We start from the raw sequence: 574,981 nt of genomic DNA on the forward strand, positions 1-574,981 counted from the left end.
ACAAAGCACATCAAAAAGCATCACAAAGCACCCTCTTAGCTTTCACTGAGTGTTCATATTCAAAGAACGTCTAACAAAACAACTATGTACTCACTCCTGGCAGTCATGCACATGCAGTCAAAAACATTATTTAGTTAAAGAAGCAGTGTGATTCAAGTCAAGGCAATTCACTTTTATTTATATAGTGCTTTATACAATACAGATTGTGTCAAAGCATCTTTACAGTGTTGAACAAGAAAATAGCGTCAATAATGCAAACTAAATTCAGCTCTCCTGTAGAGTGGCTCTAAAAAAAAGGATAATGGTAAAGAGTCAATTTTCCAGTTAAAGTCAGTTCATCGCTGATTCAGTGATGTCATCGTCCAGCTCAGTTCTGTTCTCTTCCAGTATTGTCTGTGGAATCAAGTTGATAATATAGCCAAAACTTGTATTTCCAACTAAGAAAGCCAAAGGTGACAGTGGCAAGGAACCCAAACTCCATCGGTGACAGAATGGAAAAACCTTGGGAGAAACCATGCAGGCTCATTTGGTTAGCCAGTTCTCTTCTGGCCAGAAGAAACCACTTGGTTGGTGTGGTTTAATTCCAGCCTGCAACACAAGTCAGACCATGTAAAATACTCGTCTGGTTCTCATAAGTCTTTGCTGAGGATTTGTGCCGATGGCCAACAAGGTCTTCACAGGGGATCTGTTTCTGGGGCTCAACTAGTTGTCATGGTCTCTACTGACCATTTGATCTGGATACACTGTAAAAAATCCAATTAACAAAATGTTGGAAGGGCAAAAATATTTAAATTGAGCTAATTTTATTGCTTGGGCTTAATTGAGAAGACAAGTCTACACAAATATATTTTAAAAGCATTTAATGAAGGGTTATTTTCAAATCCAGTCAACATTCAGAATGCTAAATGTTGACTAAACTAATAAAAACAAATCCAGCCAACACTGAGATCATTCCGTACATCCACAAACCTGAGTGACTTGACAGTGCCATCTTGTCAAGTTCACTCGTCAGGTAAGTGCCACTAAATAAATGTTATTTTGAGACAAAAACGTACAGCATATCCGATGTTTTTGAGTGGATATTTAGAAGTGTTTTATGTCGTAAAATCAGAAATAATCAGAAATAATCCTACTCACAATAGCGATTTAAGTAGAAATACCGGACGAATGCCTTGAAATATATAATCTGATCGATGTCTTGAGGTGTGGCAACCGTAGTATAAGCGGAATAATTGACTTCGGTCCGTTGAATTATTAGAAAAATAATCCAACGGCCCGTCGTCAATTATTCCTTACGTAATGCACTTATTTGATGTTAACTCTAAGATTGACAGTATACACCATGAATTGCTTAATTCTGCTTTGATGTTTAGTGATTATGAAAATGGACATAATCATATTTGTTGGTCAGCATGTACTTTGTCAAATTTTGAGCTGCCTTCAATTGACTACATTACTAAGCAGATTATGAAGTCTAAAACTTCTACCTGTTCACTTGATCCTTTACCTACTGTTTTAGTTAAGTCTTGTAACCATTCAGTTTCCTCTATTATTACAGCTATAGTGTGTTCTTCATTATCAACTGCTACTGTTCCTTCATTTTTAAAAACAGCTTCTATCACTCCAATTCTCAAAAAGACTGGTGTTGATCCTAATGATTTAAATAATTACAGGCCTATTTCTAATCTACCTTTTATTTCAAAAATACTTGAAAGAACAGTAGCATCTCAACTTGAATTACATCTGCAAAGTAATGATATTTATGAGCATTTTCAGTCAGGTTTTCGACCCAAACATAGTACAGAAACAGCTCTTGTTAAGGTTATAAATGATCTTCTCCTAGCTGCTGATTCTGGTTTTCTGTCTATTCTTATTCTCTTAGATATTAGTGCTGCTTTTGATACTATTAGTCATTCAGTATTATTGGAACGGCTGGCTTGCATAGGAATAGCTGATAATACGAGTAACATCTGCCTGCAAAACCGGAGGCTGCATTTTCAGGAACGCAGTCCTAGGACCGCATTTCTAGGACCCTAGGTTTTTAGTGACAATGCCACCTACCGAATTAGAGGACCAGCGAAGATGGATGACAGTCAGAGTGTGAGTATCAAATGTGAATAAATTTTTATTTGTTTAACATTAAAAACAATTGTGATGCATTTCATTGGAAAGTTAACGTAGCCGAAGTGATCGTGATTTGCTAAATAGTCTTGAATGCATAGCCATCATATATTAGCCTCTAATGCTGTAAAATGAATTGTTAGCATGATAAGCCTGTTGAATTATTGACAGCACAATAAACTGTAGCAGGTTCGTTGTGAAAGCTTGTTAATTACTCATTGTTTTTCCATTTTAATTAAGTTAAAAGAATCTTAATGTTTTAACTGTCACGTGCTCACAGTCAGCCTGTTTAACATTACCCCACAATACATGTTATGAGTACGTCTCTTCATTTTGACATGGTTTTATAATGTTGGTTGAGACATATGACATTTTAATAGTCAGACATAACAGAGAGGCCATCATAATAATTGACTGTTAAAATACCACGTGTTAGATTGTGTCATTTACTGTGTACTGTACTCTATATGAAGTGCTTTCAAGGACACAGCTCAGGGCAGGCAATAGTATGACAAAAGATAAATAAATAAATTGGTCAAGTATTGGAATTGTTTTTACACAATGTCCAATGTATCCTCTTTTTTTTTTAAGTTATATTTTTGGGCTTTTTTTATGCCTTTATTAGATAGGACAGTAGTAGAGAGCAGACAGGAAAGCATTGGGTGGAGAGAGGGGGCGGAATCGGCAATCGAACTCGGGTCGCCGTGAGCACAGTTGCGCTATATGTCGGCGCACTAACCACAAGGCTATTGGCGCCGACCAATGTATCCTTTTTTTAAGCGTTAACAGTATTTCTGTTAACCTAGCAGTGATTATTTTCTCCATTTACTATTTCAGTGAAGTGGAAGAATTGAATAGGGTGATAGAGAAACAATTGAGAAAAGAGATTATTGACATGAATGTTTCAAGAACCTTTGTTCCCACAACATCAAAATATTTTTTTTCCAAATCTTTGAACAGTATGCAGTAATAGTATTATGAACATTAATTGGTATGAAGATTGATATATAATTATTTTTGGATCGTATGTGTGTGCGCTCTGTGGTAACTAAGATCTTTTAATTGATGCTAAAACGTACAATTTAGATGTATTTCAACGTTTAAAACGTACAAATCAATACGTATTTTTAGCTAAAAAACGTAAAAATATTTACGTATCTTTTATATCATTAAGATATTCGAATCAGTGCATTTTTATCATTTTATCTATAAGCAATTTAGACTTTTAGACCCCTTAACCTACCCCCAAACCTAAACCTACCCATTTTACAGCGAATATAAAAGGATATAAAACGCAACTGACCGTTTACATGCAGGAAAATAACCATTTTAGTAACAATATAGCATTAAAAATGTTTTTATAGTCGCTAATCCCACTCCTGCATCTAAACCTAAACATAATTTCTGTACAGTATAAGAAAAACATGACAGACAGGTAAATACAATTACAATCATTTATTTATTGCAAAAATGTCAAAAGCACTACCAAAAGTAATCTAAATGACGATGCGTTGCAGCCGCAGTCCTCTCTGGCGGAATACAGTAGGTTTGTGTGGGGTGCAGAGCAGAATTTATGTTGTTAATCGCTGAAAATATGATTCAGATTTTCCTGATCCTCTCGTTCTCTCTGAACTCGTGAAGGCGCGCGCGTGCTCGCATTCATTCAAACTCACACCTCACCAGAAACACTGCATGTCGCAATCCGTGACGAATGCAGGCTAGAGCCAATGAGCGTTCGATTATCCTGCAGTAAAACCTGTCGTTTGAAGCGGCAACATTTGAATTTGTAACGAAAGCGTCAGTCAGCGCGGGCTTTATTGTTTACGGTCGCTGGACTTGCTGCTCGGAATGAAGATCGTCGAATAAAGCGCTTGGATTTGGGTCTGTTCCTCGCAGTCGTATGGATTCTGAAGATCTGGATTACAGCGCACGAATAAAAGCGTTTCATTTCGTAGTTATGTTGCGGTTTTGGTGTTTTTTTAAATAGTTCTGTTGTCAGTCACAGCATGTCTGAGGAAACGCCTTTTGTTGCCCATGGCAAACAAAGTACATGACAAGTAAAGGTTATAAACGATTTAAAATGATTTATTTTAATGTTTAAAGTGAAGTCTTGTTTAACATTATGTAGGCCTATTATTGGAAACAAGCTGGCAGCAGAAATCACACAACAAAATGAAATTTTATTTTATTTTCGTATTAAGTAAACCAGTAAACTATTTAATGATGTAATTGATATGACAACTAATAATGAAATTAATGCCGCGATTTCAATATAAGGATTAATTTTTAGATGTTGTCAATACGTCAGTTTTGTACGTTTAGATGCTGAAAATACATAAGTATTGTACGTTTTAGTGCCTGTAAAAACGTAAGTAAATGTACGTTTTATAGAACCACATTTTACGTAAAATACATATGAATTATCATGAGATCACGTTGGATAATATGCTTCTCTGGTTCTCATCATATTTAAGTGACAGAAAACAGTTTGTGCAGATTAAGAATATACAATCAGGTTCTGTTTCAGTTACTCATGGCGTTCTGCAGGGGTCGGTCTTGGGTCCGCTTTTATTTATCATTTATATTCTACCTCTTGGTCGTATTTTTCGCTCTTATGGTATTAATTTTCATTTTTACGCTGACAACACACAAGTGTATATTTCTACAAGACCTAATGTTTCTTATCCTCCTGACCTCACTAAATGTTTGCAGGATGTTAATATTTGGATGACTAATAATTTTTTTTAAGTTAAATACTAACAAAACAGAAGCCCTTCTTGTGGGTTCTAGATCTGTTTTATCTAAAACTCAATCCTTTGACTTGCTTATTGATAATGGCCTAGTCAATTTTTCTACCCAGGTGAAAAGCCTTGGGGTTATATTCGATGGTTTGCTTTCGTTTGGTTCTCATATTAGTAATATTTCACGTTCTGCATTTTTTCATTTATGTAACATTGACTTCATTCTTCACTTTCTCAAGATAATAAGTCCTTATTCATGCTTTGGTTACATCTTGGATTGATTATTGTAATTCTCTTTTAGTTGGCATTCCTGAAAAGCAATTTCATTGATTACAGTTAATCCAGAATTCAGCAGCTAGGATAGTTATAACTCACGTACTTTTGACCATATATCTCCAATTCTTTTTCAGCTGCATTGGCTTCCCATTCGTTATCGTGTTCATTATAAAATTTTACTTCTTACATACAAAGCTCTTCATAATTTGGCACCTCATTATCTTTCAGATCTTCTTCATTTGTATACTCCTTTGCGCTCTTTGAGATCATCTTCTGCAGACTTATTGTCTGTTCCAAAGTTCAAGATGAGTTCCTTTGGTGGTAGGGCTTTTAGTTGTGCAGCGCCGAAGTTATGGAACTCTTTAGCTTTGCACATTCGCCAGCTGGACTCAATTTCCCATTTTAAAGTTCAGATAAAAACGTATTTGTTTAGAATAGCTTTTAATGATTTGTGTTTTATGTTTTGTATTTTATTGTACGGTGTCCTTGAGTGTCTTGAAAGGCACCTATAAATAAAAGGTATTATTATTATTAATGTGGGTGTGTTAAATGTTTTTTTTTGCATGTACAAACTTTTGTAATTGTCCAGTGAAGTTAAAAGACAACATTAAACGTGTCTAACAACAAGCCTCACTGAAATCTCGCTTTTTTTCAAACGAACAACTCCAAACAGCATTTCTGTTCTCCTGAATATCACTTCGGAAGAAGAGTTCATGTTCCGAACTAAAATAAACAACCCAATCCTTTCACAGGGCCGGTATCAAAGCAGGGTATGTTTGTCAGTTCCCTATAGGTAGAGAGTCACTAGATTGTACACTGGTAAAGAGACCATGTCTCGGTAAACATTGGGACAATTGATCAATCAATCAATTTGTAAAACGTCACCATGTTAGGTGAGGATCTAAATGCAGGGAGTGTTTAATACAAAGACGGCAGAACACACAGGATGCTAGAAGCCAGGGAACACAAGCACTATATAAATAAAACAGTCCAGACAGGCACTGAGAACATGTAACACACCACTGGTATTCATCAACAGCAGGCAGGACCGTTATATTTTTATATATATATTTTTTGCTCCGTTTAAGTTAGACTTGTAAGCTAATATGAAATGTGCATGTTCTGTTCCCTTTGTTGTGCAATGGGTTGAGATTTTGTTTGTGTGTGTATTGTGTAATGTTTGCAACTTTGGTTTCATCACAAATTTAATTAACTGATATTGTTACATTTTAAATGATTTAAAAGGCATTTAATTTTTTGAGATAAATTGCACTTTTCTTTCTCCATCAGGGTGTGGTCAAAGGTTTGATTGGTGCTTCATCGTCATAGCAAGTTTTCAGATGCAACCCAGTCAGTTCTCCCAAGGCACCAAACACTGCCATGTGACCAGACATAGACCAGAAAAGGATAGTTCACCCAAAAATGAAAATTCTGTCATTAATTACTCACCCTGATGTTGTTCCAAACCTGTAAGATAAACACAAATTAAGATATTCTTGATTAAATCCGAGAGCTCTCGGAGAGAGCATGCGTGGGCTGACGCATGTGCATATTATGGAAGTAGCAGCCATGTGCATGCAGTGTTTATGTGAACCAGAAGCATGTGCATGCGTCGCGATACTCTCCACAATATAATATACTGATATAAATTGTATTACTACAATTAAAAATCTTTTTAGAAAATGAAACATTTTCTTATGAACTTTCTGAGAAATTATACAGACAGTTAGCTTCAAGCTACACATGACAATTAATACAACACTTTTACTTAAACTATCAATCACCATTGCGCATTCGTAATAACTTCTGACTGCGATCCAATGTGGATTTTGGTGAAAGAAAAGTAACTAGTAGTGTAACTTATTACTGTTGCCAGAAAGTAATAAAAGTAGCCTAATAATATTACTTTTGAAAGGAGTAACTAGTAATGAGCAATAAATAGCTTTTGAGTAACCATCCCAACACTGTTTACATTCCTTTGTGGTGGAAGTTTACCATATATGTGTAACAAGGCCCCCCCTTCAAATAAACATCAACAACTCAGGTTCTTTCAAATAAATCCCCAAGATTTATTGATGGCTTTACAGAGTTTTATTACACAGGACACCCTACACACATACGTTAACCCCGAAAGAGTTGAGCATCAAACCATGCAAAGGAGCAAACAAGTCACACAAAACCATTAAAGAAATTCAAACAAAACAAAAAAAAGAAACCTTGTGATTTGTACCATTCATCAAAGTAAAAGACGTGCAAAAATAGCTCAACTCTGCTCAAGCACTAAGCATATAGCGTCCTTGTAAAGTACATATAAACAGTGGGGGAAACAAACCAAACAAAAAAGAAACTAGTCCACCCAAAGGGCTGTTCCTATTTATTTCGGCCCAATTACCGATGCCAATACCCGGGTGGACTAGACAATTACCCAAACCAAAAACAAACAAAACTCAAATACAACAAGAGCAACAAATGGGCTCCGTAGAGCTGAAACACACACATTAAAATACCTTTATTATTTATATCAAAACAAAGACCTATTTAAAATCTTAGTGCTTCAATCAAACTCCTACCTATATCAAAGATCCAAAAGACGACATGCGATCCTCTCGCCTATGCCACAATAGGCTTCATAGAGCTGAAATACATGCATTAAACCACCTTTATTATTCTTCCTAAAACACACACCACATATTAAAACACTTTAAGACTTCAAATAAGCTCATACCTATCTCCAAGATCTAAGAAAATCCACCTGCGAACCGCTCGCAAACAAACAGTAGAAGTGTCAATCTATTTCCGCCGGCCAGAAACAAACGTACCTGCCGTTCTCGTTCCTACTACTGATCTTTATACATAGCTAACCACACCCCCTTAATTCATGACTTCACTCCCTAAATGTCGTCTGCCACATATGTAACAAGGAGTTGAATTTGCAGCTTTAGCTAAATGGAGTATACACTTGAAGGAAGAGCTCTAGGAGGAAATCGTCATTTGCCGTCACCCTGATGTCCAGGGTAACAGATATAGGCTACGTCTCTGGAGAGACCTATTGCGTCTGACCTCTGATCAGTTGTCACCAAATATAATCACTAGAAGATATGTTTTATGTGTCCATATTTATTTGAGTCCATGTGTGGAGATTTTCTAAGTTTATCTACCAACCAGAATCTTGCTTACCTATGTATTGCCAGTGGCGGCTGCTGGTCTTTCAAAGAGGGGAAGCTCATTTTCGGCCTACATCATAAAAATTGTCCATTTATTTAGGAAATGTGGGAATTAGGTTAAACTGAAACAATGTGGTGTATAATAGGGTTGTCATGATACCATAAAAATGTCTTACGATACTATACCAGCTTAATTTATAATTCAATTCTACAAAATGAATCAAAATTTAATAAATAAATAGATGTAAGTGAAAACAGACAATATTATTCTCTGAATACTTAATGTGAATGAATGACTGGCTATTGTTATCCATGAAATGATCTAAACAAAACTCATCTTAGCACTGCACAGAAGCTGCATGAAGTGACATTTAGATGTGACATTTATTCATTTAGACTGTATTTATAATTGCATAAATAATGTTATGAGATTAAAGTTTTAAATACTAAATTCTGAATATAGAAATATGTTGGAAAATAATGTAATATGCCTACTTTTAGATGGCAAACTTAAAAACGGCCAGGTGGCAGAAGTTCGTGATTGAATCACTGAGTCATTCAAATGATTCTTTCAAAACGGCTGAATCCTTCAGGAGCGAATCAAATGACTGTTTTTATGAATGGCTCAGGGAATCAGTGATTCTCCCAAGACAACGCGGATTTGGATCAAACACAGAAACAAAACAAAAACAGCACTCTTTCTCGTGTCATATTGTCAAAGTGTCAGGAGCATTTTTTGCTCGCATATCTTGAAATTTCCGAGTTAGCAGCATGTATATTAAAACATAACATTATAAATTAATAAAAAATATATATATAATGATTGATAAGAACCAAGTGCAAAGCCGCGATGGGATTGAGCTCCAATAGCTTCAGCATCAGCGACTTTTTATAGTAAAAAATCGCTGTCAATCAAAAGGAGATACAGACCGTCCAATCATCACGCAAAAGCCCGGAGTCCAGGCACGCCCACTATTCCATTCACCCCAGATACGCTGAGCGTCTGTGGGCGGGACATAATCGCAGCATTTATCCAATGACCGTCTAGTTTCGAAGCACTGAAAAAAACTGTTCAAAGCAGCCCCATTGAAGTCAATGGACGCTAGGCTTCAACAGAGAAATACACTGAAGCTACGGGGATGTATGAGAAAGAAATCGAGTCGGTCGACCTGCTATATGTAGCTGATTCTGAACGAACTCGTCTTCGAGATGAACGTGTTCTAACGCATTTTTAGTAAATAAAATGTTAACACAATAGTACATATTTGACCATTCCTTTTTTTGACATTATAGGGGAAAGTACATATTTGACCATTCCTTTTTTTGACATTATAGGGGAAGCCGAGCTTCCCTTGCAGTCTTAAAGAAATCCCCACTGGTATTGACGTAATTAGTGACCTCTGTTAGATTATAACTGCTGGTGTCTAGAACATGTAGGCAGAGCGGCCTACGAACTCATTTGTGAGTCTTGAAGCTGACTTCTGTTGATGAAACTGCAAACTATCATCAGTAAATTTTCTTCATTTTTGATCGAATCTCTTGACTTCTGGTCTTCATTCAACACACCTGGTCCGAGGGTCTTTACTGTAAATTCCCCTACACACTAAACTAGATAATGATCTGAGATTTCATCGCTCTGCTGCAGATTTTCAATTCCATTGACATGAATTCCATGTGGAAATATTAAATATAAAGTATGATTACAACAATGAGTGGGTCCTGTCATGTGTTGTCAAACTCCAATAAAGTTTAAAATGTCTGTAAATAATCCCAATGCATCTTTTTCATTATCTACATGGATATTAAAAAAAATTGCCACTCTCTAATGCCCAGGTGTCCTGTCCACAGTAGCCAGTACAAATGTCAAAAGGGATTTATCATGGACACCAATTACACTAGATGATGTAATGTAAAGCAGCATTACTTAAATTATACTTCAAATCAGAAAATATTACTAAAAACTGTAGCAACAGCCCCCACCGCCCCATACCCTAATCTAATATTCTTTAAGCCAAGCTTTATATTTGTTTATATTTAGTTTGAATGACAAGCTAACAGGCTAACCGAATGCTAACGTGCTGCACTAGTGGTTTAGATCAAAAAGCAAACAGTTTAGTATGATAGATAATATCAGAAATATGGTGATGATAATTGTTATATTTTTATCAGTTTAAACAACAGAGAGTAACAGTAAGATTCCAACAGAAAAACAAAGCTACACGTTGTTACAATTGCAGCCCACTCAGCAGCCTAGTATTTGTACTGAATACAGTTTCTAAATATGAACACTGTATGTGTGCTGTATACTGTGGATCAATTTTCTTCACATCTCATCCTCAGCTCTTAGAGAAACAGTGAATGTGTAACATATCCCTCTGCAAATAACTTCTCAATCCTAAAACATCTTTACCTCTGATAAACTGCTGATATATGTCACCTCTTTATTATTTTTCTATTTGCATTTCAATAAGCATGGTGCCACATGTTGCTGGGAGAATAATGTATGTCAAAAGCTTTTCCATAAAGTGAAGCAAGGAAAGTATCTATACATTTCAGAATCTCATTCCCTTCGATGGATGATAGTCACTATTGGTCATTGAGAACACTGGATTATCTGCAGTGTGTGGGTCTGCATAATTATGACCCCCTTAAATTAGCAAAACACTTCTGCTCTGTTTTATGGTCATGTTTGAAATATTACACAGATGTAATTGTTTGTGGACATGCATATGCATGTTAATATGTATGTAAACATGTTTTTGCTTATGAATACACGAAAGCATAGCAATGCGATAACATTATAGGGGGATGAAGTTGCCTGTTCCTCAACTCTAATCAATGAACTGTCATTCCTATCCTTTTTAGTCCTGATGCTCTGACATGTCCCATCACTCTTTTTATTGCAGACTTGAAGCAGAAGGCAGTAAACAAGTTTGATGGGCTGAAAACCAGGTTCGATTTTCATTGATATTTCTGCAGAATAAATGAACACCCATGACACTCCATGAGGAATCCATGATATATTGAAGGTAAACTCAACATTTGTAGGCATTAATTTAGACAAAAAAAAAAAACCTATTAAAAAGTATTAACCTCCCTAAAGTATGTTAAATGTGTGTGTAAAACAAGAAAAATATTCTTTGCCAGTGGGCTTAGAAATTGAAACTTGAATAAAACTTAATTCAGTAATGTCCACTGCTGCTTCTAAAATAAATGTATATACATTTGTACTGAAAAGATCAAAAATACTGATTGGAAAAATATATATTTAAGTATAAACCTCCCAAAGTTATATGTAGGTGTAAAACAAGAAACGGTAACACTTTAGAATACTGTTCCATCATTAATGAATAACTACACAAGAACACATGAGTAATGCAATATTAGCACTCTATAACTACTAGTAACTAACAAGCAACTCTGATTAATGAATTAGTAAGTAATAGTGCTTAGTCGAATGTGGTAGTTCACTATTAGTTAATCAGTAACTATCATTTTTTTCATACCTCCCCAAGAACTACTAAGAACTACTGTATACAGGTTGATAATTAATATGAATAATACATAATGTATAATTCATTCTAAAGTAACCCACTAGTAATGACTCAAGTATTACCAAATTCTTCAGAAGGATTACTAATTATTTGGATCAGTATTCTAAAGTGAAGATCATGATAACTCCTAATGACTGAAATCATTGTAAGCTTTTGAGGTTTTTGTAAAGTATTGAATAGTAATTATTCAGGTGTTACTACATCCTTCCAAAGGAATTAGTAATTTTTTGGATCAGTATTCTAAAGTGAAGATCATGATAACTCCCTAGTAATTACTGAAGTCATTGTAAACTTCTGAGGTTTTTGTAAGGTCCTGGTTAGTAATTCATTTAGCTAGATTTGGTAACACTTAAATCATTACTAGTGGGTTACCGTGATCTTCAGAAGGATGTAGTAACACTTGAGTCATTACTGTCCAGAACCTTACATATATCTCAAACGCTCACAATGACGTCAGTCAATATTAGGAAGTTATGACGATTTTCACTTTAGAATACTGATCCAAGTAATTAGTAGTTCCTTTAGAAGGATTTGATAATACTTGAGTCATTACTAGTGGGTTACCATGATAGGAAATTAAATTTGAATTATTAAACAGTCCTAATATTTTTATGCACATCTGCTTATGTATCTTTTGTTCAGGATGCAGATATTATTACTGGAAAATAACATAAAAATACTGATTAGGACAATGATTTTTGAAGTGAAGTACTTTAAAATCAGTGACAATGAATTAAACATTCCAAAGTAACTTATTTGCAATAAAATTATATGAGGGTTGGCAATAGCTCATTTCCTTTCCATTAGTCCCAGACTCAACTGAACGCTCCCACAAAGGACATGCAGACTTAATAAAATGTCATTGGTATGATTCACAGGCACGTGCCATGTTAATTAGAAAATACTTACACAGAGCGAGGAAGATGAGGATAGTTGTTATAGTAGCAGAGGGAGGTGTGACAAAATTGTCATAATTTTTTCTCAAGGGCAGATCAGCTCCAGACTGTCCCATCTTCCTCTACTTCCTGCTGTCTAGAGGAAGAATCAATGTCATTTTTCCCGGCGCGCTCTGTGTCGCCTGCCTTCCCCTGTGCTTTTCATCACATACCCGACAGAGGAATAAGACACTCCTCCAATCAATTCACCTTCTGCCCTCTATCTGAACGATTTTGACATAAATCAAAAGGCTGAGCAGTGCACACCCTTTGAGACACAACCACTCTGGATTTCATTTTTCTGACAAGTTTATATTGTGCGCACAGACTTTTCAAAAGAGAATGAAATGCAATTAAATAAAAATAATAATAATTATTAAGCATATTATTAACATTATCCCATTAGACTAGAAACTGCTACTATTTAGAAACATCATACATAAGTACTGTCTTTAGTACAGATATCAGTAGTACTGCATTATTGTTTTTTGTTTCTTTTCACAGTAATCTGATGTGCTCATTATGGCGATAGACCTTGTCAGTGTCCAAAGGTCATATCATTAGTGTCCATGGCAGCAGACAGAGGGCCTGTAAAAACATGCCTCTGTATTCATAGAAAATCCATCATGATTAATATATCATTACTGCGCAGTCGCAAATTGTTCAGAGAATATAACCTTGTTGTGAGATCAATTAGCATGCAGGACCAAGGCTACAAATTGACAGTCTTAGCTCTGGCCTCTGAACCTGTAGTTACTGAAATGGCATTGTGATCAATTAGAAAAAGAGAAAAGGCAGCAGACTAAATGGAGGAAAGTGGCATGTATTAATTATGTCCTCATTTTAGTGATGGTGTAATGATGTGGTGCTCATTGGAGTTATTGAATATCCTTACATCTCATTACATCTCACTGCAGCACGTAGAAAGAAAGAAAGAAAAAGATAGACGGATAGATAGATAGATAGATAGATAGATAGATAGATAGATAGATAGATAGATAGATAGATAGATAGATAGATAGATAGATAGATAGATAGATAGATAGATAGATAGAGATGGATAGGTAAAATGATGAGAGAGAGGGAGGAAAACAAAGCAAAGGCCGTAAATGAGCTGTGAGAGAAGCAAGTAATTGCTGAGTTGTTAGTAGAATGATGCTGTGATCCTCTTAGAGGTCAAAGAATACAGTCAGAGCAGGTCAGAGGAGTTACTCAATCAACTCTATGTGTTGGCTCTACTTAAGGAGCTGAAGGACAAAATAAAAGACCAGAAGAAGTAATCTCATAGATAATGGACTCCTGTTGGAACTGGGCTGGAATCAATGCTGGGGTCATGTCTGGCTAAATGAAAAAGAGTCATTTCTCCTTGCTTCATCAACCTTGGCCAAACCTTAGGGCAAAGACTGTTATTCATAATCATATGTCTGCACATACTCACGCATATGATCTAAGCATATTTGAGTTTCCTTACCCATGCAAATGTATGGTTACATGCACGCATTATTGTTGACATCTGGAGAACATGAAAGCACACATACAGTATATACAGTACATGTGGATAAATGTTAAACATTTTTACTTTATCAGCCAATCTACTCTTAGAAAGAGAGAAACTCAGCAACTTAACATTATGTTAGACATCATGGCAGGAGAAATTATAAATTGAGAGTCATAGCTTTTTCCCAGTCCGTACATATTGAAGTTCAACAGCAACTGTGTTCACAATTTAGTAAAACCTAACTTCAGTTCAAGTATTTACATTTTGTCATACATCACTGTAAATTACAGAGGAAATCTGTATAATAATTTCATTTATTAAGGGGAAAAAGCTGTCCAAACCTGCCTGCCCCTACGTGAAAAAAGTAATTGCCCCCTAAATCTAATAACTGGTTGTACCACCCTTGGCAGCAACAACTGCAATCAAGCGTTTGCGATAACTGGCAATGAGTCTTTCACATAGCTGTGGATGAATTTTGGCCCACTCTTCTTTGCAGAATTGTTTTAATTCAGCCACATTGGAGAGTTTTCGAGCATGAATAGTGGACTTCTGGTGAGTTCGGGATCATTGTCCTGCTGCATAACCCAAGTGCACTTGAGCTTGAGGTCACAAACTGATGGCAGGACATTCTCCTTCAGGATTTTCTGATAGAGAGCAGAATTCATGGTTCCATCAATTATGGCAAGTCATCCAGGTTCTGAAGCTGCAAAGCAGCCCCAGACCATCACACTACCACCACCATGTTTGACTGCTGGTATGATGTTCTTTTTATGAAAACCTGTGTTGGTTTTATGCCAAATCTAACGGGACACACACCTTCCAAAAGTCTTTTATGACCTCCTGGATGAGCCATTATTGCGCTCTTGGAGTAATTTTGGTAGGCCGGCCACTTGTTCCATAAGTTTTCTCCATTTGTGGATAATGGCTCTGACCGTGGTTCACTGGAGTCCCAAAGCCTTAGAAATGGCTTTATAACCCTTTCCAGACTGATACATGTCAACTATTTTGTTTCTCATCTGTTTATGAATTTCTTAAGATCGCAGAATGATGTGTTGCTCTTTAAACGTGCTTCACTTTGTCAGACAGGTTCTATTTAAGTGATTTCTTGATTCAACAGGTCTGGCAGTAATCAGGCCTGGGTTTGGCTTGTGAAATTTAACTCAGCTTTCTAAAATAATGTGGTTAATCACAGTTCTTTCATGATTTAACAGGAGGGGGCAATTAATTTTTCACGTCAGGCCAGGCAGGTTTGGACAGCTTTTTTTCCCTTAATAAATGAAATCATCATTTAAAAACTGCATTTTGTATTTACTTGCATTATCTTTGTGTAATATTAAAATCTGTTTGATGATCTGAATCAAAGATTTTAAGTGTGACAAATATGCAAAAAAATTAAAAATCAGGAAGAAAGGATAGGAAGGGGGCAAAAACCTTTTCACGGCACTGTAGATATTTATAAAATAGAAGGATAATTATATATACACATATAAATTGTATATGTTAATCCACTGATTTCTCTTCATAATGCCATTCTGTGTTTAAGAGGACACACTGTCCCAGTCTTTTTTCACACACCTGCAGCCTGAGAGAAGCTCTTGCTTCCACCTGTCTGTTAAAAAACAACACAATACCTATTCAACAGGTCACCAATAACATCTGATACTGTAAAGAATACAAGCCACAATGGTGTACCTTCACAATATTAGTATATAAAGCAGACTCAAAGACAGGATCAATGAGGCCAATGAGAATGTACAAATGGGACTCAATTGAGAAACTATGGTTTCACTTGCTGTTTAAAACGTCCCCTCCATTCCCAGAGTCTCTTCCACTAAACAATAGATTGAGGAGATCCAGGGAATCATGTTCTCTATAGAGGCTATAGAGGGACAGTGGCCAGATGGAAGTCTGTGGAAAGAGAATTGAGCCTTCATTGTAGTAGAGAGGGGTAATGGGACAAAAGTGCAATGAAACTACACAGGTCAAGAGCATCAGATACACTATACACCAGCAGCTTGTGCTAACAGAATACTTTCATTTACTTTTGCAAAGAATGGAGAGGAATAGGGAATGGAATGTCGAGAGAGGAGTATTGTGCTGGCAACTGTTTCACTGTAATGGAAATAGCTAGAGAAGCTTGGCTTGCCAGACAGTCCTGTAAAGGATGTTGATAATTTCGCCATCTTCTTGTTTGGCATTGGAAGGTGGGTAGGTTCATTTTCAGTTTCAAAATGGAAGTAAACCTGTATCAGAGTGGAATAAATTCATTTAGTCACTCTCAACTCTAAATCTGTATGACTGTCTTACTTCTATGGAAGTTATTTTGTGTTTTTGTCCATACAATGAACGTCAGTGTTATTTGGGCCCCATAACCCATTTTTAAAATATCTTCTTTTGTATTTAACAGAATCACTATCACTGCTTTAATCATATTTTCAGTTCTGTGTCCATCTGAGTATCTGTTTTTATTCCAGTTAATTTCAAAAGACCCTGCTTTCTCTCTCCTATCTAAACACCCACTCCTCTACTTTTAAATCAAGCAAAGCTGTGAACATGGAAAAAGCAAATCTAAGAAAAAATAAGCTGTAATCAAAACAAAAGAAAAGAAAGAATATGTCACAGAGAGTGAAAGTGAAGAGAGAACCCTATCTCCTACACACCCAATCAATTTTGCATCTCTTTCTTATTTTTCATCCTTGCTGTTGTATTACTTTTGATCATGGGAGTAAAATCAGGCCCCTGCGGCAGGCTCTGCTCAAGTCTACAGATGGCCCGCTCCCCCTGCAGTCTATACAGCACTTCTGGAGCTCACTGAGCGGCTAGGAACCCTAGCAGGCATCCAGATCTCTGCCTGCCTGCTGTGTATCCAGCTCTCCAGGGCACTGCAGCTGTGAGGCAGGTCTCAAGGTCCAGGGGGTTGCCCCTCCTTCACCGTGTAATCACACACACAGGCTAGCTCTCATTTCTTTCAGGCACACACACATACAATCTCCCACTCGCTTCTGATAATCCACTTCCAGCTGCTCTGTGCTTCCTCCATTATCACATACAGCCTGCACACCTCGCTAGATCGTCATTAAAAAATCCTGCACGGCAGAGCAAACCCTCTGCATCAGCCACCCACCCTAAAAGCAATCAGCTCACTGCACAAGGCAAGCCTCATTCAGTCGTGCGTAAGCCAGCAAGCTCCACACAGAATGGATGCCAAGCTCTGATATCAGGTGGCTTTCAAAAGGATGTTAATTCTGGAGCAATATTTTGTGTTATAATAGAAAGTTATAATGCTTGTGCCAGTTAATATCATTAATTTTGTGAGCTGCATGTGCTAAATAGGGTAAAATATACCTCACGGTGTATTTTTTAAATAGTTTTTTCTTGTCTCATTCTGTATTTTAGGGAATTTTGTGTTATATTTTATCCTATTCAGCTGTTGGGTATTGGATTATTTTAATTAATGTATATACAAGTATTGACCATTCTTTATGAATTGGCAACATACAATATGATTCAATGTGTCTTTCTATTTTACAACCTGCAGGTTACGTGTACATTTTACAGTGCAAAGATTTTTATAGTGTATTTTATCAAAAGTATGTTAATAAAGACATAATTATAGAAAGAAATAGGCATGAAAATGACATCCCAGCAAATTTCTGGAAACCACAGATGCCAGTTTTTTACCATAAATTTACCAAGATATTTTTACAGTGCTGCTTTGCTAAGAAGCAGATGTTATAACACCTGCTATACAAACCAACACTGCAAAAATATAACTTATAAGTGATGATTTTGTTAATAACGCTACTCAAGCACACACACAATCATGATCTCCCACGTACTTCTACAATATCTCGCACTTACCTCTTTTCCCTCCCACACGAGCTCACAGTCATAAAGAAAAGATAATGACACATTTGACTAAATGAGCCTTAGCTGTGTTATTCATGAATGTCATGCATATAGACATGCAGCCTGCTTTCTCATGTTAATGCAACCACCACTAATGCATATTTGGCTTATTCCATCCTCATCTTGTATTCCAAATTCATATACATTGAGACTTTGTCTTTGCTGAGCAGCACTGACAGAGAATGTAAAATCTACTGTTTTTATCTAACCACTTAAATGATTAATTTATATACAATAGCAATACAATATATTATATACAATAGCATGCATGATATACAATATTAGATGTGTTAAAGTTTGTAGCATGACATTAAAATTGCCTTATTTAGCGTCTGTAAGTGGTCTCCTGTTCTTCTCTTAACATGTAGTAGCCTGTAGGTTGATCATGCCTGGTTAATTATGCTCAAACCACAAAAGCTGTGTGGGCCAGAGCATTCACATTCAAATTCCGGATGCAATTATGGGCATGTTCATGCTAATGACATGCTAATTAGGTACCAAAACCAAGTGTCTGTTTAAATGTTTCTCAGTAAGAAACATTCATATTGAAGGGCTGCTGCAGGAGTATCAATATGATGGTCCAGAGAACGAAGGAGAGCGTGCCAGAAAGACAAATCTACAGAATAAGCTTTAATTGGGTAATTACACAAAGTGGGAATGAGGCATTAGAAGCTTAAATGGAAGGCAAATTGCCCATTATCCGGTGATTGTCCTTTTCTATCTTTCTGCTTAGCGCTAGGATTCAGATTTTACTACGACACCATCATACAAGCTACTGGAGTTCAGATCCATAAATTAGCCCCATTATTCCTTGTAAACATGGGAGTCTACCTGTAGAAACAACCATAGACAACAATGACACAAATCACTGGAATGTAGTGGTTTGGAATTAATGTTCCTTTTATGGCCACACGCTATGTGCTTATTTAGGGGAGGAACATTAATCATGGCTTTTTAATTATGGCCTGGCCCTGATAGTTAGCTGCCTGTAATATTTAAACCAAATGTTTAATGATCTCGTGTATTGAAATGCATAGCTGATTTTTCGTCCTCAGCTTTCATCTTGACCTTTAAATCCCAAACAGCCTTTTCCTTAAAACCTATTAGATTTTAACGCAATGCTGTGTCCGCTGATGGGTGTTATGTTCAAGCGGTATGAGGTTTTGCCACTGTTTCTGTCTGTAGTTTTTTCTTAGAGCTCCCTATATAGAGAGCTGTGGGTGAAAATGATTTTTTAGTTTGATTGATGGCTCTCGTCTAATAAAGCATTTGTCATTTTCCACAGGTGCACATGATGCCTCTGGCACTCTGGACATCGTCCATAGACCACCTCACACTGCCACCCAGTGATGAGTCATAAGAATTACACATTTGAGCTGAGATAGTGATCTGATGAGAATGAGAAACGAGCTATAGTGAGTGTACAGAGAGGCTGAACACTGCTATCATCTGTTCGTAATAGACGAATTCAGACAGTCTCCATATGATGATGTGTTTTTGTTTATACAGTCCTCCATGTGAAACTCCAGATGGCTGACATTACGTCTATATCACAATAACAAATTCCCATTGAACCCATGCTGTAATAAAGAGATGACTTAATTTAAGATTAATGACAGAGCAGGATCAGAAAGAGAAGAATAACAGGGAACATTTGTATTTCACAAAATAATATTACACAACAGTGAGCTCACTTTACATTGACATTTTAATAATAACCTTTGGCAGAAGAAGCCTGTGTGTTGTAATGCCGACGAAAAGGAGAAATCGTTCTAAAGGAGATCCACACCTGACCAAAGTGAATTCGGCTTCTTGAAACAGTATTTTTAATTGCCTGTTTCTTATTTTTCTGTTTGTATAGAGCGCTATGGAATCTTTTTTTTTTTCTTCTGATGTTTACATTTATTTAAGAACTTGTTTGAATTTTTTCAATCGTAAACAGTAGCCTACCTGCTCGATACCTCATTACAGTGTCACCTAGTGGTGATTCTTAAAAAGTGCGATGGTTCTAAATATCCTGCAAGATTTTAATCCGCTTTAAGACTTGGCTGAAAGAACTTCCATCAGAAATGTTTACTATATTAACTGTTTATAATTTGCATAATTTGCTCATGCTAGCTGACACAATGATACCATTATGCATACAAAGGAATTGTGACACCATATTGTTTTTCCTTTTTGAGTATTTGGTGTTCATGAGTCTTTCGGCCTGTCGTGCAGCTGTTACAGAGTCTGGCACATGTAGCCCGAATGTCTCAGTATGCTTTTCCAGATGGCAAATGGGCAAACATGGTGAGAGAAGTCTTGGACTTTGATGACAGTCTTTGAGATGCTTCCTAGATGGCCCCAGTGATGTTCTCAGCTGTTTTAACTATCATCTGCAACAAACCGCAGTTCCGATACCAGACAATAATGCAGCTGGACAGCACAAACTCTACCTCTTAGTGCCACATGATACAGGAACAAATACTTTCCAGATATCCTCTGTTCACGCATAAAATGCAATACGTCAATGCAAGAGCAAAACAGTCATGTAAACATGAGAAATGTTTGGACCAGTCATGTTACACGGTTGGCTCTGTGCTGACGCTTGTGGTTTTCTTTGTTCTTGGATATCCTCTCCAGAGGAAGGAGGTATGTGTTAATGCGTGTGTGTGTCTCTGTTCTGTGGAGGAGGAAATCTTGGGGATTTTACTGGCTCTGATGGATTTTACAGAGCTCTGTCTGAGAATACATGTCTGTTTGCATATATGTGTCCATTTATATATAGGAGCAAATGATAGGGGCCTTCAATATTAACGGACATATAGGCATACTTTACAAAGTACTCTAATCCCACCCTTCACCCCAATTACACAGACATTATGAGCATAAATTGTGTGGTATTAAAATCCCCTGCATTTGAATGAATCCTTTCAGCACCTGAACAATTTTTTTGTGGATTTATTTATTTCAATGCAAGGAAAGATGACCAGTGTTTCTGCAAAGCAAGGTCAGATTAAAATCACAATTCTAAAAGCAACAATTGTCTTGAACTGCTTGTTGTGACCTGGTTCAAGGAGGTTTTTGTCATAGCCACGTGTTGTGGCTATTGGACAGACTAGGCAAGACAGGGAGGAATGATATTAATGAGTGCGCAGACCTCATTGGGCAGGCAGTTAGGCAACGAAGAAGTTGGCTCTCACATTTCTTTTGACCGATTTCGACGTGCCAGAGTTTGTTTGTATCTTTTTGTTTGAAACATGACTTGTTTTGACAGAGGGTATCAGGGGAAGATTTTCATTTACGCTAATTTGTCACAGCAAAATCTTTCAGTGTAATTGAAACGGTTCAAAATTCCAACTAACTGAACATTATCACAATCAAGTCTCCTTTTTCTCATCTTGCTCAAAACCACACACAAAATTATATATATATATATATATATATATATATATATATATATATATATTTTTTTTTTTTTTTTTTTACTGTCCCTATTAAGCCCCAAACAAAGCATTAATAATAATAAATAATAATAAATAAATAAAAGATTTAAAAATAACTTCTACAGTCAGTAAAGCTAGCCAGTATATGTGCTGCACATCAACACTCAGGTGTCAGGCAAAAATACTATTTAAACAATAGTTTTGCTTTTAGGCAAACAAAACAGGGAAGCCATGATTTTCAAATTTCAATAAAGGACAGAGTTGTTTCACTTTTTCCAGTGTATAATAGTACAGTGTCCTCCGAACTGAGATAATAACATCACCAGAATGATGAACAATGCCGAAACAATGGTGTTTATTAGGCTGACAGATTTTATGGACAAAGCACAAGCAAGAATAGGTTCCAGTATCTTTTTAAGAGGCTGTGGAGAACAAGATGCAAGGAGCACACAGTAGGCTTCTTGTGTATGTCTGGTCTTTAATGTGAGAGATGAGCATGAAGTCAAGAAGCTAAATCATAAAAACATAATGTTTCAGGGGTAACTCTGCACATTGCCAAAATTACTTCAGGGCTATGAGGTAAACTATGTTGCTGCTTTAAAAACGTCTAAAAAGTTGTTCGAGAAATTAACCAGGATTAATGTGGTGGATGCTAATAAGTGACCCATTACAACATTTGTCAGTTGATACTGAGACTTTTTCATCAAGTCAATTAATTTTACTAATAAGCTCTTGAGAGAATGTCAGTAGTGAGGCTGGTGAATTAGTTTTTTAAAGCAGCCTGAAGTTGTTTTAGTTCAGAAGCCCAAACATTAATCGAAAATGAGAAACAGATGTTTACCTAGAGGCTTTCTTTTTTCCCTTTCTTTCATGCGTCTCACTCTCAGTATTCTTTTTCCAGGTTTTTGTTTTTGATAAGGTGAACATAGGAAAAGAAGGAAACGGGCTGGCCTGGAGCTCCCAGACAGTGATGTAATCTGTTTGTGAAAAACACTCTCAAAATGTGATTGTACCAGCCACATCTTAAGAGGGTCACAGGAGACAGACTGACTCACCAGCCCCTTCACTGGTGTTCCTCCCATCTCCCCCTCTCTGTCCTCCTATCTCTCTCACTTTCACTTGCACACACACACACAAACACACACACACACACACACACACACACAAACACGCACACATTGCATTATTAACCAAAAATCTTGGACTCCAGAAAGTTTGGCTTTTCTTACTTTTTTTCCCATGATAAATGTGAAAGTGCAGAATGTCCTTATCCTCATGCAGAAATTCACAGGATGCGAGCAGATTTGTGGCCACTGTTAGCAATGTGTGAGAATGGTGCTGTGACTGAACAGACCAGCAGCATAAACACGTCTTCTAAGGCATTTCATGGCCCGAAAACAGCCATCAACAGTGCTGGAATTTCACTTCAGACTCATTAATAATGTGCAAAAAAAATTCAAATCACATCTTTCAACACATTTTTTAAATCACATCACAAAGAGCATTTCGTAAACCAATGAAATAAATTAACAAAGAAAAAAAAAAAAAATTTCATAGTCCTGAAAAAGGACCAGACGGCTATCAACAGCTCTACATTTTTCGTTCACACATCTTGACATTTTTCATGCAGACTGTTTATCAACAGAAGTTTTACGTTTCTTACATTGGTATTTCTTCTCAAAACATTTATCGCTATTGTTCTGTCTCCGAACACTGCCTCCATTCTTATAGTACTAAACATGAGAGGAAGTGTGACAAACAGCAAAATTCAATTGCTCATTTAGTTTTGAATTCTTTTCTTCACTTGTTCTAACTCTTCTATGCAGAGTGAACTTGTGTGAGTGTATTAAACTTGACAGGGTTTAAAATTTAAATTTCCCAAAACCTCATTCAAAATATTCTTAATGATTCATTAGTGAACTGGCCTGAATAAACACGATTTAAAAAATAAATATGTCCAGCAATAACATGAGGGAAAGGTTATTGAAAAGTCATGGAAATTCATTCATTTGCCATAAACGGGGAACACTGATGTTCACGAGATGACATATTCTTGGAACGCAAATAAAAAGGTAGTTCAAAAGGCACCCTTTGACTCTTCAAACCAATTAAATTGTATAATTTTATTCCCTTATGCAAAGAAAGGAAGATTTGAAGCATATTTTCCTTGAAGTATCCTTTTTTGACTTTTGAGGGCAAGAGAGACTGAGTCAGAATAAACAAATGGATGTTAGAAAGTTGGAAGATTTCACCTCCTTAGCATGGTCTAAGCACATCTCATCCATCTTGCAGGTCTGCCACATGTTTTCAATCTCATGGACCATTCTGCATGTCTTTGTGTTTTATAGCTGGAGGGCAGCTTCATGCTCAAAGTGCTCATTGCAGCACCTCAGGTCATATGCTTGTGTGTAAATGTTGAACATGTTCTTTAAATGTTTATATGGCTATGTGTCGGATCTTGGGAATATTTCAAACACTCCCAAGCAAGTCTGGAACAAAACTCTTACTTGAATATCAGTGCTACTTATCTTAAACACAAAAAAGACACAAGACAATGTCCAGCAAATCTGTTTCATATGTTCTTGATCCACAGGCTCAACCACTTTTGATTTACCTCTCAGAGTGGATCGTGTGTAATGCTTTTAGCCACTTCAGGGAATGTGTGCATCATTCAGAATGGCAAGAGGAAAGAGGTTAACGTGCTCTTCCTGGGGTCCAGGCCCCTTAATGACCCTACCAGAAGCTGCTCTGCATACTTTCACTGGTGCAGTCATTAAGTCAAGCTTCCTCAAGAACCCCAGCACACTATCCCTGTATGATTCAGTTTGGATCCAGACCCACTGAGTTTAGCCATTACTTGTATCTGCCGGTCAAGATTAGTCTTGTCTGGATGGCCATAGAGACCTTACACAACACTAATTCAAAAAACAGTTTGACCAGAAACATTGCACTTGCTACCAGAAGAGTGCAGTCTCAAGAGAAGGGACTCTACCATGACTGAAATGATAAAGCAAACTTTACCCAGACTACAGAAACTTTGGGCTGAATCTTTATTGTCCTCCAGCATTAGTAGTCAAAGCACTAGACACCTGCAAACCACGTTTTCCTTACTGAGGTTTTGATGTGTGCCATCACTTGTCTTGAGTCTTTGCCTGTTGCTAGGCAACTGACAAACCTTGTGTGTTTGTCTGTTTTTGTTTGTATTTCCAGTTTGTCTCTGAGAGCTCACCCTACAGGTCCTGTCCTGCTCAATTAGAGAGAAATAAGTTGCTTTGAAGAACAGCAGTCCTCTTTAAACGGCCTCATAAAGAAACAGAAGATTACAGCGCAGTACGGTTATTTAACCACTTCTGATGAGACAAGTTATACTGTACAGTCAGTGTTGGGAAGGTTACAGATTACAAGTTATCCTATTTAAAATGTAATAAGTAGTGTAAATTTTCAATTACTTTAATAAAGTAATGTAACATTACATTTGATTACTTTTCTACATTTCTAATATTTTCAACTGTTACTCATTTTGAAACATTTAAACCAGACAGGGTTTGACATACAGTAGCACTCAACACTGATTACTGTCAGACTTTCAAAATCCTTCATCACTTGATTTAAGATTATAATAAGTAAGGGATAATGTACATCTTTTTTGCGATAACAACTGGCTGGATGTACATTATCCTGCTTATTACAGGCTGCTTGCCACAAAAGTAAATAATCAGACATGAAACACTGATCTGAATTGAAATATTTGAACACAAAGCTTCCATGAAGAAAGCAGTTGCTAGCAAGCGGCAAGTTCAAACTAGACGGACATTTAAGGGATACACTGCAGTCACACCACTTTTATTACACAACATTTCACCACATAAATAATTAAGTATTAGTACTTACAGTACTAGTTTGTTAGTTATATTATAATCCATTACTGTGTACAAAACAAAATGGCAGCAGCTGTGTTTGTATGAAACGAGAGAGCGAGTCCACGATACCAGGTTGACAGAATTAAGAAATTGTCTTCATAATATTGAATTGAGTTTTAATATTTAACTAGCTAATCAAACGCAAATCTTCCATCAAGAAAAACTGTTCCTAGCAAGCGTATAGCACCGACTTAAGTTGTGGTACCATGGCATTTTTTGAAGCATCTTGGAGCATCGTAGTACATGGTAATCATTCAGAGCCATGGTATTAACATCTGGCATCACACCCCCACTATAATACCATAGTTAATTTAGTACGCAATGAAAGTAAAAGAGTATGTGTGTGTGTGTAAATTGTGTGAGTAGGGTACAAGAAGAATCTCTAACCAACTAAGTTTCTTCTCTCTCTTGGAAAATAATAATATTGTCTCCATTCGTACTGAATTTACCTTTGTGAATCTGGGACACTAATTACTTCCTGTTTTTATACTGTTCTAATGACCTCACACTCCACTAAATTGCCCTAAAACAGGACGCTCATGCGACACTGAGTGTCCAGAAAACCTGAGGTAAGATTTTATTGGTGCTGTCTACTTTTCCATTCATGCATACTGGGCTTAAACGTTGCCCGTAAAAAGGAATTGCCCACCGCATGACTCTGTTTGCGTTTAGCCATTATGTAACAGTAAGCAGAAAATTAATTTTAGCCATTTTTATGTTCTGTCAATCTCACAGTCGTGCTGTAGAACTGCATATTAGAATGCTTGTGATTATCTGTAGCCCAATCATAGCCATTCTGATATTTAGCAAAACAACACCAGCACTGTTGAAATGGCTTAAATAAATACAGATATTGAAATAATTCTACAGACAGAAAAATACAAGAGCACTAACCATAGAATTGAGGTGTCTTTTTCAAAGTTAGAGCATGCTTCCATATTGCTCTTCCATGCATTTTGCTTTTTTCTTATTAATATTAAGAGACAAGTTAATGAAGGTCATTTGAATTCCAGGGATGCAGATGAACATATTTTTAGAATATGCTCTCAGTCCCAGAACATCTGGTGTTTCTTGTTCTCCAGCTTCCAATGACTAAGTCAGCATGTCAATGGTATCCCATCATGCTCCACATAGACAATGAAGAACATATTTTAAACAATGACCCCTAGATTTTAGGACAGTGACTTAAAATGTCTTTTTTTGCCATGAGAGTAAAAAATTTTGGAAGACCGTTGGGCTTAAAATGACTGTTATCCAACGCCATTCTGTTATACAGGTGCTGGTCATATAATTAGAATATCATCAAAAAGTTGATTTATTTCACTAATTCCATTCAAAAAGTGAAACTTGTATATTATATTCATTCATTACACACAGACTGATATATTTCAAATGTTTATTTCTTTTAATTTTGATGATTAGAGCTTACAGCTCATGAAAGTCAAAAATCAGTATCTCAAAATATTAGAATATTTACATTTGAGTTTGAATAAATGACCATCCCTACAGTATAAATTCTGGGTATCTCTTGTTCTTTGAAACCACAATAATGGAGAAGACTGCTGACTTGATAATGATCCAGAAGACGAACATTGACACCCTCCACAAAGAGGGTAAGTCACAGAAGGTCATTACTGAAAGGTGTGGCTGTTTACAGAGTGCTGTATCAAAGCATATTAAATGCAAAGTTGACTGGAAGGATGAATTTGGGCAGGAAAAGGTGCACAAGCAACAGGGATGACCGCAAGCTTGAGAATACAGTCAAGCAAAGCCGATTCAAACACTTGTGAGAGCTTCACAAGGAGAGAACTGAAGCTGGAGTCAGTGCATCGAGTCACCACGCTCAGACGTCTTCAGGAAAAGGGCTACCAAGCCACTTCTGAACCAGAGACAACGTCAGAAGCATCTTACCTGGGCTGTGGAGAAAAAGAACTGGACTGTTGCTCAGTGGTCCAAAGTCCTCTTTTCAGATGAAAGTAAATTTTACATTTCATTTGGAAATCAAGGTCCCAGAGTCTGAAGGAAGAGTGGAGAGGCACAGAATCCATGTTGCTTGAAGTCCAGTGTGAAGTTTCCACAGTCAGTGATGATTTGGGCTGCCATGTCATCTGCTGGTGTTGGTCCACTGTGTTTTCTGATGTCCACAGTCAACGCAGCCATCTACCAGGGAATTTTAGAGCACTTCATGCTTCTTGCAGCTGACCAACTTTATGGAGATGCAGATTTGATTTTCCAGCAGGACTTGGCACCTGCCCACACTGCCAAAGGTACCAAAAGCTGGTTCAATGACCATAGTGTTACTGTGCTTGATTGGGCAGCAAACTCGCCTGACCTGAACCCCATAGAGAATCTATGGGGTATTGTCAAGAGGAAGATGAGAGACACCAGACTCAACAATGCAGATGAGCTGAAGGCCACTATCAGAGCAACCTGGGCTCTCATAACACCTGAGCAGTGCCACAGACTGATCGACTCCATGCCACGCCGCATTGCTGCAGTAATTCAGGCAAAAGGAGCCCCAACTAAGTACTGAGTGATGTACATGCTCATACTTTTCATTTTCATACTTTTCAGTTGGCCAAGATTTCTAAAAATCCTTTCTTTGTATTGGTCTTAAGTAATATTCTAATATTTTGAGATACTGATTTTTGACTTTCATGAGCTGTAAGCTCTAATCATCAAAATTAAAAGAAATAAACATTTGAAATATATCAGTCTGTGTGTAATGAATGAATATAATATACAAGTTTCACTTTTTTAATGGAATTAGTTAAATGAATCAACTTTTTGATGATATTCTAATTATATGACCAGCACCTGTATATCTTAAATCTCTTACACTGTAGCTCTAGAAAAATGCATTAAAGCATGTAAAGCTCCTTCACAGGAAGCACTTACTGGATTTCAACAGGCCACTGGACTGAAACTAATCGCAGCTGTTTTGGACCACAGAAACTGGTCCATTGCTCTGTTCAAAGTTTGCAGCTGCTTTACTGATTTCATTTGAGTAGGTCAGTTATATGAAAGTTAGATCTTAAAGTGCCTCAATCCAAGTAACCCTTTCTTGTATCTAATACAAGACCTGATTTCAATATTTTAGACCTGTTTTGCTCTGACTTCCCATTGAACCTAGGATCTGTTATTCCTTACGGATTTCAATCACACAGGTTTATGTTCTGCTGATACAGTGAATTTATTCTGCAGATTCTGACATCATAACTGAAAAGCCACAGTGTATTGCTATTGGCTCTCGAGTGTTACAAATCATTCATATTGTTTATCAACACATTCACAGGGACAGATGGGAAAGAGCATGCTAATGTGTTTGAGAAAGAATCACGTAATGGCTTTCACGTGTTTGAAATACATGGATGTCATTCTTGAATGGCTTTCTTGTGAATGTTGCATAACTAAACATACTCCCAGCAACGAATATCTCACCACAGAGCTAACACAACTGTGAATCATTATGGAAAAAGAAAAAAAGAAAGAAAGAAAAAATCTACTTTGAGTGTGTTTTTGTCTCGGTCTACTTTCGTACACCCTTATCTGAATCCCTTGTCACGGGATCCATTATTTGCTAGCAGAACTCAGAACCCCCACCAAACATCTATCAATAGAGACTCTTTTATTTCTTTGAGATTATTGTTCCAGAACACCCCTGACTGAAAGCCAGCAATGCAGTCTACTGTACAGGAGCAGTAGATGGTGCTGAACCCATGTTGTTGTTTCATGGCAGAGAGCCGACCCTATGGCTCAGGGCTGAGCTATATAAGTACCGGACACAGACCTGGACTTCACATTCACTCTCTCTCCTCCTCATTCCAACTATTTAGCAACTGCTCTGTAATATACCACAGAAACAATCAGAAGTACAAAAGCCTTCCATTTTCACCGAGAAACCTTTGGTAAGGTCTCAAGCTTTTCATCTTTTTTTACCGTAACCATATTTTGTGGATTTGGATTCAGGCACTAATGCTTTCTAAATTGTTTTCTGTAGAAAGAAATTTTCTCACTGTTGTAGATTTTGTATTGTGCATATTGATTTTTGAGCAAACTGACCTGTTTTTTGCTAACTGCTTTATATGTATGAATGATTTTACATATCAGTTTGTAATATAGTACTTCATAGTTTGATTGTGAAATTTCAGTTGCATTTTATAGTCATTTTTGTATTGAAGTAGTCATGTTGTGTCTGGTCATTTAAAGCTGTAATAAATGTGAATATAGACAGAAACTGTTAAAACTGACTGCATTGAAAATATTTGATGCCATGCATGTATGTGCATATGGAATGTGTACTTAGGTCTTTTTGGCTCGATGTAAAAACAGTTGTGCATTCCCTTGACACGCAGTGATGGCTCTCACAGATGTGATATTTGAGAGCAGCTAAAATTCTAAATACTTAAGCTCTTTCTCAGCAGTTTGTCTTTGTTTCAGTATGCATTTTCAAGGATTCTGTTCATTTTCAGCCATTTCTTTAAAATAGGAGATTTTTAGGTAAACTGATTTTAGAATTCTTCTCAGGTCAGTTTGAATTTTGAAAGGTTGAAATGAGTTCATAACTAGTTGAACCGGGACATGGGAGTTTCCTGTATGATTTACAGAAATGAAAACAGTATGGTCCATTTCCCTGTGTGCAATTTACATATTTATATCTGATTGGCACAAGATCTGTGTCTGGAGTATTCTTAGTGTGGAGGGAGCTGTGTGTGAGAGGTCGGAGGTCATTAACGGCAGCCAGGATGGGCTGCCTCTCAACATGGACCATTTTCCTGCTTCTGTTGGAAACTTCAGGCACCTTTTCTCAAGGTGTGTTTGCTCTATGAATTTTAATCAGCACATTTCACACTGAATTGTTATTGCTAAAACAGTTCTTGCATGTCATTGCTCATGGCAGAAGCTGAAAGATTTCAACAGGATATTGACAGCTGGCTCTTAGAAACATGACTCTTCCAATACCCCAACCCCCAAACCTCTCTTCAGCAAACCCATTACTGAAGGCAACATTGTTCTAGTGTCCCCAGTATATCCAGAAGCTGAGGTGTTTTGCAAGCCAGCAGCAGAAAGCCACCTGCTAGCAATTGGTTCAACTCTGTGTGTGAACTACTAGCAGATATCTCTTTCTGAAGTAATCTGAAGGGTGAATAATCACAGGAAAACAAAAGAAGTAATATTTTATTAACAAGACCCACGACAATAAGCCCTCAGTGACTTATAATATACTTTATTTTTCTTACCACATCCAAAACCCATCAGTGGGTTGCATCATTGTAAAACTATACTAAGAAACTAATGCAGTTTCCTTATTAGGGACATGGAGAAGCATCATGGGGACATCATGGAGACCAAACCCTGCTGTGTACCATAATGAAGGTAGATTTGTATGTTTCTGAAAATATATAATAATAATAACAAATAGGTGAGGCAAACTGGTACTTAAAGCCATCAAATTCTTCCTTTTCTCAGATAATTACGAGTGGACCACATGGTTCAATGTAGATCACCCTGGAGGAAAAGGAGACTACGAGAAGCTGAATGTCATTCGTTTTTATTATCGAGCCCGTGTCTGTGAGGTTCCACGAGCTCTAGAGGCACGTACTACCGAGTGGATCCCAGCTCGCAGCACTGGGGAAAGAGTACATGCTGACCCAGCTGTGGGCTTCTGGTGTGTCAATGATGAACAGCCTGTTGGGAGAAACTGCTCAAACTATGCTGTACGTTTCCTGTGTCCTAAAGGTAAGTAAATGAGCTGTACAAGACAAATGTTTCTGTGTTCAAAGCTCAGTGTTATTGTGCACATTTTCTCTGATTACTGATTAAATATGCAAATTAAATACAGAAAAGGGTTGATATTCCTGCAGAAATACATTTTCACAAATGTATCATTTTTAATTTACCATGAGTTAACATCAGTTTTGATTTCTGATGACACCCTAGAAATTTAGCAGAATCTCTCTCTCTCTCTCTCTCTCACCATTCAGAAATAGTTTCAGATGTTGAAGAGGTGATATGGGGTCCATGGTCAGACTGGAGTCTGTGTCCAGCTCAGTGCGATCAGGTTGCAATACAGCATCGCTCTAGAAGCTGCAAATCCAGTTCCAAACAATGCAATGGCCAAACTGTCGAAGCCAGGCCATGCCAAGGGCCACCTTGCCCACGTAATGCATCTACTATTTCCTACAGTTTTAAAATAATGTCTTGTCAATTAGAATTTCAGATCATCTTTATCGTCATCCATATTTACAATCAAAACCAAACCAAAATAATTTATTCAGTTTACCTTACATTTGTTGAAAAATCTCTCTTTTTCTATCTTAGGCTGCGTTATGCAGTGTGTGATGGGCAAGGTAAATGATGAGTGTGATGGCTGCATGTGCCAGGATCATACAGTTTTAGGATCAGTCCGTAGTGCCGGGGGTCTCCCTGCACCTGGAGCTGCCATCCTCCGTGCTGGTCCTAGGCCCAAACTCTTCACTGTAACTGATCACAATGGCCATTTTCAAGTCCCTGGAATCTGCCCTGATGGCAACACGACGCTAATGATCAAGCTGAAAAACCACGCTCCACACCAAGTCACTGTTCCCCCGAGCACTGAACGCACCTCCGTTCTCCTTTTGAAGCTAGAGAGAGCAAGTAATGCTTCTTTAAACACCTTGAATCCATTTGACCTATGAACTGTGTGAATCTGTATTAGTGTTAGAATACCATCTCAAGTACTAATTCTAGCAGTACTATCAGTTTAAATGTTATTTCAGTCATTTCAGGGGTCAAGTTGGCCCTTTAGTTTTTGCTGGCTCCACTACTAAAGAATGATCAATTTTATTCATTAGAATTTTATTAAATATTTTTTTTTTTTACTAAAATCATTTCTCTTTAGAAAAAGAAATTAATTAACAAGTATATAACTATGATGTAAACCCATAAATTTTGCTGGAAAACAGTGGCATACAATGCAAAACATTACTGATTGGTTTGTAGTTTAACACATTTAAATTGATGCTTCCAAGGCTATCACAAGTCATTTTCAATGAAACCTCATTCACATTAGCTAGATTTATAATGTTGGTGAAAAATTAGCAATACAACATGGAATGTCACAGGAAACTAAAACATTTGTGACTCTGGACCACAAAACCAGTCTTAAGTCGCTAGGGTATATTTTTAGCAATAGCCAAAATTACATTGTATGGGTCAAAATTAAAAAAATTTATTTTATGCCAAAAATCATTAGTATATTAAGTAAAGATCATGTTCCATGAAGATATTTAGTGAATTTCCTACCGTAAATATATAAAAACTTAATTTTTGATCAGTAATATGAATAGCTAAGAACTTAATTTAGACAACTTTAAAGGTGATTTTTTCAGTATTTAGATTTTTTTGCACCCTCAGATTCCAGATTTTCAAATAGTTGTATCTCAGCCAAATATTGTCCTATCATAACAAACCTTATTTATTCATCTTTCAGATGATGTAGAAATCTCAATTTCGAAAAATTGACACTTACTGGTTTTGTGGTCCAGGGTCCCATTTAAGTTTGAAAAGCATAAAAATGGATGTACAAAGTCAGTGAATCTAATGAAATATCAATGTGTTCCTCAGAAAAACTGTATGTGTTGAAAAATCCTGAAAACAAGGCCAGAAGGGAAGGCCAGACAGCTGCCTTCTGTTGTAAGGTTGATGGGACACCTGAACCAAACCAGTATGAATGGTAAGCTTAAGCTTTCAGATATAAATTGATGTTCACTAATTTTAGCCGATTACAAGGAAACCATGTTTCATTATCTGATGGTATTAAATGAGGAAAGACACTCTAAAGTCAAAGCCCTCGTAAGTTATGTTCCTTCAATAAATTATAAAAGTAAATAAATATAAGGACAGTTATATGAGGACAGTTCGGACAAACCAGGTTATCATGACGTTATTTCTTCATCCCCAAAGCATGGCAACAATTATCCTAAATTATGATAATCACTGTTATCTTTAGGTTCCACAACAGTACTCTGCTGGACAGGAGTCAATATCAATATGACGAGACACTGGTTTTGAGGAATGTCAGTTTGGACCATATAGGAGAATACTACTGCAGAGCCAGTAATGAAAACGGAGCCATCAAATCTAAGCCAGCCACCCTCACAGTTATTGGTGTGCCCTGTCATTCTATTTTAACTACATATATTTCATATTAACCTAAAATTGATCAAAATACTTTACAAATAGTCTGTTTTCTATCCATTTCTATGTTAAGGTCAAAAAGCACCATCATGCAACCTTAAGCCTTATTCCCATCTGATTCGACTACCACATGACTGCTTTCAAAATGAGACCAACTCTTTCTACTATGATGTGGGGAGATGCCCAACATCTACATGCACAGGGAAGCTGGATAACGGCATCAGATGCAAAGACTCAGTTTCCTACTGCTGTGGAATTTCAAACATGGAGGAGAAAGAGATTACATGTCAGGGATATCAGTTGCCCATCATGGTAGTGACTGAGTGTGGTTGTAAAACATGTGTGGACACAAAGGCTATTGTTCGTGGACGTGCTATCGCAGCAGACACTGGTGAGCCCATGAGGTTTGGACACATCTATGTGGATGGCGCAAGAATAAGTCGAACTGGATACAAAGGCACATTCTCTATCCAGGTACCAACAAACACAGAGCGTCTGGTCCTCACCTTTGTGGACAACATGCAGAAGTTTGTGAATACCACAAAAGTGCTACCATTCAATCCTAGAGGAGGAGCTGTGTTCCACGAGATCAAGCTGTTGAGGAAAAAGCCAGCTGTGATTATTAGCTCAAGAGAGACTAATAAGCTAGATCTTGGTGAGGTAGAAGGCCAGGATCCCATTGCCGAGATCGAAATCCCACCAAATGCATTCTATAAAGAAAATGGAGAGGTGTTCATGGGAAATGTCAAGGCCAGTGTGACTTTCCTTGACCCCAGGGATGTATCAACAGCAGCGGCTGCCCAAAGTGATCTCAACTTCATTGGTGATGAAGGTGACACTCTGCCCTTGAGGACCTATGGAATGTTCTCTGTGGACTTCAGGGATGAGGAAGGAGGTGAGTCGCTTAATGCCGGAGAGGTGAAAGTGCGTCTCGATGCAGCACAAGTGAAGATGCCCGAACACTTGAAGACCATGAAATTATGGTCCCTTAATCCTGACACAGGTTTGTGGGAGGAGGAGGGCCAGTTCCATGCTGAGAAGAAACAAAGGGGGAAAAGAGAGGAGAGGACCTTCCTTATAGGTAACATGGAAATCCGTGAGAGACGGCTGTTTAACTTGGATGTACCTGAGAACAGGAGATGTTATGTAAAAGTGCGGGCTTTCCGTAGCGAACGGTACATGCCTAGTGAGCAAACTGAAGGAGTTGTGATGACTTTAATAAATATGGAGCCCACGCCAGGGTTTTCAACCAACCCTCGGGCTTGGGGTAGATTTGATAGCGTCATCACTGGCCCAAATGGTGCATGTCTTCCAGCCTTCTGTGATGAGCAGAAAGCAGATGCATATTCAGCCTACGTCATGGCCAACCTTGGGGGAGAAGAGCTAGAGGCAGTAGCATCCTCTCCAAAGTTGAATCCTAACATCATTGGCGTCCCGCAACCCTATCTGAATAAACTAAACTATAGACGCACGGACCACGATGATCCCAGAATAAAAAAGACAGCGTTCAGCATCAATGTGGCCAAACCCCGATCGAACGCGGCTGAGGAGGCCAATGGTCCTGTTTATCCATTTGACAAACTTAAAGAGTGTGAGGAAGCTCCATTCAGTGCAGCTCACTTCCGTTTCTCAAGAGTTGAAGGAGATCGGTACGATTACAACACAGTGCCTTTTAATGAGGATGACCCCATGAGCTGGACTGAAGACTATTTGAGTTGGTGGCCAAAACCCATGGAATACAGGGCCTGCTACATTAAAGTAAAACTTAACAGCGGCCATGAGCTCAACGTTCGGTCTCGCAATATGGGAGGTACCCATCCAAAAACTGTTGGCCAACTGTATGGCATTCGTGACACAAGAAGCATCCGAGACATGGACCAATCAACTGTTTCAGCAGTGTGTCTGGAGTTCAAGTGCAGTGGGATGCTGTACGATCAAGACCGAGTGGATCGGACCCTTGTGAAAGTAATGCCTCAGGGCAGCTGTAAGCGAGACGGTGTAAACAGCATGCTACAGGAATACTTGGTGAACCACCTCCCACTGGCTGTCAACAATGACACAAATGAGTTCACCATGCTTGCACCTCTAGACCCACTGGGCCACAACTACGGTATATATACAGTGACTGACCAAGATCCTCGGACAGCCAAAGAAATTGCGCTTGGCCGTTGCTTTGATGGTACTTCAGATGGCACCTCTCGAGTCATGAAGAGCAACGAAGGAGTGGCATTAACATTCACCTGTGGTGATAAAGAGGTCACTAGGCAGAGTATGTTCCAGCAGATACAGAACTCACTGGGTCAGGCCACAGCTGGAAGTGCACGGCCGGGAAGAGGAAACCGAAGGCAGAGAGGTAGCTCAACAGCACCTCGCAGTAGTAGGAGGAGTACTCGTAATTCCTACACACGTGCCCTGACCATTGGTTGATATTCCAAGAACTTGAAAACCATGCACGAGACAAGACAGGCCCATTTCCTATGGGGCTGCTCTCATGCTTAACTCAGAGTAACTGGATTTAAGCCATTTTAAAACTTGACAGCAGTAAGAAGCATCACAGCAATTTAGTATTGCTGATAACATCAACTGGCAAACAACATTTCATTAATTGTAACTCATTAAAATAAAATTAAAGTGAAGAAAACTACTTTTTACTTTGCCTATCAAAACCTAACTAAAATCACCTTATTTTTTTAAACAGTAACTCCAGAGGAATGTGTGTTTCATGTAATTTTTTTTTCTTTCATTTTTATATTTTCTATTGACATGTACTGTGGTAAATATTTTACTACTTGAAACTGTAAATACTCAAATATTTATTGCATACTTCAGAGTATCAAAATCAAGGCAGTAGAACATCATATTTACACTCAAACAAACATGTACGCCATTTATCACTCATTAATTAGAAAAACTCTGAAGTTGTCCAAACCCTTTACAAAAATACCAAGCAATACCTTTAGTCCAATGATTTTATTAAATTAGAGCTTTTAAAAAAAACGATGTCTTTGTATTATCTTTGCCCAATTTCAACAATGTATGAGAAAATCCTCCAAGCTCTTTTTTTTTTATAAATATTTTTGCCAATAACAAATTTGCATTTCATTTTACTTCATTCATGCCTGTAGAAGCTTAATGTATAGTGACAATTGGTAAAACAAAAGCACAAAACCCCATGGATCTGTTGCTTCAACTAGTGATGATTAAAACCGATCATATACTGTCATATGAGCAAAACTATTGAATATCATTAATCGATCAAATGTGCAGCAATACTGAGTTCATTTAAAATATACTTTGGCAGACAAACTGCACAACAGGAAGTCTGTTCTGCTTTCACATGAAGGCAATGTCAACAGATTCAAGATGATGCCTGGATTCAGTTTTGTTTCACTTTCATTTTTCCATTCTTTCATTCAGTGAGTGTGCCTCCTCTGTTCATTATGTAGTGTTGACAAAGCACTGACAAACGTCCTATTTTGATTTCAAATGTTGAATGGTTCACATCTGGAAAACGGTTTCCAATTGTGCATAAATATGTAAGAAAAGTACAACCATACTTTCAATAAGGACATTCTTGGAAGAAATGAATTTGCATAGAGCATCACATTTACTTCTGTGTAACTGAAATTGCACAGCTTTAAAAACATAAGTCACTTTCAACGAAAACAGATATTGAAAAAAAAAAGATATTGTCTACAAAGTTTTCTATAAGGCATTGAAATGCTTATTTAAGCCAATCGGAGGAAACACCTCCATCAAAAATGTCCCACATCATACAATCTGTTTTAGATATAAAAATGAGATTTCAAGGCCATCTGAATAAATTTACTTTCCCCCATTTGCCGCTGAGGTGCTATGGGCTGATAGCAGCTTTATGAGGAGTCTGTCACCACTGGAATCAAGTAAAGGGTCGACACATTGTTCAGTGTTCAAGATGGCACTAAGAAGCATGAAAGGGCAATGTTGCATGTCTGCAAGGGCATCTCGGCAGAGAGGGAATGGGAAGGGGGACGATGAACCTTCGTCACATGAAGTCATCATAGTCATTGCCACAGTCAAAACCACCGTAATCAGCAAAGTCATCTTTCATGTTTGCTTTAAATCCACCACCAGGGACTACACCTTTCTTCTTTTTCTTAGTTGCCTTCTTTTCCTGTGCACAATAGCAACAAATTAATATTGAGTATTTTGCTGTTGATATTTTGATAATGAACAATACAGAATTATAAATAAGTGTGTAAATAAGATCCTCAACTAGGCAAGAATCAAGTTCTTTGCACTCAAAAGATGTTTTGAGAAGTTTCTCTAAAACAAAGCACACAGAGCAAAATCATTCAACTCACCTTTTCTTGCTTTTGTTTTTCACTGAGCAGAACAGACAAAGAATTACTTATTTTTTTCAGGTCATCTACTTCCACTACACAAGGGGGGGGGGGGAAAGACATATGCAAGGTTTTGTTTAAGAGATTCACCATATAATCTAAAAGCTGTGGAAATATCAATAATCTGCATTATTAAAATAAAAATAAAAAAATAAAAAAGTACAAATATCCACACACAACGAAAACAAAAAAATATTTCCACACTTACATGAAATACAAAGCTCTCGAAACAGTGACTCCAAAAAGCTGGAATAATGCACTGATTTTTCAAACTGTGTTATCTTATCTTTCAGTAATTTTTCAAATGCAACAAAGTCATCTTTGGACGAAGGGCACATGGCTTCAATTCCAGAGGCATTGTTTGTTGTAATAACAGTAGTAGAGGCGTTTGCAGCAGCAGGATCAACACCTGAAATCAGAGTGATTGTTCAGTGATTAACTGTTCAAATTTGGACTTGGAAGACTTCACATGTAGTGCAGTGCACACAACTTATTTCTTACCAAACGCCTCACGGGCCAATTCCATGTCTGCCTCCTCCTGCAGTTTCTTCAGTAGAAGCTTCTCTGCATGCTGCTCCTCTAGTGATAGATTCTCACTTTTCGCTGTTTCCTCCATCTATTCAAAGGTTCCAAAAACAAAGGTTAAACCTTTTAGAATATGCAAAAGAAATGAGTAACGAAAGAAAGGGATTAATCCATTAATAAGTAATTACACAAGTAATAATATTTTTCTTACCTTCTTTCCCAACTCATCTTGATTTTTCTTTAGCAAAATTTCTTTCTCTTTTATTTTATCAGTTAATTTTTTCTTCTCAGGGGGTTTCACCTCTATAATAAACGTAAATCAAACCATAAGAGTACTTTCCACTTGGGTTAAAGAAAAACGGTAATAAAACAACACGCACCCAAAAGATATACATAATTGTAAGTTTTTACAAATATGCAATGGCTCTGCCTACAACATGTTTACACTGTAAAATCTGACCATTCAAATTAGGTCAATACCTGCTTTTTTCTGTTCAACATTCTTCTCTTCTTCCTTCTCCTCCTCCTCATCATCCCAGTTATCCTGCAGAAAGGAAAATGTATGGTAACCATGTGAACTAATAAAACACTTTGAACTCAGTTAGAATGTTTTCATGCCCTATTTACTTGTTAAGCAGTCGTGTAATAGGCAGAATAATGTAATGATTCAATAACACTATTCCTTATTTATTTCTTCACCATTAAATTAATACCAGCACAAGTACTTTTAATTAGTTTGGCCATTGTAATTGCACAGACAAAAAAATATTTAAAAAATATATAGATAACTAAAGTGTACATTTCTTTGTTAATAAACAGTGAATACTGAACTGGCACAAATGGTTATGAAGCAATTTAAAACAAAACTAATGGTAACTAACTTTTATATTTTAGCCAAGTAAGTAGAAGCAAGTGCAGTACAGAAATTGACTTTTAAAAATATTTTAAGACACAAAAACAATTTTTAAGTTTGCTGACATTTTAAGGTTATCTATGGCAGTGGGGACAATGCAGAATACAGTTATTCCAGAAAAGTTTACTTGAACTCTTGAAGCCCCGGTTAGCGGGTTCATTCTGGGAGTCTTTTCCAGAGATGCCTTTTAAACAAAACAACTTGCAGTATATGACAATAATAACACACACACACACAGTTCGAACAGAGGAGGGCGCGTGAGAGAATTCTAGATCTGCGCGTCATGACGTCAACAGGAGCTCAACCAGCTGCTGCTTGGCGCAAAAAAAAAAAAAATAAAATAAAAAAATTACAGCATCTATATGACAGCAACTGTTAAGATGTGGAACATAAACAAGGTCAAAAAATAAAAAAATTAGTTGTAAAACTTATATTCACTAGACCACTTTAGCAAACTGCCGAGTGCGGCGTACCACGTTCTTTGCCAACTACTACAAGCTAAAGTAAAGTTAGCTACAATAATTGTAATAACTAAGACCAACAACATTTTTTAAATTGAGTCAGTACAACGAACCAATAAAACAAATGAAAAAGCTGCTAATGAAGCTCCACATGGCCTGTCACTTTCTCGCTGTCGAAACTGGTTTCCTATCAGTCAATAAATTTCAACCATTGACACTCACATGATGTTACCGGTATGCTGCCAAACCTCCTATATTAGTTTGATTAACCTGTAAAGTGTCGGCAGCTTATAATTGCTAAAAGAGAACCAGATCCGTCAAGCTGGAAGACGACACGTTGGCTGACGTAAACACAGAAACTGTCAGTGTAACAGCGGTAACGTTACAACACAATCACGAGCACGCAACTGGATACAGCTGGTGAATCTCTAAATACAACGGGCCTATTCTAGACTAGCTAAACTGCTAAAAATACACCACGAGCGTCCATATCAGCGCTGCTACCTTTAGCCACATATCACGCGATAAAGCAGAATTAAAAGGACTAACGTTAAACCGCTCTTTGGTGCTAGTTTTGATAACATGGCTATTAGCACGCTACCTTCACGTCTTCCTCCTCGTCCTCGCCTTCCCATCTGTCCAGCTTCGCGACGGCATTTCTGACCGGCTCACTCAGCTCGAAGTTGTCAGCGTCTTTCGAAAAACAAAATAATGCCGTGGTTAAGACAGTGACCGACCCCCTGTCACACACTTAACTGTACAATATGGAAGTAGTACTTACCCCAGCCGTCGGAATCCGCCATCTTGGCTAAGTGTGAGTTAGTTAAAGTAGTAGCTGAGAGAAAGCATGTGCACACAGTGCGCTTCTGTCCGTCTTCATGCTGACGGGACGCCGGAGGACTAGAGGCGCCCCCGTGTGGCGCACAACAGCACGAGCCATTACTGTTCTCACAAGTCTGTATTTATATTATTTAATAATTATTTCTAATAATAATAATAATACATTTTTACAATTATTATTATTATTATACTTGGCGATAATAACTGTTTTTGTAGTTTTATAATTATAAATCCCCTTTTAATGTCTCTTGTAATACTTTATTTCCAAGGATATATGCACTGGTTTATGCACAATACAAAATTAAAATACAGTCTGACATCGGGACATGAAGTATTACGGCAAATAGATAGAGTTACATAAAAAGCCAGAATAAATACATGAGTGAGTTTACAAATTAAAGAAAAATAACACTTCACAATCAAGTTTTTACTTTACGTTAATACAACCCCTTCTGATATTTTTCCAGAATTTCAATGTACACTACCGGTCAAAAGTTTTTTAACAGTAAGATTTTTAATGTTTTTTTTTTTTTAAAAGAACTCTCTTCTGCTCACCAAACTGCATTTATTTGATCCAAAACACAAGCAAAAGCAGTAATATTGTGAAATATTTTTACTATTTTAAATAACTGCTTACTATTTGAATATATTTTAAAATGTAATATATTCCTGTAAGCAAAGCCCAGTTTTCAGCATCATTACTGCAGTCACATGATCCTTCAGAAATCATTCTAATATTCTTATTTGCTTGGTGAGCAGAAGAGACTTAAAAAATTTACTGTTCAAAAACTTTTGACTGGTAGTGCATGCATGAAGGCTGTTAAAGCAGTTTAAAAAGTCAATAAATAATACTAATAAAAACAGAACAATAAGTTGAATATAAATCACAAGTCAAACCAAATCAGTTAAGGCAATTATAGACCTATGTTGATAACATTATTCTCTCAAGCAATTATTCAAAAACAGTCAAACAAAACCACATTTTCACTGACCAACTATTATAAAGTGCTGAGAGAAATATTTCCATGAGTTATTGTTCTTGTATTTCTCGTAAGTCTTATATATTCAGTATTAAAGTTACATCATATTGCACATATTTGAAAAGAAAAGTTCAGTTCAGTATAGCAGCAATTCAGCAGCGACAGACCTAACTCATCCCAGAGAAAACAGCAGCATTATCAGGATGCTGGAGAGGTAGAAGAAAGGACAGGGATGCATTGCAACTCCCAGTGACCTGTCTGAAAGACACACAAATATAACTGAGACAGAATAAAGAACATTTAACAACCAAAAATGTCCGAATATCAATCATTCATTTAGGTTTGAGATTGCTCACATTTAATTATAACCAATATATTTTTTAATTAATGTATAATAAAAGAGCTTTTCCTTCATTTCTTCACACCTGGAGTGAAAGTACCTCTGAAATCAACAGGTTTGTCCTCCCAGGGGTTGAGCACCATGGACAGGGCCGTCCGCTGTACTGGAGACAGAGCGGAGCGCTGGGCCTCAGTCACAGCAACGGCCTGATCATAGGTGAACATACGAATCTGTGCCTGGTTAAACACTACCTGTGAAGAAAGAACATAGAAACGCCAGGTAAATAATGGTCCTAGAATGACTTCAAAATACATTTAATCTTAAAAAATAGAGGAAACCCTAAGAGTTTAATGAGACTAATGCTTGCTAACTTTTATATTTGAGCTGAGAGTAAGTCGAAGCAAGTGCAATATAGAAATTTCCTCGACTTTTTAAAAGAGGTTACACAAAAATGATCGTTTTTAAGTTTCCTGATATTTCAAGGTTATCTATGGGGACCCTTCAGAATACTGTCATTCCAGAAAACTCTTGACGCCCCGGTTAGCGGGTTCATTCAGGGAGTTTTTTCCAGAGATGCCTTTCAAACAAAATAACGTGCAGTATATGACAATAATAGCACACACACACGTACTCTCAGTTCAAAAGAGGATGGCGCGTGAGAGAATTCTAGATCTAGAAATTGAGGTAAGAAAGTAACTGTTTGTTGGATTTTATCATTTGTTGTCAAATCGGTGACAGGAATTAGAAAAGACTAAGGATGTTCCTCCTTGCTTTGCCAATAATAGTTATGAACACAGTCAAATAGCCACATACATACATACATCATACATTTCAGTGCAAGGCACTAAAGAGGCTAGAGAAAACGGATACTAACTGCAAATTTGCCTGTTGGGATGAGAGAGATGGCAAGTGGGGTGATTCCTTCTATCTGTTCCCTCACCAAAGCAGACATGGCCATGTCAGGCAGACCCGCTACAGAAAGGGGAAAAAGCACAAAAACACCATGTATAAGAAAAAAACAGCAATTATCACAACTAGCAGATCAGGCACAAGTTCTTTTATCTACTATGTTACAGGGACAATTTCAACTTTGGTAACTTTTGGGTAAAGTGCCTCGCCCAATGGTGATATCTGTGGGAATCAAACCATCAGCTTTCTGATTACAAGCTCTGAGCTGTACCTGCAATCGCTCCAATCTCAATGAAGACCTCTGATCCCCAGGAGCTGACCGGTCCAAATGCCAAGCTATGACTGAGCAGCCCTATAAATGCCTGCAGCTGCTCCTCAGAGCAAGACAAATTCAAACGGCCAAGCCACAAAACTGCTTTACTGGAATAAGAAAAACGACACATTTCACATTCAGCACAAGAGTAAATACAATCGGAGGAAACATACTGTACATGCAGCAAATTTTTAGATAATTTCGAAAAATTTCTTGATAATTCAACCTGAACTCCACTGGATTCAGGTTGCGCATGACTGGTGCATCAATCCCACACACAATATGCCCCAATGCCACAAATGTGCTGGAGTCCAACTGGCTAGGAGTCTTTCTGGTTGAGTTCAGAACCGTGGAGAATAGTGATTTCAGCTGCAATTGCAAACAGAGGTCATTTACAATATGTATATAAAACCAGTATGTTTTTTTTTCACAGTTACGAAAACCTTTCCCCCACCCCAAATAAATTCTGTTATTTTGAACTTTATTAAAATTATTATTTTAAATTTCAATCATATTTCACAACATTATTGTTGTTTTTACTGTATTTTTTTTTTTCAAATAAATGCAAAATCAATCAGTGTATTTTCATTGATTAGTGATATATTGTGTTTTTCAAATTGCAACTTTACCAGCCATTCGAGCTCATGTTTACAAATGTGTTCATCAACATTTCACCTGTCTTCTGGTCCATGTGTTGAGAGCCCCCATAGCTGAAATTGACTGAATTTCAGAGAGTCTAAGAGAGGCCAATTCTTCAAGTGAAAGCTGAGTGGCAATGCGACCCAACTGAGAGATCACAGAGGAGTTAAAAGAGGAAGGCATCCCATACACCTACACACAGACAAAAAAAGTCACCACTATTATTATGCCACAGATATGCAGATATTCACCGAACATCACCAACATATTAATGGGATTTCCACCAAGTGGAAAGGTACAATTGAAAACGAGGATATGTATTATTATGTGCACCAACAAAATGTCATATCTCAAAATTGTAAAACACTTGTGAGAATGTTATTTAGGAGCATATGAGCTGATGGAGAAATTCAGGCACCTCTTTGGTTTTTGTAAGGAGCATTAACAGCTCGAATGCACTGAAAAATGGATCCTGGCCAATGAGCTCCAAGCACCTCCGAAATGCAGCTTGTGGCATGTTTCTAAGGCTGTCAATAGTCCAGGCAGCAGGTTGTGTCACATGCAGGCTCTCACAAGTGGGGATCAGTCCAGCATCTAAGACACAGAGATGGAGAGATGAAATGAAAAGGGTTGAGCAGTCAAAAGTGTGAAGTGACAGCCATACTGCTGTATTATATCCCTTCACAATCTGTTATTTATTTAAAGTGAACAGAATGATTTTAACAGATGACATTCTGTCAAGGCAGAGAATTGTGCTTACAAGGGGCACGTCCCATTCTGAGGAAGCCGAGGAAGAACTGAAGCACAAACTGCTTCTTCTCAAACAGCTCTGAGGGTTTCTGACACAGAGAGCCAAACTCTCCTCTCTCCCACTTCTGCTGACTCAGGAACAGCCTCTCGATGCGCTCTAAGCTCATCAAAGCCTGAAGACACATACAGACAGGTAAAAACACAGGTGTGTGTTCAGATGACACAAAGAAATATCTGGTCACTCACTAAGGGGATGAGCTGAATAGTGTCCTTCGGGAGAAAAAACAAGAAGCGGTCCACTTGGTTCAGTGTCTCTGATGTCCAGTTTTTTACAGGGCTATGTGGAGAAAACAGTTTATTGCCAACTTGTTGGGTTTGAAGCGAGCTTTCATTTCCGGTAATTTAATAGAAACTAGAAAATAAAGTTTTAACTGTCCTTACCCAAATGTCCGCTGTTCCCGTAGCATATCTGCCACCAGGTCTCGTTTATTGGCATTGTAGCAGAATCTTTGTAGGAACTCCAGACCATCAACAAAAAAGCTCCTATCCAATTTCCAAAACATTTCATCTGTCACAAATGTAGCCATGACACCTAGCGAACGAAACACCTCTTCAGTGTACAGGCCAGTGTACATATTCTGATGAGAAAACCAAAGAAAATAGGGTTGGAGATTCACAGAGACTACCATACCGACTGGACAATTTGACATTTACGGTTTGAACCCTGTCAAAATAATTAACTGAAAAGATCCATAATGAAAATGTGTGCATGACCTGTAGACAGTAATATTATATTCTTTACCAGTCTTTGAACCATCTTGTCCACCAGGACAGCTTGTTTGGTGCTGGGAAGCAGTAGGAAGTAATATGGCTCCTGTATTATAATTTTCCTCAGAGAATCCATCTTGTCTTGTGGAAATTTCTTAATGGTGCTTAGCCTTTAGACAATAACATGAAATTTATTATGTAAAGACAAAATTATATACACATGAAAATGTATTTTGATGAATTGAATTTTGACTCACGGAAGTGACAGGGCAATCTGAGAACCCAAATCTCCAAGTAAATCTGAGAAGAAGTCAAACTTGTACAGTTCCTCAATTACACATTTTTTCTGTAGTACAGAAAAAGGAAAAGAAACTTGTCAAGAGAGTGTTTGTGCAATACTCCAACCATTATTCAGGATTCATAACATCTGCACTCAATTTACAGGTAGGTCTGCACAAAATTCCATTAATTAATTGAGTGAACTATGAATAAGATTATGAATAAGCACTACGAATAAGACTAAATAAAGATGAAACTAAACTAAACTGGTAATCTGTCAAATTTAGGCCCTGAATTTGAATGTAGGTTTTACTAGATACCAGTGAGGGGTGGAGTAGCACAGGCTGCACTCTCAGAAATTTCATAATGTCACGTAGAGGCGATAGAGATGCCAGGTTCTGGAACAATCTTCTAAGGTCCAAGCAATTCACTCCCGTAGCCAGTGTCCTCAAAGATCTGTCATGTCAAAGAAAGAAAAAAACATGATCATGCTTAGGTAGTTCACTGAGCAGTTGTCATGATTCATTTTGTAGACCTTGTTTATAATCACAAAATTAATTCACAAATCCCTAAAGGCCAAACTTACAGAAATTCTTGAAGTGAGAGACTTGGGTGAGAGACGACAGCCTCTTTAAAGAGAACTTTAGCCTGTTGGATGAAAAAAAAACAATGTAAGGATGCTATTGGAACAATCAAGGATTTAGATTTTAGCATAGCTTTAAACTTGGACAATTCAGATTATAGAAAAAATACTATGGAAGTAAATGGCTACCAGTAAATGGTTATCAACATTCCTCAAAATAGCTTCTTTTGTGCAACCGAAGAAAGAAATTCATACAGGTTTGAAACAACGTGAGGGTGAGTAAAAAGAGAGTAAACAAACAAACAAAACAACAACAAAAAACATTTTTGGGTGTACTATCCCTTTAAGGAATTTACCTATAAATCAGGGGGCACAATTACTGTAACCTGTTAAATATTTATGCATACATTAACAGTGAAATCAGTGACTTCTTGGCTCTGTAAGCTTATCTATAACAGGAAAGGGGGATTACAAAAGACTTCCATGCTTAATGTCCCGGAAAAAGGGACTGACAGTACTAGAGCAGCCCAGGTTGGTTTTCATCTTATTTTCTGCTAGCTAACATGAGATACAGTGTCTAGTGTGCTAAATCAGAGGTTACACAACAAAGAAGTTTTGTTGTGCTCCATTATCAATAATTAAACCAGTAATTAGACACTGTAGTATTATACAGATCTCTGTGGTAATAGGGAGTGTCATGATGGAAGACACACTTGCAATGACCTCTTGCTCAAACACACACATTTAATTAGACTATGTGAGAAAGTATATATTTTAGGGCTGCAACAACGAATCGATTAAATCGATAAAAATCGATTACTAAAAGCGTTGGCAACGAATTTCATAATCGATTCGTTGTGTCGCGCGACGCGGAGACGTTTGATTATTAAAAAACAAAAACTTTAGTTGAGCGGAGCGGAGTGAACACACTCGGTCTCTCTCGCGCACGGATGCTAGCAGAGTTTGGCGCCTCATAAATAAAAAAAAAAAGTAAAAAAAACAAAAAAACAAAAACGAGCGGAGGTAGAGGAAAGATACATGGCGGAGGCAGAGAAATCCGTGCGACCCAAGTCATCCAAGGTGTGGGAGCAGGGGCGGCGTTTGCGTATGGCAGTTGCCATACTCTAGCCCAGTCAGGTGCTGTGAAAAATTATCCAAACTTGAGTCGCTTATAATTCGTTTTTATTATTTTAAATCAGAGAGTTTTAAAAATAGTAAACCAATGATAAGCACTAAAATAACTTGTCAGTAAAACTTCGTAACGCCATTGGATCATCGAGCTCTCAGCGAGACCTCGTAACTTCACCCCGCCTCCATTCAGATTGACGCGCCGCGCACAGCCTGGAGAAGATGAGATCTCTGCTTTTTCGCAATGCAAGGGTGAATAAATAATTGGTGTTTGAATAGTACAGCGTTTTCTTTACTCAAACACTATGTCAGTAAAGGATAATGTTTTTGTGTGTTTGAAGAGTGGAGAAGAATTAGTTATTTGCTGTCTATATACGTTTTAAATATCCTGTGCATTATGTGCATAAGCGCTTAATTTGAGATTTTGGCCAAGTGTATTAAACAACAAGAAAAAACTAAGCGCCCATATAGCTACAATCAAAGTTATATAACCTGTAAAAGTTGATGAAAGCATAATGCACTTAATGCACTTATGCACTGCATAACAGTTACAGCCGTTCTAACGACAGACAAAACACTCCATCTCCGTCATTCTCTGTTCAAAAACATTATTAACTCCATTTGAGCTTGATTTTCATATAATGTTAAGTGCAGGTGTCTGATACAATACCAACGCTAACGACGCAGTGTTGTTAAATTATTTAATTTTTGCACTCCCAGATGTAAAGCATACATGTGTATGTTTTTGTGTTAGTCCATTTTATTTTATTTTATTATTATTATAACAGCTCAGGGATGTTCAAGGAGCAACACGTTTGTGCACTTTCTAAAGATTTTAGTTCTGTTTTTGAATAAAGGGTTGGAAATGAATGCTTTTCTTTTTTTTCTTTTTTTAATCCGATTCATCGATTAATCGAAAAAATAATCGACAGATTAATCGATTATTAAAATAATCGTTAGTTGCAGCCCTAATATATTTGGCTCATCAGATCTTCACCAGATTTGGGATCATTTCTCAGATATTTAGACAAACTAGCAGCCAAACCAATGTTTAATCTTTCCTATGAGTTGTACATTACCTTCAGGCATTTCTAATGATTGACTGTTTTTTAACTCTTTACTATGGTATCTTTAGTTAATGAACTTGTATTTATTATTGCAAAGCATTATAATTGATGTCTAATGTATTAAATGTGTATTTTTATTTGTTTTTGTTTTTTATTTACATTTTTATTCCAATTTATTTATTTATTTGTGAGTGCATGTGAAGTCTGAGATAATGTTGTTTGTTTGTTCTGTGTTGTATTCTGAAATTGTTGCATTCTGTATTCTGTATTTGCAGTTCCTAAAAGAAATACCAATACTTGTGTAATAGTGTAAAAGTTTTACATAAAGTTATATTTTAGGTTTTGGTTATGCGCAAATTAAATGCTACATGGTCTTTGCAGTGTAAGAACAGACATACACTAGTTCAAATGTTTGGGGTCAGTAAGACTTTTTTTTTTTTTTTTACTTTTACAGGAGTAAAAGTAAATTGCTAAAAAAAAATGTATACACATTTTTTCTGTAGTACAGAAAAAGGAAAAGAAACTTGTCAAGAGAGTGTTTGTGCAATACTCCAACCATTATTCAGGATTCATGACATCTGCACTAAATTTACAGGTAGGTCTGCACAAAATTCCATTGATTAATTGAGTGAACTATGAATGAGATTATGAATAAAAATTTTTTTGAATTGTCACAAAACATTTCTATTTCAAATAAATGCTGTTCTTTGGAAATTCAAAAATCAAATCAAGCAGCAAGCTGTTTTCAACATTGCTAATAAAGAGAAATGTTTATTGAGCAGCAAATCAGAATATTAAAATAGTTTTACTGTATTTTGCAGCCTTGGTGAGCATAAAAGGCATTTTTCCAAAATATTAAAAGATCATACTGACCCCAAACTTATGAATGTAAGTCTAAATAAATATGTACAAGGGAGAAAAGACCAATCGAAATTCAGTATGCAAATAAGTATAAAATTACCCAAAAACTCTAATTGTACTGTAATTGTGGTTGATAAATGAAGTGTGTATGACTGGACTAGAACATACCTGCTGTGTGTTCCAGAGGCGAGTGTGTACAGCAGTGTCTCTGATCAGCAGCAGAGGGACTTGGGGAATCACACTGAGGAGTGGAGTGCTAGAGAGCAAAGGTTTGACTTTATCCATCCACTGGGACACAGAACTAGAACCCTGAAAGCACGGAAGAAGAAATTCACATTCATTCCTGTTGCCTGAGCAGTTACATATTCAAGATCAGCATGCAAAACATATCTGGTGAAAGGACACTATATATGTTTTTTTAATCTTACGTGACACTCAAAGAGATATTCAAAACCCAGAAATTATTCTATTCCATTGAAGGGGTGCAAGCTTTTTTGCTTTTGCTTCTCATCTGGTACAACATTGGAGCACATTTGAATTATTTTGGTTATGTATATCCAGTCTGGTGTTAAAACCTGAAGCTCTTTTAATTGTGGATTTATTTACAGCTGTTTCTCTTAACTAGTACTCCAATATGAAATGTTCATGTTCAAAAGCCTAAAGGGAAAATCTGTTAGAGTGAGTTTCTTACCCAGAGTTTGGAGATGATAGTGTTGACCTGTGGGGGGGTGAGCCCAGGTGTCTGAAGGCTCATAGCAGGTAACGCTTCCAGCAGAACATCAGTTGGTAAAGTCCACAGAGTCTCCACCTTTACTCCACTCACAAGAGATCCCAGCCTAGACAAATGCTCAGAGCCTGGTAGAGCCAGCTGAGAGGGAGCACAAATATCACACTTATATTTACAAAATATGATACTCAGTATCATTCAAATGACATTCAGTATCATTGAGAATTTACCATAACAAACTGGGGTTTGGGACCACAATTTAGAGAGAACTGCATTGTTTTCTTAAATCCACATAAAAAAGAAACATAAGTTGATGCTGTCAACTTAACAAGAAATACATTTTCTTTAAATATAATGTTTTAACAATTTGCAAAAAAAAAAGAAAAAAAAAAGATATTTTATATTATACTTCAATAACCATTTATTGAAAAGATGTGTATTTTTACAATACATAATTAGCAATTAATACTTTTTTTCAGCAAGGATAAAACTGTTAAAAAGTGATAGTAAAGACTATCACATCACATTGTTAAAAAAATGTACGGCCACGCTTTATTTTAAAATCCAATTTTCGCTATTAACAAACCATTAACTACGGCTTTCACCTCAGTAATCTCCTAATTTGCTGCTTATTAATAGTTAGGAAGGTAGTTGTTAAATTTAGGTATTGGGTAGGATTAGGGATGTACTAATAAACAGCCAACAGGCTGTTTATAAGCAACTAGTTATTAGTGAGAATTGGTCACTGTACAAGTGTTACAAAATGTTCTTTTGAACATATGATGTGACAAAAAATATCACAGTTTCCACAAAAATATTTATACTAAAATGAAATGTAGAAAATAAAGCAGAAAATCAGCATATTAGAATGATTTCTGCAGGATCATGTGACACTGAAGACTGGAGTAATAGCTGCTGAACATACAGGAATAAATTACACACATTTTAAAGTATAAATGTCTGAACAAATAAATGCAGCCTTTGTGAACATAAGAGACTTCTTTCAAAAACAAACAAACAAACAAACAAACAAACAAACAAACAAGAACAACGTAGCAAGCCCAAACTTTTGGAAAGTAATGTGAATATACAGTATGATTGCTCTAAATCTAATATTTTAGGAAGTGGGTCCATCATAAAGGAATTATCACCATTTGGGGGTCCTCTGGATCTAAAATGTTTGAAAACCCCTTTCATAAACAATGTAACTAGTCTTAACTTAAATATTTAACATGTGCCATAAGCAGGCTATATTCCAAAAACTATTTATTATTTCTCATTGATGACACATATGAAAGAGGATGCGAGAGGCATGCGCTAGCTCACTATTGACACCCTACCTGGCCTACATCACAATGTTCCCTTAAACCTTAGACGCAAAATACAAAGGGCCGCTTGACAACTTCCTTGTGCTTGGTGCAATCCTATACCTTGAGGAACTGCCGAATCACACGGATCATATGAGTAAATGTTACATGCACTTTCAAACACACAAAGTAAATTTATAAAGTGTAACTGACGGGTGAGTGTGTGTAAGGCCAATGCAATTGTCCTTGAACTACCCCTGAGTTGATTATGCTGAGTTGTGGGCCAGCTGGCTGTGCAAAAGTGCTGACATCACAAACACACACACATGTAGGTTCACAGAGACATTGGCTGACATTGGCAAGCACAGCTTTTCTCAAGATATACTTACACTAAAGTTGGCTGAGATCTTGTCGAAGATAACACGTGCCTTTATGAAAAAGGAAAAAAAAAAAACTATACTGATCAATAGGCAGTGAATAAGGCAGTGCATCATAAAGCAATGAAACAAGATGATGAATAAATATTCTGATAGATAAAGTCTCTTATGTTTCATTATATGGGTATTATTGTAGGTATTTCTCTATTTAATTAAAACACATTTTCTGACTTTTACAAGGACATTCCCCCTTTCAACCTATAATAAAGACATTCTATTAACATCTGAAGCTTTCTGTTTTTCCATTGTCCTCCCATCCTCTGCCTTCCTTATGTTTTGGGTGCACATTGAGATGGACATGCAGAATTCATGTTTGGTCATGCAGAAATGATTAAAAGGGTTGAGCAGTGACACAATCCTCTACCTATATCAGATACCATGGCTCCTCTGACAGCAGTCTTCCATCTGTTGCAGAGCCCTCAAGACTGAACCCACACTGCCTGCTTGTAACCTTTGACCCCTACTCAATTTTCCACCCACTTGGGTATACTCAGTGTCCAAAATTAACATGCCAAATGCAAAATGCAAGTAAAAATGGTCTTAGGCCAGCGGATAAAACCATGCTACAGACTAGCTGTTTGGTATCATTATTAGAAGTGTAACATTACATGCTGTAGATCAAACTGTAAGACATCTTACCTTCTGAACCTTGCTGATGTAACAATGTTAAATTAATATGAAAACAAAATTTAAGATTTTGTTTGCAGTTGTTGACAATTTTGTGTGTGTATAAAAGTTTCTCACATTCCTTTTAATGTATACCTTTATTTTCTTTTTACTTTTTTCTTCAGCTTTTCTGATTTTTTTTATTGTTATTTCTTTTAACCTTTTTGTAACTATCTTTTTCAAATATACTTTTGTGGAAAAAACTTACCACTGTGTATGAAATAAAGTGATATATACAGGTGCATCTCAAATTAGAATGTCGTGAAAAAGTTAATTTTTTCTTGTAAGTTATTTCAAAAAGTGAAACTTTCATATATTTTAGATTCATTGCTTGTAAAGTAAAACATTTCAAAAGTTTTTTTGTTTTAATTTTGATGATTAGAGCTTACAGCTCATGAAAGTCAAAAATCAGTATCTAAAAATATTAGAATATTTACAGTTGAGTTTCAATTAATGACCATCCCTACAGTATAAATTCCGGGTATCTCTTGTTCTTTGAAACCACAATAATGAATGAATGAATGAATGAGGCATTTATATAGCGCTTTATTGTGTATTGTAATGGAGAAGACTGCTGACTTGCCAATGATCCAGAAGATGAACATTAACGCCCTCCACAAAGAGGGTAAGTCACAGAAGGTCATTACTGAAAGGCGTGGCTGTTCACAGAGTGCTGTATCAAAGCATATTAAATGCAAAGTTGACTGGAAGGAAGAATTTGGGTAGGAAAAGGTGCACAAGCAAGAGGGATGACCGCAAGCTTGAGAATACTGTCAAGCAAAGCCGATTCAAACACTTGGGAGAGCTTCACAAGGAGAGAACTGAAGCTGGAGTCAGTGCATCAAGAGTCACCACGCTCAGACGTCTTCAGGAAAAGGGCTGCCAAGCCACTTCTGAACCAGAGACAACGTCAGAAGCATCTTACCTGGGCTGTGGAGAAAAAGAACTTGAGAAAAACAACGCAGCCATCTACCAGGAAATTTTAGAGCACTTCATGCTTCCTTCTGCTGACAAGCTTTATGGAGATGCTGACAGGACTTGGCACCTGCCCACACTGCCAAAGGTACCAAAAGCTGGTTCAATGACCATGGTGTTACTGTGCTTGATTGGCCAGCAAACTCGCCTGACCTGAACCCCATAGAGAATCTATGGGGTATTGTCAAGAGGAAGATGAGAGACACCAGATCCAACAATGCAGATGAGCTGAAGGCCACTATCAGAGCAACCTGGGCCTCCATACCACCTCAGCAGTGCCACAAACTGATCACCTCCATGCCACGCCGAATTGAGGCAGTAATTAAACCAAAAGGAGCCCCTACCAAGTATTGAGTACATATACTGTAAATGAACATACTTTCCAGAAGGCCAACAATTCACTAAAAATGTATTTTTTAATTGGTCTTATGCAGTATTCTAATTTGTTGAGATAGTGAATTGGTGGGTTTTTGTTAAATGTGAGCCAAAATCATCACAATTAAAAGAACCAAAGACTTAAACTACTTCAGTCTGTGTGCACTGAATTTATTTAATACACGAGTTGAATTACTGAAATAATGAACTTTTTCACAACATTCTAATTGATTGAGATGCACCTGTAAATAAATTGCCTTGCCTATGACTGGGGGAAAAAAAACTCTCTGTCATAAAAACATATATACATTTATAAAAAATAAATAATGCAGAATAGAATTATGACTGGTAAGAAATATTTATGGCCTGCAGATTTTGCAAAATTATTCGGCTTGTGTGGCAAATATATGCATGTGTGGCAACAATGGTGCATACCTGTGCAGGGGTGAAAGGCACAGATGCGAGGGTGCTGAGGGCAGGCATGAGCTGGGCTGAGCTGAGCTGCTGCAGGACACTGGATCCCAGCAGGGGCAGAAAAGGGCCAAGCTCAGAGACTCTCTGAGGAGTGAGGCTGGAGGGAGACTGCAGGTCAGACGATTTCAAGATCAAGCTGGAAATCTGGACACAAAACGAAAAGTAACCACAAACTTGAGGCTATTTTATATGTAGCAATCCCGTACGAAAATTAACCATGGTTTTACCACAAATAAAACCATAAAAAACATGGTTACTATAGTTAAACTGTGGTAACCTCAATTTAATCATGGTTTTGCTACTCTAACCGGTCAAGCTAAACTGTGGTTATACAAATGATAATCAATATGTCAAAAAACCATGGTTAATACACTTTTACTATTGTAAAACCATGGTTAATTTTTGTAAGGGATAATTTTCAAGTGGGGGTTGTTTTTTAATGAAGAGGGTGAATATAAGTGACAACGATATAAATGAGACAGCTGATCTGGACCATGTTTACTGACCATATTGCTAGGAACACTAAAACCCTGAACCGCACACGTCCTGATGTTGTCCTGGATCACTGAGAAGGCTTCTGTTCCTGCATATGCCATCAGCTGGCTGGGGTGAGTCAGACAGGTCAGATTACCTAACCTGGAGGGGTGTGAAAGGAAACTATTTCCATATGCCAAATCTAAAAAAATACAAGGAATTATATTAATTTCATTTTAATGGAGTAAAACAACATTTTATTTAGCTAACCTCCTGATCTGGTCGACAGTGAGGTTCCCGAAGGTTCCAATGAGACTCTGAGCAATGAACTGCTGCTTAAAGAGACCCAACGGGTTACTCATCAGGACATCCAAACCATCCAGCAGCTAAGAAAACACAACACAGGGCAATGAGAACAAAATTAGTCAAGATATGTCAACTGATCATTTAAGACTATTTATTAGTCATTTCAAACTATCAAATGGCCATTTTAAATATGAACTTAAAGTGTCATTTTTAATATAAATGTTGTAAATAAAACAAAGATTATTAGAGTAAATTTGGCAAGAAAATGCAATTATATTTTAATTCAATGTGTTAATTGCTGTTTTTATTGCTTTGTAATTATTTGTGAAACTGATTTACAATTTCTGAGTGTTTCAAGGTAAATCCTACACATCCTAATTTGTTTACCAAACTATTTATTTCATTTTAAATGTATTTGTGTATTTTGAAATGTCCTGTTCATATGGACAGCAGTGAAGAACCTTATGAATCATTATGGTGTTAGCACAACAGTCCACTACACAGCCATTCTTAATTCATGTGTTTCTGTGTTTATTTATTGAAAACAGACTACGAGGTCATGTCTGTTACAATGAACCAGTGGCAAGCATTGGCATTTTCCCCAGCTGAGCCGCCTGAGGGTTAACCGAAGCCAGATGGGTTCAGGTATCTTTGCGAGGTGTTGGGGCTGTTACCTGAGCAGGTGAGAGGTACTGGAAGCTCTGGAAGGGCAGATAGGCGATCAGGTTACCAGTGTCTCTGATAAAGGATAAGCTGCCGGCTGTCATGTTAGGCAAGCTAATGGACCGACTGAACCATCGACCAAATGCTTGCTGCTGCTCCAGGGAAAGGTTTTTAATGCTGAAGTTAATGATGCTTAACCTGGAGAAAAGTAGAGGAGCGGAGATGTTTTAAACAATTTGAATTACTAAGTTTTAAGACTAAACTAAAACTAAAATTTAAATGAAAACTGAAAATATAAAAGTTAATTAAAAATGTTACAAATAAATACTATAATAGTATATAAATAATTTTAAATTTACATATACATTTATGTATAATTTATATTAATTACAATAATAAGTATCCGACAATTCAAATCAGCCATAATCATAATAAACAAGAATAAATAATATATCTAATAAATTATATATTATATTATATATATAATAATTATAATATTACAATAATATAAATAATAAACAAGAAGTGAATGGCGTGATTAAAAGATAGTTCTTTTTAAGCTTTTTAAACAGGTATATATGTGTCACTCACGCATTGATATTTTGTAGCGGAGGCATTGACAAGATGTCTGAAGGTGTAGCTAGAGCCAACAAAAGACCCATGTCAGGAAACAGGCTAATATCCCTGGGCAAGTGAATTTGGAAGAGCACAGACACCATGGTGTGCAGGTAATCATCTGTTAGCTTCAAAAAAGAAAAGACTGTAAATTATATCTGATGATGTATTTATCTTGATTGTGTGTTCCTACTTTTTTTTAATATATAATGATGCAATGATGAGATGGTCTACCTGTAAAGTGGCATAGTTCCTGTTATAGTACACCAGGATCTCCCTCACGATTATGCTGTCTGCTGCACTGAGCACTGATCTCAAATGAAATAGAGGAATACGGAAATACTCCTGTAAAAGCAATAATGAGAAGTGCTACTCACACACTGATTTCAGCAAAAGCAGACATTGTGTATGAATGATAATGCAGATTGACAAAGCAAAACATGAATTTGGCTCCAACACTTTTAAGTGTTATTTTTAGCAGCACAAAGCTAAAAAATTGAAAACATGCAAATAAAGTTGTTAATCCAACCTTTATCAGGAAAAAGTTAGTGGGCACATCTCTTCCTGTTTGCATCAGACTGGTCAGAACTTTCTGAAATACACACGCAAAGTTTCAACTAGAAATGCAGTATAATAACAATATTGTCCTATAACATAAGAATAACAATCTCAACATTGATAGGAACAACAACAACATACATTAGGTATTTGTATCACAATACTAATGTAGGGACAAATCAAATGACTCGAGTTAATATTACATGCTAAGGAAGAGATTTAGATTATCCGGTGACAGGTCTAACACCTTACACCTCATGTTGATGAGCTAGATCATGGGTCAATTACAAAATAGTGGTGAACCTGGTAAGGGATATGCCTAATTAATAATCAGAAAAACTAGAAGAACTTCCAGAACTAGGTCACTGTGTCTTTTTTGGGAAACAGTGGTCTGAAAACAATGATATGCCCTGTTCTTAATATAAATTACTTTGGTTAGTAGAAATTTAACAATAATACCAACCCCAAAGCACTGCAAAAGCACACGCTTGTTGTCAAAGTTGGTCTCATTGTCCATGTAGATGACAATTGAGTCAAACACACTAAGCCGAATATTCTCGGTCACCCTCAGAGAGGTCATATGGCTTTCTTCTAGAGCCAACAGCAGAACCACCCACAGGCTGGTGGCCCGCTTGACCACCGATGCCACCTGTGTAGTCATGAGATTCTCCAAGCGAGGCTGGAGGATCTTTATCCCACAGCGCAACAGCACCCGAAGACCCTGGACTTGACTGGCACCTGGTTGGCAGACAGTGCTGAAGTCTGTGCTGCATGTCCAGTTTAGCTTCTTAGCTAAATCCCTAATTAGACATGGCTGGGAAGTTGTTTCGTTGCTCCCACCAACACTGGTGGTTTGGGGAGGTGTGTATGTGGCACAGAGAGTGCCGACCCAGAGGCCGGAGGGCTCCCGAGTGATGTGGGTGAGGATGGAAGAGTCAGCACAGACGAAGGAGATAAAGTTGGCCTGGTCATAGTCCCAGCAAAGAGCGAGGAGAGCAGCATCTGGGTGCACCAAAGCCCAACTGGAGTACTGACACTGCTGAGCTGGTCGGAAACCCATCAGGCTACCTCCGTTCCCAGCCCCACCACCTGGGCCAGGCGCAGTCAGGTTTGTGCATTGCTCCAATAACCAGGTGTTGTCTAAATTTGCCAGCAGATTCTGGAGAACCGTAGCATTGGCACATACATTCCGAGTGAAGTTCTCAGTGTCAAGATCTGCACAGAGAGCAAGTTCAGTCATGTCTACAATAGTAGGCTGGCTCCAATCTGAATAAACGCAAACTTGCTCCAACACATTTGTGGTGTCATTATCAGAGCACTCTCTAATCAGCCACTGGTTATCAGCTTGAAGAGACAACTTGTCATACAAGGGTATGTTGCAGCAGACGTTCTGATGGAAGCCGATCTGGTCATACTGCCAGCATAGAGCGACCACAGACGGGTCCACAGACATGTTAGTCCATTTGCTATAGTTACACCAAACTTCAATGCTCAGCGGTGGTGGGCTTGTAGGGGGATTCCTGATAGAATATGTGCAATATTTCTCTACCCAAGCATTTGCGCTGTTCAGCGCAAGTTCAGTGACAAACGTGTGATTAACACACACCTCATTAATGAATCGAACCTCATCATTTTGGATACATTCAGAGATCTGTTCAGGGGTGATTGCTCGTACGTTCTTCCATTCGGAGTATTTGCAAGACTCAGCCACATGGGTGTTGATGTCGATTTGTGGAGGAGGTTGAGAGCAATTGGGCTTCAGCCAGTTGTTTTCTTCACTGGAGAACACAACCATAAAGAAGGGTACACTGTCACACATAAAAAACTGAAATCTCTCCATGTCATTATACCAACAGAAAGTCACTATTGATGGGTCGATGGTTTCAGCAGTCCACATGTTATATGAACAATACAGATTCACTATGTACGTGTCTGACACGTTTGCACAGAATTCCCACACCCAAGCATTACTAGGATTTCTGACCAGCACTTGCATGGCTTCAGCATTGTTACACACAGCAAGAATGAACGCGGCACGATCATTTTCACTGCACATTGTGACCAGAGCTGGGTCCACAGCGCCAGCAATAGTCCAGTTCTGGTAGTCGCAGAGAAGTTCGCTGAGGCTGAGAGTGGACCGCGCGATACGACTTGATTGTGCTGTGCCAGGATCACTGCAGGGCTCAATGAGAGGTAAGATGACGTTCTTGGTCATGTGACATGCGTTCCTCCAGACCTTTGTCACTTCGGTTTGAGAGAGCATGCTGAGCGCTCTACACATCTGATAAAGGACATACGATTTTTGAGATGTTGCTCCTAAAATTGTTGCACAAAGGGTTTCGTTGAGTTGGTTCAAGTTTTGCTGTTCGCAGGTGAGACTATACGTGGGAATGTTCACTGAGGGTGTGCCAGTACGACCAAACTGGATGCTGCCTGTGGCCTGGCATTCCGGACCTGGGAAACTGCAAAGAGGAGTTTCAGGAGCCAAAAACATATCCAGAAGTGACTGTCCAAAAGACCAGCTTACATTATGATTCATGCCCCTAAATACAGAAAAAAACACAACACAAATGGAAATGAACTTTTTTTTTTTAATCATCAGCGAAGAGTAATAAGATTTTAGTTTATATTGCTTTTTACTTAAAAAAGAATAATAACAAATAATGTAATATAATATGATATAATATAATTTATCTCTCCAAATGTATAACAGGAATATGGGGTTCCACTGACATACCACATGATAAGCTGTTTGAGATCACCTGTATACACAAGACAGAAGAAAACAAGAACAATCAACTGCACTGAAAATGTATTATAGTACATGCAGAACAAACATTACTGAAGAACCGAACTTAACCTAAAGCTGTGACACACCTTGTTGACACTTCTCACGCTGGTCTAGGGTAGGGATCTCAATGCCGAACTGTAATCCCAGGTTTAGAAAATCCACTGGAGTTTGAAGAGCACTCATCATGAAATCAGACATGAATGACATCACAGGTGGAATTGCCATGTCCATAAAATTATTCCATAAGGCTAAAATGTTGTCTGACAGCACATAAAATGGGAGGTCTGAGGACAAAACATTTGTCAACTTCTCCTGAAGAGAGCTTAATTGAGCCATAGTGGAGTCTGCCATTCGCAGATTAGATGTTGGCATGCAAGCTTCAGTTTTAACAGAAGAGATCACGGAAAGTACTTGTTCATTCAATGCAGATGAAATGATACTAGTTAAATCTGCTTGCCATCCACAGTGTTGTCCGTCTGCCAAAACGCAAATTAAAGCCTGAGGAAGAGTTTCAATGAAACTGTCAATCAGCATGGGCTGGTATATAGAGAATAAACTGTTGAATATTGTCAAGTAAGTATCTAGGTTAGTACTGTCAATTGCGATTTTCTCAAGGTGTGCTGACATTCTGCTCATGCTCTGATGAAGATCCGGTGAGGCCTCTTCTCCTTGTTCTTCTTTTGACAAGGATCTGAGGTTCTCTATCAATGCTTTGATGTTCCTCTCAAATTCATCCTCAGTCCTGGAGCTCTTTTCACTCTGTCTGATGATGGCCCTGGGTGATGAGGGCTTTCTGGAGTCACCACATGCAATCCCTTCGAAGAAGAGGAAAAAATGGTCTTACTGCCTAGTGTTAATGCGTTTACTAAACTAGTGGGTAATACTAAGGGACACCAGGTATTCATAATCATAAATGATTATTTTCAGGTGCAAACTGAAATTATACAACTATATATGGGAAATGTCAACTGTAATATAAGAAAAACAAATGCTGGCTTTAATATTTTATCTTCACCCTGACATAATTTATAAAACATAAGTTCACCTTAAAAACATTAAGAGCTGGGAGGCATTTAAAAATATACAGGTGCAGATAAGAAAAGAAAAGAAAGAAAGAAAAAAAGAAACTCTTACCTAAAATGATGCTGAGTATGAGCAACATCAAACGTCCTCCGTGGTGCATTTTTACCGAGAAAAATCCTGATGTCGTTGAGGCGGGGTTGTTAATTTAACACAAGCATGACTACTGTCAGGAGAGACCTCATCTCTTTTGATTCCATAAGATAACTAGCATAACATACTGTGCGATACTTGTCCTGTAATGTAGCCTCTCTGTGAAGTGATTCCTGGATTTCGTCTCTGCTCTATCACGGCTGCCGTGTTGCTGCAACTCAATCCTACATCAGTCGCCTAATTAAACAGCAGCAGAAAACGGGTGCGAACCGAGGCCAAGAAACACACGGAACGGATTTGGGAGTGGAGACAGCGCCGAAAGTGCTGAAATATTAACAGGTCGTGTTGACTGTCAGCATCTCGGTCACAGTAACTTACACCCGAGCAGAGACACAGGTAGAAACAAACGTAAGCACAGGTGGGTGGGTGTAGGCCCTCATTGTAGAACAGCACGAGCATACGTGAGTTTACAAGACTGTTTCGCGTGTATGAACGAATACAGTGACTGAAAACTTTCTCGAGGTACTTTTTCAAAACGATATAATGCTGTAATAACAGTCATTTCATGTTAGCCTATAACATTATGCTCACAATTCATCAAAGCAGTTCTTATAAATAAATAAACGTATGAAACGTATTTAGTACAAAAGCATCATTTTTGTACCTGACTCTCCAATCATTTTAAACCCCATCTGTGACTGATTTACTTTGTACATTCTCATTTGAAAATGAGTTATTAATATTAATTTGATTGGTTCCTGATATTTAAAAGGCAACCTATCATAAAACTTATTTGGCCCACTTTTGTTTAAACCACTGTAGTTAAAATCTATGGTAACAATTGTTACCATAATACATGAATGCATTTGGTAAATGCTTTTATCCGAAGTTACTTGCTTTTAAGTACATGTTTGCATTTTATTAGTTCTTAATTCCCTGGGAACGGAACAAATGACCTTGGCTTAGCCAGTGGCATTCTCTACTGTTTAAGCTACAGGAAGGCATGCGCTGTAGTAATAAAGGATCAATTGAGTATTTTTTGTAGGTTAACATTCAGCTTTTAAACTTCAGGGTTCCCACACCTTTTGACCTTTTTGTACACACAGAAAATTTCAAGCTGATGACATACCGGAAAGCAGAATATACTGTAACAAAAACGAAAAAAAAAAAAAAATTGTATATATAAAATAAAATAAAAAAAAAATCACTAAAGACATTTCCATGACTTTAACATTTTATTCATTTCCATGACCGTTACGAGCCTGGAAATCACACTGTTCTGGTTCCATGATTGTGGGAACCCTGAAACTCCTTGTATATACAAAACGCATAGGTAAAATCTGATCTTAACTCCTTTTATGTACATTAACCTTAACTTGCTCTAAATCTAGTGACCTTAAGGCCTTTAGTTCACTCTTATGAGGCTGCATCAATTTGCATCAGTAAGATGCCATTTATGCCGACAGAGTCACACAAAATTGATACAAGTCAATCATATTCATAAAATCTCCTTGATATTACACACCATTTGATGGTAAAATGAAGTAGCAGAAAAAGACATGAAATACAACCATCCACTCTTAAGCATCTAACATGTTTTGACATAAGCTAACATTAAAATAAAAGAGCATGCAATTTTCCAAAGACTTAATTTCCATTATATGAACAATCTTAAATAACACGTTTCAGGAAATGACATTTAGAACTAGAATGTTTCCCCAATGCAGCTCAAGGACAATCGCAAGCCATATGGCTTTTGAAGATGGAGTATAAAAGAAAACAAACCTGAAACATTCATCTGCAAAGAAGTGCCTTGATTAAATCCCAACTCTCACATAACAGGCTTTTTACATGCAGAGAATGTTTAGTGATTGGGCTAACTACATACAAAGATATGAAGAAAAAAAAAAAAAAAAGAAGCTGATGACAAGTTCTGCATTAATACATTTGAAAATCAATACATTTGGAAAAATAGATATGACATGCCTTTTGGAATACAAATAATCAAAAATACAAAAAGATTTTCCTTTAACTTTTTTTCATGAAGCTGCATGTTTGTAGTACAATATGCTTTGTACAGAAATAATGCACATTACAATGAACTGGTTGTACATATGAAACAAACCTCTGTGTCACATTTTACACTTAATACACTACTGCTCTTTGACAATCATACAAAATATTTTTCTTTGTAAGAAAGTGCCAGGGCCTAACGGTAGTTGCAACCCATCTCCCAACATTTGAGCTATCATTCTGGACTAAGGATGCCTTTTAGTTTAGCATCATTCAACTGTTTTGCATCAGTGTAAGAAAAAGGAATACTTCACACTAATAAAATGCTACTTTCTATGTATATGTTTAATCATGTTCAAAATGTATTTGTAACCATTGCTGAATCAGTCTATGCTATGAGAGAAATACTGTGCTTGTGGACTCTGTCAAACAGAAAAAAAACAAATTGTCAGTAGAGCAGGATCCTTGGGATCACGATTTCATTTTTGTCCTTCCTCTTCTCTTTCAACTGGGAAGTACCACAGGATATTTAGACTTACACTATGAACACCTTGCAATTCATTTTTTATAATTACAATTAAAAAAACATTTTAAAAACACTAAATTTATCTTTACTGCATACAAGATGTTTTCTTTTTTTTCTTCTTTTTTTAAAAAGGCCTCATAAAAAAAAAAAAAAAAAAAAAAGTTATGAAAATAATTCCAGAAAAAAAAAAGAACCCCCCCACCACTATGAGAGGGTCACAATCCAATGAAGACAAATTATGTAATCGGTGATTGTCTATTACTAACAATGACCCATTTATCAGAAAACTGCACACTGTAAACACAAACAGCATAAATGGCACCAATGACATGTAGAAAGTGAACTAGTTCATTTCCAAAACAAACAGGACACAGAGCAGAAAAAGAGAGAAGGGAATACAACTAGCCTGGCCCTGCTTCACTCACCCTGAATGGCACTACTGTAGTTTTAACTCTTACTCTGTATTACTCAATTTTGAAGTATCCTCTCTAACTGTAGAACTGAAAAGGCAATATGAGAAGAATGGAAATGAAGAAAATTGTTTTTGTAGTATGAGAATTTCTTACTCTAAGATTATGACGCACACTCATTCATCTAGCTTACGTCACAATACACCTCTTGACACAGCTAAACCTCCCCCCACCCCAGAATAAAAGAAAAACCAGAACGTCACGCAGGCAGGTTTAAACCACAGCGATGAGATTGTTGTTATGCTGGTGCTATAAACTGGGCTCTACCAGGCTTTAGCCCTCCATCCTCTCCTTTGCAGTTGAGTTAGAATAGATTAGCTCTGGGCAAATGCTACATTAACTCCAAAAGTTAACACGAAAATACTTTCATGTAATTAACACTAATACATAAAGGTGACATTTTTTAAAAGAACACCTGTTTAAAAAACTAAAATGTCAAAAAATACACAGGTTAAATATGAAACAATAAGAAGCAAAACAGTACTTTAAAAAATATGTAATAAAACAGTGACTGATAAAATACCATTTTGTGATGCTACTAATTAACTAATATGTTGTTGGCTCTTGAAAGGTGAATAAATATCTGAGGAGACAACAGATGGAAGTGGCAGACTTTTGATTCACTGGTAGCAAACATCTTATTTAAACAGTTTAAGAATGTAATCGCTGCAAATCTTCCTCTATAAAAGAAACATCACTCTGGTTTAAACCATTCTCAATCAAACCATATATGATTCCACTTTGCTGTGAAAAACCGAACAATAATCTACCCAGAACATGCTCTTTGAGAAATGAACACATTTAGCAAACGTAAGCCAGCAGTTTAGAGAACACTGATTTGAAATAAACACCAAGCAAAGTGTACAGATGGGGAGGAATGCATACTGAAAATAATGAAAAATGAAACTTGGCATAGAAGAAAAAAAACAACACTCACAAGCATCTAATTTCTGTCAGACAGTACGATTTTCTTACTGGCCATTCCTTATGAAATTGGTCAAAAGCCCAACAGTGTCAACCAATCCCACTGGAGCACCAAAAGACAACATGATCCTCTTCTCTTCTGACTGCTACACATTCACTTTGTACTGGATGAAACAACTGAAGAGACCACACAAGAAACTTCAAACCGCTCTGACTGCACAAATGGCAAAAAAGTGCCGAAAAGGGAGTCCTTTTTTTTTTTATGTTATCAAAGCAATGAAAATTTGGGGGGGAATAAAAAAAAAAAAGTTAATTTCAAGATTAAATGGCAATGATGTTGTAATGCAAAATGTATATCTGCATTTGTTATCTTTGTTACTGTCCTGTCCCACTATGTGCACTCAGTCAGGGGGGAGGAGGTCATGAAGCCGAAACCGTTCACGAACATGTGGCCGCACATCCTCATTCTGTGGAAATACAACAATGAAAAAGTACAATTTGGATTTAGACTCATTCATAAATTTTTTATATATTTGACACCAATATGTCCCCTATGCATGTGTATGTATCTGTATGTGTGCGTGTGTACATATACATATATACACATACACACAAACACAGTATCTCACAGAAGTGAGTACACCCCTCACATTTTTGTAAATATTTTATTATATCTTTTCATGTGACAACACTTGCTACAATGTAAAGTAGTGAGTGTACAGCTTGTATAACAGTGTAAATTTGCTGTCCCCTCAAAATAACTCAACACACAGCCATTAATGTCTAAATCGCTGGCCACAAAAGTGAGTACACCCCTAAGTGAAAATGTCCAAATTGGGCCCAAAGTGTCAATATTTTGTGTGGCCACCATTATTTTCCAGCACTGCCTTAACCCTCTTGGGCATGGAGTTCACCAGAGCTTCACAGGTTGCCACTGGAGTTGACATCATGGAGCTGGTGGATGTTAGAGACCTTGCGCTCCTCCACCTTCGGTTTGAGGATGCCCCACAGATACTCAATAGGGTTTAGGTCTGGAGACATGCGTCCATCACCTTTACCCTCAGCTTCTTTAGCAAGTGTTTGGGGTTGTTATGTTGGAATACTGCCCTGCTCTGCTTCAGTATGTCACAGTACATGTTGGCATTCATGGTTCCCTCAATGAACTGTGGCTCCCCAGTGCCGGCAGCACTCATGCAGCCCCAGACCATGACACTCCCACCACCATGCTTGACTGTAGGCAAGAAACGCTTGTCTTTGTACTCCTCACCTGGCTGCCGCCAACACACGCTTCACACCATCTGAACCAAATAAGTTTATCTTGGTCTCATCAGACCACAGGACATGGTTCCAGTAATCCATGTCCTTAGTCTGCTTGTCTTCAGCAAACTGTTTGTGGGCTTTCTTGTGCATCATCTTTAGAAGAGGCTTCCTTCTGGGACGACAGCCATGCAGACCAATTTGATGCAGTGTGCGGCGTATGGTCTGAACACTGACAGGCTGACCCCCCCACCCCTTCAACCTCTGCAGCAATGCTGGCAGCGCTCATACGTCTATTTCCCAAACACACCCTCTGGATATGACGCTAAGCACGGGCACTCAACTTCTTTGGTCGACCATGGCGAGGCCTGTTCTGAGTGGAACCTGTCCTGTTAAACCGCTGTATGGTCTTGGCCACTGTGCTGCAGCTCAGTTTCAGGGTCTTGGCAATCTTCTTATAGCCTACACCATCTTTATGTAGACAAACAATTCTTTTTTTCAGATCCTAAGAGTTCTTTGCCATTCACCTGCTCCCTATTCACACCTGAGACCTTGTAACACTAACGAGTCACATGACACCGTGGAGAGAAAATGGCTAATTGGGCCCAATTTGGACATTTTCACTTAGGGATGTACTCACTTTTGTGGCCAACAGTTTAGACATTAATGGCTGTGTGTTGAGTTATTTTAAGGGGACAGCAAAATTACACTGTTATACAAGCTGTACACTCACTACTTTACATTGTAGCAAAGTGTAATTTCTTCAGTGTTGTCACATGAACATCTATAATAGAATATTTACAAAAATGTGAGGGGTGTACTCACTTCTGTGAGATACTGTAAAATACTATATTAGGCTGGTAAGCGATTAAATATTTTTACTCTAATTACATGTTGTGGCGATTAATTAATCTAATTAAATCAAATTTGGCTGAGAAATTACTCCCAAAAGATAATTTAAAGTCATTGTTGTGTTAAGCATCAAACAGACATTACAAAAAGTAGCTTCAGCAAGAAATATTTTGTTTGATAAAAATTTATTAGATATGTGACCCTGGACCACAAAACCAGTCTTAAGTTCCTAGGGTATATTTGTAGCAATAGCCAAAAATACATTGTATGGGTCAAAATGATGAATTCTTCTTTAATGCCAAACTACGGCTCTGTGTATTAACTGCCGCTCCATCTGAAAGCAGGTGATGGCGATTTACTGCTAATCCGCAAAACCGGCTATACTGACGAGATGCGCATGATAATCGAATACGATTAATTGCACAGCCCTAATGCCTAAAATCATTAGGATATTAAGTAAAGATAATGTTCCATGAAGATATTTTATAAATTTCCTACTGTAAATATCTCAAAACGTAATTTTTGATTAGTAATATGCATTGCTAAGTACTTCATTTGTACAACTTTAAAGGCGATTTTCTCAATATTTAGATTTTTTTGCACCCGCAGATTCCAGATTTTCAAATAGTTGTATCCTGGCCAAATATTGTCCTATCATAACAAATACATCAATGGAAAGCTTATTTATTCAGCTTTCAGATGATGTATACATCTCAATTTCGAAAAAATTGACACTTAAGACTGTGGTCCAGGGTCACATACACTCTTTTGGACCGTGAGGGTAAGTAAATGACACAATTGTCATTTTTGGGTGGGTGAACTTTAAAAGTTTAATAATTTATTTTATTAATTTTTATTATTATTATTATTATTATTATTACTACTATGGAAATATGAAATTATTTCTTTAATGAAATGACACTCTAAATAATAAACTAAAACTGCCAGTAGGTGGTGGTAAATATCTTAATGATTAAGTCAGAGTCATTTATTCATTCATTTGATTTGTTCAAATGGCTGATTCATTCAGGAGTGAAGTAAGTGATTCTTTATGAATGGTCCACTGAATCCATTAGGCTTATTCGACTTGAAGCGGATCATCACAATCAGACCGATCGGTGTGTGACAAAGTACTGGAAGAGCTATACGGTGCGTTCCAAATGGGATATATCGCCCTCTGAAGGGCCCTTCGGAGTGAATACAATCATGGCGCCATATTGAAGGGTCGTTTCAAACCGAAGTGCTCAAAACTGGCCACTTAAAAGGGCCCTTCAGAATGAAGGTTTTCGAAGGGTACAACTGATGGACACTTCGGGCTCCCATGATCCTTTGCATGACGACGACGCCTCCATGTGGGCACGGGATGATGGGCAGAAGAGCACTTCAAGAAACAGTTGGTCCCCTACACCCTTCAACCCTTCGAAGCTCTCACTCCGGAGGGTAAACCCTTTGAAGGGATTAGGGCATAGTAGGGGTGAGCGATATGGCAAAAATATCATATCACGATTCTTTGTCATGTTGGTTTTACCATTTTGTCTGAGCAGTGCAGCCAAAATAGTTTCCCTGTTATAAAGACCAAGCCTTTCAAGGTAACAGAATATAAAAAAAGAATGGTGGATATTTAGGCCTAAGTGCATTATTTTATCTTTGTTATTAAATATAAGAACAAAGATACACATTATAAATACACATAATATACAAATAAAACAAACAGTGATTTATTTTCAGGTACAATAGACATATTTAGCAGGAGCATTCAAGAAATTGAATGAACAAGTATAAAAATAAAAGACTATATAGATTGATTCCTAGTAAAGCAGCTGTATTATTTTTTTCTCTTTGCTTTTTTTGTTGTTGTTTTAACATTAAAGAATAAAAATTCTGTCATCTGTCTGTCGATTCTGTTATAGTGTTTTATATTTATCATTTACTCACTCAAAATTTGTTTTAAGCCTAAATGAGTTTCTTTCTTCTGCTGAACATAAATACTATTTTGAAGAATGTGGGTAACCAAACAGTTGCTGGTCCACAGTGACTTCCATAGTATTTTCCCCCCCTAAATTCTATTTGGACCAGCAACTGTTTGGTTACCCACATTCTTCAAAATATCTTCTTTTGTGTTCAGCACAAGAAAGAAATTAATACAGGTTTGGGACAACATGTGAGTGAGTAAATAAATTACAGAAATTAAAGGGGTGGTTGATTGCAATTTCACTTTTTTAACGTAAGTTAGTGTGTAATGTTGCTGTTTGAGCATAAACAATATCTGCAAAGTTGAAAAGCTGAAAATTCAATGCAAACAGAGATATCGTCTTTTAAAATTCTGGAAGTTTAATGCCTACAAAAACGGCTGGTAAGGGACTACAACGAATTACTTCTCGGGTCTGATACGTCACGGACCCAGATAAACCCCAACCTCGGGACCATGTAAGGAAGGGGGCGAGGCCATGCTGTGCTGCTTTAGAGAAGAGGAAGAGAAAACTAGGGGTGCATGTAAAAATCTATTCATATATGAATCGCGATTCTGTCTTCAAACGATTCTAATAGATTCACATGTTTCAAAATCAATGTTCTAAAACAGCTGTTCTTAATACCGTTCCTCGTGTCGCCCTGCTCTGCATCTCTCTCTCTCTCAGATCAGCTCCAACAAACTGTTCCAATTATACATTTTCACATAGCAATGAGAAGCATTATACATGGACGCGTGTGCGGTTGCCGTACTGTATTAAAGCTTTAATCAGAATAAAACTGTATATTAAAAGCTAACATAAGCAGTAGCATAATAACAGCATATTTAAAAGTATGACAAAAACAAACAAACATACCATTAAGAGCCGTGCTTGCACAGGTTCTGCGCGATCCTCTTCACTAATATCCTCTGCATCTCAATAGGGCTCAAATTGAGAAGCAATATAGACGACACCATTGTTTACAATACAACCGGAGCACAGGCAGCTGAGCCGAGGGGCAGGACATTTAGACGCACGCTCGGCGGTTTAGTGAATCACAACACACTGAGCCAGCTAACCAATCAGAGCCCATCACGTATTTCTGAGGGAGGGGCTTCATAAAAACAGGAAATAATCGAGGCATTTGTCAGAGAAGGGACAGAGCGGTGTGGAATAAAGGTAAATTATATGAAAAATAATGCGTTTTTTAGACTGCACCCCATAAACACAATCAAACCTAGAAAAAAAAACAGCCAACCACCCCTTTAAATTTTAGGGAGAACTATCCTTTTAATGCCAGTCGGCAGCATGTTTAGTATTGTCCCTTTAAGACCTGCACGCATCTAATATACAGGCACGCATCCGTTTGTCTGAACTGTTTACCTTCATTTTAGACATAACCAACTGAGTCTATACATAAACCTTGTGTTTTGACAGTATTAGCGCAAAAGATAACTTGGTTCAGTAATCAGGCGCTGTTAGACAGGCTTTTTAGTGCGCGCGCTTCAGGTGTACGGGCTCAGAAAAAGCGCACTTTAGACCAGCGTGTGAATGAAACCTTTAACCGGCAAGACTTTAAAGCACATGCAAATAATGTACTTTTGTGATTGCGAATAAGTGCAGTGTCCTGTGAGAGTAATTCTAGAGTTAACGCTGATGTGAATGTATGTGGCCATGTACAGTATATTATATACAGTATATACAGAGACGGAGGCGCCAGAACTGCAGCTGAAAGAATGTGCGCTGTAGAACGATACTACGATATTTCTCCAAAAGCAGATCTTGGGAGACATTTTTATCGTCCACGATCAAAAATCGTAATATCGCACACCCCTAGGGCATAGAGATGAGCCCTTCCGAAAGGAAAGCAGAGATACAGAGCAGGCGACCCCTTATGCTTTTGAATCACTCTCACGGATCTTTGATGTCATACACTGATCGATCTGATGATGATGATCCGCTTCCTAATCCTATGGTTCATCGCGTCAAAATGGTTCACCCATTTCGTTCAAAACGTGCATTAAGAAATGAAATGTTGTGTGTTGCTCGGAGACGAACAGTTCTGCTGTGTCTTTATATTTTCGTTGGCAAAATTGAGCAAAACTCAAATAACAATATTAACTTCTTACTTACTGAACTCTTGTATAAGATCAGTGCCACATTTGCACTCATGTGATATTGCTTAACTATATGATGTAAATGAGACAAAAACTCAAACATATCTTGAATTTTAGGGACATTCTAACTATGTTCTCTAGGCTCCATCAGGCAGAGAGTTGTTGCCCTGAATCATATTTGTCATCAATCAGCTGAATGAAATGTCAGGTGACCCACGTAGGTCTGCAAGTGTGTTAAATGCGTTAATAATTTTAACGCGTTATTTTTCACCGTAATTAAGCAATCTAATTAACGCGTTAAATTACCAGACATATATATACCCTTGGTAAATATGATCAAAGAAGGCTTTGAAAATAAGTCTGCATTGTTTATCCATTTGATCTTTCATTTAAAAATTTTAAAAAAGTCTAACCTTTAATTGAAGTAAAAAAGAGTGAAAGTGAGAAAAAAACAAAACAAAAAAAAACATTATGAAATGTTTTTCTCCAATGCATGTCAGCTACCATTATTGGCACCCCTAGACATTCTTATGAGTAAAATATCTCTGAAGTATATTCTATTTGTATTTTTTTAATCACACCAGGGTGACTAGGAACATGAAGTTGTCCACCCTTGGCTTCCTGTTTCACAGAACTATAAATATGAGGAACACAAAGGCCAAATTCCCTTAAATCATTGATCACAAGGAGTAAAACCAATGAATATATTTCTGATGTGCAGCAAAAGATTGTTGAACTTTACAAATTTAGAAAGTGGCTGTGCTAAAGCATTAAAAATCCCCATTTCCCCCATCAGGGCAATAATTAAGAGGTTTCAATCAACTAAAAATATTACAAATCTGCCTGGAAGATTACATTTGTCTATATCGTCCTAATGCACAGTGAGGAGGAGAGTTTGAGTGGCTAAAGACTCTCCAAGGACCACAGCTGGATAATTACAGAGATTAATCTTGGGGTCAGAAAGCCTCAAAAAACAAAAAAAAAACAAAACAAAACGGCCCCTACATCACATTTTTTTTGGTGTGGGGGGGTTGGAGAATGATGATCCATGATTCGACTGGAACTTCAAATGGGACTGACTTCTATGGTCAGATGAAACTTAAAAAAAAAAAGAAAACTTTTTAGCAGCAAACACTCAAGATGGGTTTGGTGAACACAGGGATAAAAAAATAAAAATAAATAAAACAGTATTTTGTGGACCTATTTTTCTGCTGGAGGTCCTGGACATCTTGTTTAGATACATGGCATCATGGATTCTATCAAACACCAACAGATAAAAAATAAAAAACTGACTGTCCATGCTAGAAATCTTATGATGGGCCATGGTTGGATCTTCCAACAGGACAATGATCCACAAACAAACATCAAAATCAAAACAAAAATGGGTCACTGAGCACAAAACCAAGCTTCTGCTGGCCATTCCAGTCCTCTGACCTGAACCCTGTAGACAATGAGTGGAGTGAACTGAAGAGAAGAAGCACCAACATGGAGCTGGGAATCTAAAGGGTCTGGAGTGATTCTGGATGAAGGAATGGTCTCTGATCTCTTGTCACGTGTTCTCTAACCTCATCAGGCATTATAGGAGAAAATTTAGAGCTGTTAATCTGGCAAATGGAGGTTTCAAAAAGTATATGATTAATTGTGGCCAATGTGTATTAGAGAAAAACATTTATTTCATAATGAGATTTCTCTCCCATTTTAAATTCTTATTCTCCAATGAAAGGTTAGATTTTTGTACATTTTTAAAATAAAAGATCAGAAAGATTAATGATACAGATTTATTTTCACAGCCACCTTTGATCATATTTACCATGGGTATGAATAATTTTGAGCAAAACTAATGTTGTATATAAAGAAACAATTAAAACAGAAATAAATATACATTACACCTGTATAATGCTCACAGAGACACCTTGAAAGGGCAGTCAAGAAAAGTAAGAGATGAAGAACACATTACTACATACCAGTTCCACCAGTTTCTCCAAGAAAGGTACCAGCTTCAGAAGTTCGCTGTCATTCTTGTCCATAAACCAGCTCTCAATTGGAATCCCATTAGAAAGCTGTGAGTGAAACACATGGGTTGGTAATTTCAGTTATATAGATTTTCCTTCATCTCTCTAAGGTATTTCTTTATTGGGTCATCTACTCAAAGAGCCCAGTTACATACCTGAAACCTATACTTACATATACTTTAAACAAAAATTTAATTACTACTCAGTAATTAATAATATATTCTGGGTGAGCTGTGTGTGTGTGTGTGGGGGGGGGGCTTGGGTGCTGCTGAATATAAAATTTAACAATAAGGGATTTTAATAAAAGGCAACCTTGAACCGCTCACCTGATAAGCAAAGGCTTGTGGTGAGTTATCAATAATGATAGTCTTGGACAGATCCCGTCCAAGGATATTCAGATCCTTAATGTAGTTTCCTTGCACACATACACAGTGCTCACGAAATAATCGGTGCCTAGAACATGTTGGAAACACACACAGAGAGAAGAATGAAACAAATCTCAAGGACTATAATCAATAATACATTCAAAGCAAAGGTTTAACACCTGAGGATGGTGCGGAATTTACATGTGCCAGAGACCAAAGCTCCCAATCTACTCAAAGCTCTCAATCCCTCATTGTAACCAAACTCCACAAAGAAACTCTGCACAGCAATGACAAAAACTGAGGCTGGGTTACCCAACAACTGACACCCAGCCTAATTTTACATGTACTCTTATAACAAAAAGAAAGGAAAGGAACAGAAACACCCCAAAAGACAGATTTTTTTTTTTCTTTTAAACAGCAGTGTCAAAGAAGACTCTTTGAAACGATTAAAATAAAGGAAAAATAAAAAAGTCCACAGACCGCACCAGCTGTTTCCTCGGATCGAGAATGTTCAGCAACTTGTCTGCATAAACTTTCTTAGAGGCAGTGAAGAGAATGATCTAGAAAGGAAAAAAGCCAGTGGAACAACTTCAGGCCACTATGAGGAACAGATGTTAACTTAAGCGAGGGTAAAAATTTTCTTTGTAATATTATCTTATTTGTAATATTAATCTTATTTGTAATATTAATCTTATTTAGAGAAAAAGGATGAGAGGTTATGTGGAGTAAAATGGATGAATATTACCTCATAAATCTGTGACATGCGTTCAAGGAACTCTCTGAAAAATGGCCTCAATCGCACATAAACCTAAGAGAAATTGTGAATTACAATTTAACCCCTAAGAATGCAGGATTTTAGCTCCCCTAAAATTAGGGGGAAAACATGTAATTTCTTAAGCTTCACAAATTTCAAATCACTCAACATTAGACTTGCTTGAAACTCCTGGATACTTTTCATTTCCTAAAATTGCTCCATGGCACCCTCTAGTGTTAGGCTACTGACAATGTATTCACACAAAGACAGCTTGGATTTCTACCTGGTATATGACATCTTGGAAGAGTACAGGAAAGGTTAGTGCTGCATCATCCAGCTCATTCAAGCTACAATGGACAAGGGTTTCATCCTGTAGAAGGGAAAAATAACAAGAATCTATGCCAAAATGAAACCCTTGTAGTAGGAGTAAGTCTCCAGTGTTGTTTAAGACTGACCAGGTCAAGCACCAGGGAGAACTCGGGAGTGCTTCGAGTCTTCAGAGGGAGCGCGGGTTTGCGAGTTAGCTGCTCTTCTGTTAGTGGAGGTACATGTTTGATGAAAAAATACCTGCAAAAACATGTATAAAACGCTTTTTTTTTTTTTTTTTTTTTGACAAAAGGCTCAAAACAATACAAAACAACACTACAAAAATTATACATAAAAATATTACATAGAACCTACAGAACTCTTAAAAATTCACCTAAAAGATCTTAATTTAAAATGCTAATGGGGCAGAGGGTTAGCTTCCCCCTCTTTTCTTCCCTTTCTGAGAGGGTTTCCAAATTATCTTTAGTTGATCTTGTACTTGCTGTTTTACTTTAAACATTTGTTGCTTTTTTTGGTCATAAAATGGATATTGTTGTGGCAAATTGTGCTGATCTACATGTGCAAAAGTAACTATACAGGGCTAAACAACCAGGTAGGCAATAATCTGACCAACTGGGTTGACAGGGGCCAGTAGAAAAAAAAATCTTTAATAAATTCTCTCCGAGCAGTGCACAGACGTTCACTGAAGGTGAACTCACGGGTCAAACACCTCCCACTCCTCTTCATATGATCCTTCAGCTGGGACAGTGAGAGAGGCATCCACATAACCCCCTGTTGCAGGAGAGCCAGGAGCTGAAATAATGCATGAAACAAAGCACTGTATCAATACATTCTTGCCCCTGTAAATACACCTTACCATTCAATAGTTTGGGGTCGGTGCGATTGTTTTAAATATTTTTGAAAGAAGCCTCTTATGTTCACCAAGGCTGCATTTATTTGAGCAAAAATACAACATAACAGTTTTTAAATTAAGATTTTAAATTATGATACTATTTCACAATATTATTCTTTTCTATTTGGATAAAATTTAAATGTAATGTATTCTCCTGTGATTACAATTACTCCAGTCTTCAGTGTCGCATACTTCAGAAATCATTCTAATATGATGGTGCTTTGGTGCTCAAAAAACATTTCTTATAAATAAAAATGCTGAAAACAGTTCTTTTTGTTTAGATTTAAAGGAGACTGCACCTAGGTTTGGGCTTAAGTGAAGCAATGTCATGTCTTTCACACCTGTAAGAGGCGGCAGGTCAGAGTGGGGGGTGTTTTCACTCTCCTCTACAACTGTATGAGTGGAAGGTGGAGGTCTGAAAGCCGAGGGCATGGCACTGGTGTAGAGAGGGACACTTAGGGGCTCTTTAGATGTGGCAGTACTGGTGGGCATCTCTTCTACTTGCTCCATTTCTAGTTGCTTCACAATCTCTTCTGCCTCCACCACCTGGCCTGGGGAATCCGAGGCTGACAGGACAAGACGGGATAATAGTGAAGGAGAAAGAAAAAAACATGCCAGGTTAGGTGATGCATTAATTTGAATAAAGGTGCAACGGGTTTTTTTTTTTTTTTTTAAGATCATCAAAATATCAATACAAAATATGAAGGGTGCATGTCTAACTGAATTTTGGCATCGATAGGATGTACAGTTGCCTAGTAACTAGTGGTTAAGTTCACAATATTCAAAATGGCAGCCCTGCTACCCCGTTTCAGCTGGAATCCTTCTCTCTTTTTTTTTTTTTAAATTTCAATATTGACATTTTATAAACTTTCTCTCATGAACTGCGCTTTTTAATGTTCTTAAGATTTGTCATGTGTCACTTTCTAACAGCAGTGTATATGAAACTACATAGACTCTTAATGCTAAATGTTGATTTAACAAAGGCTATTCTTCTTAAAGTAAAAAGGCCATCATTATCAAGAATGATGAATGAAGAAGGCTTCATCATGAAAGTTACACCAGAACAATATTCTAATAACTTTGTTGGAGTGCAAGTGTTAATTTTGTGTTAAAGTATCAACCGATGCAGAAATTATTTAAAATTATCGTTCATGTCTTTAGCGTTCAGTTGAGTGTTTTTCCATCTCACCATTTTTATTTGCTGGTGAGAAGAAATTGAAGACAGGAGAGAAGATGGTTCCAAGCAGGGTGGTGCGGGGTGGACTGCTCACAACCTCCTCAGCGTCCTCCAACTTACCGTTAGGCTTACTCGTGTCATGGTTTGTGGTTTCTATAGGACAAAGTATAAAAGAAAAACAAATTTAAAAAAAACTGTTGGCATATTCATCAAATTATAAATGCAGAAGAGACCATTTAAATCCCCAACTCCACATAGGTTAATTATGTTATAGTTCTTGCCCTCATTCAATTGACCGCTTAATACTGAAATCAGAGACTTCATTTGTACTTTTGATTACAGTAGCAGTTTGTTTCTCTTGAAGGCTACATGCCATTGTTTTGATTTAATTTGTTAGTATTTACAGTCATGGCCAAAAATATCGGCACCCTTGGTAAATATGATCAAAGGCTGCTGTGGAAATTAATCTGCATTGTTAATCCTTTTGATCTAACCTTTCATTGGATAAGAATTTAAAATGGGGGGGAAATATCATTATGAAAAATGTTTTTCTCTAATACACATTGGCCACAATTAACGACACGCTTTTATTCAATACTTTTTGAAACCTCCATTTGCCAGTTTAACAGCTCAAAATTTTCTTCTATAATGCCTGAAGAGTTTGGAGAACACCTGACAAGAGATCAGAGACCATTCCTTCATCCAGAATCACTCCAGACCCTTTAGATTCACAGCTCCATGTTGGTGCTTCTTCTCTTCAGTTCACTCCACTCATTTTCTACAGGGTTCAGGTCAGAGGACTGGAATGGCCAGCAGAAGCTTGGTTTTGTGCTCAGTGACCCATTTTTGTGTTGTTTTTGAGGTTTGAGTTTGGATTATTGTACGGTTGGAAGATCCAAACATGGCCCATTATAAGATTTCTGACAGAGTCAGTCACTTATTGGTTTTTTATCTGTTGGTATTTGATAGAATCAGTGATGCCGTGTCTAAACAAGATGTCCAGGACCTCCAGCAGAAATATAGGCCCACAACATCAAAAATACAGCATTATATTTCATCGTACACATGGGGTACTTTTTAATCCCTGTGTTCACCAAACCCATCTTGAGTGTTTGCTGTTAAAAAGCTAATTTTTTGGTTTCATCTGACCACAGAAGCCAGTCCCATTTGAAGTTCCAGTCGTGTCTGATAACTGAATATGCTGGAGATTGTTTTTGGATGAGCGAGGAGAATTTTTCTTGAAACCCTCCCAAACAACATGTGGTGATGTAGGGGCTGTTTGACAATTTGTTTTTAAGGTTTTCTGACCCCGAGACTCAACTATTTTCTGCAATTCTCCAGCTGTGGTCCTTGGAGAGTCTTTAGCCACTCAAACTCTCCTCCTCACCGTGCATTAGGACGATATAGACACACGTCCTCTTCCAGGCAGTTTCGTAACATTTGTTGATTGGAAATTCTTAATTATTGCCCTGATGGTGGAAATGGGAATTTTCACTGCTCTAGCTCTTTTCTTAAAGCCACTTCACTAATTTGTGAAGCTCAATTATCTTTTGTTGCACAACAGAAATATATTCTTTGGTTTTTCTCATTGTGATGGATGATTAAGGAAATTTAGGATTTATATTTCTGTGAAACAGGAAGCCATGGCTGGATAATTCCATGTTCATAATCACCCTGGAGTGCTCAAAATTGTGAATATGAATGGGAATATACTTCAGAGATATTTTACTCCTAAGAATTTCTAGGGGTGCCGATAATTGTGTCCAACGTGTATTTGAGAAAAACATTTATTCCATAATGATTTTCCCCCCCATTTTAATTTCTTATTATCCAATGAAAGGTTAGATTTTTGTGAATTTTTAAAAATAAAATATCAAAAGGATTAACAATGCAGATTCATTTTCACAGCCTTCTATGATCATATTTACCAAGGGTGCCGATATTTTTAAATAAAGAACCTATGAAAGTGTGTTCACCAGCATATTAGTCTTTGCTGTTGTAATGGTATTAATATCAGTAATAATACTAATGATATTTCCGTATAGTGACAGTTCTAGTGCAGACTTTAGTATCAGTTTTCATTGTTTAACTAGAGTCACAAGGGACTGACCTCCATTGACAAAGCTTCTTCTGCGGGCCCTGTAGATGCTTTTCCTCTGCAGGTCATTTTTCCTCTGTGGGGTGGAGGTGATCAGCTCGCAGCTCAGACGATTCCTTTTTGCTGGGTTGTCCGGCTCCACCTGAAACACCAACAGTCATGCAAGCATGAGTTTTATACACACCAGTTTTAACATGTTTAAGGTTAGAGACAGATGAAAACCTATCATTAATATAAATGAAAATTACATTAAAATGCTAAGAAACCAAAACAACATGAAATCCCCCTTAACAACTCTTGTTTATATTGAAGAACATACAGTTCTTGAAACTTCTGGAATCATGATTGGTTAGTGTAATATAATATATCAACACTTCCAATTTCTGTGAAGAAAAAAAATACTTTGCAAACAAGCAACATTTTCATAATTACAGCATAAATACAAGAAACATCAAGGGGCATTCAAATATTGTGTTGGACAGCGGGGGCCTTTGAGTTAAAAAAAAACGCTGTAAACCACTGACATAAAATGATTCAAAATAAACAAACAAACAAAAAAAAAAATCGGAGGAAAAACTGATCATAATCCAATAAACGACTGATTTCGATTCATTCAAACACAACAAACTTGTGTGGAAACATGTGCCTTGTTGCTAGGAGAAGTGACAAATGAAAACAATGTGTTCTAAAATCAGCTCAAAATATCAAAAATGTTTGATATCCCCTAATTGTATGGAATCATAGTCTAAAGTAGCGTTAGGAATCAAAAATCGATTCAGAGCTTGCTCACCAATCGAAGCACTCTAAAGTTTGGTTACACTTGTGATCATAATCATAGATCAGAAGCCGAAAAAGCTAAGTATAATATTTGGGGTAAGCTACACAGTTGCAAGAGAGGTGTCACCACCAACATGACAAAGCACTTTAATTTAACAGATCGTTAAAATTTACAAACATGATTCAAACACCAATGCGATTCTATTGCTAAATTACAATGATTCATCCGTTTCATTCCTTAACCTTTGACGTGTGCGATCACAACGTTGTTATCACTCTTGGTTTGTCTGTGCAGCATACGATTACACCAGTGTGATTTGAACATTTGTACCTGCTTTCACGCTGCCGCAGACCAAAAGAGAGCAGCTGTCATGTATATGAGTAAAACAGCTTCACGGTCTTTTTTAACCACACAGTATCACTATTTCTGTGTAAACAATCAAAATCACATAAGTGCTGGGATCCTAATTAGTATTATATAACCTAGGGATTACAAGTTATAGTTCGGATATTAACTATGTAGTAGTAAATCACATTTTTAAAGTAATTTGACACTTCAAATAAAGATTTATCGATTTAATTGTTATGCCAGTAGGTGCTGAAAAGGGGCTGTTAAAATGTATTTGTCTTTGAATCATTCAAGAAATTTGGTTAAAAAAAATAAAAGCTGATTCATCCAGTAATCAAGCAAGTAAATCTTACCCTAGTCTAAAGCTTAAAAAATAAAATAAAAAAAAATACATAAAAAAAAAGTCTGTGCCATCATATAGTACATCATAAAAGGAAAGGATTTTCTAGGAAACCTGTAAACTCAAATCTGCGGACTGGCTCTGCCTTTTGGAAACTAGCGTCAACTTGTCCAGACTGTCAATTTGGGGCAAAAATCTGGGCAAAAGTTGTGTAGTGTATTTAAGGCTTGAGTGTCAAAATTGTTGAGAATCACTGCCCTAAGTCAGACGGAGTTGATCTAGAATCCAAACAAGAGAACCTAATACCTTTACTGAACATAATATATGAAGTCCTGATTCTCCCGCAGCAGACAGCATGGCTGTTAAAGCCAAGCCTACCTACTGTCATTATGTGAGCGCTGTGGAACCACAGCTAAAATTAGAACAGGACTGAGCTCCTCAGACAAGCAGTGGCATTCCACCATGCGTTTCTGGGGGAATATGATACCAGGTCTTGCTTGCATTCTATTCTAGAACATTCTGGGCTACGATAATCAAAACCAAGAAAACAGCTGTAATGGTCTGGATCTGCCACACTCGCTGAACTCATAATAAAATACAGAGAGAGGCTGCTAGAGACTCACCTTTATGGAACTTCCATGAATGAACTTCTTGATGCTGGACAGAAGGCCCTTGCTATCACCCGAGCACTCCTCCATCTCGGAGTGCTTCCGCTTGGTCCGGGCCGGGCTGGGCCTGCGGGCGAGGTTCGGCTGCTGAGAAGCCTTGCGCATTCTCAGCTTCATTTTGTTAAGAGTCACATGTAAGACTGAGGAGAGAAAGACAAGACAGAGAAGCTCATGCATGAGGTATAGAAAGACAACAAAACTGCACAGAGAAAAAGAGTAACTGGAGGAAATCACTCCATTTAGCAACGACCTTGAGAAGTCCAACTCCACTCGCTGGTTCTCACACACAGGTAAATGAATCACATTTTTAATGGTTTCGAATGAATTATGGTGCTTAACTCAGTTTTTTAAAGTGCAGCACTTCAGCCAAGAGCTCTAGCCAGAGACATCTGGATGTATTCAAGACAACATACCCTCCAACATAGTTCATTATTCAGTTGAAGCACCTCCACAGCAAAGCACTCTCAACTACAAGTGCGTTATCATTTCCCACGTACAGAAGAATTATAAATGGACACTTTCGGATGAACTTTCTTTCTTATGCTGAACACAAAAGATTATATTTTGAATTTTCAACTCTTTTTGTCCTTTCAATGAAAGTCAATGGTGTCCAAAACAACACCGACCGGTGGACCCTGTTGACTTTCATTGTATGAACAACATTACAAAAAGAAACGCTGGACTGACACAAGGGTGAGTAACTACAATTTTCATTTTTGGCAAAACTTGGCTAAAACGCAATTGTCTTTTTCAGTCTTAATTTTCTGTTGCTCAATAATGCACTAGCAAAGAGAAAGAAAGGTGATCACAGATCAACAGCAAGCAGCAGTTTCTTGCAAGACACAAAAAGAAAGAAAAAAAAAAAAAAAAAAGAAATGAAAAAAGGACAGGGGGAAAAACAGCTAATGTTTTCCTGATGTGGAGGAAGTGTCCCTCTCCTCTTTAAAGGAAACCCTGTACATCAAGGGGGAAAAAAATAATGCCGAAATTAACTACAGCACTTGGTCGTGTGTCCCCCCTCCTCAAAGTGTGCTTATGTAATGATTGACCACAAATGTGCTCCAGCATTAGTGACCCTTCAGGAGTTACACCAGCTCCGACTGTAGCTTCCAAATGCTAGCCATGAAGGAATCCAACTACAATGATTTAGAAATGTTAAAAAAATAAATAAATAAATAAATAAACACTTTTCCAGGGTATCAATGGATTTCCAAGGAGCTGGGAAAAGCTTTGTAGATCTAACACTAGAGTTGATTTCCTATGTCCTCCCAGATGCCTTTGTAATTACACACAGGATCCACTGATACACAAATACACGGAGAACCCAAATTTCACTGTACATGATAAGAACTAACTGTCTACAGAAAATGAGTTTTACATTTTAGGAGAGGAAAACAAAGCTCCTCCTGCAGTGTGCAGGAGTTAGACAGAGAGAAGCAGCGAGGACGACGAGTCGAGACATACTGCAAGCAAGAGACAGGAGAGGAGAAGAATGGTGAAAAGTAGAGAGAGAAAGGGTACAGATGATAATACATCTCAGCTTTTTCCTTAACCACCACAAATGGTGACTCATCCACTGCCTCGAACAGACATCATGCCAAGACAGCTACCTCACAACACTGAGGAGCTGAAGCCTTTCTTCTAGAAGAACAGAGGCACAGTGATATCAACAGCACAGTAAGATTCAAATTTCTGGTTTAAATAACATCAGCAGACATTAAACACCCTAAACAGCAGGAAATAAAACATTTTTAATCCATCAAAATTAAACGACGATTGTAACCATTACTCCTTTGACACTTCTGACCTCTTCCATCACAGCAGGTTTCTGAAAGTCAATATGTTCTGACAGCAGATAATACATAAATTAATTAATAAATAAAATAAACACAAAGTTGGTTTGAAACAAAAACATGCCCTGACAGACCGGCAGCAAAGCAAAAAAGGCTGCTGACACATTTCCAAGAACTGATCCCTGAGGCTTTTTTTTGTGTCTGCTCAGTTTGACTATGACATAAAATTACTATTATCTCTCTGAGGAATCTAGAACCTTACACCAAGTACATTGTAAACCTAAAAGTGTAACTGATGAACATGGATTCGTTATTTAATAAATTAGCATAACATGTCAAAGAACACCACAAATAGGTTTCACAGACAATACCATTGCACTTTGTTGGTAACCTGTCACACAATAGCCAGACAACTAGGACAAATGAACAGTGGTTCATTAGCAGGCATCAGTAAACAAAATGTTTATTTATTCATTTATTTTTTTACATATGTTATATTACAAGCAAGTTTAAAGAAGTGTTGTTTCCTACTGCAGTTATTTTAGTATTATTTACACACTTTTATAGTAAAGGTTATTTCAAAATATTTTTGAATTTTATTTTAAAAATCTTATGGATTTTGGTAATTTCATTAATTTGTTTTAAAATATATGTGAAAGATTTATTGCATTCAGTTTTAATTTTAGTGCTTTAGTACTTAAGTTTTAGATTTATTTCATTTAATATTTCTTGTATTTTCTAATTTCTTTAGAAAGTTATAGGCTAGTTGTGTAGAAAGTTTGAGTTACGAAAAATATTTTCAAGTAACAAAATCTATATCTTAATTCAGCAGAATATAAAAGTGTATTTAGTTTTTACCACAAAAAAAGGAAGAACACATTAAAATCTTGAGATTACTAATGTGTAGTTATTTTATTATCTTGACAGTGGTGGTTTCTCATAATTAAAAAGTTTGAAAACAAGTGTCTTTGTTGAAATTTTATCAGACATCCAAACAACAACAACAAAAAAAGATTCTGTGAGGGCCCTTGAAATATTGACTTGACAATGGCATGGCAATGTTTGAGGACGGCTGACCTACAGTCAAACCTTAGAAAAAGAAGAAAAGAAAGAAAACAAGTGTTACCACACCATAAAACTGATCAACCTCATCAGACACTTCAGAAATTATGAAGTTCAGCCGCTGAAACCTGAGCACAGCGTCGTGGTGGGCGGGAAACACACGCTAAAGAGATTCTGTACGGAAGACGAGCAACTTTCTCACCATGATTCCCCCGTTTAGCCAGACATTAAGAATAACTGTTCACACAATGATTACACGACTCCAGAGCCTAAAATGTGAGATGTATTTTTACATGCAACAACCGCTCTGAACACATCTGTGCATGTCTATCTTTAATGTAGGGCACATGCAAGCTTTCTCTCCGTAGGAAACCTGTCTCTCGTGACCCGCTGTTACTAGAAGAAGCCTCGTGTGCCACTCAAAACAACCGGCAGCGTTCTAATGACAGAGAAAGCGCGGGAACGAATCGCGAAGACGGCAGCTGCCTGGCCGCGAGTATAGGTGCTACGGGAGCGAACCACAGCGGAACATTACCGACCGGAACGAACAGACGGGGGTTTTAGGGGGGACCCCATCCCCACAAGCAATACAGACGGGGTAATAACTTACTGGACGAATCTCCGGGGATCGAGTCGCAGGATCACGGTCGTTTTCGGGGCTGCTGACACTTGCTGTTTTTTGCGTGCCTATTCAGACGAGGTTCACCTCTGTCCTCCCCGCACCTCTGGACGCCATTTCCCGCCTCCGTACCCACACAGTCAACGGCAGGTACCCGGATGAAGAGAGTAGCGAGCATGCGTCCTGCGGTGCGCATCCCACACCCCCTTTCTGTTGTTCCGAGTATCAAAACAATATTGAGGCTTCGCAGTGCGACAGGTTTAGCTTACAGTCTATTTAAAAAATACACTCTACAGTAGCGAGAATGACATATAAAATGTGTTTTAGCAAAAACGCAGAGCGGGGAGGAATGTTTACCATGTAAACGGTGTTTAACGTTACCAGGTAGCCTGTGAGGTAAACTAACAAAGATGTCAGTATCAATCAATATAACGTATATTATTCAGACAGGAATGTGGCACCGACGAGTTAGCGTTTAATAGTAGAACAAAAGTAGCAGACTAACTACTAACTATTGTGTGCTAGCATAAGCATCGGATTTATTTATGCATAGCACATCGACAACAAACATCCAGTAAAAATAGAACGAGCGCGCTGGGTATAAATGAGAAGCAAAGGCACGTTCTGGTTGTCATGGCAATACCGTTACGAAGCAGTTCGGCTGAATGCCTGTGTATTCCTGAATGAAGCGAATTTCAATTCCATTCTACTTCAGATGCCATCATATGGTACAAAGACATTCCTTATACATACGTCTTAGAGCAAAATATTTTTATAAATGGTCAATTTAAGGTGAATAGATACACATTTATATAAATGTTCTAAATGCAAACAAAGGGAAACTTTATACAGAAAAAAATCTTTTATTGTTACCGTAATGTAATCATTTATGTTTGTAAAGCAGCCTGGGACAAATTAATGAAGATTTCTGGGTGCTCTTCTTGATGCTACTACTTTCTATACTTCAGTCACAGTGATAGGACTTGTACTTTTCCCAAAACAGGACCAGTTTATTTGAAATATAGAGTATTTTGTTAATTGTTATCCTTGGATTGCACTGCACAGCTGTGTAAGAAAGCCCAAACACCCATGTGACAGATCTCAAAAACAATCACAAGCTAAAAGAGTACATTCAGTATGCCAACCCTACCAATTTTTGTTTAATTATGAAACAAACACAAACAGTTAGGTCTATGATCATTATGTCCTTTTGACAGTTTAGCAATTTTACAGCATTCCTTGTCACACAGATTCCTCCTTATATGTACTGTACATCTACAGCTACCAGTAAGAAAGGAAGCAGGCCAACAGCTGTGATGAGTTTAGTCTGTGGCACCGAGTATTGCTTTTTTCCATTTTCTTGATGAACTACAGGCTGATTTACAAAGGCTGCCTTTTGCATGCAACAATGTCCTTACAAGACTCCATGTGCACTTCTGAGTGCTCCTTCAGAATTGGAAACAGTGTTTAAAAAAAAAGAAAAAAGTCTGGCCAATTGGTGTCATTTAGTTAAAAAAAATAACATGTCTGGTCAATTGGTGTCATTATTTACCAGAGAGAGGTTAAAAGGTTGAACAGCAACTTAATTGCATCGTCCCATAGTTTACACTTCAATTCAGCAACAGTTGTCCAAAAAGATAAAGGGAGATTATGCTTTTCAGCAGTTCTTTATAAAAAAAGAAAAAAAAAAAAAAAGAAAACTGGTGTTGTAGAGGTCCTTTTCACCAGTAGTGTCAATATGTTCCACTTTGTGAATCTAACAGAGAAATATTACTTCCGTATTATTTATTCACAGTAGTGTCCTCCAGTCCCTGGAGAACGTATTTTATTAACCCCAAAAAAAAAAAAAAAAAATTTGTACAATATATTAGTTCCAAATCCCAATTCTGATAGACCTATGCTATAGATGGGGCAAAAGCAAACAAACAAACAAACATGAAAACAATACTCTCAAATTAGGTCATGTGCAAGCAAACATTTGCAGCAGATCATGAAATCACTGTCATATTTAAGTTGATTTAAACTCATCCACAGTCACTGATTTCACAGCCGGAAACGCTGAAACTTGTTCCTCTCTGAAGACACTGAAATAGTTTGAATAGTCTGAATGTCTCCAATCGTGATACCAAAATTGCAGGTGAAATCCAAAGTTCTTTTTCCTGGCTTGGCTACTTCAAATGTCAGAAACATCCAAAGCTCAATGTAAAGGATTTTTGAGAGGTTGAACTACAGGACGTCAATGGCTTGATGTCGCTTTCCATAATCCACAGCCCTTTCACCTGGAGCCTCCCGATCTTCATCGTCTGAAAGATACAACAACAGGGATAATTACAATTCAGTGATTACGATTACAACAATGGCTGACTGACTAACTAGCGTAACTTTCATGGGTGAAGAAAAATATGCCTATACTAATAATAGTGAAAGCTACTAAGGCCACATACACACTGCAAAGTTTTGGGAGTGACAACCACATTGTCTGAATCCCATAAATTAGGGCTGTAAAATTGTTTGGTTTCAATTAATCGATTATACAGCCAACCATAAATTATCATTCTGTGTGTATACAGAATTCAGGAGTTACTCAGCCAGAAGAGGCAGTGTTTGTTGTTTCTAAAAAAGAGTTGGTTCCATACACCGTATGCGTATTTTATATAAATGTGATTGTCACTGCCTGTCTTTTTTGTTTACTAACAATTTTCATATGGTAATTTGTCAAAAATGGCAAGTAATCTGTCACTATCTCTGTTTTTTTGTTTACAGCTAACAAAATGTTTGTATGGTTATTACTATATCATCTAGGGCTGCACGATATTGAAGACATGCGAACTTAATGCAATGTGCAATACATGTTAATGGTCTAAAGTCTGTGTAAAATCAATTGAACTTGTATTTAAATTCAATTACAAAATGAAAGTTTCACAACTTCTGAAAGAGAGCAGCAGTGTTTTACTGCAGCATTAAATAAAAATAATGTCAAATCTTAGAATGTAATTTAATATTAATTTAAACAATCCAAATGTAAATACTACTAACTCTCAACATGATGATGTATAGTTATAATCAACCAGAAAACTTAACATTACCAAATTGTTTGAGTTATTGCAAATATACTAGTTATTTGGAAATATCGTGCAGCCCTAATATTAACCATGGTGTCCACACACGGAACAGAAAAGTACAGGATTCATTCTTTCACTTACATGCAGTTGTCACTCTCTATTTTTTGCATTGTGAACATGGTCTAAGAGACATAGGGTTTACAACTGTCACAAGTGTTAAGTGATACCGATGCAAAAACTGGCAAAATGCATTAAGATGGCCCAGTCTACAAGGCTAAACAACAGTGACTTCAAAACAACTCATTTAAAATATCAAAACCCTAGTGAAAAGGATTCAACACAGGTGTTATGGTGTTCACATGCACTGGAAACACAATGACGCTACACACAAGCACGCTGATTAGTAAAGACAATGACTGGAATGAGGCATGCTGGGAGAGAAGGTTCAGTCTCATAACCACATGGTCCAGTAAGGTTAAGGATCTCACACTCATAACTTTCTCTCTCATTCACACTTGCTCTCAGCACACTGAGGTGAGGGCTTCCTCCCCGATTGACCCCTTCCACAAGTCTTTCAAGCATTAGGCCAAACGAGCTGACAGTACTTCAGTATGCTGTGAACCCATGATGACTGAACCAGCAGCTTAATTTAGCAGCACAGCAACAGCACAAGGGAGGGGGAGAGGAGACGGAATAGCAAAGCAGTCACAATCCCCTGGCTCACCTTGGACGTCTTCCTCCCCACCATCACCATCCTCTTCCTCATTGTAGGCCAGCTCGGCCTGCTTGTCCGCCTCATACTCACCCACGTTGCCATCATCCCCGTTATAGTCCGCCAGCTTATTGCCGTGTTGCGGATCTACAGGGGACTCATTTTCATCAAAGAAACGGCCTGCAGAGGCAGAGAACGGCCCCATCAGGAAAGAGAGAGAAAGAAAAGGAGCAAAATTTCAAAGGAGTAAAAGACGGAGAAAGAAGGACATTAAGGGAATAGTAAAAGAAAGCACAGAAAGGCAAACAGATCAGAAGCATATTCACAAGAATAAATAGTTAAGAAAGGATAATAGTTATGTTTCCATCCACCTATTTTAATGCGCATTTTGGAATATCGCATACAATTTTTTTTAAAAAGCGCATAAAAACTTGTGCGCACAATTGAGTAGGATAAACTTTTTATCCGATAAGAAACAATTTGCATAAACTATGATGGAAACACATTTACCGAATAAATTCTACCATGCGCACTGAAAACGTCATGTGACTTTGCGCTATGAGACAGGATAACTTGACTAACCAGTGAACCGATCTCGTTCACAGCATCTATATGTTGTTTTGGTCATTCTGAAATGCCTGAGGAAAGTCTGTTGTCAAAGTATTTCTGTATAATTAGTGCGTTCCCAAACAGCTGGCATCCACCTTCGAAAGCAATGACTGCATTTATTGTATTAAGTCTGCTCGCTCTGAGGCGCAAGTAATTTATTATATATGAAAATTATTATATTCAGTGGCTTCTCCTAGTTTTCTTCGAGATATTTTGTGGCAGTTTATCAGGAAGTGACAATTTTGTTCTCTGACTCGTTGGACTGAAACGACGCTTTATTCGCAAATGTTTTACGCGATACTACATTTTTGCGCATAAGTTAAATTTGCATCTTCGATGGAAACATAGCTAATGAGACTACATGGAAAGTAATTGCTTATGCCATAATTTAGGCCCAAAGGAAATAAAATCAACGGAGGACAACTGAGGAATGGAGCTGGTGGTAGAGGAGTTCACACAGAAGAAAGGAGGGCTGGGTGGGATGGGGTACATGGTGGTGTGCAGGAGTTTAGCAGACGGAGCAAAGTCAGGCAGTGCAGTAATCAGCAGACAACCCAATCTAACATTCAGCTTCACAATCTGTATTTCACACACACTCTCTCACACACACACACACACACACGCTCTGCCTGGGCTTCATATACACACACATTCATCTGCTACCTCAGAGGAACTGATTTAAGACTGGCTTGAATGGAGCCAGCTTTTGTTGCATCAAACCCCAGAGAGAGTCTTAAAAGAATGGTTCACCCAAAAATGAAAATCATTTACTCTGCCTCATGTCATTTTTAAACCATATTTTATTTTTCTTAAGTGGAAACACAAAAACTTGAGAGTGAGAATTACCATCCACTTGTGTGATTGGCAAATCAAAAGCAGCTTGAACATTCTACTAAATATCTAATTTTGTGTTCCATGCAAAGCATAAAATCAGGTTTTGAATGACAATTTGTGTGTGAGCTATTCTTTTAAGCCTAAAGACATGAAGGTAACCAATCAGCACTTTACGGAAACTCCCATATAACAGAATATAGGAATATAAGTATCCAGTTGTTAAGTGTAAAGTCACATGTCACAGCTTCTGGGTCCACTAAGGGTGTGCTGTAGTGCAACCAAACATCCTGATTTTAGCCTTTATCTCCATACCAAAATATCAACTGGCCAGGCAGCGATTCATCTTTTCTGAGTTGTTAAAATACTGGTGTCTGGTACACCGTGAGCCCGGAGACTGTAGTGTACATTGTAATAAAAAAAATTAATTAAAAAAAATTGGCTTAAAGGTGCGCCATAATTGAATGGTGCTCATAAATTGGATTGAGATAGTATTCTCATTTGAAACGGAGTAGAGGCTTGGACCCAGAAACAGCATTTAATGTCACGACTTAGCAAGTGGATAGCTGAAGCTTTGTCTTTTCATCTTCAGAAACTGCCCCCATCTCCACCTTTGTACAATTGCATACTCACTCTGACGGTGACGTGGAAGGTCAGCAGGCGCAGGATCTCTGCCATTGTGCTGGTCAATGTGTTTGGGAAGGACATGAGCTGGGTTAGGAGGAGGAGGAAGTCCAACTCCCTCTGCCTTTAAACCCTCAGCTAATGAAACAAAGACAGACAGCACTGGATATTAAAATATTATATTTCTGTAAGTAGAGGGATTTCACTTAATGGCATGACTCTAATCTCCATTATTCCTATGTAGGAAAAAAACAGTGAAAGTAAAAATGGAAACTTCAATTAATGACAGGGTCACGTAGAAAACAAGGAGGATGAAAACAGGACAGTAAAAGAGATAATGAAATAACGAAAGAATTATGTTATAATGAAAGAACAGAAGCTCTACTACATGGCTTTCCCAGTACAAAGAAATTATGAACAAAACTATATTTGCATTGTCTGAAGGGGTGTGTGAGCAAATAGCGTTTTAAAAAGCTTTTTGGTAATATCATCCAGAAATGGAGAAAACTAATGCAAAAATAAAAATGCACCTATAGTAATAAAGTATTAATAAAAAATACTTTCAGAAAAAGATGAAGAGTCATTTTAATACAGTTTTGAATTGTGTCATGCAATAGTGGAATCCTTACTGCCTGCATAGTAGCTATGTGTGTGAGTATATCACACAACCAACAATTGAAAGGTGTTAGTATAAGCAATAAAAGCACAGATAAAACATGACCTCTCACCTCCCAGCTGTCTACGCTGCTCCCCAAACTCATCTGCCTTTATGGCTGCCTTATCTTTGTCAAACAGCATGGGTTTGTCTGCCACCGGCTTTGGAAGCTGTTGCTGCAAAGGTATGTCGTCGTTCCCCAAATGCAGGTTTTCATCATGGGGCATGTCTGGTCTGTCCAACGGTTGCCCGCGGGCCAAATCATCCCCTGGTCTGGCACCGGCACCAGCTCCAAACCCTGCCCTCTCCTCCTTCAGCAATGCCGCAGCTTCTGCGGGCTCCATGTGCTTCTGCGGCGTGATGGCTGGCTTCTTTAGCGCTGGAGAAACATGAAATGTGAATCTGAATGAAGTAACTTTTTTCCTTTCAGCATGCTTCAGAGTCTTTTCTCTCTGTTACTCATCAGCGAGATGACTATTCATTTTTTACTCTGTTACTCACCAAACTGTGCATCTTCTATCTTGCCTACTTCACTGTCCTCAATACCAGGCATTCCAGCATCACTACCAGGTTTACCCATATCATCTTGAGTGTTTGTGATAGAAAAAAAAAGGCAAGAGAATGAGATTTTTGTTCAACCAAAATGTTTATGCATCTGCTCATTGAGGCTTTTCCTGCTACCTTTAAGAAGTGGTCCATCATTTCGCCGTGCAGCCACTGTGTGGCGCTCTGCAGTGTCATCCTCTTTTCTTTTAATGGATTGATCAAGATCCGCCTCCACCTGCCGACCCCCTGTGTCCACTTTACGATTCTCTAATAAACTCTGCAATGAAGAAGTTTTTTGTTTTATGTAAAATACAGTGTTATTGGAGTCAAGTTGCAGTTGAAACTGACTGTATGCAAGTCATTCATATCCCACCTGTCTGAGTTTTGCTGCCTCTTCTTCAACTCTTTTCTTGCTCTCTTCATATTCTGCCTTCAGCTCAGCTATTTGTCGGCCACACTGCAAGCTGCAATGCAAATATTATATTATAGATTTATATTTGCATGATCAACTAGGCTAACATTTTAACCAATCCCTAATGTATGAATGGAAGGGCATAGAAAACAAGACCCCTTTTTCTGGGTGGGGGTCCACCAGTGTTTGTATTCACCTCTCATATTCTAGCTTCTTTTCCAAATTGGTGCTGTTTTTCCGCAATTCCCTCAGTTGGTCTTCCTGTCGGATGACCTCCTGTCTCAACTCCTTTACCTGCTCTGTAAATGTGTCCATACATACACACATTTAAACAAACATCACTACATGCCCCATTAGATCAGCAGTCCAAAATATGAAAAATATCAGCCAACAGGATAACATGATTTGTTTACATCAGTGTGGAGTAGAAAGAAACAAGTCTGTATGAGAAAATGTACAAAAATAGTGGTGTATGTCACTTGCATACACTAACACAGGGGTGATACTGGGAAGTAGCACCCTCTAGTGAGCACTTCTTACCTTTCAGTCTGTGAATCTCTGACATCTGGGCGCTGACATCATTTTGCAGCTTATTCTGGAAAGCACAAAAAAAAAAAAAAAAGTGAAAACAGGAATGCAATATTATATTTTTAGAATATATGTGACCGTGGACCATAAAATCAGTCATAAGGTTAAATTTTTCAAAATTGAGATTTATTTGAAAGCTGAATAAATAAGCTTTCTATTGATGTATGCTTTGCTAGGATAGGACAATATTTGGCCTAGATACAACCATTTGAAAATGTGGAATCTGAGGGTGCAAAAAAAAAAAAAATCAAGACATTGAGAAAATCGCCTTTAAAGTTGTCCAAATGAAGTTCTTAGCAATGCATATTACTAATCAAAAATTAAGTTTTGACATTTACAGTTGGAAATTTACAAAATATCTTCATAGAACATGATCTTTACTTAATGTCCTAATGATTTTTGGCATTCAAGAAAAATCTAAAATTTCTAGAATCCTGCCATATGAGATTTTAAGGGTTTAGTCAGGAAAAACACAACAAAATTCAATAACTTTGAGTACCTAAAAGCAATACAAATAATTTGCTATTTAAAATAATACAAATTAGATAAACAGAAAACAGCATAAAAGGGTAAACAATGTAAACGTATGCATATACATAATTGTCTATATAATATTTGTTTTATACAATTTATACAACTGTTTTATTTTCTTACATTTTAAATTTTTTCTCCCCAATTTCCATATCTAAAATGTCAACTACACAACTTTTTGAGTGCTATAATCAAGGTTTGATTATTACATATAGCCACCAACCCATATTTGCAGCTGTGGGTGAATAATCTCTAAATCTAAATTATGTATAAATATATTTCAAAAGTTTGGGGTCAGTTAGACTCACCAAAATATTTATTTGCCCAAACAGAGTAGAAACAGTAATATGGCATATATGATAGGCTTGGGCGGTTTCCAAATTCTGATACCGTCAAACCTCCTCCCTATTTTACCTCGGTATACCGGTATTACCGTGAATAATAAAAAAATTATGACATAAGGCTCAGACAGTGTCACCAAACTGTTGGCTTGTGCCTAAACCGTTCAGAAACTGAATACCAAACACTAATACTGAAACAATAACATGCACAACAATATTAACAACTTTTATTAGCAACAAATAGCAGTTTAGAAAAAAGTGCAAATACAACAGTCAAACAGAATTAAATTAACATAAACATCCATATTATAAAAAGTATTGCAAAGCGGCTGTCGGTGGACCTAGATGTTGTTGGTCCTGCATCGAGGCGTTGAAACTGTTGCACCAACCTGATCTCACAGAATTCCGTGTAATGTTCACGGACTTAATTAACCTCCGAATCTGTGGTGGCATCACGGAATCGCCGAAAATTCCATGCTGGGCTCACAGAAGGCATCAGCCGTGGTCCATGCACGGATTCACTGGTTCAACACCAGCGCTGCATCGGACCACGTAAAAAGAGTGACTCCGATGCAGTTATACTTTCACTGGAGTACCTGACCCCACCCCTACCCTAAACCTACCCAGTTCTGAACAATAATGATGACGATAAATTTCCCAGTATCGCGTCGGCATATTGATGCTAAGGGTTTCCGATGCGTGAGCACGGCTGATGCCTGTCAGTGACTTACATTGGTATCACTTCTGTGAGTCCATCACGAATTTTCGCGATTCCGTGATGCCACCACAGATTCGGAGGTTAATTAAGTCCGTGAACATTACACGGAATTCTGTGAGATCATGTTGGTTGCACTGAGTGAACTCGGGTCCATCCTCGCAGCAGTGTGAGTGGATGGTGGTTTCGTATATGCGACCTTAGGTTCGAGGTATTTCCATCTCTCGCGGTCACCTTTTGTTGCACAATTTGCAAATTGCCTCGTCCGTATTTACCGCCACTCCTTCTCGCTCGGTCGAAACCAAATACTGCCAAACTGCAGAAGTTGTGTTCTTTTTCGAGACCAGGTCACTTGGTGCGCAACTCGCCATCTTTCCCCCCCTCTCTCTTTCTCCTCCACGCTGTCACGTGATGACAACCAAGCATACGCATTTTTAGGCATTAAATAAATTATATTTAATATATATCCTCGTCTCCTATATAAGTGCATTGTTTTTTATGATGGTATAACGGTATTGAAACTGATACCGTTGCTATTTTTAGATCCCGCGGTATACCATATTACCGCCCAAGCCTAATATATGATGATATCCCAAACTTTCTTTTTCCTCCTCCTTTACCAATTACTTTTTTTTTTTTTTAATTGGTTCCTGTATTTATAAATCAAACCATCCCCTGGACATTTTGAACCCATGAGAAACTGTGTGAAGCCGCCTACAGTACCACACGCTCTTCAGCATCACCTGTTTTATGAGTCAAAAAGTATTGTTGTCCAATTCCTTTTCAATGATCCACAGTAAGAGAATTCAATCTCCAGAGCTTTACTGCTGTATGAGAGGCGGCTGTGATTTTGCGATAGGATTGAGAGGGGAAAGCTCAGAGGGAAGTGTGATCGAGATGACAAATTCACCGAGGAGGATGTGGACACAGTCAGAGCTTGAGTTTGCTGAGAGCAGAGCCCTGGCTCAAAGCACAAGACAAGATGATAGTCAGCAAGGCAAATTAAGCTGCAAGGGCAGTGGACATAAGGACTGAGCAATGTGCGATTACAGGGGCCCGATAAGCCTTGAGCTACTGCAACCGGCAGAACAGAAGGAGGAAGTACAGCAAAATAGCAGTTTACTGCACTGTGTGTATGCACAACTCACCAACACTGCTGAAGGGTCAGCTAAATGTCTATGCATGCTCATCCTATAGATTTGTACTGATGCTTCATCCAATCAATATCAATTTGTAAAAAAAAAAAAAAAAGTGAAGGAGCCAACTTAAATAGTTAGGAGCTTCCAGTGTGTTTGTTTTCCAAACCTACGCCTCCATCTATTACTCTTCTGACACCTAAGAAGAAGCAGAGGCTTGCAGTTACTCTCAGACACAATGAAGCCAAAGAGGTGTATAATACCTGGAGAAAACTGTTTGCATTCCCATTATCTCAGTGACAGCTGCTAGACTGGCATCTACAAACTGGAAGCTAACAGCCAGACCTTACACTGACCCATACACCAGAACCACACTTCTACTGCTGATTCCACTATTAGGCTGATCAGATTTAAAGTAGAAATTAATGGAGGAATCACACACAGGAGAGGGGTCAGTAATTAAAGCGTCAATGTCACCCTATGGAGAAAACAGTCCAGCTCAGCACCCTTCTCATCAGCAGGTGAGAGAGTAACAGAAGCTCACTGCATCACTTCAAACCACTTCCACTCTTTTACAATATTTGGCTCAGGGCAACAACCACTCACAGATCCTTAGATGTTGAGAACTGGTCTTCATCCATAACAATTAGGGCCTTACATAAAACTAAAGTCAATATGAAGTGGCTGTTACATACCAAGTTGGAGCCAAGTACTTGGAAGGGAGAGATTTAATTTTCTTTTTCTAGCCTATTTAAAATAACATTCACAGATGGATAGTGCACAATTACACCAGGAGCATGTATTAAAGTAGACGGGGCCAATTTTGATTTCATGTTTACTTCACATTTACTCTCCTTTTTAAAGTCAACACTTGACCATCCTGACAAATTGATCAGCATACCATCCAAATACCAATTGGTTGCAGGCTGCAATACAAAAATTCATCATTCCATCACTTTGACCCATTAGGTTGTACATTTTCTGTAACCATCCTATTTTTAACCATAGGTGAAAAATATTATACTGTGATAATATTGTATTACGGTATTTTAATAAACAGAGTATAAATCAATAATTTAACAATATTTTATAAATAAATGGTGCCACAACAGTTAATTACACAGTTTGCAAACAAAATGTATGAGAACAGAAATATCTGTAACCTCAAAACTGGGTTCGTTCAGTTTTGCTAACATTTGCAGGTCAGCTCCAGTAGCCCACAAGCTTCACAACTTCATTACTGAAACAGCAATTTTTCCCAAAGAGTCCTACGCTTCACAGCTTCATTCTCTTGACTTGCTGTCTTTGGCGTCAATGGCCTAGTTATACAGGTTACATACTCTCAAGTTTGCACATGTCATCTGAGCAACTGCCATTGCGATGAATGACAATGCTAACAGTTAACTTTCTCCTTGGACAGACCACAAAGCAAAAGTGAACAGGAAAGCACGAGTGAATAGGTGTGTCTGTGTGTGCATATGGTCTCCACCTTTGGTTTACAGGACAGGAAACAGGATGACATTCCCAATAGGGAACAGATCCTATTCATAAACCCACGACACATGGACAAAGTATAAAATGACACCATGAAAAGGTATAAAATTAGACTCTCTTTAAAATGTAAGCATAAGTGTTGCCCTGATCAGTTAAGGAGCAATGTAACTTCAGTCCATCAAAATGTGTAGTACTGCGACTGACAGGTATTGAAGATCTAGCAGCTTTATCAAGACTGAACTTTATCAAGTTCACTTACTGAATTCAGTTAATTGTAAATGTAGTATGTTTCTAATGATAATATGCTGGTTTCTAGCACTTTTTCTGTCAAAAGTAAACTTGGTAACAATTTAGTTTAGGGACTAATTCTCAATATTAACTATTTGCTTATTTGCATATTACTACCATTTTGGCTGTTTGACGGCGGCAAATAAATATCAAATCATTAAATCATTATTTAAAACTACAAAAAGGAGACAACAACAGAAGAGGAGAAGATGGCATTTTTTCAATCTGCACAAGGACTAGTAATGCAGACAACTAGTAATGTATAATGCTATGTAGTATAATAAATGATAAGACACTTGTTCTTTGCTTTGTTTTATTTTACATAAGAAGGTGTAACATTAAAATATATTAAAGTGCACATGAACACACACAAAACTCAAGTACATACAGAGGGAGGGGTTCTAGCAGACCAATCACAGCACTTGCGGTCCGCGTAGAATTGACACGCTGTTAGAATTTGAGAGGTGCACGTCAGGCTACGGCGTAGGTTACACCGTACTACACAGAGCCTACGGCGTAGGTTCGACGCAGAAGTATAAATTGGGCTTTATTCTGAATGATCCCTTAATCCTTATTCTAGATCCCTTAATCCTAAACTTTTCAACTACCTTACTAAATACTAATAAGCACTAAGCAGCAAATTAGTTTGAGGTAAAAGTTGTAGTTAATAATGAGAATTTGTCTCTAAACTAAGTGTGATCGAGAACTTTGAACAAACTAAAGAAAAATGAGCATGCCTTACATATATAAGAAAGTTAAAATATAGTAAAACACACCAGGGTGCATGCTATAAATCAATATTTCAGTTAATTCAGACTGTACAAGGTTGCAAAGGTTCAGTGTGCCTCCTAAAACAAGAACACATTTTACAAGTACTGCTATAGGCAATGAATGTGAAAGGGTAATAATCTGTAAAGGGGCCCGAGCGAGCAATTTGACCAAACTTTTGCTGTAGCACAGCATCAATCTATAAAAGTACAGGGCATCCAAATGCACATGGAATATCAATGCTCATATACCCCCTTCCCCTTTCCAAGTAGACAAAACCTAGGCAGAAATGAGTCTCAAAATCTAGCTTCTGCAACAGTGATATCTTCCACATCACCCTCTTCCCACAATAACCAATTGATCCATTTACTGTAAACCACAGGGTGAAAATGATAATGGAGAGGAAGCAGGAGTGCTATAGAGCAATAAATGGAATGAATGTTATTTAAATTATTTTCAAAATGCATATTCCTCCTAAATGTTTTAACAAAATAAGCAATCATGACTGCTTTCTAGCCCTAGTAACAACACACTCCCAACAATTACGTTGATATAATATCAAGAACAAAGAGAGAGACAGAGGGCAGTGCAGGAAGACCTGGAAACGTGAAAGAGCGTGGGGGGGCTCTCACAGCCCTGGGCACACAGATGGGCCCTGACCATGAGCTCTCAGCTGTGTCTCACAACCACAGGGAAGCCCACGGCTTGAATCCATAAAGAGCAGCATGGCAGGATGCTCTCTGTCCTGTCAGCTCACATTTTTAGTGTACTGATGTTAATGGTGCGGTGATATACAGTACATCAAGTCTTAAAAGGCGAACACCCATATTTTTACATTTTATATATAGTTTGTGGTCAGAATTTTCATGGGAAGACTGTATATATTCCTATTTCACTGAAAGTAAAGAAGCACAGCAAAAGTCAGTGCTGCCGTCTGTCACGCAACCTGGACTGAACACGTCACACAAAAGGAAAACTGCCTTATCTGCAGGCAAAACTAGTAGAACAGACACAACAGGAACAGTTAATATAAGCAAACTGCCTGCTTCTTTAGAGAAAGTATGTAGTCTGCTTTTAAATGCACCGTGTATGAAAAAACTGTAACACTTTAGAATAATGGTCCGTTGTTAACAAGTAACTATGCAGGAAGTAATAGGTAGTACTACATTAACACTCAACTTAATACTATTAACTAATAGAGAAGCAAGATTAACTAAGCAGTAAGTAATGGCAAATTTAGGAGAAAGGTAGTTCCTTATTAGATATTTGATACTTATTAAATAAAAATCTCCTCATTGAGAACTACTTGTGAACTATGACCAATTAATAAAGAATAACCAATTAATTACTAATCACAACAGTAACGTCTTAAAAGTGAACAATTGGGTTCTTTGTGGAAACTAATTTATGAATATGATATCCCCCAAATAAGTCGGCTACAGTTTGAAATTCTACTCTTAGCAAAGGATGGATGTTCTCTGTTTATTTCAAACAAAAACACAGAATAATAATAATAAAAATAATTAATTTAAAAATGTGATTGAATCAGTTCAGTGTCAGTTCAGTATTTTAGTGACAGTAGGCTGGGGAGGACTTTTCTTGAATATAAATAATGATGTTCTCTTGACAAAAGCAATTCACATCCTTAATGAAGGCATCGACTGCATTTATATTGTGTTAAGCACAAAACAGCATATTCCAGATTACAGTGTCTGGTAAAATATCACTAGTGCCTCACACAAATGTGCCTCATGTATGAATGTACACTGTGTCAGATTTAAATATGTTAAATAACGGATTAAATTACTTAGTAATTACTGAGTGGTTAAGGTGTTTTTCACTTTAAAATAATGGTCCAGATCACTAGTAGTTCCTGAAGGCTGACAAGCTAACCTTTGAGTAATTAGTGAGGGGTTCATGTATTTTTCACTTCAAAGCTAAAGTGCTACTAAGGAACTACTAGTGATCTGGACCATTATTTTAAAGTGAAAAACATGTTAACCCCTCAGTAATTACTCACAAACAAATTAATAAGTTATGTAATGTTTTATATATGACACATGATAGTCATACATTTGTGTGAGGCACTAGTGATATTCTACCAGTAGATCATTTGGAGAGGGATACATATTGAACTGACATAAAACAGAATTCATAATTGTGAACTAATTCAATCATGAGCTTGTCAGCATCACTTCCTAATTATTAACATTTTTAAGTGAATTATCGTTTTTATTATTATTCTCTGTTTTTGATTGAAATAAACAGAGAACATCCATCCTTTGGCAAGAGTAGAAGTCACAATTTCAAACTGTAGCTGACTTATTTGGGGGATATCATATTCATAAATTAATTTCCACAAAGAATCCAATTGTTCACTTTTAAGACGTTACTGTTGTGATTAGTAATTAATTGGTTATTCTTTATTAATTGGTCATAGTTCACAAGTAGTTCTCAATGAGGAGATTTTTATTTAATAATTATCACATATCTAATAAGGAACTACCTTTCTCCTAAATTTGCCATTACTTACTGCTTAGTTAATCTTGCTTCTCTATTAGTTAATAGTATTAAGTTGAGTGTTAATGTAGTACTACCTATTACTTCCTGCATAGTTACTTGTTAACAACGGACCATTATTCTAAAGTGTTACTGAAAAAACCTGGTCAGTGAAACATATTTACTATACATCTGGAAAAACAAGGCTATTAGACAAGATAATTGCCTACACAACTTCGTTTGCATGAACTAAGCAACATCAGTAATAATTAAAACATCTCCAAATGACCAAAGGGCTAAACAAACAGACTTACAGGATGTGCACTGATCATAATAACGAGACTTGGTTCTACGATCAACACAGGCTTACAATGCTTTTGGGAACCACAGCCACATGGTTAGTCATTGTTTTAGACAATGCCACCTGGAGTCATTATTCTAACCATCTTTTCATACTGAAGATAAACATATAGAATGCCCTCATATTTGCATAACATCTGCAACTCTGCAAAGAATTATATAACAGTGGCCGATTGTCAGCTCAGCATAATCACACAGGCTCAACTAATGGTCAACACTTTGTGCATTTGCTAAACAAACATGTTTATGCAATATTTATTCAATGTACAAAAATTGGATTGGATTTCAAATGGATTTGAAAAAGATGCCGAAAACCTTGAAAATGGCCAAATATTGGCCAGTTTATTGGTCTGGATGACAAATGGGTCTTCGCTATGATACAATGTGATGATAATGAAAGTTGTCAATGAATTAAAAGTGTTACTGAGAAAATCTAGCCTTTCATACTAAAGGTCCCTGTGTTGGCTGAGAGGTCTGTAGCATTTGAAAACCCCTGATCAGTTCTGTCAGAAGTACCCAAGCAAAACAATCATTTGCAAGGATGTAAGGCATGACAGTGGTTGGAAACAAAGACAGAAGATAAATCTATAATGCATGTTCAAATCATACAGCGCATTAGTGATGTGTATGTATTTATAAAGGAAACCCTCGTGTTCCTTCTCCGAGAGTTGGTACTTGGACTGCAATTATGAATGAACTTGGACGGACTCGGATATTTTGGACGCAGAAATAAATTTTAAAAAGTAACAACATAAGACTCATATAAAAAGACAGTAATAAACGTTTCACACTTTAACTCGATTGATTAAAAACTAGGACTCGACATGGTGGACTCGAACCCAACACTACCTTTTCCCTCACTCACCTTCTCATCGGTGCAGGCTTTGACCAGCGCATCCCTGGCCTGCAGCTTGCTCTCCAGCACGCTGTAGTCTCCGTCCTTCTGGTCGATCTGTTTCCGGTGCGTGTCCACCTGCATCATCAGCTCGGAGTTTCTCTTCTCCAGGCGCGAGCGCGCCGCGTCCGTGCGCTTCACCTGCGTCTGTATCTCGGCCAGCTCGTCCAGCAGCCGCCCGTGCTTAGTGGACACGCTCCAGTAGTTAAACGACAGAATGACTATAATCACCAATAACACAATCAGGATGAAGGACGGGAGGCGACCTCCACGTCGATTCGCGCCGAAGCCGATCATCGCGTAATCGAAGAGGCGCACCGACCACGATCTCTGGCTTTGTGTGAGCGCCGCACGTAAAAACAAGAAACTACTGATGTGGCCACTGCTCTGCGAAGTTATCTATCTTGAAAGATTTCTGTTCTTCCCCATTCGGCTTACAGCAACCTTGAAGTGTCCTGAAGTTGGTGACACAACTACTTCGACGGTTCCGCCGTATCCCTTCCGCACAGTTGGCGACTTCAAGCTTTTCCTTGTTTGCATTCATGCAACGCCACTGTCAGTAGATCAAACACATCAACACACACAGGCGACGTGGCCTAGGAGAGCTGAAGCGAGCTAACGGCGCACAGCCATGAGCTTTCCGTACTCCGCCTGATCCTACAGCACTTTTATTCGGTTACGGTCATCTCTGTAGATCTGCCGTCATGCTCGTGTGATAAATACACTTCTGAATGCACGGTTCGGCTGTATGGTAGCTAGTGATAACCTCGCTAAAGTAGCATGCGTGGAGCAACAGCCGTGCGTTAGCTTCAGTTCAACAACGCGATAACGATTTCTCCTAAACACACAATGACAAACATACAAAGCCAACTCGAAATTGAGCATGTAAACAAATCTATTACTATTAGCAACAAAGCACTAATAGGCTATTAGAGCGTTAGCGTTACATCTGACACCGCCAGCAAGGCCAGATTTACAGTATTCTGCACATGCACAACAATAAGTACCTGATATAAAACAACACAGTATAAACAAACCGAAACGATGCGTTTTTAATTCGTCTCCGAATGCAATTCCAGGCAGGGAAGACTACACATACACCGCTAGCTTTAGAGTTCGCTTATACTGTAACTCAACTCCAGCCTTCCTCCTCTGTTCTCGGTCCAGCACAATGCATGCGCAAACACCGTATATTTGTACGTACGCACATAAGTAAACGCGTCAGCAAAAGATTGTATTTCGAAATCGTTTCCTTATCTTGTTGTATATCTTACTGCCAGGTTGGATGTCTCGATAAAAAACAGAAAAATGTCGTCCAGCGTGTAAGGTGTACAGAGGAACGTGATTGACAACTACAACAACCAATCCGTGAATACAACCGTACACTTTAGACGTATCTGATTGGCTGTGGGCGTAACTGCTTCTGTCGCTCAATTTTAATTGGACGCTCAAATAATAAGAGAAGGTGGGGTATATGGCACTAGAATGAACGTTCTCATTAGCGTGAACGTCGTTTTTGCCCTACCTATTCCGGGATGTTGCTCCTTATGTCGGTTTTTTTTTTTTTTTTTACTTAATATAAAATAAATACATTCATTTAATCCCTGAGGCTGATTTGAATAGATCAGCTAGTTGAGGCTATAAAGTGTAAGAGACACAGTAAATGCCTATCAACAGATGATTTAAACAAGTAGTTGCCAACTTGCCATGTAAGTAACAAATAATCAGCTTCCCTGTCTGGTTTACCAAGGGCCCTTAGAATAGATTAGGAACCGAAACAAAGATTTTAAGCAGAGCAAATACTGCTGAACAGGGATTTTCACTGCAGCAAGATAAACCTGAAATAAGCCTGCTCTTTGTTTGGGGCCCATTACACACATTCAAAGCACACACAAACACTCAAGAACCTGTTAGAGTAGTACTTATGTAACTAATTCAAACAAACAATGACTTGAGGGTCTATAACGAAAAAAAATACAAACAGACACATTTTTATTTTGTAACACAGAAAATAATTACACACTGAGGTAAGTTGAATAATCCAGCTTCATAAAGGTCTCTGTCCTGCAATGGCACACAATGACCAAGTATGTCCAATATTTTCACATAATGTTTGCAGAAGCTGTGTATTTAAAAAAAAAAAGGTTTCATGAAGAGGTAAATCCATGTTGTCATCTTCTATGGTCCATTACAGACCCACTCTCCTATTTAGCACAGTAGCAAATTCAGCACTTTAACAAACATTTGACCTTTTTTCTGACAATAAAATAAAAATATATACCCCTGCAGGTAAACACTCTGGTGTTTCTTTATTGTTTTTTTTTGTTTTTTTTTTAGTATCTTTTTTAACATATGAGAGAGCATCAACTCGCTGTTTTTTTGTTTTTCAAGAGCTACAGTTTTCTGCTGATGAGGACTTGGCCTTGGCACATATTCAGAGGATTATGAGGAAAAGGGTGTTTGTAGTCTGCAGGGTCAAAGTGTAGTTTCTCTGCATACACTGATGAGGCTTTGAGGCTGATGATCCGGGGGAGCAGGGACATCTGTCTGACTGGATCCTCTGGGTGGACGGCGCAAGGATGAAGACGGGGAACTCAAAGCCCCACAGCTCTGTAAATGCAGATCTTCGTGAGCATGCTTCCTCCGGCTGCCCATGATCTTCTGTGACTGTGTCATCAACTATGTGAAGAATATGAGAAAACCAAACATCCCCAATGTAATTCAGTTCAGAGATTTTTCACTTTCAACTACGCATAAGTAAAACAGTGTAAATATATTCATTTCAGAACATAGGGTGAATACTATATTTTCTACGCAAAAATATACCAAATTCACCTGATCAATGATACTGGCACTGAAAATGGCCTCCTCCATGTGTTTCTCATCAGATTTAATAACACATTTAATGCTGTTGACCACCTGCTGGACCTCCGGAGGTAGGCTGCAGCTCGAGTGCTCCAGGAACTTGGCCACCAGCACTTTGGTGTCTTTGTAAGTTTTGAGGTCTGCGAGAGACTGTGGCCGTTCTGTAGACATTGAGTGAGGGATGTGAGGTTTGAGTTGGATGTCCACCTTTCCACCGTCCTTCTGCTTCTTGCCCTCTTGACTGCTTTGTTTGGCAGAAGGGTGTCGGGCGTTCTCAGAGAGCTCCATTAATGCTGTTAAAAGCAGTGCATTAGTATGTTTATTCTAATAACCATAATTTTACTTGAGATGAATAACTATGTTACATGGAAAACAGAAAAGAGGTGCAACCTTGATCACAGGGAGTCTGTGGGGAGTCCTCAGGTGGATGGTTAGAAGCAGGAGCACAACGGTCACCTGCAAGTCAAGTCACATGCTCAGTTCTCCAGACTGCTTAGGAGTTATTAATGATTTAATATGATGCTGCTTTGCAAAGATCATATGTTCCTCTACCTACAACAAAGCGATGATTATATAAACTCATTAAGTTACACGTATGAGGTTTTCATAATGAGCTTAATTTTTAAACAAAATTTCCCACTTGTATTAAGTAAAGATCATGTTCCATGAAGATATTTTGTAAATTTCTTACCGTAAATATATAAAAACTTAGTTTTTGATTAGTTATATGCATGGCTAAGAACTTCATTTGGACAACTTTAAAGGTGATTTTCTCAATATTTTGATTTTTGTGCACCCTCAGATTCCAGATTTTCAAATAGTTGTATCTCGGCCAAATATTGTCCGATCCTAACAAACCATACATCAATGGAAAGCTTATTTATTCAGCTTTCAGTTGATGTATAAAACTCAATTTCGAAAATTGACACTTAAGACTGGTTTTGTAGTCCAGGGTCACATATAACAAAACAGTCCGGAATACACTAAGTAAAAACAGTAATTTTGTGAAATATCATAATTTCCAAAAAATTAAATGTTTTATTTCTGTGATGGCAAAGCTGATTTTTTTTTTGAGTAGCTGTTACTCCAGTCTTCAGTATCACATGATCCTTCGGAAATAATTTTAAAATATAGAGATTTGGTGTTCAAGAAACATTTATTATTATTATTAATGTTGAAAACAGTTCTGCTGTTTAATATTCTTCAGAAAAGCTCAAAAGAACAGCATTTATTTGAACTATAAATCATTTGTAATATAAATGTCTTTACTGTCCCTTTTGATCAGTTTAATAAATCCATATAAGCCCAACTGATAAGCAAGAGTGAGACAAGCCGCTGTTTAAACAGGTGTGTGTATTGTGTTTTTCTCTGATCAATAATACTGACCCCGCAAATACGAGCATTAACTTGGGGTTTACAAATGTACAGTGTGAAACATGGAAAAAACGAAGCTAGGATTCTGTTAACCTGGGGTTTAGAATGAATGAAGTTAAAAACCCTATACAGCCACAGAGAGAAAAAAAGACTCACGTACTTCTAGATATGGAAGTACAGGATATGGGTTCACTAGTGGAACGCACAATCCTCGCCAGCTTCCGATACCCTTTGGTGGCACGGAGTGTGCGGGGCCACTCACGTTGACTGGGGTTGCTGAGGGCAGAGGTAGCATGGGGCTGTGAGGAAGAGGAGGATGGGGACCAGACACTGAAGCATAGCCGGGTTCCCCGCAGTTGAGCGGTGGGTGACGGAGTCAGAGCAGAAGCTGCGGCGGCAGTGGAGGTCACTGCTGAGTTGGAAGCACATTGGGATGGTGTGCTTGGAGGGAAAAGAAGGGTAAGCTTCTTATTGGTTCGTTCTCTGTGCTGCGTGCGAGACATGGGTTTAACGCCTGTAATCTCCTCCTTCTCAGGCACGTTAACAGCATCGGGTGACAGCTGGGGAGAGTGGGGCTTGGACTCGCTGTGGTCCAGTCGAGCAGGGGTCTGCCGCCTCAGAGAGGAGTGGGTGCTGTGATCCAGACTTGTGCAGCTACCATCAGTAGCTACGATGCGCAAAGTGCCATATGGAGAGGAATCAGAGCCTTGTACTTCTAGAGAACACAGGTCTTCAGAGGAACAGCTTTGATCAGGGATGTCTGCAGTCTCAGATACCATGAGGGAAGCACTATCAACAGAGGCTATGGAGACAAAGACCATATTATTGTCATATACAGATAATGACTGAAAGCTGTTGAATTTGTTAAATGAGTGTTTTGTCTGTAGATGTATAATATAATATATAAAGAACAATTATATATGTATGCAACAACACTGCCATTCAAAAGATTTTTAATGTTTTGAAAGAAGCCTCTTACAGTATGCTTACAAAAGATGCATTTAATGTTTCAAATTGTATAATTCATTAGATATGTACAGGTATAAAGCACAGCTCACACAGAAGTCAGTTTTAAAGCAAGCAACTTTCTGTTGGTTAGTGACCAACTTGAACATGTGTGATGAACTTTTCCGCCCTCGTGCGAAACATGCTGATCGTGCAGATTTCTACTGAAATTACTGGATTTTGCTCCAAAAATTTCGCCAAGCAACAGCAAATGTGACCGCACCTTAAGTCAAGTTAATAATTTAGCATATAGCTGGACTTGTGCAATTCATGATATTATTAATAAACTTCAATGTTTATTTTTTTGTTTTGATGAATCATTGAACGGTTTAAGTTGTTGGGTCACAACTTAAACCGTTCAAAACGTTCAGGGTCAGTAATAATTTCTGAAGGATCATGTGATAAATTACATTTTAAAATATATTACAAATACATTTTTCAAATGTTTTACTGTATTTTTGATCAATTAAACACAGTCTTGATGGGCATAAGATACTTCTTACAAAGACATTAAAACATCTTACTGACACCAGACTTTTGAAGGGTAGTAAGTCAAATCGTTCTCATCCTCTTTTCAGACAGTTTAAGCCCTTGAAGTCAGGTAGACGTTATAGAGTTCCACTAGTAAATAAAAATGTGTTTAAGAGGTCTTTTATCCCTAATGCAATTAAAATCATGAATTCAGCAAGTGTTTAATCAAACAGTATGTAAGGTATGAACTTTATCTTTCTATCCTCATTTATGTAATACATGTAGGGTGATTAATGATTGTGTTTTCATTTTACTATGTATGTTGTTACTAATTTTGTTGTGCTGGTGAGCCAAAGACAATTTTCCACTCAGGTGGACAATAAAGTTATACAATACAATACAATACAATACGATCTATTTCCATAGAAAAACCTGGGTCCTGAAGCTATTATTCCATCAAACATTACAGATACATTATGCTAATGTTGAAGGAATAGAAGATTTGAACAAAACATATCTTTCAATCTATACGCACTACAGAATGGAAAAACCTCTGACTTTGTATTTGTTAACCAATATGATTTGCATCCTCCTCACCCTGAGTGCTAAGGCCAGCTGTGGTGTTCCTTTCACACAGACTGGACTCTGTAGCCTGTTGCTCAAGACTGGTGGTAATCTGGATGAGAGAGAGAGAGAAAACATTTGAATTAAACTTCTAACAAGCTCCCGTCCCCCTTTCTTAGTTTTACTTAAATTAACCATTGTTGAAACATGATTTGTTGTATTGCCTTGTATACATACTGTATCAGAAATAACCTTTATTATATTATTATATTTTCTTTCTTTTTTATGTAGTTTTTTGTGTAAAAGATGTAACTATAATATTGTTATAGTACACTGTTATATATTGTTACATCTCAATAAACTGTTTAAAAATGCTTTTGAGTGTAACCTTCTGGAGAGGATGGTGATCAAAAACGGTCTTACACCTGAGGATGATAACAAACAACTGCAAAAGGCGGAGAATCAGACATCAGAACATCTGGCACTGAGGAGTCTGCTGCAGCTTGACATCTGGCACCACAGCAGTGCTTTAAAACGACTGTGCCATCTTGTGGCCTGCAGGGGGCTCTCTAAGATCACATTTGCACTTTAAACTTCTGCATTATTATGACTGCACACTGTGCGGTTTCCATTTTTAAAAAATCCTCATAACATGATTGATCCAAAACACATAAACGACTATACAGAGAATTGATCAAGTATACAGAGAGCTTATTTCACAGCACAGATCGACTTTATAAAAATGGAAAATAAGCTGCAGGCTACAGTCAGTAGCTATAAATAAAGCTGACTATATCAATTTAAAAATATTTCTTGCTGTCTCTTTCTAGTATTGCTGCTTTCAAATCTTCTCAGGCTTGTGCTTCAGGTAAGAAATGGCTCTACTGATTGAAATGCCCCTGCTGCTTTGTTTGCAGATGGTTATCAATAGCTCCACATGAGAAAGGTCTAAAATCAAGGAAACCTCTTGGGATTTTATCCTTTTTTAATCACAGAGTCCTTTAGGTAGCAAACAAATCTTCGAAATAACACGTAATCACAGCCTCAGTCACTGGATTTGAAAGGTTTGGGTGGTTCTTTGTGCATCTTTTTGCAAAGAGGAGAGCTCTTGTTCCCTTTCATCAGGTGAAGAAGAGAAATTTGATGGGAAATCATTGTTCAAAAACAGGCCCTGCTCTCACTGTAAGAAAGCCCATTTCTTTTAAATGGAATGAAATTCCTGCCTATATTGCTGATGTGTTCCAGAGAAAATTATAATCCATTATACGAAGGCACTTGTATTAATTCCTTTCAGCCCCTCAAGTGCACCGAAGGACCTTTTGACTGTCGAGCTTTACACAGACAAATGAGTGTAACTGAAGAGGAGGAACATTGCTGAATTGGTGGTATGCTAACACATAGAGCCTGCGTTACTTTAAGACTGAAATTCCCACAAAATATACTAGTGCAATCTACAAGAAACCAGGAGCTGTAACAAAAGTAAAAGGATCAATGATGTGACACTCATCTGTTCATTTATTCAAAAATGTGCAAAACAATGACTTAAATACACCTTGTTTATCATGAGCATGTTTTAATTTATGAATTTAAATAAAAAAATTTAAAAACTTTGAGACTGAGATCGAGACTGTAAAATGCCATGTGGTGTGATTCCCAAAAAAAGTCTCTCTTAAACCACTCCCCAAAATGACTTTAAGCATTTTAAAAAAATCACCTTTTATTGTTTTAAATTAAATAGTCATGCAACTTAATACTAGACCCTACATAGCCAAATCATCATGCAATATTATAGTAATATGTAGCAATGTGTCAGCTCTTACCTGGCTGGCAGGTGTCTGTCCTACGACAGATTCATAGGGTGGTGGCAGCTCAGATGGATATAAAGCCCCAGGGCTGTTTATAGGCACCCCATAAATAGCACTGAAGGGAGAGTGTGGAAAGTCCAGATGCAACCCTCTAATGGACAGAGATGACAGTAAAACATGATTACAACACTGAATCAATGCTTCAACAAATTTGGCTGTATTATACTGGTGGGGATGATAGCTGCAAAAATATGTGAGGCCATTTAGGAACTGTGGAAAATGAAACCATTTCCTCCATCTCAGCGAGTTATATATCCCATTCTTTTAATTAACCAGACTCCCTCTGTCATAAAGGAGGGGAGGAATCTATGTTTTTTCATATGTTTCTTTGTGCTTTACCACATCCAAAATTGATCGTGCTTTGAAGCAGCCAGTGTGTATGTTGAGCTGCTCTTGCTCTCTATGTATTTACTGCTTTGTTGACACATTAGTGTGGCCGCGGGCTAAACAGCCTCATCAGCACGTTTTTTATGATGGGATGGTGGGCAGAGTGTCTCACAGTGCAAGACAGAGAAATCAATGGTGGATTTACACCAGGCCATGGACACTGGTGCTCCATAATTTGGATTGTCAGAGCAGTTTGCATTAAGCTTACACAACATGGCGGTGGATAGGTCTGAATTCCCATAAAAAAAATAATAAAAAGAATGGATGTTTTGCATAATCAGTCCATAGGGCAATTTCATACATTTTCATAAATCTCTCTTTCTCAGAGCACAGCTATCTGGGTTCAAACTGTTTCTCTGATATAGTGCAAATATTAGGTCATTTCGTGTCAGCTGGGACGTGAGCTGTGTGTCTGTATGTGTGGGTTTACCTCTGGCCCTCCATCACAGGTGTGCAGGTGTACTCTGGGGGGTAGTAGGGAGGAGGGGGGATGGGTGGGATGAACTCGTCGAAATCCAGCGTCTGGTGTAAGATGGTACCATGAGGGGTCATACAGTCCGCGCTCAAGGCACGTGCTCTGTGTGGCATGAACTGATAACAAAGATTTTAAAATGTGAGCTTAAAAAAAAAAAAAAAGAACATACACAACTGTTCAAAAGTTAAGGGTCAGTAAGAATTTTTATTTTTTTCAAAAGAAGGCTCACCAAGATGCATTACAAATATTATTACTATTTAAAATAACCATTTTCTAGCTTAATTTATTTTAAAATCGAATTTATTCCTGTGAATTCCTGTAAAGCTGATTTTCAGCGGCTAGTACTCCAGTTTTCAGTCACATGATCTTTTAGAAATAATTCTAATTTTCCGATTTGGCGTTCAAGAAATATTTATTATTATTATCAATGTTGAGATTAGTTGTGCTTCTTAATATTTTGAACAGTTGGTGATTTTCAGGACAGGATCACATTTTTTAGGAGTCTTGAATGAATAGAAAGTTCAAAAGAACAGAATTCATTTCAAACTGAATTTTTCTTTACTGTCACTTTTAATCAATTAAATGTGTCCTTGCTGAAGTATTAATTAAAAAAATCCTACTGACCCCGAACATCTGAATGGCATTGTATTTGATGACCCTCTAATGATGGAACCATTCACCGAATAATTCTGTTCTTTGAAGTCACAGTTACATAATTTTCTTTGTGTTCAGATAAGGCAATCCATGCAAACCATTGTGTCCAAAACAATGAAGACTAAAAGTAGGATGTCAGTTGGGTAATAATGGTTTTCAAAAAAAGACATAAGTAGGTCTGGATCTTTTGCAAGGGTATGAGTACAGTGAGGATAGTTAGGGCCCTTTCTCACCCTGCTGAGACCCTTTGGCTAAAGAGTTTCATTTTATGCAATTTAACCCTCTAATGCATGAATTATTAAAGGAAGAAGAAGAAAGAAGGACTTTACTTCAAAGCAAAGGATATAATCATTCCAAATCTTCTTTTTCCTTCTTTTTTGATGTATTGAGAGAGTTACATAATGGTCATTATCACTTTCATCAGCCGTGTAGAATTTAGGTTATCAGAAAGAGAAAAACATGACATTAAGAAAAAAGTCATATAGAATGATGAGGAAGGGTCAAAGGTTAGGCATAGTTTACCCGCAAATGAAAATTGTCATCATTTACTCTCCCTAATGTCATTCCAAACTTTCAGAGCACAAAAGAAGACATTTTGAAGAATGTGATCACTCGCTTCCATTGTATGGACAAGAAAAAGACATTTCTCAAAATATCTTTATGTTCCACAGAAAAAAGAAAAGAAAAAACATACAATTTGGGACAACATGAGAGTGAGTAAATGATGACAGCATTTTCTGGGTGAACTATCCCTTAAAATTGCTTTTAAAGTTCTGTCCATGAATCAGCCGGTGAAAAGTTCAGGTTGGAAGAGTAACTCGTTTTGTGCCATTCTTGTGAGTTCAAGGATAGGTTTAGAGCGTTTTTATGATGACGATGCACTTTCCTGTTGATGTCATTTTAGATTATTTGAAGGCTCATCAATCAGAAGACGCTTAAATCATCCTTGAATAGATCAATCTGATCCTTAAGCATCATTAAGAGAGGCAGTGACTGTAAATGACAGATAAGTACAGGTAGCACATAAAGGCATTACATCACAAAGCCAAAATCCTGGTTCAAAATAACAACATATACAGAGATAAGATACAAATAATCAGGCTGTGGTGAAATCACTTAATACAGTTGCAAAGGGTAAAGCTCCATGCAGTGCTTCACCTCATCCCTGCCCTCGGGCCTCTGTTGTCTTTGTGCATGGTCTGTGCAGCTGGTAACAGTGGTGATTTCTCGCTTTGCCACTCTGTGCCCCGAGTCGAAACTAATCCCACAACTGCTCCAGCGATTCACAGAGCCGCAGCCATGCTAATATAACTCATCTCGATTCATCTCCCTGTGCCCATGCCTCTACTGCAGCCATCCATGAGGCTGTGCAATTTACTGCAGCGCCCATAAACCGCACAAAGCCCACTCTTAAAGAATATTAAAACTTTATGTCCCACAAGTTTATTTTCTCTCACATAAAACAGGCTGGCTGAAAAAAGAAAAAGAAATCCACTAAAAGGGAGCGATGACAGATCCACGGTTCTCTCCCACTGAGCATTGTAACGTCTGTGGTCTCATCCTCATGTAATCTTACACTTAAGAAAGGAATAGTACTTCTGAAATATATGCTTGTCCAACCAAATGAGATGAAGACTCTTGTCATAGTTTCAATAGCTCAGAGAAAGCCGTTTTATTCTGCATAAAATACTTTGTATGCAGAATAAATGTAACAAATTAATCATGGGTGACAAATGTGCTTGCGAATAGGTTTTTATTATGCCAATGATAACCATACACCTTAAATTTTGTGTGAAGTCATTTCTAGGCTGATACAGTAGGTATCAGAACAATGAAAACTTTAATTGACTTTAATTATACCTTACGTCATGGGTTTCCTCACTAAGTAAAGGCCACACAAAAATCTAAATCATTATTGTCATCATTTACTCACCCTCATGTAGTTCCAACCCTGTATGACTTTCGTTTGTCTGTGGCACATAAAAGAAGATATTTTGAAGAATGTTGGAAACCAAACAGTTTTGTTTCCCATGACTTCCATTATATGGAACTGAAACAGTTCAGCTGACAACATTCTTCAAAATATCTTGTTTTGTGTTCCGCAATAAAAAGAAATTCATACAAGTTTGGAATGACAAGAAGGTCAGAAAATGACAACCGAAATTTCATTTTTAGGGGAACTATCCCTTTAACTAGTGAAAATATATGTTCACATAACTTGGAAATGAAATCTCTGTAACTTAGATACTTCAGATATGCCTGACAAATATTTTTCAGTTAAGAGTTAAGCTTATTTACTGTCATTTTACAAAAGCGATAGGTTTCCTTACTATAATTAAAGTCAACTTATTTAGCAAAGTCCAAGACCACTCTATTATGACCATCGTTGAAGGAAGGAAGATCCAAAAATTAACATTAATTTCTAAACTGATTATTTTAAGTAAATCAGGTTTCTCTTGAGATAGGGTATGAAAATCCATTCGCAATTCATGTCTGAAGACTAAGTCACAGGATATATTTAATGGTTTGTTCATATTGCTCTGAATTGTGCTTAATGAAAAACATTATTTAGGCCAGTATAAGATGCACTTAGTTTTCTCTTCATGGTTATAAGTACATACTATAGACTATTTCTCTGGCATTTCGCTAATTACACTATTACATTTTCACTTGTCTTGATCGTCTGATCTTTCCTCCATGATGTAATGTGCATTAACACACTCAGAAAGACGCACACACATTGTGGTATGGATCACACTTACCATCTGTAGTAAATCAGTGGAAACCATTTGCATACAGCACACGGCCGTGGCCAGAGCACACACAATGGTGGAGATAACATTCATTGCACACACGCTGAAAAGCAGCTCCTGGGAGACAGAGAGAGAAATGGAGAGACAGGGAAAAGAAGAGAGAGGACAGGAAGGTGTGAATCAAAGAGAAAGAGGGACAGAGGGACAGAAGGAGAGTGAGAGAAAGACAGAAAATAAACAAGAGTGGCAATTGTTTCTTTGCAAAAACCTCAGCCTGGCACGAACATTTATTGTTCCGTTTTTCAGAGTGAGAACGTCGTGTAAAAACGGCAGTCGGGAAAGAACAAATGTGTGGAAGAGGGAGAGTGGCTATGACATAATGGATAAGAGGGATAATGGTGTCACAAATGTGGGACTTTTGCATGGCATTAACGTTCTGCAAAAGATAAGCACAAAAAGCTGAACTAAAAGGTGGAATGGGGAAAGTCCTTGGGCAGCCTTAAAAATCCATTCCCAATGACTCATTTCATTCCCACATTCTGATTCAGTTGGACTTGATCCTGATTCAGTTGATCTGATTTGATTCTGTAGATTTCACTTCCAATGTCTATTGTAAGTACTTACTTACTTTACTAACTTGCTCTATTGTTACAATGCTTTTGATGTAAATTTTTACAGGAACTTTCTAACTTAGTACAAAAATATTGATATAAAAAAATAATCGGTCCCACTTTATATTAGGTGGCCTTAACTACTATGTACTTACATTTAAATTAATCATTTGGTACAATGCACTTATTGTGTACATAAATGTTCTTACATTGTACTTATATTGTTAATAATACCTTTATGTAATTACATTTATAATTACACTGTTGACCCATCCCTTACACCTTAAACCACCCTTAAACTTACCCATACCACCAAACTCAATAGCAGCAAAAGTGTTCTGCAATACAATATGAACACAATAAGTGCATTGTACTTATTTTTTGATGTAAGTACATCGTACTATATTACCACCTAATATAAAGTGTGACCAAAATATCAAACTAAATTAAATTTCAAGTGTAAATTGTTACATAAGAATGTGTGAAAATGTAATAAAATTACACATAACCTTATGAACACTTTGTTTATAAACTCCCACTGCTTGTGATTTGGTACTGTGTGCAATCCACAAGGAACTATTGCAAGAAGCATTGCAAGAAAACACAGGTATAGAGTAAAAGTAAATCAATCTTGGGATTTTAAGAATATCAAACCATAATACATATCATATAGCATAACACGTTAAAGGGGTAGTTCACTCAAAAATCTAAATTCTGTCATTAGCTCACCCTCATGTCATTCCAAACACATAAGACCTTTGTTCATCTTGGAACACAAATTAAGATAATTTGTATGAAATCTGAGAGCTCTCTGACCCTCCATAGACATCAAGGGTACTACCACAATCAAGGCAGAGACACGTAGTAAGGACGTACATAAAATCGTCCATGTGACGTAATTTTACGACAATACGAGAATACTTTTTGTGCGCAAAGAAAACAAAAATAATGACTTTATTCAACAATTCTTCTCCCCCGAGTTACCGTCTTCCGCCATAATGGAGAGTATCACGACGCACACGTGTGCTTCCCTGCACATACACAACATGCATGTGGTGCTGCACCTTGTTTACATACAGAGTAAAGCACACGCGTGCGTCGCGCATTCCTAAGACGAATTAAGGTCTTATGGGTTTGGGACGACATGAGGGCGAGTAGCTAATGACACAATTTTTATTTTTGGGTGAACTATCCCTTTAATCTAAGCAATCTAAGCAGTGAGCAGTAAAGCAATGACACTAACAGAATACAGCATGTAGCCACTGTGAATAGTGAGTCATTAGGACAAAGGGATCACTGAAATAAAAACCAAAGGAAGTCACTGGCAATGTTTGAAATTCTACCAGACTGAGTACATTCAGTTTATACGACAGTCCATCACACACACCTGCTATCAGAGCCCTTTCTGATCTCTCGTTGTGACAAGATGGAATGTATGTGACCCAGTGATGTCCTCAAGGAAAATGTTGAATTCCTAAACATGCACAAGCCCTTTAGGTGAAAGGAGCCCATCCTAAGAGGAATGGACAGGCCTAAGCACTTCTACATGATTGTACAATCATCTAACCCTCTCGGAAAGGCCAAGACCCCCTTCTTTGGGGGAGGAGGATGTGTTTATACAAATGCACACAAAAAGCTCTGGAAAGAAGTAGTGACTCTAATGCATTTTTGTAATTTTTTTTAATCTCATGTTTGAAATAAAATATGAATATATAATTCATATAATACCACATTACACAAAACATGCTACATTTCAAATCAGACATCACTAATGATAACTTGCTATTCAGTAAGTGCAGATGTTAATTCAGAAATTATTCTGATTCAATGAGTATATTAAGTGAAAGATTCATCAGACTGATTCAAAGTCTTTTTGAACAATTCTTTAAAAGAAGAGTCATTTGCTCATCAATTGAACTTACACTTAAGCAAGTACATTTGTCTTTGCATGCAGCTTGCGAGTACTACTCAATAGAGAGAAGTGTTTCTAGCCAAGATGTATTTTCCAATTCACAGTGTCTTTATCTCACTATATTCTCTTCAGACCTTAAACTCACACTGGGTAAAATATGATTTCTGTCGTTGTGCTGTAGATTCAGTGGCAGTGGCAAAAAGCGGTAAACAAACAGATCAAGACAATACCTATGAATCCAGACAACAAGCTAATGTTATGACTGGACTAACTCTTGTAGGATGCAGAACTAGCCCCTGCGGTTGTGTTCCAGCAAATCTAACAGAGGTAGTAGGTCAGCTCCACTGAGAAACACCTGCTCTTCTCATTTTGATCCAGCAGTGCTAACACTCGTATCCCTGACGACAAGCAGAACAAAAAAAGAGCGATGAAAGTGCATGCCTGTTCCTCACCACCTTCACTCTGATAATGCATTCCTCCAGTTCTTAAAGCTGATGGGACATGGAATAATTTCTTGCATTCACGTAATATTGATGAGGGTCTAAACCAGTTACCTGAGTGGTTGCTGTACTGCAAACTGATGTGATAGTACTGACACTGACAAACACCTTTAGGTCCTGAAGGAAAACGAGTGTGTCATTAAAACACACCAGTGGGATATAATAGCCCTTACAACGAGGGAGCCACATGATGTGATATACCAATGAGTCGTAACATTAATTGCACTGATGGTCTTTCTAGGCATCTCAGTTGACCTGACTGGCCATCCATGAGAAGACAGGAAACCTTCAGACATCAATAAGTGCATTAAAATGTATAAATCTTATTGATGCTTCATAACTCCATCTGAGTAAGTGCTACGGATATCATACAGATCATCAACAGTCAAATAATACGGGTTTGCCTCTCACTTTGTGTGTGATATTTTTATAATTTGGCAATGTGAAAGGCTGGCTGAAGAAAATTAATTTATATAGTCCAGTGTTGCTATTGTTAATTAAAATGAATGTTTTTCAGTAATTAAAATAAAGATCAAATAAAACAAATATAAATATTAGAAGAAAAACTAACTTTCAGTAAATGAAAATTAGGAATGTTGCCTTGGCAACTAACTGAAATAAATAAGTTGAAGCAGTAAAATAACTCAAATTAAACGTAAAACAAAAATAAAGCTTCATATAAATATGTATTAAAACTAATAAAAATGACAAAAGCACAACAAAATTATCAAAAGCTAAATTGAAAGATTATAATAGATTTCTACTGAAATAACACAGATATAATCTCATGCAGAAAATTGTGTGTAACCAGCTATTTTCATTCTCAGCAGGTAAAGTTAGTTTCACTGTAATTTACACTGTAGAATTAATCAGCACACTTAAAAAAACAATTACAAATCATCTGAACTGAGACATTACATTTATGAAGGCACAAATACACAAAGACTTACAAATACAACATCTGTACAGAAAAAGAAGACTTACTGTGTGTTTTTCTAAGGACGAAATGATGAAAACATGTAAAGAAGCATTTATAAGCAAGTATTTACAAGCAAGTGTTTTTCTTGATTTCATAAAGAGTGGCAATTGCTTTGTATAAGCAAATTTGTGGAAGCCTCACATTACCACAAATTGTTTCAAAAGCTGCCAAATGCGCCGGGATCATAGCTAGCATGAGTGAATTGCTTAGACACTGGAAAGGGAACCAGCGGCGAGCGCTAATTGAAGATGCATAACTAATGATGACTGAGTCTCATCTGCATATTAGAGAGAGACCCACAGTGCAACACGAAGAGACGTGTCCAATAAGGCAGACGTTTGCAGGAGTAGCGTGTAATTCTTGCTCTGCTAAATGGTTCAAATACTCTCTAAAAGTCAAACGAAAAAGTGTTTGAAAATGGAGAAATCCCTGGAGGAACCCAGCAAATGTGCATGGGAGCAGAGCCAAAAAATACCTCTCCAGGCTGTAAGTATGATATTTTACAAATTCATTTTTTAAAAATATAATGCAAAAATTCTTGGTGCTCAAAAACAACATTTAAAACCAAATAGCAGAACAAGAGTACAAACCAAAACCTTTAAAAGATCTCTGTATATGCGATAAAAAAAATATATAATCAAAAACTGTAGGATTGCAATCTGAGCCATGTTAATTTACTAAATGAACACTACATATTCATAACACTAAAGACACTTTTCATCCAAGGTGACTTACAGTGCCGTTTCTGCAGGGACAAAACCCTTGGAGTGACTTGGGGTTAAGTGCTTTCCTACAGGTATAATGGCGCCAGAGAAGATTGAGGTCTTAAGATCTCTTGTAGTTTTACATCATCCCTACCTGGGTCTGAACTAGCAGATTTTTACTATAAACACAGATTACTACCAAAACTCTTCTTTTACTCTACAGTGCAATCCATTCGATTTCTGCTCTCTGTTATTCAGAGTGTGTATACAATCCTTAATTATATACAGTGTACACTACCGTTCAAACACTTGGGGTCAGTCAGAAAATAGCCTACTTTTATTATATTAAACTGATCAGTTGTGACAGTTAAGATATTTATAATGTTACAAAAGATTTCTATTTCAAATCAACGCTGTTCTTTGGGACTTTATTTGTGAAGTAAACTTAAAAAAAAAAATAATAATAATGTAGCATGGTTTCAACAAAAATATAATCAGCACAATTGTTTTCAACATTGATAATAATAATAAATGTTTCTTAAGCACCAAATTGAATAATTTCTGAATGATCATGTGACTAATGGCTGGAGTAATGGCTGCTGAAAATTCAGCTTTTCCATCACAGGAATAAATTACATTTTGAAATATATTAAATTAGAAAAGTTTTTTTTTTAGGCAATTTTTCAGCAAATAAATGCAGCCCTGATGAGAATAATAAAAAAAATCGTACTTACCCCAAACTTTTGAACGGTAATGTACAGTACAGTCCCTAAGGCGGCCCCTTAATTGTCAAGATGTTAATTGTCTATATAAACTTCTCCTTTTAAGGAATATAGCTGAGAGGTACTAGACTGTTTTCTCTAGCGACACTACCATTTGATTTATTCTTAAAGAATTTTTATTGATAATTAGAGTTTTTAATCTGGTTAATTAAATAAGATTAGAGATTTTCAAACAATATATGCCTGCTTTCAAATCTAATGAAAATGCAAAAACATTGTGTATCCTCAAAATGATCATCATTTACATGTCTAATGTATTTAATTGTCCTCATTTACTTGTCTAATCAAATATTCATTAACTGAGGCACATTAGAAAAAAAGTCTAATTAGAATGTAAAAAAAAAAAAAAATCTCATCTCATCTCATTTACTTTGTTAAAAGATACAGATACCAGGATTTAACAAACACCTACACACACACACATACACACACACACACAATGATACCTTCAGACGGAGACGTATGGTGTTGCAGTCCCTCAGCGGGTTGAGTTTAAGCGTATCTCCCAGATTGTTACAGGTGGATCTCAGGTGCTCGAGCTCACAGCAGACACACACACCGTCACTGTCAAATTTGATCTGCAGAAGGACAGAAACAAACTGATTTCAGTTTCATGCAAGTCAAATGTTTATTTCTGCATAAAATGGACAAATTGTATGAATGCTCAAGGAGAAAACAAACACGTAAACAGTGCAGGACAGGGACAATTGTAACACACTAAATTCCTTCCATCACAAGTACGTTACGGTGATGACACTTGTTCAGCAGATGTGAAATAGTGTTCCCTGTCTGCCTGAGAGAAGCAGGATCATATTACCCCTTGAGAAATTGTCAACAAAAAATAATTTTGTGGTACGTCCAAATTTTTCTGCTGTCTTGATGCCATTGAATTTATACTTGATGGTTAAAAGTTATCATAGTTGACAGATGTTAACAGTGTAGCTGGCAGCTACCAGACAGGGTCATATTTACATAATACTCTAATTAAATTCAAATATTTCAGTGTGAACACTTTACCACATTTTTTTTTTTCAAACAACTTTTTTACACAAAAAGTAGCTGCATATTTGTGAAAGCTTAATGTATAAAAAAAAAAGAAAGAAATTACTCAGGTCTTCGACATTAATAAGTCTTGTATATTCTTAAACCTAACAGCATTAGCCCAGTCATACACGTTTGTTAAGAAAGATCTTAATAAATCCCTAACATGGTGGTCCAGCATTATAAATGCTTTTTGTGTTAGACTGAAACGAAGTCGCCATTTGACCTATATTGCACAAAAGCAACGTGTGAACTTTGCAGGCAGGGGTTAATTGAATCGGGGGAAACAACTTCATTAATATTTCAGTCATGGCAGGATCATGTCTCTAAGGAGGCGAACGTTCAGTAGGCAGAGAGGAGAGATGCTTAATCCAACATGTTAATCCCTAAATCAGGTGGAGAAGAGACTGATGCAGACAGAAGTCTGTCTTTAACCTGGTCTGAACCTGTAGACAAAGGGAGGGATAATTACCTGACCTGTTTTTGCACAACGGCACCAGGTGAGAAATGCCATTGGCTTCTCAATGTCATGTTACCATGACGACAGGTGATTAAGACAGAGTTTTGTTTTTGTTCAATTATGGAGAATTACTGGAGGATTATGAAGGGCCTGTTTAAGGAGAGGACAATAGAAAGATCTCCATGTTATTAATTCTTATTAATTTTTTAAATTAGTATCTTGTGAGACAAACTCCCCACTGTAGATTGAATGAGACTTCAAATGCCTGGTGAAATCTAATCACCACTGGCTTCCGCTTGCTTAAAGAGAAAAGAATCATAAAATGAATATATAAATAACTAAATAAAATAAAAATTGGACCGTTTCCCACTGATTTCACATACCACAACATGTCAAAATTTAAGCTTCTTTTCATTGCTAGGAGAAAAAGTGCAATCATTTATATTTGATTACATGAATGTATAACTTTATATCAACCACAGTGAGTTATTCACAGTAGACAAAATGATTGAAATCACCTGAATATTTCATCTGCATGACAGTCTATTGAGCTCATGCCACATTGTGACTTGTGTGCTCAGTCCTTTGTAAGATGAATCATTACAGCATTTTCAGGTTCAGTTTCAAAGAGCCATCAACACTTTCACTGTGCATTCATCTCAAAAACATTTGATCATTATTTATAAAGCAAGTCTTTTTAATCATGAAAGTGTGTTCCAACTGACTGCCCACTGCACAAGACAGTTTCTTTCAGTTTCTAATTACCTCTGAACTGAATGGACATTATTTAACTCACTGTTGAATCTCTCAATTAAAAAATATAAAATAGCTTTGCTATTAAGCTGGATTTTCATGTTTTAATAAATATAAACAGACTGCTTTCAGAACAAAATCGACTAATTCTACAAATACAAAATCAGATACCAAAAAAAACAAAAACCCTTTGATGGTCATTTGTATTGTATGCATGTTAAAACAGAAGTTTGTGTTGAAAATGCAAGCCACAAACATAACAGATCACTGATACTAGAATGAAGCTTAAACAAATTTAAAGCCTCCATCCATAAACAGAAAACCAGTCATGCATTTAATTGTGTTTGAAACAAACAAATAAGAATTACCTGGTGATTAATGTATGAAGAGATATGAATGCGGAATAATTAATAACCGTAAGATCTTCAGCTAAACCCCAGCACTTGTTTCCGATACAGTGGATTTATAAAAAAAAAAAATTTTATATCCTAAGAACACACATGTAATATGTTCATTTGCCACCAGCTCTGAAAGCTGTAACTCATCTGAGCATTTAGTTATTTATTGCTTCCACACCAGGCAGATAAATGGTCTTAGAGCTGGAGAGGGGTGTCCAGTTCTGGATAACAGAATTGGGGGAAGCCGTGCTGAGCTGTTATGCTGCGCTGGTCCAGCACTGGACCCACTGTAGAGCTGATAAATCAACCTCAATAGAAAACACAACAAAGACTGACTGCTGTATTAATCTCCTTTATAAGCCTTCATTCACAAACACAATGGGCAGCACACAAACATACTGTGCCATTCATTGAGGATATCCTTCAGTATCAAAAACAACAATTTAGAGGTATTATGATTTGCCATAAAAAATTTTAAAAAAAAAGAGAAATTGGCTTTTTAGACTTCATATTTTAGCTTTACAATTTACAGTCAATTGATAGCTTTCATATTGATAACTGTAACACAGTAAGAACACAGAATAAACTCAGTATATTCTCAGAATATTCTCATATTCTAACAACATTTTAAGAATTTGATCCTCTCTTCCGAAGGCAAAAGTGACCTGATGACAGGACCTCATGGCTAATATACAGTATCTCACAGAAGTGAGTACACCCCTCACATTTTTGTAAATATTTTATTATATCTTTTCATGTGACAACACTGAAGAAATGACACTTTGCTACAATGTAAAGTAGTGAGTGTACAGCTTGTATAACAGTGTACATTTTCTGTCCCCTCAAAAACACACAGCCATTAATGTCTAAACCGCTGGCCACAAAAGTGAGTACACCCCTAAGTGAAAATGTCCAAATTGGGCCCAAAGTGTCAATATTTTGTGTGGCCACCATTATTTTCCAGCACTGCCCTAACCCTCTTGGGCATGGAGTTCACCAGAGCTTCACAGGTTGCCACTGGAGTCCTCTTTCACTCCTCCATGACGACATCACGGAGCTGGTGGATGTTAGAGACCTCGCGCTCCTCCACCTTCCGTTTGAGGATGCCCCACAGATGCTCAATAGGGTTTAGGTCTGGAGACATGCTTGGCCAGTCCATCACCTTTACCCTCAGCTTCTTTAGCAAGTGTTTGGGGTCGTTATCATGTTAGAATACTGCCCTGCGGCCCAGTCTCTGAAGGGAGGGGATCATACTCTGCTTCAGTATGTCACAGTACATGTTGGCATTCATGGTTCCCTCAATGAACTGTAGCTCCCCAGTGCCGGCAGCACTCATGCAGCCCCAGACCATGACACTCCCACCACCATGCTTGACTGTAGGCAAGACGCACTTGTCTTTGTACTCCTCACCTTGTAACACTAACGAGTCACATGACACCGGGGAGACAAAATGGCTAATTGGGCCCAATTTCGACATTTTCACTTAGGGGTGTACTCACTTTTGTGGCCAGCGGTTTAGACATTAATGGCTGTGTGTTTTTGAGGGGACAGAAAATTTACACTGTTATACAAGCTGTACACTCACTACTTTACATTGTAGCAAAGTGTCATTTCTTCAGTGTTGTCACATGAAAAGATATAATAAAATATTTACAAAAATGTGAGGGGTGTACTCACATCTGTGAGATACTGTATGTGATGCTCACCCACTCCCATTCACTCGACTGCTGCACTTTCAATCACAGCAGGACAGAATCTCTCCCCAGACAATTGATGATTATGATTTTTTTTGCTAGAAAACCCCTGTGAGCTTCGGTAGCCGGCCAGGCAGCCGTTTTATTGAGGACAAAGGTGGTGGGTGTTAATATTTATTTCTGCTCCAACAGAATATTACAGGATGTACAAAATGGGTCCCGACAGACATTCTCATTCTCTCGGCCTTTGCGACTGGTTGTTGAGCTAATTTACTGAGATCTTGACAAGGGCATCATGTTAATGAATGATGCTCCTGGGAGCTATAATTGCTCAATGGATTGATTCTTTAGTGACAGGCTAGTTTTGAGTGGCTGATAAAACGACACAGGTTTAGGACTAAGCTATTTTGGACATAAGAATCTATTTGAGGTTTCCTTTACAACAAAGAAGTGATTTCAGACATGGCTCTCTCACCAGCTGACAGTCCTCCAGAGAGTTGACCAACTGGGCATTCTGACAGGAAAGGATGGCTCCTGCGAGGTTCAGCATCACACACACAGCAGACAACAGCATGAAGAAAGTTATCTGTGGAGAAAGGAATGGAACAGACTGTCAGTTTCAGAGGTTACGGTGGTATATTAAGCCTACTAATAAACAAAAACCAGTAGGATGCAATTTTTCATCTCATTAAACAGGCTTTGCAGAAGGATTCCACATACAGGGTTCCCACATATTTTGGCCAACAAAAGTGCATGAATTTTAATATTTTTTGGAATCTGTGATGTTTCAGTATTCTTTGATGAACAGAAAGCACAAAAGATCAGCATATATTTGAAATATTTTATAATTGTCATAATTGTCTAAATTTTGAACAGTATTGTATATCATCATGTATGCAAAATAATAATGATACTACTACTAATAATATGTTGATGCAAGATAGAGTTCAGCACAACTATAAAGAGAGATAAAAGAGAATTTTTCAACTTTAAAGATTTTACTTTTCTACTTTTTGGCAATATGAAAATTCCCTTATATTTTTTCAGGTTTTCCATGTACACGATATCTGTGCAAAATCTCTCTCTCTCTTTTACATGTTGGTCTCCTTTTTTTTTGTGTGTTGAGACTTTGCAATCCTGCTATTTAGTTTATTTGTAAGACATTTTACAAAGTCTTGTTTTTGTTTTTTTTAAACGTAGCCATTGTGCAGAATGGAATAATCATTACTTGAGTGTGTTTAGTTTTATCAGACCAAAAATAAACCAATTGTGGTTTATGGGACTTGATGTAGGAGCGTGAAAGATCGAATGTGATTGATCCAAACTATTCATCCATGGGGAAAGCGAAAGGAACAGATGTGACTAATAATTAAAGCACTCAATAATCAATGACTTCAACCAAAACAATTAACGTTGATCTCACCATCTGAGCCCAGACTCATTACTGTGAGAGACAGCCCCTAACAGCTCACATGAATAAATGAATAACACAAGCGCACTTCAGAGCATTGGGCTATTTTTCTCAGGATGTTGATATACTACCTCTTCCCCAGTTCCTCAGTAGACCACGCTGATACATGGCCAGTGACATATGGTCAGCTAGAGAAACCAATCTTTGCGTAATTCCCCCACCCCACATCCTATCAATGCGGCCCCATGCAGCTTGATAGATCTCAAGCGTGGTCATTTTTTCTCTTTTTTTGCACCGCTGGCAAAACCACAACTTCTGGTTCCTCTCCCCCAACTCTCTATTAAAAACAATTCTCTTTATTTCTCAGCTGACACTTCTGGGATTTCAGTCCTGAAGGATGAAATACGTTAAACATTCTGTCTGCTTTAAATCAAAGTTCATGTGTGAGAGAATGAGTTTAAAGCTGTCAGGTCTACCCTGGGTAGATTACAGACTAGGACACTGAGCCGTATATCAAGAGTGGCCTTACCTCAACAACACGGTGATTTACTAATGAGACCCTCTACCTGACGGGACATTAACCTTGCAATACCAGGCATGTCAGCAAAGAGAGAATGATTGGAGCTGAAAGTGAAAGTTGGACAGTCATTTCAACTCTATCACACAGACACAGATTTGACACTTACGATATGTGGGAGGGCTGGTGTGAGGGACGCTGGGAGATATGAATGTGATATGTGTTTTTCAGGCTACCAGCAAACTGGAAGATTAAGAGGCTGATGTACGAGGAGGTTCACAAGCGTCCTGGGGCTGCGAGGGTCCTTGGCTCAGGCGCACAGGAAGCCTCACGCTTGATTTCCTCCATACTTAATAAAGTACAGACATTGTAGAGATGACGGTGGTGATCCATTGCAGCTGAATGACTGAACTAGGTTGCGTTCTGTCTTGTGGACCAAAGGACACTGAAAGGTTACGAGCTCAGAGAGGAAATGATGTGAATCTATGTCTCAAAGACAGCATGATAAAAATGCGATTTGAACAGAGCATCACATTTGCTGTTGCTTGCTGTGGGAAACAGACTTCTACGATTTTCATAATTAATCACTGACAACAACATTCATGTCAGAATGTTTTCTTGTGCAGGATGACAAATACGAAACCAAACCCGAGCTTCAGGCGGAGAGATGACATCTCTATCACTTAACAGAGAGAAAACACATTACAGCACAAATGATAGCTGAGGACCAGGTTAAAACGCAGGCAATAATGAGTCTGATTTTGTAGAGCAAAAATTGAAAAGATGTTATTCAGAACACGAGTGATAAGGGAAAGCTTAATGGGCCACTCTTCAGCTGTCCTTTCAATGCAAGCTGAGCGTAGCCAATGAAATACACGATTCCTGTCTATCTCTAATTTACTCTGCTGGTAGTACAGAGGGAAAATGGTCCCTTTCAGCAAATGCTTTGTAGTTTGCAGTGAGCAACATCAAAAGACAAATTCAGTTGCTGCACTTCGAATCTACAACTGTGACTCAAATTCAATCTTTAACTTTAATTGCAACATGCCGTCTTCACCAATTAGTTCACAGGCTTTCTGTTGGTTGTCTGGGCTTTTGTTTTAGCAGCAGCTTTCTACCACTGTATAAACATGAAATCTGAACCCATTTTTCTTTCAGTAATGAAGAACAATTTTTTACAGTATTTTAACCTATATGTTAATCTTAACTTCCACACATACAAAAAATACTACAGTTCATTTTTTTTTTTTTTTTAAGAATTTTTTACTTTTATTTAGCTATGACGGATTAAAATGATCAACAGTGACAGTGAAAATATTTATAAAGTGACAAAAGAACCATCAACTAATCCTGAAAACAATTAATCACGGTGCCCACAAAAATATTAAGCAGTTTTCAGGACAAATTTAGCATGCACAGTAATAAATTTATTTCACAGTATTACTGTTTTTACTGTATTTTTGATCAAAAACAAAAAGATCTTACTGACCCAAAACATTTGAATGGATAAAAGTTTAATAATAATACTACACCTTTATTTTATATAAGAGTATAATATGATTAATATTTAAATATAATATTTTAATAAACATAAAATACAAAAATACAAATAAGAAAATAAAATAAAAATGAACATAAACCTCAATTAATGCCATAAATACTGTTGTTCATTCTTGGCTCATAATGCCTAATGCATTAACAAACAGAACCTTACAGACCTTTGTAATGCTGGGTACACACCACAAGATAATCGGGCTGATTTTGGGCCGATTTCTCCCCTTCCGATTATCTTGGTGGTTCTACAGATTATCTTATCAGATTTTCCTGTGGTTTGAGGTGTGTTAAGAGTGACTGAATCTGCTCGGAAGAACGTTGGAGGCGCCCCAATCGCGAATCATGTTGAATATTTACGATCAGAAATCTTGATGTGTGGGGAGGAACCCTGAGGACACCACACACTATAGGAGAAAAATGATTAAATCTAGGACTTTTTCCCCTCATGTATGTGGTCTCTCACATTTTGAAGAACTTCAAGAACTTAGTGTGTACCCAACATAAGAAACTGTAAATCCATCCCTTGCAGCCTCGTTTTCATCCGCATTAAATTCCTAAGGTCTATTCTAAAGTGTTATCATTAAACTATATAAATCAATGGTTGCATCATTCAGCAATATAAATAAGCATGATGTGTTAGTTGTCTCCGTCTGGCTAAAATCTCCTTTAGGAGGGTTGACTCCTGAGAGCCCCGGCCCTGACGGACTAATTACTCCGCCTGGCTCCATGCTGCTGTTTTCTAATTACCGTGTGGGATCACATATCACTGTTTAACAGGTTCTCATTAATTACAGCCCATCTGCCACCTGCATGCCAAGCAGTACGACAAGTTGCCTGGCACGTGCCATTCACCGGCGCCAGCGCTACGATTATTAGCCATAAAACAATTCACACCTGTCAATATTGCTGTGCATTGACATTTAGGTTTGGCATTAATGGCTGACAGGTTTCCCATCCAGAAGAATTACTGGAAAGACCACAGTAAGAAAATGAGAGACATCTTAAAGAAAACAATCTGGAGATACAGTGTGGGCTGACTAACTGCAGACATATTTGTCAATGTTCTCTGACCACCTGGTGGAGATACAAACACATGGACGATTGTGCTCACAGTGACAATAGAACCACCTACCGTCCAATCAACACAACCCGCCCCTCATATCAGCAGCTCACACGCAGCCTGGGAGCCAAAGAAATATGGTGTGAACAAGAGGAGGGGCATTAAGACAGAATATCACTGGCAGAGTGTGATGAGATACAGCCGGTGCTGCTTATAGTTTGTCGTCATTACCATTAATTCAGTGTTGTGTATCCAGGGACATTTTCTTATTACGTAAACGGGAAAAATACCGTGTTAAGAGAGCAAAGACACCATATATTATCAAAAATGAATTAATATTATCAAGCAACATCATCACAAGGCCTTTTCTCATTGACAGAAGTAGTGTGTTCCCATTTGCACTTCCTTCACTCCCTGGATGACTTTTACTATGTTTTTCTTAGAACAACATGAGCATAAACAATCTGAGTTGTGTCACTGTGGACTGCTGAGGGCCTATCATGGTCGCACAGCAAAACATGCACACTCCATATATGGTGTGAAAATGTATTTCTTACTTACAGGTTGAAAACAGGTAGACACTGTGTGAATCGAAAAACAGCACCCAGCTTCTCTATTTCAGGATCAGTTAAGATTATACAACTCTGCTTCAGAAGCAGAGCAGTCAAGCATCAACCGCTCAATACGCTCCCGATAGTTCAGCTTCCTTGAACAATAGGTTGAGGCAATCTCACAAATAAGACAAACTTACACTCCACCCATTTAACAGGGCGCTATTTCTCCTTAGGGGATATGGGACCTTTTATACTCTTTAAACTTTTCAAACAGCAACATTTATCAGGGTAGCAATTTAAATTCAAAACACTATTAGCTTTAGTCCATGTGTATAGATTTGGGTTTCAAGGCTAGAGATATGTTCTTATGAAACCAACAGACTACTGAAAAATTCCTACCAAAATATCCAAGGATTAAATAGTGGCTGAATGTAATAATTATATTACATGCAATTTACCTAAGTGCAAAATTAGTATATTGTATTTCCCTTTACAAAATAAATAAAGAGTTAACAGTCTAAGGACACTGTTTGAGCTTCAGTTTGCATGTGCACCTAAGATCAAATCAAAATGCTTTAAAAACACATTAAAATATTTTTATACTGCATAAAATAATTATTTTTTAATATACATTCACCAAACTCCAGTGCATTGTTTGGATATTTTTATTTAGTGTATAAAAGGTAGTAGACAAATATATTTATTAAAAAATCAGACATGAAAAGCTGATCAGCAGTGGAGATGTTTGTTTTGTTATTTTACATAGATGAGTGGGTACTATGTAATTGTGTTTGGGATGTGTAAATAAGGAAATGAGTAAAATGTTGTTTGAATTCTGAATGGAAGCCTGTGTTTTGCTAATGTGCTTTTTATTACTTCTTTTTGAGTCATGACATCAAAAAGGAAACCAAATCAAAACCTATTAGAAGAACAGAAGAACATTATGATTGTTTCTTACATTTCAATTTCAGTGGCTGACACAGTCTGACAACCAAGGTTATACACATATATATATATATATATACATACACATACACATGGGATAGTTCAAAAATGATAATAAACAAATCCTGTCATCATTGTTCCAAACCTACATCTTTCCACACAAAATAACATATTTTGAAGGACACTGTGTTGGATAAAAAATACTTTATTTTGTGTTCTGGAGAAGGAAAGATTTAGTACTGTACACTGTAAAAAAAAAAAAAAAAGTTGAGCCAACTTCAAATTTTATGGCAACCATCTTCAGCAGATTTTTTGAGTTTTCTCAACTTGTCGTTTTAAGTTTATACAACACAAATTTGAGAATCTCCCACAAAAATGGGTTGAGCAAACTTAAAAATCTGCTGAAGCTGGTTGCCTTAAAATTTTAAGTTGGCTCAACTTTTTTTTTTACAGTGTATGAGTGCATATGTTTATTCTCCTGAATACTGAATAAAATGTCCCTACCAACATTAAAACCCAACTGACACCTACACATCATGACTACAAAACTAACATCACTAGCTAGTTAAGAAAAGACTTGAAGCAGGGACATTTAGCAAAAAGGAAACCCTTCATCATTGACTTCAAAGATGTCTAAATAAAGCCCTAAACAAAATCCACATGCTTCACCAAACTGTAAACACACTGGGTCCTTAGCTACCTCTCGGTCCCATGACTCAATTTATCAATGTCAAATACCTAAGAAAGAAAAAAAAAATTCACCCTAATCAATCTACAGACAGGGTGATGACTCACACTAAGCACATCTCTGCCTTTCTGTTTGATAAAAAGAGATGTTGGGCAGGTCTCAGACCCCATCACTGCTCTCAGCTCAGTCTAATGTCGGCTGCTAATTGCCCTGCTGATGGAGGATTACCTTTCATCGTACCAATCATCTGTCTTTGCCCATCCGACTCCTCATTACGCTCATTAGCGTATGGTGGCTGAGGGAGCCTGTAGCATCAAGAGCACATCGCTGAACACCGAAGAAAATGTGAACGTGTCCGTCACAGTCTGTGTACACTGGGTGTGTGAAGGAGATTGGAGGTGTTTCTGCTGTGTAAGATATCTGTGAAATTTACTTTAAGTTTATACTAAAAAATTGCAGGTATGTCATGAATATCAAGCGGTCAAGGTTAGCTGGTTAGCCAAGTAGCATCTGCTGAAAGATGACATAGCTACAGACTTATTTTCTTCCAAAAAGCATCATTCTACTTCAAAAATGATTCATGTAGTTGTGTATACTTGGCTTGCTTGGGCTTTAAAAGTCACTTAATATTCAGTAATATTATTGATTTGACTGCACTGACACTATCGAATAAGAACAAGACTTGAACTGAGTTGTTGACACTATTGTCTTCCATAAAGCTGTTTTATAACGGAATCAGATTTGTTCCATAATTGATGAATTTTGAAACAATGACAGTTATTGAACTGAACTGAATCAACATTAAACTGACTTGAGCTAAATAACGACACTATTGTCTTTTTTTTAGAGCTTCAATTCGTCTTATATCATTAATTCTGTTTATTACTATGAAGCTGCTTTGAAAAAAACAAACAATCTATATTGTATAAACAGCTATGTAAATAAAATCACAAATATTTCAACATATTATAAATAGACCGTAGTATATGTTATGACCAATTTTGGAGAGCTATTAAAAGTGTGAAATGAACTCACAGATTCATAGTGATTATAAGCTCAAAGAGAAAATATGGCAGAAAACTTCTGGGGGTGACGTGCCAGCCAAGGAACTGCCACTAAGATAAACGGGAATGCTAACAGATAGCTTTGTCCATGGATTCTAGACCCTGTGATTACATCTGAGAAGTAAAGTTCATTCTCAGAAAAACTTCTACACTGACAGACAATTTATACACAACCTTCTGACCCTACACCGACTCAAATAACCTCCATTTGACTTGTGACTTTTGGATAAGAGGAAGGAAGAAAGGATAAATAAGCAATTATTGGCAGAGCTAACACGTATGGACTCTGAGCTAGCTTAACCTGTGAAATCCGCAAACATCTAAATTGGCCTCGCTGAATTAATGGATAAAAAAAAGATTAGACAGGCAACTCCGAGAAGGCGAGAGGTTAGAGCCTGTTCACATTGCTGACATGCTGGTTTAGCATCCTGCCCGCCTCTGCGGCACAAATTAGTATTTAGTCTGCAGCACCTCTGCGACAACACATCATTTATTTTCAATTATCTCTGCCCGAATGAGATCGGGACAGCGTTGTTTTGATGCGGTCTTTCTCTCTGTCTTCCTTGGAGTTTGTTTACTTCTAGGACATCCATTTTGTTTTGGTTCCTGCCACATCACTTGCCCACATCCTGGAATACTCACCTTAAGGGCAGAGAAACATCAATCTACTGACAGCCTAAGGTGGATTCATTTACCTTTCTATCTCGCTCCTCTTTCTCAAGCGTTCTCTCTATTTTGCATCACCATTTCTGTCAGTGTTTCCACGCTTGGAAGGAAAAAGGTCTGAACCTCTACTGTCTTCCTCATTTTCTCTCTTGCATTCTGCATCATGGCATTTTTATGGCTTGTTAAACTAAAAGTGAAAATGACAGGACGATTGCCCAATGAAAGCCCATAAACGCACGATAGAATTAACATTCAAAACAAAAGCATGGTGTTTGTTTTGTATTTTGGGTCTTGACTTTCTGCTCTTTTCTCCAAGCAGCTTTGATAAACAAAAAAGAGGAAGGTTAGAGGTTGCTTTACAGACACGGGGATCTACGGACCACAGAGGGTGATTTACGTATCAGAAGAAAACCCTTCCCTGTCAGCCAGCACAATATGCAAAGCCACAGCCGTATCTGATTAAAACCGTACAGCGGCCATTTGTCCTGTCTCGGCGCAAATATCTCATAAGTGATTTCTCCACCCTGACCAGACGCTTAGCTCGCACCATCCAAACAAACCCTTGAGGTGTTTTTGTTGAGGCTCCAAGGGCAGAGGCAGTCACGGCAATCCCTGTTTTCTGTTATTCACAGACGGTGGATCTATTCAGGGGGAAATTTCTTAAACACCAGGAGTAGGTATCGCTTACGCGTTCATTAGTTACTGTTAGCTGCTAATCCCTGAGAGGGTCATGATAAACACACTGCTCTACAGGCCTCGACTGCTGAGGGCAGGCAAGGTTTCTGTCAGAGAATCAAGACAAAGAAAGGCCAATTAAAGTTTCCAAAGAGTCAAAGTAAATCCAGCAGCTCTTTCTGGGTAAAATCGAAATAATTAGCTCCTTTTTTCTGAAAAACTTATCTTTAAAGGCCTTTTATAATAGACTAAAAAAATAACAAAAAGTACAGTATTCTTCACAACTAGTTGCAGCTGTGCACTTTCACAGTCAACAGATACTGAGTAGGCATGCAAACTAAAGTATTTTATCATAAATTACATTTTTTTTTATAGAATGCATTACAACCAAATACCACAAAAACTACAAAACACTAGACTACAAGTACAGCAAAACACTACAATACAAAACATCAGAAAACAAAACAACACCACTGACTAGGCATGCAATGAGTATTTCATCAAATTACCATTTTTTCTTTGTTTCCTTGCTTTTGTATAGTCTGCATTACAACAAAATAATACACAATAACAAAACAAAAACACTATTGACTAGGCATGCAATGAGTATTTTATCAAACTAATGTATAATGTTAATGTTTCTTTGTAAAATTTTTATTTTTGACAGTCTGCATTACAGCAAAACACAACACAACACAACAAAACAAAACAGAACAACACTACAAATCAAAACAAAACGCTGGGGCAAAAGGCAGTGAAACATGCAGGGAGGTGTCTGCACTGTGGGCGGAGTTGTCTACTGCACCATCTTAAAGACGCATTGATTAAAATGGACTGAGGGCCACAACAGCTCCCAGCGGGTCAGTCAGTGATTAACCCACACTTTTCAACTTTTAATCAGTTCCTGACCTCTACAGACCAAAACAAAAAGCCCTGGATGGAGCTCCAGCAGAGCAGCCTGTAATGAGGTTCCACTATTATGCCTTTTTTCTACTAGTAGGTGTGCACCATGATGCTGACATCCAGGGTTGAACGAGAGAGAGAGAGACAGAGAGAGAGAGAGACTGAGAGAGAGAGAGAGAGAGAGAATAAGGTACAGCAAGGTAGAAACCACCACATGACAGAAGAGATCAGAGCATCCTTTGTTCCAGCATTTCAATCGGGTGGCTCGGTAATGGCCATCACAGGACCCACCTCGCTGCAGCCTGCTCATGAAGGCCATTAGGGCTCGACATCTACATCTACAGGAGCTTTTCTTTTCTCTCACCCACAACTCCATCAAGTCAGATAATTAATATCAAAGAAATCTAGCACAAATTCCCTAGTCTAGGTTGAGGTTCGCTTGCCATTGCAAGGCTCCGTACAGGAGAGGACAGTGTGATTCAAGGCTGTAAGATATATGACACCGACATTAACACATCATGACTTTTATAGGGGCTTCAGTTAAGCTTGGTCTTTACAATGGCTCAGAACACACTAAGATGTCAAACACTAAAAGGACACACACTATAATATAACCCAGCTACTGAATGAAATGAGCAAGAGAAAGAGTTTACTTGCACATGATGGATGCCTCTCATTCTGCTCTGACAGTTACTGTGAGCGAATAAAGTGTCTGCCCGAGCCAGTCACATGGCTCTGCTCTTGAACACAGGGCAGAGGCCGGTGGAAAGAGGACGTTCTTTCTCTCTCAAGTAAATGAGGAGAAAACAGCAGGCTGAAAATAGTTGTTTAATATTGTTTGACATTAGCTTCACAATTGGCAAAGAGACCTTGAGTTCAAATCATCACGAGGCATCAGATAAGCAGTATAATTCATATTCTAATTAATATGGAAGCATAACTGAGACTCAGAGGGTCTCCAAAGGGAGGGCACTGCTCATAAGCCTTATCTGAAAATGGGGAAATATCCAAAGCATCATCCCTATGGGATATTACTTCCCATCTCTCTTTCACTTATTCGTTCTTGCGTCGCTTTCTCTTGCATGCACACACGCACACAGCCCTAAAAAAAGGCAGTTAGTAGGATGCTCCAGGGAAAATGTTCCAACAATAAGTGTTAATGATGGATAAAAGCACATCATATGCTCTTTTGACCTCCCTTTTCTAAATTCGCTGCTGTTTTTCATATATTCATAACAACAATAAGCTCATCACTGACAAGAAAACAAAGAAAATGTCACAACTCTTCTGGAGGTCTACTACCAACATCCTGGTTTGGAAGTTCTACTACTATTCAAAAGTCCAAGGAAAGATTTTTTTGTTTGTTTGTTTGTTTAAATATATGTTTTTGAAAGACGTACCTTATGCTCATCAATGCTGCAGTTATAATACAAAATACAGGAATATTGTCACATCAATAATATCATTAAAATAGCTGGTTTCTGTTTTAATATATTTTAAAATGTAATTTATTTTCAGCAGACATTTCTTATTATTATCAATGTAGAAAACAGGGTAATACTTTAGTATATAGGGACCAATTCTCGCTATTAACTACTCACTAATTAGCATGCCTATTAATAACATATTGGCTGTTTATTAGTGCTTATAAAGCACATATTCTGAATGATCAAATTCTACATCCCTAATCCTGCCCATCCCTAAACTACCTTACTAACTATTAATGAGCAGAAAATTAGTAGTTTATTGAGACAAAAGTCATAGTTAATAGTTTGTTAATAGCGAGAATTCGAATTTACAATAAAGTGTGAGCGAAAACTTTTATAATTTTAAGCGTTTATAATTTTTTTAGGATTCTTTAATGAATTGAAAGTTCAAAATAACAGCATTTATTTGCAACATATCTTTTGCAAAAATATAAAAGTCATTTGATCAGTTTAACACGTCTCTGCTGAATAAAAGTATTAATTAAAAATAATTACTAGTGTACATTCAGGACTTCTGAGAGAACTACAGTGAACTCTACAAAATCTGCCCGATCTCACGGCAATTCGTACATATTTTACGAGGTGGCTAATTCGTACGACTTTACACGTACAAATTCATACGATTTGTGCTAAATTGTACATATTTTACGAGTTGCCAATTCGTATGAATTTGCAAGAATTACCTACACCTAGCCCCGCCCCTAAACCTACTTGTCACTGGGGTTTAGACAAATCGTACGAGTGAGGTCGTACGAATTCGTACGAATTAGCCACCTCGTAAAATACGTACGAATTGGTCATGAGATAGCGTTGACAAAACTGCATCAAGGAGTGATTACGAGGTCAGATTACACTGCATAAATCGAACAGCATTTCTTTTGAGTGCATGTGTACTAACCACTAGGCCATTGATCCATTTTTTAAAACAATCTTTATAAACCTGAATCTCTAAGTCCCATTCTTGCATCTGACCAAAAAGTCATCTAAAAAATGTTGCCATGGATTCGTTTGGTTGACTGCAGATGACAGCGTTCTCTCTGTTGTGGGGGCTGATGAAACTGGCAGAAAACACTGTTTTTGGATACTCAAGGAACAGACAGTAAAAAATGTTTTGTTTTTTTGCTTCATTTGTATATGTCTAAATAAACTGATTTTATTCAACTCAGGAATATGATTTTACATGACTGAATCAAATCACACAGAAATAGCTTTTTAAGGTTGCAACACTGCATTTGCTTTTTACAGTGCAACTGAAGCTGAGAATGAAACAACCAATTTCTTCACCAAGGCAACTTTCACAAAACCAAAGCTTCTCACAACATCCAAAATAAAACTGATGTTGCTTCTTGGGTTTTATACAGTGCACTGTTGAGTCTGAAATGTAAAAGGGATCTTACAAAAGCTGGATTGTTGGAGTGGAAGAACAGGTCTGAGGTCAGTGGATTTAGTCTAGTATAGTGCTAAACTCAAGAACATATGAAATGTTCTGCATTCAACTAATGTACCTAGAGCCCCAGCATGCCTCTGACACAGATAAAACTAACCTGACATGTGCTCAGAGATCAGTACATACTAAGTTCAGATCTGATGTATAAGTGATTTCTTACCAGACCCACTTAGAGTATCTTAGAATGTCCTGAAGATTAAAGGCAGAGGAACCTCTGGGTTTGTGCAGGAATTATAAACATGGATTACTTTGTCTGTGCTTATTTTGCAATGAAATAAACCACATAGTAAGAGTTCCTCTGACTGATGCTGGGATAATACACATTGGAATACAAACTGGAAACTTTGAAACAAATGTTTACATACTATGAAAAGTAAACAGGGCCAGCCTGTGGGTTTGTGGGGCCCAGGGCGAGATTACAAAAATGGGCCCCCATCAGTATAAAAGTGTCATAAGTTAAAAATGTCCATAGAACCACTGCAATACAAAATGTGGTTTCTTTTAAACCAAAAATGTCCACTGGCATGCATGCATGAGCGAACAATTCCAATTCATTCTTTATGGGAGTTGAGTGGCAGGCTTGCACCAGGGACAGTGGGATTGACAGCGGAACAAAGCCAAGTAGTGAGAGCGTCACAAAAATTGAGAAGTGCTGAATTCGCAAATGAGAGGCGAAAAACCCCTGGTGGCATCCAGTCTTTGTGAAGCCAAGGTCTGTCATAAACATTTCAAAATCTGTTTCTGGTGGATTTGGTGCTGTAATCACATTGTTACATATTACTACATTTAATTTGAATTTCAAATGAAATTTGGATGCTCTCATTTTGGCTTGATTGTGGTCGCATATACACTTTAGGCACACAGAAATACTGTGTGCATTTTTCCAACAACAACACATGATAATGTAACTTGACTAGACACTGTAAGCTGTGCTAAACTGCCACGTTTACTTAGATAAGTAAAACTGCTTTATATGTTAAAAACACTGTGGAAACGGACACAACAATGTGCAATAAATAAATAAAGCACTATATGAATAAACTAAATGTATAAAATAAGGCCTGTGTGTAGATGCAATACTCAACAGATGTTTCCCAGCAATGCACCACAACATGAATAAATTATGCAGATCACTGTTACTGTTTATTGTTTAACCGATTGCTGCTTTTATATATGCTAATTCTTGTGTCTGTTGTCACTTTCAGTATTTTTGAAGGTATTCAGAGTAATCTTGTTCTTTTCATCTGAAGGTGATAGCGTTTTTTCCTATCACAGCTTGTTGAGAAAATATTGCTGTTATTTGAGCATCCTAACCAGGCTGACACAATAACGGTGGCTCATGCAGTAAGTTTGGAGCGAGACTTTTTTTGACCATTTTTTGTGAAAAAAATTTTTTCAATTCAATTTGATGACACTAGTGTTAAAATTAAACAATTTATTTAAATATTTAAACATTATTTGCGCACACCAAGTTAGGACATATAATGCACAAAATCAGTAAATTACAGAAGACGAAAACAACATTGGATGTAATTTGTTCAAAACAATACATGTGATTTTGTGTCCTATATTACACTCGGTTCTCCTGTACTCTTAAACCATTCAGAGATCACTATGTGCTTCAGTCTGATTCAGCTGATCACAGAGGACTGTTTTCCCTCTTCTTATTCTCGTCTTGACAGCAACCCCTCAGAGATTCATCACCAGTCTGAGGAGAGTGGCAGGACTCTCTCCCGTCTCTCCAAACAGTTTCGCTCCAAACAATAACACTATTTAATAGAGGAAAAGGGTGGGGAAAGTGTAGGACACTAGTGTAGCCCCAAAACACCAGGGCTGTCAAAAAGACAGATGTATGTGTGTGCTGGTGAAAAGGGTGTGCTGTAGTCCGAGAAAAAGAGAGAGAATGCAATGAAGAGGAGGAGAAAAAGTGAGCGAGTGAGTGAAGGAGAGAGTCATTTGTTGGTCTTATGACATTATAAAACCTATAAGACAAGAGCTCTGAGGCATAATAAATAGCTCCTTTCACAGCTCTTTCATTAATGAAAATGACAGAGAGTGGCGGCATTATTTACAGGATTCTATTTCTAATACCCCAAATGCCTCTGAAACAGCAGCTCTCCCCATTCACTCAAGCTCCCACAGTCCCCTTTGTCAGAATGGATGAACAGAACCACTACTACGACAAAAAAAAAAAAATGAAGAAACAAATGTGAGCCTGTATGACTACATTAAGGAACCCTACGTAATGGTTCCTTTGAGAAAGAACAAAACATATGAACATGGCGACTAATTGAAGTGTTTGCTTGGCTTTCCAAGGACGTGCTGATGAAAAGCATTAAGCTCGAAACTGAACTGTGTTTGGAGGTCATGTTTTCATGTTTCAGATCATTACAGCATTTATGCTGCCTTAATGGATTATGTCTGTATAGTATTGTTAGTTGGATTAGTTCCAATATATATATATATATAAATATATATATATGTATATGTGTGTGTGTGTGTGTGTATAGCATCTGCTAAATTACTATATATATAATAATTTAGCAGATGCTATACACACACACAGTATATATATAATACTGTATATTATATTATATATATAATATAAGGGAGGAGAAAACGTACATGCATGCATACAAACATACATACATATACACACACAGTCATGGCCAAAAGAATTGGCACCCTTGGAAATATGATCAAAGAAGGCTTTGCAAATTAATCTGCATTGTTAATCCTTTTAATCTTTTATTTTAAAAAAAAAATTCACAAAAATCTAACCTTTCATTGGAGAATAAAAATTTTAAATGGGGGGGAAATATCATTATGAAATAAATGTTTTTCTCTAATACACATTGGCCACAATTAACGGTACCCTTTTATTCTTTTTTTCTCTTATATTTCTTTTTGAAACCCTTTGCAAGTTTAATAGCTCTAAATTTTCTCCTATATATGCCTGATGAGGTTAGCGAACACCTGAGATCAGAGACCAGAATCACTCCAGACCCTTTAGATTAACAGCTCCACGTTGGTGCTTCTTCTCTTCAGTTCACTCCACTCATTTTCTACAGGGTTCAGGTCAGAGGACTGGAATGGCCAGCAGAAGCTTGGTTTTGTCCCCAGTGACCCATTTTTGTGTTGATTTTGAGGTTTGTGTTTGGATTATTGTACGGTTGGAAGATCCAAACATGGCCCATTATAAGATTTCTAACAGAGTCAGTCACTTATTGATTGTTTATCTGTTGGTATTTGATAGAATCAGTGATGCCGTGTCTAAATAAGATGTCCAGTACCTCCAGCAGAAATATAGGCCCACAACATCAAAAATACAGCAGTATATTTCATTGTACACATGGGGTATTATCCCTTTTATGGTGTTCACCAAACCCATCTTGAGTGTTTGTTGCTAAAAAGCAAATTTTTTAGTTTCATCTGACCACAGAAGCCAGTCCCATTTGAAGTTCCAGTCGTGTCTGATAACTGAATATGCTGGAGATTGTTTTTGGATGAGCTAGGAGAATTTTTCTTGAAACCCTCCTGAACAACATTATGTTGGTTATGTCGGAGCTGTTTGACTTTTTTTTTTTAAAGGTTTTCTGACCCCGAGACTTGCAGAGAATTGCAGAACTATTTTCTGCAATTCTCCAGCTGTGGTCCTTGGAGAATCTTTAGCCACTCAAACTCTCCTTCTCACCGTGCATTAGGACGATATAGACACATGTCCTCTTCCAGGCAGATTCATAACATTTTGTGTTGATTGGAAATTCTTAATTATTGCCCTGGTGGTGGAAATGGGAATTTTCACTGCTCTAGCTCTTTTCTTAAAGCCACTTCACTAATTTGTGAAGCTCAATTATCTTTTGCTGCAAACCAGAACTATATTCTTTGTTTTTTCTCATTGTGATGGATGAATAAGGGAATTTGGAATTTATGTTTCTGTGAAACAGGGAGCCATGGCTGGATAATTTCATGTTCATAATCACGCTGGAGTGCTCAAAATTGTAAATATGAATGGAGATACTTCAGAGATATTTTACTTATAAGAATTTCTAGGGGTACCAATAATTGTGTCCAACGTGTATTTGAGAAAAACATTAATTTCATAATGAGATTTTCCCCCATTTTCAATTGTTTTAGTTCAATGAAAGGTTAGATTTTTGTGATTTAAAAAAATAAAATAAAAGATCCAAAGGATTAATAATGTAGGTTTATTTTCAGAGCCTTCTTTGATCATATTTACCAAGGGTGCCAATACTTTTGGCCATGACTGCTCCTTGTATACACACTCACACACATATACATACACACACATACACATACATATACACATATATATATATAAAACGTCATTATGAGTGATTTATTAGCTTCTTTACCTGTGGGGACCTCAATTTAGGTCCCCACCGTGACACGAGTCCCCATGAGTCTGTGTGTGTTCAGGTTTAAGTCCCCACCTGAATAGAAAAACAGGTACACACACACACACACACACACACACACACACACACACACAGTGCTGCTGGAAAGTTTGTGAACCCTTTACAATTTTCTATATTTCTGCATAAATATAACCCAAGACATAATCAGATTTTCGCACAAGTCTTGAAAGAGAAGAGAGAAAGAGAACCCAATCAAACAAATGAGACAAAAATATTTTCTTTGTCATTTATTTATTCAGGAAAATGATCCAATATTGCATTTCTGTGAGTGGAAAAATTATGTGAATCTCTTGGATTAGCAGTTAATTTAAAGGTGAAATTTGAGTCCATCTGTGCAGAGGTGTTTTCAGTCAGTGCAATGACTATCAAATGTCAGTACGTGACCTGTTTTATTCAAAGAACAGATCTATCAAAGTCTGTTCATGTTTGTGGAAGTGAATCATGTCACAAACAAAGGAGATTACTGAGGACCTCGGAAAAAAGAGTTGATGTTGCTCATCAGGCTAGAAAAGATTACAAAACCATCTCTAAAGGGTTTGGACTCCACAAAGCCACAATCAGAAAGATTGTGTACAAATGGAGGAAATTCAAGACTACTGTTACCTTCCCGAGAAGTGGTCGACCAACAAAGATCACTCCAAAGCAGAACGTGTAATAGTCTGTGAGGTTGTAAAAGTTCCCAGGGTAACTTCTAAGCAACTAAAGGCCTTTCTCACATTGGCTAATGTTAATGTTCATGAGCCCACCATCAGGAGAACACTGAGCAACCATGGTGTGCATGGCAGATTTGCAAGAAGAAAGCCACTGTTCTCAAAAAAAGAAAAGAAAATTGCTTGCTAAAGATCATGTGGACAAGCCAGAGGAATATTGGAGAAAGGTTTAATGGATGGATGAAACCAAAATAGAACTTATTGGTTTAAATGAGAAGCTATTATGTTCGGAGAAAAGAACACACTGCATATATTCCAGCTTAAGAATCTTATCCCATCTGTGAAACATGGTGGCGGTAGTATCATGGCTTGGGCCTGTTTTGCTGCATCTTGGCCAGGACAGCCTGCCATCATTGATGGAACAATGAATTCTGAATTATACCAGCAAATTATAAAGGAAAACGTCAGGACATCCTTTTAAGAACAGAGTCTCAAGAGAACGTGGGTCATGCAGCAAGACAACAACCCCAAGCACACAAGTCATTCTACCAAAGAATGGTTAAAGAAGAACAAAGTTAATGTTTTGGAATGGCTGAGTCAAAGTCCAGACCTTAATCCAATTAAAATGTTGTGGAAGGACCTAAGCAAGCAGTTCATAGGAGGAAACCCACCAACATCACAGAGTTTAAGTGGTTCTGCACTAAGGAATGAGCTAAAACTCCTGCATGTTGTTGTACAGGACTGCTCAGCATTTACAAGAAACTTTACCTTCAGTTACTGCAGCAAAAGGGGGTCACACCAGATACTGAAAGCAAAGATTCACATACTTTTGCAGCGCACATATGTAACACTGGATCATTTTTCTCAATAAATAAATGACAAATAAAATATTTTTCTCTCACTTGTTTGATTCGGTTCTCTTTGTCTACTTTCAGGACTTATATGAAAATCTGATGATGTTCTGGGTCATATTTATGCAGAAATATATTAAATTCTAAAGGGTTCACAAGCTTTCAAGCAGCACTATATTATATATATATATATATATATATATATATATATATATATATTTACATTTAGTCATTTAGCAGACACGTTTATCCAAAGCGATTTACAAATGAGGACAATGGAAGCAATTAAATTCAACAAAAGAGCAATGATATGCAAGCGCAGTCTCAGTTAGCTTAACGTAGTACACGTATATATATAATGTGGGTTCTAAAGCTAAAACCAGATGAGAAGTATTGCACTAAATAATACAGGCGGCAATACAAGTGTGCCAGGATTCCTCCCATGAGATTCTGTCTGCGAGAGAAAGGGGGCAACCCATTATAGAGGGCATTCACACAGTTACACACACACACACATTGAAATCCATGAGTGACAATGTACCGCAAAACAGCAGTGAAAGCAGCACTGGACCATCTGCCAAGTTTGTAATGACACACAACATGACGTGAAAACACTGTGGAGACTATGGTTAATAACAAGAAGATGAGTCTCAGTGTCTAAGGATCCTGGGGTTGTGTGCCAGTGTGGTGGCAGCATTAAGCTTTAAGTACACACTAAATGGATTCAAAATAACTACACCCTTTAAAGGCTCACTGCTTTGTTTGAAATGAACCTCCAGTAGAATAAACACCATCAATGAGACCACACTCAGCTTGAGTCAGAGACAGAAAAAAGACAGAAAATAGCTGCAGTGAAATGAGTGCTTCTCTGTTTTCCGACTGTATTTATATACTGAGCCTCTAACACAAGGCTAAATGTTTATGTTGAGGAGATTCACACACTGTCACTGAATCCATGTGAGAAACATGTCCAACCCTCATCCCTGTCCATCTTATGATGATGAGTAACAGAAGTCAGCTGGGTTATAAACAGCATGGTGTTGGAACATTAATATTGCAAACAGCAATCAGCAATAATAAAGCTGGTATTTCAGAGACATGCTCTACTGAATGACACAACAGAGTCTGAGTCATTACGACAAGGAATCAAAACTGACTTGATTTACTTTCTTAATCAAATATCTCTGGTCTTAATGTGCATGACTCAACATTCTTTGTTATAGAGGGAGAAAGCTTTTTTTTTTTTTTTTTAATCTTTCAATAAACAAAACAACTTCTGAGCTTCTGAAATGACATTTCTTTTCTGTAGATGAATCCAAGGCAGGATATGTAGGGGAAAAATTATAAAATCAAAACAACAATCTAATTTTGTTTTGGGTTGTATAATTAATATGTGCCTGTAATTAATTGGGTTCAATTAAAAGTTTACAAAGTCACATAATTCCGGGAATGTTCATTTATGGTTGTTCACTGCAAATTGACTGGCTCTTTTTCACTTTCAGAAACTACTTTAAAAAGATTTATTTCAGTTTTACCATGCATTTCAGTGCACTTTACTTACTCATTCACCTACTTTCCTGCTCCCTCACTCATTCTCTCAGTGCTCACTTGAAGTAATGAGTCAGTGAACCATTATGACCCACCTTCTGACCCCAAAACAGATTTAGTTCAGGGGTTCCTGCTATGATCAATACACCAATCTGGTTCATGTCTTCATGATTGCCTGTGAGATCAATATGCACTGTTTAGGACTTCATGTCTATCCACCTGTCTTTCTTTACTAGTATGTGTGTCTGAGGACAAGAAGTGAGGTTTATATCTGATTTTGACATAAAAATACTTTGATTATATTGACCAAAGAGCTTTTCTGGGTGTTCATAATGATCGATATAACAGTAAACACTAAGCATCAGTTGCTGATGGACAGGTATGTCAATGAGCTCCAGTGCATGTTTCTACTGTGCATTATACATTCCTTTTTTCATAGGTAAATAAAAATGTCCTTTTTATCTAAAAAAAGAAGTAAAAACTGAACTAAAAAAACTCCAATAAATAACTTATCAGAAGGACAATCTAGAGGTTACTTGTGAGCTGTGCTTAAAACACAGCGCTGCATTATCTAGCCTACGGGTGTCTTGCAGTGCAAGGTTCTAATCCTATAAGAAATCACGTTGTGAATGCTGATCGTCCTCTCGGCTGTTTGCCTTTGACTCTGTGTGATTATAACGCTTTAACACATCCGCTGTAATCAGAACCGCCAGGCTGCCCTCCTCCACCTCCCTCCGCTTAATCAATCTGACCCAGCCCAGATTAGCTAGATCATAATCAACAACCTGCTGTGCCAAAAAAAAAACAAAAAGAAACTACAGCCCACTCCCTCCGCCACACTGGACACCTTGCGGTCATAGTTACATATGCGGACCGTCCTGCTATCAGGGCCTTCACACACAAACGGTCCACTGAGCTGCAGGGAAATGAAGCTTTATTCACCTTGCATGTAATCAGAGTGGACCAGATACTAATTGCAGCGGTTATGCTGGATGTGATAGAGCGAGCGGATAGTACAGCACTCTTTTCCAGAGAGGAAACTTGAGGAGGATCTGAAGCCCTTCAGGGTTTTATTTCTCTCTCTGAGTGTTCTAATTAATTTTCTTGGCACTTAAGACAGCGAAAAATAGCTGTGTGCCATAGGTGAACCATCACTTTCTGTGTGTGTGTGTAAACAGTAGAAATGAGTAGGAGTGAGAAACACGAGTGTCTGTGAAATGTTTCATGTTACTAATTTAATTTGCAGAATGCACATTGCAAAAGATCATAGGTCATAAATGTTTTGTTTATTCAATAACGAATATCATTAAGCTGCTGAAAACCTTCATTCGATCTGACACCAAAATATTTTAAAGCAATGTTTCTATCTATCTATCCACCTATCCATCCAAGTTGTGGTGTCGGCAAGATATTTGTAATGTTTTGAAAAAGTATGATCAAGGCTGCATTTATCTGAGGGGGTGAGGAGGTAGTGGGGAACGCAGTAAAAACAGCTAATGTTTTAAAATATTATTCAATATTTTTCTTTGATCAATATTAATAAGTTTTCAATTTAATATATTATAAAATTATATTAAATTTCTCCATTACCCAAGTCTTCTAATAAACTAATTTGGTGCTGAAGAAACAAAGATTGTGCTGCGCCTTAATTTTTTATTTTTCATAAATGTATCGTCATCATTATTGTTCAGAACTGGGTAGGTTTAGGGTAGGGGTGGGGTCAGGTACTCCAGTGAAAGTATAACTGCATCGGAGTCACTCTTTTTACGTGGTCCGATGCAGCGCTGGTGTTGAACCAGTGAATCCGTGCGTGGACCACGGCTGATGCCTTCTGTGAGCCCATCACGGAATTTTCGGCGATTCCGTGATGCCACCACAGATTCGGAGGTTAATTAAGTCCGTGAACATTACACGGAATTCTGTGAGATCAGGTTGGTTCGGTATACTTTAGCCTTTAAGCAGCATAACCATTGTCATACAAACACATACACACATATATAGAAATTAAATATGAAAAAGAAATTTAAACATACTGTATAAGATGCTAATACAAGTCTACCCTGAATCTCTGTTCTCTCTCTTTTTTTCCTCTCTGGGGCATATGACTCAGGTAGCAGCATGGAGACAGAAAAGCCTTCATGCAAGTGGACGACTTACAAACACCCCACTGTCAGCGTGCTACTCCATTCGTGACATGTGTCAAAGCACAGTGTGGAAGGGCCACCTGCTGCATGAAGATCACATCCCTCCATGCCAAGCGGACAGGTGAGAGAGGAGAGTAAAAATAAAAAAAAACCTCTGTTATCTGCTCCTGTTTAGTAGAACAAAAAGATGAATGAAGCTCCCACAAATACCAAATAAAGATTCATTACAGCAATATTCACAAACAAATGATTACCCTAGAGAATGATAACAAACCTACACTGGTTTAGTATTCAGTAACCAACTATGAATAAATAAGAAGAGAGAAGCAGATAAGTGGAGTTTTTAACAGCATACGCAAACCATCATCTGTTATTCTCATTTATAAAAGTCATAATTTGAAGAGGGATTCCAGGAGGCGGAGGAAACGAGCATAAATGAGACGGTATTCCCAGAAGGCTTGAGCTGTAACACAGTGTGTGGGTGTTTGGGTAATTATCCAAAGGAGTCTGCTGTTTTTGTTAACAGTTATGAGTGTCTGCTAGCTGCTGTCACATGGAGCGAGAGAGAGAGAGAGACATATTTGACAATAAAGATTTTGACAGTTCACATCCAAACAAGCCAACCTGAGAGACACCTAAGTTCTGTAAATATCTATAGGATCACACTACCTCTTATTGTTATGTGTTGTTTATACCACAAATGCATTCACACTTAGACCAGAAGCATTTGCTTTAATTCAGAGAGGCATATGTACATATACACACATAAACACACACACAGGCACAAATAACTTCTCATGTCATGTCAGAAACGTTTACCGACGTGCCATGCACACTGTAATCAGATGCGGATGAGAGGGCTTCCTGTCAGTTTATTTGTGAAGGAGTGAAAGGAGTGACGGGTTGAGGTGGAGCGTGAGAAAGAGAGATGGAAAAGGAAAAAACGAAGAGTCAAAATGAGGCTACGACACGTGTGTCAAACTTTGTCACAGTCGAGCTGTGATTGAGGCTTCGAAGCTGCCCTAGATATCCAAACATTCATTTTCAGTGAGCAGCAGAAAGCAGAGGAGAGCAAGCACACATCCGGCACAATGTTTTTCCAGGTGCTTCAAGCTGATGATCAACTCTTTCCAAGTGCAAAATGCGCTAAAATAGGCATAAACATAATGTAACATTTTCATTTGTTAGCTCTTAGTTTTCAATTTTTAAACAAATTGTTTAAAATAAAATAACAGAAACATGTTTTAGTCATTTAGAATAAACTATCTGCCTCTAAATCATTTTGTGCATCCAGGTTTGCTGCCACTGGTTGCCAAACATCTTGTTTTGAACCAAGGATGTGGTTAGCAAAATGGCAGAAGTCAGAAAATGTTTGAAAACTGCTTTAAGCACCTTTAAGTGTTTGTATTTGCTGCAGTAGACCATAAAACTGATTGTGACCATAATGAATCTGAAGTAAGATTCTGTGGTTGGAAGATTCACGACTGCGGTGAGTCCCATCTGGTCTGGGGCTCTCCTGAGACACTAGAACCATAGAGGAGGACTGAGGTTACACCGCTGTACCGTAAATACAGCTGACACACTCATTTACTGCAGCCATCACTGCTGTTCTCTGTTGGCAATCAGACACACATGCCTCTCAGTGACAATGTTATTTGTTAATGAGAAAAAAAAAAATCCATCCGGGCTTTGTTCTTTCACTGAAAGAAAACACCAGATGTAACTCTCCACCCTCAGAGAAAAACACAAAGGACAATAATTAAATCAATGCTAGTGCAATTTCATCTGTCTCTTGAAAGGGATCCATTTTCAGTCATTTAATAAGCATATTAGATTTAATAAACAGCCAAGTGGTCTAAAGACCAAAGCCAGGCCTGAGGTTTCCTGTTTTATACGCGAGCTTGACCAAACAAGAGCTAATGAATGCAGCTTAGCTTACAGACACTTTGCTTGACTGCAGAACAAGGCCACCCTACTGTGCTGCCATACCGAGGCAGGTCTAATACACTATCCACACGCACAGCCAGCCAAAAGTCCTGGAGTTATGACACAATAAATCTAATGAGAACAGTGAAACACAAATTACACTTCAATTCCAACAGGAAACACCCAGCACTATTCACCTGTCAATCTTCCACCCAAACTCCTGCCCCCGTGTCCGAGGTTCTTCCTGCAGCCATGGCAGCTGGGGGAGAGAGACACCTCTGTGACTGGCATCTGCACTGCTGGCTCAAACTGCTAATTACTTCATTTTACTAGTAATTAGCTGATTAAAATAGGCATTTAAGACCAGTGTCAGGGCTTCCGGAAACCACGCGTTATAGAGACAGGAAGACAGCTGCCGGCTGTAAAAGACACAGGGAAAGACTGATTGGAGCAGAGCAGAATGCCAGCAATGTGCTTTTTATGCATACAGAGTGGTAAGATCCGGGGTAATTGACTGTTAAATGATCAAAATTGGACCCCACTGTGAGTCAGATGTCTTAAATAATTCAGGAAATACATACACGCCTCCTCATCTGTTCTGTAAAGAGGTGAGAATTACAACAATGCTGAACTGAATTACAACAATGCTGAACTGAAAGGGGTTTGCAAAAATGTTGCTATTCAGAATTCTACAACTAAACAAATCCACCATATAGGCGATGAATGAAAAAAAAATAGGAACAGGTGCTTTTAAGTCTGTGAGTGAATCAGTTTTAAGTCAATGACGAGTATCTGGAGCCCCACATATAATATAGATAGTATTTTTAGGACAGTTACAAACATGAAAATTTACAATTTTAATATTTTTCTGAATATTAAATAAAAAATTTTGACTTCAGAAAGAACATTAAAAAATGATAATGCATTGGAAATTAAAACAATTAATTTGAATTATAAAATATTTCCATTGTAATGTACACGACTGATCAAAAACCAAAAAAAAAGATCAATTTTGGGACAGTTGGTGATTTGGAAATTGTCACAAGGAGTGATATTTTTGAGTGCACACTAAGAAAAAAAAATCTGTCACTGGGGCAGTACCCTTTAAAAAAGTACTGATATGAACTATTTAGATACTAATGTAAACATTTAAGATACTAAAAGGTAAAATAATTAAATGTTTTTGTTCCTTTTTTTGTGTTGAGTTATGTATAGTTATTTAATCACTTATCCATAAAAATTATGTGCATATCATATTGACCGAAATATTTGCTTATATATCACCTACCCCTAGTTTCTATAAATCAAAATGTGGGATTTGTTAGAGAGAGAGAGAGAAATACTAACACCTCAAACAGTATATCTATAAATCAACATTGTCACAGTGCCCTATTTAAAAAAATATATATATTTGAAATACATTTATTTTGTACTATGTATGCTACTAATACATATACATATGTGCTTAATAATAATACCCTGCAATTTTACTTTTGGAATACTAAATACGTAATATACGTAAAGTCTGCTAAATTGGAACAACTAATTTTGTAATTAATGCACTTTAACTGTGTGGAAGTAGTGCTGAAGTCCAACTAAAGATATACTGAAGTATATTTGATTGTGCTAAAGTGGAACTATTGCAAGTATACTTCAGGTACACTTTAAATATCTTGCATTTAAAGACTGATATTACACAGAGATCATACAATCCTTATTAATAGTGACATTAAAACACATATAGGAATAATATTTATAACTGTGCATTGTGCAATAAAGAAACACTCCAAATAAAGTTTTTTAAATTTTATATCCAGGAAAAAATTTGTCTTTAGCGAAATGTCAATAAATGTCTTAATGGACTTGAAGTACACTTAGTATGAAATAAATGTATTTTAAATAAATTATGGCATGTTTCTCTTCTTTTTTTACTAGGGTACAACAGTTACAGTAGAAGATGGAAAATGTTCATATGTTCACACTGCTGTCTTGGTATGATAAGAGAATCTCATCAAATTGACATCCTTGATCCTTCTAACATAACATTAATGGAGGCTCAGGTCAGGTCCTCCACTTGGCCCGGTTATCACACCCTCCTCACCTCTCCATGCTACCCCCTGTGCTTCCACTGGTCACTGCTTCTCAAAAGGCCCCTGAGGTGCTTCTGTGCTAAACCAACCCTGACAAAGCTACACACGCTACCGTGATAGACGATGCTCCAAGCATTTATCTCAAAATCACAATTTTGAGGCATTTCTCAGCTGCTTCTGAATCCCAGCTGCCAGCTTGACCGATAGAGAGGCGAAGATACGCTAAAGCCCCATAAGCTCTTGCCTCCAGCTGGACTCTACATTATGAATGCTCTTGACTTCCTGCCGCAGGGTTGCCTTGGAGACGAGGACAAATCTGCACTGGGCACACAGTGATATTCAAATGCTCCCTCTGAAGCAGAAAAAGAGAAATGACTAAATTGTTTCTCTTGACACTCTCACATTCATGTGTTGCACTTGTGTGAATGGGGTGGAAGGAGAGAAGCACTTTATTCCTGGTTAAGAGGAATAAACAAAGAACAGGAAACATGTTGGCAGATTCCAGCACTGCTGCTTTCCATCCATTGAGAGTTCAGCCCAAAACTGTGGTAAAAATGCATTGTTTAAACTGCAGAACAGTACTAAGAAAGATATTAGAGTGATACATATGTCATCATGCACCACCATCAATCATATCAGAACAACCAAATACTATACCACCTAGTTATCTATGTTCACTCTATATGTTTTCAGCACTGGGCAAACAGCAATCTCTTTGAGTGCAAGCTTGTGGGTTACATACACAATACTATATTTTGAATTAAGTATCAATTTTCCTGTATGAGATAAATCATGCTGCTGCAAGAGCCTCAAAAGTCCCTTGATAGGCATTTTGCAGATATGTAAAAACCTTAAAATACAATACATACACCATAGTGACATTTAGAGGTTTTGTAACCCAGTTCAAAAATCATTTTGCATTAATTATTTATAAATTATTTAAATATGAAATATATTTTTCTTAAAAATTTTAAATAATATACAAGAGACAGAAAATAAAATATTAAAATATATACACTTTTTTTTTGTTTTTTTTTAAAGAAATTAAGGGTTCTTCTTTCATTAAATTAATCAAAATTGACAGTAATTTATAAATATTAATATCAAATAAATTATGTTCTTTTGAGCTTTCTATTAATCAAAGAATCCTGAAATCAATCAATCAGCACAGACAACAGTTTTCAACACTGATAATTATAATACATGTTTTGAATGAAGTAATAGCTGCTGAAAATTCAGCTTTGCCATCTCAGGATTTTTGAAATATATTCAAATAGTAAACAGTTCTTTTAAAGTGTAATCTTTTTTTTTTTTTTTTTGTATTTTGATTAAATAAATGCAGCTTAGCATGAAAGATTTATTGCAAATTAGACATGAATTTGAATAGCATTTATATTTTTGTAAATTTCCAGGGTTGTGTTGCCTATAACAGTTTAAAAACTACTGTTGTACAGAGTCAATAATGGGATACACTTTAGGGCACTCGTTCTCCTCCCTCAGGATAACACAATACTGAACTCCAGCAATACACTGACAGAGCGAAGCCAGAGAAAGAGTTGCTCAGAAACTGAACAAACTCACTCTACCAGGAAACACTCCACTCCTGGGACATATATGCAAACAAAACACACACTCTCTGGCAGTGCTCCATAGAACTCATCTTTACAACAACCCCAAACACTATAAAATATTAATCCAGGACCTGAGGTTCAGTTCTCAAAACATCTGAAACAATATCAGACTGAAATATAAAAGAGCTTATTGAATCCCCAAGTCTCACACTGACAGGTAAGTCTCGAAACACAAGACAGAAACTCAGATTAACAGTCAGAAAAAGCAAACAATTTTTAACCTATATTCAACTGGACCAGTAGGAGGAAAATTGTGGGAAATATTAAAAGGAATGTTTAGGAGTACAGCATATGTGTGGTGCAGGGTAAATATCATGAGGGTCATGAGGAGTTGAGAACAGTTGAGGCCGTTCTGAACGTAATATCACTGCAGTCTCAGAGCGGCCCATAGGCATCAGATTAATCACATGGTTCTCAGACAGATGCACGTATGCGGCTGGAATCTGTCAGTGGAAAGGTTAATGAATGTAAAAGCAGAGAGGAACATGGGAAAAAACAGCAATGAAAAGTCATTTCACAACATGGTTGCTCTATGTTCCTCCCAGCAGTATAGTAGGTCTATATACATACATTCAAAATCATTGACCTCTTATTAAACATAACTGGCCTCACAAAAACTTTCATGGTTTCTTGAAGATATCGGTCTATACTGCATTGCATCAGATGGAGACTGGATTTATTCATTCCTGTAATCCTACATTAGGAAATTCATGCTTTGAGTTCTCTAAAGCACATTTGTGTGTACCTGCTTCTATTCTCATACTAGCAAAAAAGCGTGAGGATGATTTACACATTACATTTAAACCCTTGCAATTCTTCAAAAATTAAACAAAAATGTTTTTATTTTTATATTAAACAGTGATTTACTGAACAAATTGCTCTTTAAATAAATTGAATTACAATTTAAATGTTCTTAGGGACAAAAATCTAACTCAGCTTCTGCTCTAAATTGTAGTAAGCCCTTTTACATTACTATAAGGTTACAATTAACAACAAAGTAAAACTTAAATTCAATTCGGCTGAATTTTTATATAATAATCAAAACACAAATTAAAATTTTATGCAAACATGTACTGTAAATTGCACATAATGCAGTTTTTAAATTAACTTCTAAATTATAAAATTACTATTTGTTGTTGAACTAGATTCATTTACACGATGGCTGTCATAACTTCCCTTACAAAAAATAAGTTTATTTAAGTGTGCTATTAGTATACTTCTTTTAAACTAAAAATAGGAAAGTATACTTTGTCTACTTTTCATGTACTTCTCAGAAATATACTTAAAATGACATTTAAGTATACCTGACTTATACTTAGAAAAAGTCTAAATATATTTGAGGTATACTTGTGCTCCTAGAATCTGTGTTTTCATTGTTATATGGTAGGGGGCGCTAGTACACATCTTCTTTACAGAATTTCCAAAAAAACACAAGTGAAGAAGAAACCGAAACAACAGATGTTTCCACATGTAATCTAACACGATCATCTGACATAAAACAGTATCAAAACTGTGTAACGTTATGGAATAAAATGTCACCAATGAAGAGGTAATAATGACTGTCAAGCTTTGGGGTGTTGATTGACTCCATCTACGTTTTGATTATCATTCTGAATCAAATTCATAGTCTTTTTTCAGCTTTTTATTCAAAATGTTGTTTATTTCTTTATTTTTTATTTATTTATGAAACTTAACCGCATTCAAGTGTTTAAAAAAAGAATGCATGAAGCTAGAATAAAATGTTTTTGTTTACAAGCAGATACTCTGTTCTTTTTTAAAATATTTTTTATGTTCAGATATTCGTATAACAAAATACATACAAATTAATACCTAAATAGGGACATAGTAGTATACTTAAAGTATGATGTAAAGTTCACTTAAAAAAAACAAGACAACAACTTACGAGTATACTTTCAGTATAAAACTACTAAGCTAGTAGTTTACTGAGACTCAAAGTGTACTAAAAATGCTACTACAAGTATTAAATTAGTAAACTATCAGTATACCTATAAGTTCACATTCAGTATAGTTGCAGTCAAAGATAAAAACTTTGATGTAAACTAGTTGTGTACTCAAAGTTTACTACTGCTATACTTAAAAGTATACTTTTATATACTAAAAAGTGGGCCAATTTAGTCCCAAGGAGTATTGAAATAGTACACTTACAAGTATACTACTAGTACACTGATATTTGTATACTTACTACATAAGTAAAGTTCAAGTATATTTTTAAGTATACTTTAAGTATACTTAATAAAATAAACCTGAAGTATACAACTTTTTGGTAAGGGTTGTTTCATAACAGATTTATACATACATTAAATAAGACATCACTAACAGTTAAAGTAAAATATAATGAGTATAGTCTAATATTTCTTGAAATGCTCTTCCATTTTTCTAGTGAACCAATTGGAGCTGTGGACCCTGACGACTTGCCTGAGGAAAATGAAATGCTACATGACATTTTGTTTGCAAGATGTTTTCCTGATGTCTTTCCGTGGTTGAAACACTGATTGATCGATTACATGAGCTGTACATTAATGTTTATTTCAGGTAAAAACTATAGTAAAGAGAAGAGGGTGATTGCCCTCACTCTGAGGCATTTATACAGCGATCTGAGGCACCACATCAAAGAGTGTCAAAATGGCATTTATTGAACTTCCTGATAAAATGGACAAAATTTATCAAAAGTAACAATATATAAAACTAGAACTTTTTAATGAAGTTCCACTCAGTGGTTAAACCAGCATACTGAACCAAAAGACCCATACCGAAAATGTTCAATACTCATACGTGTACCGTCACACCATTATACATATACGTATAAAAAAAAAATATATATATATATATATATATAGGTTGTAAAAATCCACCAAATCCAGATATTTCTGGTGTATTAAAATAGTGTACATTTTGTCCCTCCATTATTATTATTTTTTTTTCAGCATACTTCGAAAAATTAACCTTACCAAAGGAATCAAATTTAATCTAAATGTGACCAAAAGACATTTAGAGAAAAAAGCACATATTTACAGGCCTAATGAAAACTAATAATTAATGAGGAGCAGAGCAGGGCCTCTCTACATGCCTTCAGTCCCACTAGTGGAGTTCCTACCCTCCAAACACACAAAATGAATCCAAATCAATTCAGACAAACAGGACACAAACAAGCTTTAATAATTCATGAACCGTGATCCAGGTTCACTTTAACCACAGTTTTATGGCGATCATTATTGTCGCACATCTGTGCAAAGTCATAGATCCATTCAAGGGCTGCTTTGCTGTTTTCATGGCTTTGGACGTCATTTAGCTGGCATTTCTCTGTAGATTATTCTGAAAATATTGGTTAATGGCATTCTATCTTAAATACTCTTTCAGATAACACACTTTTCAACGCAGTCTACAGTGCTGCACACATGAGAATGAATGTCAATCAATGTCCTTTGAAATTCATTCGTCCTGTTTTTCATTCAAGGTCATCTTTTCATTGGTGTGAGAAATGTCTGACTAGCTACTGTCCTGCTGCGAAATACTGTATCGAAGACGAGCCAGTTTATTAAACCGCAGTCTATGTGAACACTGTGTTCTCCCGCCATTTTCATTTCCACAATAAATTAATGTGGCTACTCACCTGCTCCCTCCCTCTCTGTCAGACACCTTTAAAAGCTGATTAATTCCCCCCTCTGCTAGGTACGCAGGAGGAGAGCCTCATCAATTTTTCTCTACCTTGACAGCGTTCAACTGTGCCACGCTTTCCCGTGTTACGGCACTGAACGGACAGAGCCGTATTGATAACTCAATCATCATCGCTGGCCCATGTGAATGGAGACACTTGCCCCCGCGAGGAAAGACTGTGCATTTCACCAGCTGATCGGCGATCCCCTGAGATCAAGTTCAATGACAGTCCCTGAAGTCAGGAGAAAACACTCCGGATGGCACACTTGTCAGTCCTGTACACTTCTTTGCTTTCAGTGCTGTAATAGGCTACAGCTGGGAGGGATTCCTCTGGATGTCAGCCAGTGTTGATCCCTTTATAAGACCTGTCCATCAGACCTCACCACTTCTACATTTCCTAGACTTCAAGATAGCATATGTGTGCAAAGTGTTTAGGTACATTAACACCAGAGGCAATTTACTCAAATGCCCAGGCATTTTGAAGTAAAGCCTGGAATTTGAATATTATTTCCTGAGGATTCCATGCATGTGTGCAGTGTGTGTGAGGAAATCATTTGTGCAGATAAACAACAAACTACTCAAGCGTCCGTTCCCTCGCGCTGATGGAGTCTAGGGTCTGCTGCTAAAATACAGTACTTCATCTCGGCCATAAAGTGCCGTGTTTACCTGAATCCCACAGAGAGACATCTCATGCTGTAACTCATCTCATTCTTTGATCTAGACTTGTGTACTACATCTAAGAGAGAGAGAGCCAGAGAGATAAAGGGGATCATACAGAGAAAGAGAGAGAAAGAGACTGATAGAGTGAGAGACAGATAGCGAGCGAGAGAAAGATAATCATCTAATGAGATCTTGATCTCCCCAGAGTGATAGTCCAGACATGAGGAGAAATATGACATTATGTGGCTACTAACTGAGGGAATATGTTGAAATAAGCTAAAATATAAAGGGCATAATCATCAGGCTTAAAAGAACAAGTCGAGACAACAGCAAAACATGCCACATCAAAATAGGAAAAACACCAATATTGGTATACAGGTGCATCTCAAATTAGAATGTCGTGGAAAAGTTCATTTATTTTAGTAATTCAACTCATATTGTTAAACTCGTGTATCAAATAAATTCAATGCACACAGACTGAAGTAGTTTAAGTCTTTGGTTATTTTAATTGTGATGATTTAGGCTCACATTTAACAAAAACCCACCAATTTCAACAAATTAGAATACTTCATAAGACCAATAAAAAAACATTTTTAGTGAATTGTTGGCCTTCTGGAAAGTATGTTCATTTACTGTATATGTACTCAATACTTGGTAGGGGCTCCTTTTGGTTTAATTACTGCCTCAATTCGGCGTGGCATGGAGGTGATCAGTTTGTGGCACTGCTGAGGTGGTATGGAAGCCCAGGATTCTTTGACAGTGGCCTTCAGCTCATCTGCATTGTTGGGTCTGGTGTCTCTCATCTTCCTCTTGACAATACCCCATAGATTCTCTATGGGGTTCAGGTCAGGCGAGTTTGCTGGCCAATCAAGCACACCAACACCATGGTCATTGAACCAGCTTTTGGTACCTTTGGCAGTGTGGGCAGGTGCCAAGTCCTGCTGGAAATTGAAATCAGCATCTCCATAAAGCTTGTCAGCAGAAGGAAGCATGAAGTGCTCTAAAATCTCCTGGTAGATGGCTGCGTTGACTGTGGACTTCAGAAAACACAGTGAACCAACACCAGCAGATGACATGGCAGCCCAAATCATCACTGACTGTGGAAACTTCACACTGGACTTCAAGCAACATGGATTCTGTGCCTCTCCACTCTTCCTCCAGACTCTGGGACCTTGATTTCCAAATGAAATGCAAAATTTACTTTCATCTGAAAAGATGACTTTGGACCACTGAGCAACAGTCCAGTTCTTTTTCTCCACAGCGCAGGTAAGATGCTTCTGACGTTGTCTCTGGTTCAGAAGTGGCTTGGCAGCCCTTTTCCTGAAGATGTCTGAGCGTGGTAACTCTTGATGCACTGACTCCAGCTTCAGTCCACTCTTTGTGAAGCTCTCACAAGTGTTTGAATCGGCTTTGCTTGACTGTATTCTCAAGCTTGCGGTCATCCCTGTTGCTTGTGCACCTTTTCCTACCCAAATTCTTCCTTCCAGTCAACTTTGCATTTAATATGCTTTGATACAGCACTCTGTAAACAGCCACGCCTTTCAGTAATGACCCTCTGTGACTTAACCCTCTTTGTGGAGGGCGTCAATGTTCATCTTCTGGATCATTGCCAAGTCAGCAGTCTTCTCCATTATTGTGGTTTCAAAGAACAAGAGATACTCGGAATTTATACTGTAGGGATGGTCATTAATTGAAACTCAAATGTAAATATTCTAATATTTTGAGATACTGATTTTTGACTTTCATGAGCTGTAAGCTCTAATTATCAAAATTAAAACAAAAAAACTTTTGAAATGTTTTACTTTACATGCAATGAATCTAAAATATATGAAAGTTTCACTTTTTGAAATAACTTGCAAGAAAAAATTAACTTTTTCACAACATTTTAATTTATTGAAATGCACCTGTATTTTCAGCTTTTTTTGCCAAATCTCAAATGGTTTAAAATAATAAGGCATCACATCTGAGCAGAGTTAATATGTTGCTCCAACCTTTTGTAAACACTTCTTTGATTTCTAGAGGCAGACAAGAATGTTTAGTCTGAATCAGAGCAGTGCTGGAAAGTGTTGACGATATGGTGAAGAAAAAAAAAAAAAAGGTGTTCAAAGGTTAGTTAAAGGTATAGTTCACTTTTTCTTTTTACATAAAATGTAAAAAATGCTGTTCTTTTCCATACAATGTCGTTAATGACATGACATTAGAGAGCTACAACATAAGGGAAGATTTTAAGTGAATGACCACTTAAAATAGTAATACAGTGCACAAGTTATATGGACCACTGTTATGGCGGGTTTTTTTTTTTTTTTTGGAGCTTGACACCCACTGGTGACCATTCACTTTCACTGAAAGGAAAAGAGCAGCATGAACATCCTACTTAACATCTTTTGTGGTCTATGGAAGACTGAATTATACTTTTAACATACAGAGCTGTGTCCGCCATTGCGTGAACCGCTGAGAGCAATTGTCTGTGTGTGTATGCATTTGTCTTACGTGTGTGATTTTGTGTCAGGGTATGGATTTAACAACATCCCACCCATTTTGCAATCTGTAAACTTGTACATTCTCCATTAATGCTCCCTCCGGAGCTAGCCGATCCCACAGAACAAGGCATGAAAAATTCAGCCAGCGTGCCCAATCCCTGCTGCAATTATGCATGAGCAGAACGGCTGGCTGAACAGAGCAAAACCCAATGCATATACTTTACATCCCATTCCCATTCCACTGACTGCCAGGCTGGATCTGTGCATGCTCAGCTCACACTGTCTACAGAGCACTACATGACAGGCAATCAGAAGCCCTACAGCTCCTTCCTGATAGTGCTCACTGTGATAATGCCTTAGCATCACACAACTGAACAAATCCACTGCAAAATTCAGACAGGGCAGAGGGCAAAGACAAAAATTTGCCTCTATAAGTCTAACATACATGTGCATGTCACATGCTGGTAATGGTATATTACAAATGGAAGAAACAAATCGCTAAAAATCTTAGAGGATAAAATTGAACATAGAAATGGTTTATGAATCCCAAAGATGTAACAATATATTCACACCTTTGGGGGTTGCTAAACATTATAATTTAAGAATGAACTGGGGATGCACAACATATCTATTATTGGCCAATATTAGATTTGTATCAGTATTTGATTGCACCTATTAATGTCCTCTATTTTTACATTTAGAATGCCTCTGCCATCATCTAATGCTGAGTTATGGTTAATCTTTAAAAAAAAAAAAATTAACAACACAGGCTAAGCGATTTCTGGAAGCCAATGTTGATATTTGAAATCACCAAAACAAACACGCCCCTACCCCAAAAGGGTCTGGCCCCTATTTTGATAGATCCACCCCACATATACGTAGCCAACGCAACCCAGGTAACGATTAGTTCTGTGAAATATAAGCCGCTTTTCCACCGAAATTACCTGGAACCACTTTTTTCCCCCCCAGACCTGCTACTGTCTGTGTTTCCATCGCGGTCTAAAGTACCGAGAAGATTAGGCAAATAGTCTGGTGACATAACTTTAGGTCTGCGCGCGTTTCTCAATACCAAGTACGCAAATTTCTGACTTGCATCCTCGGTAGTTTGGACTTCACGAGTTAGATTCCGGAGTGTGAACTCCCGCGGACGGAACGACGCAAGTCCGGTAAATGACTTAACGGTAAGCCCTCCTCGAATGCAGACTAGCCAATGGCAGTCGAGTATCAGTTGCACGGGAGCGGAACCAGTGTTGCCAGATTGGGAAGTTTTGAATTTCATTGTGCGAGTAAATATTGGTTTGGGCGGGTGGACAAAATTTGGGCTGGTTTTTGGTCAGTTTGGCTGTTTTCAAAACATATCAATTTTGATAGGCTAATTGGTTAACAAACAAGCCCAAGTGTGCATTTATAGCCTACTGCATGTATCCAATCAGTCATCACAATGTTACTAAACACACACGCACAATAGTAGCCTATCTGATGCTGATGTTGACGTCGCGGCCGCACTTTTAGCCAATCACTAGGGATCAGCAGACAGACGTGACGATTCATGAGCGACGGTTTTAGCGCGATAACGGATCTGATTTTGAATGTATTTAAGTGACCATAATGCCTATTTATAAGTTCGATGTTAAAGAGTGGAGAGTGTTTTAACTCTCAAAACGTGAATTACACCTGTTGAGGGAGAGATGACATGAAGGCTATATCACTGCAACTCTGAAATCAGAGCACAGTTAAATTATTTAATCAAAATCTATTTATATCTATACGATCCTGTCTTTTATCTTTTAAACGGTCCAGATTGGTATCTATTATGTTCTATATGAACTTCAAGAAAGACTTAGTTCTGTGTGAAATTATAGAGCGACACGAAAGTAAGAGCATTATTGTTGTTGTTACATTTTTTTTATTGTCGGATTATCATACAGAATGACATTTTTGACCGTCACGGTGTGTGCATGAAGGAGTGTGAAATACCTATAATTACGTTGCTTATTCTGATCACTTATATTGGGACTGTTGACAATGTGTTTTTCGAGGGTATCGGTTAATTTCTTGATTGCCGTTTTGACAGTGTCTGCTTGCATATTTTAATTTGGTAGTTCTCTTTAATGCATTTTCCCCGAATTGATTCATGGGAAATTTATCTAGCATTATATTTATATTATTTTGTTGTCATTATTTCGTTATAAGGAGTTAAAATGGCTCTTATCAACCTTGATTTACATTCTATCACATTATTTTGACAGTTAACATTTTGGGTGGTTTTGTGAGCTTTTGGGCTGGAAATCGTCCATCCAATCTGGCAACACTGGGCGAACTCAGACATCTTTAGGTTTCACCGCCATAGAAACATTGGAAGCCGCTTTTCCACCGAAATTACCTGGAACCACTTTTTCCCCCAGACCTGCTACTGTCTGTGTTTCCATCGCGGTCTAAAGTACCGAGAAGATTAGGCAAATAGTCTGGTGACATAACTTTTTATCACATAACTTTAAAGTTAGTGAGTCCTTGCTAACGTACAAACCTAAATAGCGGACTGTTCTCGCGTCTTGTACAGTGTAGGTCAAAAACACATAAACGAAGGTCTACATTTCAGTCCCTCTCCATATTAAACTAGTTAAATGTACATAAATTTAATCGTACCCTGCGATACATGAACAGTGTTGATCCTGCATGCTGTCATCCGCGATCGTGATATGAGACTTCTCCCGCTTGCATTGTGATCTGTAAACGTCGCTTCGAGTTACCCACCGTATTTATTTTTAAATATTTTATAAATCCCTCCATGGAATATTTAATTCCCATTTGGTGGCCTTCTGTGTCCAAAATTGTGCAAAAACATCGTGGAACAAGGTTTTCACACTGTAGCTGTCACTGAAAGACAGTGAGAGCAACTCCGTTTGTTTGTCCGAGGGAGCAACAGTAACTATTTATAACATATTTAAAAATAAATACGGTGGGTAACTCAAAGCGAGGGTTTACAGATCACAAAGCAAAGCGGTCATATCACGATCGCGGATGACAACATGGAGGATCAACACTGTTCATGTATCGCAGGGTACGATTAAATTAATGTACCTTTAACCAGTTTAATATGGAGAGGGACTGAAATGTAGACCTTCGTTTGTGTGTTTTTGACCTACACTGTACAAGACGCGAGAACAGTCCGCTATTTAGGTTTGTACATTAGCATGGACTCACTAACTTTGTTAGCTAGTTTTAGCCAGAGATACCTTGCTAAAGCACAAGATAACATTAATGTTCTGCTTGAGCAGATGAATGAAAATTGTAACTGAGTGTATGACAACCAGAAAATGAACGTTTTTGTCTTCATTTGTATTGGGGTGAATAATTAGGGGCATTTTGCTCTGTTTTGTTTGGATTCAGGAAATGTAATAAAATAAATTATATTGCCCATCCTCTCAGGATACCTGGAATCAGTGTTACAAGTACCACAGGCACATCTTTTTTCCATTTTTGAAGAATAAACCCCATAAAACCGATGCGAGCATCGGGTCTTCCAATGTTTCTCTACGGCAGTGAAACCTAAAGATGTCCGAGTTATGCTCCCCGTGCAGCTGATACTCGACTGCCATTGGCTAGTCTGCGTTCGAGGGGAGGGGCTTAACGATAGGTAAATTCTGCAAAGAGCAGCGTATAACGTCAGTCAGCTCGCCTTGGCTGCTGCAATCTTCCTCACTGTATTTACAGACGAAATATATCAAACACCACTGCCTCTTTTCGTTTTCATTTAAACACATTAATAGCCGCAGAAATGTAGTTCAGGGAACATACATTACAATGAAACTAAATATTATATCAAACATTGCCTGTTTTCATTTCCATTTTAACATATTAGAAGAACAATAGAATAAAGACCAAAGATTACCTGTTAGATTTACCCAAAACGAATTATATCTTATGTTTAACCACTACAGACACATTAGAGCCAGCGGCAAATGTCAGAAGGACTAGCCGAGGTTATGCTCCTCTCTTCGGGATACATGAGCACTGAGCGTATGGAAAGCCAAATGGTTATAGAATTCGAGTGCTTTTCACCGGCGTATCAATATTAAAACGCCGTTTTCATAACGCCGCCAGGCGTTAAATAAGCGCCATCAGGCGATAAGTTAACGGCAGACGCCACACGCCACTTGAGATGCAGATTTATTCACTCATCTACATGGACACACCTCTCATGGCTACGAGGAATGTACGGCAAGTCTGAGCATCCAGTTTGCTAGAGCGCGAAGATGGCAAGGAGAGCGTTTGTTTTGCAGTGTTAACACTGTAAATGACTGCACTCGCCTTTTACTGTCTGATAATCCCGGGCCTGATGTCTTTCAGTCATCATTAAACAGGTAAAGATTGTGTCTATGTTCTCCAAAAGTATTTAGTTAGATTAAATTTCTTTTCATTTTAGATTAAATAATATGTGTACACTACCATTCAAAAGTTTGGGGTCAGTAAGATTTTTTTAATGAATGCAAGAAATTAATATTCAGCAAGGATACTAAAACTTAATCAAAAGTGAACGGAAAGAATTTTACATTGTTACAAAAAAATAATAATAATTATATACAAAATAAATACTGAACGAGTTAATTGTTCACTTTTTTTTTTTTTGTGCCATTATTTTCCCATTAAAATTAACAAGTTAAATCGACAGCCCTTATACATTAATGCTAATCATGTCTATCTAAACTTTGACCGTTACTCTTAAACTAAATACTTTTGGAGAACATAGACACAATCTTTACCTGTTTAATGATGACTGAAAGACATCAGGCCCGGGATTATCAGACAGTAAAAGGCGAGTGCAGTCATTTACAGTGTTAACACTGCAAAACAAACGCTCTCCTTGCCATCTTCGCGCTCTAGCAAACTGGATGCTCAGACTTGCCGTACATTCCTCGTAGCCATGAGAGGTGTGTCCATGTAGATGAGTGAATAAATCTGCATCTCAAGTGGCGTGTGGCGTTATTTTAACGCGTAGTGGCATCTGCCGTTAACTTATCGCCTGATGGCGCTTATTTAACGCCTGGCGGCGTTATGAAAACGGCGTTTTAATATTGATACGGCGGTGAAAAGCACGCAAATTCTGAACCATTTGGCTTTCCATATGAGCGCGCGGTGATCGCGTGGAGCTCACGTCTCCGAAATTCAGTAGCCCCTCACTGCAGAACAAAGATCCAGGGGGCGGAGTTGGATCCACATCCAGGGGGTGGAGATGGGTGGGTTTATGGATCAGGGGGTGGAGACGGGTAGGTTTAGGTCTATGTAAGGTGGGAGGAGTTGGATCTAGATACAACTCCACCCCCTGGATCTTGTGTTCTGCAGTGAGGACCATCTCCCGAAATTGGCGAAGCACATTTTCAAATAGGCGCTGTTTTTATAAATAAACCGCAGATTTGTGTTTTAAACAACTATACATTCTCGCCTGAAATACAGGCGTCCAGTGTAGGCAGGCTTTAGCTGTTGCGGCATGCCGCGTCCGGCGGTGTTACTCACTTATCGAGAAGAAACAAAGCAACCTCAGCGGCCGATCGCAGGCCTTCCGCTCCTTGAGTTCTCTCCAGCGCTGGAAAGCTGATCCGATATTTACACGGGACCTACTTCTTGCCTTATCATTCCGCAGACGTTTTCCTCTTTTGTTTTTTTATCCGCCATCTCTACCTTTCTGTCGCTCGGCTCGGCTGTTCACTGAACTCTCTCTCCTCCACATCATGAGTAGACACGCCCCTTACTGCTGATTGGCTACAAGTTTGTTTTGGTACTCGGCCCCGACTCAGTTTTCTATAACGTTTTTGAAAAATCGCTTACCCTGCCTTTAAATCTAATCTTTAGAAAATATCAAAATGATGATCCATTCTTCATACTGTAAAAACAAGTTTTTCAGTTTTTTAGCAGTTTAATAATTTATTTAGACAAACAAATTTGAATAAATATTAAAATGATTTGTAAATGATCATGTGACACTGAAGACTGCCAAAAATCCAGCTTTGCCATCACAGGAATAAACTGCATTGTAAAATATATTTAATTAATATAAACAGTTATTTTATATTGTAATAATGTGTCACAATACTTGTACTTTAACTGTATTTTTGATCAAATAAATGCATCCTTGTTAAGCATAAGAAACTACATTCAAACTTCTTTAAAAAATCATAATTATTCTACATTTTTGACTTTTAGTGTAATTATTAATTTAATTATTGGCTTTTCATATCAACCAGAATTTTAATATTGTGCATGGGTAGAATGAACCATTAAAAATTCCATATCAATTGAACAAATATGATGAATATTCGGGGGACATGCACATACATAAAGAAAAAAAGAAAGAAAGAAAAAAACACCACATGCTTATTAGTATACTATACTTCATTTCTTACCACCAAAGAAAGGGGCCTTTTCCATGACACCACTCCGATCAGTCCAGACAAAAGCACCTGAAACAGAAAGAAAACAGTTTTTTGAGACTAAAGAACAGAGCTACACGTCTCACTGGGCCAGTTCAATGCCAACATTGCCAAATAAAATCACATCTCAAGCATTACATGAGACAGAAAGAACTGAGTTCCGTCACAGTTGAACTTATCAATATTTAATGTGCAAGGAATAATGCAGTCATCAGGATGGCAGGGGGAATTCTGATATAGAGATGTTAAAAAAAATTGCGATAACATGAACACTTTAATATTCTCTGCAGTGCTTGTTCTTTTCTTTCTGTTCTGTCTTTTTCTCCTTCACCCTTCATTAACCAGCAGCACTCCACTCCGAGGCAGTCTCTCTCTCTCATGCTCCTTCACCCTTTAACCTCTCAAGTCTAGCAGGCCTCTCTCCCTCATTCACACTTTTTACCCATGGGACCTCAACACTGCGCTACAATCACAGTGCCATCTCACGTAAACCAACAGGAGCAGAGCATTAAATGCAATATGCAATGGGAATGAAATGTTAGCAATGAAGCTGATGCTGTCAGCAGTTTAGAATGTAAATTCAGGTTATGAATAATGCTCCAGATGGAATTAAAACGCTTAGGTATATATAGTGCTTCATATGTAGAAGGAGGTGGATGCTGAGTAGAGTGCATGCTGACTATTTCTCAGCCACTGAAATGTGTTGGCTGGCAAAAGAGAAAACGAGATCAGTGAGACTGAGGAGTTGATCGATCTGAAGATTATAGGATTATGCCATCGTGTGCAATCACACACAGATATGGGATTAACAAGCACCAACATAAAGGAAAAGTGCAGAAAAACAAAGAAATAGGATCAATGTGTGATTCAAAAAGAAAATAAAAGCAATGAAAAAAATTCAAAGAGAAAGCTTTTGCAAGGTCTTGTTAACCACGATTTGGTCTGCTAATTGATCAGGCCAGGTCTAAGAAAATGAATAAATACATAAATAAAAATAAATCACCAAAATAATAAACGTTATATTAGTGCAGCAATGATAGCAAAACATAAAAAACACTACATACATAAAATCCACTGCATTTACAGAAATTATGCGTAGGCCATTAATAAGACCTTACTTTAACACAAATACATTTCTGTTACAAGTATGATATGAGATTATGTTTTATGAGAGAGAGAGTGCGTGTATGACTTGTTCAGAGAGATGATGTGAGAAATGGCTCACGTTGTATTTGCTCTCTTGAATTATTGATCCTCTTTCAGTAGCAATTGAGAGGGAGAAAGAGAGGGAGAAAACTAAACCAAGAGTGAGGAAAAAAGATGCTGAGAAAGAGTCAGTTAAAGATAAGATTGAAAGGGAGGAAAGGCCTGGCTGGTGTGTGTGTGTGTGTGTGTGGAAGGATCAGCAGCACAAAAGAGCTCACTGAAAGGAATATTCAGGCGTTGTGCAAAATCCTATTCCCTGGCAAAATCATATCCCCCTTTGGGCACCTAAACGATTCTATTGGCTGAAAGATCTTTTGGGGCTATTCTATTCAGTGTCAGATTAAAAATTACACAATATTGCCTGTTGATGTATATACACTTAAAGTCGAATGAAATTGAAATCCATCATCTATTTTATAAATGCATCTCAATTAACTTAATGCAAACAATTTATCCATGATTTTTTGAGCCTGTATATATTTTAAAAATGTCTATTTTTATAAATCTATTTTTATAAACATCCATTTCATCAAATCTATTTTATGAACATTTTGTGAAAAATATTGCTTTTTTTGACTATGTAATTTTTAATCAAAATTTCATAACTCGATCTTCGGGCAAAATAACAGACTTCTAGTGGTGATGTACTGTATGCCAGACTTTTTCAATCACATATTCCATCGACTGCAAGCTTATATTCAGATCTGCCTCCATCCAATCAACAACCAACTGATTAAACCAAGTCACCACCCTACAATTGTTTTCTTTTTCAATAACAGTGGAGAACAGTGGGTTAAAGAGTCGGACTCGTAACTCAAAGGTTGCGAGTTCGAATCTCAGGTGCGGCAGGAATTGTAGGTGGGGGGAGTGAATGTGCAGCGCTCTCTCCACCCTCAATACCACGACTGAGGTGCCCTTGAGCAAGGCACCGAACCCACACTGCTCCCCGGGCTCCGCAGCATTGGCTGCCCACTGCTCCGGGTGTGTGTTCACGGTGTGTGTGTGTGTTCACTGCTGTGTGTGTGTGCACTTTGGATGGGTAAATGCAGAGCACTAATTCCGAGTATGGGTCACTATACTTGGCCACACGTCACTGTCACTGTCACTTTCGAAAAGAGATAGTGCTTCTTCTGTTACATCACAACTTCAATCATCATTTTAAAAAAAAATTAATTATTAAATAAATGAACATTTCTAAATATTATCCTAGTTACAATGTCCTATCTCACCATGTAACAGAAGTTAAGGTCTAATTTAAAGGGGTGAATTCATACTTATTTTTTATTATATTGTACATTATATTAATATATAATGGTAGTAAAGGTTTTGAGGGTGATTTTTGCTGCTGTTCTTCTGATAGTTACATTTAAATTTATGCATTTGGCTTTTATCCAAAGGTGACTTATATTAAATTCAAAATGCACATTGACCAATGACCTTGGCATTGCTAGTGCCATGCAGTTTGAGCTACAGGAGGGCATATTATAAATAATACAGGCCCTCCTTCACCCAAATATGTTTACCTTTATTTGACTCAGGGTTTATAAAAATGTAAATTTATGTACCAAGGGATGAGTCAGAGTGTTTGCCTGTGGTGAATGACAGCATGCCTCAGATACAGTCAGATACACACACTCGCGCACAATGCCTACATTAACATCTGCTACAGTTTGAACCCTCCGTCTTATGAATCCCCATTGACAACTATCCCTTATTATTCTTAACTCTGTGCCTAAATTAGGGCTCCCTACTGACTCTCAGTACCTTTATAGCACATAGGTTAATAACATGCTGTAGAGCTAGTTGGACCGCAGAGGGTCAAACTAATAGTACTCCATAGATTTGTTGGACAATGGAGGAGGATTATATACTGTAGTTTAGAATAGGAGTTATGCTGCTCAACCTTTTCTGGATAAGTGTGTATGACAGGCATAAAACATCTGCAATCATCAATCCCATATTCCCTACTTCTCCAGAGGTGCAGAAGAGCACACATTATGCCCTGGGTGGGAAGTCTTGCCGGTGATTTCCTGTCTCTGCAGTTGAGTCTGCGGAGAAATTGTTTTCTGGAAAGAGGCAACGATAGCAAGCAATAATCAAAGAAGGATTTCACCCTCGGCTGCGCTCTCAACAGGATTAAGACGCACCACTCACTGACATTAGCCACTAAAGCCTTTTAGCTCAGTCAGCAGTGCTATGAGAGGAGAGAGAGTCCCTCAGTCAATTACCAAGGTACAGCTGCTCCGTCTAATATATGTACATGTCATACAGCCCATATCGCAAACACCACAAATGACAACTAGACTCTAAGGACCGGATTCAGCTCAAGCCCAGTCTGCTGAAACTGGACTATTAGGAAAAATGTGAGGGAACACAAAATGTCAAACAGTGCTGGATCAAACACAGTGCGTTTTGAGAAATTGCTCTTGGCTGTCAAAATCAAGACTAAACTTGTAGTGGTTTGCATATTGAGTGTGGTCTGCAGAGTGTGAGGGTGCAGTGGGCGACAGGCTGCCTGGGGGACGCTCTTTAATCACACTCAACTGTTTGCACAGCAGTGATATACAGCTGTCCCCCCTCCCCAAACACAAAGAGAGAGAGGCTGAGAGAGCGAGAGATACAGCATTTGAACTGAAAACTATAGGAAGAGCAGGTAACAAATTTTGTTTTTTGAAATGTTTCTAAAACATTGTAATGACCGTTTTTCTTGTTGTGATTATAATTTTATTGAAAGGTTAAAAAAATGTTTCTTACAGTGTTATACTAACTTTATTTTCAACCAAAATGTTATTTTCAAAACTTAGAACGTTACAATGTCCAGTTTTCTTGTCGTGATTGGAATGTTACAAAATAAAGTTTCTTAGAATGGTTTAAGTACAAATAACTTCATAAAGACGTTCTGAAAATGTTGACCTCAGAACTTTTTTTAGTCACCGTTATGAAAATTTATATGAAATATTAATAAGGTTGTCAGAACATTCCATAAACATTACTTTAGAAATGTTTTGTCCTAACATTTAAATATCTTCTTTTTTTTTTTTTAATTGTAAGAACATTCCCTGTTAGTAGTTAAGGGCCACCTGAGAATAAAACAACAATATGCATATCTGTGTGAAAAAAAAAAAAAGTGGGAAAAACGAAAGAATAAACAGGGATGAAATCTTTAATGGTCCATTAATTATTTTTTTGTTATTTTGAGGAAGAAATATTTGGAAAACATAAATGCCGTTCCACAGCGAAACAAACAAGTGTGTTTGTTTTTGATTATTTAAAAAGAAGTGTTTCACAAGCGTCATTTATTTGGGAATTAATTGGACTACACATGATGCGCTGTGTGTTTTTGATTAACCAAAATTAACCATTTTATAATTCAAGCAGGAATCAGACTACAGAACACTGGTCATTCTGTATTTTTTGGACATTAAAAAGAACAGACTCATGCAGTAAGAGTAATGTGTTAGGAATCGGTTGGACTATAGGTCATGCTGTATGGTTCTGATACACAATAAAGGACTATTTATAAGAGTTCATTCGGGAATCAAACTACTGTACATTGGATGTGCTTTATGGTTTTGAATCACTAAAACGAGCTGTCTCACAAGAGTCATTCGTTCAGGAGTCGCACTATAGATTTAGTAGCAATGTTGGAATCCCATTGCACAGCAGTGCAGGAAACAGTGTCACAGTGTTTTAGTATTGGCAGAAGAAGAATGCACATGCAAAAACTGGACTGTATTCAGTTGAGGTACACTACTATTTAAAATTTTGGAGTCTGTAAGAATTTTTTTAAGCAATATAATAATATTTGTATTCAGCACGGATGCATTAAATTGATAAAAAGCGACAGTAAAGATTTGTAATGTAGCAAAATATTTTAATTTCAAATATGTTTTTCATCAATAAATGGGGGGTGGGGGGGATAAATTACATTTTAAAATATATTGGAAAAAAAAAACAATTTCTGATTATATAAATATAGCCTTTTTTTCTGAGCAGAAGAGACTTCTTTCAAAATCTTTATAACATCTTAACCCTCACAGACACACATAAGAATTCATTGAGTACACCAAAGTTTAAACAGTCTAATATCAGCAATAAAAAAATGCTACAATGTTCAACATGCCCTTGATGGAAAGATTGAACAAGCAAAACCAGCTAATGCAATTGGATGATCTTCTCGTCTCAGCTCTTTACCGATAATCTGCATGATCTTCTATTCTCTCAGACTGATGTTTTCCTTTTACGTGATACCCCGAGGGTGCAACCAAACTATTCAGAAGCTGAGCATCCAGCACAAGAAAAGACAGACAGAAGACAGAAGGCCAAAAATGATCAAATCAAAATAAAAAAAATACAAGAACACGCACCAGAATATGTCAAATCACTTCTTCTCAACAGACTCCACTACACACATCTGTTTAGACAGCTGCTGCTTGCTACTATTGTTCCGGCTACAGGAAGGACATCAGCAGGACTCTGGTGATGGCAGCAGGATGGTCAAGTAAGTGAGAAGATTTCAACCGGGCTCATATGTGGCTGAACTGATGTCCATGTTGTGTGTTTGGAGATAGTCCAAGATTTCTCCTTTTTTTCTCTTGACAGCCTCATGGAGAAGGTGGGGTCCAATTGCCTCAATTAAGAAGGAAACTGTGATTACATATGTGATATAAATAGAACGCACTCCCACTGCCCGCTGCAATGCCTGCGAATGACTTCAAGGCATATTTCTCAAGCATAGCTTCCCTCACACACATACTAATGAAGGTGTGTGGCCTATCATCTTGATTTACATACATATTTATGAAGGTGCGTGCATGCTTATGAAAGCATAAAGCGTCATTCATACTCATACACTTATGAAGGTTTATGGCTCATCCCCTTTATATAAGGCTCGAACTGAGTTCAATATGTGAAACATTTGGATGTATCCATAAACGTGATGATGATGCTGATCATCACGTCTACGTGAGTGACTGAACGAAGGTCCTGGAATGAGGACACGACACACTTACACATCACTCCCTAAAAGGGAGGGAAAGAAAGAGAGAGACGGAGAGGGACGGATGGGAACGGTGGTTCTGTTGCCGTGGAAACCCCTTTCTGGACACTTTCCAAGCTTTGTAATGATTTCCCATTTACCCCTCAGAGAGGAAGAGAGCGAAGTGACTCCTTCAATATCAACATGCAACACACAGTACGCTGAACAGAGCTTCACTGCGAACCCCTGAAGATATGAACACGAAAATAAGAACCATGTGATGTAAAAAAAAAAAAAAAAAAAATTTCACAGGAGAAATTTCTTGAACGTTTCGGATGTGTAGTAAATTGATTCTGCTCACACTCACTCCAGCACCAGAGAACTGAAGTCAACCACTGACGGTATCATCGAGCTCCAGATGGTATTCTGAAGCTGAACTCTTGGGCAGCTTGTGCTGTTTCCCCTTTAAAGTGATGACCTGCACCTTGCTGCAGATTCGCTTCTGTCTAATAAAATTACAGAACCATCACTGTCCTTGTCATAGCTGTAATCGTGTTACGGGGGCACTATTATCAGGTTGAACACATCTCTCTGGAGCAGCTAGCACATGTCCTAAAAAGGCATCTTTGTGCAGGTTACAGGGAAGCTCGACTCGACGTGTGTCTGCATGTGTGCATGCCTGCAGTGAGGAATATGGCACACATAAGTAGAGCTGGGTATATTGATTCAGATTTCATGATTCAATTTTGATTCACTAGCTCTGGATTTGATTCAGTTCTCATTTTGATTAGTCTCAATTGACTTATTTCCTTTAAAATGTCCATTTCGCCTATATGAAAGAAGTAGATTCTCAGCAAACACTATACATCAGCGCTTCTCAAAGTCCGGACTTCAAGGGAATACAATCCGGACCCACCTCCATTTTGTATTTCAAATGCACTCGTATCACTCAGACCTCCGTGGCACACACACACACTCAGGGCGCACGAATGTTGCCGTGTTTACCGACTTTTTTGTAAGACAAAGCGCATAGCTACTAGTGACATTTTGGAAAAACCTTAGCTTTCATTCTTTAGAATAATGTCACCGGTTTCGTTAGTTAGCTGCACATTCAACGGACCGAACCGCAGCAGACTTGTGAATGAATGAGTAAAACAGCATTTCCAAAAACCTATTGACTGTCTGGGCATATGAACATGAATGTAGTTCGTCTGTAAATATGCACATACACATACATAGACATTTGTGCTGCATGATATATAAAATAAAGCAATATTCACTGCTGTATAACAGTGTATTGCAGGTATAATTAAAGATTTTAGCAATTCAGCTGAAGTGACTGTGAAGTACTATTTTAGAAACAGAAAATATGTAAATGAGAACTGCTTTATTGGGCATTTAGTTGTATAAAAATGCAGTACTGTTACAGCTCAGAGAGTAACTCTTACAAAAAATAACCATGGTTTTATTATAGTTAGTAAAAGTGTAGTAACAATGTTTTTTGGCATATTGATTACAATTTGTATAACCACAGTTTGACTACAAGCACCATGGTTAAACTATGTTTAGTGTAGCAAGACCATGGTTAATTTGTGGTTACCATGGTTTAACTATTGTAACCATGTTTTTTGGTTTTATTTGTAGTAAAAAAAATGGTTAATTTTCATAAACGCAAGACCAACCTGATGACATCATGAATATGATAAATAAGCATAAAGTTAAATTTTTATATAAAGTTATGAGCATATTTATTAAAAACAAGTTTTGTAATAATTATTTCGGACCTTCTGATCATTTTGATGATAATTCAGATTCAGACCTTTGAATGTAAACTTTGAGAACCCCTGCTACAGTATACATTATACATTGATGCATTATGAAAATATTACATTTAGATATTAACAGTAGTTATTTTTCTAAATAATCTGATTCTTTTATTCAGTAAGGATGCATTAAAGGGGTCATGAACTGAGAAAATCAAATAAGAGGTCATTGTGCTATAAAAAAACATTCTGTAAGTTTCAGAACTCAAAACTCTCTCGTTAGTCTAAAAGCAGCTTTTTTTGAAGCCAAACAATAGCTTGTGGAATGTGCCACTTTTTGACGTAATAGTGTGGCTAAACACCGCCTCCGCAGAAGAAGATCAACGCCTGCTTCTACACCACTGCCTGTTTAGCCCCGCCCACCGATTCATACATGAGAGCAGCATAGGCAGGTATACGCAGAAACCAAAGGATAAACTTTATTTATCTATGTCAGTAAGAACTAGGCCCTTTGTTCACTTCATTTTACTGGCACAAATTGACACGGGATTTTCAGAAAGATTGAAACTAAAAGACGATGCTGTGTCAGCTAGATCTGACAGCCATGTCGCAACACACAAGGTTGAGTAACTGTTTTCAGTATGTGATGTGATATGTACTGAGTATTTACTTCTAAATTGTTTTATGTAAAAATAAAATTTATAACATTATAAGTGGACCTCGGGGAACAGTACAAAATAAAAAACAAAGGCAGTTCATGACACTGAAGAGAGGAGTAATGGCTGCTAAAAAAATTAAGCTTTGCCATCACAGGAATAAGTTACATTTTAAAATGTAAAACTGCCATTTTAACTTGTAATAATATTTCACAATATTATTCTTTTAATGCATTTTTGATCATATAAATACAAGACTACTTAAAAAAATAAATAAATAAATGTACTGACCACAAACTTTTGAACAGTAGTGTACAAACACACAACACTCTTTTTTCCAATGCAATTCTAACCATCTCTTCTCATAGGAATAGCAGTTTTTGAGAAAGTACAGTATAATGTTGCACAACAGTGATTTTTTTTCTTAAACTCTTTTAGTATCGATCCCTAGAACACCAGTCTACAAATCCAAACCTGAGTGTTTATGGAGGACACACATCCAACTTTGAGACACATCAGGGAGAAACGTGTGCTGCTTCTTAATTAAATTGAACAATCTGGGGATTAAAAGAGTGTCAGTGTAAATCCGCTCCTGAAGACGGTGACATTCGGCAACTCCAGATATATCACATGGAAAAACTGGCAGCCGAGAAATCCTTCTGGCTCGTTTCAAAGCAACCATGATCACATGACTCGCTGTGTTCAATTTAGAAATTGCATTCTGCCGTCGCAGGCACACATCGCAAATGAATAAAGCTGTACCTGTACATACGGTCCCGTGCCAACAGCCGAACATTGCCTGAATTAATTTGAATCAAGGGTCATGCGTTTTTTTGGACTCAAAATGTGCAATGAGAAAACTAGAGGAACACAGGAATCTTTTGTTGGCTGGGTTGTGCATGTGTCTGCATGTATAAGATGAGAGAGAGAGCGCTTGTGTTTACACCGTGACCTCTCCATCACGTTGGCTTCTGCTCCTTTTGGGCTCTTGAGACACAGATGAGAGATTCTCTCAAATTAGACTCTGCCACCCTCAAACAGCTCTTAAGCTGTAGTTTATTCCAGCACTAACAATGCAGCTCACAGGAGAAGGTCAAGGCCACTGTGATCGGCTGAGTTCTTTTAGCTCATTCAAAATGCAATACACACAGACTCATGGTTGCTCTCGTCTAGTCGCTCTACCTCCGTCATTCACCTCCTCTTCCTCACGTTCTCTCATTCCACAAATCATTATTCCCTGTCTAACATCTCACACGGTTCTGAGCTTAGAACAAACAGCTCATCCTCATCGCCATGGAAACAGTGGGACAACAGCAGGTTCCCTGGTGTTACTGGGGGTTGGGCATCTCAATCATTCTTTCCCTCTCTCTCTCTTTCTCTCTCTCTCATGCTGTTATTCACGTTCATCCACTTTCTGCACACAGATCCCCTCTGGAGACCCTGCCGGTATGCACACACTGAGCTCCTCTGATAACTACAACACCGCAATAACCACAGAAACTGTTTGGAGCCTCTGCTCTGACCACACTGATTGTCTTTAAGAACTATTTTGGTAAATCTCACTAAACCTCTTAAGAACATGTCCAGTTCAAATTTCACCCCAAAATCACAAGGGAAATATATTTTATAAATCATAGCTGAAAACAGTGGGGAAAAGTGAAAAAAAAAAAATAAATAAAAAAGTGTACGCATCAAGGTGTGGTAACATTAGAAAAATTTAAGCAAAATTTTGCAGGTAAAAAAAAACTGTGGAGAAAAAAAGGTAAAATCTCATAATATTGGTCTTACAATGGCTAGAATTAACTTTTTCGTAAAAAAAAAATAATAATAATTTACTCACCCCCATGTCATCCAAGATGTTCATGTCTGTCTTTCTACAGTTGAAAAGAAAATCACGTTTCTGAGGAAAACAATTCAGGATTTTTCTCCATATAGTGGACTTCAATGGTGGCCAACGGGTTGAAGGTCCAAACTGCAGTTTCAATGCAGCTTCAAAAGGCTCCGCACTATCCCAGCTGAGGAATAAGTGTCTTGTCTAGTGAAACAATCTGTCCTTTAAAAATAAAAATAAAATAATAATAAAAATGTGTATACTTTTTACCTCAAATGCTCGTCTTGCATTAGCTCTGCAATGTACACTTATGTAACTTATGCATTAACGTTGGAAAGGTCAAGATGAGCATTTGTGGTTAAAAAGTATATCAATTTTAATTTTTTTTAGAAAATAACCAATCTTTTCACTAGATAAGACACTTATTCCTCGGCTGGGATCATGTAGAGCCCTTTGAAGCTGAACTGAAACTACAATTTGGACCTTCAACCCATAGGTCAACATTGAAGTCCACTATATGGAGAAAAATCCTAGAATGTTTTCCTCAAAAACCTTCATTTCTTTTTGACTGAAGAAAGAACATGAACATTTTGGATGACATGGGGTGAGTAAATTGTCAGGAAATTCTTAAAAAAAAGTAACTTTAGTCTAATTACAAGTATTTTTAAAATGTAATTTTATCGAATTACAAGTGCATAATTTTTGGAATCTGATTACATAATCCCGATTCCATGTATAATCAGTTACTACTAGAGCTGGGTAGTAACTGGTTACATGTAATCTGGATTACGTAATCAGATTCCAAAAATTAAGTACTTGTAATTGGATTAAATGAGTATTAAATTTGCTTTGCTGTTAAACTTTAGAGGAGTAGGAAGAGGTTATTTTAATATTTCAATACCACTATAGCTTTAATACGCTATACACACACACATAGGCTGCTGAGCAGTGGGACATATCTGGTGACATTCTCTCAGTGGACAGTGCTGTCCCTCCTCTAATAGGCCTCTCTTGTCCAGCTCTTTGAATAATTGCAGAGCAACAGAAATTGAGATAGCATTAGATAAACAAAGCCAGCCGAAGCATCCCCCATTACTCCCCGTCTCACACTATTACAGCGTAACAGTCAAAACTACACAGTGACATGCCGTGGACTACAGTGGCATTAAGAGAGAAAAAGAGCTTTTCATCAGAGCACTGCCTTACATTCAAAACACAGCCACCAATCCTTTTTACATGGTAGGAGAAATATGGATCATGATGCTGATGATGATGGAGGGCGAGAGGAGGAGTACGAGAAAGATGACAAACAAAGACTAATTAGGGAAGTTAAAGGGGGAGAGAGAAAGACTGAGCGAGAGAGATAGAAATCCTGTGCAGCAGGGACTTTTCCTCAGTAATTGAGATGGATTGTAGTGGGCAGAGAGGCCAGATGTGAAAAGAAGAGACTCTCACTGCGGGAACTATTCCCCCTCTCTCTCGGTCTCATACATTTTGTGCTTTAGAGATGACTTTAGCCAGTTTAATCACTAATGACTTCTAAATTTAATTTAGCTCAAATTAAAAAAGCAAAATCAAATAGGAGACGGAGCGTGCTGTAAGCACTCCTGCGGATCGCTCTCTTAAAACAGCTGAAGCTGGCTTTCCCACTTTATTTTTTTCCCACTAATAAGATGGATTATTGCAGCCATGACAAACAATCTCTATGTAAATTTAAAATTACAATTTGCTTCATGTTGTATTGCCAAGGTTGAAAGTGCTGATACGCACAAGTGCCATTTTCAGTCCCAATAGCCCCTTACAGCCTCAGTGCCTCAGTGTTTCCCCCAAAAAACAGTCAACGTTTGATTCAAATGACAGCTAGCGGAAACTTCTCTCAAAAAATAAAAGGAAAGTGTGTCACTGGCAAAGTCAGTAACAACTCACAATGGCCACCGATGAAGCCATTTCACACCGAAGAAACTTCTTTGTTTTCTTAAAACACTGAATTATTTCAGGCTGCTTGCTTTAAAGCTTAATTAAATAAAATACATCACATCAACCATGTTGTGAACATCTAAAAATTGCAATTAGGGCTCAAGTGCTTCCATAATGTAATTATCTCAAAATGGCATGGGCTTCATCAACACAATATAATGTGAAGACATCTAAACACAGTCTAACAATGGCCTCCCAATGACACTGGTGCTCTATTATACCTAAATTATATCACTGTACTCTACTGTAGGGCAATTTATTGGACCTAATCTACAAAGATGAATACTTACTGGTGGAGCAAAACAAGATATCAAAGCGTGTGTTTGTTTGAGAATTTACAGGACAGGATGTTCACATGGCACAGAACAAACATGTGTAAATGCTCCCATCACAACTGGCAACCAGAGATGTGCATGGCTACCATTGAAGTTGATGTGCCAGGCTTTAATTCATACACTGGTGGCCAATCAGAGAGCATTGGCCCAGCTTAGCCACACACACACACACACAACAGAGGCAGGATCACAGGAGCCAGTAAGACTCCCTGCAGGCTGGTTAGATCAATGGCAATAAAATACCATTGCTGATTGTTGTAAAACTGAATAAGTGTAAATCCTATTTGAAAATCAATACAGAAAAAGAACTGCAACTGCAAAAATTCATTGAGATACTTCATTTTTAAAATCTCTCAAGCACAAACCTGAAACTATAAAATACCCAGCTTATCAGTCACATAAAAATGAAATAACATAGAAATCTAATGTTTTCAAACCTGTCACATGTAATCTGTCATATGTAATTTGAAATCTGATTGATTTATAAAATCCAATCTAATTTACGTGTCTAGGTTTGACACTTTTTAGTCATTCAGTAAGTACTTAATTTTTTTTTTTTAATAATCGTTTTTGCTCACTTTTTTTGGATATAAAAACCAAATTTAGATTTGTGTGTGAACAGCTCTTGTGCCGAAGTATACTGATAGAACCAGGGCTGTACTGGCATTGCGTTTTTATGGCATTGGTTGTCCTAGTACTTGATTGGTACGCACACTCTGGCTATCTGCTGCTCATAATAAAACATACACATTTTCAATAGCAAAGTATCTTCCAAGAAAAAAATACAGAATGTTAATCAGGGAATTGTTCTAGTAAGCAAAGCAGTAGTGGATGGAAGTGATCAGTAATATGAGGGTTATATTCTCAGTTACACATCAGGTTGGATCGCTGGGAGTGCAGTGAGAGAGAGCAGGGCCTTGTGCATCAGGGACTGAAGAGGAAGAGACAGCCCCAGTCACACACAGGCTACAGAACCCATCTGAGATAAAGCAGAGCACTAATGTCTGCTCACATGCACACATTTAGCTAACCCATACTGGTTTAATATATTAGATGCAATGGTTTGAATGAGTAGGGTTAGGGTTTAGAAAATGAATGTGAATGCTTTCATTTTATAACTCAAACCCATAAAGCAACCCCCCCTCACAAACCTGTTGATATCTTTATATTTAATGCAGAGCAACTGATAAGCCTTTCAGATGCCCTCACAAGTAGGTTTCTGACGATATTTTGTTTCATATTATTTGTGAGGATATAAAAAATGGCCCTCACAATTATTGCTCAACTGGTCTAGATACATTCTTGCTTTAAATGCTTACCAACAAGATTTAATTTCATGAATAGAAATACACACACATACACAGAGAGAGAGAGAGAGAGAGAGAGAGGGGTACAATTATTTTTATTTAGCTAGTTATTAATATTAACATAACCCACACAAACATCCCTAGAAAACTTTCTGCATTTTTTACAAATAAAAATATCTTTAAAAACTTTATTTCATACAGTTTTTACCAATAAGGACATCCTCAAAAAGATGTTTTATTAGATTTATCTCATTTCTGTGTACAAATTTGTCCTCAAGCTATGTTTAAGTAGATACATATAAACACACCCATTTACATTTCAGTGCTCATTTCAATGTTTCGTTACAATTTTTTTTAGGTCAGGTATACTCAATGAAAAAAAAAAAAACACCTCAGGGACTGGGGGGACTCAGGGACAGGGACAGGGACCATGCAATTTAAATGCAAATCACACATATTAAACAGGACAAAAGTGCAACACATAACCCAAAATAAAGTGAAAGTGACGTGACATTCGGAATTTGTGCTCTGCATTTATCCCATCCAAAGTGCACACACACACACAGCAGGGAACACACACACACACCGTGAACACACACCCGGAGCAGTGGGCAGCCAATGCTGCGGCACCTGGGGAGCATTTGGGGGTTCGGTGCCTTGCTCAAGGGCACCTCAGTCGTGGTATTGAGGGTGGAGAGAGCGCTGGACATTCACTCCCCCCACCTACAATCCCTGCCGGTACCGAGACTCAAACCTGCGACCTTTGGGTTACGAGTCCGACTCTCTAACCATTAGCGCCTTCAGAAAACATCAACTGAGAACAGTAGCAATCAAGAAGATCGCTCTGAGTGTGTGTAGTGATCATTTACAGTTGGAGACACTGGGGCAAGTTGTAATGTCAGTTATATATCAGTAACTAAAATATTTTCTATCCAATATGCTGACATGCATAAATCTTATGTTCATCAGCCTCACAAGAACTTTATAATAGCATGTACAAATGAATGCATTCTTCCTGTCAATAGTGACTCTACAGCGAATCCATCTCTGACACTCCAACTACAGACTGATGAAGAGGAGTAATGACCCGTACACACAGAGCATCTAATCTTGCTAATGATGTATAGTTTGTAATGCTTAATCACAAGTGTCTTCAGCAGAGCCAGATATGCAGGTAATTAGTAGAAAAAGTCCAATTCTGTTCATGCAAATTCTGTTTTATTTACCACTGTTAAATTCTGGTTGACCAGGCTCAAACAAAAATGATGGTTTTAATATGTAATGAAAACTGTTGTGCATGATGAAAAATTCATTTTTAATTTTGCAACATTCATTTCAAATGTTGTCTCTTGTTTAACTAGTACAGAAATAATTATACGATATTGTCAATTCGTCGTGGCTCCTGGTCTAATGCAAATCGCATTATTATGTCATTATCTCATTATAATAATAACAAATCACGTGTTATTATTTTATGAGGCTCCTTCGGCACGTCATCAAATCTATGAGCTTCTTAACTTGAACTTGCTCCTCTTTAGAAAGAGTATGTATGTGAGACTGCAAGAGAAGCATGAGAAACATGAAGAAGGAGTGTGGGCTTTATGAGTGTTCGTCTGGCAGTAGCACTAAGGGCCATATTTCACCTCTCTCTCCCCAGAGGATTATTAATAGAACTATAACAACCCACCTCCTTCCCTGCTGTTAATCTGCAAGCCAACATGTGTTACATACACAAATGCATGATTACACACATCAAAAATCAGTAAGAACTGCGTCTACATTGAAGTGGCTTTCCATTTAGTTTATTGGCAGACACTTCCTGACCAAAGCAACCAACAGCAAACAGAAAATTGGCACTTATTACTTCAGCATATAAAGCCTAGAAGTGCAAATGCTTGTACGAAATGTGTGTATAATATTTTTTATAAGTCTATAAAATTATACTATATTTAATTATACTACAAATAATACCAATATAATAGGTCATATATTTTTATAATATATCTTTTTTTTTTTTTTAATGATGGCTAAGATGTCAGAGAGCAAATACACTGTATTCTACTAAACACATATTAATTACTACAACATAACAAAAGAACTTTGAGTGACTTACTTCTATTTCAATACAATAAAACTAAAAATCTCACTTTCTGAAGGGGAAGCAGAAAATGAGATAATGATTAAGAAAGTCACACCACTTCAGAGGCCAAAATAAAAAGTGATGATCTACAGAGAATCCCGCTGAGTGTGAGCACAACAAAGAGATCCACTCATCTTATTCTAAAGCTTTATCCATCACACAGATGTACACAGAGGCTTACACAAGGTGAAAAACACACATAAAACACCTGCTCCCATACAAAGCGTTACTAACCCTCTCAATTTATAAAAGTGCACCACAGATCAATAGGGATAAGGTTCCAGAAAACAATATTGGTAAGATGACAGATTTTCATTTAAAAAAAGAAGAAATGATTGCCCTTTTGGGATACGGCTGTAATTTTTTCTATCGATCAGGATTCTGGACAGATCTGAAATAATCTATGGCACTGTAGACGTAACTTTACAGTGAAACACTGCCAATTGATCCCCCCTCCAACCCCCAACCAAAAAAAAAAAAAAAAAACAGATCTATAATATTTGCCAGATGGTCATTGTTGGAAATTTCTTATTTCTAAACATGAGAAAGTCTGTTTTTCCTCATCAATGGCAGGGTTTGGTTTGAAAAAATATTAAGAAAAATCACGGAAATTGGAAATCATGCCATGAAAACAGAAAGCGTTTCAATTAAGGGTCAGCACTTCAGTTTAAGTTTATTATCCACTCAATTTATTTACAGGCTTATTATTATTCATTTTGCCTATAATGAAACATTATTTTGAAACATCAAAATAAATTGTTTTCCATGCATGAGCAAACAAACCCACATTCATTAAATCTAAAGAAGCATACATTTTCTTTCCAATAAATAATAATGAACCATGTGACACAAACACACACACACACACACAAAAAATTCTAATGAATACGTGGAGGAAACAGAGCTGTGCATAACGCTGGTCTGGAGGAAAAGAAAAGAAAAATTAATAAATAAATCTTGTTCAATGGTTCAAAAGTCCAAAAGGAAATGTGGAGTGTCAGTCATCAAGCACTTTCTTTTTCCAGCTGACCACATAAAAAAAAAACTGCAGGTTTCATTTTGCAAAGTTGAGCTCAATTACTTGAGTGTAATGGGACACATGACCACCTAATTTCACAGATCAAAGGAGGAGTATGCATACGTCAGCATACAAACTGAGTGAGTGAGCAGTCTTTCAATCCTCTCTAAGCCACTTTAAAGACCTTTAAAGAGGCAGTTTGCCATGAAATGCTGCATTACGAATCAGTTCTAGGCTCATGAGTAAGAAAGTGACAGAATGGCATTAATATTATCTCAGTAAAAAGGGATGAGATAACTGAAAGATCAACTGAAGTAATTCCAAGTCATTACAAAGTGTGGGTTTATCTTATAATAATGCAAAAAAGCCACAAGATGTACACTGACACGTGCTTTTAGGCACAAAGAGCAGGGCTAAAACCCTCTTAACTACAGTAAAATAAGTAAATACTGTAAATAAAATAAACAACTATAATTACTACAGCCTCTTGTAGCTTTTTTATTTTATAAAACGGTGATTTGCCAATTAACTGTTAAAGGGATAGTTCTCACCAAAATGAAAATTCATTGTGTCAAAAATGTCTTTCTTCTGTTGAACACAAAAGAAGATATTTTGAAGAAACCAAACAGTTCCTGGCTCCGACTGATTTCAAACAGCATTTGTTCCCCACGCTATGGAATTCAATGGGGACCAGCAACTTTTTGGTTAACCATATTCTTCAAAATATCTGCTTTTGTATTCAGCAGAAGAAGAAGAAGAAGAAAAACTCACACACATTTGGAACAACTTAAGACTGAATAAATGATTACAGAATTAGAATTTTTGGCTGAACCATCCCTTTAACTACACTGTAAAAAAAAAAAAAAAAAAAAAAGTTGAGCCAACTTAAAATTAAGGCAACCAGCTTCAGCAGATTTTTGAGTTTTCTCAACTTGTCGTTTTAAGTTTATACAACAAAAATTTGAGAATCTCCCACAAAAATAAGTTGAGCAAACTCAAAAATCTGCTGAAGCTGGTTGCCTTAAAATTTTAAGTTGGCTTAACTTTCTTTTCTTTTTTTTTCTTTTTTTTACAGTATATGGCCTGAGAAAAAAAAAAAGCACTTCCAAGTAGGGATGCACCGATACTGAGCTCCTGTACTCATACTCGTTAAAATGCCCCGATACCAAGCACCGATACCTCACAGCATGTGATAAGTGTCATATTCAGACAAAGAAACAGGACAACATGCAGCAGAATGGAGTTATTAGAGATTAAGGATGTCTATGAAGCAGATGTATGCAATGAATAATGTTAAACATTCAGTATTAATGCCTTTATAGCTGATGTGCGCAAACTGAAAAGCAAAGCGCTGAGTGGATTGAGCGGGAGCCGGCGCAGATGCGCGAGCTTGTCGAGTGAATATACTTTTCTCACAGACATCACTGGAACGTTTGTAGTTCGGTCGGATATGTCAAAAACAAGTGAGCAAAACAATGCACAAGTTACTTAACGGTAGGGAGGGAGGGATAGAGCGCGCGCGCACTTCTGTGATCTTTGTTGATGTTCGCTCACATAGCATGCATCACTTGGATTAAAACTGAATCGTAAATATAAGACAATTTATAGGGGCATTCACTATAAAATAAATAATTTATTTTCAACCTTAAGCATACACGACTTTCTGGCGAAAGTGAAACTAGCAGCCTGTGTGAAATGGAAACAGAGTAACAAAAACTTGTAAAATACATTTTAATGTGCATAATTAAGTGTGAAAATAACCGAAGGATATATAGTCAAACCAAAAATTATTCAGAGACCAAATATAATTTTTGATATTTTTTACTAGTGGATGCAGGACACTATAGTTCATTTATGTAAGTGAGGATAGCAAAATAAAGTAAACTGTGACATATTATATCCAAAAATTCTTCATACAGTGGACTACCAATAAAATTGATACAAATTTGGAACCAAAAATTATTCAGACCGAGTCTGGGAAAAAAACTGAAGTTCAGGTTTGCATGAACCTGATTGACAGCATGCCCAGGAGACTACAGGCTGTCATTAAGGCTAAGGGTTGCCTGACAAAGTATTGATAGTTGTGTAAATATTGTCATACTAACAGCTGTCTGAATAATTTTGGTTGATTGTAATCCATCACATACCTTTCTATCAAAGTTATCTGATATTATCGAGCTGAATTTGTTCTGACACAGTTTAACTGAGTTCTTGTCATATTTTACTACCATAAACTACAGCGAATAAACTGTGATAATGTGAGAAATTTTGAAGGTGTCTGAATAAATTTTGGTTTGACTGTATCTATTTGATAAATGAAGTTAACCAACTAACATTATACATACTCTTTTGGTTTCTGTACCCAATATTTAAAAAATTTACAAATGCAATGAAAATATCGGTATCGGTACTCGGTATCGACAAGTACCAAAAATAAAAATATCGGTATCGGGCGAGTACTGGAAAAAGTGGTATCGGTGCATCCCTACTTCCAAGTAGTAAAAAAAAAAGAAAAAAGTCTACGACTGAAAAAAAAAAACAGAAAAGCAATTAAAAAGCAAACAAAACTGTGCTGGACTATACTATGGCAGCTTTTGTTTCCATCCAGGATTCTTAAAGAGCCATTCAGATGATACATATTGAACATTTGTCAGCGTTCTGTCATTTATTCACACTGAATGCAGGATATATGACAAGCAATATTACATTTTGCTATTAAGCCAAACGGCTTTTCTGGATGGATGCCAATGACACTCTCCAGCACCTTCATTTAACAGGAGGATGAGGGAGCATAAAAACGTCATGTCAAGCTGAAACTCCTCGTTGTCACCACCATTAATCAATGGCTACATTTACAAATGATGTTTACTGTTATTATAGCATTAAGAATCCATTACTACATTTGTTAATGCCGCATGTGTAATCAGTTGTCAACTTCTCTTCTCTTTGCATTTCTCTACTGCCCTGAGTGCTTCTGGATATCAGCTCAGCTGGCCTTCATCACTGCCACAACGTGGGTGCTAAGGATTTCACAAAGCACAGACACTTTCTGTAAGGAAGAACAGCGTCAAAATTTTACAATAAACCATGACGTCAGTTCCAAAAACAGCACATTAATGATGCGTCACCACCACAACAGACCCTAAAACCATCCATCAAGGACCTTCACAATACAGAGACACTTTCACACAAACAAGCCTATTTGAAGATATTTTAAAAGACACTCTTTTTCATAATACACAAGGAGACTGTACTTCAACCTGGCAGCCTGACACCTCACTTAACACACTGCTCTGGGTGAAATATACTGTAATTATACACACACCGCATTACTTTAGTTGGCCATTTATCAAAGAGATTCCGCAGGTCCACAGAATTATTAACGCATTTTGAAGATATAGATATGTCAGATATGTGACTCAAGGTAGAATGAACTATATTTACTGCACTTTGAAATAGCTACATTGTATCATGATGTCTGTCAGGACATATTTTCAGAGAGAAAGCTAGAAAGGTCTGAAAATCCTTGAACAGAAGCCTTTCTTATAGTGTCAGTTACCTAAAGGTTTGTGTAAGAAACACGCAGTGGTATAAACTCTCCCCATTTATCTCAACACCAGCCATCCAACATTATCAACATGGCTCCACATGTGGGAAGAACTAAATTGCCAAAAATGTCAATTTTCTTGATCAGTATTTTTCTCTTGATTTTGCCTCACTAAAAATATCTAAACCTCATTAAAACAAGATAGATTTAATTGAGAAGCAAAATTGTGGTTTAAAAAGAGAAGGCTTGTGTATATATCTTAAATGAAGTATACTACCTTTATTTTTTTTTTTTTTACATTTTATGAAAACCTCTTCCACATGTGCTTCTTAATCATTATTTGGTCCCACTTTATATTAAATGGCCTTAACTACTATTTATTTACATTTAAATTAATCATTTGATACAATGCGCTTATTGTGTACATACATGTTTTAACATTGCACTTCTATTTAAAAAAACACCTGAATGTGATTACATCTGTAATTAATTTCTGTAATTACATTTATATATACACTGTTGACCCATCCCATCCCTTACACCTTAATCCACCCTTAAAGGGATAGTTCACCCAGAAATGCAAATTCTAAACAACGTATGCTGTTCTGTGTCATCAGCCCCATACGTGGATATGCTGTTTACATTGTTTACGCTTTGACTTGAACGTAAACAACGTAACCATGTACATACGTTACATAAGTTGTTTACGTATGTGATACTCTCCAAAATGGCGCTATAGGGTGAGATGGAGGAGACGAATTGTTGAATAAAGTCGTTAATTTTGTTTTCCTTGCGCACCAAAAATATTCTCGTAGCTTTATAACATTGCGGTTGAACCCCTGATGTCACATGGATTATTTTAACGATCTCCTTGCTACGTTTCCGAGCCTTGATCGTGTAAGGATCCTTGCTGACTATGGGAGGGTCAGAGAGCTCTCGGAATGCATCAAAAATATCTTAATCTGTGTTCTGAAGATGAACAAAGGTCTTACAGGTTTGGGACGACATGAGGGTGAGTAATTAATGACAGAATTTTTATTTTTGGGTGAACTACCCCTTTAAACCTACCCATCCCACCAAACCTGTCCTTAACCTTGCCCGTATCCCACCTCAATTGTAGCACTAGGTGTATGCAGGGATTCAGAATATAGAGAATATAAGAAAAGTCTCCACAGTAGCCACAAAGATGGGAGGGATCATTTGCACAGTTTTACCACACAGCTTTACCCTGCCAATGACAAGCAAGGAGAGATACATCTCAGGAGAAATATACAACAGAGAAAGTGGCAGAATGAGATACATATAACGGGAGTGTGCACGGGGGTGAATGTGAATGCTAGGACAAACCTCTTCCTCCTCACAACAGAATAAATGACAGGAGGATGGATGCTGGCTCCAACAAAGGCACAATATTGAGGTATCCATCATCACAGGGCTTCTGTGGACCTCATATATCTGGTCCTACTTCAGGACATGCGTCTCTTACCGTATGCTGTGCTACAACAACAAACGCTGTTTCTTCCTCATACCTTTATATAGATTCGTTTAGGGGACCCCATCAAAGGCAAAACGCACCATCCTAACTCATCCACTCCCCCTAGCTGGTATAAATCCGCTGTACCTTTGGTGTCCCTTCAGAAGATGCTTCAAGGGAAGCTTTGATGCTATGTGTTTCACATCAAAAGAAATAGCAGCAGATGTGATCGGCGACACTGTGCTGCTGAGGACCGTTTATACTTGCACTCCCTCCAACGCCAAAAAACACACGAGATAACAGGGATATCTCACTGAGAGACTGGAAAAAAGAGAAGATGGAGAGTCGGCGGTGAGTATTGCATCACGATAGCAGACACAGTGCTCACACTTTAAATTGTCTGGACTGCATAATTGAAAATGACTAAAAATGGCTTTTTTGAAGTCAGGCCGCCTTTGGGGATCTCAAATCAAGATATAAATGAATCTTGCTATCCATGCTAACAGAATTACAGCAGTCGTCATGAAGCCGTGGCCGTACTGCCGCTAATGAAGGTGACGTGTTGGCGTCTGGAAATATACAAATCATTAGTGCCAGGATGCAACTGGATCTGTGGCCTTATGCACACCTGTGCATTTGTGTGTCAGTAATCGAATTTTTCCCTCTTTCCTTCCTGTGTGGCAGTCCTCTCTTCTCCACCGTATCTGAATGCTACACACTCTGCTTTCACAGTTATTTGGCATCTCAGGGTTCCCTCGGGCCTCTGCGCTGATCCACAGCAAGTCCTGTGCTAAGAGCGCAAGGATCCAGGCATTTTCCCATTTTCAAACCAGCAGCTGTCAGGGAGCATAGAGGAGTAACAGCTGAATGACGCACGTCACGATTGCAGAAGCGGGCTGCTCCTCGGAAGAATTACAATTAGACTCTGGGTGAGTCAGCGAGAGAACAAAACACAACCCTCAAGAGTATAATGACATAAACACCTTGAATAATTTTTTGGGGGGGGGTTGGGGATCCATGTTATAGACCCTCTCACAGCTAACAAAGTTATTTTTGTGTAAAAAAATGCTTATCAAATATCCATAGGCCAGAGGGCCTAATTTCTTTTTGAAAGTAAAAAACTTTTTTCACATAATTAAATTTTATATCTTAAAAATGTTTAATAATGAAGAATAAGCTGAATCTTTCGAATGAAAAAAATAACTGTCGACAATATTAGCAGTAATGTTATTGTAGTTAGGTTATTGCAAGCCGTTGTGAAAAATTACTGTATATTCATCAAAAGTTTGGGGCAGTAATTTTTTTTTTTTTTCAGAAATTAATACTTTTATTCAGCAAGGAAATGTCTAAGTAATCAAAACTGATAGTAAAGACAGTAAAAAACTAAATCTATCACTGTTTCCAAAAAAAGAAAAAGAAAAAAAGGAGCAAAACTGTTTCCAAATTAATTTTAAGAAATGTTACCTAAACACTAAATCAGCTTATTAGAGTAATGAATGGAGTGATGGCAGCTGAAAATTCAGATTATACTTTAAAATATAGTAAAACAGAAAACAGTTATAAGTTTTAAATTGTAATAATATCTCACAAAATTACTGTTTTTACTGTATTTTTGATCAAATAATTGCAGCCCTGGTGAGAATAACAGACGTCTTTCTTGAATCTTTACTTGAATCTAACTGAACCCAAACATTTGAAAAGTACTATCTGAAAATAAGGGTGTAAATTGGACAGTTCATCACAATATGACATATTGATTCTCATAGCCAGCGATATACGATATTTGCCGATACCTCAAAAACGTCTACAAAATTATTGCAATACAATTTGACTCAGGTGTATATTTGATCGATTTATCAATAGTATGATAGTATATATGTTATTGAAGCAGACTCAGACACAGATATAAACAGTCAGTGATGAGATGTATTGACAGCAACTGAGCAGATCAGAAACTGATGATGCAAAATATGATGGTTTTTCAGCTTGTTCAACTTGGAGGAAAAGTAAAACAATGAGAGAAATCGATTTAACAAAATGCCATGTGTAACTGTAGGATTCAACCAATAAATCAGCCAAGCACAATTTATTTCATCTTCTGATTGACAGGGCGAGTCCTCCATTAACATTCACAGTTGTGCATACTCCTGACTCAACTGAAGCACCGCTTGCCCGGTGCTATTAATCAGGCATTAGAAGCAGCAGCACCATCAGCCTCGTCCTCACAGGTCAGACAGTGTGAGAGCTCAAGGATGTGAGTTACATGCTGCTCAGCCTCGGGTTAGGAGAAGCAGGTGAGAGCGACATGCAGACATCAGAGCAGACGCATGACCCGACACCAGAGAGAGGAGACACAGACACCGACAGAAACTCGGAGGGAGAAGAGTCACGCAAGAAACAGGCGAATAAACAGTGTTTTATGCTAAATTTACAGTGTCTGCAACATCTTCTGTACTGATTTTGAAGGAAATATGGTATATGATTAAATCTTATTGGCAACTGGAATCATTATCAAATTAGTCCAAATATTTCATAAACAAAACAGTGATCTGCAAAACCTCGTGAATGACAGGCCAATTTCAATTCTGTGGAAATCTGCTGAGCTTTCTCTGTTTTTTGGCACAGATGCCATGTGGGTATGCTTGTGAGGGATGTTGTCATTTACAAGGTAATAGAAAATGTGTCCTTTTAAACGCCTTCCTCTCCCATTTTTGCTCCTGTTCCCATTCTATCTCTCTCACACACACTCATCTTAGTCTCTTTCCGCCCTCATCTATCTTAATCTCTCCTCCTCATCATTCATCAGACACCCTCAGCAGTTTCCCACTGGTGGTTTGGACAGGAAAGGTTTTGGCCAGGTGGTTGGTGCTGTAAAAGGTCAGGGCCGGTGAGGACAGTCGCTCCTGCAGAGCTGCTTTCCTCTCTTCTAGGTCCTGGCAGTACTGTACGTCCGTGTTTTCAGCCAAGAGACAAAGACCAACAGCATCTCTCCGTAGTGCCAGGACCAGCTACTCTGTATGTTTTCTTTTCTTTCATGATGAATCTTTTACTTAACTACTTTATTTAAGAACTCTCTGTTTTTTTTTCTTCCTGCATTTAAAGGGGTCATCAGATGCCCATTTTACACAAGTTGATATGATTCTTTAGGGTCTTAATGAAAAGTCTCTAACATACTTTGGTTAAAATTTCTCAATGGTAGTGTAAAAAATACCTTCTTTACCCTGTCAAAATCAGCTCTGTTTTCAGCACGCTGTTCTAGTCCATGTTGCTTTAAATGCTAATGAGCTCTGCTGACTCCGCCCCTCTCTTCCGTGGAGTGACGAGCAGACCATAGATAAGTGTAGATTCCCTATTCGACCGCTCCAGATACGTTGACGCGTCAGCAATCTCGCATTCACCATAATAATCAATAAATATTCAAAGATATACAAGCTTATAACTTGCTGTTGTAGACGCACACAGTCAATGCGCTCAAAGCTTTGCAGACCATTCCAAAAATGGCGGATGGCTTATGTATCCCAGCCCATAGAAACAATCGATTCGGGCAAACATAGACGCATTTATGTAGATCTGGGATCAGCGCATTCCCTTCAAAGCGAAAGTAACATTAATCCTCTGCGTCTTCAGCGGCTCAGATGTCGGGAGTAAATGATGACAGCTATATTCATTATTACATCCAACAACTAAACACTTCAATCGCTTAATCTTTTCTTCCCCTGCACCGGAGTCGACTCAATGGCGGAGAGCTCTCAGCTCACTCAGGGCGGGTCTAAGGTAAGACGGTCTTGTCAATCAACTATTGTGGGAGGGGCCTGTACAGAACTACGTCATTCTGACAGGAACCTCAAAACAGCCTGATTTGAGATTTTAAAAAAACCACTGGGTGGATTTTTATCATTATAGGATGGATGTGTGCACACACTTCCAACACACATTTATGTTCAAACAACTTATAAAGGGAATTTTGTATCCGATGACCCCTTTAAAGAACAACGTCCATTATGGATGTGAAATGGAGATTTTAAAGCATCATTACAGTGATGGACTCAGACTTTTTTTTTAGGTACAAAGTGTATTGGCAGGATCAAGCACACTTAAAAGCAGGGTTATTTTCGATAACTAAAACTAAAACCTTTAAAAATAACAATAATAATAAACTTATTTTAACTGCCAAGACAATATTTTTTTTGTTTAATTTGAAGTGCAAATAAATAAATAAAACTAAATAAACAAACTTATTAAAAATACTATACACATTAAGAACAAAACCTAAAAAAAAAAGACAAAAACAACAAAACTACTAAAAATTCAAAATTTAAGTGAAAACAAGAAATATAAAAATAAAATCTAATTCAAAATATTAACAAAAACTATAATAGTATATCAATATTACTAAAATAGCTCCACTGAAAATCCTCAATTTCATGAATATTACATCTGAAAGCTTGTTTTTTTTTTTTTTTTTCTATAAGCAAAAAGTACATTTGGGGGGGAAAAAAGACAGTGAAAGCAACAAAACATCTTGTCGGCAGAATCGCTTGAACTTTTCTCCTTAAATTAGCATCACTTTTTCTGTCACTTCTGCATTGTAACATTTTATTTTCTTTGCCAGTGCTTTGATGTTGGTATAAAGACGAGGCTTCTTTGATTTTCGTGCGAGCATGAGATGTGGAAGGGAAGGCCTTGAAAAAAAATTATAAACACCAATTGCCACGTCAGTCTGATTAATTACACACCACTCAAGAAAATACACTTGAATCACGCTAACTCTAATATAGCTGCCCATCTCCCTGCCAAGCCAAATTTATGGGTGAAATGAGGGAGAGGGAAAGGAAAAGAGAGGTGAGAAGTGCAGAGAGGCGGATGCATAATCTGGAAAAAGAAGAAAAAACCCACCTTAAACTGATGAGGTTATGCTGAGGATTCCCTGGTGACCTTTTCTTTTAAATTTAATGTTTTTGCCACATTATTGAAAAGACAGTAAAGCAGTGATGGAAGAGAGATAGAGAGAGGGAGAATGAGACTGGGATAGACATGAAGCCTGGTGCTTGACATGTGGAGCACGTATGCTAAGCGCTAGACCACAGCTCTGACCTGGGACCTTTTTCTTATTAGGAAGCAATAATGTGTCCGGTCTGTTCCTCCCACCCCATGCTGATGCCACACGGAGCCTGTAATGGGACATCCATCTTGGCTCGTCACATCATTTCCTTCCGCTCTTCCCAGCCTGGAGCTAATCTCCTGTTTAGAGAAATTCCAGAAACATGGGCTGCCTAAACGGAGTTTAAAAAAAATCTCTTTAAAAGGTACTCTATTTCTTGTTTGTGTGGTTGTTTGTTTATTACAAATTAATTATGAAAGTAAGACATGTGGGTCTCAACAGTTCGAATGTCTTCCAGAAGTCATTATTCATCAAAAATAATAGCAGTAGTAGTAGTAAAAGAAACTTACGTTTAGAAATCTGACGTTTTAGAAGTTTTTTTTTTTATAGAAATTAATATTTTTATACAGCAAAAATTAAGCAGAAGCATTCTTTTTTTCTGTAATAGTAGCAGATAAATAATAATAATAATAAAATAGCAAATAATAAAATGTAATCTAATAAATAAAAAATTTAAATAAAATCTTGCTATGCATTGTACATAATTATTAGTTAATGAGGCCTAATGTTCCTCCACAAGTAACTTGCAATTTAATGTTTCAACACAGATGTGCCCATAATGCCAGCAGCCATGAGTTCTGAAAGTATATATGTGTAAATTCTGGCCAGTTTGATGCCTTGTGATGTAAACACTGTCAATAACCTCAAGTTCTTCAGAATAATTGAAAAGCTGTGATGGCCCCCCTTGTCTATATTATTAATGGATAACCGTTTGACCTCTTGACCCACAGTATGTATCTCCTCGGCCTTCAGGGCTTGAATGCATCAATGTGTACCATCACTCTCCATCTCTTTCATTACAGCAATCTTTGAATGCTTGAGCTGGGCTATCCTGCTATAATTAGAATTTTTAGAAACAAAACCCAATGCAAACATTTAAAAAAATCAGACACTCACAAAAACGAACAGCTTTGTATTGTGCAGCTTTACTTAATAATTTTCACCATCGTTGTTCTGACATGGCCATACCTCATTGCACTGCTGGTATTCAGACCACAGGTCACACCCTTTCCCAACAAGCCCATTTTCCTAATCAGAGCACAAAAGAGCGGCATACATCCAGCGTGCCATTGATCTGCCTTTGTAAAGGGCCACGCTTGGTTCATAAAGCCTCTTTGTGTCAGAAGGAAGTGGAGTGAAAGTATGGTGGCAGCATGTGGAAGCACATCTGATTGTTCACTCATTTGGGATGAATACAGAACACCGCCTGACCCGGGACAGTGGCGTTGGTAACGCATGCACACAGCACTGACCTATTGACCTGGTCCTGGTCCAGGAGTATTGGCTGTCTAACTGAAGGTATGTCGATTTTGCTGCAATAATGCCATGTACTAACTGCCAACATATCTATGGCTCAGAAAATGTTACAGTATACTAGAAAAAAAATATGTTTGTTTAACAAATACACTTTACCTTTCTAAACAAGAAATCGTTTACTTAACCTCATTCACCATTTCTAAACCTATTCTGTTGAGCACATAGTCAGATACTGCGAAGAACACTGCACTGTGCAATAGTTTTCATATACTGAAAGCATAGTGAACAAGGGCTGTCAAGCTCCAAAAAGAACAAAAGAGCACCATAAAAGTATCATAAAAATAGTCCATACCTGTATGACTCATGCATTGCAAGTCTTCTGAAACTATAAGACAGCTTTTTGTGAGGAAAATTACGATCTTCCCATTTTCTGTAGATCTCATTTACATAATTAAACTTGGTGTGATGTGACCGGCTACAAGACCACGTAAATCTATCCACCTTATTTTTAATGTAAGAGCAGATGAGGCCAATTTTACCTTAAATGTGTGACGCTTCGGGTGTCAGCCGCTTCCAGTTATTTTAGCTGTACAAAACTAATCTTCTATGCAGCTTGGAATTATAAACTGGTATCAAATTATTTAAATTTATTATCAGAATCAATCCCACTGGATTGGACTGGCTGGTTTGGACTAGTAGCGCATGTAGTTTTACCATTTCCTGCACTTCTTCTAAATATTTACCCACAGCAGCTAATGAATCAGAAGTCTCGCACATTCACAGAAAAAAAACAAACAAACAAAAAAAACTTACTTCCACGCTGAAAAATGCCAAGCATTTGACATCACTGACATCAATCCTGGTACAAAACAACTTTATGGGCCAAGTTTGAATATGCAAAAGTGCGAATGAGATTTGAGAGCTGTGGGGGACACGATTTCCTTTTGTGTTATACAGTAGTCATAATGAATTAAATTCTGCACTAAACTATGGTGGTGTCAGAAGATCTGGAATATAGTGCATAACACATATGATTACTTATGAGACTAACACATTACTAATAACACCGTTCCAATTTTGTAACTCTATTTCTGTTTCGCAGAAGAACAAATATAACACAGTCTGAACAAGATGAGCAATTATGACAAAAGTTTCAATTTGATGTGAACTATTCCTTTACATAAACAAGAGAAAGAGATACACCTTTAAGCATGAACAGACAGAGGAACAATATAACACTCCATCAGATTTATATAAAACTTCATGGCACCTTTTCTGTGGTGGGAGAGCTAATGGTGTGTAAAAGCTCTCTGACATACACACAGTCACTCTGACATTTTGTGAACATTTCTTTCCATATTGCTCATACGCCCAACTGCACTCAAATTCCCTTAAAATAAAAATAAAAAATACAAGTAAAACAAAAACAGTACAACATAGTAGTTTTTGAGAACAACAGCAGTTGTACTGCAAATAAATATGTAGGTACACTACCGTTCAAAAGTTTAAAGTCAGTAAGCATTTTTCAAAGAAATTAAAATTAAATAAAAAGTATAAATCCATTCAGCAAAGACAATGTAAATTAATTATAGGTTTTTATTTTTTATTTATTTATTTTTTAAATCAAAGAATACCGCAAAAAATGTAGCAGCATATAAAAGATTGTCAGCATATTAGACTGATTTCTGAAGAATCAAGTGACACAGCTGAAATTCAGTTTCATTTAAAACTGTAATATTTTTACAATATTACCGTTTTACTGTATTTTTGAGCAAATAAATGCAGCCTTGGTGAGCATGAGACTACTTTCAAAAATACTAACAAATTCTTATCAACCCCAAACTTTTGAACGGTATTGCAGATTCTGCCTGTATTACACCAGCCTGTAATCCATATCTGAAGTATTGCACTGTCAACAATGAGTTGATTTAATATAAAAAGAAAAAAAATCTCAAACACACACACACACACACACACACAATACTGACTCGCATTCACAAATCACTGCTCCATTTTTACCAGCCACAGGAAGAGCATGAGACACACCAAATACAAGAGGGTGAACACAAGAGGTCATCTTGGACTTCGAACACACAAATCGTTCACAAGCACAAACGTCTGCAAGACAGCCATACACTGTATGTGTGAGGTTCGCGTTGTGTGCATCTGTGGGGTTTAAGGAGCAGGAGAAAGGGGAGTGTACTCATTAACACATCTGCAGTCCACAACGGGAAAATGTCTTTTATAGCCTACAAGATTTATCACTGCGAAGCTGCAGCTCACCACAGGCTGCTGTTAAAACTACTGCTTCATAACAGCTCTGACTCATCCCCTGAGCTCACATACAGACAAAATACACAACCCTTTAGATGCTAAGCTTCAATCTTTAACTGCACTGGGAGCAACAAAAGTTTGAAATGGATTTCCACAACAACAGAAAAATGTGTCTGTATTGGTATTTGAGAGCAATATTTCTCTCTCTTTGTCTTCAAACACTCCGTTATCTCCAATAAAAGTCTGAGTGTGTGCGTGTAGGAGAGATTTCCACACTAATTACAAGTAGTACCTTTCATCACGTCACTCAGGGTCAATATTCAAAGCCACCGGTGATGTAAAAGGTTGAGTGTGCTGTATGTTGCGTTTGATCATCAGAAGCCCAGTGCAGGTGCGCTAGCCAGATCCAAACACGTCTTAATGATGCATGACAGCCTCAGGAGCAGATCACTTTGACAGCAGACACTGGATGCAATCCTTTAACTCAGATCTGAGAGGCAGTAGGCATCTTCTAAGAGATCTGAGGTGCATTATCCAAGGCGCAGGCATCCAAAGCGCCCACTGTAGACGGTGGCAAGCAGAAGATCCTATCCCTTGGCCTGGCTTTTTGACGGACAGCTCACCAAATGGAAGCTAATACCTCCGGAGTAAGGCTAACCGTACGAGTTGATCTTATTATGCCAACTTCGGTTACGCCTTGGCTGGAGCTCAAGCTTTTTTCATGCTAAAGCTCATTAGATTTATATTCATGCCCTTCGGTGTAGATCAGCACACTGTATATCTCTTATTTGGGATCAATATGTCTTATATGGTTTACAGAGCGAGGTGGGAAGCTTGTAAAATTGTTAATCCTCTTCTTGCCTGCAGGTTTCTTTGCATAAAAATGATCTTTTGCCATTTGTTAGAAATTTATTCAACATATAATTGAGGTTTGGCTGCTTAGATTTTCATCAGTAACACAATAAGGTTCAGTAATTGAACAATGAACAATTGAACAATGTACTTTTACAACATTTATTAATCTAGGTTCTAAATGTTAACTTCTAAGAACTTTTTTTTGGGATGACAGAATTTTGATTTTTGGGGAAACTGAATTGAAAAGTATTACACTGTAAAGGAGTGCCTGACAGGCAAGGACAGCAGTCACGATGGGATGGACAGTCTGTGTTACTTTAAGAGACGGAGGGAAAGTAACACTAGCATATGAGCAATGAGATGAATATTAGTGTAGCAAGGATAGTCTGAGTCCCTGGAGATGAGACGCTCAAATGATAGGAAAAATGAGCCTACTTATAATAAAGAATTGCACAATGAAAATGAATTACTACTGACCGCCGACACCTGAACAGCTTGCAGGCTCACAGGGGAGCTCGTAACCTGCAGTGATTTCTGGGAGTGCACAAAAAATGAGGTCACCGCAAAAGATTAATGACTAAGGCAGACGTTACAAAGCTGCGCGATACACTCAAACAAAATAACCAGGCGGGAAAAACATGCAAATCGAATCATTGATCGGAATCCATCTAATTAACTGATCTAGCACACTTGGTCAGAGATGGGTGATTTAACTGTGAGTGGCGTGAGAGCAAATTCAGTAATGGAGTCTACAGACGAAAGTGATTGATCCGAGGAGTGTCCATTGATACCAACCACCATGGACCCTTGAGCTCCTGAATGAACTCATCCTTTCCCTGAACCTCATTTTTAGGTAACCTGACGAAGCATTTTTCCAATGTTTTACAGAATGAGATTAAAATTTTATTGAAGTAAGCACTTCTGGCACAACGTTATCCTGCACCACTTCACAGACAATGAGTGGAATTTTAGATTGCCGCAACAGTCATTTATTATATTCAACAGCAACAACATCGGCTCGATCCGTGCATCATTACACCATTTCTACATCATTGCACATGCACAAACCTTTCCAGTTTCAGTTTTCAATCCAATCAATTGTGTACATGTCCTACTGAATGGATTAGAAAAGGTTTATCCCACCCCTCTCAACCCAGTTGAAATTTCAATGGGTTTGGGCATTTTTATTCCGACTGAGATGTTTACATGGAGCATTTTCATTCAGATTGGACTTTTAAACCAACTGTAATTGGAATACAATGCTCCATGTAAACGCACCTAGTGATGCACTGAAACACCGAAACAAAAATTAAAGTTTAAGTTTAACTTAACCTAAAAAAAACAGTTAACTGGTAACTGTGTACTGTTAAAGTTGTCGTGTTTTCAAATAATTAAAAAAAAGATATAGTAAGGTTCTTGTAAAGAGCCATCTTTCATTATTTCAGACAAATATATTTTTACAAATTTTGGTACTCTAAAATCATTTTTGGTCTCGGCGAAGTGCGTCCACACTGCTGACAAGTTTACCTGTTGTAGCTTGTATGTACAAAATACACAATCAAAATGTGTCAAAAAAGAAGCACTAATGTATCCTGCAAAACTATTTTCTCTGAAACTGAATTATTTGCTGTTATATTTGGTTGCTATTTTTGGTGCATCACTAACTGGTAAATGATTTGAATTAATGCAGCATCCAGGTCATGTGCATCAGTCCATGTGGAAAAGAAGATGCATTTAAAAAGTATCAGTTTGATATAATGACATGTTTCTAAAAACCACATAAAAATAAAATGAACTGTGCTTACTCGTGTTATATGTCAATCATATGTTCTCTTACTGTCTGAGTGGGCATTTCTAGAACAGAAGAAGCTAAAAGTGAACTGGTAGCATACAGCAGTGTGGTTCAATGAAAGAGATGATCATAGATACAGTCACTGTGTGAACTCACATGTAAGTACCTATTTAGTGTTAGTTTTAGCTACAGTGAGAATTATTGATGTGTTGGTCGACATGTGAGCAAGGAAGCATTATTCTTTCTTTTTTAATGGGCTGCCATTTGCAGGAATTATGGATTACACATGGACTGCTCATGGAAATCTCGTCTAAATATGGCCACCTGCGGCTGAGAAGTTTCATTAAATGAGATCCATCCCACCTCCTCAGTCTTTAATCATGTTTCGTATTCAGAAACAATTACGCAAGGCAATTTAGCCAACCCAGGAAATGAACAACTCCCATCCAGGCCTTTTCTCTCAGGCAAACTTGTAATTTACCAATTAGTATGCAAAGAGAATTTAATTCTGCCAGCTCCACACACAAACCACAAAAGCTATTTTTCCTCTTTAACTCCATGTCTGAACCATTAATCACTAATCAAAGCTTTTAATGACGCAGAGACAGACACTTGAATATGTGCACAAGGTTCTCCTGCTGGAATTACACTCTTTTAATGGTAAATCCTTATGGATGGAAAAACAACAGAATTGCTCTTGCATTATCAAAAGCAGTCCAGATTTTCCAGTTAGGGCAGAAAATGCAATCTTGAAGTTATGTAACTGCTAAAAATCTACAGACCTATTCAGGAACTCTGATTTAAAATAAAATAATAGTTAAAATTTGATTGGAATATGAATTAATTAAAACACAACCTGCCAAAGAGAACAAAATCTATCCCGTGCAAAGCCCTATATCACACTGCAAATACAATGTGTTTTATCCATTCTTTTTGTCCACCTCTCTCTTTCTTTCTCATCACAATGTTCCAATGAGGCTTCTCTATCACACTTTACAAAGTCACAATGAAACAAGGCAATAAGTATGATGCATTGAATGCAATGCATGAGCAAGGATCCAAAATAGTGAGTGAAGACAACAGAGGCTCCTCCTCTGCAAAGTATGAGATGAATTCTGGCACAGAGTAAACAGTGGTGACCACAATGAAGTGAGCTGATTAAACTGAGCTTGGGAGAACTGACAGTGTTTTTATTTGCGGGTATGCTGGCATGAAGGGGAAGGGAAAAGACAGGGATGGATTAGAAGAGCTGAAAGGAAAAGTTGAAGTTCAGAGCTGGGATGGGAGAGTTCACTCATTTGGGAATTCTGGAAATAAACCCAGTCTCGCACTCATTATCAAATGCTCACATTATTGCATGTAGATACTAAAAACATAAGCCCTCCAACCCATCATGATTAACAGTCTAATTTAGAGCACATTGTTTTAGTACCTCGCTTGTGAAACTACATGATGCCCACACAAGCACTCCTACATACTCACTGGTCACAAATATACTAACATGGTAAAGAAAAGCTTCATGTTAGAAACAGAACTTTAAATTATGAGCAGTGTTTGCTAAAAGTAGAAGGCCAGGGGCCTCATGTATAAAACTCTCGGTAGATTTCATCCTAAAAGTGTACGTACGCACAAAAGCTAGATTTTAGAATATATCAAAATATCCATAAAAAAAAAAAAAAACTGTTTAGTTCCAAAATAAAGAACCTATTTTAGAATATACTTGACCTCATTCTTTCCACTGAAATAGTATTCCAATTGTTTTAAACACATCAAATCAAATCAAATTTATGTAGTTTTGCTGAAAAGGTGAACATTTATTTTTTTAACAGCCATTTATTGCAGTGTAAATAATTGTCCGACTCGCGCGTCACTGACAAAGTATTTCTAAAAAGGAAACAGGCAAATCTTACCGTTTTTATTTTATTCAGCAGTGTCCGCCATGATATCGAAGTAAGTGTGCATCATTGACCATTGTTCTCGCTAAAAAAAAACTGCTCATAACACGAGATCTGCAGTTTAGTTTAAATATGAATTATTATAGCACTCATCGCTGTCATTACAACATAGCATGCCACAGGAAAAGTGATTAAGCACATCAACTACAAATATGTCTAAATACATATTATTTTGGTTTAACTTCTGTGTAATGACTTTATGCAATGTCAGTGCTTATCTCCATTAATGAGAGTTGAATATTTAATGTAAATTTGTCTATCGAAATGAAAACGGTTTAAAATCCTTGTTTACTTCATTACTCCAGGAAAAAGAGTGCGTACGAACAGTCAAGAGCATCCGTACGGCGCGCACATATTTACGCCAAGTTTATTTTTTATAAATCCACAGATAAGTGCGTGGAAAACAGCATACGCACATTTCTATGCCCATTTTGTGCGTACGCAATGTTTATACATGAGGCCCCTGGAGTTTGATGTTTTCCTCCTGTTCTAAGTCTCTACGGCTGTGTTACACGAGTCAGTTCTGATGCTTGACTAATGTGCAGCCCAGCAGCAGAGCATCTCTACAGCAGAAGCACACACTCAGCCAGATGAGAAGCTGACATCAGACATTTGTGAATCTGGGATTAATTAATAAAAATGTGACCTTCTGTATAGAGCCCTACATGGTATTAGGGAAGAACAGATACTGAGCCAGATATTATGGTTGATATTCTGGCCAATAACCCATATATGGATAATATTATAGTAGTTTGAGTCATGCCTGGTGTAGAAACAGTGTGCTCTTCAAGTGAGTGTTTATTTAAATCATCAGTTGAGATGCCTTGGTGTTGGACAATCAAAATAGTGGAATAGGTGGAAATGATGAAGTCACAAAGAAACTGAAATAGCCACGGATTTTTTCTTCTGTATTGTGAGTTGCATCTGATCGTAACGCTTTATCAAAATAGAAAAAAGCAGGGCACGGACTTGGTTCTATCAGTTGTTGATTGGATTTTGAAAACAGATAAGATAAACTTGAGCTTGCAGGGACAGGGTCTGTGTGGACAAAATGACTGGAGAAGTCATGTATGTGTCACAAGAGAAAAGTTTACACTGGAATATCAGTTATGACATTTAAATAAAAAATTATGGCCGAATAAAATAAAAGGAAATGAAAATGAAAAAGGAAAAAACAAAACATACATGGATGAACTGTATTTCTGTCATGACAACTCGGAGGGATTGGCATGGTAATGTACATGACAATGATAATGTATTTGGTCTCAGAAAAATAGATCTTCTACGCTGCTGCCGTGGCAGAACAAGTAGAGACTTGCTACTGCCAATACATCCACAACATGCTGCTGTGAGCATGTAAGAAATACTGCTGCTGCAAATATATCATACATGAAATAACCCCCCATAGCATTCATGAATCACCTCGTAGCAGATCTATACAGGTGGAGCTGGGGAAGGTGGAGAGTTTCTGAAACACGCTGCGAAACTGCTACAACAACACTAGTCATATATTTGAATGTTGAGCAGAGAACTCATTGGCTACCGATACAGGAGAGAACCAATCAGCTGTGCCACGTGAAAAAGATGTCCTTAGGTCAGGTTGAGTTAGACCTATCGGACTGCACATCTAGAGTTTCATGCCAGAACTCTGTATATAGAGTGAAAATTAAAATTATTTATGCCGACTTTAAATATCCAATAACGGCCAATATCAATACCTTTTAAAATATTGTGTTCACAATTCTCTGATGTTGGTTCATGGCCACATCACATGCGGGTAAACAATCTTTACTTCAGTGTTTTTTTAATAACTGAATTATTTATTAGCTGCAGTTCCTTTGTAAAACCCCGGGGGTTCATGAATCCCAGTTTGGGAAACTCTATTTATCACTTGTATGTGAACTTATTAAACAAATGAATAAATAAACGAACAACTCAAATGTACAAACAAATGCTTTATGAATCAACAGCTGATGTGATATTTGAGCACCTGCACTTCCATCTCACTCACTAGCTCTGTGGGAGTTTGTGAGGAGGCAGTTGAATAAAACTAAATTCTGAATCAATACACACATCATCCTTTTTCTCAGCCTTCTCCTGTAATGCCCTCAGAAGGACTCGGATCTAAAAGTTCTCAGTGATGCAGGGCACATGAAAGTGACGGAGGTGCATTCAGAGGACACATTAACACACTACTGCAACCCACCTTTGCCAAACAATAGTACATCTGTTTACACCACAGAGTGCCCCTTGAGAGAGTTCATCCTTAACCGTATGCCTTGTGTAACTGTCAGTCAGGTTTGCCCTTGTTGCCAACTCCCTCTCCAAATGGAGCACTGCAATGAATTTCATCCCAGAGTGGCCATCCAGAGCAGCAGGGCTGCTTCACTCTGTGGGGGATAATGGGAAAAGGGCACCTCTGGATAGCCCTGCAACAGGATTTCCTCTAAGCTGCTAACTGACTCAGAAAGTTTTTTGGGATGCTTTGCTGGAAATTCACTAAATGCTGTTGCAAACATTACAAACTTCACACATTCAAACATACAGTATACACAAAGGGACTTTTTGCACTGAATACCTGTTCAAGACACTGAGGCCAACTGCAGTCTGGTTAATGTGTATACATTACAGTTCAAGAGTCTCTTAAACATTCTCATAATCAAAAATACAATTAAAAAAAAAATTATTTGAATTTATTTGAAACAGAAATATTTTGCAACATTATAAATGTCTTTAGTGTCACGTTTTATCAATTTCTTGCATCCTTGCTGAAAAAAAAATCTTACTGACCCTAAACTTGTGAATAGTTGTGTACATGCTCGACAAAGCTGAGCTACAATCACATTATCAAGGTACATTTATCAAGGTCCAAATTCATAAAAATATTTCAGTCTAGCTAAAGAGTGTAAAGTCATCATGAAACCAAAGTTGTGACAGACTTCACAACCATATTGTGATGTACTTTCAAGCGAAACAGCTTTCAAAATTGAAAAAAACAAAAAAAAAAAAAACAATTGAAGGGTGGTGCTTGATTTTAGCCATCATTTGATGATTGGACAGCAGCAGAGTCATTTCATGGTAAGAGCACGTTTTTATGAATTTTGATTAAATATTAATACATTTTTTAATAAACAGATTAATTTTTCACAATAAGACAAGTAGCATGCATTAAAGAAAGCAAGGTTGATTTTAATTTTGGTCTGAAAAAAAGTTCAGACTGACTGAAATCAAACTTTTCAAAGAACATGTGGACATACTTATTGTATCACTCACTCACTCACTCACAAAGAGTTCTGGTTATTTTTTTCACTTCCAGTCTTGCTAGATTCAGCAGGAAACTGTTCAGGTCTGCGTGGAATGTGATATCACAGAGGGTCATTTCATATAAGCCTGTCAGGACTCGTTTTGTTACCCTAGTGACATGTCTGTTTATGGCTGTCAGAGCTCCAACACCCTTCTGCCATATTCCTACCAACACTGAAGATTCTCTCTTGCAGACTGTGATGGGCCTTGAATGAAAGGATCTGTGTTTGAACAAAATAACAAAATGACTTGTTGCATAGCGAAAGAAGGAGAAGCACGAGTTAAATTCTCACATGAAGGTGGATTAACAAAATACTTCTGTGCACACACACACACACACACACACACACACACAGAAATTCAGAGATCTCCTGCTGATCAGGCCTCCCTGCTGTGGTCAGAGACTTCATGCAGGCTCTCTGTGTCTTTCTGATGTTGCAGCAAAGAAAGAGGGATGAGAGATGTGGGGAAGGTTGGGTACATGAGGAGCAGAAAGCTGAGAGAAAAGACGTAGGAGTTCTTAACATGACCTAAACTGTTAACCAGAAGTCCTACCAAAAAATATGAAGTTTTTATCTTTCTCTGCCCCTTGTTCCTCAGCCTCTGCTCTATTCTCTCTTTGTTTGTTTTTAAGTACAAAAATTGTACCTTTGCTATTCAATGGGGCAGTATACTCAAGGTACACCTTTGTACCTTATCTACTCACAAAGGTGTATGTACCCATAAGATACTAATATGCACCATTTGGGGGTACAAAAAGGTACTTTGAGGGTACTGCCCCAGTGCCAACTAGGTACAGCTATTGTACTTTTCTTTTTTTTCTGACTTTTTATACCATTTCAAGCAGTGTCAGTAATATCATTCAGTTTAACATGCTAAACTGTATGAAATAACATTTGTAATTGTTTTATATAAATAAATACACATGCATTTTAGGACCTTATATTACTATACAGAGACATATAATATTTGTGCTTAATTATTTTAAAATACCTCAAATTATGTAAGGGAACTGCAAAAAAACAAAAGTTATTAAAAATTATGGTGGGAAAATGGTTAAATGCGGGTAGTCTGCAGGTTAAAGCGATTCCCGACAAAGGGTAAAACCATGGAAAAAACACGATTGGACTAGTTTTGCATAGCAATTGGGCTATTTTTGTTTCGCAAACCTGGCAACCCTGCAAAAGATGGATATATTTATTTTTTAATTTTCTTGGACAAAATAAACTGTCTGAAATACAAAAAATCAGATATCAGCCAATACTGAAAGCAATATTGGTCAAATAAATAAATATTATCAATATATATAGGCATCTTTAAATATTCAAAAATATACCAAATATAACAAAATACTGAGTATCCTAAAAAGAAAAAGATTAGATTACACAAATGTTTCTTTATAGTGGAAAAATGTTCCTTAACTTATTAAAACGTTCTTGACACTATGAAAAAAAAGAGCCGTTTATTGTAAGGTTCTCTGCAGAACCCAAAATGGTTCTTGTATGGCATGAACCATGGAGTGTAGGAACGTGATGTAAAGAAACGGCGGCATGGTTACATTTTGAACACTTTAAATCATCACATTTCCCCCCTGCACAAGGACAAGCACACATGCTGTTCATCCCCCTGCCCAGCTCACTCAAGACCACACCATTAATCCAGCCTCTGATTGGCAAGTAATTCTGCAGAGCTCCATTATGCTCCAGCCGCTCAGCCCACTCCTGTGAGGAGCACAGCATGTTCACCAGCTCTTTGGCGCTATAACCTCAGGCCTGGACATGGTGATCTGCCCCCACTACAACCCAGAGGCGCAAATTCTATCACAACACCCTATTAGATATTTAAATTAAAACCAGCTAATCCTCCTGCACCTTCAGTATACATCTACATGAAAATCTATGAAACCATACTGTTACAAGAAGCAGCTAAGCTTTCTCATAGCCACGTTTCCTTATCTGCTGCGTACAATACATTCAGCGTCTGGAGAATGATCAGTGAGCCCTGATGTTTGACCTCTGACCCCAAGGCTGGTTATCTTTGCCACCACACATGTCCCGTCCCATCTATATTACATTTTCACAACCATAATTAACACTGAGCTTTTACATACGCCTTCTATGGGAAGAAATAAAGAGTGTGTGCCTTCATAAATATTTACTGTACAGCATTAAATTTTAAGGTGTTGAAAATACTGTCCTACAAAAGCTCCTTGTACAGTGTCCTGTAAAGATGAATCAGAGGGTTGTGCTTATGCTGCTTTGTGAAGAGCAATGGCCATGTAATTGTTACTGAACATACACACACAAAAACACAATTAAATGTTAATTCTGTTCTGAATGACAAATGCACTGTAAAAAAAAAAAAAAAAGTTTACAGTGCATTTGTCATTCAGCACAGAAATAACACAATTTGAAGATGGCAAAATGTGAGTTTCCAAATGGACAAATCCAGACATTTCAGAAATTAACATAAAAAAAGGAATTAATATAATTAGGCTAATCTCCCAAATTTTAGAAGTTCTTTCTGAATCTTTACTATTAAGATATCATCTCAATCTAAGAATCAATAAAAATAAAAAAATCTTTCCAAGCGCTTGAAATGCAATGCAAGAAGCAGGAATGTATAACAAACACATTAACACAATAGGCAACATAAAACAAGAAAACTAGATAAATTAAAGGTGCAAAGCCATTTCTAAAGTGGATACTGTGGTCAGACACTGTGGAAAAGACATGCTCTTATTGTGATTAATGAACAGAATTATTCCTGTCCGAAAATCTAACAAGGATGCATTAATCAATACTAGCCAGAAACTAACAGCCTGTTGAAACACTTTCACACAGAACATCAACAGGCATAAGTGAGGTGCAAACGAATGCGCCTGATCTTCTCAAAGCATTTGGCTTCATTCTGTTGCATTATAAGAGGCAATTCACCAACCACACAGCCTTTCATAGGTGAGCTCACCTGAGCCCAAGCAATAAAGCAGCTTCAAAGAGTCCCTCTGCCCCCCGAATTATTTAAAGGCTACTTAATTTCGCATTTGGTGAATATTGTACCGCTGGCTCTCGATGATGAGCCGGAGAACTGAATTATAAACTAAGAACGAGCCGCGCGTGATGTGATTGCTGACTCTGCAGTTGCTGGGGGTCACAAATGGCGCGTAATATCAGCCTTCTGTTCAGGGGAAACTCACAAAAATACATTATCGTTCGACAATAAAGACAACTTACCGAGAATCCAGCCCAAAAGGGACACGAATGTCTCACCCTCGGAGATGTAGTGAGGGCCAAAGCGGCGAAACTGACAGCCAAAATCAGACTCCCGAGCACCATCTGTGAAACTCCCAGAGAAAGCATGATGCGAGTCCGGGTTCGAAACTCCCTCAGCCGCGAGAGGCTGCGGGACAGAGATACCGGGCTCAGAGACCGACCCCTCGGCATTGCACTGACAGGCATGGTCACGACTAAACTGTTTAAATGAAACCAAAACTTGGGTTAAATCAGCGGGCTTCGGGTTTACAGGACACCTCTGGGTTCAGTCGCTCCGACATACACAACGTAAAGCCGAATTCATAGCGTGTTGCCAAGACGCGCAGACCGTCATCCCGTTACAATGTCCTGCTCTCAGTGTAAGTGCGCTGTTTTCAAGCAGGTGTTTCAACTAGCCTTATCCAAAATCATTTCAGTAAGACAATGAGGTAAGCTCTGCGTAAACGCGCGCTGTATGGTCGCCAGCTTCGAGGAAACGCACGGGATAGGTGATCCATCAAATCCGTTCACAGCCGTGACAGTCCGTTAATGAAATCTCTCACGGCTCTGAACAGAGAACGTCTAAATAATAAAGCTCGTATTCAGAGAAACGAAGTTCACATCGATTGCGCTTATGTGACGCGGTTTGAGGTTCCACGACGCGTTCCCAACGTTCGACTCCAGTGTAACAACGTTCGTTCGAATCTCGAACAGCCACAGCAGCAGCCGCAGCCTCGCGCTAGTAGTCTGTCAGTTAGACGTGTGAGCAGGTGCTTGGGGAGAGGAAAGGAGGAGATGGACTGACGTGCCGCCATATGTAGATTCAGATAGATGGATGCGGGCAATGAACTCATTCGTGGAGCCATAAAAGCCAGAGTCCGCGAATGGATATAATGAGCCTACTCAATCTTACTTATTATTCATATTGTTACTTTTCATTAAACGGGCTTTAAGACTGAGCCTTTGCGTTCGGTTAATATGCCATTTAAGCAATGTCACAGGAGAAAGAGTGCTGCTGTACTGAATATTAGCAAGGCTCTTATCAGATATTCAGTACTACTGCACCATTGTGATGATGGTTTTATAAAATTAGTAACTAGTATCCGGCATCCGTCAGACCAAAATTGGCTTCAAGCTTCATGTGTCGCCAAGCAACGAACAAAATGAAAGCAGGTCTGGAACCTATGTGAATGGAACGGAGCGATTTTCGCTTCCTAAATCAAGGCGAAATTCCATTCCGGATTTTTAGCTAGACAGAGAAACCCGTTCAGAGCTATCAATGAGCGAAAAAAAAAAAAAAAGCCAACCATGTAACTTTTAAAAACGCGCTCCTCGCTATAGATAAAAGGACTCCGCATCGGTTTGTTTGATAAAACACGATGTTTTGACTAAAAAAAAAGCTATTCACCAAAATACTCCTGTCTAAATCTTCATAAACACGGAGAAGCGAAGCGATACAAACACTGAAAGGACCATCTCTGTTGGTGCGCCAAACTGATCCGCCAATCAAATCAAAGTTAGTTTTCGGCCAATCAGATTTGCGGACGAGAAAAGTTGCGTGTCAGTAAAATGTATTGTATTTGTATAATTCCATCAGCAACATTTATGACCAAAATATAATTCCGAGTTTGTATAAAAATAATGTAATTTAAACGAGCTCTCTATACATTAAAATGCAGACTGATTTAATTTGAACTTTTTTTCTTTTTTTTTTACATGGTTGGATAAAAGTCACATGACCAGACCCGTTTAATTCCAGTTTGCCCTTCTGAAAGATCGTCTATCAAAGCTCCTTGAAAGGATGGATGTTAAACATATCATATGCAGAGACAGCTAACATTACCATATTTGGTACATGTAATCTTTACAAGGTCTATAGATATAGCTCTGTCTCACATAAATCATTACATATATAAACAGCAGTCACAGAGGAAAACCCAGAGCCCCATTTTTAATAATTAACTTATAAGCTATACATTTGTAGCTTTCAAAGTATGACACGTCATGAAACAAAAGTTCGAAGAGATCTACATTTATCTTTCCCTTTCCCTCATAGTAAAATAATAACACTTTGAAACTTTCCATAGTGTTAAGCAACTCTTGACTGTAATGAAACACATACTTCACTAACTTTTTATTATTTCTTGAAACAAGGCACGCAGTTTCATTGGGTATTAAAGGAGATGTGACCACTTTGCTGGGCCTGATTTAACCAATCGATTAAAGCTACAGTATCATTACAATCAGTTTTATAATCGCCAAACGCAATGCACATTCTGCAGGAGTGTGCACATTGCACAAAGCATTTGCGCCATCTGCAGGCCACAGAGTGTCCCTACACATTATACTGCAGCGTTCTGTCGCAATGAGACATCTTTTCAAAGTCACCTTGCTCCTATATAACGGGACACTGTAATCTTTATGCAGATGCTTTTTGTATTGCAGCTACAAAAAAAAAAAAAAAAATACCACAATAAAATAACACCGTGTATTTTAAAAATGATTTTATTTTTAATACAGTGGCATACTGGAAATTGTGTTGAAAAGGGAACAAACTCTGCCACATGTGAATAGCTAATGACCAGTCAATGCTGTGTTATACTGTCTAAAGAAAAAAAAAGTCTTCTGGTGTGCCATAATAAATCGTCTATTAGTACAAAAATACATTTCAGGACACACAATATAGCATCCAGTATCACAAATAAATGCGTGGGACACATTTCGAGCACACCGTTGAAAAGAAACAGGTTTTGAGAATAGTTTACATCAAGCACTTTCTGTTGTAAATAAAGAATAAAAAGAATGTTATCATTAAAAACGCTTATATTTAGTGTGTATCTGTAGAAAATGTGATATTATTACTGCTAAGTACACGTTCCAAGGCTCAAGGGTAGAACCAGAATACAAAGACGATCGTTTTCATTTCATTCATCTTCTTTTATAAATGTTTCCCCCCTTAAGTTTTATACAAAATAAAGACATACAAAAAAAGTCATTTACAAACCAATAATGAAGGCAATATGCTAGCTTTATGTACAGCCAATTGATCTCCTTCCATCTTTTATTTGTGTTTCTCTTCAAAGGTCATGTGCATAGCAGATAAAAAGAGAAAACCTGTTCTTATCCTTTACGCTGTTACGCTTGTGTGCAACACCCAGGTTTATTTGTACAGTGGGTTGACAAAAATGGCAGAACAACTTCAATTTCTTCATAATTTATCATTACAACAACTTAGCAAAAAGAAACCACAAAGGTTTTTGTTACTGAAAAAAGTGTCGTTTCAGATAAGGCATCACTGCTTTAGATGGAGTGAGTGAGAGAGAGAGAGAGAGTGAGGAAGAATCTGGGAGAGAAAGAGGGGAAAGGAGAGAGCAGCGTTCTTCACACCTGAGTCAAAGCACGTGCATAGATCTCGACACAGCAGGAATGTTCCAGTGCTCAAGTTCACAGGTCTGTGAGGAGGTTAGTGGTGTCTACAAAGGAGCTATTTAAAAAAAGTGAGCCTTAGGTGACACGTCCTTGGCTAGAAAACTTCATCCTGTATTATTCCTAAGATGCCGAGATTCTCTTCAACACTTACGCACGCAACTAGCACTGATCCTGCACCTTGACATGATAAAAGTCAGGAAATGTGTCAGATGTACACTTCAACTGCTCGATTGAAGAGCCTAGAACTGGAATTCGATATTCTAGAAAAGTTGCACTATACATGAGAATCATAACATTATAGTGTGCATACTATATGAAGTTAAAATACACTTGCAGATTAATATAGTCTATACGTTTAAGTAGCCTAGACTGAATGGAAGAACCTAATAAATCCTTTAAAAAAAATAGACAACACAACTTAATGTGTCGCAAAATATTACAGTTGGCTTACAGTGTGAGTATTAGTTGGTCAGTGGCACAGAGCATGCAGTCCATCGATGGTTAATGTCTGTTTTTGTTATCCTCGAAAGCCTTTAAAAGCACTTAAAACAAGAAGAGGAAGAAGTAAAAACGAAGAGGATGATGAGGAGATTAAAACAGCACTTCATTGAATGTAACCCTCCCTCCAGTCTCAGAGGTTACCGTAAACAAAGCCAGAGCACAGTCAGGAGACCCTTCATTTAGTGTTGCGTAGCGCCTTCATCTTGTGGAAGTGTGAGTGTGTGTGTTTATAAGGGGAAGGTCCTCTCTCCTTCGATCTGGTTCCACATTCACTAATGGGACCTGTTGTTGCCCTCCTCAGAAATGGTCAATAAGCACAGATACACAGTTGGCTCCAACCAGGTAGTTGGGATCCCCAGGGAGAGATTTGTTCTGCCAACTCTTAGGATCACCTGGATAAACAGAGAAAATGTAGATGAAAATAATGGATGAATGGAGAGAAAGATGAACCACCACATAAAAACATTTGGATTCTTTTTTTTTTTGTTTATTTTTTAAAGTAAGAAATGAATAGGTTTATTCAGCAAGAATGCATTAAACTGATCAAAAGTAACAATGAAGACTTTTTTTTTCTTTTTTTACAAAAATTGATTAATTATCATACTATTTATATTTCAAAAGAAATGCTATAATGCTATTTGAACTTTCTATACATCAAATAATGGAAAAAAATGTATACAAGTTTAAACAAATATTACACAGAATAATTTTTTATCTTACGATACTAATAAATGTTTCTTAAGCACCAAATCAGCATATTAGAATGATTCCTGAAGGATCCTGTTACACTGAGGACTACACTTTAAATATATTAAAATTGAAAACAGTTATTTTAGATTGTAATAATATTTCACAATAATACTGTTTTTACTGTATTTTGATCAAATAAATGCAGCCTTGGTGAGCATAAGAGACTTCTTTCACAAACATTTAAAACATCTTAGTGACCCTAAACAGTAGTGTATTATATGTTAAGTACATGCATCAATAACAGCTAAATGTATTAATTAATTACTGCATGCATGCTTGCTTTCTAGTCAGATCCACCACTCTAAAGCCAACAAAACACTACCAAAAATAGAACATAACACAAAACACACATTTGGAGAAGCATAGCCTTCATAAAAAATATTAAGTTACCTCACATTATTTTATAGCATATTTCAACAGCTGTAACAGCATAATATGGTGCTATTATTTTATCCCTTGGTTTGCATGAGGAAAAGAGAGGAGCGTAGCAGGACGCTCAGAGATAAGACAGGCTCTCAGCATGCGATATTTGTTCTGACAGAGATAATCAGAGCCAGAGCAAGAACCAATAAGCTCATAGCCTAAGGTGCTGTAATGCATAACAACAGTTGTTTTTCCATTCATCAAGGTGAAGTGTGTAATTTCAGCACCACCAGTGGCACTAAACAGAACTTAGTGAAAAAAAGGTTGATTGTCAAACACAAACAGATTATAGTTCTGTTTGGTTTTGTGGTACACAAATTACACACTTTATTCATAAGAATTAAAATAATGGTTACACTACAATTGTTCATACACTTGGATGTCTTGTAGTTCATTTATAAGTCTATAAGGACCTGAGCCCTTCAGTGCCCTTTTGTACTCCACTGTGAGCTCCATCAGAACAACATCTTTGTTAAATCAGTTAGGTAAACGCTCTCTTTCCAGGGAAGTGCAGGGAAATTTGCCTTGAGCTATGGATAAACAATAGCCTTGTTTTAAAATATGCAAATTAGAGGCAAAGGCCTGTAATGGTTTTGGATGAGGCAGGATTCTCCCATCTCTCCACTGCACAATCAGAATGAGAGGTTCATTCGGAGGCTAATGCAGGGCAGTGCCAGGTTTACCAATAAGAGTTATATAGAGACGAATGAGTGGAAAGAGAGAGAGAGAGAGAGAGAGAGAAATAAGACTTAGGGAAAAACATTTGCTATTCTCCAATAGCGGGACGAAGGCAATTCCAGCATCTCTGCATATTTAGACATTTGGGTGGCTGTGTGAGAATCAGTTTAAAGTACAAACAATGTGAGTGAATTATGATTAATAGAAGTGAATTCCCATTCATGACATCATGAGACCCCAGTGAAGATGGAAAACCTATTTTTTAGTAATGTTCATCTGCAGATCTGTGATTATTCAGCTAATCTCAAGGGAGAAATTGAGTGATTCAGTGTCCCGATCGAGAAGACGCAAAGGCCTAAAACATAAATCTATCCAGTGAACAGCTTTAGATCTACATTATCTGTTTGTTGGGCCCTGCAAAATACAAACCATCTGCCGTCTGCCACTTTCTTTAATGCAAAATAACCATTCATTACAACACTGGAGATTACAATGGATATTCCTTTTTTAATAAGTAGTTTAAAAAAAAAAAAGTGTATTTATTCCCTTATATACACAATACAATTAAAAAAAAGTTTAGGATCAATTTAAAATAATTGTCTTACAAATACAAAGCTGTATTTCCAGCAGCCATTACTCCAGTCTTTTAGTGTCACATGATTCCTCAGAAATGGAAAGTTGATCAATAGAAAATTCAAAAGAACAGCATTTATATAAAATAGAAATCTTTTGTAATATAATTATCTTCTCTGTCACTTTAGCTCAATTTAATGCATCCTTGCTGAACAAAAAAAAAAAACATCTTACTGACCCCACATTTTTAAATGGTAGGAGAACAGTTTTATTGTGCTTTAAGAGTGAATTGTCACAAAGGAAAATTGATTTGATTGTCGAACTAAAACTGACACTTGGTTTAAATATACCTTAAATATGCCACATAAATACATGAGCAGACTGGAGTGAGTGAGTCAGTAAATGAATAAGTAAACAAAAAATTAGTGATATGGAGTTGTGAAAATAAGAAAATGCATGATGAAAAAGGCCCACAACCAAACAAGATGTCACAAAGCCATCCCAAACGACCCCAAAAAGGACAGAGAGAGGACAGCGTACCCGACGAGGAGTCGGAGGATTTTAGAGCAAAAGACCAACCATCAGGGGTCATAGACGCACAGTGAGGTAGGCGGAGCTCCACTGGCTTCAGGAACTTCAGGCCGTGGGGACCACACATCACCAGAGGACTCAGCAGAGTTTCACCTGGAAACAAAAACTCTTTCCTTTAGCATTTACTCTACACACAAACATAACTACATATGAAGTAGAAACCTAACACAAAAACATAAATTTAGTACGGATAATCTCACTTGCATTTTGAGTATGGGTTAATTTAAAAAAAGGGTTGATGGGGGGTCTGTAACAAACTAGAATCAGTATCAAACTCTGCATTACCAAGCTTTTTTCACAGACCAGAGGAGAAAGACAAAAATGTCACAATCTTCTGACCCTCGAGTTAAAAGATGCGTGACTGACCTTTCTCTTTGTCCAGAGGTGGCAGGATGCTGTTATCCCGACACACCTTGAAGTAGATCTCTTGTTCCACACCGTCAGGAATGGCTCCCTGAGGGATAATGATGCTCACTCCCGTCTCAATGGAGCTCAGGACCCCGCCGTTACTGTTGAAGATACCCCGTGCCGTCGCCACCACCGTGTGGCTGTCATCATCATCGTCATCCTCCAAAGCACTCGGGCTGGAAAAAGAAAGAAAAACAGATCAACCTTAATTTTAGTCTGATTATCAATTTCAGATTTTCTTTATGTAAAAAAAAAAAAAAAGGAAAAAAAAAATCTAGCTAGAGCAGAAATGTAATATCAGTAGACAAATATATAATTCTACTGATTGTGATAATGGATCTTTCTGCTTTGTTTTGTTGGCTACTATCCTAAATGTATTTAATATTCAAGATTTATTTTTTTAAAAAGTTAAACATTTTTTGAAAAAAAATAAATAAATAAATAAAACTACAGCGTGGATAAAATGTCTACTTACCAAAAAACATGCAAGCATGACAATTACAGAGCTAGTTTTTACTATACCTGACAGGTATTGCCTTGGGTACAGCGTTGATGTTGTTGTGCTGGTATTTGGGTTTCTGGTCCATAGTGCGAGTGAAGGTGTCCAGGCCGCTGTCGTGGTCTACCGGCTGGGGCGAGCTCTGTGGTTTGGTTGTGGTACTGATGGGAGCTTTCACATTATCCGCCTTATTTTGAGAGTCATTAGGCAGGAGGTTGTGGTTGAACTTGGGGCTGTCAAACTTGCGCTCGAAGGGCCTTGCAGAGGTTGTGTACGGCTTGGGCACAAAACGGTTGTAGCTGGACGTGGCAGTGCTGTTGGTCTTTGGAGGTTCACCGGTGCCGTTAACAGGAGATTTCTCTGGGAAGCTTTTCTGAGGCAGGTAAGTGCTCTGGACTGTGTCTTCATGATTGGGAGGTTTCACTTTGGGAGATCCGTGTGGGTCGAGAGGTGGAGTGACTGTGTGAGAGAGTGTGAAAACGTGTGTACAAATTTGGAAGTTTCTTTACAGATAGAAAATAAGCTCCTTAGACACAGAGTTCAGATTTGTTTCAGTCATTATATTCATCTTTTGATGACAATTTAGTCAATATTTCATTTAAAATATTTAGAATAATTACTATTTTAAAAATTGAATTCATTCCATTACTCCAGTCTTCAGTGTCCTTCAGAAATCATTCTAATATGTTGATTTGTTGCTCAAGAAACAATTCTTATCATCATCAATGTTTCTTGAGCAACAAATCAGCATATTAGAATGATTTGTTGCTCAAGAAACAATTCTTATTATCATCAATGTTGAAAACAGTTTAATATTTTTTGAGGAAATATGTATGTATTGTGCTGTAGGAAGGAGGATATACGATCATTTTTCCATTAATCACGTACCTGCGGGTTTGGGCAGGGTCGGGGGTGGGACAGCTGGGTTAGCTGGAGCAACAGGGTTGATCTTCTCCACTGACTCTGTCCTGTAGCAGAAAGCAGACAAAGTACAAAGTAGTCAAGATTTAAACTTAAAGCCATATATTCTGCCATCCAAATATATATTACAAATCCAAACAAGGAAAAAAACATAACCCTTTACCTAAATGCAAATATACACATTTTACCAAAACCTGGTAAAACAAAAACATAAAACAGAGTTACATTAAGTATGATAAAGTATTTGAACACGTACCTGGGGTAGTACCCTGGTTGGGTCTGGGGTTGGGTTGGCTTGATGGCAGGTGCCAGCTGTGCAGAGGGTTTGCTGTCAAAGCTTCGCCGGTCAAAGTAAGACAGCTGTTTCCTGTAGTACTCCTCATCCTCATCAGGGTCATTGTTATTCGAACGAATGATATCATCTGTTGCTTTAGGCTGGGGCTGCTGTGGCTCTGGAGATCTGACAGAGGAAAGAAGTATGTGTACCTTAAAATGCTTGACAAATAGAATACTGTTGAGGTAATGACAATGTCAACAAAAGTGCTGCACTAATCTGAACCTCATAAAATATTTCAACTTCAGTATCACAAGAAAGCCTCTCAGTAAGAGTGGCCCAATTTAGCCTCATCATGGATATTTAGAATCAGACTCAGTATTTGACTATTTCACCACTAGATGGAGATCTAAGACTAACTTCATTATTACTGGGGACAGAAAGATCTTTTTTAAAGGTTTTTGAAGAAAAAATAAAAAAATAAAAAAGTCAGCAAGGCTAAATTTATTTAAGAAAAAATACAGTAAAAACAGTAATATTGTGAAATATTACAATGTAAAATATCTTTCCATATATTTTAAAATGTAATTTATTCCTGTAAAGGCAAAACTGAATTTTCAGCAGCCATTACTACAGTCTTCAGTGTCATATGATCTTTCAGAAATCATTCTAATATGCTGATTTGGCGGTCAAGAAATTATTTCTTATCAATGTTGAAAACAGCTATTTAAGTTTTTTCGCAAACCGTTATAAATTTGTTCAGGTTTCTTTGATGAATAAAATAACATTCAAAATAGCATTTTAAATAGAAATCTTTTGCAACATTACAAATGTATTTAGTCACTTTTGATCATACTGATGCATCCTTGCTGAAAAAAATTCAAATTCATAAATTAAAAGGTACTGTATGTTGTGGTTTAATGCTTTCTTTTTATAGATGCAAATACACTGTATGCTAATGGCTGCAGATTTAATTTATACTTTATGTGCTAGTTCATTACCTAAAGGCCTTCTCTTGGTCCAGGTTACTTAAAGAATTGGCTTTGGGCACGGAGGCAGCGCCAACTTTAGGCACCATGTCCACAGGCTAAAGGAAGCAGAAAGATTAACATTAATTAAAATTAATAATTCAGCCTGTAGAGTGTATATTTAGTTAGTATATTTAGTATGTCAACTCACCCTAATACCAGAGTCTGCAGACTCTCTTGCTCTGTCCACAGACACGGATCGCTTGTTCTCAAACATTTTAACCCTTGTAAGCACAGACTGGGGCTTCATGGCTGGGTCATCCTCTGCCTCAGCTGGAGGAGGAGGAAGCGTAGGTTCCACTGGCGGTGAGATGGACTCAGGTTTAGGAGGGGTCACAGAGGCCTCAGAGTTCATGTAGACCCTCTGTGGAGGTTGAGTATAGGAAGGCCTCTGGGATGGGTCATAGTACTGTTGTTTGGGGGGTTCAGGGGAGTGGGAGGAGGCTTGAGTACGAGGGAGTGCTTCCTGGTCATACTGTGGGCGAGCAGGGGGCGGTTCATCATGTCGGATTGGTCCAGGACTGGGTTTGCCATAGCGAGGTCGACTGGAGTCATAGCCTGTGTCATGTCGCATCTGAGGGTGACCGTACATGCGGTTCAGACCATCCTCATAGGGCATATGAGGGTCGTATCCAGAGGTTTGGTCATATGGGGCCCACTGCTCATCGTACGGAGGCACGCTGCTGTCAAAATGTAGGTGGGGGTCAAAATTACGAGCCTTTGGTTCCATGTAGCCCCCATCGTAGCGGTAGGGTTGATGGTCATAATCTCTGTATGGCTTGTCTTCCTGGTAGAGGGGCTGCTGGGGGTTGTAGTTGGGCTGCATAGGGTTCTGGTTCACCTGCACCGGCTCGTTGTTATGATAGATATCCTTCTTGTACATCTGTTGATAAAGCCAAAAAAGGATATTTATAAATGACTTGTACAAAGATTCATAAATAATCTCTAAACCACAGCAATCAATTGAATTGAATGAAACGGCAGAAACCAGAAGTGATTAATATTCGGATTAAAAGTTGAAGAATGAAGCACAGAGTCAGCAGAGAGACCTGCAATAGAGGAAGACTCAGAGTGGGCAGTTATTGAACAGGTCAAAATGGAGGCAGCCATCACACAAATAGTTTCAGAGTTTAAGAGAGATTAAATGATTCATGACACGCCAAGCTGCAAAAACATTGGGGTAAAATCAGACTGAAAAATCCCACTGAAAAAGAAATATACAAAAACCATTTGCTTTAAACAATAAAAAGTATTTTGAGACGTAGCCTTTTAGGAACAATAATAGTCCAGTCTGTTAGACAGAATCACAACTCTAAGCCAATTAATTCTGAAGCCAGAATTAATTATTACTTCAGTGATTCAGTGATAATGAGGAAATAAACATGGCCACAATTGAACTAAAACAAAAGAATGATTTATATTAAAATATGGCCAAAAAGTCATGGAAACGCATGGCTACAATATTTTTTTGCATGTCCATAGTTTTTTATTTTTTTTTATATTGAACTTTCTTGTTAATGTTTTTGCCAACTAAAATTAGATAGCCATTTTAATCAGAGCAAAACTGACACGCTAATAAATATGAAAATTCTAATTTAAAGAACGCTTTCGACAGAAAAAGTATGAATAAAACTGTAAAAATGAAAACTGGTTAAGCCGTACTCGTATGTTGTAAACAACAAGGCTACCTTTCAAAGTCATAACAGGAGGGGGAAAAGATACAAAGTTTTAAATATAGGTCAAAATAAGTTTTAAATCATTTCATCACATTCATTGCACCACTAATATTCACTAGCTCTACTTCAACAAGCAAAAACAGAAAATTAAACCCATGCAAGAGTAGGCAAGCAACAGTGGGGACCTGGGCTTGCCTGAAGCTACATAAACTATGATCTGATGCAGCAGGCCTCTGTCGTACCCACTGTTGTTTATAAACAAACACGCACACATTCACAGAAGGAGAACGGACGCTCTCTTAAATAGGAACACAGCGCACATGCAAGAGCTGGAGGAAAGCACTGCAGCAAACAGGCAGGCTAGACGGCGATAAGAGAAGGCACCGGGCTCGGGCGTTAAGTGGGCCGTTTCAGTCCAGAGCAGGGTGGCTAGCGAGGTACCTTGGACTCTGACCCGGGTTGTCCGGATTGGTTGGGGTCGGGAGACGGGGGTTGGGCTAGCTCAGGGGCAGGTGGGAAGAGAGAGCCAGCCTCTGGGCTGAAATCCCCCTGAGTGAGGGTGACCGGGAGATCCTTGGCACTCAGGGCCCCTACATTTACATGAACAGCAGGGGGCGCTGTCTCTGCCAGCGGCTCAGGCTGCGTGGGAAGAGCAGCCTCTGCTTTCTGTGAAGGTGTTCAAAAATGTTTAATACATGTGGTCAAACCTCTCCACTGCACTTCAGCTGAGCTTCATGATTCTCTTCTGTCTCACCTGACACCAGTACTGTTCTATTAAGGGAATGTTCCAGGTTCACGATGTTAAGCTCTATTGACAGCATTTAGGAAATAATGCCAAGTGAAAATAAACATGCACAGTAATGCAATTTCAGAAAATCCTGGAGGTTTTATTTTGTATTATGATGTGAAACAGATCATTAATAAGAAAAAATGTAGTCAGAAAGGGGTGGGGTTTAATCGACCTAAATGATTGAAATGATTATCGCATGGGTGAAGTCTGACGTTTCACCATAAGATTGAGTTATCACATTACAATTTTAAATTACAAGGTCAAAAGAAGATTTACAATAAGATCAATAAACATTTAGAAAAAAAAATTAAATTTACATTTAATTTAATTGAATGTTCTTTCATTAGTAACAATGAATAAATAAAATAATACAAAATATCATTTAATCTGATAAAGTTCAATAAAATACATTGGTTATTATTAATATATAGTTTTTTTGTTTAATTGGCTTTTATATATATTTTATATACGGTATGGCTTATATACATTATTGGCTGTTATTAAATATTTAACTGTGCGTGCACATTTCTCCCATTTTTCCATTTAGATTTTGCTGTTATCTAATAACAGCCTATCTAAAACATTTACTACCTCTGTTAAACGTAATCTTTAGCAAATCTTAAAATAAATATCAATTTTTTGTACTGTATATTATGTTTTGATGCCAAAATTCCCTTGTAGCACAACAATTGTTTTTAGATTTGGATGTTTTAAATTGGATGGACATTACAATTCATTCAGTTTGTCTCAATGTTCCCATTTGATAGTTACCCACAATAACAATTAATCTCAATATTTCAGACAAAATTTCGATCATTGCATTTCTAGTGACTATACTTTTAAAACAGTCTTTCCATTGCCAGTGCCTTAGCTGCAATATTATGCCACAAATGCTGTTCACTGAGCTTACTTGTATTGAACTAGGAACATCCCACTAACATGCAGAATAGATTGACTCTGGGAACCATGTCATATAATAATTTACAACTGGACAAGGTTCTGTTTTCACGTTAAGTCTGATGTCAGTTTAATTCTACAGTACAGTACAACGTTTTGGCTCTCTTGTAATACAAGATCTAAGACACTTTGGATATCATAGTGGCCACTGGACCCATATAGATAAATACATTCACAGTAATATATTTAACACTGTAAATCCATCATGCACATAATACTTTCTGGTAATGACATCATTTTGCATGACAGCAAGGGGACAGCTAGACCACAAGGATGGGGCAATCATTTCACATACTTAAAGATACAATGTCCTCACTTCCATCTCCACTGTGATCGTACTGAGATAAGAGTCACGGCATCTATGTGAAGTATAACAGCCAAGCCATATTTGTCACATACACACACACAGACTTCCACACAACTACACGCTCACAAATACATATAATAAATACGTGGCAACAATTATTACTTGGTCATTGTCACTTCTCTAGTACTGCAATGATACATTTTTTTTTTTTAAAGCACTCCTCCAACAGCGCCGCTAGAACACTTTTCTCACGCACACCACGGCCTCCAGACAACAGGGAAGGCGAACGGCTCGCAGAAACGCTACCTGCTGAGGTACAGGGGCCTTGAACCCTGCGGGGTCGATGCGGTTCAGCGGTTCGGGCTGGTACCCTCCGTATCCAGGGGGTTCCTGGATGACGGGCGGGTCCTCCCGGACGGGCTCTGAGGAGCGAGTGATGGCGGGTTCGCTGGGCAGTCCAACCTCGTCGTTCAGGGTCTCGTCTAGCTCCTGGTCCGTGTAGGCTCCGCCCTCTGTGTCAGTGTCCTCGTAGTCTGAAGTGTGACGGCTGTCCGTGCTGTACATACTGTACTCGCTACCAGGGGCAGATACATATGACAGACGGTCATCGTGAAGATCCAGATCATCGTCAGGTGCGCCGTCCGCCTGCAGAGATCGAGAGCACAAGATCCAAAGAATTCAATGAGAGAGAGAGAGAGAGAGAGAGGAAGACGAGAGAACAACATGTAGAGAGAGATGAGAGGGTGAACAATTAGTGGAAGGTAAAAGAGAGAGATGACATTGGACATTAGATAATCTTACAAAATTATATTCTGCATTTAAAAAAAGTCTACATTTGAGATTTTTCCACATTTCAACATTATTATCAGGATAACCAAGCAAATATTTTTACCATCAATTATTAATGTTCTACTGTCTCAATTTTCATGTATGATTCTTTCATGATACTATTGTAATTTCTTACAATACTGGTAAAACGATACTGCTTTAAAATTATATAAAGAAATTAAAAATCACCATAAATGAATGGCAGTTCTCCAAATACTTTAATGATTTATAAGCCTTTTTTACATTACCATAATAAGAATATGAGACAGCGTTAATATAGTATTATTTATATACCATCATCTTACTTACATTTTAGTTAGCTTTTATATTTTCAGTTTACATTTTAATTTTAAAGTTTCAAAATTTCTATTTAGCTTTTCAGTTTTAAATTCATTCATTTTAATAGTCTATTTTTTCATTCATCAAATATTTTTATTTCAGCATTACTTCAATTAATGGAAACAATTTTTAATAGCTTTAGTTAACAGTAACATCACTGTTATAAAAATTAGAATCTCTTTTATTTTTTGTTTCACACTACTAAAAATGTTTTTCCTCATTAAGAATTGAGGGGGTGTGCTTCATTGTTGTGAAAATCATTTCCAAAAAAGCTTAAACACTTATCAGGTTCTGGTACATATTTCATGATTTTAACCTCATAATGGTGAAGCATCACAAAAACAAAACTCAGTCCACTGGGAGGAAGAGAGGAAGAACAGATGTTGATCAAATGAACCATGCAGTGGTCAACATGAATGTTGTGACCACAAGAACAGATGCATGGGAAACAAACTATGCTCTGTAAATATAAACATGGAACTAAGAAACCAGACAACCCCGAATGAACCCTGTCCCTGAAACCTCAAGCAACTGCTGTGGAAAAGTTTGATGAAACTCACCTTGCCCTCTGAGACCCACACCAGCTGGTTCTGTTGCTGCTGAATGGTCTCCTTCAACGCTCCATACCAGCCATCATTCATGTTGTTCATGTTAATGGTGGCTAGAGGACAGTCACAGGAAGGAAGACATCAAATCACTCAAGAGAATCCAGCTGAGTCAGATTTTTGTAAAAACAAATTTTTTCGCTAAAAAAAAAAGCGTTGATTTAGAAACCTCACTGCCCGCTGCAGACAGCATGCAACATCACTCGTTTATGTGCTCATTAATTCATCGAAAGGTGGATCACTGTTGGATTCTTTCACTTTACAACTGAATGATCTTTCTGCCCTGTTACATTTACATTTATGAGAGGCCTTTATTCAAAGTGATTAACAAATGAGGAATGCTATAACACAACAGCCTTTATAGAGCTCAGCCAGATACAGTGTGCTTGTCTTGATATTTCCATAAAAGTTACGACTAAAACTTGAGATAGCAGCCAGGCTGCTAAATATGACCCATCATGAAATTTAATGTGATGTACAGTTTTATGAATAATTATTCCAAGTTATTACTGTGAACTACATTTTTAAATTCACATTAAAGAGGTCACCGTGTATGTCTGAGATGTGGAGTAGTATGTGTTTGATTCATTTTAGCAAACTGGTTCATTTGTAAATCTGGATTCATTTAATAGACACAAGACACTTCAGTCAAAAGAGTTCCCAAAATGTCTTCAATTAAAAGAATGTGCATGACATTTTAGTTTTTTTATTATAATTTTTTTTTTAAATAATAAAATAACTAGTTTAGATATAATAACTATTTATCACTGTTGATTATGATACAGTTTGTTCGTGTATATGTTCTATTTTTCAAGTCACAGAGTCTATTAATTTCATGAACACTTTACAAAGTCCTTTTGTTCAGCGGAATCATTAAAACAATGTGGCTCAAAAGAACGATTTTCCTCGCCTCACTCATTATGTCTGGGTCTGTAGTTACTATATTTATACCATCGTGCTTTGGGAACAAGGGTCTGCTTTTGCATGTGAACCAATCCTCACCATCTCTCTCAGTCATTTCCTTTTTTTTTTTTTATAATACAGAAAAAACAAACCTTAAAACATCTGTGTTTACCTGTGAATAGGTGGTGGTTGTTCTTTCTCAGTTTAAGTGCACGCTCATGGAGTTTCCTGGCACTCTTCCTGGACTCAGGACACAGTCTGGTCCTCATGTTCTTCACACCCTGCTTACTGTCAGGATTCAGGAACACCACGATGGGATACCACTGAGCATAGTTCAGCCGATCCACTGCGTTAGGAGTAATATCCAACACTGCATGTTTATCCTGCAAAACACATACAAAGAAGCCTCTTGATTTCATGGACTTACGATATAACATGCTGTACCATTATCCACCAGCAGGAGGCAGTAGTGCTATTCAGAGAGAGTGTGTTCATGCATTGCATTTTGTGCCTTTGTATGTGTGAGATCTCACCCGGTCGATTATCTGTTTGATAGTGTGAAGGCGTATGATCCCCGAGCTGCGCTGGTCAGTGCCGGCATCTCTGGGTTCACTCTCTACACAAGAGAAAACAATCCATAGTAGCATCCACATATACTACCTGTGCTCCCTCTCATGCAGTACCTCAGCATCTTCACCCCTCAAAAGCATACAGTGAGGAGGCAATTCAACATGGATGTGCACATGCGCCCGCATACACAATATATGAGAACCTGCAGACTGTTCACATTTTCCATACGTGTAACATCAATGTGGTGCGATGCATATTCATTTACTACAGATATCAAAACATGAATATTAATTATAACCAAGTGGAGGGTGAAGTAGCATCTGTACACCACAGTGACTACGAGGGGATCTGGAATATCTGAAGAACATTTAACATTAAAGAGTGCAACCAGAAGAGTGTAAAGCTAGTGCACTTTGACCTTTAGTAGCCATTGGTGGCCCCTGACATCAATACATTATTGGGATAGCTCACCCAAAAATTAATATTCTAGCATCATTTATTTTCCCTTATATTGATCCAATCAAAAAATCTCTCTCTTTCTATACAATTGAAGTTAATGGGGTCCAACGGTGAGTAAATGATGATGATAGAATTTTCATTTTTGGGTGAACTATCCCTTTAAGACAGCAAGCCTGCATCTGTATCCTTTACTATATCATGGTTCTAAAATAGCAGCAACTACAGTAAGTCTTTTCAGCAAAAAAGAAACACAAAAAAAGCCCAAAGAATCACAAAATAACACAGGAAGCAGGTGCTTGGGATGGGGGAAATCAATGAGCAATGTGCCTTCATCTCCTCTCAAGCATGACTGAAGGGTTGGGGGGGTTTGGAGCTGTCGATAGCATGAACACATCTTGGATTTTTTTTTTTCATCGTTAACATTCCAAGCGGTGTCGATTTGGTGTAACTAAAATAAGGGATGCCATAATAATGCACAGCCTCTAGTAACTATGGTTACTGATGGAGTGAGCTGATGTGACTACTGTATGCAACGTACTTTCCCTTCCATCTGGGTGCTGTGTCTCTGAAAAGCAAATACAGTCATAGAGGAACAATGTTATGTAAATAAAGCCAGTGGCCACTCATGGAATCAGTTTACAAGCTGAATTTTAAATGCACTACTGAAACCGAAGAGCAGGACAGCTCAAGTGTGACTGATCAAGTATGCTGAACAGGTAGGTGGATTAGAAAATTGAAGCGCTGTGTTTTATCAAGGCATATGTGTTAACAAATAGACACTCACTTGCCAGCTCAAACAGGTCAGGCACCTCTCTCGCCAGTTTATCTCGTGCCACATCTGCGATCGGACCGAAGATCACAACGGGTCTCAGAAACCCAGCTACAATGAGAAAAAGACAGCTGTGTTATAGTTTAAACAAAACATAAATATAGCTATTATCAGATTACAGAATGACCGATATTTAAGTTCTAGGTTACACTTTATTTTAAGGTGTCCTTGTTCGTGTAATTATACATTTAAGTACTGAGTAATATTAATTAACTACATGTACTTACTATTTGGTTAGGGTTAGGGTTAAGGTTTGGCTTAGGGTTACTCGCATGTAATTATGCATAATTTATTGTTATTATAATAGTAAGTACATGTAACGTTCAACAAGAACACCTTGAAGTGTTACCAAGTTTTATGCTATGTCTAAACTAAAATCAATTTAAATGCATTTTAAAAATAATTGAATTTAGATATCAGAATATTACGGAGCCCCTAAAGGGACATTTGCAAAAAAAAAAAAAAAGAAACAAAAAGAAGACTTTTGTGTGCGCACGAGAAACGTTTCGCGTGATCACAAGAAACTTTTGCGTGGGCACAAGAAACTTTTGCGTGGGCACAAGAAACTTTTTTTGAGCTCATGCAATACAGTTTCCGGTTGCGTCACTTCTGCCATCTTACAAAGAAGAAAACAAGAGCATGCATGCGCATGAATTACCCTAATTGAGATCTATTTTGGCCTTCAATACGAAAACATTGTTTCTGTTCTTGCATTCGGACACAGATAAATCATCACTGAACGGCATAAGAACAGTTTTTTCCCTCAGGCTATATTCCACCTGAACAATACATAGCCTAACATCTCAGGACTGTACATCTGTACATAACTTCTCAAAACGTTTAATCTGTAAAATAGCACATTCATAATTCTTTCTATTTTCTCTATATTTTGTACATAACCTCCTAAAATATTTACACATTCATAATTCTATTTTATCTATTTTTGTATAATTTACCATATGTTATTATTTTTAAAAGTATTGTCGATTCGGTTTATTATTAGCCTTATATTTCATTCTATTACCTTAAATTATATGCCTGCACTCTCTCTGTACTTTCTCCACTGGATGCACCTGTCACCAAGACGAATTTCTTGCGTTTTTGTGTGTGTAAACACACTTGACAATAAAGCTCTTTCTGATTCTGACATTTAAAACGTATTTTGAGGTCTAGAAGAGATTGGTAGCTACAGTATAAAAGCTCAAATTTTAGATTCCGATATGGCAATAGCCTGTTGTTCCACATAAAACGTTAAAAGCCAGTTAAATGTATATAAATCGAAAGCGATTTTAAAATTTTTGATAATTATTACTTTACTTCAGTTAGGTTTCATTAACTGCTGTTAGTTTCGTTTCATTTTCGTTTTTTTATTTCTTTGACATTTTTCTTTCTTTGCCTGCATGCCTTTACAGGGTTCATACACATTTTTACCAATAAATTTCCATGACTTTTGAGAAAATATTCATGACCTAATGTTCCATTATTTTACAATAAGAATAAAAATCTGTTCCAATTATCATAACATATGTTAACCTAAATTAATAACTATTAATGCTACTTGTTTGTTTCTATTTGTTTTAGTAATAAGTACAAGATGCAACTGCGCTAGACATTACTCCACGCAGAGAACATATCACATCACTAAATATTGTCATTTATTTAACTCGAATTTCGTTTTAACGGTTTAACAGTAGCATCCAGGTACAGAAATATGCAGAAATTGAATAAACTGTAAAGTGATAGATTTATTTATCACCTTACATCATAGCTCAGACGCGGGCTGGGCATCAGGCCAGGCTTCTCCTTATTTTTTTATTTTAGACATCCATCAATTATAATGGTAATGAAGACTTGCCGCGCTGGTGGAGACAACAAGTGACCTCGACTGTCAAGAGCGGCTCGGACGGTGTTTAGTGTCCCCGCCAGCAGCAAGCCTGCCATCAGCGCAGCTGTACAAGTTCCGCGGTCAAACACACGCAATTACCATGAATGTGTCAGGGGGAAATAGTAAGGAGATATTTAAATTAGTGCTGTCAATCGATTAAAAAATGTAATCGCGTTAATCACAGTCGTGGACTGTGATTAATCATGATTAACCGCAAATTTAATATACTAGGATTTACCTGTAAATGTGTTGAAATAAATAAATGCATGACAAACTAGTTTAAGGAAACAGAACCTTTCACACTTCCGCCAGGTATGAGACATAATCCTTATTATTCTTTTATCATTATTCTTTTGTTTTTATTCAGCCATTATCTGCCTTTATACTGGCAATAAAATGTTTACCAAGCCACATCGCTTCAATCCCAGTATACATTTACCCAACTATTATCAAAAGTATTTCTAAATAAATACAACAAAACATTTTCTTGCGACCTTACGTGAAGTATTATGACAAAATGCATTATGAAGAAGAATTGGACCTGTTCTGCAGCTGCATTAGAGCTAATATTAGCATCATGCTTCATAAGACAATTTATGAGATTAATAGTACACTTTTACTCAGAACTCACTTCATCGAGTGTTTGTAATAACTTCCTTTTACGATCACATGTGGAATTTGGTCGTTTACTGTTGTTAAAATATGCTATTTATAGCCTTTTATATCGCTGCACAAATTAGCATTTCAGATGTGCACATTAATCAAAAAAAAAAAAAAAAATCACATACAGACCATATCTATCGTAATCGTGTGTTTATTATCTTATATAATCTATAGTGGCTGTTGTCATGTTTATTTCTGCTGCTCTGCTGAAACTCACGTTGTTTGTGATGTTACCGCCTCTCCGTTCTTAAGTTGCCAGGGATACATTTCAAGTATAATACACATAATACATAATTAGTAAAAGGATCTTTTAAATTTTTATTTGTCTATATACACTTTGGGCGGCCACGGTACATTAAAAAAGTAGCCCAAAACGGCTCTGTATTTTTTCCTGCGACTGTCAAAATAGCCCACTTGTACCCTATAGCAACACTGGTTCGCTGTACCCTTGTCACACAATGATAGATAACCTCAAAGTCTCTGATAACCTTTCGCGCTGTGATGACGGGAAGAAGTTGGGGTCAAACCTTATCAAGCGATTAATTTGCGTTAAAAAATATTAACGCGTTAAAATTTTTTGATTAATCGCATGCGTTAACGCGTTAACGTTGACACCCCTAATTTAAATTATTAATTAATAAACTAGTGTTTTCTGAGTCAGTGTCGCAAGGATGAAGTTGACGATCCTGACTCACCATCTCCTTATTTTTCGTTTTCAATTTTAAACGTATCTTTACTTAGCCTAGTAATTTAAAGATTTCTGCTCAAGCCCGAGACGGCAGAAAGCGCATCCTGTATGTTTTCTTTATTTTACAAAAAAAAAGCACGACATTTTGTTGATATTGTAAATGCACACAAATAAAAGTAGACCCTTTACAGATCCAAATGATGTATTACTCATACGTTTATGAGCAAAAATGGCAGCATATTTTAAGTTGTTTCCACTATCAAGAAAAAAATGCAAGTGATCGCGCTGGCGCCTCCATGTCCTGCAAAGTGTGCTTTAGCTTCTATTCTCCACACAAACGCTTGGATATGCACCTAAAAGCGCACATTTATCTAGGTTAAACGTTTAAACTAACATTGGGATATGCTTGAAGTGTTTTATATCTATAGATTTTATTTTAGGCAAGTCATGATGAAGGCTAAATTGATCAAACATAGGCTATGGTTGATTCACTGTCTACTGCTGGCTGCTTGGTCATTACTTTAAAAAATAAAAACTTGAATTTAGCAAACAAAAAATGTTTGCAACTCAATAAAGAACCCAAAAGAAATAGAACCATTTTTCCATTAAAAACGGAACTATTTTTAATGGCTGCAACAGCAGCTGTGTAATGGGAAAGAGAGAGAGAGAGAGAGAGAGAGAGAGAGAGAGACAGAGGCTCCAGTCGGACTCGGGCCAGTAATTCTGATAAGCTGTCGGACAAAGGCCGGGCTAGGGCCTGTATTTGAGGTCCGTGCAGAGCTCTACTGCACTTGTTTGGTATCAAACTCAATTTTGTACTCGCAAAGGCGGCTTTATACATGCACGCGCGCGCTTTGGATGTGATTGAGCACACAGGAAACCGCCTCTGGAGGGCGCGAGTACCGAATGGCTTAAATATACGTGTAAATAATATATTTTTGTGACGATGCAACAATGACCCGATTAGGCAAGTGACAATTCTGTCAACTGTCCCGAGACGCGAGCGAAAGTCTTATATTGCAGCGTGCAGCAGCTCTTGCAGTGCAGACGAGATGCGCAGATGAGAAGCCACTTTAAGGGAAAGTCAGAGAGAGAAGACGTGGTACAGCTGAATCACTCAAGCTGTTATCAAATTATTGATTTGATCTGATAGTCTGTGTGGATTAATTTACGCATCTAACCTACACGCTATATTGAAATAGAAATTTCCCTCATTTCAAATGCGGAAGCTGCAGAAATGAGTAATGCGATATGCGCGATCCCGCGCTGAAATTCAGGACCTGATTAAACATAATTCTATTCCACAAAGATTTATGAAACAGATTTCCATGACTTTTTCAAAACGTTCTGGGTTTATTTATTTTTCCAAAACCTTTCCAGGCCTGGAAATTGCCGTTTCAAAATTCCATGACTTTTCCAGGTTTTTCATGACCGTACGAACCCTGCTTTATTTTCATTAAATACAGTTCCTAATAGTGTTGTCAAAAGACCCGGTACTTCGGTACCAAGTCAGTACTAAAAAAATGAAAACGTCACGGTACCAGGTGTTTTTAAGTACCGGTGGTACCGAGTACCCAGTCAACCCGGTTCTTGACGCGTAGGGCCGTATGATTTCCGCCATGCAGAAAATGCGGACAGAATCGCGGAACCTAGTTTAAAAACGGAATTTACAGTTTACACGGAATGTCATGAAATTTGTCAAAGTAGGTCATTACACTTAAATTAAATCGCGATATAGACTAGTATCTGTAAATATTAAGCCGCAAAAGTCGATTCAAATATGAATCCCGCAATCCCGCATGTTCTGCGAGTCTCAGTATGAATGAATGAATGGCAGAGACGCGCGGTTTTGTTACATACACTGTCGAGGTGATTTCAGCATCTGCCATCTAAATGAGGACATAAATACATAAACAACATCTCCAGAACTGCTCTGAGAGTCACCTCACGAGCATTTTACCATTTCATTTGAGTAAAACCATCGTTATATCATATACACACAAAAAGGTAAAGGTATTCACGGCAAAATAAAAGTTCAGTTTAGACATTGTGCCAGAAATATATTAGGCTACTATTTAGTAGAATGTATGTGATACTACTACTACTACTACTACTACTGTTTAAAAAATTAATAAAACTTTATTTTTTTAATAAATAAATCACACAATATTTCTTCCATATTTTTATTTTAATAGTAAACTCCCTTTATTTAGGCCTACCAAAAAATAAAATGTTTAAATTTCATTAATTAAAAGACAAATTAAATTTGGGTGAATTGCATTGATTTTTGTACATTTTATTTTTGTTTGACTTATAGTGTGAAATAGTGTGTTTTTTTTAATTAGCATGTTTTTGTGTATTGCTTTGGTACCGAAATTGGTACAGAGAACCGTGGATTTTGACTGGTATCGGTACCGAATACAGAAATTTTGGTACCGTGACAACACTAGTTCCTAATACAACATATTTTACCATTTAAACATGTATACAATATTTCAATTAAATTATATATATATATATATATATATATATATATATATATATATATATATATATATATATATATATATATATAAGAAATAAAAATGAAAATGAAACGAAACCGCAGTTATTGAAAACCTAACTAAAGTAAAGTAATAATTATCAAAAATAAATAATTGCTTTCGATTATATACATATTTAACTGGCTTTTAAAGTTTTATGTGGGACAATAGGTAATACTTCTAAAATGCTTGTTAAACGAGTTTAAATGTAATAAATATTGTATTCATGTTTAAACAGTAAAATATATGTTGTATTAAGAACTGTATTTAACAAAAATAAAGGCATGCAGGCAAAGAAAGAAAGAAATGTCAAAATAAATGAAAAACTAAAATGAAACAGTTATTTAAAGCCTAACTAAAATAAAGTAATAATTATAAAAAATAATCGTTAATAATCGTAATTATATTATCATTTATCTGTGTCCGAATGCAAGAACAGAAACAATGTTTTCGTATTGAAGGCCAAAATAGATCTCAATTAGGGTAATTCATGCACATGCATGCTCTTGTTTTCTTCTTTGTAAGATGGCAGAAGTGACGCAACCGGAAACTGTAACGCATGAGCTCAAAAAAGTTTCTCGTGCCCACGCAAAATGTTTCTTGTGAGCACGCGAAAGTCTTCATTTTTTATTTTTTGCAAATGTCCCTTTAGGGGCTCAGTAGAATATTATTATACAGCATGACAAAAAAAAAAAATATTTTTGAAATTTTTGTTATTAAATTATTAGTGTTTTAAATGTTAATTTAAGTGACCATGGAGGAAAAGGTCATTTAAATTTTAAAAAGGGGGAAATTACCATAAATGATCAAATTTACAATATCAGTCAATATGCATCCAATATTGATACAGATAAATTAAAATTGAGTAATAATAAATTAATTTCTCTAATATCGCCTGATAACTGACATATTGTGCATCCTTCTCTAAGATACATACATACCTTCTCTAAGAACCACCCTCTCATACGCGGGGAACTTGGTCTGAACAGGCTGAGCTGACAGATCCTCTCTGCTCTTCCGCAGGTTCCTCTTTGAACTACGCAGACCTCTGAATCTCCAGAAGTCAGCTCGGTCACCGCCTGCAGTTTTGGGGAGTGTATACTGTACGCTTGATAACTGCTCCGCCCTGATGAGAAGATGGCAAAACAAGCTTTAGTTAAAAATATACTGAATTTTGATTCTCTCTAGGATCATAGACTTGTATAGAGATAGTCATGCACTGCACAAGATTAAAAACTTTATAGTAATCTATATATGATCTACTAAGCTGTATCCTCCAAATATAACGTCTACAGCAGGTGTTTGTGTACTGCTGGTGCTTGACTGGGTGATTACCTGTTCTTGTTGGGAATGATGCCTCTTTCCACTTCCTGGTGGTTCTTCCCAATGCGGATGGCCAGCCAGGAGCCCAGTTTGCCATTGTAGAGGGTGTCCACCACTCTGAACACCTCTCCCTTATTAAAGCTCAGCCCATACGGAGACTCTTTCTCATACTCAAAGTGTGTTCTGATGTAGAAGGAGTCGCCCACATCAGACTCAACTATCCGCCGGTACACTAGAGGACATGGCATAAATTAGATGGTCAACAGGAAGTGATGAGGAATAGATTATAATAACATTTTTCTTAGAATGACTGAATTTTACTTAACTAAACAGCAGGGCAAGTTATATAAGAAAGGGATAACAGATAAATAAATAAAGCCAGACAAGGTGATCGTGCCCCCAATGTGAAGCAGAAGGGTCTTATATCACCCTTAAAACCTGGCAGATAGCACATTATCCCACTTATTATAGAAGTACTTACTAAATAAATAAAGAAATGGACATAAAATGTTGATTAAAATTTTATTATGTGAGAAGAATAAGGCAAAAGAGTGATATAAGAGACATGATATACTAGTGCAGCTATGTGAGAAACATATATATTTGATTGCAGAAGACATTTGACAACTGAATGCTGCGAGTGACCAATAAGAGTTAAATATTCTATACCAGTGGTTCTATGCCAGGGGGCTGGAGCCCACTAAGGTGCCTCAGAAAAATTCCAAGAGGCCTAATAAGGCATCAAAAGTACTGGAGATACACATTAGTTTAGATAAGAGGGCTTTCAAATATCGTCTTCGATAAGAGGGTGGGGATTTTGGAGTCAAAAAGAACCACGTAATAAGTGAACATAAGCAAACATAACTGATACGTGAAAAGCGTATGCATCTGCTCACCATCTTTCTTCCTCTGAGCCAGGATGGTGACCTCTTCACCTCTGGGCAGATCGAGCAGGAATAGCACTGCTTCCTCACGAATGATGTTTGCAAAGTCAACATTGTTAACCTATGAACAGGAACGCAAGAAGAAAACAGGCTTTAGATCTCTGCGGTGCAAAACCCTAACAATACACTGTTTATTGACAGTGGAAAGAGAAATAAAGAGAAGCAGAGAGAGAGAGAGAGAGAGAGAGAGAAAAATCCACTTTTTTCTGTTTCTACTTTATCTTAAAGTCACAATCTCAGGGAAGAAAAAATAAAAATAAAAAAAAAAAAAGAGTAGAGTAGAGGTGAACATGCAGTCACCTCTGACAAAATGGAAAGGGAAAAACAATGAGCTGGGAGTCTCGCTGTGGGGAAGGGCCTGGAATCTAAGGAGTGTGTGTTTGTGCAGCAGGGACGGGAACTTTCACACGTGTGTACAGTACGCACACTGCTCTGGGACTAGTGTGGGAGAGAAACAAAACTATCCATGTTTCATTAAATTTGTTCAGTGGTAAACAAATGAGCCAAAATGAGCCTGACTTAGAGTCTCTGTATTACACATAGCAACTGACAATAGCATAAGACCACTGGAGGCTTGAGTTAAACAATGAGTGCCATTGTGTGGCCAAAGGCTAAACAAAGGAAAGCTGGAAACAGAGGAGAGACAGGCACTGAGTCAGAGCAGGAGTATGTCATGATTATTTTTGCCCACAGCCACAGGGGTCACATAGTGTCTTCATATTTTTCTGAGAAAAAGTGGGACGTTACACAGTGTTACAGCACAGATTAGTCAACAGCAGATGTTCAGTAGAAAAATAAATAAATGAATCAAACACATGCTTTAAGATTTCTTTGATATGATTAAGCATGCTACTGTATCAGCTGCACGTGATGTTTTCTAACAAATGATTTCAAAGTGTAGATTTAAAGGCAACAAATAGAACTGAAAGAATGACAGTTGGCTCCAAATGTTCTGACATTTGATTATATATTATAAAATAAAATATATATTTTTTAGTTATTTAATGTTAACTAAAATCAATTTACTTCTATGACATTTTGTCATTTTTAACAAACTCATACAGATTTCAGCTTTAACTAGGCAAACACTAGGAGGACACGATATTGATCCTTAAAAGGATAGTTCACCCAAAAATTTTAATTCTGTTATTAATTACTCTCATGTCGTTCCAAACCCATAAGACCTTCGCTTTCATAACACAAATTAAGATATTTTTGATGAAATCCGGGAGCTGTCTGACCCTCCATAGACAGCAATGCAACTGAAACTTTCAAGGCCCAGAAAGGTAGTAAGGACATCGTTAAAAGAGTCCACGAGACATCAGTGGTTCAACCTTAATGTTATGAAGTTACGGGAAAACTTTGTGTGTGCAAAGAATAGGGATGTAACGGTATGAAAATTTCTTATCACGATTATAGTGACCAAAATTATCATGGTTATCAGTAATATCACGGTTTTATTAATGTGATAGAAATGTTCAAAAAGTACCGACATAAATCAATTCACCAAGTTTTATATTTAAAAATCAACAAACAACAAATAAAATGACTTTTTGTTTGCATAATCACTAAAACAATAACATTACCAATGATGTTCGGATTTTAAATGACAACTTGACTGACAACAGTTTATCTAATAGCATGTTCAAATATCTAATGTAAATGTTCAAATAAAGCATTGAAAAAGTTTCATAAAAAGGTAAACCTCACATTTCAGCCTTTAAATAAAGAAAAGTGTTATGTCAAAATGATAATTGATTAATAAATGATTATATGTATTTTATCTGCTCCATAAATAATTCTAGATAACTTATCTGTATTGTTTAAATGTGTAGAATCCACTTAAGATTGTTTTTCATCAACCGGTCAAAATTTACAGCAGGGCATGCAAATTCGGTCCGTTTTTGGCCAGACTGAAACTGCACACAGGCTGAATGTAAATATAAGTCTCTGTAAATCCACTCTCTGACAGCAGGTGGTGCTTTATATGGAAAAGCTGAATACAGCTGTTTCCCGTAAACTCCGTGGACAAAGCAGCATTGCGATTAAGAACACTTCCTTTAGGCATTACATGGGGCGAAGATGAAAACAAAATGCCATCGAATCGTTTCTGAAGACAGTCAGAACCTTCAGAGGTACATTCATATAATTAATGTAAAACACTCTTTTAAAACCTCACAGCTTTTCCGCCCTATTTTCACTCAAAACGAAACTACTCTGCGTGCTGTGCGCACGTGAGACTGTTACTTAAAACTGTGCTTTATACTGGACGATATTTATTTATCGTGAGTTGTTCAAATCGCGGTAATCGAATATGGTTTTAATGATAATTAAAATATGAAACTGTAATACTAACCGTGGGGAATTTTAGCATGACTAATCGTCAAACCGGTAATCGTTACATCCCTACCTAAGAACACAAATAACTTTATTTAACTATTTCTTCTCTTCCGTGTCAGTCGACGTGTTGTCACGAGAGTACCACTACGCATGTGACGCTGCTGACGAAGGAGCCAGTGTTCTGACATAACCTGGATGCACTGCACCTTGTTTACAAGCAAAGGAATGTGTCGTGGTACTCTTGTGAATGCGCGTCGAAGACTGACAAGGAAGAGAAGAAATAGTTGAATAAAGTCGTTATTTTTGTTTTCTTTGTGCACAAAAAGTATTCTTGTAGCTTCAGAAAATTACAGTCAAACCCCTGATGTCACATGGACTATTTTAACAATGTCCTTACTACAATTCTGGGCCTTGAACATGTCAGTTGCATTGCTGTCTCTGCAGGGTCAGAAAGCTCATCAAAAATAATTTGTGTTCCGAAGATGAACGAAGGTCTTACAGGTCTTAAAATGGGTGCTAGATCCATATTGCAAGACCTCACTTTAAAGCCTTTAAAGATGTTACTTGTACCTAGTGGTGAATGTAAAAGACGATCCTCACCCTGAGTATCTGGTCTCCCTCCTCCAGGCCTTCCTTAGCAGCAGGACTGTCTTCCAGCACACCAGCAACAAAGATCCCCACATCATTTCCTCCCGCCAGCCTCAATCCTACACTTTCTCCTTTCTTAAACTTCACCAGCTTCATACTAGGCCTGGTAACAGAGAATAAAACTGGCTTTTAATTCGTTTTTAATTATCTGTACACATGCATCTGCACAATAATACAGAAAGTTTACATTGCTAGTAAATTCAAAGTCGCTAGAAAAGGCACTTGGGAGCACGATGGGAGTACAGAATATACAACAACACTGACCGGAGGATGCTGTCATCATGGGTGACACTGGGCACAGGGGCATCAGAGGGGCTGACCGGCAGATCAACATCAGGTTGCCCAGGTTGTGCATACACTGGTTTCGGCTCTAAACACACATTTCGGTTAGACTCTGACCATGATGTAATAAATATATTTCTTTTAAGAACAATCTCTCAGCCCAAAAAGAACATGAAGGACCAAACCGAAGCTAGGTCAGATTAAGGAGTAAACAGCAGCACGGTACAGAGAGAAAACTAGAGGAGAGGAGAGGTCTGATTTTGATCAGTGGAAAGGTGGGAGTAGGAGTAGGAACAAAATGGGCGTTTTTTTCCAAAGAGGTGAGGGAGAACATTGGGCTTACACACCATTTGATATACACACAATAATTAATATAAATCACAATTCCTTTTGCCTCACTGTAAAATATAGTTGAAATGTCACATTAAAGTGAGCTGTGAATTGGCTTACTACTCTGCCAAAGCAATTATATCTGACTTTGTAACAAAATCCACAAAGTCAGTGGAAATTGAAGGACATTACAAAAGTTTACGTAGTTTGCAGTTCTATATAAGAGAGACAAAATTTGCGTCTATTACTGCTGCTATTATTTAATTACAAGTAATCTAAAAATGTTTAGAAACATGAGAATTTGACTTAAATTGTTCATTTAAACATGCAAAAATATTGTAGCAATTGTTGCTTGATCAATGTGCTAGATAAATTTAGTTTCATCTGCCAATTTAGTTAACATCACATGGAAATGAAACATGACTTTACATTGGACTAAAAAAAACACAATAAAACAACAAGGTGACTTTGCCACATCATTTAAAATGTTGCCACACACCACTGGACTGGGGAGATAAGACAGTAGGAGAGCAGAAGTAAAGACAGAAGACAGCTGAAAGTCTGGAGGTGAAAGTCCCAACCTGGCAGTGGAGGGATCTGTTTGTCCCCAGGCTGTTCTGTGGGCGGAACCAAAAGGGCATCTTCCGTCATCTTAACTGGAGTGGATACCGCCGCTGGTTTGGAGATGCGCTCCTCCTCACGACTCCTGTGACTACAGAAACACAAAACTCACAGTTGCAAACTGAGCCTGGTTTTGTCTCTGCTTACAGGTAGATGACAAATAACATGGACATTAAATTTATTTTACAAAATCAAGATTTTAGGTTACACTGTACAAGGCAGAGTATATTTTTATGCGTGTATTAACTGACCACTGCTTATTTGTAATCACCTTGCTACATGCTTAAAAAAATAAAAGATACTGAAAAACACTATCAAACACATTAATGTTATGAGATAATGAGAGCAAGCACCATGATGCAAGCAAAAATTCCTGTTGGGCAAGTTACTAAAGACCTCAAAAACATTGGTGACATTTCACAAACTGTAGACATGTTTCTGAGAACAAGTCAGACATTACATTTGTTCCATTTAAATATGAGAGCATCCTGAAGGAAAAGTGTGTAAAAAAAATTCTGAATGGAAACAAAACAGAAGGATCATGAACACAACAATGCTTGAAAACAGCAGAGATAAAGATTGCTCATTAGACAGCACCAGATGCCAGTGTTTTAGGTCAGACTGTTTAATTTTCTCTTTCTCTTTAAAAATTAGGACAGATACTAGAGCTTCTTTTAAAACTGTAAACATGAACAACTCACAGATATGTAAAATGCTTTGAGGCATCACAGCTTCTCTCTGTTGCACATTCTAATTTCCGGATGTGTACAGACACAGAAAGCTGGAGAAGCGTATGATGAGTTTAGCATGAAGACTGCACTCTAGAACTAAGGGTAGATTTTAGAGTCACATGGCTGGTACAGCATGACTCAGACAGGAAACAGACCACACCTAAAAATATTCTTTTTTCTCTTCGATGAACACAATTAGCATTGTTGTGCTAGCAGAATCAGTAAAAACAAACAGATTTCTGATGAGAAATTAAATACTTATCTGTCAGAACAAAAAAAGAGACAGATAAAAGTCCTTGTTGCCTAGCAGTGTATTTTATCTTAAATCTCTTATGCCCTGGACAAGCAGAAAAATACAATGCCACACACAGACAGACAGACAGACAGACAGACAGACAGACAGACACACACACACACACAAAGGCCTACATAAATCCCAGGCTCTCCTTTGCTCTGTTGGTTTTCTCTGTACTAACACATCCATCACACATGGGCTAAATCCTCTGCTCACATTCTCCTGCGTTTGTTTCTCATGTGACCTGTCTCACTGAAATGCTTCTATGTGCATTTGTGCACTGAACCTCTATAAAAATCACCCCTTTTATAGTGTGTACATAAATTATATATATTATTGTGTATAAAAACTAGTGCTGTCAAACGATTAATCGCGTCCAAAATAAAAGATGTTTACATAATATTTGAGTGTGTACTGTGTATATTTCTTATGTATATATAATTACAAACACATGCATGTATATATTTAAGAAAAATTTTATGTTATATATTAAATATATTTACATATAAGAAAAAACATAATAATATAAATATATAAAATGTACATGTAAATATTTTCAAAATATACACAGTACACATACATATATTATGTAAACAAAAACTTTTATTTTGGATGCGATTAATCGTTTGACAGCACTAGTAAAAACACTTTTTTCCCCTAAATGAACACCATTCTTGTGACTATTTTCTTGTGATTACACAGCAAGAAAAGCCATTTAATTGGTATTTCTATTACAAGTAGAAAAATATGGAACTTGGAAGCTGCAACAGGTAGAGCAGGTAAAGTTATTTTGTAAATATGCAATATAGAAAAGGCTATAAACTTAGAAGACCTATTACATCACTACGTTTGAGTCAGCAAGAAATACAGACTGCTCACTGCAAACAGTGGTTATACCACACACAGCTGGATCCAGCTTCAAGAATATATTAATGTAAGAAAAAAATAGGTTAATCTTTGTATTGAAATTATTCTTTAATACAATATTTTAATACAATTTGTTTTATTTATACTTTTTCTTTCCTTTTTTATTCATTTAGAATTGATTTAATCCATTTAACTGATTAATTTAGGTTAATCTTTCTTTCCCCAAGCAATTTTACATCATTGAATTTACATGTGTGATTACTTCTCATTTTCTTCATTATGCTTATGTAGAGCATTCTGAATTACCATTGTGTATGGAATGTAAATCTATATAAATAAACTTGCCTACCCTAACCTAATACAGGGACAACACTGAATCAACACACTCAAGTACTCTTGAGAAACTTTATGTAGAGGAGATAGATTAAAAAGCTGACAGCTCAGACAGAGGATTTAGAGTGCATCTCTGTGGCTTGTACAGTGACGAAAAACCCATCTGGTGATGCAAATTTCAGAGGGAATTGTGTTGTCTCTTGTGTGCCAAGGTTAATGAACACACATGCAGGAAAATGAATTCAGGCCCATTTCTGCATAACAGCCTTGACACCCACTGGCAGTTTCCACAAACACACACACACATACACGCATACAGAGCTAGTTGCCTCTGCGCTACCAGCTCAACGTGACAGAATGCATGCTAATTCCACTACAAGCACACTGTAATGCACCACATCAAATGCATTAAAAGTGCATTTTACAAACTAAACTGTCCATATAGAACACAGCACCCACAAATTAACAGGACTATGACAAAACTGCACAAAAAACACATACACAAACAACAAATCATCCTAATATCCCTGCACTCAGACTCAATCTACAAAAACTATCCACTGTTTACAAAGCACAGCACTTACAGCGGGAGCATTCTGGTGAGAAAAGAGCCCCTCAGCCTGTGTAGAGACAGAGCAGTTATTCAATGGCGAGTAAGTGATGCATGGCTCTGAGATATTAACCTGGCTCACTGACAAACAGGTTCATCATCCACAAAATGCCTCCAAAACTAGCAGTCCAAGTCCAGTAAATTACTTTTTAGGCCATCCATTTTTGTAGCGGTGCTGGAGGACCCTAGAGCATTCCCATGTTGCCCAGTCCTGTTAATCATCCAGAAAGTGAAGAGAGACGAGCCAGTTTACATTTATACAATGTGGCTTGATTAAATCAGTTTACATTAATAATTGTATGCCTGTATGCACACTAGGGCTGCACGATATTGGAAAAAACTCACATTGCGATATTTTGTATTTCTGCGATATATATTGCGATATGAAAAAAAAAAAAAAAAAAAAAACTCCAGATGACTTGAAAAGCTCTATTTGGAAAAAAAATATTGTAGATGAGTAAATCAGCATAGAAAAATGAACAAATTACAAACATAGATAAATATAATAGAACAAAGATATAAAATAAATAAACAGCGACACAGCAAATTCTTGCGAGTAAATCCCTCATTCTTTTTATGACGTACTGACACAAAGTTCAAAGGATTTGCAACGGTCGCTTTTTCGCGTCCAGTGAAGACAGTGCGTCGCGGGGTGGCGTGATGCAATAGCTGTCGCGAAAACGATCAGTATAAATATAACGGTCAGTAGTATACTAAAAATCGCACATCCTGCGATGTGACTATCGCGGATGTGCATATCGCGATATCGATGCTGAAACGATATATCGTGCAGCCCTAATGCACACTATGCTCCCCAAGGCTGCATTTTTTTTTTTTATCAATAATTCATTAAAAACAGCAATATTGCGAAATATTTCAAGTTTATAATAACTTCTATTTTAATATATATAATAAATGGTAATTTCTTTGTGTGATGGGAAAGCTGAATTTTCAACAGCCATTATTCCAGTCTTTAGTGTCATGTGATCCTTTAGAAATCATTCTAATATGCAGATTTCATGCTCAAGAAACATTATCAATGTTGAAAATCTGCAATACATTTTTCAGGATTTTTGCTGAATAAAAACTTGAACTCTTTTGTAACATTATGAATGTCTTTACTTTCACTTTTGAACAATTTAATTCATCTATGCAAAAAAACTAAAAAATAAACACGACCACAAAGAAACATACATCGGTTTAAATATGAGCCAGTCTTAGTTCCATCCAAGGTTTCATACTTACCTTAGAGAGTTTCCCTTTCCATTATCAAGTTTGACTTTACTGGGGGTCTTGCTAGGCATTATAATATTTTTTTGTAAATCTGCTTTGAAACAATAAGAAATGTGCCATAAAATTAAACTGAAATGAAAACTGAATTGACTTTAGTTCTAGTACCTTTATATTCAATATCATTCAGTGGAGATCGATGATTCTACTAATATTACAGACACCGTCCACATGTGCAAAGCAGACTATATACACATACACACCCGCGCGCCGCTAGAAATTGCTACAGCTGTGGCAGTTCTCTGAAACTCGAAAGGCATCAGTGTCTTGTTGAGGTGAGAGAGCCGATAATGAGGTGTAATCTGAGTTCAGATATTAAGTGAGACGCTGCTGTGTAGACAGACAGGTGGAGGATGTGCGGGGACGCGGGGTGTGAAATTTCATTAAAATACAGCCTGCGGCAGTGTGGGGATGTGGGATGTAGAGAGCAGCTGCTTTAATACCAAGAAAAATGGCGTGTCCCCAGGGAAAGGACCGGCACCTTGTGGCATTGTCATCTTTTTCATCCTTGTCTCTTTACATACTCAAAGTCTCCTGGAAACACCAACTTGTGCTCTTTCTGTCTTACTTCCATCTGTTTTACATGATCTACTTATCTCTCATGATTTCCTTCGGCCCCCATCCACCACTAATAAAATGTACCATGGTAACCACAATTTCCGCTATAATACCATAACATAATACCATTACTACTGTTATTGATATAGTGGAGTATATAATTATAATTAATGTCATTTTTTATGAGAATCTCTCATCCAGTTTTATTTAGGGCTGTCTACCAATTTTAAAATCACATGAATTATGTGAAACTCTGATTAATTAAACAAATTTTAATTGAACAATCACACATCAAAATGAAGATAAAGATATTACTGAGACAGTAAAATGTCACAAAAAAATTTGTACACAATAAATACAATAGACTGATAGCTCTGTTTGTTTGTTTGTTTTTTTGGAACTCTGTACATATTTTGATTTTTAAAAAATGGTTACCACAGTAATTTTTGGAAAAGGACTAGTGTATTTGTGACACACCAAGTGAGTTTACCTTATTTAACTTAACTAATTTGACATAATTTGCTATGCTAAAACTACTCCGGTCACACACACACACACACACACACACACACACATAAATAATGTGTTATATGGTTTATGAGACAAGCTTCATATGTTCAAATCTTTGAGGTTTTTACTAGTCCGTAGCATCATACCACAGATATCCAAACACACTGATTCTTGTACTTCATTGTCTCTTATACAAACATACACGCAAAGAACACTGAAAGAAATCATCAGACCACTTGCTGTCAACACTTCTCACGTCTACAGTGCTAGAGCACATCTACTACGTTAGTTAAGACAGCTACATGAGCTCAGCTCTACTGTAGTGTCAAACTGAGTTACGGTCAGCCAGCTCACTGCACTATGACCAACACTTACATTCTCCTGTGACTGCAAGCAAAACAAAATGAAAAAATTGTTTTTAATAATATTTCACACAAATACAAATCAGTGACAGTGAGTGTAATATTTCTTAAAGCTGTAAGTGTGCAAATCAGTCCTATCTGCTTCACTGATTATTCTGATTCATACGGGTGAGGGGGATGGAAACCTTAAAATATCTGTTAGGATCAGTAATCAATCACAGCACTCTTCTGTCATTAGGCAGATCAATGCAGCCTTACTGCTTTAGCTGACATCTGAACCTGCTAGTAGCTGAGATGTGACTTGCATACATATACCAGAGGATCATATAACACATATTCATCTCTCTAAATTAATGAGACAATCCAAAGCGGGATGTTAACCATGGCAGTGAATTAAGGGACACAAATGGAAAAGTTAAGGGATATTTGAAACTTGAGGAGGTTTTGTTTGGTTAATGAAATCATTTCTGATGACTCTTACCTGCCGTTGCTCATCTGCTGTGGAGAGTGGCCAGAGATGTCGGAAGGCTCTGAGCGTTTGTCAGGGGAACGGGATCGACTGCGACGGGTGCGCTCATGGGAATGATCTGATGCCAGTGAATGAATTTCTGAAATGTCTGTTGAAACAAATCATGATTTCCAAGTGTCAGTTTAGTCCAATTTGCCTTGCTTTTAGAAAAAGACAAAAATCCTACAAGAAAAAGGAAAATAAAAGGACAAGAAAGGCTATGCAAACGCAAAATATAAAATCTGAAGCTAATGTCTGACCTTAAGTCTAATCTTAGCTTTATTTTTTATTTTTTCCAGATGTACATTTTTAACTAGGATCATCTTACCATCTCTGTCTGAATTAGCTGAGGGAATGCTATCGTCCATATCTGGAATGTTTAGGAGTGTCGCCTTCTCGTCTCTCTGCACCACCATCTTCAGCTTGCCTTTCGATCGCTCTATAAGCTTCTTTGCGTCTATCAAAGACAGGTTCTCAGTCACTGTGCCATTGATCTATATGGAGAGGAGAAGGAGAACAGAAAGAACACCATTTTGTGAATGCACTATAAAAGTATATATTCTGCAGGGCTCCAGACAAAAAAAATCGAGTAAGGAGCCATTGGCTCCTATAAGAAAAAAACGTAGGCGCCAAATTATTTTTTTAGGTGCCACAGAATAAACGCGTTTTATTTATTTGTTTTTTAACATTTCAATCATACAGTCATGTGTTTGTCTACTCTTTTCTTGACTTTATCAGCATTTTAATCCATCTTGTAGATAACCTGGGAACTAAGGTTCACTTAAAGTGGTAACTAAACATCTTTTCCAACTTTAAATATACAGTCACAAAGAATTGTTTATTACACAGAATCTGTACCAATATCATGGACCATAAGAACTTTTAAGTAATTGCAATTTAATAAATTTAAGTTGGTCCAACTTAAAATAAAAAGTGAACAACACATTTTCAAACTGTTATTTGTCAGTGTAACTCAGAATTGTCAAGTTCACTTAATGTATTTCTTTAATTATGCATTAAGTTGGCGCTTAAGGACAAAATATAGCGGCTTCTCCGAGATAGGTATAAACGGAGGTTGGAGCCAGCTCCAAATGGGCAGGACTTGTTAATATTCCCTACACCAAACTCATATTTATTCAATGACATCATTGCCTTTTGAAGTTTAATCCAGCTGTATCGCGGTTCTTGTCTTTCCATCCCCAACTATAGGACCTCTTGAAATTATAATTAAGACTTTTCTTATACCATTTACCATGTATAAAATTTACGGTCATAAAAAGTTTTAAGTAAATTGAGAGGTTTTTAAGGACCCACAGTATTTAAGTTAGCCCGTTGGGCAGGGCAGTGACACATTTTGGTAGCCCAACTGGAAAACACAATAGCCCCACAATTTTGCGAGCCCTGGGTTTCCTCAATTATTTAAAGAAAAGTCAACTGATCGCTTTTTACAGTGTTAATTTGGGCTCCTCCTCAATGCATCCTATAGAAATGTTGTCAAATCTCTCACACATCCAGTCGGTTTTTGCATTTTTTATCATGTAGACAACAGGTTAAGTAAAAATATTAATATGCAAGAGCGAATAAATATAGCAAAATGCTCCTCTTTATAATTATTTTTCTAGCTGACTGATGAGCTTATGGGTGGCCAGTGGTTAGGTATTTTAACGTGGCATTGTTTACAAGCTTTACAAGATTTCCAGTTTGACACAGAATGAGCGATTACATGAGACATTTCAATAAGTGTAGGCTCTCTTATAAAATAGCCTACCTTTTGATATTAATTCACATTCATTTCATACTTTCACTTGCCGCTTGAACTGAGGCGCTAAAGCGACTGCGCCTGCCGCATTAAAGAGCGCCAAAACCGTGAATTTGGCAGAATGTTAAAACTGATACTTTGTTTATTAAAAAGTAACAAAGCACAAAACTTATTGTGATTACTGGACGGCAAGTGCGCTGCAAACAGGCTAATATGAAGTTCACGCATTTACAGAACTCAGCATATAGACTAAAGATCTTGATAACAAAAAGCCATATATTAGTAATGATTATAAACGAGAATTGTTAACGATATTGCCAATATCCACACAGCTGACAGCTTTACCTGTTGAAGTTTGTTCAAGTTGTGCATGAAATAGACACTGCTTTTCTGCACTTTAACTTTGCACGTCTCTGTCATTTTGATCTCTCGCGTTGCACGACTGAGCTGCGTTTAGCAGGCGTTTCGGTAGAGATAAGGACTGTTTGAAACTCCTTTTTTCCATTAAAACTTTAAATTTAATTCAGTTTAATACATGGACATAAAAATGTGATCGCAAAACAATCAGGAAAAAAAATCAAGTCATAACATAGTCGCCATTGGCGACCTCAGCAAAAACTTAACTTGCAAATTAATATTTTTGGTCGCAAATGTGACCGTTTTAGTCGCAGTTTGGAGCACTGCTGCATTTTTTAAATTAAAAATACAGAAAACAGTAATATTAGGAAATACTATAACAATTTAAAACAAATGTTTTTTACAAATGTAATTTATTTATGTAATGCAAAGCTGAATTCACCGGCCATTCAAGTGTCACAGATTCTACTATGCTGATTTGGTGCTTATCATATGATTCGTATTATTATCAAAATTGAAAACAGTGGTGCTGGTGCTACAATGCGGAAATTGTGATACATTTTTTTTTCAGGATTCTGTGATGAATTGATGAACAGAAAGTTAAAAGGAATAGAGCTGATTTGAAATGGTAATCTTTTGTAACATTCTAAATGTTTTTAATGTCTCTTTTAAACAGTTTAATGTATCCTTGCTAAATAAAATAATTTCTTTAAAAAATCTGAATGGTAGTATATATGTAGCAAAAAAAAAAAAAAAATTGCTGTCCTTTATTTTCCATTTACAGAGATTTGCAACAAGCCTGCTGGCATTGTGCTCTATGTCCTGCAGTTTCACTCCAGTGCGCTCTGGGATATGCTCTGTTCCACTCAGTAAGCACTAGCCTCATAGCCAAAACTAGTGAGTTAGTTGATACTTCTTATATTCTTTAGTAGAAATTAAACAGTATATATATATATATATATATATATATATATATATATATATAGGTAGAAATTAAAGTATAATAATCCAAACATTAAGAATGAGGGTGAAAGAGGTTTAACCAATTTAATTTTGAGTGTGCTTAGTTACTGTACCTAAAGATGCTGTAATTGCCTTTATGGAAATATCCCTAAAAGATATCACACTCATCTGCCCTAGTCTTTAAGGACAGACAGTGACCACAAGCAACTGTCAGATTCTTCATTCAGCCAATGAGAAGGCTTTTGAGGCGCTATCTGCCTGTCAATCATTTTGAACGTTCACAGTGGGTAGTCCATATATGGGAAGCCAAATGCTGAGAGCATGATAGATCAACTTGGAGCGGTTTTCATAAGTTTAGAGAGAGCCAAATGTTCACAATTTCTCATCTGTCAACAATGACTTAAACAGCCAAACACTTTTATAGATATATCAAGACAGAGGAAAACAAAGGGTCCACAACACTGTTGAAGCTTTTCAGCACAAGTAACGGTACCAGTAACTACAGCTAGTACCGCTCACTCCGTGATTATCTAGTCCTCTTCTGAAACCATCTCTGATCCATCCCAGACACCACTTCTCATACCTTCAGGACGACGTCTCCCTCTTGTATGTTGCCATCACGGGCTGCGAGGCTCTCGGGAGAAATGTCCTTTACAAAAATGTGGCTGGCCAGACGCAGGCCGTATTCTGCGCACAACAGAAAATACACACAAGAATGAACAATAACAGACATAATCCGCTTAAATTAATGAGTGACTGATAAATCTGGCTACTGAGTAACTTACTACAGCTTTGTTCTTGTTGAAAGCACCCTGTGGGTATTTATGCCAGTAGACTAATCACAGCTATTAGCTAATGTACAACAGCCTGCATTACACCTGTTTACACATTCTAATATGTTTGCCAAGCCCTCTGTTGAAGCCATCAATAGTAATTAACAGGTTTGTCCTCCAATTTTGAACAGCTCCACCCACCTTCATTCTTGCGGGACTTGACGAGTGTGACTTTGGAAGGTCGTGGCGGGACGTTGGACGCAACTGATCGTCTGTCTGAGCGTGGGGAAATGCTCCTCTCACGGGAATTACTATGGTCCCTCCTTCCGGTGCTGCCGCTGCGCTCGGTTCTTCTGCTAGTGCCTCCACTCGCTCCCCCTGCACGTGCTGGTCCCTCATAATCATCCTCCTCAGTGTCGTCCTCTTCCTCTCGCTCTGACATAGTCTCTCTGTCTCCCCCTCGACTTACAGGAATCTGCACCTTCCGCTTTCTGCGGATAGTCTGAGCAGGCAATACATCAACATTTTAACCAGATGAATAAGATTAACATTCTAAAAGATAATAATAGAACATATTAATATATTAACATTAGCAAGGACAATAGCAAATCATCTGTTATAAACCATTATTTCGCAGCTCTCTGGAATACTTCATTCTGATTGGTCAATGCATTTTGTAATCAAATGTGGCCATTAATTGCACTTAGACTCAATTAATTATATTACATATTCAAATGTTTTTGGGGAATATCTGAGTGTGCATATTATTTTCCTATGTATCTTCATTTAAAGTGTGGATTCATCAATTATGTCAGTATCAGCTGTGAATGTGTGTATCCATATCATTCGTATCACAGAAAACCTGAAGTACTGATTAAACTCTGCACTTAAAAAAAATCTAGCTCTAAAAGGTCATGCCTCTTCAGAGAGGACAAAAAAACCCCCAAAAAAACACAGAAAGTGTCTAGACACTGACTAACAGCTCCTGTACGCTCACAAAGACAAGCACTCTGCAGTACTGCAGTTTGACTCCCAGCATTCCTCACTGCTTAATGTAAAGCTCAGTCATGACCGATCACCTCCACGTCCTGCCTCCCTCAAGTTCTTCCATCCTCCATCACAGCCCACTACTCACATCTGTAGCCCAGTTAAGACTCAAGGTTGTACAGGACTGATGCAATGTAGGAGGGATGATGCTGTGTTGTTAACTTACAATTTTGGCATTCTTTCCACTTTTCCTCAGCTGCTGAACAGCGTAGGCATGCTCCACATTGTCCATGGAGACACCATTTACCATCACCACTCTATCATTCTCTCTGCAGACAAAAAAAAATTATTGTGAAGAAAAGAAAAATCTAAATGATATAACAAATATAGATTTTTTTTTATAAATTAGAATTAAAATGTATATGCTATAATTACACAGAATTGTAATTACATATAAACATATACATACATACGTGTGTGTGTGTATATATATATATATATATATATATATATATATATGTGTGTGTGTGTGTGTGTGTGTGTGTGTGTGCATGTGTGTGCGTGTGCGTGTGTGTGTGTGTATATATATATATATATATATATATATATATATATATATATATATATATATATATATATATATATATATATTTTTTTTTTTTTTTTTTTAGGGTGTCAACGTTAACACATGCGATTAATAAAAAAATTTTAACGCGTTAATAGTTTTTTAACACAGATTAACGCTTGATAAGGTTTGACCCCAACTTCTTCCCGTCATCACAGCGCGGAAGGTTATCTATCATTGTGTGATGAGGGGACAGCACCAGTGTTGCCAGGGCAGCGGCACAAGTGGGCTGTTTTGAAAATACAGCCGCGAGAAAAATTACAGAGCCGTGCTTTGTGGTTTTTTTGGCCTACTTTTATAATGTTCTGCGAGCGCCCAAAGTATATATAGACAAATAAAAATTTAAATAGATCCTTTTACTAATGTGTATTATACTTGGAATGTAACATACCTGGCAACTTAAGAACAGAGAGGCGGTTGTAACATCAAACAACGTGAGTTTCAGCAAAGCAGCAGAAATAAACATGACAACAGCCACTATAGATTATATAAGATAATAAACACACGATTACGATAGGATATTTGTATGTGATTTTTTAGAGGAATGTGTACATCTGAAATGATAATTTGTGCAGTGATATAAAAGGTTATAAACAGCATATTTTAACAACAGTAAACGACCAAATTCCACATGTGATCGCAAAAGGAAGTTATTACAAACACTCGATGGTGGTTTGAAGTGAGTTCTGAGTAAAAGTGTACTATTAATCTCATAAATTGTCTTATGAAGCATGATGCTAATATTAGCTCTAATGCAGCTGCAGAACAGGTCCAATTCTTCTTTATAATGTATTTTGTCATAATACTTCACGTAAGGTCACAAGAAAATGTTTTGTTGTATTTATTTAGAAATACTTTTGATAATAGTTGGGTAAATGTATACTGGGATTGAAGCGATGTGGCTTGGTAAACGTTTTATTGCCAGTATAAAGGCAGATAATGGCTGAATAAAAACAAAAGAATAATGATAAAAGAATAATAAGGATTATGTCTCATAAGTTACCTGGCGGAAGTGTGAAAGGTTCTGTTTCCTTGTCATGCATTTCTTTATTTCAACACATTTACAGGTAAATCCTAGTATTTTAAATTTGCGATTAATCATGATTAAACACAGTCCACGACTGTGATTAACGCGATTACATTTTTTAATCGATTGACAGCACTAATATATATATATATATATTAGGGCTGGGACGGTACACAGATGTCACGGTTCAGTACGTACCTCGGTTCGAGGGTCACGGTTCGATACGATTTCGGTACAACAGGGGGAAAAAAAATCTACTATGCTCAGTTTCTTTTCATTTATTTTGAACAGACAGTAGTGCAAATTACATTTTTTCCCCATCTAGATGTGAAAATACTAAATATTGTTACGTTACATATATATAAAATCTGTTTTGTTTTCATTGTGAGTGTACACAAATAAAAGCAGACCTTTATACAGTGATTATTAATAAGACAATAAGTGTTTAAAGTTGATTCTACTGGTATAAGGAAAGAGTTGAAGTGATCACGCCGGAGCACACACACACACACACACACACACACAAAACACATCAGTTCCAGCATTGCAGTTGGTACTTTATCAAGATAAAATACAGTGAACCAAACATCAGCGCACCCTCCTCTGTGTCACTGTTGGAACGGGACTGAAGTACAAAGCCTATCATTTACATAATAAATAATAGTTTAGCATTCAGATACATTACATCGCAAATACGGAAATATTATGGAATATTTGGATTTGTGCCAAATGAGAGAGGTAGGGTACTCGAGCACAAAGCTCCATTTCGCAAACAGTTGAGTGCGCAAGCCTTTAAAGTATACTCCCTTGTCAGTCTATGTGAGAGACGCGTTCAGAATCAGCACATGGTCACTGTCTAGGGGGCTTTGTTTTCAAGTGCGCAACTCATGGCATTCACTGTTCTTCTGCTGGCGGTTATCAAACAGCGCTGCATTACTGCAGGCGCCCCCTTCTGGATTGGGGGTGAGTTGCCTGTATTCGTCGTAAGGCCTCATGCACCGAACCGAGACGCCCGTACCGTGACGTTCGGTACGAATACATGTACCGTGCCACCCCTAATACATATGCATACATATATACGTATACATACACACACACACACACACACACATACGTACGTACATACGTATGTATGTATGTATGTATGTATGTATATATATATAAAATAAGTATTTGAACACCCTGCTATTTTGCAAGTTCTCCCACTTAGAAATCATGGAGGGGTCTGAAATTGTCATCGTAGGTGCATGTCCACTATGAGAGACATAATCTAAAAAAAAAAATCCAGAAATCACAATGTATGATTTTTTAACTATTTATTTGTATGATACAGCTGCAAATAAGTATTTGAACACCTGTCTATCAGCTAGAATTCTGACCCTCAAAGACCTGTTAGTCTGCCTTTAAAATGTCCACCTCCACTCCATTTATTATCCTAAATTAGATGCACCTGTTTGAGGTCGTTAGCTGCATAAAGACACCTGTCCACCCCATACAATCAGTAAGAATCCAACTACTAACATGGCCAAGACCAAAGAGCTGTCCAAAGACACTAGAGACAAAATTGTACACCTCCACAAGGCTGGAAAGGGCTACGGGGAATTGCCAAGCAGCTTGGTGAAAAAGGTCCACTGTTGGAGCAATCATTAGAAAATGGAAGAAGCTAAACATGACTGTCAATCTCCCTCGGACTGGGGCTCCATGCAAGATCTCACCTCGTGGGGTCTCAATGATCCTAAGAAAGATGAGAAATCAGCCCAGAACTACACGGGAGGAGCTGGTCAATGACCTGAAAAGAGCTGGGACCACCGTTTCCAAGGTTACTGTTGGTAATACACTAAGACGTCATGGTTTGAAATCATGCATGGCACGGAAGGTTCCCCTGCTTAAACCAGCACATGTCCAGGCCCGACTTAAGTTTGCCAATGACCATTTGGATGATCCAGAGGAGTCATGGGAGAAAGTCATGTGGTCCGATGAGACCAAAATAGAACTTTTGGTCATAATTCCACTAAACGTGTTTGGAGGAAGAAGAATGATGAGTACCATCCAAGAACACCATCCCTACTGTGAAGCGTGGGGTGGTAGCATCATGCTTTGGGGTGTTTTTCTGCACATGGGACAGGGCGACTGCACTGTATTAAGGAGAGGATGACCGGGGCCATGTATTGCGAGATTTTGGGGAACAACCTCCTTCCCTCAGTTAGAGCATTGAAGATGGGTCGAGGCTGGGTCTTCCAACATGACAATGACCCGAAGCACACAGCCAGGATAACCAAGGAGTGGCTCTGTAAGAAGCATATCAAGGTTCTGGCGTGGCCTAGCCAGTCTCCAGACCTAAACCCAATAGAGAATCTTTGGAGGAGCTCAAACTCCGTGTTTCTCAGCGACAGGCCAGAAACCTGACTGATCTAGAGAAGATCTGTGTGGAGGAGTGGGCCAAAATCCCTCCTGCAGTGTGTGCAAACCTGGTGAAAAACTACAGGAAATGTTTGACCTCTGTAATTGCAAACAAAGGCTACTGTACCAAATATTAACATTGATTTTCTCAGGTGTTCAAATACTTATTTGCAGCTGTATCATACAAATAAATAGTTAAAAAATCATACGTTGTGATTTCTGGATTTTTTTTTAGATTATGTCTCTCACAGTGGACATGCACCTACGATGACAATTTCAGACCCTCCATGATTTCTAAGTGGGAGAACTTGCAAAATAGCAGGGTGTTCAAATACTTATTTTCCTCACTGTATGTATATATATATATATATATATATATATATATATATATATATATATATATATACATATATATACATATACATACATACATATATATATACACACATATATATAATTTTTTTTTTTGAGAAGAAAATAATCTAAATGTTTTTATTTGTATGTATACAAATAGACAGATACATATTTATTTTTTATTTCATTTAAAATGCATTTTTATACATACAAATATTAAATTATACAAATTTTATTTATTTTTATTTAAATAACTAGCTGTTAGTTAAAAAATCTGTTTTAAATGTTGAATATCCTAAATATTAAATATCTTACTGTAAAAGTCCTTCCGCTGGTCCCCCTTTGAGCACATCTGAGATCACTATAGAGGTCTCTCCGCTCTGAAAATGAGGGTTGTCACGGCCCCCTGAGATGGCGATTCCAAACCCAAAACCTGGCGCCTGCAAAGGACATGAACATACACAGTGTAGAGTGAGATCTTGGAATTCACAGCACATCTCTGAATAATTACATTACATGGGATAGAATGATGAAGACCAATATGTAGGTTACTCTGTGTGTGTGTGTGTGTGTGTGTGTGTGTGTGTGTGTGAGAGAGACAGCGAGAGAGAGAGAGAGAGAGATATGCATTTGCAATGTCTGGCAACTTTTCAAACTCCCAGGTGTCTGAAGCTCTGTGCTCTCACTTTTGCACTCAAGCAATCACAAAGAAAGCAAGATGAGACTGAAGAGGTAGAGAGTGACAGACAGACTCCAGACAGATGGCCAGAGGGCAGAGCTCTGTTTAGAGCCTTTCCTGATGTCACTGGGCGTCTTCACTCACACACACACAAACACACACACACTGGTCTGTTCTACCTCTCTCTGCCATCCAAACCATCTGGCCTTCCTCTAAACACAAACATCTATAAATCATAACAAGAGCTTGAGCAGGTGAGGAGCACATATAATCACAGGGGGAAAGAATACAGCCTTGTTTATTTTGCGGATAGTAACAGAGGCAGCTATGTAATACTGTTAGCCAGGAGCGTTCTGACACAGCTAAAGAGATTCCACCTATTAAAAAAAGCCCCTAGTAAAAGGCTCACACCTGTTATCTTGTCTAGCCTGTTAGTACATCAAAAAACAGGTCACAAGTGGGACTGACTGAACTGAAGTGTTACACAGACAGAAACCGAACCAAGATGTGCGTGAGTGACCACAGTACTCCATCTCTTACAGAAGGAGAGGCTTAATAATACTGTGCCCAACTGACTGTTGCATAATCTCTGACTCGTTCTCAGACTCTGGTTTAGATAGGTTTGAGCCTAGGAACATGCAGGAAGAGGAAAAGGAACAGGAAGTGGAGCAGAGCAGGCATTTTGTCCTCTCTCACACTGCTTCCTGCCATCTGGGGGATCAGCTATTGTGTACTCAATGACCACACATCCTGTAACTAGGCATCCCAAAAGAGAAGAGAGAGGAGGAGGAAAGAAAGACAAATAGAACGAGTAGGGATGCACTAATATTAATATTCTGGTTATTACCCATAATACACATATAAGCGAATAATTTTCATGGCCAAAATCAACATTAGATACTACTTAGATGCTACTTATTAGATACAAAAAACAAAACAAAAATATACACACACACACACACACACACACACACATACATACACATATACATACACACATATATACAGTATCTCAAAGAAGTGAGTACACCCCTCACATTTTTGTAAATATTTTATTATATCTTTTCATGTGACAACACTGAAGAAATCACACTTTGCTACAATGTTAAGTAGTGAGTGTACAGCTTATATAACAGTGTAAATTTGCTGTCTTCTCAAAAACACACAGCCTTTAATGTCTAAACCGCTGGCCACAAAAGTGAGTACACCCCTAAGTGAAAATGTCCAAATTGGGCCCAAAGTGTCAATATTTTGTGTGGCCACCATTATTTTTCCAGCACTGCCTTAACCCTCTTGGGCATGGAGTTCACCAGAGCTTCACAGGTTGCCACTGGAGTCCTCTTCCACTCCTCCATGACGACATCACGGAGCTGGTGGATGTTAGAGACCATGCGCTCCTCACAGATGCTCAATAGGGTTTAGGTCTGGAGACATGCTTGGCCAGTCCATCACCTTTACCCTCAGCTTCTTTAGCAAGGCAGTGGTCGTCTTGGAGGTGTGTTTGGGGTCGTTATCATGTTGGAATACTGCCCTGCGGCCCAGTCTCCGAAGGGAGGGGATCATGCTCTGCTTCAGTATGTCACAGTACATGTTGGCATTCATGGTTCCCTCAATGAACTGTGGCTCCCCAGTGCCGGCAGCACTCATGCAGCCCCAGACCATGACACTCCCACCACCATGCTTGACTGTAGGCAAGACACACTTGTCTTTGTACTCCTCACCTGGTTGCCGCCACACACACTTCACACCATCTGAACCAAACAAGTTTATCTTGGTCTCATCAGACCACAGGACATGGTTCCAGTAATCCATGTCCTTAGTCTGCTTGTCTTCAGCAAACTGTTTGCGGGCTTTCTTGTGCATCATCTTTAGAAGAGGCTTCCTTCTGGGACGACAGCCATGCAGACCAATTTGACGCAGTGTACGGCGTATGGTCTGAGCACTGACAGGCTAACCCCCCACCCCTTCAACCTCTGCAGCAATGCTGGTAGCACTCATACGTCTATTTCCCAAACACACCCTCTGGATATGACGCTGAGCACGTGCACTCAACTTCTTTGGTCGACCATGGCGAGGCCTGTTCTGAGTGGAACCTGTCCTGTTAAACCGCTGTATGGTCTTGGCCACTGTGCTGCAGCTCAGTTTCAGGGTCTTGGCAATCTTCTTATAGCCTACGCCATCTTTATGTAGAGCAACAATTCTTTTTTTCAGATCCTCAGAGAGTTCTTTGCCATGAGGTGCCATGTTGAACTTCCAGTGACCAGTATGAGAGAGTGAGAGCGATGACACCAAATTTAACACACCTGCTCCCCATTCACACCTGAGACCTTGTAACACTAACGAGCCACATGACACAGGGGAGAGAAAATGGCTAATTGGGCCCAATTTGGACATTTTGACTTAGGGGTGTACTCACTTTTGTGGCCAGCGGTTTAGACATTAACGGCTGTGTGTTGAGTTATTTTGAGGGGACAGCAAATTTACACTGTTATACAAGCTGTACACTCACTACTTTACATTGTAGCAAAGTGTCATTTCTTCAGTGTTGTCACATGAAAAGATACAATAAAATATTTACAAAAATGTGAGGGGTGTATTGATTTTTACCTTTTATGGTCATTTTCACAATTAAGCCATTTTTTCTAAAAGTGTGCATCATCATTTGAGTCAAATTCTTACATTTAATCAGTCAATTAGAATAATAAGACATTTGGGCTGTTATCAAGCAAATGAGATCAGTATCAACAAAATTAATCTTTGAATTTGAATTTTGAATTTCTGAAGTGGCATTTAGATGCACTTGCACCCTGCTTAATGCAGGACATGAATGCATTTAACCTGCAATTACACATGCATATGTAATGTTTTAATACTGTAAACATAAAACGTTGAATACTGATATATGAAATTATAAAAAAAAAAAAATTTAAAGATACTTTAAATGTGAAATTACAATCGCCAGTAGGTGGCATCAAGTCAAGTCACTGCGATTGAACCGAATCATTTAAACAGTTGATTCATTCAGGAATGAAATGCCATCATGTTGCTCAGAGATGCAAAACAGTGCTGTGGCTTTGTTTGGAATTATTTTTGTTGTAGAAATGGAGCAAAAACAGGAAATATGGTGTCTACAACGTAAGTCTCTTAATATTAACTTCTTGTTTATTAAACTGTTGTATAAAATCAATATCACATTTGTAATCATGCTGATTTTTGGAGGGAAAAACAGCACTGTTCGTGTAATATTAACTATATGAAATGATATAAAGTCCCCATATCTAGAATTTTGTAATGCATTTTAATATCATGCAGTGAAAACGCACTGTAAATGCGCACGCGGGCTAGTCTAACCTACTAGACTTCATCATTCGTCATGTATGCGTGCACTCTCTGTAGGTGTTTTGTTTGTTTTTTGCAGTATACTCAATGTCAAATCGCACATCGTTAAAACAACAATTATGATATTATCGCAGCCCCTTACGTGAGCATCCTGACAATTAAAGGCCTTAACGATTGCACCTGATGAGCCTGAACATTTTGCCACACACTTGTCCCTGCATTTCTTGTGTTTGGCACTCTCTCTGTATTTAATCGGTTTCCTTTCATTTTCTCTCTTCTTCAGCTCTTTGCATTTCCCGCGGTAGTTAGCTCCCTGTCACCTGACAGCAGAAAGCAGTTGACTGAGTGATTGACAGCTAATATTAACCAATCTAAAATCCGTATTAAATTTAAGAACGTAAAGATGAAGTTATGCAACGTTTGATAGAACAGCAGACTGGTCACCGTATCAGCACACAGAAGGCACATAACTGTGAAAGTTTTAAGAGAAATGAAAACAGGTCGCACTACAACAATTATATGCACTTGCACAAATGCTCCCAAATATATTTTGAGGTCGCACAGATTAAATTATGGAAGCATATGCGACCAAAATGGTCATTTCAAGCCTTGTAGAGATTTTCATAGTCGAATCGGAATTTTTGAATCATGCCGATAGTCGACTGATAGTCGAATCATATATTTGGGGGCGGCGGGGCAAAATACATTACCAAGAGTCAAGTCAGACATTCGACAGTCACATACACAGGGAAAATGTGTAACGGATAGGGTTGGGTACCGTTCACATTTGAACCGGTACGGTACCAGTATCAGGACCTGAAATTCGGTACCGGTACCCAACGGTACCTTTTTTCGGTACTTTACTCTCTGTGTAATAACAAAAACATTTATTTCAGTGAAAAAATAAGTCCAAAACTCTCAATTTCAACATTTTGAACAATAGGGCCCTACAATTTCTTCCAGAAATTCTTGTTTTATTTTTTCTGATAATCAAATGAAGGCATGAAACATTTATTTAATTTTTAATCAAATGAAAATGAAACCCTTTTATTTTTTGGCAAACAAACAGAGGTTTACTGTTGATATTAATACATGGTAGAAAAATTGTGTGAATATTCCTTTAAAAAAGTTTTAATAATAATAATTGTATTTTTTCTACAATTAAGTGGTTAATGTGGTTGTAATAATTATTTGGTAACACTTTATTTTAGGGTCTCTTAGCTAGTTGCTTATTAGCATGCATATTACTACAATATTAGCCATTTATTAGTACTAATTAAGCACATATTAATGTCTTATTCTACATGGCCTTATTCTACATCCCTAATCCTACCCAATAACTAAACTTAACAACTACCTTACTAACTATTAATAAGCAGCCAATTAGGAATTTATTGAGGGAAAAGTCATAGTTAATAGTGAATAAGTGTTCCCTATTCTAAAGTGTTACCAATTATTTTTTATCATTTAATTGTTTTATTTAAATTTGTCAGTAAATGGAATATATAAAGACGTACATTATACTGTACAAAAGTAATACAAGAGTAATATATTTCTGTTACACCGCACTTTTATTTTGACAGGTTGCCATGAAGTTTCTGTGTATACAGTATGATATGATGCTGGTTTTCTCAAATTAAACGGTAAAATTCTCATGAAGTGACTCTGACAGCCTGTAAGTTCATGTGTTCATGTTGTGAGATGCAGAGGCCGAAAATCACCGCGAGTTCATGTGTGCTTCAGTATTAAACAAAACCGCGTCTCCGCCATTCATACATACCGAGGCTAACGGAACATGCAGGATTCATATTTAAACCGTCTTTTTGCATTTTAATATTCACATACACTATCGCGATTCGAATTAAGTGACAGACATTCTTTTATTCATCCAAAAATTATGAATTCCGTGGCATTCCGCGCTATAGAGTAAATTCCGTTTATATGAATGGACTCCGCCATCCTGTCCGCGTCATGTGACCCTAGAAATGTAAGCACACTTCAGAACATTTCGGTTTGCCCTGTGTGTTGAATTTTAAAGAGTTGCAGGTGTGACGAGTCACAGGGTCTCTCTCTCTCTCTCTCTCTCGTATGCGCCCAAATGCGTTATCAGGTACCGAAATTTGGTACCGAATGATTTAATGTGAATCGATATTCGGTAGTACCGACGCAATTCGGTCCGTAAAAGTACAGAGTTCGGTACCCAACCCTAGTAACGGATGCCTCGCAAACGAGGTAAATAATGTTTTATGTTTTGATTAAAAGATAGTTAACATTAAACGTCAGCGAAACCCTTAAGAATTCACAACATCTTATTTTTTATTTACAATAGTGCTCTCATTATAATTTTATGCGAGTTATAACGTTCTGCATTTCTGTTTTGAGCTGCGCACGCTGAAGAATCACAGCGTTTTATTATAATAGTATTCTCATTATAATGCTATGTATATGACAGTGCCAGTCATCGTTATTAATATTCTGCATTGTTGTCCTGCTCGCACCACGCACTGAAGAGATGATCACCGTATAGTAGGACAATGAAGCGCTTTACTGTAGCGTAACTCAACCAAAAGCATCTTGTACGAGATAAATAATATATACACGATATAAATAAACCGACTGAAACGTTTTGAAATCACTTGTTGTACCCTACCTGATTAGAAAAAAAAAATGAAGTCTTCCACTCTGCCTGTGTCAATTTGAGTCTTGTTAAAGATTTAAATCCCTGCCGCCAAAATGCTCCTCTGTCGGTGACGGATTAGAAAGCGAAACTTTAATCTATAGGGGAAGTTGGATTTATTCACGCAAGTTAAAATATTTATTTAAAGCTTCTTTCTTTTTTTACAGCATTATCATAATAGGCTGTATATTAACTTATTGGGAGAAAACCGGTAGTTCGATGTGAAATCAGACACTGAGCACCCCCATATAGCCAAAATGGCATGATCATAACACCCCGCGAATATTCGACTGTGAGATTGGGAGTCGAATCAGGCTCCTCGAATCGAAGCATCGAATCGTGGACTATTCGGGACACCCTAATATATATAAATATATACACACATACATACATATACATACATACATACATACATACATATATATACATATATATATATATATATATATATATATATATATATATATATATATATATATATATATATATATGTGTATGTCACGAATCTGGTCTGCACTTCCATTCACCCTCCACCAGAGGTCACTCGCTCACCACATTGACTCACACCATACATAACACTGGACTTCATTTCCCATCATCCATTGCACTGATTGCACACACAGCTGAAGGCACTGATCACACAGCTCTCACTAATCACACACTCTATATAAACCCTGGACTTTGTTTCCCTCACTGCCGAGTATTGTTTGCGTTTACCGCTCCCCTAGCCGTAGCAACTCTACAGAGGCCCTGTTAGTTTTCCTAGTTTTCCCCTGCCTGTCTTGGATTGTGTTTTCCCGTGTTTGTTCTAGCCTGTGTTCCCTGGATTAACCCTTGCCTTGCCGTTTGGACACTGTTTGCACCCCTATTGGATTCTAGCCCGTGTTCCCTGGATTATCTCTCTGCCTTGCCCACTGGATACTGTTCGCCGATCGTCGACCTTCGCTTGCCCTAGGATTACTCTTTGTCTTGTCCCTGCCATACCTGTTTGCCATTGCTCGACCCTGCCTGTATTTATGACCATGCCTATAATAATAAAATCAGCCTGACTATGTCAGACTTCATACTTCCGCTCAATTTAATTTAGCTTCTGTACTCAGTCTGATATAGCAGACCATCTCCCAGTTTATCTCCGGCTCCGCAGCAGCCGGGCCAATCAACGAACAGAGGGCGGGCTGAGAGCTGAATTTAAGATTGTAGTTAGGGGTGTGCGATACTGCAAATTCAAATACCGATTCCGATACCAATACTTGTCATTTAAAAAAAAAAAACATAAATTTAAATGACCAACAACAATTAAAAAACTTAACAATACTAATGTTGATGTGACTAATATTATATTCACTTTAAAGCTACGTGGATATTATTCGCCTTTCTAAAAGGACTTTGCAAGCAGAGGAGCTCAGAACATGAAAGCAATGCACAGTTTCATGTTAAGTATTTCCTCCCATAGAAAATAGTTATAAAAATAATTAACGTGGCTTAATAAATTAAGAACGTAATATTAAAAGACAGAACTCCGTATACACCTTATTAATGTTGCAAACTAGATATAGCCCTACAAGTTAGCATTTGTCCAGAATATGAAAGCAACTCTCAAAGTTTTCACATTATGCATTTTCCTCCCATAGAAAACCATTATAACGAAAAGTTTAACTTAAGTGGCTTATTGAATGAAGACAGTGATATGAAAAAGAACTAGGCCTATTAAACCATAACTCGTTTAGTATTGAAAGGATTTTCGGATGTTATGTACGTACTGTATTTTCTCTTTGTTTTATACATACTGTAATATTTGTTTGTTATTACTGAAATAAAAAACTGTGATATGAAAAGGCCAAATTCGGTATAGTTTATAAAAATATATAGGCCTACTATGTACTGTATGTACAGGTAAGCAGATGAACCCAGAACATGAATGCAACACGCTGAATTTCATTTTCTCTCATTGCAATATAAAAACATTTAATATGGTGCAATGGAGGAAGACAGTGCTAAAGACCAAATAAATAAATAGACTAAATTCGGTATACAGTTTGTTAATAAAATATAATATGTGTCAAGCAGCTGAGCCCAGAATATATATGCAAACACGCTAAATTACATGTTAAGCATTTTACTCCCATAGAAAACCGTTATATTGAAAACATTTAAAGTGGCTAAATGCATTAAGAAATAATTTTAAAAGGCCAAACTCAGTATACACCTTACAGTGATACTGCATAAAAAGGACAAATTCGATATACAATTATATACAATATGCACTGTGTGAAGGATTTCCTTCCTCCCCTTTTCATTTCTTCTGTAGCTCCGAGTTCTACCGTTCCATCTCGCGCTGTATCCGCGTGCGCTTGAGCCGCTGGGTCACATGATGGCATGACAACAAAACAGCGCAGCGATGTTTGCATACGAGATGTCAAAAGAGCAGAATATACAGACACGTCTACACTTTGTTGAACGTATTAAACAATTTATTAAGTGTATAGGAGAAATTTTTTTTACCTAAAATATCGATCTTATCAGGCTAGTATCAATCCAATACCAATAGCAACATTGGTATCGATACTATCGATATTAGGATCGATACACCCACCCCTAATTGTAGTTTAGGTTAGGGAAATCTAAAACGACAGCGGACATGGAGACACGGGATGCTATTCGCTCTGTTGTGGAGAATATTCCCGGCATTTGCCAACTGAAGCCTGAACAAGAAGAGTGTTTGGTTCACATTTTGATTGGAGGTGATTTTGTGGCCTTACTCCCGACAGGTTTTGGGAAAAGTTTAATTTATCAACTGTTACTGATCGTCAGCGAGAAACTGGGGAGGCCAAAGTCCGGCAAGGTGATAATTGTGGATGCGTAGATTTACTTCACATAATCTGCAAAAGTCGTTCACAGCCATCTTCACTCAGGTGTTTCGCTCGATGGTTTTGTTTTCGCCGCATATAATATACGGCGAAACATACGTCATAACCAACCGTTATGTGATTGGCTTACGGGTACACCAATGATTTTAAACTTCAGACAAGCGCCCGCCCACGAGAAAGTAAACGCGTCAATTATGCCCTTGCAGACTCTGTCTACGAAGCAAAGCGAAGTAGCAGAGTTTGGTATTACCAGGCTAAAGGAAAAGTGCTCACTAACACAGATTTAGACAGATTTGTGAACAATATTTGAGAGAAATAGAAAAAGTCTTAGATCTTTCAGCTCATGAAAAATGTGGGCAAAAACAAAAGTGTTGCACACATATACATATACACACACACACATTTAGCAATTTATTTTAATCAATTTATTTTAAATAAATAATACAAAATACTGTATAATAAAATACATACTATAATAATCAATAAATAATTGTAACTTAAGTACTGGTTGATAACTGATAAAGAAAGAAAGAAAGAAAGAAAGAAAGAAAGAAAGAAAGAAAGAAAGAAAGAACAAACGAATGAACGAACACAGGGGACAGTGGATGAGGAATGGTGAAGTAGGAAAATATAGAGGGGAAGAAAATTGAAGCACCAAGTGAGAAGAGGAAAAAAAGAATCGTGAACACTCACCCTGTGAAGAGTCACCGTGTGCTGTTCCCATATTACAGTTTCCTCCATTGTTGTACTCTGTGAGAGAGAGAGAGAGAGAGAGAGAGAGAGAGGGAGGGAGAAAGCGATCAGTTAGGACAAAGTCTAAGCACAGACAATGAGTTTGTATCAGCAGGTATTTCTCCTCTTTGTCAGGAGATGATTTTACTCTGACCTCTATGAGCTGCAGGACTTAAGCATATTTACCAAACCAGCTCTCCATGCTTGAAGTAAATCTGTATGTGTGTGTTGGTCTGAGCAAAGGCTGCCAGAGGGCTAAACAGTACTGCAAAGCTGACTATGACTATGAGTGCCAAACACACATACGCAGAACTGAAATAACAACACTACAATGACTAGAACAGCCATTAACAGAAGCTATCCTCATTTTAGCACAGAAACATAAATGAATCCTGTAAAAATAAAGTGCAAACCCAGTTACAGTTCTTTTTTCCATCACTGAAATTTCATAGAAGTTCACAGCACGTGACTTAGCCTATTAACACTATTGTAGTCTAAAAGGGTAAATTACAATGTAAAAAAAATTAAACATACATAAATCAGATCTTCACAATAAGATCTATAGCATGTTGCATAAGACAACACATTATCAATTCATGTGACTTTTAATTTATGGCTTTTAATTTAATTTATAACACTGTTTCACCATCAAACAGAACAGAGTGATGTGATCACTATAAAAACACCTGTCCAAAATGCCCCAGGCTCCTGAGACATTCAATTTCTCTTGTCTGACCAATCAGATGACAACTGTCCCACTCATGTCTCTGCTTTCAATGCACACATCATACAAACAAACTGCTACAACATGAACAAGCTGCGCTGGTACAAGTCAGAAGGGACAGATGCAGAGAAAGAGAGAGAGGGAATGATAAAGACAAGGAGAGGAAGAGCAGATGGTATTTATAGCTCTAACCCTGAGCTGAGGTGAATGGTTTGTGTTTCTGCTCCTTCACCCCTGTACTGTAGATGCTAGGCTTTATAAATTATTACAGTAGGTCTGAGAGTTTGAAAACAGACTCAAGCACTAATGGTGCACACGTCTAATTATATTTTAAAAATGATTTTACACTAAATGAAAAAGGAAAACTATTTATGTGTGTCAATATAAGACTGCAATAAAACATTTTAATGAGGAAACATTTTATAACACCAGAAAAATCACCATAAACACATAAGGAATATTTCCTATACCACCCACTGTACATCACACTTAAACATCCAGCATATCTGCACTGAAAACACAGTTTAACCCTCTGACCTGTTTACCACGCTGCTTAGCAAGCATCTCATTCATGGTCCTAATTGGCACAGGGGCAATATTCAGTTCATGCCCCCATTTCTACCCCTCTGTCTCATGGTCAGGCTTTATTGTAAGAGGATCTGACCTATTTGAAAGGCATCCACCTCCCACAATCTCACCGTGCCTCGATCCCCTTCTCTGACCCTCATCCACACATTCCTTTAATGTGTCTGTAGGGTCAGAGGTGCTGGATTCATCGGACTGTAAGCGCCGACAGCAGGGGCCCCGACCATGAGAAAAATGCCCATGCAGTGAGCCATGTGACAGACAGAGAGAGAGAGGCCTAGGGGTTCTTGTCCTTGGTGGCGGAAGAACAGCAGACTGTTCAGGCTTCAGAAGAATGGCCCCATTACGCCTGCGTGAAAGCTGAGGCAAGGTCAGGAGTGGAACGATAAAGGCTGGAACACACAACAGGATTTTGCACAATTTTTTTTTTTTTTTTTTAGACTTACAGTCTAGACGAGTCAACAACGGTAAATGTCGAAAATCAGTGCTAGTCTGAAGATCCGAGTTGACAGATTCCACAGAAAATTATGGGCACAGAGTCCAATTTTTAGCTTCAGACTATGAATCCATCCAGTTATAGGATATTGAACATGTTTGATATTTTGAGCTAATTTTAGAACACATGTTGTTACTTGCCAAGCATCTCCTAGCAATGAGGTGCATGTTTCTGCAGGAGTTTATTCTGAACAACTTTGAAAGTCTGGTAGTGTGTGATTCTTAGTTTACTGTACGAGGCTCAATTTTGTACATAACCATGTTCATAGTCTGAATAGTGCTTTAAAACCCATTTCAGAGTTGAAAAGCCATGTAGAGTATTCCAGCCTTAAGGATTTTTAACGATTCTGGTTCCACTTACCAGTTCCATTAACAAATCTTTTAGTAATTTTAAAGATTAAAGATATTAGACAACATTTGAATAAAAAAAAATAATAATAATAATCTTGCATTTACTGTCCTTAGCAGCGAGTTGTCAAATGATTTTCAATGACATATCATTCAGCAATATGGTATGAGAGGCCATACATGTTTATATACAAATATTATATGTGAGTGAGCACTCAAAATGACCAAAGCTGCATCAGCCACCTCTGGCTCAGTTTAGCTACATGTAACATTTACATCAGTCTCGAAAGAACGACATTTACACTTCCTTTTTATCATCTTCAAAACACAAATGAATATGACAATATTAGCGCAATCAGATGATAACACCGCATATTGTCCTGAAGCTTAACGGTATTCCAGTTAATTGACCCAATTATGTACCGGTCCAAAAAAAATACCGGTTATCGGTACCCATCCCTAGTATCTTCAGAAAACTTGGATTACCACTCAATTCATCTAAATTGCAATTGTAATGCCTTTATGAACGTTTTGAGGCACCAACATTTTAGTGAAATGGACCTTCAAAGGAGGGACAGAATTATGTAAGGTTTCAATAAAAATATATTTTTATTTCAAAGATGACCTTTTAACTCCAGGGATCTCATATCTGCTGAGAAAACATATGGATATATGGAAGCTGATTGTCAGCAGTGTGTGTGGTCAGGTAACAGTCAGACAGGAGAGCCACTCCACAGTGCTCGAAGCAGTTTATATGAGTCAGGCAGGCTAAGCACTTCTGATTCTCTAATCTGATGAGATTATCTTTTAATTAATCACAACAACACAGAGCTCAAAGTAAACACACTGTTCTGAAATCTGAGCGCAGTAAAGCTCAACAGAGACAAAACCTGACTCCTAAAACACTTCTTAAGAGGAACCTCTGCAGATTTGACCAATTTGAACTTAAAATTCCACTCTATTCCTGCTAAATTATAGTAGGGCTGTTGCGATTCGTCAATTTTAGTCGACTAGTCAATTTTTACTAATCATCGACTTCATTTTGCTCGCGTCGACTAACCGGCAAAATACCGGAAGTGGCGCATTTCACATATGAGAATCCATAAAACACATTATTAGACTGTTTTCCATGGCTACATGTTGTATAAAACCCATTTAAAAATCATAATTAAGCATAATTGTGAATTCACAAACGCTATGATTTAATAAAATAATTATATGCGATGCAGTTCTAATACAGTATATGTGCTTTAATTATTTACATGCGTGCAGGTTAAGTACGTGCGTCACACAGCGGCTCTGTTAAATGTAGATGTCATGTGTGGAGCTTCTCAAACTCCATCTCTGCATGTTGTTGTGAGTTTGGGATTATTATAACGTTCATCTGGGATTTGTAAGGTAAATCATTTATAAATCTACACAAACACAGGAGAATACATCGCGATTTCAAAATAAAAGCTCAAACCCTTACTCTGAGTTTACACGTTTTGATGTCCACATATTCATTTAATTACATTGGCTATAGCATTTCTGTTCTAAAGAAATGGCCAAACATTAAAGATTAAGTGGACATTTAAATTAAATGGTTCTTGGTCAATATTAAACAAGGATTAGATCGCGCAGTAATGTGTAAAAATAATCACCAGGCCGTCGGTGCCCCCTGCAGGCCTTTGTTGTTATGCGTAATCTACATTAGCTCTATTGTTTATAATACTTTATGTATTTTAACAGTTTTGTTCAATAAAACCATATGATTTCTTGCTTTTGATACTTTATTTGAATTAATAATTATTGTATCATTGCTATTATATATGTATTTTAAGTCATTTTAAAAGCTATTGTTCACTTCTATTTTTATTACCACAAAAACAAATTATTATAATTAGAGGGCCCTATGAAATCGGTTTTATTTCCAAATTCAGTTTTTTTCCATTTTAATTTTTCTATACTCTTTCTTTTAATAAATCAAAAGCATCTGCAATTAATTGATTTTATATAAAAAAAAAAAAAACTCCCTTTCTTTTCTTTTCTTTTTTTTTTTTTTTTTTTCAGAAATACTGCACATTTACATTTTTCACCTAAATAAATTTTGGTAAATAATATTTCTGGTAAATACTCCTTTAAAAAGTGTTTTTGATAATAACTTTATTATTAGTAGACTAGAACACGTGGATATGTTGTCATTCTTACACTATAATACTGAACTTTGATTTCAGTGATTTGGACTATGAGATGGACACTTGCTTCTTGCACTCTGTTGCACTTTACTTTTGCTTTAAAAAAGGATTTAATAGAAATTTGGATTTCATTTGGTTTAATCAAATATTCTTAAGTAAAATTTTTGATGTCTTGTGGGAAATCGTTTAGATTAATCGATTAATCGATAAATTAGTCGATAGAAAAATAAAAAAAATAGTCGTTAGTGGCAGCACTAAATTATAGATTTAGAATCCATTTTTACCCAAAAAGTTGTCCAGCCCACACAAACTTAAACTCTTTTTGCAGCCAAAATAAATCTCCTGAAGGCAATTCAAAACAAGGTCTCATTTTGCAAAACAAGAGTCTGAAACACAGCGGAGATCTAATAATTCCCTACAAGCAGCAGCAAACAATAAGTCTTTTTGTGCGCAAGAACGCCTGGGCATATTTATATATTCACGTTTATTCAGTCCTGAGGCCTAGCTGAAGTAGTGCTGCGCCAAGAAACAAAGGGCAGACATTGGGCAGTCCCGTTCAGAGCCAAAGAATCGTTCTTCCACTAAAGAGAGTCTTTGTTTCAAGTAGACCTCAGACCTGCCAGAAAGAGAGCAGGGGTTCAAAAAGCCCAGATAGGCAGCTAATAGTAAGCTCTGACAGCCAGGTGAAACTGAGAGGCTTTCTAGCAGATCAGTGGCCATCTTTTCTGGGCCAACAGCTTCACTAAAATGGGCAGGCAGCTTAGAAGGTGGTGGAGATTTCTCTCTGGTTCGATAAAATTGATGAAAAAACCAACTGCTGGTTAGCAGCGCCTTGGATTTTGATAGCGATAAGCAGTTCCAGGGTGTTTGCTAGCGAGCTGTGGAAACTCGTAGCTGTTAAATAATGAGTGTCCTGGTCATTAGACCCCTCAGCACACACTAAAACAGCACAGCTATAATTTATGGTCTAAATACAGGTTTCTGCACAGTGTTTCAAATAATACTGAATGCTTGCAGTAGGGAGGTCCAGATGTACCCAAGTGTGTAAACTGAACTCTCTCTCAAAGAACATTCCAGCAAACTCGTTCTCACGCCTACATCAAATGGATACACACGTATATTAACACAACACAGCCTGGCTAGCTCTCCTGTGAAACTTCTCAACTGCTACAACCACTGAAATTAGAGCCATCTCAAGAAAAACAGGAGACTGAGAAGTGTGTTAGTGTGGAGGACGTAATAAACAGCAGATGTAAGAGCCGTAACGTAGAACTGCGAAAGAGACTTCAACCTGAACCACTAATCTATTATTGATGATGCAAATGTCAGCATGATATAAGACACACACACACACAAATGGACCCATTTGTCTATTTTCCATATTAAAGCACAAATTACAGACTTCAAATAAAAATATTAGAGCAATACATGTTATACATGAAATCTTGGCATCTTCTGCAGCAATTAAAGAGCAATTTTATGTCTGTTTCCCTGCTAAACATTAAAGCTCTTTTCCGCTGAAAATCTCCTGTTGGTTAAGGTGCTGACCATGTCCTTTCTGCTTTGAACAGGAAATTATCCATTAGCTTTACTCTGTGACAAACCCACACAGGGTAAAATGGGGCAGAAACAGCTAAACTGATAATAACATGTTCAAATTCATTAATTTAGATTTCAACTGCAATTTGTAATTGCATTTCTGTTTCTTGCATTTTCATGTTATTGAAACAAACTACTGTACTGATGAATCAGTAAGGTCACACACATCACCTAGATTACTGAATGTCTGTGCCTGTTGTAAGAAAGTTGCGTGTTTAGGAAGGAACAGTCGACCGTTGACACCAGCGTGTGAGCAGAGCTCTGATTGGACTGGACAGGACGCAACCAAGAGCTGGAATTTACTGCAGGAAGCTCCTTCCTGTTTGCAGGGAGTAATTTCAACTTTAAAAGAAAACACCCAAGCTGTTACGGGATCGCCTTGAATTGCCCAACATCACTGAAAACAAAACACAATGCTGTACAAATCACAAAAAAAAAAAAAAGTAATTACATGAATAATATGACTAATTAGAATATAAAAAAATAAATAAATAAATTTAAAAAAAAGAGTAAAAATGACCAAATTACACACTAACCGATACGTTCAGACCGAATGCACTGAAATAAACTGACCGTATGAACTGCAAAGCAGCAAAAGCAAAAACACGTTCACCATGGCCTCTGTCCCATTTGTCTTTTTATGACTCTTAAGGGCGTACGTGAGTTCCCCTTTGGTAGCTGATATGTGTTTTCTATGTGACATCTACATTTTCAAAGCATGGGTCTAAAAGAGAGCTGCAAGAGCTTAGGGGGCATTTGGGACGTCAGGGTTTAGTCCTTATTTTTATCTACTTTCACTACTGAAGACATTCACTTCTGGTATAAAACTGGGCACTGCAAGATTTTTTAAATGTATGTAAATGTCTTTTGTGCTCACCAAAGTTGCATTTATTTGATCAAAAATACAGTAAAGATTTAACTACAATTTAAAATAACTGTTTACTATTTTAATATATTTTGAAGTGTAAATTACTTCTGTGATGGCAAAGCTGAATTATCAGCAGCCAGTCTCCGGTCTTCATTCTGATATGCTGTTTTGGTTCCAAAGAAACATTTCTTATTATCTATGTTAAAAAAAAAACGTCTTTGCATCCTTGCTGAATAAAAGTATTGATTTCCAAGAGTTTTGACTTTTATCTAGCATCATTAGTTCGCTTTTTAGCAGTATTCTTCAGAAGTTTCACTGAATGACCATTTTGAATGTCCTTAATCTATAAAAAAAAAAAAAGTGAAAAAAATAAAAATAATGTTTTAATAGATGCATCACACAACAGATCGAGCAAATCAAAAGTATCAGAGAAATGCTAAGGAGACTAGAAAGGGCTGGACACACTCCTGAATCAGGATTAATAGGGGCAGCCCAGTATCCTAATGCTGCCATCCTGGGATTGCCATGAATGATTCAAACATAGAAATTCCAACACATTCCCTTACTTGAGCATCATGAGCTTTACACCAGAACAGATCTCTCAAATCATGTCGGCTAACAATGATGAAAATAAATTACGAGATTAAATGCTGGTTGTCTGGGCAGATATCAGATGCATCAAAACCACATCTAAAAGTGACCACATACGTGTTTTTGCTGTTAACGCAGATGCAACATGATACATTCTTAAAAAAAAAATAATAATAATAAAAAAAAAAGGTTGTGTAAATCCAGTCTTAGTTACACAACAAGCCACCTTTACTGCAGCCCATCCTACACAGCCCAAACACTGATCAGTCAATCTGACGACTTCACATGCCCTGAGACACCACACAATGCAGATGTTTTCTAAGGACAAGGCTCTAGCATTTGTTTCATTCTCAAATATCACAAATATATTCATTGTTTTCTAGATTTTTGATTAAATTAATTCTGTGTAACCCATTTAGAGACACAAGTGCATTGTTGCATGTGGGAAATGGCATAATCCTCTCTGCTGCAGAGTGTAACACTCACAGTTCAGCAGTAGATGGTTGAATCAGGTTATAAAAACAAAGATCTGTGTGTCTCTCCATGCATTTCTTCGTCTCGGCCAAGATCCATGCACACTGCAGGAGTATACTGTGCACTTGCCCGCTTAATGTAAATCCACACAGAAAGAGTCAGGTGGCCGGCGGCGGTGCACAGAGCCTGTTCCTCCGGCGTGCTAAAGATCCCTCATTAGAATGACAGGCAGGAACTCCACATGTTCTTAGGATGGATGTACACTTGCGTCAGGCAGAGAGAGATAATATCCTGCTTGGTGTAAAGAAAAAAATTCCCACTGCAGTAGTAGTTCCTCACGGCTTCTTCCGCTGTACATGTGGTTTGTGTGTGTGAGTGTGAGAGAGAGAGAGAGAGAGAGTGAGTGTGAGTGTGAGTGTGAGAATGAGAGAGAGAGAGAGAGAGAGATCGCAGGAGGGAGGGAGGGAGAGAGAAACACCCACAATACGATGGGGGTGTTAGTGATGGGGGAAATGAGACACCGTTGCTCATGCTCAGCCCTGGACTGTGTGCAGTCTGCTACCTACAGCTGCAAAACACACACACACGCACACACACACACACACACAGATACCTGCAGCTTCTATATATTCACGCTGTCTACTGCAGTGAACTGCACCATGTATGTTTATTACAAGGACACACATGCAAAAGATCCCTTTATTTAAGGCTCTATGGGCACTTATACATACCAATTCACTGATTTCAAATGCAAATTTGCAAAAGTGATGCAACTAAAAGTTAAAACAAATTGCAATACACTGTAATGTAAACCAATGGGACTTTGAGAAATTCAATTTTTGTTTTGTTTCTGCTTGATTTCAAACTGACCTGGCTTCTCCTATACCCTTAAGATCTTATGCAATCCTATCCATCAAACGCTCCATCAGAGCTTCCTCTAGCGTGCAAGTGGTCTAATAGTGTTGCCCAACTCGCATGCAGGTCTGACATCCTAATAATGCAGCAAATGGAAACAAGATTAATTTTGATTAGCTTGTAATCGATACAGATGGAATAAAGAAAGATGGTGCAATGAGGAGGACATGGAGCACTCACTAAAAAATAAACAAGAAAAATTTTAACACTCAATACGGCAGCTGTGGGAATGGAAGTCTTGTCTGTCAGTTAAAAGAGAAAATTGCCTTTTTGATAAAGGCATCAGCTTTTTTTTTCTTAATTGATTTCTGAAGGATCATGTGACACTGTGAAGACTGGAGTCTGACTTAAAAATTCGGCTTTGCTTTTAGAGGAGTAAATTAAATTTAAAATGTATTGCAAGAGAAAATGTTTTAACCACTATTAAACTTTTACACCTACTGTTATCACCACTATTAAATTCCCAGGATTAATAACCCAGAGCAACCTATGATCATCAGTACACTCAATTGCTGTTATTAATCCTTTGTTTCTGGGACATGCCGCCATCCTCTTCCACAGCAGTTGAGATCACATGATCAAGGACAACATGAAACATTACAGCTGTATATCTCGTAAAAAAGTAAAGGTGTGCTGGTTAGCATTGCTTATTAGCCTCTGGAGGTAGTTGTCACTGCACCACCATCTGGTTCTATAAAACATCTTCTCCACCGAAGGTCATTCAAAAGTAGCTTCGATAATATTTAATTAAATTACTATAGATGTTTTAACAGCCAATTCTTTTTAAAGAGCTGAAATGTTTAAAAAAACAAAAGCAAATGTGAAGCCATCAGCATTGTCAGGTCACTGACACAATGGCACTTCGATTCCATGAAATTCTCTAAATACAGATGTTTGAATATTTGTACATCTTTTTGCAATTTGCTGATGTAATCCTAAATAAAGCATAGCTTCTCTAACCTATATTCACAATGATGGGTCAGCAGGATTATTGTCTGTTCTCCCGTGTTATTTTTAAAACATGCTAAGGTCACATGATCTTTCTATATTTTTCCCCCTTTTCCTCACAATCTGCTTTGGTCCCTGGGCTCTGCCCTGAAAAAGCTGTACAAACGCTCTCTCTCTTCAAACAGCCACTAGCTTAGACAGGCACACACTCAAAACACACTGGCATGCATACACACAGCCCAAATCCATCTTAAACGCAGTAATCCTTTAACAGTTGGATTCAGAAGAGCTCTGTGCATCTGTTCTGCAGACCTATGATTCTCTTTGCTGCCGGCTTCCTGTTCATTGTGCTAATGATATATAATAACATGGCAACAACATAGTGTTAAAATATATGAAATGTGTAAAAAAGTCTAACATAAAAATATAGAAATTACTAATACACGATATATGCAAAGACCTCAACACAAACCGCATTCCAAGCCATTTTCTTCTGAAAAGCTGTTTTCCAGAGAAACAGGAAAGTTAGCTTATGCAAATCTCAGAGTAGCTGTGACCCACAATTCCTTGTAAATAGCTACTGATGCAGTGTCAAACAGAAAAGAGTGTTCAAACCTTTAATAAGGACTATGAGATCATACAAAGATGGTGAATGTGTTCAAAGAACATTTTCTATGAGATCATATAAAGTAGGGGTGTCCCCGAATAGTCGACGATTCGATGCTTCGATTCGAGGAGCCTGATTCGACTCCCAATCTCACAGTCGAATATTCGCGGGGTGTTATGATCATGCCATTTTGGCTATACAGGGGTGCTCAGTGTCTGATTTCACATTGAACTACCGGTTTTCTCCCAATAAGTTAATATACAGCCTATTATGATAAGAATCTTAAAAGAAAGAAGCTTTGAATAAATATTAACTGCATAAATAAATCCAACTTCCCCTATAGATAAGTTTCGCTTTCTAATCCGTCACCAACAGAGGAGCATCTTGGTGGCAGGGATTTAAATCTTTAACAAGACTCAAATTGACACAGGCTGAGTGGAAGACTTCTTTTTTTTTTTTCTACCAGGTAGGGTACAACAAGTGATTTCAAAATGGTTCAGTCTGTTTATTTATATTTTATATTTATCTCGTATAAGATGCATTTGGTTGTTACGCTACAGTAAAGCGCTTCATTGTAGTACTATACGGTGATTATCTCTTTAGATACGCGGTGCGAGCAGAACAACAATGCAGAATATTAATAACTATGACTGGCACTGTCATATACATAGCATTATAATGAGAACTCTATTATAATAAAACGCTGTGGTTTTATAGTGTTTAGTTGAGTTGCATGTTATTGCGTGAAGAACGCGTCCACAAAAGGAGTTCATTCAGAGCCGCGCAGACGCGTTCATGTGCATTCGGGGCATTTTGTGCAGATAGCCTATAAATCGTAATATTAACGTTATGTTATAGCCTATAAATAACGAAGCGTATTCTATGTGAGATAAATGAGTTAAATCCCATTGATTAAAAACCGGCTATCATATGCTTCATTCATCTTCAGCGCGCGCAGCTCAAAACAGAAATGCAGAACGTTATAACTCATATACATAACATTATAATGAGAGCACTATTGAAAAAAATAAAATAAAATTTGTGAATTCTTAAGGGTTTCGTTTAATGTTAACTATCTTTTAATCAAAACATAAAACATTCACCCCGTTTGTATCTGCGAGGCGTCCGTTACACATTTTCCCTGTGTATTTATGACTGTCGAACGTCTGACTTGACTCTTGGTAATGTATTTTGCTCCGCCCCCAAATATATGATTCGACTATCAGTCGACTATCGGCATGATTCGAAAATTCCAATTCGACTATGAAAATCCTTAGTCGGGGACACCCCTAATATAAAGATGACAAAGGTGTTCGATTTTAAAAAAGACTATGAGAGAGTGAACAAGGACAATCATTATTCAGTCTCCCTTTCTGCTGTATTCAGCTGATTCTCTTCACCAAGTAAAGCACAAGAGAGAAGCCACTGCAGTCCATAATTCTAAAGACATGTATTAAATCCTAAAAATCTGCCCATTTATACTCCGTCTTTCCCACTGACTCGGCTCAAATAGCCAAAGTAGGTGTCTCAGCTCTGGCCTTAGAGACATTGAGACAGTGTTTCAATAGCACTAGGCAGGTGACATTGGCAGTAGGTTTAAAGGGATGGTTCATGAAAATTAATTCATCATTTATTCACCCTCATGTCATTCCAATCTTGTATGACTCATTTTCTTCTGTATACCATAAAAGAAGATATTTTGAGAAATATCTGTTTTGTCCAAACAAATGGAAGTCACTGGGCACCAAAACTGCTTGGTAACCAGCATGTTTTGTAATCCACTGAAGAAGGTCATAAGCCCGGGAACACACCAAGTCAACGCCAACAAACTAGTGGCGATGAAAGCAGAATGCGGGGTCGGCTCACATCGGCAGCCTCTGGGTCCAAAGTTGCCCTGACACACCAAGCCGACGCTCGACACCTGACGGCCAAGTAGCACGTCCATTCTGTGCTTTTCTCGTGCACTGGTTCGCCAGCTGAACAGCCAATCAGAATGTTCAGATGGCCCGACTGGCCGACGAGCTCCGACGCCGATTCAAAAGCAGACGAGGACCAACTTCAACCGACAGCGCAGAGCTGTGTCCGAAACTGCTCCCTATCCACTATATAGTGCACTATATCGGGTGTCAGCCGCCATTTTGTAGTGTCCGAATTCTGAGTGAACGACTTTATTCCCTACATTCATTCACTACTTTTTACCCACAATGCATTCTGATTTCGAGTGTACAACCGATGTACACTCGCTGAAGCACTATTTCCCACAATCCAATGCGGAGAACTGACGAGCTGTTAGAGAGAGCGGGAGCGAGCGAGTTTGAATGAGAGATACCGTTTAATTTACAAATACAATGATAATTTGGTGGATATTTTCAAATGTTTGTTGGTAGCGTATTCATTCTGATGTCAAATTAATGGTCGCCTGAGGGCGCTCTACAGCCATTGTCATCTTATTTGAGTGCAAAAACGCTGCTCGGGAGAGTTTCAAGATGCTACAAACAATAAATACATAAAATTATTAACATGTGCTAATGTTAGTTTATTTTTGTTGACAACATTTTAATAGTATTTAATGATTATGACCATATAAGCACTACAAAACAAATTAATAATATACCATCAATGAAACCACAAAGCTGATTACAATATTAAGTCATTTTAAGTGTTATTGCTATTAATATTATTTTCTAAAATTAGGTACATGTAATATAAAAGTACATATGTGACGAAGATGTTTTTGCAACAGCCAAGTCTCACGCAGTGTACACGTCACTGTCCGAATCCGTTCACTTCATTTTGTTCACTCCTTTCTAATATAGTGCACTCAACTGCCTTACACTATATAGGGATTAGTGAATGAGTGAACGAGTGTGCGATTTCGGACACAGCTACTGAGAAAACTTAGTTGGCCGACAAACAAAAACTGCCCGACGGCCGACCGTCGGCTTGGTGTGTATACAGGTTTACAACAACATGAGAACGAGTAAATTACAAAAATTTATTTTTGGATGAACGATCCCTTAAATGTGCTGCTTCTGATTTTCAGGGTCAAAACAAAGCATTGTTGCACCCAAACAATAAAAATTATGTCATAATCAATAGCGAAGTTGAAAAAAAACTAGCCGAGATGTATCATAATAACCATATGATGCCAAGGGGGAGAAAAAGAGAGACAGACAGAGAAAAACAGAGAGACGTCTAATCTGGTTAAGCAGTTCTTGACAATCAAAGTCTAAAAATAGCCCATGGCAGCCGTGAATGAGCGGGAGAGAGAAAGAAAGAGAGAGCGAGACAGTAAACAGAAAGACTGGCCTAAGGGGAGGGGGTTGCTGCCACTGCCTCTATCGTGCTTCAGAAGCTTTCAAATTTAAGCATGCAGGATCATCACTGTCAGCCAATCAGAAGCCAGCACCTCCTGCAGAACAGCACGCCAGCAGAGTACTCATGATGTCATAATAGTAAGCGTAACCATGGCGACTTTATCTGCTTCTCTTGCTGACTCGCAGCGGATGAAGCACCCTTCAGACAGCAACACATGTGGACCTCACTGAAAACACACTATCATATTGCAGTACTATAGACTTTCTTCATCAGTCGATCTTGTACATAAAAGCTGATAAAGTTAAGACCATCTTACCCTTCTTCATCCTTACCCTTGATCCATCCATGACCCTTACCTTACCGTACCCTTACAACTCACATCCATTCATATGATTGTTTTAGGACAGTTAAACACGTATGCAATTTCTGCACCTCTACAGGACTACCAATTGCGACGAGTACAAAATGAGTCATCAGGTTTCCCAAACATCGTCAAAATCAAGTTCTGTTTAACTAACACTCAGGATTTTAAAATCACCTTCATCATTTAGAGAAACAGACTGCACAATAAATAAATCATTAAAAAGTTAAAGTTTAAGGTTTATTTATTAAGAAGTTAATACTTTTATTCAGCTAGGATGCATTAAATTGATCAAAAGATGCAGTAAATGCATTTTTAATGCTATAAAAGATAATGCAGCTTTGCTGAACATAAGACACTTCTTTCAAAAACAAAATAAATCTTACTGACCCCAAACTTTTGAACGGTAGTGAAAACAAGAATATTAAGCACTAATTGCAAGACCATGTTCTCATGTTTTACTAACACGGCAGACAGACTGAATGTTTGATCTGCAAAGAGGAAGTAGAAATAAAAATATAAAAACCTCTAATCCTGTGCACTAGGATTAAAAAGTTAATCTCCACCACGCTTCTCTTAAAGGTCCTCACAGCCTGAGAAAGGCCGTCATCAGCAGGAAAAGGCCAGTAAACCCCTAACATACAAGTACAGGACAGTGAACTCCATCTCACATCTAATGTGTCTGACATCTTAAGATGGTTTCCTGACTTGCATAATAACCTAATATTAGGGGTGGCTCGATACCACTTTTTCAGAACTGATCATGATCCGATACCAATTTTTTTAATCAGTGTAGAATTTCTATACCTCAGTGTGTGTTGAACTGATCATCACTCTTTTATGTGTTACACACAATCTACTAAATATAGACAACTGTCTTATAAAGAAAAAATAACAAACGGAAAAATATATTTATGATCATAATCTATGGCAAAAATACTATTATAGACTAGGTTAGTGGATAATTCAGTGGCAAAAGTTACTCTAGAAAAATCATGCACAATAATTTTATAAAACCTAAACTTTTAGTGAAAAAAAAAAAAAATTTAGTGGGGAACAAATAAAAGTGAATACGTGTTGGACTGAATCTGGTAAAATGTGACATATTGCTCTTTGTATGGCTGTAAAATTCATTCATGAAAAATATTTATAGGTAAATATATAGGGCCTACTGTAAAATTAAAAACATTTCTTTTAAATGTATAGCACAGTAATGAGGCAGCAACATATGACAGATAAGACGAACAAGAAAGGCTATTAATAATCTGTCACTGTGAAAAAGTATTATGATACACTAAAAAAAATTCTACAGCAAAATTTTACAATATTTTATGTTTTAAACATTTTACAAGATGTAGCTGTAATTTGCAATGCATTATGGGTCAAATAAGGTTTTACAGTTGTTAACAGTATATTTCCATGTCAACTGTAATTACTTTACAAGAAGCAGGTGTTATCACTGTAGCTCCTGCTTTTTACACTACTTTACTGCATTATTATGGGATTGCGCGCGCATCGTTCAAATCTGAAATCCAGCCGACTGGAGCAGTGCCAGAACGATTGAAGATTAGAGGCTTTATTCATAATTCCTGGTAAGTTCACTTAATTTTACTTAAGAAATATATCCTTTTATATTTATTTAAGTTAATGTATAAGCGATATCATGTCAAAATAGCCTGCTATCATGACATTTAGACAAGCGGCCTTGGTATGTGCAGTAAACTGGAAATTGCTATCATAGTTAGGCTAAATGCTGCATTTTTCTCATTTTGGCAGTTTAATTTTCTTATTGAGAGCATTTAAAGTAGCGTTTACCCAACTTTTAACGTAATGCCCAATGCGAACAATTGTCATAGTAACTACTATCTGTCGAAATAACTGACGAACAGCAAAATGTGAAATTTAATTTGTTTATACGTTTTCAACTGTCCCATATTAACGTGACATCTTACTATAATTAGAAACTACATGTAAATGAGAAATTGTGTCTAATGCCACTGTAGTTGTACTCGACATTAAAGCTTGTCCGGAACAATTTTTTAGTGAAATACATCTTTACATGCCCGATTGGACAAGTTAGCCTGATTAAAACTTTCAAAACCGAGACTGATTCTGATTTTATTTCATTCAACATCAAAACAAATAACCTTAACGGCACACACAAACTCACGGAAGAAACATGAGATAAATGTTCAAACTGTTGAGTTTATTTATAACATGTGATATTGTTAAGTAGCATAACAAGTGATCTGTTGCTGATTATCACGATTGCAAATGTTACATAGTTCAATAAACAATTAGTTAACATTAAGGTACTTACTTTTTAGACACAATATTGACTGTTGTTCTATTTCACCAACGCAAATTTTTCCAAACAAAGATCAAAGCAAAACTCAGCGGCGTTTACTGAATGATTCAGCATTCTGAACGAATTGTTACAATGAATGACTCAATTGACTCTCTCATTAAGTTATTTTCTGCAACCTAATGGTGGTTTAGTTTCACGTTTAAAAAGTATCATTGCATTTTTACATTTCTTCTTTGTAATTTCAAAAAATAATGTAAAACATTAATGTTATAACACAGTTGTAATTTTGCATTATAAATTATTTAATTTGATTGATGGTACAGTTCTACAATGTATTATTATAATAGAATTTATTAATCAAGTTTATTTTAAAATATATGCCTTTTTGGTTGTTCATTTTGGTCTCGTTTACGTAAATGCATTTAAAAAAAATAATAAAATCACAAGAATTTATCATTTCTTATAAGTGCAAAGAATAGCAGCTGATGTGGAGAAATATTTGATGCTTCAAGACTCTCTGAAGCTGATTATATTAGGTAATGTATTAATTCTTATTAATTCTGTTGAAAATCATTTGATAAACCTGTATTTTAGATCACATTTTATATTGAAATACTGTATAGTAGGTTACATTATTGCTTATATTTATTCATTTCAGGTGCACCCAGTGGCTTTTGACTAGGCCTCTTCGAGGGTTACATGGTTATGAATTCATACCTCAACTTTGTGGCTGGATTTGCAGTCTTATTACAACTTCAGTCTGGTGTCCCGGGAGCAGGCGTCTTTTGCACACCTGAATTGTTTCAAAGTTAACATGTTTGAGTAATTTCATTTGTGAAAAAGTTGTGTGTACTTATTTAGTTTAAGTACTGGTAAATGCTGATTATATTGTGGCATTTTTACATTTATTTTATTGAGCTAGTTTCATTCAATACTGAACTTTATTCTAAAGCTTCTGCTTGTTTTTATGTGCAGATGTTTTGTTGGAATCACAACACTCACTGGATACAAGACGGATACACAGAGGCAAAACAAGTGGAAAGGTCTCAGAGAAGAGGGACAACCCTCATGTGTGTGCTCATCTCAGAAAGTTGATGGACTTTCAGTATGCATTTATTAAATTGTCTTTTGCAGGAATATTCTAAATTTAATAGAACATAAGCTCAAACAACAGAATTTGTGGTGTAATGTTTATTCCAGCATTTTATTTTAATCCTTTAACAAATTATACAAATTCTGTTGATTGACCTTAATTTTTTATAGAAAGTCGATGTTCTACTCAGAATATGGCTTATTTTTTGTGATATAATGGGTATTTGTAGTTATTTTGTGGTGCTATTTTATTTTTATAATAAGATTTTAACTGTTGAAAGACTGACATTTTTATTTTTACCAGTAAAAGCCTTGCAATGTCTTTCTGCCAGTTTTAATAAATATTTATTTGCAACATCTTTGACTTGGTTTTTATTCATTTGTAAATGTATTAAGATAGTTCTCATGATAATGCATTTAAATCAGTATTTTACAGTTTACTGTTAAAATTATTCTTTGCAGCATTTCATTGTTAAATTATTACAACATCATCTTGGATTTAGGGGTATTTATAGGATTTTATTGGCAACTTTTGTTGCCAGATAAATACTGTACTTTAGTGAGATTACAAAATATTGCTGTAAAATAAACTCCAAGTTTAATTCAATGTTACTGTAAAAATACTACAAATTACTGTATTTCACATACAGCAATTAACTGCAATTTGCTTTGCAGTATTATACTGTAATCCATTTTACAGCAATTAACATCATTTTTACAAGATATTATTGACAACTTTTTTGCCAGTACCATCCTGTAAATTCTACGGTACATTTTTTACAGTGTACGAAAGGCTCCAAATACAGAGTGGCACAAAGCACTTATGCGCATCCCGTGTGAAGAATGATGCGCTTGAAGCAACACGGAGTCACAGCACGCAGGCACAGCACTCCGCCTAGAAAACGTCAAAGCACAAAGGGAAGAGACATTGATGCATAGTTTATTAAATCTGTGCGATAGTTTATTGAGCCTTTTCTTTTAACAGTTTTAAATCTCAGTTACTGTGCTCATGAAGAACAATTCATAGTGCTTTCTACTCCAGTGTTGTGATCTAACACGGTAGAAATGAACATGATTTAGAAACAAAACGAAACTAGAGCAAGATAAAGTCCTTTTATGCAAAACCACTTATCATCATTTACAGATCAAGTATAATATTAGGAACACTGAATCATCTTGGAGAGAGTTTCATCATCTTGACTGTCGTAACTGAACGCAACACGCAGTTTGAATGCTGAATAGAGGTTGACAGACAGCCGCAGCAGAGAGAAGAGTTTACGTGAACTTATATTCAATCTCAAAAATATTCATCTGTTGCTACCTCACATTAAACTGTGGGATGCTTCAGAACATTTGGAATATAGTGCACGAAAACTTTATGGTGCTTTATGATGTTTTTATGGCTTTTGTGGGGGTTTACAATAACACAGAATAGTATACGCAGAATATCAGATTTGGATCGGTCTCGTCTGACCGATACTGAATATCAGTTCGGTGCACCCCTACCTAATATTTAGGTAGATCCACCAACACCTGCAGAGTCTTGCTACACAAAGTGCAAGATCATATGAGTTCTAAAAAACCAACTCTTTAAAAAAAACTGCATAAAATACAGTCTGAATTACAGTCTAAAATGTCCATGAGTAACTCAGTCCTCACCACTAACTGCTATGTGCTTAAACAAGCAAGACCCTCTGATAAGACCTTCTTTTTCCCAGCATTCAACATGCCCACTGACCCTTTACTGCCACCGTGTTTCGCAGGCACCCTCATAGCGAGGTCATCTGAACTCAACCAAACACCTCTGAGCTGACAGCACACAGATGGAGAAAAGTCATCATAACAGCACATTAACTCTTCAAGTAACATCTTGTACACTCACTAAAGTGTAAGACTTCAAGAGCAGTTCACCCACCTCTAGAGTCAACAACCTCCTAGTTCAAAGCTTAATGGTAAAGATGTATGTATTGACTTTAACTGGATTATTTCTCTCACTGTGACACAGACACACACACATTTTATTTTAAGTTTGCAGTGGCAAAGCGCTGGCAGGTCAGAGACGATAACCAGGGCGCAGATTCTGGCCTTGCCACAGGAGTTTTTAAATCAGCGCTGCTCTGACCCAATGAACACTCACAGAGTTATCTGCCCAGCACACACACACACACAATTCCACAGGGCAGGAATGTGCTGATAAGAAGCCAAGGCCCTTCACACTCTCTTTCTCTTTCATTCTCTCTCTGACAGAATTGTGATGATGTTTGCTTAAAAACTTGAAGACTTTATAACCATTTTTAATCATTAAATGTTGACAATTTGGAATTAAAATACTTTATAGAACAAAGCCATCAATCCTAAAAAATGAATGCTGAATATTTATGCTATAATGCTATCAATAATGAATCAAAATTCAAATAAAAGCTCACCTTTAGCTTTGCTACTGACAGACTAAATCTGAACATTCCCTTTGAAGTTATGTTTGCTGGTTTTGTTCATCTCTGCTTTATAATTCTACATTCTTAATGTTTTTCTTTTTCTTTTTTGACTGACTAAAATATGTTAATATATAAATACACTGACAGTCAAAAATTTGAGTTGGTAAGATGTTTTTGAAAGACTCACTAATATGAAATCATTCTAATATGCTGATTTTCTGATCAAGAAACATTTCTTCTTATTATCAATGCTAAACACATTGAAATACTTTTTTGTAACATTATAAATGTCTTTACTGTCATTGGTCAATTCACTGCATCCTACTGAATAAAAGCATTGATCTCTTTAAAAGAAAGAAAAAAAATCTTACTGACCCCAAACTTTCGAACAGGAGTAAATAATGTTAAGATGAACAAGAAAAACTGAAAACACAGTCATAAAGTTAAGTCTGTCTACAGGGAGAGGTGGTCTTATTTATTAGATAATGTGTTGTTGTGCAATGTCCATGTTCTTAGCTCTGAGCTAACAACCAAAACGAGGCTGTTCCCACATCTGAATTCCACAGCCAGAATCTGTGATGCAAAACACGCACACATACACAAGCACAATGATGTGTAACTGTACAACAACAGCCTCATTCTGCAGGGGGTCCCTTTGTCAGGGTGTGTGTAAGAGAGAGAGAGCGTGAAAGAAAGAGAAACAAAAGGAGGACGGGGCAAAATGATGAGTGAGAGGGGAAAGTGGGGGATAAATAGGACACCTTAGTTTTGCTTATATCCCAGACCCACAGAAACAGCAGTCACCCTGGACAGGCCTCCCAGCCGAGGGTCACGTGACCAGTCCGAGCTCACTCAAAGGAATTCCCAAGCCCTTACAGGCGACAATGCCTGTTCTGTGGCCCAAGATAGACAGCCAGAGAGTTAATGAGGTACAGCTAAAGCTAGATTAATTCCCTTCACCACTTACAGTATATAATTAATATCCAGGAATAATTAGGGCCTCCCCCACATATAATAACAGAGCATATGTGTAGGAGTCCGTATAATTCTATACTAATAATATAAAAAGTAATATCACTCAAATATTTACACTGTAAAATGCTAACAGTTTCCTAGCTTCAGGTCGAGGTCCCAATCACCCTTTTTTTTAATAGTTTTTATATTTTCAAATATGATACAGAGAGAACATACTGTATATACAGTACATACCATTACAACTGTCACTTTTCCTTTTAGAAAACCAGAATCAAATAACAGAGAAAACACACACACACACAACTCACAGCTCATATTTATGAACTCAAATGGATGAACGGTTTTAAACATTGATAAGAAATGATCACCAAATCAGCATTACAATAATTTCTGAAGGATCATGTGACACTGAAGCCTTGAGTAATGTTTGCTGAAAATCCAGCTTTGCAATCACATAATATTTTAAAACATGTTAAAAAAGAAAACAGTTGTTTTAAATTTTAATATTATTTCACAATATTAATGTTTGTACTGTACTTTTGAACAAATAAATAAAGCCTTGGTGAGGGTGAGAAACTTATTTCAAAGACATTAAAACATTTTGTAAGTAAAAAGGCAATACAACATACTTAATGTGTAAACCTTTTTAATCACCACAGTGAGAAAAATGGCACTCAATAAAATAGAGGGCTTTTAGAAACTGATTATCTTAAAGCAAGAACTGCAAACACCTGAGGCCAGGGGTGGGATAATTCCTTTAACACAAAAAGTTAGTGAAGATTGTCTCAACGTAAACTGAGTGTCTAGACTGAAGCAAAACAAAACTAGATGACTCTCATTACAATCAACTAAGCTGTCCAAAGTGGAAGGCCCGATGTGGTGCATGCAATTACTTCCCTGTTTGTCTGGGGGGGGGGGGGGGGGGGAACTAAAATAATTTATTTAGAATTATTATTCATTTATGTCATTATTTATTTATGGATATCACATGTGAATATAATTATATAAATGTTAAATATTCTGAGTGTTAAATGAAAACTAGTTCACTGTGGCCTAAATATGCTGAAATATTAATTTATATTTTAAAATATGCCTTCAAAACCAGGAGTAAAGTCCTAGACTTAAATACAATTTATTTCTGGCAGGTTCTGTAAGTTAGCTCTCAAATCAATGGAAACGTAGGCTTGTTCAGTAGAGCTATTACCAGATTTCAGTGTTTGAAACAAGCTGAAAAGTTGCAGACCTTCAGATTCAAGCCAAAAGCTATTAATTCATGCTGAAATACACAAGACCTCTTACAATACAAATCTAAAATAATGATAAAGCTTTAATCAAAATAGCTCAAGAGAAGTCGAAAGCCTAAGAACTCTAGAACTGCTGTTTAAAGCTTATGGGGCGCAGCAACAGTGAGGAAATTGCTCAAGCGTTATCTTCAAAACAGCCTTCTAGAGTTTCCTAGCTTCATAAACACAGAGTAAATCTCAGCTAACCTGATTTGTGCCGTGGGCACAGCAAAGCTGAGGTCAGTGGACCTGGGTCTGAGAAAACAGGCCTAATGGAAAGCTGGACTGACAACAGACACCAAGAAGCCAAGAAAGTCCACCCGCTAAAAACACAAACCGACTTTACTAAGAGTTTTTACAAGATAATGTGGATTTTCGTTTGGCAGTGAGCTTTGTCAGCTTTAGTATATTCACAAGAGAGTGATCACTCTTTTTCAGAGCGCTGCACTCACATAAACACCACAAAATCACTAATCCACTGAGTCACACACACAAACCAAACCTCCAAACGAAGACCGTCATTATCCCAACACTCTCACACACTTCATCCCCACAAACACACCAAATCTAGCAGCAATTACTATCATTATGCACACACAATACAATAATAACAGACTATTATCAAATAAAAACAGCCATTGCAGTCTTAGAGATAAATAAACTCTGTGAGGTCTGTAATCTCTCCAAACTCAGTCTGCATTTAGTCATCGCTTAAACAACAATTATACAGGGGGCAATACCATTGAAAATAATCCAACTTATCAATGCGACTAACTCCACAGATCTGCTCAGAATACAAAGAGCTAGACATGGGCATCACCTGTTTGAAATATTCAGCCAGTTCAAGCTGAGGTAACATGAAGGAATTCGGCATGCTGAGTGTGCGTCTGGGTCACTATAGCCCACAATCTCCTGTAGGGCTCTGTATTATCATGGTTGAGAGAAGAAGGCTCACTAAAACTCAACATGTGATTCAGATTAAAGATGATTTTTTTTCTGTATGTGCCCCATTCTTTCGGCCAGATTGGTGTATATCAAGTAGCACTGCTAGATGTGATGGAAAATATTAAAGTTAAAGGGGTCATATTATGAAAAAAGTAATTCATAAAACATCTTAACCCTAAAAAGAGGTCTTAAGGTCCAAAATTGTTAGGAGTACGGACGAGGACTTTTAAGAGGCTTAAGAGTTTCTTTAGCAGTGGAGAAAATGGACGAAACATGAAGAGGGAGAAGAAATGTGTTGCACACAATGCATGACAACTGAACTTTCCTGTAGCTCAAATAGTAGAGCATGGCACTAGCAACGCCAAGATCATGGGTTCGATTCCCAGGGAAAGCAAGAGCTGATAAAATGTAAAAACTGTAACTTGAATGCAATGTAAGTCGCTTTGGATAAAAGCGTCTGCTAAATGTAAATGTAATGTAAATGTAACAATGAGTTAATAAGACGCTACACATTAGATCGTGCAGGGATCATGTTTGTGACCGATCTTATTAGAGACACGCTAACATCTCAGACACTGCGCAGAAATGCCATAGCGCCAGAAATGGAAGTAATCACTACATTAACATATTTAGCAACTGGAAAAATGCAACTATGCAGCAGCGATGATCTGGGTCTGTCACAACCTTATAAGCAAAGTGATCACACAAACAATTACAGCACTTTCAGAACCTTATTGTGTCACTGTTCATTTCCTATAAAATATGTTAAGTATGTCAGCATGGTGAATAAAAAATAAAGAATATATATGCATATATAATGTGTGTGTGTGTGTGTGTGTAAAGAGAGAGAGTACGGTAAAACAGGAAAAAATACGCCTGTAATTTCAAAGTGAAGGCTTTTAGTAGACCCTACTCTTAAAAGCGCTCTTTTATTTTCTTCTTGGACAACCAACCAATCACATTCTTCAAAAGACTGTGTCATTGTTAGCAACGGGGTCAACCCCGCCTCCTCACTGAGATAAAAGTTTTTGTCTTTTCCTCGCTCAGAGTTGCTCTCAGATTGGCCCTGAATCACTTTTAAGCTAAATTAGGAGCTCTCGGAGAGGATTCTTAGAATCTTTACGAATACGGGCCCAGGTCTCTAAAGTCTGTTTTATAAAAGAAAAACCAACATTTTTTCTAAATATTTCCATATTACTTTTAAACCATTTTTACAAATGAGGATATCCCCAAAAGGAGGTTTTGGGGGATTTTGCTCACTTCTGGTTACAAATTTGTTACCAAAATATGGTATACATACAAATCATTTATTGTAAGTCTTTCCTATCTCACAACAATTTGATGTGCTCAAAAAAAAAAAAATCTTTAAGTACAAAAGAAGCTGATTGTGTTGCCAAAAATTAGCATGTTCCATTACAGCTGCCCCGCTGAGTACTGGACCAATATTGAATATTTGAATATTCTACAAACTCACTGGCTACTATAGACCCTTTTAGGACCGACGTCACAGCGCTAGCTGGATGCAAAACAAACTGAAAACTGGAGGCGGCCAATTCAAACTAGCACAGATTCGGCTGTACAAGGAGCTTAAAATATCATCTTGTTGTGATGTTGGGGGCCAGAATTGATGTAGTAGAGGCTACAATTTTAAATTTTACCGCATACCTGCTGCCACTGCCAGACAAAAAACGACGACAGCTGTGGTTGAACGAGATAAAACGAGCGGACTGGACAGAAACGATCGTCAAAAATGCTCGTGTTTGCAGTGCACACTTCTTATCAGAAAAGGTTCAATAAAGTATTGTCTTTTGTTGTTATGGGCGCGTCTAAAGATTTCTTATGCATCTCATTACTATGTCGTGTATGAAATAATGTCTGTGTGCATGTGTGTAAAACAACAAACTGACAATCATTTGTAATTGTATATACATTGTTGTGATTAATTGTGGCTGGAATAATAATGTAGCTGTAAAAATAGTTGCCTGCTGAAATTGAAATATACATCTTCATGACTAGATCGACACGGTGAGTTTGTCTTTACTATACATGTTAGATGTGAGTCACTCAACCGGAGGTAATCTTGTCAGATCACCCATCCTTTGAGTAAAAGCGTGTGCGGGTCGGCCAATCTGATTTCATCCGTTAAAGTTAACCTTTTCAAATAACAGTCACGGTCCCGGACAGTGAGTGAACTTACATATGCAGGTAAAATCTGAGTTTCTCCAGTTATTGTTAAAAAAAAAAAACAAGCTAACAAACTTCATAGCTAGCATTAGTGAAGTGGTCAGGGGAATCTTTCTGCCTCCACCTAAGCTCCGCCCACAGAAAAACGACACAATGTTTACTAACAGAAAATGGGTCTATACAGAAACTACAGAGATGACACACGCAGAGGATCACACATATACTTCTGCTTTCTCCTGTCACATGCAGTGAAGATCTGAGTTTTGTACAGGCTGCCTCAGACAGTTCCAGAACACTGAAAGCCCAGTGGGGAGGACTGAGGGGGGTGGGCTAACAGTGGGTGACAGTAGAGTACAGGCTAATTAAGTCCTCATTAGCTGAGCATTAAACTAAGCAGAAATGTGAAAATGACACAACCAAGTGGGCCGTCGCCTGTACATATACTTCTACACACAGATTCGTCACTCTCATAAATCATAAAACATCTATCATAGCTGGTGACAAAACCATAAGAGAGGTGAGGAGGAAGTAATACTGACAAATGTGCAATATAGGCCCTGTGGTGGAGCTGCACCAGGAGCCCAGTGCTGTTGCTCACCATGGGAACGGCTCAAGCTTTCCAACAACACAGGCACACTTGAGTCTGATTGGCTCGGAGCGACACACAGGACTCTGTAAACAGCACATTACACTGCCAGATTTTGACATTTAGAGTTTTATCTTCAGATTTTTGCAAGGAGGCAAAAACAGATATAGACAAAGAAACAAACATTCCCTCTCCAGCAAAGGAAATTGAAACTGCATGCCTTCTTTTTTTCTAATATACAGCAGTAAAGTGGAGATATGTTTGTCCTCTGATGATTAAAAACCTATTCTGCAAGCTCTCAAAGAGGGCCAGAGGCTCCAGCAGTAATTAACATAACTTCTCCAGAATAGAAACATAGGACAAGAGCTTTCTCTCTCTCCCTCTTTCTGCTTTGACTATGAATACAAGCTCGAGGGGCCTATTTATAGTATTAATACAAATAATTTTTTCTTGTATTTTGTGTATGGGACAGACAGACAGACAGACAGACAGACAGACAGACAGACAGACAGACAGACAGACAGACAGACAGACAGACAGACAGACAGACAGACAGACAGGTGATCTAGGCTCTGGATTCTGGATTCTGTCAATCCAGAAAGTCAGATACTAGAGGGTGTGAGAGTGAGAAAGTCCAGTTTAACAAGAAGTTTTCTACTCAAGAACAAACAGACGTAATCAGTAGCAAATGGTGACTTGATCCCACAACTGTAGGGATCAAGTCACCATTTGGTACTGGATTTGCATTTATTACTGACTAGCTTGATGAATCCAAGGATTTTGAATTCTGCTTTGTTAAAGCTTTGAAATAGAAAGTATGACTTCTCTGTATTTTATTATGAAACATTATTTCTCAATAAAAAAAAATAAAATAAAAAAATCTTCCATGATTTCCCTGTCAAAGTCGTAAATAAGCCCTTAAGAGCAACTTGGTGAGCAGTAGCCATGCAATACATGTGGTGTCATTGATGACAAATAAAACACTTTTGTCTCTATAAGCTGTCTTAAGGCTTGAGCTACAGGTCACTCATTGTAGTATCTGGTCTGTTCTGGAACTATTCAGTGATTTTTAAATAACAAATAGTCCCAAACTAGGTATAGAGAATAGTCCTTTCCCCCTTCTCCAAAAGACCTAATGAAAAAGTAATCATCCACATTAAGTCTTTGTATTTAAAAGTAGGAGACAAAACAAAATGCAGCAGATACAGCATAGACAGGACAATGTCTCCCAGAGAAAACAAGGACACCGGGGAGATTGAGCAAAACTTTAGGACACAAAAACAAGGTCACCCAGAGAGATCCACACCTTAAACAGACATGATAAAAAATTTCCACCTGGAAAAATTAAGCCGTGTCTTCTCATGCATATCTTCTGTTGTTGTATTATTTTGGGATACACAGTAATAATAACTACATTATCTGATCATTAAAAACAGCAACTATTAAAACTATTAAATCTACCTCAAAGTGAATTCTATTCTAGTACTACATTACAGTAACTTAAATATATTAAAGAAATGTTATATATTTTAAGGTAAGATTTAAAAGACAAGATAAAAACAAGAAAAGACGATGTTAAAAAATATTTATTTTTTAAATAAATGTTGTTCTTTGAATGAATGTTCTGTCTTAAATGTATAAATGTATAGATAGATGTGTTTAATGCTAAATGTTTATGTCAATGGTGTAAATTGATATAATGTCAATACACACCATGGCATTACATCATCACGCAACCATTTCATCAAGAGAAACTCACCAAACCTGAATAACTGTATGTGCAGTACACATGTTTTCATATGCTTCTCACACAGTACAGTGGAAGAGGAAGCCCACTCAAGATCAGCATAAACACATACACAAACACAATGTGCGCCATTGTACTCCGTGAGCCACCTTACACACATAACCCACGCAAAAGCCACATCTCCGCAGACTTTCTCTCTGATACAGAACCACAAAACCACGGCTGGTTCTGGTCGAGTCTTTCCCACCACATGTCTTATAGTGTAAACAATCCCAAAGCAAATATGCAGGCTGAATATAATACAATAACTGAACCAAATCTCGTTTATAATTTGAGGCATTTATCTGCATCTACACAGGCCCGAATAGTAGTTTCCTGCACCTGCAAAATCCTGCCCACATTATTCAGACAAACAGAAAGTATTTTGAGGTTGAGATTTCCCTGTGTGCGCATTATTGGCTATCCCAAGAGAAAGTTGGTCTACAATCTTCAGTAACTCGCGAAAATAGTTACTATAATCAAAGTACAGTAATTTCACACCACTTTGACATTACAAGTCTTGGCATTTCAGTGCCATTTATATAATCAACAGGTGAGTTACATCACGAGTCTCCTCAAGCTTCACTTTGAACGCGTTTTAATTGTCCAAGAATCTTAAAGGGACAGTTCACGCAAAATGCATTCCAAACTCGTATTATTTTTTTGCGTGATATACCAATGGAGATGTTAGTCAGAATGACAGTCTCGGTCACCAGTCACTTTCATCACACCTTTACTTCGTGCAATGAAAATTATTCGTGATTTCCCTTTTTGTTCCATTTAAGTTAAAAAGTTGTAAATGTTTAAAATAACACGAGAGTTAGAAAAGGATGAAAGTTTTTTTGTTTGTTTGTTTATTATTATGTTCGGTGAACTGTCTCTTTAATATTCTGCCTTTCACGTGGATTATAAGGAAAATGGGATACAGTCGTGTGGAGAATGAGTCTTTTCCAACATGTATCGCTCCTTAAATGGGTCAGGACTCGTATCCCGTCTACCTTTAGTACCTTTAGTAAAGTAATTTCCTACCTTATTTACTGCAGCCTTGGCAGACATTTTGATATCTTGCTGGCTCCCGGCGTAGCAAGTTTACTGTTGTTGAATATCACTACACCCAAAACACACACAAAAAAATATTCCTCCTTCGTCCTGCCCAGCAGCCGCCGCAGCGCCGGGCAAAGCGGGTTTATTTCTTCTGACCGCCCAAAGACATGTCAACACAACTGAAATCCAACAGTCCAAAGTTCATCATCTATTATTGCGCGTGAACATGCACAAACTTCAGAAGCTACGCGAATACCTTGCTGATAGTCACTTTCTCTTTTTAATAAAGTGAAAAACAATAATGAATCAAGAAAACCTTGTTGTCCTAAAGTCGACCGCGCCACAGAGTTTAATAATATCGACGCGAACCGTCCCACAGCGGCAGAAGTTTCAAACAGATGAGCTCGATCCTCGCTTCTCTCCTCTCCCAGCAACAATCATGACATGTCTGACTGGAATGGACCATTACACTCCTGCGGGGGTGGTTGGGTGGAAACCGGGACAGCGTGAGCTGTATAACCACAATTCCAGAAATGTAATTTTAACTCTTTATGTGTATGCAGCTGTTTTGTGAGTTAGTGTCTCGTGGTATGTGATAAATGTGTCGTTATTTAACATCGAATGATAAATGCGACAATAAAAACTAAAGTTACGCCCCCGTGCCTGACCTTTTTGTTTTGACCGGGGAGCGGATGGGATGGAGAGAGGGAAGCAAGGTGAAGTGGTTCAAAGTTGTTGCTCGCTGCTTTGCTGTTGGTAGCCGATTAAAAGTTTAAGTAGGAGAAATAAGGAGTTTCTATATTTTAACGCAAAATATATATATATATATTTTTTTTTTTTCTCTCACACACAAAAAGTAAAAATACATTTTTACAACAGTTCAAAAAAATACATTTTTTGAACTGTTAAACATATTCTTAACTTACCAAGCATTCCAAAACATGGGTCAAATTGTTTTTCTAATGATTAATACAAATTAATACAATGATTAATACAAATAAATAGAAATAGAAAATAATAATTATAAAGTAATTTTAGTAGTTCCATGTGTTCTGATGTTTGTTTAAGCATACAGTGACTGTTAAAAAAGTGGTCTGTGGAAATGAGTCTTAGAAACAAAATATGCATTCTGTTCAAAACCTAGAATAGGCAAACTAATTATGCCTACTAATACTTAGACTTTCATTTAGACTTCTAAGATTGTGTGTAGTTTAAACTTTAGATCAAGTTTTGGTCGATAACAAACCGCTCAGGAAACCTAACGGGACATAATTGCTGCAATACAGACCGCTTCCTGTGGTTTCCGGGTCCCCTCCCATTGGACAGGGCCCTAGAATGCTGTTTGTATTGTTTTGAAATCAGCATTATGGGCTGTACTTTTAAAGTGTAAAATGTCAACTTATGTTTGCAACTGATAAAATGAAAGACAAACAGCTTCTCAAAAGCATAAAATATCCCCGACTCCTTAAGAGTATAATCAATCATTTAGTTGTCAGTGATAATGCATTCATGCTTTAGGTCCCTGAAGTATTCCTGGAGTTCGGCAAACAAGAGACTAAAATGGTTTAACTTACATTCAACAAGCCAACTGTCTGTAATAAAGGAAACAAACTGTCTCTGATCTCCACAGTTCTTGTAACTGTCATTAAGATGGTAAAGATCATTTCTGAAAACAGTGAAACTGAGGATAAAAAAAAGATTGATTTTAACTCGGTACCACAATCAGATACAGCACACAAAAAATCAGCAAATCAATCCCTAATAAGACAAGGGTTACTTTGGTGCACCACCTAAGCACAGTCAAAAAGACAAACATGAATTGTAATCTGAGTAAAGCAATTCTTACACTGAAGACACTGAACGCTATGTTCTCTATTAAAGGTCCATTTCAGCTAATGGTCACAAGGTCTCTGCTTGTAAATGTAATTCCACAAATACCTTGATGATTGACAGACAGGTCCAGGGGAGAGGCTAGGGATATTTTGGATTAGTCAAGCTGCTGGATAAATTCTTGTCATAAACCAGACCAGAGGGTTAAACCCAAAATAACTCAGTGTAAGAGGTCACATTCTCTCATAGCTATAGGCTTTAGGAATCATGAAAGGAGGAAAGGAACGGAAGTGATAGGACAGAGCTATAAAACATTTAAGAAGATAATGCTTTTCAGTGACCAATATGTCTCCCCATATACATTTATTACCCAAGACTCTTAGAGTCATCAAAAATGCAAACATAAATGTGCTAAATGAAATTAAATGCAATAAGTGAGGATGATGAAATATTTGCACTGGAGAAGCCATGAATGACTGTAACAAATTTAACTCAAAATGAACTGAAACACAAACACAATTTCTGCACGGGATGAACCTCAGCAACACAGAAAAAACAACACAAAGAAATAGAATGATAAATACTGCCAACGAGGATAATCGCTCAATCCTCCTCCATCGCATGTTGCGATCCGCATCGACCAGCGAGGATATCAGGATATTCAGCATGCTGTTTGTTAGCGCAGGCAAATCTCAAATTCTTGAAAACCTCAGAACATCTCTTTGATGTCTTCGAAAACCCAAGTAAATGACTAAAATGTAAGCCCAAGATGGAGAGGACTGCTAGCTGAAGAGTGAATGGTTCTGATAGAGTAGAGACAGAGAATTACTGACAGATAAACACGATTGAAGGCAGCTTTGTCGCGCATGGTTACACTAAACAGCTCTCGACACGGAGCAACCTGAGGCTTCGCATCAGCCGAAGAGCTCAGGTGTGCTCATGGAAGAGCAAGCACTTGGAAAACACTCCCATGGCCTTGGAAATCACACACGCATGCAGTACACACACACACACACACACACACACAAAGCTCAGTAGGCTTGCCTGCCTGTAGTTAGAGTCTAATGGACAGTGAAAAGTGCAGATCACATGCTCTGCATCACCAATGCTCCTCTGAATGTCATATTTTAGAATGCAGGTGGAATGTAAACACATAAATAAAAAGCACATATGTACAATACACATGACCTACAACATTCACATTATAAAAATGTTATTAATTTTAAAGGAATAAAATGCTAAAGCAAAACAATTTATAGCTGAAAAATACATTTAACAGGTCAATGAATACCAATTTACTGTAAAACACAACTGCAAAAGTGTATATTTTAAAAATTATATATGCATGCATTTCCATATAATTTATAATCAATATTAAAAGACAATACATTACAGTACATTGTTGAATGTATATTTTATGTTGTTTAGTTAATGTATGTTGCACTGCATTATTTTAGTGTTGTTTGTGTTACTCTGACAATGTTGGTTCATGGAATGAACATAAATCCATAAATCATCCATGCAAATACCAAAGGCCCTATGAAATTTTGATTTAGATCAACTGCATCACTTCACTATTATATACCAGCATAAGAAGTTCAGTAAAATGAGGCACCATGGAGAAATAAAAACATAAAAAGAGCTCAGAACTGCACCTCTGTGAGCAAAAACAACACAGGGATGTTTGAATCTGAAGCCAGGAACTGCCGACAGATGGATCTGATACAGTGTTCTCTTTTATCTCGTTCTTCTCTTGGCTACATTATATTGACTTCACAATTTTCTGTATTTTCTTTCCATCAACAAAAAAGTTAAAGATGGTCCAACTTTTTTGGAGAAAAGCATGCTCCAGGTGATCTATATAGGCGAGAGTACTGTACACTCTCAGAAAAAAATGTACAAAAGCTGTCACTGGGGCCTTTCAAAAGGTACTAACATGTACCTTTAAGGTACTTTTACGCAGCTATTAGGGGTAAATAAGTTACAAAAGTGTAGCTTTCAAAAAGGTACCGTCCCAGTGACAGCTTTTGTACCTTTGAGAGTGTAGTTTGGAAACACTATTGGTGTATTTAATGTGGGGGAAATAGAGAGAAAGGGAGAGAGCTAGTGTAGAAGAGACCTGAGGGAGGGAATAGAGTAGAGGAGAAAATGATCCAGTTTCACTGTCTGTCTTCATCTGTGCTGAATTAAAAACCAATTGACCTTATCTAGTTTCTAGAGGCTTTATTTACTCTAGAAGTTCTTGCTTCTGTGCCTCTGGAGGTCAAGCGATGGACTCAACTAAGACTGGAGATCCTTCTGAAAATCACTTTTAGAATCAGACTCCCAAATGCAAACCACTAAATAAATAGCTACAAAACTGAGATTATTTAGTCAGTAAGGCATATATGATTAGTTTCATATTCTGACACCCTGCAAACCATACAATTACATGGCATTCCCTTTCAGAAAAGACGCTTGTGGAATGTTACTCTCAAAGCATCACAATTAGAGTCACGGTTAATCTTAGTTCACTGAGCCCCGAGTGACCTGTCTGTTTAAACCTGATGGTGGTCCCAAACATAGCTACTCCACACAGAAAATACCAACACACAGACCAGCCATAAATCAAACATTGGCAGGAAACAAAACTGAGCTTTAGTTCATGGTGTGAGTCGCAGTGGGAATGCAGCATAGAGGAGATTGTTTATTCTGTGATTGAATGACCCTCGATGAATGGAGCAGTGGGACATTGAAATGGTGCTTTGCTGAAAATTAAAACGAGTAAACAGGTGGATTAAAACTGCATTGCAATTACATTGTACGACCCTTTTTAGTCAAGGTCCAGCTGACTTTCCCCAATATTTCCCAAACTTCACAGTATAATTTTACTTGCATGTTAGAATGGTAGAGCGAGATTACAAGGCTATATTCTACATTAAAAGACATTATCCAATACAGCAACATGTTGTTAATTTAAAATAAGCCGAACCCAAAGACTATAAAAAGTGAAAATTCCCCCTGTGTCAAAATTAAGTGTGTATACAGGGAAAAGCCTTTGAAATATTAATTACTTCATAGGAGAATAGATTCTTTTAATAAACAGAACAACAACAATAGTGGCTACTTTGTGACCTTCAAAACGGCAGCTTAATTGTTTGGTTCTAAAATTAGAAAATATCTGCTTTTTTCACTCCCTCAAGTGCTGTCAGCCCAGAGAGACTAGCTGTCCTCCATTCAACCCACCGGTTCACGGCCAAATGTGCATGTTCAGAGCTATTAGCCACAGCCACCGCCAGATCAACACACCTACTGGTCTTATCAGTTACCAAAAAGCCTAGTTACAAAGCAGACTTCATGTAACTAGGCCCAGACCATATAATGGCTTTTTTGCCATTTAAGGAAAAAGTTCACCAACAGCAACACTAAACTAAACTAAACTAAACTAAACTAAACTAAACTAAACTAAACTAAACTAAAATAAAATAAAATAAAATAAAATAAAATAAAATAAAATAAAATAAAGTGGAATGACAATACTTTTTTTTTTTTCAGTAAACTATTCCTTTAAAATGTCAGATTGAGATTTCAGAGATGGACATGTGACTTGTTTAGAGTCCATTCTTTTATGGACAAAGAATGGCCAAGATGGCAAACAATGCTCCTTTAATCACACAAAGACATTTATTCAGTGTACCATGACAATCATAAACACATAACAAACAAATAGTCCTTATTCTCAAACTCCAACAAACATTTATAGTAAATGGCATTAACAGGGATAAACAACAGCTTTGTTTTATTTTTGTCCAAGATATTTTTTCTGCATTTACATGTGTAAATATAGACCGTACATTCCAAAACCTTTGCCGTGCTTTGATGAGTGGAGACAGAGCTCAGCGCACCCTGTGCTTCAATAATTCACATCACACACTTGGTTAGATCGGCCTATTTATAAAATCAACATTTTTTCTTATTCTTTTAATTATTCCACAAAGCTTATATGACTACTAAAAAGGCAGGCAATCTCAAGGTTGACATTTTGTTCTTAGTATTATCAGACAGTCGTTGTAATTCTTGAAATAGTGCATTGACGTGATGCATTGAAGTGGATTACAATAATTAACTTTTGATGAGGGATGAGTGTTTTGCTGTAGTGAACACAAAATGCATAATGCATGTTTCCTTTGTATAGTGCCTATTTCTAGTGTCACTCATTTGATGTGGACCGCAGAGGGATTCTAGAGAGGAAGCCAAGAATATGTACATGTAAACATGCAAGCAAACACATACATAATGCATGAAGCACACACTTTGCTAAATGAATTGTAACTGTGATGCCAATCACATATGTCTCTGTAGCCCCATCCATTTCCTCCCTCAGCATATAGGCAGCCATAAGAGACTAATCTCCAAATGGCAGGACCAATATAGCCACATATTTACATGTGCAACACACATATCATAAGCATAAGCCTACCATTCCTCACAATACTTCTTTTACAGTCACAGCAGTGAAGTAAAAGTGCATTTCTGTTTCTCACTGGTAGAAAGCTGTGCGTCATTAACCCAGAGTGTTTGTCAGGGAGATATACGTAGCTGTTTGTCACTGTCCCAAGAGAAGAATATTCTTACAAACAGCCTCACACGGATGTGAACAAACAGCACCTGTTCACACACAATGCGTTTTTGCATTCAACTGTGCTGCATTTCTATTATTTTTCTATGTAAACATGTGCTATATGGACTTGTGTTCACATCTCAGGCCTAAAAACACAGCGTGCACGTTAAACTTTTTAAAACCACATCTCTTTTTTCAATCCATGTCTCGCAATTTAAATAGGAAAACTCTTATCAAGTCTATAGGTTACAAGAATACAAAGATATTTTACTGTCATAACTTCTGAAGAGAAATACACTTTCTAGTGTGTATGTGTTCACGCATGCTATCAAATTAAATATACTTTGAAAGAGTATGTGTTCAGTTATTTGTATATGCTAAGAGTTTGCATCAAAACTGAAGTATACTTTCGGCTTTAGAGTCAGTTCACAAATTCTGGAAAGAAAAAGTGTGAATGGTCTTGATACATTTTTAACTTGACACTGCATCTTAAAATGCATCAGTTTTGCACAAAACACTGAAGAAGAAGAAGAGGCAAAAAAGGAAGCACAATAATCAAATACGTCCATCTAGCACTTTTACATTGAACAACAATTCAAAACCAGTGCTGTGGAATGTAAAACGCATTCTGTGAACTGAGAGGCTTCCCTGATGGTCTCTAAGGCAATATGACGTGGGAATTATAGCTAGATTCAGCATGACATATACTGTAGAGAGGAGATTGAGTAACTTTTAGAGCTGCGCCTCAGCGAGATGAGACCCATGGCTCACTTTAACAGGTTTATGTATTGAAGTGAGAGGCTTTTCTATGAGATCAGCAGTTAAGATGTCAGATGTGTGGAGTCTTGCTTCTATAGGGAGCCATAAGAGGATCGCTGCAGAATGAAACCAGGCTACATGTGATGAGTTGTCTTTTTATGTGCATGAAGCCCTAAAGGGTCATTTAAGCAGCACAATGGAGAACATGTACATCAGTCAACAATGCTAATCCACAGCTGCTGATATAAATTGCTCTAGAATGAATGGAGGTTTATACATTAACATTAACTCCTGTATGTATAGCTGCAAGCTAATGAATCAGATCGCACAGACTGCGTTTTTGCATTCCGCTGCGCTGGTTTTTAATCGTTTTTTTAAACAGATCTCTGTTGAAAAAAAACCCCCCCGCATATGCTGGTTAGGTATGTTTTGAAGCATGGCAGCTGGTTTAAACTGGTCCTTAGTTTGGCCAACCAGTTTAGGGCCAGCACATGACCAGATTAAACCAGCTAAAGACCAACTAAGGACCAGCTTAAACCAGCTCAAACCAGCTGCTATGCTTCAAAACATACCTAACCACAATTATGGTGGTGGTGGGGGGTGTTCAACAGGGACGTAACCAAGTGCTAGACTAAGGCTCATGATACATGGGGTAACTTTTTGAGCAATGTTGAGACACAGGGCCCATAACTGATCTAATCCAGATGGAAATTTGTTACCCATTCTCAGTGGGAAAGTGCCCAAGACACATTGCTCAAAAAAAGTTGTCCTTCAAAATTGCTCAAAAAGTTGCCCCATGTATCATCAGCTTAAAGTGATGTGTGTGTTCAATAAATCTATTGTTTTAAATGAGTGTTTTGGCACATGTAACAAACTGACAAAAGTCATGCAGTTTCAGTTTTCCTGAAAACACTTTCTGTTGTTCTGTATAATACGTCATTGAATGTTTAATTTAACCAGCAGATGTCAACAGTGTGCAAAATTATAAGCAATTTGAATTATTTTGCTTTGCATCTCTCACGATCACTACCAGATGGACCTTTTTGACGTTTGCACCGCAAGAGCAGTACATGTTCAACATTTAAAACATTTCTGGGTCTATAAATCACATATTCTCTGAGTAGGCACGTCTTTTAAATAAGTACATGCTTTGCAACCATTAAAATGTGTGTTTTATATACATAGTATAAATAAAATCTAGACATACTTCATTCGTCATATGACTTACAGCATCAGCTGTGTGAATGTAAAGCGTGCTTGTACAGTTCAGAATGCCATTTGGGTACTTTTTATGAATACTGTGAATTCATAAATACTACTCTTTTCAAATACTGTTTTAACTGAGTATATAGTAGGGAAGTATGTATATTCAGATGCAGCCCATGTCTCGAGATCCTGCATTCTTTGCCATTCTGAGGTGCTGCCCACTAACTGTTCTAGAAGTAACACACAATTAGTGTACTGTAACCATTGCTATCAGTAAGCAGAACGTGCAGGTCAAGGCTGCTCTAGTACACAATATGTTCCACATGCTCACCTCCGCCTGGTTACACTGTAACTTCATTAGCCTGTAGCGCTGCTGTAAGATCCATTTTAAACAGTCTACAGCTCTTGTAAATCTCCAGACTTCACTGGTATTCAATTAAAACTTGTTAAGGGTCAAATGTCACTCTCACGGACACTACTCGCATGAATGGGAACGGTTGTAACTGTTTTGGTCAGCCATGCCTTAAGCCTCTAGCATCTGTCATATTTTATCCTAGTATGCAAGAATGTTGATAAATGGTTCAGGTTACCAACTGTACTGATGACATTTGCAACAAATTCCACTGTGATGGCTCATCTATGACAACCACGGGTCAAGCTGTGCATTGTACATCACTTGTTCATATTGCTTGGGATTAGGCTTTTTAAGCTGTCTATGAAGAATATCATATTGTAATGCTATTGCAGTGTTTACACATAAATGAGATCAGCAAGATTAGCACAGTTTGTACTTGAATTAAAAAGGAAAGTTCAGTAGTTCAACTGAGAGACAAATGTAGATTTAATATTTTCATACTGTATGTCACAATGTCTTTCTCACAGCTGTTCTCTATGTTTGGCAGTTTCATTTTCTCTCCTCAGAATTTCCCAGAAAAGATCCACAACGTCCAGACGCGAGGGAGGAAAATGAGATTTACATGGTCAAGGTCATCTGTGACGTAAACAATGACACATGACTGCAGATGCCCCTCAGCCTACATCACAAAATCATGATGCAGTCAGCATGAGAGCTGAGGCTAACGCACTGCCATCCGCAGTTTATTTTCAATAAAGGTTCTCTGATGCATGCAAGTACAAGCAAAAATGATTTTCGAGGTGAATACAGCGGAAAACATTTAATGGTTTCAACACAGAATAATGTAGTTCACTTATAAATAGGTATTACTTATGATTATTTGTTGTATTTGCAATGAGTCCTCCAGTATCAATTTTGAAGAACTGCTATTCCTAGCATGCACCAAGGCATTGTTGTTTTGTTGTCATGTTTAGTCGTACAGTTACATTTCTACACACCATGACCTGTTCGTGTTCATTGTTACCATTATCATTGTTTGTGCAGAAAGTGTAGAAGTGTTTGTGGGTGGATCTCTTATTTTCTCTCACAGATTAGACAACATTCAGCTCTTTACATCACTTGGCTTTTGAAATGTGTCCTAAAGGAAAAGCTATCAGGTATAACTCTACAGTACAGGACACAGTGTATGTTTGTATGTGTATTCATTTTTTTTAAAGTGCCATTGCATCAGAAGTTAGATTTACTCGCTTAATTTCATACAATTAAAATTGCATAAATATCATTAAACATTCATGTTTGTACTAGGGAATTCATAAACTCATAAGACAAATGATTAGACACAAACGTCCAGTCTGAAGAGCTCAGTGTGTTCAAGAGATCATAAAGTTGGTGTGGCTGAGCCTGGTTCTGTCAGGAAGAGAGGTCGTTTGGGCATTAAGCATGCCAACGGCAGAGAGTAAACACAGACCTGGCATCATGACAGACAGAGCTCTGCACACATTCAACTGTTAAAAGTCTCAAGCAAATGTAAGCAAACAGGACCAGAGCACCCTTCCTCTCTGAGCACGACGAAGATTGTTTCCTGCTTTAAAATTAATCTGATAGACTAATACGCTCATAACAGGGTTAATATCTCTAATCCCATCTCTAATCATATAAAAAAGATTTGCTCTAACATCAAGCCATTTATCATACTATTACAACTGGATTGGAATGAAGCTTGTGGGAAAAACAGTCAAAGTGAAGGAGAAATTACAGAGCTCTTCAGTCAGAAACGTATACTCAGCACAGTTGCATGTGCCTGACAAATGTACGTGCAACATACTGTACACGCATACTACCATTCAAAAGTTTGGGCTTGGTAAGAGTTTTTAATGCATTTTAACAAAGTCTCTTGCACACTCACAAATATTGTGATTTTTTTATTACAATTTACAATAATTGTTTTTTGTTTTAATATATTTTAAAATGCAATTTATTTCTGTGATGGCATGTCAAGTAAAATATAGGATGAGGAAAAGTAACAGGAAGATAAACACTGAAAGAAAGAGAAACAAGAGTAAGATGGGCTCGTTAAGAGTTAGAAAATGCCAAGAGCATTTTGTGATTTAAAGACTCCTCATCCATTCCACACTGACATGAGATTCCTCAATTCGACACTCACACAGAGCTCCACAAAGAATTACCCAAATCAAGAAGAACGAGCGTGAGAGGTCTTCTCCTCTTTGCAGGTGAACTGCTCCTTAAAGAGATAACAGTAAGAGTGATTGTGGGCAGATGAGAGCAATGGGAATACCTGTGTGTGCTGAATTGAGTTATGCTCCAATCAGAGCGGCCTGTGAAGCAGGAGGGTGATCGCTAAATCTGATTTTGTACTGTGCGGATGGGACTAGGTAATGCGATTCATGGTAAACGGGGGTAATAATGCTCTGATAATGTCACCGGAGTCAGCCATGATTAAAACTCTACTTTGATCAGGCCTGAAGATTCTATCTCAGCAGTTCTGCTGGAAATCGCTCCATGTCAAAGCTAAAATGAAATCAGCCACAAAGGGAGAATTTAAAGAAACCACGTGATTGACAGCTCTTTTGGGAGATAAAGGCTCCATACTGATAGCCCAGAGCACAACCTTCACTGGCAAGTAGGGGAGCATGATTAATTGAAATAAAATTGAAATTGCGATATGCTGCGATTTAATTAAATAAGTATAGCCTGCATGTGCTGTGTCCTTCAAAGCAAACACTTGTGATGGTTCATGATATTCTGATTATAGAGTCTCTAAGTGATAACGGTTATAACAGAAGTAGTGACATTTTTTCTGACATATATCCTAGTGTAAGAAAAATGGAAAAAAGTAGGTTGATGACTTGGTTCTATTCATTTGGTGTTGATTGGATGGAGACATGAATTCAAACTTGCAGTCGATTATGACTAAATGATGAAGTTTGGCATATATATACGGTGGCCGAGAGAGCTCAACACGCTGCAAATAGAAAGAACACCTGCAAATTAAGAAAACAACTTCGTCAATTTTACAACACACGCACTGCAAATGTTCACAACACAACCAAACAAAGAGACGCACTGCAAATAAAATTCTTGTGAGCATTTGCAGCACCTGCTGTCAAACTGATGAAGATATTTTCTTGATTTGCTGGTGTGCTGGTGCTTTTTCTATTAGCATGTGTTTTCTGAAGTTGCAGCGCATTGAGTTCTCTCGGCCACTGTATATATCACCAGAATGAAGTCTGTCATTTTACCTGAAGATCAATTATGATATTTTGATCAACAATAACAACACTCAAAAAAAAAAAAAAAAAAAAAAATCTGTACAAATAGAATACAATGTATAAATATGAAGGAATTTTCTGTATTGATTCTACAGGTATTTGACCTTTATTTTGGATTTTGCACTGCATGTTGTGTTTCAGAGTTAAAGAAAATGTCAGTAAAATTAATAGGTACAGTATTGTCCTTTTTATACAGTGAGTGAAGATCAAAAAAAGAAAAAAAGAGAAAGAAAGATAAACATGGAAAAATATTACTATTGTCCTGAAAAATAAAAAAAGTATTATTACACTCAAAAAAAAATGCTGGGTTATTTTTTTAACCCAATGCTGGGTTCAGCTTGTTGGGTCATTTTATTAGGTTATTTTTTAATATTTTTACCCAGATGCTGGGTCATTTTAACACTTCTCAACAGCTGTTGAGAGCACAGGCTTTTTTAAGTCCACAGGAGAGAGCGGTTCTCAGGGCCGCCGCCGATTTGGTGCACTCTTTCTGGGAAATAAAGGTTTGTATACATTTTATTTAATTTAAAAAGTCTTTAATGTGGTGTAAATTATATTATTTTACGCAACGCAACATAAGGACGAGATGTCAGTCAGCTGCGGTCATTTCGCGCTGGAAACGCTTTTGCCTTGCATAACATAAATGGAATGTATTCGTTATAATACTGAGTGTAATTTAATTTGATGTTAAAATATGTTCGCTTATATCAGTACTGTTTGTTTTGGGCAGGTTTTGGAGTCAGTCACGCCATCTCTCAGCTACTAGTGAAACACGAGGCCATGGTCTAAAGTTCGCAGTTCCCCCGCAAACAGCAGCCCTTCACCGGCTCAGATTTCGGAGACACCAGCACGAGAATTACCACTATTTCAGTAAAAAGCGATTACAGAGAACGGTTGAATACACTTAAATTAAAATGCTACTTTTACATGTGCCTTTTTTCCCCCTAAAATGCTTGTTAAACGAGTTTAAATGTATGTAATATTGCAAACTATGCTGTATTCACCCAAATAAATTCAATTTGTCTTGCATTTTGCCCATGGGTGTTCTTGTTTAATAATAATGTTCATCTTTTGATTATTGCTGTTGCCTAAAGTAATTCTTTGTGTGATTTTTAATTTCAAGTCCATTTTAAGCCAGCAATATAATAACTTTTAAACAATAGATGACTTAAATTAAACAACCCAGCATGATGGGTAAAAACATTTAACCTAACCAGCTGGGTCGAAATAACCCAGCATGTGTTCTGTCCAATATTGACCCAGCGCTGGGTTGCCAAATAACTCAAGTTGGGTTGTTATTAAATGTTGTTATTATTAAATATTTTGCAGCATTTATTTAGCTTTATTTTTTTTTTATTATTTTGCATGGCATTGCATTGCATTGATACTGTACCTAGACTTGATCTGTCTTGTATCATTTGATGTGTGTTTCTTCACATAGACTGGTGCTAATAGGTGGAGACTGAAAGGATAACAGGAAGTTCCTCAGATAGCAGCCTGCTTCTCCATCACAGGAAATATGGTGGCTGGCGCCAGAGCATTCTGGGACATGTTAGTGTGTAAGCCAGGCCACTCTTAGTAATCTGCCCTCGGTATTGGTGCCAGGATCAAGCTTCATCAGCTTTAGCGTTCAGTGGGAGACCACAAGTCCCACCAGTCAATTCTTACCACTAATGCTTTACACAACAGGTACTAATGCCAAGTGATTACCCTGTGCTGTTTTAGCACATTCACTGCTTGTAGACCACAGCGGCAGTTGATCCACGTCTCTCTGAAAGGGGTCAGTCTGATGAGCTCAGCAGAACAGGGATCCCCAGCTGAAAGCCAGTCTAAGCCAGACACAGGGAGATGGGGAGGGACTGCTGCCGTCTGCTGCTGCTTTGGAAAGTGGACGACTGAAATGTAGAGCTCGCTGCTATAGTCTGGGACAAAACATTGTATTTTGCAAATACAGAGAACTGAGAAATGCTGTGTGTGTGTGTGTGTGTGTGTGCGTGCGTGCGCGGACAAGAGTAAAAGTAAAATATGTATAAATAGAGTTTGTAGAGTTCTGAGATGTTGATATGCATTTCCCATGACAGAAGTGAATGAATTTTCAGCAGCAATTACTCCAGATATCAGTGTCACATGATCCTAATCATTCTGATATGCTGATTTGATGCTCAAAAAACATTTCTGATTATTATCAATGTTATCAATGCTTCATATTTTTGTGGAAACTGTGATACATTTTATTTTTCAGGATTCTTTGATGAATAGAAAGTTCAAAAGAACAGCATTTATTTAAAATGAAAAATCTTTTGTAATATTATAAAATGTCTTTGACACTTAATTCACCCTTGCTAAAAAAAAAATTATATTAATTTCTCAAAAAAACAACCCAAAAACATTTGAATGGTAGCGTATGTTATCATCATAACATCATAATGTGTTTTAACATCACAACAATCTATAGACGTGACTGGAGAACAGACAGTTGTTGTGTCATCTGATTTATTATTCTCTTGATTTTCTTTCTTTTTTGGTCTCTGTCAGTCTTTCTGTCTTTGTCATAAATGCACACACACATATCCGCTCTCTCACACACTCAGGCTTATAGGAAGGTCAACAGCTGAGGCTTGAGGGAAAGTCAGCTGCTGTGTGGGAGTTTCACTTTTTTGGCATTTTTTCTCAAAGTGTGACATTGAGTCATTACAGTCCCTAGAGTATGACTACTGACACAGCCTTATAGCCCGTGTCCACTGGTGCGGAAAAATCCCAACTCTAGAAGCCTGTGTCTGTGGATGAGTCTGTAAATATCATTTATGATTGCTGTCAGTACACACTCAAAATAAATCATCATACAAAATACTGTTCAAAAGTTTGGGGTCAGTAAGATTGTTATAAAATATTTTTATTTCAAATAAATGCTGTATTTATTTATTATTATTATTTTATTAAAAAATTTTGAGTACCAAACCAGCATATCAGAATGATCTTAAATTAATTAAGATTTTATTTTAAATTGTAATAATACTTCACAATTAATATTATTGTATTTAAGCAGAAGAGACTTATTTCAAAGAGGGAAAAAAAATCACAAACTGAATGGTAATGTACAGCATGTGTACTAGGGCTGGGTAAAAGCAACGTCTCTTTAAGTATTCTATAGTCTTTGGTAAAAATATCGATATCTCGATATTAATCGATTCTCATTTTTACGGAACGATATCGATTGTTAAATCCCAAGAATCGATTAGTCTAGCCTGTTTTCAGTTAATTGGACGGAACGTTGAAGGGCACTTCCCATCCAATATATAGCAATAAGCATTGTGCTTTGGTACTTTTAATATGAAACAAAGTCTCAGATTTCAAATTCTGTCCATTGTATTGCAGTTTTTAAACAATAAATGCCGTTTTGGCGCTGTTTAATGTGGAGTGACAGATCTCTGTAGCGCCTCAGTTCAACAGACACAGCGGCGCGAGGCGCACGAGAACTGATCATCTCCTCCACATTAATACCAGTTTCAGCACAAAATAAACACGACTAAACATCCGAAGGTAAGTTAAAAGAAAGAGTACAACTTTACAATCCGTATCCTGTCTCAAGTAATCGCTCAATCAGTGTTTCAGCCGCGCAAAGACATCAACATAACGTCTGGTAAACAATGTCACGTAACGTCACATTTACCTCAGAAAAACATATTCGGTGATCATAAACTCATTAGTCAGATAGAAAAATAAACTGTAGAGAGGGGAATTTTGCTAAATATATGCACCATATAACATATTCATTATACATTTTACTGTTTTCAATGTTTAATTTAGGTTTGAATAAATCCATAATTGAATAAAGTTTTTATGACAGCCAGCATTATGTTTATATTTCAAAAAAGCGAACTGAAGTAGAAATATTATGTAATTGTAACTTTAATCAGTGTAATTTTAACAAATCAGTCAATTTTAACTTTCAATATTATAGTAACTGACTCTCATGTATATTTTACAGCATTTTTTTTCCTTGAGAAAATTTGGCATGTAGCCTACTGTACCTGATATATATCCAAAATAATCGATATTGAATCGAATCGAATTGGTAACCAAATCGAATTGTAAGCTTGTGAATGAGAATCAAATCGAATCATGAAATTTGTGTCAAAACCCAGCTAATAGTTGTGCTGAGACGTGCTTACTTTGTTTAATGTGTGAGTTTGAGTTAAGTCTTACTGGATGCTGGTGTGTGGAGCAGTACTGTCAGATGGTGGAGCGCTTATGCGCTGCTGAGCAATTACATGATGGATTGGGAGGGAGCAGAATGTGACTGAGAGAGCTACTCCACAGCTGTTAAGAGAGAGAATCATAATTCTGCCTTCTCATTTCATTTCATGATGGAAACACATTCAGGTATCCTGTAGCCATTCACTGACATCAGCAATGTCTGAAGTAATACATCCCTTCAGCATGCCAACCTTTCTTCTCTTTCCCTTACTGTCTCTTTTGTTTTTGTCTTAGTCGCTAAACCCCTCCATTATTTATTAGTCACAAGCATGGAGATACTGTCACGTGCAAAGTATATGCCCTTCAAAGTCAAAATGTATTTGTCAAATGTGCAACAACACAGCAGCAATACTCATTGAAAATAAAATGCAGTGTTCTGTGAGCCCTTAATTAAGACTGTTTAGATATATTTTAGATATATTTTGATATATTGTTTAGATATGTTTTAGAAATAATGCATAAGATAACAGTAAATAAGTCTATTAAAAAGGAAGTATAGTGAAGCTAAAAAAAACAAAACAGCAATTAGTAAAAACAAAAACAAAATCTTGTACATTATTACCATCTACTGAAAATAAACAACTTATTTCATGCACTCAAATTGTCCAACACTCAAAATTGAGACAGTCAAGCAAACCATTGTGCATAACTCAGTTCTGCCGGACCTGTATTTATTATAGCAGTACATTAATGAAGAAATGCTCAGATTACTTAAATGGATATTCAATAAATCTATCTTTGCTCTTTGATCATTTGCTACAGCACAGATTCAAATGCTAAATTAACCATATCAACAAGACTGACTAATCCTTTCTTAATTTCAAGCATCTTTGGAAATGTATAACATGTTTCTAAAGGAGACTTATATGGATTGAAAGCATTCCCATCTGCTGAAAAGAAATTTTATGCATTCCAAAGGAAAGGAAAATCCGTTCACTACTGAGAATGGGATGAAATTTGGCATAGCATGTGAAATAATTACACATTCATGATGTTATTCCACCCGTTTGGGCTGCAGTTTTTATGATACTTCCAAAGAACTGCTGTAAAAGTCAAAAATCTTTTATGTTTTAAGGATGTGAATCATCATGAGAATAAGTTTCAACATCCCGAGGAACTTGATTAATGTTTCAGGAGAAACAAAAAAACTGCCTTCTGTTTACTATTTCATAAATGTCTTCCTTCCACATACATCAATAAAATATAAAGTAAAATACATAATGCATATCTAGCGACCGATAAGTTAAACAAAAGGTATATAAACATCAGTGAGTCTTTCCTCTTCTGTCCATGCATTGACATGTTGTTCTGTCCAGCAACTATAAAGATAGACTGACCCCTGAAGCCGATGGGTAATGAAGAAGGATTCTGCATACAGAGAGTGTGCGTGAGTCAGTTGCGTCACAGCTTCGCAAATGCACCCTGACATCCACCAAGGCTGTGCCATAATTCAGATGACACCGCGGGTGATTGGCTCACTGGTATCGATTTAAAAACCGGCCTCTCTAAAATTAGAGTCTCTTCACATCTGTGACAGGGACACAGTCACAATCGGCAGGGCGTTCTGGAGCCTGCACTCATTTGACAGGGCGCTCCGATTGTGGCCTAGTTGAGTGGAAGGGGGACCGGCCATCATAACAGAAACATTCCAAAGCACATTCCTCACAAAGCCTCACCCTTAATTTCATTAGACTGTGTGGAATGTCTAAGCACACAGGAGGTCTTCATTCTACCCCCACAGAAAGAAAGAGAGATGGAAGCGGAAATGAAAAACACAAGGGGTCTTGCTTGAGGTCTATTTGTCCACAAGTCAAGGCACCTGTATATATGCACAAAGCAAAGACACAGGTAAAAAAAGATATGCATTTCAAATGGCTCTCACATGTTTACCAATATATGAAAGCCACTCATTCACAAAAAGCTCTTTGTATAAGGCACAATATTAAAGTTCCTATGTGATTTTTTTAAAAATCATACAATACAAATCTATCAAATTATGTTTTTTCTCTAACAAAAATGATTGTTTTTGAATGAATGAACTATTCCAACATGAATCTTAAACTGCTAAATATACTGCTTAAAAAAATAGAATATAAATTATATATATATAACGGAGACAAACTTATCAATGAGGTAAATATTCTGCTATAAAATACTTAATGTCATGTAGGGATTCAAATCTAAGCAACAGACTTTGCAGAGATTCATATGAAAGAAAGAACCATTTAAGACAAATTGATTCACTCGGATGAACTGGACTTCCGGACTTCATATACAAGAGAAGAACTTTTAGAATCAGTTTAAGCAATTCGGTACTACTTGTCTGAGAGACAAGAATGTGCTTTATTATCTCAAGTCACTTGCTGTACAAGTTGCAGGCGCAATACAAAGTGACATTTAAAACAGACAGATGTCTTTGACCTTTGCGCTCGCATCTCACCCATTACAAAGAGTTCTAAAAACTTGGCTCTCAAGTTAAAATAAGCCCAACCCCTTAAAAAAGCATATCGATAAACTTCCTTTTTTACCATTACACTGCCCGCTTCTTGGGTTTTTCAATATAAAAATGCCTACTGAGTGAATGGCCCATATGTGACCCTGGACGACAAAACCAGTCTTAAGTGTCAATTTTTTGAGATTGAGATTTATACATCATCTGAAAGCTGAATAATAGGGATGCACCGGTTGACCAGCCATAAATCGGAACCGGACGGTTTTTGCTTATAATGTGCGATCGGCAACCGGCCGTTTTTTTGTCTTTTTTCCGGTCGATTTTTCCAGAAGTGCGCCCGCGTGCACAGACTACATTTGTAGGCCTAATCATTCGCGAACATGTAATTTGTGTGGAAGTATTTCAAAATCTGTGCGCAGGACGTGAAGTTTGCAATCTGCAATGTCTGCAAAGGACAAGTTAATCGCGGACAAATAAGAGCCGCTTTCCTGCGCTCGCTGAAGTTGCGCGAGCGAACCTGTCCGCGCCCTGCACAAGCTTAAACAGTGAACATTTGTTCAGCTCAGCTTCTCACGTGTTGGATGAGAAACGAAACAGACTTACTTGTGACAAAGCTGAAATGCTTGTTTTTGTAAAGAAGAACTCATATGCACTTTTGAAAAACCAGAAGTAAACATCAGTTCTGTAAGATATAGGATGATTAGGCCTATTTTTTATTTTACCTTAAAATTACATTGACTTAATTTGATTTAAAAAGCACCTGCTGTAGCATCTTTGTTTTACTCGTTGCACTAAACATTATTTGATTTAACATTTTGGAATAATATATTCATATAGCCAACTTTGGTTTTATTTAGTTTCACTGGTAAAGACCTTTTTTTCTTTATACCAAATTTAAAAATGAAAACAAATGCTGAATGCTGATTAAGTAACATCTTTGTTTGAAGTGTTGAATGTGTTTTGATTGTGCTGTTTGGATTGTGGAACTATGCAGTTGTTGCCTTTAAAATGACATGGTTACAGTTAATGTTTTCATTTAAGGCCAGTTTATAGATTCAACCCAATTTAAAAACAAAAGCTAAATGCTTTTGTCAGTACCTATGTTTGTATTGAATGTAGCCTACTTACTGTGCAGTTACTGCTGTTAATTTCAGATGGTTACAGTTATTTTCAATAGCCAAAACCCAGTTTGGCCTGTTAAATAGCAAATAAACATCTTGTTTATGTATACTTTCATTCTTTCGTTTGTTGCTTTGTTGAAAAAAAATCAGAAATCGGAATCGGCCGGTTTGCTTGTAAAAAATAGGTATCGGAATCGGCCATGAAAAATCATGATCGTGCATCACTACTGAATAAATAAGCTTTACATTGATGTATGGTTTGTCAGGATGGACAGTATTTGGCAGAGATACAACTATTTGAAAATCTGGAATCTGAGGGTGCAAAAAAGTTCAAATGAAGTTCTTAGCAATGCATATTACTAATCAAAAATTAAGTTTTTATACATTTAAGGTAAGAAATGTACAAAATATCTTCATGGAACATGATCTTTACTTAATATCCTAATGATTTTGGCATAAAAGAAAAATCTATAATTTTGACCCATACAATGTAGTTTTGGCTATTGCTACAAATATACCCCAGCGACTTAAGACTGGTTTTGTGGTCCAGGGTCACATATTTTATTTTATTCAAAACATAATGTCTTAAAATAGCCTACCTTATAGGGTTATGATAACCAAAACAGTCCTGAGCTAGATCAAGCTTTGATCTCTGTAAAACAAACTATCACTTTAATTAAATATTTTGTTTCCCACTAATAAAAACATTTTATCATTAGCTAGCTCCACACTGGAGAGCTGCTTTATTTCAGAAAATTAAGTTGTAATTCTAACTGAAAGCGACACTGACTCTGGGTTTTCATGTTTAATACCGTAAAGCTGCTTGATTTAAAGCTATCTATTGCATAAAGTACTAACTATATAAATAAACATGATGTGACCGGACTTTACTTGAGTACTTAACTGCAGAGCTCATGCAAACATCCACATCGTTGTAATCACATGCATTTTTAACTGCTGCTTTCACACTGCTGTCAGTTTTGGTTGTGTTTATTTTGTTACTGAGAGGAAAGCGCGCATATATTTACATATTCATCAAACGCCGCTCAGGTTCGGGTGTGTCTTCTTCTCTTGAATTGCATCCAGGAGATCTGAATTACAGTCTTGCTCTACAGCGCCACACTGGTCGAACCGCAGTATTGCAGGCTCTTGCATTAGATCATGTGAGATCAAACGATTACTTGACAACAAAAATATTTTTTATTGTCGACGTTGTCGATAATGTCGACTAATCGTTTCAGCCCTACAGTTATCCCACATAGCAGAGCTGGACATTTATGAATTGAATATATTACAGGTCAATCTATACTGAGGCAACACATGAAAAGAAAGCACAGGAACATCTGGCTGTCCATGTACATATGTTTCTCAGCATGCATGCATACACACATACATGTGCGAGCGGGATTAAAGGTTCACTGAAGTGCTCTGGTGTGTTTGGACAGGCCGGTGGGGTCTCAGATGATCAATGGCATCATGGATTCACAAGCAGCTGGTCAGAGAGGATGAGCTTTAATCACCGACATTAATTAGCCTCTCCTTTCATCTGGGCATGCTGGGCACTGGAACAACACTATCTTTTGTGCTCTCCTTTTATCATCTCTGGTTCTTTCTCTCCTCCGGATCCTCCCTACTCTTTCACTCACACCTTTTTCACTTCTTTCTTTATTTCTGTTTTGCAAGATGTTTTCTTCAACTCTCTTATTAAATCCAGCTGCTGGTGTCATGATACACTTCATTCCTGATAAGGGTGTAGGCTCAGATATTTCAGTACCGGGGTGGTAGGGTGTCTTTTTTTTCTATTTTGAGATTTTGCACACATCTCAGAAAAACCTCCCTAATACTGTACAATACAACATCTGGGAATGATTACTAAGAGTTCATGATAACAAAAACAATGTAATCTCAGACACAGATCCACTTCATGTTGAGATAAAGCTGATGAATTTACTGCAAAATAAGTTGGAAGGAACGAACAATTTTTATGAGATATAAAGGCTGGTACAGACATCACTAGGAGAGGGGGGAAGAAAATCAGACATTTACTGATTAACTGCACAATACAAGAGCCAGACAGCTACATAAATCTACACCCCTTCTCCTTTCCAACAGCAATCAATTCACTCCAATGGTAGCTGTTAAATTTAATAAACAAAAGCTGTAAGCTTAACTGATGGCAGACCAAAACCTAAGAGAGAAAAAAAATCAAGGGACATCTTTCTAAACACACACACACACACACATGCCAAATAATAATAATCGCAGAAGATGATCCTGGTTATGATTACTTGTTCAAAATTAAACCCAATGAGAGAAAGACCCTTGCATTGTCTGGAAGTCCCTATCTAAGACTGTCTCACTCTACAATAGTAACAATATCTTACTGAATGAAAACATGGTGAACAGTGTAGTGTACACTTAATCCCTCAGAACAGCCGAAGCAAACACTCACTCCTGAGACATTAGCAGAGAGGAAGTCACGAGTGCTGTTCGAACAATACCTGTTTGAGTACATTTCACAAGTTTGGGAAGAGAGAGAATAAGAGTAAATTCTAACAGAGCTAAACCTTTCTCATTTTATTTCCTGCTTTTATAACTAGCAATATAACCACATAAAGTGTAAAGTTTACATATTTACATCTGGGTGCAGATGGATGCCAGGGAAGCTGTTTCATTAATTGAAGAAATCGTGTTCACTACTAAAGTAATCTCACTGAAAGCCTGACTCATGAGAAAAACAACTGTACAAATATATATATATATATATATATATATATATACACACACGCCATCCTGCAGTTTTGTGACATACAGGGGATTTTTCTGTCATATTAATGAGCCTCTATTTCAGTATTTTGAAGTACCTTGGAAAATTGCAACACATAAAGCTCAAGGTCACTTACTCAGAACTTGCTTCAAACAGGCTACATAAATCCCCATAAAATGCCTTTAAAAGATTGTGGATGAGAAACTTTAATACTCCATCTTCTCAAAATGGACAAGTACAAGGACTTACTCTTCACTTTCTGATTCGCTATAACTACAGTCTCTCATTTCCCTCTCTCCATACTGTACCAGCAAATCTCTGTATGAGACAGAAAACAAGAGGTGGCAGTGTATATATATATATACATACAGAGAGAGAACAATCTCCACTGGCAGCCACTGTAACATCAATTGAGTTAATTAAATCATCTAGCAAGTTCTCTGCCAGGGCAGGCTCAGTTTTGAGGTCCACCCAAGCTTCATTAATGTCACTGCACGCTGAGTGCTGTCTTCTCCCCTACATGTCCCCCCATCAGGGAACAAGCGCACTTTCACACTGATTTAAAGCGCTGTGCTCCACACAGCATGGCGGGCCTAATCAAATTAACAGGCTCTTCTTTATTGAGTGTTGCTCTCAAGGCAACCCCAAACAGATCAAAAGACATCACTGCACTCAAACACAGCACTGAGGCGCAGTGAGATGTGTTTTAACTCATATTTATATGTTATGAGTGTATGCTGTGTGCAGTTTGGTCTTAGCAGTTTGAGTGTAGATAGAGAATGTGGTAAAACTCTGCCCTCTGCAGGACACTGAGAAATACAGCCAATTTCAGCATTGTGTCCGTAAAAGCATTACATTTAGTCTGACTAGAGATTATTTTGTGGCATTTATATTCTAATGTTTAACATTTAACGCACAACATTTGTCTTATCTTGAGCCACTGTGTAAGGAAAATATCACATCAAGCAAATCAGATGAATCATGTGGTTAGATAGAATGACCTGAAAACATAGAGTTTACATTTTTTAAATAAATGTTTTAGTGTGTAAAAGATGGAAAGATGCAGTTTGAATGTACAGTCCACCCAAAAAATGAAAATTCTGTTATCATTTACTCATCCTCATGTCACTCTAAACCTGTATGACTTTCTTTTTTCTGTGGAACAAAAAATAATTTTGTAATGGAATTAGTTTTGGTTCCCATTAAAGTCGATGAGAATTGGAACTGTTACCAACATTCTTCAAAATATCTTCTTTTATGTTACACAAGAAAAAGTGAGTAAATGATGACAATTTTATTTTTTTTGGGTGAACTGTCCCTTTAAGCCATAAAGCTATAACCTTCCATCCGAGATAATTCACCATCATGGAGTAATTTACGTAAATATAACAATACACACGTATAATGCTGCTATAATCAAACTATAGTGAGCGTTTATTTGATATTCAATAAAAATGCATCTATTTTCAGCACAAAAATGAGGGGCAAAGAGACAAAAAAACAAAAAAACAGTTGCTTTCTTCTAAAAGCAAAGCACTAAATTCAGTGTAAATCAGACTCAAATGAATCATGATAGACTCTCTTAACTTAAATGATCTGAGCATTGATTAAGCAATTAATCAAACCTAAGGGTCATAAATCTGGCCAAAAATAAGTGAAGCGGAAATGCTTCAGCATCAAATGACCTGTGACCTTCGATGTGACAGCATATTTTTCCACATAATTGCTTTAACTCATGCTTAAGGGAACAGTCAATATCTGCTTGACTCTATATGGCTTGGAAGAGCAATCTCTCTTCGTCTGTTTTATTTTGTGCCTCCTTAGTTGAAATCTCCTCCTACACCTCTTTCTGTGTCTAATTCACTCCCTCTCTCACCGACACACAGAAGTATACAGTGACGAGCTCTGGCAGGAGATCACAGGACAGCGGCCAGTGTATTTACTGACTGAAGTAGCTCCAAACAGCAGCCCACTGGTCAGCCCAGCTCAGCCTCTTTAAAAGGTTTCCATTAGACCCCATCACTTCTTTTAAACTCCTCCAGAGTATTCTGTCAGAAAGGGACCTTAGACAAACCCTTTCCTTATTTAATGGAATTTGGCCGAGGAGGCATGAAGGCAATGCAGGGAGCATCCTTGCATTGCCGCCACAGGTAGAGGACAGAAATAGCAGCTCTGATCCTAATGGGGCACAGCAGAGGGGATGGACCATGATGAATCAAGCCTGAGGGTACATGGCTGCACTGGGTACAAAACACACAGCTCCAGACAGAGAAAAAGCACTGTTTGATCATGAGCACTAATACCAACCAAGCACATACAGTACTGTATGAACAACACCCACGTGGTTAATAGACAATGTCGCAAGAAAATTATCTGTGCTCTTTCCACATTTCCAAGAGCAAAATGATTCATACTGATGTTTATAAAACCCATGACAGAAACAGAACACATGCCAAATGATCTTCCTTAATCAGGTCACTTTTCTCAAGTATCATCACCCTCTTTTATCTCTCTCATGCTGTGGTCAGGAACCCCAGGTTTCTGGAAATCAAAAGTAATACACCTCGGGTACATCTGAGTAACACAACAGATTAATGTTTAGATGAGTTAATAGCACTTTGATTTCTTTCTAATAATAATTTATGGGAAAAATTGTTTAAAAAAAAGAAACAAAGAAAATTAAGATTGTCCTCATTTTACAGTAAATTCTACGGAGCCCCTAAAGGGACATTGGCAAAAAAAAAAAAAAAAATGAAGACTTTCGCGTGCACACGAGAAACTTTTTTGAGCTCATGCGTTATATATATATATATAAAGTGCAGTCAGTGATTAAAAAAACTAGCTAATTAATCTAAAATGCTTGTTAAACCAGTTTAAATGAAATATTGTATATATGTTTAAACAGTAAAATATGTTGTATTAGGAACTGTATTTAATGAAAATAAAGGCATTTATTTATCAAGAAAAATGTCAAAGAAATGTCAAAGAAATAAAAAACAAAAATGAAACGAAACTAACAGTAGTTACTGAAAACCAAACTGAAATAAAGTAATAATTATCAAAAATAAATAATTGCTTTCGATTGAAGGCCAAAATAGATCTCAATTAGGGTAATTCATGCACATGCATGCTCCTGTTTTCTTCTTTGTAAAATGGTAGAAGTGACGCAACCGGAAACTGTAATGCCTGAGCTCAAAAAAGTCTCTCGTGCGCACGCGAAAGTCTTCTTCTTTTTTTTTTTGCCAATGTCCCTTTAGGGGCTCCGTAAAATTTTAGCGTAAAACCGTAAAACTTTTTTTTTTTTTTTTTGCAAAGAAGGTAAAGCATATTTTACACCCAATTATTTTTTTTTCCCCAATTCTCATTACCATAATGCAAAAAAGAAAATTATGATAATAATAATGCTGATTTACGTAAACATTTTCTCTGTTACAGTAATGACAAAAATATACCCAGACCCACTGAAGTACAGAGAATTTGGTTGGAAAATGATTGTCAATAAAATAATGTCACAAATACAAAAATTATTCATGATCCTAAAATAAGCTTAATTTTAGGGTTATTATACTTAACTAAAACTTTAACCATAAAACACATTTTCATTACTTGAAATAAAATAAACATTAACTGAAATAATATATATATATTTAAAAAAATTCATCTAGTTGCTAAAGCAACATTACTCATTTTGTACATTTTCAGTTGAAATAAACAAATATCTATAACTAAATAAATTAAAACAAAAAATTAAAACTTCATAAACTATATAAAAACAACTAAAATGACAAAACAAAAATTAAAATGTAAACAGAAAATATAAAAATATAATCAAATTCAAAATATTAACAAAATATCATATAATCAACATAAATATTTATTTTCATGAATTTATTTATTTAGCTTTTGAGTTGAAATATGACCTGGATATGCTATTGTGTCCATATTTAAATTCAAGGGGGAAAAATAATCATGAGCAAACATTTTAGTCATAATGCTGAGGAAAGTCAAACAAATAAATAAATAAATACAATAAAACAACAAACCTCAAAATATTTGCTACATCTACAGCTCACATTTCATTCACCTGCATGGTTTCTTTTTTTAAATCTCAGAACAGCCCTGTCATCCTCTCCTGGGGTCAGATATCACCCACACCAGTGGAAGTGTAAAGAGCTCCAAGGAGGAATGAATTTGTGAAGGTAAGTGAAGCAGAATGCTTATTTTTGCTATTTCCTGTAAATAAGACACGCAGCATCCCAGCCCAAAGCTGCTCAACATGGCTTTCGTCCTCTTACTGTAGAACAGCCTTTCTCAGAATTAAACAGCTCAGTTTAATTCAGGAGCAAAGCAGAGCTTATATGACTACACATGTACGCCTAAAGACATCCCCGTCTTCAGTTCAAAGTCGGGTGAATGGGAAAGATCTGATCTTGTATAAACAGTGTGTCTGCCCACTCTCTCTCTCTCTCTCTCTCGCTCCCTTTCACGTCTTATAGCACTTTATCTACCCCCCACCCCCTTCAGTCTCTCAATCTCGTATGCTCCCTCCATTAAATAAAGAATTTCCCAAGAATCATTCTTCTTCTCCCCCCTCTGCCATCGGCCAACTGTGTTTCCATAGCAACAGACTAAAAGACTTGAATCCTCTGGCTCACACAGAATCAGTGGTGGCAGGCGCATTTCAGGGGCGACTGAACCTGTTGGTGTTTGATGTTGCAATGGTGCAGCAAATGCAAGTGAAACTAAACCAATGGGCACACGTTACCATAATACATTCTAAACGTTGTGTGCATAACGCAACATAATGATATAATACATCATTCTGATAAATGAAACACCAGGGTGGAAATGACAGTTGCCTCACTGCTGTTTTCAAAGCATCTTGCAAATGGCTAAATGTGCTTCGTCTATATTAATAAGCTGAGCAGCATTTACTTTGAAAACACATTCTGTACATAAGGATAATCATAGCAATGCAAATTGATGATTTGGACAGTCTATAATGACAGAAATCAATACACAAGTATGGAAGGCAGTACACACACACACAAACATGGTAAAAATACACACTAGATGACACAGGTACACGTCTAATCCACTCATAGCGAGCTGCTTGTGCTCATACAGCTCATCGTAAATCAAAATTCCATCAATTGCCTCTGAGCTTTGATTTCTCCCCTGACCTTCTGCATGTCCATGTAAAATGTATGACGGTTTGGAGCAACGGAACATCCTCAGGCATGTTTCTAAGCTTCGTATTAAACACTCAAATCCAAATAAATGATCACCAGCTCCACATATATTAAGTCCTAAGGAAACAAAGGCTTTTAATAAAAGCATGTAGCAAGCTACATCTAAAAAGAACAGTATGTTCTACAGAGCAAGAGAAGTGCATTTAATATCCAGCCTTGTTATTCCCCGGCGTAAAACAACAGTGTTTGGGCTAAAAGGGGTCTGGGCTTAAATATACTTTTAGACTCCGATAGGCAGCGTGTCTCGGATCCATCTGACGTTTGTGCAGCGTTGTGTATGTTTATGTTTAGTAGCATTTAGGGTTCATTCTGGTGGCAGACAGGGTGTAGAAGTAGGTGGTAGAGGGGGAGGGGTGATATCTGGCAGAACAACAGCTCACAATGACTGCGTTCCTCCCAGAGAGCAACATCTCACCAGACACAGCAGATATCACCTGTAACATATGCCTACCAAAAGTGCATTAGCAGCTAATCTGGTGTGCTGGGAAGATGTTGTTTGTTTTCTTGCTTGTTTACCTGTTGTGCTTATTGCATTACAGCCAATGCAATGCAAGGCATCTGTGTGTAAGTGTTTTGGTTCTATTTTTATTGATTTTCGGTTCTGAAGAGGAAATTGGACACAGTTATTGAGATATTAAATATATGCTTCCCCCAGATTCTGAATGAGTGGTTTGTGTGCTGCACCAGCGAGGTCCTAATTCACTGCTGGGAGTCTTTCATAACCAAATCAGCCATCAGACTAAATCAAGCACGTTGGATAAAGAATGAACGTTGTGAGATTTCAAAATATTCAGAACTGATTTTTATTTGGCAGCTGTTGACAGTGAGAGGAATAAAAGAAAAAAAAGAAAAACTTGCATTAAAAAAAACTTATATTTTAGGCATTTTTTTTTAAATAACTAATTTCAAACAAAGCAAAATTAACCACACACGTCTCTGAGCAACACACTGTTTCATTCCTGGATTAAGCAGTGATTATAAATGAATTGACAGAGTTAATGATTTAGTCATTCACATATACCGGCTACTTCCGAAATCACATACATCCCTACTATATAGTAGGTGAAAAACAGTATGTAAACAAAGTAGTATACATGTGTCTGAATACACATATTCATAAAACAATAGGTAAAAAATCCTGAAATGACCTACTATTTCCGGGAAAGATTCTGAAGTGCGCATCCAGTAGACACTTTACTATCCCATGAGGGCACAGGATTTGTCAATAGCAATGAAGCAACCAAACCGGTAATATTAAGTCACATGACAATGACAACATGAGGATTGTAGTACGTCCGGACTGTATACTACACTCATTCATATAGACGATACATTTTAAATGTTCACTAAGTAATTGCTTATTCAAAAGAAGTACCTACTCAGAAAAAATATGATTTCACATGCAGCCAATAACTTGTTTCATTCCTGAATAAATCGGTTGAGTCGCCACCTACTGGTGAAAAGACGTAATCTGCAGACTCACCAAGGACCACGTAAACACGGACAAGCAGTGATAAAAACTGTGTCTATTTATGGAATGTAAATATGTATGTAAATATAACTCAGTACAGTATGCTTCCTGCAAACTTTAAAACAATTATTATACCTTAATGAAACATTCATAAAAGCATCCAGTCATGAAATCTGAGAAAAAAAAATGGCTGATACTATTTGACAAAAGCCGGAGGAGAGCAGGTCAGCGATTCATACTCTCATGTCTCTCAGTGAGCATCCCAACCCGATCTCTTCCTCAGCCACAGTAGGCTGTTCTAAATTATTGATCCGTGTTCTTTTGTCCCACATAATTTAGAAGCTATTTTGCATTTAAAGACAGATGAAGGAGTCGGCGGTTTGCTCTGAATAATTAATCGCGGCCTCTGTTTAACAGTCCAGAGTTCTGGATCTCTCCTCAGAGAGCTTTTTTTTTTTTCCTGAAAAAGCTGCTCTAATGGAACAAAAACTGGTGTGTAATGATGCCAGACATTTTTTTAAATGGAAACTTTTGCATATAGCTTCCATCCACTTAAAATTCTGCAGTCAAAACATCCAGTTCCCCCTTGACATGAGGGTGGTGATGTGTTGATCCCATCTGGAGGCTGTCTTTGGAAGTGATACATGATTGATGCCACAGTTAGGCTCTGTGAGTTAGCCGAGACAGACACGACTACCCATACATTCAAATATTCCTCTTTTATTTTTATATTCTTTCTCCTTTTCTCTCTTACACAAGCAGTCCATTTCTTTCCCACACACATCATCTGTCTTAGCTTCTCACATTTTTTCATCTTCTTCAACTCTCTGATGACCATTTGTAGTTTTATTACCTTTACACATCACTGTCAAATTAGCTTGGCACACACATCCCTATTCCTACAAATGGGAATTTCCCTCTTTTCCATTAAGCTCAGGCTATAAGCCAAGATTCCCCACACTTCTAACACAAAAGTGATTTTCTTTCTAGTTAGAAATACTCTATTTGTCTTTAGGGAATACTACAAAGTAAACCATCAGGGGTGGATAAAGTGGAACAGGAAGAGATTTGGCCATCAACAGAAGCTAATCAGCTGCTCCCAAATGAACCTGTGAGGATCTGCCAATATAAAACTGTTCATCAAGTGAATTACAATACTGATCAAAAACTTGGGGTCTTCAGAGTGTTACGTAATCCAGTAAAAAACAGTCTAATATAGTGATTTGGTGCTCAAAAAAAAAAAAAAATTGAAAACGGTTATGCTGCTTAATATTTTTGTAAAAACCATGATGCATTTTTCAGTCATCTTTGATCAACAGAAAGTTCAAAAGAACAGCCGTTTTTTTTTAACAATGTCAAAGTCTTTACAGTCACTTTTGACCAAGTTAACTCACCCTTGCTGAATCAAAAATCTTACTGACCCCAAACTTTTGAATGGTATTGCACATAAAATACATGATTCATGAAGCAATTTGTGCTAATGGCGTGAGAAACAAAAAGTGGCCGCATAAGCTATTTAATTGATTTGTATTCACGCCTGGAAAATAAAATCCTATTTCGTCAGTAACTCTATTTCCACACTCATTCATTCTCAGCATGTGTACCATATGCTGCATAATGTATAAGATGATTCAGGGATGTAATGATCATAATAACACAGCTTCCTCTTTCAGTGATTGATCTTTATCAACCAAATAAATACTCCCAGCTAGGCACGTGTGACATATTCCCCATTCCATCATTAGCTTTATGATCGGTCATCTGTAGCTTGGATTAGAGGCCAGACAGGCTTTAAATTTCCCTGGCCATCAGCCCCATCTACATCCTTCACATCAATAATGAATTAACTTATGTGAACTGCAGTGAGACCATTTCTAAATTTAGCTACTATACAGTCTCCTCACATACGGGCCGCCATCAGGCTGTCACTGTAGGGTTGCCCCTCTATCAAAATACTCATACACCTGTACAAATACACACACAGCCAAATACGGACACACTCTCTCTTGGTCGATGTTGCAATTACATGTCAACAGGGAAAAATTGCTCCAACAAAGGCAGTGGCAGTTGCCGAAGCTCTGGGGAGGAGAGGTTAATTACTCCACAAATGGCTAAAGCAAATGACTAAAGACTACATCAAGCACCTAGGCAGCCCTAAGAGAATAGAAAGAGTGGCCATCTGTATAAAAGCAATCATATGTACAGGTGTTGGTACGCCCTATTTAGGGGGGCTGCAGTCACCCGTCTTTAATCTTAGACCCTTTAATATCTTAAAAATCTGTGGTTTGTGTGGTCTCTTTTCATGTGTACTAAAAGCAGCAGCTACAGTAAGCCATCTGAGGTCAATTCACTCTGAATCCTCTCTTTACCAGTCATAAAAATGTTAAAGTTCATTACATTAAAGGTGGGGTAAGCAATTTCTGGTAGCCAATGTTAACATTTGAAATCACCAAAACAAATTACGCCCCTACCCCAAAAGGGTCTCGCCTCTATTTTGATAGCTCCGCCCCCCACACATACGTACGCATCCCAGGCAACGATTAGTTCTGTGAAACAAAGCAAAACTCATAATCACTGATGCTGTCTACACTGGATGCTGCGCCGCGACACGACAAATCCCCGACAGTAAACTATTGCCACGTTCTATTTATAACATATTGACACAAACGGTCGCTTTGTCGCATCCGGTGTAGACACGGTGTAAGCCTTCTTTTGTTCCGCAGACGTTTTCCTCTTTTGTTTTTTATCCACCATCTCTAACTTTCTGTCGTCGATCATGAGTAGACACGCCCCTTACTGCTGATTGGCTACAAGTTTGTTTTGGTACTCAGCCCTGACTCGTTTTCTAAAGCGTTTTTGAATAAAATGCCCCACCTTTAAGTATTATCTTTAGGCATGTGCTGCTGCGCCACACACAGCTGTTATAAATATCTCTCATCCGAACATTCTCCGTTTCAATGAAATCACAAAATGAAATGCAACCAAATACACCATTACTGATACATTGCTTCCTTACAATTTATGAATTGGAATTTCAATTGAATTGAAGCTAAACTGGAAAATTCGAATTCGAATTGGAATGAAAGAAAGTGGAATTTACTGAAATTCAACACAGCTAATGCATTCTCTGTTCTTTACACTGTAGAGAATTCTTTTGCTTCAAAATAAAAAAATAAAATAAATAATTGTGACTTTTTCTCTCACAATTCTGACTATTTTCTTGCAATTCTGAGTTTATCTCAAAATTCTGAGAAAAGTCAAACTTGTGAGATTTTGTTTTATTTAATTTTTTTATTATTTTATTCCTTGGTGCAAACAAGCCTAACACAATTCTCTAAATTTTTCTCACTACTGTGAGATTCCAAGTTTATCTGTCTATCTATCTATCTAGACAACTATCTTATCTATTTACTTGGACATCTATCTAGACACCTATCTTTGGCAGGCCAACATTTTAAGTTTGTCTTAAAAACGTTGCTTTTCTAGTTAAAAAATACATTCATACGAATTGTACTTCCTTACATTCAAATTCAAACAGCAAATCTGCATTCAAAATTAGAAACTGAAAAGACACACTATTATATAAGACACAATTTATATTATATAATATAAATATGTATTAACCATTCACAATGCTAGATGTTAAACATGATTAACTCTAAACTGACTTACTTTATCTTTTCATTTATTTAGATGAATTTTATTTATGTTGTTTTTTATGTTGTTGTTGTTGTTATATATATGTTAATGCTTTGGCAACATTGTGTTACACAGTCATGCTAATAAAGCTGAATTGAATTGAATTGAAAATTGACACTCAATTAAATTCTGAATGGAAAATCCTGCCTGGTACAGTGTTTGAGCTGGCGTGTGAATGTCTATATCTCTGTTGTAAGATAAAAAGACATTTTGAGCCATAAATGTGATTTAAAACTAACGTGTGTGTCACAGCTCTCTTAAAACACTATATTACAGTGCATTAGTCAGTGACACATTAGCATGACGTTGGATTTCCGAAACCGGCGGTATTGCTGCCAGAGAGACCTCCCCTTCCCCCACACGGCTCTCTTTTGTGAGTGCACATGAGATGACCAGGGCCAAAGAAGCGGCTTTCAGCTCACCGCAGATTCACGGGGATATCATGGTTTTTAGGGCTTGAATCAAGCGGCTTACCCGTTTAATTTGTGAGATTACTCCTCTAATTTCTCACTAAAATAAACCACTCAGCTCCGACATATGGAATGTTTTAAAGTTTTCTCCATGTGAAACCCCACTCAGATCGCATTAAACAATTGTGTTATGCTCTGGGTCACATGTACGACACTTTTACTGGCAGCTCATCTGTTAATGGTGTAGGATCTCGCACATCCACACGCACATGCAAATACAGCATGTTCACAAACACATACACGCTGGCATATGCCTCTGGTGCTTAATAGCACCACTCCTCCACATCTCTGACGTCAGCGAGTTTTTGCACATGCTCACGTGACTCACACTTTTGCTTTGCACATCACATGATCAAAAAGGTAATCTGATATCATCTGGCAGTGGGGAATATGAATGGGGACATGCCACCTACTGCGCTGCTGTCTGTCAGCCTACGCTTCGGGGCTAAAGCATGTTTAAGAAAATCTGTCCGATGCATTTTTCTCTGCTGCCTAATGAAATTTAAACAGCCTAATGTGACGCTCTGGGTCCTTGGGACTGTTAGTCTTGATGTCTGTAAACCCCACAGAATCATGATAGTGTCTCTTCTAGTAAAGGAAGATAAAGACAACAGCGAATGCACAAAAATCGACACCTAAATACATTTTACGTTATTTAGTACCACAATGCAGGGTTACAAATGAACTCCACTTCACTGAAGTGTTTATTGTTGTCTTGGATCAATAAGGTCTTAAGGTAAACAGACTAATCGTTACTGATTGCTAAGAACACGGTGATGGCCTTATGCTGAATAAAAACTGTTATCTATTCATGGGTTTTGATGAAACGTAGACCTGATGGACTAGCGCGAGATAGAGTCAGTGAGCTGTGGCCCGTTAATACTAGCGAGGTCAGTACGTTTATGTCCAGAAGCCATTTTCCCCACTGCTCCATTTAATTTGGACATGTAGCCGTAAATTATAGAACGATGCGGTGCTATGTTATGCTTTGAGTAAAAAATAGCTTGTTTTGATACAAGTGAACATCTCAAATTAAATAAAAAAGTAGACTCTTGTGTTAAGTAAATCTCTGGAGGGAAGAAGAAGAAGAAGAAAGAATTTCCATCTACATCTATATTTAACAGCACCTTGGGACACAGAGACAGTGAGTACACTGACAATGCAGTCATGATCAAACAGTTATTTTCAGGTTAAGATGGATTATTTTAAGATTACTTTAAAGAAACAGCTCGCCCAAAAATAAATGTTCTGTCATTATTTACTCACCCCAGTGTTGTTCCAAATCGAATGACTTTCTATTTTCCGCACACAAAAGGAGAAATATATATGAAACTGCCACTGAACTGAGGCTTTCAAACTTTAAAAAGGATGCAAAAGCATCATAAAAGAATTATAAAACGCACTACATTCAAAGTTTTCTGTACAAATCACATGACAGCTTTGTGTGAGGAATTCACTGAATTCTAAACTGAAATTCATTTCCCTCTTTAGGATGTTCAGTAGCATTGTCTGGTACGTTAAAAAAATGGTTTTGAATCAAATTATATAATGCATCAATTGACCCAGTTCACAAGTTGGATTATTTAGCTCTTAAATTCAATTTATTTACTCCATGATCTGTTCACAGCTGTTTACAGCTCACATGGAGGGGGCAATCAGCAAATAACAACTTAAATTTCAGTCAGTATGTCACAGATGTTATTGTATGTTAAGTTTTTTTAATCCCCCCAAAAACTTAAACAGTCTCAATTACAGAGCCGTTTTGATTTTCTGAGCGGGATGACCACCCTCAGCTAGTTGTGCGCTGTCCACCATTGTCTCCGCGATCAAGAAGCTGTAGTAACAACGTCTCGTAAGCAAGGTAGGAGTTTTGTAGTTAAATGTAAAAGTGAACATAAGAGTCTTCATTCTCTCCTGACATCAGAGCAACTGAGGACACAGTGGATTAGTTTTGTTTTTGATGGTAATGCGCCAAATACACAAAAAACAGAAGAGAGGGGTGGGGTGAGCAGCAGCTTATTAGCATTTAAAGAGCCATGCACCGAAACGGCTTGCTGTTATTGACAAGGTAGAAAGGTGTTGTTTAACACGACCATTGAGGAATTTTAACCAAAGTATGTTACAGACATTTCATGAAGACCCTAAAGAATCATACCAGCTTGTGGAAAATGGGCATCCAATGTCCCCTTTGAGTTTAAAGGCCTCAGTTCCACTCTTTCTAAATGCCTTTTAGATTTGGAATGACATAGGAACGAGTAAATGATTGCAAAATGTTGATTTTTGGTGTCACTTTGCCACAATTTAAAGGAAATGCAGTGTTATGTCAAGACAGATTTGACACTGGTGACACTGGCGTGCAGCAAAGGATGCATTTGATCTGCATCACAGTGTCAGGATTACATAAACACACCAGAAAATCAAAAAACCACAGCTGTGATAGAGACATTCATATAGAGGCAACTGTAACTCATTTCTTCGCAATACAGTCAAGCTAAGCTGATGACTCAAGAAGTGTTCTCACGCTGCCTGTGAAAAACAAGTGACTGAATGACATCATCTCTGCATGCACTGTATCGACTCACATTGCAGTCCAGTAGATCTATACTGTCCAGGCTCTTGCTTCTGTGGATGCGGCCCTTGATCCTGCGCAGTGATGGTTTGCCCTGACTCGCAGCCGCAGCAGGTGGCGTCGCAGCAGAGGCAGCAGAGGCAGCGGGGGCATCTGAATCAGGTGGCACCCTGCATTGGAGAGACATTAGCACATAATCATACAGCATGCTGGGATCCTTAATGTCCAGTCAGACCAGATGCTACCTTCATTTACACGCTTTTATCCAAAGCGTCTTAGACTGTTCAAAAGTTTAGGGTATGTTGTTTTTAAAGAAATTTTTAATATTTTGAATTCTGTAAGGATGCATTCAAAACTGACAGTAAAGAAATGAATAATGTTACAAAAGATTTCTATTTTATATAAATGCCGTTCTTTGAAACGTTCAAATTATTAAAAAAGAAAAATCCGGCCAAAAATATATCACAATTTCCACCAAAACCTTAAGCAGCACAATGTTTTTCAACATTTCAGCCGTTTCTTCAAATCAGCATATTAGAATGATTTCTGAATTATCAAGTGACACTGAAGTAATGGCTGCTGAAAATTCAGCTTAGTCATCACATGAATACATTACACTATAAAACCCTAAAAATAGAAAACTGTACTTTTAAATTGCAATAATATACCATAATATTACTGTTTTTACTGTTTTTTTATGATTACATAAATGCAGCCTTGATGTGCATAAGAGACATTATTAAAATATATTAAAAACATCTTTCAAACAGCAAATTTTTTAGCAGAATGTATGTTTTATCAGTTCATACATCCCCGGGGAATCTAACCCAGGACTAATTTTTGAGCTACTGCAAGGAACACCTACCTATATTAATTACAAGTTAAATAGTATAAAGTTAGTTTAAAGGGATAGTTCACCCAAAAATGAAAATTCTGTCATCATTTACTCACCCTAAAGTAGTTCCAAACCTGTATGAATGTCTTTGTTCTGCTGAACACAATATTCTGAAGAATGTGGGAAACAGAGCAGTTCTGGGGCACCATTGACCATAGTATTTTTTTCCTACTATGGAAGTCAATGGTGCCCCAAAACAGCCTGGTTACAAACTTTCTTCAAAATATCTTCCTTTGTGTTCGGCAGAACAAAGAAATTCATACAGGTTTGGAACTACTTGAGGGTGAGTAAATGATGACAGAATTTTCATTTTTGGGTGAACTATCCCTTTAAGGCAAGCACTATTATATTCATAAGATTTCACAGGGTAAATTAGGGACATCTTCTACAATTTACTTGATGGAGCAAGAAATACACACATCAGAGTTTAGGTGTCATCACTCGTCCCTGATTACCCTAATCCAACTAAAATCCAAGCTTATCATAAAAGGGTCTTACGTAACTCTACACTCACCACTAGGATAGACAGACTGTTTTTTTGTTAAGATTAGACTTTGTATAATGTGCCTGCATCAAAGATTTGAGAAACGTTTCTCTCACTTACACCCATATGGATCTCTCTTCTCTCACAGGAGGTGTCTGCTAGCATGAATTAGTGCAAGGAGCAATTAAACCCTCGGGATATATTGGCCATGATAGCTTTAATGCCCTCATAAAAATTCCTGTCTCCATAATTAGAGGTGCTTTCTAAGGCAAGCATCACTGTTACCATTGCTCACATTTACGGTAAGAGATTTAAACAACCCCTAACCCTAAGTAATTCATTTTGGGGCGTGAAAGCATTCAGCATGGTTTGTACTCAGGAGATGAGCGAGACCCCAAATCATGCACGAGGAGGAGTATGCCATTACAGAGACTGAGAGTACTAATTCTCTCTCCCACCTTTTCTCTGTTTGGGCCAAAATCCATAGGGCTACTGTAAGCAAGTGATCCCTATGGAAACGCCAGAGAGGTCCTGTCACTGGGTGTGGCCTTTACGAGTGAGTATCACCTTCCAGTTTGATTTTCCTGCTGCTGTCTCTTGTCAAACTGAAGAGACAAGAGAGTCTGAAGTGCACACCCACAGTGAGAACAGCAGAATCCCATTACGGAATCCTTAAAACCGAATAAGCTCAGAGTAAATCACTGAAGATCCATCTTGTACAGGAGTCTATAGGTACCTTGCAGTAAAATAAAAACACATATTTGCCTGAATCTATATAATTGACTGATATCATAACTGAGATTCAAATAAATAATTAAACAAACTAATAAAATTTAAATTAAATCAGATTTATGGGTAGCAGATTGACCAGCTTTCCACTATTTAATGACACACTGAGTAAATTAAATGTTAAAAAATAAAAACCACAAAAAAAACTTACTTGCTTTTCAGAAGATACACAGAATAAAAAACTAAATAAATAAAATAAAAATAACCCTTGGTCCTGACAGAATCTTTTTAACACACATGACATATCACAGCAGTACAATATTACGTTTTATATATATTGCATATTTTTGTTCACTTGTTTACACAGACAGTGCAAAAAAAAAAAAAAAAAAAATTCTCCCTAAACAGCATGTAAAAATAATATAAAATGTGTTTGGTGACTGAACATGTGGGTCAGAACTTCTATTCTATTCTCCACAGAAAAAAGCTAAACCCAAGACTAAACCTGACCAAATAGGCCACTCCAATTGTGAATTTTCCGGATCCATCTTCTCCATAGCCAGTTTCTGTTCCCAAAGGGCAGACAGGCTGAGTGACAGTGGCCCTTCTGTCCACTTCCTCTCATTTTTACATGGTGGTCAGGCTGATACACGTGCTCTTTCGCTCCCTGGCAGAACACACTCAACAATTCATTCCCCAAACCGGAGAGCAGTCTGGCCAAAGTGAGAGCCTTGGATCCCATTTGCTGCTGTGAATCCCTCTGATTGGCAGGCAGAGCACCAGAGCTGGGCTTCTCTCCTGTGACCTCCACACTGCCCACGATCTCTAGAGGATTTGCACTAAACCCAAGAGCACTGCATTCAATCTGGACCGGCTTCTGTTGCCACCAAGCTCACTCTCTCCCTTTTCTCATCTCTCTCTCTCTCTCACACACACACACACACACTGTCTGTTATTCTGGGGACTCATTCACACACTGTACTGAGCAGAAGCTTAAACCCTCTGCAGTACAAGAGTGGAAGAATTTAACTAAACTCATAATGTATTCACATAACACAAGCATTTAGAAAACCAATCTAACAATTACCTCAAATATTTCTCTAATATTTTAACATATAAATGTTAAATCATTTATTTTAGACATAAAACTAATCATTTAATTTTGGAAATATGTCTAAATATCATGCTTGGGGGTCCCTGGCATAAATAAAAAATAATTGAAATGCCCTGGCTTTTTAAAAACTCGGAATAACATGGAAAAGAAACCTTTTATTGCTTGTTGCTTTATCATATCTGGTTAAGACTAGGTGTAAAGTAAAACAAGGCCAGAGAGCAGGTCCCCAAACAGGAGCAGAGATGGGTACAGTAAAATAGGGCACAGTAAAATGCTGATCATTTATCACACTCTTTGAGGCTCTAGTATTATTGTGCAAAGTGAAAAATGTCTAAGCTGCAGCTAATTTTAGGCCAGGAAAATATTACATGCTGAAGTGTCCTTTCCTTGGCCCTTAAGAGTAATGCACTAAAATATTAAGCAGTCTGCCCTGTTTATCCACCCCTCTCAACTTCACAACAAACAAGAGCATTTCCTTCAAAAGGAAGAACACTCCTCACGACTCCTCTAAGAGGTGAGCTTCATGAATGTTACATGAAGTCTTGCCTAGAAATAGCAATTCTTCCAGCTCAGTGTGAGTGTTTTAAGAGGTCACTGGCACTGGGAGATCCTGCAAGCACTGATTACTGTACCGCACACACACACATTACACATTTAACCAATCATTTAACTGAAGTGTTAATTTTATACATTATTATTATTAGATATAAAATAATATAATAAATAATACATGAATTTATCAAATTAACCTTTCAATTAAATAATTTGTTAAATTTATATTATAAAAATATATTATTAAATACTATATTAATGCATTTAGTACTATATTTATACTATACTATATATACTTTGTATTATATATATTTAATATCATATATAAAAGTAAATAATCTTTTCTATTTTAAATACGTAATAATATATGAATTTATCTATAAACTTCTAAACAGACCATGGTGTTTTGTTACTGACTGAATCCACGTTTTGAAAAAAAAAAAAAAATGTACACCAATGATTCAGTGACCAATTCAAATAGACAGTCACTTGCTTTGCTTCTGAATGAATCAACCATTTGAACCAATCAGTTGAATGAATGACTGAATGACTCACTCATTAAGAAAGTGACTTGCTGCCACCTACTGGTGGGGTTTTTAGTTTCATAAAGCATCATTTCATTTTTCTTAAAAACATTTATCTCATAGCATAATTCATGTAATTCTATTTGCGTAAATGCATTCATGCCATCTCAGAACAGTCAATGTACGTATACCCAAATAAATGCTCCGTTTTCTAATCTCTATTCTACTTTTTTTGTAATGTCTATTCAGTTTCATGTCTATTCACAGACTTTTCCTGATCCCATCTCCATCTCTCTCTCTCTCCCACTTCACTTCCTGACCACCTACTGTCCTATCTAAATAAAGGCATAAAACGCCAAAAATAAATCTTAAAAAAAACCAAACAAAACAAAATAGCTCACTGCCAAAGATGTGTGATCACTCACGCCATGCTCGGCATGCTCTAACAGAGGTGATGTGCTCGTGTGAGAGTTCAGCGTAAACAGATAGCCCAGCAAGGCCATGCCGTATGACATTGCATGGTCGGAGGAGCAGAGACCTTGTGCCGATGTAGATCCATTACTCAGTTCAGTGATTGTGACACTACCTTGTTATGAAACATTCATTCAATAGGATGCCAAGGTGAGGGCAAGGAGCTTTGATGTATTCATATCAGTGATGTACACAGCACCTGATATGAGCGAAAATAAGACAGCGCTCGGGTGTGTGCTGATTGCAAGCTGGGATAGTTTTAAGGCTAAACTGCATGACTAAGAGAAGAAAGGGTCCTGAGGACACTACCAGTCATCAAATCTTTCTCAGATGAAAGTGGACAAGTGAGACTCACTCTGAGGGATGCGCTTTGACGAAGACCAGTTTCAGGTCCAAACTGCATTATGTACAAAGAGCACTGATAAAAAATGTTCTCTACAAATCCATACGCAAATTATCATTAAATTACAGAGCCCCCATCACTTTTTAAGTCTCCATGGGGGTCTGGTTTAAAGACCTGTTACTGACTGATTTTTTACGCAATGACCCTGCATTCAAGCTCAGTAACAAGGTGTTTCCAAACAGTCTCAAGTGACTTTATGCTCTATAGCCATTCCTGGCACGAAGAGCTGGAAGCTTTCTGCAGAGCAATCAAGTGCAACTTACCAAAGACATCAAGGGTCAAACTAAATCTGCAAATGCATCCAAATTCTTAAAACTCGACACCTCAGTCTTTGGTGAATCTCCTTTAATGACTTCAGGAGAAGCAACTCAAGTGGAGGAATCATCTGGGAACTTCTGTACAGAGTTCATGATGTAAACACAGAAGCAGAGATACAGACGCAACACAAGGCTTTAGTCTAAGTAGCCCTTCTGTAATGATTCCTCCTCTTCACCCGTCGTTCAGAGGTTAATCTGCAACACTGATCCCTGAATACCATTAACACTGCACAGGCTCCTTTGACCTGGACTAACAGGATATGATGTCTTTCAGCCTTCTTTGTCTTTCCCTCTGCTTTCCTAAGATGACTGTGTAATCATGAAAACTAGATTAATACCACCAAAGAGTTTAGAAAGTCACGAGATGACAAAGCAAGGAATGCTGCAAGTATAAAACTTTAAGCATGAGAAAATCTGTGTGTTTGTGTTGGTGGTCACACTGATGGGATAACTGTAAATAATCTTAGCAGTGGACCTTTGACATGAGATGACCAGGAGCAGAACAGGAAGCGACATGCTGATTAGGTGGGCCAGACAGCTTCGACAGATGGAGAGGGAGATTAGGGATATAGACGTGTATCAAACATGACAGTACAACGGTCACAGGCCCATGCTTAGTGTCTCCCACTGTTCACCCGTCCTGACTGCAAGAGCAGTACACAAACACGACCTGGCACCCGCACCTAGAGCAAAACACAGGTCTAGCCACAAATTCTTATTAAACCAAGAAGGAAAAACACCTCTGATCTGGAGAATATGTTTTAAATGCTGCCAGATTTTAAAAACTTGCCATATAATTTTATTCAAAATCAACTTATAGTATGTTGAAGGTATATTTTTTGTCTCTGGGAATCAAACCTATGCATAATAGAATATTTAAAGGATTCAATACGTCACGTTTCAAAAGTTTGGGATCTGTAAGATTTGTTGTCGTTTTGAAAGAAATGAATACATTTATTCAGCAAGGATGCATTAAATTAATCAAAAGTGACAGTACTTAAATGCTGTTGTTTTAAACTTAGAACTCTGAAAAAAAGTATCATGGTTTCCACAAAAACACTAAACAGCACAACTTTTTTAAGCACTGATTAAAAGAAAAGTTTCTTGAGCACTAAATCAGCATATCAGAATGATTTCTGAAGGATCATGTGATACTGAAGACTGGAGTAATGACTGCTGAAAATTCAGCTTTGCCATCACAAGAATAAATTAGTTTAAATATTTTAAATTAGAAAACAGTTATTTTAAATTCCAGTAATATTTCACAATATTACCGTATTTTTAAAAATAAGAGCCGCCTTAATGAACGTAAGAGAGACTTGCATACATGCTAGACACAATATTTTAGTCCGACTTCACAAGATTCAGGTAAAATGAAAAGGTAGATTATTACATTAGTCTGACTAAAATCAAATTTCAAAGTTCATGTAAATCTACTTAGTTTCTGTGGAACATCTTGCATGATAGAGTCCCGTAGAAGAGTGTTATAGAAACAGGACACTTTCTGCTGTTATGACTAAGCATTGTGTCACACCCTCAGGTAGCAGCTTCAGCTTGGTGACCAACTGCATGTTGTTTTTGTCCTGCAGGTCAATATGGTGAGTACTATGAGTCAGCCCGACTGAAAGCAGATCTGACTCAAGGATCAGAGGGGTCATACTTGTCCAGGCCAGCCCACAAGGAGCAAAAACTCTGAGGCCTTATGTTATCATCCCTCCCTGTGGGCAGGTTTTTTAAAGGAGTCATGACTAAGAAGTTAAGGTACAGGTTTAAAAGTCATAAAGTGGGACACTTTTAGAGGACAGCGTTGTGCTGTAGACCTTAACAGATTAAAATCCTAACTATAATCAAATGGCTAATAGAGAGAAAAATTGTGTTGCATTAGTTAACCCAAAAATAAATATAGACCGTGGTCAGGTTAAATGCTATATTGAATTTTATGCGGATGAAAATAAGGATGTAAAGGATTTACAGTCTTCACAATATCACACACTTCATAAAAGTCCTAGATAATATCATTTTCACAACTCTCAACTTTCATCAGCTGAGCATTTGGTATACTGTTAAACAACAGTACAATCCATTGAACATACTGTACTTCTATTCCTCACAGCTTCGTTTTCATTCCTGTCCAAAAGTAATTAATATGGCGCTAATGTCTAGTGTGTATATTTTCATTTTTGGGGGAGATATTCCTTTAACAAAATGATCATAACAACTGGGCACTTTATGTTTAACTTCATTTAATGCTTTTGTAAACAAAGTTTGTTTTAATCACTCTCTTCATCCAATTCCCCATCTCTACATTTCCCGCTCTTTTTTCCTGCTTTACCCAAGATTAATCCCAAATGTGATTACAGTGGCCACTAAACCAACTTACCGCCAACTTTAAGCAGAATCCCCCCCTTCAACCCCTCAAACACATAACCCTCCTTAAAAGACGTTCCACACGAGGAGGCTGTGGGGTGGCAGAGGAGCAAGAGCCGTAAGGCAGGGATGAGGCAGTAAACCCAGGGTAATCTGTCCCCCACAGTGCCATAAAGCATCTGAAAGGAGATTACAATCTCACGGCAGAGTGGAAAACGTGCGTGTCAAAAACAAACAGAGAAACACAGCTATTTTACCCTGACCACACATCTCTTAGTCAACGACAATGTTGAGGACATGGAGATCAATCAGTGTCAATCAGTGCTGAGATTTCCTCTCTGGTGCCTACTGGAGTAACTGAAGCTCACTGTTGTCAGTTTTGACACTCTGAATCTCTTTTTAAGTGTTTACACACTTTAAAAGTTGTATTTCAGTCTGATACAATCAATAAAATGTACTCTACTGTCCATTTTAGGTTTTTGTGATATCAGACTAACAGACCTCATATAATGTGATTGTAGCTCGCCTTCATCCAGCATACACGTTAAAAATTATTTTTCGAACTTGTAAATGAAATACAGAATTTCAGTCTTTCATGTTAAATTCAATGTGTTACTTGCCATTTCTTTGTAATTATTAGTGAAATATACTAGCAATTTCTGAATTTTCAATGTATGTGTGAATCGGACTGCAATATTTCACCACATTGCATACTTGCTTCAAAAGACAAGTGACACATGACATATCTCTTAATTATACTGTTTGACTGAGTGTCCAAGAGGAAAACATACTTTTGTCTAGAGCTACATTCATTGTTTAATATAAAAGGGGCTCGGGTTCAGACTGTGACATTTTGTTCCTTGGGCGATAAAGTCTTGCTTTTGAGCTTCAAGTGACTTGAGGACCAGTAGATGATGGCTGAATCAAATTTAGAAATGCAGATCGGTGATTTCTTGCTTTGGTTTTTCTTTTTGTAACTACAATAATCATGTAATTATTAAAGACAAAAATATATTTTCTGGAAGTTGCAATTAAAATTCACTCTGCTCAACACTCAGTTTGGGGGGTGTGATGCTTCTGGGTGAGTTCATGCATCATTAAGCAGGTGGAAGAACAATGGCTTGCAGGAGGCAACAGACAGACATCTGGGAGGGTGCAATACAACGGTTGCCTCCACTGTCAACACATTCGGTTGCCGCGCTCACGGTATGAACAGGAACCAGCAGAGAGCCAATAACTGCAGGCTAGCTGGTTGGATGGATGCCTCCATCACGACAATAATGTAACGTAATTCTGATGAAAAACCCACCCCCCTTATCAATGCACGTGACTGCTGTGCTGATGGGGAGGTGGTGGTGCCAACACACGGCACACCCTTGTGAATCTTTTGAGGAGACCACAAGTGATAAGATAAAAGTGCTTAAAATGTATATATTATATACAAATCAATTTATTTATTTAAAATATTTTAATCTCTGGAACACTATAATAAAACTGATTAAATACATTAAGGGCAGCATGAAAGAAATGCATTTGTATCCCAAATGGAGGCTTTTTATAACTAGGCTATTATCATCTTCTCCAGACTCACCTCACTTCCTCAAACATTCATCAATGGAATTCATTTGCTCATTGCATTCCATAACAGATTAAATTTTAGCACCATTAAAATACTAAATGATAATGTGGGTTTGCAAAACATACAACGCATGGTTGAGTCTGAATTCTGAGGAGCAGATGTGAGCAATCACAATCCACTGGTTTGGGTGTCAGCAGGTGTTCGGACGGAACAGAAATGTTCTGATTGATCTTTGAAAATAATAAGCAAGTACAATTTAAAATAAGTAAAAGAAAATGCAAAACTAGAGAGGTCTGTATTATTAACTTCACACTAACCAGCTTCAACCTCCACTCAACCAGCACACACAAATATCATTAAGATAACGAAACACATGCCGCTGTAAAATCAGAGGATGTGGATAATTTTGCTTTTTCATTTGGAAGAATGTTGCAAATGCACTGAGAGGTAATTGTTAAATGGATTTGAGTGGCTGCACCCATGTGATTAATAAGCTGTCTGAGTGCATTCAGTGTGAAGGCACAGGAGAATGAAAATTAAAAGTCAAATGCAAATGCAAAATATGATTACAAAAAATATTAAATTAATTTGTGTAATGGTTTATTATCGGCTCAACAACATTATTTCTTGGTCCATATGATAGCTTTCATCATACCAGGGAAGGACCAATTCAGTCAATCACTAGTGGATGAAGAGAGAGAGTTACAGCACAACAACATATCAAAGAGACAAAAATAAAAACATTCAAACAAAAACAAAAAATCAGACATGACAGATGAAAAATGTGGGTTCAAGAGAAGAGCAAAAACTCAAACAAAAGTAAGCATAACAGCTCTAATTGTGCTGTCCAGGACTAAAATGCAACAGTTTCTCCATCTATTCCTCTGTCCATCTCTTTTTTCTTCCCTTTTTGTGTTTGACAAAACCTCGGCGCACGTCACACTTCACTCTCCTCCCATTCCACACTCACTCGCTCACTTCTCAAACTGTTCGGTTTCTACTCACCACAGCTGTCTCTTCGGAGGGATGCAGTCGTCTTTGTTGGAGGCTGTCACTCCCATGGCCATCTGCATCACTGTTATGTATTTCTGGTACTTCATATTGTCCACCACTACCACCACGAAACCAACATAGGTGATCTTGTGCGTCTATTCCCTGGCATCCGCCTGCACCGGGTCCGCCTCGGTCACTTTCAGAGCGCCATTTCCAGTGCTGAGGGACTGACAAGGAAAACACTCCTCAAGAAGCGCGACAAAAGGTACCATGCCGCTAGGACCCATGTCTGTTGTGACTCTGTAATCTCATTAGTGCTCTGAATAGCCAGCTAATCCATTCAGTGTTGGTCAGGAGCGGCACATTGTTTCTGCGTGCTCCTCGCGAAGCACTTTCTGTTCTGAAAACAATCAGAGAGAAACTCTGACAGAAGCCAGCGGCAAGTGACAGCGGCTGAGCGTTTGTGTGTGAGGTAGGAGAGAGGAAAAGTGTGCATGTATATACGCGCAAAAAAGAGAGAGACAAGGGAGAGGGAGGGAGAAAGAGAGACACGCACATGCTCGGGAAGAGCAAGAGTGGGGGTGAGAAGCAAAGAGCGAGAGAGACAGACAGCGAGAGAGCGTCTCTCAGATGGCACGGAAATAGATTTCAGAGTATCTAAACATAATGTCAGATGATTTACAAAACAACTCGGCTCATCCAGCTCACAAAAACATCTCAATGCAAATCACATCAAAATTGAGCATTCTGTGATTTGAGCTCTGTGACCGGTGTTTACTAATGGCAGAGGGGGATGGGAGACATGCAGGAATAGGAGCGAGGGAGATGTGAAGAAGGGGAGAGAAGGCACAATGAATTTTTTAATCCCGAACACATGCACATAACCATCAGTAAATGAATTGGATACACAGATTAAGTATTGCAATCAAACGCATAGGGATGCAACAACAGTGCTATTTTAATCTGTGTAAAGCATTATTCCATCCCAAGCAACAAACCTAAACAAGAGCCATTACAATGACTACCTGCTGACCTTCTTTCGGTCTCAATCTGCTTAAGTAACCCTCATCTGATACCGCAGGGGTCTAAAGGGCAGCCGTTGTTAGCCTGACTATTGGCTGCCTTAACCAAGTTAAAGTACTGGCTTAATTAGAAAGGGCACTTTGCCATTAGACAAAAGAACGTTATTAGTCATATGCTCTCAGGTAACCAGGACATACAATAGGATCAATTGTAACTGCCTTTGATTTCCTAATTAAGCAATGTTTTTGTCATTCAACAGACACTTTTTAACTTGTACCTGCGTTTGAGTGCTTTGTGTTGGATAGCAATCTCAGTAACCGTTATTCCTTCCAGGGTCCTCCCCACATGGGCCTGAAGGACGCCCAGATCCTTAACCTTTAGGCCTCTGAAGCACTAAATGAGATGGGGCACTTAAAAAGGCATGTGATTAAGAAATGGAAAGTGAATTGAGTGATTAGCGAGTCCATTGTAATTGTGTAGAGAGAGATTAATTGATTATTATAATGGACCTCTTGGGTGTGCGGAACAACTATTTGCTGTGGTGTCAAACAATAAAAGGACTCACAAGAAGTCAGTAATTGATCTTCTATGTGTTATAATATTGCAGGAAATACCCAACCACAAGCTATACGGAGTAAAATGAAATGCAACCAGGCAGTGGTTTGAGAGCGCACCAGCGCTTCGCTCCCACAGGAGAGCCCATTAACCTTTTAGGGTTAAGCATGACTAAGAGAGATGCACTTCAGTGAGGTCAAACACCAAGACACACACAGAAATATCACTGAGATTATGTGGAGCCTGAGAGTATCGCTATATGGGATTTTTTTGCAGTACTTTTATATCAACGAAAATAAGCGCACTAGTAACTTTGTCTCAATTCTCAACACATTTATTTTCTAATAGAGCTGAAAGTAATACGAGCACTTTACCTCCAGCAATTATGTGCATCTAAGCTATTGAACTGAGCCTCACTAATGAATCAAATCAAGTCATACTAAATATAGCAACTATAATACTGTATGAGTCATACTGAAAGAGGTGTACATCAGATACATATTTTAAAGGAAATAAGTTATTTAACAGGAATAATCTCTCTCTCCCCCTCCCCCTCTCAAACTTAAAGGGATAGTAATTTAAAACGTAGTGAATTGATGCATTTTTGTAAGAAAAATATATATATTAAAAACTTTATAAACTGCAATCTCTTGCTTCTGCTCCCTGTCACATGTGCATTCACAATAGAACGTCATTCCAGGCAGGTGTCATAGGACGTCGGCATAGTGTGAGCTCTGGTGAGAAGTGATGAACATGGAAGCACAGAAGAGAGAGCAAAACAAAACACCGGTCACGTATTAGAAGTACAAAATAAGGATTTGTAAAGAAAAATGTCAGAGGATTTCAATATAAGCCAAGAGGAGACTGGTTTTCCTTTGCTGTAAACAAAACTTCTCATGAGACTAGCATATTCTCATTGGAGCTTGCGCTACGTCCTACGTCATCCGCTGGAATGCCACTCTCTCAACAGTCAGCGGAAGCTAGAGGTTACAGTTTATAAAGTTTTAAATATGGATATTTTTCTTACAAAAATGTATAGAATTTCTTCAGGAGGCCTTTATAAACCCCCGGGAGCCATGTGGAGCACTTTCTTATGATGGATGGACACACTTTATTGGACTTCTTTTGCACTGCTGAATATCGACAGCCATTCACTGCCATTATAAAGCTTGAAAGAGCCAGGACATTTTTTAATATACCTCTGATTGTATTCGTATGAAAGAAGAAAGTCATATACACCTAGATGGCTTGAGGATGAGTAAATCATGGGGTAATTTTCATTATTGGCTGAACTATCCCTTTAAAGGGTTACTCCATCCCAAAATGAAAATTTTGTCATTAATCACTTACCCCCATGTAGTTCCAAACCCGTAAAAGCTTTGTTTGTCTTCGGAACACAATTTAATATATTTTAGAAGAAAACCGGGAGGTTTGTGACTATCCCACTGACTGCCAAACAATTACCACTGTCAAGGCCCAGAAAAAAATGAAAAGCATCGACAAAATAGTCCATCTGCCATCAGTGGTTGAATCTGAATTTAATGAAGAGACGAGAACACTTTTTCTGCGCAAAGAAAACAAAAACAATGACTTTAATTCAACAATCCATTTTGGCGAATATCCGCTGGACGCAAGCAGCGTACGCTGTTCTGTATCAGCCGCATACATGATACGCTGTTTTCGTTCAAATCAAAGCGTAAACAAACGTAGAGGACGTATCCGTGGGGTGCGGTGCGGCTGATACAGAACAGCGTACACTGCTTGCGTCCAGCGGATATTCGCCAAAATGGCGCTACGCTGAAGCAGAGGAGACGAATTGTTGAATTAAAGTCATTGTTTTTGTTTTCTTGTTAATTGTTTGGCAGTCAATGGGACAGTCACAAACCTCCCGGTTTTCATCCAAAATATCTTAAATTGTGTTCCGAAGACGAACGAAGCTTTTATGGGTTTGGAACGACATGGGGGTAAATTGATTAATGACAAAATTTTCATTTTGGGGTGGAGTAACCCTTTAATGAAAATCAGAAATGTTGCCATGGCAAATTAAATAATTTACAAAAAAATACAAAAACTGCTAAAACTAAAATAAAAATGAATTAAAGCTAAATAAAAGTATTTAAAAATGAAATAAAAAATGACAAGCATGACAAAATGACTAAAACTTAACATAAAATGTTCAGTTAATTCAAAATATCATACATACTATTATAATAATAATAATAATAATATAGAGAGATGCATAATCATTTTATATTTTACAATAAAAAAGGTTATAAAAGCATAGTGGGTAGTCAGAGGATAACTGTACAGAATATGAATTCAATGTCTTTGATGACATGTGACAGGAGAAACAAAACAAAAACAAGTGCATTAAAGGCATGTAGGAATCACATGACCAAAAGGCAAGTTTCTCTTGTTAGAATGTCCATCCTGGTCAGAGAGCATGAAGGTCAGATAGAAAGTGGCGTGTCAGCAACTCGCATGCCCTGAGGTCTCTAATAAAAGAAAGAAAATAGACTTTTCTGTCTCTTTTAATCCGTCAATACTCGTTTCTCGACAGGTCCTTGAGACACTTCAAATCAAGGCTTTAAAATGAAGAACTGGATCATAGCTGTCTTACTCATGAGCTATGCAGATGAGTAAAACAGTATGCATTAAACAAACACTATTCATATTTATGCATCTAAATGCACACAGAAAGAAATTCAGATGAGTGTTCAAAAGCCATCGTAGGACAGATTTAATTTACTAAACTTAGCAACGAAGTCCTGAAAATGCATGTTATGCTCATCATCATCAGTTCAGTCTGTCTAATCCGTTCTAATTACAATGATAAACACTGCATAATTCATGTTGCACTGGCCTTTTTGCAATACATAATTTATATATGTTTAATAAATTCGAGCACAGAGCTGACACTTGTGTCCCAGCCAATTATCATCCTTGCTAAAAGTGTGCGGGGCTCTCTAAAGAACCACTTATACTTTATAATGTCATTTAAGAAAAGGTCAAACAATCTAAGTGACATCGTCTCATCCAGCATACCACATTTTTGGTGTTTCCTATCTGATTTACTCGTCACATTAAATGTGTTTTAATGTGTTTCAGGACGGTCTCTCACCAGCAAGCAGGAGTCTGGGCAGCAGAAGTAGCCCAAGGTCAGGAGAGGTGGTTGGTGCACTCACACTTGCACAACAGCAGACAGACACAGCAGGTTTTCCTATTAAAACCTCACACCTTTCAGTCACAGGTGACGGTGAGGTGCTTAACTGAGGAGATGGCGACTGGCATGCTGAGCAGAGGACACACATTGATTAAAACTGGCATTTAAAAACTACTTGTCGTACTTTGTCCCTGCTTTGAGGAGCACCGGATGAGTTTAAGATGGAGATTTCCCCCGGGGACACGGCGCATCTGAACGTGTTGATTATCCTCGGCCATAAGTTACACCCTCAACTGGCCCGCGGACACAATTAATCACATGACCCACCGTGGCGAGATTAATTCTGAAGCCTTGGACTACAGCCCCTTCCATTCAATCACGGATGGAAATCTAACAGAGACAGCCAATAATGCGAGGGCACACAGAGACTAATGAGAAGATGAATGCTGCTACATAGGGAGAGAAAATCAAACAAACAAATAAGCAAACAGATGCCCTTATTAGGCAGATTCGGGTGAAGTCAGGCAATAGAGACAGACTGTGCCGTCCACCAGCTGCTAGTTGTCACACCAGTAACTGCAGTAAAGGACCACTGTAACTCAACCCTCACATAGCAACCCACTCATAATCGGCATGACAAAATGACGCCTGGTCATCACCATCACCCGCTCCCTTGGGGTATGAAAACTGTGGATGGATACATTTAATACTAACATGCATGAACATAACATATGCATATCCAGAAAAAAATAAAAATAAAATCTATCCTTAAGCATGGGAATCTTTCCACAAAGACTCTAGCTTAATTTATGCCAGTTTGACAGCTGGCACACTTCTAGTATGAAATATGCACAAAGTAATCTAAAATGCATGTAAACAAGCTTCCATTGGAATACACCACTTCCTGTTCTTCTTCCTCCTTTCGCCTCGGTTAATATCTGACGCTACAGTTTCCCACGCATGAGCCGATACCTCCAGAGGCAACAGGAAGTGTTCGGATTACGGAGAGGTTAGATGAGGTCGAGACCCTCTAGTTCCTGTCATAGCCTTTCTAGTCAACTCTAAAAGCAGGTTGAGGGGGTCAACGGATCACTGCTGTTAGAGCAGGAAGTGGACACACACTGAGACTGATTACTGCAATGCAATATTAGAAAACGTTAACTATAATTGAAATTGATATTCGCAGTGCTGTCTGCATGTACATCACATCACATAGTGAGGGTGTGGTTTGGCACAAGCGAAAACAAATCCCAGTTCTCGTTGTTACCTATTCATTTCAGAGGGTAAAATAATAATAATAAAAAACATACAGATTTGGATATTTGTAGAGACAAACAAAAGAGCCAAGAAACAATTATGCAGAAAAGTTTTTTTTCCCCAACTTCAAATAAATGAGAAAAAACAAATTCAGTATTTTTCTCTTGTCAAACATTTGTATGTTTACAACACATTTTCGTGTTCTTATGAAGTCTCTTATGCTCAACAAGGCTTCATTTATTTGTTTAAAAATACAATAAAAACTGTATATTGTGAAAAGTTATTAAAATTTAAATGGTTTTCTGTTTTAATATACCTATTTTATTTAAGATGTAATTTATTCCTTTGTCAAAGCTGAATTTTTCAACAGGCATCTTTAGTGTCACATGATCCTTCCAAAATCATTCTAAATTGTTGATTTGTTCCTTAAGAAACATTTCATCAGTGTTTTAAAAACATTCATTAATGCTGTTAACATCAATGCTAAAAAAATAGTTGTGCTGCTTATTTTTGTAAAAGCTATGATACATTTATTTTTCAGGAACTGTGATAAAGAGAAGTTCAATAATTACCTTGTCAGTTTTGAACAATTTAATGCATCCTTATTAAATTGAAGCATTAATTTCTTTTAAAAAATCCTACTGAACAGCAATAGTGTGTAGTGTGTGCATTTTTAAATACAGTATATACAGTATATATATATATATATATATATATATATATATATATATATATATATATATATGTATAATGTATGTATGTAAATGTGAAATGTGATAACTGCCAAAATTCAAAGAATATAACAACTCTAACAGCAGTTGACTACAGTAGAACGTGAAGATCAAATTCTAAATATCACTTGAAATATCATTTGTTCTTACTTGCAATATTGACGTTCCTGTCATGTTTTTCAGAATTCCAGGAAATGCTTTCTAAGACCTATTTCTTCCTGGGCCCCTCTGGACACTTCGGTATAATTCAAACACTGGCCTCATGTATGCAGGAGGGACTCACTGTCACCCAGGGCAAAAACAAGTAAACAGGGGTCGAGGTCTTGGGCTAAGAGCTCAGTACAAGTCGAGCCATGAGGCAGGACTGGAGAAGTGATTTATGACAGTTGTCCAGAGGGCAGGGAAAAAGGCAGAGGACAGCCGAAGCAGGTGAGGGGGAAGTGCCAGACAGGAAGGGCAGAGTGCTGTGGCATTTCATAGCGGGCAAAGACAGAAGGGCAGTGAGGCATGAGGCCGCAGCAGTCCCACTCTGCCTCTGTCACCTGCCTCCTACATCTCTCACTCACTCGCTCTTTCATCATCTCTCCCGTCACCTCTTCTCTTTAGTCATTAGTGCCCCACACTGAGAAAAGTGCTGACGGCTCCTGGAGTCTTACAGGTCTGGAAGAATCTCAAACATATCAGCAACTGAACTTTCTGTACCAGACTGAGCTCTAGCCCACGCCCTAAAAAACTAAATTAAACAGCCACTAGTAACTGGACAGATGGACAGACACAGGGAAGGTGAACAATAAAAATCAGAAATTGCGTTTAAACTATTATGCAACATCATATCTTTTATATAAATGATTTTTATTTTATAAGATTTATTTGTTATTCATTTTTTTTAAATAATCAATTAGTGTGACTTTTCTGAGAATAAAGTCATCAAATGAAGTTGTTAAGATATTACAGTACATGTAAACGCTAAAGAAAGAGGTGTGCACTAACACATTCTTCAGCGTATACAGGCTGAAATAGCGCCTTCGCCTTAACAAGGGGGTCGTCAGAATCTGACAGTGTTTCCATGGTGATGGGGCGAATGGATTTTCAGCTCTTCCAGTGGAAATTCTCTCTGGAAAGCTCATATTCCTTATTCAAAATGAGTAGATGAGATAAAGAAATCGACATAAACATAGGACAAAGCGCTGTGATTACGTCAGTTGCATATTTCTACTGTGTGTGTGGTGTGTACGTGCTTAGATGCAAGTCCATTAGAATTCAATCATTTCACACTTAGTCAATTTCAATCGTTGGATAAATGATGGTCTGAGAACTAAATGGAGAGATGGTTCTACTAATGTGCTATTGAAAAAAGACTCTTGCAGTTTCAAGGGTCCTGTTGTTGCCATGGCATCAGGACACTGTAGCTGAAGGCAAATAAATAATAAATAAATATAAATATAATACAAAATCTCAACAGTTTTACATGAGAGAAAAAAACATCATATAAGTATATCTCTCTTACACATGTTTTTTGGCCAATTTTGACTGAAAGGGATAGTTTACCCAAAAAAACCCATACAGTTTTGGTAACCATAGTCTTTCTCAAAATATCTTTGCAAATGACAGAATTTTAATTTTTGGGTGAACTATCCCTTTAACAGCGTCAGACTAACCAACCTGAACTTAGTTGCAGGGATGAAATCACTATCATATACTTCCACTATCCTCATGAGGTGACAGTACAAGTTATAAATCTTAGAGTAAAACAAAGGATTTACACATTTAATTTGTAATAATCATAAATTATGTTAAATGCCAGAACTGGGATTATAAGCAGATTCTCACTCAAGCTTTTCATTTCAAGTAAACTGAATTATTACAATAAATTTAAAACTTTTATGTTTTAAAAACAGCACACTTTGTACTTGATATTAATTGAAACAGCTGAAGGATAAGAGACAGGTTTCTAAATTATATTAATATGTAGCAGATATATGAGAACATTACATCAAAGTTAGATATGATGTCAAAAAATAAATAAATAAATTTAGACTTACTGGTTAGAGTTGTGCCAATACTGTCCGGGACAACTTTATAAACGTTAGAGAGGGAGAGAGAAGTAGGAGCACAGGCACAGTTTTCCACTCTTATATTTTGGCAAACACATTTGTTTAAAATCTAGTCCACTTTTCAGACACATCAGACAGCTTCCTTTTTCCATTATGCAAGGCCAAGCTATTTAAATTTATGTAATTAAATTTACGTTCTTCAGGAGCTTCCTTTGTTTGAAACCTGACACTAAGCAATGCCCCTTGTGTGTGTGCGTGCACTGTGATTAATTTAGCATCCTCTCTTTGTTTATTTTAGCTGTTTACAGCATCAGGCCTGGTTCTGAATGAATGCCAATGCCAGGAGCGGGAAGGAGGGGGTATATTTCTGCTGCACCAGCCACTTCTGCATTGGCTCATCAAGGTCAGCCAATAAGCCGAGAGCCAGAGCCTGTGGAGGAAGAAACCTGAACCAGCACAGCATCACAGCACGGCCCACACAAATCATGGCAAGCCGGCTTGGTCCATAACTACAGGAGATAGGAGGCAGTGTCCTGTTTCAAAACTAAATTCCCAACTTTTTGAGTCGTTTTGAAAGAGGGTCTTTCTGACTGATGTTTAACTTCTTTACAGCATTGTTTTAAATAGACTACTTTTGAAATGACTACTCATCTCCATCTTAAGATAAACTTAAAGGATAAGTCCACTTACAAAATAAAGATTTCCTGACAATTTACTCACCCCCATGTCATCCAATGTCAAAGAAATTAAGTTTTTTGAGGAAAACATTCCTGGATTTTTCTTCATATAGTGGATTTCAATGGTGGCCAAAGATTTGAAGGTCCAAAATGCCAAAAAAAGAAAGAAAAAAAAACAATACACTATTGGAGTCCATGGGGACCAGAAATTTGGGGACCAAATTCATACAGGTTCAGAACAACTCGAGGCTGAGTAAATGATGACAGTATTTTCATTTTTGGGTGATCTATCCCTTTAAAAGCTCATCATACAATTCCAGGAACTCACATAGCCTACTACACTTCACATGCATGCTTTATCTTTAACTATAATGTTCATGTAAGACACAAATGACTGTTTACGAGGATACTTGCAAGGACGGGCATTTTGACACATAACTGTGTGTATTTGAGCGTTTAAGAACAAGGCGCAAATCTGTGGTGACGATGACGCTATGTTTTTATCTACTCCATGTGTCCGGTCCACTTGCTGTTCCACAACTTCAACTCCATCATCAGCTTTTTTTAGCAGAATTTTACTGACTAACTCGTGTTTTTCCCGTTCTCCTCATTTTTTATTTTTTTTTTTGGAGCAGTGAGACTTAAAATATTAGTTCACTTTCAGAATAAAATTTCCCAATAATTTACTCCCCATGTCATCTAAGATGTTCATGCCTTTCTTTCTTCAGTCACAAAGAAATTAAGGTTTTTGAGGAAAACATTCCAGTATTTTTCTCCATGTAGTGGACTTCAATGGTGGCCAGTGGGTTGAAGTTCCAAATTGCAGTTTCGGTGCAGCTTCGAAGGGCTGGCTCTATCCCAGCCGAGGAATATGGGTCTTATCTAGCAACACGATCTGTCATTTTCTAAATGGTAGGGTAGGACAAAAAACGCCATCTCATTTTCTCCTCCAACTTCAAAATTGTCCGACAATTGTTGTTTTACCTTTTTGTAAAGGGCATTTGACTTTCTTTCCAGTTAAGCGTTACAAGGTCAAAACATTTGCACAGATGAACTGCTCAAAACAAGATCTATAACTTGTATAAAATAAAATAAAATAAAATTCAAATCAGTGGAACCACTGGATGACTTGCTTTGTAGTCCGCCATTTTTGAATGCACTTTCTGAGCTCTCCTATGGCAATGCATTTAGTTAAACAATCCACAATCTCTTACATAATTCAATAATTTCATAACATCTCTGTGGTCTTTTCTGAAAAGGCCCATTAAAGTATGCACTCTCTAATGTTTGCCTGTGTGGTTGAATCGATAAGGCTGATTAAAGCCTAAGCCACATCAATGCACACATGAGCCCTATCAATAATCTCACTTCAACCAGTCAGGCAGAACTCCTACAGAAAGGAAAGCACTCTGAAATTTCAAGCTTAAGGGAGCTGGAATGAAATGATACGGGGCCCTAATCCATCACAGCCTACTCTTGATTTGACCTAGCCAGAACGTTATCAAATTACACTTTTTTTAAGTGATAGACCTAAATCCCAGGCTGAAACAAAAGACTAAAAAAAAGAAGAGCACAAATGCATTTGAAGTATCTTGAACTAAATATATGGCAATACAAAGGATGCACAATACATAATAGCAAGGATGTCACTAGCAGGGAGAGAGGTGGTGACAATTCTGGGGACCCCAGCTGTTTCAACCAAAGGGGCCCATGCTAGCTATGGTCCAGCATATCAGTACTATATCAGTTATCAGTCGATGTTAGACTTTTATTGGTACTGATTAACCAGACAATATTGGATATTTAATTGTAAAAATAGAGGAAAACACTAATAATTAAAACAAATAAACTTCTAAATATAATCATTCTTCATACTATACAATATAAAGTTGTGGCGTCTGAACTAATGCATTTAAAATTAGCCAATTTTAGTTTTAGTGTTTTATTTTAAAACAGTAAATGTTTAATATTGGTCAGTTATCTGTATCAGCCAGATTTTCAACATCGGAGCATGTTTAGGTATTTAGTTTATTCATTAGAGTGCCATAGCATCGAACTAAAAAAAAAAGTTTCCCCAAGAAGTCATTACATAAGCTTTTCAGCTGACTTCACATGTAAAGTGGAACTTTAAAGATTTAAGATGGATGAAACAAGCTGGATCCTTGAAAAACTCTCTACCAGCAAGGTTTGCGGGGACAGATCAATTTTATATATATATATATATATATATTTGTCACCCACCTCTCTCTTTTGTACTTACTCACTTTTAAGTTTAATATAAAATCTGGCAGCAGCACTGGCCCAAGTGAGCTCACACTCAGCAAATATACAGCAACAGACTCCCTGGCAGTCTATTCAAGGACATCCCATTAACAAACACAAGGGGCTGACTGACAAGTTGTTGATCCAATCGCAAACGTCCCCAGGAGTCTCTGGCGGTTTTCCCCGTGGCCACTGAGTCACTTGCACATTTCACAAACATGGCCTCTCAGCCAGCATCAGTCAGGAACTATTTAGTGGCGCTCTGAAAAATCTCATTGGTTTGTCCCCTAACGGCCAGGAGTGGAAAGGCTAACCTAATGCAGGCTGACAGTCTTCTTCTCACCGTCCACACTTTTTCCTCCTTTTTCTTTCTTTCTTAGTCTAAGGTACTTTACACTAGAGCTTTTGAAGTGGTTTGTAGTCAATTTTGATGACAGGGTTTAGTTTGTTCAGTTACTGAGAAAGCTTTCTCTTTGCGCCACTGACTTGCCGTGGTTCAGACACAAATACCACAATGGCTGCATCTTAATTTGCATTATGCAGAATTAGGATTAGTGTCTCTCAAATCATAATGCATTGAAAATTATATTCAAAAGGTGCCTAGATACTACATTATTTCTGGTGAATTTTCAATGTGCATCTGTGCATGCTGTATTGACTAATATCACCGCTGAAGCTGTAGTAGATTTAAAAACTTATTCATCTTAAAAGTTTATAAACGTATTAATTTAAAAGAAATATGAATTTCAAGTTAATGAGATCAGCTTTAGTGGTTACCTACAAACGCAAACAGTACACAAGGTTCTATGTCTATCAAGATGCCATTATATGATGCTGTATTTCTCTATACTGGTGAAGTAACACCATAATCAAAAGTATGTACTGTCCTATCAAGAGCAAAGTACATTATTTAGAAGTGTGGGGATTGGGATGCAGCCAATGTGAAAACAAACCAGGTGGCAGAAGTAAGAGGGGTGGAATCAAACTCAAAGCCAAACAACTGAATGAAATGTGGAAACTGCCAAATTGAGTAAAAGAATCAAGTGCTTTCAATGTAGCTTTCAATGTCACTAATTTCCAAAAAACTCAAAGATGATGAGTCTTTTGTGCTTACCAAGAGTCATAGACATATAAAATTGACAGTCCCTTACTTTATGATCTACTTTTAAATGTGGAGTCTCACATACCACTCAGGTAAGATGACTAGTAAAGAATGATGAATCAGAGAATCCTCAAAAAAGTACTTATTTAATTCAATATTTTATAGATATTCAAAGACTAAATTAAATTATATACTGTAAATGCAAATGTCAATGCTTAAGAACACAGCTGCAGTCTTTCTTCTAATAACAGGCAAATGCTATAATGGTTTTCATATACTGTTTACTTACTTTATATCTAATAATTGAATATCTAGAATTGTTAAACAAGCTGGAGAATGAGAACTCCTGTGCATCTGTGCTCTTATGTCGATGTTCCTTTGCCTTGTCAATATAAAAGTCCAGTTTCTGTTACGTACCGGCCGGGAAAGCTTATTGGCCAATACTGATCATTAACAAAAATAAATAAATAAATAAATGCAATACAATGCAATACCATACAATACAATATAATATAATAAGCCTGTATATAATCACCACTGGTATCTTTCGACAGCCACTGTCAATTTTCCAGGTAAATATCCTAAAAATGTGTCTCTAAACTAACACAGGATTCGACTGTCAACCTGGACAGATTATCATAATGAGAGATTATTTTCTATGCAATGTTGTGTACAACGAATTTAGGGCAGGCAAATTAATTATGCAAGCATTTAGCTGATGGTAAAACAAAGACTAAATTATGCACCTTCTTGTACTCCTGGATCTTTTTAAAAGTCTTTAAGTATGCTCTAAACCCAAACACTGGGAACAAACGTGTGTCTATAAACAGAGAGATACTGAATAAATGGAGAGCTCAGTCTCAGAAAAGTCTTTAGACTGCCAAGTTAGAGCTGGAGTCTTAAACTGTAAAACTGTTGAAGGAATGATGTGAGATCAAAGCGCTGGAACCCAGAGCACCATATACAGTAAGAACCAGATTAAAGGAAGAACATGAATTGAGCAGAAGAGCGTTTGGTGTATGTTTGGACAAGTCTGCAGCTGTTTAGTGAGGCCAAAATGAAACAGACCCTACACTTGAGCACGAACTGAGAGAAAGCAGATAGTGATAAACAATCTGACAGAGCACTAGTTGCCTGGAAGACGAGGATTTGGATAATGGCAAAATAGTCTAATATTGTAAATGTAATATCATGCATGGCTTTTATTCTTTTCAGATTTATTCACTCAGTGTTCGAGAGCAATAGCAAAAGGTTTATCTTGTTTTTTTTTTTAACATCAGAGCATAAAATATCTTTGTGCTACTAGCTGTGCTTTGTTACTGCAGGCTGAAGCTTTCAGATTTGCTCAACACACAAACGTACCTGATTTGAAAAGGGGCATAATGCTTTGTGATCGCAAAATTGCAGTTATCTCATTTGCTTGATGGCTGAAGACATAATGGCCAAACGGTCCCACTCACTCACCAAACCAGCTGGCCAGAGGTCCTCCCACCATCTGCACCAGACCTGACAAGGGCTCTCAGATCCTCAGGTGCAATAACTACTGTAGCAAGTAACAGGACATGTTACTGCAAATAGTACCCGGCAGCTGCCTGTTTGCATTTCGGTTTTCCTCCTAAACGGTCAGAATACAACACACAACAACATTTTATGCAGTGCAAATAACAGTAAAATTCATCAAAATAGTAAAACCAATGTGCTCTTGTTCAAAGGTATTTTCACATAAAGTGTGATTCTAAATTTGGAGGCTGAAAATTCATTCTTTTTTAAAAAAAAATTTTATTGTAAGAGTATTTGACGATTTTACTGTATTTTTCTTTCTTTTTTGATTAAATAAATGCAGTGTTGTTGAGCATTAGAGACTTAAACAATTTTTAAAAATCTGTCACATTATTCTTATATACAGAAAATTGGTCTTTAGTTATTTTGGTAACACTTTATTTCAATAGTCCACTTTAGACATTCTACTAACAGTAAGTAACTTTGCAACTACATGTCAACTAGCAGTCATTAGAGTATTAGTAGACTGTCTAATAACTTAATAACTTCTAACACTTTATTTTGATGGGTCCACAACATACAACATACCGACTAGAAACTTTGCAAGTATATGTCAAAGTTATGTTGCAAATGAATGAGAATTAGTTGACATGTAGTTGACATGTATAGTTACAAAGTTACTTATAGTTAGTAGAATGTCTAAAGTGGACTATCAAAATAAAGTGTAACCCAGATTTTAAACACAGGTTTTTTATTTAGATGACAAAACTTCTTTTTAAATACACTGGCACAACATCTGTGAACTAGTAGTAAAATTATCATATCAGCTGCTTGTTTTTCACTGACCCAGTGTTCACCAAATGCTACGAACTCGTCTTCACATTCTAATTAAGGCTTTTAAAAGAACATTTATTTTAGCTCTCTTCTACTGAGAGAGTTGGATACAAGCGAAATTACACTGAAAGGGAAAGCAGGTGATGACACTTCAAACGAGAAGCTGAGGGGGGAAAAAAACAAGAACAATCCCGCAATTGCCTTAATCCAGAGACACCTGCCATGAAAAGGGGCCCTTTGAAGTCATTAGCTGAGCCGGACAAGACATTGCATTTACATTTGAAACAAAGAGGCTGATTGGCTGTCAGTCTACACATATAAAGAGCCACTGAACACGCTAACCAAAACAGAATGATAATGTCAACTTTATCACACCAAACAAACAATAGAATTCACACTAAGGGGGTAGTTGTGCCATTTGTAAATTGACACCAAGCTCTGGCCACGAACTAACAAAGAGCAATGTGACAGGCCGTGTGATGAAAGCAACATGGCAAAGTGAAATCTGAAGCTGCTCACAGCTGCTTTAAAAAAGCATGGTAGTGGATCTCAGCACTAAACAGTCACAGTGCAGCAGGGTCTGGTGCTTCAGAACTAAACTGGCCTAATTAGAGCTCACAGGACATCCGCATACTAATCCCCCACACTCCCCATCATCCTCGCGGCTTTCATCTGTCCATGTGGATGGCTCCGCCAATCCAATAAGCATGTGTGGGCTATATTATGAACAGTAATGTAATGCACAGTAGTAACATGTAATGTGATCATACACAATTTGACAGGCATTAGAGGAAACTGAATTAATGCACTATTTTACGGCTATAAGTTTGTAATAAATATTACATTTTACTTTTTTTTTTTTAACCTTATGTATTCATTTATTTATTTACTTAAAATGGTTTAAGTAGCAATTTATAATATACAAACACCATATTGGTTATTAGACAATATTGTTTCAATTTATTATATAAGTGTTTATATATATATATATATATATATATATATATATATATACATTTTATTCAGAATTTATTTAATTCATCATAATACACACATAATCTAAACATATCTCCAACAGGTGCAGGACCAAAACAGAAAACATGAAATTAAAAAAGTAAAACCTGCACACTGTTTAAATATACCCTTTATTTTCTATATAAAACACAAATAGCAATGTTGCTTTTTGATTGAACGGTGTATTGGAATTTTTTTTTGTATTGTAATCAGCCATTATAAGATATTTATCAGCCAATATTGGATATTAAAATGTTTCTGCCTATTTCTTAAGGAATGATTCACCAAAAAATGAAAATGTAGTCACCCCCAGGACATCCAAGATGCAGATGAATTCACAGATTTGGAGGAATTTAGCATTTAATCATTTTCTCTCCAATGGATCGTCTGCAGTGAATGGGTGCCGTCAGAATGAGAGTCCAAACAGCTGATAAAAACATCACAATAATCCACAAGTAATCCACCCAACTCTAGTCCATCAATTAATGTATTGTGAAGCTGCGTGTTTGTAATAAATTCATTGTGTTGTTTCCAGCTAATACGAGTCCTCTATCCATAGTACTGCTTTCTGTTTGTACACTTTCCGCAAACTACTCCTTTAAAATACAGATAATTCTATCTATTTACATTTAAATAGATAATGTTTTAAGACCACTATTTCTCTCTCTCTTCCTTGTAAGCATGCATGCAAAAATATTTTTATATAATTTTCTAACAAAACAGTACAGATTTATTATATCGGCTCTTTATCAATTAACAACCATAACATGAAAATACTTATTGTCTTATAGTGTTGGTCAGAATTTCACCCCTAGTTTTGATAGGCTGTTTGCATTTGATAAAAAAAGAAAAGAAACTGACTGATAAATGCTGGTATGTAAACAGGTATGATGACAATTATGTCTTCTCAACAGCCATATCACCCTGCAGCCCAAGACCGGTTGCCCATGGAAGCTAAGCAGGGCTGAGCCTGGTCAGTACCTGGATGGGAGACCTCCTGGGAAAACTAGGTAGCTGTTGGTAGAGGTGTTAGTGAGGCCAGCAGGGGTGCTCACCCTGCAGTCTGTGTGGGTCCTAACGCCCCAGTATAGTGATGGGGACACTATACTGTAAAAAAGCACCGTCTTTCGGATGAGACGTTAAACCGAGGTCCTGACTCTCTGTGGTCATTAAAAATCCCATGACACTCATCGTAAAGAGTAGGGGTGTAACCCCGGTGTCCTGGCCAAATTCCCTCCGCTGGCCCTTGTCTATCATGGCCTCCTAATAATCCCCATCCACTTGATTGGCTCTATGACACTCTCTCCTCTCCACCTGTAGCTGGTGTGCGGTGAGCGCACTGGCGGCGTTGTCCTGTGGCTGCCGTCGCATCATCCAAGTGGATGCTGCACACTGGTGGTGGTTGAGGAGAGACCCCCCCCACATGATTGTAAAGCGCTTTGGGTGTATTGCAATACACAATAAAGCGCTATATAAATGCCTCATTCATTCATTCATTCATTCAATGCTACTGTTAGAAAAAAAAGCTAGAAAACGTATGTATTAATTCTGACAAATTCTGTTTTACTTTTCGAACCTATTGTACGTATCATGATGTGCAGTATGCCACGTTATAATGATGACTTGCTTACATCAGCAAAACAACAAAAAAGAAGAAAACATGGTCCCACTTTATATTAGGTGGCCTTAACAACTGTGTACTTACATTTAAATTAATCATTTGGTGCAATGCACTTATTGTGTACATACATGTTTTTACATTGTACCTATAATTTTAAAAATACCTATATGTAGTTACATCTGTAATTAATTTCTGTAATTACATTTATAATTATGCTGTTGACCCATCCCTTACACCTTAACCCACCCTTAAACCTACCCATACCACCAAACCTGTCCCTAACCTTACCCGTATCCCACCTCAATACCAGCAAAAGTGTTTTGCAATACAATATGACCACAATAAGTACATTGTGCTTATTTTTTGATGCAAGTACATAGTAGTTAAGGCCACCTAATATGAAGTGTGACCGAAAACATTAATGAGATCACTACATTCATAACAACATTTGTTATTCCAGAATCTTCAACTATTCATCTCTCCATATAAACAGAATGAGGAGAAACATAGCTGCCATATCCTGCAAGCTGAATTCTGTTTAAATTCAGCACATCTGTAAATCTCTCTGTCTGTCCTGTTGTATATGCTTGTAATGTTTTATGCATAGCCTCAGCAAAATGTTCTTTGTACCTCTTGCAAAAGTTTGTTTCCTGTTCCAAACCCCCACAGCTTCACCAAAGCTGAAAATTAAAGTGTACCAGGGTTATGAAGTTATATTTTAGTAGATGTGATTTTTTTTTTATCATCCTCACTCTAATTTTAGATTTTGCTGTCAGGGTTCTGTCAGTCAATGAAAAGAAAAGAAAGTAGTTCTGCTTTAAAGTCTATGTCCTCTCTGATGGGTGTACTTCAGTTTACCCCTCTTAGCCAAGAATAGACTTGCAAATCTAAGTAATGGCTTTCTAGATTATGCCTTATTATGTTTAAAGCTGCTACATTAAACTATAATGTTATGTCACTATAATAAAAAAAATATCTCTTAAGTACACGCTAAATATGAAAAAAGATTATACTGTCTGCACTTTCTGGCAGAAAAAAATGTAAAAGACGATGATGCTGATGGCCCATCTCTTAAAATAATGCAGTTTGTGGAAATATTATCACAAAAAAACATGAACACTGAACCATAAAATGCAGATATAATTGGGATAGTTTGTCCTTTGACAGATTTAATCTAACACATTTACAGAATATGCAGAGTATTTGTAATTGCTGTCACTATAGTGAGGCAAATCAGTTTGAAATCTTACTGCATCTTCAGCTGCTCACTGATTTTAAGCCTTTTACATTTATTTAAGATGCTTTTTTAGATAATGAATGAAAACACAGATTTTTATAGTTTGAGAGATTTAAATAGCATCTTAGTATCATTGTATAGTAATCTATATCAGGATTAAATACTAATAATATTATATATATTCTGATCCTTAGATAAAATATTGCATGCATAAGTTTAGGGTCAGCAATATAGGAAAAATTAATAGTTCTATTCAGCAAGAATGCATTAAATTGACCAACAGTGACAGTAGAGACTTCAACACAAGAGTTGTTACAAAATATATACATTTCAAATAAATGTTGTTCTTTTAAACTTTGAAAGAATCCTGAAGAAAACAAAAATAACGACTTTATTCAACAATTTCTTCTCTACTGTGTCAGTCACGAGGGTGCCGAGACGCATTTATGTGTACATTTAAAACGATTTTATTTGTGGTGAACCTATTGTAACCTTTGTGACAGAAGGATTTCATCTCAGCAGGAATCCACAATTATCACATTATCCAACTACTGCACAGTGTTGTTCTTTTTTAATGGTCTTCTGGAAACATAAAACACAAGACTACATGACAGTACTGTCTGCTTAAAACAGGAAGCAATTTAGCTTTAGCTGTGCCAACAGTGGCCAACTCCATATAAATTACTGATCTGTGCACAAACTTCATAAGCATATAATGACAGACACTTCCACAATCTCTTCAACAAAAGCAAGATTAGCATAACTGTAATCCTAATGTTGTGTTCCTGAAAACATGTTTAGATCACCACAAAATCAATAAAACCACTTTCTCAAAAAGAAGAGCATGCATTTGTTTTCAATGAAAGTCATGGTGATTAATGCAGTCTTGAGGTGAAGTTTCATTTTTGATTTATGGGGCAACATCACCACATTTTTACAAATAGTCTTCACAAGGTCAGATACCATCTTTCTCTCTGAGCTGTGGATACAAATGGAGATATAGAGGCCACTTTGGCTCTGTAGCCTATACTTTGGCCATGTCATAAAGTGACAGTATGAAAAAACTAGCTGTCAAGATATGACGGATATTATTTAGCAATCACCTGAGTGAACAGAATAAATGTGTTTAACTTTAGTAAAATCACGTGTACTAACATAAACTGTCAGCCACTGTCAATAGCAGACACATGGGAAATAAGCACAAAGAACCTCAACTTGCCTAAATCATACCTGACATGTACGTGAATTAAGTACCAAACTGCACAGCCAAACACGACGAATAACAAACGCAACTTCATCAACAGTTGTACCCATGAGGCTGAATCAGCTCCGGTTGATTAGAGGGCAGAAACATTCTTGCTTTTCCTTCCGTCAGCGGCCTGACTACGGACTCCTCTCTCTTAAAGCACGCCGTTCTGGCACCATCTGGTGGGCAGCAGCATGTATTACACTACTTTATTCTAATTCAGTTCTCAGTGTACTAGAGTTCTCCTGCAATCTTCAAACACGACAAAACAACGGTATATTTTATTGGACATTTGTGACACACAAAAGCAAAAATTATGAAGAACATCTTTCTTTTTCTTTCTATTTGTCGGATTTCAGTATGACGCCTCAAAACTCCAAGGAATCATTTCTGTTAACGACAACAACAACATTATGTTTTTATTGCTGTAATGTGCTATTAACTGTAATATTAGTAGTACTTCAGTATTTCGTGAATTAACAGCAAACCGTATGTAAATAACGATGATGCAAAGTCCGACTCATTTCATAAATAAACGATTAAAAATGATTCAGTGGTTAAGTCATCACGTGGGCCCTGGCAGCTTTCTGCTCTAAAATGTTTGCAGGTACATACAGCTATTACATTTTTACATTAATAATGATCACATTTGGACCCCCCCAATATCTATACCATGGTTACGCCCTTGTGTCTATGGGTTTAACAGATTCAGTGAAAAGATTCGACTCAAAAGAACGATTCATTTAAGAATCGGACATTGCTCGTTCAGGCCTGAGGCAATGTGTGAGCTATATCGTATTTATAGTTACGCTTGTCCGTTATGATTTTTCCGTGTTAATTTTCCTAACTTTTCTCCGTTACTATTCACGTGTTTGTTTCCGGAATTCTTTAATGATTTATGTCTTGAATAACAATGAGAACTGGTATATGAACATAGCTAAAAAATAAGCAGCTAACACAGTCAACATTTGGTGTGTAATTGAAGGATAATTGCAGCATCAAGGCATTCAAATCGTTTCTGTACAAACTGAAGTGACAAACACCTCAGCATAAGCATGTTTAAAGGCAAAACGGCATGGTTCTCCGACAGTGTTGGAAAGGGGGTAACCAACTTCTGGGGTGAGATGAGTATTCGGCTATATGCTATTAATACAACTCACGTAAAGTGATAAAGACACTGTTAATGAATATTTGGGAATGTCATTTTATATCTGTTTATATATTATATAGTTTATATTTATAGTTTCAGAAGGGGGAGCTCTTTCTTCCTGGAAAACGGCAGATTACATCTTCAGTGCTGATGCGTCTTCTGAAGACACTAAAAGGTGTTTAGTTTACAGTACAATTCTTGTTTTGGGGTGATTTGGTCATCAATACTAAAGAAACCAGCCTATAGACACTTAATCTAAATCTTCTATACCCAAAACCATTGAAATGCCTGAAAACTTTTGCCACAAAAGGTCACCTAATTTCTTTTTATGTTTTAGGATATATGAAAGTGAGGATTATGTAAAAAACAGGGCAACTGTTTTCCACAGCAACTTCCTGTCAGCATGTAAACCCCGCCAGAGTGTAACATCTGTGCCTATTGGCCACTATGTTCTGCCCCCCGACTCTGTCCAGAACGGTAAACCATAAACATTGTCATTATTTTTAGTGACATGTTCCAATGTAAAGGATCAGTAGTTTTTACATTTAAAAATAGTGAATGCCTAATTACTGTTCCAATTCTTCTCTTTAGAAATGAGAGCACTGATCGGAAGGTTCATTTGGGAAACCGATGAACAGGTAGGAGAACATGTCGTCTGATAATCCAGTGTCCAGTTATTCCTCTCTGTCATTTGTTAGCTTCTCAATCTATTAAAGGTGATGTGTGAAGATCAGATATATACTGAAGTGTCTGAAGACAGTCTGTCTGATGAGACTGAACATCAACCAGTGAGAGAGAAGAACAGGTATGCATTAACTCATTTTTTTTGTTTTACTATGTTTTAATCCTTTATAGTTATTGGCAGAATGCATACATTTATTGTAGCGAATTTTCATTTTTAAACACATAATCTTTAATATTGCTCTGTTTACTATACAAATGAGGTCTAAATATTATTTTCATTACCACAGCACTTTATCTTCATAAAAGCATGGTTTAACCTCATGTTATCTTCATGTTATCTATTAGCCAGGATGATTACGAGACTGTTGCATCGCCGAACAAAGTGTGTTCTTGTAGCGAGATGTGGAAGTATCCTGTAAACAACATGATCTCAGGTATTTAATTAAGAAACAAAACTGACACCATAGCACTTTGACCCATAATTCACATGTTTTCACGTGTATTGTTCTGTCTCTTTTGCAGGATATGTTCATATTGACCAAATGAAGAAGTATTCAGGGGAACTTTATGATTTTCATCCCTCCCTCCATGGCCATAACGTTTCAAGATCTAATGACGTGACACCTCGTCACTGTCACAAAGAAATGTAATATAATATGCTTCACGTAAGAAGTGGATTGTCTTTGTTTATACGTTTCTTTGACAAACATATTTAATGCAAATGGATGCTTATTTTCAGTTCCTACTCATCTCATATGAATCTTCCTCAGCGTATCAAACTTTTCCCAGCAATATAAAATCCAATCCCTGTATGTGAACAAAGGTGATATGTCAGGTTACAGAGAATAACAGTAGTAATATCATTAAAGCGACACACTTCAAAACAAAACTGTGTCCCTGTTTATTTTCTGTTGATGGTTAATTACCTTCCAATGAGGTGGTCTGTCCATTAAAGGATTTTCTCTCAGGTCAAGTTTTATAAGTTTGCTGAAACCAGGGATTAAGTAATCTTCCAGCGATCTGATGCTGTTAAATTTAACAGACAGGATCTGCAGATTTGCCATATCTGGAAATAGGTACGATAACGAAATTAACAGAACACGAAGCATTCCACATGAGCACTAATGGAAACAAACAGATTTATACCTAATAACAATTAGCATAATAATGACAGTGAAAGAGTAACTATTAGTCCTATAAACATTAACCATATGTCTAACGAGAGCAAAGTGACAGATCAAAGGTACAGCGGCTTCTTGTTCTTTTGAAACTCTTTTCACATACATTCATGCCATAAATAGTCATTTAATTAAATGGAAAGTTTCTAACCTGTCAGTGCTGTAGGGATGTGTGTAAAACAGTTCTTGTCCAGGTTCACGAAGACCAGTGACTCTAAGTGATTAACATCTTCTGGGACGTCCTGAAGTTTATTATCAGCCAAGTTTAGCCATTGCAAATTGTTGAGGCCCCCAAATTGTGATGGCAGGTGTGTAATTTTGTTATTATGGAGCCCAAGTTTCTCTAGCCCTCTAAGTTTACCAATAGATGATGGTATAGAGACAAGACTGCATCCTACAGCCCAGAGCTCTCTCAGTTGCCTCAGGTCACCTATTGCTTCCGGGAGAACAGCTAATGGGTTGTGGTTTACACCCAGGTAAGTCAGGTTTTTCAGTGATCCAATGTTGCAAGGAAGCATGGTAAACTGGTTTCTATCCAGTATCAGTTCTTCAAGCTTTTCCAGATGCAGAATCTTACAGGGAATGCAAACACTGTTTTAGACATGATTTCTGCTTACAGTAAACAATAATGTTAGACATTATTATATATGATGTGTGCAAAATGAATAATTCAATTTGTGTTTTTTGAGTATCTACTTTGTAAAACACAGTATGTTTGAGGATATGGCTTACCTCGTCTGGTGGTAAAATGAGCTGATTGTTGTTGAGAAAGAGTTTTTTCAATGTAACAAGTCTCGAAACACCAGGTGGCAAAACAACTAGACCCCGATGACTCATGTTCAGACTCTCCTGTTGTTTGTTAAGACATTCCAGTACCATAGCATCCCCGTTCATTTTATCTCATTGAATAAAAACACGATATATCAGAAATACAGGCGGTATTGAATAAAGAAGCTGGACTCGTCACCATCACCATGGTTACATACAACTTCCGGCATGGTGATATTCATCGGTCTTTAAATTAACGCAAGAAAATTCGTTGGACAACACAAAGGTTAGAAGCGAGGATATTTTACAGTTATTTTTAATTTGTTTATTCTTTAAGGACAATGCTAAACTGCAGAAAGTAGTTTTTCTAGCCAGCCCCTATTGCAGTTCTCTGTTTGTTTTTGCACAGACTGCGCAGAGCGCAGTTTTGATGTTCTTGAATAACCTACCGGAGAACAGGAAGAAGTGGGATGTCCGTGAGGGACATCAGTGCATATGTGAAAGAAAGCGGGCATGATCCCTGAGTACATGGGTGTTCTGGAGTTTGGTCTGTACGTGTTTAAGTGAATAAAATGGATAAAGACAACCTCACCGTGGTCCTGCAAGCTAAAGGAGATCTCAGATTGGTAACGTTATGTCATTTTATGCATTTTGGGTGCATAAGATTTTTGCAACCCTTGAACTCTGCTTGCATTTGAGATTTTTCTGCATTTTAACAGGAACAGCGTCCCATTCCAGAACCAGGACCAAATGGTATAGATTTGTTTCTAAGTAATATTTACAAATGCATGGTAATGATGATTAATAGTTTAATATTCATATTTCTTAATTATTTTTCGGGCTTCTTTTTTGAAGAGGTGTTAATTCAGATGCATTCTGTGGGCATCTGTGGATCAGACGTGCACTATTGGCAGAACGGCCGCATCGGGGACTTTGTGGTGAAACAGCCCATGGTTTTGGGACATGAAGCCTCTGGTCGTGTGGTGAAAGTGGGCTCTGCTGTGACGCACCTCAGAGCAGGTTAGTTCTCTCTGGATTTGGCTTAGGTTTTAATATTATTATTTTAATATTATGTCAGTTAAATTCAGGTTAAGGGAGTTTTCCTTTCATTTTTTTGTATTCAACAGGGGACAGAGTTGCCGTTGAGCCTGGAGTTCCTCGTGAAGTAGATGAGTTCTTTAAATCTGGACACTACAATCTGTCTCCCAGCATATTCTTCTGTGCCACTCCTCCAGATGATGGAAACCTATGCAGATACTACAAACACAATGCAAACTTCTGCTACAAGTTAGATCGCTATTGCTGAATGATTTATATAATGAGAGAGTGTCCATAGCACTTTCATTTTTTTTTTGCATAATAATCATGTATATGGCTGTGTGTGTGTGTGCAGGCTTCCCGATAATGTGACCTATGAGGAGGGAGCCCTGATTGAACCCTTGTCAGTGGGCATTCATGCTTGCAGGCGGGCAGGAGTCACTCTTGGAAGCTCAGTGTTTGTCTGTGGTGCAGGTCAGTCTTCTCTAATGATTGATATTTATGCAACGGTTACACATTAACTAGCCAATCAGTGTAATGACCTCTGACTTCTTGGCCACTGCCACTTTTCTATAGCGTGCCAGGACTGCAAAAGAGTTGTTGCTTATTCAGCTAATATCACATCTGATCTGTATAACATGACTTTTGGGATGTGTGACTGGTTATAGCTAAAATAGACTACATGTGTGTTTGTTTTTATCAACATAGGACCAATTGGGCTGGTATCTTTGTTGGCGGCCAAAGCCATGGGTGCTTCACAAGTAATAATAAGCGGTAATGTGTATATATGTATCAAAAGAGGATTTTATATGTATAAAAAGCACATATAACATCTATCTTTTTATCTGTACTTGTAGATTTGTGTTCTGATCGGCTTGCCAAGGCTAAAGAGATCGGGGCAGATTTCCTGCTTCATGTGAAGAAAGAGGACGAACCAAAGGAGATGGCCAAAAAAGTGGAGGGAATGCTGGGTCGCATGCCTCAAATCAGCATAGAATGCACTGGAGTGCAGAGCAGCATTCAAACAGCCATCTATGTTAGTTTAAGACAAAAATAAAGTCTTACTGCTAGCCTTATTTTGTGCTGATGGTGGTTTTGTCTAGGCGACCCGTTCGGGAGGAGTGGTGGTGCTGGTTGGGCTTGGTACAGAGATGACCACTGTACCTCTTCTCAATGCAGCTGTCAGAGAAGTTGACATCAGAGGTGTATTCCGCTACTGTAATACGTAAGTAGGATCACTTGGGCTTGGGATTCGCATATGACCGCACACTTTTATTAATGTTCCTGCATTGTTTTTTCCAGCTGGCCGGTGGCCATTTCTATGTTGGCGTCTAAGAAGGTGAACGTCAAGCCCCTGGTCACCCACCGTTTCTCACTGGAGCAGGCTGTGGAGGCCTTTGAAACCACCCGCCAGGGACTAGGGGTTAAAGTCATGTTAAAATGTGACAAGAATGACCAAAACCCATGAGATCTACTCTCATGGACCCACACCTGATTACTGCCTAGCAACAGTGGCTTGAATAAATTTGTTTGATCCAGCTAATTTTGCGAGTAACCTCAGGTACAACAGTCATAGGAATTAAGTGATACTTCTTCACAGTGGATCTAATTGTTTATAATTCCAGTTGTATTATAACTTAATGAATATGTAGCATTTTACATTATTAAAGTGTTTATAAACAAACATTTTGTTATTATTTTATCATGAAGAGTATTAAAATGCAATTTCATGTAACATTGTCAGAGTGCAGTTTTTAATATAATGCTATAATAATAGCTGGTCATTTTTACAATTTACTTACCTTAAACTTGTTTACAAATAATGAAGCTCTGCTTTACCAAAGATTTATGATACAAGGATACTTGAGATTGTTTGAGTAGTAACTTTAAGTATAATATAAGTTCTACTTCATTACGTATATTTTTCCTGTATTTGCTATCTATGTAAATTGAATCCATTATATCACAACTGGTCATCTAAACCAGTGAATAACTTTCATTTACTCCTCATTTAGGTTTATTTTATTTTTTAATATCATTATATCAAGGGCACTGCTGAAATGCACAGAATTTTTCAGGTGTTTGCACAAACCGCGTTTTGTCCGGCGCGCAGTTTTGAGCAACAGGAAGAAATGCGATGGCAGAACGTCGCGTGAGTGCGCGTGAGTGAACGCGCTCGTGATCCGTACGGAACCAAATTATTTGAACGGATGCATGTATGAGTGAATAAAATGGACAAAGACAACCTCTCTGTGGTCGTGCACTCTAAAGGAGATCTCAGACTGGTATGATTTTGAATGAATTTCAGCTGAAGATTTGAATTCTGATTCTAGTTGCAGTTTATAATTGCAGACTTTTCTTTAATTTTAATAGGAACAGCGTCCCATTCCGGAACCAGGACCAAATGGTATAGAGATTAGTCACTATATGTTTCCGAATACAGTGTAATGATGAGCATTTAAACATTCATGTTAATTTATTCATATTTGCTGGATCTTTATTAAAGAGTTGTTACTTCAGATGCATTCTGTGGGCATTTGTGGATCAGATGTGCACATGTGGCTGAACGGCCGCATCGGGGACTTTGTGGTGAAACAGCCCATGGTTTTGGGACATGAAGCCTCTGGTCGTGTGGTGAAAGTGGGCTCTGCTGTGACGCACCTCAAAGAAGGTTAGTTCTCTCTGTTGTAAACAATTACGCTTAGAATAACCGTACAAAATGTACTTTTTCTGCTTTCATTTTTGTACTCAACAGGAGACAGAGTTGCCGTTGAGCCTGGAGTTCCACGAGAAGTAGATGAGTTCTTTAAATCTGGACACTACAATCTGTCTCCCAGTGTTTTCTTCTGTTCCTCTCCTCCAGACGATGGAACTCTCTGCAGATACTACAAACACAATGCAAACTTCTGCTACAAGTCAGATCACTAGATATTACTAGATAAATGATATAATGAGAGAGTCCATGGGACTTTAATTCTATGCATTTTAATCGTATATGTGGCTGTGTGTGTGCAGGCTTCCTGATAACTTGACCTTTGAGGAGGGAGCCCTGATCGAACCCTTGTCAGTGGGCATTCATGCTTGCAGGCGGGCAGGAGTCACTCTTGGAAGCTCAGTGTTTGTCTGCGGTGCAGGTAAGTCTCCTGTAATGATTACACATGTTTGTGCAACTGTTACACATTAACTAGCCAATCAGTGTAATGACCTCTGACTTCATGGCTGCAATGGCCATGAAGTCAGAGATCATTACACTGATTGGCTACTTAGTGTGTCAGGATGGTAAAACAGTTGGTGCTTGTTAATTTAAAATCAATGATAGTATGCATTATTTTCAGAATGTCATCTCTGTGTCATGACTTTTGGGATATAGGTGTTTGTTTTTATCAACATAGGTCCAATTGGGCTGGTGTCTTTATTGGCAGCCAAAGCCATGGGTGCTTCACAAGTAATAATAAGCGGTAAGTCTTGTATCCAGTGTTATGTGAAAGGGATTTATATGTGTATAAATTGGACTTATAATGTGTTTATTTATTTTAGATCTATCCTCTGATCGGCTTGCCAAGGCTAAAGAAATCGGGGCAGACTTCCTGCTTCCTGTGAAGAAAGAGGACGAACCAAAGGAGATGGCCAAAAAAGTGGAGGGAATGCTGGGTTGCATGCCTGAAATCAGCATAGAATGCACTGGAGTGCAGAGCAGCATTCAAACAGCCATCTATGTTAGTTTAATTACATTAAATTTTATTCATTATACTGGAAAACATGATTAAACCTTTATATGTAACACAGGTTATGCTTTATTCTGTTTTTACCTTTTAAACCTTTGTTTATGCAGAGTACTGAGATGTATTGAAATCTGATACTCGGACCTTGTTTTTGTGCTGATGATGGTGGTTTTGTCTAGGCTACTCGTTCTGGAGGAGCGGTGGTCCCGGTTGGGTTTGGTGCTGACATGACCACTGTACCTCTTCTCAATGCAGCTCTCAGAGAAGTTGACATCAGAGGTGTGTTCCGCTACCGTAACACGTAAGTCTGGGAATTCACATACTACTGATTTGAGTAGATCAAAAGATGAAAAAATGTATGCATAATACTTTTTACACTTTTGCCCATGATCCCTTACGGTTACTCCAGCTGGCCGGTGGCCATTTCTATGTTGGCGTCTAAGAAGGTGAACATCAAGCCCCTGGTCACCCACCGTTTCCCGCTGGAGCAGGCTGTGCAGGCCTTTGAGATGTCACGCCAAGGGCTTGGGGTTAAGGTCATATTAAAATGTGACAAGAATGACCAGAATCCGTGAGATGCGTCTCAGAAATACAGCAATTTAGCATCTTAGAATTTTACATGATTAAAATATAGTCCAAATCAAACCTTTTGTCATTATAGAATCATTAACAGTATTAAAATGAAACACTCTTTTGAGTTTTTAATATTATCCTCTAATAATGGCTGGACATGTTTAGAGTTTACTAATGTTAATCTTGTTTATAAACGGCTAATCTTTACAAATGATATCTCATACTTGAAGTAACCATTAAGCACAGTATATAACTCTTTGATTATGTTTTAATCATGCTTATGTGTTTTTGTTCCCTTATTTGATTCTTCAATGTTTATGAAAAAGGTTGTAGTGTATCTTAATAACCTCTAGGGGGAGCAGTGATCTTCAAAATTGGAGAATGATTGTTGATCTCACACACACTCGTAATGAATAACCTCTCTTGCTATAAAGCCTGTCCCTCTAATCTCTCCCAAGATCAGATAAAGGAGTTTCATTATTGGGTGTTTTTTTCTTCTTATTCTTTCCATGACTATGTCTGAGAAATGTGAGCTGGCTGAACTGATTTCCAACTGTAAGACTCAAATCTGTGCTTATTAGGTCCATAATATGTGGCGAGGGAGCTATTTTAAAGTTTTGGAAGCTGGCCACTGTTAGAAGCAGTTGGCATGGATTTTGACTCAAGCTTCCAGGTTGTATGACCCACTCGGGCTTCAAGCTATTCTTTAGTTCCCAAATAAACCAACCAGAATGACCAGGGAATCAAAGGTAAAACAACATGAAGGGCTTATATTACACTTTATTGTTATTTTGCCATAGTGTCATTTTAAGATGCATGCAGACAGGTATTCATGTTCATGTATTATTAGCTGTTTCATGTCTCTTTTTTTATTACAATTTTCAAAAGCTTTCTTACGCAACGGTAAGGCTTTTGGTCACAGTGTCTTATTTTCCCAAGGCCAAAGCCTCACAAAGATACAATGGGACTAACAGTGATTCCTACATGGACACAGTACTAAACAAGGAAAACGTTTATGTACAGACATTCTAATACTGCTTAAGGAAGTGGACGCACTATTAACAACACTATTACATTCACCACTGACTCGAATGAGTTGCAGCTGGGCATACACAAAAAAGCACACGTAAAAAATAAACTTTTGTGTTTGAAACAAACTTCATTTACAGCATGGCAAGAGAATGTTTTGATTATTACAGCATGGGAGAAGTCCAGAAATTGTTTACATATGGCATTTTACAAAAGATTTGCTTGCTTGTATGTAAAAAACTACTCTCAAAATTTGCTCAGTCTTTAATGCCCACTAGATGACATTTATCCATTAATGAAGGCTGGCGATGTGAAACAATTTTCCTTTGTTGATAAAGTCCCTGCTGATATTAGTCAGTCTCGCAAAGTTCACTGTACGATGAGTCTGGAGTATGTATCATGTATGTAGTTATTGAGCATATTTAAAAAGTGTCATGCCACATAATTATTTGCCACATTTGCTGCAGTAAGTTCAGTTACTTTATGTAAGGGACGTGTACTGAGTCGATGTGCATTTAATTTGTATAGATGTAAAATTCAATGACAACTGGATCAAGCATAATATCCAATATATTACGTTTATAAAAATAAAAAAAAAAGTCATAACAGAAACAAACATTCTGGAATGGTCACTTGATGTTTTGGGCTTCACCTGTCTGGACTTCTCACTCTGGCTTTTCCATTCCTTTCTGATATTGATATAACGATTACATATTTACAAAACAAACTTGCATCTCTCCAACAATGTCCACATGTATGTAATTGTAAATAAATTAAATAAAGAGTAGCATCAAAATCAAATGTACAAAGCCCCCCTTTCATTATGTAGAAAGGACTTGAGATGCATCGACTCCATTTTCATCTGACTATGCACACACCCAAGAGCAGACGTGACAAATCAAAAAGAATCCACACTATGCAGTAATGACACACCATATCTCTTAAGTAACGTTAGCAGACAGCAAGAGTGATGGGAGTTATTTTTGGTGAAGATAAAAGGAGAAAGGTGACTGCTGCATTCAGACATTTCCCAGTGCCCAGAGTTGTGTATCTCAGCTGAAGTCCACCTCAGATCATATATACATAGGAGTCTCCTGACCAGTTAAGAGTCTAAACATGGCAGCTGGCATAGTCTTCATGTGGATCTGTTACAGAACAAAGAAAGATCTTTTTTTACTAAACAGTACAGTGGCCGAGAGAGCTCAACGCGCTGCAACTTCAGAAAACACATGCAAATAGAGAAAGCACCAGCAAATCAAGAAAACGTCTTCATCAGATTGACAGCAGGTGCTGCAAATGCTCATAACACAACCAAATAAAGATTTTGATTTCTGAAGGTTCATGTTACACTCAAGACTGGAGTAATGGCTACTAAAAATTCAGCTTTGCCATTACAGGAATAAATAACATTTTAATATATATATATATATATTAAAATAGAAAACAGATATATAAATATAATGCACCCATATAAGACTTCTTTCATAAACATTAAAAAAAAAGGTCAAACTTTGGAATGGTAGAGTATACTGTATTATATAGGGCTTACCTCGCCGACAGAATTGGAGAGAGCCTGGACGATTTTCTCATGTGCCGTGGCCACAACACTTTGGCCGTTTATCTCAATAATACGATGACCAACCCGCACGCCTCCTCTCTCTGCAATCCCTCCTCGCATTAGACTACAGATCTGAGGAGCACAAAACAAAAGTTGGACTGAATAGTAACAATTAGATTTCAATACTTTATTTCAGACTTCCTGTTTCTCCATACTCACAATGCCATTCTGCACACTAAAACCCAGCTGGTATTTGAGGTCTGGTCTCTTAATGAGAACTGTGGTTACAGGAGGGCAGCTCACAATGTTTAGCTTCACCTGCACCTGATTTTTCAGGCCCTGATGGAGATATACAAAACATACATGTGATTATATTACTCAACGCGATCACACCTGCACTGTATTATTACATTGGGATCATAACAATAGAAAATCAAGACTGCATTGCTTTTGCAAGCACTTTATTGATTGCACTGTGGTGGCTTAGCAGCCCTAAACCACAGACCCTTAATAACCAGCTACTCAGAATAACACAGATGGATTCATGGCCGAGCCAAGATTCAGCCCACTGCGCACTGTGACAGCCCAACCCCTCTGCACACCTTGATGATTCCCTGACAGGTGGCGAGAGGAAGCCCCACCAGGCTGGTGTTGTTGATTGACATGATCTGGTCACCGATGCTGAGCTTCCCAGAACGGGCGGCTGGGCCTCCATTCATCATGTTGGCCAAGATGACGGTGGGCAGAATGGAGCCCCAGCCAGACTCCACAATAACTATGCCCAGAATCTCCCCTTCTGCTTCTCCAGCTGCAACTGTGGGAGGAGAGCGATATAGAGAGTAAGGCATAGGCAAGGGATTGGGATTGATTGCCAATAAAAGGCCATAAAAGAACAAAGCAATTAAAGAAACAATTTACTCAGTTGATAACATGAGACTGACAGCAGGGGGGTTCAAAATAGCACAACCTCCACCTCTGCTGTATGTGTCATAGAGAACAGCCTTGGAAATTCAAAATTCAGATATTTGGTGCGCTGGTCCATGGTCATTGCTAGATAGCAAAGTATGGTTTTCTGTAAAATTTGAATAAAGTATGGCAGTGACATAATGTTCAAATAATCTAGATTTTTTTAAATATTTAGGTCTCTTATGCTCACGGAGACTGCATTTGTTTAATCAAAAATATGGCGAAAACAAATTTTGTAAAACATTATTATAGCAGTTTTCTTTTTTCATATATTTAAAAATGTAATGTATTCCTGTGATGGAAAATTTTCAACAGTCATTACTCCAGTCTTCAGTGTCACATGATCCTTCAGAAATCATTCTAATATGCTGATTTGGTGCTCAAGAAACATTTATTATTATTGAAAACTCTTGTGCTGCTTAATATGTTTGTGGAAATGGTGATATATTTTTTAAGGATTTCTTTGAAATAAGAAAAGTCTTTATTGTCAATATAATGCATCCTTGCTGAACAAGAGTATTCAGCGTATATTACTATCATGCTGCTCATCATCTGGTTTAATGAATCTGTGTGCACATCATTTTCATCATCCTGCTCAGATGTTGTGCTTAACTGGGAATCCATGAGCACTATTTGCATTAGAGAAGCATTTGGTGATTTATTGGACATTGGGATTTAAATCACTGTAATTGTGTCCCATCTGGAAGACCGGCTTTTTAATATGACAATTGGGTGAGCTCTCAGTGGGCGGGACTTTGCAACAAACTGTCAATAACAAACTGTGATTTACGTGACTGACAGCATTTGAGCTCAGAGAGAAATTATAAATCTTTTTTGAGCATTTAATTTACCATTTTGCATGCTGGAGCATTTCCTATAATTTCAACATTGAAGATAAACACAATGATCTGACTACACATGTTTCTATTAAGTGACATCTGTGCTTTCACACCAGTCTCCACTGACTATAAACACACAACACTATGTTAAATACTTTATATAAGCAAAACATTTAAAGGGATAGTTGAAAATTCTGTCATCATTTACTCACCTTCATGTTGTTTCCAACTTGTATGTTTTTTTTTCTTCTTCTGTTTAACATAAATAAAGATATTTTGAAGAATGTAAGTAATCAAACATTTACTGTTCCCAATATTTTATAGTACGGGGAGAAAAAAAACTATGGAGGTCAAAAGGGGACCAGAAACAACATTCTTCAAAATATCTTCTTTTGGGTTCAGCAGAAGAAAGTAATTCATACAGGTTTGGATAGTGAATAAATGGTGACAATTTTCATTTTTGGTCACCTAAGTTCAACAGTTGCTTTAAAAACTAGCTCAAATATTACAAGTGGTTTTTGTGGTATGCGTTTTTTTTTTTTCAACAATGAAAGTGCTCCTGTCCGTCATCACTGTCCACTGCTTTCTAGTAATCCCACTTGTATTTGAGCAGAAAAGCATCAGTGTGCTGGGTCAGCTGTGTTCTAACACAAAGAGAACACTTAATAGAGAAGAAAGAGTCTGGCTGCTGACCTCTTTGCAGTTGTCAGAGTTTGAGAAGTGGATGAGGTCATCATTGTACATCTCCTGTGTGTTGATGATGTCGCTGTACTCTTTCTGGCTCAGGTCCTCTGGGTTGATTCCATTGGCTCGGAGGAATTCCTGGTAGGCCACGCTGAATGCCTGACCAATGGACTGTGCTATAAGCTGGGCCTGCATATGTTGGAGAAGAAAACCAGGTGAAACGACTGCAAAAATCAATTCGTGTATACATTTGCCATTAATTATAAATTGGTTACATGCCAGAGATAAACAGAACTAAATTATTACACATATATTTAATTATGAGCCTTTTAAAGGCAAAAGCAAGTTGTCACATTTATAGTTTTAAAACAGCTTCAAAGTAATACAGAAAATAGCAGTGTGAATTCTGCAAAATTCATCAGTTATGAAACCTGTTCAATTTCATCCATAAAGCAGCTCTACAGAAGACAATAGTGTCATTAGCTCAAGTCAGTTCGATGTTGATTCAGTTTAGCATAACAACAGTGTTAATGTTTCAAAGTTCATCTGTTATGAAACAAATTCGATAAAGCAGCTCTAAAGAATTCAAAATGGCCATTATTCAGCCCAGTTTAGTTCAAGGTTGATTTAATTTTGTTCAATAAGTGTCAATGTTGCAAAATTCATCAGTTATGAAACAAACTCAATACAACTTTCAAGCAGCTTTAAAGAAGACGATAGTGTCATTATTCAGCTCATGTCAGTTCAATAACAGTTTTGATGTTGCAAAGTTAATAAATTATGAAACAAATTCAGTTCCGCTGTAAAGCAGCTCTAAAGAAGACAATAGTGTTATTATCCAGCTCAATTTAGTCCAAGTTTAGTTCTCAACTAATAGTATCAGTGCAGTCAAGTCAATAATATTTTAAGCCCCAACTGAGCAAGGCGACAATGGCAAAGAACCAAAACTCCAACAGGTGAAAAAAACCTAGGGAGAAACCAGGCTCAGTCAGAGGGCCAGCTCTCCTCTGGCCAAGAAGCACATTAGTTGTTCTGCATAAAAGCTTCTGTGCTTTTGGCAATACCTGAAAAACATATATACACGTATATACCGCAAATCAATGCAGCAGATGAACACTATGTCATTTTTTGACTTCATTGATTTGATCTTTTTTGAAGCTGCTCACTCATAATGTATTATTGTCCATTGATTTCTCACTCTAGAACAGATTTACGTTTTGGAACGGTTTCCATAACCACCAGCTGTCGTCTTTGAAGACACTGTGAAGCTGGTGCTACAGCGGTGCTCACTGTGAATACACTGGCCTATTTCAAGCACTGCAACCTTATTCAAATCTTAGTGAATAATCTTCCATGGAAGCAGAAAAGTTGCTGGATTAAGGCTATTATATCCGATTGTCTGCACTAGAATGCTACAGAGGTGCAGTGGAAAAGAGGTTCACTCCCTTCGCTAATGATTGTGGCTGTTTTCTGATTTAACAGTACCCCTCAGGCGACGTGCGCAGGTAGGGGTCATACCATTAATAATCTAACATCCCAACATGTGTGCTGGCTTTGATTTTCACAGGAAACACGGCTGCTTCAGGAATATTCAGGGAGTTGAGCATCTAAATCAGTCACAAAGAAAAAACACACCAGCAGTGATCAGACTGCCGGAGAACCGACTGATTTATATGGGCCCCAAAGGAGGAACAAAGAAAAGTTATCAAAATTTAGGATGATAACAACTTATATGACATGATAAATTGTGTGACACTGCTAAGTAGATAACTGAGATGTGATATGAAAAATAGGTTTAGGAAAAATAAAGACGTGCAAAGCCCTATAAATGACTCATTTGTGGGCGCACACACAGACACGCACACACTCGTTGGCTGAAACATCAAAGAGTGTAATTAGACAGCATGAGTGAGGAACAACTGCAATGCAGAGGAGAGTGTTGTAGAGGAGAGAAAAGTAGGTCCATTAGAACAGGATTATGTAAAGCTGCAGCCAGGGTTACTTTTGAGGCTATTCTATGAACCTCAGGTGAATCTGAATCTGAGCTTCAGCTGAATGAATAATGGCTCACATTCTATATATACACTACTGTTCAAAAGTTTAAGGTCAGTCATTTTTAAAGAAATTAATACTTTAATTCAGCAAGAATTCGGAAAATTAATCAAAACAGTAATGGTACAAATGATTTCTATTTCAAATACTGTAAATGCTGTTCATGTGAACTTTCTATTTTTCAAAGAATCCTGAAAGAAATGTATTTCAGTATCCACAAGAACATTAAAGCAGTTTTAAACATTAATAATTATAAGAAATTTTACTTGAGCACCAAATCTGCATATTAGAATGATTTCTGAAGGATCATGTGACACTGAGTCTAGAGTAATGGCTGTTACCATCACAGGAAAAAAAATACATAATTATTAATTAAATAATTAAATTACAAAACAGTTATTATAAATTGTAATAATATTTCACAATAGTAGTTTTTTTTGTTTTTTTTTGATGGAATAAATGCAGCCTTGGTGAGTATAAGAAACAACTTAAAAAAAATATTTTAGAAAAATTACTGAAACCAACTTTTTAACAGTAGTGTATATATACAAATCAAATGTTTGGATAGTTTTAGATATTAGAATAACACTTAAAGGAATAGTTCACCCAAGAATGAAAATTCTGTTGTTAATTACTCACCCTTGTGTCGTTCCAAACCCATAAAATCTTCATTCATCTTCGGAACACAAATTAAGATATTTTTGATGAAATCCAAGAGCTTTCTGACCCTGCATAGATGGCAATGCAACTGAAACGTTCAAGGCCCAGAAACGTAGTAAGGACATCGTTAAAATAGTGCATATAACATCAGTGGTTCAACCTTAATTTTATGAAGTTATGACAATATTTTGTGTACACAAAGAAAACAAAATTATGTCACATGGACTATTTTAACCATGTCCCTACTAGTTTCTGGGCCTTGAAAGTGGTAGGACCCTTGCTGTCTATGGAGAGTCAGAACTCTCTCGGATTTCATCAAAAATATCTTAATCAGTGTTCCCAAAAATGAAAGAAGGTCTTATGGGTTTTGAACAACATGAGTGTGTCACAATTCAAGGAGTCAAGGAAGCCAGGAACGAGGAGACGAGGAATTCACAAAACGAGAGTCAGAGGTGGGTAGTAACGAGTTACATTTACTTCGTTACATTTACTTGAGTAAATTTTTTGGGTAACTAATACTTTTAGAGTATATTTAAAAATAGGTACTTTTACTCTTACTCAAGTACATTTTTAGTGAAAAAACGGTACTTTTACTTCGTTACTGTGGGCGACGCTCCTCTCGTTACTTTATCTTAATGCGATATAGTTAAAAATCCTTCAATTTATTCCAAACGCACCGTCTACTTTTTTTCCTGGGCAATGAGCGATGCCCGTTCACGAATGATTCATTCTTTTGCGTCAATTCTGTTCGAAGGCTTGATCAGACCAGTTGGCAAACCAAGTGAATCGGTTCGTGAATCAGTTTGAATGATTCGTTCAGTTGCCTGCCGCACGCGCTGAGTCGTCTGAAGCGGTTCTCACTCAGAGTTGTAACATCAAGAGCGCTGAAGACGTGGCTCTGGATCAACAGTCAGTTGAAAGCAAAGGCTATGGTTTGCTAGCTATGAAGATCTTTATTAGACGAACACCGCGTGTGTTGCCGGTTCCACAGGTATAGATTCGATTACAATACACGACACCACTATGACATTACAGTATGTACCTTACACATTAAATACTATGTATAATTTATTCATTAAATAAGCGGTCACAGAGTATGAAATAAACACCCGCCAAACCCACGTTAGTTCAGGAGGAATGCCTTGCCTAGACACAATTAATATTGATATTTTCACAATATTTACGCTTGCAGAAATAAAGGCTACATTTGTTTACATTTTGCAGAACAGACGGAAGAAGATCCGTCAATGTGCATTTGTTTCGTGATGTTCAGATGTTCTGTAGCGGTCATGTGAGGAGTTTTCACTCTTCTCCGTGTCAGAGGTTATATACGTACATATATATATATATATTTATAATACATAATTAATATACTTTAAACTATAATTTAATTTAATTCAGTGATGCAAATCAGAATTTTTATCAGCTGTTACTCCAGTTTTAGAGTTGTATGATCCTTCAGAAATCATTCAAATATATTGATTTATTACCAGTGTTGTTGAAAAACCAGGATATACTGATTAGGTATGTTTTAGCTGGTCGGACCAGCATAAACCAGCAAAGGACCAGCTTAAATCAGCTCAAACCAGCATCCCATGCTTCAAAACATATCTTACCAACATATGCTGTTTTTTCAACAGGGAACAGATTTGCTGCTTAATATTTTTGGAACCTGTGATTTTGTTCAGGATTCTTTTATTAATAGAATATGTGTGTGTGTGTGTATATATATATATATATATATACACAGTATATGTATATATAAATTTAATCTAAATATCTATAGATAAAAATAGACTATATTCAGTATATGATCCAAAGTAACTAGTAACTAACTACTTGAGTAGTTTTTTTATCCGGTACTTTTTTACTCTTACTCAAGTAACTATTCAGACTATTACTTTTACTTTTACTTGAGTAAATATTTCTTCAAGTACTTTTACTTTTACTTGAGTACAGTTTTTGGGTACTCTACCCACCTCTGACGAGAGTCCTTAATAATCCAACGGGGAAACATAGAGCACAAGGAAGACATTCAAGAACCGACAAAACCTAACTGTAAGGACTGGGGCTTTAAAAGACAGGATAATGAGGGACGAAAGGAGACACACCTGGAATCAAATCAACAATCAAAGGGAGACAGAAACTGAGTCACACGGAACACATGGGGAGCAAAAACACAACAAAAATAAAACTAATTAATGACAGAATTTTCATTTTTGGGTGAACTACCTCTTTAAGTTATTCAAAGAGTTCCCATGTATGCTGATCACATGCACTCTGTTTTTCTTTCACCATCTGTTCCAACTTACCCATTGAAAATAAATAAATAAATGAATAAATAACAAATTAAAGTTTACAGGGGTGGTTGAATGCGATTTCACAGTTTTTTTTCATTAGTTAGTGTGTAATGTTGCTGTTTGAGCAAAAACAATATATGCAAAGTTACGACGCTGAAAGTTCAATGCAAACGGAGATACCGTCTTTTAAAATTCTGGCAGTTTAATGCCTACAAAAACGGCTTGTAGGGACTACAACGAGTTACTTCCTGGGTCACAAACCCAAAGATTTACATAAACCCCGTCTCCAGGAACATGCAAGAAAGGGGGTGAGGCCATGTTGCCCTGCTTTAGAGAAGAGGAAGAGTTGTTGCCATGCCATCAAAACTAGGTGTGCATGAAAAAATCTATTCATGTATGAATCGCAATTCTGTCTTCTAACGATTCTAATAGATTCACAAGTTTCAAAATCAATGTTCTAAAACAGCGATTCTTAATCCTGTTCCTCGCACATGCGGTTGCTGTACTGTATTTAAGCTTTAATCAGGATAAAACCGTATATTAAAAGCTAACAGAAGCAGTAGCATTTACAAATAACAGCGTATCTAAATGTATGCGACAAGGCTCAAACTGATAAGCAATATTGACGACGTCATAGTTTACAATACAACCGGAGCACATGCCGCTGAGGTGAGGGGCGGGACGTTTAGACGCACACTGGTGTTTAGCCAATCACAACACACCGAGTCAGCTAACCAATCTGAGCCCATTGCGTATTTCAGAGGGAGGGGCTTCATAAAAACAGGAACTCATCGGAGCGTTCAAATGAGAAGGGACAGAGCGGTGTAGAATAAAGGTAAGTTATGTGAAAAATAATGGGTTTTTTTTTAAAACAAAGCATTAACACATGTTAGACTGCACCCCATAATCACAATCAAGCCTAGAAAAAAACAGTCAACCACCCCTTTAAATTTATTCTATAAAAGAAAGTCATATTTGCGCACAATTTATTCAGTGGGCACAATTTATTTTTGTCCAAATTTTGGACTGGTATGCGTATAGATTATAAAAAGGAAACAAAATGATTCACACTTACATCCTCGGACTCAAATACGTGGCATATCATTTTGTACTGTTTCTTGGCCTCGGGGGCTCCAGGGGTCGTCTCGATGCAGTCCTGTGAGGCGGTGCGTGGCATGCGGCGTCTTGCCATCAGAACCACAATGTTCCCGATGTCAGCAATGTATGAGATGGTACGCAAAGCGTTATCCATCATCGTCTCCTATAAAACAACCAAGAGAGTAACCCCAATTACTTCTTAGCCTTCTGTGGCAACACATTACACCAGACTAGAGTTAAGACTGTGTTTTAATCCCATTGAGCAGCTTAGTTATCATTTCACAGACTTTCTTATCCAAATGGGCTTACATTATATTTTCTTATAGGGACAGCCTCCAGATGCAACCTGGGGTTAAGAATGCACAGTGGGTTTCCGGAACGCTCCTACTCATGAATCTCCTTCAGGAAGATCTGTTTCAAGCTACAAGCTTACAGCCTTGGGTTAACCCAGATCTTTAAACAGTAAAGTTAAAGCCATCCTTGCTTTGTAAAGGGAAGATGACCTTGAAATTGCACTCACTAAAATAACTTAGATGCTGTTCTGATTGTACTACATTCGATATTCCATGAGTCTGAATGAGCAGCACAAGAAACAGCATGTACGGTATGCACTCTATTTCATATATATATATATATATATATATATATATATATTTTATATATAAACACACAAAAAAAGGGTAATAAATCATCAGAGAGATGAAAGAATTAATGATCCAGAGCACAGGAAATTCATGCAGCATTTCGATTCAATGCACACAAAGGTCATGTGTGGGATTTTCATTTTCATTTTGCTGCAGCTCTTCTTTAAATTATAGGAGCATAATACGTGTCGTTTACTTCAAAGACCCCATGAAGCTCAGTCTATCAGTTCCAGGATCATTTTTATAAATAACCCTTTCTTTCAACTTAATGCATATATTTTATATACAACTTCAAGATACGCAGTGCTGAAAAAGCTTCCTCTGCTATTCAATAATAACACCCAGGTTACATTATGAAAACACCAGTGAAAAGAACAGTGTTTAAGGTAAGGTTATGTTTTAGGCTTTTACTTTGTGTTACTGAAATGCTGCATCTGAGATGCTTTGTCATTGTCATGACACAAAGAATCCGTTTTGTTTTCAGTTGGCAGTGCACCAGAATCCACACATAGTCATTAGCTATATTTACATGCAGCCAAGTAATCCATTACCAGCCTAGTAATCAATGTAAAGGTGATATGGTTAAACAGAAGCAAGAAAGAAAAGATTAATCATAATTTAATATGCAAAAATATGCAATAAAAAACTATTGAAATTCATACGCAAATCTTACAATGATGGCATCACTATGAGTTATATTTTGAATGCTGAATATTCTATCATTGTAAGTTATTATGAAATTTAATAGTACATTTTAATAAGTAACGTTTGAATGGATTCTGTGTGCTAAGCAGATTGGGCTGAATTAAATCTAGAAGTTTCAGTCTTACAGGGTACTTTGAATGTCTGAGGAATATCAATACAACCTTGAAGGCACTGTAATGAATCTGTAACAGCCAATACAGACTCACAGTGAGATGTGACAGGCAGGGTGAGGACTGACACTGCATTGCAGCACATAACGAAATGTCCGTGCCAGGCTGCCCACTCACTGCTGTTCACTCAGAACTCATACACATAATCGCAGAAACACACACACAGCGATGCTACTCAATACCAGCGTACTAAATGTACCACTAAAACAGCATGTAGCTCTTCCTACCTTACGCTTACAGTAACGCTAGTGTGGAAAAGGAGGAGCTGTTGACTGTACAGCATGTGTAAAATGTGCAGCTGGAGATTAAGCAAAGCTTATAACCATCATTAAGCTCTCCATCACTAGCAACTGTCTACAAGCCTAATCATATGCACATCTCTTCTCTCTACACACACATTACATGTTTTATGTCAGTTATGTAACAAAAGTGCATAATGTGCATAAATATTTCACCAATCCAAATATGAGTTATCTCCTTTTCTCCAAACATGATTTATAATTTATAATGTATACGCTACGTCTAATTCTCTAAGAGAATTCAGATTTTGGCCATTCTGCCTCAATAACAACACACACACACACACATATATACAGTGAGGAAAATAAGTATTTGAACACCCTGCTATTTTGCAAGTTCTCCCACTTAGAAATCATGGAGGGATTTGAAATTGTCATCGTAGGTGCATGTCCACTGTGAGAGACATAATCTAAAAAAAAAAATCCAGAAATCACAATGTATGATTTTTTAACTATTTATTTGTATGATACAGCTGCAAATAAGTATTTGAACACCTGAGAAAATCAATGTTAATATTTGGTACAGTAGCCTTTGTTTGCAATTACAGAGGTCAAACGTTTCCTGTAGTTTTTCACCAGGTTTGCACACACTGCAGGAGGGATTTTGGCCCACTCCTCCACACAGATCTTCTCTAGATCAGTCAGGTTTCTGGCTTCGAGCTCCCTCCAAAGATTCTCTATTGGGTTTAGGTCTGGAGACTGGCTAGGCCACGCCAGAACCTTGATATGCTTCTTACAGAGCCACTCCTTGGTTATCCTGGCTGTGTGCTTGGTCATTGTCATGTTGGAAGACCCAGCCTCGACCCATCTTCAATGCTCTAACTGAGGGAAGGAGGTTGTTCCCCAAAATCTCGCAATACATGGCCCCGGTCATCCTCTCCTTAATACAGTGCAGTCGCCCTGTCCCATGTGCAGAAAAACACCCCCAAAGCATGATGTGTTCTTGGGATGGTACTCATCATTCTTCTTCCTCCAAACACGTTTAGTGGAATTATGACCAAAAAGTTCTATTTTGGTCTCATCTGACCACATGACTTTCTCCCATGACTCCTCTGGATCATCCAAATGGTCATTGGCAAACTTAAGTCAGGCCTGGTTTAAGCAGGGGAACCTTCCGTGCCATGCATGATTTCAAACCATGACGTCTTAGTGTATTACCAACAGTAACCTTGGAAACGGTGGTCCCAGCTCTTTTCAGGTCATTGACCAGCTCCTCCCGTGTAGTTCTGGGCTGATTTCTCACCTTTCTTAGGATCATTGAGACCCCACGAGGTGAGATCTTGCATGGAGCCCCAGTCCAAGGGAGATTGACAGTCATGTTTAGCTTCTTCCATTTTCTAATGATTGCTCCAACAGTGGACCTTTTTCACCAAGCTGCTTGGCAATTTCCCGTAGCCCTTTCCAGCCTTGTGGAGGTGTACAATTTTGTCTCTAGTGTCTTTGGACAGCTCTTTGGTCTTGGCCATGTTAGTAGTTGGATTCTTACTGATTGTATGGGGTGGACAGGTGTCTTTATGCAGCTAACGACCTCAAACAGGTGCATCTAATTTAGGATAATAAATGGAGTGGAGGTGGACATTTTAAAGGCAGACTAACAGGTCTTTGAGGGTCGGAATTCTAGCTGATAGACAGGTGTTCAAATACTTATTTGCAGCTGTATCATACAAATAAATAGTTAAAAAATCATACATTGTGATTTCTGGATTTTTTTTTTTAGATTATGTCTCTCACAGTGGACATGCACCTACGATGACAATTTCAGACCCCTCCATGATTTCTAAGTGGGAGAACTTGCAAAATAGCAGGGTGTTCAAATACTTATTTTCCTCACTGTATATATATATATATATATATATATATATATATTAGGGCTGTCAACGTTAATGCGTTAACGCGTTAATATTTTTTAACGCAAATTAATCGTTTGCCGTAATTGCAGCGCGGAAGGTTATCTATCATTGTGTGATAAGGCTAGAGCTAACCAGTGTTGCCAGGGTCGAGGTTTTCCCGCACAATTGGGCTATTTTGTAAATGTGGGGAAAATTACAGAGCCGTGGGTTGCGTTTTTTTGGGCTACTTTTATAATGTACCGCGGCCGCCCAAAGTGTATATAGACAAATAAAAATAAAAATAAAAGGAAGATATTTATATCAAATTCAGAGGGATGTTAAATGTTCAGTGATTGGAAGTGGAAATCGCAGAGAGGAATCAGTCATATCTAGGTTAAGATTGGGACATTGTTTATTAAATAAAACACTCAAACTGATAGTAAAACATGATACTGTGATGTGTGAGGTCTGCCAGGAGGAGGAGTCAGTGGAGCATGTGGTCTTGAGATGCAGCAGGTATGATGTTCAAAGAGAGTTGATGAGGAATAAATTAAGAGAGACAGAGGTGCAGGACGTTACATTAAAAGGGCCATTGAGCACACAACATAGGGCACAGACTAGAATTCTTATGAATTTCTGAAAGGGTCATGAAACCCCCTGTTTCAGCACTGATCTTTCACACCTTAGATCTGAAAAAGACTCCAGAAATGGGTGTGGAGTGTAGAGGGTGGGAAGAGGGGAGAAAACAACCAATAAAACACAGACCTACAACACACTCATTATACAGACAGATGAATATTAAAATATATTTAAAACAGAAAGAATAGAGGCATAGTTACTTTTTGTTAACACTTCTTTGGATTTTCGGTCTATTGTTGACTGTGTATCACAATAATCAGTCGCGTCATCGCGTTCATGATCAGACATACTGCTGTATCAGCGCCCTTATTCGCGCATATTTCATTTGAAGAAGACATGATATGTGCATGAACACGGTGCTGGTTCATGTTTGGAGCACGAGAGAATATGAAATATACTCACAAATGCTTGAAACACGCTTGCTCTGGTCTGGATATGAAGTACAATCTGCACAGTGAGTGTTATTAAACCCATTGCGGCGTTCTGCACAGAAACCGCTCTCTCATGCACGCTCCACGTGTTGTCATATTAAATATTGTTGCGGTCATGTTCACAGAAATGAGCTGACAGCGCGAAGCTCTTTTGTGAGATTTGAATTCTCTGCTGTAAGACGAGCTCATGCATAATACAGCGCAGTGATTGGACAGTAAGAGACGGGGAGGGGGGGTGGGCGCTCTGGAGGCCTCTCAGGATAGGCTTACAGGGACGGACGGACAGCCACCAGGGCAGTACCTGTTCCGGGGCCTATGGCGGATCAGGAAGTCCAGGGAGCCATGGCGGAGCAGGGAGCTCAGGAGGCTCAGGATGGCGGGACAGCCTCCGGGGCCTTGGCCTAGACCCTCGTGCCGGCCCCTACGGCCGGACACCTAAAGCCCCCTAAAAAGAAATTCCTTGGGGGAAATTAGTGGCCTAACGGCCAGGATAGGTTCAGGAGGAGTGGGCACTGGAACCTTATTTGGGCTGGATTTGGCGACTGGAGCCCTCTCTGGGCTGGCTTGGGGGACTGGAGCCCTCCATGGGCTAAACTCAGAAACCGGAGCCCTCTGTGGGCTACGCACAGGAACAGGAGCCCTTTCTGGGCTAGGCTTGGAATTTGAGGTCCATTCTGGGCCGGACATGAGGCCAACAGCCCCCCTTGGGCTAAACATGGTGACAGGGGCCCTCTCAGGGTTAAACTCAAGAACCGCTTCCTTAGAGGGCAACAGGAGAAGCAAGCGGCTTGGGAATGGCCTCCGTGGCCATGAAAAGAGAAACAGCCTGCTTCAGAAGAACCCCTATGGGCAAAACAAGACTGACTAGAATTGTTTCTGTGGACAATACTTCAGGGGACATGACTTGACTCTGGTCAGAGGCTAGAGGCATCTCTCGACTCTGGTCAGGTGCTAGAGCCATCTCTCGACTCTGGAGCCGGACACTGGAATGAACTCCGGGGCTGGAGCTGGCAGGCTTGACTTCGGAGTGGCCGGCAGGCTTGAGGGAGCTGCAGGTGGCGGGCTTGAGCGAGCGGCGGCCCGCAAACTTGACTTTGGAGCGGCCGGCAGGCTTGAGTGAGCCGCAGTCGGCGGGATTGACAGATGAACGGCTGGCAAACTTGACCGAGGATCGGCCGGCAGGCTTGAGTGAGCCGTGACCAGCGGGCTGGAGTGAGCCACGGCTGGCAGGATTGACTTCGTAGCGGCTGGCGGACTCGTAGTCCTCGCAGTGATCTCGCTGAATTCCCACGCTTACTCTCTGCGGGCTGGGGCAGAATAGTGAGTGCTGACTTCCATGCCACGGGGGAAAAAAAGGAGAAAACAAAAGACTTTCAAAACTGAATAAACAAAACGAGGAGAAGGGGCACCGCTTACTGTATTGGTCCAGTATTCTGTCACAGTTGCCTTCTGTGGCAAAACGAGGAACAAGGAGACGAGGATGAACTCAAAATAAACAGTCTTTAATCCACAATCCAAAAGGGGCAACACAAGGCAGGGAGAGACATACAAGAAACACAACATCGACATTAATACCGGACGCTAGACAATGGAAAACACAGGGAACGTAATCAGGGAGATCTGAAACAGGTGGGACTGAATTAACTAAACAAGAACAGGAACAGGAAAAGGAACAAAACCAAATATGGGCATACACAAGGAAAAACTAGGTCATGGAGAGCACATGAGACAGAAAACCACAAGACACCACAAACACAAACCTGATACTGAGGAAGGTTAAAACTATTCTTAATATTATTATAATTATTATTATATAGTAGAATAAGGATGAAGTGTGTGGAGTTGTATGCTTGGGGCAGAAGGAGGGAAGGTGGGAATTGGGTGAATTAGTCTGTAAACCTAAATAACCTGTGAATTATCTGATCCACACTCCGGAGAAGATTGTGGCGGTAATGAACCAATTACACTGGATGCCAACCGCCGTTAAAAATTTAAAAGAAGGAGAAAACTGAAAATAGATCCTTTTACTAATGCGTATTATACTTGGAATGTATACCTGGCAACTTAAGAACAGAGAGGCGGTTGTAACATCACAAACAATGTGAGTTTCAGCCAGAGCATACATGTTAAGGCTTTTACACAGCAGAAATAAACATGACAACAGCCAATATAGATTATATAAGATAATAAACACACGATTACGATAGGATATGGTTTGTATGTGATTTTCTTGAGATTTGGATATTTTCATAACAATAATGAATGCGTACATCTGAAATGCTAATTTGTACAGCGATAAAAAAAGCTATAGCATATTTTAACAACAGTAAATGACCAAATTCCACATGTGATCGCAAAAGGAAGTTATTACAAACACTCGATGGTGGTTTAAAGTGAGTTTTGAGCAAAAGTGCACTATTAAATGTAGCATGATGCTAATATTAGCTCTAATGCACCTGCAGAACAGGTCCAATTCTTCTTCATAATGCATTTTGTCATAATACTTCACGTAAGGTCACAAGAAAATGTTTTGTTGTATTTATTTAGAAATACTTTTGATAATAGTTGGGTAAATGTATACTGGGATTGAAGCGATGTGGCTTGGTAAACGTTTTATTACCAGTTTAAAGGCTGATAATGGCTGAATAAAAATAAAAGAATAATGATAAAAGAATAATAAGGATTATGTCTCATACCTGGCGGAAGTGTGAAAGGATTAACAGCACTAATTTATATATATATATATATATATATATATATATATATATACTGTATATATATATATATATATATATAGCCATTTAGCAGACGCTTTACACATGAGGACAATAGAAGCAATCAAAACCAACAAAAGAGCAATAATATGTAAGGGCTATGACCAGGTGGATGCTGTACACTGGTGGTGGATGAGGAGACGCCCCCTCACAATGTAAAGCGCTTTGAGTGCCTAGAAAAGCGCTATATAAATGTAAGGAATTATTATTAATTAGTCTTGGTTAGTCTAACGCAGTACATGTACAACCTGAATTCCGGAAATGTTGGGAATTCTTTCAGCATTCATAGTGCCTTTCAAAACACTTTGAAACAACCATATGTGAACATGGTTCAGAAGCGCCGTTGTGTCCTGTGGGCCAAGGCTCATTTAAAATGGACTGTTTCAAAGTGTAAAAGTGTTCTATGGTCAGACGAGTCCAAATTTTACATTCTTGTTGGAAATCACAGACGCCACCGTGTCCTCCGAGCTAAAGAGGATGGAGACCTTCCAGCATGTCATCAGCGTTCAGTTCAAAAGCCAGCATCTCTGATGGTATGGGGGTGCATAAGTGCATACGGTATGGGCAGCTAGCATGTTTTGGAAGGCACTAGGAATGCTGAAAGCTATATAAAGGTTTTAGAGCAACATATGCTCCCCTCCAGACGACGTGTATTTCAGCAGGACAATGCAAAACCACATACTGCAGCTATTGCAACAGCATGGGTTCGTAGTAGAAGAGTCCGGGTGCTGAACTGGCCTGCCTGCAGTCCAGATCTTTCACCTTTAGAGAACATTTGGTGCATCATTAAATGAAAAATACATCAAAGACGACCACAAACTCTTCAGCAGCTGGAAACCTATATCAGGCAAGAATGAGACCAAATTCAAACACCAAAACTCCAGAAACTCATGCAGGGCTGTGCAATTAATCGAAATTCAGTTTCGATTTCGATTTCCGCCTCCAACGATTATGAAAATACAGTAATTGAGATAAAACGATTTTTGCGCCCCGTATCGCCCCCTTTTCAGCGGTGCACCTTCGTTCCTCCATAAAAGCCCAATTTCACATGAAAATCAGTAAAATCGTGTAACGAGACTTTTGCAAAATGTTAAGCGCTTGATTTAAAAGCATGAAAGAGAACTCGCGCACTTCCTCGGGAAGATTACCGTGTAACTTATGTGCTCAGAGACGGAACAGAACACGGACATGTAAAGTAATCTTTTAGCGCCTAAACGGTCAAATGCACACAAAAATGCGTCAAAATGCAACGCTTAGTGATTATTCACGTAAACCCTCGTCGGTTATGTAATAAATGAACGTAAAGTGTTGAGAATGAAAAATGAAAATACATATGTAACAGTAAATTGGATCTGTGCAGCTCTTAAAGTGACAGCGGGCTATATTCCTGCTGCCGACTGTGTGCTTTATATTAATCAAACAACAAAAGACAAATTCAAAATCACTCGCTGCTCTTGACTAAAGGACTTTTTTAAGAGCTTTAATAAGAAACAAAGGAAGTTTAATTCTTACAGTGAAGACTATGCTGTTTTATTTTACATTAGGTTATTCAATTTCTCTAGTAGGCTGTTAACTGAATAGCTAGACTTGCATTAAAAAAAAACTTAAAGTGCAGTTTGTTTCATTTGTATCTTTTTTTATTCTATTGTATTCTTTTGCTTTTTTTATTACTGGCAGTTTAATTATTTTCAATAATTTTGAGGACCTTTTTTGTTGTTGTTTTTTTAACTAATATTAATTACTTTGGTATTCTGCTGTGGTATTGAGAATTGTGACATTTCGCTGGTCTCTAAAATGTAGATGTCATAGCAACCTTATTTACAGAAAATATATATTTGAGATGTATACATCACTACCTTTAAATAAATCTTTCATATAAAGTTTTGGTCATATGGCCCACTAATAATCATTTAAAATAATCGTGATTACAATATTGACCAAAATAATCGTGATTATGATTTTTGTCATAATCGAGCAGCCCTATGCTCATGGTAAACATGCCCCCATCCCAACTATTTTGAGACCTGTAGCAGGCATCAAATTTGAAATGAGCTCATTTTGTGCATAAAATTTTACAATTTCTCAGTTTAAACATTTGTTATGTTATCTATGTTCTATTGTGAATAAAATATTGGCTCATGTGATTTGAAAGTCTTTTTAGTTTTCATTTTATTCAAATGTAAAAAACATCCCAACATTTCCGAATTGGGTTGTATATATATATATATATATATATATATATATATATATATATTAATAAAGAAAACAAGCAGCAGGGATATTAAACCAGTATATGCTACATTTTGCTTCGGGGCTTATTTGTTCATATTTTATCTGCTTATGCTTATTTGGTCAACTTCTTAAGAAAAGCATTCAAATGTAACCATTAGTTCAGGTGACAGTTAATGGCTTACACATGTGCTTCCATTTACTCTTACTTTTTTTCTTTTCTTTTCTTTTGTTTTTTTTTTTTGGATTGATCTTTTCAGGTTTTATTTGAAACCTGTATCACTAGGCAGCCGCATAAACTCACCTGGGTGTCTGCATTGAGCACTTTGATCCTTTGAGTTGAGATGAAAAGATCCACCTCTGTCAAAGTCTGAACATCTCCCTCTGGACTCTGCTGACAAAAAAGAAAAAAACAAGAACAAAAACATGAAAAACTACCCCCGACCTCCAAGAGGTCACAATGCCATAACTCACAATGGCTCATGAGAAGACCTGAAGAAAAGGTACAACCTCTCAAACCCCTAATGAAAGCATTTTAAATGCTTATTCATAAATCATGCACTAGCAGAAGCTTATCCACATGGGAGGGTTACGCTTAACCTCTGTAAATTGCATCATTAATAGCCCAAATGGGAAACAATATGGTATGCTCAGGTCCAAAGAACATATGGATTGGAAATGTGAAACTACATTGGTTATCGATAGCCTGTCCAATTAATAATTGATTACTGCTGGGCAATGGTGACTAAGTGCGTCGCACAATCAAAACGGTTCAAAAAACTTGAAAGCCTATAACTGAGAAAAACAGTGAGGTAATCAGGCCAAGAGACAAATAATCACTGGGTATACAGCACCCTGTGATAAGTAGAAGCCATGCAGAGGATTGAAGTAATGAGATGATTGATACTAGAGAGCGGGTGAAAGAGAAAAAAGAGTGAGACCCATTCAGTGCAGTGAGGTGGAGCACAGGGTGATGCAAAGACAGACGGGTAAGTAAAATGACACAATGGCAACACTTAACCAGCTGTCAGGCTGTCTCAGAGTGCCAATCATTTACCTGTCAGTACATTTCTGCTCGGATTCATGCTTTTGTTTTGTGTTACTGCAATAAGAAATGGTAGTACACGCAGATGACTATAGCTACGTTTTATACAGGGTTAAAAGTGTGCAAAACAGCTTTGAAATTTTGACTCCATATCTTCAAAGGTTTATGTGACTCAGTTGCAGCCCAGAAGTGGCTTGTTTGCCAATAGTTAGTTAGAATTTAAGAGGCCCTCACAGATCCCAGACAGCCGGATCTAAAGCTTCACCTCACATGGTATGAACCAAAACTTATGAAAGTTACACAGATGATGTACACAGACATGGAGTAGATGGTTAAAAAAAGGCATGTTCTTCTTCTATCTCTTTTTTTTTTTTTTTTTTACACACCGCCTTTTTCTTGATTTTGGCTGCCTTCTGTACCCTCTGGAAGACGTTCAGGACAGTACAGGGGTCGTCACACACGGGAGCAGCAAAAAGGCATGAAGGTAAAAAAAATACATTAAAACAGGCAAAAACATATAAACAGCCAAACACAAAGTCTGCATGCCATGTGTGGCATGTGTGTTCTTTGTACACAAACACAAACAAACCCAGAATGCAGCAACATCTCCCCCTGCACACACATACAAAAGGATAGCAAATCATAGGACATGCAGATATGGGTTTAATAACTATTACTGTACATTGAAAGCCATAAAAAGATAGGATAAGAAAAATGTCTATTTGTATCCAATAAGATATCTTAGTCCTTTTTCAACATAAGCAGTCATTACTTTCAATAAATGTCATATTGTTATAGTTGTGTGATTCATCTCACAACAAATGCAGCCTAACACCTCAGTTTTTCAACCTGCCATATTATGACTGCAGGGAGAACAACAGCTGTCATAGTGGACTGACTGAATACCGTACAATGTTTTCTACCGTACAACATTGTCAATCTCGTCAACAAAATCATACAGGAAAATGATAGTAATAAATGGGTATTCTGATTTCCTCAACAACAACACGTCATGAAAATGGCAAGATGCTGTATTAACAATGCAATAACAATGTTTTTTGAGGAAGAAAAATATGTAAAGAATATGATTGTTTTACATAATATTATTTAATTTTGAAGTAACATATTTTCATAGACTGGAATTAAATGGCATAATTTATATACTATTTATAGTATAGTATTTATAAATATTTTGAATTACCTTGATCTATTTTTATCATTTTAATTTTAATTTTAGTGTTAGGGGCTATATGCTTCTATCATTTTCATTCGTTTTTAAATATTCTATTTAGGTTTTATCTCATATTTATTAAAGACTGCATAATCAGTATGAACATACAATATAAACAGAGATAAAGAAGTGAGAAGGTTAGAAAGAGGAAAAATATGGAGGAACCTCTATCTATAGACACTCATAAGAGCCCACTCATTATGAGTCTCATAGTGTGTGAGCATTCTGATCTCATTCAGCTCTCTCTGTCTCTCTCTCTACCGTCTTCCACCTGACTGGGGCATGATCCTTTGAACTGCTCTCATCTCTTTCTGGCTGAGCATCATGAGCACAACTACTCCTTTACTGTCATTTCTGCTGCCAACATGCCTCATCCTCCACTGGCAGAGGAGAGAGGGAAAAGAGGAGATAAATTAACAGCACGAGAGAGAAAGAGCTTGAAAGTCAAGGGGAAATGAGACAGTGAACGTGTGGGCGATGAATGTTGCATAAATACTGCATCAATCTGGAGGCTACAGGGACACACTTCAATAAAACATTAGGCTTTTTCCTATGTTTCTTGCCTAAAACAAAAGAAATGGCTACATCTCACTTTCTTGGCCAGCATGCAAAAGAATGTGTTGCAATTTTGTTGGCTTAGGTACTGCTCTTATTATTCAGAGGAGGCGTGAGATGCTGGTGCCAGACTGAGGTATGGGCAGTGTTTCTCAACCCTTTTGTTTTATGTACCTCCATCAGTATGGATCAAGTACCCCTTCATTGACACAAAAATCAGAAATGTGTTCCTTTTAACTCATATAAACAAGCATGAAATATCACACGAGTGAACTCAAACGTTAGTGAGAACTTCCACAGTGGCAAAACACTGTGGGCTTTTAAGAACTGCATTGTGTTCAGTATTTGCATATCCTGCGTGTTATGATCTCGATTCAGTAGCATATTTTGGAAACCAGTGGTATCATTGTGTTTCTTTGGCTAAAATCATGCAAACAACAACAGTAACACTGTTTATTTTAGGCTGGTCCACTTAAAGGAATAGTTCATCCCAAAACTGAAAATTTGCTGAAAATTTACTACCCTCAGGACATCCAAATGTAGATGAATGAGTTTTTTCCCCTCGGAACAGATTTGGAGAAATTTAGCATTGCATCACTTGCTCACTAATGGATCCTCTGCAGTGAATGGGTGCCGTCAGAATGAGAGTCCAAACAGCTGATAAAATCATCACAATAATCCACACGACTCCAATCCATCAACTAATGTCTTGTGAAGTGAAAAGCTGTTTGTTATAAGCACATCCATAACAACATTTTTCATTTTAAACCTTTGCTTCCAGCTAAAATATGAGTCCTCTATACATAATATTACTTCCTCCAGTTAAAAAGATGTCTCATCTGAATCAGGAGAAAAATATGCACAGGTTGAGCACCGCTGACAAGCAAAAACCAAAACAGTCCTAAACGAATATGTCTGTGGATTTTGATGTGAGAGGAAAACAGGGGATGGACTTATAGCCAGAAATTACAGCAAAAAGTTAAAATGATGTGATGCTTTTATCAGCTGTTCATTCTGACGGCACCCATTCACTGCAGAGGATCATTTGGTGGGAAAGTGATGTAATGCTACATTTTTGCAAATCCATTCTGAGAAAAAGACAAATTCATCTAAATTTTCAGGAAATTTTCATTTTTGGGTGAACTTTCCCTTTAATGGTAGCTCATTCAAGAGTAAACAAACAGAAAAAAAAAACAATAGGCTCTTTTAACTGTAGATGGAACCTAAAGCTACCATATTGAGCATCACAATTTCTTCCATTCAATTTTATATGAGTGAACCGTCTCCTCCCCTCTGGGTGTGCGTACACCTGGCTGGAAATCACTGCTTTAGAAGTGCGGCGAGAAAAACACTGTCCTCAGGCTCTGTGCTGACATACTGCTCACTCAGCTGTGGACAGACACATTATCATCTGCAGAGTGGAAGAGCAGATGTGTGGGTGCATGAATGTCAGAGTTGTGTGTGAGTGAGACACGGAAAGGATGGAGGAGAAAGACAGGAAATGAGAGAAAGGAGGGAGGATTGTGCAACTCATCTCAACTTTTAAAAATCTAGACACATAATAATAGCAGGGATAGAGAGAATAAGGAAAGAGTGTGTTGCCATGGTTTCATTTTGAAAGGCTTTTAAAGGTGGTAGGCAAGAAAAATGACCGGATTGGCCCTCGGCAAAGGGAACAGAAGGTGGTCATGAACACTAGAAGCCGGGGTGGAAGCTGAAGCTGCGTTCTGATTCAGAAAGTCTCTATACAGTGTTCACTCAGCAAGGAATATCTGTCGAAGTTCAGTTCACCAAACAAAATTTGTTCATGTGGAATGCTCTATAGGGCCTAGGAACACAGACATCATCTGAAACTTGCAAATTATTACATTAATGACTATATATATTACATTTATTTTATATGTGTAGCTTTAAAACAACGCTAAATTGGTACTAAGGGGCCCAAAGTGTGCCAAGAAAATATCCCCAATACCATTACACCACCAGCAGCAGCCTGAACCACTGATACACAGAAGGATGGATCCATGCTTTCATGTTGTTTACAACAAATTCTGACCCTACCATCTGAATGCCTTTTTTCAGTTTTCTATTGTCCAATTTTGGTGTACCCGTGTGAATTGTACGCCAGAGCATTTAAAAGCATTATTCAAGTAAGAAATGTGTTCTTATTAAAGCTATAGAAGTTATTCAGTCCAGAACAGTGAGTGATTTTCTGCTTTTATTTCATTGTTTTGGTAAACAGCATAGACAGCAGTATAGATACTGTTTTTTACGCCGCTGTCACTTAATACACAGATTTATATAAACATGCTGTTTACCTTCACAGATGTGTTTTTGTAACTTGTATGTGTAACATAAGTTTTTGATAGTTTAAGTGTAATAAGACATGAAAGAGAACTTAGTTTAGTACTCACATGCCGTGTGACAGCGTGCTTCGGATGTGTATCAGAAATTTGAACTGATATGGCTTTCTGATATCACATGATTTCAGTGTGATAGACATAATAATCAAAACCAAACAGATGTTTTTTGGCAGAGATCTGAGGTAAAAGCAGTAAAGACTAGGGGTATGCGATATTGAAAAAAAACATATATCTCTATATTTTTGGGGATTTTTTCGATAACGATAATTAGACGATATTTTGCTGAGTGTGTTTTATTGTGCTGATATCTGACTACCATGGACAGCTGCAGTTTTTGATATTCTTCAATCTGTGTGGTCAGAATTAACAGAAATTAATCTTTTCATATAAGTTTAAATTTATTTTTACCTTTTATGGGCATTTTTACCTTTAATAAAGCCTTTTTTTTCTAAAAGCGTGCATCTTTTCAGTCAAATTGTTACATTTAATCATTTAATTTAGAATAATAAGACATTTAGGCTGTTACCAAACAAATGAAACCAGTATCAACAAAATTAACCAAAAGTGGAATTTAGATGTATTTACACACTATTTAATTCAGCTCAGAGGGTCATGGAGTGCTTTAACCTGCAGTTACAAATGCATGTTTTGACATTTTAAACATAAAACATTGAATACTGATGTTTGAAATTTGAAAACCGCCAGTAGGTGGCAGCAAGTCACTATTAACAAGTCATTGTGACTGAACTGAATCATTTAAATGGTTGATTCATTCAGGAACAAAACAGTCAAGTTGCTCAGACATGCAAAACTGTTCTGTGGTGGCTGTTTGGAATTAATTTTGGTTGGCGAAATAGAGCAAAAACAGGCAATATGGTGTCTAAAACGTAAGTCTCTTAATATTAACTTATTGTTTATTTAACTGTTGTATAAAATCAGTATCACATTTGTAATCATGCTTATTTTTGAAGAAAAAAACTGCAATCTTTGTGTGATTTTAACTAACTGAAATTATATAAATATGTACATTTTCTGCCCCCATAACTTGAATTTTGTGATCTTTCTTAATGCACACTCTAAATGCGCACGTGCACTGTTTAATCCACTTCATCACGTAATGTATGCGTGCACTCCATAGGTGTTTTGTTTGGTTTTTGCAAAATACTCCATAATGTCAGATTGCACATCGTTAAAACAACAATTATGATATTATCGCAGACGATATATATCGCACACCCCTAGTAAAGACACAGCCCTATTCTGGATAAGGGGGCGGGGGAACAGCAGCTCATTTGCATTTAAAGAGACATGCATGAAAACAGCGTGTTTCTGCTTCCACTCAAAATAGGCACGATATAATAAAATGATATAATAAATAATCTGTGAAGTATTTTGAGCTGAAACTTCACAGACAAATTTTGGGGACCCTGAGACTTATATTACATCTTGTAAAAAGAGCCATAATAGTTCCCCTTTAAGATCGCCTAATACCTTGTAAAGTCCACTCCACAGAAATCTACTGTCCAATTGGAACATACCCTGAAAATTTTCCTTTTAAAGTCTGAGAGAGACACTGGGCAGACAGGTGTACAGTATGTAGCTGTGTGAGAGTGAACGACAGAGAGGCCTCTAGTGAACTATTTACAGCACCTCTGTATTGACACTGATACAAGTGAGTGATCCTGCCGTCCTGAGGCACATTCCTAATCCTTCATACCCACCATCTGTCTATGTGCACCTAGCTGACAAATTGTGTGCATGCGTGTCTGTAGATATGTGTGCTTGTCCTTGCCACAGGTATGTGTTTCTAAATATGGAGCAGCTTAGTGGGCCACTGTGGAGCATCTCATGTAAAATTAACTGCCAGCTGTCTACCAGGAGGACAGCAATGAAGCATCACTGCAGTTACAACAACTGTCTTTTCTTAAAATAACATTCAATACAAGAGGGAACAATGTAAACTAATGATAAAAAACTTTTGCTTTGTAAGGATAAGGGTTACAATACCTCATTTCAAAGCATTTAAAATGTATCTCTATCTTTCTGTTCAAAATTCGATGCCTCACCACACTAAAAAAAAGAAATACAATGGTACTATTTTTTGGACATGTGCATGGCAAAACTGGTATTTTTTGTACCATAGGACATGAATATTCTAATCATCTGATACCATCAAAGTATCCACAGGACCAGACAGCAGTAATTATAAACTTCACAGATGCTACTGTCAAGAATAAACAATCTTACTTAGCCAAAAGTTGCATATTCCTGATGCATTCAAATTTTACGGCTCTACAGCATGTTTCCATTTCTTATATTCAGACGCACTACTCTGGAACTGCTCCTGTCCTGAAAAAGCTAAATTGAAGTATATCAAGCATGAGTGGAGCCAGGCAGTCTGAAACTGATTGAGACACATCGTGCACAGCATATTTAAGTTAGGACAGCAGCTTCTCACATGGCCTGTATGGATTCCCATTGCTGAGTGCAGAAAGGCATAAAACATCTAATACAGGACTGACAACTCATCTATTACCTCCTGCCCCAATGGAGTGCCAACTATGGCCAATAATTAAAGGAAAAGTTCAGCGAAAACATTTTGTCATAATTTACTCACCCTTGTGTAATTCCAAACCACTATGAGTTTTTTTCTTAAATAGGCACCTATATTTTGGCACTGTCCACATTTTCACATAATGTCCGTCTATGCATCGTTCAAACTAACGTATCAGGACTTGATATAAGGACTGTCCGAAGGCACAAGGCGAGCATAGAAGATGCTCGGGATTGTTTGTGGAACAGTCGAGAGCTGTGTGAGAAGTTTTCTGCGCACACATCTGAAGCGCACGCACACAGACAGCCGCGTCTACACCGCGCGAATTGAGCTTTCTTCCGCTTTTTTGTGCATGGATGAATAAACACAGACAAAGTTACATCAAAATGCGCGTTTTGGCGAATATCCTAGTAAACACAGTCAGTTAGGCATATGTCTTAACGTAAACAGTTGAGAAAGAAAACGCATTTGTATCAGTATATTAAATCCATGCTTTCGTTCTTAAAGTGAAAGCAAACTAATAATAAATCTAATGCTGTCAAAGAAAAATACAAGTGCTCACTGCTCCTGACTAAATAACCTTTGTAACATCAAAAATGATTAATCTATATTTAATTTATACAGTGAAGACTATGTAGTTATTTTACATTTGATTACATTTCTGTAGCATACCTGAAAATTTATTTTAAACTGAGCTGAAAAAACCTGAAAAGCACTGTTTATTGAACTTGTGTCTTTGTTCAGTTGTGTTTATTGTAGTTATTGCTTGCAATTTGATTATTTGTAGAAAAGATTTTTAGCACTGAGCCCAGAGTAGCAGCCAGAATTGTTTTTCCAATTGTTTATTTTCTTTATTATTAAAAAAAAAGAAAAAAAGTGTATAGGCCTATTATGAATGTCCCAATTGAGGTACATGATGTGAAAATTTTTGATAAATGTTCATGTTATAGATTTTGGTTGCATTTGTGAGTTAATAAAAATGTAGAGGGTTGTTTAAAATAGGTAGGCCTATACAATATCAGAATATCAGAATATCGATCGACATACTTCTGTATCGAATCGTAACCGTATCGTAGAATTGTTTGAGGTATTGGCAAATATCGTATCGCTGGGTATGAGAATTGATATCGTATCGTATCGTGACGAACCATCCAATTTACACCGCTAGTCATTACATCACGTCTGTAAACATAAAGAAGTTTCCCTGGCTACTAGGCTATCGCATGTGAGGATCCTGCAGGTGGCGCATCGTTTATAGCCTTTTCTCGCCTTTTCTCACAGCAGCTAGAATAATTAAATGTCAAAAAAAATAATGATGGCGGATTGTAAACCAGAAAGGATTATATGAAACTGACATTAAATTATATTCCAGTTTTAAATGTGCTTCTGATTAAAGATAGCCTGGGATTACACAAGATTTGTATTTTAAAGAAAACAAGTTCGAAGGGAGCATAGTTTTCTTAAAATAATTTCTTAATATGAAATTCGAATGGTATGACAATTACAGATTAGATTGTCCATAAATTGAAATCTACACGCTATTACACACTATACTCATATTCACGCAATACTGATGTTGTTAACATTAATAATTTGAGAATAAAGTATAACAATAATAATAATTTGCACGGTTTGATGTGATACGGTCTAATCAATTGTTAGATTAAATCACCATTGGTAGCGCGATTTATTGTAATGCTTTTTTCCTCAGTTGGTCAAAACAAACGTGGCAGACTTGTTACTTACTTGTTCAGATGGCAATTTGGGTCATATATTCCAAGACGTAAGCTAGAATCTGTGATTACTAAGTACAGGATTCACACCGGCGCGGTGACTGACAGCCACATGTTCACCTCAAAACATTAGATTCATCCGCGCTGGAGTACAACCCACGCAATAAAAATTATTCCGCAAGGAACTGCAATTCCAGGTTTTCAAACAGGGATGGCGACAAAGAGGCAAAACTTAAGGACTGCGGCTTTAAATTTAGGTATTATGTAGGATGAGTGATGTAGAATATGGTCATGCAGAATATGTGCTTTATAAGCACAAATAAACAGCCAATATGTTAATAATAGGCATGCTAATGAGCAACTAGTTAATAATGAGAATTTGTCCCTATACTAAAGTGATACCCTTCTTTTTTTTGTGAACTATTCCTTTAACAGCACAATGAATAGATGTGTGTAGCCCATAGATTCATCCTGGCAATATAAATTGTCTTCTTCGATAAAAAAAAACAACAAAAAAAAAAAAAACAATTCAGAGTAACTGCTAATTAGGGGTGTGTGATTTTGAAAACTTTATCTCAAGTTTTTTTGGATTTTGTTGATAACTTTAATTAGACAATACATTTGCTGAGGGTGTTTTGTGTTGGTTCCTTGGCTAGTTTATGCCTGTTGTGGACAGCTGACTCCTGATGCTTTAATATTCTTCATACTCAGTGCAGTGGTTAGTTGACAAAAGTGGCAGAAATTAGCCACCTAAATTAATTTCCAGGTGCATTTTTAACCTTATTAAATGTGTCATTTTTTATCTCCAATTCTTACATTTAACCAATGAATTCAATTAGAATATGACACTATAGGGCTGTTAGCATTCAAATGAAACCAGTATAAACAAAATCAATTTGGTCTGCAGAGGTGGCATAGATGCTGCATCTAAAGTGGCACATTTACACAGACTATTTAATTCAGCTTAGACCACCACATGCCCTCTTAAAACACAATAAATTCACATGAATTTTCCATGTAACATGGCAACAGGAGGTCTTTCTGCATTAACCAATTGGGAGGAAGAGGGATTACACTTCTACACCAAGGAAAATAATCCTATAACTACTGATTAGTCAACAAGTCCTGGGGTGTAAACAAACAAATCTCATCTCATCTAATTTTCCACAGAGAAATCTGCATCCGCGTCGTCCAAACATCTCGCTTGAGAGCCACACCAAAATAAAATGGAAATACAGAGGTTCTAGGGTTCTGTACCTTGACCCGGCTCACTGCCTCCTGGGCTTGCATCATCCTGATGTTTTTGGATGGATTTCTCTCCGAAAGGAGCTGAGTGGAGCCGAGGTAGTTGGCGGCGAAGATAATCCCATCAATGAGGTCCTCAGGCTCACAGGGACCAGGCACTGTTAAAGGGGAAGCGTTAAGAATTCATTATTAAAGCTATTTGTTGTGTTGCCACCTCCTCTGTAGACCACCTCACAGTGACTGATAAGTGTGAGCTTATCAGGGAGAAAAGTTGCATGCAGATGTCGTGTGTATGAGAGTGTGTGCTGTGCGAATATGTTTATGTTCTCAATTCCATCCTACTGTGAAGGCTGATAAAACCGCAGACACTGAAAAGCGGGAACGAAGGTGGCCACATGAGGAAAAGCAGGGTGTTCTGGGAGTATTCTGCTTGTGTGATATGGAAATGTGGACGTCATGACACCCACCAAGGGACACATTATGCTGCCATCATTCAGGCACAAGGTTTAAATTTGACAGAACTCTATCCTTTTAATAGAAAGCAGAATTTGTTCCCAAAAGCAAGGCATGACAGCAGCAATACATTCTCAGGCTGCCGTAAACCAAAAATAAGCTTGTGGTCAATCGATTGTCCTGCTTTTCCAGAACTCTCCTTCGCTTCCTGCTATAGTTTGTGAGCATTTCTCTAGCTGAGCATCCACTAATGTGCCCATATATTAGCAAACATGACTCCTCTAACTACTGTCTCACCACTGCAACCCATTAAAACAGCTTACAAATTCTGCTCGCATTTCAGCATGTAAATCCACTGAGACATAATGCTTTCTTCTGCACAGCTCTCTAATCTCCTCACTCTGAGTTGGTTTGGTGAATTTGATTTGTTTTTGACTTGATTTAATTGGAATAGAATAAAACTTTTGGGGGCAGATTATCAAATGCAGAAAAAATAAGAGATAGGAGACACTCGCTTACCATCCACAAAGCTGGGAAACGAGGCCGTCTTCTTTGTAGGCTAAGAAACAGAGAAACACTGTTTGATGTACTGTATGAAAGGAGATAAGTGATGCTCACATCATGCAGCATGCTTATAAAGTATTTACTTTTTACGAACTAAAAAGAAAAAATATAAACAATATAATAAAAACATACAGATATACATTTATTATACACAGAATTATAAAACTGTTTCAGTCACTTGAACAAGTGACTGCCTTTATAAGCGAGTCATTGAATCATTCCCTCATTTTGTTTAAAAACTAAGCAGTTGATTTCATAGCATAACGTACAATATAGCAAGAGCAGTATGCTATTCCATTGCAGCTTCATTGCAGTGACACCAGTATTGTTCAAGAACAATTTTGCACATGGTTTGTTTCCCCATATTTTAGCTGGCTGAGCCAAAACAGACAAAGTATCCAATAATATTTTGTGTAAAAGTGTAGTTTGCTGAATATTAACTTCTTGTTTTCAGTTTATCATGCTTTTTGGTCTAAATATTAGTTTGCCTAGCACTAGGACATATTTGGAGCATGATTGTGTAATATTGCTTAATTCTAAGATCATAACTTTAATATTGTAATGTTATCACAAAAACATTGCCAAACAGACTGAGAATAGTAAATGAGCACTGGAAATGTAATTGTAAAACACCTGTGCTTTTCTTTTTTTTTTTTTTATCTAATAAAATAAATAACTCAAATGGAAACCATCCAGATGACTCTGGACGTGGCTCATTGTATCAGAATACAAAATCCTGTCAGTCAACTCTGAAGTGGCTCTTTGCAGGACTGTGCCGAGAGCTGTAGGACATTGACACACCGTCAGAAGGAGTAATAGCCATCATTTTACAACAGAGCCATCCAAATGGAGGTTATGCTTCGAGAGGCCTTCATTAAATGCAATCTAAGGACTCAAAAGCTCCCTCAGCCAAGGTAATTAAATGTGTTCAGAGGTAGTAAGGCAAGACTGAATACTGCTTTACATGACATAAGGAGGGACTGTACAGCAAGGGATGTGTACAAACAGAATTCCTCTGGGCGAATACTTTGTGGGTTATTACCATCATGTTTTGACTTATTGTGCGAGTGTTACCTAAGTTGCAGAATTACATATTTATGAGAAAATAAAGAAGAAGAAAAAAAAAACTTGAAATGGCTTTTTAACAATTATGACTGTGAACGTTTTAAGAAGGTTTAACAATAAATACTCTTGATACTCATGACCCTAATTCACAAATTTTCATGTCTCACTACCTCCTACAGTACATGTGAAACATTCATAAGGCAATTTTTATACAAAAACATCCAAAAGCTTGTGTTGGGAATGATCTAAAAATGACCTTGGCAGAATGCTTGGTAGCGCTATAAAACATGTTTTGAACACCTATTTGGAGGTTTTGAGTAACTGCCCAGACGAGGTCTCATATTTTATGGCTCTTACATTCAGGCTATGAAGCTCTTATGGAGGTTACATTCATGCATAAAGAATGTGTAGAGAAGCAGCTCAAGGCTGAACTCCCTTCTGTCTATGTAAATACAGTAGAGCCAGGGCAGAAAAGGGCAAAGCCAATTATTTTACTATATCAACACATGGGGGAGGATTGTGGCAAGCTAGATTTGCAGAGAAAAAATAATGATAAATTGTCTAAGAAAGCCAGAGAAATGTGGCATAAATAAGACTACCACTGACTAGAACAGCTCTGATGGAAACATGCAGTGATTATGTGGGGTGCATACTGTCAAATATTGATTGGTTAATGTGTTGTATGATTACAGGCTCACCTCAGGTACATTGTTGTTCTCCAGTGGTCCATTGAGATCAGAACGCTGCTGCTTCCTTGGCTGTTCTGCACTATTAGACACCTAGAAAGAATTTAAATTTGGAGTGACAAATGAGTGGAGAGTGAGATCTGATATGTACAGAGGACAAAAAAAGACACAGATGATGGGTTGTAGGCCACTTTATGAACAGCATTAACAATTTGATGCATATCAGAATCAAAACGCCAAAGGGAATATTTTATGCAGCATAACGAATATTTTTCAAACACAATGTATTGAAACACTTTGGTAAAATGAACAGATGTTGTCTTTAACTGGACATGCACAGTGCTAAAAAAGACACGTTTACTCTTTGTCTGTCTGCAGGGGACTTAAAGTCTCAAATGAGCACTCTGTCTACTGCACATAAGGAAATTATTACTTGATGAAATTCATTTGTTGCCTGACAGGATAAAATGTAATCTCCTCATTGCCCAAAGGCAATAAAGAAGCAGGAGGGTAATAGAACTTCACAAGACATTCACTGGACCACTGAGGCAATCAGTCTAAATCTCACCCCTTCACCTAATTCCCCCTTGGAAAGGTTTAATTTCCTATTCTGTTTTGAAAATGCAAAGTAAGGTATTTCGAAGAAAATATCTAAGAAAACCTCATTTTTCAAACTCAATTAGAAAGTCAGCACCTCCTCTCATTTTTCAGCAAACTAGACTATTGGCATGATGCATGGATATCAGTGTGTTTGTGTTTATTACTTGCTTAGTAACTTTAGGCAGAGGTTTCTAGAAATGAGCCAGTTTTCATTTTTGGGCCGTTCAAGCCAAAAATAAATAACACCCACACAATGTACCACAAAGCGAGAATAATGGGACGAAATCTAAAAAGCTTCTCAAGGTAATGTATTCTAGCTGGGTAGAAATTTGTTTATTCCTGAGCATTAACAAATGGCTGCACAAATCATCAGTAATGAAATTCATATTTGGGGATTTCAAGAAATTGCTTTTGATCAGGGTCCCCTTCATGTCTAGGTTACAATGAGACGGTTCCAATTTCTGCCAGATGACTTTCTTTCATCCTTTTCAACTTGCCGCTGAAACTGAGCACTTTCCCCTTGAAATGAGTGAGTAAATGATAACGGCCTATTCTCTATAATTGTCTTTGGAACTACACCAAAATTATGTAAAAATACATTTACATCACATTAAGGAAAACATTCTATGCCATCTCCAAATATCACATTTTAAGCATCAGCTCTTTAGAGCATAAAATACTCCATCATTACTCACTGCTCAGCTGTCAGGAATTTGAGGTTCTTTTTTAGGTCATAAACAAGCACTAGTCTCGGTTACTCAAATGCCACTTGCATTTAAATGAGGCCTGTCAACATTCACATTAATATTTAACTATAATAATAAATATGCATATTTTGGAGAGCCCTTTGGGGATGATCTTTATTATTAGATTAAAATAAATAACATTTTAAGGGGACCTATTATGCAAAAATCACTTTTATAAGGTTTGAACACAGTTGTGTGGCTGCAGTGTGTGAAAACAACCAGCCTATAATGTTAAAAATCTACCCACTCATTTTTTAAAATAATTTATATAAATCATGAACAGTCTCTCCAAACGAGCTGTTTCAGATTCTCCCTCTGTTCACGTCACTGATGGGAAATGTCCAGCCCATTTGTGACGCTCTCTGTCCTATTAGCATACACACAGCCCTGAGTGAGAAGCGGCAGTCCGCCATCACTGTTCTCTTGCTGTAAGTTAGCTGCTGGAGATACAATGTCAGCGCCAAAGAGGCATTACAAGTGTTGTGTTTTGGGACCAATGAACATAGGAGTCTCCATAAACTCTCCCCATCTGAGCCGAGGACACTGTGGTTAAATTTAATTTTCGAAGGAAATAGCTTATCCTGGAAAAAATCGGTAAAGTCCCCTATATGTTTAGGAATCAATACCAACGCTTTGTGTGCGATCGTCAGTTCCAGACAAAGTAAGTATCACGCGTTTGTCTTCCAATTGCCTTTCTGAAAGAGCTTCTTGGCACTCTGTAAGGCTAATTGCTAAAGCTATCGTTGTCTCTGCCTGTTTTCACTGATGCTGCCTTCAAATGCTACCAGAATGATCTTAAATATGAATGTGGTAGATAAAAGTTGCATATAAAAGCAATGTGAAGTCGATCGCTTGAAGTTGTCGAGCTCATAATCAGAAGTGGGACTTATAAAGTTTGAGATAGCATGAGACCAGCTATGTTGTTATTTTTATCCCGCCGTGCTCCCGTCTGTGTAATTCATAAATGCGAATTTATTATGCACAGTATAATTAGATGACTCTGACTTTGAAACAGAGTATGTTTTCTGTAAAGATAACAGGCTTGTACTAATAGTGGAATGTTGATTTGCAAAGGCTAGCACTGCTATTGCAGCTCTTAAAGCTCCGCCCTCTTCTCCCGGAGCAACAGCTCATTTGCATTTAAAGCAACATAGTCAAAACAGTGCGTTCTGGCTCATTCCCTAAAAGTGGCAATTTTAACAAGTTATAAAAAATGATCTGTGGGTTATTTTGAGCTAAAACTTCACATACACACTCTGGGGGCATCAGAGACTTATTTTACATCTTGTTAACCCTTGTGCGTTCTTCGGGGTCTTTTTGACCCGCAAATGAAGTTTGCAAAATTTTAAAAAAATGTTCTCTTTTTCCAAATGGCATGAGACTTTGTACGGTCGTCAACACTTTCTAGATCTACAAATAAAAAATAAAATTGGAATGATTTCTTGATTTTATGTTAGTGTGAAAAAAAAAGTTACACTTATGGTCTACAAACAAAATGTAATTTTTTAACAAAATATATATATTTTTAAAACAAATGTAATTTTACTCTGTTTATTAATGTTTTTACTCCACATTTGTGTAGTTTTTGGAAGACTTATGATATATTTTAAATTTATATAAATAAATTAAAAGACATTTTATATAGGTTTTATACAAAAACAGCTTTTTATGTAAAATTCACTTCATAAAGACCCACATTTCTAACTTTCATTCATGGGGATAACATGGATCATTTCACATGGTTTAGTGTAAAATTTTGCCCATATTTTGGAAATTACAGTTTCAAAAGTAAAAATTATCATTTTACCACTAGATGGCTGCAGAGCTCCACTATTTACTATTTGCTATTTGACCAACTGAAAGATATCTTTTCACAAGTTTTTTCAGTTGGATTCATATCTACATATTGTGAAATCACAATTATAACAATAAAAATGATTTTTGTCAAAGTTTTGCATTTTAGAACTGAAAAATCAAATTTTCAATAATGTTACATTATGATTTGAATCAAACCTCAACAAGATGTTACAAAGAGAAAGGTTGGAGTCTTTAGAGTTTATTATTTATTTCAATCATCTGTTTTCATATAATTTTAAGTGTGTGTGTGTGTGTGTGTGCATTGTTGATGTGTCAGTGTCACCAATTTATTTTTGTGGTGGTTCTGCATTTTGGATTATTTTATTTGACAAATTATAAGAAAGCAGTTTTTATGGTCTCACAAATTTATTTGTGTGTGTGTGTGTGTGTGCGCATTGTCGATGTGTCAGTGTCACCAATTTATTTTTGTGGTGGTTTTGCATTTTGGATTATTTTATCTGAAGAGACCCCGCATAGAAAATGGACAAAATTCATCCTCAAAATCAGAAACAACACAGAACACACATGGACAGAAATGAAGTGTCACACTTCCAATATTGCAAAATGATCATGCTGTGAACACACATACAGTCACACACACAAACACAGAGGAATAAATTTGTGAGACTAAAAAAAACTGCTCTTTTATAATTTGTCAAATAAAATAATCCGAAATGCAGAGCCACCACAAAAATAAATTGGTGATACTGACACATCGACAATGCACACACACGCAATCACGCAATCACCCCCCACAAACACACACTTTGAAAATTATATGAAACACAGATGATTGAAATAAATGATGAACTCTAAAGACTCCAACCTTTCTCTTTGTAACATCTTGTTCAGGTTTGATTCGAATCATAATGTAACATTATTGAAAATTTGATTTTTTTTCAGTTCTAAAAATGCAAAACTTTGACAAAAATCATTTTTATTGTTATAATTGTGATTTCACAATATGTAGATATGAATCCAACTGAAAAAAACTTGTGAAAAGATATCTTTCAGTTGGTCAAATAGCAAATAGTAAATAGTGGAGCTCTGCAGCCATCTAGTGGTAAAAATGATCATTTTTACTTTTGAAACTGCAATTTCCAAAATATGGACAAAAATTTTACACTAAACCATGTCAAATGATCCATGTTATCCCCATGAATGAAAGTTAGAAATGTGGGTCTTTTATTAAGTGAAATTTACATAAAAGCTGTTTTTGTATAAAACCTATATAAAAATATTTTTAATTTATTTATATAAATTTAAAAATATCATAAATCCTCCAAAAACTACACAAATGTGGAGTAAAAACATTAATAAACAGAGTAAAATTACATTGGTTTAAAAAAAACCCAACTATTTTGCTACAAAATTACATTTTGTTGCCTGGGGTCTCCAGAGACCCCAAAGACCATAAGTGCACAACCCAAAATGAAGACCGCACAAGGGTTATTAAAGGGGCATAATACGTCCCCTTTAATACTACATTAATATTTCCAACTGTTTAACTATGTAAAAGGAAACAGACGTCTGTCCAAGTTTGGCTGTCACTGTATTCCTATGGGGCTAGGAACAAGAACAAGAATTTAATACTTTTATTCAGCAAAAATGCATTAAAAACAAACATAAATGTATGTTACAAAAAAGATTTCTGATTAGAATAAATGTGGTTCTTTTAAATACACACTGAACTGTGTATTTGCCCTTAGTAAGCTGCTACAGATACAAATCCATTTACAGCTTGCTATGCAAATCCACCTACCTGCTCTCTCACCTGGTCCTGCGTCCATCTCTGTCTCTCTTCTGGTGTGTGAGGTCGTCCCTTAAAGTTCCTCTGGAGCTCAGGATTGTGTCTGGCGGTGGGGATGTTGAGGGATTTGGGTCTGCCGTCATGACGGTGAGGCTGAGGGTATGGGGCAGGAGCAGGGGCGGGTTCGGGTTTGGAGCGTGTTTCTGGCTGGTACCCGCTCGGTGCTGGATCGGGCACCAGTTCCTCTGGACTCTGATCAGTGCCGCTGCTAAGACTGCCCATACTCATGCTCATCTTAATCTCAGCTACGATCTGATCAATATCTTCCTCTGCCTCCTCTCCCGTCTCTCCATCTGTGCCCTTACGCCCCCTGTACGGTGACGCACGCACAGAGTTTCCATTGTCCTCCGTGGCATAGTAGTCACCTGCATAACCATCTCTGTCTTGCCCCACCTGCGGCTCTTCCTCCTGATCAGGGCAGTAGCCCTCACTTCCTTCAACATCCTGCACTTCTTCATCTTCAGCAGAAGGTGGAATCTGTTCCTGATGGGGATCTGGATAGTGTTGTTGTTGGTGGTGATCGAGGACAGGTTCGGGTCTGCCATCGTACAGCTGCTGGTCAGAGTCCTGCTCGAGAACTTCGCAACGCACTTCTCCATCATCACCATGTGCATCATCCTCTCCCTCCACCCATTCCTCAACAGCTTCCTGGCACTCATCCGTGTCCGGAGGTGGCTCCATGCGACCATCCGGGTGTTCGTATTCTGGCTCATTACAGTCCATTCCCTCCAGGTAGCTGTCATCCTCAGGACAATAGCGGATATAATACGTCACACCTTCATCCTCCTCTGGTAGCCCTTCATCGAAATCATCCTCTTCTTCATCAGATGTATTGTTGATGTAGTCGGAGCTAGAGTCTCCATCCAGACTGTCCGGGTGACTGTGGTAGTCTCTGTGGGCGTGGTCTGGAGTTGTGGGCGTGGCTGGTCGGCTGTCTGTCAAGTCTGCCTCCTCTTGGTTGTGGTAGGAGTGTTGGGACACCTCAGGGTCCTGGCGCTCTTCATACTCCTCCTCAGGGTGCTCAGGCTCGGGGTACGGGGCTGGGCAGGGGCGTGGAGCTGAAGCGTGAGGCTCTGTGGCCATGCTGCTGTTGGTCCCTGGCCTCTTCCTCTGAGCCATTGAGAACCGCTCACAGGCCGATCATCACTGGAAACCTCAATCCTGCCAAACAAAAACACATTCATAAGTATAGCAACATTCAACACATATAAAAACAGTCAATTTAATAAATGAAGGTTAACAACAAAACCCTGACAAATAATAAAAAGCACACACAGGTGGATTTTCCCTTGTTTTGAGCAATTAACTTCTTTACAATGCATGTGACCAACCAACGTGAGCATATACTGTATATAAAGGAAGTGTTCTTTTAGCTCATATAGTATAGCATGGCACTAACAATCCCAAGGTTGTGAGTTCAATTCCCAAGGAACACTCTCATACACACTGTGTAGAAAAAAATGTATGTCACTTTCAAACAATGCTTGTGCCAAATGCATTCACTACCATTCAAAAGTTAAGAGTTAGTTATAATAAATAAATAAATAAATGCTTTTATTTAGTGAAGATGTATTAAATTGATTGAAAGTGACAGATATCTTTTAATTATAAATAAAACTTGTATTATTTATATTATAATAGTCTTTACTGTTTCAAATAAATGCTGTTCTTTGAACTTCCCATACCAAAGAATCCTGAAAAAAAGCTATCATGGCTTTCACAAATGTATTAAGCAGCACAACTGTTTTCAATAGATCATAATAATAAATACTTCTTGAGCCCCAAATATGCATATGAGAATGATTTCTGATGGATCATGTGACACTAAAGACTAGATTAATGGCTGCTGAAAGTTCAGCAAACAGTTAATTTAAATTGGTATAATTTCACAATATTACTGTTTTTACAGAATTTCTGATCAAATAAATGCAGCCTTGCTGAGCGTAAGAGACTTCTTTTAAATAGTAGTGTGTATGTAGGTATAATTACAGTTTAACACCAAGCATTTGGCCATAAGAGCCGTGCTGTACTGTCTGTGTCATTTACAATCAGATTAAAACAGAACACCATGTTTCCAATGAAGTCCTCAGAGTTGTGCAACAGTCTAAAGAGAACACACACAGGTCTTGATGTGGGAGACTGAACAGTTGAGCTGTAACACATCCACATATTCAAGCACTGTTGGGTGTATTGATCTCTGAGTGCAGGCACCATCTCTTCTCAGCTCTCAGCACCTGATCAATTTCAGTCATCCAGTCCGACTGATGTTCATTCCACATCTCCAGCAGCATCACTGAACCGCTCCAGCTGAGATGACGTGAAGAACAACACCCGTTTTCTCAGACTTGACTTTCAAAGTCTCCAAAGAAGCCTAATTAAGTCATCAGCATAATGGCAATTCAAATATGTAGACCATTACACTGACATACACATTTGTTTTCTTGGCTAAACTAAAATAGGAGTCTATAAATTATGATTACTTTTATTAATAATAATTATTATTATATTCTGTAAAGAACATTTTGTATTTTTTATTAATAAATAAATTGATGATTAATATAACTATTAATTGCAAATAAAAAAAAATTATATCTTTGTAAACCTATACACAGGTGTGGGTTCAATAAGATTTTTACATGTTCTTGAAAGATGTCTCTCATGCTTACTGAGGCTGAATTCTATTCGAATATATTTTAAAATGTAATTTATTTCTGTGATAGCTGAATTTTTAGCAGCCATTACTGCAGTCTTCAGTGTCACATGATCCTTCTGAAATCATTTTAATATGCTGATTTGTTGCTCAGTTGTACTGATAAATATTTAGATTTTTAGCATTATTTGGTGAACATAACGTTAAAAAACAGCAATGATTTGACAGAAATTTATGTCACTTTTGATAAATGTAATGCGTCTTTGCAGAATAAAAATATTAATTTCTTTCAAATAATAATAATAAAATAAAAATAAATCTTACTGACTCCAAATTTTGAATGGTAGTGTATAAAAAATAAGATGATTTTATGGATGGAGCAGGGCAAATGTTGGTAGTAAAAATGAAGAAAGAAAATGACCCAAGTTGGCCAGCCAAAAAGAAAACCCTTATTATTAAGCACTGAACATACTATCAATAATGTAATGTCTTTTGTAGAAAAATCTCTTTTTGCCAGCTCTTGAACATTAAGATCTTGACATCTTAGGACCCACGGAAATGCTGGGATATATCTCACACGCCTAAATTGCAGTTTGAAAAGATGTGAACATGACAGAAAGAATGGCTGAAGTTTTCTGTCAGAAGCTTGTAAGTGTAGGCAAGACAAATTTCACTAACATAAAAAAAGCAATTAGATGTCAGTGTTCAGAGATAAATCATGACTATAGCGGCTGTACAGAGGCTGCATAATCACACACAGAATGTACAACTCAAATCAAACGTGTAATGGTGTTGGTGTAAATCTTGTTCACCCTCTCCCAGACACACACACAATGCCATGTTGCCGTCTCCGTCAGATGCCTGCAACAACAGCTTACGGAGAGACTTTTATTGCTGCTTTCCCTTTTGTTCATCCTTTCTCCCTGCCTTTAATTACGCCTTCCATCACCAGTCATTACAACAACTAATTATCATTGTGCTTCTGCTCCTCCAATCTTACAGCGCTCTGAGCGTGTGTGACACTACATGAATTTGTTGACTTATAGAACCTTTTACTGTCTACACACATACAGCAGCTTTTAATAAAGCCTTGATTTTTTTGTGCCTTCACACACTATAGCACATTTTACCCTTATTAAACATCATACTTAAACCCTATCCGACTTATCATTTTACACCTCTTTGAAGAAATCACTGTTTTCTCTCCACCTGTTATTGAGGAGCATATAGTACAACAAGTACTTTATGAGCCCTCCCCCAACTACTGTCAGTCAATCCCAACCGACGCTCTGGTAACCAAAGGCAACAGTCTCCCAAAGGCACCCCTGACCTTTCACCTCATTGTTCAGTCATAAACCACACCCAGGAATAATGTCTGGAGTGTGGTTAACCGAATTTATTGTGCACACACACACACACATAGCGTACATACAGTATAATTTCCATTTACTGAAGCTGAATACATTACCATGCCAATGACCAGACTGTCAAGAAAGATGCACAAGAAATCAATCTCGTGTGCCCAGAACAATTGGGATTGCGTTCATTTATGCACAACATATTTAATATGAAACATAAGGGCATTAAAGCAGCACAGCAGACAATATATTAAAATGAACTCAACCAAACTTTAAGCTTATTTGGTTTTTAAATATAAATCCCTGAACTAAAAATGTTACTACATGAAATAGCTGAGACAGTCGTTTAAAAACATAGCTCACCCAAAAATGAAAAAAAAAAAAACTTGTCTTTCACCCTTTTGTGGAACACAAAAGAATTTGTGCTTTTTTTCTTTTTTTTTTTCTTTTGAAAGTCAATGAGGTCCAAAACAGTCCCATTGAGATTCATTATATGAAAAACAGATTTACAATAAATGATTTTACTAAATAATATCACTATATACAGTATATTACAAAGACTTGTGTGCTTTGTTGGCCAGAGCTGTGCAGCACCCATGACACACACTGAAGCTGCGCGATACCACACACTTGGCAGTTCATGGCTCAGGCTTCATTTAGCATGGGAACAAAAACCCTGCAAATTACCCAGAACCGTTTTGTTAATTGGCCACAGAACTTTTTAATTGAAAATTGGCATTAAACTGCTGTGGACCCCTGCAGAGAACTTTACAACCTCCGACTAGATCAGACACAACAAATGGCTGTAAAATGCCTTTTTAGAGATGAGCAAACACATGGAGTAAACTTAAAAAGACTAAATGCCATAAAAATTTATAAAAATTTGCCAATTACCAAATAGAATAGTATTATGAGGTCATGTGACTATAGCATAAATATTACATTACTGTGCAGTATACTCGAATCCATTTTCCCCCTGTAATTTCTGCTCTCTATGGCATTTTGAATGCTCTTCACAGAGGTCACTGCTTAGACTCAATGAATAGATCATCCCACAGTTCATCCTTTCAGTAAAAATCTATCTTTATTATATAGTTGAACATTGCTATAATGCATTCAATTGTAGTTGTGTACCTAAAAGATAATATAAAAATATGCAGATGCTGGAATTTTAGTTTGGACTCCGGAGGACAGAATTCACAAAAATTATGCTAATTTAAGAAACGTCATTTAAACCAAAAACAAATTTGAAACCTTTACTAGAGAAATCAAGCATCTATGCAATCAGACTTTTTATTCAGGACCTTAAAGTTCCTGAGATTGTGACAAATATTCCTGGTGTGCCTTGCACTAAATTACATCACATGACCCAAACAAGGTTTCATTAGGCATTGCAATGATTAAAACCTTGAAATAACTACAGAAAGTCTAGAATCAATATGTGAAGATTGCTTGTCTGAGGTGTTTTGGGAAGATACATTCATTTATTGGTTTTCCCGGAAGCTAGTGACCTACTACGCTGCATCAGTATGATATATGATTTCAATTTAACAACCACCGAAGCCATACATTTTCTGTAAGGGAAAAAGCCTTACAGCACAAGCATCCTTTCATGCTCAAAATACCAGTCAAAAGTTTGAGTTACACTGCAAAGTTCCTCCCAGTATGAATGTTCTTTAACAATCCATATTAAGTAAATCATTCTATTGTTTTCCCTCCAATGTTGATACAGTGTCATAAATAAGCTTTGAAACATTGAGCGGTGCCTCAAAATGCATGCAACTTAGACTTAAATAAGGGATTTGTGCCAAGCAAAACAGCCAAAAACCAGATTTGCAGACATCAACATTCTGTTTTATTTCCAATGAGCAGCAGTAAAGACCAGATTTGGTTACAAAACAGGAGGGGGTTAAACAAGCTACACACTGTGCTAATTATTTCCTGGAGACTTCCCAAACATCCCCAGCTTTAACTGAGCTAATGTGACTGTTAGTCTGCTTTATGCGCTGCTGTACTGACCTACACACACTGGAGAATAATTGCGTGGATTCAGCTGACACGCTGACAATGTGAAAATTGGGTTTCACAGCTGGACACATATGATTGTATAACAAGACAGATATGCCATAAGAGATCCAATAAATACACCATTCGCATTTTATCGTATTTTGCATGGAATAAACCCTGTTGGAGACACATTAACAATGAGCGAGTAGCTTGTTTTCTGAAGCATTTGTAATAACCCTGATGATGCAATACAATGGTAAAAACAAAGGTGCTCTGGTAATTCTAAAACGTGATTTGCTGGATTTCTTTGCTAATGACAGTGTAGTTGAGAAGGTTACTGTCGACAGGGGTCCTCATTACTGAAATCATAGAAGCAGAGGTAACTCTGGGTAGAAGTCCAACGGGGCGAGCACAGACAAACATTAATCTGTTCTTGTCCTTGGCGGTGTGAGCTAGAATTGAATTTCATGGACTAAGGAGTTTAAGCAAGCGGAGAGAGTTACAGTGATGCTGTGGTATTGAGGAGTGTCCAGTGTGCACTCACCTATTTGTCCCTAATTTGGTTAAGACAGGTTTAATTAAAATGAAATTTAAAAATACAAAATAAGCAAACCTGGACTGTGTATTTGTTGGACATTATCTCGATGGAACTCTCGTATACATGGATCTAATGTGAAAACTGTAAATTCATGGCATTCAGCCTTTAATGTTGTGTCATCTTTTCTAAAATCTTTGTAAAAAATTATTTTATTGTTATTTATTTATCTATTAATATAAATTAATTTATTTTTATTATTATTATTTATTTTATTTTATTTTATTTAAGTCTGCAGGGGGTGGGATGGGTTGGGGTGGGTTCTAAATTTGAACAGCTGTTTTTTGTTTTATATTACTGTTCCCCGAAAAAAACTAAAACATTCAGTAAACAGTTGTTAACAAAAAAACCAAAAACAAAATAAGCATCTTTCATTTTGGGACGAATTTTGAGAGCGCATATAACTGTTCAAAATGTTTATTGTTGCATAGTTTATACTGTTTCACATAGTAGGGAGTATACAGTAGATAATATGTAGTATGCAGCCTGATAATATTTAAAAAAAAGAGGTTTACATTTGACATATTAAAGACACTTGTGCCCATTTATTGTGCTGCATTTTTAATAATCCTGCTCAGTATTGTAAGTAACTCATTAGTTTTCTCATCGACCAAGTTTTTCAAGTTTATTGAACATAAATTGTTGCTCTGAATCTTTTTTCTATTGCTTGACTTTCCAGCTTTAACTGCTTTATTTTGGGCATGCACAGATGCACAGATATAAAAGAATATTCCATTCCATACTGTATATATATTATTTTATATCTGGAATTCTTTTATATAAAGGAAAATATTTATATTACCATTCAAAATGTGGGGGTTGGTAAGACCTTTAAATGTTTTAGAAAATTTCTTATTTATAATGAATTTAATTAAAATAACAGTAATATTGTGAAATATTATTATTCAAAATAACTTTTGTTTTTTAATATGTTTTAAAATTTAAAATATATTTTACATTTCTGTAATAGTAAATCTCCTATTGCTATTTGTATCTGATATTTTTATGGAAGCTGTAATACATTTTTAGGATTCTTTAATAATGAGAATGTTCAAAAGACCAGCATTTATTTGACACAGAAATATTTTAAGCAAAATTCAATTCATACACCAACACATTCATCTGAATTAGGGATACTACAAGTCCACTGCTGTCGTTTGACTTTCTTTGCAACCATCTATTCACACCATCAGAAAAAAAGGAATTAGGACACAAGCTACATTTCTGTGAGCACAGGACACTCTGTGAAAGAGTCCATTTGAAACTCAGAGGTGATGAGAACTGAGATGAGTTCAATTCCCACAGTGCAATTCTTCATCCTCCAGTTCCTCCTGCATGTCTGGGCATTTTACAGACGCTTCACTTCCAGCGGTGTATTCCAGCGTGAGAACGGAGGACTGATGCCTGGCACAGCCACAGTGGTGCGCTGCCTCCTGTAAACAGGCTTATTTATTTCTGAAATGAGCTACAGCTTTAACTCACAGTGGGACACTTTTCTTGTTTCCTTGACAAATGTCTCTACTCTTTCACTTAACAGAGATGAGCGAGGAGATGAGAGAATTGGATTTCTCCTTGCCATCCTTACGATGGAGAGATGTGAGGCTATGCAACACTCCCTGCTTCCCTGTTTCCTTCACTGCTGTCTTTAAGACAAAACAACGGTTGTTCCTTATCTATAAAACACGCTCATTGTTAATCTGGTGCCGAGACGAGCAGATACAGCCAGAGCATCACAGTTTAACACATCTCACTTGCTATCTGCTGTATACAAAGCTCACACATTACCCACTTTTCATTGAGAAAAGATTAAGAAATGCAACAAAATGCGTTTGTGAGCATCTCCTCAAGAAAGTTGAGCGTAAACAGCAGTGAATCCAGCATCAGTGAGGCCTAATCCTCTTTACTCTTTTGGTTCTCTGGTTAGCCAATGGGATGCTTATAACTTTTAATGACTTGCTTTATCAAGCATGGCTTAGTCATTAAAGATGTGAAAGAAAGTCAGCCAGAAAAATTAGACTTGCGCCGAATAAATTCATGCTACACTTCACTTCTGAAGAGTCTGTTCAGGGAATGAGTCGAAGAGCCACACTATTTGGCACATGAAATGCCATCACATGAACAAAAAAGACTGTACTATTGGAATAGCATGTATTTCTGAATTTTTTTAATTCTTAAATTCTTCTCTAACTTATAAAATTTTATATTTTAATATTTTGTATTGTCAAAAACATTTCAAATGTTCTTATCTTTTCTCTTAGAACTGTTATGAAGACAACACTTAAGAAAAATTTGAATTCCTGAAAAGAATGATTTAAAAACATTACTTGCCTATAAGGCCCTTAATGGTTTAGCTCCAGCGTGCCTACCTAGTCTTCTAGCTCGCTACAATCCATCACGCTCCCTAAGGTCGCAAAACTCTGGACTTTTGGTAGTACCTAGGATAGCAAAGTTCACTAAAGGAGGTACAGCTTTTTCACATTTGGCTCCCAAACTATGGAATAGCCTTCCTGATAACGTTCGGGGTTCAGACACACTCTCTCTGTTTAAATCTAGATTGAAGACACATCTCTTTAGCCAAGCATTCACATAATGCATCTCATAATCTTGTACTGCAGTTATATCTGATTAAATGCACATTATTATTCTTTAGCTTGGGTTGAACAAATCATTTTTACTTGGCTGGAACAGCAGCTACGCTGATTATGTGTCTATTTGTTTCTCTGTTTCTGTAACTAGGAATTACACAAGCTTCAGTCTGGATCCAACCTTTAAAAGATCTGAGATGACTGAACACCTGAGAAGAGATGATGCCAACCCCTCAGAGGACCCCAGATTTTTCTATAAGTTTGATTGCAACATATAATCATTTCTGCCATATGTACATCAACTTGACATAGTCACCACTGATAAGCTACTACTAAACATATTGTAGAAACTTAATTTCCTGTAAAGCTGCTTTGCAACGATTTGTATCTTGAAAAGCGCTATACAAATAAACTTGAATTGAATTGAAAATAATTGTAAATAAGCTCCTAAAGTTAGCCTCCAACTTGCATTAAATGCCCAAAGGTAATGTTTTTAAAGAATGTATTGGGTTGTTCCAGAAATTTAACATTACAACATAACACTATAGTGGATGTGCTAAAGTACTGTGAGGTTAATTCATTTTAGAATTTTGACATTTTTGCCTGCATTAATGATTATGACCATAACCTGCAGGCAGTGCAAAAAACAGCCTTTGAAGTATTTTTGTTGATCAGCGAGTCTTGGACAAGAAATGCCATATAATCAGATAACACCAAAGCCTGCTCTTATGAACTCATGAACTTCAAAAGAATTTCTCAACTTAAGAACATTCTTAAAAAATTTTTAATTTCTCTTGTGAAATTTATTTTCTTTTTGTGAATCCAGCCCCAGTGATGTTGCCCAAGTAGGCTACTTCTCTGTCAGAGAAAGATATTAGTGTAATAAGGGTGAACTTATCTAATCATTTTATATAAGCATACATCTTTTTGCAAGAAAAAAATGAAAGATAATAGCGTAACAAAGGTTAGAAAAAAGAAAAAAGTTAAAAGCAAGACATGCAGGATCCACTCAGAAAATAGAAGATCTTCCTCTTTTCAAGAGAATAGGCAGAAATCCCGCTGTGCAGCCACTCTTTCCAACAGTATTCTGAATAAAAGTCTTCCATGTAGGAAACCGAGGCGCAGCATGTGTGGACCATACGCATCAGAACTGTCTGAATCATCTTTTTCACAGCTCACCTTGTCCCCCACTCCCAACCGCTTTCATTTCTCATTTTCAACTGCAGGTTTGGTCAGTCAAGACTTCAATTTCACCTCTAGCTCTCAGAAGCCGAGTCAAAGAGAACTGGGGCACATAATGTATGAATATGGAGATTATAATAACACCCTGACTGAGAGGATAGCTTTACAATGTATCTTCCTCCTGTCTGTTCATAAGCCATTATTAAAACTTAATTTACCCAGCATGTACTTTTAATCTGCTGGCACTTTATAAGACATGAGGGTTCTGTCATATGCAAAGGCACACTTCATGGTTGTTATGATTTATAGGTAACATTGAGTTTACCTCCTTTTTTATCTGTAGAATATTGTTGGACTTTGTACTTCATCTTTCATAAATGAGACTTGAATCTGTGATGAATTTTGAAGACAAACATTAGAGAAGATATTGGAAACTCTTCCCTGCAGAGCAGCACTCTGGGGTTTTGCTATGTGCTTCAGTATTCTGACTCTCCTTGCGAGGAGAAAGCACCGTTCTCTCATTGAGATTCTAGGTGTGTGCTTGTCTGTCTCCCGCTCACTGCAGGGAGGGGAGTGCTTATTTCCTGGACTAACGGTACCCCAAACCTCCTCCAAGGCCAGACCACCAGACCAGCCTCCGCTCCAAATCACCACGGCAACACTCTTTTGTTGGAGAGCACCGCCAGCATTCATAGCCCTGAATAATAGCTAACTGGTGGGCATCATGGTGGTGGGTCAAAACAAGGTCTAAATGCATTTCAACAGTGTGCAGTGTGAGAAAGACAATGCAAGAACACAGTATTCCTAAATCATGTGCTTGAGTTTTAAAGGAATAGATCGCTAAACAAAAAAAACTTTCGTTTTTTCATCCTCATGTTGTTCTAAACCTGTATGTTTTATACAAACAAACAGGTCATATAGAGTGGAAAATAGATCATGTATCATATGGACTACTTTTATGGTTCCTCTTTTCTGTTCCAGAGAAATCAATAACGTATGAGTTGTGGTACTCTGGTGAACGTGCGTCGAATACTGACACATTAGACAAGTCTTTTTTTTTTTTTTTTTGCACACAAAAAGTATTCTCATAGCTTCATAAAATTAAGGTTGAACCACTGATGTCACATGGACTATATTAATGATGTCCTTACTACCTTTCTGGGTCTTGAACCTGTCAGTTGCGTTGCTGTCTATGGAGGGTCAGAAAGCTCTCGGATTTCATCAAAAATATCTTAATTTGTGTTCCGAAGATGAATGAAGGTCTTACGGGTTTGGAACGACATGAGGGTGAGTAATTAATAACAGAATTTTAATTTTTGGGAGAACTATCCCTTTAAGTTAAATGAACAGTTTAATAGCTCAGAATTAGAAAATAACAAGAATTTCAATATTCTGTTATTGCATGCATAGAACATGCATCAACAGAAGAGTGTGTGGAAGGTTGATTCAAGCTGAAATGCGTTAGTGTGATTACATTTTTTTTAGAATTTATTTCTTTAATGGGAGATTTCGATCCTTTAAAAAAAAACACTAAAAAAAGCTTAATAGTTCATAATTATGAACATAACATGATTTCAGTCTTCTATTATTCTAAATAAAAACAAAAACATAATAATACACGCATGAACAGGGAGAACACGTTTAAGGAAGATTCAAGCAGAAATGGGTTAGCGTGTTATAGTTATAATTAAGCCCCCCAAGGGTAACGTGCTAATGAAATAACTGTGTGAATGGGTTCAGCTAAACCACACTCACTTTCATGCCCTCTCTCTCGCCTCTCTATCTCTCTCGCTCCCTCTGTATCTGTCCTCCCTGAAAGCCCACAAGCAAATCACCTGCTAATAATTGTCCTTTCACATGCCTGCAGGTGCTGGCAGCAATAACTGTTTAAATGTTCACACCAAGAAGTCACACCAACTGGATGAAAATACAGACAACTGTATAAAAGTATACTTAAACTGTTGAAGAAATTAAGGGGGAAAAAAAATCTAACCTAAATAAACAAATTAATAATGATGATGTTCAAGAATTTAAAAAGTACTTAAGAACAATTCTCTGATCTGAAAAGAAAGTAAGTGAGATCCTGAGAAAGAAAATCAGACTACTCTGATTAAATGTAAGCATGCACATTCAGGCAGAAGCCTCATTACATGACAGACCCAGGCGGCTCATTCAGCCTTCATCCTTTTACATTTTCTTCCAAATTATATAGATAATCGCACCCCTAATAAAACACAGAAAACCACATAACTCTCTCTATGGTGATTATGTGAGCTGCTGCTGCTTTGCACACCTGTAGCCTATGTACTCTGTTCTTTCTACTTTACATTAGAAACTAGAAAAACATAGAAGTCATTTCATTGTTCTGTTTTGTGTAAAGGTCATTGCACACTGAGTCCGAAATTTTCGTATGCGTTTTTTCGTATTCGTAATCTTAAAAATTCGTCACGCACAGAAACCTTGCACACTGAGTCCGATGCGTATTAATTAATCCGTTGCGAAAAAATTTGCAAAACAGTAGCCTACTAAACGGAGTCTTCAAGCACTGAGTATGATTTTGTGGTCCTCTCACTTCTTAAAAATAGAAAAAGAAAGGAAATATTGGGTCCATCCAATCCTGAGATTTAGAGGACATAGAGAGGATGTAGAGTTCCCCCTCCTTATTAAAGTGTCATGAAACTAAATTTTCTGAGATCTTAACATATTTATGTGTGTTGAGCATCATTTAAGACAATGTTGGCATCTGTAAGCTTTAATTGTAGGAAAAAACTGTTTAACTTAGAGCTCTTTTCCGCTATTTTCGTCTTCCGGGTTTAAAATCTATATCACAGTTTGTGACGTGGCAATGGACATCGATGACGCATCGGACTGCGTGTTCTTATCCAATGAGAAGATGCTTCGCTTAATTATTCCCAACTGCATGTGTTGATTTGCTATGACAGACATATCAGACTGTGAGATGATATCGCGCACATTAACTGAGAGAAACGTTCATGGATCAAAGGAGAGTTTTTGTTTTTGCTTTGTAATTAGAGTTCGGCACAAAAGGGTTTCATTCACTTAGCGATCTTAAAAGTTATCAGAGGTGCAACAGCGAATTCATATATATGTTTTCGATGAAGAGTGCAAATGGCTGTGCCTTTATTTGTGTTTTTAACTCGATGGGAGCAAAATGAAACTGTCTAAACCCGAAGCTGTCTCCCCTCTTCCCCCTCCGCTCCGCTGCACACCACGCCCACTTTTTTAAAACTGTGGTGAGAACTAACCAGTGCTGAAACAGAGGGTTTCATGACCCTTTAAATTCTTATTTTTTAATGGAATACTGTAGTGTTTACTATAAATAATTTATCCGTGTACTTCATTATTTTTTTAAATTCATGTGCCTTTGTAATCTTTAATCAAAAATGTTAACCTCCCCTCCCCCTCAAAACGACTCATCTTCTCTTCCGGTCACGAGTGATGGCACAAGGGCGGAGCTAGTGACGTAAGGTGTAAACGCTGGGATAAACCACAGGGGAAAAGCTGCTAATGCTTCACTTTATAGAAATCAATGCATTGACCAGTTGACGCGAGCCATGGGGGAGTACACTAGATTGATAGTAGATAGTATAATCTAATAATTAAGGTTAAAAAAAATAATATGAAAATAACTGATGTGGAATTACAAAATAAAAGCCCTCCAAAATCTCATATAAAGGGTGTTTTACTTGGCATTTCAGATAGCTCTAAAAAAGGAAAATCCCTGTTGAGAAGGTCTACTATCAATCTGAAGTGAAACTAGTCTGTGGTAACAGGGACTTTCCTTTTTAGAGCTATCTGAAATGCTAAGCAAAACTGTTTGTATATGTATATTTTATTTTGTAATTCCACATCAGTTATTTTCATATTATTTTTTTTAACCTTAATTATTAGATTGTTACTTGACACTTTTAGACAATTTCATTTTATCAGGCCTATTTTAAACACTTTTTTTTTTTTGAGATTATTATAATAATATTACACACAGTTAATCTGATATTACTTTATTAATTTAATTAGTATGCTTAATTATCTTAATATATATTAACCTTACTCTTATTTCCCCGTTCTTGTTTGTATGTATAAGGTAAGCACTAAAAAAAAGTGAATGCACACGAAAGACTGGCGGAAGATCGCCGTAATGCACAGTATATGCGCGCACAGAAAAACAGCGCGGCGGCTAGATTGACCATGCATTTCGGAGTGGCGGCTGGCTTGACCGTAGTCTCTTTTTGGACCAAAAAAAAAAAGCGTCTGGCCGGGATTTCTAAAACGCCCAAAATGTCAGGGATTCGGCTTTTGCTTTCTACAATCGCCATTCATTGTGTACGTTTTTGTATTAAAGCCCTGTTTTCTTAATCCCGCTCCTGCTGAATTTCTGAAGAGCCTGCTCATGCCGCTATCAATATGCGGAGTATAAAAATAACTTTGGATGCAACTCGTGTTGGAAGCAGGGTTGAAAAATCCGCATTTTTTGCACGGAATTGGGCTGATTTTGAACTGTTGCAGTGGGTTGATTTTCTCCCGTGGGTTAAAGGTTTGAAATATTGCATTAATTACATTTTACTGAAATGCTTGTATTGAAATATTTTGTATTCTACCTGTGATGAAACTGGAAACCTTTTAGCTGTGTTTATGATCATCTGCATTATTTTGAGTTTTGACATTTGGGATATGGGCATTGCGCTGCTTTGGGGGCTACTTTAACCCCCCTCAAACCCAACTAACAACCCCCTACCCACCCACCCACCCACCCACCTGGCTGCATCATGCCCCACTGTCCTCTTTTTTAAAAATTTAAATGTGGTCACCCTACCCTTTTGAGTTTGAAAATAGCATCTTCAGCAGAAGAAAGAAAGTCATACAGGTTTGGAGCGACATGAGGATCAGAAAATGACAGCATTTTCGTTTTTGGGTGAACCTTTTATGTCAGCAGGAGCTGCGGTGCAGAGCACATAACAGCTGTTTACATGGCAAACACTTAACACTGTGTCAAGTTCACACAGGAGGGAGAAAAATATGCAGAACTGAAATATGCATTTGAAAATAAAGATGTTCCGTATGCACACCATATCGTACCATATCAAATTGTCCATCCAATTATTCCACATACTATAGAGAGATTCCAGGTAAACATGTTTACATGGTTGTAATTTCCAACATACAATTGAATTATTTCTGTTTCCATTATAACAGCTCCCTATTTCTTGCATGCAAGTGAAAACCTGCCTACACAATCCAGACTTTTAGCACTTGGTGTGAGGAGTGGATCATAATCCACCAACCACCCAGAACCCCTTAAAGCTACACAGAATCATTCTAAAAACCCTCAAAACACATGGGCAACAGCCTAGCAACCACTCACAACATCCACAAGGCAAGACGTTTTGACAGTAGTGATTCAGCTCACATAAACACAGACACAAACATGTTCTCTTCCCCTAAAACACAGACAAGCAGCACATCTCACAGATGGTATGGGAAACATTGGATATTAAGTTGCGTGTTTCTCTCTTTGAACACCTGCTGGGGGTCTGGCTCAGTCACTCATCAGTAAAACTGACCAGTGGGCAACAATACCGGCCGGTCCAGCACTGTCCACACTACCTTCAGTGCCATGCCTTCGAGCACCGCACAGGGGGAAGCCACAGATGGCCTCAAATATGACGCGAATAGAGAATAAGAGAGCACATGAAAAGAGGAAAAGAGTGGAAGGACATCTTGGCAGGGAATGGTAGTGCTGCTTGAGTTGATTTGAATATGTGAGTGAGTCAGTCAGTGAGTCAGTGAGTGAACTGGGACGTTTCACTGTTTGTATCACTCTGCTTGCCTGTGTTCACAGCATTACAGAGTATGTGAGTTTTGCTTGGAGCAAAGAGTATGCTATTTGAAAGTCGGCGCATCTTTTTTTTTCCAGTTCTCTCACCATTGAACAGGGAACAGGACAGGGACACCTCAAAGTGGAGTGGAGTAGAGCTGGCTTCTTTTGGGGTTATTTTCATTGGAAGAGAAAAAAAGGTAATTGTCTGAAACACAAGGTATACATAAAACACAGGTATAAATAAATAAAAATAAAATAAATCTAAACAAATAAATAACAGTTTTATAATGCATATTATGTATTATAATTATTACAAATACATTATTAAAATATATATACATATGCATTATTATTGCTTCGAGTGAGGCGCAAGAAAATCTCAATCTAATGGATTTTTAATTTATAAAATGACATACATAAATACATATGCACATAATAAATATATATATATATATATATATATTCATTATGTGTATATGTATATATGTATGTACTTTTATTATATATATATATATATATATATATATATATATATATATATATATATATATATATATATAATTGTTACATAGATACAAAAATATCGATTTATTGCAAAAATATTATTATAAATATAATTTTATTGTTTTTATTATGTTTAATTAAAAATATAAATGTAAATCAGTCCATTAGTTAAAACAAAATTTAACAGCAAACACTCTTTTCTTTCTCTTCTTCACTCACAACACACGCAAACCAACACACAGGATATCTATATATCTATACACTGTATATCTATATCTATATAGATTTATAGATTTATTCTATACGTATATAATTATTAAATACAAATAAATAAAAATATATCGATTTATTGCAAAAAAATATTATTATAAGTATAATTTTATTGTTTTTATTATGTTTAATTAAAAAATATAAATGTAAATCATCCCATAGTTAAAATAAATGTTAATAGCAAGCACTCTTTTCATTCTCTTCTTCACTCACAACACATGCAAACCAACACAGAGGACAAAGCCGCCATTGCAGTAGACGGCTTGCCTCCTGTCAGCCATCTGGGCTGTGGCAGCTGGGAGCAGACCCTTCAGTGCCTCCAGAGAGAAAAGGAGAGAGATGGGGTTGACAACAAAAAGAGGGAGAAGTGGAAGGAGCCAGAGAGGGGGAGAGATGCGGAAATGCAAAAATGGAACTAGTGTGTGAAGCGGCAAATCAAGACCACCGAGTTTAACTTTCAAACAGCCACAGGCACTCTGATCCATCTTATTTGCTCTTCCCTAATATTCCTTATTTGCTGCGTTTATGCAATCAAAACACAAGCGAAAGCACAAAATTAAGCATATATCACCATTAGCAGCAGCGCTATGACATGAACCCCATTTTGGATGCAACAATCTATATTTAGAACTTTATGAATCTCCCTTTTATGAGCCCCTAACATTAGTTTTAGTATTAGTACAGCACTGGGATACAGAACACAATAAGGCTGCAATAAAACTAGATGTCTGAGAGAATAAGTAGATGCACTGAAATAATGAGAAGCAGAACCTGCTGAGGGAAACCATCTAGCTTCACTTGCTATTACAAGTTAAGTTGGACTGCTTTGCCTGGAAGAATCAATCAATCCCACCCAATAACATTCTCATGGTGTACTCCACATGCCCTCATATAAATGATGGCCATGACCTTTGCTAGACATATGATGTATGAGTCATTATGGCACCTGTGCTTGCTGCTGAATACAGATTTCTAAAGCAGCGTAACATTACAGCGCACCCCTCATTATGGCAGCATCTCTAATATATCAGCAATAATGGAAGATTCTTTGATGGATATACTTATCGAGCAGTAACGCCCATAACAAATTGCCCAAAATGCACATTTTATAACACAAACAGCCTATTGTATTCTTACTGACCGGCAACCACTATACCACGGGTATTTGTGGGCCAATAATGATCAATAATTCTTCATTATAAAGTAATGTTATTATACTAGAAGAAAAACGGTGAGCATACCAACCAAATCACCTTTTGTGGAACTGCCTTCAGATAAAACACATCCATGATAGATTTGTAAGAGTTTTCTGCTTTTTCCAGTAACAACAAATGAATTTTTCATTTGCCAAAAGGAAGTTGATTAAAAGTCAACAGGGTTGGGGGAATCGGTCAGCGCTCAGGGTGATGAGGTGGTTGATAAATGAAGGCTGAGGAAGAAATGGTCAATACCAGGAAGGTTAAACTCAGAGATAATGCAGCGCTGAGGCAGAGAAACGTGGAAAAGCCCCACCCACTGACAGACTCATCTCATTAAATATTCATGAGGCTGCAAATGACACAAAGACACTACGCTCATCAACCAGGGTGCACTGGGAGCAAAGAGTGTGTAGGCAGATTTTTGCACACATACTCCAAGTTATTTCTAGGAGAGCTACACATATGAGTTTATGTGTAGCTCTTTCGGATGAGACGTTAAACCGAGGTCCTGACTCTCTGTGGTCATTAAAAATCCCATGGCACTTCTCGTAAAGAGTAGGGGTGTAACCCCGGTGTCTTGGCCAAATTCCCTCCACTGTCCCTTGTCTATCATGGCTTCCCAATAATCCCCATCCACTTGATTGGCTCTATGACCCTCTCTCCTCTCCACCTGTAGCTGGTGTGTGGTGAGCGCACTGGCGCCGTTGTCCTGTGGCTGCCGTCGCATCATCCAAGTGGATGCTGCACACTGGTGGTGGATGAGGAGAGACCCCCCACATGATTGTAAAGCGCTTTGGGTGTATTGCAATACACATTAAAAGCGCTATATAAATGCCTCATTCATTCATTCATTCATTCATATGAGGATTGAGTCGAGATAAGCAGAGTCATTCTGTTTTTGTTGGGCTTATTAGTATCTGCTTGTTGACATCACGAGTCAACAGTTTCTGGGCCCAAACGCTCTATGAGATGTCCACAGGAAACAACAAACAGGGTAAATAGATGGTGTGCTGTAATACTACTAAAAATCACGATCCTATCACAACACAGGGTTATGACAGTGAATTAAAACTGATAGACAGGTGTTCAAATACTTATTTGCAGCTGTATCATACAAATAAATAGTTAAAAATCATACATTGTGATTTCTGGATTTTTTTTAGATTATGTCTCTCACAGTGGACATGCACCTACGATGACAATTTCAGACCCCTCCATGATTTCTAAGTGGGAGAACTTGCAAAATAGCAGGGTGTTCAAATACTTATTTTCCTCACTGTATATATTCATTATGTGTATATGTATATATGTATGTACTTTTATTATATATATATATATATATATATATAATTGTTACATAGATACAAAAATATCGATTTATTGCAAAAACATTATTATAAATATAATTTTATTGTTTTTATTATGTTTAATTAAAAATATAAATGTAAATCAGTCCATTAGTTAAAACAAAATTTAACAGCAAACACTCTTTTCTTTCTCTTCTTCACTCACAACACACGCAAACCAACACACAGGATATCTATATATCTATACACTGTATATTTATATCTATATAGATTTATAGATTTATTCTATACGTATATAATTATTAAATACAAATAAATAAAAATATATCGATTTATTGCAAAAATATTATTATAAGTATAATTTTATTGTTGTTATTATGTTTAATTAAAAATATAAATGTAAATCATCCCATAGTTAAAATAAATGTTAATAGCAAGCACTCTTTTCATTCTCTTCTTCACTCACAACACATGCAAACCAACACAGAGGACAAAGCCGCCATTGCAGTAGACGGCTTGCCTCCTGTCAGCCATCTGGGCTGTGGCAGCTGGGAGCAGACCCTTCAGTGCCTCCAGAGAGAAAAGGAGAGATGGGGTTGACAACAAAAGAGGGAGAAGTGGAAGGAGCCAGAGAGGGGAGAGATGCGGAAATGCAAAATGGAACTAGTGTGTGAAGCGGCAAATCAAGACCACCGAGTTTAACTTTCAAACAGCCACAGGCACTCTGATCCATCTTATTTGCTCTTCCCTAATATTCCTTATTTGCTGCGTTTATGCAATCAAAACACAAGCGAAAGCACAAAATTAAGCATATATCACCATTAGCAGCAGCGCTATGACATGAACCCCATTTTGGATGCAACAATCTATATTTAGAACTTTATGAATCTCCTTTTATGAGCCCCTAACATTAGTTTTAGTATTAGTACAGCACTGGGATACAGAACACAATAAGGCTGCAATAAAACTAGATGTCTGAGAGAATAAGTAGATGCACTGAAATAATGAGAAGCAGAACCTGCTGAGGGAAACCATCTAGCTTCACTTGCTATTACAAGTTAAGTTGGACTGCTTTGCCTGGAAGAATCAATCAATCCCACCCAATAACATTCTCATGGTGTACTCCACATGCCCTCATATAAATGATGGCCATGACCTTTGCTAGACATATGATGTATGAGTCATTATGGCACCTGTGCTTGCTGCTGAATACAGATTTCTAAAGCAGCGTAACATTACAGCGCACCCCTCATTATGGCAGCATCTCTAATATATCAGCAATAATGGAAGATTCTTTGATGGATATACTTATCGAGCAGTAACGCCCATAACAAATTGCCCAAAATGCACATTTTATAACACAAACAGCCTATTGTATTCTTACTGACCGCAACCACTATACCACGGGTATTTGTGGGCCAATAATGATCAATAATTCTTCATTATAAAGTAATGTTATTATACTAGAAGAAAAACGGTGAGCATACCAACCAAATCACCTTTTGTGGAACTGCCTTCAGATAAAACACATCCATGATAGATTTGTAAGAGTTTTCTGCTTTTTCCAGTAACAACAAATGAATTTTTCATTTGCCAAAAGGAAGTTGATTAAAAGTCAACAGGGTTGGGGGAATCGGTCAGCGCTCAGGGTGATGAGGTGGTTGATAAATGAAGGCTGAGGAAGAAATGGTCAATACCAGGAAGGTTAAACTCAGAGATAATGCAGCGCTGAGGCAGAGAAACGTGGAAAAGCCCCACCCACTGACAGACTCATCTCATTAAATATTCATGAGGCTGCAAATGACACAAAGACACTACGCTCATCAACCAGGGTGCACTGGGAGCAAAGAGTGTGTAGGCAGATTTTTGCACACATACTCCAAGTTATTTCTAGGAGAGCTACACATATGAGGATTGAGTCGAGATAAGCAGAGTCATTCTGTTTTTGTTGGGCTTATTAGTATCTGCTTGTTGACATCACGAGTCAACAGTTTCTGGGCCCAAACGCTCTATGAGATGTCCACAGGAAACAACAAACAGGGTAAATAGATGGTGTGCTGTAATACTACTAAAAAAATCACGATCCTATCACAACACAGGGTTATGACAGTGAATTAAAACTATAACTAAACTATACCACCTTTTTTGTTGCTTGAAATAAAATAAATGTTAACTGAAATAACATATTAATACTAAAATATCAATAAACTTATTTAATTTTAGCTAGATTCTGAGGCAACATTTCTCATTTTCATTTAATTTAACATAATGCACTAAAATAACTACAACTAAAAACTGAAATTAAAAAATAATAAAAACTACAGAAATATATATATTTTTTTTAAAATGCTAAAAATGACAACACACAACAAAATTACTAAAATTTTAACTAAAATTAAAATGAAACCAGAAAATATAAAAATAAAACCTAATTCAAAATATTACCAAAAACTCTAATCCCTGTGATATTACAATAAAACTGCCAGGATGCTGTAAGCCTATGGCCACAGTTTGTTTTTAAAATGCTTAAATGTGTGATACACAGTAAATAATGCTCGTAAACGGCTGTTAAGACAGTATTTTCATTTAAAACATGCAGAAGCTTGGACCCAGATACAGTTTTACTTGCATCATGACTTAACAACTGAATTACTGTATATCATATTCATCCTGCACAACAATACAGATGTTTCTTCAGCACTCTTTCATTATTACATCCATTAACGTGCCGTGCAGCTGTATGAAATTGAGGTTAAATCCCTGTTCTGTTCTCAGAGGTTGTGGAGGTCTGACCAGCCCCAGGGGACCCCGCAGGACAGAAAAAGAGAGAAAGGATACAGGCAAGAGGGCCAAAATCATCCGGTGCATCAAAACGCTACCATCGGCACACTCTCCGTGTCTAACGCCCAGCGGAACAGCGAGTCCCAAAGCACAGAGGAACAGAGTGTTCCTCCTCATATTTCTCACCGTTGGGGCACTGCAGCAACATAAGTCAATTTAAAAATAAACACTATAGCCAAGAAATGAGTTCAGAAACTGAGGGTCTGTTGAAGAACTGAGGGTGTGAGCGCACACATAAACATGCAATACACAGTCTGACAGGCCTTGCGCGCGCAGTACGAATAATGCATGATTCAGAGCTATTTTGAGACGGTGTTTTCAGCACACTCTGCGTTGCATGCTACCTTCTGCCCACGTTATCTGTATGGATAAGAGAATTCAGTGTAGTTTGGCTTAAAAATTTATTGAATTACATTTAAGCTCTTGTACAATCAGAACTTTTACTCTTAAACTGCATATGTAGGTCAAAAAATAATCTGTCTGTCTTCAATGTGTTTGAAATTCCTTAGAACTGAATAAAATACATGTCAAACATGTTTTAGAAAAGCACTTTTCCTCAAAAAAAAAAAAGGAAGAAGCGGTTTTATAACTAAACTGCCTCTAATTTTCTTTTTTGACCGATATATGCTTGGTTTTGTCAGATATCCTAAGAATGAGCTTCATGTCTTTTAAAATCAAATGACTTCATTCAAGTTATTTCACATGACAAAATCAATCTAGCTACATTAGGTTATAGCACTGAAAGTAATTTTAAGGTTCATATTAGGTACACGTTTTCACATGTAACAGTGTGAGGAGATATCATAACACTTATTTCGGACGGAACTCTGGCAGGTTCAAGATGAAAAGAGCATATTTTTTCAGATTGTGTCTGCTTCTGTATAATTTATTATTTTAAAGAATGCCTTAGGGCTGAAAGGCAGATCAGACTAGCTGAGTCATATCAGTCTTCGGGGGAAAGCAGGTCAGAGCTAAATAAATAGGGCGACCATCACCACGAATCTTCAGTCATCAAATGGTGTAACAGTGTCTTACTGCTTAAAAAACAAAACAAAACAATAAAACACGCTACAAGGTACTTTCTGACATGTAGTGTTGTAAAATGGGTTCTCACAGAAGAAGCAGTGTTCTCTTATCTACTTAAGCAGGCTGTTTCGCCCATCATCTTTTAGGTTTTGGATTACCATGACAGGCTGACATCACAAAGTGCCTCAGCAGCTTTCTGTCTGAGTTTTGAGACTAAAGCTGTAATAGGATATTGAGAGCAGTCCTCAGAGGTCTTCAAAACTGCTCCATGAAGACTCACTGTCCTCCAAAGTTTGGTTCCATTCCATCCTGATTCAACACATCTTTGTGTAATTTTCAGATCTTGACTGCAGAACAGCTGGTCTCCAGAGCTGTATCCAAAAATGTATGCAGCTGACTTGTTTCATTAATTCATTTATTAAATACGTTTCATGTCATTTGTAAAAATTACATTCAGTTTGCACTTTAGAGTACTCAAAATGTCAGATCATTATCAACTCATTATTAATAAAGATAAAAGTGATAGTGAACATTATTAATTATCTAACATTATCAATAATAATCAGAAAAAAATATTCCGTCAGCTTAATATCAAAGGAATATTTGAATAGTTTTCAATAGTTCAGTGAGAATATAAAAGCCAACAATATGTCTTTACACAACATTATACTTTAGGAAGGAATAATCATATTTTGGGAGGATTTGGCATCAACAAGTTTGATAAAGGGGAAAAAGATTACATTTCGTAGCAAAAAAAATCTAATTATTGTTTTGTTTGCTCAAGTACACTCGATGGACTGGATTCATTTGGAGCAACATTTATGTTCTGAATGAAACCAAACGGCCTTAATGACTAACAAAATAATATCAAAAAGAAAATGACAGTCTGCCAGAACACATACTGTATATACTTGCAAACACACACCCGCATACAAATAACACTTGATCACAACACGAATAGCATCTAAATCCAGCACATCAGAGATCATCTGATTAGTTCAAGCATAGCAACACCGAAACGTTCAGCATCTAAGGATGCTGTTTTAAGGTACATTATCTTTAACTATAACAAAATGACAAATCAAGCAGGCAGCTGAGCGTATGTTTCTCTTTAAGGCATCAGTAATAAGCCATCCTACAGCCTGTGAATTGATTCTGTATGCATCTGAAAGCATGTGTGACAGCAAAGCGACAGAAACTTCCTGTTCTCTCCACATTCAGACTGACTGCTCTGCACCAAATGCAACGGATTAAGGGCCTATCATCACTGCGGGGAGCGTATCATCAGTTTACACTGAGGCTTTTCATGGCTCCTGTTCATTAAATAGCCAGATCTGCTTTTTTGACATCCTTTCTGAGCCTTTTAAAGACTTTTTTTTATGAGAACTCATACCGTCACTGCGGGCCGATGTTTGTTGAGGTCCAACATGGCTGCTGCCCTCCTGGGTGCTCTGTCAGTTTGATGCTGATGGATTGAAACTATCTGAAGAAGATTATGAGCCTCGGTTTAGATCTGAGGGTGAATCACAACACTGTCTCACTCTTTCACTGCATTCGGCAGGACGGCTAACTGCCATAAGCGACGCGAGCACAGTTTGAATTGAATCCCTTCTCTCTGCATCCGCTAATCCTCTTTTGCACTTGATCAATCATGAGCTTGGCCAAACCCAATCACACAACACACTGCAAAGAAACTGAAAAGAGAGAGGAAAAATGTGTCCAAGCAAAATCCCCCTTGAGGATGTTTCAGTAACAACCAGTTTGCACCGGTTATAATAGGACATGTTGAACAGATGTTTCATAAGGATAGGAAGATGTTTTCATTTCATTTATTTGGTTAATATAACGTAATCTAATAACAACAGCAGCACATTTAGGTGTAATGTCTACTCACACCAGTAAGAGTTTTTGTTATTTACAAAGGATAATTTAAGCATTATCTAACCAAACACGCAGCCTAAATAGGAAAAGACCTGACAAAGGACAAGGGAAACAGGAAGGATGAAGACACAAGGGCTAATGCGATAACAAGACAAATAAGCAATGACTTAAGAGAATAGATCAACAGAACCAATTGGTGCATTCAGTCATATTGGAAGGACTGTATTTACGAGATGAGCACACATCACCTGAAGCTACAGTTAACAGTGGGAAAATCAGTACTTTCTTTAAACTCAGACTGACCTTAGCTACTGTTACCATCCACCATTTCCTCAGACTTCTATTGCAAAAGCAATGCAGGATCTGTGTGTTTGGACAAATTTGAAATGCAATTTTATGGAAATTATCCAAAATGCACTAAAACGTTGCTGCTGAGTCACTGGTGACTCATGGTATCCAGAGAAGAAGGTATTTTTCTTTTCTAAATCTTCAAATAAATGTTTAGAAGTTGAAAAGTCAAAGTCGCCACAGTTTTCCATCAAGTTGCTGTGTAATTTAACATTTTCTTTACAGACAAATGGTGCATAAAATGCTTTGCAACGTCTACATTTATCCCAGGCCGCATAAGAATGATATCTAATCATATTTGACCACTTTAATGAGATTTTTCAGAAAATCACACAGCTCACAGAAATTTCCAGTTCATTCCAATGGGATGTACTGTGAAGCTTGTCTGACTTACAACAGTAACCAAGGAGGTGAAGAATAGCAATAAAAAAATGCTAAACAACATTTCCTCCTCCGTTCTCTGTGGTAGCTTGAGAATGATAAAATACACAGAGCACATAATTTGCTCTTCATTATTTTGCATTAGCGCTAATAAAGCTTCTTGTCTTTGCCTCTAAGTGAAAAAGCGAGAGAAAAACGTGAAATTGTCCAGCGAGTCAATTTTATTCCAACCAAAATCAGTTGAATGCACATCATGTCATTATTATGATAGATTTCCAAACTCATAACTTTCCAGGAGAGCTTGATTGCAGCACATAACTAAACTAGACACTCCTGAGAACAACAACCTAGTCAAGCCAAGAAAATGGAAACAGAACTTCAATACACAAAACCATTTCATTAGACATTTTCCTTCCCAAACTGAAGGCTAAAACACTAATCTAACACTGAAGCAGTGTTATAGTATTGTCAGTTTTTCATTGAAAGTCTTTGGAGGAGGGTAGTCTGCATGCCTCCATTTCCAATTTCCATCCATCAAAAAAAAAAATATGTTAGAAAGGGCATGAGGCAGCACAGCAGGAAACACCAGCACGTTTTGCATTTTTGTCTCCATCTGTATGCAAATGCTTCCATTATTGCTTGATTTGTAAGACCAAGGGCAGCAACACATTTCATCAAATGCTACATTTCCCCACCTACTGATGCTGTGCTGTGAATAAAGCACAAGGCCAGAGAAACACAGCGGAGAGCAACAGAATCAGAGTTCTGCAAAACAATGACACTAATTTACAATCAACAAGAACCAATAACATTTTAGGATACATACAAAGTCATAAGGACACGCAGTATAAGAGAAAAAAAGAAACATACTTGTTTTTTTGATTTTGGCCTGCGATGTGCCCCTTGTGAGAAGAAATAGGCATGCATAGCAATAATATATCTAAAAATCTGTTTCATTAAATATCAGCAAATCATCCGAGTGCACACCAGTGTTTCTGTGATGTCCAACTCCAAAAATGACTCTTAATGAGTCGGTCTCAAAGTTTCACAAAGCAGTCGCAAATGGTTTGAATCAGACTCAGAGAAAAAGTTCACAACTGCTACTGTTCACAATCAACTCCCTTACTGATTAATTTTTCAGTCATTCCGCATTAAAATTAACCAGGAACTTTACTGTGATGTATCCTTCACATTTGTGAGACTTCAATAGCATGACACGGAACCATAATCAACATGTTTTTCTGTTTTTGCTCTAAACAGGCATAAATAATTTTACAAAACTAGATCAATACTTACATGGCACAAATACAACAACAACAAATTTGAACACGTTTATACTAAATACATCAATAAATAATATCATAGTGTGTACTACAATTTCCCTTAATATTAATATTAATATTAATTAATATTAATAAATAACAATATTTAAATAAATTGTTGACTTAATCAAGACAAAAATGTACGTCTCTGTGCCCCTCCCATCCCATCCAAAAAGACTGTGATTTTTCTTTGCTCAGACATCAAGATAGAGCCTTCAAGATTAGAAGGAAAAGTCAGTTGATACCCGTGTTGATAGGCAACAGAAGACTGCTTTCACAAAGAGCCTCTTCAGTCTGACCCCGCCCTACGCTGCCTCCAGTAAACCACTACAGGTCTCCATCTCTGCCCATTTTTTGCACCGCTCACACAGTCCTTTCAAAAAAAACACAATGCTAAAAGAACATATTTTCCCGGCACATATCCTTATTAAATATTTGTGTAAGTAATGACAAAGAATACATAATGAGGAGCGAGGTGTTTGGGCAGCCGTGCCGCTCTGTGATCCTTCCTCCACCTCATCACATCTTCAAAGACATTTCCCACGATACTGCACCCCTCCACCAGCCCCACCACTAACACAGAGCCTCTGAGCACAGATTAGCATGTGCCGCCCTTCCCCCACAGCTCTTATTGCATCCACACACCTTATTATATGGCACAAGGCCAGGCATGTCTCTTTTAAAAGACACTTTTGTCACGAATACAGAGGGCTGTTAAAAACAGACAACAGTGTTATCCAGGGTCGTACGTTATTCAGAACTGAACTGAGAATATTTTTTAAGTTCCAATTCAGCAGCTCAGTTTGAATTGAGGTAGCAAACTGAATGTAGAATTGCAATTTATGGAAGTAGAATTAAAATGCACTGAAATTCAAAGAAAGTCATATAATTTCAATAAGTGCACTTCATAACCAGGAAAGAGAGGATTGACAAGGTGAATCTTGAACGACTGCTTGACAAAGTCTCGTATGAAGTTTGACATACAGATAAAGATTGGTTTTAAATATCACCTATAGAAATTTGCATTCAATTTATAGTGCTGCTCAACTATTTATTTATTTATTTTGAATTAAATTGAAACAGGGATACATTCAATTTTTCAAAAGTGACAGTATCAAAAGTATAGTAAATAAAATAAATGCTGTTCTTTTAAACTTCAATTCACCTAAGAATTCTGGGGGCATGCGAGACTAAAACAAAACAAAAAAAAAACCTACCCCAAACTTTTGATGGCAAGAGTATATATAAATTAATGCAATATAGGTGACATACTAATTTTCACATAATTTTCCAGAATGCCATTCGGTTGAATTTCTCTCAAATCAGTTGGTTCCACCTCCTGTAATTCAAATTAAAAATTCTGACTTAAATTCTGATTGAAACTTCTTGTGAGCTGTTTCCAATTCTGAATTTGCCCAACCCAGTTTATAAGTTTAAGAATATATGAAGACAACTCAAATCGAATCTGCACAATATTTTGTGTTAAGCACTGCAACTTTCTCCTACCATAACATTTTATTATGTTGAAAACCATTCCTTCAAAATCAGTGCAGCAAAAGCTAAAAAAAAGGCTAGGCCTGAATATGACGCACAAAACAAGGGAGACATCCATCTGGTGTGATTGCTGTTTGTGCAGAGAGCATTCTCATTTTAAAAGACACTTACCGATTGTTGTGGGGTGAAGGAGATCTCTCAGGCACAAAACTAGAAGAGAAAAACAAAGAGATGAATAAGAACTGAACCTCAACTTCAGTGACAAACGACAACACATACAGTACACAATCTACTAGCAGGGTCATCTATGATTTTTAGTAAAGCCACATCAATGAGTGATAAAAGACGAGTTGTGAGTTTGACTGACACGTGTCTATGACATCTAGCGTTTAAAGGAAAACAGGAAGCTAGTTTTCTTCGGCATGTCTCACACTTTGACTCTGTTTGGAGCCGAGAGTTGATTTGCGTGCCATGATTACTGAGCACCAGCTCACAAAGAGGCTGATTCAATCAACAGTGCCACTGCTTTGGCACAGTCTAAGGAGGGAGGAGGAGAAACAGGGACGTCCCAGCTGAGACAAGTGATGCAGAGCAGTCTCTCTGTCTTTCCTCTCCTCCTGACAGTGTCACTTGTTCTCCTGTGGGAGTGCTTCTACACAAGCAGATGTTTGCCATTAGATAAGACTGATAACAACACCACACATGTCCCCCACAGACTTGGGTGACTTTGGCAGTAATTTGTACAACTAATTGTAGAAGTGTCCTATAAATTTGTCCATTTCCTAAGGGACATGTGTCTTCCAGACGGGCCGAGACCAACAAAAATCAAATCTGATGTGAAGTGACACCGTCACACCCTATTTTCTGCACCTGCCCTGAACACAATGAGGAGAAAATTCCCATCAGCTATAATCGACTGAGAAAGACGACAACATCTTTATTTAACCAGGAGAGAGCTCCCAAGGAAATAAAGGCTTTGCGGCTTATGACTAATGATTAATATAGCATCAACTGTTTAGGGAAATAAGAAAATGAATGATGAGGACGTTGTTTGCACAGTTGCACATCTTTTTGACATCTTGCTGGCAGATGCTGTTCTTTCAAATGCAGTTCAACAGCAACTGGTAAATCCACAGTGATAAGTCGAGTAAGAGGATTCAGCTCTATGGACAGATGGAAAGACTGAGAGGAAGAGAGGAAATATGTGCATTCTTTCTCTGCGTTTTGAAGGAATACTTCATGCGAAATGAAAGTTCCGTCATTATTTTCTCAACATCATGTTTTTTCTTCTGAAGAACACAAAAGAAACACAAAAATTAAGCAGACTGTTGATGCTGCTAATTTTATTTTTCTGTTTTTGCTTTGCCATTATGGTGTATGAAGTGTAGATTGATGTAGAAAAGGAAAAAAAAAAGTAATTTAAAGCAGTTTAACATAAGGCTGCAAAACAACAAAACGTGAAAAAAAATGAAGGGGTTTGAATACTTTCGCAAGGCACTGTATATATATATATATATATATATATATATATATATATACACACACACATGTATGTGTGTGTATATATATATACACACACACACACACGCGCGCACACAGAAACATTATTAAGAGAGAGACATTATTAACTGTTATAACATTATTACTGTCACTTTTGATAAACTCAAATAAAAGTATTAATTTCTTTAAAAAGTACCCAAAAGTAGCCAAACCTTTGAAAGGTGATGTATATTTAATAGTGCTGGGCAACGATTAATCGTGATTAATCGCATCCAAAATAAAAGTTTTTGTTTATATAATATATCTGTGTGTACTGTGTATATTTATTATGTGTATATAAAGACACACACATACAGTATATATTTTGAAAAGATTTACATGTATTTACATGTATATATTTATTAATATAATTTATATGATATATAAATATATTTAATATCTAATCATAACACATTTTTCTTAAATATGTACATACATGGGTGTGTATTCATATATACATAATAAATACACACAATACACACACATATATTATGTACACAAAAACTTTTATTTTGGATGCGATTAATCGCGATTAATCGTTGCCCAGCACTAATATTTAAAATATATTATTAAATATCAAAAACATTTATATATAATACAGATATTACAAAATATATATATGGAGCTTTAATCATCACACAAGTAGGTTTACAATGAGGGTGAGCAAATGAAGAATAAAAAAATTCACTTTTGAGTAAACTGTCTCTTTAATACTTGCAGACTTTTTATAGACTTCCGTCATCTTTTTCTGTCTCTCATTCTCAGAAAGCTTTGCCCTCAAAGCCATTTTGATAAAAGCTGCCATCTGGGGCGGAAGCAGGGTCTAATTTTCCAGCCAAATCCTGTCAAATGGCAGTGTCCGCACTGCATGCCGACAGAGCAGAGTGGCTAAAATCCCTTCTCCACCCCTGCAGACCTGCTGCCCGCTGCCCTCTCCTCTATTATGAACACAGAAGGACAGAATGTTGCCACTGGTGTCAGCCTAATGGCTCCTTTGAGGAGGCTGCCTGAGAAAGACCATGTGGAGGATGAAAAGGACGAGGAGGTGGACAGGATAGGTGAGCTGAGAGATGCTCTTGCCATGCATCCATCACTGGCCTTTGATTATATGGGGGGAAATGGTTCCTTGTCAAGACACTACAACATGTCTCACTCTGTCCAAAAAGCCTTAATAGCCCAGCTGTACTGGTACTGTAAATAGCAAAAGCTTGCAGCAATAAAATGCCTTTCTTTACCACGCTGTTGCTGCCTGTGCCTGTTTTTGAGTTTAAGTTCATCTAAGCTGTTCTTTTTTCTTTTTTTATTGATACCCTGAACAACTCCTTCAAAGGTTTGTGGTCCGTAAGATTTTTAAAAATGTTTTTGATTGAAGTCTCTTGTGCTCACCAAGGCAACATTTATTTGATAAACGCATATTTGATATCATTGCAATTTAAAACAACTTCCTTTTTTGTTTTCTATTTTAATATATTTTAAAATGTATTTTATTCCTGTGATGGAAAGCTGAATTTTCAGCAGTTATTACTCCAGTCTTCAGTGTCATGATTCTTCAAAAATCGCACAATATGCTGATTTGATTTTTTTATCTTATTATTTTCAATGTTGAAAACAGGAAACTGTGATACATTTGAACAAATTTTAAATTCTTAACATTACAAATGTGTTTACTGTCACCTTTGATCAATTTAATGCATCCTCGCTGAATAAAAGTATTAATTTCTTCCAAAAAAATAAATAAATAAATTTTTCTTACTAACCTCCAAACCTTTGAACATGTTGGACAGTCATAAAAGATCGGAACTAGATAAATGTGAGTCTCTTTAATTAAATAAATAAATAAATATCTAAAGTTTTAAACCAAAAATGTTAATAGGAACCATGACAGTAAACATGATTTGATACAAATGAATTAATCTGAATACATTAGGTTACACCAACAAAAGCCATTTTTAAAAGTCAAATGAGGAAGAAATAGATCCATAAAGTAACATTTCCATGTTAACTCTTTTGACAGTGAAGTTCTGTGAAATCCTCAACTTTCGAACATATCAAAACTCATCATGCCTCTAAAGCTAATTGAATTTTAACAACTAGCACCATAGATCACTGTGGATCAACTCAGTGCTGCAGATGGAGGTAAACACACAGCCTATTTATGTCTTCAAAAGAGTGCTGCGCTTGGAGTGAAGAGTGACTACTGCCTGACTCAGGCTCCCTTGGGAGAAGATAGTTTTTCAAGGAGAGGAGGAAAACAAGCTGAGCTCCCTGACAAAGGCTAGTAGTGAAACCAGACAATAGACATACCTTTTATCACAATATAGGCATTGTAAGGTTTATTCTATACCGTGCGGCCTTCAGAAGCTAACAATGAGGCTGCTGCAGTAGACTTGATGCATCAATTCATATATTACAAGCCCTTTGTCATCTGTTCATCAAACTCAAGTATCATATTTTACCTTGTGTAAAACACTTTTTCCAACACTGACATACTCTACGATCTTTTTTCTTCTTGTTCGTCTTCCTGTTAGTGTCAAAACCTGCTGTTACAGTTTCCTTGATATCAGATTCTTGCTAGTGAATATTAAGTTTTCTTCACAGTGGACTGTCTATCAGTTGTAAAGCTCTCTTTGCAGTGCATGTTAAAGAAAGGAAATGAATAGGTGCATAACAGGAAAGAGAAACTAGTTTTCAGTGTTGTCAATAATCTCCCTAAAGCTCCAGGTGAATTCCGCTGAAATTAAGAGACCTTGTTTGGATTATTATGATGATTATTCAGGAATGTCAGGGATTGCGTTCTTCTGCAACACAGTGTGAGGATTTGCTGCTGTCTGTGGTGCTGAAACACCTTCAGATCACAGGAACAGAATTCGACGGAGATCCCACAAAAACAACATCTGACTAGTATCATATTACACACATACTCTGGAGTGTATATTCACCAGTTGCGGTAAACTGTACACCTCATACCTGTGGTATGAATGCTATTTGATATAAATACCATACATACAAAAAACCTGAATGGGGTGTTCAAAAATAAAACAAAAAAACAAAGAACTTTCTGCCTGTGACTTATTATTAAACCTTCAGGATTGCTGGTGTCTAAGCAAAAATGACAGAACTTAGCAAAACTGTAAAATCATTAACAGCAGATTCAAAGAAATTACTGGCCCAAAGATTTTAATTCTGTCATCATTTACTTAAGGACTTACTTTCTTTTGTGGAACAATAAATGTTGATATTTTGAAGAAAAAAGAAAAGCTCATACAAGTTGGCTGCCGTTTTCTGAAGCCATGCAGTAGCTTCGTTTGAGGAACAGACTGAAATTCAGGTCAAATCAGCTCTGTACATTTACTGATTCATGAACAAATTGTTCAGTCGAAATTGTGAACTGACTTTAGGGAATAAATCGTTCACTGATTCAGTTCTCAAGTTTAAACAAGGACTTTAGATGGTACACTCCTATTATTATGAATGGGAGAAAGTGCAACTCCAAATGTCAGAGGATTGACATTTAAGTTTTTTTAACAATATTTGAGCAAAAGAAACGGCCACTTCAAGTCAGATTTTGTTGCTGATTTAAAATTACAATTTAAAGTATGTCAAGCAGTTTTTGAGATTTGATGATTTCCCCATTCAAGTAGATAAGACTTGGTCTTGGACGTTGGAAATAGCTGCCAAGAGATGTTACAAATATTGCCACTGAGTGAACTGACTGGGGATTTTGGTTTAACTCAGTCCAGTATTTTTTTTTTCATACAATATTGTTGTTTGGCTTCATAAGACTTAAAACATTGAAAACAAGTTATATGAACTATTTTTTAAAAATGTTTTCTTGGTCACAATAAACTGTAGGTGTGTAAAGATTCTTAAATTCAAGAACATTGAAAAAAAATTACAGCATACAGGTTTGAGAGTGGCATGAGGGTGAGTAAATGAATTTTCATTTTTTGATTAACTATACCTTTGAGGAAAAAGCAACTTCAGTAGTTATTAACTTCAGTTTCATAAAATGAATATGATGTCTGCTGTAGTGGTGAGTAATCAGACCTCTGCTGCCAGAGGCTAAAGGGAATGACCTGGATGAATGATGTTAATCCAGGTCATTTCCGTTGCTCTTTCATCTGTCTCTACCTCTGTATCTCATTGTCCCTTTTGTACAAACTCTCTCTCTCTCAGACTTTCTCTCTAAAGTACTTTAGCTCTCCCTGCCTCCATTTCTCTGTTATTCAAATGCACATTTCCCTCTCTTTGTTCTGAAGTATGAGCGCTAGCTATAGTCTACCAGCCATCGGTAATGCACCACACCTGCTGACATCCCAGCAGCCACAGCCCAGGAGGTTCTGCTGGAGGGAAGAAAATCTATTCTCATTGATCTCCTTCCTCACATAGGCTTCCCTTACAACACACTTTTCGCTTTATAGGCTCGCATAAGCCCCTTTTCCCTGCTATTTACACCCTATCAACCCCTATATAAGGTTACAGGCTGCTGCGCCAATGTGCCCTTGTTTGCTAGAGCAAAGCTGTTCTCTGCTGCAGGTATGCATGGGTTTGTCTTCCACTGAGACACTGTGCAGCGTAAATGCAAAAGGGGATAATAAACACAGACAATGGGTGAAGATAATCTGTGCTGACCTGTAACAAGCTTCCACTGCCAGGATCTGAGAGGATCAGGAAACGGGCTATTAACCAGTGTCTTTTCATCCACTGTATTTGTCAGATTTTTTTTTATTTTTATGAACTTTTATTTTACATGCATTTTACATGTAAAATATTATGCAACATATAAATATTATTAAAAAAAAAACATCTTAGCATTTTAAATAACATGCATTATGTAAACATAAAGTTATTATCTCAGTTATCATCTTTTATTTTTTATAAAATACAGTTTTATATGCGTGTGTGTGTGTGTGTGTATATATATATATATACACACACACACACACACACACACACACAAACCATTTAATTTTTATATTTACATAACGTATAATATTTAACATGTGTATATAAACACATACAGAATATAATTTAAGATATATATATATATATATTATATATACAGATAGATAAGATACATGTTTACATAAATATATACATATTTATCTTATGTATTTTTACATTTAGTAATCTGGATATTCTATCTTTATATTGATATAAGTGTAATTAGAATATCATAATCATGAAATCTCACAAAATCTATCTATCTATCTTGCATGTGTATATATATTAATTTATATTATTACATATTTTTTAATTCATGATTAATGATTTTACATATAGATCATTATATTTGAAATTAAACCCTAATTTGTTTTTATTCTATTTTTATTACATACATTTATTTATATAATATTTTTTAATATTAAGTCTGCCATTAAAAAAAAAATTACTGAACCTAAACAGGAGTTAAAATTGCCCATTTAAAAGAAAAAAAAACTTAGACGGACTTAAAGGTTTTTGCATCTTAAGTCTTTATATATAACATTACATTTGTCTTGAAATTAAACCCTAATTTGTTTGGGCGGAATGTCGGTCACATCCGGTATGAAGCTTAGAAACTAATAAAGTCTGAATTTGATTAGCGCTAAACCAAGGGTGACTAATAGGCCATGCAGTCTTTTGCAAGTGCTGACACAAGAACTTTGGTAATGATTTAAAAGTCATTACCTGTTAACTTTAAAACGGCTCCTTTTAATGTCCTACTTCAACCAGCAAAGTTGCCAGTGCCAGAACAAAACTATGACTAAACCCTCTGTGGTTCATCTATTAACACGTGCTTTATTCAAGCTTTTATACCAAAGTTGAAAAGTAGGGATCGAGGCCTGAAACATTTCTGCAGAGCGGCACATGTGTTGTTAAAGCAATTACATCTACACAGCAGACACAGACCTGTCAGCGCGTTGCAATTGCTATTCATTAATTCCCAAAGGCTTTAGAGCATCAAATATATGCCAGGTATTAATGATGCATGTTGTCTCTTCAAGGACAGGCCTCGCTGTAAAGATGCTATGTGCTTGTAAGGCTTATTGACAAAAAAGAATCTCAAACACCTGCTATCCTCCAATGAATGTGTGTGTGTGTGGAGACAATCTGTCCCCAGTTTATCCCTATAAGGATGTGTTGGAATCCTCTACCTTTCGTGCAACTACAATAAATCCATTTTGGGGTCGATTAGTGAGAGCAACCCCTCAGATCCACATATTTTCCCCGAATAAACGACAGCTCCACAGTAAAGATCATCCACGATCTGTCAAGCTGAGAGGAGTGTGTGCCTCATTCTTGAGCTAATGTCAGAATATAAAAAAGGATTTAGCTTTTCACAGATGACTAACTCTCCGAAATCTCTTGAATCTGGGTGTTACCATCTCCACATCGTCTCTCCGTCTAATGATATGAGCCCCAAACAGCTCATTGTTTTCCCTAGGTGCTGATTCCAAAAGAATCAAAAGATGCAAATGTATCGGAAAACTTCAAAAGAAATAGCAGTAATGTCTGCTCTCATATTAAAACTAAATATCCACAACACTAGACTGATGCATTTGTTAACTTATTCTCTGAAATATCACATACATCTCTACAGGCTTATTTAAGAGTATTTTCTCCTGTGTTAGTTGAAAAGCAGGCCCTGAAATAAATAGAAAAATTAATGGCATAATGAAATATTCAGAAAATGTCTCATGCTCTGTAACTTCATCATACTGAATCATACTGAAGAAGAAAAAAAATCATATGACTGATTTCGGTTACACCAACTTTTAAGTTTAATATGTCATTTTCTTCTTGGGGACTACGGCTGGTTCCCAGCATGCAGGTAAAATCTGACCCACACACTCTGATGAACACACACCCTTCTTGAACCAAATCAATTACCCTTTTACTCACACACACCAGCTGCTACATGTGAGTTGTGATACCCAAAGGCTACATTTTAAAACAAGCATTCATTCCCCACCAGTTATTCTCACATTCTCTCTCTCTTCTTTCTCTTTCTACCTTGTGTAATTATCTCAGAAGACTTCTTCTAGAGTTCTTCTAATGATTCACACACTCTTAGCTATGCTGTTTTTTACTGGTCATAAACCAGTCCGTTTTTGAAACTTACACTGTGTATATGAGTTAAGGGATTATGAACAGGCTATTCACAAATAAATATGTACACATTAAAAAAATACTGATTTGACTTTGAATTAGGTTATTTTGTACCTGTATATTGACATAATTTAGATTCTGCTAAGAAAAAAACTACACAATACTTTAATACTAATAGTGATGTCCAGTAAAGCTGGTTTCAGTTACCCAGATTAGCACTCTATTAGATAACTAAATTGCTCAATTGACCAATCAGAACCGAGTAATCCAGGGATCGTCCACCCAAAAATTACTCACTTCTATGTCATTCCAAACCTGTACGACTTTGGGCCCTATTTTAACGATCTAAGCGCATGGTCTAAAGCGCACAGCGTGTGTAACAGTGGGAAAAACGGTCAGCGCGCCCGGGCACATGGTCTAAACGGGTTGTCCCTATTCTCTTAATGAGTAATGGGTGTTTTTTGGGAGTAACGTGCAATAAACCAATCAGAGTCTCATCTCCCATTCCCTTTAAGAGTGAGTTGCGCTTGCGCAATGGCGGATTCACTATTTGAATCGTGAAAATGTACGTACAGTGGCAAATAGGCAGACTTCATGCAATACTAGAGATTGTAATAGTAACATCAATCATGAATGTCTAAAGCTTTGTTTAGATGCATGACTTCTTTGAAAGAATTTCACAGTGATTAATGCATAACATGAATAGAAAATGTACAGCTATTTATTATCAATGACTGAAAAATCTAGTACTATAATAAATATATATTAAGTCTTCATACCACAGAAGTAAACTCACTTTTGCAGCTATATACACTAAGTGTTGGCAGCAGCTGCATATGCTCAGTAGTATGTTGAGGCCGTCTGAAATCACCGCCTCATCTAAATGCTAATAGAATGCGATCTCTCAGAGAAACAGGCTAGCTAATGATCAGGCCCACTGAATACACTGAAAGCGTAAGTGCTAATAATGATATAACTGAAGCACAGTGAGGGAAAAACAGCAGACAGAAAAACACAACACCTGCAGACCATCTAGAGACCTTCACACGCATACACACACCGTGTGAAACTTCTGACAAGATAACTGCTTCACGGTAGCTGTAGATGTTGGTTTTTCTTTACCTGGAGGATTTGGGTGTTTGTATTTTATAATCCAGCCTTCAACACAAAGCAAATTAATTGGAAAATAGTACAATCGAATGAGCTCTATCAGCCCACATTCACCAGCGATCACAACCTGCCACCTGCTACCCTCCCAGTAATCAATAGGTGTTCATTTTCAGATGGATCCATTGCCTTCAGGCCCTCCTAGAAAGTTCCTGCTAACAAGTCCTGACCTTTTGGCAATTTAATATCTTTTTCACATTCTCATATATATTTTCACAACCTGACAAAGAAGGGAGCAGTTTTAGTGCCAGTGCAGGATGTAGAAATAAAGAGCAAATGATGTCCTTTATCTATTTTATAATTATTGTTCTGCCAAAGAAAATGGAGGGAATTTTAGTTCTTCATACCTCATAAACCAGCTAAATAAGTAGCATTTTTAAGTTTAACCACTGTTCTTCAACCAAAGTTGTGCATCAACTCGTAAAGTTGGGGTTATTATTGTTAAAAAAATAAATTTAAAAAAAACTTAAAATGTAAACTAAATTAATCTATTTTTGTCATATTAAATAAATCAAAATATATTTCATTTTAAATTCATCTAAATAATTAAACACTAAAATAGAAATAAAAATGCTCCCTAATTAATTTCAGTTTTAGATTTGTGTTATATTATAAAACCTAAAGCCTTCATAACCCAACCTGCCAGCGTTTAAACATCTTATTGCTATCTAGTGGCATTTTTATGAGACTGTGCTGTGAAATCGAACACCGTTAATCAACTTTAAACGATACCAGCTTGCACATTAACTTTATCAGTCCTAAAATTAAAATAGAAACTAAAGAAACTGAAACTAGAATTAAAACTAGCAATGATGGAGAGAAAATGAATGAAAATGAATGAAAATGAATCTTAACTGACAAGACAACCTGAAATAAAAGGGAAATAAACACTGAAATCATTAACTGTATAATCTGGCTTGAATGCAAACACAATCAAGAGTTTCCCATTGGTAATAACGTTTTGGTGGCGTTTATGTGCTAAAAACAAACTTCATTCCAAAACCAAGCATGGTCTTTCCAGAAACATCAATCCATTTTGAAGAATGATAATAAGACCTGATTGTGGTCTTTTCAGGTAGTTCTGGATGAAAACAGACATTGGAACAGGGAGGTTTGTTTGCTCTTCACCTGTGGTCCCATTAGTTAGTGAATCCTCCACATTATTAAAGACTGAGAGCAAGAGTGAATGGATCGTCTGATCTCATTCCATTCAGTCCGCTGAGTATGGACTCATTCAAATGGAGACAATGGAGCCTGAACTGGGTAAAATCAAGTTAGCTCATTTAAATGCTAATGTACATGGATCTGAAATGGCGCGAGGCTAACTGTGCGGCAGCTAAAGGAGAAAAGATGTATCACCCGTTCACGGAGCTATACTTGGTCTGGACACATTACTTTCACCCGTTTTTCACCTGTTTTACAGGCAAGACTTTGCCACTCCTCAAGCTGGAAAAGACTCCAAGGATGATCTGTCAGTGCAACTATAAATGTATGAGGGAAGTAAGCTTACATAAATATAAATCTTCGATCTGACTACAGCTACATGCATTTATTCTGTTGATGAGTCAGCCCTCAGTATATGAATAGCTGAAAACAGACACTGCAGAGATTTAAGGTGCCGTTGTCCCAGCAGGGCCCAGCCTCCATGACCTTCAGACTGCAGTAAAAACAAGCAGCTAAAGCACAAGCCCAAATGACCCATCACAAATATCAACAGACCATCATCACTCAACAGAGAACAGGTCAGTGCAGTCAGAGCACAACAGCACAATAAACTCACAACTCTGCACATGCCATTCTCTGTTATATCTTATCCAGTCTCAAAAACATTTCTGTTGATCAAGTGAAGACATTTCTAATATGCTTCTAGAAATATTATTAGAAATGGACATTTGAATAAACATACAGTATTTTCCAGAGGGGTACTGCTATTCCTGATCTCTGGTTACTCTCGAGGTTTATTCTAAAGTTATTTTAAGACACAATAACTAAATGAATTAATTAATAAAAATATGTAAAAATGCAATATTAAGTTAACATTAACCAAAGATAAATTTATGAACCTAATGTTCTGCTAAATGCTTTCAAATAAAGAGATGAAATTTATTGAAAATATGTAACCTGCACATATGCGACTTGGTTCTTTGTATAGCTAACAATGCAATACTGAAAATGATTTTTGTAGTGAATTTGCTATGTCACCGTTATCAGAAATGTATCCTAGTGAAAAATAAACATACTAAGTATACTACAAATACATTTATATATTTAGGTACTTAATAAAAATACTCTGCATTTGTACTTTTAGTATATTAAACTGGTATACTTAATGTCTGCTAAATTGGAACAACTAATTTTGTACTTAATGCACTTTAATGTGTGGAAGTAGTGCTGAAGTCCAACTAAAGATATACTGAAGTATATTTGATTGTGCTAAAGTGGAACTATTGCAAGTATACTTCAGGTACACTTTAAATATCTTGCATTTAAACAATCCTCATCAATAGTGACAGCAAAATGCATTTTAGGCTTAATATTAAGAAATGTGCATTGTGCACAAGTAGTACTCCAAATAAATTGTAATTTTTGTGCCAGTAAGTCTGAAGCAATATGTCAATAAATATGTTAATAGATTTGAACTATATTTAGTATGAAATAAATGTATTTTAAATATACTGCATTTTTTTACTAGGGTATGCAAATTTATTAATATGTGTCATGGTCTGCCTACTGTGTAGGAGATGAGGAGACAAAGGAGCATGGAGATTAATATTCAATACTAGTTTAATAATCCACAAGGTAGAGTTACAGGCAGGAACTCACACGTAGGACAGGGAACAGACAAATAGAGGATAAATACACAGGACTAAACGAGGATAATTAATTAAACACAGCTGAAACCACATTAACTCCTAATGAACAGGAACAGAACCAAATATGGACAAACAGGAACTCAAACACGTGATAGATCGCCCCCCCTGCCGGAAGGCACGTCCCGCGCCGTAACAGTACCATCGGGGAGGGGGGAGAGGGCGCCCTGGAGGCTGGTGCAGGACTGGAACAGGGTGGAGACAAGGAGAGCCTCCAGGGAGGATCAGGGGACTCAGGAGGCCAGGGCGGATGGGCCTCCGTGAGGGCGGGCACTTGAGTGCGCTCTGGAGGAATGGGCTCTGGAGTGAGGATAGGCGCCCGAGAACTCTAGGGGTAGCGCCATATCCAGGAGCTCTGAGATGCACGCTGGAGTGGACCCTGGGGCTGGAGCCGACACTGGAGCGGGCTGTGGGGCTAGGATGAGGGCTGAGAACAGTCTTTTCCTCCTTAAATTCCTACTTTGGTTTGGGGTAATTCGGGCCGGCGGGCTTGACTTCACTGCAGACGGCAGGCCTGACTTCGCCGCGGATGGCGGGCCTGACTGGGGAATGGCTGATGAACTTGACAGCAAGCTGGTTCTGGATCGGGGCTGGACACTCTCCAGACACCGGAGGATCCCTTCCCTCCAGCTCAGTCCTGTGGTGTCTGGGAGGTCCACAGGGCGATAGTAGTTGGCCCCGATCCAGAACAGAGAATGAACAGAGAATTCAACGTGGTTTTAAAAAACGGGAAAACAAAACGGGGAAAAGGAGCGCTGCTTACTATTTTTAGGTCCGGTATTCTGTCACGGTCTGCCTACTGTGTAGGAGATGAGGAGACGAAGGAGATTAACATTTAATACTAGTTTAATAATCCACAAGGTAGCCTTACAGGCAGGAACACACATGTAGGACAGGGAACAGACGAACAATACCGGACAAGAAACCAAGGAAAAGAACACTCTATAAAAACACAGGACTTATCGAGGATAATTAATTAAACACAGCTGAAACCACATTAACTCATAATAAACAGGAACAGAACCAAATATGGACAAACAGGAAGTCAAACACCTGACAATATGACACTATTATTATATGTTATTTTTGGCCAGGCTTAAATTCATGATTAAACTGAAGTAGTGATAGATCTTTTCTTCCATATTGACATACATCCAAGTGAAATAGATTTTTGAAAATATAGGGCGGGTCTTGGTTCTGTCCATTGATTGTTGATTGGAAGAAGGCAAATCTGAATTTGAGCTTGCAGTCGTATTTTGCAGTCGAGTTTATTCAGACTAAATAATTGGAGAAGTCTGGCAAACATCACCAGACAGAAGCTGATTCACCAGAAGATTGAGTTATGACATTTTGAAAAAAATAAATTTATTTAATTTGAAAATTATTGAATTGTTCACAGTAAAAACATTAAGATGCATTTGGAAAACTTTCATATCATGACATTTTTAAGACACAAAACTCAGTCTTATACCTTTGCAGCAGAGTCACATCTCTATATCCACTCAGGGGTCCTTGGACTGAAAAAGACTGTAAAATGCTGCACTACACAAATAAAACTGACTTGACTAAATCTTAACAGGAACAACCTTGCTACTGATCAAATACAGTGATGCAGGGAAAACCTGCACGTATGAGAGCAGGTGTGAGAAAAATGCCAAAATTCAATCCAGTTGTATACAGCAAGTGATTCACCAACCAGTGAGTCACCAGTACAAAAAACATCCTTCTCACATCCTCAAGAAAGCTTGTACAGAAGTCAGTGCACGACTTACTTACTTATTTAGAGCAATATGACAGATATTACATCAGATATGAGGGCAGGATACACATAGCCAGAGGCATAAAATAATTAGCTTTTCAAAGAATGCACAGACTCAGTAATGAATGAAAAGATCAAGAGCAATATGGTTTCATAATCTTGAGTCAAATAAACTTCAGCCAACGAGTAAAAAAAATGGCTACAGACCTTTCTCACATCACACTTGACTTCACAATATTCTCTTTTTATATGATAAACAAGAGGATGAAAGCACCAAATGGATAAAATAATTCAATCTCAATGTGGACGGCTTCCCAAAAATAATGCAAATGTCCATTTATGTACAGAAAGGAAAGATGATAAAGGAGGCAAAAGACACAAAGACAAAAGTTCATCATACTGGGCTGATAGTATGCTAAAAAAAGCCTCTTTCACTTATTGCAAATAACAGATGCTGGAATGCACTTTTAAAATATCTAACAAGTCACCATGCTTGGCCACTCGATTATTTCAAAAGTAAACATCAAGAGAGCAGACGACTCATTCACATCTAGTCAAATTCGCTGAGCTATGCTATCAATATTAATCACTCTCCAGTCTGATCAAAAGACACATAAGCAATGAATTATAGAGCCTGTGTCCAATAAGGCACCTCTGTTTCATTTCACTGCACTGTGTGCTGTAAGATCTGATAGAAGATGCCATTTCTGATATAAACTCTAAACGATCAAGCCTTTCTTTAGTGTGAACATATTCAAGCTCAAGTATATGAAAAGAAAAGAAGAAGAAAAAAAAAACATTTTAATACCAGGATGAGAGGCACTTCACAGTCAGTGACTTTTAGAGAGATTCTAACATAAATCATGTTTATTTCTGAATGTCATGTATCGTAATACATTTTCATGTTTATCCAGAGCCCAAACAACTCAATATCTGACAAAACCTTAAGATGAGACCTCATGAAAACACAGCTTCTGATCCGTGAAGTAAATTACTAAGAAATACAAATTCTGCTTGAGATACCATATATCCTGGACAGATAACACCAGTGTAACTGTGTGGGCGAAACTCTACTTAAAATCATGTTTTTTCTACATGGTATTTACATCATTCTGAAGTCAGAGCCGCCGGCACACCCCCATTACCCATCCTTAATGTATGACACTCTTGGGATAACAGTGTGCGCCAAATCTGTGCACTACACTGGCAAGAATATTTATATGTTTGTAAGTCCTACAGAGCATGTTCTAAAGTTAAACAAAAGCCACATTTTCATCAGTGGGCACTGGGCAGTCAAAATTTTTAAATATTAATTATTTACACTTTAAGAAATTAATTCAGTCAGCAACTGATCAAAAGTGACAGTTAATTGTTACAAAAAAAATGCTGCTCTTTTAAACTTTCGATTTATCAAAGAATTTTGAAAAATGTATCACGGTTTCCACAAAAATATTAAGCAGCAGCACAACTGTTTTCAACATTTATAATACTAAATAAAATGTTTCTTGAGAAACAAATTAGGTCATTCATTTTTTGATTAAATATTGAAAACAGAAACATGAGAAAACGGCACCATTTTCATTTTTAGTTTTTTTTTAAAAAATGAAAAAACAAGAAATCGCCTTGATTTTCCGCTTTTACATTCAGGGGTAGAAAATGGATAAACAGCTCGAATGTTCGATTTCCACATGTGGGAGGGAATTAAACGCCCATTTTCACTGATTGGTCATGCCAAAAATGAAACGGTGCCGTCATCATGTCGTCTTTAGTACTGTGTAACAGAATAAGAGTCCTCCGCTGTTAAAGTGTTTATTGCAACTCCTGCATGTCGTCTCTCTCTCATCAAACAACCAGACTAACAAATGAACGGGGCTTACTTCTGTGTAGGCATAGATTCTCTATGGAAATTATTAGGTGCTTATTGCAGAAATATGTATGTACCTCGGATCTGCAGCCACATTACCCTTTTAGTCTATTTCTTTGGTGCACCGCACATTTTATTTAGCTGTCCAGTTATCAAAATCTGTGTGGCAAAGCTGCGTGACGCACTGGACAACACGGGGCGAATGCATTTACATTATAGTGAAGCGCAGAGCAGTATTGATTTTAGTATATCCAGCAGTCCTAACTTTTATTTTAGACAGTACAGCTTCATTAATAATGAGTATAAATTGATTTAATTTTAGACACAAAACAGTCTGTTTTATTTGACTTAAAACACAGGCGTTTCATTCTTGAATGAATCCGAGTCTTTGAATGAATCGTTTGAGTGAGTGGTTCAATGACCCATTTGCTTTGCTCCTGAACAAATCAGCATTTTGAACGAATCGTGTGAATTAATGACTCTATGACATCAACACAATGACTTGCCGCCACCTACTGGCGATGCAACCTTCATAATTCAAGTAGCCTATCCAATTATTTCATTTTGTCACTCATTTCATATTTCTGTAGGCTACTCAAAATGTTTTTGTTTAAAACATTAATCTCATTCCATAATGAAATTTCTGTGTTAATGCATTAATTGTGTAAATACATTAACTTAAGATGCAGCTTCTGTGCCACAGTGCAAAGATGGCTTTGGCTGGTACTGATTTAATTGGTAACACCTATAATGTCATATTTTTCAAATATTGACTAAATTCAGCAATTTAATATTAAAGGTGACAGACATATTTTATGAAGTTAGAAAAATGCCCTTTTCTATAAAAATATCATGCATTCTATACATGCCGTCGGATGATGAAAGTATCATATAAACTCCTCTATGAAAAAAAACTCACACTAAAATCGATACTGGTATGCACTTCACTATAATGTAAATGTCACGCAGCTTTGCCACACAGATTTTGATAACTGGACAGCTAAATAAATTGTGCGGTGCACCAAACAAATAGACTAAAAGGTTAACATGGCGACAGATCTGAAATACATTCATATTTCTGCAATAAGCACCTAATATTTGCCATAGAGAATCTATTGCCTACACAGAAGTAAGCCCTGTCTAGGCGCTGCTCCAGTATGGTTTGTGTCAAGCCATTTGTTAGTCTGGTTGTTTGATGAGAAGGAGATGAACGCAGGAGTTGCAATGAATGCTTTTATTCTGTTGCACAAAACTGAAGACGACATGACGTCGGCACCATTTGATCCTTGCTTGACCAATCAGTGGAAAGGGGCGTTTCATTTCCGCCCACATGTGGAAATCGAACATTCCAGCTGTTTATCCATTTTCTACCCCTGAATGTAAAAACGGCAAATCAAGGCGATTTCTTGTTTTTTCATTTTTTTGAAAAAACGAAAATGGTGCCGTTTTCTCACGTGACACTGAAGGCTAGAGTAATGATTGCTGAAAATTTAGAATAAATTACAATATGTTTAAAAAAAATGTTTGTTTTAAATTACCGGTATAATAATGTTTCACAATAGCGCTGTTTTCTGTATTTCAAAATGAATGCACCCCTGGTGAGCAATAAGAGATCTCTTTCAAAAACATTTTTTAAAAATCGTACCGGCCCCAAACATTTGAATGGTAGTGTATCTAAACTGGAATACATGTATCCTTTCTGCACTTTTCTGGGCTGTGACTGTGACTGCTAACTGCACATCAGCATTTCTATATATGTATTATGAGCAGTAGATTTTAAATTGAGCTGAGTGAGAACATGCCTCTTTGACCCTTGTCCTCCTCTTCCCAGGCACATTGCGAGAGGTTATCACACAAACACACATACACACACGCACACACACACACACAAAAAGGTAACAGGATCATATATATCAGAGCGAGTGCTAAACCAGACAGCAGCTTTGGGCCAAAACCGCTTACACCCACATTAGCAACACCATAAAAAAAAAAAATGCCCACACCCTCACATCTCACCACTACTGCACAACTGTATCTATCATTCAAAACAGCTTCTATCAAAATCTCCTGAAAATTTGTAGCAAAACTACATTTCAAGTTATTTATTTGTGATTATCAACTAAATATCCCTATGCTAAAATTACCCCTAATGTGAGTAACCTCACCCAGGCTTTTCTTTCCATCTGTTTCTATCCAATTCCCGCAAGAGATCAATTTATAAATGTCCTACTGGTGCATAAATATCATCTCAGCATGCTCTTGCAAACAGTGTTTGTCCTTCAGCACAGAACCGTAACTATAAGGGATCTGAAAGGAGGGGCGGGGCAGCGTGCGTGTGTGTGTGTGTGTGTGTGTGTGTGCAGGTTGCCTGGACAAGAGAGCGGCAGGAGACTGTTGTGGAGACGGAACCACCGACTGGGATCACACTGAGGAATTATGCACCTTTATAAGCACTCACAGTCCCTCCTTCACACTCAGTCTGGCTCTCTCTCTTCCCTAACACTCCTAAATTGTCTCTCTACCCCTCTATATTATGTTTCAGATTTCAGATAAACTACTTTGAGCTATACGCACAAAGACGAGCAGACTTTTAGCGTGAGCGTTCATTTATTGCTAGAAGATGTGTGTTATTTTGTTCTTAGTTATGAAAAGTTTAGCCACTCCACATATGTTTAGAACATGCATAATATTTTCTAGTCCTTGTGGTTTCATTGATCTGTTCAGGGGAGTGGACCGGCTATTGTTCTCTGGACAAAAAGGAGCTCATCTTTTACAGCGGCAGCGTGATGCTTGATTTCCAGCTCAAGACTTGAATTTGATGCTTGATTTAGTATGTTCATGATAAGCTCTACAAATCAGCCAGAACTGAAGGACTAGGACATAATTATGTTTATATTCCAGCATCTAATCATGATTTTATGTGTCAGTTGCTAAAAGATTTATACCAGGATAGAATGCAAACAGATTTATTAATCAAACTTCACTGGCTACTGACCAAGCAGGTCCGCTTGTAATTGTAAACAAAACAAAATCTGAATAACAATGATATCTCTCAACTACCCATATAAGCTGACATTTCTATGAACATGAAGATTGTAGGTTAAAATTTGCATAAGGGGCGTACAAAGAAAATTGTGAATCTTGCATGACCCTGTTCTTTTAAGCTTTTAACCACTCAGACTCACTTTTTAAATATTAAATATTGACTAGTATCTTAATATTTATTATTTAAAAATATATTTTAAATAATATTATAATTGTAACAAGTTTTATTCATTAAAAAAAATATAGCTTAAACGTTTCAAAAAATTTAAATATTTTATGTCAACTACCCAGACAGATAGATAGATAGATAGATAGATAGATTAAATATTTTAATTTCTGGAGATTTAACGTGATAAAGTAAAACTTAACTGGGACTATTTTACAGCGCGACATATTTTCACCAACTTTTTTGAGCACTTTCCACGTTTTCATGATATTTTCTTAATGTGAAAGTGAATATAGGCACACCAAAGAAGATCTCAAAAGAAAAGGAGTTGCACACAAAAATGAAAGAAACAAACCGACGGCCCTTCGATTCGCGCAATTTCCATCTCTTTCACTGTAACAACGATTTTAATAGTTAAAAGACGTCTGAGGAGGACGACTGTCATCATGTACGTGCTCGCAGCAGCGGGTTTGATGTTGCACTGAGAGAATGAAATCCTGCCGTATCCTTCACGAGCGCATCACTTCATTCCGCATCAACACGCTACACTAAACATTCAGATAGAGGGAAACATAACACAGAAAACCAGCCTACCTGCATAACCTTTGATGTTGTGATGTTCATATATAGCAGTCCTGTGTTTTCAGAGGTAGAGAGAGTGGGAACCGCACCGACACCGCATCCCGGAGACTGAGGAGAACTGTAGCCTGAAGAGCAGTCGTAGAGAACAGCAGGGGGCGCTCCACTGCAGCGCTGGGCTCAAGCGCCACAAACCCCACCCGAGACAGAGAGAGAGAGAGAGCGATGTAGCTTTCATTGTGTGAGGAAATGATCTTAAAACGATGCTATCGTTTGAATGTACTTTCTTGATCAGCAAACTAACAAAGCTTAGCATTGAACGCGTGCGGATCTATGCGTTATTCTTAAGCTTTCTTGCTAATAACTGTCATTGATTTTTAATGTCATCAGTCAGTATTAATTACAAATGTTTACAAATTCACTATCCACCACCCTTTCTGGCCTTGTTTTGAAGGATAATTTCGCTCAAATTAAGCATCATGACTGTACGATCAGATTCTCCATGTATTACATAACAGAGATTTTCGCTGTTTCCATGAAACGTGTAATCTTTTCTTCCTGATGCTGTTGGGTGTACATGCTAGTTATTACGTGTTAGGTCATACATGCAAATGAGAACACATTAGCCGATGTCTTCATGTTGTAATAGGACAATAAAAAAATAATACGAAAATAAAATCAATACTACATTAGCACAGAAAACATGAGATACTTCATTCCCTTCTCTTGCAGATGGTGTTCTGGGCGTTTCTCAAGGCTAAGGCAATAAACAGCTTTCAATGCCCCAGATAAAACTGGACATGTGGTTTGAATATGTGCAATTAGGATGAGATGCCTTTGGGATACTGAAAACAATTACCATGCTGCTAGTTTTGCTTCACGATTAATCCAGGCAGCTGTTTTCACATTATGATTTCTACAAAAAGACAAGCAAATGCAAGCTCGGACAGATTATCATTAGGAAGCGTGATTTGCTCCTTTGAAGATATCCTTTCCCCTGAAAACTTTTAAGCTAGCATCAGATTTCTTTGGTGCTTATTTTCTTCATGTTTGATTCAGAGCAACATGTAATATTGCTTTATTAATAAGTTATAAGTTTAACTACTGTGCATAAAAGCCTAAATGTAGCATGGGCAAAATGGGAAGTCATTCAAAAGGCATTTTTTTGACAGGCAGAGTGTGAATTTCTCTGGAAAGATTTCTGTTCCTTTTCAGACTGCCAAATAAATTGAAATGTCAAAAACAGCTTAAAACGGCAGAAAAGACCCCTTTATTCTAATGGTGCTGAAGCAGGAAAATTCAAACAAGACCTTGGAGACCACACAGTGAGAAAGTCCACAAACATCAGTGCCTAATCTCACTCCTCTAGTTATCTCTTTCTCTCTCTTTTTAAAAAAAAGCAGATTTAAGGCACAAGAACAAAAAACAGCTTTCTATTTGGCGGAGGGTTGACTACAGTGGAGAGATGGGTATGAGCCAAGCTGTCTCCCAAATACATAGTTGTCAGCCAAAAAAAAGAAAGCTTCAATCTGTCTGTTCCACTGAGAGCCAGATGAGAGGCTTGCGAGGATTTTAATTCACATTCAAAAACATAGCAAAACGCATCTAACATTTTATCATAGCATTTAAAACATGCATTTAATTGAGCTTATTTTGGCTTCTGTTGTTGTAATCATCATTAAAAAAAACACAAGAAAAATACCTAGTGTACCCCACAAATATTAAGACGAAAAGAATAGAATTAAACAAGATTTACAAACTTTGTACACATTTTGAATGTGTGAGCTTGTAAAGGGTCAAAGGATCAAACTAACTTAAATTAATCATTTATTAAGTCACTAAAGAAAATCTTTACTTCAGAAAAAAGGCCAAGAATATAAAGCACACCATAACAGATTAAAAATTAATGGAACAAGTGGAATCGTACAATTCTTCTTGCAATAGCTTAAGTGTCAAAAATGAACAGCCTAATCAAAGTGTCTCTGTTTACTAGATAATCTCATGTGTGATGGCTAGGCTTGTTCTATCTCCACAAGAACCCCATCACAGTCTTTAGGGTGGAGGAACATCACAGGTTTGCCATGAGCTCCTATCCGTGGCTCTGGGGAGAGCAGTCTGATTTTCTTTTCCTTCAAATCAGTTATTGCAGCATTGATGTCATCCACCTGCAATTGAACAAGCAACACATAAATGATGGACTATGAAACCAGTTCAATATTTAGTGCGAAGACACTTGCAATAAGATTGATTCACAAGATATCTAGTTCATGAATTTTCATTACTTTTATTTACTATTAATATTATTGTTATCATCCCCATATACATCCATCTATCTATCTATGATTATCCCATTTAATGATATTTGTATATTGGAATATTGAAAAAGCAAGAATTAACAGATAAAATAATATCTAACACTGTATCCTAGCATTTAATTTTTGTTAACAACTGAAAATGCAGGCGTCTTATTTTTATCAATTTACCAAATTTTCTTAATACATATTGTGATAAATGACTTTTGTGATACATGACACCTATGTGATTTGATACAGTTTTATGTGAGTGTTAAGCAACTTTTGTGTTTGTCTGTACATGTGTAAAAGAAGCCAAAGACAAATTTGAGTAATAAAAGAGGAGTATTATCTTACCCATTGGTTCTTAAGTCATGTTTACTTTTCTCCTCAATACCTTTTTATTTTTCAGTATCAGAATCGTCAAATTGTGTTTAATTAATATAATAAAAAACGAAGGGGGCCTTCAGTTAAATAGGTTGAGAACTATGTAGCACTGATCTAACCTAATCTTATCTTTACCTCGATACAGATATGATGCATCCCTCCAGCTTTGTTCTTCTGCAGGAATCCTGCAATAGGGCTTTTCTCTCCCAGAGGGTGCAGAAGCTCTAATTTGGTGTTTCCCAGTTCTACAAACACAGTGTACACCCCGTGCTCAGGGAGAGGCACGGTGGCGCTTACTTGAGCCCCCAGCACATCACGATACAGTGCTGTGGCTTTCTCTAGGTCTGGTACTGCGATAGCCACATGATTCAGTCTGCCTAACTTCCATAATGACTGAGGGACGCCTTGACTGACGGGTACAGTCAGAGACACTGCCCTCACTGAGGGTAAAGTGTGCCACGCACACCTCGAGAGACCTGCAACTACAAGAGAGATGAGACTGCAGCACGGACGCATTAAATATAGAACACAATTAATCTATGGTAGATTTTATTCACAACAGCTGTCAAAGAGTAAGATACAGACGAGTGCAACGTGTGACACTAAAACAATATCGATTTACTAAAGTTTACCTGCAACCTTCAGTAAAGAGGAAGCCATCTTTGCGGTCATCGCAAGCAAACGAAACTTTATTTAAACAGTGTGTTCAGTTATGGTAATAGATGCATAATTTACCCATATTAAAAAATCATAATATTTAAATTTTTAAACATAATTATAGTACACTAAAAAACAGTAAATCGCTATATTAAGAAACATTGTGGTTATATGGAACCTTCTATGTGGAACGCAACACAGTGCATTTTGTTTCCGGGGGTTGTATTTACCAAGCGTACCGTTACGCAGAGACCCATGTGAGTGCAGAGATGGCGACCGGGGATGGCAGCACGTTGGAGAGCTGCTTACAGTTACTAAACAGCGACACAGCACACCCGGAGCTATTTCTCAGGTTGGATGCAAGTTAAATGTTTATACTATTTTGCTGAATGGCTTGTTAATTTAAGATAGAGTTTAAGATTTTCTAACGTTAAACGAGCTGAAACGCGTATCGGGCCACACATGTGCGAAAGTCTCACGTTGTGGTTAACGTTACTAGTTTAATATATGTGGCATGTACCTTTCTCTTACAATTCTCTCATGTTGATTTCTATGGATGTTTTAAATATAGACTCTAAGTAAATATAATTAATGATAAATATATGCAAATAGTAATATAATATTACAAATAGGTTTAGTTACAAATTGTAATGTTTCTCTTGTATGTTTTCACTCTTTGTTCAGTGTCCAGGATGCTCTGGCAACAGACTTCAAATCACTTACCAAGACTCTTTATGATCTGCATAAAGCCCGTGAGCCTGCAGACTGCAAAGGAAGCCCACTGGAGCAGCTGGTCATCCAAAACTTTGATGAGGAGCAAATCTGGCAGGAGCTGGAGCTTCAGAACGATGCATTACTGACACATTTTGAGGAGGAAGTGGAACAAGCTGTCACAGATGACACTATAACATTTTTGAAGATGAAGAGGAGGAAGATGCTGATAATGGGGAAATTGCTAATAATTTAGAAGAAGAGAGTGCAGAGGAAGATGATGGTGATAAGGACAAAGAGGAGAAAACTAAGCAGAGGTTAAAACCATCTGCAAGCAATGAGGACGATGACTTCTCTGGTGAAGACTCGGATTTGGACTTTGATGTAGATCAATTTGAGGAACAAACCAAACAGAAACAGTCAGCTGCTAAATTATCAAAGTCAAAACCTAATAGGACTCCATCAGACGTAGATGACAGGTTTTTTAAACTGTCAGAAATGGAAGCTTTTTTGGATGACATGGATAGAAGAGAAGGAAATGAGAGCATAGAGGAGGACATAGACTACTTTCAGAATGTGCCATCGGATGATGACGAGGAACTAAGCTTTGATAAACCTGTAGCGCCGACAAAACAGAAAAAGGTAATGTGTGACAGACGTTTCCTGAGGCTTTTTTTTTTTTTTTTAAATTATGATTATTTTAATTTGTTGCATCACATTTATGGACCCCAGGGTGTAAAACTACGGGTCTAATATACAGATGCATGTAACAGGATCGTGTAAAACCGAAGTATCAAATATGTATTTTGAGTATTGTTTTATTTCATGAATTCAAACTGGCATCTCATGAAACTCAATGTCTTTTGTTTCACAGAAGAAAAGCTCCAGAGATATGAAATACAAAGATTTCTTTGCTCCAGTGGATGCAGAGCCTGAAGAGATGGATCCAGATGAAGAGAAGGAACCAGAATCTCATGATGATTATGAGGGAGAAGATGACGATGACAATGAGCTGGAGGAGGATGAAGATGATATGAATGAGGAGGATTTTGATATGGAGGAGTAAGTCACGAGAATACCTGCTGTCCTCTTTTGTCGTGTTTTAACAGAATACAACGCTACAACATTTTCTTTCAGAGATCTGATGCATTTCACATCTTAATTTAGGGATGACGCAAGTGATGGAGCAAGAAATGCTTTACGCAAGGTGACCTTTGACCTCCCTGATGATGACAGTGAGGGGGAGGATGTGGAAGATATTCTAGGTGGAAAAGCCAAAAACGTGCCTAAACCTGAGTCCAAGTCATCCTTTGAAAAGAGACAGGAAAAGGTTTGTCTTTGTACTTGATAATCTTTTACTGAAAAAAAGTATTTAATCAAAATCTGTGTATTTAATTAATTAATTCAATTCAGTTTTAGTTTTTATTTGTCCAGTTATTAATTGTCAAGGCAACATTGAGCTTTTCATGTATTATTTTTTGCTTCATTTCAGTTAACTTTTTTTTTTTTTTTTAAGTTTTAGTTGACAATACTAACCCTGATTTGATATGAATTTAAACAGATGGCAAAAAAGATTGAAGAACTGGAGAACGCTGCATTGTCCGAGAAGCCGTGGCAACTGACGGGAGAGGTGAGCGCTCAGACTCGACCGGAGAACAGCATGCTGGAAGAGGATGTGGCGTTTGACCAGGCCTCTAGGATGGGTGAGAGCTACATGCTGATTGTCTCAGCAAAAGGCTTAATGCCTTGAAAGTCTTTATTGATTTCTTCATTACGTTTGTTTCTCTCCTCCACAGCTCCAGCGATCACAGAAGAAACTACCTTGCAGCTTGAGGATATTATCATACAGAGAATCAAAGATCAGGTTTGTTTAAAGTTTATGTTCTATGTTTAATGTACATATTCTAATTTGATGCCATCTTTGTTTTGAAGAGATAAAGGCAAGTGAAGTGACTGAATAATTTATTAATTCATTTTGTGCAAATCGTCCATTGAATTGAATACCACAGTTTACTTAGGAATGTTTTTATGTTTTAATGAATGATTGTCAGCTTGTTTCATAAATACGACCCAGTGTACTTAACTTTTTTGTTGTATTATGGTTGTGTCTCAGGTGTGGGATGATGTGGTAAGGAAGGAGAAGCCTAAAGAGCAGGCATTTGAATATAAGAAGAGACTCACTCTGGACCACGAGAAGAGCAAACTGAGTCTGGCTGAGGTTTATGAGCAGGAGTTTATCAAACAGACACAGGTGAGTCTCATTTCACCTCCTGCTCATTCTTGTGTACAGTTATGAAAACATTTTAGGTTATAATTTGGATGAAGTCTAAAATTGTGTTTTATGTATATTAAAATTTACATACACAACCATTCAAAAGTTTGGAATGATTAAGAGCTTTTTTGAAAGAAGTCTTTTATATTTACCAAGGCTGCATTTATTTAATCTAAACAAAAATACTAAATACAATTAAAATTCATAAGAACTGTTTTATATTTGATTGAAAATGTAATTTATTCCTATGATGGCATCCATTATTCCGGTCTTCAGCGTCACATGATCCATGCTGATTTGATGCTCAAGAAATTTCTTATCAATGTTGAAAAATAATGTTGTGGAAAATATACTTTTTTTTTTTTTTTTAAGGATTCTTTGATGAATAGATAGTTCAAAAGACAGCATTTATTTGAATTTTAAACCTTTTTTAATATAATTAATGGCTTCCCTGTCACTTTTGATCAAATGAATACATCTTTGTGGAAGAAGTATTAATTTCTTTAAAAAAAAAAAAAGGTCTTACTAAACTTTTATATCGTATTATATTTTTTGTGGGCTTCAGGAAAAGAAGGAAGAGGAAGAGAACCCAGCGCATGTAGAAATCCAGAAACTCATGGACACACTCTTCCTTAAACTGGATGCGCTATCAAACTTCCACTTCACACCAAAACCAGTGAGTAAAATTTTCCTTGTGGCTTGAGCCAGCTGTAGTGTATTCCTGCATGTGCGACGTGAAAAACAAACAAAACTGATTTCCAGCTCTGTACCTATAGAAATGTTCAAAAATCTTTCAATTTAGCTGTTCATTGAAACAGCTGATGTATATCTGTAAACATTGAGTTATATTGGCCTAAACATGTCAAATGGATTCCTGTTCTTTCTCTGTTTAGCATATTCCTGAGGTGAAAGTGGTTTCCAACTTGCCTTCTATAACTATGGAGGAAGTGGCTCCAGTCAACGCCAGTGACGCCACACTTTTGGCTCCAGAGGAGATTAAGGTTTGTGTGGCCTGCTCGCATCAATTCAAGTTTATCAGAAAACCTCACTTTTAAGTGTTTAGGAAAGAGCTTGCTTTGTAGTTTCTGAGTGAAACATTTACACAAGTTAGATCTCAGAATCTTTATGAGAGGCATTTTATTTCCTTATCTCAGGAGAAGAATAAGGCAGGAGACATACTCGGAGACACAGAGAAAACCACTACAGATAAGAAACGAGAGAGACGCAAGAAGAAGAACCTGAAGCATCTGAAGATTCAAGAGCGGGAGAAGAGACAGAAAACCAAAGAGGCGAAGAAAGGAGGAGACCAGAAGAAGAAGAGTAAAGCTGAGGTTGAACAGACTCTCAAGAAACTTACTAAAGGAGGAAAAGCCAAAATACTCACGGTCAGTAACTCAAATGCAGCATTAATGAATACACTGAAATTATTGTGGGTTTGTTTAGGTGTATAACTTCCTCCTGTACATTCTGACAGAATGATGGCATGGATAAGGCCCTGCGTTCCTCTCAAGCTTTCTTCACCCAGTTACAAGACCAAGTCAAGAGCCAAATCAAGGGCTCAAAGGGCCAGACATCAAAGAAGAAGAAACAAAAAGAGATTTCTGTTTCCAAGCTTAAGTTGTAATGTTGACTTGTGTCAAAAGCAATATGTACAGTTATTAGTTTTGAGAAATCTAATCGTTGTATCCTGTCACTTTTTATTAAAACACAGATTTCTTTTTCCTGTACATTTGAGTCTTGGAGTTTTATCTGTATAGTTTTGGACTATATTAAACAATCAAAATGTTAACTCTTACTGTAAATATTGCTTTTAAACAGATAGAAAGCTCTTTTACAGAGAACTTGGAGTGATATATTATTAAATCAGTCTTTCATTAAAATCACCAGTACACAGTATCCTGTCAATATAATAACCATAAAAACTTCATTTAAACAGTGAAGTCACACATTAAAATCTCAATTTTGTTGCATTAGATGCAAAATATCAAAATAAGGAGCATCTGGCATTGGTAGAACCACTTCTTTATTTTTTAACTCGTTTTCATGGATGTATGAAGTCAGTTCCTGTAACATTAACAAATGAACATGTTCCACAATGTTTGACAACCAGAAACTGTCCAAAAAAAAAAGTCCTATATTAAAACCTAACAAGCTTAATTTTGGGGAATGTTAGGTCTAAAAACTAAAAAGTATGCCTATGCTATATTTATTTAAAAATTTTATTATTTAGTATTTTAATGATTTCTTGTGTATAAAATACTTTTTGGGGCTGCTGTAACTTTCAATAAATGCATCCAATGAAAAAATATAAGTTATATATTTATTCACTGACATTTTGTGATTTACTTTTGTTTACTAAATGAATACATTTATATACTCATGTTCAATTAGTCATAGCACTAAGTGGACAGAAGAGGGCATTACTGTAATGTTTCCTTTCTTTAGTTACAGCTAGTTTCAGCTGATCTTGTATGCTGAGAATGTGAACCAATTTGATTAAAGAAATCTTTTACTGGTTTCTAAACTCATAAAACTACTAGAAAGTCACATTTAATGTCCTAAAGAACAAAAAAGGCAGGTCTCCATTCAATGGTAGCAATTCTTTTTATTTGCATGAAAATCTGAAGAGCCAAATTTTGCATATTGCCTCACAAGGCTCCCCCTGAGCTCACAAACAAAAAATAAAATTAAGAACCTTTATTGACTCTCTACACAGACACAACTGACCAACTAATGATATCTAAATAACTTCCACACCAAGCTTTGGAATTAGTCAGAATTGTTCCATTCACACACCAGAGGGAAAACTCCTGTGATGTGTTTTGTAGCTTTTTAATATCCAGAGGGAAAAGAAGGAACAGGTACACTTCAATCAGGGCCCACAAACAAGGCACAGAGGATTTGTACAATATCCCTGTTTTAATTTCTTTGCATAACTGAATAAATATCAGTGCTGTTTGACAAATCAAACTGTGCTATTAGAAAAAAACAAAAAAACAACACAGTTTTCATACTCATGACAGCATTAGTGGTAAACTACACACATACTGTGCATTACTTCAGACTAGTTAAAGGGTATTAAGAGAAAAGGGTAAGTACCAGTTCTAGGAAAAGCAAGTAAAAGAATATAAATTGGAAGAAAAAAATAAAATAAAAATACAGTCCCCAACCATAATAAAAATCTATAATTAAAAAGGCTACATATCAAACCAAGACGTTACTGTCACACAAGTAAAGTAACTCCAAATGAAAGCAAAAGTTCACAGGTGCATTAGCACAACTTTCTCAAATGATAATGTCTAATCTGACATTGTTTGAGACACTGACTGCAATGCAAGTCCAATCAACCAGCTGATTGGCTTGAGCAGCTGTCAGTCACCTTCAAACTGCCATGCTGTGCTTTAGAAAGCGACGGGTCTCACAGACCGGAATCCAGCTGGTCTGAGAGGCACCCGTATGTGCACAGTTATTGCCTGCTATAGGGGTTTACACTGATAAACCCTGTCAATTCCTATATCAAGTTTCACAATTTTGGTTATTGATTTTAATACAGCTAACTACGGTTAGACCTTACCAGAAGGCTTCAAGAAATCTTAAACTATTTTAGGATTAAAAGATAAAATATATGCACATTTTATACCATAGATTTAAGTTATAGTTCTACAAAAACACTATATAATACATTTTAATTTGTCATCAATTAATGCATTAGGTATCAAGAACCAGGTTGATGTTATTTCTACACATACTGTAATTTTTCAGTTTGTATAAATGAATATTAGTAAATGCATTATGAATAAAGGATGATATTAAGAAATGCTTTTTGAGAATTAAATCAGCATATCAGAATGATTTCTAAAGGATCACGTGACTGATGACTGGAGAAAATTCACCTCTGCTGTCATAAGAGTAGACATTAAAATAGAAAACTTACTGACCCAAAACCTCTGAGTATTCACGCGGAAATTTAATATTAGCTGTAAAAATAGTTTATTGTTAGTTCATGATCCCTAATGCATTAACTAATGTTAACAAATTGAAGCTTAATATAAAGTGTTACCAGTTCTACTTCCTTTCCAACTAATGCCACAAGCTCCACACAAAAATCCACCAAATATTTTAACACGAGGAGAAAAGTCCACACAGGCAGTGTACAACTGATCCAAACAATCCTAAGTCAGAAAGATGTGCGATTGGAGCTTTATGTTTAATCATGTGCAAAAACAAACCCTCACTGACTGACAACGCTCAACAGACTGAATAAAAATGTCCAGGTAACTGTCAGTACCACAAGCCTGCACATTCCAAATGAGACCTAAGATCTTCAGGCCTTAGATCTTCCCGTTTGTGTGACCTCACAGTCGTATCCCAGCGCTCTGCCCTCAAATCGTCTCATTAGCCAGCGTCTCTGTAGAGAGCCAGATCTTGGCTCCGTTGAGAACTTGCTAAGAGGAGTCCCCAGGATGCCGGGGCGACACAGGTTGCCCACAGGAGAGAAAGGGAACGAGGAGCTGAGGTACTCCAGAGGAGCAGGGGACTGGTGAGGAGTCGAAGTCGCCTTAAAGTACATTTTGCTGTGCTCTGCGTGCAGGTTGTTGGGAGTAACCGCTGCTCCTTGGTACTGCCTCAACTGGTTCTGGAGCATTTCAATCTCGTCTGTGAGCACTGAGAGTTTGTGGAAGGTGGTGATGGGGCCGCCCTGAGGAATCTGTGCCTCGGGAACCCAGCGCAGGAAGTAGAGCTTCCACACAGAGAGGTGAGATGGGAGGAGCTGGGGGAGCAGCAGGCCCTGTAGGTCAACAGGACGAGAGAAAAAGTCCCGAACGAAGCGTTCCGATGGGGTCTCCTGCTGCTCCCGTACCTGAGACAAATCAGAACGGAGTCGCAGCACGAGGGAGTTCCGGCGTGCCAGGGTATCGTTCGGTCCGAGCGAGCCGTTTCGCAAAGTGGAGGGCAGACCCCGCAGCGTGGAGCTGTAGTTTTTCTGAGGAAGAAGCCAAAAATAAATAATAAGTATCATTATCTTTCAGGGCTCTGAATCGGTTCAAGGAAGGAAAACGAACAAAACGTTGACAGAAACATAACCAGAAACAAAATCAAACTGAATAGTTCCGAACAGAATCGAAAATTTGAAATAGCCATTAACCGGTTAATAATGTTATTTTATCGTTCCATTATATATTTGAATTTTGCAGTTAACCAATCATGAATTTAAGTAGTACGGCCAAGACAAATGTGACGTTGATGCATCCAACAAGTAAAATGCCCACGCTTAGCTTTAAATTCATCGTAGCTAAGTCGCAATGGCAGCCTACTGATTTAGGCTATGTTTTTTTCCCTTCAAAACCCAATTTTATACGAGTAGCGTTTTTTTTTTTTTAACCATGCTGCAAACATTTTTAAATATCTTGAAAAAAAATACTTTAATGTCTTTAAAGCGTTGACAGTTTTTTCTTTTGTTTAATACATTTGACCAAAATCTAGAAAAGATGATGCTGTATTGGCTGTGTCTAAGAGCAAGATACCAGATCAAGACAGGGTTTTTTTCTTTTTGATTAAAGTAAACACTGAACTTTATTATTATTATTATTATTATAGGCAAAAAAAAAGTAAAAAAATAAATGTTATTAACCAGTATTTTTTCTACTCAAACCGGTTTTGGAACAGTAATAATACAGAGGAACGCAGGAACAGAAACGTTAAAATACTGTTTCTGCTCAAGGTGAAGGTTTTTAAGCCCTGTTATCTTTTGCTGTTGACTGGTATTAGCTTAGAGACAACAAAGTCTACTGTATACAGACTAGCAGAGATAAAGTGCTCACCTTGCTGCGCCTGTGTGTGAATGTCTTTACTGCGCCGTTCTGCACACAGGTGGCGATCTTGCCCACGTACAGGGGATTATTAAAGAGAGTCTGGTCTTTAAGACTGAACTGTTGAGACCAGTCCCACACTGGAGGAAAGCGCAGAGCCTGGTCCTGCCCCAGGTGAATACTCTTACTGCTTGCAAAATCCTGAAGAGATGAGAGAGAAACAGGCAAACAGACACAGAAAGGGAGACATAAAAAAAGAGGTAAAAAAAAAAATTTGTGACTTGATATGATATTACAATAACCTACTGTAAGATAGTGGCAAGAACTGATGACTGTTAATAATAAACAATTATGAAAAATATGAATACATAAAAATATTTTCAAAAATAGACTGAAAAAAAAAAAAAAAAAAAAAAAATCACACTTCAGTTGTCACTTTGTCACACTGAAGACTGGAGTAATGGCTGATGAAAAATTCCACTTTGCCATCACAGGAATAATTTCAAAATAATCACAGTTTTTATGAATTTTTGATCAAATAAAAGCAGCCTTGGTGAGGATAAATTATATTAGAAATAGTACTGTCCCAAAACTTTCGAATGCTAGTGTATATATTTATGATATATATATATATATATATATATATATATATATATATATATATATATATATATATATATATATATATATATATATATATATAAAAACAACAAACATGTATATTAATAATGATGCATATTTAATTAGTTTAACTAAGTAAACCAACAAGAATCTAGCCCTGCAGTACTCAGCTATTTGATTTTAGGACTGTTTAAACCAAGGATGATAACTATAACAATAACTATCAAGTTTTAATAATCATTAATATAACAAATAATTAAACAAACAAATTAAAAATCGTCAAAAAGCATCTAACCCTGCTGTGTTCTGCTCTTTGTCGGGGGCAGTTAAAGAGGAAGGTGCTGAAGACAGGGACCCACATACTGTCCCCCAGCACTGTCAGGTACACCTCAGTGAACTCAAAGGCTGCTGGGTACTGATTCCACAGCTGCCACACACAGTCCAGGAACAGCAGGAACACAGGAGACTGCGGAGAGAAACGATATGAAAAAAATCTTCACATATTTGAAAGAAGTGGGCCACATGTATGGCTCATAAATGAAATGAAGATACTGGAATCCAACTGCTATAAGCTGTACTACCTCCTCTTTGTCGTTCTTCTTCAGATGGTTGCAGCGGTCGAGGAACCGATGCCCGGCCATTACCCATTCCTTCTGGATCATACCCTGGAAGCCGTGCAGACTCCTGAAGTGAGGATCACACATCAACTGCACCAGACAGGAAATCACACAACTCAGGTCCCGATCCTCTTTCTCTGTACACACACATACAGAATAGAGAAGATCATTAATCACTTCACATAAGATTGACAAGATATTACATTTGACATATTAGATTTGTCTAGAAGAGGCAACAGAACAATTAAAGGAACAGTTCACCCAAAAATAAAAATCTGCTGAAAATGTACTCGCCCTCAGGCCATCCAAGATGTAGTACATTTTATTTTTTTATTTATTAATTTTTTTGGGGGTGGGGATGAACTATTCATTTAAAGGAATATGCCAGGTTATTAATTTAACTTAATGTGTGCAGCATTTGTGGCATGCTGATTACCACAGAAAATTATTTTCATGGGTTTGCACTTATAATGATACAAATAACCTAATAATATAATATAATATACAACCTGGAATATTCTTTTAATATACAACAGGATGAAGCAAACAAAAATGAATGTGTATAATAACTTTATTTGTAAAATGGCTTTTTACCTAGGAGTATGACGGACACATGTCTGCTTTCCAGCATATAGACTATCTCTACTGCATACCGCAGAAATGTCCTGTAAGGAAAATGCATACCACACTGATCTTAAAAGTGTACACAGCATCAACATCTACAGACAGATTTGTTGAGACCTAAATAAACACCCGAGAATGCACAAACAGAAACATATGCCTGTTGCCAACATTTCTGGCACAAAAGAACTTCTGGCACAATCTGAGACATCAAATATGCTGTTTGGTGACTACTGAGTGTTTCTCAATCATACCTGACATACTCCATCCATCTTGAGCTCTCTAAGGATGACAGCCACTTCTCTTCAGACTCCTCAAAGGAATCTACATATGCATATAAATACAGAGGCAAGCATAAGATGCATTAGAGCCACCTGGTATTAAGACACTTTTTAAATGCGCCTCCTGTGTGACCACTTGTGCTCAGATTTCATCTAGACGCTGTCCTCTTATTTTGTCACACTGTAGACTGTACAGGAGTGCCAAGTGCAGCACACAAACACGACTGAACGAATGAAGCCATTACTCTGCTTATAAGTAAGTGGGAAAATGCAGATTTTGATTGTAATGTGTTTTGGCACAATATATCGACACTATGAAAGCAATCCTCTACACCTGTATTTAACATTGTCCACTTGTGACAGGATCAACAAAAATGCATCTTAATACAAGATGTAAAGAGGGTCAAAGTGGATAAGGCAATAAACAGACGATTTACCACGAGTCAGTTTAGATAATCTGGATCATTTTACAGATTTTAATTCTCAGAGTAAGAGTATCAAGTGTTTAAAAACTGTATTTGCAACCAAGATGTTTTTAATGGCACCAGGAAGCACTGTGTGGTATTCTTGGAATAACCAAAAATATTCCTGGCCCTAACTGGAGCCCAGACTTAAGCTAAAGAATTAACATGAATAAGCCTGGTAAGGATTTCCTTAAGGAGTTAAAGCCTTATTCAACTGAGTGTGTATCGCAATCATCCCTTTCTCCAGCAGGCTATTGATTACCTATAACACAAATCTGCCTCAGCTTCAGCAGCGCAGCCTGAATATCCTGGATGTTCGGGAGGTTTTTGTCCAAATCCGACTTGAAGACATCACTGCGGAGGGGGTGGCTCTTAGTGATGGCACTGGAAATCCTGCAGAAACACAGAGGATTTAACCACTGTTTTCTGAAAATGACTGCCTGTATTGTTGGATCTAAGAGGATCTGGCAACCCTACTGAGCTCATGTTGCCAAATGATCTGAGATGAGCAAACAAGCACAATCACAACATTTGACAAAATTTCCAAAGCCATAAAATAATATTTGGGAAAACAACTGTTAAGAGTATATTCTCAGCTAAAGTGTATCTACTTTCTCACAACAGTATGATTACTACTGCTTTTTTGGTGGTCAAACTAAATCTCTTAATTAGCATGTAATTCTCTCTTTTTCTTACCGCTGCTCCACCTTCCTCTGCTGCTGTGGGTCACTGATGTTAGACATGCGGACCAGAGCACTTCCACTGGAGTGATTCCAGCACCACAACTACAAAGCAAAGTGCACACACTTATATAAAAATACTCTACAAATGTTTAATATTAGCCTAAAAACATGATTTGAGCCGCTGCTGATTTTGTACGTTTGCCCACTGACAAAGAAATTATCAGTCAATCGAACAGTGAGAGACAGGAATAACAACAACAAAAATCCAGAAAAACGCATTTCAAAAAAGTTATAAATTGATTTGCATTATAATGAGTGAAATAAGTATTTGATCCCCTATCAATCAGCAAGATTTCTGGCTCCCAGGTGTCTTTTATACAGGTAAGGAGCACTCTCTTAAAGGGAGTACAAAATCAGCAGGGGATCAAATCATTTTTTCCCCCACTGTATGTTGACATACATGGTTGACTCACAACTATTAAGTGCAGATCAATCTACCAAGTAAGACTATTAGCACTTAAATAAGACTGCAAAGTTTTTAACCAAGACACTAACTGACGACTTTCTCTCTGAGTAAGAGCAAAACAGACTGAGGTAATAAAAGTGATTTGTAGATTTCCTCTCCTCTCACTCCAAAACCAATAATCCAGTCTGGTAAAAGGCACTCACTGGGATGCGCTGGGAATAAAAGCAGCAGGCGTATTGCTTCAGATCCTGATCTGCTAGAGATACCGGAACCACAAAGAACTCTGGGAGACTGCAAACAACAGAAAAAGTAGTTAAATTTCCCACAAATGGCTCCTGACACTGTAAAGCATAATCAAATATGTGATGCTTGTTTGTGTCAGTATTCTAAACACAATGACCTGATACCGAACTGTGTGTGGATCAGTGAGATCAGTGCTTTCATTCCAGAGGATTACTGCAGAAAGGACTACATTCCTGTCTGTCTGAGCAGATTTATGTGAACCGCTCATAATTGAATCAGTTATCCTCATTTTCACAGGAGATTTATTAGGATGACTAATTCAAGTTCCATTTAACAATAGCCGTTTATACTGCACATACTCATACCTGTGTTTCTGTCACATTCACTTGCTACATGAAGGTTATGAGTCACTCAGCAATGTTCTTCAGTGTAAGATGCTTATAATACAAGCTGTTTGCAAAGCAGGCCACAATTTACATGTAAACTCACATATATTAACTCACCTGGGCGAGATGAAATAGCCTTGATTTATGGTACACACCCTCCATTCGGAGGCACCAGTACGCTTGATCTCTCTGTCCCAGTCAGAGGAGCAGTCGAACAGGGGGGTCTGCAGCCCCCCACCAGGGTCAACACCATTCACCCGCTCACCTGTACAAACCACATGTGTACATGCTCAAACAGCTGCATAGGGATACCAACTCATGAGGGGTGAAAAATATGACCTATAATAATAATGATAATAATTAAAAAAAACCTGACAATGGACACATACTACCTAAAGTTAAAATTAAAATGCAAAAAAATGTGTTCGGTATTCCAGTGGTTTATTTTGTTCGGCTTTGGCTTCGGTGCATCTCAAATTAAAACAGTTATTTTAAATTGTAATAATATTTCACAATATTACTGTTTTTATTTTTTGATCAAATAAACGTAGCCCTGGTGAGAATGAGACTTAGTTTAAAAACATTAAAAAAAATAAAATAAAATAATGTACAGATCCCAAACCTCTGAATGGTTTACAAAAATGTACAGATCCCAAACCTCTGAATGGTAGTAAAATAGCCCTCTTTAGAGCTTGTTACGCGACATATTTTAACGTCAATTTACATTGAAAGGCAGAATGCATTAGGTTTGCATTACCGGTGGCGTCACATGCTCCTCTGATCTTAAAACTACATGTTACAATGCAGCCCAATAATAGCAGCCATATAAATCTTATTATAGGCCCTGCTATTCATAACATGAGCACTTTGCATTCCCTGGAAAGTCTTCTCATGTCTTGACTTGCAGGGAAACTGAATGTATGGATACCTCAACTCAATTTGGCAGCTCTAGTGGAAACAGTGCAAATAATTTGCTGTCAAGGCCGCATGAGTATTTTCCTACCTGTTGATCCATGGTATCGCTTTCCGACGTATTCAAAGCCAAAGAGTAGCTGTGGGTCAGCAGGGTGGGAGTAATGAGCGATGGCCAGACAAACCTGTAAAAGCACATCATACATTCACATTATGACTAACACAAAATGACCTTCACTTATTCACTGTAATTTCCTCAGAAAACAGAACTGAAATGTCATTACAATAAATTCCTCCTCCTTTCGTCTCACAATATAACTGCTGACATTTACTAACAAAATGTTTCCAGACCAATTTACCCTCTCAAATTCAAAACACTCCATTACAAATGAGACATGTACATCTCTAATCTTTTAAAAAAGGGATTTGGAAGAGAAAACTAGCCTGTGCTGAAATAATCCATACCTAATAAATTCTTCTGCCACAGGGCACTGGAAAACACCACCTGAAGTGCTTGATTTAAATTCTAGGCACAAACTACTGCTAGTAAAGTCCTGGACTGGTTGTTATACATGGTGAAGTTTGGGAATTTTTCTTTCTTTTATCTGTTTTCCTGCAACACCTGTTGGTCAGTTCCCCTGTTTATTCATTCAGAAGAGCTTTTCTTGGCACAGCTGTTGGATCCAGGCATGGAAATATTCCTCAGCACTGTGCACAGAGCTCAAGCTAGGCTGGACTTTTACCTTCACGACACTATTAGCATTTCTTTTGCGGTGTCTTGCATATCTCACAGATGAGTCTTCAAATAACAAACATATTTTCTACATGACTGATGTCCTACTTGTATGGAAAGGGAATGATAATTCTGTCATCATTCACTCACCCTCGTGTTTTCATACAATTTAATTTTAAAGGTATACCTCACCCAAAAACTCAAATAAGAGGTCGTCAACACAAGGTTTTTTTCTTTTTTTTTTTATTACTGCACAAATTGTTTATTATTTTCTATATAAAAATATGCTAGATGTGTTAGACATGTTTGAACATTGAGCTTGTGTCTTTTGCAGCATCTTGTTTGTGGCACGGCAAACTAAAAACATGGCATCCAAGTTAAAATTTAAGTCAAGTTAAAAAAAAAAAAAAAAAAAGTATTCCACTGTATTTCAACTCAGAAATGCATTCTGTGCAAATGGCCTCTAAATCGTGTGCTTCTCAAATAAAGAACTTAATGCTTGTAGAGGTCAAAGGACAAAAACATACTTTTGCCAGCAGTGTTTTCCAATGGAGACTGCTGAAGGAAAAACCTGCACTAGGCCTAGCCTACAGGAAAATTACACATTAAAATCGAGAAACACACAATGAAGGAGTCCTGCCTTCACAGTCCAAAAACATTATTTGACATTTACTTCCATTTTAGTCCAATCAGAGCTGAGATGCCTAGAAAACTGCCCGCATCAGATTTCCTTAGGCTCCTCCATAACGCTAGCACCAGAATAAGCGGTGCGCATTGCAACGGCTGTCAAGGAAACGCACTCTACTTGCCCTTCACGTAAGCTCTATAAGTTTAGCCTTCACTGGCACTGAGGAACAAAAGCGTCAGGGAAGCTCTGGAACGGAACTTCAGGATAAATGTGCATGTTTGCTAAGCGCTCAGAAAGTGAGAGCCACGCTCAAAGAGCTTTTTGTTCCTCTTGCTTTTTGTGGTGCTTTTCTTGCCCCTTTCTCCCCCTTCCTTCACACATTCACGGGAGCTGGCAGACTGTTTAGAGCTGAACTCTGGCACCTCTTTTTTCTTCCTCCCCCTTTACTTCACTCCTTCTATACCTTTAGTTACTCCCCTTGGAGTTTGGGCCCTGTATTTGGTGGGTAACTGCAGGTGAAAAGCCCGGCTTCCCTCACAGTCTTTTTCCTATTACCAAAAGGAAAACTCCCTTTTCCGCTTTCAACAACATAAACAGCTCTTAGTGCAGCCTTTGAGATTCTAGTGACTAATAAATGATGACTAACAATCATTCCAAAGATGCTGTGGAAACCATTCATCTGGCTCTGAGTCATGCTATAGGAATGGCCAATCAGGGCTCATTACACTGCAGGAATGACGAGCAGGAGGCCGCTCTCCTCTTCTGACAGGAGCACAATGTGGAATGTTCGTTTTACACAAAGTTCCATGTTGCCAGGCAACAGCAGCTGTTGTGAAGTAACAGGATGGGTTTGTAGGCCGGTGTGAGTCACAGAGCTCGGAGTTCATGGTATGATCAGATCAGCTTGTATAAAGAGCTCTTTTTATCTGCTTTATGGAGCAGATGTATAACGGGAGGGAGAGACATTCCTCAACAGAACATGCTTTATTTTATGAGGCAGAGAGCCTCTGATGGTTTTGGTGGGAACTTTCAAAACGCTCCAATATGCTTCACTGCCGTGCATTTTTGGCCTTTTAAGTCTGTCATTGGGGAAAAGGAAAATTTTAATATATAACTAACAAAATAAAAATCTTAAGAAAATTTTAGAACATCTTTTAGAATATCTGATCTTTTCTGTCAAAGACTTATGAAGTTATGAAATCTAAAACTCAGATGAGACACTCTGAAAATAAAGCATAAAAAATAAAAACACTAAACTATTATTACAAAATACACTACCATTCAAAAGTTTGGGGTTAGTAAGATGTTTAAATGTTTTTCCCAAAAAAAAAAGTCTCTTTTTCTCAAAAAGGCTGCATTTATTTGATCAAAAGTATGGTAAAAACAGTAATATTGTGAAATATTACAATTTGCAATTTAACAATTAAGTTTTCTATTCAAATACATTTTAAATTGATAACTGATCCATTTGTTCAAGATTCTTTGATGAATAGAAAGTTGAACAGACAATGGAACAGCATTTATTTGAATCAGAAATCTTTTGTAACATTATAAAAGTCTTTACCATCACTTTTGATCATTTTAATGTGTCCTTGCTGAATAAAAATATTCCTTTCGGGGGGGACACACAAAAACAATTTAACGGTAGTGTATGTGGTTAAATCATGTATAAATCTCTAATTTTTTAATCTCTCGTTTTAACAACAGCGAATACAATTTATTTTGCCTCCCTTGAGCTTGTTTTGGTCTCACAGAGGTCCTTTAAAGTGGAGTGCATTTGAAGGAGTAAAGCCCTGTTCACACCAAGAATGACAACTATAAAGATAACGATATTAGTGTCCACACCAGTGAACAATATTGTCTGTTTATTCTAAGCGCAAGCTTGGTTCTGATTGGCTGTCAATGTTTTTTATCATTCATCAGCTGGAAAAAATCGTTCTGAAAGTGATTCCAATTATATTGTTCTGATGTGCGTTTATTGTTATAGCTGTGCTATAGCTGTGCCTCTGCTATTCTTTAATATTGAGAACGATTTTTAGAACTATATCTTTATCATTATAGTTATCGTCCTTGGTGTGAACAGGCCTCAACTGTGCAACAAACGTGAGAAGTCATGTGAGAGGAACCAGTTCCTCCACTTTGAATGGCTAATTAAACTGAACAATGCCAGACCGTTATGATTGCAACCGTTCCACAAGTCAGTGAATAGAAAAATTAAGAAAATGAATGGCCTAATTACAACGTAAATGACGCATATGAACATTACCAAGTAATCTTTGAGTAAGAATCTACCACATGCCACTGGTTTGTGTCTCATGTGTATGAGGGGGTATAGCAGGAAGAGACGAATCTGGCTTCTCTGTGACTCGTCATTACAGGTCTGCAGTGGGATCAGTATCCACCAGACAGAGAAGGTGGATGAAAGCAATGCTGTCTAGGTAAAAAGACAAACTATAATCCCCTCATCCAACAACCTCTCAGTAGGAAAGGGGAGACAACGAGAGAAGAGACTTCCTGAAACACCACAGGCCTGGAGTTCTAGGAACGGATTCTAGCTTAAGTAGGACACTGACAAAACAAAATGCAATGAATTTGCATAAAACCGTATACACAAAAAGACAGAACACAGACTGAAATTAATACAACTCATTATTCCACTTCATTCCAGGAGAGGAACCAATAATATGCAGGAATTTCTTGTACATGTTTACAATTTTAATTCAGGGACTTCAGCAGGGGGCCGCAGTCAAACCCATTAGTACTTAATCCTCTCTCAGACTAATCCAAAAGCGCTTGGAACGCGGAGGTGTGTGAGCATGTGTGGGAGTGTGTTTGGGTGCAAGGGGCTGGGAGGTTAATTATTTAACACGCATGTGTGTGTTTTGTACCTTTTTAGCACTCTCGGGTCCGGCTTCATCAAAGCGGAATCGGATGATACGGAAGTCTTTGCAGTAGAGGATAAGCTCAGTAGGGTTAAATTTCAGCTTCTGATTGGAACCTAAAATCTTCTGCTTCCCCTTAACATCATTCACTATAGAAGAAAAACAAACACACACACACACACACACACACAAAGTCTTATTTTGATTTTGTAAGCATTAGTGATAATGAAAGTAGATAGAGGATATGTAATGACGGGAAGAATTGGGATTGGGATGTGGCAAGAGGCAGACTTGCATGAACACAACAGCATTATGTGTCATTGGTGCTTACTACCAAGTTTACTAATCTCACTATTGGATTCTACACGTGCTAGTCAGCGACGGAGTATAATCTGTATTATGTATAATCTGAATTACATAATATTCAGTCAAACAATCTGAAGGCAAAAGAAATCATGACTATGTTTAAAGTAATAAATAAAATGACAAACTGAAATAATTAAGTAAGTTCTCTTTTCCTAAAGTAACTAGAGGTGCTAAATAAGATCACTTGTTCTGTTTTTTAACATTTGGGGTTCCAGAGAACATGACACTTTTTCTTTACCACAGAATGAGTTCCTCTACCCAAGTAAGCATATCCACTAATGAGCTGAGTGAGGAAATGCTCACTAGACATTATCATGCTGCTTATACATGTACTGTATAAAGCCTACTGTATTATTACAATCATATCAAATTACTACATTACAACATTACACATGAGCAATAAATGAATCAATTTGCAATATATGTATTGTGCCCCTTAAGTTTTAAAGTATATGTGCAGAATAACTGTCAAGAAGACATATCACTTCACAGTTCATTCAGTTTATTTGCTTTCCAAAAAATGGCGTCTTATGTGCACAGCTAAAAGACTCTAATGACAAGTAATGAGTCAATTTTACTTCTCTAAATAGTAAGCTATTGTTTAATGAAAGGAGTGTTTTAATCAAAATGCAGTATGTAAAGAAACTATGGTAACATCCTGATATTGTTATAAATATTAATATATATAATATATATTGTTATATAATATATATTAATTATAATGATAAATGCTTTAAAAGTATTTTTCATTGCAATTTCATATGAACTAATGTAAATATTTTACTAAACCTATTGAAGACCGAATTGTGCTGCTAAGATGTAGTTAATTTAAGTAAATATTTTTGTCGGAGAAGCCTATTCTTGCATATGACATCAAATATTTAAAAAAAAGAAACAAATATGAGCAGATATGGTCTGATGGAGCTTTCAGTCCTGTAATTAATACAGCATAGACAGCCTCCAAGGGCAATATCCCAGACTCCAGGGGTCACTCCGCATGCCTTACTGACAGATTGAAGCCTCAAAGAGCATGCAGTGTGTTTTTTTCTAAGCCTGAATCTCTTATAAAGGTCTTTTGTTGAAGCCACACACACAGACGGAGTAAAAAAAAAAAAAAAAAGGGAAAAGAAGCAGGCTTCATGCTCTATCTGTTCAGCACAGCAATTCAACACTTGGGGGGCTAAGTCAGCAATGAGGGGAGTGCAAGGATCTAACACAAACAAGATTAATCGTGGCCAGGCTCAGGCTGCAGTCTGGCTGGATGAGCTCATCTACAGCTATGCTAAAAGCAGCCACCCAAACAGGTTCTGCAGCTACGCTACACTGTCACAATTGACTGCATCACTCGTGGAAAAATCCAAGCCAACGGGGTTACAGTCAGTCATCTAGGACACATGATCCTTTTTGTTATGTTAACACAAATGCAGTAGCAGTTTACATAAAGGTGAAAGGGGAACAGACACAGAGAGAGAGATTAAACTGAGCACTGAGGTACAGTAGAAAAAAAGAAATGGAGAACAACCAATGTTAGAAAAGAAGGAAACCAGTGACTGTAAAAACACTGAAGGAGAACGACAGGGATAACACACGAGACGACATTCTATATAAAGCTGCATAGGGTCTGACCAGTCAGACGCCTCAAAACATTTTCATTTAGGCTATTAAAAGCATAAAAGCATGGTTGGAGTTTCATGGAGCAGTGTTACTCAAACTAGGATCTGTGGAGCCCCAGGCATTCATCTCACACAGCCAGGGCATCTATGGAAAATTTCTGAACAAAAATGTGGATCATAGTAAAAAAAATTAAAAAGGTACAAAAGCCTCTATTTAAATTAAAACAACTTAGGTTTCTTTTTGGTCACTAACCAAACCAGATTAGCTACTAGATGAATCATAACATTACAAAATATGATTTGAAACTAAATTCAAAAAACCCCCCAAAAAATATTTAAACTCCTAAAAGAACTAATTGGAGTAGTTTGATGCAACTCATTAGGTTTAATTTAACATTGTCCAGTGTTAAAGAGAGGACGAAATAAATAGAAATATTTAAACTCCAACATGGAGAAGTCTGATGTAACTCTTAAGGTTTAATACTGTCCATAATAAGACTGAAGAGGAAAAAAGAAATAGAAACATTTAAACTACTGAAAGAACAAAATGGAATAGTTTGATCACGGTTATATCCACGGGCGCTGCGGATAATCCACGGAACAGATAATAAAAAATGCATTCTGATTATTTGCAGGTGGCTCGCGGGTGCATGGATAAAATATATTATAAATGCAAATATCAACTAATGTTTTTTTAATACATTTTTTCATCAGGCAGACAATTTCATTTGTGTGTGTGTGTTTGCCTAATTGGGAAATTGCAGTGACAGAAACGGTGATATTCCAGATAAAGTTTGAAAGGAGTAAAGCCTGTTTTAATGCTATTGAGTAGGTTAATATGGCCAAAGAAGATATTTTGTTTTATGAATAAATGTTTATTTAAAAGCAGCCCACGATCAGCATATTATGTTACCGTTACCCCTTACGGCTCCAACGAGGTTTTGCTCCGTCCTCCACGCTGTGCCAACTCACAAAAGTCTATTTTAGCCAAGCAGCGCCAAGAGCCACTTCAGAAACATGCCACGGCTGGCTGGTATAAACACAAGCACTAGACTAGAGCGACCGCGATCAGCTCCGGTGGCCGTGGAGCCGTAATGTGCCGCAGATACGTGCAGTGATGCGCAGATCAGCTCTAACGTCACTGAATCTGCTGTTAAAAATGAACCATCCATTCATCATCATCATGCAAAACATACACGACAAATAGCGATTTTTTCATTGTTTCTCAAAACGTCATAGCATTTCCACACCGGCGATGAGATGACTGCGGCGCCAAATCATTTATGTCCCCACGCATCATGTACGTCCTCACGCATTGACGTCATCGAATTGCGATCGGTTCGCAAGATCGGCCAAGTGTAGTAAGTACCGATCAAGTCATAAAATGTGATTATCGGCCGATACCGATCTTCGGCCGATCGATCAGAGCATCCCTAATAATTACTATTGGTATGAAATTACACAAAATATTTTTGAGAGTATATGGCATAAGTTGACTGCAAACTGATTTGATGATGTTGTTCATAACACTGTGTGTGGGAGGATCTGATAGTTTTGGGGTTATACAGTCGAGTTGTATTATTTACATATTATAACGTGCACAGACTAGAGCTTACGTGCTAAGCTGCTCTTTGATAGTGATTCAACTGATTGTAGAAAACAGCAGCAAAAAACAGGTGGTCTGCAGGTGTTGGGAAACGTGGTGGAGTGTGTTCATGCGCTGTTGAATTACCTGTTACTACCTGCTCCACACAAGCCAGCGGGATATCGTGCTCACCCAAGAGGCGGTGGGTACACTGGAATCTCTGTAAACAATAAAAAGACAAGGGTCATTTTTCATTCATTTGCTTTCAATCTTTTCGTTGATGTTATCCAGTAAAGAGAACCTCATGAGCTACGGCAGGCCTGTGCATGAACCAGTGTAATGGGTGACCTGTATTAGCTTTGGAGGCCTGAAATAATTTATCTTCTTTCCTAAGTAAATCAGCTGATCATCTGTTAACTGAGGGAGATTATTAACATGTTTAACTTATTTAACTTAAGAGCTGCTTAACAGAACGGAGTGACTATATAAGTTAATATGTGTAGCAGACTTCACTGCTCTGGAAAAGAACTTTGGAATCTGTTGCATGACTTGGTCTTGAAGGCGGTCTGAAATTTATTTCCCTCCTTATATGACCCGTTTATCCAGTCTAGTAGTCTAGTAGTAATACTCATGACACCAATATAAAAGGAATTGTATTATATTGTATGAATTATAATACTGAAATCGATTTCGCCTATATGTTCACATGTCTAATGCAGACCTGCTTTTCTCAATACTTAAAGATAAAGTGTGTAATTTCTAGTTTAATGAGTGTAATACAGTGTATGGAAGTCAATAGTAATTTATTTCCCCAAAATTTTTAAACACTGTGGCTCTATCTAAACATTGTCACGACCAGTTATAAATACATAATTAAATAAATTCAAATTATTGTGCAACAGGTCAACAAATCTATTAATTTATTTTCCTCAGCTATGTAGATTAATTTTCTAATTCTCTCTAACAAGTTATAGTGAATAAATACTAGATTACAATCCTACGCCTAAATTCAGAGATTTTTTTTAATTTCAACTATTAGAGATGTTTCTGTGGTAGAAGGTTAATTACTTCCATTGCACTCTGAAAACAGCACAGCAAGCTAAATAAAATTCACACATGTATTTTCTGCTACCAGAAATGTTAAAGTCAGCAATTCTTCAAATGACAAATTACAAAAACATGTTTTTTTATTGTCATTTCATTTCGCTCTTCATTTATTTATTTCTATTTTTCAAGTTGTGAGACCACATGATAAAATGTTATATAAACTAAAAGCATGTTTTGTGTTAAAAAAAATATTCTATGATTTCATCACTGCTTATTGTTGCAGTAAAAGTACTGACTCTCAGATAAGTCTGTGCTTACCTGTCGTGGCAAGGCATTATGGGCAATGAAGGAAACTTTGAAGTTAGTACACACAAGTTTCCCCCAGAGGTCATCCTGACTGCTCTCTGCACCGATGCACTTCCTTACAAAGTTCGCCTCATTCACAACTATTTCACCTGTAAAGAAGGAAGTGAAATTCAGAGGAAGGAAAAACACAATCAGGTGAGCAATGGATGATTAGCTGAAATTCTAACTCAGCTTAAATATTTAACATACATTAAAAGGAACTGTTGGTACTTGTGTTTAACATTTCACATTGATTTGTTTAATTCTATAGTCCACTCAAAGTATGTGCCCATATACTTTTCTGCTAACAACAACCCAACTTTTTAAGAGCCAAACAGAAATGATTGAAACTAATATTGTTATATATTTTGCACACGATAGCTCCACCACAATACTGCAGCGGTTTCTTATTAGTTCAGTAGCAACTTCTGGATTGCTGACCACTTAGGTCACAAACTTGAGCCCCTTCCTAACGGCTTTACAGGGAAAGCCCTCTCCTGTGACTCTCCTTTCATGTTAGCAGAAAAATGATGCCTTATTAAAAGAAATGGCCTGTTGCGCTGATTAACAGACACATAAACTTTTACCATGTACAGAGTATGCACATGCATGCTGAGAGTCCTGAACGTTTGCTTTTTTTTTCTTTTTTTCTTTACACAAACAGGAAAAGAGCATGAGCTCATCAAAGTCAGGTGTACCAGTTGGTCACAGAGACATTTTGTTTGTACTAATAATACTCACTTGCGCCAGTGAATCTAGAGTCTTTGCTGAGCTTTACCATATTTAGAATGGATCTAATGTCATTCTAAAGAGACATTTATGCCAAGGACGATAACTGTAATGATAACTATAAAGTTATAATAAACCCTTTCAGAATTTTTTTTTTTTTTTTTTTTTTCAGCAAAGGAACAATAAAAACATTGACAGCTGAGACTGAATCCATCCAACTTCACAGAGCTTTAGCATTTGAAGCGGCAGATGACATATCTGCAGAACGGGCTTATGTAATAAACAGAATGCCATGCCATGTTGACAGAATGTTGGTGTGGATGCAAATATAGTCATCTATATTTATACAAGATATCATTCTTGGGGTGAACAGGCCTTATTGGGATGACAGCAATTAGTTATGAACAATTATTTAACTTCTGGTAGACATGACAATTACTTTTTTGCAGATGATTATATTGGATAATTATGTATTATGGCAAATAAATGGCCAATACTACAATATTTTGACTAAATAAATTAAAATAAAAAAACTACTTTTTTAAAGTGCTTAACTGCTACAAACTAATTTATGTCACAACATTATAATATAAAGAGTGGAAAATGTGGAAATGTAACTTTGTTAGCAAATTATTATATATAATCAAACAATTTAAGAAGAAAAAAAAAAAAAGAGCTTGAGTAGTCAAAATGACCAAAATGCACATTTCTAATTCTCACACGGCTTTTATCATTGTTGGCTATGACCAACATCTCTACTTCCGTCTCTGGCTGAACTTAAGGCACACAGATGGAAATAAAGAAACCCACATTCTGCTTCATTCTAAACATAGCACTTCCTCTCTTTGCTCTAAAGATCACCAAACACATTAAGAGCCTAAAATGAACAGAGATGTGTGTATATTGGAGAAGAATAATCAAGTTGCTGAGAGGAAGAGTGAGGGAGAAGAAAACACAAAATCCAGCTGTGAGCACTTTGAGTGTGAGCGCGGTGAGGAGTGTTTGTCTCACAGCTGGGCCTGTTTCAGGGGTTACAGCAGGGCAGGGTGCAGGCTAGCTAAGATGGAGGTTGGGCCCTGTGAGAAAAATTGCATCTCAGGCACAATACTGTTGAATGCTTCAATAAACATCAAAACAGTAGGTAAGCCAGCTGATTTTCAAAGATAGACAATTATCTTATGACTACACCTGCTTGGAACCTGAGCCACAGAATTCTGGAGAAAGTTCAGTAGTGAACATCAACAACATCCACAACTGCTTGTATATTTATCTATTAGATATTTTGGTCGATCTGATAATGCTTTAAGTTACTAGTGTCATCGGTTGAACCTATATTTACATTTAAAAACGTTTCACTACAGTGAGTGCAGATTAAAAAAAAATAGCCTTATAGCTCATTTTAGGACCTCACTAAGAAGACGCATAATCTCTATTACCCATCTTCTCACATATTCGCACACACACACACCCACTCGCAAATTTCAAACAATTTCATCTTCTGCTCAACATGCAGCCTGGACCTGTAAATGGCCTGACTACATATCAACGTGTGTCTGATCAGCGCTCCACAATGATTAAGCAGCAGCTCATCCTCTCCGATCTACCAGTAAACAGCAGAGGATCAGTCCAGACTGCTGATGAGAAGGAAATGCAGATGGCAGTTTGGCAGATGTACTATGAATGCATCCAAACAATGTCACAATGAAATACTTGTTTACGAACTAATCAATAAACAGCCACTGAAGATCAGATGATAAAATCACATCTCATTGCACAATTTTCCTAATACTTTATATGGTGACATTATCACATACACTACCAATTTTTTGAAAGAAACTTTTTTTTTTTTTTTTCAGTAAGGATGCATTATTCATCAAAAGTGAGAGTAAAGACATTTGTAATGCAAAACATTTCTATTTTCATTAAACAATTTATTTATCAAACAAGCCTGTATCACAGTTTCCAAAAAATATGAATCAGCACCACTATGGTCAACACTGATAATAATAAAACATGTTTTTTGAGCATCAAATCAACATATTAGCATCATTTCTGAAGGATCATGTGACACTGAAGGCTGAGGTAATGGCTGCTGAAAATTCAGCTTTACTCTCACATGAATAAATTCCATTTTAAAATGTATTCAATCAGAAAACAGCTATTTTAAATTGTGATATTTCACAATTTTACTGACTTGCTGTATTTTTGATCAAATAAATGCAGTCTTGTCGAGCATAAGAGACCTCTTTCAAAAAATTTGTAAAAAATCTTACCGACCACAAACTACTGAACAGTAGTGTAATTTAACTTGATCACATTAAATCTACACAGTATATCCTGATGCCAATGGCTTGACATGACAACACATGAGAGTATACATCATAGACATGGCATTAATAATACACACTTGACATTAAAACTACTTGATTAAACGACCATGACAAGTTAAAGACAGTCTGCACATAAAAATAACAGCATCAAATATTTAGGTATGATCATGTGATCAGGCTTCCTGTGTTTACATCCTGTTAGAAAAGGGGTGTGTTTCAGTGGCTGGCATGTTTTATCAGTACACTTTTGGTTGCATTTTTTTTTAGCTTTGAATGTTGAATTATAGCAGAGTTAAAAGTTAAAATGGTGTTGATGGCTAAAGCAGGGAGAGAAGATGCTGAATACTGCAAATGTAGCACAGGCTGTTCTTAAGGTCGGATCGAGTTCGGCACAGGAATTCTCTCTTGTTGCATTGTGTTGCAAAAGTTACATGTAAATGGATCAGAGCAACATGATAACAAGAGGCTAAACAGAGAGACTGACAGAGAGAGAGAGAGAGAGTGTGAGTGAGGAGAGAGAGAGAGAGAACATGTGCGTGGGTTTGTAAAAGAACACCGTTCATGAGACAACGGGCATGTTTTGTTGAGATGACTGGGCACCATTGGGCCTCCATGTGTGTGTAGGGAGCGGTGGAGAGATTTAAATGGAGCAGTCAAGTAGGAGGTCAATCTGAATAGATACATTCTACTAAAATGTCACCACATGCAGGACTAAAACAATCCTTAGAGAATGACTAAGACAGACCATGAGTCTATTTTCTTTACATGTCAGCAAACACAAACACAGAAAGCCAATAGACCGTTTAAGTATAGTGCATTAAGTATTCTTTTTACACTTAAATTACCTTTGATTAAAGTTAATCTTTAAAAGCACTGATAATTTAATAGGATTAATATTTATTTCTGATACTGTAAATTATAACGTGATGCTGAAATTGCTGTCAAATGTGCCTTTAAAATGACTGATTTTGACTTTTTTTTTCAAAATGGAACCGAATTTTAATTCCTGCAAGAATTCAGGAACAGGAACACAAATTATAGTGAGTGAAACATGCACTGCAAGTATTGTATCCATGTTGACTTATCGTAAATAGACCTACAAGATACACTACTGTTCAAAAGTTTGGGGTAGGTAAGACCTTTTTTAATGTTTCTGAAAGAAGTCTCACCAAGGCTGCATTTATTTGATCGCAAATACAGTTCAAACCGTAAAATTGTGAATTGTTTTGAAAATTCAAAATAAGTGTTTCTTTATTTATTGAAATATGTATTTTACAGCATTTTATTTGAAAAATCTTTTGTAACATTATAAATGTCTTCACTGTCACTTTTGATTAATTTCACATGTACTTGATAAATAAAAGAATTGACTTTATTAAAAAAAAATTAAAAAAATTTAAAAAAAAAAAGTAGGCCTAACTGCAGTAAATGCAGTACTGTTGTAAATGCAGTGACTTCACCACACCGTGTGCCACCCTACTATCACCACAGTCCACAAAACACAGAGACAAGGGAGGTTTTGTTTTAATTTCAGATGGGGAACTAAAAAATGCACAGCACATCTATTTTGGAAACAGGGAAGGTCCACGTTATGCTGCTTGATTATAAGGAGTGAACGCCTAAACGGAGTCCTTCCCTAAACACCACGGCACTATAGTCGCCTTTCTGTGTGTTTCCCAACACTTCTAGGAACAGAGAAACTGTCCAGATGCATCAAAACCTCTGCCATCGCAGAGGTGGAGTCGATACGTGTTGTTAATGGCTTATAAATAGCTGATCTACTATTGCATGGGTTAGAAAGGTAGAACAGAACAAAAGGCAAAGCCTCACAGTTATAAGACTGTGAGGTTGAAACTACCTGTCAGAACATGAAGCCTTTATTCAGGAGAACCAGGACATTAGGATTAAAGGTAGATGGGTACACACCCAATTCAAGTGTGCTTGGCAGTGGCAATTATAAGACATACAGGAACAGGTAGACCACATTTTTAAAACCATGATGGGACAGAAACCAAGTCCTACAGGCACGTCAACATGATACTGACCTCTTGATTTAGCAGACATCGAACGAGTGTTGAAAGGGTTAAAAGTAAGCTGAGCAAACAAGAGCAAAACAAGCTGCTTTATCAATTTATCAGTCTGATGCTTGCCTACAGATCAACCACTAGCTCTGCACACATATGCCTAAACTACTTCAGACTTCTCTGCGCTCCAGAAGCTTGCGTTCTGCAAGTGAACAGCGCATTGTGGTGCCATCCCAAAGAGGCACAAAAGCATTTTCACTGATTTTTCACTTCACTGTTCCCTGCTGGTGGAATGACCCGCTGAATGCAACCCGAGCAGGTGAGTCTTTAGCCATTTTCAAGAAATGGAAATTAATACTAACACTTTCTATTCTATTTCTATTTTTTTTTTTTCTATTTATTATTTAACTTTGCTACATGTAATGCGTTAGATGAACTGTGACTTGCCATAGCACTTACATATTGTTGGCTTAATTGCTTCTATTGTCCTCATTTGGATAAAGCATCTGCTAAACGAATTTAAATGTAAATGAAAAGGTAAATTTTCTCAATGCTGCCATAGAAGCAACAAATTTTTCCATTCTGTATGAGACCTTATTTAAAGTAATAGTTAACCTAAAATTAAAATGAAAATTCTTTCATCACTTACTCACTCTCATGTTGTTCAAAACCAATATGACTTTTTTCCAAGGAAGGCACCATGCACTGGTCACTCTTTTCCATGCAATTACAAAGAATAAAGAAATTTCAAAGCTTCAAAAAGTCAAAAGCAAAAGAAAAGATAAGAGATGTCTATATGATTAATATGTTTTCTGAATCTTCTGAATCAAATTATAGCTTTGGATTTTTTCGTAATTAAATCATTCTATTGAGTTAGATCTTTTAATGAACCAGATAATCCAATTCATAAAACTGGTCTGAGGCTAAATCTACAGTAATCCGGGAAGCATTTGAAAACATCTTGTTCTCTGAGTTATGGCCTTCAGTCCACACTGAGGTGGCTTTTTTAAGATGCTCTCCTAAGTGCATAAGTTGCAAATGCTGTCTTCTCATTGTAGTGCGGACTGCTTGAAAACGCTAGTGTGGACATAGAGCGGTTTTGAAATGAAAGCGCTGTTTTCAAATATATATAGATTGATGTAGTCATAGTGGCAATATTTCGGTTATGATTGGAGCGATACAGTTCACAGTTAGCAATTTTCAAGTGAACAAGATTATCAGTAAGTAATAATTGAAATTTTGGTCTGTTTCTCACTCAAATCTATCATATGGAACGCATGGAATATGGATGCATTTATGGTGATTTTGCATCATTTTTGAAGTAGGCTAGCTCCAGAAGAGCAACTAGTACATTTCTAACAAAAGTCTCCTTTCTCATTCCACAGATGAATGAAAGACATACATGTTTGGTACAACATAAGAGAGAAAGTCAATAATATCCTCTCAGCCTTATACCTGTTTTATTTACAATTCACATTTAAGTAAGTGTGGAATTCTAATGCAGTCTAGAGGAAGCTGGCGCATCGTAGACCCTCTGTAAACACTTCAGCTGGCATCACAACCCAAACACAACAAACCAGGGCAGATCACAGGCTCTTTATGCAAGGCCACGCATTAAAAATTCAGAGGCTGCACAAGTGCAGGAAACGGTTTGGATAAGATACTGTTCCGTATACAGGAAGGGCCTCTGCGAATATCATGTTCAACTGATCACTCAAAACGCCCGAGACATCATTTCTGTTTCATTTCTCTCTCAGTGCCACACACACTTCTCTCCTGCCAAATGTTCACATCACAACAGCAGAAGCTGATTGGTGATGCAATGGTGAAAATAGAGAAAAGGGCAAAAGACAACCGATTGCTATGGAAACTAACAGGCGCCCTTCTGTTAATTGACAATGTACCAAAATGTGGCAGATTGAACAGGGAGGGACAGAAGAGGCAGTAGAACCACCAAATTATTACAAATTACATTGGATGTCATTCAGCAGACACTTTCTGATCCAAAGTAATTTACTGTAAAATTTACAAAAGAACAACCACAGTTCACAACCAGCCTATTCAGTGGTCTGCTACATTAAGCTAGTTGAACAAACTCTGAGTAGGTTTAGAGTTGACAAAACCAAACAAATCCAAACCGGCTTAGATCAAATTCAGGGGGTTCACATTTCGCTATAAACATTCTCAGTTAATTCAGGGTTTGATACAGAGTTTATGATTAACTTTGGAGTGTGAGCACTTTAAAGTTTGCCATCTGCATATTCTTCAAATATGGAGAGCATCATCATTTGATTCACACAAATCACATCTCTGCTGAAGAATAGGAGTTTGTTGAAAATATCATGAATTTAAAGGGGTCATGACATGAGAAACCAAATTTCCCTTGACCTTTTGATACAGAAGAGGTCTTTGTATACTTAATACATCATGCAAGCTTCATAACTTAAAATGTCCTAATCACACTTGATCACGCTGAATGTGACGCGTCAAAAAAAAAAAAAAGTTCATTACAATCACTGCTGCTATCTTAATGGATATAAATTATGAAAATATAAGTGTTATTTGTGCAATAAACACTTCAAATCACCTAACCATCTTTACACTTACATTTTTCTCTTGAACATAGATAGTACAAAATCTCATTTCAACGTTTAATGAGTGGCTGTGCTCTTCTTAATTACTTTAGCTGTGAACTACTTTAATTTGGAAGAAGAAATATAGTGAGTGACTTTATTGCGTTAGATTTATTTCACTTTGCTCACAGCTGACCTTATAATGGTGATGAACACAAGTAAAAAAACAATCCATCTTCTTGAACCTGAAAAACCAGATTTAGTTCAAGCTTAGGCCTAACTCAAACTCCGCTGAAACCACCTTTGTGAAATAGGCCAAAGGGGTTCGAACCAAACGTTTAGTTACAAGACCAAATCTTCAACTATTAAGCCACACCACCTCAACCCTGTGACGGTTATGAGTTGTTCGCCAAAAGAACTGATGCATCTTTTTTCTTTCTTACCTGGTAGAAGTTTCGCTTCTAGTTTCTTGATGGGCAGTTGAGGACTTTTCTTCAAATCAGTCTGCGTAAAAGATTAAGAACGCTTGAAATCACCAAACCACTTTCAAGTATGCAAGACAAAGTAGATCTTTACGCTTACATTTTTCTCTTGTCCATATGGCACAAAATCTCATTTCAATCTTCATTTTGTCATTTGATCTGAATATCAACATTTCTAATCAGGTTTTGAGAATAAATGACCAAATTCTGTGTCTTTCGTGACGCTGCATTGTGTTGACTGTCAAAAGCTTTTGTGTCTATTTGTCAATGACGAATTTGACACACTAATTCCTATTATCCAAAACTTCCATGAGTTAGATGCACCCGTCAGACATCATGTTATTCATTTATTTCCATAAGTAACACATTGGCTGGTGCATCAACATCTGCACATGTTAAATTTATCTAAATATGCTACAAGTTGAAAGTACATGCACACTGCTCTTAAAGGAGGGCATCTAGCTCCATCTTAACCCTACACGTCTGAAGACATGGTACTGCTGTGGTACTTTTTGAAGACAAGTCATTAACAAAGTAAGCACTGTGAACAGCTGACACCTGAGTTACGGAGGATACCACCATCAAACCAAATGAAGTCTTAACTATGAGGTTACCAGTCGTCCAGATGTCAAACATATGGGGTGACACAGTTTTCTTAACATACATATATACAAGTGCAGAACAGTTTAATAAACGAGTATGACTTTGTGTTTAGCTGCTAATCGTTAGCACGCTAGTGTCTCACTCACCTGAAGTGGAGGAAGATAAGACTTAAAAGTCGGCTTCGTTTGTTTACCGGAGAACATCATTTAAACGGGACGATATGACAAAAATGCGAAGTGTAAATCCATATAAGAGCAGCCTAAAACTCTTAAAACTTTTTCGGGCTACTTCAAAGCTTTAAATCCAGGGTTTCTTCAGTAGACGATGTGTTTAAAAGCATAGTTTCCATGAATGCAAAAGCAGTATTTAGTCTGTGCTTTGCATACCGTAGTATCTCAGCTGTATGTGGTCTGTCCCGCTGAAGTCTCTTCGTTAGCGGCTGTCAAACTCAAAGTTTTTGCTGCTTTAGATTCCCGCTGTAAACATTCACGCCATGTCCAGTCTTGTCTGAATCAACAGAGTGTGTGTGTGTGTGTGTGTGTGTGTGAGAGAGAGAGAGAGAGAGAGTCCTGTGGTGGTGCTGCTGCAGACGGCTTCAGTCCTATAATTCACCGTCCGTGTTCAGTTCAGCCATGTTTATTAGAGGAATGGGGAGGTGCAGCGTGCTTTGAGCTCTGGACCACAAAAAACAGGAGGAGGAGTGAGCTATGGCGAGCCCTGTGGACCATTGGAGCGTTTTGTTTTTAAATACGAATATTCATATTGTTTATAACATTAAAAAATATATTAAGTGCTTTAACACATATATTTAATTCAATATGTGAACTTTGAGCTAGAATTTGTCCTTCTAGAATTTTAAATAATCGAATGCAGAGAATAATTTTTATATGCCCAATATTTAAGTGATCTTAATTGCGTTGCAATGTCGGGAAAAAAAGCACATATGCATGTAAATAGATCGTTTTCATATTATGCATAGTTTAGCTGAAGTGTATAATGTACTCGTGGCGCCACCTGCTGGAATGATTGTTATCCTGCATGCATGGTTTCAATAAAGTCAAGACTGTCCCCTGTAGTCACACGATGAAAATACTCCATACTAATTCTCCTTTACTTAGAAAACCCTTTCTCAAATACAACTATATATTTTTTGTTGTTTTTCCATTTCTCTTGTAATGCCTAAACCTGAATGCGATATATGCTTGTAATGATGGACAGGTTGAAAATATAATCACTACCATTTAAATGTCTGAGGTCATTTCTAATATTTTTGAAGGAGTTCCCTCATGCTTTCTTTATATGATCAAAAATACAGTAAAACAGTAGTAGTGTTAAATATCTCTACAATATGAAATATTTTGAAATGTAATTATATTTTAAATATAATTGTAATTTAAATATAATTTAAATTGTAAATGTATTTTAAAATGTAATTTATTTCATTACTCCAGCCGGTTACAGTGTTGCATGGACCTTCAGAAATCATTCTAATTTGCTGATTTGATGCTCAAAAAATGTCTTGTTATTATCAGTGTGATTATTAATGTATTAGCAATTATTTTTGGAAATCATGATTTTTTTGAGATAGGCCTAGAAATCTTCTGTAACATCATGAAAATCTTTACTGTCATTTTTTTTTAATCAGTTTAATGTGTTCATGCTGTATAAAAGTAATAATTTCTAAAAAAAAAAAAAAAAAAATTAAGCCCAGACTTCTGAACAGTAGTGTACTCTTAAAAGCAATTTGTGGCTATTACACAAAACCTAGTCCAGATGTCTTGCTTCACAGCTGTAAATAGATGGCTGAGTGGAGTGAATGATTTTGTCAGTCCTAGTTATTTTATTAGCTTAGGTTTGACTGTATGGATATGAATATGTTTATGAATGTGATCTATCACAAGGTTTCTCTCAAAAAGTTGTCAAAGGTTCCTCAAAAAATGTGAACTAAAGGGTTCCTCTTGAAATATCAGCTGCTAAAAGGTGAAAATAGGCGCCTTACAGGTCAGAAAAGATCTTTGTGAAGTAAGATGAACATTTAAAACAAGTAATGATCACTGACAATATAATAACAATAACGATAATAATAATAATAATAATAATAATAACAAACATATACTATTTATAATAATTTTTTTTTTTTAATATAAAACAATTAAAAAACAAATGTGCATGAAAAACCTGGATTTCATGGGGGAAAAACGTTATTGTTGTAAGTTTTTATTTTAGAATGTAACATGTAGACACTTCACAATCAAAATCACTAATAAAATAAAAAGTTAAGACCTGTAAATAACTAAATAAAGATAACAATAATTTATACGTCATCTTTAGATCAACTGTTTCAATAATATTGCTATATTCTATTTTACCTTATTGTTCAGTTGATATAGCTAGAAAGTTAGTTTATGCAGCCTCGCTGCGCAGACAGGACGCGCTTTAACACACCAGGAATCATCTGGTGGGATTCCCTTCGGAATGACGCGCCGGGCGGCGCTCCTATTGGCCAAAGGCGACGCACGAAATTCTCCATTTATGGGTTGTTTTGCCTCTTTGATTCCGTCAACCAGCAGACACAAAGTTTAACTTTGTAGAGCAGACGCTCGCTGCAGCACAGTCAGTGCGCTCGAGCGGTTTACCGGCGCGTTCCTCACTATTATGGAGCGGCGACACTGGTCCTGAGGAGACATTTATAACAGCACCAGAGGCCAAAACGAGACCGTGACATCTCACAGAGACTTTTAATAGGCTTATTTTATTTTAATAAACAGTTACAAAACGGATTATAAAAGAAGGTCGGCTGCGGTGTGATAAACGAATGAAAATGGTGAGTGAAAATATACACAATTATCGCAGTCACGTACAGAGATAACACAAGGGACACTGCTCCTGTTTTGGAAACTGTTTTCTAGCATCCTTATCGAGATGAAGTAGGTTACAGCAGCTGCTCGGTGTTATTGTTTTTAACTTCTTTCTGTGGTCATTTACATTAATTACACGAATTTAAACAGCTACTAGATTACACATCCCTATGGATGTGACCATTCACCGAATCATATGGGATACGATGTAACTGGCATCATAAAAGCTCAAATTTCAGAAAAAAGCTTTTTTCAGTGTGGTCAAAACAAGTACAAACTAATACTAAACTTTTTTTTTTTTTTTTTTTTTTTAAATGTATTCTATGTTAATTACATACTTTTAAATTTACACAATTAGATTTGTGTATGTACATGCACGTTTTTAGTTATTATGAACATCTTATGAATGTAGTGACTGGTCTGCTGGACAAACAGCCTCAGCTGGGTGTCATATTCAGCTATTGTTTGCCCTCCATCTCTTGTTCACTTAGATAGAAACAGCCTCTCCTTTCCCAGCCCTTCTTGAACAGGTTGTACTTATACTGGTCCCGGTTACAACCCAGTTTCTTGCTGTTTTTGGCACTGTGTGTTTGTCCAGGCTTGTGACAAATAGAAACCATTGTGTTTCCACTTTCTCAGATCAGTGTTCCTGTTAGACACGTTGCAGTTATTGTTTTTAGCTCATTATTAACGTATTATGTCATGCCAATCTGATTTAGTCTTATGTAATAGTGGAAAACTGTAAGTTACACACATTAGTGTCCATGGTGACAGGACAGATGCAGGTAGGTGTAGTCGCATGTGAAACTCACTTCCGTACATATGCCTATAAGGATGGGCTGGGTTCTGCTTTGAATAAGTATGTGCTTATGCGTGTGTCCACAGTGAGACAGTTTCCTCTTGTTATGGTGGAAAGCGACACCGTTTTCTCATAGCTCCTCGAGCAATATTAGGCTTCTGTTACGCTTGAAACTTTTCGGCTTTGTATGATCCCTGGATCCCATGGTAGGATGCTTTCACAGACCCTGCTTGTCTCAAATTCAGTGTCTTAATCAGCCTGTCAGCTGGTGAAGCACAGGTACAGATCAGGTGAAAAACAAGTAAATCCAGTTCAGCTGTCTCTTCAGTGCACGCAGAAACATTCTCTGCAAGCCATGCAGCCGGTGGAACTAGTTTCCCTTGGGCTTTACGTATATGGGACAAACCTTTTTTGTAGATGCTCCATGCTGTCTGTGGTATTTAGTGTGTATTGCAATATTATCAGTCGGTCTAGGTAAAGCATTTTTTTTCTGCACAGAATAAGCCGACTTGTGGTTAGCTGTGCTCATGTGGTTACAATATCACAGAAATCATTAGTGATCAATTAAGTTGTGCTGATTGCTTCTATAAATTTGACTAAAACGGACTCTAGAGGAGTGTACAAGCACTATTTTTTAATGTTACCATTGCCTGGCTGTAAAGTCCCCATTGATTTCTAATGATGGAATGTCACACATGAGGCCAAGCTCAGTGTGATCTGCAAATATATATTCTATATAACTGTATCTGTTGAATTAATAGGAGTTTGTAGCTGTATTTGTTTTGACTGCAGTTTTTCGTCAGAGTATCCTTGATGAGTCTACTCATTTTGCTCATGACGGCTCAAAAGAAATGGAATGATTTCTGAAATATGAACTAGCGGTAATGTCTGTTACACAACTGTGCCCAATTTTATGTATACCAGCTGTGCAAGAGCAATTTAGGTTGATTATGTAATATATCACTCAGTTGACGGAACTAATGTATTTAGAAACTATCATAAAGCTTTGTGTATGTAGTATGAGGACATTTTTGTCCATAATGCCCTTGATAACTTCAGGCTCAATACGCTCAACACTTTGTTTTAAAGCAGGCCACAAAAGCAAGATTACTCTTCTCCAAAATTATGTAATAAACAATAAAGAAAGATAATGAGTAAATATCTTTCTTGTTTCCTCTCCACGGTTTGGTGTATCTGGGTCCATTCTGATTGGTCTCCATATTTCAGAAGCGGTTTTACAGGTTAAGCTGTATCTGGTAGGGTGGTAGCTTTGTTCACTTTCTTTTTTTCCTCCTCAGCACTATCTCCTCTTCTCCTTTTTCTTTCTTTGCCAGATGCTGAATAGTAGGTCAGTATGGCAGCATATGTTTTGCATTAAAAGGCTGCAGATGGGCGGTACATGCTGAGTAACATCCCCCCTATTCAAAGCCTCTATGTCACACCGCCACAGGATTGCTGAGGAATCCAGACTCTTTCTGAAAGAGTCAGCAACCCTCACCTAAACAAGAGAAAGGTCTAGGAGGATGGCTGAGATCTGTGGTTTCTATTAGTCACCATTTTTCTACATTTAACGTGTGTATATATATATATATATATATATTTCCGGGCGTGACAATGAATTTCTCTCAATATCAGCTAGCGTCTTTGATGCTGGCTTCTTTGATGGTGTTTTATTGTTGGTTCTGAACTACACCAAACTGTGTTTATTAAAAACGTCCAATCTAGAAGTTCACCCCCAGTTGCTTGAATATAAAAGATATCTACTGATGTGTTCAAGTTAAGATTTATATGGTGTGTTTACAGAGCCAGTTGAAAAAGATGAATGAAAACATCAATTAGCCGGAAATAAACCCTTAATTGGAAAATCTCTATTGACCTTTTCATTGTGATGTGCACCATATGTTGACTAGCAAATTTGCTTAGTCTGTCCCTTAGACACTGAATCTTTGTTTTTCTTTGTGGTGACTCTGAATGGATGTTCCTATTGATATCAACCCCATTAAATGTCAAGCTTGTCACTTCCTGGAGATCATGTATGGAATTTTGTTAGAGAATTGTGCTATTATATGCCACCCACATGAACAAATAAATTCTTTCAGCAAGGATGCATTAAATTGATCAAAAGTGACTTTAAAGACTTATACATTGTTGCAAAAAAATAAAATATATGCTGTACACAAAAATATAAAGCAGCACAACTATCTTCAATATTGATAATGATAAGAAATGTTACTTGAGCATCAAATCAGCATATTATAGTGATTTCTGAAGGATCATGTGACACTGAAGACTGGAGTAATGACTGCTGAAAATTCAGCTTTGCATCACAGGAATAAATTACATTTTAAAATATATTAAAGTAGAAAACCATTTTTATTTATCTTATTATTTTGATCAAATAAATGCAGAATAAGATACTTCTTACAAAAGAATTTAAATATCTTACCAACCCTTAAACTTTTTAACAGTAGTGTATATGCAAAGCAGACCTACTTGTTTACATAAATGTATTGCTAGGTTGTTATTTTTTGCCATTTTTAATTGTACAAACAGTATAGTGAGGACAGAAATGTCCTAAAGAGCTTCATAGCAGAAAAGAACAAGAGCTTCATGCCTCAATCAGTCACAGTATGTGTGCTAACCATTAGGCCACAGTTTTAAAAATATTTTTGTTTTGATTACTGATGTGAAATATCACTTTATCCCTAAAAAAAAAGTAGATTAGACTCTGTGCAGGCCCAGTTTCCTTAAAGAGTTGGTCTTGAGAAGCACAGAGATGGGCTTTCAGCTGTGAAATGAGATCATGTCGCTGTGCTCCTGCCAGCTCACGTTCAGCTCCTCTCACCTTGCCTCTCCTGTTTCTCTCATCTGCATTAGTCTCTTTTGCGGCTTCCCTTGTGCTACCAGCTTCTAAAAGCAGGTCAAGGTGGCAAGGTGAGCATGTGCCATCAAATATTGTTCAGTTTTGAGAGCAGATAAACTGTTAAACAGACAGGAGGTGTACAGAGAAGCCCCTTGTTAATGATATCCAGTATGTGCACATTCATGGCTGATGTTTGCTTACCGACAGAACAGCTCCTAATTTGTTTAAACTGCAATAAAAGCCATAATGATGGAAGCAGATATTTAGTTTCTTAGTTGGATATTGTAGAATTAGATTTGTACAAGATTTTCTTCTAGGTTTCCCTAGACATGAGCTGGTTTTTCTGTGTCTGTTTTTGCTGTATAGTTTCTGTTGAGGTGACCGTGGCTCACTAGCTGTGTTTACTCATCGAACTCAACCCAGGGCTACAGAATGACTTGTGGTCAAATATTCCCACAAGCCAGAGGTAAAAGCAAGTGAGAACATCACAGACAAGACCATAACGGTGTACGATTTAAAAGGGGATTTGCATCAAAACATTTTGAAGCTATTGTTTGATGCTGCCACCCTCATTCCTGGAATAAGCACTAAGGTCATGAGGAAGACCGTAGTTCCACTTTGCCCTTTGCATGTGTTTTTATTTTTGAGGGAAAATTCATACGTTTCACCTTCATGTCATCTTTTTCTGGCCCAAATATCACTGCAGTGTTGCAAACAGTGTTTCTGTTTCTCTGTGAAACTGACCGTGACTCTTTGAACCCAGCCTGTGAAAAGTTTGTTCACTGACATTATCAGTCTGTATCTCATTCATGTATTTGCATATGCTTCGTTAGTAATGGGGAACTATGCTCTGAAATTCAGGCACGTAAGCCATATGAATGTCCTGAGATTGCTGAAATAGCTCCATGAATATTTCACTTTGACAACATAACTGCTGTTAAAATATATAGTAGTGTTGGTACTGTGCTAACGAAATAAAGCAAAGATTTGAATATAGATTGAATAAAGATTTTGGCCTCAGTTGTCAAGTCAAAGCACTTGAATGACTATAAATGGCGAAGATAGGAATTTTCAAAGCTTTATGCAAATAAGTCATGCGATGCGACATCAGCCAATGGGAGTGCTGACAGTGACATGCTGCTTAATACAGTTGAATATTGCAGCTGAATAAAAACGCTTGCTAGAAACCATTAAACCCTTTTCAGTATGATTTCACCGTCATTAGTGTGATCTGACCCATAATCGCCTTGGTCATCTCAATGTTATTCACAGTGCACGAGGCCAACAACATTCATCCTGTGTCATTTCCCAGAGGAAGTGTGATTTATTTAGCTCTTCTTTCAGATGAAGTCCAATCAACCATGGCCAGATAAATCTGCTGCTAATATTGTATTGTAGTTGTATTCAGTATTTTAATTTTTTTGCTTAGCAGGTTTTAGCGAATTGACAAAGTCACTTTCAACCATGCGGTGAATTATGTTTGGGGGTATAAACAGTGTTTCATTGATGTCAGGCTTAAAACAATGAAAAAATGTTTTCCGCTCTTTTTAGTAGTGCTGAGCCTTTGAACGCTTTTGTCATTTTCAAAATGAGATCAGATGGTTGAACACGTAGAGGTGCCTGATCCACATGCTTGGAGGAATGTAAATATTTGTGCTTTTGATAAATCCCTGGAAGTGCTTCAAAGGCTAGAGGCATGTGTTTGGGTGACCATTCACTTCAGAACCTGTTTGACTCAATTTATTGGACCTTCATGACAGAACACTGGCCAGTGGCCTTTTTTAAGCGAGAATTACACTATATCTTATCACTAGAAGTAGTGAATTTAGTTGTAAAAACTGACTTTAGCAGTCAACCTAGTGCAGACTTCACATTTCTGTATACTGAATGCTTATATACGGTAACTCTGTGGCATGTTTTTTCACTCAAAACTTAGTTATAACATGCAAATATACACATTATAAATTCAAAGTAACAGGGTCTAGCTAGGGTTAAATTGATTCAATAACAATGACTTATTTGAATATTTTGGTGGTGAAATGTTTTTTCCTTGACCAGAACACACAAATGTCAATGTTATGAAGAGGTGACATTTTTTAACACTCTATTTATTAAGTTTTTACAGTAATGTATCAGTGCAGCATATTAGTCTGAACAGATCTTTGAGGTGATTTATTTTTTATTTATAAAACAGCATGGACTCGCAGCTCCAAGGATAGAAAATAAAAGTAAAATTATGTTTTGTTTTTTTATAATTGTAAAATTTTATAATTAGATTTTAAAATTGCACTAATATTATGTAATGGGTTTAGCTGGAAATCGTTACCTCCAGTCTAAAGAATTGTTTAAATAATTATAAACGATGTATGATGTTCTGTGGATTTTAAAAAAAAAAATCAACACATTCACAAATGGAATATACTTAAAGGCTTCATTTTGATATAGCATGTAACATAATATAATAAAACAAAACAAAACATGTTTTTATAACATAACATGACCTGTGCAGCATCCAGAAACTGTACTGGACAATTATTAACACAAATACAATCATTTCATTTAATCTCAGTAATTAAATGTAAGTTGTCTGACTTTCAGAGTCATAAAGCTGTGTGCTTGGCAGCGGCACTAATGTGGAACCTCAGTTTGCTGGTTCTGATCAGAACCATTACTCAGTTGGGAACTGGGGGATTTGTTCTCGTCACTTGCCAGCTCCCATTTCCCGTTGGCTATGAGTAAGGTCCTCTGATCTGAAACATTCCTGTGCTGGTTCTGTTTACTCTTCCCTGATTCTGCCATCACAGGGAACTCACACAGCCATGACCACAGTGAACCATCCCACTTAGTCTGCCGGCTCATTCCACCCTGTCCCTGCAAATACAGTAGACGCTTGAACTGTACTGATATTAGATCAGCTTGGAAGGATGACGTTGACAAATGCCACTGCCATAGACCTGTCCGACTGGCCCTTCCATTCCCTGTCTATACGGTAGAGCATTTAAACGCATTCTCCTCATTGTTATGTAGGTGTGCTCGAGGGTGTTGTTCAGTCAGGGACCTCGATCCTTAAAGATCAGCTCAAAATAGACAGCAACAGGGGGGACTTGGGCTTCGCTGTTGCGTTTAATCAAGTTCCCACGCATGCCTGACTTTGATTAATGTCCTCATTACAGGCTTCTCATGTGGGCTGGTAATGTGCCCCCTTATGTTGTGTTGTATCTGTGAATCTGTGGAAAATTTGTTTAGACAGGACAGTTTTATGAGACAGAAGTTATTTATGCACCAGAGCACTTGTAGTACAGTAGGCACCCTGACGACAGCTATCAAAGCGATAGTTCAGCCAAAAATGAAGATTTTTGTTCATTTACTCACCCTCATGTTGTCCCAAAACTACATGACATTTTATTTCTGCTTCGGATCATTAAAGAACATATTTTAGAAGTCTCCCATTGAGGATTGGAATTCTATTTCACTGAATAAAAACATACATGTTTGGAACAACATGAGGGTGAGCAAGTGAGAACAGTGCTCTGTCCCTTTAAGAGTCTGGCTCTTAAAGCAAATATTGAATCTTGTTGCAAGGTACTATGCAGAGAGAAGAAACAGGTATGGTAAGGTATGGTACTTTTTTTTTTTTTTTTTTTTAATTACTTTAATTTCCCAGTCAGCCTCCTCTCTGAGACCAAATTATGAGGTGGCATTTGTTTGTGTACACAAAAAGCTTCATGAAATGGTCATTATCTGCTTACCTTTGTGTGGATTATCAAACCACTGTAAAAGCCTTCGTGATGAAGGCTGTGTGTGTGTGTGTTCGTGTTTGGAGAAACTGCGCCTCTCTAAAAGGTTTAAAGCACACCATATAACCATAAATCTTCCCCATAAACATAGCCTTAGGCTTTTTATTTATTCATTGGTGTGCATCTGTGTGTTCTGGGAAGACCTTGTTTCATGTATCTTTTAAAAGCAGACAGTTAGTGAAGCCATAAGCCATGACTGCTTCTAAGTAGAAGTTGCATGGGCATATATTAACAGTTTTAATAGTCAATTGAAGTATTTGAGTGCGTTTTATTTACTTTGTATTTAACTAATCAATTAGTTGATTGTCTCGTAACAAGAAATGTTGAGAAATGCAAAAGTACATATGAATTTCTCTGAGGTGTTGTGGATTTGTTGTGTAGTTTGTTGTGGCAGGACAGGTGGCCAGTTTGCAAATGTTGGCTTGAATTTGCTCAAAGTAAACAGGATTAGATGACGTATAATCCTGTTTACTTTGAGAAATAATTTTTTTTTTGGCCAGCATGAAAACTGGATATATAATTTATTCTGGAAAAACAAACCTTATTAAAGAAGCATATGTATTTTGTCTAGCTGCAATCTGCAATCCAAGACCACCCAGATGTACTGTACTCTCACATTCAGAGGAGAAAATTCCCTCTTAATGATAATTATAAATAAATACTTTATAAATCTAATTTCATCTGATCATCTGCAATTTGTCTTTCATTGTGCAGCATTTTCAGAAATTCAAACAAATTACATGTTGATAAACTTGTCCAGCTCTATTTTATTTTATTATTTTATTGAGTTGAATTGAACATGAATTGGCAAATACTCCAGAATTAAGTCTATTTAAATCAATATAAAATCATTTATTCTATAGGGAATAATTATTGCCCACCTGTTTTTAAGCATATCCTGGCAAATATGTGATCATGACCAACAAACCTGCGGGATGAAATGATCTGTGTATATTGAACTGTCAGGAGATGAGATGACTCCCTTGATCCAGAGTTTAAAAACTGCCATCTATATGATGATGCACTGTCACCTTGTCTCATCAGCTGCACTATTAGAATTTTAGCACCATTTTTAGAATCCTAGTCTAAACATAATCTATCTCTATGTGTACTTCAGGGAAAATGATGGCGTTCCAGACTTCCCCATCAGACAGAATGTGCTACATTCTTTTCCACTGCCTTCAAAAGCGAGCAGAAATAATATGGCTGGGCTGAACTTGGAAACTTTGGCACAGAATTTCTCTGCAGTAGCCAGACGTTTGAGAGCCACTCCTATCTCAGTTTACACAAACCCTCTGTGTTTGCTGTCTCTGGAGGGACGCTATAGTCAGCCCTGCCTCCACAGCCATTGCTTAGAAGGAGCCTCTGCTCCTCTGGGTGTTCTCTCACAATCTTCATAACCTGACCAACACCCCTAGAGGTGTTTTTACTCCATACGTAAACACTGGGATTAATTACAGCTCGATTATGAAAATCCTTTTCCCAAATCAACAAACATGACTTATGTTTACAAGTATGATGAGGGTATGATGACTTATTTATTTTTAACTTGTAACACATTTAAATTTATTGCACACCTATGATTAATCTAATCTCTGGGCTTGTACTTAGTTTGTTACAGCATTGAACTTTTTCAGCTGTTTGTGTTCTGATTGTTTTCAGTCTGGCTGTGGATGGGCCTGTTTTTCTTCAGCACATTACAGTGGTGAATTTACAAGCCTGTTGTGTCTGTGTCCAGGGTTTACTACCATTCAGAATGAAGGGCTACCACCATGTATATTGTCTAGGCTGGGATTATTTCTGTCAGGCATTTTCCAGGACCACTGTAAGGGCTTCACAACTGTCAGCTGTGAAAATACTATTATGTGCTTTTACATTTTGGCCTGGAATTCTCATCAGTACTGATTCCCTTCTGACAATGGTGAAAATCACCATTGGAGTCGCATTCAGAAGGCTTGTACTTGCACTTATACTTTATACTTTAAATTCAGTTTTTGTTTTTTCTCTTCTTTTCTTTTATTATCATGCCAGCTTTATGAGTGCCAAGGTTAATGTTCTGAAGAAGTGATCGGAAGGGACTTACTGACCTTGTAATGACCCAGGGGTTGTAAACAACATACTGTATGTTAACATGCAGAATACCGATGGAGACCGACGGTATCGTGTTTTGGGCTACAGCCTGCAAGCCCCTCTTACATACCTACAAAACTATATAGTACATTTTCATAAGAGCAGGTACAGACTGGGCTCCATGTATTATTTTCATGTGTAAAATATGTTGTTTATATAGCCTTGTTTCAAAGATTATAGAAATACAAAGACAGTTCACTCCTGTACTTGAATGGGAGAAACTGCAACGCTCAATATGGCGGGATAGTCATGAAAGGGCCAATCGTTGATTGGTAAAGAATTCCCCCATTCATTTAGATAGGACTTGGTCTTGTTTGAGCTGCCCGGAGGCGTTGCAAATATGGTGGCCGAGTGAACAGACTTTTCTTGAAAGTGACTTTGCTTGTTTCTCTTCAGAAATCCCAAAGATGCCTGTATTTAAATCATTAAGGTAAATGATGAAGGTGAAATTGGGCTATATCTGTTATGGAGTCTGAACTCAGTCCACCTTGTATTAGAATATTTTACCTTAGTCTTATATAAAATAGGTTAATCAAGTACTTAGCAACCATTATAACTAAGGGGACTTAAATTTGTGTTTCTGAATGCTCTTTAGCAAGTAGCCTTTGGTCTGACTTTGCATAGGGGTTTATAATGGAGGATTCTAAGGTGAATCCAAATAGTTTCACACACTGGCACTTCTTCTCAAATTAGTATTCATTGTGTGGCTGAGACCAGTGCTTAATTTGTTGAGCCACACTGTCCTCTGGCCTGCAGAATACTTCATTTGTTGTGCTTCAAATAGGGAGTTTATAAGTAATCTCATAGAAATAATAATTGGCAACGGAAGTCATGATTTATCACTCATTATTATATACATATTTTTTCTACTACGTTCTTTATCTATTGGTTTACTGGGATTTTAGCTACAACTTTTAAGTGCACGAGAATGTTCTTGATCAGAAATGTGGATCTGCAATATGCTGAAAAGGATTCCTGAAATAGCAATGAACTTCATTACACATTCCTGCCTTAATCTGCTATTAGCACTGCCAGGTCCGAGCTGGATTCTCAGCCAAACCACAGTACTCTGAGCCATATGCTAAATGCATTAAACTGAGAACCAGACTGTGTCTTGTAGCTTTAACTCTGATTGTATTCATTCATTGATTATATTTTAAGTGGAGATGCATACCGAATGATTTCGGGGCAATTTTGGCTAGGGCTAACTTGATCTCACTTCAACTCTGCCGTATGTGAATGCAGGTCCTCTGTGTGAATTCCAGATGGTTGTAAGGAAAGGATAGTTTGAGGAGGTAAAAAATTGCCGCCTTATTGAATCAAACCCAGCCATTTCCTGTGCCTGAGTCTGCGCTCCGCTCCACACTCTCCATATAAGGCAATGGTATTTGCATGAGGGAACGGCCTGCCATGTCAGTATGGATCTAAGACTGGTGCTGCTGACATTTTTCAACTGCTGTGGGATTACAGTGGGGAAATTATCTGTTACAGTATTTTCTGGCGAGGATTTTGCATAGAGAACAATGCATTTTTGTCTCCTCCTTTTTATGAATGAAGTATTTCTTCTTTCTGTAATGTTGTTGTTGTTTTTTGTGTGAAGTTATATATTTTCTAAAAGTGCCACACATGTAATAAGTGGGTAAAATAGAGAGCAGATCTTAATCTGTGTTCATATGTGATGCCAGCCAGACTCGGTGGTATAGATGGTGTTATTGTAGCCTCTCTCAATAGTAGTTTACTGTATATTATATACTCTCCAGATGTGCCATTCACCAGTCTGGAGAATCACATTACACTGACCTCACAGCTGCTCCTTAGTCAATTACTACAATAAATGTCCTAATTTATCATGCAGTCATTTGGATTACTTGATAATGCTTGGTGAGTTGCGCCATCCAGTATCAGATGTTTCCCTGTCATCCATGGCAAAGCAGCATGTCATGGTGCATTCTCATGACAGTAAGATCGTATTCAAGAGTTGTTGAGTTATTTGTAGCTACTGTAACTTGCATGTACTAAATATGATTGTATTGTACAATTACAATAGAATATATAATGATTTATTTTACAGCACCCTCACAAATTGAATAAAAACATAAAGCAGAAAACACACCTGATGCAAATTTTTAAAATTTTATGTAGAAGTTGTATTTTTGTAGTAAAGGGACTGTGCTGACTTGCTACAAACAAAATTATCTGAATGGACCTGGCATCGTAATTACAGTTTGTACAAAGTGCTAAATGCAAACTTCCCAGGAGGACTTGTGCACTATTTTCATGCCTTCTTGTTTCATACAAACCCGATTAGTGCCATCTCGCATTGCAGTAATCATTTGTTAGGTCAGAAAGCATTGGTTTGAATTTTACTGTAATGTTGTTGTTTTTTTGTGCACTAAATTGTATAATCAGTCAGTCAGATGGTTATTGCAAATTGAACTCCTTAACACAGATATGGGGGTCTCATGCCTTTCTAATGCTGTCTTCTTCCTGCTGTTTCTAATAGCAAGCATTAATGTAAAGTTGTTGGGGTTGAGAAATTTTATTGCCTGGTTATTTTAAATCCTGATTGATGTCTTCCCAGGGAGTTTGGGATTTTGACCTTGTGTGGTGCAGATGGGTATCATTTTGTCATGGTGTAAATAATGCCTGCTGTTCCTGGGTGAACCACAGCACAAGCATAGTGAACTTTAGCTTTCTTGTTTCCGGTGTTCCTTTACAAAACGGAACATTTTCATCCCTAAATAAGCCTGGTGGGACCAACTATAGCTCATAAAAGCAGAGATGCTGTTTTCTCCCTTGCTTGACTTTGTGTGGTCTATGACTTTGAGTCTTGGACAGTAGGTGTGGTCCTTGTGCTTTTTGTGAAGAATAAAATTACGGTATAGTGCTCTGTCTGGCCCATTGCAATTGTGTTTTTGAGTAACTTTCATGAGTAATTACAAACAATAGGCAAATAACACATTGAATTGAACATGAACTTTTGAAGTAGAAAGATTGAAATAGTATTTCCTTGTAAAATGTACTTTAGTCATTTTTGTTTTACTTCGTCGTCGTCGTCGTCTCATTTAAGTCATTGTGTGTTCAAATAGCATCCTGTTTTTGCAGTTCTTTATGAAGCTCTGCTTTGGCTTGCAGTTTATGGGGAACGTGCTGGGAATGAAGACATTCATCTTCTTTCCAGGTGTTTATGTGTCCCATGGTGTGATAGTGATGTGGACTCAAACACTGTGAAAGAAAAGGTTCAATAGAATTAGAAAAACAGTTGAAACGAACTCTCTCTGTAATACATGCAAAAATAAACTAAACAAAACAGTCTGTAAAGCTCTGAAAGAAGTGTTTACTGTTTTGTTTTAAAACGCTGCCTTCCTCCTTTAATTGTTTTTGTGCCAGCTCCACTTCTAATAATGTTCAGGTGAGGTTCCTTATTGTTGTCATGGTGTTGAGCGTTTATTGTGTTTCTTTATTTTCCTGTAATTTACCTCGGACTTGTACTGTGCTCGTTTACGATGGCAAGTTAATTAGTCCTTCAAGGGAGGGAAAAAATCTTCCATACTCGGTCTGCTTCTGCTTTCTTGCGCCCCTAGATTTTTCAGACTGTGGAATGTACAATTTTGAGAATGTTAAATGTCTTTCCAGTTTACCTCATTTCATTGTCATGGCATTCCTTAGCTTGGGAAAATTGCTGTAAGAAAAGAATAGACAAATGTGGCCTTCAAATCAGACTGATGCACTAGCGATTGAACATTACAGAGGAAAATGTTTAAAACAGCAGTGCGTTTGGATCATGTGCTCTCCAAGCAGTACACTCACTGTCTATGTCTGTCTGGCTCTCTTTCTGTATTTCTTGAGTCACACTCTTTGTATCCTTCTCTTCTGATATTCTGTCAAATGCACTTGAGGCTTTGTGTCATTCTGAGTAAGGGTCTGGTTCCTCATGGGTCATTGTGACCTCAGAACGGTAGCCGGAAGCCATTGACTCACGTCCCAAGATGAATGACCCAAGCTCTCCGGAGACACACCCTCTGGAAAAACATCACTAGAGCGGAAGTAGAATGGGAAGGGAGGTAAAAGAGGGGGACGAGGGAGAAGAGGAGGAATGGTGAGAACATCAGGCGAAGATCAAAAGAAGTGTTTGTAGTGCTCAGGGAGCTTTAGGGAGACTCCTGACCATGCACTTTTCATCGGTTTGGAAAAACAAAATCAACATCTGCTGCGGTGAAAAAGAACGAGCTGTGTTAAATGTGCCGCAGGCGGTGAATTGGACGCGGTCATTTTGCTGACTGGACTGTTTGCTCACATTAACTGTTGTCAGCAATGTACTGTGTTTATCAGCGTTCATGACTGAATGCGATTTTCTTTTTTTCTTTTTTTTTATGAAGGTGTAATGTCTGTGTCACTGGTGGCATTAAAAGTGATTGCAAATTATTATTTCTGAACCTGTTTCTCAATGACTTCCTAACCCCCCCGTCTGCCACTGTAGTTTCCATCACAATACCTTAAATATGGCTCAGTATAATAGTATGATATATTAAGTATTACAATATCAAGGAGAAATTCATTCCTGCTGATTAACAGAATTTTAAACTAGCCAAAGCTTGTTCACTGGTCTTACTGGTTGCATTAGCTGTTATTTTAATGTTATTTACATACTACTGTGGTATTTATTAACATTTTGAACTAATTTTATTTTTAGATTTTGTTTTGGTTTCAAAACTAATTTCAGCATTAGTTTTTAATCTTATTTATAGAAGTTTAATAAATTACTTTATTTCTAATTCAAGTTTTTCATCTAATATTTTATTTTAGCTTCATTCTAATTACTGAAAACATAATTTAAATAAAATTTTAGTCTTAGTTGTCTAATAACAATGCAGTTTTGCTAGTGTCTCCTCCTGATCAGAGTGGTCTACTGGCTGAGTTTAGGGTATTTGTGAGCAATTTGTATTTGTGAGCTTAGCCAGGCTTGGAGACAATCTTAAATCTTAGGCTGGAAGTGAGTTTTTTTTGTTTTTTTTGTTTGTTTGTTTGTTTGTTTGTTCGTTTTTGTAGCAGGATAATGATCATACTTTTTAGAAGCATTTTTAGTGTAATTGCTCTTTTCTAGGTATCATGTTGCTTGCTACCACTAATATGCCATGCTACCCTACCACCCTAAACTCATACCATTCGTTGAGAAAAAAACTGCTCATACAAGCAGAGCAATGTTTCGAAAGGTCAGCAGAGCTGCAATGTTTACACTCTTCTGGCAAGTCAACCTATGAATGGCTTACTTACAGTTGTCTCTTGAGAGAAAGTATTTCAGCATTAAAAATATGATGCTATCTTTAAAAAGAAATGTAGTTATGGAGTGTCTAGTACTGTCTTTGGATATGCTAATACAGTTTCTGCCAGGTAGCCTGCTACACAAAAGCTATGGGTGTGTATACAGTCTAACGAGAGTTTCTTGTTTGTGTTTGCTTTCACAGGGGAGCCGGGGACACTACCGGTACCACTGGCAAAGCCACAATGTCAAGCAGAGTGGTGTGGATGATATGGTGCTTCTCTCCAAGATCAATGAGGACGCCATTGTGGAAAACCTCAAGAAGAGATACATGGATGACTTTATTTTTGTATCCTTGTCCAGCTGTAAATACATCACAAATCCTTAGTCTAACTGTGCTAATATCTCAATATGATATAAATCTGGCCCTAAATACTGATGTCAACTATCTGAGTTTTTGCAGATGGATGTTTTCCTGTGGTTTACTATAGAAGTCTTGGATTCCATCCTCTTGAGTATAGATTAAATCTTGATTGGGTTTATTTTGACCAAAGCTTCACTAAACACTAACATTAATGATGAAAGTTGTTCTTGAACTCTATGACACAACTTCCAAATCAGTGTTGTCCTATTTTCCCACAGTAGCAGGGACTGTTTTTGATCAAAGCCGAATGTGAGATTCTGAGAGCTGCCAAAGAATGCTGGTTTACCTCTCTTCTATATGAACCCAATGTACTTGGCAGAGTTCATGTCTTATTCATCACCCATTACTGGCACTAAAATGACCTGTACCGTTTCTTGATGAAAACCTCACTTGCAGTGCATTTCTATTTTCTGCCCTTATTAGGTTTATGGAGTCTTAGCAGACTCTGGACATTTCGGTCCAGAATCAGTCCTGTGATTGTGGTCAGAAAATAGAAACAACACCAAAGTGTTCCAGTCAGCAGCGAATGGAACTGAGGTCACAGAGCGCCAGGCTCAATACTTCCTTTATTTGCAGTGAGCAACTTACGGCAGGGCAGCCAAATAGCTCCAATCACTCACTGCCGGCTGTTGCCTTCCCACTGCATTCAGAGGAGAGTAAAAGCATCTTAATAAGGCTCTGACCCAATAACCAAAATCTTCACTGCTGCCACATATAACTCTTCACTGATGTCACCAGTCCATTATTCACACTCGGGCCATTTTTCATCGGCCGGTCCAGCCAAAGTTTTATGAATACCCTCTGAGTATTAACAACCACAATGAGTAAAATAGTCCATGAGGTTTTCCTCTATTGTGAATGCTAAACCTCTAATAGTTTTCAGAAAGAGAGTTTTCAATCTAATAGATTCAGAGAGAGACACATTTTGTAAAGAATTGGTTAAAAGGACAGGACACCAACAAATGAAAATTCTTCCATCATTTAGTCATGCTCATGTCACTCCAAAACTGTATGGCTTGCTTTCTTCAGCAGAATGCAAAAGAAGACACTGATGAACATTTTCAACTCTTTTGTCCATTCAAACAACTTTGGACCCCATTGACTTCCGTTATATAGACCAAAAAATATGCATTTTCAAAGTATCGTCTCTTGTGTTTTACAGGAGAAAGTACATACAGGTTAGGAGTAACATGAGGGAGAGTAAACAGTTACAGAATTTTAATTTTGGGGTTAACTGTCTCTTTACTGCCACTTTTTCTTTCAGCAGTCTTTTGAGCCTTGACCTTTACCTGCAGACATACATTGGTCCTGTGCTGATCTCAGTTAACCCTTTCAAACAAATGCCCTACTTTGGGGAGAAAGAAATAGAGATGTACCAAGGCGCGGTGAGTTTTTATTTTTTATTTATTTATTTATTTATTTTTTGGTCAATTTATTTTAAGGTCCAATTCTCACTATTTACAATCCATTAACTACGACATTTGCCTAAAAAAACTCCTAATTTGCTGCTTATTAATAGTTAGTAAGGTAGTTGTTAAATTTAAGTATTGAGTAGGATTATGGATGTAGAATATGGTCATGCAGTATGTGTGTTTTATAAGTACTAATAAACAGCCAATATGTTAATAATCGGTATGCTAAGCAACTAGATAATAGTGGGAATTGGTCCCTAAACTAAAGTGTTACCGAATTTTTTTTCATGGCTTTCTGAACAACACAACTCACATTTAGTTCCATAGGTTTAATTTTCCTTGAGTGTTATGTAGCTGATTCGCTACACACACTAATTAGGCAATTTTTTTCTAAACTCAGTGATCTGTATCGAAACTGTCCTCATAAAGTTCTTTATGTAGTTCGATACCTAGAGGTTTCAGTAATTACTCTAGTAATGATTTTAATAGAAGGAGTTTTTAAAGTGTGTAGGCGTGGTGCAAATGCTTTTAACAGCTGCATTCTTAGTCAGAAAAATAGCTGCGCAGACCTGCCTTTGCCATTAAAGCCACCTGGCTATACCGCCACAGAACAGCACGTACAGGTCTATGTTCTTAACCACGCTTGGCCAGAGGTCTTGGCGCCTCATCAAGCTTCTAGCTTCTGTCAGTAATCATTAGCTTGTGGAGGCTACAGCAAAGACTTTTGAATGTGTTTTGACTTATATGCTACACAGCAGCTTATTTATAAATGTGAGCACATGCCATCCTAAACATGAACTGCAATGTAAATTAAGAAATGTATCTGCTTTTCTCCATTTCTCCCTCTCTCTCAGGCTCAGTATGAGAACCCTCCTCATATCTATGCTCTAGCTGATAACATGTATAGAAACATGATGATCGATCGTGAGAACCAGTGTGTCATTATCAGGTGAGAGAACTTTCTAACTTTAACTCTGAACATATGTGATCTGAATATCAAATGTTCAGATGTTTCCTCCAGTCTGTTTATGTGTGACGTAGGAAGGGTGTGACATACAATTAGGTTTGGTATGATATCGATGCAGACGTTGTAATGGGAGAGTCACTGGGCTGTCAGAGTGAATAGGTCGTCATTTATGTTTTGCTTATACAGATAAGGGTATACGGTTAAAATACGGTTGAATAGAACAGATTCAACAAGCCTGGCAACCTCAGCAGTGCCCTTTGAATGTGCATTTCACTAATAATCTGTGAGCATATCTTATCCCTTTTGATGAAATAACAATAGACAAAGTAATTTTATATCCTTTGGTCTATATTTTGTATATTATTTTCTCCAGGATGTATGAGACACCAAAGCACAAGAGCTTTTGTAACCTGCACTTCCTGCTTGAGCACAGGAATCGCGCTTGTAAGGCCCTTAGAGGGACCATCTGCTACTGTAAATGGGAGGAAACTCCACTGAATGGTCATTTGTGATTGGTATAATATTGCGGGGGCTCTTCCTGTTGGAGACGGCAATCAGAGAGCTAAAGTCTGACTCACCTTAACCAATGAGTCAAGTCTTGATTGGAGAGCCACAGGGGACGTTATGAGTTAATCTGAGTGCCAAGTGAACACTCTGGTTGGTTCTGTAGTGCTTTTAATATTATGCTGTTTGTTTGAGCTGTCCAACATATCAACTTATGGCTCAACCATGTGGTGTATGTTTTGAGGCTAGGATATGTCTAGGAATTACCAAGGAGTTGACTTCATTTGTATGAACTTTACCAAACGGCTCTTGCTTTTGGTTCTGCTAGTGGTGCAGTTTAAAAAAAGGTTGGGAAATTTTGGGAAAATTAAGGTTGGGAAACCTTAGTTTAAGAAAACATTTCATTCAAATCAAGTGTCTGAATTCACCCTGCCGCCCTGCAGCATTATGGCATATGGATAAACATGGTGAAGGAGGGGAAGTTGAAGAAAGGGAGATTTTCACTGCTGAGCCAGAGATCTTTCTTTTAGATCTCATAGTCACCTGTGGGCTGGAGGGTGACTGTAGTGCTTACTTCATAGTAAGTGACTTCAGTTTCAGCATTTTTCTCACCCGTTTATTTGTATAGCAAGAAAGCCACTTCCAGTTCAGTCAGACAGACCACATAAAGAGACTGGAAGTGGAATTGTGATGACCCAGATTAGTAAACAAAACCTTCCATGAAATTGCTGCCCAGGCATCCTGTGGTCAAGCTGTATTTTGGTTAGGACAGGCACAGGTTTTTCTAAAAACCATTATGCATGAAGGACAGTTCCTTTTCACAAAGCCAGCTACTTTTCAGAAGTTTGCTTTTTTAAAATGTTCACCAAGGCTGCATTTATTTGATCAAAACCACAGTAATATAGTGAAAATATTATTACTATTTAAAATAACTGTTTTCTATTTATTTATTTTTTATTTTTTTAAATGCAATTTATTCCTGTGATGGCAAAGCTGAATTTTCAGCAGTCATTACTCCAGTCTTCAGTGTCACATGATCCTTTAGAAACCATTCTAATATGCTGGTGCTTGGTGCTCAAGTAACATTTCTTATTATTTTCAATGTTGAAAACATTTGTGCTGCTTAATATTTTTTGTAAACCATGATGGATTTTTTCGGGATTCATTGATGAATATAAAGTTTAACAGACCATTTATTTGAAATATATTTTTTGTAACAATGTCGAAGTCACTTTTGATCAATTTAATGTTTCCTAAATCTTACTGACCCCAAACTTTAGTGTATATTGCCACAAGTGTAGGATTGTCTGGATTGTGTATGATTGTGATTTTCATCGTCTGTAGTAGTATAATGATACAGAATTGTTTGGTGAAAACAAGAAGCAAGGATGTAGCAGAATCTGTTGTATTAAAATAGTCTCTCTTCCCAAAAGGAGGAAGCCATTTAACGAATGAATTAGACTTTGCGTCTGCTAAAGGACAGAATTAACTAATCACTTTTTTCATCTTGTTATGGCAGCCCCTGTAGACTGTACAGTATGATATACAAAAGAATTCACACCCACCTGTGTGACCCAGTGCTGTATTTGCTGAGCTGATGTTTCTGCTGCTGAATAATGAGTCTCATGACTCGTCACTTACTGAATGAGACTGAATGACTGATGCGTCTCTCTTTCTTTCTTTTTGTGCCCATTTTTGGTCAGCAAACGTACGCAGGAAGTTAAAAATGAGCATTACAGCATAAAAATTACAAATCCCCCAAAGACGTGTTTAAAAATAGCAATGGACAATTAATCTAAGTGGACTGAATGTACAATGTACAATAAGAGTGTGTTTCCAGAGCTTTCATCGCCTGTAGACGAGCAGGGACATTTCCTTTAAGGTGGAAAGCCTATTAACTCGCAAAACAAAGGAATGAGAACCACATGGCAGGCTTAAGCTCCTGTAAGAACTCTTGGAGCCAGCATGAGAAGTTTTTCTGCATGTATGGTGAGGCTCTCACGATAGGATGAATGAAATTAAAGGTGTGTAGTAGCGCTACTGTGTGATGTAATGGACTTCTTACCGCTTACCCAAGCTTCCTTTAATGTGCCACAGCTGTGCCTTCTCAAAATGGCAATACTGACATCAGTAATAGAAGAAATACAGAAAAATAAACCAGCTTCTGTCATCATCCGCCAAACCACATACATCTTTATGCTTATGGCCCTGCCAAAGGCAAAAGGGCAGGCGGAAAGATGCGAGTAGAGGGTAAAGCAACTGAAGAAAACGAAATAGAACCAGCGTTATGATACAGGATTAATGAATGGTATTTTTATTTGGTTTAATTTGAGTATAAGCATTTAGTAAATTTTCCTGCCCTGATGGTGCACATATACCGTACACTGCTATTCAAAAGTTCAAATTAATTTGATTTTCTATTCATCACGTAATCCTGAATTATGGTTTCCACAAAAATATTAAGCAGCACAGCTTTTGATCATTGATAATTAGAAATGTTTCTTGAGCTCCAAATCACCGGATCACTGAAGGCTTTAATGGCATCTGAAAATTCTCCTTTACCATCACAAGAATAAATTATATTAAAACAGAAGATTGTTATTTTAAATTGTAATAATATTTCACAATATTGCTGTTTTTACTGTATTATTGATTAAATAAATGCAGCCTTGATGAGCATAAACATTCACTATTCGGACGGCACAGGTGTATACATATGATCCCAAAGGAGAATTACTGATTACTGTCAACATAAACAAACCTTTTGTTCTGTGTGCAATCTGATTCAAACTCAGGCCTTTCACTATGTAAATAAGCATGTGCTCCCATTACCGAGCAACAAATTACAGACTATAGCTCACTATGGACAAACATATAAACATATTTAGTTAATTAAAGGAATTCCCCTCTCGCCAGCACCATTATGCTTGATCTGTATTAATTTAGGATAAGAATCTACTAAACCTTCTCTGACCCTCTTAAAAGCTTGCTGAGCAGATTTTAGTGTAGTGCTGTGAGGCACATAGGGGCTTTTTTTTTTTTTTTTTTTTTTTTTTTGCTTGTTAACACCCTCCTGTTCTTGTTTTTATAGGAAAATTAGAGTCTGGGTTTTAATATGATCATAAACATTTTGACTGGTAAAAGATTAAATTCTGTTGCTATTATTTTGTAACAATCATTGTTGTCACTACACCCTAAAAGCTTAACATATGTATCATAGCATTATATTATGCTTTTAGGATATGCACATAGGCTTATGCATTACTGTTCAAAAGTTTGGGATCAGTAAGATTTTCTCTTAATGTTTTCTCGTTCACCAAGGCTACGTTTAGTTCTTTAAAAATTGAGTAAAAACGGTAATATTGTGGAATTTTACTTTTAAATATTTGGTAACATTTTAGTTTAGGGACCAATTCTTACTTTTAACTATAGGCTAGTTTCTTATTAGCATGCATATTACTAGCTTATTGGCTGCTTATTAGTACTTTATAAAACTACCTTACCAACTATTAATAAGTGGCAAAGTAGGAGTTTGAGGCAAAAGTCATAGTTAATAGTGAGAATAGGCCCTCAAACTAAAGTGACAAAATATTTTTTTGTTTTGTTATCAGTGCATTTATTTATTTATAGGAATGAACTTAACACTTGTCATCTTTTTTTATGTTCTTCTCAGCGGTGAGAGCGGAGCAGGGAAGACAGTAGCAGCAAAATACATCATGGGCTACATCTCCAAAGTTTCAGGTGGAGGACCCAGAGTTCAGGTGGGTTGCACAGAACAAAAAAAATTTGAAAACTCTTGTAACTTACAGGATTAGTTAAGGTGCGATTAAATAGAAAAACAACATACGGTGGCTTCCTGTTCCTGATAACTTTACCGAGATTGTTTCTGACAGTTAGTGTTAAACAGAATCCTGATCCATGTTGAAGTTTGCTTCATCTGACATTATTCCTCTTCCCCCATCTCTTACAATCTTTCTTTCATCCCCTAAACCCCACCAGCAGCCATCTGTCCCCCACAATCCCCTTCTGATCTGTCCTGTGTCCCCCTCTCAGCCCCTTCAGGAGCCATGTGAGTCAGAGGACTGACACTTGTTGCTTGTATTGATCTGATTGAATTAACCGTTTGTTAATGCATATATAAAAAAGATTCTATCATTCTGTTATGCTTATAGTTTGCATAAGATTTTAAGTGAAAGTTAACATGAATTTGACATGAATTCCTTTTGCTTTAATGACAATATCACTCGAGCTGCATGAGCTAAGTTATTGTCTAATCTACCAGGTAAAATATCTAAACATGATTCCCAATCTATGGCTAATTACTTAATTTCATGTATGTTTTAAAGCCTTATTTTTCTTCGTAATTAATCACACTGAATTAAATTTAAATTTTGAGTCACAAAAATTCAGTGTGAACATTTTAGTCCCACTGTACTTATTTAGGACAAAGAAAATCCATGTTGAAATGATTCCCTGTGTGCTCTATCTAATGATTTGATAGTGAACAGGCTGTTACTTGTGTTTTGACAAGTATGTTTGATGGCGTCTTGAACAAAGTAGCGTATTGTGGTACAACAGAAAGTCTCTCTGCTCGGCCTGCTCTGCTGTGTCTATGCTTTGTCTGATCTCTCGAATGTCACAGTGCCTCATGATCATATGACCATCACTGCTGAATGGCACATCCTGATTTTTTTTTTTTGGTGTCTTGCTCATCTGCCTCTCTTATTTTCTTTTTATCTCTCTGTATATACATTTTTTTTAGTTGTGTGGTCCACACAGAAGTTGGTACCCATTCTCTGCCCGTATGCAAATTATCAATGTGTGTTTTTCCTGGTGTTCCAAATGCAAACAAGCCCTCGGCTCGAATTTCTTTACATCAGCAATGTGACTCTTAATTTCAGATTTCTTAAAAATATCTTCATGCAATTTTTACACTTTATATGTTTGATAAGGACTTGAAGATGGGACGTGTAATGTCATAATCAGTGGTGGTATTGGATATCCCAGAACTTCTGCATCTCTTGGCTGCTCATAGTAGACGATGTTGTGCAAATTCTGTGTGGAATGTGCACGCATACTAATATATGTGGGGGTGGGGGGTGAATTCAGGTCAATTAGGCCACTTTTAGACACTGGGATGACCAATTTGACCTGAATTCACACTAAAAGATGGGCGTTACCTACTGATCTCATTTCATCAGTTCCAGATCAGCATAAGTTCTGTACTTATAATCCTCCACAGTATGCAAAACATCAATTTAACTCTCAATCTCTCTCTTTTTCCTGTTTATATCCACACAGCATGTCAAAGACATCATTCTGCAGTCCAACCCTCTTCTGGAGGCCTTCGGGAATGCTAAGACAGTGAGGAACAACAACTCCAGTCGATTTGTAAGCTTCGATCATCCTCCCATATACTAATTTTATTGACGAAAACAGACAGCATATGTCTTGTGTTGGGCAGAATCTTGTCCTCAGGATGAATTTAAGAGGAACACAGTTGCACTAGAACCAACAAAAACAGGGTGAACATCCAGTTCAAATACAAAAAGAAAGAAAAAACATTTTGCCACTGCAATAAGAAGACTTGATAAATATGATGTTATCGTAAGGCTTTGGCCTAAACGTGGCAAGTACTGCCCTTAAAAATACTCACAGGCCAAAGCAGCCATTACAAAATATGTTGTACCCCACATTTACTTGCAGTTCCGCTTCATTATGCCCAGACATGTTAGTCTTGTTTGTGTTCTCTTGGGATTGGTGTAGTTTTATTGTAAGAAGAATGGCTTAGCAGTGGTACAAATGGATTGTGTAGTGGATGAAAAAGCATCTAGACGAATTCAGGGGTCTTACAGGGGCTTTAAGTCTTGACATGTCTGGTAACTGCGGACAGCTGCAGCACACATAAACGAACCGAGAGAGACACATAAATGATAGTGAAGAGTGTTTGTGTGTGTGTCAAAGCAACCATTTCCTCTTATTTCTGGGCATACACATCCACCTGCAGTACATCACGTCTGTGCCTTTTTAACATTCATCTTCCCTGACAGGGGAAATACTTTGAGATTCAGTTCAGTTCCGGCGGTGAGCCAGATGGTGGGAAGATCTCCAACTTCCTTTTGGAAAAATCACGTGTGGTGATGCGGAATCCTGGAGAAAGGAGCTTCCACATCTTCTATCAGGTGAGAATGAGGACACGAGGTTGGCTTCTTCTCTCAGAAGATGTCACTGTTACCATCAGTAGCATAAGTGCAGCACGTTATGAGGAAAAATTGAATGAATAACCGCAGTAAAATTCAGGAAAGGGAAGATGGAGCCATTTGGCTCTGAAAAGCAGGTCACGTTGTTCTGAGTTTACCACTTAAGTTTTTTGGAAGAGGAGAGTCTGTCTGACCTTCTTCTTAACGAGGCCTTCTCACCACTGTTTCTCCTTCACAAGTTTGGAGAGTTTGAGAGTTTTCCTATGGTTAGGTTTATTTAGGACTTTTTGTTTTTTGGTGTTTCTTCAACTGTGGACACTTTTAGCCCTGTGGACTTTTAGAAATTAAACACTCCTAAAGCACTTTTCACACTCTCACTAGTTTTTCATTTGTCTGCTAATATTGTCCAGGAGAATTCTACCTTTTTTTCCAGAAAGTCATAAATTCTCACTGCAGTGTCATTTCCTCCACGTCTTAAATTTTGTATTATTTAATGGTGTTTTGTAGTGAAAATGACAGTGGTGGAAATGACATTTGAAAACTTTTTGGAACATTTTTGGTCACTTTTGGCTTGCCAAGATATATTTCAGAACTAGCATTTCATATATCCTAAATAGAGATAAACACTGAAGATTATTTTCAGACTTTCTGCACTATCAATCAAAAGTTTGGGGTCGGTAAGATTTTTTCAAATGTTTTTTAAAAGTCTTTTGCTCAATAAGGATGCATTTATTTGATAAAATAAATTTGATTTGGTGCTCAAGTAACGTCTCTTATTTTTAGCAATGTTGAAAACAATTGTGCTGCTTAATATCTTTGTTGAAACCATCATACATGTTTTCACTATACTCTAATGAATAGAAAGTTGAAAAGAAAAACATTTATTTGAAATTTAAAAAAAATATATAATAAACAATGCCTTCTTGCTGAATAATGCATCCTTTCTTTAAAAAAAAGAAAAGCTTTCTGACTCAAAACTTTTGAATGGTAGTGTGAATGAATTGACACAATTTTAACTTGATTGGAAAATGGTGCTTAATAACAGTAATGTGCTCAAAACTGATTACTTTGATTTACCTTTATTTTCTTTGTTTAATCTCATATTTCATCTCATGCTCTTCACTGACACTGTTTTATGCTTGCTGAACAAATACAATACTTTACAAAAAAGTTTAGGAGCAAAATTTATGGTAAAAATGTTATTTATGGTAACAACGACCTTGATATAACACAAAAAATGTGAAAAACGTATTGGTTTCAATAAAAATCAAACCTTTGGACAAAAGCGTTGAACTTAAAGAAGCCCACTTTTCTGAAAATATGACCTCTTTTCTCAGCTAATAGAGGGAGCCAGTGGAGACCAGAAAAGTAGTCTGGGTATCACCAACCTGGATTATTACACTTACCTCAACCAGTCAGGTTCCTACAAGGTTGACGATATTAACGACAAGCACGACTTCCAGGAAACCTTGGTAAGTATGGTTTAGACAGCTTGGTATTTGAGTCAGACCCTGCTGTCCTGGGAGTCTTAGATGTGAAAAATTTGCCTGTTCAAATATGACAACTATTTTCCATATTTGCAGACACTAACTTCCCTCTCCTCTCTCTGTCTGACCCCAGCATGCCATGGACGTGATTGGTATCTCAGGGGTGGACCGCACTCTGGTGCTGCAGATTGTGGCTGGAATTCTTCACCTTGGGAACATCAGCTTCAGGGAAGCAGGGAACTATGCTGCTGTAGAAAATAACGAGTGTATGTACATAGACTTGGTTCCCATTTTGGTGTCCTCGTTTGAACTGTGTGCTGTAGATTATTTAATTGCATTAACTCATGCTAAACTGTCTTGCCACACCAAATTACCCGAGCTCTGTTTATACGCCTGGTATCTGCATATTACATCACACCCTAAAATTGCACAATGAAACTCTGAACTTCCAGCCCACCCCTCTGTTTCCTCTCTCTCTCCTTCCCTCCAAGTGTCTCAAAGCTCTCAGGTGGAGCAGTGCACTTGAATGACAGAGGCTGTTTGCTGTGGCATAAAGCCATGTTGTGCTGGGAGCAGACGAAGCTAATCTGTGCCTTTCCTGTTCTGCCCCTTCCCAGCCCCCTAGCCCCTCTTCCTGCCGCCAGTGGCTTTCACACATTTAGTGTTGGCTTGCCAATCTAAAAACCACATGTGGCACAACTGCTCAGCCGCCTGCTTATGACAAAACCGTCTGCAAAGAGCTCATGCATCCTGGGAAATCAATTCTATAGATAACATCTTCCACCGCGAATCCATATATTTTATAGAATTCTTTGATTGACACCATGTAAGGGTGTTTTTGAGAGCCATGGACACTCCCAGATCTTTTTATAGTTGCATTGTTTTGGGAGAGCAGTTAGTGTGCTCTGTTCTACCACACCCGAACATCTGAATAATGAGCCATACTTAAGCAGTATGATGGACTGCATCACTATCAGGACTGAATGAGGGCAGTTTCCTTTTTAAGGTGGTGAGTCAGTGAAGAGGCGGGGTTCACCAGAAATGGAGGATTGTCAGTAACTCGTGTCTCACCCGTGCCTCTCCTCAGAGGAGATCTATTGTTGTGACTACACTGAAAAAAATGCACATGAGTCATATGTATAATGTACCACTGTTTTCTTACATTTTTTCAGTTCTATTATATTATGTTATGTTATATATTATATTATATTATATTATATTATATTATATTATATTATATTATATTATATTATATTATATTATATTATATTATATTATATTATATTATAATATATTATATTATATTATATTATATTATATTATGTTATGTTATGTTATATGTTATGTTTGGGGATTTTAAGTTATTTTTAATACATTAATACTTTTATGCATTAAATTGATTCAAGGGACAGAAAAGACATTTATAATGTTCCAAAGATTTATATTTCAAATAAATGCTAATCGTTTAAACTTTTTTTTTTTTATCAAAAAAAAAAAATGTATCACAGTTTGACAAAAAAATTAAGCACTACAGCTTTCTTGAGCATCAAATCAGCATATTAGAATGATTTCTGAAGGATCTTGTGACACTGAAGGCAGAAGTAATGATGCTGAAAATTTAGCTTTGCATCACAGGAATGAATTTAACTTAAAATATATTACATTTGAAAACAGTTTTTATAAATTGCAATAATATTTCACAGTATAACTGATTTTACTGTATTTTTATCAAATAAATGCAGCTTTGGTGAGCATAAAACATTGAAAAAAATCCCCAAGCATTTAAACATTTGCTATATATTACACATTTAGATACACTTGTGTATGGCATTGTGTGCAATTATCTACCAAACTTTTTTCTCTCCCACTCTTAGTTTTAGCATTTCCGGCCTTCCTGTTGGGCATCGATCAGCATCGTCTTAAAGAAAAACTCACCAGCCGTAAGATGGATGGCAAATGGGGTGGCAAGTCAGAGTCCATAGACGTAACACTAAATGTGGAACAGGCGTGTTTCACTCGTGACGCTCTCTCCAAAGCCCTGCACGCTCGTGTTTTTGACTACCTGGTGGAGGTACAAGTCATATGTATATCCCTCATAAAAACAGATGTTAGAGAAGAAATAAGCACTAAATGGGTTCCTATTTTTTTTTTTTAGTCAATCAATAAAGCCATGGTTAAGGACCATCAGGAGCTGAACATTGGAGTATTAGATATTTATGGCTTTGAGATTTTTCAGGTGAGTATTTAATTTACTCATCACTAATCGAATGATTGTTTTCTCAGCAGTTAACAGGATGTGTCGCTATCCAGTCTACCTAATGAGATAAGATGATTGATTTTTAATTGCCTGGATTGATTCTTCTCTGCTTTTGTAAACAGATAACATATTAATGAGCTTGACTAATCTGATAATCTCTTGGTTTAGCATCTGGTATTGAGACCTTTAAGATAACTGCCTGTGTTGTCTTCATAAGAAGGATAAAGCTGGATAAAGCTCTGAAAACAGCTTTCAGCCCTTTTAATTTGATGTTACTACCACTGAGATGCTGAATTCTTGAGCAACAACTGTGTATTTTATTATGCTATTGATTAATAATAACAACTGAATCATTGTTTGTCATGTTCACACCATCACCGAAGCTGATTTTCAACTTATTTTTTTCCTTTGTCACCACTACTGGTATTATTTTTGGTTCATAGTGACAGTATCTCTTTTCTGTTTTCACTTGCCTTTTAGAAAAATGGATTTGAACAGTTCTGTATCAACTTTGTGAATGAAAAACTGCAGCAAATTTTCATTGAGCTGACTCTGAAAGCTGAGCAGGTAACACTTCATTTCTCCCCTGTGCTTTTTGTTTTTGCTGTGATTTGGATTTGTGCATTCAGTCAGTAAAAATCCCACCTTTCCCTTAACCTAGTTTTAGCGGTACATGAAGTACTATATACTTCTGCTCCACCCTAGTACAGGATCATTTTCATCATTTATTCTTTTCCTCTCTTCAGGAGGAGTATGTACAGGAAGGAATCCGATGGACTCCCATAGAGTATTTCAATAATAAGATCGTCTGTGACCTCATTGAGAGTAAAGTGGTAAGTTTCACTAACTGTGCAAATCAAACATCCATCTGTTTGAAAAGCTGGATATGATCTGTCATTGCCTAGTGCGGTAAATCAATAAAACTAACATTAGCGAACTAAGAAGTTCAGATCCATATCCACAAAAGCCTCCTTTCTCTTCCCATGACTGTTTGTCTAATGGCCTCAAAATGCTTGATATACCTACAAATTCAATTTGCTTCACTCACAGAGGGACTAGACACACAGAGCTATGAAATTCACAACAAGAGTGAACCTTAACCATCCATGTTGGTGTGACAGCGTGTGAGAAATTGATTCTTCGTGTCACTGCTAAAAGCTAATGGTTGTCTGTGAGAAATTTACAAGCTCTTTTCTTTTTGTTGGACTCTGTGAATAAAGAGACACGTCTGAATTTTCTGACAATACAGACAGCTGTGTGTTTTCATTCAGGTTAATGAATGATGATTCATTTCCTGAGTTTTGATTCAGCTTGAAAGGCTGTGAATGTGGGCTAAAACAGTTTCAGACACTTTAGACATAAATGTTTTATATTGTTTAATATACTATAATATGTGGGTAAAATACTTAAAAGTAGATGTCCTGCAATGCAACATGCTATACCTTATTTAAAATTAAACTGTACTACTACTACATAAGTGCGTACTACTATTATTATTATTATTACTACTACTACAAAAGATTTTATTTTTATGCCAACTTTCATACTTAAAATACAAATCAAAATGCTTCACAGGTCAGAATATGAAACATTTTAAAATAGAAAGAAAGAATAAATAAGAAAGTGAATAAATAAATGAATAAGATGGTTACAAACAGTAACAATCAACAAGAGCCAAAATAAAACTCTAACCAAGACAATTGAGAAATAAAATAATAATAATTCAATGCAATTAAGGAGCCTAATAGGATGTGTTCAAATGAATTTGAAAAATAGGAATGCATTTTAAAATATTAATGAATCACACTTTCATTTTGTGTCCTTTCCCAGAATCCTCCAGGCATCATGAGTATACTGGATGATGTGTGTGCTACTATGCATGCGAAGGTTGAGGGTGCAGATCAAACGATGCTGCAGAAGCTCCGAATGCAGATCAACAATCACGAGCACTTTAACAGCTGGAACCAGGGCTTCATCATTCACCATTATGCTGGCAAGGTATTTACGCTGGCAAGGCATCTCTTTACCCACCTCCCCGCACTCCTCTGCAGTGTTGTTAAATCATTTGCTTTACCTTTTTTTCTCACAGAAATTTCTTCTACCTTTTTTCCAGTGCTTCTTAATGGCATTAAGAAGCACTGGAGCACTTAGAGTCTTTCCTTCCAACTCTCTCTCAGTCTCTCGTTTACACTTTGTTGCCTTGAGGTAGTTCAGTATGTGTGGTACCATCCACATACCCCGTGTTCAATGAGGCGTGCTCTGAGGGGAGGCAAGGGGAGCCCGTCCACATCCTGCACCATTAGATTTAAAATAAGCATGTTCTACAGACAAAGGAAAACCCATGATTAAAAACAAAAAACCCAGATATCTGTGTAAAAATAAATAAAAATATAACCAAAACCCTAACCAAAAAATTATACAAAATGGAAGAGAAGATGAAATAATAATAATAATAATAATAATCAATAAAATTACAGTGGTGAAGAATTTGTCTCCAAATGATTTGTAAAAAAATATGAATGAATTTGTGGGATACATATTTTGAAATTATACAAGTGTAAAGTATATATAATTATAATAAATATAAAAGCAAGGTCCAGATCAAAATTAAATCAGTCCTAGAATATTTATTTATTTAGTCAGTCATTTATGAAGTTTAAATACTCTCTACTTTCCCACTTGTATATACAAAGACTGTTAAGTACGTAAATATAAGTTATTGGTTGGTTGAGCTGACACTGATCTGAGCATCTATTGGCTCAACTGTGGCTCAAAGATTGACTTGTGTTTCTAACCCTGTCCAGAACACACTACTGTTTAACTGATCTGTTACGTGTCTCTCCAGGTGTCTTATGATGCAGAGGGTTTCTGTGAGAGGAACAGGGACGTGCTGTTCACTGACCTGATCGAGTTGATGCAGAGCAGTGAAATGTAAGTGTCACTCCTCCATCCTAAAAATCAGCCAGTCTGTGATCTCATCCAACAGCTGCTTGTAACAGACTCTCAGAGCACTTGAAGATCTTAATATATGTAAATCATGGATATAATCAGGCCAGCTGAAGGGCCCACAATAGAAGTGTGCAGAAGATTATCATTGTTTCTGAGTCCAAAAGGCCCCTCTGTCTCTCAAAGGAAGCGTGCCTGTCGCTCTTATGTGCTCCTGGGCCTTTTTTGGGCCCCAATAGCCATCTGTGCAAGCCGTCTCCTCCCGCAGCCCTTTGTGAAGCCTTCTGGGGGCCCGCTTTCGGACTGCATTCAAACAAGTGGTGTCATGCGTATATATCTGCACCGCGCACACACACAGAGTTCGCAGGGGAACTTCCTTTGCACCGCCCAGCAGGTCCTATACACAGGACAGAAGAAAGAGAAATCTTGAATTCAGTGACGAAGCAGGGCTTCCTGTCTATCTGCACAGATGTAGCCCTGCATCTCCACTCCCTGACCATTAACACTGTGAAGAGGTTTAATAATAACAAAGCATGCTTATGTGAAATCTTTCTGTTTAAAATGACATAACTTTAACATAAAATATAAGCTTTATTTCTGCATTTAAACCTGTAATGTGTTACAGATACTGCAGAGAGAACTTAACTTATTATTTGAGCCAAGAACATTCCTTTAATGTCCCAACCACCTTAAGAGTTTTTTTTTTGTTTGTTTGGTTATATAACCAACTGGCATTTGGAACAAAATTTGCTCAAAGAGCACACCTGAGCTAAACAAGGTCCACATAATGAGATTTTATGAATATTTAAATACTGCACAGATACTACAAGGAAACCAATAATATATATTAGCAATAGCAATATATTTACTGCTGTATGCTGAATCTTAGTAAAATCTAGTGAGGCAAATGGATAGTGAGCAAAACAGATAAAAAACCACAGGTATTCAGACTGTCCCAGTGATGATGATCTCCAAAACAATGTGCACTGTGGCTGGAAGGAATTCAAGTGACCCTGGTCTGCAGCGGAGAGACATGATTCAAAACATTCCTGTCTGTCAAACTCTGTATTTTTTCTGCTGTATTCTTCTCTCTTTATGCCAACCCCAAATCATTCCTTTCTGGTTTGATTCTTTTATTAGACCTTTCATCCGTGCCCTGTTCTCAGAAAACCTCAATGCTGAGAAAAAAGGCAGACCCACTACTGCAGGGAGTAAAATCAAGGTGAGTTGAGGTTGCAGGTTCTTTGCAGGTCTCTGAACCTCTGTAGGTTCTATCTGTTTCTACTCATATACTACACTGATAACCACTTTTCACATATTCCGGTTGTCTGGCTATCTATGTAGAATGTATGTGTGTAACTCTGTAAGGTGTTTTAGCTCTTTCACATCCTCTTTTTCTTTGTAATGATAGAAACAAGCCAACGATCTGGTGAGCACCCTGATGAAGTGTACACCTCACTACATCCGCTGTATCAAACCCAATGAGACCAAGAAGTCCAAAGACTGGGAGGAGAGCAGGTGAGAGTCTACAGTCATGGCAAAGTTTAATTCTTACTTCCTGAACATTATTAATGGGGATATTGATTTAGTACCATTATTAAAGTAATACATTTTGTGAAAGTGGCCATTTATGAATGTTAAAGCAAAAAAAAAAAATCAATGCTTTGAGAGCAAAACATCCTCACTAAGCAGCTTCTGCCTTTAATGCGGCATCTGAGCTTGTCTTTCATAAGTTTTAACATTTCCGGGGGAAAATCGCAGACAAACATTTTAACAGGATCTAACCATTACTCTAGTCTCCAGAGTCACATGACACATAGTCAAGCTTAACGTTTTGGTGAAAACCTTTTTTTCCCCTTGAATTCTATGATGAATAGAAATTTCAAAAGAACAGCAATTATTTTTAAAAATAGAAACCTTTTGCAAAATTGTTAATGTATTCACTGTTTTTGATCAATTTAATGTATCCTTGATGAATTAAAGTTTTAATTTCTTTAAAAAAAAAAAAGCTAAAATACTACATTTTTGAAGGGTAGTGTAAATCAAAATGGAAAACTAGAAGGAAAAGTAGCAATAAAAGGATTCTAATTTTATTTCTCAGCATGGGTGTCCTTTGTCCTGACAGTTCTTTAACCTTTTTTTTTTTTTTTTTTTTGCTTATTATTCCTGCCTTTTTCCTCTTTTACCACAGTGTTTTTGGAATGAAACATGGAATGAAATGTTCTGATCCGGTGCATGTATTGTTCAGACTCTAATGCTCTTCCTGTTATGAGGGTTTGTGAGCATTGTTCATGTTAGGCAGTATAATTAGCACTCAATTTCATTCTCAGGATGTGTGTCCAAAAGATTTGCATTTATTTAGTCATTTATTTTGGAAAGACCGATGGGGAAACTACCAGAAGTACCTTATTTGTTTATAAAATTGCAACAGGCTGAGAAGAATTCCTGTAAAGGGGCTTTTTGAGTTGTTGCTGTAAATATTAACCTTCCTTCCATTCTTCCTTCCTTCCTTCCTTCCTTTCAATCGCTCTCTCTCTAGAGTGAAGCACCAGGTGGAGTATCTGGGTCTGAAGGAGAATATAAGAGTAAGGCGTGCCGGCTATGCCTACAGAAGAATCTTCCGCAAGTTTTTGAACAGGTAAAAACAGTTTCAAATTCATCCTCAAAGCCTGACAGGAAGTTCTTCATAGAACATCATGGAATGAGAGCATATGGTCACATCTGGCGTTACAATTTCATCATCCAGTGAGAAGACACCACATTTTCACAAGAAACCGCTTCAGAAAGAGAAGGAAGAGAGATCTTAGAGTTGCAAGTGTATGTTATGGCACATGTTGATGAATTTTGGTTCATCTTTTGTTGTGGGCCAATAGTTGGGCAGTTTCCTTTGTGCGTTCTTCATCTCAATGTGCGGTGAACAAACATCATTATGTTAGTTTAAGTGTGTAATTCTTCCATTATGACACCAATTACTTTGCATGCTTCACTGGGTTATTAACTTTTTACATAAAAGTAAAAATTGAATCATCCTTTGGTGTGTTAATATTAAACGTCTTATTGGTTTTAGAGTTACTTTTTTACTCCACCCTGCCAGCGTTTGTCTTGAGCACACACACTTCATACAGGACTCCACTTCAGAAGACTTTCAACTAAGCATTTTGTACTGTTACATGAATGAAAAATGCATACTTTACTCAAATGTATGATTTCATTCTCCAAATGATGATCTCTCTCAGGTATGCCATTTTGACGAAGGAGTCATGGCCGACGTGGCGCGGGGATGAGAAGCAGGGTGTGCTGCATCTCCTGCGCTCCGTAAACATGGACCAAGACCAGTATCAGCTCGGACATACCAAAATCTTCATCAAAGCTCCTGAGTCGGTAAGACCTGACAAGGTTGGACAAGTTCAGTTTAAACCTTTCAGCAACATAATACCAAGTCTGTTTTAATAAATATAAATTTATCTTAACAAATAGTAGTGCATTTAAAATAAAATATCAAAACACTTTGAAGAGTTAGAATTGCACATTTTGTTTCTCATTTAGTCAAACGTCTTTTCATTATAAGACTTCGCATGACAGAATTTACCAAATATTAGAATAGGAACCTTCTGCGCACTTCTTTGCATTCCAGCTCTCCCATATTCACACATACATATGAATGACAGTGTAATGTGACCACACCTTAGGTGTGAGTGTCAAAAAATGTCCACATCCTTTTTGTCTTAATATTGAACAGTTTAACTAAAGTTTTATCATTTAAAACCAAACCTCTTTTTTTCTTGATGTTTCACTTGAAAACTGTGCTTGTGCCATTTTTCTTTAAAATACACTACTGTTGAAAATGTTGGGGGTTTGAAAAAAATCTAATTTGCTCACCCTAGCTGCATTTATTTGTTCAAAAATACAGTAAAACAGTAATATTGTGAAATATTAAAATTAACAGTAACTGTTTTCTATTTTAATATATTTTTAAATGTACTTTATTTTCATGCAGTTTACTGCAATCTTCAGTGAACTAGAATAAGAAATATTTCTTTCATTTCATTTTTGTGGAAACCATGATTTGATGAATAGAAAGTTCAAAAGAAAAATGTTAAATTTAGTTAGAAAACTTGTTATATTATAAATGCATTTACTGTCACTTTTGATCCATTTAATTTGTCCTTGCTGAATAAAAATATTATTTTCTCTTAAAGTCTTGCTGACCCCAAACAGTAGTGTAAATGCCATTTCTTTTTTTTCACAATGCAGTTCAGCATTTTTATACTTTTTAAAATGCATCAGTGTTCATATACTTTGTGACTGCTCTACAAAATTCACTCAGATAAACATTTTAAAAAACTAATAATATATTTGCAACAAGCTATACCAGCAACAGCTGGCACAAACTCCAGCATGTAGAGCATTGTTTCTTGCTTTTGTCTAGATTTAACATTTCAGTTGTGCTGTAATGGCAGAAGAGTGGTGAAGTGTAAAAGTCAGCCTTTGTCTCGCAGACATCAGCTCAGCTCATAGTGGTGATGAATAGTGGGCAGTCAGCAAGAAAGGAGGAGGGACACTGGGCTGGTCCCACGTCAGCACTGTTAGGTCAACATTACTCTGATACACAACTGCAGTGCTGTGGTAAAGCTGCTTCTGTTATGTCCAAGACAGCTTTGCTTTTTCCACTGCACTTTTTTTTGTGGATTGCTTATGAAAGCACTGCTTGTGGATGTGCTGTGATCTCACTGTTGACATTTAGATGTACACACGTATACGTAGACCCACAGAATAAGGCTCTGTGGCTCGGCATGAATGCAGCAGATTATCCAGAGATGTGTGACTTTGGCATATAGGTGTTAAAACGTTGCCTTTTCTATCTCTGTGTGTAATATTAAATATGGGAGAGCCCAGATTTGAGCTGCCCAGCCTCTCAAAACAAAACTCCTTCTGAGATAAGGTGCTGACACAGAGTAATTAGTTCATGACTACAAGAATTTCTTTAGTGAGAGAGAGAGAGAGAGAGAGAGAGAGCATGTAGTAGTCGCTTTGCTAGAATGAACTCTTTGATCCTTCTAAGAGCTGATGAAGTCTTACAGGGTTTGCATGAGACATCCTAACAGTCTGATAGGATGAATCTCACCAACATTGTCAAAAAATGTCTAGGCCAGATTTTAGCACAGAATCACAAGAGGAGATATACTAATTATTTGCATTGTGGTCCTTATTTTGATATACATTACTTCATACACTACTGTTCAAAGGTTTTGGGGTCAGTAAGATTTAAAAATCTTTTAAAAAAGCTGCTTTTAAATAAATCTGTAACATTGTGAAATATATATATATATATATATATATATATATATATATATATATATATATATATATATATATATATATATATATATATATATATATATATATATATATATATATATAGTGCCTTGCAAAAGTATTCATACCCTTTAGTTTTTTCACATTTTGTTCTGATACTGCCTTATGTTAAGCTGCTTTTAAATTACTTTTTTTCAACATCAATCTACACTCCATACACTGTAATGATAAAGTAAAAAACAAGTTTTTAATATCTTTGAAATTAAAGAACATTAAAAATAAAAATCTTAAATGATTCCATTGCATAAGTATTCATACCCTTATCCGGGACAGCTGACATTTAGCTCAGGAGCATTCATATTGCTTGTAGATGTTACTACACTTTGAGTGAAGTTAACCTGTGGCAAATTCAATTGAATGGGTATGATTTGGAAAGGCACACACATCTTAATAAAAGGTTTAACAGCTGATAATGCATATCAGAGCAAAAACCTCTGATGGAAACTGAGGAAAAGTTCAGAAAAAAAATCTGCTTCATTGAAATTTCACAGAAGCATCTAATCTCTGTTACCCTTAATGGAAGATGTTTGAAACAACCAGGACTCGTCCTAGAGCTGGCCTCCTGGCCAAACTGAGCAATTGGTGGAGAAGGGCCTTGTCTAGACTGGTGACCAAGAAGTTGATGGTCACTCTAATTGAGCTCCAAGATCATATATGCAGATGGGAGAAACCTACAGAAGGACGAACATCACTGCAACACTACACCGATCTGGGCTTTATGGCGTTGTGGCCAATCTCAATCCTCTCCTCAATGAAGACACATGAAAACACACTTGAAATTTGCAAAACAGCGCCTAAAGGACCCTCAAACTATGAGAAACAATATTCTCTGGTCTGATGAACCTCAATTCCATCATGTTTGAAGGGAACCAGCTCTGCTCATCACCTGCAGAGTACCATCCCAAAAGTAAAGTGTGCTGGCAGTCTCATGCTATGGGGCTGTTTTTCAGCGGCAGGGACTGAAGGACTCATCAGAATAGAAGACAAGCTCAATGCACCAAAATATTGAGATAATGAAAACCTAGTCTAGAGCATTCAGAACCTCAGACTGGGCAGAAGGTTTACCTTCCAACAGGACAATGACCCTAAGTACACTGAAGGAGTGGCTTATAGACAACTCTGTAAATGTCCTTGAGTGTCCCAGCCACAGCCTGGGCTTAAACCCAATCAAATATTTCTGGAGAAACTTGAAAATGTGCATCTGATCCCATCCAACCTGACAGAGAGGTGAAGAGGCGAGGAGAAGAATGGCAGGTAATTGCCAAATGATGATGAGCAATGCTTGTCGCATCAAACTTGAGACTGTAAAGGTGCTTCAGCTAAATATTTAGTGAAGGGTATGAATACTTATGCAATGTACTTTAAGTTTTTTTTATTTTTAATAAATTTAATTTGTGACAATTCTGTTTTTGCTTTGTCAATATAGTGTATGGAGTGCAGATTGATGTGGGGGAAAAAAGTAATTTAAAGCAGTTTAGCATAAGGCAGTAACAACAAAGCGTGAAAAAAAAAAAATGAAGGTATGTGTGTGTGTGTATATATATATATATATATATATATATATATATATATATATATATATATATATATATATATATATATATATATATATATATATATATATATATATATATATATATATATATATATATATATATATATATATATATATATATATATATATATATATATACATACTTATGGTTTTTGTGGAAACCATGATACTTTTTCAGGATTCTTTGATGAACAGTTTTAAAAACAGCATTTATTTGAAATAGACATCTTTTGTAACACTATAAATGTACAAAATTCACTTTTCATCAATTTAATGCATTATTACTAAATATAAGTATTAATTTTCTCAAAATATGTATGTATATGTATAAATATGTACTGACCTCAAACCTTTGAATGGTATGTACATGCTGGATAGATTATTATAAGTAGGGATGCACAATATATTTGGGCATATGAAATGACTTATTTTAGTGTTTTATTTTTCATTTATTTGAACAAAATGGTATAATTAGTATAAATGTGTTGTTTATCAGTTATTTGCCATAACATTAGACTGTTTATCAATGGGAGGTTTGTGGATGTGTGTTAGTTTGTGTGTGGGGTGGGAGACAAAGAAGGATTTCATTGTCTTGACTCATAATTTCTCATCTTGTGCCAGCTCTGTGTGTGTGTGTGTGTGTGTGTGTGTGTGTGTGTGTGTGTGCGCGCGCGCGTTTTTGTGACAAATGAAGACATACATTTGTATAATGACAAGGGTATGACATAGGTATTACAAGGAGAAGGTGACTTTTCAGGACATTACCTCATGTCCCCACTTTTCAAAACGCTTATAAATCACACAGAATGGAGTGTACTGAAAATCTGAAATAGCACAAAGTTTCCTGTAAGGGGTAGGGTTAGGTGTAGGGTTGGTGTAGGGCATAGGTCACTAACAGGCGGACCGCGGTCCGGGTCCGGACCCAGAAGCCGTCCCATCTGGACCCGGACCTACATATCTAGCTTCCATTTCAACTGGTGCAGCTTTTGTAGTCTTTACGGTAGCGGACTCCGGTCCGAATCCGTGAAGGCTTTTGACATAATGAAATAAATACCAAACGCTAATTTCTAGTAAATCTAATGTATATCTAGCAGATCATGGTCAGCTCTAGAGCCGTTTGGGTGCAGTCGTGCGTGCAGTGATGAGAGCAGAGAGCTGCCCGCTGCACGCAGACAGATGAAACTTTCAGTGGGTGAAAAGCAATGGCATTTTCAAAAATTAGGAAAGTTGACGGGTCCTTAAAAATCTTAAATGTTACAAGAAAGTCTTAATTATGATTTGAGGAGGTGTTAAATGTGGGGACTGAAAGACAAGAATTGCGCCATTCATTGAATAAATATGAGCGCTGCACGTTTCAAAGTCATCTGCTTCGCTGCTCTGTGGAGTCTGTCTCTTGGGCTTTGTGTACTGCTGCCGTTCCCAAAGCGCCACCTGCTGGAAGAGAATGATTTTCCATTTTCAATCAGCCCGTACAGTCTGCTGTTGTCAAAGGCCAATGTGAAAATCAATCCATGTTTTTAAGCAAACACGCAGAGTTGTAAATGTGAACTGGTGGATCAACAAGAAGATGTGTTATAAAATGTAAACAATTAAGGCAGTAAAATATATTTATATGTTATTTAATTAATATAATACTTGATTGTTTTTGTGAAAACCTGCATCTGAACAGTAAATTGTGCTTTTTACAGTCATTAAATTTTTTTTTTTTTTTTTTTTTTTGTGCAGGTCTTAAAAAAAAAGAAAAAAAGGTCTTTAAAAGTCTTGAATTTAAGCTTAAATATCCTCCAGATACCCTGGCCTGGCAAAAACTATCAATTGTTTTTTATATATAATTGTTCGGACCTCGGCTGGTGGGGAGGGTTCATTACTGGACCTCGAGCCGTTTTAGTTGAAGACCCCTGGTGTAGGGCAATAGCACATACAGTTTGTACAGTATAAAAACCATTATGGCTATGGGATGTCCCCACTTTTCACAAAAACAAATGTGTGTGTGTGCGTGAGATAGAGAGAGACAGAAAGTGTCAGTGCCAAGTCTTTGTGATAATGATAGGATCTGATGTTTAGTCTACAGCGCAGCAGAGCTGTGACAGTGTGTTCTGAGGACATACAGGAAGCACAGTGGAGCTGCACAGTGCTCAAAGCATTATGGGATGACCACAGGACATTTTGAACAGTTGCTTACTGAGAAATATGAAAACTGAAATCAAAAGAGAAGAAACTGCTATATGACAAGGACAGACCGAACCCACTGTGTCATAATGGGACTGTTTAATACTGCTTTGATGAAGAGTGACCTTTAGTGTAATGGACAGGGTTATACAGCTTTATACTGTTATGTGAAATATTAGATGTTAAGTCTGAATTCAGCACATAATTCGTTTGGCTGATTCAAACTGATACCTGATGAATTTGTGAGCCCTTTTATTGATTGTTTTAAACAAGCTGCATTATATTCTGTTCACAGCTCTTCCTGCTGGAGGAGACAAGAGATCGCAAATTCGACGGTTATGCCAGAACCATTCAGACGGCCTGGAGGAAATATTGTGCACGCAAGAAATATGTTCAAATGAGAGAGGAGGGTGAGTTCAACACTCAGATGATTTGTTTGAGTGAGGTTAAGATTTTACATACAAGCACCAGCATACAAAAACAAACACATTATGAGATGGTAGAATGTGTCGCAGTTAAAAGGGGAATTCAGTGGTTTTCCCCTGTATGTCTTTGGAGTCTGACCTCAACTGCTGCTTTCAGCTGAATTATTGTCATTATATTTAAAAGTAATAATAGACACACAATAGACAAAAATACTCCCACCTTGTTTGGGTGTTTATTCGGCTATGTGCCCTTTTGGCCCAGTTTCAGAATAAAAACACTTTCGTAAAACACTTTTTTTATTTTTTCAATTTTCAATTTATTTATTAACAATGCCTAACTGTCGACATACATTTTGTTTAAAAGTTTGGGTTCGTTCAAAAGTATTATTATTAAAAGTTTAAGTACACCTTCATTCAGAAGTATTATTATAAATTATAAATTAATAAATCAATACATTTCTTGAGCATCAAATTGTGAAGGATCATGTGACATTGAAGACTGGAATAATGGTTGCTGAAAATTCTTTTTTTTTTTTTTTTTTAAATATATTAAAATAGAAAATATTTATTATTTATTAATTGTAGTTGTATTTCTCAATATTACTGTTTTTCTTGTATTTTTGATTAAATAAATGCAGCCTTGGTGAGACGTTTTTCAAAAATGTGAAACATTCTTACCAACTCCAAACTTTTGAACAGAAGTATTTTTTTCCTGTAACAATGTAATTTCCACCACATCTCAGATTGGAAATTTGATACGTTACATTTTTTTTTTTACACTTTGCAATAAAATGATTTATTCTGCTAATTTTACAGCTTTTATATTTTATATAACGTCACATTTAATTTTATATAACATATCACTTACAATTAATTATTTTCACAGTTCTTGTATCAAAATCGCAGCTTGATTGGAAATTGGATGCTTAAAAAATTTGATTTATAAATGACATTTACTTATATTTTTTCTTGTTTTCTCACACATCACGTCTGGATTTATTTTCAGGCATACTCTTCTGAGGTCTCATTTTTTGTACGTGGCAGGTTATGGCATAAGAACTAAAGCTTTGAAAATAACACTGAGCACTGATTTTATCCTCTTCCAGCCTCAGATCTGCTGCTGAACAGGAAGGAGAGAAGAAGGCACAGCTTGAACAGGAACTTTGTGGGTGATTATATAGGTATGGACGACCGGCCCGAGCTCAGGCAGTTTGTGGGCAAAAGGGAGAAGATCGATTTTGCAGACAAAGTCAACAAATTCGACAGGCGGTTTAAGGTGAGGTTACCAAAATTAGCACACAATTGTGCCTGGTACAGCTTCTATGGCTCAGTGACCAAGATTCAGTCTTTGACTTCTTAGCAAGCAGGTCAAATTTCGCCTAGATGACATCTAAAACTGTGTTTTTATCTGTTCAGAGCATCAAGAGAGACCTGATCCTCACCCCTAAATCTGTCTACCTGATTGGAAGAGAAAAGGTGAAGCAGGGGCCAGAGAAAGGGATGGTGAAAGAGGTCCTGAAGCGCAAAATTGATGTAGAGAAGATAATGGCTGTTTCTCTAAGGTACGTCAACGCACAAGCTCGGTCAGTTAATTTAACTCAATGGCAAGAAACAACAAAACCTATCACTTGAGGTGTGAAAGCACACATTTTCAATCATTTAAATAGGAACTGTAAAAATTGAGCCACACGGAGGCTGCCAAATGGGCTGCAACTTCCCTCCCATATGTAAAGCAGAGCCTGCCTGTATGCAGTCCCAAAATGCCTTGCATAACCATCTGCAGAATTATAGGCATAGAAACATCAAAGGTCCAGTCTGGTTGTTAGAGCCGTCGTCTGCCCTGTGTTACTTAACACATGTTGAATCGAGGTCTGCAATATACAAAGCTTCGGCTCTTAAAAACATTTATAGTTCTTTTAGTGTTCACTGGAAAGGATCAAATATCCACAACTCTCTCAAAGGAACATAACCTAGATTACAGATCTAACATATAAGAACCAAGGACGAAGTACCAGCCCCCACAACCTTGCATATTCTCATTTTGGAGTGGGGGGTTGTCAGTAATGTGAACCAGGTGTTGCTGGGAAGGGAGAGTGCACCTTGTAAAAAACTCATTAGAAAGGACTTAAGTTTATTGGGTGAAGCAGGGCATCTCTGCATGTGTCCCAGACATGGAAACTTCAACAGTCACCGTATCATTTGCTTTTTTTTTTTGAGACCCAACAACCTGTGTGTCTGTGGAAACCCCCGAAAGCGCCTCAACACGTGTAACCTGTAATAAAAGACGTCTCATGTTGAATGATTGAACAAACGTGCATATTTCAGATCTTGAAAAGACATTTGTCTCCCATACAGCACAATGCAGGATGACTTCATGATCCTGCACGAGGAAGAGTATGACAGCCTGCTGGAGTGTGTATTCAAGACGGAGTTCATCAGTTTGCTGGCACGCCGATACGAAGAGAGAACACAGAAAAAACTACCTCTCAAATTTAGCACCACGTAGGTTGAAATATATTTAACGTGGCTACAGTTATAGCAAAGCCATGACTTTATTCTTAATGAAAAAGTGAGAAGATTAAAACAAGATTTTTTTTTAGATTTGGACTAAAGGTGTCTAAATACCTTTTTTGTTTACCAAGGCCGTATGTATGTGATCAAAAATGCAGTCAAAACGGTAATATTTTGAAAAAATAGTACAATTTAAATGAACCATTTTCTATTTTTGTTCCTGTGATGGCAGAGCTGAATTTTCACATTTCTCTGGTAAATGGAAAATTCAAAAGAACAGCATTTATGGAAATCATAATAAACATTTGCTTTTATATTTTTTTATTTAATGCATTGACATTCAAGCATGTCTAAATAGCTGAAGTGTCCAAATATTTCTTGCGGCCACTCTGCACTAATGAATGACTGTGACTGGACCTGCAGGCTGGAAATGAAACTGAAGAAAGAAGGATGGGGACCCTGGAATGCCGGAGGGTCCAGGCAGGTGCAGTTCATTCAAGGTCAAGGGGACGTAGCTGTGCTGCGACCCTCAAATAAAATGCTGCAGGTCAGCATTGGACCGGGTTTGCCCAAAAACTCACGTAAGTGATGACTCGTGTTGTGTGTTATTCACAATATCATTTAATATTATTTAATTCAATGTTATTCGTCAGTCATGCAAGATCTCATACACCCAAATTCAATCATTCAGGTCCTACTAAGCAGGGTGTCACTCAAAGCCATCCCAACATGTCCAGGACACACCACCACACCCCAACACGAGTCGCACCCGGGCCTCCAGGTACATTAAGTTTCCTAATCTTCTCATTACCTCAGTCGCTACGCATTTGTTCAAAAGATCTTAAGCTTGTATGTTCCTCAGCAGTTGCTCACCAGAACGGAGGGCTGAAGAATGCAAATCACGCAGCCAATCAGAGAAACTCACAACATCACAGCAATCAGAGGCCGACATCTGGAAACGCGGCCCATCCTTTCTTGCCTACTAATGTCAGTCAGCTCAAGGACAGAGGCAGCAGACAGGCACCCCAGCAAACCAACCTGGATTTCCTCAAAGTACCAGACCAAGGGGCCGCAGGGTGAGAGCACACAGTATATACACACACACTTGAAATGATATAGCTAACAACAAACTTTTTACTGAAGATAAGGTAAACATTTGTCTGATTGCTAGACGCATAGCTGGAGCTCAACTACCAGACATTATCCATGCAAACAAAATAGTGATCTGCATTTGAATGTAACATGCATGTATCTCTTTACCATAGCAGAAATCGACAACCATCTGACAATGGAGGAATGTGAGTCTGAGCATGTGTGTAGTTTGTTAGGTGGCAGTGGTTGTGGTTCCTTTTGAATAGCGATAGATCAACCCCAGAGATGCCCAACTTCAAAGACGCCATCGCATCCTCTGAGTCTTGTCTTGTTTTGTTTTTCCATTTCCTTATCACATTTTATAGATTAAAGTTTGTTTTACACTACTGTTCAAAGGTTTAGCTGCTGTGGTAATATTTTGAATATTGAATATATGAATTTATTTGATCAAAAATAGTAGTAGTAAATTTTATTAAAGTTTTTAAAATAACTGTTTTCTTTTTGAAAATATTTTAAAATGTAATTTATTCCTGTGATGCCATTACTCCAGTCATCAGTCACATGACACATATGTTGTGTTCAAGAAGCATTTATTATTATTATTATTATTATTATCAATGTTGAAAACAATTTTGAAGCAGTTTAGTTTGAAATAAAATTGTGTAACAATGCACGTCTTTACTGTCACTTTTGATCAAATTAATGTATCCTTGCTGAATTCAAAAGAATAAAAAAAAGTATTACTGACCTCAAACTTTTGAATGGTAGTGTATGTTACTGAATAGACTTCAGACTTCAGATTGTGAATATATATGAGAGACTTGAACTTCTACGAGGTTAAGGACTTTAGGTTGGGCATTTTCTAACATTTTCTCTGTTGTAGTCATGATGCGGGTCGACTCAGACGCATCATGAAGGCTGAAGGGCTAACAAATGTCTCTTCATTGCAACAGCTGAAAAAAAACAAAAACAATTCTGGGCTTAAAAGTGAGGTGGAGGATCAACTGAATGAAGTCTGTTTGGAAATTAAGACTTGTTCAGACTGACAATGCCACTATGCATAAATGTGAATCTGTCGCCACCTAGTGGGGAACACATAAACTAACAACACAAAATCAGACAGCTAACCCTCTCACAGCAGCTACATGGTGCTTCAAGAGCCTAGTTGACTACCTTCACTTGTAGAAGCATGTTCCTGTGGTTGCTGCAGTGTTAGAAATGTCATATATAAGTCCATCAGTTCATGTCCTCTGTGAATTTTTTTTGTTCTTCTTTTTTTCCCAAGGGCCCACAGACAGTCTACAAACAGGCCCACTCCAGGAGGTGGCCGTCCCAAGCCAGCCCCCAAACCGAAGCCCCAGGTGCCTCAGTGTAAAGCGCTTTATGCCTACGACGCCCAAGACACAGATGAGCTAAGTTTCAATGCAGATGACCTTATTGACATCGTTAAGGAAGGTGAGAGGGTACAAAATGCTTGTTTTGCGTAATATAAATGTTTTTATTGTGGCAGAACGTAGTCATATCGATATCTGTCCATTATGTCTAGATGCCTCTGGATGGTGGACAGGGAGGCTGAGAGGTAAACAAGGCCTTTTCCCAAACAACTACGTGGCTAAGATCTAACCTCTTCTGCCTTTAAAGAGGGGTGCAGACTTGTTAGACAAAGAAGGACAAGAAAGGAGAGAAAACTGAGATAATGAAGGAAGGAGCGAGGTGTGCCATGGCTGTGGTTAAACTCCTCAAAAGCTCTGCATTCTGGTGCCACGGACACTTGAGGCCATGCAGGCAGACGCCGGTTAGACACAAAACTTTTCTCCAGGGCGCGGAAATTCTGAACTGTCCCTGTGAGCACTGATCAAACTATTTATTGTATTTATATTATAGCTTTCTACAGTTTATTTCTGATGTGGTTTGTTCATCTGTCATTGATATTTAAGGTGATCTTAATTCACTTGAAGAGATGAAGTAGCCATTTTATGCGGGAACAGGCTTTTTTATTTTGCTTTTGAAATGGATCAATTTTATATGTAAATTAAGGTGCTTGCCTTTCATAGTCACCTGCTGTTCGTGATTTTTATTTTATTTTTTCCAATTTCTTGAAGTCATGTCCAAATCAATGGTTTTAGTGGGGAATTTTTGCTGCTAAGGACCGTTTTACATGTTATTGCCTTTCACCTTGTAATTAACAGAATCCCAAATGTATAAAGTGCACTACGGCTCTTGAAAACCATGGTTTGTATGCTTTTGAAGTTCATAATCTCAGAACAATGCTGAATGTATCATTGTGCAAAAATGCAAACAGTTGGGTAAAACTGTCTAAATTGAAACTACAGTGGTATTTCCATGCATTAAAGACACGCAATCGGCACATTGTTACTGTATAGTTACGAAATATTATATCAGTATAACAATACACAAATGTACTGGTCAGCTCATCCACACCAACATTCACCAAGGTGAAGAATCAGAGGCTGGATCCATGAACATCTTCTTAAAAAGAAGGTTTCCATATTTTCTTAAGAATAAAGTGACAGTTGGTGTCTGATTGTATACTATTCTACTGATGAGGTTGCCATGTCTAATACAACAAATTCAAAACTTTATGCTTTTAATCATACCCTCATTTTATTTTTCTTTGATACATTTAAAGTGAATTAGACTAATCATTAGAAATATTACTTCCATTTGGAACTTTATTTGGAGGACATCCAATAAATTTGGGGTACTTAAGATAAGTTAGAGGTTATCCTAATTTTAAGAAGTTATTTATGGTGACTTTAAAAGAACATTCCTTTCAAGAATTTTAATTGAGAAAAATATTTTGAAAATACACATTAGTAACTGAAAGTTAGAAAATTGCAGTTAAATGGTTTGTTCAACCAAAAATGAAAATTCTGTCATTAATTACTCACCCTCATGTCGTTCCAAACCTGTAAGACCTTCGTTCATCTTCAGAATGCGAATGAAGATATTTTTGATGAAATCCACAAGCTTTCTGACCCTGCGTACGGCAATGCAACTGTAATGTTCCCAGACCAAGAAAGATAGTAAGGACATTGTTAAAATAGTCCATGTGACATCAGTGGTTCAACTGTAATTTTATGAAGCTACGAAAATACATTTTCTTCTCTTCCCATGATGCATGTGTGTGCTGCTGATGTAGAACACACATTCACTATGCCTTGTTTACAGAGGGAAGCAAAGAATCGTTGAATAAATTATTTTTGTTTTCTTTGTGCACAAAAAGTATTCTCCTTATACTCACTTTTATGACCTTGTGTCAAGATGAAACTTTAGATATTTCACCTTAAAATTTTAATCAAATATAGAGACTCCAATTTCATAAATGCAGGCATAAAATGCTCCTGTGTGTATAAATAATCTCTGCAATTATTAGTGAATGAGGCTGTTAGATCACGCCTCCATGCCAGATCATTAAGATCCATCCCCAGATGCCAAATCCTGGTAAATGAACTACTCAGCAAAATGGTCGAATATCCAAAACTTGCTAACTGCCAGTCTTGTGTTACCCAAAACCATATGAACCATCTTCTATCAGCCAAGTCGTTGACCGAGCAAAGCCAATGAAGAGCAGGAGACAGAGTGATGATAAATGGAGCAGTTTATTGAGTAATCTTAGTGGCATTTTTCAATGCTCAGACTTTCTGACAAACAAATCCAACAAGTAGTGTTACACATCCCATAAACCTTGTTTCAATAAACACTTCCACTTATCCATAAGAACGGCCTGTCAAACAGTCAAGACCAAAGTGTAAAATACTAATGATTAATCAATGATGTGTATATACTTTAAAAAAAAAAAAGTTTCCATCTTGCAAAGCACAGTTTATGAAGAGACTTTGGGGCTTTACTTTAAGTATAAAGTGAAGTACAAGCAGTTATCATTTGAAAAAAACTATTCAGCATATAATCCAGGAGGTCAGAGTCAGAAGAGTCCAATTTAATGAGACAAGCCTAACATGTCAACATGAACACACAAGTCAGAAAGTGGTATTAAATCTTTGGATTTTAATGGATTCCAGCTTCAGTTTGCCCACTAAGAGGGCAAGCAAAAATACAGCATCAGCAAAACAAAAAAAATTTAAAAACCAATTTAAACCCTCAGTTTAAAAATCAATAAAAAGTAGAAACGTTTATTTATACAATCCAAGAATATGTACATCAGTTTAAAAAGCAGCAGTCCAGCTCTCAAAATGGCCGACACAGAATAAAGTGCAGGTTTTAGTGTCTATTCCCACATAAAAGTCCTCAAGAGCTGGACAGCAGAGGAACAGCCAGATCCTTCACAAGGGATGACTTCAACTGGGGAAGAAGGCTGATCTTCATGAGCCTACTGCTGGAGTATTTCTTTTTCACAGTCTGTTTAAAAAAAAAAAAAACATCAGCAGAGGATTCACTAGAAACAACCCCCCCCCCACACACACACGTGCAATTAACTGCTTACCACATGCTTTGAGAGCCCTTCATTGACCATAACCACATTTTTGGCAATATGCTGCATGACAGGCTTCAGGTGGGCCTCATCATAGGAAGAGTAGTGTTGCTGGGTTGGTGACTGGAACAGGAGGAATTAAAAGATGGATAAGTTGATGAATCAGGGGTGGGGGGGCAGATATAGAAGATTCTGACATTGAGACAGTTACCCATTTTTGGCCATCAAGTACAAGTTGAGACAGGCACAAAGCAGCAGCTGCAGTCTCCGAAGGGTTAAAGTGGACCATGTCATAGTCAAGTAGTGTCAGTTCAAGGAAATATTTTGCAAGTGTATGCTTCTCAGCATCCGCCTAAAAGCAGATTTATTAAAAAAAAAAAAAAAAAATTAAGTGACTCCAAATCTGAAGCTCTAACAAATCTGCCAAACCACATCAGGGATCATGAAACTGAAACTTACATTCCCAGCCTTTGAAGCCCTCCGCAGAAAGTGCAGGGGCAGAGGACGTCCGAGCTCAAAGTTCAGCTCACTGAGAATCAACATCTCCATCTCTCGGATCTGGGCTTTTGTGAAGGCATCATCAGCGATGTAGGCAAAGTCCCCAACCATCGGCACATACATCTCCTCGTATTTACAAGCAATCAGCATTGCAGTAACACCCACTAGCTGGAGCTTCTTACGGGTCACAGGCTGGACCTGGAAGGCAATGAAGAGAAACCTAGAAATTAAGACCATGTATGCTATTGTGTTGCCAAATAACATCTTACATTGTAGCTTGGTACTGTACCTTATACAAATTGACACCAAACCCAGACAAGTTGAAAAGCAGCATTATCAAAATAAATAAAAGTAATAATACTAAAAGACAAGGATTGTTTGATAGGTTTTCACTGACTGCATAGATTAACTCATTGTACACTAACATTCTGAAAAAGTTAGTTTGAAAATGGTTAAAAAAAAAAAACTACAGTATAAGGTTCTCTATACGGAAACAATTTTATTAACAAGCATTATTATACCAATACCTCACCCATATAGCATTTTACATATGGTGTAGGAACCAGTTAACTGCATGAAGAAACTAGTAATTCTTTACAATAAAAGGTCCCATTAGTTAGTTTGTTAATGCACTAACCAGCAATGAGCAAAGCACTTGTTACGATTAACTCAAGCTTTTAATCATTTAAAAAAAAATATATATATATATATATATATATATATATATATATATATATATATATATATACAGCTGTTAACTCAGTTCATGAGCACATGGGTCCATTAAATACTAACAGACTACTTGATTTTAGTAGTGGATCAGTAAATTTTAAAGCTAAAATACAGATTTTTGTTCTAGTGTTAGTTTGTCTCATCTAAAGCTCTGATTTGTAATATTGCTCGGGTAACTTGTACCTGGAGAAAGCGATCAAGGATGGCTATGGTCATGTACAAGGTTTCCTGCAGGAGCTGAAATCTTGAGTGCACCTGAATCAGCCAGTCAACCAGGAGTGCACGCATCCTTCCATTGATATCATAGCCACGCATATAACGGGGACGAACCGACTGCTGACTCTGGAACAAAAGCACAGCAGCTGTAGGAAGCACGAAGGTTAAATAAAAGATGTTAAGTTTTTAAAAGTGTCAGGTACCTCAAGGCTTTGCAGATAGGCATAGATGTCCTTCACATATTCAGGACACAGCTGAGGCATGTCAGCATCCCCTTCATCGATGTCTTCGACTGGAAAGAGTGTGTTGGAAAAGGCTTGGCACAGTTCCTCTTCCTTCATGCTCACGTCAGCTTGAGCAGGGGGCAGCGCTGGGGCAGTCGGGGGCATCTCGTGCTGCACCTGGGCACGTTTGGCTTGCACAACAGCTGGCTGGGCAGTCCGTGTTACAGGCGCCACAGGTTGGACCTTCTGAAAACGAGAGAGAAAGAGGAACGTGAAGCAACATGCGGTTCAAATGAATACGTTGCATGGTGGTAACGTTACGGTTACATAAAGACACGCACCTTGGTCTGAACTGGTTTGTGGGTAAAGTTGGACAGTTCTCCAAACACGGGCCTCCTCGCTGCACCGTTCACAGGCCCGCCTTTGCCACCAATAAAAACAGGGTTGTTCGCATTGCGCTGTGCGGGAAAAGGACGTTTAAGACTAAAAGAATATACCTAAAAGCCACTTCAACACATTTTTAGCAGTTTAAGCTGGCTAGCGTGGCGTTGTTTCGACGCTACACACAGCAAGTCACTTATCAGATAACGTTAAGTCAAAAGCATGTTTCTGTATCAGTTACTCACCAAAGCGTGAATTTCCATGGCGAATAGGCTTATCGGAGAAGTTGCGCTTAAATAAAAATTATTTTTTTTAAAAAGGGACCGCTTAGCTTTACTTCGTGTTCCTTGTCCAACTCAACTCAAAACAATCCGTACAGTACAAAGGCCTGCTGGTGATTCAAATACCGCTCCGCTCTCTCTGATTGGCCACTGCCTCGGGGAATACTCGACTTCGATTGGTTGAAAACGGAAGGGACGCTTATCAATCATCCTTCATCTCCGGTTTCACGTGTAGCTTCTGTAAAACACGACAATGAACTTATTTACAGTTTTTTTTTGAGTGATTCCTTAGTAATTATTAGTTGAATTGTCATATAGGTAATATTGTGTTGATAATAGTGTCTGTTTGTAAAAGACTTTTGCTTTTTAAAGGCTGAACACATTTTTAAAACTAAACAATTTGCATATGAAACCATTGTTTGAGCTGCTTTTTTCAGTCTGGGAAAACCTGGATAGCCTAATTTTAAGTGAATTCTAGACATAGAAAAGTAATGTACAATAAAAAAATCTTAAGACTCCATGGGCATTTTTATAATGAATTGACAGTTTTTTCTAGTCATGCCATAGTTTTAAAATAATCCGTATCCTCCTTGCTCCTTGCTCATTAATATCCATTAATATTGCTCATTAAGTCACAACCAACTGGAAAAGCCCCCACACACAAAGCTAAAAAGCCAGACTAAGCAGTTGACAGCATGAATGAAAATGTGTATGATGCTTACACATTATTTCTGGAGTCTGCTGTGAATTAAATTATTCCAAAAGTATATGACAACAGCATTTAACAAGGTTGTTGTTTAAATAAATAAATAAATAAATAAAGCCAAAAGAAAGAGAAAAACATTTATATGGGGATAAACACTGAGAGTTTTTTTTTATGCCTATCATTGACAATTTCAGTCTACCTAAAAAACGTACAGTAGAGATTTCTTGCCTAATAATTTGCATTTATGTACAGAAAAAATGTACCAAGACTAATAAATAAATTAATAATGTGCTGTAAATAAATAATGATAAAATAATAATACCAAAAGTGATTATTCATTATTATTTTTTTCGTTCTGACATACGTACATAACTCGTTCCAAAATATAGTTCAGAACCGTTCAGAAATATTCACTTGACGCCACCTACTGGCACAACCTGCAGAGCTGGACAGTGAAAGAGTCTTTGGTGAGCGGATTCAAAAGACTGAAATAGTAATAGTTAACAGTAAATTATGGAGAAAAATTATATACAAACTATCCCCGGGGTTTAATGGTGTTATCACCTTAAAAATAATTAAAAACCGGTACATCACCTGACCAATAACACTATTAAAAACGTTAACATTGCTTTTAACAGAAAGGGTGATTCTGTGTAGTGTTGTTTGTAAGAAAATTAAATGTCTTATATTTAAATAACGACAAACCCATAAATAAATACAAACAAGCACCTTCAGTCTATGTATGTAAGAGTTACACTAGCGCTGCCACTAGAGAGCATGAGGCGACCAACTAACTCACAGCAGTCAAAGCTCACAAACCGCACTAAAATGTATATAGATTCACAAGTGTTCAGCGATTATGATAATTCATGGATTATTCACGATAATCAACTTCAACGAGCCTTTAGTTAATGTTATGCTCCTCGAGAGTCGTCAAGGATGCGAGAATGTCGTAAAATGTCGAAACTCTCCCTCGCTCGCGCGCAGCAGCGGCGCTGTTCTCACACTCTCACACACACATAGCAGCGCTCTAATGGACGCCGCGGATCGGCAGGAATGGGGACTCGCACCCGAGGGCAAACGGGGAGGAAATCTAGCCACATTTGACCGTTAAATAAAATGTCCTCTCCGTACGTTTAACTCGCCGCGACGTTTAACGTGTGATATTGTAACTCGCGCGCGTATCCTCATATATATAAAGCGGAATCGTCGAAACATCCGTCAGTTAGCGGGGAGGCTAAAGCGCTGGGCCTCTCTTCTCTCCCTCCCTCTCGGGTTTGTGTGACTGTCAGTTTCACACAAGCCTCCGCTGACGTTCACTCGCTTCCCCAATACTTTTTTTACTTCTGTCGACGAACATTGTACCCTGGAAAGGGGGTTAAGTCCAAGAGGGATAGTTTTCTGACGTGTATAGAGGTAAGAGACGCTCTTTGTGGTTGTTTTAACGCTAAATTTCAGTTGGTTGAAGCTATTGTTTGACTAACTGGAGAGGCTAATAGCCAGCCGCTAGCAGTTTCAGTAGAGAGTGTGTGTGTTTGTCCCAGCACATCCAGGCCCAGTGGGCTACTGATACATAACATCAACTGTCAACATCGTTTAAATGTATCTTAGATGTCTATTTTGGGATGTTTTGTAATCTCTAGCGCTGTCAGCTGATGTGTTGAAGAAAGTGAGAACGACAACATCAACATGCCGTCGGTGCTTTTCCTTTTCTGTTGTTTATCAAACCTTTGTAGTCTTTGTGTTGTGATTTATGGGATTGTTAGCGAAGCAGATGTTGTTATTTGATTGGAAATGGAAAAGCTGGTTTCGTCTAGCCGTTTTGAGAGGGAATAATGGTCAGCAGCCCTTGCTTTCTTGTACAGCCAGCTGGATCAGATTCTAGCCTTTGCATTTCCAATAACATTTTTAATGTGCCCCCTCTGGGAGTATGACATATGTGGTGTTGACTCCCATAAATCAGTGACATCTGAAATAAAAGAGACTGGATTATTAATGGCTCAAACTACTGCACAGTGTTTTGTTCACAGCATCTTCTCTTTCACTATGCGCTTCCATCATCTGTTTGGACAAATAAACCCTTACTAATAAGAGGCAGTGTTACTTCTTTTGCTCCCACTGGCAGTTGTCTTCATATTTCAACCAGATATGAAAATACTATGCGATTTGTCTCAACGGCTCATTAAAAGATAATGTCATCTGCCTCTATAAAGGATTAATTTGTATGTATTAATAATAAGTGTTTCAGCTCTCCAACATAACAAGGCGTCATGCCTGGTGAAGGAATTACTGTGATTTTAGGCTTGGTAATGTATTGATATCTGCTTGATCTCTGTTTGTATATTTACTCGTGGTCTTCAGTAACATTGGGGGAAAGACTGTCTGTCACAGTAGTTTGGATGATATGTTTTAGTTAATTTTATAAAATTGTAGAATAGTTGAAATGAATGATGTAGGGTTGTTAATGGGAAGTTCAGCATGTAATAAACAGCTGGTTTTACTTCCCCTGTGGAAGTATGTGAAGCTGAATATTTACAGTTGTTTTGGTAGGTAAGATAACACTGGCTTCATGTTTTAGTCAGAAATGAACCACAAATCGACTCTTTATGTGTGTTGTCAAGGATGTTTTTCATTATAAATATATTTTAATTATGTTCCATAACAGTATCTGTTTTTATGGCAATGTAACACTGCAGATTATTGTATTCAGATTTATCTTCGAAACTGAATATTTAGCTAAAAACAATAAATAAAATCACCACTGGAAAACACCCCACAAAAAAGCAATTGCATCAGTCTACTGTAACATTGGACTGCATAGACATGGAGAACTGTATAATATAATATCGGATGATTTTAAGATGTATTCTTGAGTACTTATGTGATATTGTGATGTTTTGTTCGTTGTTTTTGAGTACTTATGTATTTTATGTTGATTTCCGGTAGCAACTGTTCATGAGATTTGACATAATTTGTTCAGAATTGTTTTCAAATAATTGATGCAGCTGAATTTTGATCAAATTGATGCACAGTTGTGATCCTCCTCCATGACATGAAATGAGAGTCCATGTTAATAAATGCAAAAAAACAAAAAAAAAAACTTTTTTGGCCTCTTAGATGTAGCTTGAATTATTGTTGCCGTTTTTTGAAAATGCAGTGATTTTTCCTGAACTGTAATTTGTGTGGTGAATTTGAAGTGATATTTACAGTTATTCTCCCACGTTCTGGCTGTGTGTCCTGCTATTGCTGATGGCAGAGCTACTCAACATAGATATACACAGCAATCCTTGGGGAAGGTATTAAAACAGTCCCCCATAATCCCCTATCTTCTGAAATCTGTATCCACCTTGGCGTCAAGAGGCACTGCCGCAATGGGCCCCTCTGGGGCCGCCTCATATGGAAGTGCTGTGGTGCACTTTGTTGCATGGCACAGTGGTACATCACAGGTTGACAGGATCAGCCTGAGAGGAGCCTGGGAGAGCAGTCTAGCTCAGGGATGTGATAAACACAGTTTGAGCTCTTATTTCTTGATGGAGTGAAGAGTGAAAATTATGCTGTGAAATGGCATGAAGAATCATATACTTTGCCACTTAAAAAATAATGAATAAATACTTCTAGTCATGCAAAGGAGACCCGGTCACACAGTTTTCATTTGTTGCTTGAGTTCCTCCTCTTGTTTTGTCTGAGTCTTGCATTAATAGTGATATTTACAGTAGGGCTACATTTTAAAACCCTGTTTTTTTTTCTTCTGTCTATATAAAAAAGCTTCTCAAAATGTTCCCCTCATTTTTGTAAATTTTGTAAATTATAGACAGTTTCTTTTTTTTTAAAGATTATTCTAAAAGGTTGTGAGAGGGTTTCTTTTGGTTTGCTTTTGTGAAACTGGATATTGCTCAATATAGTGGGTCATAATAAAAGTTAGTGGTCTTGATAGAATAACAGTGTTACCATAGTTACAGTGAAACATTTAGGCTGCAGTTACTGGGAACCTGACTTTGTTTACTTTGAAGGAAGACATTTTGTACAGTTTTTATTCTTATGAACTCTTTGTTTGGTTTTTACCTCTCTGATGCAGCAATAGTTTCTAGTTTATATTACTTGTATATTTATTTTCTAAACAGTGATTGCACCCAGTGTTGGCCTACAGTGCTTTCAGTGATTTAAACAGATTTTCAGGACAGGTGTTGTATTTTTCTTATATTTAAGCTACTTTTTTTTTTTTTTTTTTATCCAGTAAGGATGCATTAAATTGATCAAAAGTGACTGTAAAGACATTTATAATGTTCCAAAATATTTTTATTTCAAATAAATGCTGTTCTTTTGAAATTTCTATTCGTCAAAGAATCCTGAAACAATGTAACCAGTTTCTACAGAAATATAAGCATATAATTAGCACAAATGTTTTAAACAATGATAATATTAAGAGTAAAATCAATTCAGCTTTGCCATCACAGGAAAATTTTCATTTTAAAATATATTAAAACAGAGATGGGTATTTTAAATTGTCATAATATTTCACAAATTACAGTTACTGTAATTTAGTTTAATAATAATAATAAACTTCTCAAGGCACTTTAGATAATAAAACAGATAAAAATACAATGCATACAGAACAAAACAAATTAAAAGAACAGACTAGGATATAAAATTTTGGATAATCAAGAAAAAGCTAATCTAAAAAAATCAGATCAGATTTGATCAGATGAATACAGCCTTAGTGAGCTTCCCTCAAGAAACTTTTTTAAAAAACATATTAAAGAAAAAAATCTTACCAATACCAAATTTTTGAATAGTTATGTATATTTCCAATATTTATATAGCGAAATGTATGGTGCCAGCACAGTGGTGTATACATAATACATAGTTAAAAACAGTCTGAATTCACTAAACTATTCCCTTCATTGTACAGGACGGTACAATTTGCAGGGCAGTCCTTTCTTGGCGAGTTTTGTTTCTAATTTGTGTGTTATGTCAACGTGCTAAAGCACACACAAATTGTGGCAATATGAACCACTGGAATGCTTCGTCTTTAGATAGCTGTATACAGGAAACTACCTTTTAGGCTCTTTGCCACCAGACAGAGAAGTTGACTCAAAAGCAGATACTACATGCCCTGTGAAACAGATGGCTGCTTTCATAATTTAAAGGTAAGGGAACTCTGGGCCTTGTCATGGCTGCTGTGAAGTGTAAGGAGTTTGGGGCATGGTGCCACTCTGGGTGCCGAGATGTTAATTAGGGAAGGCTGAAGAAATGTTGGAGCGTAATGGGATTCTGGTGAATGGAAGAGTGATCGGAAACACGGTGAGATTTTGATTAAAGAGGGAAAAATGGTTGTGAGATGAGCATAAAAGAGGTAATGAATAAAATGGCTGAATTGTTAGATTTTCATAATGAGAGGAGGAAGAGGCTTTGTGGACGTTGGTAATCATCGTGAACATTACGGGCAGTGATGGATAAATACCCATTATGCAAGCAAGCGGGAACCTAATTTGAGGGGGATTTAATTAGGTTGCTTCAGCACAAATAACTGCATTATATAAGGATCAAGATGGAGGGGCTCTTCGTATACACCTGTATTGAATACCATTTTATGCAAAACAACAAACAGCTGTCTGCTATTAGGCCTCGCATTGTGTGAGATGTGGGTTGCTCTTTTCCTATGCTGTTTATCGTAAGAATAATGGAAAACTAGGTGAGGGTGGGAAATAATGACCCCCTAGCACCATTATCCTGTGCATGCTAGATTTATGTTGTAGTCTTTTGCAGGAGGTATTAAGCCGCTCCTGAAACGTGTGCAGTTGCTCGTCTCTGTCTACACAGTGCAAGAGATGACCTTTCTTTAGTCACCATTTCCTTTCCTTTATTACAGCGTGAACGAGAGCTGCCTGGATAACAACCCTGTCTGACTCATGCTTGGCCAGAAATGGCTACTAAAACGTTCTTCACAACTAATTCAGACCTAGGTTTTGCATTGGAAACAAGGAAAGCTTGTTTTCTTATACGCACGTTCTGTTTGACTTATATAAAGGCCTATACAAAGAACTCGGACCAATATCGATAAGCCACAGATTATTGTCATGCTATGACAGATAACCAAGTGGCCGATATCTTTCTATTAAACACTGTGTCATGGTTTTCATAAAAATATTAAGCAGCACAAAAATTAGTAATGTTTCTCCGCCTCTTTGTTTAGCTATTTGTTTAACTTTGTTCTGTTGGTCTGTTTATGTAACTTTGTCTTGGCCTATTGTTCATATAATTTGTTTCAATCATTCTCGTTCATTGCCTGTTTTTCTGTGTTTTCCAGTTGTAGGATTGCTGGATCTCCAATGGAACCGTAGGATTCAGTGTATTGAGCCTCAGTGGCACTTTGTTGTGGGTTAGTCGCAATGAAGAGTGAGATTCCGTCTGATGCACGACGTAAGCAGGAGCCCCTGAAGGGGCCTCTGTCTAACCCCGAACCCATGGAGACTGCTAAGAGCTTCCCCGCTGAGATGGAGGTGATTGGCAAGGCAGGAAGTGATTTCTCTTCTCCGCTATGTCCCGAGACCAGACACCGGCCTTCAAGGGATGCCGGAGGTCGCAGAGACTGTGAAAGAGGCTTGTCGGGACGCAAAAAGCGCAAGAGCCAGCAGCCTGGGCCATCGTATTGTTCTCTGAAGGAAGCGCCAGTGAGTGAGGCAGCCCTCACTCCGCCCCACCACAGGCCCATGCTGCTAGAGACACATAGTGAAGACGAGAGGAACCCAGAGTCCTCGTTGAGTGACTGTGCCTCTTCGCCCTCCTCCAGCCTTCGGTTTGGTGACTCGGACACTCTTAGCTCAGAGGAGGATGGCAGGCCGATGACAGTTAGACAGCAGCAGCTCAAGGCTCCCGGTTCAGCCTCCACCGGGAGTGCAGGAGGAGGTACGGGCACGGCTGTAGGCATGCGGCCGCTAGTCGCCCGGACTCGTGCCAGCAGGTCGCACAAGTGGGCACGGCTTGAGCCGGAAAGCAATCATGTGAAACGTCCGTGTCTCAGCTCACGCAGGCCATTGCACAGGAAGCGTTTTGTGAAGGGCGGGACAGGAGGCGGGGCTCAGCGGACTCCAAAGCAGAAGGAGCGATTACTGCTGCAGAGGAAGAAGCGAGAGGTGATCGCACGAAAGAAGTACGCCCTCCTGCACAGTACCAGCAGCTCCAGTGAGGAGCTGACCTCTGACTCCTCCTCCCCTTCCTCCACTGAGGCAGAGGATGAGCTGTATGTAGATGTTAGCAGCAGTAGCAGCCAAGCCAGCACTGCCGCTGTGGCCTCAGGTAAATCGCTTTTTATTATTTACCTCTAACTTAACATTACTATATAGTGCTTTTTAAAGGAAGTTTTGGGAAAGACAAAAAGAACTTACTGTTAGTTCACGGTGTACCTGGTTTGGTTTTGCTGTAACACTGTAGTATAGGGACCAATTCTCACTATTAACTAGTTGCTTATTAGCATGTGCATTACTAGCATATTGGCTGTTTAGTAGTTATATTGCACGTATTCTGCATGACCATATTCTACATCCCTAATCCTACACAAACCTTAAACTTAACTACATTACTGAGCATAAATTAGTCATTTATTGAGTCAAATGTCATAGTTAATTAACTAATAGTGTGAATTGGACCTTAAAATAAATTGTGACCGCATTTGTTGTTCTTCGTTTCCTGAACAGTTTAAAAATTATTTTTGTTTAAAAAAAATATTAAATGTATATTAAAGGTGCTGTATATAGGATTTTGACTCTACTAAAGCAGAAAAATACCATAATATGTTTGCAGATATTTAAGAAACATGCTAAGTTAACATACTTGTTTATCTGAAAAACAATGCTACAGACAGTTATTCTACTTTGAAAATGTGTATTCTGGCCCGGAATGTATGTGTTTGTTATGGTTTGTGAAACCCGCCCACTGCCAGTTTACCCAATTGTATTTCGGCACCCCGGGTTGCCAGTTGGCGGAAAACACAGCGTATTTAATTGTATTCATCGTCATGTTCGCTCGTTTCTGTTGGTGTCGTTAATCTGGCAACCTGCGTGTGTGTCAAGTCTGAGGAGGAGGGGCCAATATTTTGAATTTGGACTGCAATACCTAGTTCATCCGCTAGGTGTCAATCCTACATACAGCACCAATTCACAATGATCCACAGGTGTTGGGCGGGTGAACAAGTCAAATCTGTTGTATTTTATTTGTAATGATATACTGTAAATTATATTTCAAAATTTTGAAGTCAGTAAGATTTTTAATGTTTTTTTACGAATTTTTTTTCGTTAATATTTTTGCCTTTATTTATATACTGTATGGGTGTAACGATACATGTATTCGAATTGAACCATTTGGTACGAGGCTTTCTGCCCAAACGACGTAACGGGCACCGTGCTGTCTTCCAGTGGCGTAACGTTTGCGGACGGGCATGCAGGGCACGCACTAAGGCCCCGCGATAACCTCCCCTTGCTGGGTTGCGTCGAAAGACGATGATCTTGTATCGACTATAGCCAGGGATATTGTCAAAAACATCAATTGATGATATTTGGAATTTTCAATGAATATAGACCTTTTACATTCGTATTTTTATTAGGACTTTTATTATTATGAAGTTACTTTTATTCTTAAATTAAAATTACAATTAATTTGCCCTACAATAATTACCAAATAACTGACGTGCTGCAAGGATAACAAAAGATTAGGCTATAACACTGCAGTCATCAATAAAAATCAATGAAATAAAAAGCTTTTATTTCAAGCACCGACTTTCAAAAACAACCTGTTTAGCACAAAATGTTTCTTCTCATTTTTTTTCACTATGTAACATTAGAAATATTAAAGGGATAAATGAAAACAGTTGGCTATATACCGTTATCAGCATATGTTGAAGTAGATTCATCTCTCGTCGTCTCTGAGAGAATATGAACGCTCCTTCATTACTCCGTCATTCCGTTTTTACTTTCACTTTCTGCATAGTGAATTGACTAAGATTAAACATTCACCGGCATAACTCTTGCACAAAGTGTGCACGTTGCTTGTGTGTGATATCTATTGGCTCGCCTTCATGGTTTAAAACAGAAATATTTCCAACATTGTGATGTGACACCACACCACTGTGTCGTATTAAACCGAACCATGAATTTTGTGAACTGTTACACACCTAATTAGATAGGACAGTGTAGTGACAGGAGAGAGGGTGGGATTGGGAACGGTCCAAAGGACACCCGCAGCGTGTAAGATTTTTTTTAAAGAAAGTAAGTTTTATTGGGAGAGAATGAGTTAAATTGATCAGAATACTTTAAAATTGTAAAAAATCCAGAATCCAGTAAATGCATTTTTTTACTTTCTTTTCACCGAAGAATCTTGAAGAACTGTATCAGAACACTAAAAACTGTGAAAGTAGTAAGAAGCGTTTCTTGAGCACCAAATCAGCATATTAGAATGATTGTTGAAGGATCATGTGACACTGAGACCTGCAGTAATGACTGCTGAAAGTTCAGCTTTGCATGACAGGAGTAAATTGTTTTTAATTATTTTAAAGTAGAAAACTGTTGTAGTAATAGTTTGCAGTAGTAGTGTTTAACTATTTTTGATCAAATAAATGCAGATTTGGTCAGCATAAGAGATTTCTTACAAAACATTAAAACAGGCGACTGACTGTAAGTTTATGAACGATATTATATTTTCATACTCTCGTTGCTGAAAGTTGATGTTTTATGAGGAATTTTTTTTTTTTTGCAGTCTCTGAAAGCATAAACAGCATGTCAGCAGATCCATTTCCTGCCAAACTCTTGCATTCTACTTCTGTTGTTCTTGATTGTATTTTTTCAGCCCAGGATCTGAGCAAGTCTCTTTCCTTCAGTCCCTCTTAAGACAGTGTGGCAAAGTAGATTTAAACACAGTGCGGAAAATGAGCTGCATTCTTTAAACATCGTGTAAATAAAGTTTCAAATATACTGTACTTATTTTTCCATTTTATTTCAGGCATGCATTTTTTGTTTACAAACGGCTTCCAACAAAAGGAGCTCTGTTCTTAAGGCTAGTTGTGTTTTATAGTTGTCATGAATCTTTGGGGATCTTTATTGGTCATTACTGTGCATATTTTAATGTAACTATTATGTTAATGGACAATTTCTTTTTTTGAAAGATAGCTACAGAGGATAAAATGGAAGAAGTACATCAGCAAGCCACCCTGTGTGTGTTACATGCCGCAGAATTTTTGAGTTTCCTGTTGAGCAACAGAAAGTTGTTAACCAGCACTCTGCCGCTACTCTCTCTACCGTACCAAGAAAGATTACCTAAACTCTAACATTCCCCTCTCAAAGAGATCTAAACCACTTGATTGAACATACACACATCATGCCTATAAAACCGCTAAAATTTTTAAAATATCTGCAGCTAAGCATGCATCAGAGGAGGACCTGCCATACATAACTACCATCCTCCTTTATCTGTTTCTGTATCTGTCTCTCTCTCTTCCTGCCACTCCCCACACCAGCATGTTTACAGGTGTACATGTGAGTAGTCTCCTAATCAAAGACACTTTATAAATATTGGTAGCAGCCAAAAAAGGCAGATAAATTAGTTGAGATATAAATATCTGGGAGTTCCTTCCAGGCCTGGAAAAGTCAATGAAAAATGAACCACATTTTATGTTGTTGTTTTTCAGTTGTGTCTTAGTGTTTTCTTATTATTGGCTCTAAAGTATTTTGTTGGCTAGAAATTGTACTTTGTGATTATGATACAATTATTTTTTTTAAATCCTTATCCGATAATCTCTCCAAGTTTCTCAATCTTTAACACTGACATTAGGTTTCATATCAGTTTATGAGTTTGCTCACTAAATCTAATTCAGAGTTATCGGGTTGGAAAGCAGAGATTTTGATTGGAAATGAGTGGATGAGATCAGAGCAGCTCTCCAGCCCCCCAGAGGTTTTCATGGGTCATTCCTTACTTCAGTTCTGCAAGAGGAGGCCTGCCATGTTGCATCACTTCTAAGGTTGCAACAGTACAAAAACATGACTGTTCTGTATGTAACTCTGGCCCCGTTTACACTAGTGCGTTTTCGTTTTAAAATGGCGTTTTAGAATGAAAACGATCCCCGTTTACACTGGCATTTCCACTGCATTTCAGAAACGATCTCAGTTTACACTACACAACCGAAAACGAATGTCATGTGACCGTTCATGCAGGTACAACCATAGATATGTACAGGTAGATGCCCTATTATTTAGATCGCGGACGCTTCTGCGTGCTTGGAGCGGTCCAATGGGGAATCTACCATATACATATCTATGGGTACAACAATGAGCATGATGTTATTGTTTACAACGGTCGTAAAGGATACACAGTGTGAATGTGAGCAGCCACGCCCTCGTTTTCAGAAGTCTCCGTTTTGGTCCGTTTACACTGAAATGCAACCCCGGAGTTTTCAAACTAAAACGGGGTCTGCCGTGTTTTCAAAAGTCTACGTTTTCCAACATCGAAAACGCCGGAGTAGTGTAAACTATAGGCGTAACCGCAGCAAAAGTTAAAAGTAGAACGAAATCGCACAAGTGTAAACGGGGCCTCTGTTTTGAATTCATGATTCTGTATATTTTTGGTACAGCAGGAGGGAAAACAAAGCATAAAATTGCTAAAACAATGCTTTTTGCATAAAACAGTGTGCTTATGAATTAGTTTGAAGCGCTTAACATAAAGCATGTCTCAGTTTATAACAACTTGGATCATGCACTTTTCCTGCAGCGGCTCACTCGTTGTCCTCCGCTAATTTTTAAATACATTAACAGCAACAATAAAATATGTTGATATTAAACACTTATTGAACATGATGTATGGAAATGTTATGTTAACATCACCTTCTCCTAGGGGAGAAACTCGTGAGCTTCAAATTACATTCAACATACAAAGAATTTAAGCATATGCAGTGGTTAAAACAGCACTGCATTTGTTATAACACATGCGTGTCGAGCCAAAAGATATTGTCATGTACTTTGCGTACAGTCTAATTATCTGACTAACCGAGGCATTTTTTACAAAGAACCTGTTTATGATGGTACATTCACAGAGGATTGCAGAATTGTAACTTTGAATGGTAGCGCATTTAGAATATATGGTTGTGTGTTTACTGCTGTAAGTTGTAGCTATGTTTGGTAGTGTGATCATTTCTTGTGGGCAGCGTGGGGAACGGGCTAAGAATGGGGTGCTAAGCAGCAGCACTCAGTGGGAGAGCCGACCTTAACAACACACCCCAGAGAATGATGTTGAATCTCCCGAGCCACAAGCTTCTGCCTCAGTGCACAAACATGCCTGACACAGATAGTGCGACACAACAACCTTACAGAGCTGAAGTAGAGTTGTTTTAACGTTGTATTCAGTGTATAGTGAAATTGGTGTGTATGCTAACTAGAGCCACGGTGAGAAGCAAAACTTTGAGCCTGACTGCTGTTTGAAAAAGCCAAAATTATTAGACTTTTTGGAATTATGGCAGGAAGACTGATAGCATGAATTGGAGCTCAATTAAGTCTTGTTTTATCTTTTATTGAAAACTGTGTGAGGGTCATGGCGTTACTGTAATTCACATCAAAGGTTTTCAGATGTCTCTTTCATGTATTTCTGGATGTCATTTTCTGTAGAAAATGGAGCTTGAGTAGAAGTTGTTTGTCAGTCGCACTGAGACATGTACCAGCTATGCTTGTGAGCTTTATTTTGAACACACCCTGGGCCTCTTGATACCAAATCCAGGCAGAGCTCGAGTTAAAGAAGGAATGAGAAGTCAAGCAGCAGAGCCAATCAGAAGAGAGATGAGTGATTGTACTACAAAAGCCTGTGCCGGCACACTGCAAAGCACATCTTTTACTGACCTACATTTAGCTTCCCCGGCACACACATAAGCACGCCTGCCTGAAGCATTGGTTAGCTCCACTGCTGCACCAAACCATCATCAATTAAACAGCTGTAGCTACTGAGGCTGATATTGCTTCTGCTCTAGATTAATGAGTGGGGCCTAGTGTAGCTTTCAGAAGACTCGGGAAGCTCATATAACACTATGAAAGTACAGATTGAGGGAGAAGATGACCACTGATCTCTGATGGTAGTTTGTATGTGTGGTTCCCGTCACAAAACCTGCAGGCATTTAAATACAGGTGTATGTTGGTTATACTTAAACATTTTGGTTGAGGAGATTCCCCCCTTCTATGTTAAGCGCAACATAGAATAAGAGTACCCAGAAAAGCGCTATATAAATGTAACAAATTATTATTATTATTATTTTACTAGAGAAGCCCTTCGCTGACTCAAGTTTTGGATGTGTTTGTGGTAGCAAACGTCTTCATATGTGATTTGAAGATTTTCAGTAGCCACAATTCACAAGCAGAAAGCATGTGTTGGGAATATGATGATTTTTGAGTATCTGTATAAAGCTTGATGCTTTGGTGAAGTTGGACCAAACAATTACTGTAAATGGACAACGTACATGCATAGGCCACATTCACACAGCAGCAGAATATGATTGTCAATCCTGTATTTGAGTCCTTAATACGGTTACATTCACACTAGTGCTGTCAATCGATTAAAAAATTTAATTGCGTTAATCACAGTCATGGACTGTGATTAATCATGATTAATCACAAATTTAAAATACTAGGATTTACCTGTAAGTGTTGAAATAAAGAAATACATGACAAACTAGTTTAAGGAAACAGAACCTTTCACACTTCTGCCAGGTATGAGACATAATCTTTATTATTCTTTTATCATTATTCTTTTGTTTTTATTCAGCCATTATCAGCCTTTATACTGGCAATAAAACGTTTACCAAGCCACATCGCTTCAATCCCAGTATACATTTACCCAACTATTATCAAAAGTATTTCTAAATAAATACAACAAAACATTTTCTTGTGACCTTACGTGAAGTATTATGACAAAATGCATTATGTAGAAGAATTGGACCTGTTCTGCAGCTGCATTAGAGCTAATATTAGCATCATGCTTCATAAGACAATTTATGAGATTAATAGTACACTTTTACTCAGAACTCACTTTAAACCACCATCGAGTGTTTGTAATAACTTCCTTTTGCGATCACATGGGATTTGGTCGTTTACTGTTGTTAAAATATGCTGTTTATAGCCTTTTATATCGCTGCACAAATTAGCATTTCAGATGTACACAGTCAACTCAAGAAAATCACATACAAATATCCTATCGTAATCATGTGTTTATTATCTTATATAATCTATAGTGGCTGTTGGCTGTGTTGCGTGTTTTCATGTGTGTTTTCAGTAACTTACAGTGACGGAGAAATGAGCTGCGTGTCATCTGAAAGTTTTAGATCCAGTCGCTCCAGTCAGTTTTGTGTTCTGCGTGCGATTTAAATACTCCGCTCTCCACCCAAATTTAAAAGCTGCTGTCGGTTAATGAAGATTTGACGAAAGAACTCGTGGCTCGATTGGGTTCTTGTTGTGTCAGAAAGTGATAAGACTTTCAGTTTTTGTGGACGTCGCCATCTTTGATTTTACTTTGGTCACTGTCGCTATGGTTAGTGGTAAGGAATACGGGCTTGACTCCCGTTGCATAGGCTATTTGCCCTGTGCAAAATGAAATAATCACCTGCCCTTATGTGATTTAAACAAGTGGTTCTCAGTCTGGGGCCGGAGCCCTCTAAGGGCCTCAAGATGACTTAAAATGATTTAAATTTCAAAAACGCCATGGGAATTTACATTAATTTTCCAAACCGCTTGTCCTATATAGGGTTGCGGGGCCATTGGAATATTTTGTTTAAATGGGAATATATGTTTAAAAAAATCTCATTATTAGTCCTACAAAATAATGCGCTGCTCGCATCCGGTTTAGACACGGTGAGAGCTGTGCAGATGAACGAGTTACAGAACAACGAATTCTGTTCTCTTCCATATCTGTTTGTGCCTGAAATGACACATGCGCGAAACTATGTCACAATGCATGTCTCTGCAGGTATCCTTGTAAACACAGTTGCTTATGGCTTAGGTGAAAGAAAACAATTGAGAAAGAAAATGGATGTATGTAACAGTATATGTTTCACAGCAGTTTAATGTTCCTGCTTTCTGTGTCTCATGTTATTCAAACAACAAAAACATTTTTGTTTGTATTTTGTTGGTACAAAATCACTTTTGTAGATTTAACATTTATTGGATTTAATTTATAGAGTGAAGACTATGCAGTTTTACATTTGATTAATCAATTTCTGTACCTGAATACTGTTAGACTTGCCTGAAAACTGTTGCCTGAAAAATATAAAGCACTGTTTATTTCATTTGTATCTTTATTCTGCTATATTTATCTATGCTTGTAAGTTGTTTATTTCCTATGCTGATTTACTCACCTACAAAATCACCCCAGTCATTGATTTATTTATTTTTTCTCTTTTTTTTCTTTCTCAAAATAGTGCTATTCAAGTCATCTGGTGAATTATTTATTTATTTTTGTTATTGCAATATACAGTATCTCTCAGAAGTGAGTACACCCCTCACATTTTTGTAAATATTTTATTATATCTTTTCATGTGACAACACTGAAGAAATGACACTTTGCTACAATGTAAGGTAGTGAGTGTACAGCTTGTATAACAGTGTAAATTTGCTGTCCCCTCAAAAAGACACAGCCATTAATGTCTAAACCGCTGGCCACAAAAGTGAGTACACCCCTAAGTGAAAATGTCCAAATTGGGCCCAAAGTGTCAATATTTTGTGTGGCCACCATTATTTTCCAGCACTGCCCTAACCCTCTTGAGCATGGAGTTCACCAGAGCTTCACAGGTTGCCACTGGAGTCCTCTTTCACTCCTCCATGACGACATCACGGAGCTGGTGGATGTTAGAGACCTCGCGCTCCTCCACCTTCCGTTTGAGGATGCCCCACAGATGCTCAATAGGGTTTAGGTCTGGAGACATGCTTGGCCAGTCCATCACCTTTACCCTCAGCTTCTTTAGCAAGGCAGTGGTCGTCTTGGAGATGTGTTTGGGGTCGTTATCATGTTGGGAGACTGAGCCGCAGGGCGGTATTCCAACATGATAACGACCCCAAACACACCTCCAAGACGACCACTGCCTTGCTAAAGAAGCTGAGGCATTCATGCCCTCAATGAACTGTAGCTCCCCAGTGCCGGCAGCACTCGTGCAGCCCCAGACTGTGACACTCCCACCACCATGCTTGATTGTAGGCAAGACACACTTGACTGTAGGCAAGACACACTTGTCTTTGTACTCCTCACCTGGTTGCCTCCACACACGCTTGACACCATCTGAACCAAATAAGTTTATCTTGGTCTCATCAGCCCACAGGACATGGTTCCAGTAATCCATGTCCTTAGTCTGCTTGTCTTCAGCAAACTGTTTGCGGGCTTTCTTGTGCATCATCTTTAGAAGAGGCTTCCTTCTGGGACGACCAATTTGATGCAGTGTGCGGCGTATGGTCTGAGCACTGACAGGCTGACCCCCCCCACCACTTCAACCTCTGCAGCAATGCTGGTAGCACTCATACGTCTATTTCCCAAACACAACCTCTGGATATGACGCTGAGCACGTGCACTCAACTTCTTTGATCGACCATGGTGAGGCCTGTCCTGTTAAACCACTGTATGGTCTTGGCCACCGTGCTGCAGCTCAGTTTCAGGGTCTTGGCAATCTTCTTATAGCCTACGCCATCTTTATGTAGAGCAACAATTCTTTTTTTCAGATCCTCAGAGAGTTCTTTGCCATGAGGTGCCATGTTGAACTTCCAGTGACCAGTATGAGAGAGTGAGAGCGATGACACCAAATTTAACACACCTGCTCCCCATTCACACCTGAGACCTTGTAACACTAACGAGTCACATGACACCGGGCAGAGAAAATGGCTAATTGGGCCCAATTTGGACATTTTCACTTAGGGGTGTACTCACTTTTGTGGCCAGCGGTTTAGACATTAATGGCTGTGTGTTGAGTTATTTTGAGGGGACAGCAAATTTACACTGTTATACAAGCTGTACACTCACTACTTTACATTGTAGCAAAGTGTTATTTCTTCAGTGTTGTCACATGAAAAGATATAATAAATACAAAAAATGTGAGGGGTGTACTCACTTCTGTGAGATACTGTATGTTGCAGAAAAACAAAATAACGCAATGTGAATTTTTTTCCAATATCGTGCAGCCCTACTTGGAGGTTTACAACCATCATGACTTAAGTGTTCAAAAAGTATTATTATTAATATTTTTATAGACTTTTATTTTTTTTTGATTTTGCAATTGTTTGGTAATTGTAAGAATAAAAACATGATGTTAGTAACTTCATGATAAACAACTATGAATCATTTATAGATTTTGCATTTCTAACCTAACTGATTGTACTAAATAGTTTTATTTATTTTTGTTTTAAATTAGGTATTTTGAATTAGTATTTTTTTTGAATTATATAGTGCTATATAAATAAACTTGCCTTGGCTAATTGTGTACTACTGGAAGTGTCATAGAATCTGCCTTTTCTTCTCTGCAAGAAACACTCAAGTCACAGAGTTCCAAATGTCAAAAAAGTTGAGATGCCTGCAGAACGTCTGACCACCTCACTTGCAGCTTACAGCTTCATACAGTTTGTAGTCAGTGATCTTGTTGCAGGTGTTCTTCTTCTTTTCTCTCCTCATAATGTCCCCAATACTCTAAACAAATTCTCCCACCATAGTCTCCTCCTTAACTAGCTATCATGTTCTAGGTTCTTATTTAGTGTTATTTTTTTCAAAAGAACATGTTGAAGGCCATGTGAACCAAAAGAGCAACTTAGTATCATGTAAATAACAGAGACCCTGAAATAATGGTTTTATTCAGGCTATTCTACAAACGCATTTTAAAGGGGTCATATGACGTTGCTAAAAAGAACATTATTTTGTGTATTTGGTGTAATGCAATGTGTTTACGTGGTTCAAAAAACACGTTATTTTCCACATACTGTACATAATTGTTGCTCCTCTATGCCCCGCCTTTCTGAAACGCGTTCTGAGAAGCGAGGCGTGCTCTGATTGTCCAGCTATCCAGTGCATTGTGATTGGCCGAATACCTCAAGCGTGAGATGGAAATGTTACGCCCCTCACCGTATTGTGATGGCCTTTCCCGGCGAGACGAGATTAAAACAATAAAACCCATTACAAACGAGGCATTTGTTGCATCCAGTGGGGACATAATTACTGATTATAATGACTTGTACTGTCTTCTTACGCGTCGCGTTGCATCACGCCGCTTAAACATTACCATGTCTGCATTCGTGATCGGAGAAACGACAAACAACAAGCACTACTCTACACAGCTCAAAACTCGCGTTTGAATAGTCAGTAGCAGAAACGTACTTACAGGCTGTGAGTCAGAAGCGCCAGACTGTCCTTGCAAAGTTGCAATTGCAAGGACAATTTATAGAAACAGCCTTTGTGCAAGCCTGCAAGCAAGGCTACTCTCCTGCCAGGTTCAGGAAATAGTCCTCCGTAAATTGCGCCGCACACACTCTAATATTTGGGTTGAACTCTTCTGGAACAGTGTTGTAAATACAAGTTAACCACTGATTTCTAGTTGTGTCCTCTTTTGGAAGCCCTAACAAAGTAGTTAGTTTCGCTTTCACAACAAAACACAGCGTCTCCACGACATGGCGCTGGCGGCAGCAACAGCACTACAGCGAGAATAAAAATCACGCCCCCTTTCTTTGCATAAACATTTGGGCAGTGTTTTGCAAATCTGTGCGTGTTTGAATGAGCCGTTTTAGGGGTGTGTGGCAGAGTCTTAACTTTTATAAAGAATATCTCTTTGGTTTTGAGACTTTAGTCTTTGCAACTTCAGGGATCTTATGTATGCATGATCAGCTTGTAACACTCCAAAGAGAAAGGAAAACTTGGAATCACATCATATGACCCCTTTAAATAAATAGTAGAAATATACCATAGAAGTAAAATGAGTTCTTATTGGCTCAGTTGCATCTCTTCAACTTCATGTATCAGTATCCATAATTGTGATCTGGATCATGAGTATTTGCTGTATACAAGTAGGTTTCAGTGCATTGTTGCTTGAATGTTAGCATTAATTAAGCTTAATTTCCATGTAATCAATCAGGTGTCCTGGATGAGGACGTGGTTGTGATCGAAGCGACTCCTGCACCTGCAGTACCTGCCAGTGAGGAGATCAACGTCACCTCCACGGACAGTGAAGTGGAGATTGTAACCGTTGGAGATGCCTTCAGGTGAGATTTCTCATCAATATGTCCTTGTAACTGGATTTCATCTAGTGTCTATTAAACTTCTGGTGAAGCAGATTTAAAGGTGCCATAGAATGCATTGATACAATATTTTCAATTGTTCTCTGATATCAGGGAGCCGCTATTAATATGCTGGGCATTGAAACTGCTTTCAAATGCACGATCGCTTTTTAGTTTCACTTTCACTTTCACTTTGGGGATTCACGATCGCATAAGCTTTTTTTATACTATGGAGCGGCAGCACTTACCGCACATTTTACAAGATCAGATGCTTGTCAGTGGTGCTCAGGATCTGTAAATCATTCGCCATCATCCTCAGTCATCTCTCCTTACTCTGTTTATGTGGTAAGTGAAATCTTATGTAATTTAACAGGCTACCGCTAGTAAGGAGCTAACCATGTCTCTTTAGTGGTTCGCGTTATTTTATTAGAACGCATTATTTGCTTTGCGTGCCTTTCTGAATACACACAAACCCATCCCTGCACTTCACATCCCCTGCACAGCCTGGAACATAACATTTATTTCCATGATCTCCCATTTTCACTGTTGTCCTCACTTGTTTCTTCACAATACCTTGCAGAACATCTGATGGCATAGAACATGGGCTGGAATACGTCATGCAAATGTTGGGGGCGTAACTATTAGTGATCCCGACTGTTACGTCACAGTCGGTGTTATGTTCTGATTCGTATATTTTTCAGTGGTCTTTTTTTATTCACGAGATTTACATAAGAAGGAGGAAACAATGGTGTTTGAGGCTCACGGTATGTCATTTCCATGTACAGAGCTGTTATTATTCAACTATGCCAAGGTAAATACAGTTTTCCATTCTATGGCACCTTTAAAGATCTTCACATGGCATTATATAAACTCATCTGAACTGCAGTACGAGGTTCATGGCTGTTTACGGCTCTCTGAAGTCCCCAGTAAGGAACTGTTTCGTCCAGATGAAAGAGCACATCTGGGTTTAGACATGAAGATGGCTGTCTCTATTGTTATGTAGGTATTCCACTGAGCTCCCAGCTGTTATGAACCATTTTCACAGACTATTATTACGTGTTTCAATGGTCATTAGCATTGTAAATCATACAGGAGTTTTTCGTTTTCTATTTGAGAAAACGGAATCGCCAAAAATACTTGATTAATTGCCAAAGAAGTTTACCCAACTATGAAGACTTCAACTTCTGAGAAACCCAGAAATATTAAAAGAGTCCATTGTGTGCTTTAAGGATGAGCCCCAAATCATGGTGAATGCCCACTTTTTGTCTTTCTGTGGACCAAAATCAAACAAGGTTCTCTTCTTTTTCTTTTTTTTTTTTTTTGGTCTTGTGACCGGTAGGACATTCTCACATTCTTGCCAAAAGAAGTTCAGTGCCTCGGCTTGAGTGTTGTAAAGATTTCCATTGAGTTCGCAGAAGAGCAGAGCCTTTGCATGTAGATTCGATTTTCAGTTTGCTGCACGGCATATCCATTTAATAAATGCTATAGCCTCCAGTATTTTGGCTGGGTTCACCCAAACTATGTCAGACGGTGCTCTCAGAAGGCTTCCCCTTTGAAATCTGATAGAAGCTCTAAACTCAATCACATCTGATATGGTTTTGTCCGAACTACGCCCCCTCTTCCCGTTGCTTGATTTGGTTTCGCTGTCCCGCTTCTCTCCTAATTGTTATTGAGGCGTCTGTTCCTGAGCTCAGAATCATCACTTTATTCTATTACTTTTTTAACCGCTGCCAGAAATAGTGCTGGCCGCCACCACACGCCTGCCAGCAAAGTCATTCAGTTGAGCCCGTCAAATCCCGAACTGTCGTTATCGTAAGCCGTGCGTTGGAGGTTGATCGTGGTTTGGTTGTCTTTCTCAGGACCTGAATCATTCAGACGTTAGTGTTAGATGAGTAACTCCTCAGGCTGTTTATTCACTGGTGCATGTTTTATTCCATAGCATTCATGGAAGCCTGTAAACCTCTGTGACAGCATGAGTGAGGTGAAACAAGTTTTCACAGTCAGTCAAGCCTGGAGGGATGTTTACTTAACATGCACACAAAGATTAGTAAGTGATTTTAAGGTTGTAAAGCTATAATGCATGCTGGCCTTCTTAGTGGAGGTTCACAATGTGCTGGTCTCAGGAAAGCAGGTGGGTCTGTCAGGCATTGATGTGCAGCCCAGTCTGTTCACTTGCTGGATATGTTCAGAATAACAATACTATAGAGAGCAACAGGACCTGCCCGTTTTTTTGAGCAGCCTTGGTTCTAGAAGTATATTTCCTATTAATTTTACCCATATGTACCCATTTTACCCATAAATATACCCATATATTTCTATTTTCCCTCTATGTCTTAAAATAGAAGCAACTAAAGTGGGAGAATATACATACAATTAGAGTGTGAGAATCATGTTTTTTACTGGTAAAATCACATGACAAGGTACAACAATGCTTCCTCTGTCCTTACAGCTGATGAGGGCTGTGTCTCGTTTCTATGCCCCGCCTGCCGGCCATGTGCTTGTGTTTGGGTGTAGAAAGCACATCCAGTCAGAGAACCTTGAGGAAGACTGTCTTGATTGCTGATTTTGCTGTCTGTGCTTAGGTTGGCCAGCTATATAGTGAGCAGTTCTATAGGTTTGTGTGTGTATGTGTGTGTTTAATTAGATTTTCCCTCTTCCACTTGCACATTGTTTTCTCTGCACCAGTAAGATCAGCTCCCTCATTTATTTTCCTAAAGGTCATGAGGACTATTATCTCTCTTCAAACAACAGCACTGGAATGCAGCTGAAATCATATGGTCCTGCCGTTATATGGCTTTAGTGTGGAGAGTGAGGATGAGAGAGAGAGAGAGAGAGAGGGAGATAGTGTGCAGGAATGTGGGCTTGTGTGTTTGTGACTGAATGCTGATCTGCAAGCCGTGTGTCGGCTGTGGTTTAGATTGGACTTCAGTGAAGGGGGAGGGAGAGGCTTTACAGCTCAGGAAAACATCACATGGCCAAGGTCAGAGGAAAATGGGTGTGTCTTTTGTGAGTGCACGTTTGAGCATTGTGAATAGGTGTAGTTTGCATTCACTCTTAGCAAGGCAGATACGGTGATAAAGTTGTCTATACCGAATAGGGGTACTCCGATCAGGATTTTTGAGGCCGATCACAGAAAGCAGTATCTGCCGATCCAATCACTGATACCGATCTTTTTAAAGCTTTCTTTTTATCATGTAGAATTATTTGTAGTGATGATCCAATCAAGGTTTTTTGACATTTATTCAGGGCCTGAATTTCATTTTTAAAAAAAGGATTCCCCTCTTAGGTAACACTTGTGAGAGGGTATTTTTTAATTTGAGGGGTGGAGGAGGGCATTTTTTAGACATTTTTCAAAAATATATATTTATCTCACCGAAACGTTTGATCATACACTGCGTTTTTGTTTTGACAATCATGCAATTGTTGCACAATAGCTTACACACAGCACAAGCCTGATTTCATGAGCTGTAAGATGGGCCTTTTACACCTGGTTCATACATACTCCGTTTACAGTGCGTATGCAGTGCGGTACGTAAGTGGTGCAGAAGCAGCACTGACTGTGCTTTCACACAGGAGTCCACTACTGATCCGTGGCTGTTTACTACAAACACATTTATCCATTATTTTGATTTCAAATCCAAACATTGTTACTTAAAATGCTTTTTCAGCATTGATTCTTTTTTTTGCACAGTACAGTAATACAATCTTTCATAGACGTGTTTAAATGCAATAAATATAAGAAACACATTATTCAATGCTTTTACTTTTGCATTTACTTCTAGATTTATATTTCCTATTAATTTTACCCATATGTACCCATTTTACCCATAAATATACCCATATATTTCTATTTTCCTCTATGTCTTAAAATAGAAGCAACTAAAGTGGGAGAATATACATACAATTAGAGTGTGAGAATCATGTTTTTTACTGGTAAAATCACATGACAAGGTACAACAATGCTTCCTCTGTCCTTACAGCTGATGAGGGCTGTGTCTCGTTTCTATGCCCCGCCTGCCGGCCATGTGCTTGTGTTTGGGTGTAGAAAGCACATCCAGTCAGAGAACCTTGAGGAAGACTGTCTTGATTGCTGATTTTGCTGTCTGTGCTTAGGTTGGCCAGCTATATAGTGAGCAGTTCTATAGGTTTGTGTGTGTATGTGTGTGTTTAATTAGATTTTCCCTCTTCCACTTGCACATTGTTTTCTCTGCACCAGTAAGATCAGCTCCCTCATTTATTTTCCTAAAGGTCATGAGGACTATTATCTCTCTTCAAACAACAGCACTGGAATGCAGCTGAAATCATGTGGTCCTGCCGTTATATGGCTTTAGTGTGGAGAGTGAGGATGAGAGAGAGAGAGAGAGAGAGGGAGATAGTGTGCAGGAATGTGGGCTTGTGTGTTTGTGACTGAATGCTGATCTGCAAGCCGTGTGTCGGCTGTGGTTTAGATTGGACTTCAGTGAAGGGGGAGGGAGAGGCTTTACAGCTCAGGAAAACATCACATGGCCAAGGTCAGAGGAAAATGGGTGTGTCTTTTGTGAGTGCACGTTTGAGCATTGTGAATAGGTGTAGTTTGCATTCACTCTTAGCAAGGCAGATACGGTGATAAAGTTGTCTATACCGAATAGGGGTACTCCGATCAGGATTTTTGAGGCCGATCACAGAAAGCAGTATCTGCCGATCCAATCACTGATACCGATCTTTTTAAAGCTTTCTTTTTATCATGTAGAATTATTTGTAGTGATGATCCAATCAAGGTTTTTTGACATTTATTCAGGGCCTGAATTTCATTTTTAAAAAAAGGATTCCCCTCTTAGGTAACACTTGTGAGAGGGTATTTTTTAATTTGAGGGGTGGAGGAGGGCATTTTTTAGACATTTTTCAAAAATATATATTTATCTCACCGAAACGTTTGATCATACACTGCGTTTTTGTTTTGACAATCATGCAATTGTTGCACAATAGCTTACACACAGCACAAGCCTGATTTCATGAGCTGTAAGATGGGCCTTTTACACCTGGTTCATACATACTCCGTTTACAGTGCGTATGCAGTGCGGTACGTAAGTGGTGCAGAAGCAGCACTGACTGTGCTTTCACACAGGAGTCCACTACTGATCCGTGGCTGTTTACTACAAACACATTTATCCATTATTTTGATTTCAAATCCAAACATTGTTACTTAAAATGCTTTTTCAGCATTGATTCTTTTTTTTGCACAGTACAGTAATACAATCTTTCATAGACGTGTTTAAATGCAATAAATATAAGAAACACATTATTCAATGCTTTTTACTTTTGCATTTACTTCTGGATTTATATATTAAGTTGCTCAAGCAAGTGACAAAACATTTAAACTACTTTTCTTACATCATCATCAAACATTGTAAATTTAAAACTTACCATTGACAGAAACAGTCAGCTCTGCTGCCTTTTCTGCATTTAAATCTTTTACGAGCAATCCTGCGGTTCATAAAGAACTTTGTTTTCCTGTACCTCCATGAGTGCCATCTATTATTGCCTTGTTTATCTAAAAGTGCTTTTTTCCTTTAAACCTATAGCCAAAAAGCCATAGCCTTTGTGTTGACTGTGAAACACAGTAGACTTTAATTATATGCATTTATGGTGTAATTACTAAATTTTTTTGTGTCAATCCAGGTTCATATTTACTTCAAACAATGCGCTGTCACTTTAATTCAGTGCGTGCAGCGAAAACTATCTCTGCACTGCTGCAGACGCACCACCCCTGGAACGCACTGCCGGACCGCAACCGTGTGCAGTGTGAACATTTTAAACTGTTAACATGAGCACGGAAAAAATATGCACCGCATGCGCAAACTGTGTGTGTGTGTGTGCGTGCGTGAACCTGGTTCTCCAGGAGAGAGCGCGAGCGCTGAATGGTTTAAACACTGGCAAGAATTTTAAAAAACTATCGGCCCAACCCTAATACATACAGTGCAAACAGAAACGTAAAGGTCTTCGCAGCAACCCGTCAAAATAAAAGTTCTGTTTAACTTAAAGAAACTGTGATAGAAAAATATTACTTAATGTAATGATAGTACTACTAATAATAAAATTATTATTAGAACATTGTTTAAGGAATTTTACCTTTTAACACAGAATATAAAATTAATAAAATACTAAATAAATAAAATCAGTAAATTTGAGATTTTCATTTTTATTATTATTATTATTATTATTATTATTAAAATGTATTGAAACAATTCAAATGGAATCCAGAAAATGAATGGAAAAAAAACTGAATTTGAGAAAAAAATAAAACGCATTTCACAGGCCCGAAATCCACCAGGCATCATCAGATTCATGTTCACACATTAAAACATCTGGATGGATCTAGATAAACCTAGTCAATCTTATAAATCAAATAGTCGATTGTTCGATGACTAGTCAAATATCCAGATCCATCTCTATAAACATATTTTGAAGAAGGCTCAGCTATGAAGCGTGACTTTCTTCAGAGCTCTTCACACTGTCATAACAGTGCAATTTGACTAGTATTTTTTTCTTTCTTTAACCTTGTTCTTTTTAACCCATATGCCTACCTCTTGTTCTGCTTTTCTCTCTTCACTCCTCCCTTCCTCTAGTCTAAACTCATGCCTATGGAAAGCATTTCCAGGAACTGGATGTGTGTTATGTAGCGAGAGTGGTCTCATTTAATCTTTCCTATCTCCCTGAGGTGCCTGGGCTTGCAGCAGAATGCTGAGAGTGTTTCTCAGCTGGAGGAGGGGCTCTGGGTGTCTAAGGTCAGCTGGATGAGCGATGAAGCTCTTCCACTCAAAGATCCTTTGTTTATAGTGCATATGGAGACCGATGAGGGAAAGCATGAAGAAATTATATAGATAGATGGACTATTAATTCAGAGGAGGGGGGTCGGATTTGATGGAACCCACAATATGCACAAGCAGCTGTGGCAGACATCCGCTTACGGCTGCGTTACAGATAATCTTTGCATTATAGATTTTATTAGAAAACCTCTCTTCGTCTGTTCAAATGATGTTGTCTTGTCTGAAAGTGTTTCTGAGGCACTTGAATGGAAGATGCTATCTGGTGGTTTTATATGGTCACTTGTTTGGCTGGTGAGCCTCTGAAGCGACTCCGTTTCACCCCCTCCCCCATTTCACAATGCATTCTTTAAATGCAAAAGCTTGCAAAACTCGGCAGACGTCTTCCCACACACACAGGCATTTGACACATTTTGCATGGACTCCTTTTCTGTTGTATTGCTTAAAGAAATGGCTGGCTATTAAGGGAATCCAATGAAAAAATGTCAGGACTCCCTTTCAGATTCTGCACAGGGTCTCTCATCTGACCTTTACGCCGGCTTGTGTTGATCCCGCCCACTGCAAACTTGTTTGAGACGTACAGGAAGAAGAATTCTAATAATATGTTTGGCAAACAAGGCACCGTGGACAAAGACCTAAAATTCCTCAAATTCCAAAATAATCCTTCCTCCTCTCCTTCCCGGTTACCACCCTATCAGTTCTTGTGTTTACAGAGCCCATCCCAACTATAGACTCAAAATGCCATGCTGGTGTAATTTACAAAATAATCCCAGGCCTGCTTGTGGGTAATTAGCGGCATGTCTCAGGTGATTTCTCTGGCTTTGCCTGTGATTCTGCCAATTAAAGAGCAGTGTCACACACAGCCTCAGGTATTCCCCAGCACTCGCGTCTGATTCGACACTCTCAAAGCTTCCTCAAGAACTTGGAGTCTTAGGTGTTTTGGGCATGATTTTAAGTGCAGTTGTATGTAATATATTTAGTATGCAGAATTTTGTGTTTTGTGCGATATCATCCTATCGTCAGCCTGTGAGTTCACCGATGCACAATATTATCGTGTTATTTTATTTTATTATTTATTTACTTAGTTTCATTGACGAAAAGTGAACCAACTCCAGCGTAAGGCTAAAAGCAGCCTAATTTTTTTAATATGACTGAATTTGTATTTAATATGATAACAATTTAATAGAAACATTGTAAAGTACTAATCATAAGACTTACATTTCCTCAGATATTCAAAAAACAGCTACAGAAAACGAGCAAAGAGCATTTACATCAAAAAACATCATAACTTGACTCAGGTTTATACACTTTAAAAAAACACTCCTGTTATAATCAGTGAAGCTGTTTACATTGTATGATGAATAAATCTTTTATGCTTACATTGCAAGTACATCTGCACTTCGTTGTTTTTTTGTGATGAGAGAATTCGCGAGTCAGAATTCAATCAGCACGCACTGAACAACAAAACTCTGCTGTTTCAGCGATGACTCATCTGAATGCCTCTGGCCATTGCATTCATAAGCTCAACATAATCATGTATGATTGGTTATAACGCGTAACACTGTGAAAGCGCGGAAAAAGAAATATGATGGAACAAATAAGCCCTAATATTAATTAGATAGTATTACTAGCCTGATAATAATAATAATAATAATAATAACAATCATCTTGCTATCGTCAAAAAGGCATCAGCCGCAGGCAACATCTCTAACTATCATTGATACATGATGCTATTGTCTATTGGCACAACCCTAGTAGAATGGATTTGTTTTTAAGTATGCAGTATCTTTTTTAATTTGTTTTGTTTTATTTTATCTTACACAACCATAGTAGTAAAGCAATATGTATTAAACACCTCTCTGTTATAGTAGTTGCACCATTTAAAGAGATTTTCCTGTGGTAAATGTTTGACGTTTTAAGATATTCATAATTTCAAGAGTTCTGCTCCTTGGAGTCCTTCCAGTGTTACAATGGTCATTGTTTGTTTGTGTATGTTTCAGTTTTGAGACTTTAAATTCCCCTTCCCCTCCCCCATTTATGTATTATTTTTATGGATTTTTTTTAATGCATGCAATTTGCGCTTTTGTTGATCCTAAGGGGAAATTAAAGAAGCAGGAATTGTACGTTGAGTGTTTATAGTGACGTAGAATTTGTGATTTGTTTCTTGTGTGTTTGTTTTATTTGTCCTTTGAGTACAAATGTTCTGGAGGACGCCTTAGGATGTTTTTTGTAATAGTCAGTTCTTTTTGCTCTGAATACTGATGCTGAGAGCACACCGTTCAATCTGATCTGCTCCCCTAAATGTTTTCAAATCAGCAACAGAATAACACATCTAGTTTAGCATTTTTTTTTTACACAGGCAGTCAGTTATTTGAATGTGTAAATGTGAAGTTGAGAGGTATGTCAGAACATCAATAGATTTACATGTGAATTGATTTTGCTTTACTTGATATAAAGAACTCAGTTTAAGTTGTTTACATGACCTACATATTGTTGATTTATTAAGCGTAACTGTTGTAAAATGTGCATATAAACGCACTCACTGAGATGTTCACAAGGAAACTGACATTCTGGAGTCACTCCATTGGTCTCCAGAGAATCCCTCAGCCCTCCAAGCCTGTTGGTAATCATTTTGTTTTGATGTTTTAATGATGCAATCTGTGGTTAACGGGCTCACCAGTGTTGGGTTGGGAGGCAGGGGGCTTCCCTGATCTCCAGACACAGGGGCTTGGGGCCGCTAAATCCCAGCCTGGAGA

The 574,981-nt window shown here is 37.4% G+C and overlaps 18 protein-coding genes across 49 annotated transcripts in view; 7 read left to right on the top strand and 11 right to left on the bottom strand.

The window, feature by feature from the left end:
• The first annotated feature begins 29,358 nt into the window (after positions 1-29,358).
• On the top strand, positions 29,359-36,368 carry cilp (cartilage intermediate layer protein, nucleotide pyrophosphohydrolase). Of its 2 annotated transcripts, XM_058780902.1 has the most exons (9): positions 29,359-29,454; positions 30,219-30,358; positions 30,860-30,922; positions 31,016-31,285; positions 31,531-31,707; positions 31,868-32,182; positions 33,152-33,260; positions 33,537-33,694; positions 33,798-36,368. In XM_058780902.1, the coding sequence occupies exons 2-9, from the start codon at positions 30,292-30,294 to the stop codon at positions 36,149-36,151; spliced, it is 3,513 nt and encodes a 1,170-aa protein (XP_058636885.1). In that variant the 5' UTR covers positions 29,359-29,454; positions 30,219-30,291; the 3' UTR covers positions 36,152-36,368. The 2 variants fall into 2 exon arrangements, with proteins under 2 accessions (XP_058636885.1, XP_058636886.1); XM_058780903.1 differs by lacking the exon at positions 29,359-29,454 and having other exon boundaries at positions 29,502-30,358.
• A 156-nt stretch (positions 36,369-36,524) lies between these two features.
• On the bottom strand, positions 36,525-40,938 carry eif3jb (eukaryotic translation initiation factor 3, subunit Jb). Its single transcript, XM_058780915.1, has 8 exons — positions 40,787-40,938; positions 40,607-40,698; positions 39,112-39,175; positions 38,843-38,934; positions 38,608-38,722; positions 38,315-38,515; positions 38,068-38,141; positions 36,525-37,877 (listed from the first exon to the last, which is right to left on the bottom strand). The coding sequence occupies exons 1-8, from the start codon at positions 40,806-40,808 to the stop codon at positions 37,749-37,751; spliced, it is 789 nt and encodes a 262-aa protein (XP_058636898.1). The 5' UTR covers positions 40,809-40,938; the 3' UTR covers positions 36,525-37,748.
• An 86-nt stretch (positions 40,939-41,024) lies between these two features.
• strc1 (stereocilin 1) lies at positions 41,025-62,136 on the bottom strand. 3 transcript variants are annotated; one of them, XM_058780898.1, is made up of 28 exons: positions 60,965-62,136; positions 59,917-60,645; positions 59,777-59,801; positions 57,503-59,582; positions 57,011-57,073; positions 56,716-56,826; positions 56,458-56,609; positions 55,878-56,064; positions 55,168-55,283; positions 54,930-55,059; positions 54,385-54,567; positions 51,886-51,924; positions 50,154-50,330; positions 49,631-49,771; positions 46,410-46,471; positions 46,144-46,279; positions 45,802-45,890; positions 45,579-45,714; positions 45,218-45,414; positions 45,023-45,113; positions 44,787-44,949; positions 44,445-44,620; positions 44,063-44,218; positions 43,614-43,756; positions 43,346-43,494; positions 43,040-43,137; positions 42,251-42,416; positions 41,025-42,083 (listed from the first exon to the last, which is right to left on the bottom strand). In XM_058780898.1, exons 1-28 carry the CDS (start codon positions 61,011-61,013, stop codon positions 41,998-42,000), a joined length of 6,030 nt encoding a protein of 2,009 aa, XP_058636881.1. In that variant the 5' UTR covers positions 61,014-62,136; the 3' UTR covers positions 41,025-41,997. The 3 variants fall into 3 exon arrangements, 2 of the variants coding, with proteins under 2 accessions (XP_058636881.1, XP_058636882.1); XM_058780899.1 differs by having other exon boundaries at positions 41,069-42,083; positions 42,266-42,416; XR_009271926.1 differs by lacking the exons at positions 41,025-42,083; positions 42,251-42,416; positions 43,040-43,137; positions 43,346-43,494 and having other exon boundaries at positions 43,621-43,756; positions 44,521-44,620.
• An 89-nt stretch (positions 62,137-62,225) lies between these two features.
• ctdspl2b (CTD (carboxy-terminal domain, RNA polymerase II, polypeptide A) small phosphatase like 2b) lies at positions 62,226-84,495 on the bottom strand. 3 transcript variants are annotated; one of them, XM_058781169.1, is made up of 13 exons: positions 84,336-84,495; positions 80,826-81,010; positions 78,749-78,878; positions 76,759-76,791; positions 75,803-76,027; positions 75,268-75,361; positions 74,698-74,809; positions 74,526-74,612; positions 74,234-74,296; positions 73,969-74,048; positions 73,450-73,576; positions 73,076-73,171; positions 62,226-65,403 (listed from the first exon to the last, which is right to left on the bottom strand). In XM_058781169.1, exons 2-13 carry the CDS (start codon positions 80,985-80,987, stop codon positions 65,338-65,340), a joined length of 1,275 nt encoding a protein of 424 aa, XP_058637152.1. In that variant the 5' UTR covers positions 80,988-81,010; positions 84,336-84,495; the 3' UTR covers positions 62,226-65,337. The 3 variants fall into 3 exon arrangements, 2 of the variants coding, with proteins under 2 accessions (XP_058637152.1, XP_058637151.1); XM_058781168.1 differs by having other exon boundaries at positions 76,651-76,791; positions 84,336-84,494; XR_009271950.1 differs by lacking the exon at positions 62,226-65,403 and having other exon boundaries at positions 73,974-74,048; positions 76,651-76,791.
• Positions 84,496-85,222: 727 nt separating this feature from the next.
• On the bottom strand, positions 85,223-102,770 carry golm2 (golgi membrane protein 2). 2 transcript variants are annotated; one of them, XM_058781166.1, is made up of 10 exons: positions 101,381-102,770; positions 92,336-92,390; positions 91,992-92,094; positions 91,757-91,847; positions 91,519-91,660; positions 91,339-91,422; positions 90,911-91,216; positions 90,192-90,320; positions 88,131-88,298; positions 85,223-86,647 (listed from the first exon to the last, which is right to left on the bottom strand). In XM_058781166.1, the coding sequence occupies exons 1-10, from the start codon at positions 101,705-101,707 to the stop codon at positions 86,571-86,573; spliced, it is 1,482 nt and encodes a 493-aa protein (XP_058637149.1). In that variant the 5' UTR covers positions 101,708-102,770; the 3' UTR covers positions 85,223-86,570. The 2 variants fall into 2 exon arrangements, with proteins under 2 accessions (XP_058637149.1, XP_058637150.1); XM_058781167.1 differs by lacking the exon at positions 88,131-88,298 and having other exon boundaries at positions 85,227-86,647; positions 101,381-102,767.
• Positions 102,771-103,093: 323 nt separating this feature from the next.
• fam189a1 (family with sequence similarity 189 member A1) lies at positions 103,094-208,718 on the bottom strand. 5 transcript variants are annotated; one of them, XM_058783656.1, is made up of 13 exons: positions 208,639-208,718; positions 207,213-207,378; positions 165,124-165,180; positions 124,133-124,243; positions 119,758-119,889; positions 113,833-113,940; positions 110,372-110,532; positions 109,510-109,645; positions 107,723-107,801; positions 105,810-106,451; positions 104,666-104,731; positions 104,246-104,568; positions 103,095-104,089 (listed from the first exon to the last, which is right to left on the bottom strand). In XM_058783656.1, exons 2-13 carry the CDS (start codon positions 207,336-207,338, stop codon positions 103,886-103,888), a joined length of 2,145 nt encoding a protein of 714 aa, XP_058639639.1. In that variant the 5' UTR covers positions 207,339-207,378; positions 208,639-208,718; the 3' UTR covers positions 103,095-103,885. The 5 variants fall into 5 exon arrangements, with proteins under 5 accessions (XP_058639640.1, XP_058639639.1, XP_058639638.1 ...); XM_058783655.1 differs by having other exon boundaries at positions 207,213-207,450; positions 208,639-208,671; XM_058783654.1 differs by lacking the exon at positions 208,639-208,718 and having other exon boundaries at positions 207,213-208,599.
• A 1,001-nt stretch (positions 208,719-209,719) lies between these two features.
• tjp1a (tight junction protein 1a) lies at positions 209,720-339,042 on the bottom strand. 10 transcript variants are annotated; one of them, XM_058782071.1, is made up of 30 exons: positions 338,625-339,042; positions 328,198-328,354; positions 263,400-263,456; positions 253,460-253,584; positions 248,965-249,067; positions 247,953-248,253; positions 247,562-247,665; positions 244,228-244,393; positions 243,873-244,008; positions 237,796-237,926; positions 236,867-236,972; positions 236,555-236,705; positions 233,567-233,675; positions 232,683-232,902; positions 232,289-232,473; positions 225,524-225,619; positions 225,278-225,304; positions 224,244-224,326; positions 223,883-224,093; positions 222,763-222,863; positions 221,342-221,680; positions 219,423-219,647; positions 217,457-218,188; positions 217,279-217,364; positions 216,260-216,463; positions 215,971-216,050; positions 215,106-215,541; positions 214,542-214,759; positions 214,125-214,268; positions 209,720-211,552 (listed from the first exon to the last, which is right to left on the bottom strand). In XM_058782071.1, the coding sequence occupies exons 1-30, from the start codon at positions 338,717-338,719 to the stop codon at positions 211,458-211,460; spliced, it is 5,223 nt and encodes a 1,740-aa protein (XP_058638054.1). In that variant the 5' UTR covers positions 338,720-339,042; the 3' UTR covers positions 209,720-211,457. The 10 variants fall into 10 exon arrangements, with proteins under 10 accessions (XP_058638054.1, XP_058638057.1, XP_058638056.1 ...); XM_058782074.1 differs by having other exon boundaries at positions 214,185-214,268; positions 338,625-339,041; XM_058782073.1 differs by having other exon boundaries at positions 214,164-214,268; positions 338,625-339,040.
• Positions 339,043-359,584: 20,542 nt separating this feature from the next.
• Positions 359,585-361,375, top strand: terb2 (telomere repeat binding bouquet formation protein 2). The gene is made up of 7 exons (XM_058782087.1): positions 359,585-360,007; positions 360,132-360,213; positions 360,376-360,515; positions 360,630-360,676; positions 360,755-360,843; positions 361,068-361,156; positions 361,245-361,375. Exons 1-7 carry the CDS (start codon positions 359,944-359,946, stop codon positions 361,370-361,372), a joined length of 639 nt encoding a protein of 212 aa, XP_058638070.1. The 5' UTR covers positions 359,585-359,943; the 3' UTR covers positions 361,373-361,375.
• Positions 361,376-361,394: 19 nt separating this feature from the next.
• On the bottom strand, positions 361,395-363,002 carry si:dkey-1h4.4 (uncharacterized). The gene is made up of 4 exons (XM_058782086.1): positions 362,633-363,002; positions 362,052-362,472; positions 361,649-361,788; positions 361,395-361,529 (listed from the first exon to the last, which is right to left on the bottom strand). The coding sequence occupies exons 1-4, from the start codon at positions 362,792-362,794 to the stop codon at positions 361,497-361,499; spliced, it is 756 nt and encodes a 251-aa protein (XP_058638069.1). The 5' UTR covers positions 362,795-363,002; the 3' UTR covers positions 361,395-361,496.
• A 135-nt stretch (positions 363,003-363,137) lies between these two features.
• LOC131544092 (sorbitol dehydrogenase-like) lies at positions 363,138-365,390 on the top strand. The gene is made up of 9 exons (XM_058782082.1): positions 363,138-363,294; positions 363,388-363,421; positions 363,524-363,688; positions 363,796-363,955; positions 364,062-364,180; positions 364,415-364,480; positions 364,564-364,742; positions 364,810-364,931; positions 365,009-365,390. Exons 1-9 carry the CDS (start codon positions 363,241-363,243, stop codon positions 365,172-365,174), a joined length of 1,065 nt encoding a protein of 354 aa, XP_058638065.1. The 5' UTR covers positions 363,138-363,240; the 3' UTR covers positions 365,175-365,390.
• Positions 365,391-365,543: 153 nt separating this feature from the next.
• Positions 365,544-370,074, top strand: LOC131544093 (sorbitol dehydrogenase-like). 3 transcript variants are annotated; one of them, XM_058782084.1, is made up of 9 exons: positions 365,544-365,991; positions 366,080-366,113; positions 366,255-366,377; positions 366,462-366,621; positions 366,722-366,840; positions 367,099-367,164; positions 367,244-367,422; positions 367,608-367,729; positions 367,838-370,074. In XM_058782084.1, the coding sequence occupies exons 1-9, from the start codon at positions 365,938-365,940 to the stop codon at positions 368,001-368,003; spliced, it is 1,023 nt and encodes a 340-aa protein (XP_058638067.1). In that variant the 5' UTR covers positions 365,544-365,937; the 3' UTR covers positions 368,004-370,074. The 3 variants fall into 3 exon arrangements, with proteins under 3 accessions (XP_058638067.1, XP_058638066.1, XP_058638068.1); XM_058782083.1 differs by having other exon boundaries at positions 366,213-366,377; positions 367,838-370,073; XM_058782085.1 differs by having other exon boundaries at positions 366,227-366,377; positions 367,838-370,072.
• apba2b (amyloid beta (A4) precursor protein-binding, family A, member 2b) lies at positions 368,764-456,451 on the bottom strand. The gene is given in 15 exon segments (XM_058782081.1): positions 368,764-370,175; positions 370,580-370,720; positions 370,808-370,927; positions 371,191-371,387; positions 371,390-371,402; positions 373,087-373,266; positions 379,165-379,350; positions 389,212-389,298; positions 390,339-390,374; positions 399,646-399,791; positions 400,606-400,645; positions 402,414-402,494; positions 407,379-408,575; positions 436,375-436,413; positions 456,300-456,451. Coding segments are annotated over 13 exon segments (2,454 nt in total). The 5' UTR covers positions 408,534-408,575; positions 436,375-436,413; positions 456,300-456,451; the 3' UTR covers positions 368,764-370,103.
• A 941-nt stretch (positions 456,452-457,392) lies between these two features.
• mcee (methylmalonyl CoA epimerase) lies at positions 457,393-459,675 on the bottom strand. 2 transcript variants are annotated; one of them, XM_058780741.1, is made up of 3 exons: positions 459,595-459,634; positions 459,098-459,438; positions 457,393-458,449 (listed from the first exon to the last, which is right to left on the bottom strand). In XM_058780741.1, the coding sequence occupies exons 1-3, from the start codon at positions 459,632-459,634 to the stop codon at positions 458,297-458,299; spliced, it is 534 nt and encodes a 177-aa protein (XP_058636724.1). In that variant the 3' UTR covers positions 457,393-458,296. The 2 variants fall into 2 exon arrangements, with proteins under 2 accessions (XP_058636724.1, XP_058636722.1); XM_058780739.1 differs by having other exon boundaries at positions 457,396-458,449; positions 459,098-459,444; positions 459,595-459,675.
• A 117-nt stretch (positions 459,676-459,792) lies between these two features.
• mphosph10 (M-phase phosphoprotein 10 (U3 small nucleolar ribonucleoprotein)) lies at positions 459,793-464,329 on the top strand. The gene is given in 12 exon segments (XM_058780738.1): positions 459,793-459,971; positions 460,304-460,530; positions 460,533-460,972; positions 461,205-461,392; positions 461,498-461,660; positions 461,892-462,033; positions 462,127-462,194; positions 462,444-462,581; positions 463,168-463,278; positions 463,496-463,603; positions 463,757-463,987; positions 464,077-464,329. Coding segments are annotated over 12 exon segments (2,049 nt in total). The 5' UTR covers positions 459,793-459,888; the 3' UTR covers positions 464,227-464,329.
• Positions 464,330-465,164: 835 nt separating this feature from the next.
• mtmr10 (myotubularin related protein 10) lies at positions 465,165-492,328 on the bottom strand. The gene is given in 17 exon segments (XM_058780737.1): positions 465,165-467,040; positions 467,043-467,586; positions 468,425-468,613; positions 469,329-469,499; positions 469,615-469,787; positions 470,245-470,315; positions 470,526-470,595; positions 471,279-471,409; positions 471,713-471,801; positions 472,369-472,456; positions 472,912-473,059; positions 473,798-473,891; positions 477,956-478,098; positions 481,661-481,733; positions 482,879-483,015; positions 491,005-491,065; positions 491,793-492,328. Coding segments are annotated over 17 exon segments (2,298 nt in total). The 5' UTR covers positions 491,853-492,328; the 3' UTR covers positions 465,165-466,984.
• Positions 487,898-541,912, top strand: myo1ea (myosin IEa). Of its 7 annotated transcripts, none has more exons than XM_058780729.1 (29): positions 487,898-488,307; positions 509,559-509,702; positions 511,073-511,162; positions 512,044-512,138; positions 516,334-516,421; positions 517,962-518,051; positions 518,711-518,842; positions 520,198-520,332; positions 520,481-520,613; positions 522,222-522,418; positions 522,503-522,583; positions 523,085-523,171; positions 523,351-523,437; positions 524,435-524,602; positions 525,450-525,535; positions 526,691-526,772; positions 526,962-527,068; positions 528,090-528,188; positions 528,787-528,931; positions 534,946-535,060; positions 536,182-536,351; positions 536,492-536,637; positions 537,431-537,577; positions 538,010-538,167; positions 538,278-538,367; positions 538,449-538,662; positions 538,852-538,884; positions 539,964-540,133; positions 540,225-541,912. In XM_058780729.1, exons 1-29 carry the CDS (start codon positions 488,293-488,295, stop codon positions 540,299-540,301), a joined length of 3,381 nt encoding a protein of 1,126 aa, XP_058636712.1. In that variant the 5' UTR covers positions 487,898-488,292; the 3' UTR covers positions 540,302-541,912. The 7 variants fall into 7 exon arrangements, with proteins under 7 accessions (XP_058636712.1, XP_058636718.1, XP_058636715.1 ...); XM_058780732.1 differs by having other exon boundaries at positions 487,899-488,307; positions 538,855-538,884; XM_058780731.1 differs by having other exon boundaries at positions 487,900-488,307; positions 538,452-538,662; positions 540,225-541,911.
• An 892-nt stretch (positions 541,913-542,804) lies between these two features.
• On the bottom strand, positions 542,805-545,587 carry ccnb2 (cyclin B2). The gene is made up of 8 exons (XM_058781499.1): positions 545,428-545,587; positions 545,143-545,259; positions 544,781-545,047; positions 544,545-544,703; positions 543,591-543,827; positions 543,343-543,483; positions 543,144-543,254; positions 542,805-543,058 (listed from the first exon to the last, which is right to left on the bottom strand). Exons 1-8 carry the CDS (start codon positions 545,443-545,445, stop codon positions 542,948-542,950), a joined length of 1,161 nt encoding a protein of 386 aa, XP_058637482.1. The 5' UTR covers positions 545,446-545,587; the 3' UTR covers positions 542,805-542,947.
• Positions 545,588-546,931: 1,344 nt separating this feature from the next.
• The window catches only part of rnf111 (ring finger protein 111), a 47,662-nt gene continuing 19,612 nt past the window's right edge, over positions 546,932-574,981 (top strand). For all 4 annotated transcript variants that reach the window (XM_058781494.1, XM_058781496.1, XM_058781495.1 and 1 more), the window contains exons 1-3: positions 546,932-547,585; positions 552,477-553,465; positions 565,281-565,407. In XM_058781494.1, coding sequence (XP_058637477.1) covers positions 552,559-553,465; positions 565,281-565,407 — 1,034 coding nt within the window. In that variant the 5' untranslated portion in view covers positions 546,932-547,585; positions 552,477-552,558. The remainder of the gene's footprint in view (positions 547,586-552,476; positions 553,466-565,280; positions 565,408-574,981) is intronic.

The sequence above is a fragment of the Onychostoma macrolepis genome, chromosome 07 (assembly GCF_012432095.1).
Source record: "Onychostoma macrolepis isolate SWU-2019 chromosome 07, ASM1243209v1, whole genome shotgun sequence".
In the NCBI taxonomy this organism is placed as follows: domain Eukaryota; kingdom Metazoa; phylum Chordata; class Actinopteri; order Cypriniformes; family Cyprinidae; genus Onychostoma; species Onychostoma macrolepis.

Coding starts and splice junctions, on each gene's coding strand:
- fam189a1 (XM_058783655.1), bottom strand. CDS start 207,437: ATGCCTGTCAGTGCAATGCCGAGGGGTCGGTCTCTGAGCCCGGTATCT. Junction 113,941..119,757: donor CCATACGTCTCCGTCTGAAG/GTATCATTGTGT, acceptor TCTGTCTCCCAG/GAGCTGCTTTTCAGCGTGTG. Junction 109,646..110,371: donor CCTGTGATGGAGGGCCAGAG/GTAAACCCACAC, acceptor TCTGTCCATTAG/AGGGTTGCATCTGGACTTTC.
- terb2 (XM_058782087.1), top strand. CDS start 359,944: ATGTTTAAAGGCAAAACGGCATGGTTCTCCGACAGTGTTGGAAAGGGG. Junction 360,677..360,754: donor TTTGGGAAACCGATGAACAG/GTAGGAGAACAT, acceptor AATCTATTAAAG/GTGATGTGTGAAGATCAGAT. Junction 360,844..361,067: donor CCAGTGAGAGAGAAGAACAG/GTATGCATTAAC, acceptor GTTATCTATTAG/CCAGGATGATTACGAGACTG.
- LOC131544093 (XM_058782083.1), top strand. CDS start 365,938: ATGGACAAAGACAACCTCTCTGTGGTCGTGCACTCTAAAGGAGATCTC. Junction 366,114..366,212: donor TCCGGAACCAGGACCAAATG/GTATAGAGATTA, acceptor TCTTTATTAAAG/AGTTGTTACTTCAGATGCAT. Junction 366,378..366,461: donor TGTGACGCACCTCAAAGAAG/GTTAGTTCTCTC, acceptor TGTACTCAACAG/GAGACAGAGTTGCCGTTGAG.
- LOC131544092 (XM_058782082.1), top strand. CDS start 363,241: ATGGATAAAGACAACCTCACCGTGGTCCTGCAAGCTAAAGGAGATCTC. Junction 363,422..363,523: donor TCCAGAACCAGGACCAAATG/GTATAGATTTGT, acceptor TCTTTTTTGAAG/AGGTGTTAATTCAGATGCAT. Junction 364,743..364,809: donor GCATTCAAACAGCCATCTAT/GTTAGTTTAAGA, acceptor GGTTTTGTCTAG/GCGACCCGTTCGGGAGGAGT.
- eif3jb (XM_058780915.1), bottom strand. CDS start 40,808: ATGGCGGATTCCGACGGCTGGG. Junction 38,935..39,111: donor TGTTGAACAGAAAAAAGCAG/GTATTGACCTAA, acceptor CGTTTATTATAG/AGGTGAAACCCCCTGAGAAG. Junction 38,516..38,607: donor ATTGGCCCGTGAGGCGTTTG/GTAAGAAATAAG, acceptor CTCTGATTTCAG/GTGTTGATCCTGCTGCTGCA.
- si:dkey-1h4.4 (XM_058782086.1), bottom strand. CDS start 362,794: ATGAACGGGGATGCTATGGTACTGGAATGTCTTAACAAACAACAGGAG. Junction 361,789..362,051: donor CATCCCTACAGCACTGACAG/GTTAGAAACTTT, acceptor ACCTATTTCCAG/ATATGGCAAATCTGCAGATC. Junction 361,530..361,648: donor ACAGACCACCTCATTGGAAG/GTAATTAACCAT, acceptor GTTCACATACAG/GGATTGGATTTTATATTGCT.
- mcee (XM_058780739.1), bottom strand. CDS start 459,634: ATGACCGCAAAGATGGCTTCCTCTTTACTGAAGGTTGCAG. Junction 459,445..459,594: donor CTCTTTACTGAAGGTTGCAG/GTAAACTTTAGT, acceptor TCTCTCTTGTAG/TTGCAGGTCTCTCGAGGTGT. Junction 458,450..459,097: donor TGCATCATATCTGTATCGAG/GTAAAGATAAGA, acceptor GTTCAATTGCAG/GTGGATGACATCAATGCTGC.
- ccnb2 (XM_058781499.1), bottom strand. Junction 543,828..544,544: donor TCCTTGATCGCTTTCTCCAG/GTACAAGTTACC, acceptor ATTGCCTTCCAG/GTCCAGCCTGTGACCCGTAA. Junction 543,255..543,342: donor TACTTGATGGCCAAAAATGG/GTAACTGTCTCA, acceptor CTCCTGTTCCAG/TCACCAACCCAGCAACACTA.
- ctdspl2b (XM_058781168.1), bottom strand. CDS start 80,987: ATGAAGCTGAGAATGCGCAAGGCTTCTCAGCAGCCGAACCTCGCCCGC. Junction 73,577..73,968: donor CCGAGGAAACAGCTGGTGCG/GTCTGTGGACTT, acceptor AACATGTTCTAG/GCACCGATTATTTCGTGAGC. Junction 73,172..73,449: donor CACAAGCCTTTGCTTATCAG/GTGAGCGGTTCA, acceptor TTTCACTCACAG/CTTTCTAATGGGATTCCAAT.
- tjp1a (XM_058782071.1), bottom strand. CDS start 338,719: ATGAAGTACCAGAAATACATAACAGTGATGCAGATGGCCATGGGAGTG. Junction 236,706..236,866: donor CATGATGACAGCATCCTCCG/GTCAGTGTTGTT, acceptor CTCTGTTACCAG/GCCTAGTATGAAGCTGGTGA. Junction 233,676..236,554: donor AGGGAGACCAGATACTCAGG/GTGAGGATCGTC, acceptor TCCTGTTCATAG/GTTAACAATGTTGACTTTGC.
- cilp (XM_058780902.1), top strand. CDS start 30,292: ATGGGCTGCCTCTCAACATGGACCATTTTCCTGCTTCTGTTGGAAACT. Junction 30,923..31,015: donor TGCTGTGTACCATAATGAAG/GTAGATTTGTAT, acceptor TCCTTTTCTCAG/ATAATTACGAGTGGACCACA. Junction 31,286..31,530: donor ACGTTTCCTGTGTCCTAAAG/GTAAGTAAATGA, acceptor CTCACCATTCAG/AAATAGTTTCAGATGTTGAA.
- strc1 (XM_058780898.1), bottom strand. CDS start 61,013: ATGCACCACGGAGGACGTTTGATGTTGCTCATACTCAGCATCATTTTA. Junction 60,646..60,964: donor CATACTCAGCATCATTTTAG/GTAAGAGTTTCT, acceptor TCTTCTTCGAAG/GGATTGCATGTGGTGACTCC. Junction 45,415..45,578: donor ACAAGATGGTTCAAAGACTG/GTAAAGAATATA, acceptor TTTTCTCATCAG/AATATGTACACTGGCCTGTA.
- golm2 (XM_058781166.1), bottom strand. CDS start 101,707: ATGATCGGCTTCGGCGCGAATCGACGTGGAGGTCGCCTCCCGTCCTTC. Junction 91,217..91,338: donor GATAGAAGATGCACAGTTTG/GTGAGTAACAGA, acceptor ATGTTTCTCCAG/CGCTAAAGAAGCCAGCCATC. Junction 88,299..90,191: donor CCTTCCACGTCACCGTCAGA/GTGAGTATGCAA, acceptor CTGCCTCTGCAG/GCCGTTTCTTTGATGAAAAT.
- myo1ea (XM_058780729.1), top strand. Junction 524,603..525,449: donor TTCACCATTATGCTGGCAAG/GTATTTACGCTG, acceptor GTGTCTCTCCAG/GTGTCTTATGATGCAGAGGG. Junction 538,885..539,963: donor CCATCTGACAATGGAGGAAT/GTGAGTCTGAGC, acceptor TTTTTTCCCAAG/GGCCCACAGACAGTCTACAA.